This window comes from Lagopus muta, chromosome 19, assembly GCF_023343835.1.
Source record: "Lagopus muta isolate bLagMut1 chromosome 19, bLagMut1 primary, whole genome shotgun sequence".
In the NCBI taxonomy this organism is placed as follows: domain Eukaryota; kingdom Metazoa; phylum Chordata; class Aves; order Galliformes; family Phasianidae; genus Lagopus; species Lagopus muta.
In genome coordinates, this window is record NC_064451.1 from 1 (window position 1) to 412,500 (window position 412,500).

General features: G+C 47.9%; 13 protein-coding genes, 1 long non-coding RNA gene, 1 other non-coding gene and 1 pseudogene across 77 annotated transcripts in view; 8 read left to right on the forward strand and 8 right to left on the reverse strand.

Annotated features, from left to right (window-relative positions):
• The first annotated feature begins 18,378 nt into the window (after positions 1 to 18,378).
• Positions 18,379 to 43,410, forward strand: LOC125702404 (uncharacterized). Of its 16 annotated transcripts, none has more exons than XM_048965591.1 (13): positions 18,379 to 18,507; positions 20,199 to 20,327; positions 22,849 to 22,973; positions 24,077 to 24,210; positions 25,735 to 26,039; positions 26,969 to 27,179; positions 29,016 to 29,113; positions 29,241 to 29,352; positions 29,439 to 29,629; positions 33,281 to 33,394; positions 33,955 to 34,019; positions 34,406 to 36,165; positions 37,108 to 43,410. In XM_048965591.1, the coding sequence occupies exons 4-10, from the start codon at positions 24,159 to 24,161 to the stop codon at positions 33,374 to 33,376; spliced, it is 1,065 nt and encodes a 354-aa protein (XP_048821548.1). In that variant the 5' UTR covers positions 18,379 to 18,507; positions 20,199 to 20,327; positions 22,849 to 22,973; positions 24,077 to 24,158; the 3' UTR covers positions 33,377 to 33,394; positions 33,955 to 34,019; positions 34,406 to 36,165; positions 37,108 to 43,410. The 16 variants fall into 16 exon arrangements, 15 of the variants coding, with proteins under 15 accessions (XP_048821548.1, XP_048821545.1, XP_048821543.1 ...); XM_048965588.1 differs by having other exon boundaries at positions 33,281 to 33,372; XM_048965586.1 differs by lacking the exon at positions 33,955 to 34,019 and having other exon boundaries at positions 33,281 to 33,372; positions 34,406 to 35,331; positions 36,026 to 36,165.
• A 3-nt stretch (positions 43,411 to 43,413) lies between these two features.
• Positions 43,414 to 66,984, reverse strand: LOC125702405 (uncharacterized). Of its 22 annotated transcripts, none has more exons than XR_007380591.1 (10): positions 66,949 to 66,982; positions 62,014 to 62,067; positions 60,358 to 60,423; positions 57,770 to 59,827; positions 57,233 to 57,289; positions 56,564 to 56,642; positions 53,243 to 53,499; positions 51,509 to 51,610; positions 49,841 to 50,099; positions 47,001 to 48,976 (listed from the first exon to the last, which is right to left on the reverse strand). It is a non-coding gene; the product is annotated as an uncharacterized LOC125702405 (long non-coding RNA). The 22 variants fall into 22 exon arrangements; XR_007380590.1 differs by lacking the exon at positions 66,949 to 66,982 and adding an exon at positions 63,403 to 63,634; XR_007380586.1 differs by lacking the exon at positions 66,949 to 66,982 and adding an exon at positions 63,284 to 63,634.
• A 2,657-nt stretch (positions 66,985 to 69,641) lies between these two features.
• LOC125702503 (E3 ubiquitin-protein ligase LRSAM1-like) lies at positions 69,642 to 80,594 on the forward strand (annotated as a pseudogene).
• Positions 80,595 to 82,663: 2,069 nt separating this feature from the next.
• Positions 82,664 to 84,014, forward strand: LOC125702579 (E3 ubiquitin-protein ligase RNF186-like). The gene is made up of 2 exons (XM_048966042.1): positions 82,664 to 83,368; positions 83,504 to 84,014. Exon 1 carries the CDS (start codon positions 82,681 to 82,683, stop codon positions 83,239 to 83,241), a length of 561 nt encoding a protein of 186 aa, XP_048821999.1. The 5' UTR covers positions 82,664 to 82,680; the 3' UTR covers positions 83,242 to 83,368; positions 83,504 to 84,014.
• Positions 84,015 to 84,190: 176 nt separating this feature from the next.
• On the reverse strand, positions 84,191 to 110,187 carry FKBP15 (FKBP prolyl isomerase family member 15). Of its 9 annotated transcripts, none has more exons than XM_048966033.1 (30): positions 110,013 to 110,187; positions 109,009 to 109,118; positions 108,304 to 108,391; positions 107,631 to 107,700; positions 106,450 to 106,524; positions 105,244 to 105,342; positions 104,645 to 104,794; positions 103,585 to 103,653; positions 102,203 to 102,346; positions 101,628 to 101,773; positions 100,844 to 100,892; positions 99,718 to 99,837; positions 99,366 to 99,465; positions 98,536 to 98,639; positions 97,302 to 97,395; positions 96,231 to 96,340; positions 95,725 to 95,835; positions 94,897 to 94,991; positions 94,088 to 94,190; positions 92,258 to 92,290; positions 90,560 to 90,731; positions 89,944 to 90,080; positions 89,468 to 89,623; positions 88,707 to 88,859; positions 88,267 to 88,359; positions 87,873 to 87,983; positions 87,407 to 87,514; positions 86,453 to 87,219; positions 85,899 to 85,989; positions 84,191 to 85,447 (listed from the first exon to the last, which is right to left on the reverse strand). In XM_048966033.1, the coding sequence occupies exons 1-30, from the start codon at positions 110,063 to 110,065 to the stop codon at positions 85,373 to 85,375; spliced, it is 3,786 nt and encodes a 1,261-aa protein (XP_048821990.1). In that variant the 5' UTR covers positions 110,066 to 110,187; the 3' UTR covers positions 84,191 to 85,372. The 9 variants fall into 9 exon arrangements, with proteins under 9 accessions (XP_048821990.1, XP_048821991.1, XP_048821989.1 ...); XM_048966034.1 differs by having other exon boundaries at positions 98,536 to 98,636; positions 108,304 to 108,394; XM_048966032.1 differs by having other exon boundaries at positions 108,304 to 108,394.
• An 88-nt stretch (positions 110,188 to 110,275) lies between these two features.
• SLC31A1 (solute carrier family 31 member 1) lies at positions 110,276 to 133,853 on the forward strand. 7 transcript variants are annotated; one of them, XM_048965829.1, is made up of 9 exons: positions 110,300 to 110,358; positions 111,309 to 111,410; positions 114,003 to 114,135; positions 114,791 to 114,857; positions 115,147 to 115,225; positions 126,976 to 127,128; positions 129,233 to 129,305; positions 129,698 to 129,866; positions 130,474 to 133,853. In XM_048965829.1, the coding sequence occupies exons 6-9, from the start codon at positions 127,021 to 127,023 to the stop codon at positions 130,673 to 130,675; spliced, it is 552 nt and encodes a 183-aa protein (XP_048821786.1). In that variant the 5' UTR covers positions 110,300 to 110,358; positions 111,309 to 111,410; positions 114,003 to 114,135; positions 114,791 to 114,857; positions 115,147 to 115,225; positions 126,976 to 127,020; the 3' UTR covers positions 130,676 to 133,853. The 7 variants fall into 7 exon arrangements, with proteins under 7 accessions (XP_048821787.1, XP_048821786.1, XP_048821785.1 ...); XM_048965828.1 differs by lacking the exon at positions 115,147 to 115,225 and adding an exon at positions 122,457 to 122,518; XM_048965826.1 differs by lacking the exon at positions 115,147 to 115,225.
• CDC26 (cell division cycle 26) lies at positions 130,942 to 135,318 on the reverse strand. Its single transcript, XM_048965834.1, has 2 exons — positions 135,208 to 135,318; positions 130,942 to 135,120 (listed from the first exon to the last, which is right to left on the reverse strand). The coding sequence occupies exons 1-2, from the start codon at positions 135,286 to 135,288 to the stop codon at positions 134,947 to 134,949; spliced, it is 255 nt and encodes an 84-aa protein (XP_048821791.1). The 5' UTR covers positions 135,289 to 135,318; the 3' UTR covers positions 130,942 to 134,946.
• Positions 135,319 to 135,440: 122 nt separating this feature from the next.
• PRPF4 (pre-mRNA processing factor 4) lies at positions 135,441 to 143,369 on the forward strand. Its single transcript, XM_048965820.1, has 14 exons — positions 135,441 to 135,551; positions 136,012 to 136,189; positions 136,394 to 136,580; positions 136,800 to 136,887; positions 137,379 to 137,458; positions 137,764 to 137,857; positions 138,732 to 138,826; positions 139,422 to 139,480; positions 139,950 to 140,073; positions 141,004 to 141,093; positions 141,959 to 142,081; positions 142,209 to 142,316; positions 142,397 to 142,515; positions 142,693 to 143,369. The coding sequence occupies exons 1-14, from the start codon at positions 135,477 to 135,479 to the stop codon at positions 142,884 to 142,886; spliced, it is 1,614 nt and encodes a 537-aa protein (XP_048821777.1). The 5' UTR covers positions 135,441 to 135,476; the 3' UTR covers positions 142,887 to 143,369.
• A 432-nt stretch (positions 143,370 to 143,801) lies between these two features.
• On the reverse strand, positions 143,802 to 152,564 carry WDR31 (WD repeat domain 31). 4 transcript variants are annotated; one of them, XM_048965822.1, is made up of 10 exons: positions 152,509 to 152,564; positions 151,070 to 151,340; positions 150,451 to 150,580; positions 149,363 to 149,437; positions 148,463 to 148,607; positions 148,285 to 148,385; positions 147,849 to 147,916; positions 146,818 to 146,959; positions 146,207 to 146,369; positions 143,802 to 145,493 (listed from the first exon to the last, which is right to left on the reverse strand). In XM_048965822.1, the coding sequence occupies exons 2-10, from the start codon at positions 151,114 to 151,116 to the stop codon at positions 145,333 to 145,335; spliced, it is 1,032 nt and encodes a 343-aa protein (XP_048821779.1). In that variant the 5' UTR covers positions 151,117 to 151,340; positions 152,509 to 152,564; the 3' UTR covers positions 143,802 to 145,332. The 4 variants fall into 4 exon arrangements, with proteins under 4 accessions (XP_048821779.1, XP_048821781.1, XP_048821778.1 ...); XM_048965824.1 differs by having other exon boundaries at positions 152,417 to 152,544; XM_048965821.1 differs by lacking the exon at positions 152,509 to 152,564 and having other exon boundaries at positions 151,070 to 152,168.
• A 52-nt stretch (positions 152,565 to 152,616) lies between these two features.
• On the forward strand, positions 152,617 to 160,930 carry BSPRY (B-box and SPRY domain containing). The gene is made up of 6 exons (XM_048966182.1): positions 152,617 to 152,725; positions 152,999 to 153,097; positions 153,918 to 154,148; positions 155,553 to 155,578; positions 156,436 to 156,560; positions 158,886 to 160,930. Exons 1-6 carry the CDS (start codon positions 152,669 to 152,671, stop codon positions 159,410 to 159,412), a joined length of 1,065 nt encoding a protein of 354 aa, XP_048822139.1. The 5' UTR covers positions 152,617 to 152,668; the 3' UTR covers positions 159,413 to 160,930.
• A 106-nt stretch (positions 160,931 to 161,036) lies between these two features.
• On the reverse strand, positions 161,037 to 161,945 carry HDHD3 (haloacid dehalogenase like hydrolase domain containing 3). Its single transcript, XM_048966183.1, has one exon. It carries the CDS (start codon positions 161,932 to 161,934, stop codon positions 161,218 to 161,220), a length of 717 nt encoding a protein of 238 aa, XP_048822140.1. The 5' UTR covers positions 161,935 to 161,945; the 3' UTR covers positions 161,037 to 161,217.
• A 265-nt stretch (positions 161,946 to 162,210) lies between these two features.
• ALAD (aminolevulinate dehydratase) lies at positions 162,211 to 169,272 on the reverse strand. Of its 2 annotated transcripts, none has more exons than XM_048966179.1 (12): positions 169,081 to 169,272; positions 166,622 to 166,769; positions 166,345 to 166,395; positions 165,139 to 165,235; positions 164,530 to 164,665; positions 164,272 to 164,355; positions 163,922 to 164,010; positions 163,555 to 163,610; positions 163,125 to 163,212; positions 162,702 to 162,788; positions 162,398 to 162,527; positions 162,211 to 162,322 (listed from the first exon to the last, which is right to left on the reverse strand). In XM_048966179.1, exons 1-12 carry the CDS (start codon positions 169,142 to 169,144, stop codon positions 162,243 to 162,245), a joined length of 1,110 nt encoding a protein of 369 aa, XP_048822136.1. In that variant the 5' UTR covers positions 169,145 to 169,272; the 3' UTR covers positions 162,211 to 162,242. The 2 variants fall into 2 exon arrangements, with proteins under 2 accessions (XP_048822136.1, XP_048822137.1); XM_048966180.1 differs by lacking the exon at positions 169,081 to 169,272 and adding an exon at positions 168,732 to 168,855.
• Positions 169,273 to 170,363: 1,091 nt separating this feature from the next.
• Positions 170,364 to 173,554, reverse strand: POLE3 (DNA polymerase epsilon 3, accessory subunit). The gene is made up of 4 exons (XM_048966184.1): positions 173,402 to 173,554; positions 173,114 to 173,199; positions 171,625 to 171,743; positions 170,364 to 171,169 (listed from the first exon to the last, which is right to left on the reverse strand). The coding sequence occupies exons 1-4, from the start codon at positions 173,465 to 173,467 to the stop codon at positions 171,009 to 171,011; spliced, it is 432 nt and encodes a 143-aa protein (XP_048822141.1). The 5' UTR covers positions 173,468 to 173,554; the 3' UTR covers positions 170,364 to 171,008.
• A 5,860-nt stretch (positions 173,555 to 179,414) lies between these two features.
• Positions 179,415 to 247,022, forward strand: RGS3 (regulator of G protein signaling 3). 9 transcript variants are annotated; one of them, XM_048965942.1, is made up of 24 exons: positions 179,415 to 179,680; positions 181,030 to 181,161; positions 186,608 to 186,658; positions 188,438 to 188,496; positions 189,061 to 189,155; positions 190,009 to 190,077; positions 190,721 to 190,781; positions 192,469 to 192,559; positions 193,133 to 193,200; positions 197,029 to 197,110; positions 197,862 to 197,967; positions 198,214 to 198,553; positions 198,987 to 199,026; positions 202,660 to 202,850; positions 204,260 to 204,343; positions 211,601 to 211,712; positions 215,895 to 215,935; positions 226,639 to 226,761; positions 238,382 to 239,017; positions 241,631 to 241,704; positions 244,196 to 244,297; positions 244,953 to 245,014; positions 245,680 to 245,846; positions 245,924 to 247,022. In XM_048965942.1, the coding sequence occupies exons 1-24, from the start codon at positions 179,650 to 179,652 to the stop codon at positions 246,107 to 246,109; spliced, it is 3,003 nt and encodes a 1,000-aa protein (XP_048821899.1). In that variant the 5' UTR covers positions 179,415 to 179,649; the 3' UTR covers positions 246,110 to 247,022. The 9 variants fall into 9 exon arrangements, with proteins under 9 accessions (XP_048821899.1, XP_048821903.1, XP_048821900.1 ...); XM_048965943.1 differs by lacking the exons at positions 179,415 to 179,680; positions 181,030 to 181,161 and adding an exon at positions 181,719 to 181,982; XM_048965944.1 differs by lacking the exons at positions 179,415 to 179,680; positions 181,030 to 181,161 and adding an exon at positions 182,076 to 182,350.
• A 64,213-nt stretch (positions 247,023 to 311,235) lies between these two features.
• Positions 311,236 to 311,308, reverse strand: TRNAT-AGU (transfer RNA threonine (anticodon AGU)). The gene has a single exon. It is a non-coding gene; the product is annotated as a tRNA-Thr (tRNA).
• Positions 311,309 to 411,551: 100,243 nt separating this feature from the next.
• Positions 411,552 to 412,500, forward strand: part of ZNF618 (zinc finger protein 618) — a 141,883-nt gene continuing 140,934 nt past the window's right edge. Inside the window, exon 1 of the mRNA XM_048966480.1 lies at positions 411,552 to 411,788. Within this exon, the coding sequence (XP_048822437.1) occupies positions 411,735 to 411,788 (54 nt within the window). The 5' untranslated portion in view covers positions 411,552 to 411,734. The remainder of the gene's footprint in view (positions 411,789 to 412,500) is intronic.

Sequence of the window (412,500 nt, forward strand, 5' to 3'; positions counted from 1 at the left end):
ACCACACATCAGCATTATGGCAGGCCTTTCCACAACTGGACACCTGCACTCAGGGCAATACTCTTGTGACCAGAAAGGTCAAAAGAAGGTTCCAGAAAGGTGAGCTGGGATTGTGTAAACATACAACACGTGTATTGATTAAAATTCCATTGATGTTTATTAGGAATACAATGTTAGTTCAATTGTTCAGGAAGTGTAGACTCTATAATAATTGACTCTTGCAAAATCAGAATCATTTTAAACAGCCTAAATTTTCAAAGCACTCATTGAACTGTGCATAAGCTTTACTTGAGAAGCCCCTTATGCAAAAAGCCACTTTTTCTAGTGGATGAGCACACATACTTTCTCTCCAAACAGTTTAATAATGGGGTGAGGCCAGGGGCCTCCTCCTGTTTCCTGTCCCCTGTCAAGGAAGAAGCACTGCTGCACTTGCGTTTTCCAGAAGAGGTGACGGGCCTTGGCAGTGGGACGACTGGGATGCCAGCAAGGAAGTCAGGCTGACCCTAAGTCAAAGTGAGAAACTTCGTCTGGATGTAAATATTGCCTTCATAACCTGGGCTTCCCTCGTTGCATCTGTTTGCAGAGGGACTGGGCTTTTTCTTGGTGATGGACTGACAAATGAACGAGGAAGATTCAGTCTGGATCAGACAGAATTGGAGCTGAAGGTCTCAGCAGCAGCATGAGAGGCCTAAACAGTGCCATCCTATGGACTCAGAAGGCTCAGGGTGCATTGCAGTCATACAGGAATTCACGTTCTGTGAGACACTCACAGTAGGGGTTGCATGGTGAAGGCATTTGGCTTTTGATCTGAAATGTGCTGCGTTTAACGCACTGCTCCAAGGGATGGTACGGGGCCAGAGCAATGGGAATCTGTGCCCTGATATGCAATTAAGTCATATGATGGGCCCTGCAGACAAATGTCATGTCAACAGAAAGATCAGAATTTCCCTTCTCCCAGTGGAAGCTTTTGGTGGAAAAGAAAATAAGGCTTAAAATCATACTTTTAGAAAAATTATTGTTATCTGGGAGAGAATATCTGGACAGCATGGCAAACGCAGCTGAACGAAAGGATTTTCATTTGTAATTGGCTTGAAGCTAATTTCTTTTCCATTAGGACCTCCTCTCCCAAGGTTGAATAGTAATCAGAGGGCTGAAGAGGCTTCCCATGCCCTTCGGTTGCAGTAGCGTGTGCAGTTGGGTGAAGTCTGTGCCGTGTATCTCAAATCCCTGGGCACTGCCTGCCTTTCCTCCATTTCTGGCTTTTCATCTGATATTCCTACCCTTGTTTACACATTCTTGATTTTACCTTGGTCATCCATTTTGGCTTCAGACATTATGCTGGACTATGAACATTGACCTCTGACTAGGTTAACAAGAAAGAAAGCATGATTTTCGGTTTGCTCAAAGAAAGCTTGGCCGTGATTATGTGGGGACATTTTAGAACTCAAAGTTTTACTTTCATTTCATTCTGTTTTCTGTATCGTTTGCCATCTCTATCTGCACGTTTGGTGGCGTAGCTAACTTCATCTCCCCAGAGTCATCTATCCATTCATAAGTTTCTTGCTGGGATGAATCTCAGCTGTATTCACTCCTCTCTCTGCCTTATGCTCAGATTTGGTCATTTCCTCCTCCTCTTTTTTGTTTCTTTTCCCATGCATTTATTCAAGTGCAAACTTTTCCACGCAGTCCTTTCCTTCCTCTGGTGTCCGGACAGTACTACTACCTCGTCTTCACACTGAGCTGATGAGATCTATTGCCACCCTGATTCAATCTGAGCAGGTAGTCAAGAACTTCCTTGTTGCTTACGCAATTTTTAAAACTTACCCAACTAGGCTTTTTAAGTGTTTCAGTCTCGTGAGGTTACTTCTGCAAGATCAAGGTTCTCCGAATTCTTTTATGCCTCTTCATTATGAATAAAAAGAGTATTTTCATCTGTAAACTGCATACATGCTCAGATTGCTAAGTAAACATACTACAGCAAACGGCAAGAAGGCTAAGCCTGTAAAATTCCCTTCATTTACTGTGATTTGTGACTTCCGTCTTGTATTTTCTGAGTTTTGTAGGACTTGCGCCTAACCCTCTCACCCTGTGTCATTCATTCAGATGCTGTACAGGTCAGAGCACAAGTCTGCATTTGTACATTTGAGATTTACTGCAGTTTGAGTCTAGCTTTAATACATTGCTTCATTGTGTGAAGACTGATTCAACCTAAATGTAACTGTTCAACTGCAGCAGATAGGGACCTTGACTACAGCTTGCCCAGCCCTGAGCTTGGCCGTCACCATCACTTAGGCACTACTCCTGGAAAGCTGCTGAGTATAAACTTAGCCTAAGATAGATGGGCTGAATTGTCTAATTTTTAACAGATGGACGTGCTGAAACACAGAAGTCTTTGTTATTCTATGGAAAAGGCCTTTCAAAACTGAGGAAGATGTATGAAAAGGAAAAATACGTAAAATTTTCTTTGGCTGTGGGCCACTCAGAACAACTTAGCAATTACAGTTGGTATGTATGTGTAATAAGATGAATTTTTTTTTTTTGAATCTGAAGTTTCCAAAGCTTCAGAGATGACATAGCTGAAATAGAATTAGAAAAAATGCTTCACGTAAGCAAGAATGAATTTGGTATTCCAAGCACTGTCATTCATTGTGGAAAATTCTTGGTGCTCGTGTACCTTAGATATCTACTGGGGTACTTCCAGATACATGCACTTAGGTACAAGGCATAGTATCTGCAAACTAATGAAGATCACTTAGTTCAGGCACTGAAACCTAGCAAAAAGCTATGAAATCAACCTTAATAAAATAGACGAACTCCACAGTGATCAACTGTTAGGATTCTAACAGGCTTTTATAACAAGTCTTTGTCTTGGATGCAGAAAATACCTTTGGAAAAGACAGATGGGAGGCTATCTGACTGATTTGTGAGAAGAGTCAAAATGTGCTATGAGAAGGGATTTCCTCCAGTGTGACCCGCTGCACTGATGTCCAAGCTGCAGTTCATTTCAGAAGTGTTGCTGAGCTCCTTAATGGTGCTTTGGGACAGCTTTTCCTTATCTGAAACCACCCATCAGTGATACCAAGGGTCTAACTAACTTGCATTGCTTTCAAATACCTGCGTACTGAACAAACTCAATTACATGAACTTCATTCTTTAGAGACAATGTGATAGGAAAATCTTGGAGTTAGCTAAAAGGATCCCATTCACCCCTGTGAGCGTAGGTGTTGCTATCCACATTTCTTAGATAACGACAGATTGCTGTGAATTACAGTTATTCAGGATAAGACAGCTATTACACTCCCCAGACTGGCTCCTATTGCATTGTAGACCTCCGTGTTTTTGCAACATTGTGTGTACCGCTGCTGACAGCACTTTGCTGTCTTTTTTCTTTTTCTTTTTCTTTTTCTTTTTCTTTTTCTTTCTCTTTTTCTTTTTCTTTTTCTTTTTCTTTTTCTTTTTCTTTTTCTTTTTCTTCCCATGCATGATTTGGATCAATCTTGCCAAAGATATCAGAAACTCCAAGAAACTGAGCCAGCTGCACAAGTTGATAACCTGAATGCATTGCAACTCAAACCTCTTTCTACTAAGCCTTCTTCAGACAGTATGAATTCCAAGAAGGTTGCCTGAAACTTGTAAGTTGAGGAGCTGCCTACTGATGCAATGAGAAAAGTAGAACAAAACTACATGCTTGATTGAGACTGAATCAATCAATCAATCTGACAGCCTCACACCACGTCTACAAGACTATCTGCAAGATGAAAAAACAGCCAAACCAAAAACAAAGATACATTTAGTCTTTCCTCAGGTAAGAACCAGTAGTAGGTCGGTAGGTAAGACTGTAAGAACAAGTTAAATGGGTAGTAATACTTCTCCATGATATTTCAATACATTTGATATTGATATTTCAATACATGAGATTTTCATTCATCTATAGGTTAAGAATTTCCTGAGACAAAAGTGTCCCAGATATTTATTCCATTGCTTTCCCTCCTTCTCCTTCAAGAAATTCCCCAATTTAATTGCGTTCAGGATGAGGAGCCACCTCTTCTTCTTTATTCCAAACCTCTCACTTTCTAGTTATTTCAGAGCTACCATGCATTGTCTAGTTTTATTTGATGTACCACAGTTCTGGAGTTGGAAAATACAGTGAACCATAATTTCCTATTGATCTTTTCTAAATTATTTGCATTTTAAATAGAGCTCTATAATATTGCATTTAAACCATGTATTTTGCAAGCTGAAAAATCCTTTAACTGCTTGTGCAGACATCCTGTAGGGAACTTGCTTTATCAGGGGGCTTGGAGCAGATGGGCTCCAGAAGTCCCTTTTCAAACCCTACCATTCTGTAATTTTATAATTCTTTGGCCTTCATTCGTTCCAGTTTTTTGGTCTTTTTTTGTTTTGTTTTGTTTGTTTGTTTTTATCGGAATTATTTCCAGTTCTATTATGTCTTTCTGGAGTGGAGATCAGAAATCCAGGCATTGTATTCAAAAGGGATGGGATCCATCTTGAGTTAGTTAAGTCACCTAAAGATGTTTTTCTCCTTATTACTCTACTAATTATTCAGAATAATTCAACTACGTTTCTGACATAATAGAGCACAGAGTGGATATTTTCATGGAATTACCTAAAGTAAGCCAAGACCACATTTCCCAGTAGTCATACTTAGCGTTTGGTCCTTTATAATTCATGCCAAGACAGGCTGTCTCCCTTTGCCTTACTTCAGTTTGACTTGAATGAATTTCACCTGTTGCTTAGTTATCCGGCCTATTTCTTTGCAATTGCTCCTGTAGATCTTGGCTCCAGTTTTCATTAGTCACAGAATCTAAATGGAAGGTGTAAGATCGTTTGTACTCCAAATAGATGACTCTATTGTTGCTTAAATTGTCATACACTGCAAATGCAAATAAATGTAACTAAAAATTTGATAGATAAAAGATGGAGGGCTAAGTTGAACTCATGCCTGTGGCAGAAAATGTGCATAGGTACAGATTGTTATCGTCTTCCTGTTTCTTTTCCAAGAGAAGAGAAATTGGAATATTGATGTGTTGTGAGAGTGACAGCATGTGTGCTGCTGCTGTCCAGGGAGAGTGAATCTGGCAGTGCTGAGATTCCTTCCAGTCCAGTGATTCCTCCACATGGAACAGTGTCCGACTTGAATAAACAGGGGTTTTTGGTGGTGGTGGTGGTAAGGAGAAATACAGAAAAGGAAGGGAAGGGAAGGGAAGGGAAGGGAAGGGAAGGGAAGGGAAGGGAAGGGAAGGGAAGGGAAGGGAAGGGAAGGGAAGGGAAGGGAAGGGAAGGGAAGGGAAGGGAAGGGAAGGGAAGGGAAGGGAAGGGAAGGGAAAAAGAAGCACTGAAGTAACAGTGGGAGAGCTAAATGAAAAAGAATACAAGGAAAACCAACAGAGAATGTTTTAGCAGGGAGCAAATTTTGTTGTAGAGGGAAAATTGCATAAAAGTGGGCACCAAAGCCAAGGTGCTTCTATCCACTGTGCTCATAAGAAAACATTCTTCTGTAGATGATTAAGGCCTCCCATTCAAGACATTTTATCTACACCCATAGTAAAGAGTAAAAGATTGCCATCCAGGTTGACAGAAAAAAATCATAATCCTTGCTATGCTTGAAGATGTGATAAAAAGGCCATTTCCATTGCTTCTTCACTAGAAACCAAATGAGAAACAAACAAAATGTCTCCAAGGAGGACATCTCTCTTGCCTCCAAAGTCTGAAAGATTCCCAACGATAGCTGAGAGCTACATGGTTGTCCAAACTGCCTTTCCACACTGAGTTGCCGATATTTGCCTGTGAAATTATGGAAGGTCCTTTAAGCCATTGTTTTGTCAAATCAGGGATCTGCAAGGAAAAATAAATCTTACTAAATTTTGAAATTACCAATGTTATTGCAGGTCTTTAAAAGGTCAAAAGAACAGACAGGAAAAAAAGCATTTCAAAGTGAATGCATAAACAAAAGGAGTGTGTGCTGGTGACAGTTGTGAAGTACATGTGCATTTTTACTGAAATAGGCTAAGTTGATAGCAGGATTTTTGAAGAGTAATGAGATGAGCTATAGGTGTCAGATGATCAATAAAAGATTAGAATGCTTTTAGGATTAGCATCAGAAAACTGTTACAAGGCAGTATGAGTGAAAGAAGAGATGCAACCTTCGTATGAATATGATATGGACAAATACACAAAGGAGCCGTTGCGCACATGTAGCTGCTCTTTCATTTCCTTCATGCTTTCACTCTGCACCATTTTTCCCCTGCTCTGAGTGAGAGACATCTGAGTCAAGTGTCCTGAGTTAAAAACATTCTGGTGCAACCTTAAATAATCACCCTTGGGTTGAGCTCACTAGAAGATATCAAAGAGGAGGATCTCCAGAAGAGATCCTTCCCCTCTGGTAGCCAGCTCTTAAATAGGTCCAGGAGGGGTGCAGCCAGGCTCCACCCCTTCCGGTAGCACAGGTGAATTGCCTTCACCTGTGCTCCTCTGGCTGACTCATGGCTCACCTCAGGTGATCAATCAGAGGTTCAGGCCGTGACTCAGCAGTTGCCATACACAGTGCTAAATAAGCCCCTTTGACAACAAAACAAAGTCCAAAATGGACTCACAAATGACAAGTGTTTAAAATCCAAGAGTAGAAATAGCTTTGTTTTAGATATATTGTTCTTAGCATTTTGTTTTTTCCGTTTCAAATGTAAGAGGTAAGTTCCAATGACTTAATTACAATATGCAAGTAACTCCTACTGATCAGAAACATCAGTCTACAAAAAGTAGCAAGAAAAATGGACTTGCAACTTAGGAGTTTCAATTTAATTCAACACTATATAAAAAACAGCACACACTGTTCTAGCCATGGAGAAGTGCTAGATTCAGAGAAGTAGCTCAGGTCACAGAATCATTTATGCACAGGTAGTTATGCTCTAATTATGTGAAGAGGAAGTAATTCTACAATTATTGAAATGGTGCTGACATTTCTGGTGCACTGGTATGGATTCTAAGGCAGGAAGTAGGCTTTAATCACACCATATTTTCAAAGCCCTTCTAACTTCTTGTTAGAACTGAGCAATGGAGGATAATTCTGTATTCATTCTACCTCCCTTTTTTACATTTTGAGATAATCAGCATGACTTGTCTCATAATTGTTCACAGTATGCTGACATCCAGTTCCAATCAAAGAGATCTATATCTGTATTTTCACAAATTCTCTTTTCCTTAAAACATTTGTTGTTTTTGTTTTGTCACAGCCAATTTTCCTTTCTCTTAACAAAATGGCATTTGCAGGACCAGTGGTGCTTGTCATTGATTCTCCCTCATCTGATCTGCTTCTTGCTATTGAGTTGGTTCTCCCAGGAGTTCTGTTCTGCCACAAGCAAATGACAAAGGATCATGCCTTTGAACTAGAAGAACAGTTCCTGTACTGAAATTAAATAAAGAAATCTTTCTAATTTTTCTGTTCAAGAACACTGCCAGTGTTTTCATATTTAACTGTTGTAGTGGAATTTCAAGGTCTCAGCCTGAACCAGTGGGTGAGCTTCACGGGTACATGAGTGTCTGGAGTGAGCACGGGGGGTTTAGAGCCACCCCTCTGTCTCCATGATATTTCACGGTTTCAAGGTGCAAGGTCCAGGCCTGTCCGTAAAATTCCTGGGGGTGGTTTGGTCAGGAAAGACCAATGTGCTACCCAGTGCTGTCATAGATAAGGTTCAGGCGTTCCCAGTCCCTACAACATCAAAGCAGCTGCAAGAGTTTCTGGGTATATTGGGTAATTGGCGTTCCTTTATACCTCACCTAGCGCAGCTGCTAAGGCCGCTACACAGACTCACAAAAAAGGGGCAGCTATGGGACTGGGGGAAAACTGAACAGGATGCTTTCCAACGAGCAAAACTGGCAGTTAAACAAGCCCAGGCATTGGGTATATTCGATCCTACCCTCCCAGCCGAGTTGGACGTTCATGTTACTCAAGACGGCTTCGGTTGGGGCCTGTGGCAACGCCAGAGCTCTGTTCAGACCCCCATTGGTTTCTGGTCTCAGGTTTGGCACGGAGCAGAAGAAAGATACAGTATGATTGAAAAACAGTTATTGGCTGCCTATTCGGCATTACAGGCAGTAGAGCCAATAACTCAAACAGCTGCAGTTATAGTCAAGACCACTCTGCCAATTCAGGGGTGGGTGAAAGATCTGACCCACCTTCCTAAGACAGGGGTGGCCCAAGCACAAACAGTGGCACGATGGGTCGCCTATCTCAGCCAAAGGAGCAGTCTGTCTTCATCATCCTTGAAAGAAGAACTCCAGAAGATCCTAGGCCCAGTGACGTATCACAGTGATGCACCAAAAGAAATACTGGTCGCTCCACCAGAGAAGAGTCCCGTTCAGGAGGGAAAATATCCTATCCCTGAAGATGCCTGGTACACAGGTGGGTCCAGCAAGGGCAACCTGAGCAAGTGGAGAGCAATAGCGTACCAACCTTCCACCGAGACAGTCTGGTTCGATGAGGGGGATGGTCAGAGCAGCCAATGGGCAGAACTGCGAGCCGCGTGGATGGTTATAACCAAGGAACCCGGTGATGGTATCCTGAACATCCAACAGATAGTTGGGCTGTGTACCGGGGGCTCACTCTTTGCATTGCACAGTGGGCCACTCAGGAATGGACTATCCACGCCCGACCGATCTGGGGCAAAGACGTGTGGTTAGATACATGGAATACGGTCAAACACAGGACTGTACGTGTCTACCATGTTTCTGGTCATCAGCCCCTACAGTCACCAGGAAACGATGAAGCCGACACACTGGCCCGAGTTCGATTTAATTGAGAATTCACCATCTGAGAACATCGCCCGCTGGTTACATCAGAAGCTACGGCATGCTGGACAAAAGACAATGTGGGCAGCTGCTAAAGCATGGGGACTGCCCATACAACTATCTGATATTGTCCAGGCATACCAGGATTGCGACACTTGCTCCAAGATGAGACCGAGATCGTTGCTCGAAACAACAGCCCATCTTGCTAGGGGACACAATCCTCTCCAGCGATGGCAGGTCGATTACATCGGGCCCCTTCCTCGTTCCGAAGGGGCAAGATATGCCCTGACCTGTGTCGACACTGCAAGTGGGCTGCTGCAGGCCTATGCAGTACCGAAAGCAAACCAGGCATATACCATCAAGGCACTCACTAAACTGATGTCTGCCTACAGGACACCTCAAGTCATCAAGAGCGACCAAGGGACTCATTTTACTCGTGCAACAATACAGCGCTGGGCAGAAGAAAATAACATCGAATGGCGATTCCACCTGCCATATAATCCAACGGGGGCAGGCCTCATCGAACGTTATAACGGTATTCTTAAGGCTGCCCTGAAGACAGACTCCCAGTCCTTGTAGGGATGGACGAAAAGACTGTATGAAACCCTGCGGGACCTGAATGAAAGACCTCGAGACGGCAGACCCAGTGCCCTGAGAATGTTGCAGACGACATGGGCCACCCCGCTTAGGATCCAAATTACGGGCACTGATCATCAGGTAAGACCCCAAATTGGTAACGAAAATAATCTTCTGCTCCCTGTCCCTGAGAATTTAGATCCAGGTACCCTTAAAATAAAATGGCCCCTGTCAACGGTTTACGGGCTGGTTCGGCCCGGTTCCGTGACGAGCGGGGCAGAGGGATCCACAGCTCCACGCCTCTGGAAAAAAAGGAACAGGGGACCCCAAAATAATTAAAACAGCGGCATTGATCTGAGGAGAAACAAACTAATTTACTAAGTATATTATTGGAATGCAAGATTAGCACACTATAATACAATATAATCAGAATTGAAGCTAATAAATCAAATATAATGAGAGAGAGAATGTCCGAAAGGTGGATAGGCCTCACCACAACACTGAGGTGAGATGCGCAGTCCAGTTCAGCAGCAGGGAGACGGGAGCAGCGCACACGATGAAGGACGGGTAAGAAAAGAGCACATCAGGTGACCAGGAGTTAAACCTCCTCTCCCTGACCGCAAGGTCCCCTGAGGAATGTAGTTCTTCTCTTCTGGGCAGGTACCCTGGACTTGAGCATTGACAGTTAAAGTCCCAGTGCTCCACTTGATGTTATGATGTGGAATACTGAAAACCAAAAATCACAAAACCATGACATTCCACCCCATATTCTACATCACTACATCATGCTTAATATATATACAAACAGACAATAATTACCAAACATTAAACACATGCACAAACAAACCTATATATATATATATATGGAATTACTGACTGCACTCCCCCAGCATCAAATTCCCTTGTGGTACACACGGAACATCCGCATTTCTCTGCATCACCCACCAAGTGGATCCAGGTCCCTGAGCAAAAACAGTTCCACAAAGAGGTTTGCCCTTCCCAGAAGCTGGAACAACCCAAACCACATTTCCCAACATGTTCTTTACATGTACTACAGGAACCTTATCTCCCTTAACAGTATGTAGGGAGCTAGCAGGACCATCGCAATTGATTGATCCTCTAGAATTGACTAATCAGGTGGCTTCTGCCATATGCTTCTCCCAGTGCTTAAATGTTCCGCCACCCATTGCTTTCAACATGGTTTTTGCAACCCATTGTAGCGTTCAATTTTAACAGAGGCTGGTGCATGATAGGGGACATGACAAATCCACTCAATACCATGATCTTTGGCCCAAGTGTTTACAAGAGAATTTTTGAAATGAGTCCCATTATCTGACTCAATCCTTTCTGGGGTTCCATGTCGCCGCAGGACTTGTTTCTCAATCCCTAATATGGTGTTTCGGGCGGTAGCGTGGGGTACTGCATATGTTTCAAGCCACCCGGTGGTTGCCTCCACCATGGTGAGCACATAACACTTAGCATTGCAAGATCGTGGTAAGGTGATTTAATCCACCTGCCATGCCTCCCCATATCGGTACTTTTGCTATCACCCTTCCTTTCAGAGAGGTTTCATCCTCTCAGCTTGTTTAATTGTGGCGCATGGGTCACAGTGATGAATAACCTGTGCAATGGCATCCATAGTTAAGTCCACCCCTCGGTCTCTAGCCCATTTGTATGTTGCATCTCTTCCTTGATGACCTGAGGTCTCATGGGCCCACCGAGCTAGAAATAATTCACCCTCGTTCTGCCAGTCCAGGTCTATTTGTGCCACCTTAATTTTGGCAGCTCGGTCTACCTGATGGTTATTTTGCTATATATTTCTTCAGTAGCCCGACTCTTGGGCACATGAGCATCTACATGGCTCACCTTTACAACCATATTCTTTGTTCGGGCAGCGATGTCTTTCCACAGTTCAGCAGCCCAAATAGGTTTACCCCTTCTTTGCCAGTTATTTTGCTCCCACTGCTGTAACCACCCCCATAAGGCATTTGCCACCATCCATGAGTCAGTGTAAAGATAGAGCATTGGCCACCTCTCCCGTTCAGTAACATCTAAGGCCATCTGGATAGCCTTTACCTCTGCAACTTGGCTTGATTCGCCTTTCCCTTCAGTGGCCTCTGCAACTTGTCGTGTGGGGCTCCACACAGCAGATTTCCATCTGCGATGCTTCCCCACAATACGACACGATCCATCTGTGAACAGGTCATATTTCTTTTCATCCTCTGGTAGTTCATTGTATGGTGGGGCTTCTTTAGCACGTGATACTTCTTCTGCTGTTCCAAACTTTTTACCTTCAGACCAATCCATGATGACCTCTAGGATTCCTGGATGGTTGAGGTTCCCCATCCGTGCTCGCTGCGTAATCAACACAATCCACTTACTCCAAGTGGCATCAGTAGCATGATGGGTGGAAGGAACCTTTCCTTTAAACATCTAGTTCAACACTGGCAGTCGAGGTGCCAGAAGGAGCTGTGTTTCAGTACTGACTACTTCAGAAGCAGCCCGAACCCCCTCATATGCAGCTAAGATCTCCTTCTCAGTTGGAGTATAGCGCTCATCAGACCCCCTGTACACCCGACTCCAGAATACCAGGGGTCGGCCTCAGGTCTCTCCTGAGGCTCTTTGCCACAAACTCCAAGTGGGACCCTTTTCTCCAGCAGCAGTATAGAGGATGTTCTTCACATCCTGTCCCATCCGTACTGGCCCCAGGGCCACAGCACGGGCTATCTCCTGCTTGATCTTCTCAAAAGCCTGCTGCTGCTCAGGGCCCCATGTAAACTTATTCTTCATTCACGTCACATGATAAAGTAGGCTTACAATGAGGCTGTAGTTTGGAACATGCATTCTCCAAAAACCCACTACGCCCAGAAATGATTGTGTCTCTTCCTTATTAGTGGGCGGAGACATGGCAATGATTTTGTCGATCACATCTGTTGGGATGTGACGATGGCCATCTTGCCACTTTATGCCTAGGAACTGAATTTCCTGGGCAGGTCCTTTCACTTTGCTTCGCTTAATAGCGAAACCTGCACAGAGAAGGATCAGGATTATTTGCTCTCCTTTCTCAAAAGCTTCCTTTGCTGTGTTGCCCCACACAATGATGTCATCAATGTACTGTAAGTGCTCAGGAGCACCTCCCTGTTCCAGTTCAGCTTGGATCAGCCCATGGCAAATGGTTGGGCTATGTTTCCACCCCTGGGGCAAACGATTCCAGGTATACTGAATGCCCCTCCAGATGAAAGCAAACTGTGGCCTAGATTCTTTGGCCAAAGGAATGGAGAAAAAGGCATTAGCAATGTCAATGGTGGCATAGCATTTGGCTGCTTTTGACTCCAGTTCATATTGGAGTTCTAACATATCTGGCACAGCAGCACTCAGTGGGGGTGTGACTTCATTCAGGCCACGGTAGTCTACAGTCAGCCTCCATTCTCCACTGGCTTTACGCACTGGCCATATGGGGCTGTTAAAAGGCGAATGAGTTTTGCTGATCATTCCCTGACTCTCCAGTTGACGAATCAACTTATGAATGGGGAGCAAGGAATCCCTGTTGGTGTGGTACTGCCGCCTGTGCACCGTTTTTGTAGCTATCGGTACCTGTTGCTCTTTTACTCGTAGCAACCCCACAACAGATGGATCTTCTGGTATGCCAGGCAAAACAGATAACTGCTTAACACCTTCTGTGTCTACAGCAGCTATTCCAAAGGCCATCGATACCATTTGGGATCCTTAAAGTATCCCCAGCATGACTTCACCAGGGGCAAATCCTGATTGACCAACTAGCAGCCTTCTATGATGGTGTCACTGTATCAATGGACAAGGGAAGAACCACTGATATCACCTACCTCAATTTCAGTAAGGCCTTTGATATGGTACCTCACAACATACTTCTCTCCAAATTGGAAATATATGGATTTGATGGGTGGACTGTGGACAAAAAAGGGGACGGAATATTCAGCTGAGTCTGAAAGGACAAGGGGAAATGGTTTAAAGCTCAAAGAGGGTATTTTTTAGATAAGGAAAAACTCTTCTACGGTGAGGGTGGCGAGGCACTGGAACAGGCTGTCTCATCATGTGGTGGATGTCCCATCCCTGAAGACTCTCAAGGAGAGGTTGGATCAGGCCCTGGCCAACCTGATCTAGCTGTGCATGTCACTGCTCCTTGCACAGGACTTGGACTAGATGGCATTCAGAGGTCCGTTTCCACCTCTAAGGATTTTATGTTGTCATGACCAGCTGGGTAGATGAGGAAAGAGCAGCGGATGCTGTGTACCTTGAATTCAGCAAGACACTGAATTGACATTGTCTCCCACAACATCCTCATAGGTAAGCTTAGAAAGTGTGGGACAAACACTGGATAGCAAGGTGGATCGAGAACTGGCTGACAAGCAGAGCTCAGAGGGCTGTGATCAGTGGCACAGTCTAGCTGTGCTTCCCTTAGGCAGAGACTGAAAGGCTGAGAGACCTGGGGCTGTTCAGCTGGGAAAGAGAAGGTTGAGAGGGGATCAGTGTTTGCAAATACCTGAATCATAGGTGTCCAGTGGATGGGGTCAGATGATTTTCAGTGGTGATCAGCATCAGGACAAGAGGCAATGAGTACAAACTGGAACACAGGAAGTTCCACGCACGCAAGCAATCTGACCCTCGCCTCCAATCTGGTAACTGAGGCACTGCACTCAATGTCGTGGGTGGCATAAATCACTCAGGAGATGGCAACAACGTGGGGCTCTGGTATCCTGCAGACCTTGCTGATGCTACTTTAAAAACTGAGTGTAAGTTAGGAATTAAAACCAGTTCCCTTACTGTGAATGCTGATTAGTGTCTTTTACAGAAAGACAGAATACAGAACATTGTATTCTTAATTTTAAAATCAATGAATCTTGAACCCATTCACCATTGAGATATTTAAGAATCATTTCATTTCAGCTTCATTTTTATATTATTGTCTACTGCTAAAGATAAAAACAGTAGCCTTAAGTGTGGCACAAACACTATTTCTTACCTCCAAGACCATGAATATTTTCTTTGATGTCTCTGTTACATGATGCAATTGGCAAACATCTTGATGACTTAAGTTCTTCATGGCATCAATTTCTGTTCCAACACAAGGCAAGTCATCCTTAAGAGACCATAAAAGCAAGCTATGAAATTGCTAACTAATTTGGCATACCAAGTACCACATCTAACTACTGTGTAACATAAGATGTCAAAGCCTGTGACAGTACACAATTCAACATCAACTCAGCAATGGCTGACATTACTCCCATAGGAATTCTAAAACACAGATCAGCGAAAGCTGAAATGTAAAATATCCAGTATTTTCATTAGCACTTTGTTAAAGTTGCTGCAATAATGTTGAACTTCCTCCATTTTACAGCCAGAGAGTATTGCCCTCTGAACAACGAGGAACAAGATTTGTGGTGTTCTGCTCATCTTTTTCCAATCCTACAGCATCCTTCAAAAGGCAATGGCACTAGTAGGCTGCATTTCTATATACCACTTCCCTGTGTTCTTGTGAACTCCACAACTCCAACAGAAGGTGTTATCATATTTAAATATCTTTCGGCTTACCCCTAAAGCAACTTGGTCCATGATTTTTGTTGCAACTTCTTCACCAGTAAGAAGATGCCGTCCGAGTTTCACCTCTGCGAAACCACCTAAAATTCAAAACAAAAATGCTTAAAGTTGAGTGTGAATTCTTCTCTAATATAATGGTACAGGGAAAGCAGAGTACCTAGCATACATTGTGTGTAATGTTTTAATTAGAGGGAGAGGTGATCAGCGTAATCAATTTCCAACTGGTTTCAAAATTCAATTTCAAGTTTATACACGTGAAACCTGATGTAGGGATCTTATAAGAGCAGTTAATCTATTCTCAGATAAAGAGAGTGCTGAGTCAGAGTGTTAGGCACGCTGTTTCTGTACAAAGATCATGCTTACCCGTTCCAATTGTTTCATGTAATTCATAGTACTTGAGAATTTCCTGGTAGCTGATGGCAGACATCCTGAATTCCACAAGACCTTGAGATCCTCCAAGCACCTGCAGTGAGGAAGAGCCAGCAGGGTTTACATCCTACTTAGGACACACTCTTAGAAGCAGAAGGGGCAGCTCCAGCACTGCCCATCTCCTCACCAAAGCACATCCTGTCTCACCTGGCAGTAACAAATCACACTGCATGGCTCGGACTTCCCTATTGCTAACAGTACAGAACACTGCTCAGAGCTTCGTGCCACAGAGCAGCAGCAGGGCTGTACTACAGCTTTAGAATCATGTCACCACTGCTACCACAAGCACTAAACCAGATCTCTCAGCTCCTCATCCAGACGCCTCTTGGACACTGCCAGGGACAGTGACCCCGCCACCTCTCTGGGCAGCCAGTAGCCTATCCTAATTCTGTTTCTCTCCCTGAGAGACAAAGTTCTTCCTTATGCCTAACCTAAACCTCTTCTGGTACAACTTGGGGCCATTTCCTTGAGTCCTGTTTGTTGCCTGGGAGAAGAGGCCAAACCTCTCCTCATGGCAAGGAGCTTCAGGAAGTTGTAGAGTGCTATGAGGCCTCCTCTGAGCCCCCTCTTCTGCAGACTGAACAATCCCAGCTTCCTCAGCCGCTGTTCATAAGACTTGTGCTCCAGACCCCTCACCAGTTTCGTTGCCCTTCTCTGGACACGTTCCAGGGCCTCAATGTCTTTCTTGTAAGGAGGGGCCTAAAACCAAACACAATACTCGAGGTGCGGCCTCACCACAGCTGAGTATAGGGGGATGATCACCTCCCTGCTCCTGCTGGCCACATTATTTCTAATGCAGGCCAGGAGGCCGCTGGCCCTCTTGGCCACCTGGGCACGCTGCTGGCTCGTGTTCAGCCAAGCACCCCCCAGGTCCCTTTCCTTTTCACAGTCATCCAGCCACTCAGCCCCAAGCCTGGAACGCTGCATGGGGGTTATTGTGGCCAACGTGCAGGACCCGGCACTCGGCCTTGCTGAACCTCGTTAGGAAGCAGCGGGAGCCTCTCCCCATAGGGCTAAGCGGCCCAGCAGCGCTCTGTCCGTTAGCTGGGCCGTCTCAGCTTCGATCCCACCCTGCACACCCTGCTCCGGCACAGCGCAGACCGGCCTTTCTGCAGGCCGCCCCAGGAAGGGCCGCTCCACCCGATGAGCCCCGCCGCCTCAGCGCAGACACACGGAGCGCTACTCCCAGCCCCTCAACCTCCTTTCCAGGGCGACCCGGCCTCCGCCACATACCGGAACCGTGCTCCGACGGGCCGAAAGAGAGCGGGGCAGCCGGCAGCTGCACAGAGCGCGGCCCGGCCGGCAGCTCGCGTTCGAACTTCGCTGTCGGAACGCTCACTTCCGGTCAGGGTAGAGGATGGACCAATCACCGCAGCGCCGAAACCGGAACGGCTGTTGTCGCGCAGTGCATGATGGGAGGAAGGTAGGAACGGGATGCAGAGCGGAGCCACAGCGGCGCCATGTTGAGTGGGTCTCCGGCTTCACTGCCGCGCCGAAGGGAGATGGAACGCGGTGCTGAAACTGAATTTACGCAGTCCAAGGAGGCCTGGATTGCCGCATAACGCACGTTAATGACGAATCTGTCAGAGCCGTTTTATCACTTCCCCCCAAACGCACTTTGAGTGCTGTAGGAGCATCAGTGGAATTTTGAATAAACTCAGCATATTTTAGCAAAGCTGCAACAGCTGCGTGACAGAACTTTGGGAAAAAAATAATCTTTAACGAATGTTGAATAGTGTTATTTAATTATCATCTGGTAATTAAATTAATCAAACCAAGGGAATCACCTCCCAGCCAATCAGCTCCCAGACAAGCAGGTGTGACCAGCCCAAGCTGCTTCTGCACTCCAGGGCCCATGGAGTCTTCCCAAGGGGTCTCCAAGGACTCCCCTGTTGACTCCGGCTTCCAGTGCCCCCTAATGTGCCACAGAGGTTTCTCAGGGCCCCACAGTTTGCTCTGCAGATATCCAGACACGCCCCAGAGCAATCATGCGTGCTGCAGGGGGACCAAGAGACATCTCAGAGCACCCTAGTGCCTTCTGCATCCTGCTCAGTTTCTTGGACAGTTCCTTTAGAAAGAAAGCAGGACAGTAGGAATGCATGTGATGCGCTCTCATTGGGAACTGAGCTACTCCAATCCTGAGCTCAGGAGCTCAGTCTGCTGTCCCAGGCCCCCACATCCACTGTCTACCCCTCTGTTGCCCAAGGACATTTGGGACCTCCCAGGAATTGGAGGGTGCCAACCGTCTCATGCCTCCTCAGCTCCTATGCAAGGCCCTCACACCCTGTGCTGTGAGCGTCACCAACCACCACAGCCAGCTATCTGCAGGCTGAAATTCAAGCTCCAGCACAAGCACCTTCAGAATCAGCATCTCCAGCCCATGGCTTTCACCACCTGGCACATCTCCAAGGCAGTTTCTCCCTCTGGGCAAGTCAGCAGTGCCTCCAAAGAGTTTGCTGTCTCGGTAAGTCTCTGCCCACTGTTTCTTCTGGAGGAAAGCCCCGAGGAAAAGCTTTGCCACAGAGCCCCATAAGACCCCATAGAGCCCCATAGTGGTGGGAGCTCGCAGAGAGCTGTGGTGGGCTTCTGCAGAGCACGGCATCCTGCCCATGGGCACGGAGCAAGTCAGGGTTCTGCGGCTGGCAGAGGGGGGCCGTGCGGATGTGCTGCGGCGCTTCCCACTTTGTATCAGCAGGAGCCCCGCAAAGCCCTCGGCCGTGTCAGATTGGAGGCGCGGAGCAACTGGGGAAACGTAGAACGCACCTGCGTGTGCCGAGTGGAAACTCACGGCAATTCGTAAAAGACAGCAGAGATTTTTAGTAGCAATAATGAGAATAAAAGGTCGGTTACTTTCTGCCCGCGCTGAGGGCGGTTACTGGAACGCGCGTTGGGGCCGGACGAGGGTGGAGCTGCGGGGCCGACTGGGGCGAGATGCACGGGGCCGTGCAACGTCATCACCCTGCGCCGCGAGACGGAAGCGGCCGTGCGGAAGTGGTGCGGCGCCGCGCTGTGACGTCATCACCCTGAGCCGCGAGGAAAGAGGCGGCCGTGCGGAAGTGGTGCGGGGCCGCGCGCTGCTCCAACGCCGCAGGGCAGCTCCGGGCTCCGCTTCAGCTTCTACAGGTGGGTGTTCGGGGGGGCACCGGGGCGGGGGCCGCTCTGCGTTGGCCCCGTGGGGCCTCTGTGGTGCTCAGGGCCTCTGCTTGGTATGGGGAGGTGCGCTTTGTCGTCCCGTCCCCAGTTCAGGGTACACCTTAATGCCACCTTAATAATGTTATTTGGATAGAGACTAACAAAACCTAGCAGCGTACAGCCATGCTTGTGTATCTAAAGATCATGCAAAAATGTGAAATTCTGTCTCCAAGTGTCACTGTGTCCATGAAACGAATATAAATATATATATATATATATATATATTTTTTTTTTTTCTATGAAGACGAGAACTATTTTGGAAATGTCATAAAAATACTGCTTAGAAATAATTTTAAACAGCGTTTAGTTTTAAAGCATTGTAACTCGGTACTGGTTTTATAAGAGCGAGCTGCCAGGTTGTGCACCATTTGTTCCAGTAACAGTGGTGATTATTTTTTTTCCTCACAGTTAAAAGCAGGAATTGGGGGCTGAGGAGTAGAAGGGATAAAAAGTCAGTTAAAACTTCTACTGCTGTAACAATAAATAATAATTTTTTAAAAATCTGGTTTGTGTCTGGAGAGGTAAAACATTTCGCTCAACAACGATGAAGCAATTTTTAAAAAGCTTGGGAGGTGAATGCGTTTTAAAAAGCAGAAATATGAAAGATGGAAAGTCTGTAGTGATGGATCTTGGGGGTGTTATCGCAAGCAAGGAAGAAAGGGTGAAAGAGCTTTTGGGATGTTTGCGAGTTGAAATAGGAGTTCTGGATCAGCTTTGAGAAAGCAGCAGTTCTGTGCTGGGCAACGTGCTGCTGGAAGGTGCACTAAGTGAACGTTTCGTTAGGAAACTTCAGGGGTTGGTGTTTGAGTAAAGATTCATGAAATTGAGACCTGAAAGGGAAAAAAAGATCCAAGGCTTGATTCTTGAGATGAAAGAACCTCAAGTAGGGGTGTGCATTTTTTTCTTTGTAAGAAGAATTAGACACCATTAGTCATCCTGGGACTTCCTGGGTTTTAGAAACCAAACAAATACAACAGCGAGAGAAAGGCAAGCTACAGAAAAGAAATTTACACTAATTGGCCTTTAATCAAGGGGCAAGGAACTTGTGAATAAATTCTGCTAAGTACCACGTGTAACAGAATTTACCTTAAGAGCAGTGTCAGCCCATTAACGTTCTGTGCAGTCTGAGAGTGAAGGAGTGCTGTTTAAGGTGTGAACTTCATCATCATCTTATAGGGGATTTGCTCAAACAAAAAGAAACAATTAAGAAACCCCTGCACACGTGGCAGGCAGGAGGTAAATTGAATCAGTAGAGTTTTCCTCTTAGGGTATGTTCTGTGAAGGCTTTTTTGTGGGAAAGGTATGAGGGAGGAGGAATTGCTTTCGTCATGAGTCATCTGAAAACATTGTGCAGAAATTGTAACACTTGCAGAAGGAACATATTGGCATTTTGCAGTTGTGCAGGATGCTGATTGGGATGGAGAGTAAGGAGTATCTGCAGGAGACCATTCTCTTCTGGTTTTAGGAACCCAGGCAGAGCTCAGGTTGCAGCCTAAGTAATATTCTTTTCCATGCTCTGTGTGCTGTTTCGTTCTCCAGAGTTTCATCTCTCCTTCAGATTCCAGTTCTCCTGACAAATTGGGCTTGAATTCAGCATAATATCTGCTTCTCCCTGGTTTCAGGTTCTTCGGGTCTCCTGCCTGCTTTTCACTTTTTTTATTAATGGAGAGTGGAGTTTCTACCACAGAGCAAAGTTTCAGGATTAACAGAAACAAACACGGAACTTTCCAAATGGACAGAGTCGTTTCTTGGTAAGCTGGCAGTCCTGCTTATCTTCACCATATCACCTGACCTGGATTTTACCTTGTTGTGGATAAGGACTGAGATTTCTGGGGACAACATCAGATGAATGTAGCTCTGCCTTTTTTTTCCTTCTCCAAATGCCTCGGGACTGCTGTGCTCTCATTAATACCATCAGTGAGTTGCCTCCTGTTTGAGCCTAGAATGCTTTCCATAGTGGTTGGAAATGTAGGGTTTTAACTTAAAACTCTGTTTGCACAGAGTGAAGGTCGGGTTATCTAGCCATAGTTATTACATTCTCATTTCTTTTATAAAACCTGTTGTCATCCATACACTCTACTCTGTTGTCATCCGGCCCTCTGCTCTGCTCCTGTGAGGCCCTGTCCGCAGCGCTGCATCCAGGTCTGGAGCCCCCAGTACGAGAAAGACAGGGAGCTGTTGGAGAGGCACAGAGATGAGCAGGGGGCTGGAGCAGCTCCCTTACGAAGGCAGGCTGAGGAGCTGGGCTCATTCGGCCTGCAGAAGAGAAGACTGTGGGGTGACCTCATGGCAGCCTGCAGTGCCTGAAGGGAGCCTACAAACAGGAGGGGAGTCAACTCCTGGAAAGGGTCGATAGCAGCAGGACAAGGGGAGATGGTTTGAAACCGAGGGAAGGGAGATTGAGGTTGGACGTCAGGGGGTAATTCTTCACAGAGCGGTGAGGTGCTGGAACAGCTGCCCAGAGAGGCTGTGATGCCCCGTCCATCCCTGGAGGTGTTCAAGGCCAGTTGGATGGGGCCCTGGGCAGCCTGGGCTGCTATGGAATGGGCAGGTTGGTGGCCCTGCATGTGGCGGGGAGTTGGAGATTTGTGATCCTTGAGGTCCCTTCCAATTGTGGCCGTTCTGTGATTCTTGTGTGAAGGGCAAACTGAATCCGAGTCTGTCAAGAGCACAAAGCAATGGAACGCAGCACAAGCCGTTTATTGCCTGCGTAGATGATCTTCTCGGGGCATCTCAATTTCAGAGCTGGATTGAGAGCATGGAGAGAAAGGAGAGGGAGGGGAGGAGAGTGGAATGGAGGGGAAGGAAGGAAGAAAGGGAAAGGAAAAGGGAACTGTGAAGGGGAAAGGAAGGGAAGAGAAAGAAGGGAAAGGGGGAGGAAGGAAAAGGGAAGGGGAAGGGCAAGGAAAGGAAAGAAAAGAAAAGAGAAAAGCAAAGGAGAAGCAGAAAAGGCGCACGGCTCCGGCGCCACCCGAGAGCAATCCGGCAGCCGCCCCCCCCACCCACCCCCAGGCCGGGGCCGCTCCCGGGCCGCCCGTGGGAACGTGACGCCGCAGGCGGTTGCTAGGGCCGGGGCAGGAAGTGCTTCCTGTCGGCGGAGAGCACTTCCGGGGCGGCGCGGCGCGGCGGCGTGAGGATGGTGAGCGGGGCCGGGAGGAGCGGCTCCGTGCCGGGAACGGGGTCGGGCCTCGGCGCGGGGGCATCGCGGCGCCGTCGGGGGAAGAGCTCCCCGCGGCGCCGCCGGTAGCCAGAGGCGGGTCCCGGCTCGCGGCTTTGAGCGTGGCCTCACGAGGGCTGCGGGTGCCGGAGCGCAGCCCGGGGCAAGCAGGGTGGCTCCCGGGCGGCGGCAGCGCCGCGCTCCATCGTGCGGTGGGAGCCGTCCCGCTGCGGTCCGGTGCCGTCGCTCTTCGTTTGGACGTGGCTGGGAAGTCGTCGTGTCGCTCGCTCTCGTTGAGCGTCGTTTGCGCGGTGGCGGGCCTTGGAGATGGCGGCGGGGAAGCGCGGGGCTCCGTCCGGATGGTGAGTTTGGCTTTGGCCTCGCTCAGTGGAGTTTTGCTTACGGCCCGGAGTGCGCCGACAGGAGGCTGCGGACGGCGGGGCCTAGTGTTGCGGCAAGGATGACGACGGGCTCGTGTGGCTGTGGAGTCAGCCGGCTGGAAAAGCTTGGATGGAGGCTGAGCCTGAGCCCGAGCCCCTCCGCCCCCCATTCCCCGGCTTCTGCGGTGCGGCTCTGCGGCCTCCCGGCGTTGCAGGCTTTGGTCCTTGTGAGGCTGAAGCGCAGCCGGCTGGTTTGCCTGAGGCTTAAGCTGTGAAGGGAGCGGGTTTTGTGTAGAAATGCAGCAGTTAGCGTTGTTTGATTAAGCTTGTTTTGGAGATCGAGGGGAGACAGTAACTAACTGCTCTGTATAAAGGATAATTGCGTTGGCGTTTCTTCTTCAGTAAGGGGCTCTCCCAGTACGTAGTTGCTGACAGTTTGGGAGCAGAGGGGCTCACAGCACAGGTAGTGTGCTGTCGGCTTCAGAACGTGTCCCTGCTGGTGGCTTCTCTAGGGGCAGTCACTCACGGTCTGTGCCACCAGCAGACAAATGGAGCTGCCTGCGTGCTGGGCAGAGATTCCTGCATCGTGGTTCTATGACCTTATCAGCCAAAGAAGGCTTTTCACATTGCCACAGTTTGTACTCTGCCTTTTTAAATAATTTGTAAGCGACAGTTGGTGTACATTGCTCAGTTCACCCAAAAACCTTTACGCTAGTGCTCAACTTCTTTTTTCAGAATTGTCACTCCTCTGAGTAAATCAACCTTTCGAGTCTGGAGCCATCAAACATTGAAGTCTGATGTCCTCCTGGGAAGTGCTGCCCTGGATATTCATGAGACTTTGAAATGAAACCGTATGAAGTGTAAGTACAAGTTTGAGTGCAGCGTGTAACTCTGTGGTGGGCATTGAGTGTTCCTTTTGTTGCTACGGATTGCATTTCTGAGCGTCCTCACAATCCTTTGTTATCATCTTTATTTCCCTACAAGCTGTCACGGTGTCAGAAGCCTGATGTTTTTCACTTTGCTTTTATGTGCAGGAGTGAAAGTGTAATGAAAAAGTGGTTCCTTTTATATAGCCTAAAAACTGATACGTTTCTGGTGCTGGGTGAGAAAATGAGTGACTGCAGTTGATGTTGTAAGTAGTGTTACACAGGTGTGCGTTGTACCGTGTAACATGTCTTAGAACCAGTGAGCTTCTAGGCAGCATGTGCACCTGTGGAGCTTCCAAGTGGAGCATCACAGCCACGATCAAATTGGTGCTGCTACACACACTGCACTGATGTGCTCTCACACCTGTTCTGACTTTTGCTTCCTGACTGTCAGATGTGGGCACTCCAAGTGCAGCACATTGGTAGCAATGCAGTGCGCTTTTCTCCTGGCAGTTGCTGTCCTGTTGTGATTGTAGCTGACAATTATAACTCCGCTGCTCTGTGTAACGGTGGGTGTCATGCTGTGTGTTACTGGATGTTGATTCAAGCAGGCCTGTTTGCCATTGCATTTCAACAGAACACTGGGATGTACCCAAAAAGTACCTCTGACCTAGGGATGTGATACAGAATCTTCACATTAAAATGCAAAACTACATGTCACGAGATAAACGTGCAATGTTTTACTCCCAAGATAGACTTGGTAGCTGTTCTGAATGAAGAATGAGGTGAATTACACCTTCTATCTACAGCTCGTCAAGGACAGGTATATTGATTGCTGAAGAAGTGTGGGCAGGAACCAGAGACTGCATTTCTCCTATGAAGACACGCCTTCCTTTAGGCAGCAAAAAGCTTGTGCTCTGGTTCTCCCTGCTTTGTAGGAATAATAAGTTTGCTGACACCTGGGAGTGATTGGCTGTACCACGAGGTGTAAGCAATTGTGCAGAGTGCAAGCAGAAGTGGTGTATTTCTTCTTGATTGCTGTGACCTCTTTCATTATACATGAAGGTAAACCCTGACTTTCTTCTTGTACTTTTCAGCTGATCAGGTAGTGGTAACACTGCATCTTCGTGGTGGCAGAGAGCCAGCAGAAGTGGTGAATTTGTCTGTCAGTGCAGATGGATGCAGGTAGATGCTGAGCTCCTGACCAGTGGTGATGCCTCAAGTACAGGAAGTGAGTGACTTTCAGCTCAAATGTACCATCTACATGAGATCTGGTATACAGAGATTTTTTTTACCGAATGCTTGGTCGCAGTGTTTTAGTGATGGTAATGAGTGGTTTATTTGACTTGGTGTTTGTAGAGACCAGAGCTTTTGTGTGCTTTTATTTGAGTGGAGTCATAATCAGCAGCGATTGTCAGCATTCCTGTAACGTCAATCAGATCAGCACCTGAGTTTTCTGAACTTTGCTTACTTTGTCTAGCAATTATGAGTTCCCTTGTGCCTTACTGTAATGAAGGCCTTTAGCTTCCCTCAATTTTCATAAGCTTACAAGCAAAAAAGCAATATAGAATGGATAAATGTAGTCTCACAATAATAAGCATTCTGGCTAGGAGACAGCTTTGTATTGAATTTTCGTTAGGCATCTCAATGAAATGCTTACACAGATTTTTGCTGGACAGGGAGATGCACTCTTTTTTCTGTTCAATTGGTCTCAGATAATCTTTAACCGAAAGTCAAGGACAATCTTTAACCGAAAGCCTTCAGTAAGTGTAAAATGTGTCAGGACATTAAAATGAAAGTAAGGCGTTCCAGTTCCTTTGGTTGAGACACACAGAGGCGCACTTGTGAGGGTGGTGCAGTGTGCAGACTAGAACTGGATGGGAGGTGATTTCTGCAGGATGCAACAGGCTCTCTGTGGTGGAAAGCAGCTGGACGATGAGTTGGCTTGTGCCAGAGAGGTGTTTTTGTTTTTTGTAGGACTAAATGAAGTCAGTTTCTGGTTGCATCCAAATACGTAATGTGTTTAAAAGATGGATGGCGTGCTCTGATGGAGTGTGATTTTGTTGTTTGTTTTGCTTTTTCTAAAGAAAGCCCAAATACCGTGAGGCTTGTAGAGCAGGGCTGAGGTGAAAGTAAGAGACTTCCCTCAGGTGCAGCGCTTGGAAGAAGTGAAAGAACAATGGGAAACCATTGCCTTAAATTAACCTACTGAGAAAAAAATGCTGGCAAGTAGGAAAAGTCACACAGACGGTGGGACTGAATACAGTTTGTGCTCCAGGTGCAGGGCAGCTGTTGGAAAGCAGTTCAGCAGAGGGTTCCAAGGCGATGAGGTGTCTGGAGCAGGTGAGAAAAGAGAGAGACCTTGAAAAGGTGCCGTGTAACGTGCTGCACAGCGTAAGGGCTCTGACTGGCTGTGCGTTGTTGCCTGAGCAGCCTTTGGAGTGAAGTCTCTGTTTCTGGAAGTAGAATAACTCCCTTGAACAGCAGGTCACGGTGAGAGCTTACATCCCACTTTGTGGCTTACAGCTGCTGTTAGTTCCCACCAGCTGGGAGCTGATAACTGATTTCCTTGTTGATGGCAGTCGTTCAGTTCAGTGGGTGAAGTATTTGTGCTACGGACGTGAGCATTTCAGTGCTGCACGTTGCAAGTGCTGGCACAACAGGCAAATACTTGCAAGGTAGCTGAATGAGCAGTTGAGAAACGTTTGCAAATCTAATTGCTGTATTAGATGGATAATATTCATCTGAATTGCAGGAACACTTTCTGGAGAGCAGCCAAATTTGGACCTGCTCCAATGCTTTTCTGCTACAGTGTGCACAGAGAAAGGGAATGGAGCAGGTCAGAGAGAGCGGTTCTCAAGCAAACAGCTGCAGGGATTTGCTACCAGCCGGGGAGAGGATTTCAGAGGAACTTGTTGTCCTGCCTGCTCTGCCTGCCCTCAGAACAGGGTCGAGGATACGAAAAGTGAGCTCCACTGGGAAAATGACTGCTTGGTGCTGCTGAGAGACAGAAGAGCCACTGAACGGCGTGCCTTGGCAGTGTTTGTGCAGTTGGATAAGGTAGTGTTACATCTTCCATAAGGTGAAAATGTTACTGCTTTTGCACTTGGTGGCAGCAGTGCTTTAAGAAAATGCACACCCATACATAGGTGTGAAATGGGTGCAGCCTTAAAAGAAGCTGGTAGGTGGGCAACATGAAAGCCTTGGCGTTTGAGAGCAATTTGGGCTTTAAAGTCCTGGTTAAATTATTTGAAACAGCAGCACTTCAAATATTGATTACATAAGAATAAACATGTTTTTTAGTCTATCTTGTAACTTAGAAACTACAAAACTTGAAGACAGTGCTGGGTGTTTTCAGGTTGACTCCTCCCCATGCACACGCTGCCATGTGTTTTGGTGATCTCGTTGTCACAGTTGATAAATACTGATGCTGGATGGAAAACCAGGCTGCAGTAATTATTTGAATAGATAAAGGCAGTGTAGCTTAGTAATAAGACTTGAGTACAGTTCTTAGTACTGCGTCCCAAATGGCCTGCATGGGAAAAAAATGACAGCATTTACAGAAGGCACGCATTCTCCCTTCCACAGCCTTAACTTTTCCTCGTTGTGTCACATCTCTTCTTGACAACGTTACGCATGCTGCCTCTGAAGTTGTTGCAAATAATGAACGGGAATCCATCAGTGCAAGCAGGTGGCTTTTTCTTTATAATCATCCAATGTTCAGAGAATGCAGACAAGTTGTTTGGTGAATAACTTTTCTTTGTAATGTCAAAGCTGGGCAGCTGGTAGCAGTTCTTGGACTGAAGTATTTTTACAGAGTGCAGCTAAGCTGCCTTTTGTGTGTGTGTGAAGTAGAAAATGTGGCTACATGTGTGCCCGACTTCAAACCACCACCTTTTGCACATTTACTTTTGTGACTTACAAATTCTGAAATAGGTTTCCAATGAGGAGAGAAACACCAAGTAAAGATTTTTCTTTTCTTCTGACAGGTCTGGCGTCAGAGGAAGCGTGAATGGTTGTGCATCCACATCCACAGAGAACGATGGGGCCAGTGCAGTTCACTGGCAGCTGCAAAACATCTTCAGAACCGAGCCCTGAGGGGGCAGCAGCACAACAACAGCTCCTGCAGCTGCTGTGCTCAGCACATCCAGCACCAAGACAAGAGCAGCCAGCAAGTCCTCCAACTGTGGCATAGCTATGGTCAGCCAAGGTCCTCTTCCACCCGGCTATGAGCTGAATGAATTTTTCTGCTGCCTTTTCTGTTCTCTTATTTTAAGCACACCAAAATACACGTCACATCTGTCTTGTGCTGCACAACAGAAATTGCCAAAAGCTTTTAAAGTGAGGGTTTTCTAAACTGTTTGATCTAGTAGGCCTTCAAGTGTGTGCGTGTGCATGCGTGTGCATGCATGTGGTTTAATCAAGAAAGGAATTAAATTTTAAGTAGTTTTGATGCTTGTTGTGAACTGCTAAGTCAGTGAGATGACTTGCTGTCCTCATATTAGAAAGAAGTCAAACAGTAAGAAAGTGGTATAAATAAGCAGAAGGAAAGTCAATGTTGCAGGACATAATCTGCTGTGTGGCTTCAAATGTCACAGTTCATACACTGCACCTCCTGAGAGCAGTGTGGGCACAGGTGTTTCATACCCATGTGGAATTGGTCCAATGATTGGTCTGTTGCCTCAAAGATATGAAATAATATCTTATAATAAATTAAATCTTATTATAAATAATAACTTTAAGAAATAGAAATGTTTCTGTACTCTGAGTGAGGGAAAGCAAGAGCTTCCTAATGTGAGTGGCACAATAGGTGAGTTAAATGTGGCTGCAGTTAAAGCAGCAGGTGGTGGAGGCTTGGATTCCCGTGCCTACAGGATAACCGTGACAGCAATTCTGAAAACATCAGTTGTTGCTTCAGCACTTTTATTTCATTAGAAATGGGAAATCACTGCACGTTTCCCTCCATGTTGCATTTGAGGCAGCTTCCCAAGCGCTGCATGTTCAGGAAATGCAACGTCAGTGCCCTGGTGATGAACCGCCTGTATGTGATGTGCAGAGGGTGAAGAGGCTGCGGGCCCTTTCCTCAGCTTCGGCTCCTCTGTGCCCTGTTGCTGGCTGCAGAGAAGGGCTGCCCGCTGGGCACAGGAGCGCTTCCAGCTGCCGTCCCGTGCCCTGTAGCCCCCTCCTCATCCCGTGCAGAACGCCACTCCCAGCAGCAGCACAGGTGCCATTGTGGAACCTTCCCCATGTCACAGCCATCTCCTTGGTCACTGCCACCCCACCCGGCGCACTCGTCTCTGAGAGTGCTGGGCAGGTGGCAGCCATGTCCAGCACGAAAAGAGCGAGAGAGCAGGAGAGAGCGGTTTTAAATGGGAAGAGGGAGCTGGGGGCCCCAGAACCGAAGAGGAGGAGGGGGCCCACCATGACCATCAGGCAGCGGAGGGAGAGGAGGAAGGGAGCCCGGTTCCATCACGCCCGGGCCAGCGCTGTGAGCGACCATGGGGAGCCCATGGAGGTGGATCCACCTCCAGAGGAGCCCATGGAGGTGGATCCGCCTGCAGCACTGCTGGCCTGGCACCACACCACCGTGCCAGGCCCTGTGTTGGCGCGCTCACAGCTCCGCCATCGCTGGTCCAGGCGCTCGGCTCCTTACCTGCTGTGCGGCCCCCGCCCCCAGCATTAGCTGGGTGGCATTGCTAACATCTGCTCCTCCTCCACCTTGTTGCTCCTCTGCGGTTCTGCAGGCCCCCAGTTCCATCTTCCCCCTGTAGGAGTTAGGTGCTACTTCTGGGCTTTGTTGTTGATTTTAGTGTTAGCTTAGTTTTAGTGTTCAGTTCAGTTTTAGCGATAGGCATAGGTTACTGTTAGGAGTGTAGAGTTAGGCATAGATTGCTGCTGCCAACTGGCAGTAAATGCCGCTCACTCGGTAAGCACTCCCCGAGTTCTCCTGCAGAGAAATGAGTGCGACTGCCCTGAGAAGGGAGGTTTGAGGTCTGCGATGAATTGAATTTCCGTCTTGTGACTTTTCTATTGCAGAACATGGAGGAGCAGAGCGTGAGTGGCTGAGAAATGGAGCTGGGACTCAGGGGAGCCATAGGTGCTGTGTCACAACCTTCCTGAGCAGCCCTTGCAAGGTATGTGTCTCTTACTGTAAGCGTGTGCTAAGGCACTGCTGTTCAAACACAGCTGGTGGCACTGTCTGCCACAGATCTGCTTTCTGTTAAGCTTTGCCCTTCTTTTATGCCCACCTGTCCTTTTCAGCTCCTGCTCCCCTCGCCTGCAAGTGGAGCAATGCTCAAGCTTGAGGAGTCTTTTTCTTGGCTGGTGGAAAAGATGGCGCAGCTGCAGGTTTTGTGTCCTTCGTTGTTATTGGGTCAGTAGACCAAGGAGATGTTCAGAACAGCTCTAAGTCAGCCTGTAACAGCAGTGTGCATGAGACTCTTTTTTTCCCTCTTGTAGAAAGCAGCCTCCTTGAAAGCAGGGGAGCAGCAGGCTGCCTGCTGTGTGGCTGCTGTGGGCATTTCTCCCAGCTGAGATCCCTGAGCCCACGCTGGCAGAGAATGTGCTGTGCCACCATCTCTTCTGTGGAGCCACTTTGCAGCTTCTCTGCGTTAGCTGCAGTCGTGCCAGTTTCCAGGTGCCATAAGCCAGTAAGTTGTGCTCTCTGAGGCTGATAGAAAGGCACAGACAAGGGCAGGGAGGGAACAATCTGTAGCTGTGGCCTATGGTGGTGTGCCCGGCACTGCTGAGAGTGCCGTTGTTTGTCCTGCCCTTCCTTCCATGTGTGCGTGTTCATGATGCACGCCAGGAGCCTTGGGGTGCAAGCTCATCTGCTGCTGCTGCTGCTGCTGCTGCTGCTGCTGCTGCTGCTGCTGCTGCTGCTGCTGCTGCTGCTGCTGCTGCTGCTGCTGCTGCTGTGCTGTGTGTGCTGCCAGGGCAGTGTCCAAGCCCTGTGCAGGTGCTGCCTTGCAGGAGATGGCTTTGGGTTCTGGTTTGTGTGGCACTTTTGGGCAGGAGATAGAGGTGGAGTTTCTGGCGTGCCCTGATGTCAGGAAGGCGGTTTCCAGTGCTGGCAGCCAAGGCTGCCCGGGCGGGTGGCTTGAGCTCCCCAAGCGAGCTGTGAGTCACTTGTTACCTGTGAAGGTTCCCTGTCCGTTTCTGCCTTGATTCTTGTAGGACTGGCACAGTCTTGGGACTCAGACTTGGGAGACAGTGAAGAAAGCCAAGGCAAGTGCTGCTCTGCTGAGGAAGGAAGCCAAGAAGGAGAGCAAAAAGAACCAAGAAGGGCTTGAGCGAGAAGGCCCACAGGACGCTCAAATCAGCTGGAATGCTTCCTCGGAGGTGGCACCAAAGGCAGTGGACTGAGTCGCCTGGTTTTCTGTCATGGCCGTGCTTTCCCTGTCACAGACAGTGCAGCAGAACTGAGGCACCTGGAAGGGAAGGGCTTGTGCTGCATTCCAAGCAAAGAGGGCTTGCCAGAGGCAGGACTTCAGCTATGGCAAGAGATGGAGAGGCTGTGTTCCTTCAGCATGTGTCTCTTCAGGGCCAGAGCCGGTCTAGTATGAGATTGAAATACGGCTAGCCGGGCCTGGAGAGAGAGGAGGTGACGTAGCCACAGGGTCAGGCTTCTCCTTGTGTCTGACTGGAGGCTGAATGACTCATTGCTAAGTGGAAATCCTGGACACTGGGGTTTCGTTTTGGGCTGTGCTGATAAATGCAACCCAAATCCTTTTGTATTGAATAAAAGCGAAACCAACCTTTTAAAATGGTGCTGCCTCTTTCCATAGCTGGTCAAAAGGTCCCGTGCTTGGGCTGGCAATTGTGGGGCGATGAACCGGTCGGCTCTCCCCTGAAATTCTGCTGGTTTTCCCCCGTTTCCTTGTTGGTCTTCCCAACGGGTGGCCTTTCAGCCCATCTGTAACTGCTAGCGACAGGCTGTGAGCATCCCTTTGCTCTCCAAGGACCTCTAGCAAAAGCACAAAGGAGGGGAAGTGGCCCAGGAGGAAGAAAGGTGTCCCTGCTCTCAGCCCTTTGAGCTTGCCTTCCCTGATGGCTTTTTCAGCCTTGGGCTGTACTGAGGGCTGCCGTTTGCCCCAGGAAGCCCAACTGCACGCAGCAGCTGTGGCCTGCATGTCAGCCTCCCAATGAGGCACAAGGAGTTGAGGTGTGGGTGGGACGGTGTGAAGAGCAGCGCTGGCAGTGGGGAGGAGGAGAGGGCAGCAGGAGAACGTGCCTGGGGCCCAGAGCTCAGCCCCGAGGAAAGGAGCCGGTTGCAAAGAGAAAGCCAGCTTCCACTATTTCTAAGTGGTCGTTGCATCCTAGATCTGGGTCTGGATCCAGCGGGGCTGAGTCACCTGCAGCAGCTCCTCGGGGCTGGGTCTGAGCCCGGCGCCCGGGGCTGCGCTGCCTGCAGGAGGGCTGCAGGGCTGGGGCTGGGGCAGCCAGTGCGGGTGCAGCACGTGGGGATGTGGGAGGGCGTGCAGGGTGTTGGGCCTGAGCCCTGCTGGTGTATGTCACAGCACAGGGGCTGCAGGGGACGCCGGCAGCGCAGAGCGGGGAAAGCTGGGCTGTGTGTAGGCCGGGGCATGAAATCTTCCCTCGGGCACACAGGGAGCTGCTGAGGTTTTCCCCCAAGTCTTCGTGCTCTCGGATAATAAGGCTCTGCATCAAAAGCTGCCAGGCACTCCTGATCCTTGGGGCTCAGGAAAGGGCCAGAGGAAGAGGGGTGGCCAGCAGGGACAGGGAGGGGATTGTCCCCCTGTGCTCCCAACTCTGCTCTTGTGAGGCCCCATCTGCAGTGCTGCGTCCAGGTCTGGAGCCCCCAGTACAAGAAGGACAGGGAGATGTTGGAGAGGGTCCAGAGGAGCCACAGAGATGGGCAGGGGACAGGAGCAGCTCCCTGCAAAGACAGGCTGAGGAGCTGGGCTTGTTTGGCCTACAGAAGAGGAGGCTGCGGGGTGACCTCAGTGCAGGCTGCAGTACCTAAAGGGAGCCTACAAACAGGAGGGGAGTCAACTCTGTGAAAGAGTAGATAACAGCAGGACAAGGGGAAATGGTTTGAAGTTGAGGGAGGGGAGATTGAGGTTGGATGTCAGGGGGAAATTCTTTGCTATGAGAGTGGTGAGGTGCTGGAACAGCTGCCCAGAGAGGCTGTGATGCCCCGTCCATCCCTGGAGGTGTTCAAGGCCAGTTGGATGGGGCCCTGGGCAGCCTGGGCTGCTATGGAATGGGGAGGTTGGTGGCCCTGCCTGTGGCAGGAGGTTGGAGATTTGTGATCCTTGAGGTCCCTTCCAATTGTGGCCATTCTGTGATTCTTGTGATCCTCTGCTGTTTCATGTTCCTGCAGCTGCTGCATAGGTTGATGTTGGTTTACTCTGTTTTCCTTGTTGTTTTTCTGTTGTTTCTGTCTTGATTTCCTGCTCCTTCTGCATTGCAATGCATTGTTTTTTTTTCCAGTTTTATTGATTTTCTTTTCCCTCCTGTTTCTGTTCTTTGAAGTCCTTTTTCCTTTCCTAAGCACAATCCCTTCTGTTTGTGAGGATTTCAGGAGATTTTGCTTTGCTTTCCTGGGCTTTTTAGTACTTGCTCTTTCTTTTATTTTCCTGGTTTTGCTTGGCTTTGGTTTGCTCTTTGGTTTTCTATCTTTAGTATCTTGGCCTTGCATTGCTTTTAAATTTTCGTTCTTTCTTTCCATTGCTATGCATTGGTGAGCGTTTTTATCAGTTTCCTTTGCTTGGATTCTTTGCTTTGCCATGATCGTGTATTGAATTCACTGGCTTTCCTCTTGTACCTCTCGACCTTGTTTTGCTTTGCTTTGTTTTCCTTCTTTGTTTTGTTTTGCCTTTTTGGTTTTCCTGCAGCGAGCCTTTTTGCTTTGCTTTCCATTGTCTTTGTTTCCTATTTGTTGGTTGGTTGTCTTTCCTGCACCTTTCTTTGCATGATCTTGTTCCTTGCTAGAAGCATTCTTTTACATTTCAGAGTATGTTTCTTGGCTTTGCTCTGCATCCGATCTCTGCACCACAACTCTATGTCAGACTTTATTTTGGGGTGGAGGAATGTACATAGGTCATAGACTTGTACAAGAAAAGCTATTGTGCTGTGCCCAGAAGCTGATGAAAAAGAGCCCTGAGGAGCCAGGAGCACAAAGGCAGCGTGTTTCTGTGAAGGCCGCAGCACAAGCACGTGTGAACCTTGAAGGGCTGCTTTGTACCTCTCCAGGAACTGCTTTGGAATGGGGAATTTTCTGGATTTGTTCCCAGTTGTTGCTTGGAGCTGAGGCTTTTCTCCTTGTATCTTTGCAGGAAAGCAGAGCAGAGGGAGTGTCTGTGGTGAGATGCTCAGGTGAAATTGCCTTCCCTGCACCAGCAGCCTGTTTGTGTCCATGTGATGCACGGTGAGGAGAAGCCTGCAGTTCTGTGAGTAAGCCTGGCAAATGGAATAATGGCTGTGGCCTTTTTGGCAAGTGTGTGAGGAGGAGTCTTTGGACAGGCTGCTCTTTTGTTGGTTTATTTTTGCAGGGAAATGCCATTTCAGTTGTTAGTTGCAATGGTTGGTTGGTGCTTGTTTGAAAAATATTGGTCATCTAGACAAGCAGTGCTCTCACACCAGAGAAGTGAGAAATCTCCTGTGCATCCAGTCTTCTCCACGAGCTTTCCATTTAGAGACATTTAGTGCCTCTAAATGCCTCTAGCAATGGTGGGGGGATAAATGGGGAAGAGATGAGGTGCAGTTTCTGTGCATGCTCTGTGCACGGAGCAGGCATCACCTGCTGCGAGCTGGGAGCCCTGCAGAGCATCTTGGATTTGCTTTCCTTCCTTGTTGGAGCGCGGTGCTTTTGTAGGTGCTGTGTGCATTTGAAGTAACTGTGAACTCTGCTGAGACACCAGGTGTCCTAGAGAGAGCCCAAGGTCCTTAGTTCAGTGAGGGCCTTTTTTCTCCATCTCTCAGTTTTTTCTTCTTCTTTTCTCCCTGTTAGTGTGACATACCTGGCCCGTCAGATAATTCAGAAGGGAGAGGTGCCTTCTTGTGAAGCTGTGGCAGGTGGGTGCGTGCACTTCACTGCTGGTATGAAAAAGTTGAAGATGCCTGAGCTGTGGGAGAGCTTTGAGAGTTGGATGGAGAGTTCTTGACCAAGGAAGAGCCCTTTGATCCCAGCCCCCTGGGGAGAGGTTAGGATTGCTGAAGGAGAGGATTCTTTGAGTGATCTCAGGGGTCTAGGAAGGGAGCTGACAGGTTTAGGGTTCCTTGGCCGTGCTCTGCCCAGGCTGTGACAGTGCTGGGGTTCGATTTTGAGTCACTTGGAAGACAAAATGAGACAAAGGGTTTTTTGTGCAGCCTGAAACCCTGCAACTCTGCTGTAGGGGCTGCAGCCCAGGGTAGGTGCCCTGTCTCCACAATTGCTGACCACGCTCTTCCCTTCTCCACAGTGACCACGGCCAGCCCATGAAGCTCCAGTCATCAAGACCCCGTATGTCATGTCCAACGCCATCTGTCTGCGCTGCCCTTGATAGCTGAGGCTACCTCATGTCCTCTCAAACTGCCAGGCATGCAAGCTTCCACCTCCTCCACCAGCTCTCCCACTGGCTCTGACACCTTTGCCACCTCCCATGTCGTGTGGTGGAAATGCATGGTGCTGGGGCAGGCCCAAACTCCCACCCTGACAGCAGGCACGTTTCCAAAAACTCTGCTCACTTCCTCATCCTGCTGGCTCGTGAGAAGATCCTGTTGTCAGCTCTGCCAACCAGCACAGCAGAGGTGGGATAGTTACGGGCAGCCTGGAAAACAGCAGGGGAATAACCATTTCCCCCTTTGGCTGTTATCTGTTGAGAAATGCTGTCTGGTGAGCATTGAGTCAGGGCCTGAACCACTGATGGAGCATCTGGGGAACGGACCCAGTCAGCCCTGGGAGCACAGGTGAGGGCAGTTCAGTTGTATGATGGAATGAGGGGGGCCTGGCTGCACCTCTCTTAGACCTCATTGAAGGGCTGACTCTGCATGGGCAAGGATCTCTGGTTGGAGATCCCTCCCTTGTGGAGTTTTCCTTGTGAGCCTGGATCTTCAGAGACAGGTGAGCACTTTCCTTTGTCTTTGTAACACCATCTGTTGTGCTAGTCCCTTTGTGGTTACACCTCCTTCCACTGCACTGATCATTCTGGTTGTTACAGACGTCCTCTGCCCCTTCCCACCTGTAAAGCAAACAAGGTGATGACAGAGCCTTTATTTGAGATATAGGAGCTATAGAGCAGGATATCAAAGAAAGAGGAATCGACTCATCCCTCCCAGCAACAGTTTGGAAGAAAGTGGTGAGCTGAGGAATGCAGCCTTCTGCGTTTGAACTGCGGTGTGCTGAAAGGTGAAAGGGGGCTGAGAGGTGGGGGGGGAGACCTGTGCAGGCTGACTGTGTGTGTGCTGCTGGGAGCACTGCTGAGATGCAGAGAGAGGAAGGCTCCCCGCTCGAGGTACTCGTGTGCTCACGCAGTGGTTCAGGCTGTGACCTGGCAATTCCACTGCACCACCTGTCCTGCACTGTCCATGTGCCACCTGCAGGTGTTCCCAGCTGTTGGGAGACTCGCTGTGACCTCCCTGTCTCACCAGTGCCTTGTGCACTGGACTTCACAGCATCTTGATGGCGAGTAGTGGTCCTCTGGAGATGCTGAGCAACAGTTGTGAGCTGCGCCCTTTTCCTGGACCGGTATCCCAAGCCCTTCTCAGCCCAGAGCCTGTCTCTCTCATCTGGTGTTCTATGGAGAAGTCAGCAAGATGGGACTTTGCCAGCCAGCTGGTTTCAGCTTCACCACCCAAATGACAGCAGGGCAGTCCTGCAGCTCATGGCAGCCCTACGGCTCTGCTCCTTTGCCAGGCTGGAGAGCTGAATCAGCTCCGATTCTGCAGATCCTTCCCTGAGTCCTGCTGCTAAGCACCGATACTTGTGCATCCTCTGGGCCACATCAGGACTAGAAAGAGGAGTAGACATCAGGCGGAAGGATCTGGCCTTCTGCTGGTGATAGCCACCTGCATGGCCTGTTCCTGCTTTCTCTTTTCCCCAGGAGGCATGTGGGAAAATTTGTAAGTTTTCCCCAAGCAGTGCATGGACCTTTCTGATGGGAGTGAGCAGCAAGGAGCCGACTGGGTCTCAGCTTCCTTCCTGCCCTGCACTTGACTGAGGGACCCTGCAGCCAGCTCAGAGGTAAGAGGGGGCCATGGGCCCAGCTTTGCCAGCTTTCACTGCGAAAGGGAGCAGTTCAGGGAAAGACACAGCCTGGGTGAGCCTGAGCTTGACTCTAGCATCTGAGGGAGCCGTGGACATCAGCTGTGGACACGACTCATAACAGTGTTGGTCAGCTGTGGATGCTCAGTGTTCTTAAGCAGCCCAGCTGTATCTCACAGGCTGTAGTCACAATTTCTCTGCGAGGCTGAGATACTCTGAGGATCATGGCGTCTCTCATTTTGCTCTCAAGTCTCTGAGGAATGACTTGAGCCCTGTGCCCACATCCTCGCTCATGTGCTGGAGTCACCTTTATGCATTTTGGTGTCAGGGCTCTTGGGGCAAAACATGCCTGGACACTGCCACACATATAATGCCTTTCTGCGCTGCACACTGGAGGATGCAGAACTGGCTGGGTCTGTGATGCTTTATGAAGCTGGTCTGACCTATTTCAGCAGCAGTGAGAACGCTTCTCACCTAGTCTAACCCTTAGAGCAGCATGGAGTGAAGGGTGCTACCTGGGGATAAGTCTTTTTTTCTACTTTCTATCCCAAGTCCTTTCCTTTCTACGGAAACAGCAGAAGTGTTCCTTCAGAGCTGATTTACCCCTGCTGTGTTTCTTTTCACTTTTTGTGGATGAGCAAGTGCCCCTTTAGGGATGAGCATCTCTTTGCTCCTTCCATTCTACAGCTCGTAGCAAGGTGCCCAGGACACCCCATAGTTGTGGGGAGCAGCTGGTACAGGAGAAGTAAGTCCTGAGGCTGCAGCAAAGATTTTGGGTCATTTGCAGTGGCTCAGTGGGAGCTTGCAGAGGCAAAAAGCAGCTGGAGATGTGCTCTGCAGTTCTGTGCTGGTTTGCAGATTCCTCAGGAGTTGTCCTGGGTCACCTGGCTTCCACCAAGAGTGCTCCTCTTCTCTCCACAGATCACATCCCAGGTGCTGTCTGTTTGTCTGTGGTAGGTACCAGAGAAGGAGGCCTCTCCGTGCCATTGTTGCAGTGATTTCAGTCTGTGGCACCCACATTTGGACACATGGATGCTCCATCTAGATGTTAATTTTCAGGGGGATTAAAGCTTGTTGGAATATGGGCTGTCTCTTTCCATAGTATATGCATTTTGTGCAGTTGAGTCTTGCAGTATCTCTATAATTCACTCTTCTGCCATGAAGTGGGATGGTGTAACGTCCTGTTCTTCAGACGAACTGAGAGTGCTGCCCAGATGGTGAATGAGACAAGGGATTCACTGGTCCTGACTGATAAGAATCCTGGGCAACAGTTAATAGGCCAGTATTTTCTGAGATAGAATTTATTATCATGCATTTGTTAATGTTTCTGTTAACGCCAAAGCACTCTGGGGTGTATTTTCAAACCAGGGTTTCCTGTCCTGCTAACAGACAGTGGGGTTTGTGCATGTACCTCCATGGGCTCACATGGAAACATACGTCAAGCATCAGAAGATTCCTGGGTGCGTGTTTAAGACTTAATGAGTTCTCTAAAGACTGAAATGGGATTTTCCTGATGTTGTAAGTTCTGATCTTATGGAATGTATGTACTGGGAGAAATTACTCCTGGTGGCTGAAACAAATGCTGGAGTTCTTCAGTGCAGAGTTGTCATGGTTCTGGTCTGCCTGGTGCTACAGCGGAAGAGCCTGGGCTATTCTGGGAGAGAGCCATGTTCATTGTATTTAAGCAGGAGCATGTCCCTGTGTTGTTATTCAGAAGAAAAGCTGTTCTAATCAACCTTACCTCAGGATCTTGTTTCTCAAATCCAAGCAAGACAGGACTGTGCATGCGTGTGCATTGCATATAATGCTGGCGTTTGGTTTTCATGAGATTCATAGATTGGTGCCTGCTTGCTCTGAAGTTGGCTCTTGGAATGCGATGATTCAGTGTCTCACTGACAGTGTGACAAGTAGGACTTGGTTCTTGCAGGTTTGTTTCCTTGCCTAGCTTTATTTCCACTGCTGCGTAACAGTCTCTGCAAGAGCTGCTTATAAAAGGAATGAAGTGCACATTTTGCTGGAAAATTAGCACAGAGCTTTGCCCATTTCCTTTAAATGGAAAAGTGAACCAAACGTGCCTTGCTGTTATCAAGGGATTTGTTTGCTGGAGGCAAGCTGATAAATGGTGCCTGGGGCCTGTGGGCACAAATAGATCCCAGTTTCCTGTTCATGCAGCAGCCTTTAAATATTGCATTGGCAATATTAGTAAGGCCAGACAGATCCAGGGATGTCTGTGCCCAAGGCTTGAAGTAACGCTGGAGAAAAGCAAAACAGCTGACTTAAAAAATCTGTGCTTAGAAGCTGGGAAGTAATGAGAAGTGGAAGCCTCTGTTCTCATGGCAGTTCTGCTGAGTAATAATCACCTGGCAAACTGCAGCAGCATGGCAGGGAAGCTCAGGGCTGCAATTTAGGGAGAGGATATTGAGGGAGGCTAAAGGCTTTGCTAATGCTTGGCTGGATGTAAGAAATGTTCTGTGTTAAGAACGTGTTTTCTATGTCAGTGGTCCACAGCATTTGAGGTACTTAACTCAGTGCAAATGAGAAAAGCTGATGCTTTTTGTCTACTTGGTACTGGAACAAGGAAAATTGAGGATGGTTTTTGGAACAACTTTATTCTTCACATCTTTCCTGGAAAAAAAATAATTCAGGTGGCCTGGGCTCTCTGTCATTTATTATTTCTGAGCCCTTGGAGCTGGATTTCTGCTCTTGGCTTTTCACAGGAGATTGGGCCAACAGAAAACAGGTGATCCAGGAGCTCAGCTGGGTCCAGGCTGACCTGCTGTTTAGTAAGTCCCTCCAAGCTCAGTTACAAACTTCAGTTTTCTTCTCCAAGTTACATTTGTCTGAGTTAAGCAAGCACTGAAGCAAATCTGTTTACCTCTGTTTTTCTTTCTATGCTGCTCTTTCATTTCTGGACCTCCTGTAAGAATGACCACATGCTTTGCTTTTCACTGATTCTGGGGTATCACAGTGAAATTTTTCAGTCACTTATCTTGTTGTGAGTCATAGTTAAGGATGGAGGAGCTTTTCCTCCCTGCATATCTGCTGCTTTCCTGGCTTTCAATAGAAACCCCCTTGTGAGCAGTGTAATGGCTCAACCCTTCCTGCTGAGCAGCACGGTGGGTTGTGGTTGAGTGCTGACACAGTGACTGTGCAGGGTGGGCTGGTGCAGCACACAGTTGTGATGGCTCTGTTCCTTCACTGATCCAGGCCTTTTTCAACTTAGTTACATTATTTTGGTTGTCTTTTGTTTTTTAACATGATGTGCAAATGTAACGACCTGAAACACGAAAGAGAAGAGCAAACCAAAACTGCTCTTGGCTGTGTCCAATGTGTAATTAAATGAGTACCTAAGAGATTTAAAGTGGTCTCTGGATTGCTGCTCATCTCATTTCACACTGCCTGCAGTGTTTTCACTTTCAGTGCCCTTTGGCTCTGGTTCTTAACTCTATTATACAGGCTCCCACTTCAGATCTTCTTCCAAGGCCCTGCACCTAAACTGTTGTCTGGTGCAGAATCTCTTGAGTGCTTTTAGCACTGAGTGCACAACATCCCCAGGTTCCTGCTCACCGCTGCAGTGCCATCCTCAGGGAATTCCAGAGGCTTTGCTCAGTGTGACCTCTTCTGCCTCAGTCCAGCAGCACGGCCTCAAGCAAGCAGCTTTCTGCATTTTCATAGCATGCTTTCTCTCCACAGTTGATTTTCAGCATTCTGGCTGATAGAGTTACCACTCTTCTCTTGACCTGATTCAAAGCGATATTAAAATGAACGCTTTTCTAACACAGTTCACCAAAGATTAAGTCTATATTGTAGGAGTCTGAGCATGGGATCATTTGTGTGACGTGTTGTTACTGTGATGGACTAAGAGCTAAGATATTTTTAAAGACATAGGAGCTTTTGTGTATAAGAGTTTGGTATGAATAATAAGTTTCTGGGTTTTTACTCAGGGGGGATGCAAGTTTGTGGCACTCTTTCACTTTATTTTGGATGGCACTTGTCCGAAAACTGTGATATGCTCATTTTTGTTTGCAGATAAGGCATTTTTAGAGCAAGCTGATAATGCACCAGAGTCTCTGAAACCCTAAAGTTGTGGTTAGCATAAAGTTTAGGAAATTAGGTCACCATTACCTCACTGTTCTGTTGTGGTTTTTAGAATTATTTTCTAAATTTTAAATCCTGTCACGTCTCCTGTAGTTGCCGCTGTTGCTGTTTCACCAGTAGAACCCAAGATGGATGGAATCCCAAGCTGGCAGCTTGAGGAAGCTTGAGCCTGAAGGCCTGAAGCTTCAGAGAGGTGACTTTGCTGCATGAAGGCAGGAGAGAAACAGCTGCATAGTATGATTTGGGAAGGGAATGTATGAGTGTAGACTCATCTCTAACACTGCAGCAATAGGTTAGATTTGGGATCAGAGTGTTTTGCAGAGCTCTTGGTAGGAGTTTCTCTCTAGAGCCACAGCTCTGCAGTTATTTGCCTTCTGGAGATGCATATTTATTTGGATTAACTTCACAGGGAGCCTAGACAGTGCCAGCTGAGTCTTGGCTAGCTGACTGTTAGATGTGTAAAACTACGTGGCATAAGTTTGCCCTCACAGCTGTAAGTAGTGAGAGGTGAGAGTTAAACTCACCATGGGGAAAGGCAAAGATGGGAACGCGTGCCCAAAACCAGTCTGGAATTTGAGTTTGGTGAGCACATCCCTCACGCTGGTAATTCTAAACGCAGTGGTTGCTTTGATTTACTGTTTGTTTGTCACAGTTATGATCCTTGTAGGATCAGTGATGATCCAGGACGCTGCCTGCTCTGCACAATATGAGGAGTTGGACTCCATGCACACAACCAGGTGGTTGCATCCAAGATGGAGTTGGGGATTAAAATGATGCTGTTCTGTGTTGTCTGAGATAGCAGAGAAAATGCAGTAACATCCTGCTTGCTGGAGCAAAGTGCTGCAAGGCACAGACACATGGCTGGTGCTGGGTATGTGTGCAAGCTTGAGAGAGAGCAGTGGTGCTGGAGTTGTGGGAGTGGGTGTCTCATCAAACTTGCACAGCAGTTGCCTGGTAGATGATATTTTTTTATTCCTTCTTTTTATTACTTATTATTTATACTTTTTATTACTTTTATTACTTTGGTACACAGAACTCCCAGCGAGAATCAGAGCTCTGAAAGTTCTTTTTTGAGCTCTGTTAATACAAAACTCTCTCACTTCTCTGCTTTCTTAACTGGTATGACAGACCAAACTAACCAACCCCACTGAAGCCCTAACACTCCTTTTGCAGCTACTTCAGACCTCTGCCATCTCCCATTGCTTATTTCTGTTCTGCTAATTTGGTCTGTGGACTTCAACGAGCTTTCAGTGACACTGTTGTTGCTGCTGTTGTTTTTAAAGACGGAATGCCCAAAGGGTTCCAGTCTGAAAAGGGCTCACGCTTGCATTGTGATCAGGAGCAGGTCAGGGGTGTTCCTTGTTCTCACTTGGCCCCAAGTATGAGGTGAGCTGCTTTTTGCAGGAGCTGACTGGCATCACACCCAGGTGCCTTTGGTTCCCACTTACTTGCCTTATTACTAATTCAGAAAGAAAAATTGGAGTGGTCAGGCTGGGTCATGTATTGGCAGTACCCCAAATAACAGAAGAGATAAATGGGCATGGCGCTGCAGGTGCAAACTTCTCTTCCTGCCATTGCACGTTTTTGTTATTCTGGATAAAGCAGAGCACCCCGGCCTCATTTGGGGTCTGCAGGCACAGCTCTGATGGAAGAGGTAGCAGAAGGGCTGTTGGAACAGTGACTGTGGTGTTTTAAAGTAGCAGCTGAGCACAAATGTTTGCTGTTGGGCTTCTTGGGAGAAGGGGCACAGGCTGATACAGCTCCCACAGTGCTTCTGTTAGCTGGCGTCTGTTGTGAATGCTGAAACCTCAGGCCTCCTGTATTGACTGCAGATTTTCACTTTACTGGGGTATTTGCAATGTATGATTGTCGTACTGTAATACTTGGATAAACCTTTTTTTTTGTCTCTGGGTGAGCGCTTCCACTTCCCCCTCCTGCTCTGTTTTATTCTAGTCTGTCAATTGACTTTTGACTCCAAAACTTCAGGGAGTTCACAGAATCACAGAATCACAGAATCATAGGGGTTGGAAGGGACCTCCAGAGATCATCGAGTCCAACCCCCTGCCAAAGCAGGTTCCCTACAGCAGGTCGCACAGGTCGGCATCCAGGCAGGTCTTGAACATCTCCAGAGAAGGAGACTCCACCACCTCCCTGGGCAGCCTGTTCCAGTGCTCCGTCACCTCACTGTAAAGAAGTTCTTGCGCACATTTTGCGCACAGAACTTCCTATGCTGCAGTTTCCAGCCGTTTCCCCTTGTCCTGTCTCCACACACTGCAGAAGAGGGTCCGGCCTCTCCACTCTGCCCCCCAACACCTTAGATATTTACAGACCTGGATCAGGTCCCCTCTCAGTCTTCTTTTCTCCAGGCTGAACAGACCCAGTTCACTCAGCCTTTCCTCATAGCAGAGATGCTCCAGGCCCCTCACCATCTTTGTGGCCCTCTGCTGGACTCTTTCCAAGAAGTCCCTGTCTGTTTTGTACTGGGCAGCCCAGAACTGGGCTCAGTGCTCCAGATGAGGCCTCACCAGGGCAGAGTAGAGGGGGAGGATCACCTCCCTCGACCTGCTGGCCACGCTCTTTTTAATGCACCCCAGGGTGCCATTGGCCCTCTTGGCCACAAGGGCGCACTGCTGGCTCATGGCCGACCTGTCGTCCACCAGGACGCCCAGGTCCCTCTCTGCAGAGCTCCTCTCCAGCAGCTCATCCCCCAACCTGTACCGGTACCTGGCACAGTAATAGGTAGCAGCGTCTTGTGCAGTGAGTCTGCCCACTGTCAGGGTGCACTGGGATTTGGCGAGGTCCTTCTTGATGCTGAATTTCCCCTCATCGGACTCATTCTCAAGGAGCAGCCTGGTTGCCATGTAGGCAATGCGCTTGGGAGCTGCCCCAGGCCTCCTGCAGTACCAGCCAATGAACAAAACAATATCCAAGGGAGTCTCTAGAGCAAGGTCTAGATCCCAGGACAACAGCTGATCGTTTTCTGATGAAGCGCTTGCCATCCATAACCTTTAGATTTTTATAAACCTCACTGTTGGTTTCCTGCCTTAATGGCAAAACAGTCAGAAGTTAAAGCCTAGTTCTGTTGGAAAAAAATGCACGTGGTTTGGTGGGGGGGGGGGGGGGGGGGGGAAGGGGTGGGAAATATGTAAGTTGAATTTATAGCTGTCCAATGAGCTGGAAGATGAGCAGGAGTGCTGTGCTGGCCTCAGTACTGCCCAGTGCTGCGTCAGGGCATCCAGGCAACAGGAGCTTGGAGGAAGTTGGACTGCTGCAGTGCAGGTTCAGGTTTTCCTTCCTGCTCTGTCTGGAAGGTGCAGACAAACACAGGGGAAACCTGGAGCGCTTGCTACATTTTTTCATCCAGTAACAATTCCCCAGGCTCGAATGCTCATTGTTCAGGATTTTGTGTCCTGAGGTGAAACTTGGAAATCATTCGAGATGCAAACTCAGTGACTTAATTCTTCATGCCCTTCTGTCTCCTAGCCACTTCCCATACCACTTCTTCCTTCCTTGCTCTCTTTCTCTTGGACAACTCTAGTTACCTATCAAGCATTTTCTAGACATTTTTTGTTTTGTAACACCATCACTAATTCCATGTAAAAGGCAAAGACCCTAAGTCTGGCAGTCAGTGTGGGCAGCCCCCTGACCACCTCTCAGAAGATTGGCTGAACTGGAGAAGGAGCTGGGAGAGAACGAATTCAGGACAGCCACCTAAAGTGGCCAAGGGGCTGTTCCTACCATATGACATCATGCAGAAGGAGAGTTTTGAAGGGGGAGTGAGTTGTTCTTGCTCTTTTCCACTGCTCAGGGGGCTAGCTGGGCACTTGGTGGTGGGTGGCGAGCAACTGCTTGTGCATCACTTGTTATATGCACTTGTATGCATATAGTCATAACTATAATTCTTTGTATACATGTAGTCATAACTATAACTCTTTTCTCTATCTTAGTAAATAGTTTTATCTCAAGCCACGAGTTCTAGTTTGTGGTTGTGTTTTTTTTCCGGTTCTCTCCCTCATCCCACTGGGAAGGGGTGGTGCTTAGCCACAGGCTGTGTTAAACCACTGTGCCGTGTTTGGAAAGTGACGGGGGAGAGAAGTGGTGAGGAGACAGCAGCTAGAGACCCTGTGCTTGGACATCAGTGTCCCGCTGGGTCTGAAAGCCTGATGTGCCTCTGCTGCTGCTGCTGCTCCTCAGGAGACAGAAGCAGTGCTCCCAGCAATAAGTGCTCTGGGACTGAAAGAGCAAGAGGAGGCAGGCTCCCAAGGCTTCTGATAGAAACATGAGATTTACCAGCTGCTGATGCTTCAGGCCTCTTTGAAAGTTTCAGGTTTTGACAGTGAGAGAAAGGGGACACACAGGCACACACAAGTGCTGAGAGGGGCACATGACATGCCGTGTCATCATGGCACGAAACCTAAGGAGTCCATGAAACCTACATAAGCACATCCCTACACCCACCTTTACCTCCTTTTCTGTTTTGAGGACACTCACAGGGACTGGCTTGTTGGCTGCAGGCACTCAGCATGAAAAGACTGCTAACGCTCATTTAGTTCTGGTGTTTTAGCTGAAAGTCAAATACCGCAGCACTGCGAATGCAGGGGAACAGCGCTTATCCCAGTGAGGCCAGAGCTAAGCAAGGTAAGTGAACGGAGGGAGATGGAGGCAGAGGATCATAGAATCATAGAAAGGTTGAAAGGAACCTCGAGGATCATCAAGCTCCAGCCCCCCTGCCATAGGCAGGGCCAGCAACCTCCATATCTTGTACTAGACCAGGCTGCAAACAGGAGTAGACATGTAAGAAAATTGCCAGGGATGTTGGCTTAATAGGATCAAAGTAGTGCCAAGGAGCTAGAGCATGAGACCAATTAAAGGTTTTAAAATCTTCTCATTTTTAGCAATTTGGCTGTTTGTTTAAACAAGATGAATTAGAAAGTTGTTTTAAACAGAGGTAGCATAGAGAATTACTTTCTTTCTTAACATTGTCTTTTTGAATTGAAGTAGCCAAATATCTCATTACAATGGTACAGATTTTCCATGAGCAGCTGCTCCAAGTTTGATCCATATTGTAAGTTTTAACACGCATGAAACACAGAGATGTGTTGCAGCAATGAGTTAGAGTATGGCTCGGTAATGAGCTGCTCTATCTTCATTTGCCAGCATGCTGAAGTAGCCAGTTGCTGTGTACATAAGACTCATTTCATTTGCCCTGTGTGTCTGCAGCTGTGAGCCAACTTTAGATACTGAGAGGTCATTGCAAAAAAAATCTATATCTGAAGACTGAATCAGATGCTATCTCCAATCCCATGAACACAAATTCTAGCGTCTGCCACCCTCTGCTGGAGTAAAGGAGTGAACTTTTTGAGCAGCTGTGTAAGGAGCGTGGGCAGATGAACCCTGGGCTATTAGGACCAGCAGTGCCCAGCAGTGTAGATGCGTGCCTTGCATGGCAGATGCTGGCCTTGCACAATGGTACTTCAGCACACACCCACCAGGATGGAGGAGCTTGATGCTCTCTGGCACACGTGAGCCTCTGACTCCTGCAGACCGTATTCCCGATGGCTGCGTGCTGCTTTGCTCTGCTCTGTATTTATGGCCTGTGGCGGGGCAGAAGTCCTGTCTGTGCATGGAGTGGTACTTCCATTATTTTCTAAGCATTTTCTCTCAGCAAAGTTTCTGTTAACTGCTACTAAGCACACTGTGCTATGAAGCACAATTGCCTTTTGATTGATTTCAGCTTTGCTAGAATAATGTTAATTATGCAGTCTTCCTGTCGATTGACAGGAGGAAAGTTTGGGAAGTGCTGTGGTTTTCCCCATGTGATGCTGATGGGTCAGAGTGAAGACATCCATACAAGAGTAACACAGGTGTGTTTGAAATGTTGCTGGAGGCAGCTACATGCAAAGACAGCATCAGAGCTGAAATCAGTGGGTGCAAATCTGAGAGAGGAATGCTTGAGAAGTGGCTATCTTATCATGTATCTATGCATTTGGGGAGATGCCCAGCTTAAAACCACCCCCCACTTTGTATTCTCTGATTCTAGACATGGACTGAGACCACATTACCTCCAATTCCTCCCCCTGAATGACAACAAAGCTTTGCTCTCACAAAGCAGCTGGCTTCAGCCCCACGGGCTGCCTGCAGCCTCTGATCTGCAGCAAACATTCTGCTGCCAGAGGACACAGCAGAGCCAGCTCTGCTCATTGCAGCAGACAGAAAAACATCTCCGTGCTCTTTTGCATTGCTTTCAGAAATGTTAACTAGGCTAACTACTTTTTGTAGACAGGAATTGGCTTATCAAATGGTGAGTGTTTCAAATAAAGATCTTTTAAATCTGTTTTGCAAACTGACAATAAAATCCTATTTGGGCTTTTGTACAGTGGAATGGCTGCTTGTGCTCTGCCCGCCCAGTCCTGCAAACTGCACCTACACCCACCGCCTCATCCACTTACCATCATAGCAACATTGTTCAGTGTTTCTTCCTCGAGTCAGAAAGGTACTTCAACACGTTCATTAAGCAGGAGCTTAATGAGACTGTGATCTACTTTGTGTTCTCCTGGTGCTAGGGCATCAGTAAGCAGAGCACCGTGCAAACAAGTCCCCCGCAGTTCGAGCAGGATGGCGCCCACAGCAGCTTTGTCTCCTGGAGGCAGGGACAGATGCATCCAGGTGTGAGGTAGGGGAGGGGTGGGATGAGGGGCGGGGGGAGGGAGAGGAGGAGGACTGGGACAAACGTGCCATTCATCTTGCACACCTTCCATTATTCGTGAAAGGCTGCAAACTGGAGAGACAAGCTGCAGATACACAATTGATCAGTTCACTCTCATGAAACGCTCCTCCATCTTCAGTTACTATGTCTCACTTCCACGGCCACAGCGTCCATTGCCCACAGGATCGGGACATCAGGGCCCTAAATGCTCTGAGTGTTCATTCAGTGCAGAAATAGAAATGATAGCTGCTGTAGGTTAGCAGTGTGTGCTGCCCTAGGCAGAAATAAGTCTCTAGAGAAACCAAGACACAACGGCTATTGCTTCACAATCACCTAGAAAGCATAAAATCTGGTAATTCACCAAGTGCAGTATAGTGCGTTAAACAGGAGTGGGAAACAGTTCTGGGCTGCTCCAGCACTGGGGAGGAGGGCATCACTTGAATGTAACAGCAACAAACCAACAAACAAAAGAATAAAATAGAAAAATTTGCCTTGCTTGCAAACAGAACGGAGCAGAGTGATGGAGAATTTTCTTTTCACACAAGATCAATGGACGAGCAAGAGACGAATAAGAGGCAGCAGTGTGAGTGACAGCTGGGCACAGACAAGTTCCCCTGCTGCTGCTGGTGGCCAGAGCCCATTTCCAGGAGGAGCAGCCAGGAGATGTGCTGAGCTGGGAGTCAGACCTGCTGGAACCTGGGGGTTGAAAGCAAGAGTTGAGATGGTGCACCAGCTGTGCTGTGCACAGGAAAAGAGGCATTAAATTAAAGTTAGATTCCCCAACAGAGCACAGGAACCACGTGAAATTCATTGTAACACAACTTCAAAAGCATCACAGATGAAACGTCTGTGGATCACAGGCTTATTTTTAATGACACAGCACTTGAAAACAGAAGTTACAGGTGACTTTTTGATACAGCATACATTATGTACCTTAATTTAAAAGGATCTGTGAAGGTACGCTGCATAAATATTATTGTGAAAAGATGTTTATTTCTCAGAGATTAACTTTGTTGTATTGCTTTTTATTCAGCCAATTAAATAAAAAAGTATAGATGAGCATCATAACAGTTCCCCTTCCAGATTACCTCACTGTAACTACTGCAGCCAGAAGAGGAAACCGAGCCATGCCTTCTCAAAGGTTCAGCAGCTTTGAAAATGATGCCATTCATCATCTCAGAATGAAAATCTCACCTCACTCACATGGACGCTGTGCAGTGCTTTGGCAATGGAGCAGCTTTGGAACAAAACTGTTGTCTGTAATGCCAGACAGTGGGAGAGCAATGCATGCACTGATGGCACTGCACAGCCAAAGCACTGCATGACATTGCTGAGATGCACACATACCCACATGCACCTGCAGACACACGTCCAAGTTCCCGTGTAGATACACTGTGCATGTCCAAAGGTAACACTGAAAAACGTTGCAGCAGTTAATTATATTTTTTAAACACATGAAACTTGTAGTAGTTTGACCTCATTACTACAGGATTACTAAGTTTTCTGCAGTGCAACTCTATACAATGCACTGAGTGCAGAGAAGTTCAGGTTTTGGTGTCAAGGAGGCTATTTTGGATTTCGTGGGAAAGGACCAAACACAGGATCACCACAGCTCTGGCAAAGCACAAACAAACCTGTTGCCACGTGCATGTGAACAAATGAGGACATTTCTGTTTGTATTTGATTTGTTTTCACGCACTGCTTCAGAAATGGCTAGCTTAACTGCTTGCACTCATGCCCATTTTGATACGCTTCAACAAGCAACCAATCTGTAAACCATTAACAGCCTGAACTACAAAAAAAGGGGGCTCCTGTTTCAAAGAGGTGAAGAACCCACTGACTGAGCTTCAAACCACATTCATGTGCCTGTGAGAAGAACTGTTCCAGGTGGCGTGTGAAGTTCTCCGGGAAAAGTCCTTTATAACCATTTGCATCTCTGTGCTGAAGGCACTCAGATTCCTTAATGCCTGTCAACCAGCCAGCCTCCTGAAAGAGAAAAGACAGAATATTTTCAGTGTCAGGTCTCTCCCATTCGTTTCTGCATACTCAAGGCCTGAGAGTCATACGGCTAAAAGAAGTGGTGATTTGTTACACAGCATACTCTGATTTTGCACAGACTGTTTTCTCTGTTCTGCCATGGTTTTGTGAGACTGTGAGCACATTAGATGGCCTTTATCCCACCTAACCTCCAACTGAACTGAAGATTGGATAATCAGCCTCCGGAGTCATCCAGTGTCACAGCAAACCTGCATTTGTGCAAATGCATGTGGAGATGTTTTCAAAGTTCTCACAGCAATATTGGGATACCTGCACAGTAAGAGCACAGCAGTGCGCTAGAATCATTATAGAATGCCACAGATAAGGGGGAAAATCCATGTTTCCATCTGATTATTTTTTTCTGAGAGTTCTTTTCTCTCATTCCTGTATCAGATGAAATAACAGTTCTTGTTTTCTCTGCCATCATAATTTCTAGAAACTAAAAGTCAGTTGATACTCAACAACCTTTTCCAAAAATTCCTGGAAACTTCAGCCTAAGCCAGATCTCAACATGCAATACTGCAATCCAAATCCTCAGCAGCACCATCAATCAAAAAGAAGATTTCTTGTTGGAAAGTGCTGGGTTCTCCTAAGTGCTATCCATTTCACCTGGAACAAAATCCATGCAGTATTTTTGCAGTGATCAGCCTATTTTCATCTCACCACATGGCTAACTCTGTGCTTTGTTCCTTTTAAGAACAGGAGTTGGAGAAAAGTGATGATTAACAGGGAATTTCTAATGCTGATTCATTATTATTCTACAGACAGTACAAAGAGAGATGGAGTAACTGGCAGCACGTTTTTGAAGCTCACCTTTTGGAAAACCTGAGATGGGGAAACTGAAGTTTTCTACCACGGACAGAGTAGATTCTGCTCAGGACTGAAGTTGTAATGGATGATGACTTCAACTCAATAATTACGGATAAAAGTTGGAGTCACTGGCTGGGATGAGTTGGCTTTGCACAGGGAGCACAGGCTGACAGCACTAGCTATCTCAGATGATGGTTTTAGATCAATTTTGCAGGAGGAAAAAGAACCAAGATCAAATACTCTCTGTAAATCAACAAATTATCTGGTAAGAGAGAAAGATTAAGTTTTATGGTGATGTGAAACACGAAGGGCAAATATGTAGTGAGTAATAAAGATAGGAGAAGAATGATCTCAGCAACACGAATACATGGAGCTTCATTTTCTCTGCACGCGATTCACTCCACTGAACGCTAATGGGATTTGGATGCACACCACAAGAGAAAAATAATCAATGGATTCACCAAGGGAAGGTTATACAGATTTAATACAAAACATTATAAGAAAAAATAATTGAAGACAGCCTATTTTATATCCTTAGAATAGGTTCTGCAAATACTGACAATGAAATCAGCTGAACAGCCCAAGAGGTGAGACGCAGCACAGTTTGAGTAAGCATAAGAGGATCTGTCCCTACAAAATAACAAAATGTCCCAGTGAAAAGGAAAATAATCTTTTATTCAGAAGCAATAATAAAAAAGAATCAAAACCCAAAGCAATTACTTGTCTCTTGCATTAAGAGAGAGTTCAGCTTAGATAACGAACAGTCTCTGGCTCTCCAAACACGCGCTGACAGCATTTGGGCATGTTTTAAGAACTGCTCTTCATTCGGAGCAGAGACCTGGCTGTCTCACTGTGCAGGTCCAGAGCCCAACCTCCCAGCCCCCAGTTCAATGGGATGCTTTTCATCAACACTTCCTGCCACTGCAGCCACAAAGTGGCTCATACGAACTGTACAAGATGGGCTGCTCTTAAAGAGGAGGTAAAAAATGCATTCACTTGACTGCAAATCAATATAACGTGTGGAATTAAATCGTTTAAAAATTAACCTGAAACACGCTGTTAAGACAAAATAAAACATCTTAAATGACACTGAACTGTTGGGTTCTTGCACCAAAAACAAAGCGATTGCTGGTGCAGCTCAAGAGCACAGCTGTGTGAGGCTCAGGTCCCAAGAGGCACACAGGACATGTAGGAACACCTCTGTGCCATTTGGCTGCAGGACAGATCTGTTGGTGTGCAGTCTCAGTGCTCTCTCCGAGCAAATGCACGTTTCCCCAGATCTCCATGTAAAACTCTGAACATGTGGGGAAATACAGTCAGTTCTGACCCAGTGTTACAACAAAATGATAGTAGGATGCACAATTTGTAAGCCATCTTCTGTATTCAGCCTGTGTCTGTATGTAAGCCTGTATAAAATTCACTACAAAGTAACATAAAAGTACCCTAGAAAAATGGACTGAAGTAGGATCCTGCTGGCAGTACATACCTGGGACTTCAGCTTAGTTAACTGTGCTGCTTGGTCGCAAATCAAACCAAGTAAAAGGGCAAAATAAGAATCTAACAGTAAAGATGTTTTGAACCAACATTTCAAATTAACTAATAAACAGTGAGAAGGAAACTGAGACAAAGGGAAACATTAGCAAAAGAAGTAACTAATCATGTTGTTGTTACCTGATCAGCTGTGGTCTCAGAAGGAATTACTAGTGCAATATCCCCTCATTTTAAATTAAGCTTATCACCATTAGCTGCCTCAAAATCATGCAGAACTTCAACCTAAAGGAAATACCAAATGTACAGAAACGATCAAAACAGAGACACTGTGAAAAAAAGAAAAATGTACTCTTTCACTTCTTTCTTTATGGAAATATACGGCCATAGACACGTACATTCAAGCTGTTCATGTTCACATCAAAGTTTCTAATCACAGTTTATGAAACAGGTACAGCTTCAGTAAATCTTCCTGAAACTACTGAAAGAAACCAAACCTCCTTTCCCAAGGTTGCAGAATCCCACAGGTGCTGCCTCTTGGACAAGTCCTGTTACATTATTCCTACTGTGCAAGGAACTTGCTTTCATTTCCCACTATCATGCCTAGACCTGAGGAAAGGGATGGCAGGATTTTGCTAATAAGCTTGGAGAAGAATCACAGGAAATGTCACTTCAGACCCTTACTTATGCTGTCTGCTGGATACTGTGATTGATGTAAACATCCCTGGAAATTAGAGTGAGAGGTACAGCACCAGTTTCAGTACAAGACAAAAGAAGTGAATAATGGGAACCACAGCTCCTGTTTGTCCTGGAAAGAACTCCCATTCACTGGCAGATAGGAATGCCAAAAAAATCTCTCTGTCAAAGAGGTGATTATTGAAACATTTGTGGGGTTAGCACACTGCCGTGAACAGACCATTTAACTAAATAGCTCTTCCTCCTGAAGAGAGGCACTATCCTAGTTTTCTCCAAGCACAGACAGTTCCGTGGTAACTGCAATAATGAAACAATACAGCATCGAGAACCAGATGGCAGTCGTGCATTCTGCTGCTTCTTATTTACATTTGACTCAAGAAAGCATGACAAAAAACAAAAGATGAACAACAGATGAGCAGGTCTGCACCAAAACTGCGCAATTCTGGTCACTCTAACCTTAATGCCATTCTCACTGCTTGCTGAAAATCTTGACCAGTGACCTTGGATCAGAAGGAATGGCATATTTATGGAGTGCTATGGGACTAACTAGTCTGAAGTATGCAAATGATAGCAGGAAGCAAATAAAGTTCATCTAGCCTCAAGGAGCATTTCTCCTGCTCACTGATTCTGAAGTGAAAGAACCTTGTGAACCAGGAATCTCTGTGGCTCTTATCAGCCAAGGAGAGGATTTCCCTGCAACTTCATTAAGCTTTTCTGTCTGAATACCCTAACAGTTCGTAAGGACAGTAATACTAAGGACATGAAAGGACACTTCAACTTCATTACAGTGAATTGTTGAAGTCCCATAGATTTCAATAGGGCTGGAACTTCCTCTACAGATTCTCAGGCCAGAAAAACGCCTTTTTGGTACTGTTAGCAAACGATTGTATGATACTGCTGACTGAATCGCTGGCAGTGGAATTTTACTTAAAAGATTCACTGTCAGTACTGATTTGGCGAGATGAAAGGAGACCTCTAATGATTCTTACAGCTACAGAGGGATATAACCACCAAAATCCAAGTGCAGAAAATATGTTTCTCAAAACTCATGTATGGAAAAAAAACAACCAAAGGTTGGGTGAGTGTATGAGCATGCAAGCATATGGCTGTGAAACCAGGCGTCCTTTGGCCTCAGTAAACCATCGCAATGATTCAATTTTCAGACACCTCCACAGAAGCTAGATGTGAAAGGATGTCTAAAAGAACAGCAAACAAGCAGACCTTAAAGAGAAAGCCCAGTGGCATGTCAGAAGCTGTGCCTCCTGCTGACGCAGGCTGATCTTGAGAAGGTGCAGTCTGGATTTCTTCAGTTGGTTCCCGCTCTCTTACAACTTGGCAAGTTTCACTGTCAGTGCCTGAGTGCCCATCTCTGCTGCAGCATCTTTAGACTCGTTCATGATCACATCATGTTCTTCTCCCGCCCCTTTGTTGTTCGATGCTGGCTCCATTACTACTGAAGAGATGCTGCTGACCTTTCCCTAGGAGAAGAAATAAAATACAACAAAAGCACCACAAGAGTATTTCCTACTTTATTTCAAGTTGAAAAACATGTTTCTTTACTTCTGCTGCAGGTGGAATTCTTACCTCAAGACAGAGATCAATAATTGTGCAGAAAAGTAAAAGTTCTAAGAGCTTAGAGGAACACAAGGTGAAAAGCAGAAGTGACCTGGACCTCTTTCAGGGCTGTCCCAGTGTCCGGTGTGAAATCCATGACACGCCAGAGCACCTTCAGGACTGAAGGAGGTTGTTGCCAAGAGCCATGGGACACATTCGTTTTGAACAGAGATGTGCTTGGGCTATGCTAGCTGAAGGAAATACATTCTACAGCTAGATAACTGCTAGAAATATTCAGATGTCATCAGGTATCAGAAAATGTTAGCCTATAGCTAGGCCGATTTTAAAGAAGAAAGAAATGTAAATAAAGACACAAGCAGATTTGATATGACTGAATCATTTGTCATTAGTCTGTGTTGAAAAGTCAGTATGCATTTTATTTCAGTTATTGAAAGGTGGATAGAAAAGTACCTTCCTGAAGGCCATTGCTAAATCCTTCCTCCAGCAGAGGTAATTTACGTATCACCCCAACATCTGTGTTGGTACATACTGGTATTTGTTTACAGTTATACACTTGAATTAAGTTTATTGTAGATTTGCCTTGATGGTGAAGGTAAATAAAAAAAAAAAACATTCTGTCAATTCAATTAACTTCAGGAAGTTTTTAAACACTAAAGAAAAGCTATTTTCTAGGTACCAGCGTCAAGCTAAGTTCAGCAGAAATTCAGTTCACAACCTGATGCTCTGTTTCCTCAGTTTGATTTTCCACCCATGAATGAGACTAATGCAGCTCTCTGAGCTCAACTTGAACTGCCTGAAGAATGATTGTGAACAAATGCAGTCACTGTTGTTCAGCTCTATCTACCCCTAGTGGCTGACATCAACTGATGTGGTAAATAAATTCTTCTGCAGCCCTTGAAAGCAGGAAATACTCCAGTGTTTTGCAGAAACCACCGGAGAAGTTTTAGCTTGAACTGAAAATTCTGCTAGGGAAGGATGCTCTGCCACAAAAGTATTATCAAAAGATATGCACAAGTGTTGACATCTTCTCCTGTCACTTGTAAGGCATGCAAACCTGTCTCACAGAGTATTACCAATTTAGCAGTCTTGACCCAGGCTAGTACTCACATAAATGGTGGATATAAAAGCCTTGGAAGAGACCAGTATGAAAGGAGGGGAACAGAATGCCTATCAGATTGATTTCATCACGTGTTTCTAACAGCATGCTGCAGACACTGATCTTGCTGCCTGTTGTGATTAGGATCAACACTTATTTTCTATTTACTGCATTTGTATAGCCAATTTTCTTTTACGGTGGAGGAGAATTTTAATTTACATGAGTCAGCTCACAGTCAGCACTGAAAGGGTGATGCTCTCAACAGCTGTAGCTGTAACTCACTGAATGCACAGCACATTCACATATGCAGAACTGAGTATTTTCCGTGCCTTAGAATACAGAACCAAAGCAAGATAGATAATTAAAAAATGGCTTTTACAAAAGCATGTGTGCTAGTGCTGAATGAATCTCATTATTAGTATCAAATGCCTTTGATAAAGAAAAAAAACAAAACTAAACTAAAAAGAGGGAGACTCAATTCCACTGAAATCAGAACAAGAATCCCACACCTAGCTGCAATGGGCCACGTACTTGCAGGTATTTCCTGTCTTCTTTTGAGAACCAACTCTACAAACATGTTTTCCATACCAATACACAGACTAAGAGTATCCTAAACCAGCTATCTGCAGAAGTGTTACTGAAATCTGCACAGCCACACAGGAGAAAAAACAAGGGCCATCCAATGTAATGAAGGCTGTGATAACAGAGCCACGTGGCTTCGAGTTGCAGTAAAAGTGAATGCTTCTTTACCCAGGCTGCAGCTGGCTGCATTATCCTCTAATATAACTGTCAGCTCAGTGCAGTGCCCAGATTCAGCAGCAGCAAGAATGAGGCCATGAAGAGGAGGAGAGCAGCCGAGTCTGCAGCTGGGGGTCTGCGAGGAGCTCACTGAGCTCTCCCCATTTTCCAGAGCTGAAGATCTTGCTCCACAGCTTGATTTAGAAAAGGACTGGGTAATTTTTAGGAAAGTTAGTCATAATTACAGCTCAGCCATCTAATATAAGATCAAGAACTAATTATCATGCTTTAGTGAGCACACCAACTGCTTGCAAAGTCTTGGAAGGCTTTTGGAGTAATACTGCAGAACTGGTTATGAAAGTTGCCTCAGAAGGACAGTCCTCCACTGGAGCCAGGATATCAGCTTAGCAAACAGCCTGATCCCTGACAGCATCTCTTCTGCATTCAGTAATACTGCTCCTCTAAGCAGGTTAAACTGACCAGATAGAAGTTACTTTACAAGAGCACCTAGTTTGGAACAGAGGAAAGATGCATTTCAAAGGCTTAGCCTTTGTGCCCAGGGGAGAGCAAGGCATTTCTTGGCCCAGACTTGGCAGTGATCAGACAATGCTAGAGAAGCAGTGCAACTCACATTTGCAGCGCATCAGCACCTGTAGCTATAGAAACTGGGTTTGATCTACCTCTCCCATCCCATAAATTCTTTTTAGTGTAATTCTCCTGGCTTCTACACAGCAGGCTGGTGAGGAGTATGGCACCAGTGAGGCAGGGCTACGGGTCACAGGAAGAAAGCAGCCCATGGTAGTGGGACCTCATCCTGGCTCAGCCATTCTGCCCAGCAGGGACAGCTGCTGGCTGCACATCTGGCTTCCCTGCAATATAGGGCACCCTGGGTAGCAACAGAGCATGGACGCATCCCAGATTGCAGAAGGGCTGATGCCTGTTCACATCAGTATAACAAACCCAACCTTGGACAGCTGAGCCTACCATGAAACCAAAACAAGTAGGAAACAGTTTACAATCTGCTTGTGTATGTTGTGGCACTAAGGCAAATAACAATCAAACAGTTCATCAGCTCCTTGAGATACAGATTCTAAGCAATTACCAATGAGGAGTAATAATTTCTCATGCCCTACCTCTCTTCCTGCATTTAACAGGTAGCTCTTCTTCCTCTGCTGCTCTCCACGCACGCTCGAAAACATTACAGTTTCAATTCTGTACAAAAGGATTCACAGTGTCTTGCTTTATAAAGACAAATACAACCACACCACCCTTAGATTTCAATGTGCCCACCCAAAGAGAAATTAAGTACGTCACAGAGTTTTTCAGTTGCTTTGTAATTTACCTAATTCAATGCCAGATTCCTATTTTGGAAAACAAACTTGTGGCATGATTATTTTCAGCTGTGCAAGGAAAAACAAATGAATCAAAATTCCTTTTCCTTTTTAAAGATGTTTAGAGGAAGGCTAAACAAACAAATTCAAGGGAAATGTAAAAGCTACTGTGAATCTATGCAGCATATCTCTCTTTACCACAAATGTCAATAGAAACAGCATTATGCCACTTTCTGTTCATGGATCTGTAAGTTTTCTGTCCCAAAATATTTATCAGTCTGTACTGCTGCAACAGGCAGTTTCTAAGTAGGTCTTGCATTGAATGAGAAATGTCCTGGTACCACAGGTGGGTCACAGTCACACTGTATTGTCTGCACACTGATTACATGCAGATAACATATATATATTTTTGCCACGCTCCTCTTGAAGATATTAAAGCACAACCAAATTCCTGAGGCTGCTCATACGTACCTCACTCTCTTCCTCAGCAATTCCAGTTGTCTCCTTATCCCCTGCCCTGATACTCTCCTGTATAAAAAGGAAATATGGTCATCATCTTACTCATGCTGAGGGAAAGACTGCAGAGAAACTGGCATTAATCAAGCTCAGTGGAAGAATGGCATGTATGGGATGCGATGAAATGAATGGTAGGAACTAAATGGGACAGCACACAGGGAGTGGAAAGATTCTCGCTGCTATATATCTGAAATAAAAGTAGCTATAAGATAAAAACAGAACAAAAACAGCAAAAAAACAAGAGAAATAAAGCCTGTTAATTACATAATGATCACCACACTGGAAGTGCTAGTGTCAATTTTATGTACTTTTGCTATCAGTATTCTCACAATAGCACCATCCTGGATGAATGTTTTTATTAAGCAACAGCCCAGAACATTGCTGACCTTACAGTTTTCCAGCTACCTCAAATTTCTCCCACCCAAGACTCAGAATGTTCCCATCATAACCTGCTGCTGCTCCTGTAACTCATCAGTTACTTCTGTAACTCACCAGGAAAACTTTCTGGAACACTTCTTCCACACACGTTGGGCTGAAACACACGGCAGGGGATTGCTCAAAAAGGTCGGTCACAAAGCTCATCAGTTTGTGCAGAATCACTTTCCTCCAGGTCCACACTCAGCTGTACATGCAGTGGGTGCCTGACATTTAAAGCAGCAGACATTGTCAGTGGCTCTAAATCTGGCACCCATGAAGATGCCCAAGGGATCAATTGCTCTGAACAGTGATGCTCTCCACCCCAAACAATACTTCTTACAGCACAGATGGGATCTAACACAAGGTCCTTTCCTACAGAAGCTGTAAAACTGCACGAGTTCCAGGTTTTGGAAGAGGAAAAAACGTACAATTTCCTAAACTCTGTGGGACAGTTGTGCTCCTGCTGGTTTCCAATTCTACTGTAGCATTTTGGGATTCAGTCAGCAACATCCCTTCTGCTTGAGCTTGGATTCAGTTTTGGCTATTGCTCAGCCTGGATCAAGAGGTTCAGGTCAAGTTTAGGTCAACAGTCAAGATGGCTGTAATTCATGTCTCGTTTGGAAGACTTGGAAGTGCTTTTCTCTTCTGCTCAGCCTTGGCTTCCTGCAGACTGCAGGATATTTCTAAAGATGCTTTTCAGAGGAAAAGTAAATCTAAGCCCCCTTATAGAAATCTCTTTCATTAATAAATGTTAAGGCTGCTTTGCTAACATACATATGTCAGATTTTTCAAAAGCCCTGGAAGAATGAAGACAAGTCATGCAGATCTGTGTGAGTGCAGGTAGAGCAGATTGCCATCTTCAGCACTTGTGATCAGACCTCAGTGCCTCCAGCTCACTGCCTCCACACACCTGCCACACCAAAATTCCTGCACATTTCATCTTGCAGGATGCTTGCATGTTATTTTAATAAAAGGATGCTGAGTTAATCCAAACTTCACTTCACTCGTGTTTTCTAAGCTCATCTTCCTGCAGTCACCTCATAAAACCCAGACCTGTCCAGATGCCAGGGCAAGGCAGCTGCTGACAGCAGCGTTACCATGCAAACCCCTCACAGCTTTATCCTGCTAAAACTGCAGTGTGACATCACCTCTTCTTTTATACATACAGGATTAATTCTTTCAAGCTGCCAAACCATGCTGGGAAGACCTGATTTCTCCATTGTTTTTAAAACAGACTGTAGAGGGTTTTAAAAAGAAAAAAATCCCACAAGCTTCAACTGCAAAATATAATTATTTCTTACTCCAGCAAAGCATGCATGTTGCTTTTTTTTTTTTTTTTTTAAAACTAGAGGTAAACAAGTATTTCTATTGCCTCATAAAAGCCATGCGTCTAATGGCAATGGCAAGTTAGTACAGAAACACTTTTCTGACTTGTACTATTAAAAAGTGCTGAATTTCTTAATTAGCTGTATTTAGAAGTCAATTTGCCTTCAGAAATGAGCACTGCTCTATGTCAGGAACGTGTTTGTCCCTACCCTTCTCCTATCAGTAACCTGCGAACTCCTTCCCATAAGAATTCCATCAACCAAGCTTACAGCTTGGGCCTCATTCAAAATTTGATGCATTCATCCATATACTTTTAAATGAGGGCTTCATTTCAAGCATAACTGGAAGCAGATTTCTTGGGAAAGAGAAAGGTAAGGAGAGTCGCCCTTACTTCTTAAGGACTATTTTGTACTGGTAAAGTTAGCAGCACTGATCTTTTGATTAGTTAGGAGTTGGGATGGTAAGGATGACTGAGTTTTAGCAGGGAAGCACGGCAGTGCAATGTTTATTTTTATGCCATGCTAGGCGTAAACATCTAGTAAATAGGATTACTGAAAAGTGCCTAAGTAATGCTGCAGTTCCATAAACAGAGTGCAATCTGCCTCTGCTGACTTAGAACAGAAGAACACTGTTCCACATCAGTTCTCCCCCATTTTTGAAAGAAATATTTTACCTTTAAATGGCCTCATACTCCAGTGCTGTACCTGTACTTGGCTCCACACTCGGCTTTCGGACACAGCTGACCACTCTTCTTTGCACTGCTCTCCCAGATCATACAGTCTGCAGATTGGATGCCACGAGTTGTACCTATGGTGGGATTCAGCCATCATTACACATCTCTAAGCTGAAGGCTCTTTCTTGGCCTCTGTCACTGTTCAGTGTCTGAGAGAGCTTCCAGCTGGCAGCTTCATATGTGCCTACACAAAGCTTTGAAAATCACTGTGTTTAGCTGAGTGCCTGACTGACTGAGAGACTATTAAAGTCCAGGCAAGCATCAGACCCAAAGCACAAAAAGGCTCTTTCCAAACCAAGGAGCATCTGGAAGTCAAAATAGCTAATCTCTGAGTAATGCTGTGAACTCTGGGTGCAGCATTTCACAGATAGGAGAACAAAATAACAAGACTTGCTACGATTTCTCTTTGTTCTGTACACTTGTCATCTTTGCCTGACTTTGAAAAATTGATGTGGTGAGAAGGATATTATTATTTGAAACTGAAATCAATCAGTGGTTAATAAACTATATCTTTTAGACTGCATCCTTTGGATTTTACATACTACGGGAAGAAGAAACAAAACAGTTTCTGTGGGCAAAAGTCCACGCAAGAAGGACTTCTTACCATTCGCTTCAGCTCTTCTGCAGCACGTGGTGATTCTGTCCCTTTCACTGTGAAAAATTTTGTTCCCTGCGACCAAAATAAGAATCAATGGTTGCCAGCACCTAACAGAAATTTATTTGTTCTGTGGCACCGATGGATCACAACAAGGACATGTAGTAAGATCCCATGCAGCAATTAAGATGAGCTCTTGGAATGAAGTGTTTGGCAATGCACTTCAGGCTGATTATGAAACTGTAAGTAACAGAAAACAAAACTCCTGAGCAGGGAATTGTACCCTGTTCTCTGCACTACCCCTCCTAGTTTAAATGAGAGCCCTACCAGAAAATTTACTCAAAGCTCCTGCAACAACTAATGACTGCCATACATTCTACCAATTAACGTGGCTTGACAGTAAATTCATCACAGAGAAACTGTGCTGATGAGGGGCTGTCACCACAAACTTGAAATTACTAAAATCAATAAGAGATTCCTATCAGAAAGATATGTGGAGTGGTAAAATATTAATAATATATGTCCTGGAAAGCAATTCCTGCAATCATTGCCCCTCAGAGCCAAATGAAGAATAATTCTACTTCTGAATTTTTAAGAAATCAACACGGAGCTCATTTTCCTAGACATCTCTTCCAAATTGGTAAAGACAACTTTGTATTCTAAAGGTAACAGAAAATGAATATATATATATATATATATATATATATGTGTGTGTGTGTGTGTATATGTGTAATATATTACATACATGTATATATATATATATTCATATATTACATTCCTTATATTACACTGTGCAGAAGTCTGGCTTGTGTGATAATACCAGTTCCAAGGAATTTCACAAAGAAAAAACAGGATTGTAATGAGAAACAAAAAGGCAGATTTGTCCCAGGTCAGATGGCTAATGAGTTTCCTGGGCCTTAATACTGGAAGGAACTTTCAGGCTTAAAATCAGAGGTAATGTGTTACAATGCAGATTGCACTGATGTGCTCTGAGTCACTTGTGCACAAGCAGTCTTTAGACTACTTGCCATTGGAACTACAAATACAAATACTCAGAATGCTCTCACGGTGCTCAGTGACCAAAGGCACATCAACAAACAGAATCACTCTTTTGCTCTCAGTAACGGCAGTATTCACCCAGCAATGCTGCCACTCCATATCCTTCATTCAGGCTAACTGGGGGCAGCAAGAGGAGCCTAGAAACCACCAAAGTATGATCGCTTTCAACAGTATTCCCCCCCTTAAAAGATGGTACCTACTAAAATGTGGAAGACAGATAAAGCTGCAGTGATATTAGAGGTATGTGTACCGACAGCACACGTGAGCACTTCCTTGCTGTACACTGGACCAAAGCACTCATTCTTGCTTTTCTTAAGTGCAATAAATAAGTACACTGACTGTACCTTCAAAAATTAAAAGTATCTAGGCATCCTGTTTTTCCTTTTTTGCAGTGCTATCCTAATGAAAGACTTTCAGAAAGTACAGATTTACAGCTGCAATGCTATAACTCACCTATTCTTTCAGGTCAAGATTTAATGAATTAGAGGATGGAAAACACCCGTGTTCTTGTACAAAGGAGCAAATATTTTTGTACAAAGCAAAAAACAGTACTTTTTTTTTTTTTTAAACACACCATTTAGAAAAGAAGTAAAATCCACCACTTACAGAGTCTCTGTCACATTCTCATTTGATTGCACTGTAAATGCAGCGGCATCCTACCTATAGAAAATAAAAACAACCCAGCAACAATATTTGGCATGGGATGTATCCAGTAAAGACCTGATTTTTATGGCTTACACAGGCATAACCATCAATAGCTGAGCTTGGATAGAAAATCGATAACCTAAATAGGCATGAATATCAATATTAAAGATCTTCCTTTTTCAAAAGTGTTCCACGACTCTAAAATGTTTCAAGTTGTTCAAATAGGTGAAGAATCCTTCGCTGAATAGAAGTGAATTGCAAGGACTTCGCTTCAGGCACACTGCACTTCTGAACAGCGAATGCCAGAAGTTTATTTTGCCAGACTGCACGTGCACAGGGAGTGCAGAGCTCAGAGCTCCTTACACATCCTCTGGACTCTGGGCTTTTATTTGCACAGCACACACTGCTAAGGAATTAGAGAGGTGAAGCTTCGCATGCATTAGAGAAAGTGGTGGCAGGTTTATATTTTGGCCCTTCCTTCTGAATACTTTACTAATGTAAAAGGCCTGGAGCAAAATTAATAAGCACTGAAAGACTTGCTTTCAGCTTTGCAGAAGCCCAGCTTTTTTGTGTGCATATCTAAACAGTGGTGTGCAGAGCGGGTAAGCCAGCCTCTGAAAGGCTGCTGGAATTTAAGAAGGTCCCAGATTACCTGCATTATCAATTGGGATGGGGGCCCTGGGGTTTGAGAGCGTAAGCGTGCACTGAACTGCTGCAGTGCCTCATGCAGATCCTCAGCATTATCACAGCAGTAAATAAACAACTCAGATTTAACTCCCAGACTAAAACATATGTTAGGTGAAAACAACATTGCAGAAACAAATAAAACTCATTTCATGTATAAACGCATGAATACACAGAGTCACTGAACAGGTGTGAAAGCCGTGCTTCACAGGATTTTGAGATTGTTAGAAAAACCCAAAAAAGAAAGCAAGAAAAATACGAATCCAGTTCTTTCATATGGAAAATAAGAAGACAGTCCTGCTAAGCTAGTGGGAGTTTTCCAATTAAATTCAGCTAGGCCAAGAGTGCCAAGAATATCAGCAACCTTCTAGGAACATCCAGGAAAACTTTCTGAGGGCAGACAAGTTCAGGATTCGTGCCAGCAGGACATTATTGTGCAGCTGGTCTGCAGAGCACAGTTTTCAAAGCTGTGCAGCCAGTCTTAATCTCTTCCGTTTGCGCCGCCTCGTCCTTACCGGGCGGTGGGCACGGGAACGGGGTGACTTACCGGAGCTGCAGAAACGACCGCGGGCAGAAGCGCCGAGAAACGAACGGTAAACATTTAATCGACGAACGCAAAGAGACAACGCAACACAACGCAAACAAAGAGACGACCGCGTTCCCAACCGGCTCCCGTCCGAACAGCGACTGTGGAGGACGGCTCGGTGCAGAGGGGGGACGGACAGGCCCCCGCGCCGCCTTCCCCTGAGAGCCCGGCGTCCCAAAGGCACGGGGCAGGCGGCAGCGGCGGGGACGCGGGGCGGCGAAGCGCCGCTTTCCCCGCACGGAGCCCCACGGCTCCGCCAACGCTATCGCGGCGGCCCCGCGGCCGCTACTGGCGGAGAGCCAGCGCTCGGCCCCGCCTCCTCCACGCCGCCATTGGTCGGGGTCCTTTCGTTCCGCGGTCGCACCGTCGTTGCGTCATCACCGCGCGCGTCCCAGATGGCCCCGGCCCGGCTGCCAGCGCCGATGCTTGTCGCCGCGCGCCCGCTCCGCTTCCGGGGCGGCCGGGCCCCGGGAGGAGGAGGGCGGGGACGCGGGGGACCGCGGCAAGGCCGAGCCCGCGCCGCGCCGCCCCGTGCGGGCCTTCCTGGAGAGCGGCGAGCACGGGCCGCATCCGTGCCGCCAGGAAGGCGCTGAGAAATGCAGCCTTGTCTCCTCTTGCATCAGGCACTCGTGCTCACGTATTGGTTTGGGCTGTGACTTGGGAATTCCTCTACAAGTCACAGTAACTCAGCAACTGGGGTGGCCGATGTGATAATAGCTTTTTAGAAACAGTTGTGATATTCCCTCCTATTCTGCTTGTAATATCAGGATAATCTACGCCTGACCTGGTACAAGACCTTTCTTGTATTTTCTTCCATCTCTTTCCCTGTGGTCCAAAAGCCAATGAGTTGCTGTACAAGAGAAACTCTTCACAAAAAAAAAAAAAAAAAGAGCAGTTCTTCTCCCAGATGCATACCCTGGGGGAGGTTTAAGGTCAGAACGCTGAGAGCAGGCAGCCATTTCTCTGCTTCTCTTTATCCCTTCCATACAAGTTACCCAGCTGCAGTGTCTTGCTCCCAGCACCTCCCAAAAACCCCTTCTGTTCCCACCAGGAATGTAAAGGAGAGCAATTTGGAAGGAAAAAGTCTCCTCTCTGGCCTCACACTTAGCTATACCTTTCACATGCAGCAAAATCATGGGCTCTGTGTGTCACTGGAAGAGAGCACCGCATTGGAAAATGAGGATCTCGGGGTCCCAGGGCTCCGAGGAATGTGGCCACCCCATCTGTCAGAGCCAGGGGGTCTTGGAAGAGTACCCATCATCCCTCTTCAAGGTGATGGCACCATCTTGCTCCTATTATGAGAGCGAGAGCAGGTTCTAGTCTATGCTCACCTGACAGCAAGATTCATACACAAAGGGTAGATGTCAGCCCGTCCAGTTTATTACAAGTGCTGGTCACTGGGGGAGATGGGGAAGGGAAAATGGGCAATAGAAAAGATCAGAGGATGCAGACCTTGGGATGCAGTCAGAAAGGATGGTAAAATCACATGGGGTGTCATGGAGTTACGGGTCATGTGGGATTAGGTGGTGGGGGTGAGGTGGTTGCACGTGACCCACAGCCCTGTGTGAGCCATACCCCCACACGCCCCTGTGATTCCCTGACCCTGTCTACTCCCATCACACTGTGACCCGCTGCCGTGTGGCCCCAGAACTCTGGAATCCCTGCCCCCACCTCACCCCCACCATCTAATCCCACGTGACCCGTAACTCCATGACACCCCATCTGATTCTACCATCCCTTCTGACCCCATCACTGTGACCCAGAACCTCATCTGATCCCATAACTCTGTGCCATACCATCTGACCCAATGTCACCCCATAACTCTGTGACCTGCAGGACCCCCATAACCCCATGTACTGAACCCACGTGGCCAAAGAACCAGCTGCGTGCGGGAAAAGACATCTCCTCAGGGAGGAGCTGCCCCAGAGGAGGGCAAAGAAGCCCTGGGGTGGGCTGCATCCATACATCTCAGTTTGGAGAGCTGGGAATTGGCCGAAGGGGCCAGAAGAAGGACATGAATGCTGCTCTAGGGAAATACCTGTCACAAGCTTTGGGGGGCAGGAAGTTTCTGTTTCTCTAAGCGGACGAGAACAGAACAAACTGATCCCACTGAGACTGGGAAAGGGACTGGAGCTTGGCTGCCACGGTGCTGTGTGGCAAATGAACCCAAGTCTGCCTAACAACTCCGCATCACCCACAGCAAAGCTGCACGAGCAAACAAAAAGCTCTCAGCTGCAGAGAAATATACTTCATTCCTGACTTGCACAAGTAGGGATAGAAGGACCTCCACACTGCTTGGCCTCGCCAAGGAATTCACATAGCTTTAAGTACCACTACTCACACACAGTCAGATCACTCTACAACAACTGCCACTGACTGATGCTCAAAGCCAGAGACCCTCAGGGGCCTCCTTAGACCCAGCCCACAAAGCCTAAAGCAGAACCCTTAACCCAAAATGGCAATAGGAGACAAAGGCAACAGCAGGCACAGCTTTCAGTTACCCCCAAAAGGTAAACAACTCAATCCCGAAAACAAAGACCAAACTGCTTAACCCATTCTGAAGATCAGGGCACACAGAACACCAAAGAACACACCTCCATGCAGAAAGCCCTCACAGGGTCCAGCCAGCCCTTAAATGAGGTCAGGGAGGGCTGGAACCAGGCTCCACCCCTTGTCCAGACAAGTGAATTGCTCCCACCTGTTCTCCACAGCAGAACAAGGTCTAATGGAGGTAAAAGACCAGTCGGCCCAGGGGGGAGCCCTGCTAGGCCTCAACAGGCCGGTTGGCTGGGGCGTTGGGGAAGCCTTGCCAGGCCTGATCTTCTTTGCCATCTGCCTGACAGGTTTAGTGATCCACACCTGATGTGGCAGCCTGGATGGTCTGCCTTGGGGCTGCATGGCCATTGGCCTGGCCGGGTCTCCAGGTTAGCTGGATCCTCTGGCCCGGCTGGATCACCCAGGCTAGCCAGCATGCTGGCTTTCAGTCTGCCAGTGCCTATTGAACAGCCTGCCAGCCTCTGGCCTGGCAGGACCCTAGAAACAGAGCTCCATGGGCCAGCTGGCCACCTTTCACATGCCAGTCCTCTCCTGAACAGCCAGCCAGCTTTCAGCCTGGCCCAACTAGCCTTGTAAGGGTTCCAAGCCACTCAGCCAGCTTGACAGACAATGGTCAGGTCGGCACGGCACCACCAAGGTTGGCACTAGCTATTGCAATTAGAACAGGAGGGAACATCACAACTGTTTCCAAGAAGCTATTATCACATCACCCACCCCAATTGCTGTGTTACTGTGACTTGCAGTGGAATTCCCAAGCCATAGTCTGAACCAATACGTGAGCATGAGCGTCTTGGTTCAGGAGAGAGACAAGGCTGCATTCCTAAGCTCACCTCCCTCCACATCCCTCCCTGCACTCTGTTTTGCCTGTTTGTTCTGCACCCCCTTGCCTGGTTCACAATTAAGTGAAATGCCGTTCTGAAATGATTCTAAAGAAAGGCATTCCACATCACTCATCTTCCTCACTGCCACCCTGTATAATCAGTGACTATTAAGGTGCTATAATTATGAAATAAACAAGAGTTTGACAAAGGAGAGTATGATAATAAAAAGGGAACAAATAGAAGGCTTACCTCTACCCAGGGCTCACTCACAAAACTCCAGCAGGGCCAATCTCCAGAAGAGCTCCTTCCCCATTGGCAGCCAGCTCTTAAATAGGTCCAGGAGAGCAGCACAGCTGAATTGCCTTCACTGTGCTCCTCTGGCTGACTCATGGCTCGCCTCAGGTGATCAATCAGAGGTTCAGGCTGTGACTTAGCAGTTCCCATACACACACCTAAACATTTCCTGAACACCTCCAGGGAATCTGACTGCAGTCCCTCCCTGGGCAGTCTGTCCAGCGCCCAACCACTCTTTTGGAGGAGTTTTTCCTAATGTCCAGCCTGAAAGAACTCTTGTTGCTCTCAAGGTTCTTTCATTTCTTCACAAAGCTGTTTCAAAATCTTCATCTGGGAGGGAGCATGTGAACCTAATGAGATTCAGCAAGGTCAAGTGTAGGGTTTTGCACCTGGGTTGGGGCAACCCCAGATATCTGTGCAGGCTGGGAGAAGAACTCATGGAGGCCGGCCCTGCTGAGAAGGACTTCGGTGTTCTGGCGGACAAAAAACTTCACCTGAGCCAGCAGTGAGAGCTGGGTTTGTTTAGTCTGGAGAATACTCTGGGGAAACCTCATGTGGCCTTCCAGTAATTAAATGGAAACTTATAAGCAGGAGGGAAATCAGCTTTTAACATGGGAAGAGAGCAACAGAGCAAAGGGGAACAGCTTTAAACAAAAAGAGTGGAGATTCAGTTTAGATATCAGAGAGAAATTTATCAGTGAGAGAGTGACGAGGTGCTGGAACAGCTGCCCACAGAGGCTGTGATGCCACGTCCATCCCTGGAGGCGTTCAAGGCCAGGTTGGATGGGGCCCTGGGCAGCCTGGGCTGCTATGAAAAGAGGTTGGTGGCCCTGCGTGTGGCAGGGGGTTGGAGATTTATGATCCTTGAGGTGTCTTCCAACCCTGGCCATTCTTTGATCCCACGATTCTGATTCTAAGGTTCTGTATCTCCTGGCATTGGGATGCTAATGAACAGAATTGATAGGTCCAGAGCACAAACTGGAAAGTTTTCCAGAGCATGGCACACATGGGCACACAGATGCCCAGTGAGATGCAAGACCCTCTCCTGTCTTTCCTGTTGTTACAGGTCATGGCCTTCAGGATGTCAATTGGCAGGAAGTTTTCTAGAACAATAATCATAGGAAAACAAGTTGGAAAAGGAAGTGATGAAGAGACTCACAGATGTTTAGAGGACTTTTTCTGTATAGGAAGGTTCCTCTTTGGAGGAAGTAAGGCCTCCTACTTATTGCCGTGGAAACTACAATAGATACAAAGAGCCCAATAACAATGCTTGATAGAGCAAATTCTCAGCTACCAAACCTGTTTCTCAACACAGTCACCGATATCAGCTTTGCATTTTCACCAGCTCATAACAATCTGCACCAGGGGTGACCCGCTGTCACTGTCACCACTGATGAAACGCAACGCTCACAGCCCCACTGTGCTCACATCCACTGCTGTGTCTCCAGAAACATTCAACAAGGGTCAGTGAATATCAGCGGGTGCCATTTTTTCATTTTCCTTCTGCAGTGTGCAGGAGGTTTGATTGGGCAGGACCAGCACGGTGGGCAGTTCCCGGAACATTGACTGCCCAGGCAGCTTTTCCTACACGTGGGTCCCAACATTTGAATGTCTCAGCACCCACTGCTCTTGGCGTAGCTGTTCACAGTCCACTGTACTGTTTGATTTTCCCAGAGGCTGAGCATGAGAGGGAATGCGGGGCGCTACTGGGCTATGAGAAGCGGTGGCAGACCATGATTATTATGGAGGAATAATTGTATGCACCAGTACAGGCTGGGGGATGAGCTGCTGGAGAGGAGCTCTGCAGAGAGGGACCTGGGCGTCCTGGTGGACGACAGGTCGGCCATGAGCCAGCAGTGCGCCCTTGTGGCCAAGAGGGCCAATGGCATCCTGGGGTGCATTAAAAAGAGCGTGTCCAGCAGATCGAGGGAGGTGATCCTCCCCCTAGCTCTGCCCTGGTGAGGCCTCATCTGGAGCACTGAGCCCAGTTCTGGGCTCCCCAGTACAAAACAGACAGGGACTTCTTGGAAAGAGTCCAGCAGAGGGCCACAAAGATGGTGAGGGGCCTGGAGCATCTCTGCTATGAGGAAAGGCTGAGTGAACTGGGTCTGTTCAGCCTTGAGAAAAGAAGACTGAGAGGGGACCTGATCCAGGTCTGTAAATATCTAAGTTGTGGGGGGCAGAGTGGAGAGGCCAGACTCTCTTCTGCAGTGTGTGGAGACAGGACAAGGGGAAACAGCCAGGAACTGCAGCATAGGAAGTTCTGCACAAATGGGCACAAGACCTTCTTTAGGTGAGGTGACAGTGGTGGTCTGCAAGCTACCACCAAGGTCTGCAAGCCACCACCAAAGTCTGAGCTGAACACAACCTTAATTTTGGATTTAACTCCTAGCGTTGAGTGTTTGTATTGGCTTGAAGCAGAAGTTCCCTGTGTTTCTGTTGTATGAGTTGATGCCTTGAGGTGTTGGCTTTGTGACTGAAAGGAATTGCAAGGAGTTGGGAAGCTATCATAAAGAAAACAGCAACTTCTGCCTCACAATTTTTGGTTTCCTAGGGACAGAACGTTTCCATCCTCTAGTAAAGCCTCCTGGCTAGTCAAAGCCTTTTGGCTTTCTCTCTTGTAGTTGTGGGGATTAATGTGCCTTGCTTTGCATTGCCAGAATTTGTTCTTATTTGAGAAGGAGCGGAGCCAACTCTGCTGATTCCTGGCATTCATCTTTCTTCTCAGGAAAAAAAAATGCAGGAGAAGCTTGAATTTGAGCAGTACTTGAACATGGGGCAAAGAGAACATGCACTGCTTGTTCAGCAGATCAACAATCAGAAGGATGAGATACTGCAGACAGTAAGAGAGATGGGTCTCTTCTGGGCAGGAGCTCTAATCCCTGCTCATTTGCTGAGCTAGGGCTGTGTCTGCTGCCACAGACAGAGAGGTGTTTTGAGTGTCCACGTGAGCAGAAACTTTCCCTCTAGAGACAGCAGCTCATTTCACTGCCCTCAGTGTTTTGCTTCTGCTTTCTCCCTTGGAGTCATTAGGGATGCTGTAACAGTCATTTGATAGGTGGCTGTTTTGATTGTACAAATTGGAGCCGTTTTTTTTTTCATTTTTTTACATCTTTCCCGTACATAATTGCTTGACTTCACAGATTCTCAACATCTCCTTGGAAGCACCTTGGAGTTCCTTTGTGTTTAGGCTGCCCCATCTGATGAAGGATGAAGGATCTGATCTCCTTCTCATAACATCTCCCCAGAGCTGCCTGGGGCACTACAACCAAACCCTCCATGATCTGGCCCAGTACAAGATACTACGTTTCTTAAACTGACCGTGTTCTCCTTTGGTTCTTTTACCTTGGCCTAGGATCAGATGAGGTTGGAGGATGGCCTGACAAAGCACCAGCGGCATTTGGAGGAGGAGCGCCTGAAACTGCTGCAGCAGCTGAAGCAAGCAGAGCAAGGCATTGCCAGCCGTATCCAGAAGCTGACAGAGGACAATCAGAGGTGAGGCAGTCACAGGACATCCTGCAGTGAGCTCTGTCCACTGGGGGCTCGTGTCGTGCTCTGAGTTGTTCATTTTGGCCTCTCTGAGTTTTAACAGAGCTGGTCAGTCCTGATACTTAAGTGAAGTGGAGTGCATGTTGCTTCTGTGGTCCCTGTTCAGCATGCAGCCTTTGGACAGAGCTCCCCAAAAGGCCTGCAGGCTTGGTTACAGAGCTAAACTGTCCCTGCAAGCCTGTGCTGTACAGACAGAGGCAGTGGAATTGCACAGACTCCTGTGCTGCCCTGGCTGTGGACATGGTTGCTTCTTCCCTTCTCGTGTGTGTTAGCTACACTGAGTTTGTCTGCACTCAAGTATGTGCTCATAGATTTGCAAATAAAGATACCACTTTCCCAGCTGCCACTTCTAGCAGAACAGGATCAGTGTCTGGATGGAGTGTTAGCTGCTGAACTGCCAAAATCCCACTTAAATGAAGTGGAATTTGGCACCTCAGAAGAATATTTCACACATCTGTGCTTTTGAAGTTTTGTGGTGCCGTGTAAAATTTGAATTCCTCATGGAAGTTACATATTTGAACAGCAGTGCTTAGTGTTCCTCTTTAGTGCTCCTTCTGGAAGGTGCATATTTTGGTGATTGCACTTACTTTTCATCTCAGAGTAGTCCTAGCTAAGGAGTTTGGGAACAAAACCCTGTATTCTACTATCAAGGGCCAAGAGAAATCTGTTGGAAAGCAAAGCACTTACAGAAGTGGTCCAGTAATGTGTATGGGAGGAATACACCAAACTCAGTGCTGCCATTCAGCCAACACTTTGATCTGGCTTTGCCCCTAAAATTGGTTTTCTGCAACTCTCCTCTACTTTTATATTGCCCCCTGCTTCCATGAGGTGTTTGTGCTGTGACAGAGTAAACTGACCTGGCTGAAAAATATTATCTTTGTATGGCAGATAGTTTTTAATTCAAACCATTTCCCAGAAGGTTAAGTGGTGGTGTGTGTAATTGTGCTGGGACAAGGACAGGGAGGTGGGAGGGAGATGAGGCTCCTGCTTATAGTGGCAATGCTCGCTGCAGTCAGCTTTAAAGTGCTCCTCAAGCCTCAAGGGAAGGAAGCCTGTTTCCCAGATCCTTGTTAGGTCTTCTGGGATGAACTTTCCATTGTAAGAAGCAGCTGTTCCCATGGTTTTGAGGAAAATTTTATTTTTTAATAGTCTTAGATACCCTTTCCAAGAAATCACTGCAACTTTTGAGTCTCTGATGAGCATGTGGCTTTCTTGTACAGGTTGCTTGCTGAATCTGCCCAGCCTTGGGTTCTGAGCTGAGTGAGCAGGAGAGGAGTGAGGTAGTGCTTCTTTGAATGAGTGGCTGAATTATTCTTATTTGCTTGCTAGAATAAGGATGGAACAGCTGATGGCAATCACACAGGAGGAGACAGAGCATCTGCGCAGGAGGGAAGTGGCCTGTAAGTCCAAATAACTGGGATAGTAGGTTACTGGAAAGACCTGGTTCCTTTGGAGATGCCCTGAAAGGTGATTGCTGTGTGGGAGATGCTCTGCTACACACGTTCTTGCTGTTTGTTGCCTCATGCATAGAGCAGACTCGAAGTGGGTAGCACTGTACACATACCATGGCTGATCAGTGCTCCCACCCGCAACTCACTGCTGATTCTCAGGTGTGAGTTGTGCCCCTGATGTAGCTGGAGCGTATTGCATAAGCAGTCTGAAACTGATGGTAAGGCATCCTGTGTGCACAAAGTACTTCCTACTTTAGAGGTACCAAGCAGATGTTGACTGATCAGGTTTGTGAGGCAGGAACCATATTAGGAGGTAAGCAACAGTGCCACAAGGGAACCATTTCTGCTCATTGTGAGCATGAATGGAGCTGCTGGAGTTACAATGGAAATGATCTGTGTGTTGTCACCCCAGGAGTGGATGGTTCACAGCAGTACAGACAGGCCTGTAGCCTGTCTAAGGCACTGATTTTGCTTCTCCAAATACTGAAGAGGTGCAAGCATAGTAGGATTTGTTTGTGTGATTTTCCAATAAATACCCACAATTCTTGCAGCTGAATGCATCTCCTCATAAATGAATGAGATGGGAATAATGAGAACAGGTTGAAATGAGAGAAAAGGCACTATTAATTGCAAGTTATTCTAGCAGCAGTGGCAGATCAGTGTCTCTTCCAGAGAGGAGCTCCTGATACAAACTGACAGCACTTCTGTCTCCTAGCTGCCATGCAACAAATGCTGGCTGAGAGCTACAAGAACAAGCTCATCCAAATGACCTATGAATCTCAGCGGCAAGACCTTGTCAGCCAGGCCTGCTCCAGGTATGCTGGGAGATCTCTGGGGCTGGAGATGCTGCTGTTGTAAAGTTCCTTGCTTGCCAGCACTCTCTGGTGTGATTCCCATGTAAAGAGCCAGGAATTTCTGCAGCTGCTGGATGGCAGCAGAACAGCTCTGTGTGAACCAGGTGACAGTGCAAAGTAAAGCAGCGTGGTTAAATGAACCACCTTCTAACCACGAGAACATGAGATGTTAATCCTGCTTTGCACCTGTCACATTTTTATACCATTTATTCTACCTTATACATCCTGCTAAGTATGGAGGGTGAAGTTAGACTGATCTTTTTGTTATTTGGTTAGTCAGTGTCAAAGTGTAGCGCAGTGCCTCCTAGGACTGTCTAGAGGATTACGTTTCTTTTTCCATGGTATTAAAAAAGCTCCTAATGGAGCAGATAATAATTATGGTGCAGAACTTTTCCTAGTGGAAGCTATAGCCTTTCATTTGTTGCTCTCTTGTGGAATTTTCATAGTTCTGCTGGACAAATTACAGAGCAGGCTGAGGTTCTTCATGGTTGTTTACAGCCACATTCTGTTTCTTAGAAGCAAGGCTCTGTTCTCAGATGTGGTCCTTCTTGCAGGGTCTTTGGGGAAGTGAAGCAAGCTGAGAAATTAGGAGGAAAAAATGGAACTTGGGGACTTTATTGCCCACAGAGCTATGAGACCTTGTGACATGCAAGCTGGGATGTGTCACTCCAGGAGCCAGTGTGAAAATTTCCATCTCTGAGCAGTGAAATTGAGCAGTGATGAGCCAGGTGGAATCGAGCAGTGTTACAACAGAACAGTTGAAAACTTCACATTTTGTAATATGTGAAGGAGGCACAGAATATTAAAAATCCTCTGGACTGTAAGGATTATGTGGGCACAGTTTGTGTACGTGTAGCACACTGCTATAAATGAAGAAAATTCTAGCTCTATTTATTTACAAGGATGTGAGAAATCTGGAGGTGTCTGACAGACAGAATTAACATTGTGCACCCGTGCTCTGCCCAACAGAGGGCAGTGGGTAGACACAGTCCTGCCTGCAAGTGCAGGCAATACCTGACCCTGCTGTCTGGACCTTCATCAGCACAGCTTTTCCAGTGCAGAACACTGATGTGCAAATTCATCACCTGGGCAGCTTGCTGGGGCAACCACGGCCCCTATTTGGATTTGCAGTAACTCCTTGACAAATATATTTTCTTGCAGCCTAGCTGAGATGGATCAGAAGTTCCAGCAAATCCTGGCTTGGCAACAGATGGATCAGAACAAAGCTGTTAGTCAGATCTTGCAGCAGGTAGGCAAGAGAGCAAATTGCATGCAGGGAGAGACTGAAGAAAGGCAGTAGGATGCAAAAGCAGAGTTGAGAGTGACAGGTATGGGAGCAATGGTTGCAGGGTCGGGCTGTTTGCAAGAATTGTTTTATAGAACACTATTGGTTTAACTTGGAGACTGGTGTTCTAACAAGCTAGCTTTGCTATCTGAGAGAAAAATGTGTTTATACTTTAACTAGACAGCAACTTCTCATGAAGGACAGCAGCACAGACCATGGGAAGCAAAAGTGGTGTGATGATTAATACAGAGGATTTTAAGATTTGAGAGAGTTTTGACAAGTCCTGTCTTTTTGGCAGGCTTCTTGGGTGACTTTGGACAAGCTGTCTGGATGCCTTTGGGATGCATTTTCTGAGCATCTTCTGCTTTTGAATACCTCATTTTGAGACCTCCTCAGCTCATTTTTCAGACGTGCTGGGAAGTCATGCCTTGTTGCACAGACCTGGCAGCCTGGGTACTCAGTGCTGCTGAAAGTGGGAGGTGGGGTTCATATACAGCACTCAACGTGTGTGTATGTAGAGCATGACTGTAACTTCTGTCATTCTGTAAGGAGGGTTTTACCCTCTGGTCAGAGATCTTTACCTTCTGGTGAGATCTATGCCATATTGTAATGTGAGCACTGTTCATGCAGAGTTAGCATTGTTCATTTGTACTTGAGCCACTGCAAGGCAGCAGGGTTTCTTTAGGTCGTTCACATCTGCATGAACAACCTGCACTGAGCAGAATGTTGTCTGTCCCTTAGAGTGAGATGCAGAAAGCTGCCTTTGAAGCTCTCCAAGTGAAGAAGGATCTTATGCACAGACAGATCAGGAACCAGGTGAGTCAGCAGTAGAGGAAAGAGCAACCAGTTCCTCATCATTTGCTGAGACCCTTATGAGGAAGATCAAAGTGCTGTGAGCAAAGAGCAGGAAGGAAATGGAGAGCTCTTGTACTGTTACAGACAAAGCTTTGTGTAGTGTGAGATAAACTAGTCTCCCAGTACCATAGGAGAGAGTATAGAGACAGATTTTACATTTGTGGAGTTAGTAGGATTGCCATTGCTTTGGTCATCTCAAAACTGCTCTGGATGAGATGCTGGAAAGTGGTCAGTAGCAGACCTGCATTGGCTCTGTAGGGGTGGTCTGCAATTGCAATTACCATTTTCCTTCAGGTTTCCTTGGTAGGGCTGTTGTTTCCACGAGTCCACTGCATCTCCATCTAGCACACTGTAACTGCGCCTTGAGCCATAAGTTCACCTTTTCTTTCCCATTCTCAGCCTGCCTTTCTGAGCAACATTCTGCAAAAGGTGAAACAAAATAGTCAGGGGAAGAGCAAAAGCTGCTGGGGAGGTAGCAGTGATTGATGTGTGGAGGTGGGTAGCTGCTTTCTGATACAGCGTTCCAGTTGCTTCCCTCTCTTGATCTGACACTAGGAGAAAAGTCTCAGGTCTGGAGTTGGTAGATAAGCTCAAAGGCTTTGATATATTCAGTCACTTGGTGACCAATCTTTGCACTGTGCTTAAAACCTATGGATTTTGCACAGACAATCCAGAAGATGAATCTAACCGCCTTCCATTGCCTGAGATCAGTAAGAGCCCGGCACTTTGCTTGCTCTTGCTTTGTAAACAAAGGGAGTTTGTTTCTTGATACCATAGGCTGGGCCTTTTGCTACTGAAACCCATCCCACCAGCATCCTGTAGGGCAGGGGCTGTAGGTGCAGCCTGCACAAAGCCTCAGTGTCAGCAGGAATTTGGTGGTAGGTGGCACACAGGAAGCAGAATGGCCTGGGATGAACAGATTGCTGGGCTGGCAGGGGAGCTGGGCTCTCTTCTTGGCTTGGGATCTTGGGCAGCTCATTTCACCTCTCTGTGTCTCAGTTACCCTGACTGAGAGAGCATGTATCGTGATGGGAATTGCTGAAGCAGCTGGGATCCATGACAGAGCTCCCAGTCCATCTGCAGTTTGAACACTGGTGCTAAGAGGATTTTGATAACAGCTGCTTTCCAGAGTGGCTGCAGGGTTTGGCTGAATGAACTGATTGCGCTGTGCTTCTGGTCTCACACAGAAGGTGTTCAGTGCAGAGAGTGGGAGGCAGTTCTTCAGGCATGAGACAAAGAGCAGCCGCAGAGCACGCGTCAAGGTAGGGCTCCAACGTTCCCAAGCTTATGGGCAGCTCTGCAGTGTTGTCCTTCCAAGGCCAGTAGTTAGACCTCATTTTGAAAGAGTGTAAATTAAAATCATTTCAAATGTCAGTAAAAAAATGTTTCATCTTCTGTTTAGATTAAATTAATAGAAACAGAGTTATTGCAGCTGACACAGCTGGAGTTAAAGAGGCAAGAACTGGACACAGAGACACTGCAGGTATGTAGGGCCCTGGGACTGCCCCACCACACTCTCTCTGCTCTGGGATTGCAAAAGCTTCACTTGCTTCTTTGGCTTCTTGCAGTTTCCTGGTGGTTTTGTGCTTAATCAGAAGGTACTTAACCCCAGGACACCAAAAAAACCTCTTTGTCATGGTGATATGGAAACGCTGCTGCTGCTTTTAAACTTCCTGATGAATGGCAGGAAAGAGACAAGTAACCTGGCCTCCTTAGAAGTGGGCAGCTGTAGGCTTGCTGTGTGTGGAAGGATTTTTCAATCCAGTTGTTGGCTGTCCCAGAAATCCCTGCTGAGCATCCCATGTCTTCTCACATGTTGTGTTTGGTTTTAAATACCCAGCAACAGTGGCTGCCAGCTCTTCTCCTTCATTTCTAGCCCATGACTCCTAGGCTCTTCCACCCCACCATCCCACCATTCAATGGGTTGACTTCATCAGCAGTCATAACTGAGAAATCTCACATTTGGCTTAAGCAGCTTGGCTTTAAATTGTTGATACACCTTTGCATCAGTTTTTGCCTTGTGTGCACAGTTTCCCAGTTTAGGTCACCTCTTTATTCAGCCCAAGAAAGTGAGGATGTAATCCAGTCCCTATCTGTGTGGCTGTTGGGGCACAATGTGTTTGCGGCTACACTTCTGCACACTAGGAGAGCAAACTGGAGACAGCTTCATCTGCCTGCATCCCCTCTGCTGTTTGATGGTCTGCAGCCCAAAATTTCCTGCTGCCATTGAGCCCTTATTGCTCAGGCAGTGCCCACAAAGTGCTTTGGCAGAAATATTCCTGCAGTCATGTTTGTGCAGCAGATTGTTGCTCCTCCTATAAGATATGGGTGCTTTAGTCTTGAGCTTGGAGAATCACAGGAAAGCAGGAAGAATAACAAAAAAGCCCTGAGAAAGGGAGGTGTTTGCACCAGTTATTTTTTGCAAGGTTGGTTTGGAAGAGACCAGTGCTGATAGGATATCCTCAGCTGCTGTTGGTTGCTCCTTCGCATGTCTGCAGGCTCCTAGATGTAGTTTCAGGTGATCCTCCGTTAAGGAGGACCACAAACACTTCTGATGCCACTGAATGAACTTTTAGTGCAGTGATGAAGAGCTGCTGCAGGCGGGCACAGCCTAGGGCTGCTCGGTGTGTGCTGAGGATTGGCACCACTGGTGAATGGTCAGTGCAGGACCAAAAGAAATAGGCGTGCCATGCCAAAGGGAGGATTGAGGCCATCTGCTCAGCTGTGCTGTGGGGCCCATGCAGCATAGGAATTTAACATTTGCTATGACAATTCTGGGTATATGGTGAGTGCTTTGCTGGAAATCGGGGCAGGGGTTTCCTGCAGATCTGAGAAATGGATGCCAGAGTCCTTCTGTTGCAGAGGGTGATCATGGAGCAACGCCAAGCACTTGGTTACCTGCTGCAGTAGCTGCTCAAAGAAAGAAGCAAAGGGAAGAGGAATTGCAACAAATACTGGTAATGAAGGCCCATAATTCTGGGCTGTAGATGAGCACAAAGCACAAGCCTTTGTAAGCACGAAGGCTGTCTGCAGGGAGAGCATCCATGGGTCAGCACAGGGATAAAGAAGAGCAGGGAGGGGCTCTGAGTGGTGGTGTCCAGACTCAGACTTCAGAAAGTGCTGATGTAAGCTCTTGGGGCATGGTTACCTCCGGTCCCTGGTGCAGTGTGAGGCCCTGCTATCTGAAATGTCCCCTGCTTCCCCCATCTGGGGATGATCTTTCCCATTTCTGGGGAAATCACAGGAAAGAATCAGCATGATCCTACTGGGTGTCTGCATGTGGCCTTGTAATTCTGAAGACCTCTAGACTGTCCTGAGCTTCAAAAGGCTGGGCTTTAGTACATAGGGCACAGTGAGCAGAGGGATGCAGAGGGTGTGGGATGTGGGGATCGAAGTGGGACCAGCCTGGCAGTTCTCTGAGCCAGCCCTACACAGCCAGGCTGTTGATTTCCCCTTACACACACAATTCAGGCTGCTCTAAATAGCACTTACTGCATTATCTCGGGCAGTTGAGTGAATGAGTTTGTTTTTTAGTTGGAAATGGAAGCAAAGAGTGAAACCAAACAGGAGAACTACTGGCTGATCCAGTACCAGCGCCTGCTGAACCAGAAGTCACTCTCCCTGAAACTCCAGGTTGCTGCTGCATTTACTGCTTCCACTGTAGTGTGCACACTAACAAAATGCTCTGCTTGACATGTGCAGAGGAAGGAACACTTTGTTCCAGCCAAACCTCTGAACAGCTCCGCTTGGCTGCCTGGTGCTTTACAGTACTGAGCCAGGGACTTTGTGCTGTGAAAACAGGTGCAGGGCAGCCCCAGAGAGATTGCTCTGAGCTCCAGCCCTGCTGTGTGTCAGCTCAGGTTGGCAGAGCAGGTGCTGCTGCAGACATCAGCTGCCAAAATTGCTGTGTTTCATTCTTCCAAAACCAAGGTGTTCTGAATTTCGCTCATAAAGTATTTGCAGCCGGAGCTCCTTTGGCTGTTGGGCTTTTTAGTGTCTTCATGGAAGCAAAATGCTTCTAGAATGGCCTTGTTCCTGAGAGCAGGACTATGTGCATTGCCTGTCCTTGCTGCCATGCATGGTCAGGCAGCTGTGTGCCCCACACCTTTTCTCCAGAGCGAAGTCTGAGAGCTCGCCTTGTGTTTTGCAGGAGGAGGGCTTGGAGAAGCAGCTGGTGAACCTTTTAATCGAGCTGTCAGCTGGACAGTATGTGCCTGTCTTTGCACACCATCGAATTTCCTTGGAAGTGCTCAGCACCATGACTGCCAGTGACCTGGAAAAGGTACGAGGCAGCAGACAAGCAGTACAGGGCAACGCTGCTCTGTGTCTGACCCTGTCGAGCCGTGCTCGTGATTATGTCCACTGCAGATCTTGCTGGACAGAGTGTTGGTGCTCCTGGTGTGCCACATCTGTGCAGGGGGAGGTGCTGATGCTACTCTGTGCCTTGTCCAAGCAGGTGACAGATTTTCCAAAGCACCTGCAGAATGAACTGTAGCTCAGCTCTGCCTTTCAGTCCCTCAGATGTGCTTTGTAGCTCAACAGGGGCACGTGCGAATTCCTTTATTCCAGCTTTGATGCCTGGTGGAGATTCTCCCCTTGACGTGAACAGGTCTTGCCAGCCTGGCCAAAGAGTTTGTGTTGTTCTCTTGGAGGTGTCTCCTTTCTCAGCCCCCTCTATGCTTTCTCATCTGAGTGCTGACAACCCTCCTTTTGCACTGCAGATGGGCATTGCAGAGACTGGCCTGCAGCGTGCCATCCTCAGACGGGTGCAGGAGATCCTGGCTGTGGCAAAGACAATCCCAGGTACCAGCAGTTCTTTTCTGCCTGCTCCTTGACGTGTCGTGTGGTAGCAGTGGGTACCTGAGCCTTGAGTGGGGAGATCTGCAGGGCCAGATGCCTGCCTATGGGGAGTAGAGCTGATTGAGGTTTGTATGCCTGTGGGAGAGGCAGGGTGTGCTGTATTGTCACCACTGACTCTCAGAGCACTGAGCTCCCGTGGGCATGCAGCTGCTCCTGACTGGGTGGGAGATGGAAGCTCTCCTTCAACTCAGACCTCTGCTTGTGCTTGCAGAGCTGCTGAGGATGGTGGACACCGAGGTCCCTGCAGCCACACAACCCTGTGCCCCTGACGAGGAGGCCCCGAGTTCTGTGGTCCCCACTGCTCCCCTGCTGCAGTGGGATGAGAAGTCAGAGTGCATTGTCTGCATGGAGCAGGAGGTGAGAGCCCAGCATGTGTGCTGCCAGAGCAGGGGTGAGTGAGGGCCAGCTGGGATGTGGCACTGGGCAGTGCTCTTCCTCAGGTCTGTTTCACTGTGCATGCTTTGCACAGTGCAGGGGCTCAGGGTGCTGGCACTGTCTACCACTCTGAAAGCTGTAGGTGTTGCCCATCATCTCCAGCTTCCTCCTGTATTTTGTCTAAATGTGGTGGTGCTGAGATTATGGTATAACAGCACTGTTCATGTCTTCTCTCTCTTTCCACAGGCCCACATGATTTTCCTGCCTTGTGGCCATGTGTGCTGCTGCCAGACCTGCTGCAAACGGCTACAGAGCTGTCCCCTGTGCCGCGGGGACATCACATAGCACGTCTGCATCTTCTACAGCAGCTAGGCAGGCTGGAGGCAGGCATGGCTGCCCAGCACTGCCCTCATCAGTCCATCCCAGGGCAGGGCTCCTCCATCAGTGTTAAATACGCTCTCACAGCATGACCCGCGCTGCCCTCTCCCTGCACACGGCTCTTGCTGGCTGCAGGCTGCACCCAGGGCTCTCAGCAGCCCTCCACCTTCCTGGTGGCTTTCCAGCCTTTGGCTTGGGTTCTTCGTCTGCATCCACCATCCAGCTTGTTTGCCCAGCCTGGGAGCACTGGGTGATGGCATTGGGTGTACTGGTGCTCCTCCTCTCTGGCTATATGTTTGCCATTGGAATTGCCTGTTGCTCAGCAGTGACGCAGTTAGAGCCATTGCTTCTGAAGCCACTGGGACCCTGCAGCTGCTCTATTATGGCCATGCCACTTGCCATTCTTCTGCTGTGGTGAATTCTCCTCCAGGAGAGGCATCCTGCCTTGTTAACGTTCTGGGAGGCTGAGAGTGCCTTGCTCGTGTGTTGTTGCCATAGGCAAGACTTGTGCTCTTGCAATCAGTGGCAGCATGGCTGGGGGGCTGCTGGGGGGGCAGAGCGAGGTGCTTCCCATCCTTCACTGTCAATCCCACTGAAGAGCAGCATCTGCAGCAGCCTCACAACCAGTGCTCGAGGGACAGTTGAGACGTGCTGTGTGGGGGAAATGTTCCTGCCACAGAGTTCCAGCTCTTCCTTGTGTACGTGTGTTGGCATCTGGGTTGTTCCCCATTGTCATTAATAAGTAACGATCCCGGTGGGGCTTTTAGTCTCTTGACCTCAAGTATAAAACACAGAGATAAGTCTGGTCCTGCTGCAGCCCTTTCCCCCAGGAGAAACTATTAAATACAGCTGGTTTCGGCTGGTTGTTCGATCCCTTTTTATTGCCCCTTGTCTCGCTGTCGCAGTAACACCTCCTCCTGGCCCAGATCAAGACACGGAATTATTTGAGGGTTTGGATGCAGCACTGATGACTTTCAGAAAGCTGGAGACCTCAGGGACCTCTGCTGCCGTCGTGTTCTGTTTACTGTGCCATGGCAGAGCATCCATGCGGCACCGCAGCCCGGAACTGGGGGCTGGCACGGGGCCGGGCGCTGCCAGCGGTGTGAGAGCCCTGAGGGCTCACTGCGTCTGGGGCAGCCCCAAGGCTGCGCCTCTGTTTGCACGGAGCTGCGACCGCAGGGAACGGGCAAGTCCCTTCCGGAGCCTTTGAGACGCAGCGCAGAGGGGCTGAGCCTGGCGTCCCCCTCGCCTGGCAGGGCGTGGAGGTGCTCGGCATCTCGTGGGGATGGGGAACAGTGAGGTGCCGGCTGGCGGGGCGGCAGGAAGGCTGGCAGCTCACAGCGCTGCTCTCGTGTTACCAGGGCCCCGCAGGGAGGAGTGCATCACAGCTGCTCTCACTGAGTTGCCAGCGGCTGCCGGCTGACTCCGGTGCTCCCAAGGTGGTGGTAATGAGTGACGAGCCCTCGGGCAAGGTCCGCTGCCTGCCCATAACGCACTGTGCCAGGAAAGCCCGGGGCAGAAGGAGCGGGCAGGGTCGGGCTGCCTCTCATCCCCAGGGCCAGCCCTGCTCGGCTGCACAGGGGGACGCAGCGGCAGCCGGGGCAGCAGCTGGAGCTGCGACCGACCCAGGTTAAGGGCGATGTGATGCTGAGCGCTGACAGCTGGGCACGCAGGGCTCGGTGTGAGCTCGTTGTAAAACAAAATAACAAGACCAACGCGTTGTGCTTAGGGAATACTTCGAATATCGGGGCTCACTGCCCCCGATGTAAAGGAAAAGAAGGAAAAAGCGTTTTGTTTCATGGACCGTGGGCAGATAACTTATCACGTGGTCATGCACTGGGGTTGGTCATCCATCCATTACGCACCTCTGGTGGGAAGGCTGGCTCTGTCTCCTGCTTGCAGGGCCACTGGGGCACCCGGAGCTCCACGGCAGCCCCGGGCAGAGGAGGAGGAGCCGGGCCGGCGCCGCCGGGCACCCCGGGGCCGGGCTGAAGTTCAGTCTCCACCTTCCAGGGCACGGCCACCAGCCGCCTCCATCCTTCAAAAGCACGAGAGCGGCGTGGCGCTGCCCGGGAGCGGCATGGCGGCGGGGCCGGAGACCGGCGGGGAGTGCGGGATCTGCTATGAGGCGTACCGGGGCGTCCGGGCGCCCCAACAGCTGCCCTGCAACCACTCCCTCTGCCAGAACTGCCTACGCAAGCTGGTGTGCCGCGCCGCCACCGCTGCCTTCATCAGCTGCCCCTTCTGCAGGATGGTGACGCTGGTGCCCGAGATGGCCCCAGGAGGCCGTGGGTTGACGCCGATCCCGGGGACCCCGCACCGCCCCCAGCTCACAGCCGGGGAGGAGGAGGAAGACGATGAAGGCAGCGGTGCCCGTCGGGCCCCGAGGCACTCCATGGCCATGGAGGTGGCCTGCGCAGCCCACGCTCCCATCTTTACGGTGAGCAGCATGGTGGCCCCCTGCAGCCTCCGCCGTGGCCCCGATGCGCCGGGAGCCTTCGTGCTGGGGCTGCCGGGAAGGGGGCTGCTGCTGGACTCACAGCCGCCCCTCACCTCCGTGGAGAATCTGCGCCTCGGCTTCGCCGCCGGCATCCTCATCCTTATCATCGCCACCTTCTTCCTGCTCGTCTTCCTCAAGTAGCACGGAAGGCTCAGGGCCGGCACTGCGGACCCCACCATCCGCTGTTGGAGCCCGGCTCGCCTCCAGGCAGCAGCACGGACCCACAGCTGGGTCAGGAATTCGGGCTCAGCCATCGGATCGCAGTGAGGTGGGGACAGGACAGGGGCTCTGCTTCCTACAGGATCAGCCCCGTGCTGTGGGAGCTGCAGCGCACTCAGCCGTGGCCTTGCGGCACCGACATGGACCCCAGGGCATCAGACTACTAAAAATTAACTGCTTTCAGTGCTTTCCTTCACCCCCTGGGACCCGGCTGTGCTCACACTGCATTTACAACTTTCCTGGAGCCTCCAGCCATCCCGGCAGCAGGAGTCACAACGCCCTGCAGCATTCCTTGGGCTGCATCCACACCTGGCATCCAGGAGAAGGGCAGCAGGGGCTGCGGCTGTGCCCAGCCTGCAGGGTGCTGAGGGCAATGCACAGCGATCTGCAGCACCTTGGTGCACTTCAGGGGTCAGAGATGGGCATCGCCTGTCCCAGCCAGCCCTGAGGGCCACACGGGATGGGATGGGAAAGGTCTGTGCTGTTTTGCCATTGGTGAAATGTTGTCAAAAAGCAACTTCCTGTGCTTTCTCCCTGTGGTGCTTAGAGCAGAGCCAAGGCCCCTGTAGAGGGACACAGGGATGTGGCAGCTGGGGAAGGGCAGTGGGGAAAGGATGAGATATTAAAGATGCACACTGGTCCAGAGCCGTCTCCAGTCATTTTTCCCTTTGCAGCCATGGGGTTCAGAAGCATAAGGCACCATCCTTCTCCGAGCAGCCAGCACAGGGTAAGAATCCTCACCTTCCCCCAGGTACATCCCATCATGTCCTCCTAGAAGTGTTTCTAGATCATTTTTCTCCTAGTTTAAGAGGCAGCTTGGTTTTTAAGTGCACGCAACTAGACTGCAGTAAAGCCACCCACAGGCAGAAAAGACAGGTTTAATTGCACTTTATTTATCAAGAAATGAAATGCAAGTCCTTCAGGCTACCTGTAACAGGAAACAAGGAGCGGAATGTGTTAGTTGCAACCTGCACAGGGCACTGCTACAGCAGGGAGGCTGGAGCACAGCAGGGTTTGTGCACTCAGACACCATCAACCTTCAGCACTGAGATACAATTCGATTCTTTGATGTCTGGAGCAGCTGTTAGGAAACCTCAGCCACACTCACCCTATGACAGCAGCACGGCCCCAGCAGCTACTTGGCTGCTCCACAGACTTTCGTCTCCTCTCCAGTTTCAGCTGCTTTTGGCCATTTGCCACACAGAGCGCTGTACAGGGGCAGGGAGCTGACAGATGGCTGCACACAGATACTTCTTTTCTCCCCAGAGAAGATGGCACAGGCCAAATTCAGTGGTGGAATTACCCTAGTAACTTCCATCTTATTAATGGAACAGGGGTCTGCGTGTTACTTGTTTTAACACTATCTACTATTCCTTCCTTCTAAGTTGCTTTAAGTGCAGAACAGAAGTGCCACGAGAAATCCAAAATCCAACCCCTCTGCACAGCTGCCTCTCCTCCTTGCCCTCTTTCCTCGCTCCACTCACACTGAGCAGCTGAACTTCACTCCTGGCTCCCAGCAGAGCCCAGCTGAGGCTGCATTACAGCACACCCGGCCTCCATTCCATTCACTCGTGCTGCATTCATCACAGCAACAGAGCAAAAGGCACAGGAGAGAAGCTGGGCTGGCTGCAGCAGACAGAATCATTGCCAAGAGATCTTCACTCTTAGTCTGACTTCTATAAAAGTAGTTACCTACCACAGGGTCCTGCCAGACTTGTTCTTCTGAAGCACTTTATGTAGTTCAAATTTGCATAAAGTTTCTGATTAATCAATCAATGGTTCATAGGACAGCAATACAAACATGCAGTGAGACCAGTCGGTTCCTCCAGCTCATCCCAACCTCTGTGCATGTCTGTCAGTTCAGAACAGCTGGTCTGAGTGCCCGAGAGTGCAAAGGGAGACTCCTGCTCTCAGGCCCTGTCAGTCTGCAGTAGAAGAGCCCGAGGAGTCCTTGGTTGTTCACAGCTGTCCCACAAATGCAGCTCATTAAGTGCTATGTGCACAGGGAGTGGCCGTGCCCACAGGAGGCCTCACAGGCTCAGCAGGCAGCTCTTCATCCCAGCCAGTCCAGATCATCATCATCGTCATCACCAAAGAGTGGAGCAGGAGGAGGGCGACCCTTCATGCTCTGGAAATCAAAGCAGAGGGAAACGTGTCAGCCTTACCAGCTTCCCAGTATTCAGTAACTGCCACAGAGCTCTGATCAGAAATCTGCATCAGCTTTTAGGAGACAATAAATAAGCAGCATCATTATTGATGGTTTTTATGTTTGTCAGACGATGGCTTAATCTTTCAGGAAAGAAGCTTAGAGCTCAAGAGCCAGGAGGGAGTAGGAAAACAAACCCCCCTTATTTAACCCATGACCTTCTCCTAACGCCTAATGCAAGCAAGAGTTTGTTGTCACCATTCCAGCCTGTGCAACACCTCCAATTGCAGTGAGAAACAAACCCAGAAGCTGAATTTATACAGAGAATCTCTGGGAAGCTCCAACCTCAGCCAGCAGGGGCCAATCAGCCCCCACAGATAAACTGCAGGTTAATGCTTGAGTCAGTTCAGTGGGAGTGGAGAGAAACACATACCACTTCCTCCTCATCCTCCTCTTCGGAGGGAACTCGAGGCTTTGGTGATTTAAGAGATGTTGTTTTGAAGAAGTCCTCGTCCTCAAAGAGCCTGGAAGATAAAGAACAAGCAGTTCGCTTGCAGAATATGGGACCTTGGTTTCCTTTTGTGTGTTTTATTAAGAATGATATCAAAGTCTCAACACCCAGACCATCTCTGCTTCACGTTTTAAGGCACAGAGCACTCACCAGTGCACAACAGTTCAGTGATGGGACGTGGCAGCCACCAGTAACAGATCCCACAGGAACTGTACACTCCTCTTCAGGCTCAGCTGGGAACCATTCACATCAGACACCACCACCTCCACCTCCACCCACTTTCAGCAGTGTGCCCTGAACAACTTGAACTCTGCCAGATGCTGCCTGGGCATCCAAGACCAGCACCAGAAGGCTCCTCAACCCTACATGTGTTGTCCTGTGCTACAGCACAGCTGTACCAGCCACTGGTGCGTGCTGTTGTGCCAGCCTGTCAGCAGGAAGATAGGACTGCAGCCACCCCTGCACTTACATCTTACCTGGAGCCCTTTTGGCTGGGACTGGAGCCCAGTTCCTGCTGCTGTGGGACTTCTCTGATGGTAGTTGAGCTCTTCTCCTCCGTGTTGGATACTGAAGCAGGCTCCTGGTCAGAACCAGCTCCATCTGATGGGTCTGTGCAGTTTTCTCCCTCACTTCTTAAGGGAGGGGGCTCTAAACCTCCCACAGGCTCCTCTGCCTCCTGTTCTGCTGCTGGTTTGTCTGCAAGCACAGCCACATCTGTTTCTTCCGTCTCGGTTTCTAGAAAAGAAGGATCTGCAGCTTCTGCCTGTAAGGACACTCCGAAGGGACCATGTTCAGTCTCTGCTTTCTTTATGGGGCTGCTCTCCTGCTTTTGCTCAGCCAGAACAAAATCCTCATCCACCTTGGGAATGACCTGTTCTACAAGCTCAGGCCCCTTATCAGCATTCAAGCAGCGTTCAGCTCCAGAAGAGAGAAATTCCTGCTGGACCACCTCCTCTTCCAGCACTCCACTGCTGTGCAGTGCCTGCTCCTCCTCAGGCATTCTGGCCTCGGGAGCAGGAGCTGCAGCTTCACCTTTGTGGCCAGACGACGATGAGCCTGTGCTCACTTCTCTGGGATCAGCAGAGCACACAGCACCCCGGGCAGGGCCGTGCTGCACGCGCTCCTCCTGGTCTGTCTTTGCTCTAAGCGATCCCTCTGGTCTCCCCACTCCAGATTCCTCTTCCTTTTTACTGTCATGCTCTGGTCTCTCCTGCTGCTTGCTGAGTAGCTGCAGTGTTACAGTCTAAGAAATGAAGAGAATGTAGGTTACATCCAAGACCAACCTTCACAGCTATGTTGTCACACTACTAGGCTGCTTTGCTACCCACACTTCATTTCTGCCTCACAGTTATTTCATACCCCTTACACTCTGTTTCAGTGCAAGCCTTAATCTCTCACATTTATTACGTTCTCTCTTCTTGCTACTGTACCTTGATAGTGTTCATGACAACACCTAGAACCATCCTGCCACTGTATGTCTCCTCCAGCTCAAATTCATCCCGAAGAGACTGAAATACCCCATTCATTATCTTCTTTACCTGGAAAAGAGCAAGGCAGGAAGCAGACAGTTCATTAACATCTGAAGCAAAGGTAGAAGATAAAAGGTACTTCCCTGGGCAAAGGAGCAATAAACCCAAACAAACACATGCTGACTCAAGGAACTTAACTGCTTTTCAAATCAGGATTCCACAACAAAGTAGAATATATCATGTCATTTTAATCAGAACTATTACACACACCAAACCCATTCCTGACTGAGGCAGGCTGCACAAACCCAAGGCAGACACACTGCTATGTTTTCAAGTTTTAAGTCTAAGCTTCCTTTGCTCCTCAACAGGTCCTATTACCAAAACCATAGTGCTTTCATGGAGAAAATAAATCCAAAGGATAGCTCACTTCTTCTGTGAAGTTCATAGGTGAAGATCTGTCCTGATTCTTCTCCAGCTTTTGGATACATTCTTCATAGTGAGCCTTCAGTATCACCATTTCAGACTGCAAGGCTGAATACTGCCAAAGGGAAACTCGAAGTTACAACAATTGTAGTGCTATTTGTGAAACTAAGTTTGCAATGCTGTTTTTTATGTTTTTAAGTGAAGGGCAAATTGTCAATCCACAAGCAAGGCAAGGACCAGGCCTCATCACTGAGCCTGTTCTGGTTTGCTGGAAGCAACATGATTCTTCCTTCCCTCTCACATTCCTGAACTCATGTTCTTGTTCTGGACACAGGTGGCCTGAGGCTAACCATTGCTGCACTCCAGTTTGTATTCAGCTGCTATGTTATCCTCCTTACCTTCTCTTTGATAGGCTCCAGTTGTTCCAAATGTTGCTGAAGCTCAGACAATTTTTGTTCCTCTGCTTTTTTCAACTGTTTCAGAGCTACCAGCTGAAAGACAAGGACCATCAGTTTACAGCTCTGTTCAATGTCATCCAGCTCAAAACTATTTCTGCTCAAAAACAGTCATTGAGATAGAACCGTATAGAGATTGTGGCCGTTGCTTTAGCCTATCAACACTGACATCATTTTGGCTCTGGCTCACTCAGGAGCTGCAACAGCAAGCTCATTCATTAGTCCACTAAGCCAGTGTAAGAGATGCACACAACATCTTGCAGACTAGGTCAAATTCCTCAGGCAACCAAGAGGTTAAAAGTCCAACCACTATCAGGGAGCAGAGGACTTACAGGCATCGATTATTTGGAATTCTATTTCAGCAATAAGGAACAGTCCTTTACCTTCTCTTCCATCTGCAACACCTGCTGCTGCAGGGAGTCTCTCTGCTCACACACCTCCTGGTACTGCCTCACATGCTGCTCCTTGGCAGAGGCCAGCGTCCGTTCACATTTGGCTTCCCACTGGGATTCCAGCTCTGCCTGGATGAGTGACAGCTGCCCCCCGTAGGAGCAAGATCATCAGGAACAAACATGCACTTCATCTGAAGCTGTGTAACAAACTGCTGAAAGCTCAGGGCCCAGACAAACGGTGGGAAAGCAGCATCACCTGCCCGAGGCTGGACTTCCTACATGCAGATGGCAGCCATCACCAGCTCCTATCCCCACCTCAGAGTTCAGTTCCAACCACAACCCCACAAGTTGTCCCAGACTTCAGAACTTCAGATCTCCTTGCATTTTTATTTATTTATTTATTTTTATACGTAGCTGTTCACCCATCAGCAGCCACACATCTGTCTTTCTACTGGAAAATGAGTTCAAGGTCATGCCTCTCTCATACTCTCAGGACAGTCTAAATGTGATGCTGCATGCCAGTCTGCATCAAAACTCCAGAATAAAAATCTTGGAGTCAAAAAGCAGTGACAAACACCAAAGACATCATATAATGACAAAGAAGAGAACCCTGTGTTGAAATTAACCCTAAGAGCAAGCGACTGATGTTCTCATCCTTTCACTGCCCAAGCAGTTTTTAATTACTATTTCCTACCTGTGGGTCACTGCAAGTTTTCTAGACACCAGCTGGAGAAGCTCCCACAGCTCCTTACCTGCTCTGCTGCTGCCTGGTCAGTTGAGGTCCTTGCCTTTTTCAGCAACTGTCGAAGTTTGTCCAATTCCTGCTGATATGATCTGCGTATTTCTTCCATCTCTTCCTCTGCTTGAGCTCTCTCAGAGAGGGATTTCTTCTTCCTCTCAGCAAGATTCTGCAGTACAGAACACAACTTAAGCACAGGCCAGACTGCACCAAAGTAGCTTCTTTTCTTCTTGCTAGAGGAGCTTACTTATGGAAATGATCTTATTTCAAAACAAAGTTGAGATTTATCTAATAGGTAGGAAGGTTAGCATAGTACTGAGTAAGAGTGGGGAAAAATATATCACATAAGCATGAGATATCCACCAGCACAGTCATTCTTGCCTGCAGATGAGTCAAGATTCACTTAAGCTCCATGCCTACAAGCAACATCATTGAGGCACATTTCTAGCAAACAGCTGAAATCCTGCATCTCTCTAGCATCAAACATACCTTTTCAAGAGTCTCCTTTTCTACTTTTAGGTCTGTTAGTTCCTCTTCCAGTGCTGAAATCTTCATGTCCAAGTGTTTACGGCTCTGCTTCTCAGCTTTGAATCTAGTTTGGGTGTCCTCAGAGGCTTCTTGGAGCTCTGCAGAAATACAGTTTACTGTGGGTTTCAGCACTATGTGATTCAAATTAAAGGCTGACAGAAAGGAGCAGTGCTTTTTGCACAACTATGCTGACTCGGAGATGTAAATCTGCAATAGGAACACAAATGTATCAAAAGCTACTCCTGTGAAGTGGGAGTGCTTAAAACCTTGGTCTTGATCTAAACTTGATCAACAGGAAATCTAGATCCTCTACAGCTAGACAGGCCAAGAGTTTGCTTCTACAGAAGGCACCCCTGTGTCAGAGTGACTTTGCTCATCAGTTCAGCCCACTGTCCTATTAGTAGTGGCAAGGATGCATGTGCCCTTCAGACAGCTGGGCACATCTCTATCCTTTGATACCCTGCGACTGATCCCAGGGAAAGCAGGAATAAATACCCCAGGACAAAGGAAAACGTATGACTTACAGAAGAGGAAACAATGGCATGGAGGGGCTCCCGTGGGACAAGCTAAATTTTACCTGCTAACTGTGCCTGCATTTTGTTGAGCTGTGCCTCGTGTCGCTCTGCCTCCTGCAGGGCAGCAGAGAGCTGTTTCCGCAGATCCATTTCCTTCTTCTGATGTGCAGTCAGCTCCAGCTGCAGCTGGGACACCTGTGCTGTGGCAGATGCCAACTCCTCTGCAACTTTGGCCTGTGGCACAAAACAGCAGGGAAAAGGGGAAAGAAAAGAAACTGTAGGATATGTGAATGTGAGGAGGTGCCAGAACTGCGCTCACAGGAAGAACAATAAGGCTGTGGAGACCTTGTCAGGAGTCCAGCATCTATCAGGCAGTCCTAATTGAAGAGGTACTAATCACCTTTTGCCATGTTACTGTCTCCACCAACTGGAAAGGAGCACAAGGCCACCAGCAACCTCATTATGTTGCCTAACTCAGCCAGGTTTTTTTACCCTTAAATAATTTAAACACATTTTTCAGACTCGAATAGAGCTATCAGCACTGGTACTGAGTTTTCATGCTATGCCACTATCTACTCAAGGTAAAGCCTGGACTTTAAGACTAATTATTCTCAAGAAGATTACAAATCACTGAAACAACCACACATAACATAGGGCTATTGTAGCAAAATAAGCACATCCCCTCACAAGCTTGTGGTGCATGATCACCTTGAGGGAGCTGCACAGCTAGAGCTGCCATTTGAAGCAGTACTGTTCCCAGAGTCATTTGTTAACCTGTTCAGATTTAGCATTGCTTGAAGCCAGCAACTTACACAAAAGCTGGTTCTGAGACAGCTCGTTAGGCAGCTTGTAAGCAACGCATTTGGAGAGGCTGAAGTCACCAAGACAAAGACACAAAGGAGGGTTTCAACTCCTGTCGCCTAAGTCACAAGATTCAGAGGATCCCCTGCAGAGGCAGAACTGCAGTCCCTGCTGTACAGAACACCTGAACAGCTTGTACATCTCTGCTTGCATTCAGATCCCTAACAGGCTTTCACGCTGCTCTAAGTGGTAAGCCCTCCTGAAGCTCCTCTCAGGCTTATTTCCATGAAGGAAATAAAGATGACCAACACCTGGCAGAGAAGAGCTGTGTGCAAAATCTTTCCTGTCATGGCAAGGATGATACATGCTACCCCGAGGGCTGGGATTCTACACTGTTAATTTTTGAGAACCACGTTGATAGAGACTGACTAAAACGAGATCTATTTTCTTTTTATGTTTCCATAACCATCTCATTACTCAGGATACAGGCTCCTAGCATGCTAAAATTACCTGTTAGATATACGATGGGGGTCTATTTTAACACGTCCTGTCATCTTTGTGTGCCCTCAAGGAAAGTAAAAAGGAAATCCTAAGCCAGGAACAGTTATTAGACTGAAAACGTTCCATGCCTGTACCAGCTCAGCTCCAGCCTCCAGGTACAAAGAATCTCACACAATCCATACCTGATCTTACAATTATATAATCACAGCTATTTCTCCCGTGAGGGAGATGAAATGAGCAGCAGAGTGGTGAAGTTTGTTGAAGGGGCTCCCCAGGGAGGAGGCAGCCAGCAGCTACACCGCTGTCAGTTATAAAGCCCCTTTCCGAGTGGAAGATCTGTGTTAATTCAAGATCTGAGGCAGTTCTTTTCATGTCAACCAACTCCTAACTATCCTCAGGAGGAAGCTGGGTATCACAATTATCTGTCATCTACACAGTCAGCAGACACACTGCCTCACCTGTTCCCAGCCCCGATCCACTGGCAGCATGTGCTAGGAAGAAAAAGCAGTGACAGGAAACAGGGAGAGTTAAGAACACAACTTGAAAGGCAGAGGCATTCATCATCATCAGAACAGCTAGTGTTTTATTACTGGAGCCTGAGATATGCCAGAGAAACATTTAAGTTATTCAAGAACTGTAAAAGCTTAGATGGAAGAAGGGGAAAAGGGAGTTAGAAGAACCTGAAGGGATCTTCACGCTGCAGATACACTGCACACCACACAAATTATATGAAGCAGGCAGCAGGCTGGTCATACCAGGTCCTACACATAACTACCGTTTCACTGCCCTGAGGAGCATGCAGCTACTTGCAAGTGTTATGAAACATGAGCCTTAATTGAAAACTGATGTGCTCTGCCAGGGCCAAAGATCTATAATCCCGAAGCAGCAGGTTACCAACATCTCTTCTCAGGGACCTTTGTCTGCAGATTCCTGGTCTCTATCACGAAACAAAGGGCAAAGCTCATTTTTTAAGAACAGATAAAACAGTTTTAAGTCCTCTTCCCTGCTCCTCCTACCGAAGCTATAAATGGAAATAGCAGATTAGATAAAAGGAAGAGGAAGGAATGCCAGGCATCAGATTGCAGTCAATCCTCTACCAAAACTAGCGAAAAGCTTCTCTGGTACAAATTATGGCTGACCTGGTCTAGCCTGAAGTCTGTTGATGTAACAGTGTCATCATCCAGGTAGCGTCTGCTCAGTCAAGTCAAATCCTACTGCAGATGATGCCTGAAAACTTCCTTTTATTGCTTGTACTTCCAGAAGATGCTCCCTCCCCCATGCAAGCAGGATGTCGCGCTCACTGACAGAAAGGAATCTGCCATCTCACTCTATTCCTCGTTAGGTACTCTCACACTTCCAGCTATAGGTATGCAATCTGAACTCTCAGTGGAAAAAATACATCCCTCCTTCACCTGCTGATGAAGGAGCACACACGTATCAGCCACATGACTTCATTCTTTACCCTGCAGAAGCACCTGTTAGCATACTTTGGAGGGCAGCTACTTCCATAGAATTTTAGTGTACCAGTTCATGGTACTCATACAGAGCAAGCATTTATCTTACCACATTTGGACTGCAGAGATACATAACTTAGATGGGGAGAATGGTGCAAGAGAGGGTGCTGTAATTTAGCTGACTGGGCTTGAGAAAGCCTAGAGGACATCAAGCAATTAGAGATCTCAAAGCTGCCCTACCAGCGTGAGAGCACTTCACAATATAAAAGCCATGCCTAAGTGCATTTAACTGGCTTGAAAGCGATCTTCCAGTCGCCCCTTCCATAAAAGCACAACACATTACCCTAGGAACAACTCCCCTGATTGCTGTTAAAAGAGGTGTTAAAAAAAAAAAAAAAAAAAAAGCAAACCAAGCACAAACACAATACAGAAGCTCTAGCAGGAAACTGTTTTTCTTATAGCTATACTCAATCTTATGCCAATTAAAAAGAAAAAACTCTTTTTAAACTGTCAGCACAACCACGTGCATTTTCAGCCAGACCAGGCCACGTGAGGCATGTAACACCTCCACATGTTGGGCATGTATTTATGAAGTTAACAACCAGATACTTCCCTGTTAAACTATGAGTATTTAAGCTGTGACAGCACAACAATCTGAATTTATAAACTTTGTGCTGCTTTTATTTTGAAAGCCATGAAAACATTTATTTATTCATTTTTTAAACTGCTTTCAAAACACTGAAAACTGCAGTCGTCCTGTATGAGATCTGACTCCAGCTGTCCTGGCTGAAGCCATAAGTCTGTGATTCCACAATGCTGTCAGCATGGCTTTACCTTCTCCTGTTCTGCATGCAACACTCTTGCCTGTGTGTTTTCATTTGTTGTTTGCAGTGAGTGGTTCCTCTGCTCCATCAACAAGTTACTTTGTTCGACATACCTGAAAACAGGGGAAGGTGGCACAAGCACTTCTATAAATACACAAATGGAGCAAGAAGTGATGAGACAGACAAAGCATTTCAAATCAGCTTTCACTAATGAGAAGTCCCAGACAATTCTGTATCATGTCCTGCACTAAGAAGTGCCTTACCTCCACAGGGTGGAATGGATGTTCCCAGCCTTCAGCACAGATTACGTCAGTTCAGATACGTGCTTTGCCTCTCTGCCACTAGTCTATGATTCCTACCACATAGCCAAGATTTTTGATAGCCTGGTAACCACTGCTTTCTGCTTTTTCCTTGAATAAGTGACTCGCCTTCATAAACTTAATGGAACGCAACACTGGAACTCACTGGAACTGGGAACACAATTTCCTGCAAAATTTCTCCCACTTTATTAAAAGGCTAGCAAAAGCAAAATAACCCCCAGAAGCAGAGGAAGTATGCTCAAAGAAAGTGGCATGAGATCTTTCCCTTTTACATATATTACATTACATATACATATATTACATCTTACTGTAAGATCTCATTTGGAGACATGCACTGCAAAGACAAAGGGGGATTTAACAAGCACCAATATTTTAAATACAAAAAAAATAATAAATAAATCACAACTTCTCTCCATTCTAGAGATAGGACACCTCCTAGTTACATCTAAACAAATGTAAGATAGAAACTCTGCAGCTGCAGACACCTTCCACTCCTTACCTCTGATTCCGCTCTATCAGCTCACTGATTTTTTCATTCTGCTCCTCAATTCGACTGCTCTTCTCAAATATCTCCTGCTTCAGTCTCTCGTTCTCCTAAAGAACAGTTCAGTGTGAATACTCACCCTACTCAGGTCCTGCTGCAAGGAAGTTTTCATTCTGTTCAGATGATTTATAGCAGTGAGGTGTATCACCTCCTGTGGTGAATCACAAGCCATCAAAGAAGGTACCATACTTAGTTCAGCAAGAACCCAGGAACAGGACAGTGGTTGTACTTCAGAATATTACATCTGGTTGGTTGTTTTGTTGTTTTTTTTTTGTTTTTTTTTTTTTTGTTTTTTTTTTGTTTTTTTTTTTCACCACAGGTAAAGAGATAGTAAAGCTGCTGCCTAGAAAAACTACAAAGCACAAAACTAAGCAGCTATGAGAGGTGGTTTGCACAATACGGTATCTCCTCTGCAAACCTTACTTCTGCAAGCTGTTGTGGATTAAGTCCATACCAGTTCAAAATGAAACTAAGTTTCTTTCACTTGAGTTCTCTGTCAAGGACTACTAAATATAAGTACATCAACTCTGACTTGCAAAGTCCCAGAAGAGAAAATTGCTGGGTGCACAGAAAAGCAGGTGTGCATACAGGTGTGATGGGGATGGAAATGGCTGTAGATCATTGTAGACCCTTTTCCCTAGCCAGCTGGTTTTGGCCATACAGAAATAAAGCATATGGATGAAAGTACATTTAGGCCAAGCCAATAAAGCTATCTTCATCAGAAATAACACAGTGGGTTGCACTTCCTTATAGAAATAGCCCTGTAAGGCTGGCTTTGGTCACCTGGATTATCCGCTGGATGTTGCTCATGATCATAGAGGCTTCCATAGTAACAGATGAGATACCAGGCAGTAGTGAACTGTTCCCGGCATTTTGTTTCTTCATCTCCTCAACCTGTAGAGACCGCCAGATGAAATGAATTCATGGACGCAGGTAAGTGCGAACCATCTGCCATTTCACAGAACCACTTCACTTCTCTGTCTGCCCACCTCCAGGGCACAGGCTGCTACAAAAACTGTGACATCTCCTGAAGTGCAGCAGCGAAGCACTCCGAACACAATGCCTTAGATTACATTTAAGTAAACACCTCCCCCCACAGCTAGTACAGACTTTTCCCATAGTAGCCAAACTGCTACCATTTCAAGGTCTGACAAGACTGGAAAGCTCATTAAGTTAGGATACTGTTCACAAACTTGATGCAGGTATTTACAAAGAGCCATTTCTCCATACTGTATTTGGAGAGCAAACAGCAGAAACTTTGTTGTCAATCCTGCCTACTCATACATTACCTTGGCAGCCAGATGATCCATTTTATCTCCTACTTTGCTAACAGCCAGCCGGATTTCAGTGTTATGCTGCCGAACTTCTGTCATCAAAAAGGAAGTAACGTCCCCAGGTGCTTGAATGGAAAGGAGAGAGTTCCACAGTCACAAGGGTGAAGTGTCTGCACACAGACATATTAGAAGCAATGCTTACCAGTTTGCAACCTGCTAGAGAGGATGGCCACTCTCTTTTTTCCAACCCCAACTTCACACCTCCTCCTTCCTCCCTCCTCTCAAGACTGCATTCCTCATCCTGAATCCCCTCATCCAAAATAATAAACACTGTATCCACACTATTTTTTTTTTTTTTGAGATATTCTCTAAAATAGCATACATATTTTCCAAATAAAGGTTTATGAGGTTTATAGGTTTAAAGGTTTATGTAGGTTTATGACTACATGAAATTCTTGAGCTGCTTGAGAGCAGTTAGGTAAACAGGAGAGAACCCCTCAGAACACTGGAACAGCACAGAATGGTGTGATCAAGCAATAGGAACAGAAGTTGGCTTCCGAACATGTACTGAACAAGAAATGCTCAGCTATACTCAAGTCCACACAAAATCTACAACAGGGATTATCTTTTTTTTTTTTTTTATGCTATTTGCTCTTCCTAGGTTGCATTCCATTTTTGAGCTAATTCCTCCTTCTCAGAAAAGGCTCTTCCCCTATGTGACAGGATAGCTGTTAAAATTGCTTCACTTGCTTAAGAAGTATTTGCAATAAGATAGTTGTTATTTTTAAATGGTTATATTTGCAACTGGAAGTACCAGCTGCAAGATGCCTCTAATAATACATATCTTTAGGAATACAACTACAGCTTCCCTCCCTTTTGCTCTCCATAAGCAAAGAAAGAAAGATGTATATTTACTGGGAAGCATTTGTCCCTCCCTGGTAATTAAAAACAAGAACATTTGAAACAGCACAACATTACAGCCAGGGTAAATATGTGTATGTTACCACCACCACCCAACACCACTGCTATAAACAACTCACTGCAGGTATTAAAAGCTTCCATAAAGCATGTGCTTTTCAATCATACCTTGGTAAGGTGCAGGATACATCTGTCCTACAGGCTGGAGCTGAGAAGCAGATGCAGCAGTTTGGGAATAAGCAAATGGCATACCTGGATATGGCTTGCAAAACAAAATGGACAGGTTAGGTACTCTCCCCCCTCATACTAAAATGAGTTTCATGACTTTTTAGACCCCAAAACAAAGATTATATTTGAAAAGAATGAAAACAGAAACAGAGTAGAAAGTCAAAGAAACACAAACAACTTTGCTCTATGAAAAATAGCACAGACAATTCTTTAAAGGCTTAGATATCTACATGCTTGAGTTACCAAGTTATCTTCCTCACCAAAGCTTAACCAAATGTACGTTAGTCTACAGTCATAGAGGTAAAGATCAACATGTGAACAGCTCCCTGCAGCTAACTGGGTGTACAGTAATTCCAAGTTATACTAACTTGAACATGAGGATATTCCTAGGAAATTACCTAGCATTTTCTGAACCTGCTCAGGGCTCATCAGAAGCAGCTACAGAACAATCCGTGAATCTGTTAAAGACTAGGAGTATTTCACTCTTACTAATTTACACTGTCAGTCAAAAAAAAAAAAACAAAACAAAAAAAAAACAAAAAAACCAAAAAACCAATACACAGAACTTCTTCCAAGTTTTGAGAAGAACTTGAAACATCAGGGTCAAAATAGATTAAAGAACTAAAACTGCGTACAGTAATAAGCTTGGTTTTACAATTCATAGAATTGTTCATACAATGGCTCTGCTCCAAGTCTTCAGCATCTGCATTTTAGCATGTTTGTTGAGCACCCAGGAAGCTTGTTGCTGAGCAGGTCACGTCACTGTACAGCTGTGGCACTGGAAGCCCTTTAGAAGGCTGCTCTTTGGCTGGATGAAAAGCAACCCACAAAGATGTAGGTAAGGGAGCTCTCCCAGGAAAACACAACCATGGAAAACCTAATCTAAAATAAAAGCCTTCATTTTCACCTACCCTGCAAGTCTGTGGAAATTTCTTTTATCCACCACAAAGCTGATACTGAAGAGGGATGGTTAACTGGTTAACTCTTTGTCCAAGAAGTCCTTTCTAATCAAGAACTAAGAAGCATGTTACTTCAGAGTGCCAGAGTCGTAGAAAGCAGCCTGGAATTGTCAGCTTTATATGCTGCTTGAGTTCTTTCTCCCAGCAACAGAGAGGACAAAGACTTCTGAATAAAAACACAAGTTCTAACAGTCTCCTCAATTTGAGTTTGGTACCTGAAAGCCCTGTGCTCCTCCAGGCAGAACTGAATGGGCTTGGATGGTTGCAGGCATTAAAGCAGCAGAAGATACTGGAGGTGCAGAACCAGATGCTTGAGCTACTGAAAGGGAACAAAGAAATCCAGCACATCAGAAAGCTGCTAGAGATATTTTATCTTTTAAAGGAAGAAAAAAAAAAAAAAAAAAAAAAAAAAAATCACTGAAAAGACCAAAAATTTAATGCAAGCCTGCCTGTAGGCTTGGGAAAATCAATCACAGTCAAAGAATTGAGAGTAGGATTGAAGAATTATCTTTCATGAAAATTTCACTTCTAACCACAAGTTCAATTTAGACAAAGTCTTTGTCATACTAACAAAGGTGCTTTGAATTAGTGGACACAAAATGACTCTGAAGACTGCTCAGCTGATATTCACTGCTCTACCATGGAAAAACAGGTCAGGCCTGTTCTTGAACTGCCAGTCTTCTGATGCCCTTTTGCCCATTTCCAACATTTTCAACCAACAGATTTTGCAAGCCACAGACATCTCAGAAGTTTCAGCACATTGAAGGACAGGGTAGAAGGTCAACTCACACATTATTCTGTAATACAGCTGCTTTTCCTCAAGTAGAAATGTGTACACAAGATCATAAAAAAGAAAACAAACTATAAAGACGTCAGTCTCATGCTTAATGAATTATACTACAGAGCTTTGGATCAGTACATCTCACCAGAGTCTATCAGCTCCTCCTTCAGTTCCTGACATCAATTTTCTACTCACAGCCCTGGTACCTGAAGCCCACAGCAAAGTGAAATTCCTGTTCCCAACGCAGACTCCCCAGCATATTACCTTGTGATGACACTGTAGGCAGCACTGCATGAGCTGGCTGTGACGATCTCATGGAAGATGAAACCACTGGTTGTGCTGCCCCTCTCAGTGAATTTGGATCCTAAAAACATTCTACATATTAAAATGGACATCAAAGAGCAACTTAACAGTTTGAACTGAAGTCTATTTGACACTAGCCATTACCCGTTAATTCATCTGAACTACTCAGGAATACTGGAATTACTGAAATTTTTTTTTGCCACAGAAACAACGTGTATTCCCTGTAGAAAGGAGGGCTATTGCTATGAACTCTACTTTAGGCAAGTCACATAGAAAGCATTAAAACAAAATCTCATGTAAGTCATTAACGTACCTCTATTTCTGAGTCACTGGAGTCAAGCTGACTGCCTGCTGTCCCAGCAAGGAAGGGCAGCATGGGCTGACCCATTTTAGCCATCCGAGAAATTAGCTTTGCCTTTGCTACGTCTGGATTCTGAAAGAAAACATTTGCAGTTACTCCTCTGTCACTCAGCCCTGTGTCTTCAGATAGTACAGAAGGCTAATCCTGCCAAAGGCCTAAGTCACTAACGCACCACTTGAAGCTCATCTATATAAGCCTGCATCTTCCAATTCTTCAGTGACTGAAAAGCTAACTTCAAGGCAAAATGATGGATGTATGTATAACCAAGATGTTATAATTGCAATATAATCAAAAGAGTAAGGCAAAGCAAACAGGGATCACAAAAGAGAATAAGTAGAAGAGCTTACCCTTGGGTTGAGCTCACTAGAAGATATCAAAGAGGAGGATCTCCAGAAGAGATCCTTCCCCTCCGGTAGCCAGCTCTTAAATAGGTCCAGGAGGGGTGGAGCCTGGCTCCACCCCTTCCGGTAGCACAGGTGAATTGCCTTCACCTGTGCTCCTCTGGCTGACTCATGGCTCACCTCAGGTGATCAATCAGAGGTTCAGGCCGTGACTCAGCAGTTGCCATACAGATGTATAAATCTGCCTTACTTTCTATACTTCCCTTCTGGGCTCACAGTGCTGCCATTACATAAATAACTGGCACAAAACATAGCAACAAGGAAGTGACATAGAACACTTTTCTGTAAAGAATGGGTTTTCCAAATTAAGGAAGTCACTCAGCAGCTTTTTCTACCCTCAGACATATCTTGATCTCGTGCAGAATGTCCCAACCACTCTTTGCTATCCATTTTAAACTTGTCCATTTATATGAGAAGACAATTAGCTTTACAAGAATGCACATGAGCAAAGTGACTTGCCATTCAAGAGCAGGAACCAGAACTCAGAACTGGGACTGCAATTCCTCATGTCTTGCCATCTCATTCACAAACAATCTGTTGTTAATAATGTGAATATTTAAGAGTATCCTGCATGCTGTTCGCTTGACCTTCAGCAGTACTTAATGTAAAGGTGAAAACAACCAAGCTTCCCTACATAAAGCTTCAAATTACTTGGGAAATAAATCAACAGCACTTACTGCTAACTGTTCACTGATGGAGTTGGACTTGGCCCTAACAGCTGGCTCCCTGAAAAACCAAACAGACAGGTTAGTAATTGTGGTTAATAAAAATGAAATTTAGGATCTAATATTGTGCTTTTCTAAATAACACCAAGTACAACATCCCCCACACATTTTTCTTACAATTCTTGTATTTCCTTCCCCTTTACTTTTGGAAGATTCCTTGCAGCATTACTTGTAGATTTCAGAATATCATTGTAAGGGAGTTTCACAGCTGTGGAACATGTGATTACAGAAAGATGATTTTGTCAATTCCTGTAAAAGCCACATGCAGGTATAAACTATTGTATCCAAATTTATTAACAAGTTTATCTATTGTGTCAAAAAAATCCAAGCACTTAACCTTGGAAACTACTCCCTAAGAAGGACAGTCAACCCATTTGATTAACTTAAGAAAGCAATGTCAGTGCAAAATTTGCAATTGAAGTTAGCTGTGCCCCAAGGCCAACTCACAGCTATGCTGCCACCAGATATGAGAAAGCTTTTTTAGCAGTACCCACACAGCTTAATAACACTAGATCTCAAACACTGTAGAGCAAAGATTTCTTCCATGGGTGCTCATTTCAGTTACTTTGAAGTCTTCAAGAAGAAACCTTTCTGCAATATTCACCTACATTCCCACACACCGATGGCACAATACTGGCACACAGAGGACGCACGTTTGCCAAGTGATTGTCTAGGATGTTTATGAGCATTACCATATTTTAATGCAGCAAGTTGTTTTAATAATGCTTCTGCTTACCCAGGCTTTGGAGGTATTGTAGATGGAGGCAATAAAACAGGGTCTGCAGAGAAGCCATCTGAATTAGGCACTGGTGAAGGTGCAAGAGAATCCCTTGAACTAATGCTCTGTCCATCTGAGCCAGAGCCTTCCTTCACCAGCTTCACCTTAAGAAACATATAAATAAAACATTATCCCTCGCTCCCAAAAAGGATTTCCAGCAATTTGCTTACTTCTGATGACTACTCCTTTGCCAAGTTTATTCACTTCAAGGGAGAACACATATGACTTGGAACATACAAGAGAACATTTCACCGTTTGCAACTGGAGAAGCAAAGTCTTTACAAACTGTCAGTCCTCACTATTTGGAGTTGTAATAGCTCACAGGTAAGACAATAAAGAGATCCCAGAACAGCTGGAACAGACATGGCTTAGTAAACAATCTAGATGGGTTGTTTTATTTTAATTTAAAAAAAAAAAATGCACCTTCCTGAGGCATTTTGTTCATAACTGTTTCTAAGCTGCAAACAGCAGACAGATGGTAGCATCCAACAACAAAGCAGATGCAAAATAAATGCCTGGGAGAAGACACTCACCCGCCTAACCTCCACGTCAAAAACTAGAGTAGAGTCTGGAGGGACACGGCCAGCCACTCCCTGAGTCCCATAGGCCCAGGCTGGAGGAATAATGAGGAAGCGCCGTCCTCCTTTCTTCATCCCCATCATTCCTTCTTCCCAGCCCTTTGGTATTCAGGCACCAGAAGAGAAAGCAAACAGCATGACTATTGAACATTACAGTTTCTTGTCATGTAATTACACACTGATCAAGACTGCTCCAGGCACCATTTACAGAAGGCTCCAAAGCACAGAGAGCTTCTTGTAAAGTCCTGCTCAATTTTAGCGTGCAGCACTAAAACAAACCCTTACATCAAGTCAATGGCCTTTCACGGATTGCAGATTAACTGAAGAATAAGATGTAAATCCCATCGTGTTCATAAGGAAATCAAACAGATACAGTAATCTCCATCACAAAGTTAAGACAAGTTTTACATGTCGTAACAGCACCAGAAGGGAGAAAAAAACAGCATGCAACATACAGAAATTCTCCGTTTATATGTAGCTTGCAGGGCATACAGCATCAATCTCTCTCAACACTGAAAGAACAGGATTCTGAGGCATTCAGAGATTACTTCCTAACTGCTACGGTTAGATTTTAAAAGTGCTCACAGAAAACAGTTGTTGTCTGAGACTTAGAAGCTAGAGCAATGCAAAGAGTCAAATCAACACTGGCACTTAATAGGAGGCCTATTGCAGCCAGACAACATTAGTAACAAGATGCACAATAAAAAACCAACAAAAACAGTGCACCTTCAACAACGGACAACTTGTAAAAGGTCAAATGTGAATTATTTAGATGATGGCAGTGACCTGAACAAAAGTAACTGACTCACAATCTGACTTTACCAAAAACCATAAGAGCTGGATTGAAAAACTACTGCAGTTAGTATCCTTTCACAGTTTGATCTGGGGGTAGGGGGGGAAAAACACTCTAGGCAGTCCTACTATCTTTTATTAGACAATTCCACTACTTGTCAGTCGTCTTCACCTTCCCGTGCCCTTCTTCCAGATGTCAGACCAGAGCTTTTTGATCCTTTGCCCCTGCGGCACATACATGGAGGAGTGTAAAGTTCTCAGACTGAATTTCCTCTTTCGGTGTCAAGAAACCCCGTTTCTAACTAATGGACTGAATCACTTGTGGAATAGCAAGCTCCCTACTTTTAAAACAGGATAACTTTCCATTGTTACTTTGAAGGGGACATACCACTCAAATTAAGGAAATACACATTTGTTGAATAAGTCACCAGTACAGCGTTTCTCAGTTAATGAAACATGTAAGACAGAGCGTGTTTGAATCTTGAACAAAGTCTTCAGTAATTCAAAGACTCAAGACAATTACAGTGAAATGCCAGAAGTTCTACCTTGATGACCTTCCCAGATCCCAGCTTTAGGCGCAACAACTTGTCCTTGTTAATGTTTGAGTCAAACACCTGGAGAGTTGAAGAGCAAAAATATAAAATCACATTGATTTCTCAACTGTTTCAAGATTCTCAACACTGCTTTACAAGTTTCATAATCTCCTACGGCCTCTTACATGCTATTTCCTCTCCTGCTTCCCTTCCAAAATTCACTCAAAACTAACATAAGACAGAGCACAACTAGAATTTCTAGTCTATTGTGTAGCACAATTTCTTGAAGTGAATGACAGCTGGAGACTCAGACTTTAAAACTGCTTCAAGCTTGATGGTCAGGACAGGATTGATCCAACGAGAACACTGCACAAACAGAACAACTGTACATATTTTGTATTAAACTCAGACATGAGCAGCTGAACAACTCCTACAAATCAGAAGCAAGCTCTGCCACGTGTACCATTGACTTTATGGAGAGAAGCACACCAGTCTTTGACAGGCATATCCTGCCAAAGAAACAAAAACTACTCCATGATGAAAAACAAAGGTTTTTTTGTTGTTGTTTTTTAAATACTAAAAGGTTCAACTGCAGAGTGATGCAAATGCAAAAAGCCCTTTGCTATGAATTATAGTAATAGTTAAAAGAGAAGTGTTTTAAAGATAACACTTTGGAATCCCAAAGCAAGTCTTTTGCCTTTACTTTTCTGTCCTCTCCAGCTTTGTCCTATCCTGGTGGCTTGTAAACAATCTCATCTATTTCACACTTGCAGACATGTTTTATGTCTTCTTACTACTTCATCATACTATTTTCAAAATGAGCATAGCTGCTTCATTAACCTTTGTCACCACTTTGTTCAGAGTACCTATGAAATTCAAAAGCATTTCAATCACCTCCTTTGAACAGTAATGAAATCCCTTATTATTCTACATGTAATACATTTAATCTCACCAAAGGTGAGAAAAACGAATAAAACCATATCTTTAAAGCACCAGTACTATGCTCAAAGTGGCAGATTTCCCCCAGGGAGTATCACATCCACACATCAGTGGGTGGCAGAAATGTCTTTACCTGTCCAAGCCCATTGTTCTGGAACAGCCAACCTGTGTAGGCAATCTCCAGAGAATCCCCTCCTTCGACTCCCTGCCCTTCTCCAAGAAGGAGATCCTGGTAGAGGACTGAATCAAGCACTGGGGAGCTGTTGTATTTGGCAATGCACACCTGCAAAAGGAAGGCACATCAGCATCTTGTCCATAAAAACAGAGCAGCAGGTTCCATCACAACTCCCTTACCCATCTGATGTATTTCTTACTGTACCGATCAAGCACAGGTTATAGATGTGCTCAGGAGGCATTCCTTGTTTCCCTGTGCTGAATTTTACAAAGCTATATAAATAAGAAAAATACCTTTAGAGTCATTGGTCTTAAAGTACCTCAGAAACTTGATAAGAAAACCCATCAGAAATATCAGGCTCCCTGCCTCTAATAAACAAAATTCAGCCAAGTTCTTTGCAAACCTGCCTCAGACACAATCATGAAGGCACAGCTGAACTTCAAGTGAAAAGTAAGATTTTTTTTTTTTCACGTCCCAGAAGCAAAGAGATGCATCCTAATCTGTCTGCTGTTCAAACAAAAGTAGCAAGTCATATCCTGCACAGGGTAAGTAGTTACCTGTTTACTGAAATCCACTGCTGCCTTTTCTGACTCAAACATGATTGACCAGTTTTGCCTTTGATCATCATAGAATGTGCTGTAATTGTTGGACTGGACCTGTGGGAAAGGAAATCAGTCCAGTGCTGTATGTTAAAAGATGCATTCAATTAATATAAAAATAATTTAAAAAACAGACTGTATCTGACAGAAATTTTAAATATGAGCTACTGAAATTAAACAGAGGCAGAGAAAGAAACCTGCCACATTACCACCCAATTTCAGTATGAAGAAATCAGCCCTTATTACAGTGCTCATTATGATGGGAGAAATGGTTCAAATATTCAGTGCTTCATAGATGCTGCAGCTTTATTAAGATGGCTCTTTGAAGCTAGGTTCTGTTATACTGAGATTTTCCACTTGTAAGGATTCTCTTTTTCACAAGTGCTGATGCAGCAGGACCTCCGCATGCAAACACAGAGTCTCTCAGAACTTAACACTAAATAAAACATTTCTCCACTGGTAACTACATAACACTTCAATCTTTCAAAGCATATCTTCAAAACTTATAGAACTAGATAGCAAGCTAGGATCCTGATCAGACATTTGGATTGGAATTCTGTTATTTCAGAGTAGGGTTTCTAGTCATCAACCAAGAAATTCCACATCACCATGAAAACAAGCTAACAGCAAATCACAACACCCATCTTCTGTAAAATCAGCAGAAAACAGCTTCCTGAGAGATCCCATTTTAGGGCTTACGATGTTTTAAGTGGCTCTTATCACAGAAATGCTGAGTATCAAGACTCAGCGGAAATACTTCCCTGCCATCACTTCCATCTGCTTGCTCATTTGTGTTTTCTGAGTCACTTAACCACATTAACCACATTAGCAGGAGGAATTTTATTCTCTCACTTAAGACTTTTTACTCTGTCATTTTAGGACTGTAAAACTCAAGAACATCTGTGATCTGGAGATAAAAATACACCTCCTACAGGCATATTTTCATTATTAAAACCACTGATTTCATAGGGCTCTGCAAGAGGTAATTTAGCAGTGTCTTGTGCAACAATTAGGAGATCAGCACTCCCTGTCGCTGTGCCATCTCTTGCTACATCAGTCACGTGTTTGATCTCAAAGGCTGTAATCTAAGAAAACACTTCACAGCAAACAGAGGTTCACTCCAAACAATGCAGTGTACCAGATGCTTTTCTAATCCAGCCTTACCGTGAGCACAAAGCCTGGGTGGATCCTTGCAGACATGATCTGTTGCTGCTGACTGATGTAAAGGAGAATCCTGTACTGGATTCCATAAAGAATTGTGCAGGAGAAAAGAAAAAAAAAAAAAAAAACACAAACCAACAGAAACTGAAAATGTTTTCAATTTGAGTGTGCTTAATTCTGAGCCTAACACTACAGTATTACAAAATACACCTCACAGCATCATTTTCCAAAGGAAAAATACTTTACATAATTTTCTAACAGCTATAATGGATACATGAAAACATGCAACAGACCAAGTGGTTCAACAGTAATTCTTGTGCAGTAAGCAAGATGCCTTCACTAATTCTACATTTTTCCACATAAAAAAGAACGTGCTAACCTCTCAATACAGAAAGCTCATAATGCATGATGTGTAGGAATGTAAAAGACCGAGTAATAAGTTAGAAGGACTTATACAAGTGTTAAAGAATTCAAAGATAACACTGCATTGACATTTACTATGAGACATGATCTAGTAAGAAAAAATACTTTCCTTTCTGCACCTGTAGCAAGGCTTCTTCACTCAGGAAGTAGTTTAACAAAGTACTTTTCCTGCTGTTGTTCTTGTCAAAGCATAAGTAACTCAGTGAGACAATATCAATCAGGGGATGGGAAACACACCAAAACCAACAACACAAACAGACTGGAGCATATAAAGTATCTTTTAAATATATCACCTCACTGGACACTACAGAGCCATGTCCTCAGATTACTCGGGAAAGAAGGTTTGGAAAGGAGAGATACCAAACCAATAGCACTTAAGGAAAGCATCTTCGCACTGCTACACCGATTTGTGTTCTATACTGATTTTCACACACACACATTTGTGATCCAGCTGTCAAAAGAGGTTCCAAGTAAATCACGACATCAGTTCCACATCAGAAAAGGTGCAGCACCTCAAACAACACAAAATATTTCAGTCTCAATTGAGAAGAAATCTTGCAAAGAAATTTGCAGACTGCAGAAAAGAAAGATGTCATCAAGGTAAATGAGCACATAAACCAAGCAGGCAGAAAGGCATAAGCAGCAGCGGAACTAAGACCTTCAACATGCAGAGCAAAAGCATCCCCAGTGAGCTCAGAGAAACATTGCTTCATATCAGCACATCCTCAGCATGAAAAATACCATAGTGAAGTGTTTCTCACCTCTTTAGTAGCATGGCTCCCCACTACAGCTGCTCCATACTTGCCTTGCTTCAAATACTGCCCATTTGTACTGGAAGAGAAGTGAGACACTCAGCTGTGGAACTGCCCCTGCCTCAGGTATTTCCCTCTGCTGTTGCTTTTCCTCTTCAGAGTTCAGGTCCCTTTCCTTATGACCAAAAGTGCCTGGGAGCACTTCTGAGCTTAAAGAAACTACAACTTTCTTGCTTACCCACAGATAACAGGAGCATACATTGTGTAGTTTGAGATGGAAGTTGCACATATGCAAGGCGAGCAAGCCTTCACATGACAGCTGCAGCAAACATAGAGTTACACTGCTGTCATTCTATGTCCATGCCTCAGTTTTCCACAAGTGAAGATGAGACACAAGCTTCTGACAGAGCTGGTGAGAAACTGTGCAGATGTCAGGCCAGCACACCATCATGCAGTTCCCTGCAACGCACAAACTGAGAACTTGCTGTTTACTTGGCAACTGTGCAGTCCTGAACTGTCTCAAAGAAAGTCGCTTTTTTTGAGCAGAAACTTGCAGCATGTAGACATACCTCTATAAGATGCCTCTTTCTACTTATCCAAAAATACCTCCCTTTATGATTAGTTTCAGGTCCCAGAGACACAGACTCTAAAATACAATGCAGAAAACCACTGCTGCACTTACTATCGATAAGCATGAACCGCAGTGGCCATGAAGACTGAGGGTGTTCCTGTAGCTGCTGGGGCTGCAGGCGCCTTCTGGGCTGCCTGACCTGCTGGAGAACAGAAAGCAGCACTCGGTGACACAGAACTGCCACATCTGCTGGCCAGTGACAAGGTCATGATATATTCCTTCCACAGAACAAAATAACTTCAGCGACTGAAGGAACTGGGGAAAAGGAGGCTGAGGGGAGACCTGATTGCTCTCTTCCAATATCTGAAAGTGCTTACAGAGAGAGCGGGGTTGGTCTCTTCTTACTGGTGACAGGACGAGGGGAAATGGCCTCAAGTTGCAACAGGGTAGGTTTAGGTTGGATATTAGGAAATACTTCTTTACTGAAGGGGCTGTTAAGCACTGCAATGGGCTGTCCAGGGAGGTGGTTGAGTCACCATCCCTATGGTTAGGTCGTGGGGGGACTAGATGATCTTCACGATCTTTTCCAACCTGAGTGATTCTCCGATTCTAACTCCAGAAAAGGACTACAGAGTAATATTCCAAAGTCCCTACAGACTGCAAGAATTACCCAGGGGCAGAGAGAGTACTAGAGTAAGATAATATCAGCAAAGAAAAGCTAAGTGAATATTTGCAGTGCTGTTCCTCACAAAAGCCCTCATTGAGTCAGGATACCTGCTTCAAAGCTCCTGCCACGTGATCAATTCAGTCACTTACCAGCTGCTGTCTGACCCTTCTTGGGCTGCTTTGGTGCAGTGTATTGAAAGAATTCATTTCCCTGGCTTGAGACTGTCTGATCCAGTCCAAAGAGAGAGGCCAATCTTGCACTAGAAATAAAAATGAAGTAACTTTATTTCACACAGACTTCATAGATAAGGAACACCATTAACTGAAAGTCACATCACACGCAAAGTGCTTACAACCATTTCAGACATAAGGTAATATCTGTTAAGCAGTTCTGTAGTTAGACATACAGTTTTGAAAAAGCAGAACAAAGAAAGAGGGCTGACAGCACAACGATGTTTCATTTCCTCAAAAGTGAGTATAACAAGCAAAAAACACCCTGAAGCAATACCAAAAGAAAAGTTACTTTAAAGCAATGAATAAGACTACCCTCCTATTAAGCAGTGCATTGTTACATTACTGGAAAAATAACATGTGACAGCAGAGAAGTCATCATTTAGCGCTACCAATCTCAAGGAAACACATCCTCTCAACAGGGCTTAACGCTCTCCTGCCAGAAGGGCGGGCTTACTGTCGGAGGTAAACCTGCTATTGCTGAAAGACATATGAAAGTTCATAGCTTTGCTTCTTTAAGCCCATTTAAACTTTGCTACTCCGGGTAGTGGGACAGAAAAGCGCGTGGATGTCTGCAAGGACAGAACCACTGAGACAGGACCCGGAGATCTTTCAGCAATAAGCCGTTCGCTGAGTAGAGGAGCGGGAGGACATGCAAACAGCAGCACGGCTGGGAAGCACCGAGCAGCAAGCAGTTACACAACGCGAGGAACGACAAACGCGCCGCACGCTCAAACTGCTGAGCTCAGCTGCCCCACTGCTCTGAGGGGAGGGCTGAGGGAGCCTGCCCGCTGCCCGGCCCCGAGCTCCGGGACAAGCGGGGAGCGGAACACCGAACCTTACGGCCCAGCCCGCAGGAGGGCAGCCGCCTGCAGCCTGTCCGGCCACCATGCTCTCCAGCGGGGGACCCAGCGGCCACTCACCCGGTGGCGGGGGCCAGAAAGTCGGCGTCATCCTCCTCCGCCGCGCCGAACATACCGGCAGCCCCTCAGCCCCGCGCTGTCGCAAACGCCTCAGCCGACAGCGGCGCGCTTTGCGGCCGTACGAAGACGGCGGGAGGAAAGGAGGCCTGGGGGCGGAGCTTAGATGTCACATCCGGGGGGCGGAGTTCAGATTACACATCCTGGGCGAGGATTAGGGGACAAGGTCAAGAGGGCGTGGCTTAGCGTCACGTCCGGGGCGGGGCCTAGCGGCCATGTTCAAGGGGCGGGGCTTGGGGGGACGACTTCGGGGGGCGGGGTTAGCGGACAGCCTCGTGGCAGTCTCGAGGTGAGTGACAGCGCGGGACCGTTTCGCGCCGTTTCTTCCCTCCCTCAGAGCTCCGCTGCTTGAGGGGATGGCGGGGTCTTGCTGCTGGCGCCTGGCGGAGCCTGCGCAACCGCGGGGCCTCGGAGCGGAGGGGACTCACTGAGGGCTGTGGGCAGGGAGGCGGGGGCAGGGATTGAGCGCGCAGCCCCGCATGGCGTTTGGGTGACCGGTCGCTTTGTCAGAGCAGAGTGGATGTTTTGGAGTGAAACTCGCAAAGGGACAAACCCACGTTTCTGTTGAAAAGAAGCATCGCTGGCGGCAGGAGCTCCCTCAGCAGATGCAGTTCTGTGGAGAGGGGGTTTGTGCCTTTGCCCCTCGTGTCTGTCCGCTTGTCAGGGTGCGTTTAATCCAGCTCTAGGAAATGACACGCAGCCACAGCTTTCTGTCATGTGCGCTAAAATCTGTTAAACCTTTTCTTCCTCTGCTCCTTCCCACAATGGAAAAAAACCAACAACAACAAAAAAAAAAAAAACAGTCGAAATCGAAGTAATAAAATAATGCTAGAAGAGTTAAGATTTTTGAGTCACTTTTGCTTTAAGGTGAAGTTCCTGCCAGCAGTTCTGTGGTGCAGGGGCAGGAAGGGGTTGGGGGGAGTTTTTTTCCGTTCTCACTTTCTCTGCTTGCAGAACAGCTTCACGTTTTGGATTATTGGGACACTCATTTTCTGAACAAAAGCTTCATGCCCGGGAAGGGAAGCTGCTGAGAATACTAACCTTTAACAGTCCTCTGGTATAAATGAAAGAGAAGAACAGCCATGTTCACACAGTTTTTAGTCAGTGCCCTAAGGAGCTTTCTTTCAGCTCTCTTGCTTTCCAGTCAGTGTTAGGTCAGAGAGGAGACAAAACTGATATATTTTGAAATAAATATAATGCATTCTTCTCTCCTTTTTGACTTCTGTATTTGCTGCCAAGACTCTGCTGCCCAGCAGGAAGGTGTCATGTCTGCAGGTTTCCAACCTAAGCCGTTCCGTGATTCCTGCCTTCTCCACGCCTGTCTGAAGGTCACCCTGTCAGGTAGCCGTAAATTGCGTCAGAGTTGTGAAGTTGAGCTGAAGCAGACCAGTGTGAGCTCCTCCAGAGATCTGTCAGGAAATCATTTGCAATCTTGGCGATTTTTCCTTAGAGAAAAAGACTCAATCTAGTTTTTTTTGTTTTGTTTTTTCCTCCTAAAAGAGCCAGCATTAGTAGTCTACTCCGCTGCCTTTTGCTTCAGTCTTATTTTCTTAAATGTCCCCAATCAAATCCTAGGGTACTTGAGACCAATGATTTTTTCATTAACCTTTTCTTTGGCTAAAAGCCAGAATCCTGTAATGCGAAGAATAATGAAAGTAGTTACTGTAAACTAATTAACCTTCTGTTTTGTTGCGCTGCAGATTAACTTGCTAAAACCTTTCATTTCTTTTTATTCTGGAAGTTGCCTTTTCTGTTCTGGAAGCCAATCTAGAGGGGCAGGCTGTGATTAAATCTCTCTCTTGTCTTTCCTCTCTGTTCCTACAGACTCAGATGTAGGTTTCTTCCCACCAGTTCACATCTGTGAGAATGCTGTCCCCTGAGCAGCTGTGACTGCTAGTTAGAGTGATTGCTTATATTGAAAATATGTTGAATTTTTTTTCTTGCGCTTCCGCTTTGCATGCCTATAACATTACAAAATCCCACAGTCGTTTTTTTTCTTATGTCACAGATGTGAAAGACATTTTTAAGCTGTTTAAAAAGCTCCGTGTGCATGCAGAGTTTGTTCTGACTCTTGTCTACATTAATATGGCAGTGATAGTTCTGGGTCACAGGCCAAAATGAGCAAGTCTGAGATCTAATGTCTTTAGTGGATGCTCAGCAAATCCTGATATCAGGCCTGAGAAGATGGGAGAAAAAGGATGTAACTGTTCTACAGCTGGCATTGAATGCACCAAGTGCTCTCCCATGAACCTTGGGTGAACTGCATGACATTACAGAGCCTTCTTTTCCTGTGCATGCTTGTCAGTTATCAAAGATTCAAATATCTTTCCTCTGATCAAGATTTATGAGCTTGGAAAATGACCTTAACAATACCTTTAGCTGATCTTTTGGGTAAGAGAAGGCCTGACAGTCTTAGCTTTTTTTCTTTTTTGAAGACTTAAGGCATCTCCTCTTGGGGGAGAGAGTGTGTATAGTAAATACACTTCCAGGCTTTTCTTCAGATTATAGATAATGTAACTGGACTTGGATTTGTGGGATTATAAAATACTTTCAGGCCATCTCAGTGATGCAGCGCACTTCCTCACAGTACAAGCTGATGCTTGTCAGCCTGCCAGCTAGCTTGCTGCTCTGGGATCACGGGGAAGCAGCTGTCTGGAAGGCAGAGCCACGTGGTGGAAGGCTTCAGCCTTATGTGGAGTACTTGTCCCTATGACCCAGACTGCTTCTCATCTGCTGTTGATGAGCTTGGTGTGGGACAACCTGAGCAGCTTTTCGCTGTCTTGGTGTGTGCTGAGTGCCTGGCCTCAGCGCACAGCACAGCATGGCTGTGCAGCTCCTGGCTGGGTTCCTGCATATTGTGTTTGGATAGAGGCAGTGCTGAGAGCCAGGGATCTGATTAAGCAGTTCATACCTCACCTAATCTTTTCCTGCTCTGAAAGTCTTTGTACTACAGAGATTTGACAACATATTGTCACAGCTTGCTTGCATTTTCAAACTTGCGTCCTTTACTTGGGAAAGAAAAACACTAACAAATGGAGAGCAGACTGAAAGCCCAGCAGGCAGACGATCCCGGCTCATTCTCCTCCAGCCCTCAGGAAGCAAAGCAGCAGCACTGACATGCAGTGCTCCATGGGAGGGCAACAAGATACCCTTTGTGTTTCCAATGTGGTAAGCCAACCCTTGGACATCAAAGTGATAAGGGAAGAAGCAGTGCAGGCTCCTGAGGAACACGCCCAGCCATAGGATATTATGGAAGTAAAATTCGCCTTAAGCATTGTTCTGTTTTTTTTCTGTTTTATGGTCCCCTTGTTTGTCTGCACTCCTGACTGAATGAACTTGACAAGAGACTGAGTCATGCTTTCCATGTTCTCTGCCTGCAGAGTTTTATGCAAATCAAGTTACCACCATGAACCTGGCATAAGGCGTTATCTCACAAGGAAGTACTGAATTGTTGTAGTGTTTAAGGTGATGTCAGTTGAGACTGGAGGATGCTGGAGAAATGTTACAGAAAGTGACAAATCGAAGCCTAAACAAGTTAAAGGAAAGAGAGTTCCTGATGTTGGTTGTATTTGTGAAGCCAGTGTTGTACTACCTTCATCGTGCAGGGCATGAACATCCTTGGTTATAAAATACCCTGCTATACACATAATAAAGGGTAAGACTTTTTCTTAGTGATAAGCAGAACAGTTAGAATACACAATGGCTCAAAAACATCTTTTGGCAGTCTTGTGTTTGCTGAATTAAGTAAAACTCTCCAGTACATCACGAGAGTAGGATGTGTGCTGCGTACCACCAGATTCCTTTTCATGCAGTGCTTGAATTTGATCTTACTTGAAGCCAATGTCCCTGCATTAAAAGCATCTGCATTGCAAAGCACAGTACTGCTAGACTTAGTGGAACTTTTTCACATTATTACTTTCATATCAATTGCAGAGAAGCTGAAGAGTCAGGATTTGACTGAAACACGTCATTGAATATTCTCTGAATATTGTCATCTTTTACCACCCCACCACATCCCTGAAAATTGACCTGCTGTTCTGAAAACTTCACATTTCTTCAGAGTGGGGTCAGTATGAAATGAAATGAAATGAAACTTGCTCTGTTGTACTGTCCAAAAACAAGCAAAACACTGATTTCTTGGACAGAGAAATTAAAATTTGAAATGTGTTGTGTGCAGTGTGTTTAAAAGTCATCTCTGCATCATGCTGAATCAATCTAGTAAGGCCAGGGAGTTCTAAAATCTCCATGAATCTTTGCAAAGGTCTTTAGCTGTTCCATGGAGCTTTATGTGAGCATCCCAGCCCTTCCTTTGGTCCTGACATAGTTGGCCTCTGTCTTCTGCAGGCTGCATAGGCCAAGCAGTAAATATTTATTTTGAGTCATATGAAATCTTTGGCTGTAACAATAGGAATTGTCAATATTTTGTGAGGATGGTTTCAGCCATAGTAGAATGTAGCCAGAGTCCCTGCTGCTTCAGTGCTCATCCCTGTTCTGAATACGTAGGAAAGGCTTAATAGAAATATTTTCCAATGAGTAGATTACAGGTGGTAGATCTGGTTTGAAATAGGTTACAAGTTGGGCAATAAACGGGCTTAAAGAGGAGTAAAAGTGATCACGGTTAAATCTGAGCAGTAGTTAATGATTAGCCTTTGATATAGATAATGATATTCATTCTGCTTGTCAGCATTATCTCAAAGTTTATAAACTTTGGTCTGTCTCAGCATTGTAGCCTGTTTGGAGAAGTCTGCTCGCCTGGAGACAGTAGATGGAAAATCTGTCTCTGGAATAGTAAGTACTTTATTTTTTTTAAGTTCTGAATCATTTCTGCTTTGGATTAGCGTCTCTCTGGCAGTCCAGGAGCTTGAAAGCTAGATGAAAAAGGCAGTGTTTAAGGCTTTTTTCCAGCATGGTTTATTGTCACGCAGAGCTGGGGTCAAACATCTGTTGATGGCTATCCATGCCCTAGAGGTAATCTTGTCAGAAGAGTGTCATGAGACCAGGACTACTTCACTCTTCCAGAGGCAAGTTCCTTCCCAGAGAATGGCTTCATTCCGTTTCCTGTTTCTTGATATTGCAGGAGATCTTCTCTCTTACTGAGGTGAAAACAACTGAACATAGGATTGTATTTTTGCCTCTTCCAAAGTGAACACGTAGAGGTAGGCTGTTCTATGGACTATGGCTATGAATTTGTCCTCTGAACTCTTACAGGTATTGGCATGACTGTGTGCCACATGTGCCATACTCTTGCTGTTATCTGAGATCAGAGAGCAAAAGTAGAAAAGTGCCTCTGGAGATACGTGTTTTAGCTTTTAACCATCTGCTGAAACACAGATTGACGTCCTGGACTTAACTCAAAACACTGCAGAATGGATTTTGCTGATGATGACTTATGTTCTGCCTTGCATTTTGCTCAGAAACAGCTTTAGGCTTCTTAAACTGGTATTACAAACAATCGAGGCACAAGAGAATTTGTTTCTTTGTTCTTTTGTTTTATGGCATAGGTGGTGATGCAGAGTTAAATGAACAGGCATGCACTGTACTCCTGTAAGTAGGGAAAACAGTGTTTTTCTAAAAGTCCCTTTTGCAAACCATTAAGCCATTAGTGAAAAGCCCACAATTAAAAGGTGACCGTGACATGCCTGGCTTGGAAATCCAAGTGTGTTCCCATATGAGCTGACATCAACAGTGCAGCAAAGCCTGGCACAGCCCGGAACGGACAGCTCCAGGGAAGGAGGATGGTTGAGCGGCCGCCCTGTAGTGCTGTGTCTGCACATGGGCCCATACCTGTTTGTAAAAGAACAGCCACTGTGAGAAGAAAGGGAGGAGAAATTCGAGTGAAATGTGCTCCTGGAATTTTTATTCAAGGAAGCTCTCATGTGTGGTAGAAGCTGATGCATGATGAAGGTGTTGCTCTGTGATGAGCGTGTGACATTACTGGAGATGGAGGAGCATGTATGAATTGCTTAGATCAATATGTTTCATATCATACGTGTGGAATGGATTCCAAAATTGGATTAACAGAGATTTTTGGATGGTAGTTTTCTTTTCCAGATCTAAAACATACCTGAAGGCCAGTTTAGAACTCGTGTGACTGTTGTTTTTTCCTGGGCTAATTTAGGATACAATGGTGAAAAGCAGCCAAAGGAGAAAAAAGCTTATTTTCTACATGTGCACATTTGTGTCTATGGCTTAGTTGATCCATTAAATTAAAACTGTCTTTGTTACCACAGCTCATTAGACATTGCCTGAATTCACTGGAGGGAAGATTTCTCTGCCAAAGGACTCCCAGAGTGAAATGTTCAACAAAGGGAGCTTTTTAGTTACGCTACAGATCTGGATCCAGGTCTATAAATGATGGCTTTTGCTCTCCAGAGTACACAGCAGCTCCACATCATCTCTACAAGAACAGACAGGTCCTTCACACGTACAGGACATCAAACTACATGTAGCTGTTGTGCTTAGTTGGCAGTAAGGTGCTGACCAGGCAACCTGCTCTTGCTGAGCCTGCTCGATCAGTGAAGTTAGACTGGGTGATCTCAGGAGGTCTCCTAGACCTCAGCAGTTCTGTTACCTAACTACAAATTCTCCAGATACAACATTAGGAACAGTAAGGCCAAGCAGAAGAAGGTCTGTCAGTCTTCTGAATCGTGTTGATGGCTCTCCTTTATGTCACTGTTTTATTTTTTTCTCTCTCTGCATTAGTTCCATCTCCATGAAACAGTTATTTATGATCTCACTGGATAGCATCTGTGGTTTTTTGCCTGTATGAAAGGCCAGCTAAAGCTCTTTTAGGGCATGTTGAGTCACACTGCATTTTTGCAACTGTAGAAAATGTTGTTTGCTTGAGAATGTGTTGTTGGCTCCTAGTTTCATTTTGTGTCTCTGAAGATTACTTTTCAGTCTTGCAGGATTTAAGGCCAGAAGGCCTTTTGAGCCAACTCTGGTCAGAGCTGTTTATGGTATTTATACAGATGTGGCCCTTCTCACTTTATCAAGCTACACAGCAGTGGTTTATCAGATATCGTCTTGGAAGTATCTTGTCTATTGTTCCATGTAGATGGATTGCCTCTGCCTGTGGCCACTGAATGGTCACAAACAAAAATATTACTCCCTACCCTCTCAGCAAGGACACCTTTTCTGTATGAGGCAAGCTGTCCTATCAGTACTGCAGGTGGCTTGAACCTGCAGGAATGTGTTTGCTGAATTCGTGAGCACGGTGGAGAAAGTCATACACAAAAGTGCTTTTGATTTGTTGGTTGTCTTTTTCAGACTGAAATTTTGCCTTCATTATGTATATATGTAAAAAGTCTGTTGTAGGTAGAAGAATCTGTGCTTGATGAGGACATATAAAATAGGAGGAGGAGTTGAATATGAGCTTCTTCAGAGATGGAGATTTTCTGAGGAAGCAGAAGTTGCCCAATATCTCCTTTAGGATAAACTTTCAAATACAGATGTTGTTTTTTTTTTAAGATTAAAAAGTTTTTGGAGTGTATTGCAAGGCTCAGGGCTCTGCAGTGCTTCAGTTCCTCAGCACGGGAGAAGGAGCAGGATGTGTTCCATCTCAGTGGTCACCACTCCTGCACTCAGTTGTGTAACATCACTGCCGAGCATAAGGAAATATCTATTTATTCACGAAGTTACGTAATCTTGGAAAATGCAGGTCACAAAGAACTTTTCTATCCTTTCCACCTCTTCCCAGTTACTGCCTCGTTTCTTTCCGCTGAGAGCAAGGAGGCTACGTTGCTCTCTTCAGCTGACAAAGAAGCACTATGAAATTATTAGCAAAGGAGTCCTGACGGAACATTGTACACAGTAAGATTGTGCTGGGCTGTTCTGGCATCCCAGCAAGTCCTGTTGGACCATTGGGATTGGAGCCATCCTGCCTTATCTCTGCTTAAATACAGCACAGTTGCTGGGGGCAGGGGAGGTCCTCAGGTTTCTGTTCCAGGGTGCTGAGTACTGGGTGTGCTGAGAGCTGAGGACCAATTACTGCACTCCTGCTCCGTGCCCTTAATGATCGCAGGAAAAGAGATGGAGCTGTGATAAAGCAACCTGCCAGACTGCAAGCTCAGGGTAATTGCTTCAGAAACCTTAGACATGCAGTGCTGAAGAGGTTCTTCTCTAGATGCCTCCTGGAACTGCCTTTGATGGAAACTTGTTAGCACTAGCTCTGCATTCATGCTGCTGTTGACTGTAAGGAGTTTTGATGTCTGACATGCTTTTCTGAGAACCCTTTTATAAAGAAGTGGTATCATAGCATCCTCTGTCAGTTTTTAGCATTTCTAATCCTGTAAGCGTATCCAGATGAGTGACGGAGCTATTGTATGGCATCTCCTTTACTTTAGGAGCTGTGCTTCTCAGGACTGGTGTCTTCTGAGGTGCCTCAATTCTGCTCTTCCAACAAACGTCAGTTCTCTTTGGGTGGCAGGAAGCAGGAGACAGCTGCCTCATCCAGCTGGATGGGAAGGAAAGGAAGCAGCAGTGCAGAGTAGCAAGTACGTGATATGAAAGGTCAGTGATGGAAGAAAGACAGAAATGAAAACAAGCAGGGGGAAATACTGCAAATACAAAAGGGAAGAAGCTGTTTGTGGTGAGTGCAGAAATCCTCAGCGTACTGCAGAGTTTCAGAGCAAGCTTTGGCACCTGGTTGGCATGTGGGTCTCCTTGACTAGTGAGAGGAGCTCACTGGAGTTGAGTGCTCCTCTATCTAAGCTGCAACAGGAATGTGAGCAAAGGGGAAGGTTTTGCTGTGCTCAGAGATGGGCAGATGGATGTCAGAGTGTTGAAGAGATCCTGCTTGCCTTTTAATTAGTAGCACCTTTGTCACTGTTCAGATACACTCTCCACTGATGTAGCATCTCACCTTCTCTGAATACTGAGGCATTTGTTGGCGTACATTAGCAGTGAAACAACAGTGTGTGGCTGACATGTCTGTTCTGGTCTGCTTCTGATCAGCAGGTGGGTGGCTGTGGGCCAGGAGAGCTATGTTTGTTTCCTGAGCTGCACGTTTGATTTGCTTAGCTTGTAATTGTCAAAGCAGGCCACGGTTGGAATGTGCTCAGTTCCTTAAAAAAGTCCCAGTGGGACTCTAGGTTAATCCCTCAGGTTAAAAGTATTTGTGTTTTATCAGGGAGATAATATGATAAAACAGGTAATATAACCTCAGGGAGGTTATAGCTGGTGTATTAGAACACTCTGTTCAGTACATGTTTCTAACACCTATTTCTCCAAAACATGTTCAGTATATCCTTCATGGCTGTCCTTTGTGTGAATAAGAACCATGCATGCATGTGTCATCAGCCATCATCAGCCCCTGACAGCTTTCAGTATCTGTCCATCACCCAAAAATAACTCCCTCAGGCCAACCTTTTGTGGCAGATGTGCGCTCAGCAGCATCTGCAAAACCAGCACCTGTGGACAAGGCAAGTACTGAGGTGTATTTTGCAAGCCTGTATATCCTGTGGTGTTCACAGGAGCTGCCAAATCCAATTCCAGTGGCTCTTCTAGTGGCACATCCTTTGCTTTTGTATTTGTAGTGCCAGAACTGGGCTCTGCTTGCAGCGGCATGACAGTAGTCAAGTCAGATGTACTCACTGCTGTATTGTGTGCCCAGAAGCCAGTGGCACAACTTCAAAAACATTTTCACTTCCAGCACAGTGTGCTGGAGAGACTGTGTTGTTCCCTTAGGTCCTGCAGAGGGAAAGGCAGCTTGGGAAGCAGGTGGAGGTGGTGAATCCCCATGGTGTAATGGGGATTTAATTTAAGTAATCTGAATTTAAGTAATCTTAACTGCCCTATTGGTGAGGGTTGAGAGGTGGCCAACACCAGCAAAGGAAATGTGGTTTGGGACCCTTTGTGAGGACCACGTTTGGGTGCTGACGTGAAGTTTCTGTACATTACAGGTGCTTGAGCCTGGGCAGTAAATGTCAGGCTTTTCTTATGGAAGTGAGGTTGCAGCTAGGAGAATGTTAGACTTTCCAGTTTTGCCACACTCCTTATGAGCATCCATCGTTTATAGCTTTTCCATCTCTTGTCGTTTCAGCGTAGCTGGGCAAAAGGTTTGTCTGGAGAGGAGTCCCTCTGTTATTCAGCCTCCCCAGCTCAACATTATTTTCTCCATCTGTAAGATCTCTTGCCAGCATTTAGCAGCTTTTCCTCCACTATTGTTGGTTTTATAGCTGCAATTTTGCTATGCAGAGTTGTTTCTGCAGCCTTCCACTTCATTGGGCCCGTTAGTAATGACATGGGCTGGCATGATATTCTGCTTCACAAAGTTCAGTGCATTGTCCTGTAAAGAACAGTCCGTCCTGAGATTTTTTTTTTCTTTTTCGTGTTCAAAGATGCAGAGATTCCCTGGGGAGGCTACATAAGCTGGAAGATTAGGAATGACCTCCTAAGCAGATCAAGCAGTCTCTAACAGAAGGTGCCCAGACAAGTTTGCTATGAAAATAAACTCCCTGCGAGGGACATGGCTGTAGCTGTGTTAGGAGGAAGAGCTCTGTCCCCTCCTCCAGTGTCAGGGATCATGCTGGGTGAATGCAGTCCATTTTAACCTTCGTTGTGTATCTGAGTCTTGCTTTGGTTCAGTACAAAGGACTCACACTGATATTTTTGTTAGCTAGTCTTCATTAAAAGTTAGATGTTAGATGTTAGACTAGATGTTAGATGTTAGATGTTAGATGTTAGACTAACATTAAATGTTAGTCTTCATTAAAAGTTGACTAATGGATGTAACTGCTGTGAGCTACCAAACGTTGTGCAACTCCTGTGTGAGGCAGCATCTCAGATGGAATCTGTGCTCTGAAGTTGGACTGCCAGTTTTTGCTACATGCAGGAGTGTGAAGTGATAATTTCTTGAGGAGGGTGTAGTCTGTTTCTTGGGAAAAAACCATCCTTAAAACAGGAAGGACAAATATACATTGGTACAAGTGCAGCTTGTGGCGAGAAAAACATAAGGAGTTGGGAAGTAAAATCCAAAGAAACAGTGGCAGCCAGGAGCCCTGAAGGGCTGGGCTGTGCAGCTCAAATGAAGTGTGAGAAAACAGAAACAGCGAAATGACTCCACTTGGCATGGCTCTTTTGGGATCTTTGTCAAGACCCATGGGCACCCCTAAAGCTCCCCAAGCACTGAGAAAGTTGCCCGTACTTGCAGAGTATTGCCCCCAGCCCTGGGATCTGGCCTTCTGCAAAGAGCCTCAGCTTATCTCTCACCCTCAGACCTCCTAGCGTGGGCAGCATAGGCTTTGTTCACCCTCAGGTCAGAGTTTGTTGGTGTGCTCTTAAGAAAAGGACATCTCTTAGCCTGGACAAAAAGTCAGTCTTATGCATGATTTAGAAATGATAGTGATTCTGAGATGCTGTGTGGTCTATTTTGCACCGTCAGCATCCGTGGCTGGGCAGCAGTAGTTCCACCCTGGGGCCTTTGATGGAGGTGATGAGAGGATTAATTCTTGCATATGGCTTTCTCCCGTTATGCCACTTGTGTTGTGTGTAATAGCTGACAAGAGCCGGTCCCCACGTGCTACTCATTTGACTGCATCTCCTGGTAACATCCTCACTGCCTGCAACCCCGCTGTGCTTCACATTCTTCTTTTGAGGATGAACACAGCGTGCTGCTGGTGATGTTTGCCCACCATATCCTGCACTCAAGTCAGACATCCTTCAGAGTCTTCTTCCTTTTAGATCTTCTGAAGCTTACAGGGGGAACGTGCCCTCTGCCTCTGTGTCTGTAAGGCACAGTGTATTCTAAAGAGCAATCTTTAAAGCTTGGCACAGGAGAGCTCTGGCTGGTTTTGCTGGATTCCCTTGTAGTACCAACAGGTTGAATTTGTGTGTTCCTTAGGTGTGCCTCTGAGCAGCTCTGAAGTGAAGCCTGAGATCCTGAAGGAGGAGCAGTAGGTCCACAAATTAGGAAAGGAAGTGGTTAAAGTTGTCCAGGTTGCCAGGAAATGGAACTGACTGCAAGCAGTGCTTAGGTCTTACGACAAGCTTGGGCCATTCAGTGAAGGCCACGGGCAGAGCCAGGGAGCGGTGCTGTAGCGTCTGCAGATGCTCTGCTTCCCCTCCCACCTCTGCTTACTGCATTGGGGGGAAAGAAAAAATTGGGCTTGAGGCTGTGAGCTCAGAGCTAGGGTAACTCAACTAGTCTGCCAGCCGGACTGCTGTGAGTAGAGCACTGATAACTTTGGGCTGCTTTTTCCATTACTTACGTCTTTCATATGTAGCATTCCTTTGTGTCGTGCAGGAGTGGACACTACGTGATGTGCAAGCAAGAGATCTTTGCCTTTCCAACTTGCTGCTTTTAGTATTCTTCTCTTGGATTTCTCTAGAGTGTTTTCATTTTAATTGTCAGTATAGCTTACCAGATATTTTTCACTTCTTGTTCAGAAGGAGAGAAGGACCCCCTGGCCCAGTTCTCACTATCGGAAACACTGTTGGAGATACGTTAGGTAAGAATCACTCCAGCAGAGGAGCAGCAGGAATCCGGAGGCTTCTACGCAGAGCCAGCTGATCGGCAGGGCTGTCCTGTGTGCTGCTGCTGCAGGGAGCCCCTGCAGCCAGCACTCTGCTGAATGACTCACTGGTGTGAGGGAAGCTGAAGAGGTGTTATTTGGAGATTCAAGTCCTCTTGGGCAAAGCCAGTGGAATTAGTTTTATTTCTTCCTTTTTCAGAACTGGCGTGGGAAGGATAGGGCACTGCTTTGAAGGGAAGAGTTTGCTGCTGTAATGAGCAAAATTCATCTGTGTATTCATCTAGGGCTCCGTCGTTAATCCTATTAGAATTCTGCTTTGGAAAGTGGCTTCGTTCCTTTTGAATCTTACTCTAAGGAAGCTCTGTGTATTGAGTTTCAGGCTGAGCTGGCTTGTAAAGCTTTCTGGGAGTTTGGCAGACCCTTCCCACGGTCTGTCCTGTTTCTGCATGTCTTGTGTTTCTTATTAAAAGCTGCATCACCTTTGGGTAGCTGGAAGGCAGTTTACCATGGAAAAATATGACTTGATGATTATACTAAAATTTGGCAGAATTCTGGATTAACTCCAGAGCAAAGCCACAGTAGGTTGGGAACCTATCATAGAGAGTATATAATGGCAGTTGTCTTATGGCTGAGACCTGCTTCAGAAGGCGGCTTTATGTTTGGCATCTCATCAGGTCCAGCTCCTTTACCCTGTTTCTGTTGTGTACTGGCACAAGATCCCTATCTTTCCTTCATTTCTGCATTTCCTGAAGCTGCTACCGTGGCTTCCCTGTGCGCATGAAACTGGAGAAATGTTTGCAATGGGTGAAAGTTGGTTCTGATGCTGAACCTGAGCTGATAGTTTGTTATTGCTAGATCCTGCTCCTGTCTGCAGGATTCTCCTAAATCATCCTGGTTTGCTGAGCTGTGAAGGTGGCATTGCAGTTGGGGGTACGAATCTCAGCCTATGTGCTGAGATTCTACCTACTCTACTGAGTGTCTACCAGCTCAAAGCAGCACAAGTCCTGCACAGAGCTCTGGGTTTGGCTGTTTTCCCTGAGAACTGGAGGGGTCGCAAAATGCAGGCTGTGGCTTCTCTGGTCTGAGACAACAGTGCCCAGAGGGAAAGAAATCCCGTGAAGAATTTCCTCATTCTTTTGCCCTGTCCCACCCTGTTTGTTCTCTTATGCAGTAGATTACTGCAAAGTGAAAAGTAATCTTTGTGTGTGAGTGTCCCTGGTTACAGTGCAGCACTGAGGCAGGTGTACCATATGGTCTGCACCCTTCAGGTGTGCAAACACTGAGAAATGCTGGAGCCTGGTGCAGCCTCTGTCTGATCCAGGTCCCCTGGCCAGGGTGCTCAGGAGCCCGCCCCAGTGCCTCCTTCCTTCTGTGCAAACATGAAACAGGCAGCAGTCGAGAGATCAAGTCATCTATTCAGACAAAAATACCTAATGCTGAAATGTTGAGTTTGCACAAGACTTAAACCTATTTAGAGAATTTGCTGCAATAGAAACTTGCATGTTTGTGGGTTTTTTTTTTCTTCCCAGTTCTGGAGTCGACTTGGTAAAAAATGGTGACTTTGTTTCATGGCCAGCACAGCTCTGTGTCAGTCAGCTCCTCTCTGCTAAAGCAAACCAGAGCTTTGTAACTTGAAATATTTGCCTTTAATCTGTTCTTCCTGCTGTCCCAGATACTGTTTTTTTACCCCAAGATACAGTTACAGACCTGCCAGACTATAACTCACTGGGTTACTCCACTGGACGTGATTTAGTTTTAAACATAGTTTTTGTCCACGTGTTATCAGAACAGGTAGCAGAAAAAAATGGCTGCAGTGTCTCGGTGTAGGTTATGTTCTCTTACATTACTTAATTCCCATGCTTTTCAGTATCTCACAACGTGTCTTTCAGTGGTAGGTAACTGCAGCTTGGAGATGGATTTGGTGTCAGAGCCCCAGTGTGGAAAGTTGCTATGCTGGTGAGCATCAAGCATGGCCTTTCTAAGCTGTACAGGACCCTGCCCAGCCACATGTGAATGCTGCCCTTGTTGGTAAGGCTAGTATTCTGTAAATATTTAGAGAAGGCACATGTTGTTTTTCCTTTTCTGAAGACCAGTGACGGTAAATTAGGAAAAACTGGACAGAAACCAACCACAAAGGGAGTTTTTAGCCTGGTAAGAAATAGCTTCTGTGGAACCTGTGGAGTTGGAAAGAAGCGTAACATTCTGAAATGAATGAATAATAAAACTGGACTGTAGTCATCAGTGAGAGCGTGTAACAGCCAAAGCAGAAGCTGTGGGTCAGTCAACTGAAAGAAGAGGGAAGAGAGATTTGGGCCAGAGGAGAGTGGAAGTTCTTGGTTTACTTCATTCCTCTCATGGGACTTATCTTTGATCTCACAGTTTAAACCATGTTGGCTGCTCTTCCTTCTCTGCTGCAGAAGATGTTTTGAAGCCTGTGTATCTTGGCAGATGATTCTTTTTCCAGCTGTTTGTATTTTGGAACTTCAGTTCTAGCTCTTGAGCATTTGGTCTCAGAAAAAAAATGGGATCTTAAAAGCTTTGCTATGTGAAACTTGTGCTATTTGCTCTGGTGTCCTTTGGTAATGCTTATCTGTGTCAGGTGAGCTGTTTATTGCATTAGTCTATTTTTTTCTTTTTTTTTCCTCCTCCTGAACATTTTTCTGGGCTGTTTTTCTGGTCTCAATGTCTAAGTAGAGATTAGAGATGATAATAGGTACAAGATGTTAGCAGAAGTACGGACAGGGAATACGTTCTGCTTTTAGGCAGGACCAATAGACTATGAGGTAACTTTCCAAGCAAGTTGTTGTGAAGGAGCCTGATGCAGTAAGAGATATGCTGCAAACTTTATCTGCACAGAGATGCAGAAAATACCTGAGCCACCTATTGTGGATACAGCTAATACTAGCTGACTTGAATGCAAACAGATGCCTAATTCCATTCATCAATGCTAGCGTTTGCAAGGAGTGTTAGTTCTTTCTCTTGCTTCCTGCACTGTTAACATAGCTTCCTTGTTCTCCTCAAATCTTCAGCTTCTCTCATGGCTCTTTAACTCCAAAGCCTTCGGAGGCCACCTCCTGTCCCTTCTGCTCTGCAGGGACACGTCAACAGTCCTGAGTCCCCAGCGATTCCTACACAGATCTGTTGTAAGGTCACTGTCACAGACTGAACCAGTTCCACTGGCAGCTCCTTGCTGTTTGGGTTTTTCGTTTGCTAACACTGCTTTCAGTTTGGAAACCTTTTCTAGAGTTTCACTTTGTATTCTCAGTCTGAACCTATCTGTTCAAACACCCAGTGTCTTTTAGTTACGATGCTCTTTTCTCTGCAGAGATCATTTCTCTAGAAGGACTAGAGTCCATCTTATCTCTCTCCTCTTTTTTTTTTTTTTTTTTGTTTTTGATTTTGTTTAATAACAACTTAATCGGACAATGTATCTGTACTTTATGATTTCATTTGATTTTACCTGTGATCTGTGCTGGGAGGGCACATGGAGTTCCAGACAGGGTCACAGCAGTGTCAGTACTTACCTTCAGTGATGTCTGACCTGCACTTTCTGTCACTATGATGAATGTGCTGTTTCAGGACTGACTGGTATTCCCACATTGTTTTTCCTGTTGCTGTTTCTACCTGAAGAACTTTCACTTCACACCAAGAATCATTACAGGTTATCCATCCCAGGTTGTGCTGGGGTGCAGACTGAGAAGCCATGGGCACCTCTTGGCGTGCTTTTATTTTTGATGTAGTATGTCCAGATGTACCTGATTTGCAGTAACCTGATAAGGGATTTAGACTGTCAGCCTTCTGAGTGTTTCTCTCATTGTGTGTAATGTGATTAGAGGGGAGATGTGACAAAGTAAAGCTTATGGAAATGCAATTGGATTGCCTCTGGCTGTTGCAGACCTTTGCCTGGCTGTAGGTCTTGTACCACCTAACATAATTTCTTTGTTAAACATGTTCCCAATAAAAGGCATAACTGTCAATTAAGAGAAATACTGTAACCTGATCCTTTAGTATATGCAATTTAAAATGGTGCTTGAGATATTTTTTGCCATTTGCACGACTGCAATTGAGAAGAGACAGGGTTTTTTTCTTCTGACAGATAAGAAATGTTCCTTTGTGCTGAGCACTTGTCCCCTTGTGCTACCTCAATCACATTAGGCTGTTTTTCTGGCAAGAATGTTTAGGATGGTGCAGCAGCACAGTGCTGTAAAGCTGCAAGGGACACACCTCCTTTATATTGTTCTGCTTGCTTTGCTGTATGTTCTCTAGTTGGAGTCCAGGACCAAGGGGGTGCTCCAGAAATTTATTCCTAGGCAGTAGTTCTTAGGCAATATCTTGATGGCTTAGAGTATTTTCTCTTTCCATAGCAGCAAAGAAACCATACTCTGCTTAGACAAGTGTTGCTTCCTATTAGATTTTTCCCCTTTGTTTTTCAGGGTCCCATTTTTCGACGTGCCTTTTTGAATGCCTCTGCAATAAAGATGTCTCACCACATGATGAACAGCTCCACATTGCCGACCACACATCCTGAACATCACCATTCCACAGCGTCTCCGGGAGGTGGTCATGGATCTGGGATGATGATGATGGTAAGTGGTTAGTCAGCATTAACCTCAAGCTTTTACTTGTTTGTGGTTCAGGGTAACTTGTCTTGCTATTCAGAATTGGAAATTTAACTTAGCTGTGAAAAGCATGAATCAATCCAGTTAAACACAAGCCCTGTTGTGGTTCTTTGATGGTGAAGGAGTGGTAGGAAGTGCTGTGCAACATGAAATGTATTTCAGAACTGGGATCCTATGACAAAACGCTCTTCAGCGAAAACCTTTCTAGCAACCAGTCTGGGATCTGCTCTCTAGCAAACTAACAGCAGAACAAAGCAAACATTTTCCTGCAAGAAAAGGAGATGGACGGAGTTTGCCTGGCCTATTAGTAAAAGCCTTAACCAGCACTGAGAGGAATGCACATTGTTGTAATGGATTGTGTTGACCTGCAGGCAAAAAAACTCCCTGCCCTTTTTCTCCTGAACTGTAGCACCTGCTGGGCTTGTGGAGCTTCAGGGCTCTCTGCCACATTGGCATTAAGGGTGTGTCGGTCCTGAGTCCTGCTGCTCTAGCTGACTTTGATTTAAGCAAGTTCAGACTTGTGCATGCTGGCATTACTAAAGCTTTGCAGAGATGCTGGAGTTCCCATGGAGGTGACTGTAGGATCTGTGCCAATGAAAAAGTTCTAGGTACTTTTTCAACTATCTCCCTTTTTAAAATATCTTTGGAGTGAGTCTGAGATTATTAAAACATGGCTTAAGCTCCAAAGGGAGGGGAGAGAGTGTGCATTTCAACTTAAAAAGAGAACATGCTCCAAAATATACTTTGTAAACCTTCATTTGAAGTTTGCTTGCCAGTCGTATGTCCCAAAGAGAAGCACTGTTGCTTCTTCTATTGCAAGCATATCATAGGAAGAGAGGAAAGGATTAGAGCATCCTTCCTCTTTGTGAGCATGATCCTGTGCAGAGTCCAGTAGTGCTGGAGGAACTTGCATCATCACTGGTGGCTCCTCTGGAAGAGTCTCAAGAGCTCCTCAAGAAGCTCACCACGCAGTCTTACAGCTACGTACTGGCATTCTTCAGTCTGTTAACTTCTGAGCAGTTCTTTACAAGTGTTAGGTGTGTATCTTCAATGGATAATTGCTGGACCCTGACTGCAACTGAAAAGTCTGATTAAGCACATAAGATTTTGAGTTGACATTGCTCATAAAATGGAGAGGGAAGGAAGTAAATAGGTGCAGCATCCTAAATCATCGAATGGACACATTACTGTTTGCATATTTCCATTCCTCACTGGCACCAAGTCACAAGCTGCGCTTCAGCTGCGGTGTTTGTGCACCTGGGCTGTCGCACTTTTTTGTGAGCTTTTTTCTTTTCATGAAAAATATTTAAGTGATTAAAGAAATGGTTGTTTTATAGTCACTTCTGCACTGGGGTGATGAATGTCTGTTGTCCTCAAGACGTGCTGAGCTGCAGTGTATTTACCCAGATGGGAAGATTATATGGACTGTGGCTGACCTGGGATTGCATCCCCCCTTCTCACAGTATTCTCTGGCTGGGTTCAGGAATTCTTATTTTCACCCGGGGGAGGCTCTGATCCCGCTTTTTATGTTTTTTACTAATTATTGTCCCTTTATTTAGGCCTCTCCTTCTCCCATAGGGTGTTGAGGGGTTCCATGGAGAGATGATAGTCTGCTGGCACAGTGCAGGAACGGGCCAGCAGTGAGCTGTCCAAGCCCTTATCTGTGTGAGCTTATGTGAAGCTGCTGGAGAACTGCTCTGTACTCCAGCCAGTGAGAAGTCGTGGAAAGGCAAGGTTGAGCTCCACAATGACATTCCCAACTCCTGAATACTGCTGTGCTGAGGAGAAAATGAGCTTAAAAAGCAAAGAGAAGGGTCTTTTCTATAGCAGGTACCTTGGAGGAACATGCGTACTGTCCAGGGCACTACGTAGAAGAGCTTCCCACTAGAACTGGAAACTGCAGTGTCTTCAGCCATTTCTGTGCTGTGTCTGTTCTTCAAGTCGGTCTTGAGACCAGCTGAAATGATTTAAATTCTTGTCATAGCAGCAATAACCTTTGCTGTATTTTTGTGAGCTCCATCTCAGCATGAGCTATTCAGGCTCATCTGTATGTTCTCTGTGTCTTGGGCAGGCGATGACTTTCCACTTCAGCTACGAGAATGTGCCCTTGCTGTTTTCTGGTCTTACAATCAATACTCCTGGAGGTTAGTGACACTGCTTTGTCTGTTCCAAATAAAATAATTGCAATTACATTTGAATGTTGCTGGAATTACCTTGTTATGTGAAAAATATCCACACATGCTGCAACAAATCTGTTTTAAATGGTACGGGTTGGGGGAAAAAAAGGAAGGTATTTTATGTAGTTCCAGAGTTTGACTTGTCTTCCTAGCTGAAGTGGTTCTAGTTCCAATTAATGGGTGAAATTCCAGTTAGTGTGTGGGTTAAACTCACTTTTCCCATCTGCATGTGTATGCCTGGTGCCCAGCTGTGAACTGCAGTGTGGCATGGTTGTTGAATCACATGGTGTCTTTTCTGACGTGTTCCGAAGCAAACCTCTTCTGTTGCACAGATAGAATAACACTTCCTCTTTTGTCAGAAATGGCCGGTGCTTTTGTGGCCGTCTTCTTCCTAGCCATGTTCTATGAAGGCCTTAAGATTGCCCGGGAGTGTCTGCTCCGCAAATCCCAGGTCAGCATTCGCTACAACTCCATGCCAGTGCCAGGTCCCAATGGCACCATCCTGATGGAGACACACAAAACTGTTGGGTAAGAATCTAGCTTCCTCCTAAGACAAATCTCTTCAGCACCTGAGAAGGGCAAAAACTGAGACAGAACAAACTTTATGCTCTCTGCAAAGTAAATTACATTCAGGCTTGGATGTTGCTTGAACTGCTTGGCTGCCCAGGATGGAGGACAAAACAGGGAAAGCGGCAAGGAGCCAGATGAGCTTTTAAAGAATACATTTTGGGGAGCTCCCAGGAACAGAATTTGGGTGTTATCACTAGTGACGGGCAGAAAATACTTACAATTCTCCTGTTGACAGCATCTACTCAGGAAAAAAAAAAAAAAAAAAAAAACCACTCTGCTTATTTATGAAGGGAAAGATAAACTTTAGAAGTTTTGTTTCTCAGCTAAAAGTTTTGTCATCACAGTGAATGCTGAATTTCCCTTACTGTTGATAAGCTTTGTGGAGAAAAACACAGTTACAAGTGACAAATGCATGTAGCAACTTGTCCAGACTGCTTTATCTTCTCTGCCATTTCACACCCACCTTGGCATCTCATTAGCCCAAGAGCTAAGTTTTCTCATAAGGAATTTGCATTCTGTGTCTCATGGATGGATGCTCACTGTTCTTTGGGTTTTGTGTTCTCAGGCAGCAGATGCTGAGCTTCCCTCACCTCCTACAGACTGTACTGCACATCATTCAAGTCGTGGTCAGTTACTTTCTTATGCTGATCTTCATGACATACAACGGATACCTCTGCATAGCCGTGGCAGCAGGGGCAGGGATGGGTTACTTCTTCTTCAGTTGGAAAAAGGCAGTTGTTGTGGATATCACTGAGCACTGTCATTAATACTGGAACTGCCCAGAAGCCCCTCCATCCCACTGCTCTCTTAAAATGCAGCCATCATGAAGACTGGATCATCCTAAGCTGAAAGAAAAGACATAACAAACGTCTGCTGGAGTTCACCACAGGTTCCTAGCTGGGGTGCAGGGATGTGAGAAAGTGGGATATGCAAGACCCCCATGCTGCAAGTGGGCAGCTCAGGAGTCCCACATTAGCTGTCCTTGGCTAGAATTTGCTTTAGTCTCAGATTATGCCATGACAGAAATGTAGAGTTTATTCTTTTTTTTTTTTCTTTTTTTTTTTTTTAAAGAAACATTTTATTCCTAAATTGTAAATGCTTGTCTGTGAGGATTTTATGAACAGTAGTTAAAAATGAGCATCACCAATGGAGCCAATGTGTGCAAATGGCTATTTTGTTTTTTTAATATGTACACGGTGCCAGTGGAGATTTCCCTGCCATTGTGGCTTTTGGGGCCAATGACACCTTCTAACACAGAGGTTTGCAGAGGAAGACGTGCTGCTCATCAGACACACTCAGGTCTGTTCCAGTGAGTGAGAACTTGGACAGAAGTATGTGAGCCTTGTGCTCTGGAGGGTCGAGATGAGTCTGTCCTCCAAGCCCACCACAGTATGAATGTTGCTAGATTTCAGATGCATTTTACTCAGTGGTTTTACTCGGCTTCAAGTGCTAACATTTCAGTTTGGCTGCTTTCACATCCGAATTGTTGCATTGTATGGGGTAGGTGCAGGACAAAAATTGCATATTTACAGGGCAAGAAGATTTTAAATAGACCAATGAACCTGTATTAACTTCAGGTTCGGTTGCACCTGAATGTGTCTAGAGCTAGACTTCTAGCTTACTAATACTAATTCTGTAAATGAAGCAAGAGATAAATATTAATTTAATTACACTAAAAGCTAAAATGTCATAACAGGGTGTTTCTTGAGTAAAATGAGTGAAATAAAATAACTGTGTTCCTGTAAGAGAGAAATTTGAGGAAGAGAAGAAAGAAACATTGGGGCTACAGCAGTCCTTTGTTAATTCAGTTAATTTGGAGTTGCTTGGGCTGATTTAAAAAAAAATTAATGTCAAAAGTAAATGACTCCTTAGTAATCATGCTGTGACTTTGTTAGCTTGGAGGTGCAAGAGGTGACAGTACCAATGGTGGGCACCTGTAGTAGCACAGTCAAGAACTTTCCGTTCAGGCTATGAGCTTTACACATTTCACAGGCAAACCAGGGTAACTTTCTGGATGGGTGAGGCCCAGAAATTGCTTTGGGAGCAGTTTTGTTTTAGCACTTAGTTGTTAAACTGCTCGTGTTGCAGAAAGTTAGAGTACAGTGCAAAGCAGAAGACTCTTCTGCCCAGGATGCCCAATTTCTGCCTGTAAATGGCAGAAAAGGGGGATACTGGTATTTTTTAGATGGCTAAGGTAAAACAGGCACCACTTGGACTGATAACTAGGATGTGCCATGTGAGAACAGGAAATCCTTTTAAGTGTCTGGGCACATGCAGTAGCAGTTCTTTTCTCTGAAGGTGCTACTAGTCACACTGTTACCAGCAGCAGAGTAAGGAAAGCTGACCTTTGTGAAGAGGGGTTTAGGCTCCTTTAGCCTGTGTGCCTTATGCAGCCAGGCCCAGCCTTCTGTCTGTGCTGCTCCTGCTGCCACCAATGGAGCCTAATTTCTTTGCAAGGCAGCAGGAAATCTGTGGCTGCTGCTGCTGGGCATCCTGCTCAGCTCTTGAATTGCACCGCCTCAAGTTAGCCTTCCTGTGGGTGGCCCCAGGCATTTAATTATCTGCCTTGTTTTCTTTGGGCAGTGCAAATACTGAACAAAGGAGAAGAATTAAAAGCAAGCTCAGCTTTATAGTTTCTTTCTGTAGCAAATTTGCATCCGAGTGAAAGAAGCTTTCACAGAAAAGTTCTGGACACCTCCTGACAAATAGGAAAAGCTCTTCCAGATCTCTGGAGGGAGTTACGTTTAGAGCAGGCCACAGAAGGACATAGGTAGACCATAGGATGCTCTTTTTTCTGCATCTGTCACAAAGGAAAAACCTGAGTCTCTAAGCAATCCTATTTCTCTGTGAGAGTGGAATACAGACTCTTCAATCTCAGTGTGTGAGCTGCGAGGACATCTTAGTGCCTGTGAGTGAAACACAGCAGTGTTGGAGTTGGCTGTGTTCTGAAAGAGGGAGAGACCTGTCCTGTAGAGACCTCATCTCTGGTTTGAGTTCAGAGCTGATGTTCTCAGCACCAGTCTGTGGTTTTCCTTGAACAAGCTGTTGCTGTTGCAGGGATGTGTGACTGTAGTGTGTCATGTACCTCTTCCTATATCATTCTCTAAAATAAAACTTCTGCTTGACTTGATCTTGCTATCAGTGAAGCTTTTTAGCCACCTTTCCTTTTGCATTCAAGTGTCCAGACTTGAATTCTCTGATTATTCCAATCAGAGAAGGATAAATTGGGGACTATGCAATAGCTGTGGCTTTTACAATAGAAGTTCAATTCTGCTAGCTTTTCTGCATCATTGTACGTGCATCCTCCCTTGAAATCATCTCTCTCTTGATGAGTAACTGTTGACAATCCAGAAAAGCCATGTACCTCCCTGCACCCCAGCCTCCCTCAGGCCCACCAGATGCCATCAGCTGCACTGTTGGCCCAGGCTGCTGTTTGCTTCCCCAAACAGAGCAAAACCTGGCCACCCTGATGATGACTTGCACTGACTGCGTTTGATGCAGTCCTGGCCTTTATGCTGGCTGTATTTAAAGCTGTCCTGTTGTTAACACTAAACTTGTGTTGAGTGGTGCTTGGAGGGAGATGAGGACTCTAAGTAAATTCTATTTGTATGCCAATATATGTAGCATGCTTAGAATGTGATTCCCGTGTTTGTCTCTGCGCGCACCCTGACGTTTTGTCCTGACACGCTGTGCCTCTGGATTACCAGCTTGGAAGAAATGCACAGGGTATCCAGGCTGTGTTCATCTGTGGGCTTCTGTTGTTTTTCTCCCAGTGCCTTCTCAGTTGGTCTGGAGCCAGTCCCAACAGATCCAAAAGGATGATAGTTTTGTTTACAGTGGTCTGTCACTTTTGATTTTACTCTTGCTCTTTGTGAAGGTAACTTGTCTAGTAACATATCGAAGATCTCCTGTATATAATTAACTAATAAAATAGATTGCATTTTATCGATGTGTGTTTTAGAATCAATCATTAATGCAGAGACTGCAGCTACAGTGAGGGCCAGCATCATTCAGTGATCCACAAGCGTCTGCTTTGCTGACAAAAGACCCAGCAGCCACAGAACTGATGTGGGCTGCTCCTGCTGCTTTTCTCTGGCATGACTCCCCTGTGCCTGTACTAACTGTGCAAGTGAGCAGCAGTGGCTGAGCATCCATCATCCTGTGGCTGCAGATCATAGGAACAGCACCCCCTGAGCATCTGGTCATCAGCAGGAAGCTCTGAAGCTGCTAGTATGGGAGCATGTGAGGTAGCTGAGACAGTGCAGGTAAACTTGGCATAGCGTGAGGAAAGTAGAGCTGGAAAGGGGAATTAGTGCTCCCCATATCTGCTGCGTGGATCTGAGGGAGTGGTGAAAGGGTGTGAGCTTGAGAGAGCTGTGCACATGAGCCTACCTGCTGAGTGCTAGTGTCTGTACACCAAGGAATTGCGGAACAGTGTAACACGGTGTTATTATGGATCGTTCTCACCTATATGTGAGACATGAAGCACTGGGCTGATTTTTCTTCCCCCATGCAACCGAAGGAGACCCAGGGCCTTTGTTCCTCCTAAAATGTTTCCCTGTCAGACTCGAGGCATGCTAGAAATGCTGAACAGCAGAGCAGTCCCTGATCATTCAGTGCAGCGTTAAGCTCTGCTTTAGTCCCGATCGCGACGTTCCAGTTTAAGGAACACTTTGAAGAGTTTGAAGTTTCGCATTTCCCCACCCTGACCAGAAATGTGGTGCACCACAACAGCAGGATTGTGCTGTCAGCTCAGCCAGCAGCTGTGGGGCGCTGCTGCTCTCCTGTCCCTTCTCAGCGCTGTGACAGCTGGGAAGCGGCTGCACTGCGCTCCTCGGATATACAGCTCGGACGAGACGCGGGCGGCTCCTTCCACAGCCTTACCAGGCGGAGCAGCATCTGGGAAAAAACTTCCTGTGCTGGCTTCTAAAAAAGAACGCATTTATTTAAAACAGCACAGCCGCTGCAGGGCTCTCATGGGTGGTAAGGAGGACGGGGGAGGGCGGACCGCCCGGGGCGGCACAGCGCCGCGGCCCCGTCAGAACTCGAAGGTGCCGAAATGCGCGGCGCGGACGCCGGCCTTGGGCTGGGGCTTGTAGCCGATGCGGTCGTTGATAATCTGCTCCCGGCTCTTGTGCTCGCTGCCTAGCGCGATGCCCGCCGCCTCCTCGCCGGTCGCCACCTCCGCCTCCTCCCGCTGCTTCTTGCGGCTCTGCGGAGCGGAGGGACCGCGTCAAGGCACGGCGCGTGCTAGGCCGGGCCCGCCCAGGCCGGCCGCCCCCACGGGCCCCGCGCGCACCTCCAGGTCCTTCCGGACGCCTTCGAACTCCTCGATGTCGTCCAACTTCAGCTCCAGCCGCGTCGGCTTCCGCCGCAGCATCACTCCCGCCGCAGTCGACCTCCCAGCCTGCCCCGCGCGGTGCCCCGCTCCTTCCGATCTGTCTCGTACATCCAGCGTCTTCCAGTCTACCCCATCTTGTCCCGCCTCTTCCGGTTTGTCACTTCCGGTCTGCTCCGCGCCTCCCGGAAGTGCTCAGTGAGGCGCCGCGGTCGTCTGGCAGCGCAGCCATGGCTTCCGTGCGGGCACCGGTAGCGCGCGGCGGGGCTCGGCCCGCTCCTGTAAGGGCCCCCGCGCCGCCTGAGGTAGGAGCCGTGGCGTTTGGGTGTTTTCCCACAATCTCGTAGTTTTCTTGATGGGTTCGTAACGACGGCAGTGTTCTGAGCACGGGGCGGCCCCCGCTGCACTGTGGGAGGGGAGTTTGGGCTCTCCTGCCCGGGAGCTCAGTGTGAAGAGCGGGAGGAGCTTCGTGGCTTAAAGTTGGGAACAGAAATTCCACAGAAAAAACATTACCTGGAAGTCGTGCCTGAGCAGATAGCAAGGAGACAAAAAGGGCCCGGTGTAATTTGAGCACTTTACTCAAACGCTACGTTTTCGCTCTTCTCTTTATGCGCAGGGTGCAGCCGTGCTGCTCCCACACGATGTCAGGGTCTCCTCGCACACCCCCAGGCCCCAGCAGATGTTCCTGCTGCAGGCATGCAGGCACTGCTCCGCTTTGCAGGCAGCGCACAGGGGGAATCAGACAATTTTGCCTTTCCTTTGCAGCCCACGAAGAGCAAACCATCAGAGGAGGGCGATGCTCCCCCTGCCAAGAGAGCACCCATCTTCTATGGCAGCCTGGAGGAGAAGGAGCGGGAGCGGCTGGCAAAGGGAGAGTCTGGGCTTCTGGGGAAGGAGGGGATGAAGGCTGCTCTCGAGGCCGGCAACATCAACATCAGCAGCGGTGAGAGTGCTCAGCCACCTGGTTTTGCCTTTCCTCTTCAATTTGACATAATCAAAAGTCACTCTGATAATCTCTGAGCAGAGATTAGAGTTGAGAAGGGGAGGCTTCTGCCTGGAGTGCCAGCTTTCTGCTGGGATCTTCCTGTTGGAGAGGGATCTCCAGTCTGGCTGCCGTCTCTGGTCCGATGGTTTCCCTTTGGTTTAGGTGAGGTCTTTGATTTGGAGGATCACATGAGCGAGCGGCAGGCGGAAGTCTTGGCTGAGTTTGAGCGCAGGAAGCGAGCCCGGCAAATCAACGTCTCCACGGATGACTCTGAAGTGAAAGCCTGCCTGCGAGCCCTCGGGGAGCCCATAACGCTCTTTGGAGAAGGTCCTGCTGAGAGGAGGGAGAGGTGCTGTGCCCGCCCTTGTGTGTTGCAAAGAGGGAATTCTTTGTTTGTCATTTTCCTAATGTTTTCCTTGTAGTTGGCATGCAGTGAGTGCTGCCAGTCAGTGGTGTTTTGTTACAACATAGCTAGGGTTGTCCAGAAGAAAGAATGGAACACAGTGAGCGTTTGTCAGATTGTGTGAGATTTCACTGAGTAAATGCATCTTAATGTGTTTCTTTTCAGATTAAGAAATATCCTCTCAGTGGTCGGCACAGATGCATTGAAAAAGACAAGGAAAGATGACGACAGATCTAAAAAGTCTAAAGAAGAGGTGATGATTTCTCAGTGCTGGGGGAGATTTATATGGTCACCTCTTGGATACCTTATTTTAGTGGTCTCTAAGATGTTCAAACCTGGTTTTGGTCAGGGTGTGAATTCTAATGTCATCCCTTCTTTCTCTTTTTTCATTGTTGCCCATTTTAGCAGTACTGTATCAATGCATTGTGCATAATTAATGCATCAGTGCATTAAGACTGGCTTGTACTTAGCCAAATTCTGTGTCGTGTACAATATATAAAACAGGCAGTTGGTGTTTGGGTCGTCACATAGTTATACCACGTTCTTGTTGTTTGTCTTCCTGCTCAGGAAGAAAAAAACTCTTTCTGCTACTGCATCTTTCTGCCTTTGATTCATCTTTCTTTTTTTGGAGTCCATTTTCCCCTTACCATTTTGGGGGGCTGATTTAAGAAGAAGTCATCTAGGGTAACTGAATTGAGCAGTGCCATGCAAGCTTTTTCTTCATCTTTGTTCTTTTCCTTACAGTATCAGCAGACTTGGTACCATGAAGGACCACGTAGTCTAAAAACAGCAAGGCTGTGGCTTGCTAACTATTCGCTTCCCAGGTAAGAAAAACTAACATAAATGAAGGAGAGAAATGCAACCTTTTGTAACTCTTAACTACTGATCCTGTTGTGGGTAGTGCAGTAAATTTGAGATCGAAAGAATGCAGAACATATACTGGTAGACAAATCCAATGGGCTTAAAGGTTGAGTTAATAGTTACTGTACAGTTAGTTACAATAGTTACTGTACAGTTAGACTGTAGTGTTAGCCCAGTGATGGGGAAGTAAGTGTTTCTAGCAGCAGTGCATGGGAAATTGAGACGTGGGAAATTCGGACACCTGCTACTCCGTCTTTGCTCCTCACAGGGCAGTGAAGCGTCTAGAAGAAGCCCGGCTGCTCAAAGAGATTCCAGAGGCAACCAGGACATCGCAGAGACAAGAACTACACAAGTCCCTACGAGTAGGTTTGCCATCTGTTCAACTGCTGGTTTTAATGTTTTTTCCTGAATTCCAAAGAGATCAGAAAGAGAGAGCTGCCTGGAGGTGCTGTCCAGGCGTATTTAATTTGCTATGCTGTGTCTTGAAGAGCTTTGCACTTTCTCTTCTACATGTGTTGTAATTCTGTTTCTGCAGTTGTTTAGAGAGATCTGCTTTTGTTGTCTTCCCACGCTGCAGAGGGATGAAGAGATACATCCCTGTGTTGATTTAGCTCTTGCCCTTGAAGCTGAAGAAATTGCTTCTTGGGGTTGTCACAGGTTTAGTTGGTTAGAAAGGAACGGATTGTTTTTCTCATCCTGTGCCATGGTCACTATTCTATAAACCCAAGGAAAGTAATAACCAACACAGTAATGGAAGTTGTGCTTTAGAACACCCCTGAGGCATCATGGTCAGGCACGTTAAGTCAGATTGCTAACTTAATGGGATGGTTTAAGCACACAGTGTGTTTACACCCCAATGCATTAGCTGCCAGTGGATTTGCTTCTCCTCTAAGAGCACTGCCTGCCCTCCTCTGTCTGGTTCTGTTCCTTGGATGAGATGTAGAAAGAGGTCAGAACTGCAGTGAGTTCTCAGTGCAAAGCAGAGCTCCAGCATTAGTGGTGGCAATCTGGTGGGTGGCATACTGAGTGCTAAGCTGTGCCGTGGGGCTGTGAAAGCTTCTCTCAGTCAGATGAGCTCCATGGCCCTCCTGCTTGGAGCTGGAGTAGCTCTGAGGTAACTTCTCCCTTTGGAAGTGACTTCCCTGTGGCCTCTGACTTCTTGTACCTCAGTCATTGGCCAGGACTTTCCCTAGGTCGTTTGTATTTATTCCTTGTTTTCTCTGTATTTGGTTGCAGTCCTTGAATAACTTCTGCAGTCAGATTGGGGATGATCGCCCGCTGTCCTACTGCCACTTCAGCCCCAACTCCAAACTCCTGACTACTGCCTGTTGGTAAGTTCTCTTTAAAGCATTTACTTCAGGGTGTGGGCATCCAGTATTTGGTTTGCCTGGGCGGCACTGAGTGAAGAGGGGCCTTAGGCCTCAAGTAAGTAGGTTGCTGTGAAAGTAATGATTTGTGTTTATTTCCATGGAAACTACAACAGGTGCAGTGAGCACAGTGACTCTTTTTGATAGAGCAAGTTCTCAGCTACAGAACGCTATTTTTCAATATAGTCAGCACCATTAGCTCTTGTTCTTGGCAGTGATGAACAGGAGCCTGCATGTCACGCTCATTACAAACCACTAGAGGAAGTGAGCACTGTCACTGTGGGCACTGCTGAAATGCACCACCCACCCCTCGCTGTGCTCACATCCACTGTTTGGTCTCCATAAACATTCACAAGTGTCAATGAACGTCAGTGGGTGCCATTTTTTCCTCATGGAGGAATTCAGTGACACAGCTTTGCTCTGTACGTGTTTTGATGTCAGACGCTGATTTGTCAGACTGCCACCCACTGCAGAACCCCTCGGTGCAGTTTTGCAGCTTTGTTTGGTAAGTTGTTTGATGCTCCTGTCTACACTGACTTCTGTTTCTTGTGTTCAACAGGAGTGGACTGTGCAAGCTGTGGTCCGTGCCTGACTGCAACCTTGTTCACACCTTACGAGGTAGAGAATGACTTTCACTGAAATCCTGTGTAATTCTTTTGTTCCTCTCTAAGCTGAATTCCTGTCCGTGAACTGTTTTGTGACTGAGAATGTGTTCTCTGGGCAGACCTTATTCTCATGAGAGTATCACACAGGCTTGTGGAGCACAGACCACAGGCATTCTTGGCCAGACCACGGAGTCCCAGTGAGGTTCTCTGAACAGTGGGCACAACTGACTAAATACAAATCTTTTCTTTCACATATGTTGAATTTTCACTGTGTTTTGAGGGTTGCAAATCTCAGTTTTAGATATTTTTAAATGGGTGCCACTGGAATTGTAATTTGGTTGTGCAACTTTGCTCAACGTGTGAGGACATTTGGTGAAAGTATGCTCTGGTGGCTGACTAACCAGTAACTGAAAAAATGCTCCTTTTCTGGAGACTTGGTCAAGATTGGAAGATTATGGATTTTGATTTTCTTTCCTCTTAAGGACACAGCACCAATGTAGGAGCAATAGTCTTCCATCCCAAAGCCACCGTCTCCCTCGACAAGAAGGACGTCAACTTGGCCTCGTGTGCAGCTGATGGTTCTGTCAAACTCTGGAGCCTTGAAAGGTCAGAATCACACAGAGCACACACAGATGCAGTGTTGTTGCTTGGGGGCTTACCTTATGAAACAGTGGGCATTTACTTTCAGGCAAACATGGCCTGTTATTACAACACCAGTGCAATTCCCAGCCTCAGTGTGTGTCTCCTTCTTAAGCAGGCAAAGACATCGCCCTGATTAGGGGAAACGAGGCGAGGGAAATTGTCTGGAAGGAATTTAGTCAGTGTGCTGCTGTGCATTAGCAACCTGCTGATGCAGTTGAGTGACGGGTGGAAGATCTGGAGGTGCTTTTATTCTGAACCTTTCATTTAGGAGAGAATTCCCCTTCTTCAGCATTAATATCTGCTGTGTTTGAAAAGCGGAATGCTGCAGTGCCTCTGGAAAAGGCAGGCAGCTGGGAGATCCTCAGTTCATTACCCCTACCCAAAAGCTATTGTTTCTAATTGCAGAAGCATACTTGTGCCAGGCAACAATTGTTCCTTAGTCTCATGTGACCACATCTCTTTAGTCTGCTGGAAGGATACTGTCAGTGCTGTTCAGGTCTTCCACTGCAGGCTGCTGAGGTGCTGCAGCACGTAGCTCTGGGAGAATAAATATTTGCTCTGTCCTGCCTGCCCTGGTTATCTTCAGCATAGCAGAGTTTGCTGCAGCATTAGATGTTCTGCGTAGTGACAGCAAAGATGGTTTCTGCTGTTGAGACCTTCAGGTTGTCAGTTTTTGAAACTGTTCCAGGAGAACTTACTACTGAAGTTATGAATGTGGATAAAGGGCTTTACGTAGAGCTTCAGCTTTGTGAGCAAAAAGCAGCATTTAGAGTCAGTAGTCAACACTGACTTTCTTGTCTGGCTTGTATTAAAGTCCGTCTCACTGTGCTCATTGCTGCAAAGGTTTGGCTAGAGCCAGCCACCCTGACCAGTGTCTGATGATCTTGTTTTCAGTGATGAGCCAGTGGCAGATATTGAAGGACACAGCATGAGAGTGGCACGTGTGATGTGGCACCCCTCTGGGAGGTTCCTGGGCACTACTTGGTAAGGGGATTCTGTTGATGCTTTTGTTTAAGATGCTATTACCTGCAGTCACTGGGATTCATGAAAGGCTTCCTTTCTCTGCACCTCACATGAGAGCCAGTTGCAAGCAGTGTATGCTGAGGTAATAAAATATTTGGTGTTCTCCTTGGAGATCTCCAACTGCCAGAGGAGCAGCCCAGTGGCTGCTGCTGCCTCCTGAGTGAGTGTGGGATGGGAGGTGGCTGAGGACAGTGGTGCTGAAGGAGAGGGGGACTGGACTGGAGCTGAATGGTACAAAGGTGATCTGAAAATCCAGTTCCAGAAGCCGAAATGTTTGCTGCTGCTAAGAGGATTTCAGTGAAATACCCACACTCTGGCAGTGAGGATGGTGATCTTTGTAAGCGAGGCTGTTCCACCTTATTCTCCCTTCAGTTTTGAAATTATACAAAGTGAACCAAACATTCTCTGCTCATGTATGAAATCATCCTGTGGCAGTTAGTGATAACTGTTTCTTCCCTTTTCCTTTTGTGTGGCTCTCTCAGGCCATCTGTGCTCCATGCTAGCAGGTGAAAAGGGAACAGCACTTGAACAGGGCATGTGTATTTTTTGTATGGTGCATCTCTTCACCTGCCCACGGAGGCACTGTGTGATCCCTTCAGGGTTTAAGGATGCCACGCTGATGTAGAAGTAGGGAAGCTCCCTGCTCTCCCAGGGGTGTGCTGAGGATCTCTGAGTTTTTGAGGTTTACAGTCTCATTCCTGTCTGTGTTTTCCTAATGCTCAAAGAAACAGGCGAAGTGGATGTCCTGGCAGCTGGTGTGTGTGTGCCCAGTTCAGATAGGATTGTATGATCAGATTTTAATGCTTTTTTTTTTTTTTAATTTAAGTTACGATCACTCGTGGCGCTTGTGGGACTTGGAAGCCCAGGAAGAGATCCTTCATCAGGAGGGGCACAGCAAAGGGGTCTATGACATCGCCTTTCACACGGATGGGTCTCTTGCTGGGACTGGGTGAGTTTGTTTCACTGTATGTGAAACATTACCAAGGTTTTGTTGCTCACTGACTCCAAAAGCTGCAGTACTGGCGCTCTGTCAGCTGCTGAAGTCTGGAGGTGATGGAGTTTGGGTTCTCTCTTAGTGGACTGGATGCTTTTGGCCGAGTGTGGGATTTGCGCACCGGGCGTTGTATCATGTTTCTGGAAGGCCACCTGAAAGAGATCTATGGACTTAACTTCTCCCCAAATGGGTAAGACAGGAGCTTGCATGCCTTGTGTGGGAGATCTGAGTACGAAGCTCAGCTTTCAATGCATTCTTGACTCCTGGCAGATACCACGTTGCAACTGGCAGTGGTGACAATACTTGCAAGGTATGGGACCTCCGTCAGAGGAAGTGCATCTACACCATTCCTGCCCATCAGAACCTGGTGACTGGGGTGAAATTTGAACGTAAGTACCTGCTATCTGATGTTCCTTATTCCTGCCTTTCCTCTGCTGAGGTGGCAGGGAATGTGGCAACTCAAAAACGCATCCTCAGATCAGGAAGATCTGCACTGGGTAGCGGTAGAAGATTTGTCACGTGTTTATTTGCAAAACTCATTTCTCCCTTTTTTTCCTCAACTGCAGCCAATCATGGTAACTTCCTGTTGACGGGCGCTTACGACAACACCGCAAAGATCTGGACTCACCCTGGCTGGTCCCCTCTGAAAACACTGGCTGGTCATGAGGGAAAGGTGATGGGACTGGATATCTCCCTCGATGGGCAGCTGATAGCAACGTGCTCCTATGACAGAACCTTCAAGTTGTGGACAGCAGAGTAGCTCAAAGGCACTGCTGATGAACTGGGATAGCAATGTTAATAATGCCTTTGAACTAAGACCTGGGTTTTTATATATTAAATTTTTAAAAAAGGAAAGGAATCGGCTGTTGCAACATGTGTCACAGTGGCTGTGGTCACTAGCTGGTCTTGGTTTCCTGGTTGAGGCAGTTTTGAAGCATCTGTGCTGACCAGGGCTTGGTTGGAGTCAAAGCTGGGATGATGTTCTTCCACTTTTTAGGACTTCTGCTTTATATTGCAGATAGTGGTTATCTGCAGTAATTTGGAGATGAACTACCTTCTTCCACCTTCCTTCTAGGACAGGCTCACAGGTTTGCTCCAGTCTGTTTTACACTTGTGTAGGTAGCCACACTGCACTTCATGTATGGTCTGTTGTATGTTCTCTTGTTTTCTTACCTTCTCTTTTCCAGGATGCTGTTAACAGCAGTCTGTGTCTTCAAAAAATAAAGCAGAGTTAGCTGTTAGAGGAGAGCGTACCACAGTTCCTCTGCCTCTGCAGGTTGGTCTCTGAACATAGATGCCTGTATCTCCTTTGTTTCCACTTGCAGTGGGTGTTGTAACGCCAAGAAATTTTCAGCGCACATCTCGTGTCTTAGCTCCTTGAGCTGTTTTACAGATTGGGTGTTTCACATCTCCTGTTGAAGGTTTTGATGTGTCTCACCTAAGATGAAGCAAAGAAGGCTGCTTCATTGTGGGTTGTCTCATTCTAACTTCCACTGTGAGGAAATTTCTTATTTGTTGTTTATTCTTTAAACTGAAGTTCAGATGTGTTCTAGAAAATCAGAACATGGCTTGAACATGTGCACTTGCTTCTGGGTCTGACTAAGAAGTGGAAGAATTACAGCAGTGTTGTGATTCATGGTTTGATTTCAGTCTATCTTAAAATATCTCCAGGAGAAAAAACAGAATCACAGAATGGCCAGGGTTGGAAGGGACCTCAAGGATCATGAATCTCCGACCCCCTGCCACAGGCAGGGCCACCAACCTCCACATTTCATAGCAGCCCAGGCTGCCCAGGGCCCCATCCAACCTGGCCTTGAACACCTCCAGGGATGGACGGGGCATCACAGCCTCCCTGGGCAGCTGTTCCAGCACCTCACCACTCTCTGGGTAAAGAATTTCCCCCTGATGTCCGACCTCAATCTCCCCTCCCTCAACTTAAAACCATTTCCCCTCGTCCTAAAAAAAAACGGTCATCTCTTCTTTGTCACCTGGAGAGCAGCTGTCCGTTGTCCATGGGAAACAGACACAGTGCTGTTCTCAACATTTGCAGTGGGGGACATCAAAAAACCACGTGTGAGTTACTTCCTTTCTTCTAACAGAGGGCTGTGTGCTCTCTGCTTCCTTAGAAGTATGGTGGCATCTGCCAAGTGCTGCATATTCTGTCTTATTTACTCCCAGGAAAAATGTTAACAGACTCGAGGCCAGGAAATAGCACAAAAGCCATATTTAATTGCTGTCTTCTCTTGTATAAGCCTAAACATCCAGCTATGTGTGCACATGCCCCTTCTCAGGTATCATTTGAAGAGTTTATATGCTGCCAGCTGCACAGACAGGGATCTCCCTGCCCATAAGGAACAAACTCCTGGGATGTTTCTCAGCCGGCTGCCCATGGGACAGTCCTTACCCAGTGCTTGTTCTGCTCCCGCCCGGCACAGCAGCATACTTCTAGCTGGCTTAGGATGAAATGTTAGACACCAGTGAACTGCATTTATACTCGCTCAGCCCCATGCAGCAGGATGAAAAACTGGAGCAAGGAGAGGAGGCTGAGCATTCCCTGCCTGATGCCCAGGCATGCTGCAGAGCTGCCGCTTGGGACCACACGGGCCAGACATGAGCCACCTGCTGCAGAACTGGGAGCCAGTTGTGTCACAGCAGGTAAAATACACACTGTTCATTCCCTGGAGTCCTCTGGAGGCAGTGCGCTGTGAGCTGACCTAGCAGTGCTGATTTAAATCTGATCCAGGGAGAGACATTGATCCCTGGTTTCCTCTCACAGCAGTGAAGTGACAGCTTGGTTGTTCCTTCTTTTCACAGTAAAAGCTGTTTTCTTGGTGCAGGAGGAGTGCTCTGATCAGACACTCAGACCTGAGAAACAGCACAGAGAAGGCACGTGCTTTGTCATAGCTCATTTCTCCTCCGTTGGCTCCCTTTACAGCCAGGTTGTGTGGAGATTTTGTGACTAAAGCCCACAATGCTCTTATCAGCAGTGAGAATTTGGCCTGAAAGCATCACTGATTCAGCTCTTCTTCTAGCCAGCTCTAATGGCTTCCCATAGCCCACAAGCAAACAACAGGCAATACATCCCCTGTGCACCGTGGCTCCGCTGTCACTGCTCTGCAGGCACGAGGTCACCTGGTGCCTGCTGTCAGTGGAAGAATTGGAGGATCAGATCCCCATGGACAATCTCTGCTGGGAAGGATCTGTGGTCAAAATACTGCCACCTTCTCCAGCTCCAGCTCCTCACGGTGCCTCAGCTGCAGCACGTGGATCCCTGAGCGAAAGCTGGCGCAGAGCAGCGTGGAGCTGTCGCAGGCAGCCAGTGAGACCAGCGGTCCAGCTCCCTCGAGGCATGCAGTGGCAAGGCAGGCTGAGGAGGAAAGAGAAAAAGTCACTCTGACACCAGGTGAGAGGAAAGGTGAGCGAAAGAAGGAAAGAAAGAGGTTTTAACATGGGAGTTGATCACATTTCTGTTTTTTATCCTGTCTTGAATTAGTGGGGAGGTGCGTAGCCATAGTGAACATGTAATGCCAGTGAGTTTTGCTGGGCTCAGTGCAAAGTGCATCTGTGACCCTTCTCCAGAGGCACTGTCTGCCTCTGAGCACTGAGATAACAAACCTGTGCTGCAGTGGGGCCTGGCAGGCAAGCAGCTTTGTGTCTGGCTCTGGTGAGGACCCAGCCCTCAGCCAACCCTCCGGCATGCAGAGATTCCCATTCAGGATGGTGGTCGCAGCTGCCCCCTCCACACTCCAGTGCAGCCTTTGTTCCTTACAACTTTCCCCTCCTAAGGAAAGCACTGGAGTTCCCCTGTTCTTTTTGATTTTCACTGTTTGTCTTTCACTGCTGAACTTGGACATCCCATCATTGCTTCCTGTTAGTTCAAGGAGGATGCCCATCACCTCCAGGCTCGTGCACCCAGACATCCTTCTTTGCCAGAGGATGGACACAAACTACTCTGGTGCTCATCTCCACCCAGCCCTACAGCTGTGTGAAAACCCAGGGCTGGCAGGCACACAGCTGTGTGCTCATCACCCCAGGGAGACAGCAGCCAGGTCTGTTATCCCAGGGCAGTGCCCTGCCTACCTGCAGTGTCCCGGTCCCAGATCTTCACTTTGCTGTCGTATGAGGACGTGGCAATGCTGGGGGTGAGAGCAGGACCTCGTGGAAGGAACACACATGAGGCTGTGGTCTGCAGATGCCCTCTGTACTCACACACTCGGCTCCTGGTCTGCCGTAGGTCCCACAGCTGCAAGGCAACAAGCAGTGCTCAGAGCTCGGGCTGTCACTGCCACCTGCCAGCACGGAGAGGTTTTACAGAGAGAGGAAGGTGGGTTTGGTTACAGAGCTCCTCGCTCATCCTCATAGCACATTTCTGCCTTTATCCCTGCCACTGAGCACATCTCACAGCACTTCAAGACCCCAAAAAGGTTTTCACCATTTATCCAAATGTGCATCTGCAAACAGAATCCCAGCACTTTAATAAGGAAGGGTATTTGCTGCTGCAGTAGACTGACAAAGGGATAGATGGGGGGGAAACTGAGCTCCAGCCCAACCTGTGACTCCAGGTAAGGCCAAAGCAGTGGGAGCTGTGCTCTGCTGCAGGCAGAGCCCTGGAGCACTGAGCTGCTGCCCTGTGCTGTGTGCTGTGGAGATGGAGAGAAGCAGGAGGTGGACTGGGTGCCCTACAGACTCACTGTTGCTTCGCAGCCCTCCCCAGAAAATCCGCTGCTGCTGCTGACGCAGTATCGCCCGTCCTGGCTCACATCACAGCTTGTCTGGATGTGCTGCTTGCCTGGGAACGTGTGTGCCACCTGCAGCTCCCGGCTGTCCCACATCCTGGAAGCAGAAAAAGTAGGGATGGGGACATGGAGCCATTACTGTGCTACAGGAGCCCTCGGTGCCCTCCCTGCAGCCCCACTGTGCTCCTGCACTTTGCCACCACAGAGCAGCCTCTCTCCTTTCTACAAGCCTTTACCCAGGGCAGCTGTGTGGAGCTCTGAATTTTCTCTTTTGTGCCCATAGGTGGTGCCCAGTGCTGGTTGCAGCTGTAGATGCCCCCATGCTGTCCTCCCCCAGCAGGAGACCCAGGTGAGCCAGGAATGGCTTCCAGCCACACGTGAGGCTGGCAGATGGGGGAGAGCAGGAAGACAGGAAAAACAACCACCCCAACAGCCCCCTGTGCACTGACACTGCTTTACCTATCAGCACGTGGCCCTGGCTGCAGCTCCCACAGTATCACAGAATGGCCAGGGTTGGAAGGGACCTCAAGGACCATGAAGCTCCAACCCCCTGCCACAGGCAGGGCCACCAACCTCCAATTTCACAGCCCAGGCTGCCCAGGGCCCCATCCAACCTGGCTTTGAACACCTCCAGGGATGGACGGGGCATCCACAGCCTCTCTGGGCAGCTGTTCCAGCACCTCACCACTCTCTCTGTCAAGAACTTCCCCTGACATCCAACCTCAATCTTCCCTCCCTCAACTTCAAACCATTTCCCCTTGTCCTGCTGTTATCTACCCTTGTCCTTATTTGTATCTACCAAACAAGACTCCCCTCTTGTTTGTAGCTTCCCTTTAGGCACTGAAAGGCTGCAATGAGGTCACCCCCCAGCCTTCTCTTCTCCAAGCTGAACGAGCCCACCTCCCTCAGCCTGTCTTTGTAGGGGTGCTGCTCCAGCTCCCTGATCATCTTTGTGGCCCCCTCTGTGGCTGCCTGGAAGGATTTACCTGATGGTTTTATCCTCTGATGTCTGGATGATGTAGGGCTCCCCAGGGACCCAGCACAGATGTGTTACCTGTAGAGGGGAAGGGAAAGGTGGTGGTGATGCTAAGATTTGGGCTTAGCAGGCAGGGAGGAACCAGCAGCTCAGCAGGACATGGTGCCATGGAAACAGAGGTACCCCAGGCACCGCTTTCTCCACTGCTTAGCCAAAGGTTATTAATAAATTGCTGTACATCTGTGGGTGCCTTTGTGCTCCTGGAGGTGCAGTTCTGGAGGAGAGGAAAACCAGCCTTAAGCTGATCTCCAGAAGCATCAGTCCATCTTCACGGTGTCTCAGGGGTTTAGTGTAATGCCGAACTTGAGGCAAATTCACTCTCTGGGGCTTTGCATGCAAGGGACCAGAGCTGCCATTCTGGGATGCAAAGAACCAGAGGCTCCTACCAGGTTCCTGGAGAGAGCAGCTCTGCACAGACACTCTCCAGTCTCCACATCCCATTTGCGAATGGTGTTGTCTCGTGAACCTGTGCACAGCCGCGACGCATCTGCAAGAGCAAGTCAGCATGCAAATACAGCCGTGCTACAGCAGGAAGAACCACTTGAGCAGTGTGCTGCTCCTCACCCGGGCTCACAGCCAGCCCAGTAACAACCAGCTCATGGCCTGGGAAGAACTGCCTTGGCCCCGATGTCCCGTGGAGCTCCCACATCATTACTGTTCTGTCCCGGGATGCACTGAAGACTCTGTTGGAATCATGGGTGCAGGTGACCTGCAGAGGAACAGATGGAGAAATGGGTTGGGCTCCGGCCTGGCCGTGTGCTGGGAAAGCACAGCTGCTCTGCTTCCTGCCCATGGCAGCACTGTGACAACAGACATTGCGGACAAGAAGGGATCAGTGCTGAGGTTGGAGGGATCCCCAGCTCAGCTGTACTGCCTGGAGCCACTCACACCATGAGGAGTACCTGCAGCCCCGGGCAGGGCCTGGTGAGCAGCAAAAGGGAAATGTTGGCAGTTCCCATCACTGTCCCTGTGGCACAGCTACAGAGACACAGGGATTAACCCGCTTCTCTGGGTGAACGCAGAGCTGCTGAGTTGAGGCTTGGATGGTGTGAGGTCAGATATTTCCCTGTATGGCAGCACAGCAAGAAATGATTCTTTTCTTGTACTGGGTCTCACAGGAATAAGCAAAGCACATTGTTGGTGCAAAGACACCTCACTGCGACGTTTGAAACCCTGCTTTGAAGCCCATGTGACAGAACTTCCTGTAAGGAGACACTGGAATCGACACCATGCTGCACCTCACCCCCATTCCATCCTCATAAAATCCATTTTATGGGGAAAAGAAAACTTTCTGAGAAACCCAAACGAGCACACTGCACGTCACTGTGAGCACTGGGAGCTATGAAAGGTGAGAAGGAGCACAGGGGACTGCTGGGTGCTGCCAGGGCCCCCAACAGAGCAGAGTGAGCGCCCTGCAGATACCAGACTGCCACTGCTGCTCCCGGTGCACTCCTTGATGCTCACCTTGGTGACCTCGTGCTCATGGCTGATGAAGCGCCCCAGCACAGCTCCGGACCTCCAATTACAGACAGCCACACTCTGCAGAGAGCCAGGGGAAGGAAGTCAGCAGTGGCAGGGGAACAGGACACAGAGGGCTCACACACAGCCTTGGTTTATGTTACACTGAGCCAAAGAGGGAACAGACTGTTCTGCTTGTGAGCTCCTACAGCAAGCACAGCTGTCTTCGGAGCGCATCCCACCCTGCCCACCACATCCTCCTTATTGAGGGTCACAGAGGGACCTGGACAGATTGGATCGATGGGCCAAGGTAAACTGTATGAGTTTCAATAGGGCCAAGTGTCGAGTCCTGCATTTTGGTCACAACAACCCCAGGCAATCCTACAGGTGTGGGGAGGAGTGGCTGGAAAGCTGCCTGATGGAAAGGGACCTTGGTGTACAGAGTTGGCTGAATGTGAGCCAGCAGTGTGCCCAGGTGGCCAAGAAGGCTTGCATCAGGAGTGGTGTGGTTGCAGGACCAGGGAAGTCATTCTGCCCCTGTGCTTGGCACTGGTGAGGCCTCACCTGGAGTTCTGTGTCCAGTTTTGGGCACCTTGGTACAGAAAGGACATGGAGGTGCTGGAGCAGGTCTAAAAAAGGGCAATAAGGCTTGTGAAGGACTTGAAGAATATGGCCTATGAGGAGAGACTGAAGGAACTGGACTGTTTAGTCTGGGGAAAAGGAGGCTGAGGGGAGACCTGACTGCTGTCTTCCAATATCTGAAAATGCTTACAGAGAGAGCGGGGTTGGTTTCTTCTCACTGGTGACAGGACGAGGGGAAACGGCCTCAAGTTGCGCCAGGGTAGTAGGTTTAGGTTGGATATTAGGAAATACTTCTTTACTGAAAGGGCTGTTAAGCACTGGAACGGGCTGCCCAGGGAGGTGGAGTCCCCATCCCTGAATGTGTTTAAAAACCATTTGGATGCGGTGCTCAGGGACACAGTTTAGCAGAGGGTTGATAGTTAGGGCAGTACAGTTAGGTCGTGGTTGGACTCAATTATATTTAAGGGCTTTTTCAACCTGAGTGATTCTATGATCCTCTGATTCTACTGTACCTTATCCTTTCCTCCCGACACGCAGAGCTCTGGTCTGACAGCAGCCACGCAGGTGACAGCATCACTGTGTGCAGGGGTGTTCAGCTCCACCACCGCACCACGTCCTGGCCTTCCCGTGGAGCCATCAGCCCTGCAAGCGGCAGAGGGACAGCAGCAGTGTGTTTTGAGGTCAGATATTAGGACAAATTTCTTATCAGAAAGAGTGGAGAGGCAGTGGCACAGACTGCCCTGGGGGTGGGGGGGTCCCTGGAAGTGTTCAGGAAATGTGGAGACGTGGCACTGAGGGATGTGGTCAGTGGTGGGAATGGGTTGGGGCTGGGGATCCTTGAGGCCTTTTCCAATCTGAATGACTCCCTGATTAAGGGTAGATCATTTGGCCTCCAGAGCTCTATGTTAGCAACTTACAGGGAGTGTAAATGGTCACACCGACACGCTCAGCCACTCCTGTGAGTTACATTTTGGATCCCATCCCCCCAAAGAAGCTAGGCAGCAGCAAGGCTCAAAAATGAAGATTTGATCCATAAATTCAGTAATGAAACCAAACTCACATGCTTGAAATGTTCCCCACTCACCCAGCCCCTTTAGTAACTCAAGATACGACCATCTGAGGATGCTTTACCCATACGTGGCCGTGTGCAAGCTGATCTTACTCTGCAGTTTCCCCATCCCACCGCTGAACACACAGCATCAGCTGCAGGCAGCAGCATGGAGCATCACAACGCCGGGCTCAGGCTCCCACTGCTGGCTGCGAGGAGATGCAGCACAACCAGAGATCCAGAGAGATTCCTGTTTCTCACACATCCAGGATAAAACGCTGCTCCCCCTCCTCTGGGGTCACGTGCTGGGGGATGCCCACCCTATGCACGACACCGACACCGAATGGACACCACCTGCAGGCACAGACACAGGGCAGCCACCAATAAACCCGTTTCAATGGCAGCGAATTACCGAGTCCAGTAATTGGATTCCCTGCAGATGAAGATACACCAATTGGATTTAGTCTGCGTTAGGCGTACGTTAGTGCTCCCATCTCCTGGGCAGGTATTCTGCCAACAGAAGGTCAGAAGAAAACCCAACTTCTATTGGTTGAGTTACTTCCTACTGGAAGAAAATGCATGCATTCAGTCTGCCCAGAGATGGGGAAGCTCCATACCAGCAGCACTCAGCAGGGGTCGGTGACATTCCACAACACATTCCCTTTCTAATTTTACCCTGGCAGCCTCTGTGATTAGCAATTACTAATACCAGCTAATCTCAGCCTTCTCTATCCACAAGCTTGAATGTTCCAAAGGTGCAGAGAACCATCCAGCTCACAGCTCCAGGCAGCGTTACGCTGCTCATTCATTTCCTTCCATCAGAATGAATATCAAAGCACTTTGGGACATTGGGAACAAAGGTGGTTTTTCCGTGACAGCGAGAGAATGCAGGAAATTATTTCTCCTGCAAAATAAAACGGCATGAGGTGATAAGGCTTAAACTCTGACTTAAATTCCGGCCCTTGGTTTCTCCCACAAGCATAGCCATCCATCCTTCCTGCCCCGATGGCTGCAGGGAGAGCAGCGCTGCGCCGGGCAGCGGCCGCGTCCTTCTGCCCTCTGCAAAGAGCGGATCCCTCTGGGTCCCGAAGGAACGATCGGCTCCGTGGACGGGGCTGTACTGCTCGTAGCTTCCGTATGGGTTTGCCACGACCCGAAGCCCCTTCCACAGCACGGAGCCGCACTCGGGGACCCCCCGCCCACCGGGAATCTCCCGTTCTCCCAACGCACCGCTCCACAGAAACCAGAATCATTCTTTTAAAACCAGATTATCATATTTTAAAGCCGGCCCTTCCGTTGCCCGTGGTGCTGTAGTGGCACCGCAGCGATACCCGCACGACAGAACGAGGGACGGCGGCACCCCGGCGTGCGGGCACCGATTCCCGCACACTCCTTCCCCCATCGCCACGGCGCCGGCGGAGCTCGCGTACGTCCGAAGGATGCCGGCAGACGCAAAGCTTCCCGCAGCCTCACTGCAGCCACACGACCTGACGTCCCCCGAGAAGCACCGCCTCGCACTCACCGCTCCGCGTCCCCGCTCCGTATCCCCGCTCCCTGCGATTCCATGGAGACGGGCGGGGCGGGACGGGGCGGGACGGGGCGGGCGGTGCTGATCCCTCCCGGCCCGGCCCCGTCGTACCGCCGCCCCCCGCACCTGCGGCAGGTGCCGCCGCGCACGCAGCATGGCCCGACGGGGCGCGGAGCCGCGGGCGCTGCCCGAGAGGGCGGCTGAGCTGCGGGTGAGCGGGCGGGGGAACGCTGGGGGTCCTCGCCGCGGGAGGGAGGCGAGCGGGGTGCTGCGGGCTGGGCCTGCGCCTGCGCCTGGTCAGGCGTGGGGAGGTCTGCCTTCCTCCCTCCGGCTTGAGATTTCTGCGGGTGGCTGCGGGGGGCCCGGTGGGAGTGAATGGGGCTATGTGCGTGAGGGGGGGCGGAGGGGTTGCGGCAGGGATGTCCCGGATCTACCAGCCCCGCCGGTGCCGGGCCTGAACGCTGCTCCGCCCTCCGCGTTCCAGAACAAACTCGTGGACCGATGCGAGCGGCTGCAGCTGCAGAGCGCTGCTATCACCAAGCACGTGGACGAGGTGCTGCCCGCCAGGAGCCAGGGTGTGCTGGTAAGTCCTTGCCCTGTCCTGGAGCAAAGCCGGTCCCGGGGCTCCTTGGCACGCAGGTGTTGGTGGGCAGCCATCCAACATCACGCTAGAATCTCAGAATGGCCAAGATTGGAAGGGATCTCAAGGATCGTGAATCTCCAACTCCCCGCCACACGCAGGGCCACCAACCTCCACATTTCATAGCAGCACAGGCTGCCCAGGGCCCCATCCAACCTGGCCTTGCACACCTCCAGGGATGGACGGGGCATCCACAGCCTCTCTGGGCAGCCTGTTCCAGCACCTCACCACTCTCTCTGTCAAGAACTTCCCCCTGACATCCAACCTCAATCTTCCCTCCTTGAACTTAAAACCGTTTCCTCTTGTCCTGCTGTTATCTACCCTTTCCAAGAGTTGAATCCCCTTCTGTTTGTAGGCTCCCTTTAGGTACTGAAAGGCTGCAATGAGGTCACTCCAGCTAGGGCTGGCACCTCATCTTCCTTGCTCTGCTTTGTGCTTTGCTGACCCTGAAGATGAAGGCAGCTATCGTGGTCAGCACTGCTTTTTGCTGATGTTGATTCCTGGCAGTTCAGAGGAGGGCTGGCATTTGGGACCCAGGCAGAGCAGGTGGTTGTTGCTTCCATGCTGCAGTGGTTAGTGGTCAGTGTGCAATTAGTTTGTGTGCTGGTTGGGCCAGGAGGCGGCCAGCAGGTTGGGGGTTGGTTAACCCATTCACCTCTGTGTGCATCATCATGTGGCTCGGGCTCAGTTAACAGCTGAGCCCTCGGGGGCTGTGGGTGTTCATTTGGGTTGCAGCTGTTTCTCCTCTCTCCTTTCCTTGCAGAGCGCTGCTAACAGCGCACGAGAGTTGGTCATCCAGAGACTGATCTTCGTGGGGAAGGTGTGTGAGAACGAGGAGCAGCGGCTGCTGGAGGAGGTGCACGCCGAGGAGGAGCGGGTGCAGCAGAGCATCCTGACACAGCAGGCGCACTGGACCGAGGCACTGCAGAAGCTGTCTGCCCTCCGCACGTACCTGGTGGACACGATCACCAACCTGGACGACCAGGGCTTGGTGGTGAGTGCCCCCCCTCCCCCCGAACCAAGGCATGGCCCAGCTGCCCAGAAACAGCCTTGGTTTTTCGTTGCGGATGCTCAGACTTAATTATGGCATTGATTAGTTTGTGCAGTGACAGCAGGCGGCTGGAATTGGGCTTCAGGCGATCCCAGCAATCCCCCCGGGTTTCTAGGTGGGTGTGATGCTTCCCACTTGGTGCAGGTTGGACTGGGCTGTCAGCTTTCTGCTGCCCTTTTAATAAAAATATGTTCCTTGGGAGCACCTGCAGCTCTTCTTGGAGGTCCATCCTGTTGTGCAGCATATACCTCTGTCTGAGGTATTAGCCATACAAAGCAGTGTCTGCTTCCCTTTGCTCAGCTGCTTTTCCAGCTGCTAAACTGCATTTTACTAATCAGCTTCTCTTGCTTTAGATGCAGGCAGGAAGGCACTGCACCTCCTGCTTGCTCTTAGCTGCTGCTCATCATATCTAACCTGATAGAGAGGCCATAAGGCCCTTTTATTTCTCCTTTTGCCAAGTAAAGGAAGGGGAATAGCATTCATAAATTCTCCACCCTGGGTGCTTGGTGTTGGTATTTATTACAAACTGATATGTGTCATCTCCTGGCAAACTGAGAAGCACATAGTGAACCCTGCAGCTCTGAGTTGGGCTCTGAATTTCTGCTACTGATTTGCTAACTGATGTCACCAGAGAAGGGCCCAGTGTCAGCAGTTGTAGGGAGGAGTGGAATTGCTCACAGCATTGTCTGCCTTTTGCCTTAGGGTCTGTAACCCTTGCAGCACCTTTACTGAAGGCTTTTAGGGTTGTTGGCTGCTAGCACAGGGTGCTCCTACAGTGCCCCAGAGGTGGGGAGGAGGGAGGGACACAGGACAGAACCTGACAAACAGACAGGGCTGGGGTTTTCTCACCTGGGGCAAGGCAGGATGCAGCAGTAAGAGGCTCCAGGCGCATCCAGCCTGGTGTGTACCAAAGGACAGGGGTCCGATCTGCTGCTTTGTGATTCCCTGCTGTAGGTCTCCCTCGTGTTTCCCTTGCAGCAGATGAGCCAGCTGTGTTTGCTGTCTCCTGCTCCCCACAGCTTGCAGGTTGTCTGGAGGGCCCCGTGCTGTGCCCCAGAGCCGCTGCCACCTGCCAGTTTGGCAGAGCTGAGCTGTAGGTACAGGGAATATGCAGCATCCTCAGCCATTCCCATTCATTTTCTGAGGCAAGGAGTGAGAAGTGCCGCAGCCAAAGTAAATGGATGTTGGATGCTTGCTGAGGCCATGGCTGTGGTTGGGGGTGTTTTCTGTGGGTCAGGAAGGAGACTGGTGCTCCCTGGGTCCCTGGTTTGCTGTGCCCCAGCCTGAGTTTGGGATTTTCTCTGTGGGAATTTCAGCTGTGTTGACTTTTTCTCTCTTTGTCCCCAGAACGCGGAACAAGAGATCTTCGAGAGGTCAGTACCTGCCTGCTCCTGCATTTCCTCACCCCTTCTCTGAGCCTGCCCAGCAGCTCCTGCCTTCCCCCAGTGGGCAGCACGCCACAGCTCTGCTCTTCCCTCCCTTGTTCCCAAGACAAGGACAGAGAACAGAGATTCTCATGTGTCCTCTGGTCTTTGCTTCGGAAGGGCTGGAGGCCAGGCTGTGCAGTGCCCCTCTGCAGGCACCTACAGGTGCTCTGGCACTTGCTGGCAGGAGACTTTCTCCAGCCCTTCGGAAAACAGCACTGCCCTGGAGGCAGGGTCACATCGCCCACCTGAGGAGCTGGCCTGCTGCTCCTGCCTGCAGCTTTCCTGCAGAGAACAATAAACCCGCTGCACGATGTGCAGCATATCGTGCTGCCAGCACCAGATGAGCTGATGTGTGCTGAAGGCTGCAGGAACGCAGCAGGTCCTTAACCTCATTACGTGGGATCTGCAGTCCCAGCTCACTCCTCTGCTCTAGCAATTAGGCTTGGTCCACAGAAAACCTCACAGGGAAACCCCATGCTCTTCCTGCAGCCCGCCCATTGTTTTCCCCTTGTATCTTGATGGCTGGTCTCGGCTGCACGTAACCTGCATGTGCTGCATGAGGAAGCTGTTGACTCAGGCTGCAGGCTTGTGTTTTAAAGCTGAAGTCCTTTCAGAAGGGGCTGTGATGAAAACCAACCAAAAGCATTGCTTTGGAGGAGAGCAGTGTCCCTGCAGTGAGTGCCACTCTGGTGACTCCTCCAGCTCATGTTTCTGTGCTCCTTCCCCCAGACCTCTGCCACCACCTCTCAGCAACTGTCAATTAATCACCTGATTTCAAAGTAACTGCTGTGTCTCTTTGCTAGGACAGAGTTGGCAGAGGGAATCTTAGAGCCACAGGAGTCTGCCAAGTTAAACTTTAATCAGCAGCGTGTTCAGAGTCCGCTGCTGCACCGGCTGTGGGCCTCTGCCGTTCTCTGCTGTATGGCAGGTCAGTGTCCTACTCAGATTTGGATTTCTGCAAGCTCATTTTGCACCTCAATAAAGCCCTAGGTGCAGTGTGACCACCCTGAGGCTGTGTCCTGCCCCCTGGAGGACCTGGCACCTCCTGTCCCCCTGTGCTGCCTCACCTCCATGTGCTCCCTGGGGCTCACCGGGTGGGCAGCAACAGCTTCAGGGCTGGGAATTCAGGCAGTGGCTCTGATCAATGGCTCTGAGCAGCTGTGGGTGGCTGTGAGCCTGGGGAGCCATGTCCTGGTGTGACGGGGCAGCAGTGATGGTGTGGCAGCTCTGAGCAGGAGTGGTTTTCATCTGGCAACGATCAGCTTGGATGGCTGACTGTGAAATGTTTGCTCTCCCGGGATGTTGTTAGAGCATTTCAAATGTATTTCTTGTTCCTCAAAGGTGGTGACATCCTTCACAATTTGAAAAGGTGCCCATCTCCCCTCCCTGGGGTAATCTTCCCAATGCTCACATGATAACTCCTGACTTCTGCTCACCTCGCTCTTGGTGGTGATGAGTGCTCCCCAGATCCCTTGCAAGTGCGTGTGCTTCTGACTGGTATCACTCTAAGGTTGTGTGTCAGCTGTGTGGCAGATAGTGCCAATGTTTGTGTCTTCTGCTGCAAACTCTGGTGCTGCTCCGCCTCTGAGATTAATTCAGCAAAATCCTGCAGTTGCTATTGGCAAAGCTGAGCAGGTTCTCAGATTTTTTCCCAAGTCAGCCTCTAGTTCCCTTTGCTGTGATGTGGTTTTCCTATGGATTCCTTTCCCAGTCCCATCCTTGCCAGCTGTGAGGACCTTGAGGCACCAAATCACAGTGCTGGGTTTGTAGCTGCACACGTTACATGGAAATTTCACTCTGATGCTTTCTGTGTGTGTGGTTGGATTTCACACAACACTGTCATAGGGTGCCTGCTTGTCTCACTAATCCATAGTCCACCCAGGACATAGCTTTACAAATGTAATATTAGCTGCAGCAGCCCCAGCTTGCATTAAGACACAAAGTCCCGTAAAGCCCTTGGCAGCATTCTGGGAGGGCTCTGGTCCTCCTGGGGAGGGGGCTGAGCATTGAGCCCAAGGGGCCTGCACTAACTTGATGCCTGCATTGGACTGCGAGGGTTTCAGTAGTGAGACTGGAAAATAGGAACTGCTTTTTCCATGCAGTAAAGTGTGTTGTGATTAACACAAACCTACTGAGCAGACTTATTAGCTTATCTCAGCCCATTCCATCGTGTCTCTGGAGTGGCAGCCCAGTGGTTTGGTTATCTGGGGCCTCATCCTGCCAGGTGCTGAATGCTGGGCAGGGGCTGATGGAGCAGGAATGGGCTTTGTGTGGCTGAGCTCCTCTTACAGCCTAGCCCCGAGGTGTGGGGTGGCACAGCAAAAGGCTCACCTGCTCCAGCCCCATTTCTGCATCAGCTGAAGGCAGAAAATGAATGAGAGAGGGTGGGGAAAGCAGGGCAAGGAAAAGCACTGGACAGGGAAACTGCATCTCCTGGGAGCAGGCAGAGGTGAGTCACGTGGGCAGCAGCCTTTCCCCTTCGCTTAGAGATTTACAGGGCTGGGGAAATATTTGTGCAGTTACTCAGCGCTCACACCCTGCTGTGGGCTGCTGAGGTGTGTGTGGAGGAAGGGTGGCACAGGGAGAGTGTGCGGGGGCCACAGGGCTGGGTGCTGCCTCTGTGCTGTGAATGAAGGACCTGTCCTTGCATCACAGCAAAAGAGATGAGCGGTGGTTCATGCAATTCCTGGTGCCACCTCCTGAGGCTCTTCCAAACCACTCAGGACTGGTGGACTATTCTGAGCTGATGAACTTTGGGCTGAGCGTGCTTTGTGCGTGCTTTGTAGCAGGGAAGGGACTTCCTCTTCCCATCCCTCCTTGTCCCAGCAGTACCAGCTTTGCTGGTTTCCCCAAGCAAGTGCCTTCCTGGTAGGCTCCTAGCTCACCTTGGGGAGAAGGAGCAGGGAGTCTGCAGGAACAGGGTTTGGGTTTGGGTTTCTCCCTGCCATGGATAGGAATTACACCCAGTCCCTGCTCGGATCGCTGCTCTCCTTCACACTATTTGGCAGCCTGTCTGTATGGGACAGGAACCCCAGGCCGTTGCTGTAGGTGTGTTCTGGTGCAGTGAGTGCAGATTCCTGGCTGGATTTGGCCCGTGGCTCTGAGCTGTCTCCTTCCATCCCTTCTCACACCACTCTGGGAAGTGGCAACACAATTGCTGCCCTTATCACCGTAGGGAGCATTTGGACCCATCGCTGTGGGTTCTTGGGGCGGTGAAGGCCCTCCATGTGCTCACTGTGTGCTTCTCTCCCAGGCTCTCAGGAAATCAGCATAGACGAGAAAACCGTCAGCCCCCACCTAAGCCTGTCGGAAGACAAGAAAACCCTGACCTTCAGCCCCAAGAAAGCAAAGCTGGACTTGGATGGCCCCGAGCGCTTTGACCACTGGCCCAATGCTTTGGCTGCTGCGGCTTTTCACACGGGGCTCCACGCATGGAAGATCAGCGTGGAGAAGAGCTGTGCCTACAAGCTGGGGGTGTGCTACGGCTCGCTGCCACGGAAGGGGCCCGGCAATGAGGCCCGCCTGGGCTTCAATGCTGCCTCCTGGGTCTTCTCACGCTACGACAAGGAGTTCAGGTTCTTGCATGCCGGTCAGCCCCAGCCTGTGGAGCTGCTCAGGGCCCCGGCTGAGATCGGTGTGCTGGTTGACTTTGCGGGAGGGGAGGTGCTTTTCTACGACCCCAACTCCTGCACCATCCTCTTCTCGCACCGGGAGGCCTTTGCAGCACCACTCTACCCCGTCTTTGCGGTGGCACACCAGAGCATCTCGCTCAGCCGGTGAGAGAGGTGGGCTGCAAACATAGGGCTGTATGGACAGTGACTGTATACACCACAGTGCCTTCGCGGGCTACCAGCGTGTACAGTGATCAGAAAAGACTTGCCTTCAGCCACTACATCTGTTCTCTTGTTTTACAACGGCTTTCATCTCCTTCAGGCTGCCGAGCACGTGATGTTTGCCCTCCAGGACCCAGAGCCAGGACCTTTGGAAAAGGTCAAATCAGACCCCAAGCACCTCCCACAGGAGCACAGTGCCTTCTGAAGACTCTTGTGAGCTCTCCCCAGCTCCCATGCTGTTGGAGTCCTCAGGGCTGGGAGGGGGGCTGGGAAGTGCTGCAGCAGGAAGCAGAGCTTTCACTGAGCCCAGTTCAGCATGGGAAGACCTTGGCAACAACACCACAGTTTGCTCAGCAGAGCTGGGAGTGCTAGGTGGGGAGAGCAAAATTATGAAAGCTGGGATATGGGATCAGTGTTTAACACCTGGCTCTGCCATTCCTCTGTGAGTGAATCATTTAAATCCTCTTCAAGACAAGGGTTTCTTTCCAGCTCCAATGGAGAGGAACACAGGCAACAAAACACTCCATGCTGCAGGAATGAAAATTATTTCAATCTTGCCTAAAGGTTAAGAGCTGTTTGGAGAAATGAAAGAGAAGTGGCAGAAGGCATGGAAGGCTGTAGGAACACTTGGAAGGAGGAGCCCTAGTGGGAGGAGGGACACCATGAATTGGGGTTGTCACCCATGTGAGAACCCACACTGGGCAGGGCACCCTCATGGACCATCAGCATCTCCCAGAGCAGAGGAGCAGCAAGAGAGGAGCCATTAGCATTGACCTGAATGGAGCTGTTTGTTCCTGGGGCTTGGCAAGGTTGAGCATATTACAGTGAAAACAAGCAGCTGATTGATAGTAAAAGAGGTGTTGGACTGACACTGAGCTTGGGTGAAGGAAAGAAATGCATTTCCTTGGTGTTTAAAAATTGTTATCTTTATTTATTTAAGTTCTCATTTAAGTTCTTTACAGAGAGTGGTGAGGTGCTGGAACAGCTGCCCACAGAGGCTGTGGATGCCCCGTCCATCCCTGCAGGTGTTCAAGGCCAGTTGGATGGGGCCCTGGGCAGCCTGGGATGGTATGAAATGTGGAGGTTGGTGGCCCTGCGTGTGGCAAGGGGTTGGAGCTTCATGGTCCTTGAGGTCCCTTCCAACCCTGGCCATTCTGTGATTCTGTTTCTCAATATCCAAAACAGTAATTAAGTTTGCTGGCAGTAAATTACACTAAGCAAAATTCTGCATCTCCAGACCACTTTGCCCATAACAAGAGGGCTGTGATTGCTGCCATCTACAGCTCCAGGGCAGAGGTAGCTTCTTGTTGAGGTGGCAAACCTGAGGTCCACCAGGTGTGCAGATACAGCGCAGTGACTGCTCTGCTGGCAGCCTGTCCCCAGACAGCTCTGCAGGAATCAGTGACTAAGAAGAGGTAACTATCAGTCCCTCCTGATGGAATTAACTTGTGCAACATATGTGGATGAGTGTAACTGAAATGCTTTGTGCTGCACCCTGATACATTCCCCAGTTCCAGCAGCAGAAGGCCCCACCCCACACGAAGCACTTGGAAAGAAAACAGCACAAATGCTGTGTGTGCCAGGTACACTTTATTGCCTGAATGTTGCTCCTGCAATGTGGGCAGGGCCTCTCCCCATGCTCAGAAGCGCTCATTTATTTTCCTTACCCCAAACAGCAGCAAGAAGTCACGGTCCAGGAGCGGACTGCCACTCAGCAGCAGCACTGGTTCTTCCAAAGGGCAGCTCTTGTTGCTATCCCTTCTCAATGACAGCCAAGAGATGGCTCAGTGTGGGCAGGATGTGTCCCGGCGGCACCTCTGGCTGTGTGCTTTGCCCAGGGGTGTGGAGCAGGAAGCTGTGCATGCCCACCTCCCGTGCCGCCCTGTAATCCCTGCTGTAGTCATCCCCAATGTGGGCCGCCTGCTCAGGCAGTGCCCTACCAAGGCATAGGGCTGTCTTGAAGATCTTCGGGTTTGGCTTAGCAACACCCACAGCCTCAGAGGTGAGCACAAAGTGGAAGTGGTGCCGTAGGTTGCACTGCACCAGGATGCTTTCCAGCCGGTTATCGAAGTTGGAGACCACACCCATGCGGAAGCCGTGCTGGCGGCACCAGCTCAGGGTCTCCCCGGCTTCCGGCAGCAACTCCCAATTGCGTGCACTGCAGTAGTCCCGGTAAAGGTTTTCTGCCATCAGTGAGAGCACTGCATCTTCGTGCACACCCGTGAGCCGAAAGGTTTCCTTGACGACATCCACCCACCACTGCCTGGAGCTCAGCCCCTCGGCCCGGCCGTAGTTAGGGAAGCGGCGGCTCTGGGCCCTGTAGGCCGCACGGAAGGATTGGCTGAGCGCCTCCGGCTGCACCTGGACGCCATGGGCCTGAGCCTCGGCCGCATAACTCAGCCCCACGGGCTGCCGGAGCCGCAGAAGGGTGTCCTTCACGTCCCACGTCAAAAGGCGCAGCCTGAGCATCGCTTCAGTCAAAGTTAGGATTAAAGGGAACCTACAGCACACACGGGGGCGACGGCACGACGCACCGCACGGCCATATCAGCCCCGATCTGGGGCCTGCGCTGAGGCGGGGGGATTTGGGGACGGAGCGGAACGGCCCCGCTCAGCCCCAGCCGCGCCGCTGCCCAGGCCGTGCCCCAGACCGGAACTGCGGGGCCGGGCCGAGGAGCCCCGCTCCGCCCCTACAGCTTCCGGTTTCGCTCATAACATTTCCGGCTCCGCCCCAGCGCTTCCGGTTGTGTCCCCGGCACTTCCGGCCTGCCCACCGGCTCAGGCCCGCCCCACCGCCGCCTCCTCCCTCAGCCAGCGCAGCAGCTGCGGCGCAAAGTACGTGATGATGGTGTCGGCCCCTGCGGGAGGACAGCGGATGGGAGGCGGGGATCGGGGCTAGAGGCAGCCTGGCCCCGTGCCTTCCCGCTTCTCACCTGCACGCCGGAAGGCGGCCATGGCCTCCATGACCGCGGCCTTCAGGCTGAAGGCGCCCGCCTGTGCCCCGTTCCACAGCATGGCGAACTCTCCCGAGACGTGGTACACGGCCAGAGGGTGCGTGGGGTGCTGCAGGCAACGGCAGGGGTCAGCGGGACAGCCAGGCATCATCTGTCCACCCTAGGGACTGGAGCTCTTCCACTGTGCAGTGTCTCCTCTCCCCACCGGTTTTGGAAATGGGCCATCGCTGTCCCCAACCCACTTCTCCCTTGGGAACACCCGGTGTCCTCAGCCGGGCCTTACCCGCTCCTTCACATCCCGCACAAGGTCCAGGTAGGGCATCCCAGGCTTCACCATCAGCATGTCTGCGCCCTCACGCACGTCCCGGTCCTGCAGGGAGAATGCATACGATCCCTGCAGCTCACAACTGATGGATGTTTCCTCAGAATTTCTGACCCAGTGATTACTTTCCCAGGAGTCTGGGACACAGAAGGGGCCCCCGATGTCCACAGGAGCCCACAACTGGGCCTGGAACCTCATCCCTTGTCCCCATGCTCCAAGTCACAGTGGGGAATGGAGTGCCCAGCTCCTTATACATATTCTTCAGGCTCTACGGTGAGCTGATGGTCATCGAGGCTCTGACTTGTGGAGGGAAAGGACCCTTGGCCATCTTGGATGGATGAGTTTTTTGGTCCCCACAGAGCCACAGGGCCTGGCTGGACTCACCACAGCTCGCAGTGCCAGACCGCGGGCACCTGGGGGCAGCTGGTAGCAGCGCCGATCTCCAAAGGCAGGTTTGGATTGTGCAGCATCCCTGGAAACAAGCAGGGCACAGGGATCAGCGCCTTCAGTGTGAGGCCAGGTTGGGCCAGTGGCCAGAGCTGTTCCCCCTTCCTCCCCATCTGACTCGGGATGGGGAGCAGCTCCAGCAACCCTCCGCACCCACAGCCCTCCCCATGCCCATAGGGTTGGGGTAAAGCTGATTTAAATATTTTCCTTTTGTTTCTGAGTTTTTCAGGAGCTCTATTGGGGTCCAGGCCTTTCTTGGGATGAGCTCTACCTGCTGAGCCAAGGCTCATCCCAAAATACACTCTGGTGCACTCCCTCCTTGCTGCTCCTGCAAATACGGGCTGTTCCTATCTCTGTAGAACCTCACCTGAAGGGTCCATAGAAGCATGAAGCAAACTTGGCACTGTAGCTCATCACTGACACCTGCAGAGGAGAGTGGTGCTGTGAGGGCTGGAGCTCTTTGCTGCATCCCAGCTCGAGGGTGGTAGGAATTCCCTCCTACAGTTGGTTTATATTCTATCCCATTCCTCTGTTCTCTACCAGAGGCCTGGTGCCTCACTGGCCCCACGCGACCGGCCAAGAACTTACCCTTTCTCCATGCACTAGGGCAGGAAAATGCCTGCAGCATATCCTGAACAATGTGGAGGTTTGCCTCTTCCACTCTGTGCCCAGGCTGCTCCAGGTGCAGCCACCCCGTTGGGGTTGCTCCCATGGCACACACATTTCATGCTCACCTTGTTGCCCATGTCGTTGGAGATCAGAGCCTTCTTTATGGCTGCAATGCGTCCATCCATCATATCCGAAGGGGCAATGATGTGGCAGCCTGCAGGGGAAGGCCAGAAATAACAAACCCAAGGCTCTATCTGCCTGCAGGAGGAGGTGACCCTGGGCAACTCCCTCATAGGACTGAAGGAGGTGTCTGGAGTCCCTGCAGCTCCTCCAGGATTGGCAGGTGGATGCTTCCCCAGCTCAGTGGGAGCCCTCCCACTGGAGCCAGGCACGGTTTGCTTTTGGGCTGACTATAAGTTAGAGGGGGCAAGGTGACAAGAACAATGTGTGGTTGCTGCTGCTAGGCACTGCTCACCTGCTTGGGCATAAGCCAGTGCCACTTCTGCTAGCCGCTGGCAACTGGCCTCATTCTGGATGGTGCCATCTTCCCGCAGGATGCCTGCAAGAAAAAATGAGTCAGGCAAGGGGCAGGACAGTGAGGTGATGGCCTCGATCCTTGGAGTTCTGTAACAAGCTATAGAGATGTTCAGAACAACAGTGGGGAAGGAGTTGGGAGTCTTGGTAAGAGGAAGGTGCCTGAACAGCACCCCAGGCCCCCATGCTGTGTGCTCACCACAGTGCCCATGGGAGGTGTAAGGACACAAGCAGACATCACAGGCAATGAGCAGCTGTGGGAATGTGGAGCAGATCTTCCTGATGGCCTGGATGGCAGGTGTGTCTTCTGCATCTGCAGCAGAGCCTCTCTCATCCTGCAAGAAGAGAAGGGACTGGGCACATAGAGCTAAGGGCCTCCCATCAGTTCCTCCGTGGCCGCAGGTATGTTCTTGAACTATAGACCTCATACTGCAGAGTGGTGTGATCACCAGTTGTGGAAAAGGGTGACAGAGCAGCGAGACCGAAATGAGCACAGATCTTGGGGCCTCCCTGCAACAGCTCCCAGTGCAAGACTGGGTCAGGAGGAGCAGCACAGGATGTGCTCTTCTCAAGCTTCAGTGCTGCTCTCTGAAATGTAGAGCATCTTATCTCCCACTCATACAGAGAAACATAGCAGAGGCACCCAGAGCTACTGGGAGCATCCTGGGTATTGCTGCAGTTTCCCATCCTGCTCTGTGGAATGGGCTGCCACAACCCCAAACTGCCTGTGTTTTATTGGGAGACCCTCCACCCCCACAGTGCTCCCCCACTCTGCGGCCCCTGCCACCACCTGCTCATGCACACTGACCTTGGGGACCTTGCTGGGCACCCCGAAGATGAGGACACACTTCAGACCATCCTCAACAAGGGGCTGCAGCATCCCCTCCAGCTTGTTGACTCCATACCTGAGAAAACCAAAGTGAAGTGATGCTGCCAGGCACCCAGACCTGCCCTAGACAGGAGCCATGCTGAAGGCTGATCTGGAGACCCCGCATCACTGCCACAAGGCAGAGGGGGCTGCTCACGTACAGGGGCAGGGATGCTCAGCTGCATACAGCAGCCACTTGGGTACCAGCAGTCCATTCTGCTCTGCACATCTTTGTGATCCAGCAAATACACCGTGAGTACACCCAGTGCCAGCACACAGCCCTCTGACCTGATCAGTGCACCCAGCTGCTGGCCAGGCCCTGCCTGCTGGGCCACTCAGGGATGGACCCGAGTTAATCATTAAGTTGGATGCTGGCGCACGCCAAGCAGCAGTGGGAGATACAGGGGAGGCACTGCTGGAAGGAACAATCCAGGTCCTTATCTGGGGCTACAGCACAGTTATCTACCAGGCAGGGAGCCTTGTGCCATCTCTGCTCTGAAAGGATGAGTGTGCCCTGCCCTTGGATCCCTTATCTCAGCTTTCCTGTTGCAGCCCTGAGCAAGCCAGGCTTGGGCTCAGCACAGCGTGCAGGGTGCTGGGCATGGTGCCTGGCATGGCACAGAGTGCAGGCTCTCCTGTATGCACTCTGCTTGCACAACCATGGCTGAGTGCCCAGGGCCAGCAGATTGTGTGCTGGGAGAAACAAGGTCCTGATCTGACCAAGCTACCAGGAGCCCCTCCCATGCTGACCCACCTCCCACTGCCCAACAGCAATGGCTGCTGTGGAAAACCTGCCCAACATACCCTGCCCTGGGAACATCCCACTCTGGCCTCTGTCCAAACCTTACAAACACAGCAGGAGCTGCCTGCACATCCTGCAAGGCTGAATGCAGGACAAGACTCCACATCCAGCTGCTGTTGGCCTCCCTGTTCTCTTCCAGCTTCTCTGTGTGCCCAATGGGACCTTGCCACCACCCAGCATTCCCATTTTGCTCTCCTTCCCTGCTTTAAGCAGGGGGATGTTCCCACCCTACTTGATGCTGGGAGGATCCTCAGGACAGGAAATATGTACAATACAGGAGTGTTGCCCGTGTCCTGTGATCATCTCCAGCTGCAAGGCAGCTCCTGGCGGCCTCTGGCCCTTACCTGGCCTGTCCAGGGAGGCTGGCAATCGGCTCCACTGCATCAGGGCTGTCACTGCAGAGGGCAGATGGGACAGAGATGTGAGCACTCGGTGTGAGAAGGAAGACTGCAGATGGGCTGTGCCCACAGAACTCATCCCCTGCCCCACACTTGTCCACAGGGAATTTTTTGGGGAGTCTCAACCCCTCTGACTGCTCAGGGAGTGCCCATGCCTGTAGTGCTATGCCCAGCCAACCCGAGTTTGGTCTGTCCCCAGCCCAGAGCACCAGGGCTCACTCACGTGACAAAGATGGGGTAGATAAGGTTAGAGGCATTGAAGGTGGTGGCTGTGCACTGCCACGAACGCAGCACAGGGTGGAAGTAGCCACTGTGAAGGAGTGACTCTGCCTGCATCTTGGGAATGCACGGGGATGTTGTGAGAAGAGACCCTGAAACAGCAAAAAAAAAACAAAAAAGCAAGAGGTCAAAGGCTGGGTGCCACTGAAGCACTTTTATTGCTTTATGTCTAGATCAAAACCTTCTTGCCCTGGCAGATACGAGCCTGAGACTAATGGGCTTCAACACAGGAAATGAGCCCTGCTCACTGGGAATCACAGCTGCTGCTCAACTGGTGACTGTGAGATGGGGAAAAAAGAATGTGATGGCCATGCATGCTGCTCTGCTTGGACATCTGCGAGTTGCAGTGAATTCCCCAAGGCATTTGCTTCCCAGGCTGCAGGGATGAGGCAGGAGCTTCTGCCCCATAACTCAGTAAATGCCATTCCTCCTCTGCTAACATCAGCCTGCAGGCTGTGTACCGCCCTGCCCAGCCACAGGACTTGACTGTAACAGTATTTTCTTCTTCCACACCTCACTAATAATCTTGTGACTGGTTAATTTAAATGTACATTTCACAACAACAAACCCTCGGCTTACCCAAGCCCACAGCACACATGGGGCGTCAGCACCTGGCTGATCTCCCCAACACTAAACCTCAGTGCTCCTCCACCAGCGCTCAGCTGAGGACACGCCGACCTCACTCTGCTTTCCAGGACTGCAGCCCAGGAATGGCATCCTACACCAGAGTAGAGCTGAGCAGGAATGGCTCCTTTCCTCTGGGAAACTTTAATTGAAGGTGTTCCTGTGTTTTACACTGGGGGAAGCTCAAAGACCCTTCAAACATCCCAACCTGGAGCCAAGTTGTCCATCTGCACCAGACTTAACCAAGCTGTTTGCATTTCTAGCTTGGGGATGGAGCGACCTCTTGCTTACTTACACAATTACATACATAAAAGGACTATAAAAGCACCATGATGGTGCTCACGCATGGTATGGAACAGCTGCAGCACGCAGGCAGTGTCCTGGCACTGCAGGAAGGAACACCCAGCACAGGGTCACTGCCATTCCACACAGCAGAGCCCTTGGGAGGCCGGCAGTGCCCAGCCACAGCTCCAGGCAGAACAAAAGGCTCAGTGAGCACAGCACACTTTGAGAATCCAAAAAATGCTCCAAGCGCTGATCCCATGGAGGGGGAGCGCTGATCCCATGGAGGGGGACGGGTGTGAGCAGTGGCAGCAGCTCCCACTGTGCTGTCAGGGGCAGGTATCAGGCACAGCCCGCATTGGAGAAGTGGGGAGGGCTTGTCCAGAGGAGATAACAGCAATGCAGGGGGACCCCCGCCTCTGGGCCCCCCACAAGGGGAGCTGCCATCAGCTGAGCTGAGTGCTCACACTGCTCAAAGGGCAGCAAGAAGGGGCTGGGGAGCACTGCCAACAGCTGGAGCGGAAAGCTGAGTTCCTAGGAGACACAATGGAGCTACACTAATGAGGGCAGATTAATTGGCAGTCAGTTCAGAAGGATTTTATCTTTCAGATAGGATCTGGAAACGGTGTGCTCTGAGACGCTGTAGGAGCACATGCAGTGACACCACGGGAGTGACAGCACAGTCTGCACCACTCACTGCTCTGTGACTTCCCCGAGTTTTCCTCCCTTTGGCCCTAAAGCCGGGCACTGCTGGAGTCCTCAGGGGCAGAGCCAGGCAGAGATCTGTGCCTCAGCACCAGGTTCTGCCACCACGTGGTTGGTGTCTGTGGCTGGCTTTGCCACGACGGCCAATGGACGAAGAGCACAGCAGTTGGCAGGAACCCCTAGGGATCACCGAATCCAACCCCGGCTCCACACGGCACCACCCAAACCCCAAGGCCACGGCTGAGAGCAGTGTCCCAGCACGTCCCGAGCTGGGGACGGGCAGCTCGGGGCTGTGCCCACCGCCTTCTGGGGCAGAGCCTTTCCCCAGCCCCAGCCTGACCCCAACCACACAGCTCCCCGCTGTTACAGAACCGCCAGGGCTCTGTCCTGGAGCTGCCCGTCCCCACTCTGCACAGTCCCGGCCCAAGGGCACAACCGGCTACCTGCGGGTCGGTGCCTGCCTCCGTTTGTTACGATCTCTCCCCGAGCCCTCTCTGCCCTTGAGGAATCCCGGGGCCCCGCACGCCCCAATACCCGTCCGAGCTCCTTCCCCGCCCGGCGGCGCTGCGGGAGGCGGCGGGAGCGCCGAGCCAGTGGGTGACCGAGCCCCCGTAGCCGCCACCCCCGTCGCCACGGGCCGGGCCGTGCGAGCGCCTCCCGGCCCCGGAGCGCTGCGTGCCGGCCCCGGGCACTGCGGGCCGCCGCTCCGTGCGCGCGGCACCGCCCCAGCTCACAGCAGTGGCCCGCAGCGCCGAGCGAACCGCGCCGAAACCCCCGCGACCCTGCGCTCACCTGCCGCCGCTTCCCGCCGCGAGAGCCCAGTGAAATTTACATAGTCCCGCCCGCTGATTTGCATAGCGACGCCCCTCGGCTCCTCGCAGGGGAAACATGAAGTCTCGCGCGGCGGAGCGCGGGAAAGGGCAGGTTTTGGCGCGCTCGCAATGGTGGGACGGCCTCCCCACCACAGGGCCGGAGGGCGGGCAGACCGGAGCCCCGCGTCCGCCCCGCACGCAGGGCCGCGGCTGCTTCTGCGGCGTGCTCAGACGTGCACTTAAGCCACTGAGCTCACTTATTAACTAAGCTCATTTATTAACAACGGAAATCAAAGATTCAAGTTGTGCAAAGAATCTAGTATGGTCCCTGGCGGAACACGCATCCCAAATACATACTAGAAAACTAAAAAGAAAAAACAACAAAACAAACAGAATAAAACCCCCAAACCTAGAAGGACAACTATTTTTGTTCTTGAGATCTTGGGAAGACAACACCAAAGCAGTCCTTTCATCTGCCACTGCCTACAGACAGAAGGCAGACAGTAGAACATTTGCTTCAGCTTTTTTGGGGGCTGAGCATCTGTGAAGCAGTCACTGCGCGATAGAAATGGCAGAGGCAGGGCAGCTCTGCATCACCTTTCCAGAACACAAAGGGATGCCCTGCTCCTCCCAAGTGCTCCTGTTTATTTATACTGCACATCAGCCAAACTGATGGATTTGTTTATAGGTTTTCCTCATGTTTCCTTTACCAGACTCCAGTTAAGTCTAAATGTTAGGTTTATTAGTCTTGAAAAAGGTCAGTCAAATAATAAAGCACTGTGTCCAAAAAATAAGCTTATTCTAACAGGTAATTTTTCAGCTGGTTTAACCCCATCTTTCTCACAGAGGCAATTTTAACAGCACAGGTTTGAAGCTGGCCTTCCTACACAGGACTGTACTGTCCTCCCTGCATCCCCGGAGCCCACAGTATCACAAGGAAGGCCACACATCTTGAGTGACTTAAAAAGTAATTCAGAAAACCACCCAACCCAAAAGCCACCACTATTCTAACACTTGCAGCAATCACCAACCTGTCTGCAGAAACTGCAGCTCTGCAGAGGAAGGAGCTGAGACCATCAGAGCCACTGCTGCCCACTGCTGAGCTGCAGCACACTTGACACAATTTTTTCTTGTTCCTCAGACACAATTTTCCAGTTAGCCTTTCTTCAGATTTTTCATACAAATCCCTCTTTGTCTCTGAGGGCTTTAAAGACACAAAACAAGCACTTGTGGTAATTAGTTTACTTTGCAAGTGCTATGAAGTTTTTTTTATTTGTTTTTTTTTTTTTTTATTCTGGTTCATTTAGGGGAGGAATTCAGTTCAGGGAACCACTGGCCCTTGTACAGGTGTGCTGCATGCAGCTGGTGAAGCTGGCAGTATCACTGAAAGAGCAGGAAAGAGAAGGCACAGCCAGAATGCAAGAAAATGAAGGAAAAAACATCACTTGGATAAAAAGCTTAAACAGTCAGCTTCTAAGGCTCTTAACATCATCACGTAGACTGTAAACCCCAAAGGGTTAAGGAACCAGGATTCAGATCTTCGGTTGGTTTAATGAGCTTATTCAAAAGTTTTTTTCATGTTCTCCAGGTCTTTTCTGTATTGAGGCAACTGACATTTCTCTTCTTTCCCTTTGCTTCAGAGTTAATCCAGCATAAAAATACCAGACCCATTACTTGTCTGTTCAGCACCTGGGGAAGCTGCCAAGTCCCCAGCACACAGAGAGGAGGTGAGGCACCCATGAGAAACGCTTTAGCCAAGTCCTTTATGTACATGCTAAAGCCAAAGAGAGATTCCAGAAGAACAGTAAGGAGCTCTACTGGAAACCAGAGGGGACACAGCAAGATTTCTTTACAACATTTATAGCCCTAGTAACAAAAACCCAACCCTGTTATGTCCCATTGGCAAGCTCAGTTGTCCACCTCCTCCTCCTCATTTTGCTCTTCTTCCTCCATCCTTTCATCATCATCATCATTATCATCTTCTCGGCTCTTATCTTGTTCCTCTGAGTCTGCCTTCTTGTCTTTATCTTTCCTCGCTTCTTTCTTTCCCTTCTGTTCACGTCTGTAAACTAAAAAGAACAGTGAAAAACTGCAAGCCAGTGTTTCCACCATGTGAACATTACAGCAGTTGGGGCCCAGTGTCCACTTGCTGAACTCATAGCAGCAACTCTCCCTATTATGAGAGCTGTGCTGACCAGCCCCATCCATGAGAAATCAGATTAAGTTTCAGCAGAAAAAAGCTGAAAAGGACACAGGATTTCATATTTGCAGGCAACACCTATGACTTTCCTTAGATAAACATAATATGGGATTGATATCAGATAAGACTTTCTCAGTTCTCACCAGCTGTGAAATGTCATCCCAGCCCTGTTAAGGTACACATTATTAATCTCCACGCAAACTGCAGTGTAAGATAATGGACAAAGAGAACAAGAAACAAGACAGGCAAGTAAATGTTGCTTGTCTGACGTTCAGAAAAAATTGGTGCTACTGAAGTTCCCTCAATAGGATCTGAGGACAGTACCTTCCAGGGACTCTTTCAAAGGGGCTATAAATCGCTGAAACTCCATTTCCTCCATGGCAGAGAGAACATCACCAGCATTCAGCGTTTTCCTCTTCCCCTTCATGGCAAAGTTATTTGCACTAGTCAGAAACAAGGAGAAGAGAGCTAATTGATAACTGCCATCAATGTACTCGCTTATTACAGTTCTAAACATGTCCAGAGGAGGGCCACAACAATGCACCAAGGGATGTAACACCTCCCTGCGAGGACAGGCTGAGAGCTGGGTTGTGCAGCATGGAGGAGAGCTGAGAGCAGCCTGTCAGTATCTACAGGACTGAGAGAAGGGAGGGGACAGACTCCTTAGCTTTGTCTGCTGTGACAGCACAAGTGGAAATGGTTTCCAGCTAAAAGAGAAAAGATTTGGACTGGATATAAGGAAGACATTTTTTGCAGTAAGGGCAGTGAGGCACTGCACAGGTTGCACAGAGAGGTGGCGATGCCCCATCCCTGCAGACAGACAGTGTCAGGGGGATGGAGCTCTGAGCACCGCTGCAGCTGTGGGTGTCCCTGTGCATCACAGCTGGACTCCATGACCTTTAAATTTTCCTTCCAACTCAAATGATTCTGTGACAAATTAAAAACAGAGTAATATCCTAAATGTTCAGTGTTTGTTAATGATTTACTAAAATAATTTAAGATGCCCTCTTGTCCTCACTGGCTGTTTGTGTTGTTTTCTCACATCATGAGTTTTCCAATTGCCTGGGTCTTTTCTACAAATAACCACGGGGAAGAAGGCCTGAATACTGGCTACAAGGCAGTAATTCCATAAAGCCAGTACCAAAGAAGTGACTTCTGCAAAGCATATTCTGGGCAAACACTCTGCCATGCTCCCAGCCATTCCAAAGGTGTTATTGTGTGACCAGCTTCAGGGCTGCATGGTGAGCTTTCAAAGCCAGCCAAGGGTTCTTGCCTTTGCCAACCTGTAAAGGCAGTCCAAACCCAACCATTGCAGTCTGCTGGACTGGGGTACAATGTGATTGTTTTGTTTAATCAAACAGACAATACCAAAACATACTGTATGGTAACTGTTGAGTCACAGGCTGAACCACTGATTGAGCACCTGGGGAAAGGACCCAGTCAGCCCTGGAGCACAGGTGAAGGCAATTCAGCTGTGAGACAGGAGGGGGTGGAATCTGGCTGTACTTCTCTGAGACCCCATTTAAGGGCTGACTGCCAAAAGGGAAAGATCTCTTCCTAGAGATTGTTCCTTGGTGAAGCTTCCCCTGCAAACCTGAAATCAGACCTAGAATCTTCTGACACGGGTGAGCAATCTTTACAGCACCTCTGTCATGCCAGTCCTTTTGTCACCATGCCTTTGTTGTAACACCTTTCCCACTGTACTGATCTGTCTAATTGTTACACGTACCCAAGAACAAATTTCCAGGCCAGCCAGCAGAGGGATGTGTTATAAACATCGGTTGGTGGTTTATCTGACACAACGAATCCTTACCATGATGTTGCATAGAGCACAAACACACTTGCTGCTCGAGATATCGCACTCCGAGCTTCTTTGGATATATTCACCCCATCAGGCAGCTAGAAAGCAAGTTAGAAAGGAAGTTAGCTGCTGCTCTCCGAGGCTCGGAGCTGCCTCATGCACCCGTCAGTTCTGTGGCGTTCACAGAGCTCAGAACAGCTCTCATGTGAGGCGTTTCGGGCAGCAGAACCCCGCGCTGAGGATCTCTGATGCAGAACGAGGCCTCTGCCCGCGCGCCCAGCCCCTCGGCCCGGCACCCACCGCCTCTTTGATGATGCGGGTGATGACGGCGTTGGGCAGGTTGAGATCCTCCGGTCTCTCCGCCATCCCGAGCTTCCCGCACAACACAGGCGGCGCCCCAAGAAACAACCGCGCCGCGCAGCCCCGCCCCACAATGCACCGCGCTGCTGTTTCCCGCCCTGCTCCGCGGCTGCCGTTGCCTGGAGACGGGGAGGCGGTGGGCGGGAAACGGGTGGGGGATGAGGGCGGAGGAGGGGGGGAGAACTGTGAGCAGAGGGGCTGGGGGGGGAGGGGGAAATGAGTCTGTGTCATCCGACATCTAGAAAAAAAGCTAACTCCAGTGTGGTGTTAGAAAGCAGCATTCCTTTATTCCTCACCATACGTACCAGGCAACTCGAGCAAGACACGCATATTCATCAGCACAAGTATTCATTCTTCTCTGATGAATACCTGCAGTGTCCCTTTGGATGCTCAGTGGAATCAGGGTGGTCGAGTGCCCGTCTTCTGCTTCCCCATTTTTCACCACCAGCTTCATCACTGAGGCTTTTGACCTACTGCCATTCACTGCTTCCCAGTTTGGGTGATTCCCACTGCTTGTTAGGCCACAGTGAGCCACTTCTTAATAACAACGCATGTGGAACCTGAGGAAAATGTCCTTATGTGTTTTGATGAAGCATTCTATTAAGTTTCCAGTGCAAAATTATTGAGGAAAACAAGGCTATTCACTCACCAAGGCTGAAAGTTTTAGGACTACAGCTTACACATTTCTTTTGCTAAACTAATATATTGGTTACTAATCCCTATTACTAAAGAAAGCGACCTGTATCACCTTTGAGGGGAGGGCTATGGGGAGAGAAGAGCTGTGGGGAGGGTCCTGTGGTGGGGGGGGAGGCTGCTGGGAGGCCTGTAAGCTGGCAGCCCTATGGAGGGGATGGGGGCTGTTGGATGGAGCTGAGCTGTGGGAGTTGGAAGGGACCTGTGGGGGCTGGCAGTGAGGATGGACCTCAGTGGGGTTTTGGAACCTTGAGGAGAAGGGCAGGGCTGAGGGGTGTGAGGGCCAGGGAGCAGCTGGGGCAGGTTGGAGGAGCCCTGAGGCAGAGGGATCTGTGGGGAAGGTGGCTGTGTTGTTTCTGTTCTTGGGTTCTTGCCTCTTCCTGAAGTGCTGTGTGGGTATTGATGTGGCACAGAGGCGCCCGCTACTTCACCCTGTGGGTTTTGCTGTGCCAGGAGTAGCAGGGAGCCCACGGTGCAGGTATTGGGCAATGCTGAGTGAGGCCACACTGCTCTACAGACCCCAGCCCTACAACTATCATGCCTAGACCCAATGATGTAACTAAGTAAACTCAGAATGCAGGAAGGTAGAAGGTTAATCTGGTGTTGTGCTGGGAAGATACCTGAATCTGGGAGCAGTAACTGACAGTGCAGGTTTTCCTACAGCACATGTTTCCCAGCATCAGGAGCAGCACTGGGGATGGAGTATGGGCAGTTGTGAGGCATGTTTATAGGTAAAGTTATAGCTTGTATTGAACACAATAAGGTGTGCACAGCATTTTGAATATTCAAAGGTCAGACCTGGAGGAAGGCTTGTGTGCGTGACAGTGCTGATTACTTTTCCACTTACAGTAATTGTATTAATAAAAGCCTATCACTGTTCATACAAACCACACGTCTGAAGTCTTGTTTCTAGCTCACTTCAATGTATTCTTTTGTTAACAATTCTTTTGCAGGGTCATTCAGTGGCTCTCAGGGGTGAAGTGCTCTAGCAGGTGTTGCATTACTTTTTAATGAAATAATGACCAATTGTAACTGGTACATTTGTAACTGTATTACACAGTGCTAATGCCTGCTTCTGGACCAGCTGTCGGCTTGCTGTTGCTAACAAAGCCATCAGAGGTTGATTTCTGTTTTGCCAGAAGGCAAGGCTGTTTCCTATATGCCTAACTTAAGAACAAAGCAAGGCAGAGTTGTGTTATTGTGCAGTGGTGGGAGTAGGCAGGAGTAGAAGCAGAGATGATGCTGGCCCAGAGCCAGGGTCAGACAAAGCTCCTCTGCTCCCAAATAAAGGCCAGGGAGTAGTGCCAGACTGTCAGCCTGTTGTGGCCTAGGATGGCTGTACCCGAGTACAATCTATGATCTGATTCATCTACAATTTTGTATTGTCTATTTTACACTGTATGTTTCCTATAGCCTCTTTATTTGTCCTCCCAAATTAATTTGCACAAATGCTCTCTTCTGTTTCTTCCTGATCTCCCTGCTGCAGTGCTTGCCAGAATGGTGTCTGCAGATGTGAGCCACTGAGATGCAAGCGCTCAGATTCCAATGTGATTATTTTTTTTTTCCACTTATACGCATAACACCTTTCTCATTGATAACTTCCTTCCACCCGAGGACCTCAGCTGGCTTTAGTTATGTCTTTATAGATGGGGTTTGTATATCAGTACCTGGAATGTGATCTGCATATAAAAAAAAAAAAGTTACGATCAGTGAATTCTTGTTTGCTTAGCTAGAAAATAGATCTAGTGCACCTGTGGAGTTGCTGTGGCAGCACACTCCATAGCTTTTAATTACCAGGTCCTCAGTGTTATATTTGCTAGTTATATACTTATATTTGCTTTAATCTTAGATTAACTTCCAGCACTGAAAACTGTGAGCGTCTCCCCCAGCCAATGCTCGAGGAAGTAGACCAGATGTTCCAAAAGGCCCCTAACTCTGCTTCTACTGCACCCTCCCTTCTAAATTGTAAGAAAGCTTGGAAGAAAATACTGTTGTCAAGTGAAGACTCTGAACACCTACCTGTAAGTTGTAAGCTTGTGGTAAGGCTAGGCATGTGGGCTCATTTTTCCCAGAACTTCATGGAAATACTTCCTTTATGGTCCTGCTGCAGTGGGCACAGAGCTTGCCAAGTGCTTTCTGTATTGAGCAGAAGACACTGTTAGCATCAGTGGTGTTGAATCTTGCTCAACTTCGGTGAAAATGAAGTACCTTCAGTATCTTCATGACAAAATAGGTGATAAAAGTACAAATTATTATTGTGTAGAGCCATCACTGTGGAATATCTGTGTTGTTTCTGTCATTCTTGAAGCTCTGTTATGATGGATGGGATACAAGCTGGGAGGTCCAGTAGTGAGGTTGTTAGTTTAATTTAACCTCTTCCTCCCCTCAAAATTGAGGGGAAACGTGCCAGAAAGTGGCTCACATATACACTGAGGTTCTGATCTGCAAAACCTTCACTGTGCGCAGAGAACAACCCTATTGGTTCTGCTGGGAGCTCTCTGGGGTTGCAAGATTAGATGGTCTTTGTTAGTCCCTGAGCCTGCAAACTGTTACCTGTATTCCCAACCCCTGCAGGCTTTTGAGCCAATTCACACCTCTTCTTCCACATCAGTACTACCAGCGTCCACCCTAAGCTGCTTTTCAGAGCAAGTTATGAGTGAGCACAAGTCAGGAGGAGGGCTGCAAGGTGCTCAGTGCCAGAACTGAGGGCATATCCTGTTGGCTTTATTAGTGCTGGTTAAAAAAACAGGAAGAGAGCAAATGTTCACAGAGCTGAAAGCAGGACACAGCTCAAATCAGAGTCATTTTAGTGATATGGGATGTTGTTACAGGCGCCTGTTTTCACTAGTTCAAGTTTGTTTTCAGAGACTGTTCCTGGCTGCTCTGTGTGCTTTATTTATTTATTTTGTATTTTTGAAAGAAAATAACATAGCTTTGTTTTTCTCCCCCCTCCCTCCCCTCCCCAAATGATATCCTCTAAATTGTTAAGTACTGTTAAGTTTTTATCCTGAAACTTAATTCTAATGTCTGGAATTGTTCCTTTTTTTCCATCTCCTAGAGAACAGAAAGCCACTGCAAAGAGTCCGGTTCCCAGCTCAGCACACTGCCGTGCAGATGTCTCTTGCCCAATTACCTCCTGACCTCAGGTCTGGTGAGGTTAAATTATCTCTGATGAAGATCTTCAAATTCAGTTGTTTCATCTTTAAGACGTCTCTTGGGATCCTCTTTCATCATAAACTAATTCAGTGGGTTTGACCAACAAAAATTGCCATCCAGTAATTCTACTGATTGAGTACATGTTCCTGTCTGCCCAAAGAAGGACACCTGGACAAATCATGTGTACAGGTTAAGGAGCTATTTCAGCTGCATGTACCAATTATTACGTTAATGCTAACTTTGTTAATTCACTTTGGAAAGTTAATTTGCTTTTCTTTTGAAAAGGAAACCTGTAGGGTAACCTCTGATTTGCCTTTCATACTGTTTGCCTGCATTTGTTTCTCTATGAATCTTGTTTCTGTTTATGTTGCAGCTCAGAAAGACCTATTTTTCCAGGGCTGAACTTTGCAGCAGGGTTGGACGTTATCTCACCTGGACAGATGAACTGGATGATCTTTAAGAGCATTGGAAAGGTGAATGTTTTCAGCTTGGGAAGGGAGAATGCTTTGCTGACTACAGAGAATGGAGCTGTCATGAAACCAAGTATGTAATAATCAGGCTATGCTCTGCTAATTGATTTAGAATGCAAATTACACTATAGAAGTGTCTTAAGGTGGCCACTTAGGACTGAACTAATGGCATGCCACCACCCAAACAGGATGTCACCTGTTTTGGTGACATGAGCTGTTGGACCTGCTTGGCTGTGACACACCTTCATCCCTAGGGCTTGGTTTTCAGGTCAGTTTAAGCAGATCTTAATCTTCACTTCTCTGAAAGAGCATTCCTGGCTGGGTGCTTCTGCTGTTTGCTTAAATCAGCTCTGGAGTAGATGGTTAAGGTGGGCTGATCTAGCTAAGTTCAGGCTTCTGAAAATACAGAAGTGTTCAGGTGGATCAGTGTGCCCATATGTACTGTGCATCAGAAACACAGTGCTGAGCCATGCAGACCTACTGTTTACATATGACCCACTGTTCTGCTTTTAAGTTCTTAATTTTTTGGGGGGTACCTGTTCCCATGGTTGGACAGAAGTTGGGAGTCACAATGGGGGAAGAAAAAGGCAGATGGCCTTTCAGTAGCAGTCTACAATTAAATTAGCTTAATCCAAAAATGAAAGGGTAGGAAGATTTGTTTATGTACCTCAGTACATCTTGCTTTGTGCTTGTGTGAGGTGGAAGTGGGGTTTCACAGGTGTTGAAGCAGATCTCTGCCGACAAAAGGGAACTCGCCCTTCCCCACTGTGTCATTTCTGGTTTCTGATCTCTACTGCTTTTGCAAACTCTGGCCAATCCAGTTTGCTGTGCCATAGACAGTTCAGTTTCTGCTGGATTAGTGAGCTCAACTGACCTGCTGGGCTGTGCCAGCCCTGGTGTGGCAGCAGAAAGCGGTGCAGGGCTGCATGGGGTCAGCTCAGCCATCTGCTGCAAGCATGGCTTCAGATTGCACACAGCTCAGCTGAGGAGACAGGCAGTAAGTTTTAAACTTGTTCAACTCAATGCTTTGCTCCATGCGATGCCCTTGTGGCAGAGGAAACCTCTCACAGGTTTCAGATTGGAAAAGGAATCAGTGGCCAACCAGTCTGTGGCTCCTCACTGGCATTTTCCAGGGAAACTGCTGCTCTGCTGCAGGAATGGTGCTGGGTGATAATGATGCCCCAGCTACGTCCTCTGCTTCGTGTTTGCCATAGACCCTAAACAATCCCACTGCTGGGAAGTGCTGAGGTTTTGTGTCTGCCCTTAATGGCAGACTTTGCTAATCCCAGAAATAACCTTTCTGTTCCTAAAAATCACTTGCCTGGGGAGGCAGGTAATTTTTTCTAGTGTGATTTGGCTCCTTGAGTTTCAAAGCCAGCTCTAACCTTGGAGGACTTATGTGTGCCTGAGGTACCCTTTAGCCTGACGCAGCTGTCCAAGCACGTGTTTGGATTTGAATATCCAGCCAAAGGCAGATCTTTGTGCTGGCAAACTGAAATCTGTGATGGAGAACTGTGTTAAATTTTAAAAGAAAGTCATTAACTCCCAAGCCAAGCAGCTGAGTGTGCAGTTTGCTGGAAACTCTAATAGAAAAGCAGGTGAAGGTCAGTCTCCAGGGGTTTGAATATTAGAAGTTGGAAGGAGCTGCTAACGTGCTGTTGGGAGCCTGCAGGGAGTGGAGCCACAGCATTCATTACAGCTACCACCTTTTCCCCGTGCACATTCTTGACTTCCAAGTGCTGAAGCCCTGCTCACTTTGGATGCTTTTTTTACAGTGCTACCGAGCTCGTGGCAGCTGAATCCCAGTGTGTGCGCAGGACGTGGGTGCTTGGGCACTGCTGGAGCAAGGGACAGTCCTGTGCCAGAGCCATGGAGCAGCAGGGAGAGTCAGGGCTGGCATGTGAGTGCTGGGTGATTTCTGAGTGCTGCTGTCTGCTGGGTGGAACATGAATCATGACCGTGCAGGTTCCAGAACCTGGTGCTTGGAGGAGACCACATCTCCCACACATGCTTTGCAGAGTACCAGAGATGCCCGACTCCTTGGGGGATTGCATTTGTGGGATGGCAAATCATGGGCTCTCTGTTTGCACCTTGTGCTGCAGGATGGAGTGGGCATGAGCCTGCAGGATTTGAGTGAGGACTGATTTTTGCAGCCAATGAACTTCAGTCCTGTGGGCATGAAGGACTCCCACGGCCCTGGTCCTCCTGAATAGGGATGGGAAAAACGATGTCTAATGGCATATTCTGTGAGAATGGCTACTTTAGAGAAATTGTGCTGTTCTTTTATTGTCCCTGTTGTCTTTTGCCTCTTATTATGCTATCATTTTTTTCCCCAGGTACATTTGTTGGGATAAACCCTTAATTTTGTTGGGTGGCAGACAGAGACCACTGGGAATGCAGCAAATGGGTTCAGCTGAGCAAAATGTGGGGAAGCGTTTTTGATAAGCCAGGAGGGAAGAATATTTGTGGTGCCTGCTTCCCCTGGAAATTGTTCTGTACCCCCAAACAATGCCTGTTTCACCTGCTTGCTGGTTCCTGATCACCCAGCACAGTGCTGACATCACTTCCTTGGGATCTGATGTGTGGTGTCCCAGTGTTAACAAGGCTTCAGAGGCATGCAGCGTGTGATGGGTGCTGGGGATGGTGGCACTCTTTCAGCCCTCCTGTCCAGGGTGTGACAGCAGATCTGGCTGTGACCTTGTGACAGCAGCTTGTTTTCTAGGGACTCAGTCTGTGATCTTGCTATTAGATACTGCTGTAAGATGGGTTTTGAGCCTTCAGGAGACTTGTCTTGCATCCCCCAGGGCTGGGATGATAAGTACCTCCTGTTGCAGTGCTCCATATTATCAGTGCACCTGACTGAGTTCCTCTCCCAGGTCCAATGCTACCTGTGAGGGCTGAAAGGATTCATCCCTCCCCAGCTCTGTGGGCAGGACTCACTGCATCCAGGGCTCTTTGGCACATGAGCAAGCATGGCTGGGTGGTGGTGAACAGGACACCTCCAGTTTCCAGCTTGAATGAGCTCTGGTGTTGGCAATCTCTGCTGAAGCTGAAGGAAAGGCAGACCTGTTTATCTGATGTCTACAGGGCACAGAGCATGCCATGGGGATGTTTCTAAATGCTGGGATGCAGGAAACAAGGCAGCATGGTGTCTGGAGAACAAAAAAGGGTTCACAGGACACTACAGAATGATGTCCTCTGCATTCCAGCTGTGTGTCCTGACCTGCCTGTTTCTTTTATCTCTGGCAGGCACAAGGCACAGCCCTGGGATGTGGGGGCTGCCAGAGGTACAACGCAGGGCAGAGAGAGCCTGCTGGCGGAGCCAGGGAGCGGTGCTGGGCAGAAAGAGGAAGATCAGTCCTGCATGGGTGAAGGGGAAAGGTAAGGGATGGGGCTTGAGGGGGACAGCAGGTGGGCTTGGCCCTGACAGGAGAGTGGGGAGGAGGCAGGGGTGCCAGCATCCTGATCTCTGCAGGATTCTGTTGTCAGCTGTGGTGGGCAGAGCTGGCTGCAACCTTATCTCCCATCGCTCACCTCAGTCTGGGCTCAGGGTGTCTATGGGTGGCCTTTGCCACCCTGAAACATCAGTCCCCAAGGCGTCCTGCAGGGCTTGGAGCAGGGCCGCATGGCTCCATGGGCTGTGCTCACCTCCAGGTGTCTCTGCTCTTTTTTTTCCCTGTCTCTTCTGAGCTGGTAACAGTGGCCAAACATTGAAAGAGAGCACAAGGGGGGAGGGGAAGTACGTGCTTTTTTGCCCTGGTGCTGGAAATGGTCTCTGGGGCACTTTGCAGTCTGTGTGTGTTGAAAGAGAGATTATTCTTTCAGTTGCTTTGTATTTTTTCTCACTTTCCGGACTCCGGAGCTGCAGGCTGCGGGGCCGCCGGGCGGGCAGAGCGCTGCTGGGCTCAGCGGGTTTGGCCCTGTTTGCCCAGACAGGTGCGGCCTCCATTCAAATCCGCGGGGCCAATGGGAGCTGCGCTGTTCAAACGCGGCGGTTGGAGCGCGTTCCTTGGAAACGCCACTGCTGGCTAGCCTGTCCCTCCTGGCTGCAGCTAGCTCAGTTTTCTCAGACCTGACAGGGAGGGCTGCGATTTCTACTAATTAGAGCTGTCCTGCCATGGAGTCTGGCAATGTGCACAGAGTCTCACTCTGCACCCGCCGGGCTGAGCCCCTGGGAGCTTCCTTCTGCCTCACCACCTTCGGTAAGCCGTGAGCCTGGCTTGGCTCGGGGTGCCAGGGGATGTGGTGTGGCACTGGGAGCCGCAGTGGCTCATGCTGGGAATGGTGGGGGCTGCTCTAAAGGCATTAACACAGAGCTTCTGTCTCACTGAGCTGAGGTAATGCTTGGCTCTGCTGAGCCCTAGATCCGGGCTGCAGCTACTGAGGTGATTTGCCCCCCCTGGCTGAGCGTGAGCTGGGATTGTTGTGTGGAGCCATCCACAGTTGTGGCAGATCCCCCGTCTCCTTCTTTGCTCTTTGTGGATCCCCCTGCAGCCGCCTCAGTTGTGCTGCATGGACTTGAAGAATGCCAGGGACATGGGACTGTGGCTGGGTCCTGAAGCCATGACAGGTAGTGCAGTGTGGCCTCCACTCGTGTGCAGGATGGTTTGGCAGTGGCTGTCCTGCATGGGGGGAGGCTGCCTGCCCTTCCCAACTGGGAGGAATTTTAAAGCAGAAGTTTTATTTCAAGGCTGCTGCTCATTTTTGTAGGTGGGTGTTGCAAGCAGTCATGGCACAAGGGCATGGAGAGGGCAGTGCAAGCAGAGCAGGGCAGCCCATGGGCAGCCAAGTGTGCTGCACTTTCTTCTTTCTGGCTTTTAAGTGTTCATTTGCTCAAGTCAAGCTAAGAAGCTAAAAACCCCTAGTCTTTGTGACAAAGACTTTGTCTGTGCCCAGTAACATTGGACTCAGTGATCTTTATGGGTCCCTTGCAACTTGGGATATTCCATGATCTTGGCAGCCCGCTACTCTTCATGGGCCCACCAGCAGTGGGGTGATGTGGCTGGCACAGCTGCCCATGTGGGGATGACCATGGTGTTGCAAAGGCTGTGCTTGTATCTGAAGCTATACATGGTGGCCTTGGGATACTCTGCCCTATGCTGCTAGGAATGCCCCTTTGGGGTAGAAGCACCCTGCTGTGCACCCCCGTGGTTCTCATCTCTTCTGTCCTAGGTAAAACCTGCATTTTTCTCTCAATTAAACAGAAAAGCATTTTAAGGAGCACAAACCCAATTTTTCCATTCGCCAGAGATCATCAGCAAGGAATAAATTTTCCTGCCTGCTGGTTATGCTCCCAACATATGCCATTCCTGCGTGCCCACCAAGCTTCTCTCATGGGTGGGGATGTTTGTTTGCCAGCTTATATTTGTTGCTGCCTGGTTCATCCCTGTTCTCCATGCACCAGCTCTGTGTATCAGCTCAAATCACTTCTTTCCCAGATGATGACGTCCAAATGGATGGGCCCTGAGTGTCCTCCTGGTGGCGGTCCTATGAGCCCTGCTCTCCATGATGGATATGCAACCAGGAGCTGTCTGTGAGCCCTGCTGTGGGATGAGCTGTCTTCTCTTTCCTCTTCCTCTGGCTTTTCTCTGTACCTATTTGGCTTTTCTCTGTACCTATTTTTGTTTATATTAACACCTTTGATCCAAATGACCTGGACAAGCTCTGCCAGGACCTCCCTACTGAAACTGTTTCCCTTTGTTCATTTTAGAGATGCACTGAAAAAGGCAAACCTGGGAAGAATCTTTCTCTGACTCTGCTTTTGACGAGTGGTAGAAATGCAGCCTAAGTGCTTGCACAGCTAGATGTTGTGTTCCTGCTTTCCCAGCCCTGGGGGAAGTTTGCTGCTCCGTGCATCTGAGGAAATGCAGCTGCTGCTGCTGAGCTGCTCTGTCCAAGTGCACCAGCATGCAGTGTCCTGTGCACTCCAGTTCTTTGTTCCAACCCTTGCTGGGCAGAGCCTTGGCCCCATGGCTGTCCCGGAGTTGTGCAGCCCCAGCAGCTACCAGCCCTCTGCACTACCTGGCACAAAGGCTTCCTTTCTTTTTCCCAGCACCCATTCATTACTGGGCTGACTCCTCGTCATGCTCGGTTAGAGGAGCGTTTTACTTCTGTGCTGTAGTGACGGTTAAATGCTAATAGAGGAGCAGCAAGTTGGTTCCCACAGGGTCAGAGATCTGGAGATTGCAGAGGGTGATTGGCTCAAAAGGCTGGGGTGGCTTTGGTGGCACAAAATTCTCAATGTTGTAAATTGGTGCGAGATTAAAAAGCTGCATTGATTTACCCACCCAGAAAGGTCTGTCTTGTCTTTCTTGCCTTGCTTTCACACATATATGCACACATAGACATGGCTGTGCACTCAAGCACTCGAACACACAGGAGCTGAAGAGAAATCTGACAGTTTTGTCAACTGTTTTTTTTTTTTTTTTTTTTTTTTTTAGTGAAAGATGAAGTTTGAGTTCTCTGAATTGCTTCGGGTTAAACAATCTCTTAAGATATCCCCACCCTGCAAAAGCAAGCTCTTGGGTGCGTCTCTTACTAAATGAAATGGTGTTTTGTAATTGAAATGATGTTTATATGTGCAAGAGTGATGTTTACCAGTTAGTTTGTTGTTTTTTTGCGTGCCAAGAAAAGAGTGTAAATGGGCTGTTTTGCTTTGGACTAAAGATGCTGTGCCAGTGATATTTTCCATCTGTTTGACTCTCCAGGAGTGTTTGAAAACATTTGGTTTTGAGTTGATTCGGAGCAATTATGTGGATGTGGGACCCTGCATCACCCCTAAACTCTGCACATCGCATCCAGGCTGGCAGCAGGGTCCCTAATCCTTGGGACCCTTCTGGGGTGTTGTTCAGTGGGGAATCTCACATTCCACACCTCAGCAGCATTTTACCTAAATCCTGCCAAAGGCCATCGTGAGAGATTTTGTGCCAGTCTGAGTGCTGGAGATGGATTTCAGGTTAATGAGGGGTTGTGCATGCATGGGAATGGGAGAAAAACTGAGCTGGCAGGGCAAAGCCTCAACCCCATACTTTGTAACTGCTTGGAGTTCATTGCTGGGAATCAGCTGCCTGCAGAGAGGTCTGGGCAGTGCCAACATTCAGAAATTGCAGCTCCAGATATGTGGTGGGAGCCTGGGGATTTGACATGGGAGTTTCGAAAGGCAGCAGAAGCTTCAGGTTGATTTTATAGACATGTAAGAACTGGATTTTATTCTTGGCTCTGCCATCATCTGTGTGCAGAGTGGGCAGTGAGTGATGTGGTCTTCAGCTGTGGATGCTGTGCTTGCTGGTGGTGACTTTGCTGACAGGCAGAGGTGTCTTTGGGATGCTCCTTTGTTTGCTCTTTGGAATGAGTGCTCCCATCTTGTCCCAGCATCTCTGCAGGAGGCTCTCTGGATTCAGAGGACAGCCTGGGTCTCCCAGGGTTTCAGCTGATACTGTCCTAGACATACAAGTGTGAGCCTGGATCTGCTTGTGGGGGTCATCCTGGGAGCTGCTCCCAGCAGGATGCTCAGGTTGAGCCTCGTCACCCTGGTATGAACCCTGCAGAGCCCTTGTCTGGCACTTTCTTGTCTCCATTATTCCTGCATCTTCTTTCTGCTGGAGTCCTCCCATTTTCCTCTCACTTTAAGTACTTCAAAAGACACTGATGGATATAAATTCACTCAAGGTTGCAAGGTCTTCCAGTTTGTCTGTTTGTTCCCTCTTTGCACTCCCCATCCTTTTGCACAGCACCAAGCACTGCCATGTGCTCCAGGTGGGTTGGTACCCCTGCACAAGCTTGGTTCTGGCTGTGATGATTGTAGCAGGTTGGGTAAGTCTTGGCAGTCCAGCCAGTGCTATCTTCCTAGTTTCCTCCCCAGTTCCATGTGCTGATCAGTCCAATTTTTCTCCTGGTGCCAACCTTCACAGGGGTCAGCTTTTTGGAGGCAGCGTTGGGTTGGGAGAACTTGGCTGTGGTTTTGGCATCGTGGTGGTCACGTCTCAGCTGCAGCTTATGGAGCCACTTTTCATCTCTTCTTGGCCTTGCTTCTTGCTCTTGTTCACAGTGATGATAACACTGGGGACTGAGGACTCTCCATCCAGACCTGCTACAAAGTGGTATTTTATTCACAGAGCTCCTTGAGGCTCTCCCCTCCCTCCCTGATGCAAGGGTACTGGTGTGCGTGGAACCCTGGGCTGGCTGGGTCCTGCTTGCTGGCTCAGCAGTGGAGGGTCTGCAGGCAGTGCAGCACAGCACAACTCTTCCTGGGGCTGGCAGCTCCTGGCCTTGTTCACAATCTATTTGGTGTCAAAAAGGTGACTGAAAACAGACTTTTAATTCCAGGCTAGGGCAGGTGTTGACTCCTGGTTTTAGGAGCTTTGCCAGTCTGCTAATCAGCCGTGCTGCCTTGGGTCCCTGGGAAATGCAGCCCTGTGGAGCTCAGAGGCCGGGAAGAGAAGGTTGAATGTGGACCGGGCAGGGGGAGCTTTGAATATGCAGCATACATCAGCAAGGCTCCCCTCACCCTCTGCTGAATTCATCCAGCAGCAACCCCTTGATGCTCCCCCTTCCTTTCTGATGGGTGTTTGTGTCAAAAACTTACTGCACGCTGAGAAAGCAGTATGCAGTTTTACCTGGAAAGCTTTTGAGTCTAAAGACTTCCTTGGTAGCAGATTTCCCTTCCCACACCTTTCCCTTGCTTCCCTGAGCAAAGCCCCTGTGCCTGGGGTGGGGAGGCAGGATGGTTTTGGCCCTGTGCATGGCGAGCATGATGTTCCCCATGCTGTGAATGCTGGCGACAGCATGAGGGTCCTACCTCCTCACTGTTTCTCTTCTGTTCTCCCAGGCCAGCTGAAGTTGTCTATCGAGGTGCAGGACCGCTCCCTGATGCTGCATGGTGAGTACTGATTGCCCTAGGGTGTGTGGAGAGGTGGCCCTCATGAGAGAGCCCGTGGGGGAGATACAAAAGGTACAGCACTGCCATCCCCTCATTCAGATCCAGGGGACAGCATTGTGGTGGCTGTTGGGAGCAGCTCCATCAAATAGAGCAGCTCCATCAAATAGAGCAGCTCTTTAGTGCAGAACCAAAATTTCTGGAGTCTCTCATTTCCAGGTGGCTGCAGTGTGTTTTGTATTCTGGTTATATCAAGTTTTTATTTCACTCTGCATGACGAGAGAAAAAGACAGAGATGTAATTTGGAAAAGAAAATCTGAAATGGCCAAAAATTGTTTGCAGGATTTCCAAATGGTTCAGTTCAAACACTGAGCATCAGAAATATTTCTTCAGAAATGCGTCTGACTTGGTCCTGGATGGTGGTGCTGTTGCTCACACCATGACATGTTCCCCTGGGAACAAGTGAAGCTCTATTGAAAATTTCCATCTCTGGGGACTGGGTTGTAAGGAGAGTTGTGCAGCACCAGGGGATCCACACCTGAGGCCCAGGAGCTGCAGCACTGCCACTTTGTTGACAGGTATTGAGCCAATGTGAGTGTCAGAACCAAGTTTTTCTTTGGGAAGAGACCTGTTTGGGGGCACCCATGGGGCTCACTAGGATTGCTCCTGCAGCAAAAGATATGCGTGCTTGTGTCTTCTGGCACAGAACTTTCCTTGCTGGGGTCTTCTTAGGGCTTTGGGATGAATAAATGGTTGTAGGCTCAAGGAAGAAGCCAAGAATGTGGAGTCAAAATCCCCTTTCTGTGAGCAAAGCAGGCTCATTGCTGCCATGGAGTTAAGCTCTATAGAACAAAAGGGAAATCAGGTACCTGGGGTTCCCAGCAGCATTAGGGGTGACTGTGCCAGACACCTGCAGGAGGGATGGAAAAGGTTTTTTTCTTGAGTAAAATTCTACTTCTCAGTCCAGCCTCATCCCTGCCTGTTTGTGACGAGATGGAGGCGTGGGGAACAGCTGAGCCATGCTCAGCCCCTCATCTCCCCCAGGTGCTTCCCTTTTCCAGTTGTGCAGGGAAGCTTTGTACAGAAACAACAGTAGGAAAATGTTTGGGTTTTTTTTCACCCCAACACCTTTAAACCCAAAGGAGGCTCTTATTGTGGCCTGTTGTGGAGGAACCTTGCAAACCGCATCACAGAGCAGTAGAGGATCCTGTAGAGCCCCTTTCTCCTCACACACCATGGTTTCTGCCAGGATGACCTCGCTTGTTGTGGCCACACATCCTGCTCTGACAAAGGCAGAGGCACTGCTGCCTTGCTCTACATGTTAGGAGTGAGCTCAGCCTCACTCTGACAGCCTGTCCTGCACTCTCTGGGCTCTGCAGCACAGATATTGCCTCCAGCTCCTGCTTAGGAAGCACAGGGTCCCCTGCTGTCAGCACTGGGACAAAGCTGAGACCCCGTTAGTGGGACTGCCATCAGGATGTGGCCGTGGGTATTTTACTTGATGATACATTTGGCTCTAGGGCAGAGAACACAATGCAGAGTCAAGTCAGGCAGATGAAATGCTGTTTGCCATCTGAATGGTGCACTGCATCTCTTGGCAACCTCACCCACAGATGCCAGTATTTGTAACAGGGTAGTCATAAAGAAAAAATATGGCAGAACCCTTCCCCTGTTTAAGGCTGAGCTGCTAGGGAGGTGTGCAGGGTCCTGCAGGGAGGGAGGTGCAGAGAGTTGCCTTCCTGATGCTGTGGGGCCTGATTTGGGGCTTTGTTTCCTTTCTAGTCGTGGAAGCAAAAGGTCTGATGGGGACAGAGTACCGGCCGTGCGACTCCTACGTGAAGGTAGGTTCTTTCTGCTCTCTTGGGGCTTTGGTGTTGGCTCTTCCAAGCATGATCCCTTTTATTTCTTCCTTGGGCTTCCCTACCTTACCATGGATGAGCAGCATGCGGGGAAGTTGCTGGTCTGGTGGCAAGGCTGATGGCTTTGTTGACGTGATGCCTGAGCCAGAAGAGCGAAGGAGAGCCGCTGAGAGGGGCTCTGAGAGACATTCAGGGGTGAGAGCACCCCACTGGGCAACCAATGGAGTAGTGCCCTGGGCTGCCCTGTGGTGTGTGCAGTGCAGCAAGCATCTCCTCTGCAAGTGGGCTGCAAGCCAGAGACTGACCAGCACATTTGTGTGCACCAGTCCCTGATATTCTACTATTTTCCTTCCACCACCCTCTAAGGAGTTTTGTAATGCAATTGTTTGACATACGTAAGGCAAAGTGATCTAAGCTAACCTGTGAGCATGGGCTCAGCCAGATCTTTGAGGCTCAGCCACCTGTAACAGTGGCTGTGCTGTTCTCCTGAACTGCTGTGGAGTGTTATTTTGTGATGGCTGATGACCTGCTTGCTTCCCCATGCAGATGTCAATTGTGCCAGATGCCGACGGGAAGTGCAGACAGAAAACAAAGACTGTGCCAGACAGCAAAAACCCAGTCTTCCACGAGCACTTTGTCTTGTGAGTACAATGGAGCAGGGATGGCTCTGGCTTATCCCCCAGCTCCCACAGAGCAGTGGGGAATCAGTGGTTACTGTCCTGGAGCACCCTCTGGAAGCCAAGATGATGTGTTTGCTTTTACATTACGATCTGTAATAAACATGCATCACGCATGAGCTGCTCTGCTGCTGGGATGAGAAGTGACAGGCATTATTCTGCTGTTTTTTATAGCTGAAATATCTTGAACTTTTGGGCAGAGCTCATGCAGCAGTCAGCACACAATGTGGCAGTGGTGTTCCCGCATAGTTGGACACTTGCTGGGCAGGAGTTGAGCAAACACACTCAATTTCCTTGTGCCTGCAGTAGTACTGGCACTGTATGGAGGAGAAAGGTAAAAGGATTTCTTATAGCTCCATCATGTCTCTGCATGGGAAGGGAGCTCTATGGCATGGAATGTTTCGGTACAGCACCTCATTGCTAGCAAACATGTCTGACAGACCTCCATCCTCATGCAACATTTAATCTGGGTCAGAATGTTTGTTTCATAGCATGCACAATTCCTTGTTCCTCATTTTTGTCTATTGATGTTGGATGTGTCCTTTTGCATGATACCCCCCTAAGGCACTGGAGCAGTGTTGCCAGCACCTGCCTAGGGGAGGTCACATCCCTGTGCTGTGGTTTGTCAGGAATGAGTACATCGGTGCAGCAGTGCCTTGTTGGAGGAACGCCAGCTGGGGTGATGCTGCAGGGCCTGTGCAGAGAGTGGAGAATACCTGGCTTCAAGGAGAGTGTGGGTCCCATGGCCATGCAGGCAGCCTATGCTGAGGTCTGCTGGGCAGAGCGCGCTCATGGGCTGCCCTTCTGCTTCTTGCAGCCTGGTACAGGAGGAGGATGAGCAGAAACGTCTTCTGGTCACAGTCTGGAACCGAGAGAGAGATTGCAGGTATGTGTCTTCCACACTGCATTTTGATCTTTTAAGGACAGGGCTGTCACTGCAGTGCACCTGCCTTCTGCTCTGGCCACCCATGTGAGCTCCTCGAGAGCATGACCTGACAACAGGCCTGCTGCACATGGGGAATTAAGGCTGCTCCGCGTGCAGACTGCTGGAGAGGAAACTGGGCCCTTGCCATCTCTGTCTGTGATGCTGCTGCTTGGTGGCAGTCACCACAGCCAGCATTTAGCATTCCCATCTACACTGTTGGCTGGGGCTTAGGGCAGGGATCTCCCCTACCTGCTGGGGTGATGCAGGGATGAGGAAAGCACAGCAGCTTGGGCTGTAGCACCTCAAAGATTGTGCCACCTGCTCAGGCAAGTGGCTGTTGGTTCCTTGGCCACGGTCCTGTCAGCATCAAGAAGGTGACCAGGATGCTGCATCCCAGCTCCCTCCTCCTCCTGCTGCAAGCCAGACTGTGTGGTTACATCACATATACTCCAGACATGGAGAGAGGAGCATGTTCTGGACATGGCCCAGCTCCCATTGTGTGCAGGGATATCTGCATGGCCCCTGAAAAGGGGTGCATATGGGCAAATGGTCCTTAGGAGAGGTTTCAAGTAGTGTGCACTGATAGTCTCTGACTTTTTTGCAGGCAAAGCAAACTGATTGGGTGCATGAGCTTTGGTGTGAAGTCCCTCCTGACCCTGGACAAGGTACCTTCATCTGGAGCACTGTGTGCAGGATTGGGTTGAGCAGGTGGATGTAGTGCTCCTTCAGGGCAGGAACAGGGAGCAGCTGGCTCTTTGCACCAGCAGGCAAGGAGACTTTGAAGGTGTCCAAGGACCTGCCAGTACAGAGCCACTGTGAGCTGGCACTGTGGGTGCCACTGCTGGAGGTAGGGGTGGGGAGCAGAGGAGGAATCCTAGATCAGGGGATTGCTGCTCCTTTTAGTGAGGACGCACTCAGCAGCACCAGGGGGTGCAGAGATGTGGCTCCTGTGAGTGCTGTGTAGGGCTGGGAGATGGGACCAGCCTTACCCAGCCTGCTGGCACTTGTCACATCTGTCCAACGGCCTCTGGGTGGTAACCAATGGATGGTGGGAACGCCCTCCTTGGAAGAGGATTCTGTCTCTCTCACTGCACTAAGCAGACAGGGCTCTACAGCTGAGGTGAGTGTGGGGTGGGCAAATGTAGGGGTGTCCACACCTGAGGGTGTTCCTGGTAGCAGTGGTGCTGCAAGGTGCTTCTGTGCCAGGCTGTGTCCCTGCTGCTGCAGGTCTGTCCCTGCTGCTGCCCCGGCCTGGCTGCTGCTGGGTAATACAGCTTTCACATAGCTGGCTTTGCTTTTCTAAAGGAGTCTGCAGAGCTGATGCTGTGAATGACCTCTGCTGATCCAGTGAAACATCGAAAACTTTCATCCTAGCTGTTGGCAGTTAGGGATTTTGTCCCTGGACAGCCCAGACCAGGTGCTGGCACATCAGGCAGGTTGGAAGGGATTTAAGGAGTGTTCACAAATCACCTGGGGTCTGGACATTTGCTGCCTAGCAAGAGGTTAAAAGGAACTGTTTGTTTGAACTACATGTAGTGAGAGTAGGAGGTAGTGAGGACAAATGATATGCAATGTTTTTTTTATTTCAATAGCAGTGAGGGTGATTAGAGCAGCTCTGAACTGCAGCTGCCCCCAGGAACAGCCTCTGCTCTGGTCATACCACACCAAGATTTCAGACTTTGGCCATGAGCTTCACAAGTTCTCACTGCAGAGATCATCCCTGCGTGCAGCCCAAAGGCACATTATTCTCACCGTGATGGAAAAGTGGGGATGGATATGGGGAATTCATGGTCCTTCTGGGACCCCCTTTGTATCTGGGAAGCTCTAGCCCAGCCTCCTGGGCCTAGTGGTGCTGCTGGATACACCATGCTCTGCAGTTTCCTCATTGTGGATTTAAAGCATAAGTTGTTTTTTTTTTTTTTTTTTTTTTTTTTTTTTTTTTTTTTAAATGGACCCCATCTTCTCTTGTCTTGATGGTTCCTGCAGTCCTTATCTGATTCCTGTGATTGGGGTGGGATGTTTTGTTTTCTAGCTTCTGCTGATCGCCCAGAGGGTAATTGAAGATGGTGGCTCCTGGATGAGATGTCCCATGTGGGTGGGATGGGGCAGAGGGAGCTCTGATGTGGGGTGCCCAGCACTGCTGGAGGTTGGTGTGGTCACCCTGCTTTGTGAGCATGGGGTGGGTAGTTTTACCTGGTTCCATGTCTCTTATGAGAAGTGCTTCAGGACAGCCTCTGTGCTCTGGCCAGGGCAGCTCCTGCAGCAGGACTCATGGAGCTTTGGGCGACCAGACTGAGTTAAATGAGGTGGAGTACCTGCCCCAACACTGAGAGCTTCTTTCTGCCCCCACAGGAGATCAGTGGCTGGTACTATCTGCTTGGGGAGGATCTGGGCAGGACCAAGCACTTGAAGGTGGCTGTGCGGCGGCTGAAGAAGAGCAGAGGTATGTCACCCTCCCGAACAGCCTGGGAAGGTTGGCATGGTGCGGGAGGGGTGCTAAACTCATGTCTATCCCCGCTGTGGTGTGGAGCAGCCACCAGCCTCATGGTTAGCTGTAGTGGTCAGTGGAATCAGTGTGCTGGGTATCCTGGGCAGTTTGGCAGTCTCTGCTTTGGCACTGAACTCTCCCCTTTGCCCTTTACTCATGCTTTGCTTTGAGCTCTTTGTGGGTCCCCAGCTTTGCAGCTGCCTCTCTCCTGTGGGTTGACACTATGGCTAGGCTCTGATACCCAGGGGCTGTGATGGGCTTTCTCTCCTGCCTTTGTTTACCACAATGCTGGGGTGCGTGGAGGAGTATGTGCTGGGGATAGCAGGGTGAGGGAGCAATGCCTACCCTGGGTGTGAGCCCCCCTCACAGCTGCCATCATGTGCGGCAGCCCTAGCCAAGAGGTGATGTCCACTAGCACATAGTGATTTTTTTCATGGTGTGTGGATGTGGTGAGGAGGGAGAGTGGCCATCAGGAGCTGTGTGCTGTTGGGTTTATGTGCTTTTTTTTTTTTTTCTTTCTTCCTAAAGAACCAGTACTGGGAGGTCAGAGTGCAGCGTGTGAGGGCCGGGACACTGCAAGCATGAGGCAGCTGAAGGTGGGTACAGCTGGGCTCTGTCCTGCCAGCGGTGCATGGGCTAGGGGCTGAAAGCAGCCTGCATGCAGGGTTTAGATGAGCAGGAGGGACAGAGTGTTAGTCCTCAGCTGAGATGGGAGTTGTCTCAGTTTCCCTGTTGACACGGTGGCTTTACGAGCAATTAATGTTCCCAACCCAAGGAGGTAATGGGTGTAGTAATCCCACACTTGCTCCCTGTTGCTGAATAGGGACCTCCTGTTTGTCCAGAACAGTACCACAGAGACCAAGTACCTGCCGTTGAGTGGGAGTGATGGGAACAAGGAGCAATGGGCTGGAGTTGGCTGCCCGCCTGCAGTGCAGCATCCGTCCCTGGCCGGCTCTAGGTCTCCATGCATGGCTGCGTCTGCTCCCCTCCTCCTTCTGGGGTCTTTTGCTCTGGGAAGGGAAAGGCTCTTGGTGGAGCCTCAGTGATTTATAGGAGAGGCAAAGATGGGAAATGGGAACGCAAACACATGGCCTGCATCGGAAATAGGGCTCGGCCGTCCCTGTGATTTATCTGTGCTGAATTCCGCTTTGCTGCTTCCCTCAGCTGCATTTTCAGTTATTTGTTTTAAAGCGTAGGACTGAGCAGGACAAACAAAGCCAGCGCCCCTTTCCTCCCTTCCTCCCCAGTAGTGCTGCTGACTGGAAAGATGGTGGCTGGGAGGAGGTGGATCTCCCCATGCAGACTTAGCAATGCCGTTGTGCCCGGAGGAGCAGCTCCAATGGCCTTGCAAGGTGCCGGCTCACGGGGAGCTCCGGAGCCCCTCTCCTTCCTGCATGGCCATCCCTTACCCTGCAAAGGGGCCCCATGCTTCCTCGAGCTTTTCCTTTCCATCTCTGTGTTAGGAGCTTTCTCCAAGAAGCCTTGCTGCAGAGTGCAGAGCTGCTCAGCGCTGCCCTGCTGCTGGCTGAGCTGAGAGTTTGTCTTTATTTTTGAGATTACACTACAGGTACAATTCAGCTGACCTCTGATCCCACTCCATGAGCACAAAGCATGAGGACGTGCTTTTTTTTCCTTAGGGTCCGCACTCCGAAAAACAAACTTTTTTTTTAATTAAAAAGAAAGCCACTCTCTGTTGTCCTCTCCAGGCTAAGCAGTGCAATGAAGTCGGGCTTGCGCAGTCAGTGCCTGTGAAATGCTGCTCAGACATCCTCCAAGTGTTTGTGAGAACGTCGCAATAACAAAGTGCTCCGTGCGGCTGAAGAATGCCACGGGAACAAAAGCCACATCAACAGAGCAGGGACCAGGGAATACTAAAGAGTTGACAGGAATTTTAATATAAAACTCTCTCTCCTCCTTGTCACTTGGGGTTTTCAGGAAGCCCTCTGGCTTATCGTAAAGCGGCATACAGCGCAGACAGGGGCCGGGAAGGTGAAAGGTGGCTTCCTGCCATTCTTCTCTGGAGCTGGGTTCCCATGGGCGGTCATGCCAGTTTGACTGGGGTTTGTTTCTCACTGGTGCAAGACGAGGAGACCGGGAGCACGGCTGCTTCGGGACGCTGCGTTTTCATGGGCTGACAGCGAGGTTGGGGGCTGCAGCCATGAACCGCTTCAATGGACTCTGCAAGGTGTGCTCGGAGCGGAGATACCGGCAGGTCTGTGCCCCCACTGTGGGTCTCTGTGTGTCTGAGTGTCCGTGGGCTTCCTCCCCCTTGTCAGGCTGTGAGTGCGCTGCTGATGTGCTGTCGTTTGTAAATGGTGGTATTAGGAATAGAAGGACGGTGCCTTCAGGTGGGTGCCTGACCTTTTGCTGCACATCGCTGTGTGGAAGTGGGGATGGAGGAAGGAGAGTTCTTGCTGCGTAACTTAGGGTGCAGCTCAGCAGCTGGCTGTAGAAGTGCTCAGCTGAAGGATGTTTCTGTTTGCTGCACATAACTGCAGGGTCAGCTCTCTGCCAGGTGACTGCAATCTCTTCTGAAGTTGTTTTAACAGAAATGTGTATGAGAATGAAGCTGGCCACAATGAAAGTTGACCAAGGCAGCATGAAGTGTTGCGCACAAGCCAGCACAGGCTCTCAGATGCTCTCAGTGCCCAGCTCTAGTGGGCAGTTTTGCTGGTGTGGATCTTGGTCTCTTGCACTTTAGAATAGTTGTTCCACTGGGATTTGCACTGGGGCTCCCAGCTCGTGGTCAGCATTTTTTTGTGCTGCTGTGTTCATATTGTATAGCTGCAGTGGAGGTCACAGGGAGAACTAGCTTAATTAAAAATGCCTGCTGCTTGTCAGGGCTATAGTGACTGTCTCATGCAGGCATGGTCCTTTGCTGTGCAAATCAGAGGCAACTGTGACTTGTCCTAGATCTTTTCAATTCTCTGTTTTGGCAATTTCTGCTGCACCTTCCAACATAGCTGTGAGCACAGTGAGCCTGTGCCTGCTGTGGACTGGAGCCTTGTACCATCATCACTATCTTCCAGCTTACATCAGATGCTCGTATTTGTTAGTTCTGTGCTGAGTGGCAATAATGGATGCTGAGCTCACTGCTAATCCCACAGTGGTGGGAGGTGAGGAAGGCAAGCATTGTCAGTGGGAAGCACTGCTGATGGCATAGGGAAGATGGTAGACAAGAGCCATGAGCTGGAGTAGAAGCAGTGGGAGAGCCCTCTTGGTGTGGAGAAAGTCTTGGATTGCGGGGTGACTGCAGGGGGAGATGCTGGGCTGTCGGGGCTGATGATGTCCTGCAGAGCTCAGGTCCCTAGGTGTTGTTTTTAGTGTGTGAGACTGGTTTGAAGGTGCAGACCCACAAACAGTCTTATTGTATTCTCAAATAGGGAACAACCTCCAGAGATAAGAAATATATTCAGTGTGGTAGGACTGGACCAATGTACTTGATCCTGCCAGGGAAAGACACTTTTTAAAAACTTTTTTTTTTTTTTTTTTTTTTTTTCTTTTTTTTTTTTTTCAGAGCAATCAAACAGGGACAGAGAGCAAAGAAAGGAAGGCTCACTGGGTTTGCCCTCATGCTGTAAAGGAGCGTGGAAGCAGTTCTTGGCTGCTTCAGTTGGATTCTCCTCTCTATTTGTTCTCAAAATAGCTCAGGTCACACATGTCAGATTTTTTCTGTTTTCTCTGTCAGTAAAACAGGAATTCTGACAAACGTCTTGAGGATAATCAGGTATTTGCAGGAACTGTTGTGCTGAGCTGCTGCTGGAAGCCAACATAAAAATAAAATACAACTTTATTAATAATCTAATTGTTTCTAGAATCAGGAGGAGAAATGAGCCTAGATCAACACAGCATTCATCCTATTGAAGCTCATCAAGAGAAACACACCTCAGCTAACAGGGTGATGCACAGAGCCCGCCCAGCTGGTGCCTGGCAGGCTGAGTGTGCTGCTTCTCATGGCTTCCCCTGGAGCAGAGGAGTGCTGCTACTTGTGTATTGCCCCACTGGGGAAGAAATGTTTAAGTGGCTTGCTTGGAGAAGCTGTACTAGAAGTAAGCATCAGAGCCAAGTTGCCAGGTTTTCCTTTCTAGTGTCTTGATAGACTTTTCCTTATGCTTGCAGGAGTCATGAAGAAGGACTTGCATGTGCTCACCTTGTGTCATTCATTTCTGCTGGTCTTGGGCTTGACTTCACGTAGTTTTTCACTGCCTTTTTCATCCTCTTGGCTGCAGAACAGGAGAGTCCTATTGTCAGTAGGGCTCACAGAGTGACAGTGTTCATTGGTATAGTTCCTTGGGCTCTGCAGCTGCTTTTAGAAATGCTGTGTACCTGCATTTCTGAAGGCAGGGATGAAACAAGGGATGCTCACTGACCACATGCATGGATACTTTCCTATTATAAAGGGTGACCCTGCTGTCTCTTTTCAGATCACAATCCCTAGAGGAAGTGATGGGTTTGGCTTCACGATCTGCTGTGATTCCCCAGTCCGTGTGCAGGCAGTGGACTCTGGTAAGAGATCAGCTCAATTTTGTCCCTTTTGATGAACTCTATGAACTCTCCCTTGCATCTTAAGAGGACAGAGGCTGCTGTGTTGTTATTTTGGTGTTGTGTTGCAGTGATATGCAGAAATTTTGTTCTCTCCAATCTGAGAATTATCTGACTGGGAGACCTATGGAAAGTATGTAGTGGAACCAGACTGGTGCAGGAGGGGGGCAGAATTGCAGAGGGCCTTAATTGCTTGAGTGGATCCTCCTTGTATGAGCCTCCAGGATGGATTCAGCATCTCTGTTATCCCACTGCACACCAGGAAATCTCCCTGGCTTCCCATGTTGAGCTACTGGCAGTGTCCTCTCTGGGAGAAGCAGTGTGTTTGGACTGCAGACTGGAAGCAGGGATCCATCTGTTCACATTCTGAAGTTCCAACGTGAATGATGCATTAACTTATACCTAATTCCTAGTATTATTTGTGCAGTGTATATTTAACACAGCAAACTGACAAGGAAAACATTGCACTCAGACACTGTGAAATTGGACTTAACAGATTTCAATCAGTTCCTCAGTGATACATTCAAGACTCAAAAATACACTGTCCTTAAAGTGAAGAAGAACCTTAGCTCTGTTAGGAGAAACAGTTGAGTCTTGGATGAGGGAGTGGCGCAAGCTGGGAAGCTGTGCTATATGGGTGTCCCCTCAGCACTGGTATTGAGAATGCTCTGTGTCCAGCAGATGACTGACAGTCACCCATCCCTTCTCTCCATAGGTGGCCCTGCAGAAAAAGCTGGTCTGCAGCAGCTTGACACAGTGCTGCAGCTGAATGAGCGGCCTGTGGAGCACTGGAAGTGTGTGGAGCTGGCACATGAAATCCGGTGAGCGTTCACCCAAAGCATCAGTGCAGGCATATGGGGGGAGCAGCCTGATGGAGCCCAGGGCACAACAGCGGGAAGGTTGGATGGCTGTGGAAAGCAGAAGGGTTTGCGGGATGTGGGAAGCTGAGAAAGGAGTCTTTGGGGGGGGAAAAAGAAAGGATGCTGGGACTGGGAAGGAAAGGCTGGTGGCTGTCAGAATGCCTCAGTGCCTGCTGCTCTGGCTCTGAATTGCCCCATCTCTTCCAGGAACTGTCCCACAGAGATCATCCTGCTGGTCTGGAGGCTCGTCCCACAGGTCAAGTCTGGACCTGATGGCATGATCCGCCGTTCATCTTGCAAGTCTGCCTACGACCTGCAGTCCCCTCCAAACAAGCGGGAGAAAAACAGTACTGTGCCCCCGCGGCCTGAGCAGCGACGGAGCTGCCATGTCCTGTATGATGGGAGTGATGGGTTAATGCTGAACAGCTGGGAGAGGTACACAGAGATCGGCAAGCGCGGCCAGAACACCATGCCCCCTCTGTCCCATGTGCCCTCTCCTGCTGACCAGAACTACATCATCCTTGCACCTCTGAACCCAGGGAGCCAGGTAGGGCTGCCTCCATCCCCACACTCATGTTACTGCATGAGGTGATGATTGTGCTTGCTGCTTTCTGACTTGACCCAAGCTTCAGACTTCTCAGACACTATCTCTAAATGTTTGCCAGGGCACATGCTGTGTTTCTAAGCTGTGTCCCTGGGTGTCCTTTCTTTCTATTTCTAAAGCATTTGCTGCTAAGGCTGCAGAGCCATGGTAAGTGAGCTGCTGCCTCCTCCCAGGGTTCATGCACAGGATGGGGGATTGGAAAGTGTTTCCCCTGTGCAGCACAAACCACTTCTCTTATGTTCTGATAGTAATAGAGCAAAGATGATTTTCACATCTGGCTTTGAGTTTGGCACACTGAAATTTACTGTTTGTTTGTGTGAAGTCTGCCTTGAAGTCTGCCTCAGGTGGCTGTTCCTTTTTGGATTCTGTCTTGCAGCTGCTGAGGCCTGTGTACCAGGAGAACAATGCTACTGAGGGTAAGTTGCTGATATGATGAAAACATTTCTCAGAGCACTTGGCAGAGCCAGATCCAGTCTATCCAGCACCCAGTAATCCTTGCTCCTAGCTCTACAACCAAGTCCATTACATTCTGAGAACAGTGGCTCTTGGCAGGCACTGTCACCTTCCACCTTTCTGGATCAAACATAAATGCAAGAACCCTGCCACCATGCCCAGAGGAGAGCACATCTGCTGGTGTCATTGCCTCATGGCGAGGTCTCTGGGAGCTCACAGGATGGCTGGTGACAGGAACTTTCCACTGGGGATGAGAAAAGCATGAAGTGTGAAAGTGCTAAATATTCATTATGTGCCAGATCCCCACATGTTTGTGGGTTTGTCTGTGATGTTTCCTTTGTCGGGCAGGATGCAACAAGCTGGGGGTGCTAACATTGTTTCCCCCTGCTCTGCAGTTCACTTTATTAATAGTGAGGTTGGCCATGAGCTGAATTTATGCAAAGAGCAGTGCAGATTGAAGTGCAAGACTTGGGAAATGTTAATTTTCTGGGTTTCTGATGGTCTCTGGGCCAGCTTTCCTTGAAAATCCTTGGAAGCATTAACGCTTTCTGCAACGAATCTGCTGGGTCTTCCTGGAAAATTGGGTGCATGTAGACTTGCAGGAAGAGCAGGGCTGGGGGTAGCTGCACGAATCCTGGCTGCGGGACGGGGAGCAGAGGCTAACATGAGGTCTTGCTGAGACAGGTATCAACAAATGACTGCCACTCAGCATGAGAAACCAGGGGCAGAAACAACCCAGGAGCCTGGATGTAGTGCCAGGCTGTTCACTGTGTGTTGTTGACTTTATTAAAGAAATGGCAACTTTCAGCATGCTTAGCTCCAGGCGGAAACACCTCTGGCCTGCTCCTTGGTTTGGGAGCTGTGGGAGACGGTGCTCTGATCTTTAGGATGTCCTGGGGGTTAGCTGTGTGTCCTGGCAGAGCCGAGCTCCTCTCCATGGTTTCTCAGGAAGGAGTCTCTCACTCATCTGTCCCTCCCTGGTGCAGGAACAGCCATCAGTGCAATTTCCAGGTAGAAAACGTTCTGCAGCCTGTAAAGGTTGGGCAGTGCTCAGGGGTGGTGAAGTGTGGGGCTGGCAAAGCCACGGCGGGGATGTGAGGGAGCTGTGTGGGGTTGGGGCCTCAGTGGCTGGATAGCCACAGCCCTGCAGCTCTGCAGATGGATGAATTTTCTGCACTTGAGCTGCAGGGACTGTTCTGCGCTGGGGTAACTGCAGCTCCTCCCTGCTGAGCTGAGCTGTGGGGACTTGTTCTGACAGAAGGGTAATAATTTTAAAGACTCGAGTTTCTTCCCTGTGTAATTTTTAATGATTATTTTCAGTTTATTTAAAGATAAGCCTTCAGAGAGAGGAATGCAGTGGTTAACCTGAGCATACAGAGGCAGACAGTAATGATAGGAGCTGATGCTTCTGTGCCACCATACAGAAGATGGGACTTATGCAGGTGATGAATGCCTCTAATGAAAGAAGGTGATTTAGGGATAAGAGGAAAATCAAACTCTGCATGGCCCAGACAGATTGTATCTGTCCTGTGTTGGACAGTCTCTCGTGCTTTGATTTTTATCTGGCAGCACAACCACGAGAAAGGGGAAAGAGAAAATACCAGAATTATTGCTCTTAGAGGTAGAAACAGCACTCTAGGTCATGAGAACCTCCTCCTCCCCTCAGCCCCAAATGCAGGCAATGAGAGCAAACAGTGGGGCCAAGTTGGCAGAGTATGGGCTGGCTCTGCTGGCATTTATCTGAAAATAAACATGCTGCTTCCTAATAATTCATGGAACATGTAATGTTGGGTAGGTTCATGTGTTTGCTTTGGACCAGACCCTATCTGCTCTGCTCCATGTTCAGAAGTGTTTTGGCCCATTCTGCTCAGGAAGTTATGGGTTTTTGTTGTGCAAAGGCAGAAAGCACCTCACTGAAAGCTGCTATGTAGGAACAGAAGGACGTGAGGCTGGAGGAGGGATGCTCCTGGTAGCTGAGCTGGGGCATCCCACTAGCATGGCCCTGAGACATTGCTGTGAGTGAGAGTCCTGGGCTGATGCTGCTCTTCTCTCGTGGTCTGCCTGCTGGCAGCAGCTTTGGTTCATCAGCTTTAGGAGGGAGAATATCTGCAGTGTTTCATTGGAGCGTGGATATTTGATTAGAGAGAGACATCCAGTTTCCACTGAAGTTTTTCCTTTGAGCTTTAAGACAGCACAGGTGACCCAAGTGTGCTAGGTGACAAAACACTGGTGGAAGCTTTCTGGATGTATTCAAAGGTTGTGAGCAGAGAGCTTAGAAACTCAAACGGCAATGAATTCCCAGCAATGGGGGTAGGAAGGACTCGCCCAAGCAGCAGCCAGCAGGGATCAAGGATAATCCATAATACTTTCTATCAGGGAACTGTTATTTACGTTAGAGATTCTGGGAGCAGTGTGGCATAGCACCCAGTGCCAGCTGGCTTTGAGCAGTGCAGTCTGGCGGGCACGCTGTGGCTGTGGGAGCTGCCATTGGCTTACTGGGAAGTGGAAGCGGTGCTTGCCCAGCTGAGGCCGTGTCACACAGCTTCCATGTAATCCCTCCTTTGAATAGAGATAATAGCTCTTTGCAGTGGAGTCGGACAGAGTGAAAAGCCAGTCAGACTGCTCAGACTTCCTCCAGCACCAAAATGTGATGCTGAGAACTGTGGAGGATGATATGCCAGCCTCGTGCCTGGTGAGGTCATCCTTTGTAAATCCTTCCCTATGGCTGAGTAACCATCACTCCCTGGAGGCAATTTGGAAGGAGATGGGTAGATCCCATGCTCATGAGTGTTGTTTATCTCTTCTGTTCTGTTGTCCAGTCTAAATGCCTTCTGAAAGCTGTGATTAAAAGCATCGGCTGCTCCCCATGTTATTACATTTCTGCACTTTGTGAGCTCCCATGCCCTCAATTCAGTATAGGCAGGAGCTCCGTGGATAAAAATGTCCCAGGGTTTAAATTTCCAGTGTTTTACTTTCACCCTGAATTAGTCATGGATGGTTTTCCCCCACCTGAAAAGGGATTGGCCGTGGTTTGGTGGTGTGGGCAGCAGTTTCCTGATGGGAGAGGGATCCTCCGTGGTATTTGTGTGATTTGAGAAAAAGCTATTAAGGTGCTTGGGGTTCTGTGTTTCTTGTTTTGTGCACTCAGTACTGCAAAGAGAGGTGCGTGTAATCACACCACAGCTTTCTCTGAAGTACTGTGCTGTACTCATAAATTGTGCAGAACACTGTGCACACCCAAACACAGGAAGGCATGCTGGGGCAGCTGTGAATTTGGGGTTTTGTCTGTCTGTCTTGCTGCTGTTGGGTGAAGTCCTGGGCCCAGCAAGAAAATAGCTCTTAATTGTGCAGAAGCATCAAGGGGCATCTCATTTTGCATTAGGAGAAATGAAGTCAGTGCTGTTATTTCATGAGTCCCCAAGAGACCTTGATAGCAGAGTGATGAATGTTCCTGCAGCTCCAGGCTCCAGCTATTCCTCTCGGGCTCTTTGTGCCCTCCTCCAGCCTGCGAGGGCAGGAGCTGAGCTGGCAGTGTGCAGAAGCTCTGCAGGAACGCTCTAATTCTCTCTGTGTTGCTGCCTCCTCTCTCGGTCCAGGAAATGGATGCAAAGGGAAGTCACACACAGGGTCTGGGAGAAAATCCAGGCTGATGAAGACTGTGCAGACAATGAAGAGCTATGGGAACTACCAGAACTGCACTATAGTGAGGCCACACATTCCACACTCCAGCTATGGCACATACGTGACACTGGCTCCCAAAGTGCTGGTGTTCCCCGTCTTTGTGCAGGTAAGCGTGGCTGCAGGCGATGTGATGCGGATCTGACGCACAGCGCAGAGCTTTCTGCCATCTCTTGGGTCTGTGCTGGCTTTCCCAGTGAGTGAGGTCAGCCTGAGTTCTCTCCTCTGGGGCTGGCTGGATTCAGTTCCAGGTGCTTTCTTTAGGGGAGTTGTGTTCTGCCCAAGCGATGCTTTGTTGGATTTTCCCTTTTCAGCTTTCCAGTCTGGCTCTTGGGTGCTTGTTTGAATCAGGGGAAGATATCCCAGTTTCCAGGCTTTGGCAAGCAGGTTTTTATAATTGCAGATCAGTATAAGTTCTCCATGCTGTTAATTAGTGTGTGGACAAAGGTTTTATATTCCACTTAGTGGCCTGCACTAGAATTTTTGACAAGGATGCAGGAGGAGTGTCTTGACAGAAGATATTCTCACTCCCCAGTTACACAAATGATTTTCTTAATATTACACCTTAATTTGGTGTAATTTTTGTTCTTCATTGGGCCAGAACCCCAGCATGTCTGTTCTGACTCTGTAATCTGAGTGCATTACTGATGGATACAGCATCTCTGAAGCTGTGGGAAGCTGTCAGCCCTCCTGTTAGCAGCTCAGACCATTTCCTGTAGGCTCAAACCTGTGATGTCTGTTACTTTGGCCTAGGCCGGGGAGCTGCACATTTGTTGCCCATGGCCATGTGCACCATCTGTTCATCAGCAGGAACACAATTAGCACTCTGGGCTCCACTCCCCTGCGAAATTTGTGTCTTGGACTGCACCTGGGCTGTTTCTGCTGCTGCAGCAGCTAGTTCTCCTGCTTTGCAGTCTCATGCTGCACAGCCCCTGTGCTGTGTACCTGTCTCCTGCCTGCTGGCCCTGCTGCTCAGCAGGATATCAGAGGGCTGGGCAGCAGCTACACAGCCAACATGCTCTCATTATTGTCTGCTGTTAAATGGGGAACGCTGGAGGTGCTGACTGGAGGGCAGGATGTGACATGAGGAAGGACAGAAGCCTTAAATTTGCTTAACTTGCTGTGAAAGTAATCCACAGAACCACACAGCAAATATTCTGTCCAAAAGACATGGGAACGTAAGGGGCTGCAGTTGTGGTTGTGCTTCCTGCTGCACAGCACCCATAATGCGCGTGGCGCAGAGCAGTTAATGTACCAAGAAGCAAGCAGCTGATTATTGTCTTTTTATAGATGAGCCTAACATAGATGTTAAATGTAAGGTTTTCTTTTTTGTTGCATAGCTGGACTGCAGACTTGTGTATTTCTGAGTGCAGCGTAGGGTGACTTCTCCCTGGATGAGTTACAGCTTAAAGTGAAGACAAAGTGGGTTTGGTGGTTGGAAAGTTTTTCTGGCAAACCGCACTTCCAGTGGAAGGTTTGACTGTTTCTTTTTTTTCTTTCTTTCCATTTCAAATGTAGCCCTTAGATCTCTGTAACCCAGCCCGGACTCTGCTTCTGTCAGAGGAGCTGCTGCTTCACGAGAGCAGAAGCAGGACTATCCAGGTAAGGCTACTTCAGTGCTGCCTGAGCTTTCTAAATTCGCTTTTCTGCAGACTCATATGGTGGATTGAGAAGGGGAATGCACTTCTTTGCTGAACTTTTATTGGTATGATAGTTGGAAAGAATTTGTAGTTGGAAAGAATTGTGCTGGGATAAACTAAATGTCAGGGCTGTATATTATTTTTATTTATTTATTTTGCTGGAAATCACCTTTTTCTTCATGCTCATGAAGGAGAAAATGCACACGACCAATCCTCTGGCAGATCTAGAAAGAGGGAAATTAGGAATATTTTGTGCCAGTGTAGAGATCTAGCCATAGAATGCATTATGGGGCTTTTTTAGAAGTTTAGCTCCTAAAGGTCCTGTCTGAAATCCTCTCCACTGTTGTTATTTCAACTTCTTTTCTGTAGTGCAGGGAGTTGATCTAGAGGACTTTTAAAGGTCTCTTTCAACTCAAATGATTCTATGTTAGGAGGGATATTAAAAATTTGGGGAAGCAACTAAGCTTTGGTGACATGCTGAACCCATGTATGTCACAGCTTTCAACAGCCAAACCAGCAGGGTTTGTACTGTTGTGTGCATTTCTGTTGGCTTTGCTTGTATCCAACAGTGAGGTCTAAACTGTGGGATTTGGGACAGGGGAGGTATCTCACTGAATGGCACAGTGCATTGGGCAGCCAGAACTGCTCAGCTGGGCATTGCTCAGCAGTGCTGAACAGTGACAGTACCTTCTGGGGCATTGTCAGTGAATCTACTGCACAGAACACACATGCTTTAATTTAGTTGGACTGAACAGTGTGTCATCTTCACAGAGCCACAGAGGAACTTTCATTTGAGTAATTTAGTTTGTGTAATGTTTTCTGGGTGGCTGACAGCAGAATCCCTGTAACATATCGCATTGCTGGCTAGTAGAAAACTTCTCGAGACTGTGCTGAAGGACTTTCTGTGCTCTCTTTGGCTTTCAGCATGTAATTCATCCCTTATTTTGTCTTAATTCTTTTTTTCTGCTTGATTACATGAAAAATTGCATCACTCACCAGGAAACTTGTCACTGATTTGTAGATAAAACTGTTCCCCTGCCTGTCCTGCTCCTCTTTGCTCATCAGGGTCTTCAGGGTGCGTGTGTGAATGAAAACAAATAAAACACATGGCTGTGTAGCACAGTGGTGCTAAGGTGGTTGGAAATATGGTGGCCAGCCTGTGTTCAGGATACTTCTCCTATGTGGGTTTGTGTTCCTTACTTTCAGGTCTGCCTCAGAGGTCTGTAAAAGCAGCCAAATGTAAACTATGTCTGAGTAACTAATGCCATTTTTAGCCTGGGTGAAGCATGTTTGTATGTACAAGGATGTTTGAAGGTAGATGAAGCAGAGTCTTAGGATGATCATGTTTGCAGGAGGTGTGCTGCTCTGTTGCCCAATGGCCACATTAGCTATTTTGGAGACCCAGCTGTGGAGAGGGTTAGGAGGATGCCTCAGGGAAAGGGTTCTCTGTTTGCTAATGATGCCCTGAGGAGGGTGAGTGTGCAGCTGGGAAGAGGATTTCCCAGTTGGAGCTGCTGCCAGGGAAGGGCAGGATGCTCTACAGTGGCCAGGAGCACTAGACAGCCTCTGAGAATGATGGTGCCTTGAGGCTGTTATAACTCTGCATGCCAAGGGACAAGGAAAGAGGCTGTGACTAAGCACAGTGAAATGAACAGAAGTAGTGAATGGAAAGCATGTGGCAAACTGCTTTGGGAGGCAGGAGCCTTTCCCTCAGTGTGAACCCAGGTGTGGTGCTGAGCCCAGTATTGCCAGGAGCCAACAGCTGTAGGAAGCGACACCAGGACAATCAGCTGTGTTTCTGGGGGAATGGCTGCCTCCTGTCTGTGGTGTGTCACAGCTTCACTGCAGGGCTTTGCAGAGCTTTGAGGGACTGATGTGCTCCTGTGGAGCAAGAATTTCTGCTGTAGTCCTGACAGGGCTTTGGATGAACTTTTTTGAGGCCAACAAGACCCCAGGTGGCCTGGCCACAGAGGAATTTCCCTGATGCAGAAGGACTCTTACTTCTCTTTTCACTGGACTTCAGCTTACTCCCACTCCTCCCTTCTCTGCTGTCTCGTTTCTCATGAGTCCTTTCTTCCTTGCTCCACATGACTTTCCATTTCTCACTGTGCTTCCCTTGCAGCCCCTCAAATTGGAGTTCTACACTTTACAGGACTTCTTTTTGCATCTCATTCTGCTTTGCCCATGTGGCTGAAAAGAAGAAAGCCTGCAGGGGCTAGAAATTGAGATGCTGTGTCATACTTATTTTTTTGAACCAAAATCTTTTCCCCTTGGTAGTTTCCATGTCTGGCAGTGCATCCTTGTCACTGAGCAAACCCTCTCCCATCTCCTGAAGGACACAACCTATCTCTCTGGAGGTTTGCCAGGATCTGTCCTTTCTCTGACCTTACCACTGGGGCAATCCTTATTCAGGCCTTAATCACATCCTGTCTAGACTTTGTTGCAATTACCATTTTTATGGTGTTCTGAAATCCCTCCAACCTGCAGAGTGCCAGAGGAACCAGCACAACACAGACAACGACGTGCAAGGTGTTGGATGCAGGCTTTGTCCTTTTTGATGTTTTTGTATTGCACCTGGAGGCAATTTTTCGATGCCCTGAGGAACCTTTATAAAGTACATCGCACTCAACCCCTTCTCAGCTCTTTGCTTTGCCATCCTGGCAAGTCTGTAGGTCAGGATAGCCCTCCCTTGAGCCCTGGAGAACAGGGACTGGCCTGTCTAGGGTCTTCTGTCCCAAGTGCTGAATACAAATGCTTGTCACTCTGAGCCCTGGATGGATCTGACAGCTCCCAGTTTCGGTGGGTGGGTTTGGCCTACACAGTGGGTTAACGAAAACCCTACTCTCTGGCACAGATGTTTCATGATCTGTTTTTAGACAATTTCCTTTGGGTGAGAAACCAGAAACTTGCACTTACCTCCTACCTCACCACGCTAGTTCCTCTCGCTCTGTCCTTTCATTTCTACTGCCTCTTTATATTCTCAGGTGATATCATTTCCTCATCTGCAGAGCCACTGCTTATGCTGATGCTTGAGTGTGGTGCGTGACCCTTTGGGTCCTTTGATTCTAGTTAACCAAGGTGAGGTTCCAGGTTGACAGTTGGAGCCTGCACCACCATGGATCTGCTTTTGGTGAGTGTGGTCAAGTGTCTTCATTGAATTATAGTTGAGCATTTGAACTCCTTGCTGAGTATATTGCTGATAATCTTGACAGCAAAAATGCACGAGGTGGTAGAAGACTCTAAGCACATTGTGGGTTAATAGAGTGTTGGGATGTCTTAGAAGGAAACATGCTTTAGAGTGGACACATTTGGAAGTCAAAATCCAGGAGCAATAGAGCGTGCTTAGAGAGTTAGGGCTACAGTGTATAAAGCAGTGGCCCAAAGGCTTTGCCATATCTCTCTGTGGGTGGTAAAGATTCCCTGACCTGCGGAGCTTGTGCCCATTTCCAAATCACCATGCCTGGCAGCACGCACCTACTCCCTCTGCAAAGCTTAGGCCACTTCCCCAGTTAGATGGTGGCTCTGATAAATGCCAACATACTAAGCTTGTGGGAGCTTGATTATTTTTGTTCCTGGGATCCTAATCCCATGGTCTCTGCAAAAACCAAGTGAATAACTGCCATTGTGAAGCTGCAGCCCAGAAAGTTGTGACTTTGGAGCGTGTGATCACAGGAGCAGCAAATACAACTGTTCACACTCTGTATGTGGGGAGCTATGTTAGTTGTGGTCTGGTAGCCCAGCAGAGATATCTGCTTCCTAGAGGATGGGCACATAAGAGCATTATGAAAATATGTGTAGATCTGGAAAATCTGAAGAAAATTAAAGGCAGTTTAATCCATTTAACTTGACCCAGCAAATTGGGCACATTAAGTTCATACTATTCTAACTGGGCTTTGTCTTTGAGATTGCACCCATTTCTGTCGGAGGAGGTCCCATGCTGATAAACATATACAAAGTGTGTGTGGATCAGAAGATGTCTGTTCAAGATATCTGGGCTTGCTCTGGCCAATTGCAGACAGCATTCTCTGTCCAGCGATGCAGGGAATCATCGTCCTGTTCTCCTTTGGTGTCTGACAACTTTGTTGCAGAAGATCTCCCTTTGTTTTGCTGAGCATGGCTGCGGAACCACAGCAAGAGAAAAGGAAAATGTCTTGGAATGCAGCCTGGCTCAGCAGGCAGGGTCTGCATGCCCCATCCTGCGGTGTCTCTGCTGATACACTGCTGCAGTGACAAGTGCCAGCTCCTCCCTGCTGTAACCCCAATGGCAATGGCTTGCTGTGTGTACAGGATGGGGGTATCTATTCTTACGCTTGAATGCAGAGATACTTGGGCTGCAAGGCTTAATTTGCAGACACCTTTTCATCATGTTTTTGTTACCATGCTTTCTTGATGAGGTGTGGTGATGACCTTCCTTCTGCAGGGCTGTGTGATATTCTGTTCTCATCTTGGGGAAGCATACCGACTCATTGCCTTCCACCTTATCTCCTGGCTTTCGTTTTCTCTTGTTTTCTTTTAGGAGACTCTTTAAATGTACCTCTTCCTTCAGTAACAATGATTTAACAACTTTACTGTGTAGGAAGAGTCAGATCTATGAGCCAAAGGGGCTCTGTGGTTTGCCGTGGTGCAGAACTCACACAGATGAACACCAGTGCCGACCTCTACAAACAGATTTTTTGTAAAGTCTGCTCACAGCCACTGAAAAGTCTGTATGACAACAGCTGTGTGGCCTTCAGCTCGAATAATGACGCAGGTGTGCTTATCCTTTTCTTCAGAGGAGCCCTTTCATCATCCCATTTGTTTACTGTCTCATTTTGAGGTATGAAACTCAGTTCTGAGAAACAGACGGTGGTACTCTGACTCTTCCAGGAGCAGCACTGGAGGATTCTGTGTTGTTCCCGGATGAATCCAGGCACTGTTTCCTTTCTGTTTGCTCTCTTACTCTTTGAGCCCTATGATTTCACATGGCAGATACCAGATATCTGTCATAGGGGCTGTTGGAGGCACGTCAGACATGTGATGCCCACCCCAGGCTGAGCTCCAGATGCTCCCTGCAGCCCTCCCCTCTCACACCAGCTGACAGCTGCTACTAGGGGTTCACCCAGGCTTAGTTTCAGGAGGTCCCACTCCCAGCTCTGTGAGAGGGATATGCTGAGTCCTGGCCCTTGCTTTGTCCCCCTGTGGCTCACAGAAGCTCTATAACCCCCTTTAGATCTCCTGCTGTGCAGAGCTGCTCAAAAATCAGATGTCTTCCAGGAAGCAGCATCTAATGGAGATGCTCTTACCTAACCCATACCAGCTGTGCTTTTATCTTTTCTGCATCCTGAATTCAATCAGTCCCATCTTCTCGTTAAAGCACAATGTTACCTGCAAATGCTTCTTTATGTGATTGTGTCCATGATTCCCCATTTAAGTCTATTTGGTTTCAAAGCAGTTTTTTTTTCTCCCTTGCTAATCCTTCTGTCCCTTTTTCTTCCCTTTAAAGTTCCATGTGCATTAGGTCTACATTTTCTTTCCTCCACTTCCACTTTTATCACTTGCTGGTCATGCTTCTGTTTCCTCCATTTCACTGCTCTTGTCAAAAAACCCTGAACATCTCTTTGACACTGAGGGATCTGGAATGGCACTGGATGTGTCCCAGAACGGGTATCTTGTGAAGCAAGAAACGCGTGAGAGAAAGTTTATGGTGCACTTTGTGCTTGTTTTAGTTGTAATAATGCCAGAGGTAATGAAGAGGGGGAACAACAGTGTTGAGAGCAAGGGAAGGGATTTTCCAAATGGTACAGAGAGAAACAGATGCTCCCTGCTTTAATTGCCCATTAAAGTTGTGGTGGGAGCTTTCTGCTTATTAAGAATCCCACAAAAATGAGTTTGCAGAGCAAGAACTCTTGTGGCAAGGACTTGATTTTGGTTGAAAAGTTGAATGCACTGCCTTGACGCGAGTCTCAGCATCATGTGATAAACTGCTGCCCAGTTTGTCCCCTCTGACACGTGCCTGTCAGCTGGCGGGCAGAGACACGCTGTGCTGGCTGTGTGTCCCCATAAACAGTGACTGAGCCCCTGTCCTGAGCAAAGTCACCTTTCAAGGAGTGACTTGGTGGCAGCGCTGCCAGCCTGTGGGATGCTGGGTGTTTTTCTGCTTTTGCAAGTAAGTTGCTAAAAGGTCAGAGAACACTCCTTGTTGCTGCTCACTGCTGCAAAGCGTCTTTCCCTTTGTGCTGGGGTATGTCTGGGGGCATCCCCAGGAGTGGTTAATAGCAGCTGTGTGCTCCTGTGCTGTGTCTTGTGACCAGAACAGAGCATGTGTTGATGTTTTGCAGAGCATTCAGCATCCAGTGTGCCCACTGGCATCTTGCAGCCGCTTTCTGGCATCAGCTTGAGCCTTGCTGCATGCCCCAAGCTTGTGCTGCAGAGCAGGATAGGCTCAGCCCTTGACTCGTGTCACTCATCTCATGGGGCTGCTGGGTCAAGGATCTGCAGTGCAGCTGGTTCTTACTTTAAGAATCACCATCACCTCTACTGATCAAATGAGGGACCTCAAGAGCCAGAGCAAAATCTGCCTGTTGTGAGCGCATTCCACTGGAGAAGCTCCCAGTTTCCAGCACTTGAGTCACTGCTCAAGCATAGAGCTGAGCAGATATGCAGTGCAGTATTTGCTTTATACCTCTCAAAGTGGTTTAATGGTATCAAGTATGTTCCCTGCAAACGTTCCCATGGGTTCTGCTTTTGTAAAAACTAAGTGGGTTTTTTTTTTTTTCCTCTTCAAAGGTAGTAAAACTGGACATACAAAGAGTGAAAACAGTGAGGAGCCCCTTCCTGAGCACGTTGAGGGGAATCGCATTTGCTTTTAGGCTGCAGTTTCTATAATGTGCTGAGATCAGTTGGCAACTCATTCCGTCCTTCTGCTCCCCTGATTTGTAACTTATGTAAATGGGAAGTGACACGAGAGAGCAGAGGGGGTGTGTTTGTGCGACGTTGCACTGTCGGGCAGGTTTACCCCTCCTGTCACGGGACTGCACAAGCCTTGGGAGGTGACTGCCAAGCAGTGGACCCTGTGTGGGGCTTGCTGGGGATACCCTGTGGCATGCAGCACCCTTAGGGCAGGAGCCTGGGTTGCTGCTGGCTAGTGCATCTCCCTGGCATGCAGGGCCTTTCCCAAGGCACTGAGTGCCAGGAGATGGATTCCTCATAACGTCTCCTTTGCTGCTCTTCTGCTATCCAGGTGACTCTCTTCGTCTACTCTGACCTGCTGCTCTTCACCAAGGAGGACGAGCCTGGATGTTGCAATGTACTGAGGAACCCTCTCTACCTGCAGAGTGTCAAGCTCCAGGAGGGTGAGTGTTTGCTGCAGTGGTTGGAGGTGTTTGGGGCTTTTTCTGGGCTCATGGTTAAGGATCTCTAGACAGCAGGGTAGCACACCACTATCCCATTGCTTCCAGTTTGTAGCAGTGCTGGCTAACGCATGCTGCCAACCTCCCTGTGCTGGATTGTAAGTCCAGCACCACCCTTCCCAGCCCAACATTAACCCAGTCCCCAGCAGCTCTGTCCCCAGGTGTGCCCTGGTAGCACATTGCAGGCCTATCTCAGGGATTCTGGGCTGTGCTCCCCAGAGTTCTGCTCGGCTGGGCTGCTCCTCTTGCTGCTGTCACCCAGCCTGCAGTGGGGGCTGCAAAGGGAAGTGAAGTTTTGAGGTTCACCCCTACAGTGCCTTGAGAGAACTCAGAGGAGCTGAGCCCTACTGACCTTTACTTCACTGCTTCTTCCTTCAGCCACCCACAGCTTCCCTCACTGGCATCCCTCCCCCATGAGCACACGTTGGTGAAGAAAGAACAAACCCTGGCCTTTCGTGGGAGGCTGTGGGCTGCATGTTGCTTGCTTTGCCTTGGTTGAGTTTTCACATCCAGCTGAGGGTTCTTAGGGCAGGGGGGTGGCTTGAATTAAGTTATTTTGAGTTCTGAGGCTGTACAAAAGATGACCTCAGCTACCTAGGGTCAAAAGAGGAACGAACAAATTGCCCTGCCACATCCTATTTCCTATAGTGGAGCCACTTCTTGGCCCCATTCCAATCCCATCATGTTCCTTCTTTGGTGCCGTGGCTGTTTGGCCATGGGCTTGCTCTGTGTACAGCTGCCTGATCTATCAGCACAGGGCGGGGGCTCTGCTGCCTCCTCAAGCCCAGACAGCATCGTTGGGGACTGTACAAGAAAAGCCATGATTGGATGAGAGGAAGAGATTTTCTGTAACCAGAGTGGTCAAATCCTGGGTTGCCCAAAGAGCTTTAGAGATGTTTGGGATTCCAATGGACGTGGTACTGAGCGCTGCAACCTGGGTTCTTTGGGCAGGGGCATGAATAGAGATGTCCAGAGGCTCCTTCCAGCCCAACCTTACTCTGTGACTGTATGAACTGACATCTCTCGCAGTCCTGTGGCTCTGATCAAGAGAGATTAATCCAGAGCTTGTCTGCTTTTCCATAAGGAATAGTTTTCAGGATCTTTTTGTCACTTCCCATGATTTTCCCCGGTGGAGCAAATAGTTCTGGCAAGGAGCTGTGACTCTCTGCGTGCCTCACAACATAGAAACCTCTGTACTGGGGATCTGCAATGGCACAGTGGGCTGCCTATCTCTTATTACCCGTTTACAACAACTTTTCTGTTCCCAGATTCATTTCCTAACATATTTGGTGGGGGCAGTGAGGAGAAAAAGGAACATGGAGAGTTCAAGCTGTTTAGAAAAGCCCTTGAGCTTCATTGAGATTTGTTGAGTTTGTTCTCAGCACTGCTTATTAACAAGGAAAGAACAAAAGAAATTGTTCCTTGCTGAAGTGCTTGTTGGTCAGCATCTGCTCCAGTGCACGTGTGGTTCCTGGCTGCTCTCAAAGCTGCTGCGCTGCTTTTGTTCTCCTGGAAGAAAATGTCTTCCCCAGCGTTCACCCTGTGGTGCAGCAGCTCTGTACACTGAGTGTGTTTGCAGGTCAGCATGAGAGTGTGCCTCCTGGCCTCCAGCTGATCATTGGGTTCTGTGAGCAGTTTTCTGCTGCTTATTTCCTTGTTACCTTAATAACTGGAATCACATCTGGAGGAGCTCAACGAGCCTCTCGAAGGGGATGTTTGCCTGTGCCGCACCAGACCCCCCCTGTACACCTGGAATCCAGCACGGTCAGTTTTGAGGCAGGTTCGGGTAGGGCTGCTTCAAGGCGGGTGGAACAAGCAAAGAGATGTCTGTCCCTTTTGGCAGGAGTTTTCTGTTGGTCTCCTCATAACTGAATGGCACATTAATAGGAACAGGCGTATTGCTGAGTATAACAATTGAGACATCTCCGGTACACTGAAGACCATTGTGATGTTTCCTGTTTCTGCCTCTCACTGCACTGTGCGAAAGCAAATCAGTATAATCTGCTTTACAATGCTCTGTCTTCCTGCTTTAGAAGCTGAGCATGGCTGATGAGCACCACACTGGCCAATGTTTCCAGTGCGACAGGGCTGGCTTCCTTGCTAGATGCGGTGGGAATTTCCATGCTAACACTGCTGCCTTGCTGTGGTCTCAGCCCCTGGGTGGGTGTGCTTGGCTTGAGGACAGGGAGGAGAGATCCCATGTAGCAGCCTGAGTGAGCACCCTGCCTGTGAGCCCCATCCCTAGGTTGGGTGCTACTGATCTGCTGTCTCCTACATCCCGGTGCACTGTGTCCTGCAGCAAACAGCTTTAAGACATCCAAAGGTCCAGACTCTGATTTTTGGGGCTTTGGTCTGCAAAATTTGGGTCTTAGATGCAGTGCTGTCCTCACTGAGCAGGCTGGGGAGCAGGGTGCCCTTGCTGTGGTTATTGTCAGTGTCCTCTAATGTGCAAGGAGATGGTAAAAAAGGGGCAGGGCCAATTTCCTACTCCCGTCTTTTTGACCCAACTCCTGGTGTGCACCACCTAAGCCTTGCAAACAGAGGGTACTTTCCATTGGTTGCACAGAGCAGGTGGGCAGAATGGTGCTGACAGCCACTGTGTGCTGGCAGCTGTGTATCACCCCCCCTTGTGCCAGCATGAGTGTGCAGGGCTTAGCTGGGGAGGGGATGTACTCCTAAAATAAACCACGTGTTCCTCTTGTGCTGAACCAGCCCAGCCATGGGGCAGGAATGGATCAGGTTACCCTGAGAGATAATCCAGTCTCTGTCATGATGCATCAACCTGAAACCAAAAGTCGCTCCTTACTGCAGAAAGCCAGAAGGAATGCCCAGAGGCTCAAAGAGTGGGCACTTACCCCAGGCTGTTACACTCCAACATCGCCTTGCCTGCTCTCCGCAAAGGGAAGCTGGAATTGTCCAACACATGGCTATGAGCACTTGCTCATGGGTTTCATGTTGCCTTTGCAGGGACTCAGGTGGCCCTTTGGTGGTCATGGCCCTGTGTTGATTGCTGTGCTGCAGTCCTTGGCAGTGGGGCACTTCCACCACCATGCAGAGCCTGCTCCCATTGCTTGCACAGCGTAGGATGTTGAAATGAAGCAGAGCTCGTGCTTCAGATAGGTTCTGCAGCCATGTCCAGACTGCAGGGCTGATCTCACGGCAGAGATAACATCATTAAAGAGGTTGTGAAAGCTGCTGCCCGGCAGTGCTGCACGCTAGCGAGGACAAAGCCTTGGCAGGGCACACTGGGGGGCATTGCAGTGGCATAGCTGGCTCTGGGTGTGGGATGTCCTGCTTTGGAGCTGAGGGGCCCTGTTCTGTGCTGGCTTTGTGTCCTCCTGTGAGGTGATGTGCCCTTAGAGCTTTTCTTGGGGCTGGGGAGCTTTGTGTCCTGCTGGTGGGGATCAAAGGCAGAGGACAGACCTTGGCACAGCATTCCTGATGGGAAGCAACCAGCACCATCTCCCTTCCCAAAGCCCTGGGAGGCAGCTTGGGGAGCAGCCCTTAGCCCTGTGGAGCAGGTTGGGCTCTTCCTTATGCCCTGTATTTGTTGCTTCCCCATGCCCTGGGGTTTGGCTCCATCTGCTTAGAGAAGCACTGGCCCTAGCTCTTGGCAGTGATGGAGAATGGGACAAACAGCACCAGGCAGAGGTATGGCCGCCCTTTATAATGGCTCAAGGGGAAAAGCTGAGAATGAGCAAGGATGTAGGAATGGGAGCTGCTCTCGTGCGTCCTCCTGGGAGCAAAGCTTTTATAAGAGTGTAGCGAAATCTGACCCTGGTGCCCAGGTACCTGCAAAAGGATTGGGCTGCATGTGCTGTGGGAGATGAGGCAGGAGAGCCCAGGTAAGGCCTTCGAGCAAGTCCAACCTCTTTCCAAAAGGACTCATGGGAGGATCTGTGGTCGTGCAGTAAGCCTGTGCAAGAAAACCACGCAAGTGCAGCCCGTGTGACGCATGGTCCTGCAGATGCAGCATACATCACTTCCAGAGCACAGCCTGGTACTGGGGGATGACAACAATAAATATTCATTGAAAGTTGTCTCTTAGCCAATTCCTCTGCAGTGTCTCTGCTCGCAGAAATGCAGTTGTAGCTTAATTTTGATCCTGATTTCTCTTCTTTGTAGGTTCGGAAGATCGGAAATTCTGCATCCTGTACCTTGCAGAGGTGAGTGTTGCTGTTCCAAATTAACTTTCCAGTAGGAGCTGGACACGTACTAACAACTTGCTTCTTTTTGCTGGAGCTGGTTGATTTTAACTTCCTTTTTTATTAGTTTGTCAGAGTTCTGGAAAGGAAACATGATGGCCGTAGCCAGAATATATTAATAAGAGGCTGCTAAGAGGAATCTGAGCTGGGAGAGGATTGGTAACCCCAAGACAGTCTTGCTTTTCCCTTCCCCTGTGTACCTTACTCACTGCTGCTCCCCTCCAATTTCTCCTGGAGTTTTTTCACCCAAGGGTTCTGTGACAGCTGTTCTCACTTTATATGTTAGACATCTTCCTCTTCTTGTCTTCAAGCACCCAGCTTTGAAACCCTCAAATAAAATAAGGAAGCCCAGTGTAAGAGACACACAATTGTAGCTCTAAAAACGTGCATGGCTGAATGCTTTAAACGGATTTGAGATCATTCAGACGTTGACACAGTTACTTTTGTGTTGGGAAGCAGCCAAGGTGACTGCGGAATTGGTTCACAGTGGCTGGTCCTCCCTAATCACTGGGTGCTGAGGTTAATATATATATAATATTTATTTATTTATTTATTTATTTATTTTTATTTTTCCTTTCAACTGACTTCAGTTTGTTCCTGGCTTCAAGGCCTTGCGTTTTCAGGGTGGAAATCTGGGTCTGGGAAAGATCCCCAGGGCACCGAGGAGAAAAGGCACACATTGCTCAGCAGCCACGCAACATAATAAGCTATTGTGAAAGTTGGATAAAAACGCCCGGGGTGGAAGTTGTTCACCTTGGGCGGGTGGGAGTGGGGCCAGAGCTCAGCTGGCTGCGTAACCGTGCGCTGACAGCTCTGCTGAAGGTCCACCCTTGCTCCTTCCTTGTCTTTATTTGTATTTATATTTATTATATTTATATAATATAACTTATATTTATTTATACTGTGTCCAGGTGTGGAGCCCTCAGTACAAGAAAGACATTGAGATTTTGGAAAGGGTCCAGAGGAGGGCGACTAAGATGATCAGGGGGCTGGAGCACCTCCCCTATGAGGACAGGCTGAGGGAGTTGGGCTTGTTCAGCCTGGAGACGAGAAGGCTGCGGGGTGACCTCATTGCAGCCTATCAATACCTGAAGGGAACCTACACCCAGGAGGGGAGTAAACTCTTCAAAAGGGCTGACAACAGCAGGACTAGGGGAAACGGTTTTAAGTTGAAGGAGGGAAGATTTAGGTTGGATGTTAGGGGGAAGTTCTTTACTAGGAGAGTGGTTAGGCCCTGGAACGGGCTGCCCAGGGAGGTTGTGGATGCCCCGTCCTTGGACGTGTTTAAGGCCAGGTTGGACGGGGTCCTGGGCAACCTGATCTGAATGTGTATGTTTGGTGGCCCTGCTAGGCAGGGGGGTTGGAACTACATGATCCTTGGGGTCCCTTCCAACCCGGGTGATTCTGTGTGATTCTGTGTGATTCTGTGATTTATTTTTTCTCGGGGTGGTTGGGCAGGAGCTGCCTGCTCAGCACAGAGACCAGTGTCTGCCTGCTGATCCCATTCCTGCATCTTCTCGTGTGCCTGGAAAAATGCATTTGGAGCCTGACATTTAATTTAGGGTTTTTTGGGGCCCTGAGTTAAAGTAACCAAATGAGCAGTGGCTGCGTTTCATGGGACTGTGGGAGGAGAAGGCTCCTCTTTGGCGAGATGTAGTGAGGGGTGTAGCTTTTTCCTGATGGGCTGCAGTGGCCCTGGCTCTTGTGGCTCTGCTGATTGAAATATGAAATGTGAAACTTTCTTCTTTCCTGCAGGCCCCGTTTATGGTCTCTGTAAAACCATTCTTGTTCCTTCTGTCTGCCCAGGGCATTTCAGGGCAGGCAGCCTAGAGCCACACCTAGCAGTGTGTGCTCAAACCCAGTGCTGTGCTAGTTAATTTCTAGGCTTGTCGGAGGCTCTGGCAACAGGCACATTTGGTTAAAGAGGGGAAGCTGAGATGCAGAAGGACTGGGACATGCCAATGAGTCAGCAGGTGTGCAGGCAGGACAGTGCCATGCTGATGCCCCCACAAGCACTGCTGGGAAATTGTGACTTACAGACCACAACCCTGGGAGCTGGACAGAGCAGATGCTGGGCTGCATGGATGTGAGCTTGGGTTAATGAAGGAGCCTATGGGTGGGAAGGAGGGGACAGTCCCTTCCAAAGGCAGTCCTGTGCATGTAGGTATGGCATAGCTTGGATACCTTTCTGGGCTGGAGAGCATTGCTTTGTGCTGCTAAGGTTATGTCTGCAGTCGGGGGCTTTGTGGCCTGATCTGCTGCTAAACAAAAGCTGGGGCTGGGACCCAGCACTGCACCCCTGTGTTGAACTGGCACATGGGGCTGTGATGTCCCCTGAGTCACAACCATGTTCCTGTGAGTCACCTCACACAAAGCCCACATTCTTTGTCTGTGGGAATGAGAGGGTTTCTACCTGCAAGGATTTTGTGCCACAGAGAGCAGCTGGCTGTACCTGAGGGCTGTGGGAGGGTATCCCCAGCACAGCGATGGCCTTGGCGCCCTCATGGTCTCACAGATGGAGTGCAGCAGTGCTCTGTGTCTGGGTCCTGATGTAATTGTCCAACTGCCCACCCCTGACAACTTGTAGCAGCTAGAGAGCTTAGAGGAAGGGTGCAGAAGGGAAGGATGTTCATGTGGATGCCCTCTTATGCCCCATGTCACCCTGATGGACATTTCTTCTTTTGATGTTCTCCTGTCCTGATGTTTGCAGCCAGTGGTCAGCAGCATATTGTCCTGGGATGGAGCTGATGGGCTGGGCTTGGTGCTGGTCATTGCCTGAGCCCCTCTGTCCCTGTGACCTGAGCAGACAGGTCCCTCACACTGCTGTGACACAGCTAAGTGTCGATGGAAGCTCTTGTACCAATGCTTCTTACCTGCAAATCATCTGCAATGGGCTTTAATGCACTTAATGCTGCTGTGAGCTGTAAGGGAGTCTGTTGGGCTTGGCGTTTGCTGTAGGAATAGTGCTTTGCCAGGTCTTGAGCTCTAGCTCCTTTCTCATTTAGGGGGTTAGAGTGATATTTTGCACCATAAGGTGACATTTTTGCATTTGGATCCAATGCAATCCAAAATGGAAGCAGGTATCAAAATCTCTAGGAGTTGCTTCTTTATTTTAAACAAAAAAGAATATTCCAGCCTTCAGGGAAAATGATATGTCATGAGATGAGCTGCTGCTAGTCATCCTGTCTAATCACATGTAAATAAATCACTCACAAACCTCAAATCGTGAGCATGATGGGCATTGACAGCCAGATGGCAAACTGATCTCCATCACCTGGTGCAGCCTACAGCAGGAGTGGTGTTTCTCTTACAGACACTGCAGGTTGTGAGTTTGCAGCGTCTTGAGGTCCTGCAAATAGTGGGGCACGCAGCCTCCTGCATGGGAAACGCTGAGCATGGGATGGGGAGCATCCCCTGCGTGGTGAGAAGCAGCAGCCCCCAGGGAACCTGTCCTGGGGTGTGAGTGTGCTCCAGGACTGCATTCACGCCCTTCCCTGCTCCGGAAATATCCCACCGATAGGAAACTGCAAAGCAGGGTTTTATTGCATTGTTTGAGATTTTTTGATTCGAGCCCAACATGTTCAGACCAAACTGACTTAAAATCAAAGAGCTCATTGAGTTTTTTACTGTAAAAGCGCTAGCAAAATCGATTGTTTTCTCTGGCAGTTTTCATCTGCAGACACTGGTGTTTCTCTGGGGAAATTGCTCTGACAGAAAATCTTTCCAGCAGATACTCGTTGGCCTGCTGCAGTGAGCACACTTACAGACCTGAGCAAATTAATGCTTGCATCTGGGCTTGATGTTGGTTTGTCCAGGCAAGAGATCCTGTGGGCAAACATTACAGAAATGACATTGCCTGGGTTTGTTTCCCACCCTGGGTGTGTGAGGGGACATCCCTGCACTGTGTGGTCCCACAGGCACTGCTCCCATTTGCATCCTCAGGCAATGAGGCTGTTCCCAGGTGCTGGCAGGGGCACATTTAGCACAGCTCTCTCTTTGAGTTGAACCCCTGCTGTAAGGGGCAATACTGTGTAAGCGTGCACAGCTCTTCACTGAAGATATCCTGGATTGTTCCATGGGAGAATTAATTCCCAAAGTATCCCAGGACAGAGCACTGTGAATTTTAATTCCCTTCAGGTTCCCATTTTTGTGCAGGGAATCTGCACCTGAACAAGCAGTTTGCAGAGGATGTAAGGGCTCAGGGGCATGGCAGGCAGTCTGTATCTATGTAAATTTGAAGTTCTGGACGTGTCATCAGAGCAGTCAGCTAGGTGCTTTTTGGGGCACTTTTTGGCAGACAGATAGGTTTAGTAATGGGGTAGACAGTAGATTTAGTAGATTTAGTAGATTTAGTAGATTTAGTAGATTTAGTAGATTTAGTAGATTTAGTAGATTTAGTAGATTTAGTAGATTTAGTAGGTAGACAGATGGTTTAGTAATGGGGACAAAGGTGGAGGTGCTGCCAGGTGCTGACATCAAACCTGCACAGCACAACAGAGCAGCTATGGTGGATTTGTTTGGTCAAGGACATAGAGATGTGTTATTACTGACGGAGAGAGAGGTGCAAAGAGAGAACAACTGGAGCAGATGCCCTCAGAGGCTCTTGCCTTGCTGTGATGCAACGCTTGGCCTGAAAACCTAAAAAGACAGGAAATGGTGGTAATGTGTAACCAATGCTTTAAAAACTCTGGGTTTATACCTCAGCATCATCTCCTGTAAGCATTGCTCTGTTTGAGAGAACCTGGGAAACCTGGCTCTTGCTTCACTGTGTTCAGAATGGTATGTTCAGAATGTTCAGAACTGTGTTGGTATGGTAAAACCAGCAATCATTTCGTGTGCATGCAGCTGGAAGCTTTGGGGAAGCAGGAGGTGATACAGGGACAGATCAGTGCTGGAGCAGTGGGGTTAGTCATTAGGGTGGGTGAAAGCTAATGCGGCTTCCATAGACCATGGGGAAAGGTTTGCACTCAAAGGTCTGCGAGGGTCAGAAGTGAGAAAGGCCTCTTGGGGAAAGGGCAGTTGGTGGCCATGAGCTCCTGCAGTGGAAGAATGGCACCACTAGTGATAAACTTTTGGGATACAGTCAGCTACAGATGAGAAATTCTCTATCACTCTCTTGTGACCCAGAAGTGACAACTGTAAGACTTGCATTTGGGGCTGAATTTGTTTCCACCCAAAATGGGATGGTTTTGGCAGTGAGTCAAAGTCAAGGGACCTGTTTCCTTTTTCCCATTTCCGGACATTATTGAAGATCTGGTGGCCTGGGTTGGGCTCTGCTGTGTGGAACCCTCTGAGTTCCTCAGCTCCCTGGTGGGGCTGGAGCAGCCTGAGCGATGCCTTCATCCCTCCTAGAACACTCCATCAGTGTCAGCTGGCGTTGCGTACTGTGTGCAGGATGGGAGTGAGTGTGGTTATCTGTGGATTGTGTGCTCAGCTGAAGTTGTCTCATTTCCTCTCATCTGCTATAACTAAAGAGATACTGTTTGTCAGGTTCATGGGCTCTGTTGTTTGCCAGGTGAGCTTGTGGCTGGGGCATGTTATGCTGCAGGAATGTGGAAGATCCTGTGGGATTTCATAGTTCATCTCTCCCAAGAGTCACAAACTCTGCAAACACTGCAGCCAAGGTTAGAAACGTTGGAGTCTGTCATACTTAGGGACTTAAGTTTAAAAAAAAAATAAATATCTACACTCCTTATTGCCTGCTCCTGTCAGTTTTATTGCATTAATTTGATGCACGGTGAGAGAAGGCAAAATGTGCTCCCTTCCTGCTCATGGTCCTATTTGGTGCTGGGGGGACTCCCTTCCTCTACACACTGAGCTGGTCCTGGGCTAAGGAATCCCTTCCTGCTCTTGGACTTCTCCTTTGCTTCCTGGTGTCCTGCAGGTAGTTGCTCACTGCTGGGCTCTGCACCATGTGGGCCTGTGGCACGCATCGCTTCGGGTCACCCAGCTCACATCTGGATGTTCAACCTGCACATCCCTCAGCCACCTCACGTCTACAGCAACAGTTTAACTCTGTCTCAAATGAAAGTTTCCTTTTTCCTCCACCAAAAGGATGGTAGATCCCAGCTGCTGGGTTCCCTGTGCACAGCATTGAGAAGTCTGAGCTCTGCAGCCTGAATTGCAAGATCAGGGAGGTAACACCAGTGCAAGACTGGCAACATTCTGAGGAATGCTAAGGAGGTTATGTGCAGATTACTCCAAATGCTGATGCAGTCCTACCCTGCACCTCCAGCATGTACCCCAAATTTCAGTGCAGCTGAAATGCTTGCAGTTGTATTGGAAGGATCTGTCCTTCGAATGACATTCTTTTGGTCCAAGCCAGTGCTCTCCTGATGTGTGCCCTGAGCCAAAGCACACAAAGCCGTGGCTCTGGAGCTGTTGGCTAGGCTGCTCCTCTGCCTGGGACACTGAATATTTTGCTGGTGTGCATTCACCTGGCTTTGATGTGGAGTGATACAAGTACCAGAAGCCCCAGGCTGGTACAACCCATATCCAGGCATTACAGCAGCTCCCAAATCAGATCTCTTTGGAGCAGGCAGTGTTTGTTCCCCTGTTGGAGAAACAATCAAAAATATACTTTGCCTCCCTGGTTGTGTGAATCTTTGCTCTTTGACATCAGTCCAAGTTCTGAGATGACCATGAAATGTACATTTTAGAGCAGAAATTCTAAAATTTTTCTTCTAGCTCTAATTCTGTGGTCACGTTTACTAGGTGTTGGCAAAAAGGGCATCTGATAAGAAGCAGTTAAAGTAACGGAGAGCTTTTTGACACAGGCACCACTGGGTGATTTTAGAGAGGGGAGCTGGAGCTTTGTCTCTGGGGGCGATGCTGGGGATGGAGGGACCCTGGGCTGTCTCTGCAGCAGGTGGGTAAGCTTAGTATTACTGTCTCTGAGGCTGATGGTTCTGAGCCTTCTTGCTTGAGAGAGAACGGCCTTTGCAGTATGGGAATCAGTATACCTGTTCTCTGTTTGCTGAAGCAGTGTTTGCCCAGGGAGCTCTGTGGCTTGTGTCAGGGCTGGGGATTCCCGTGAAGGCTGTTTACTTATGAACCCCTTCAGCCAGGTGTCACAGGTGTGTGCAGCTGACGTGGCAGCTCCACTGCTCCCTGCCCTTTTGTGGCTGAGGACAGTGAGAAAACCATTTTGTAACAGCCAACCTTTGTGGCAAGGAAGGATGGGATGCAACCACCCTTTATCTCCAGTTATAGAGTCTCCCTGACCTGAAAATGAGCCACACAGCCACACTTCTCTGCAGGAATTACTCTGCTCCATGAATGGCAGCTCTGTGTGCATCTATTCAAGCACCCATGAGACCCCTTCACCTTTTGGCCATCTCAGCTTTCCACAGGACCCATGCTGTTAGTGCCAGCATGTGTGTTTTGGGCACCACTAGTGTGCCAGCAGTCCAAAAAACACAGGAAGAGATGTGGTCCCCACGGCCCCCCCAGCAAGGGAGCAAACTGAACTTTCTCATCAGACCAAGCTCTGCAGGGCATGAAGGCAGTGTTGTGCACAGGATATTCCCAGGGCTTGCTGTTTTACCAGTAGAAGGTTTTCTCTGCGATTTGAAAGCTATTGTAGTCTGGAGTCCGTTTCCGAGGTACTTCCCCTTTGGGATCTCTGCTGGGTTTGGCCATGGACCAAGCTCTGAATGATGGAGCCAGGGGCCAGTCTGCGAGCCTTGCACCACCTTGCTAAAAATTCCACAGAGAGCAGAGCTGGGGAAGGGAGCAGAGCTGGGGAAGGGAGCAGAGCTCATCTGTGCAGGGAAGCTCTGCAGGGTTGAACTCGGTGATCCTTGTGGCTCCCTTCCAACTCTGGGATATTCCCTACATCTATGATTCTATGAAATGTTCATCCAGGGACCTGGCCGTGCCAGCAGTCCTAGATGAGACCAGTCCCTGTGCCAGGCTGGTTGCTGAGCTCAAGGGTGGAAGATGTCAGGCTGGGGCTGGCTCCTTCTTTTTGTATCTTTGCTTTGCAGCCATGAATAGAACCACACTTGCACACCTGGTGCTGCAATTGGTCCTGCACCAAGGGATGTACTTGCAGCAGGGCGTTTGGTGTGTAGGGTCTGGGAGCTGCTCTCCAGGAGGTCCTGAGCTGATTAATGGGCCACAGAGCCAATGTCCCCCCTTTGGCTGGTATCTGCCAGGCACCCAGGAGCTCTGCCTGCTGCCTGCTGCCTGCATGCCTGCTGTTTCCCTGTGTGCTCAGCCTGGGGAGTGCCCTGTGGCAGAGAGCTTTTCACACCTTGGCGAGCAGGGATTATCCTTTGGGCTCCACTGGCTGAAACAGGGCACAATTAGGGCTTGTGTTGGATACTCTGAGTCCTTTTCTCTTGATGTTTTCCTCATGCTCTCATGCAGGGTCCAGTACTGGTGCAGGGTCCACTAACCTCACTGAGCAGCACCTGCAATAACATGTTTTTCAAAATGCTGGGACGAATGCAGGCAGAAAGTCACTGGCAGCCACTTCAGTTGCTCACTTTATCTAGTCACAAACACCCCATTCACGCCATCTGCATCCTCCTTTCCCAGCATCGTGAGATTAAACCCTATTTTCTCTTTGTAAATATTGGCAGGCAAAGCAGCAGCCTCCCCAAATGAAAACAGTAGCAGGGAGGTCGGTTCCCAGCGCTTTCGAGAGCAGCTGCTCCTGCTGCAGCCCTGTGATTGCCTGGGCTGGGCAGAGTGGTCCCTACAGCCCTCCTTGGGCTGCACTCAGAAGCCATGTTTTCTCCTAGCTGTTCTGCTGCTGTGCTGCTGAGCAGGGTGGGGGCAAAGAGGCACTTTGCTATCGGCTGCCAGTGGTGGCTGAGCATCACTTTCTGCCAAATTCAATCAGAGAAATGGGGATGGTAATCAGATCAACAAGGGGCTGCACGGCAGGGTAAGGTGAGCCACGCATCCATCATGAGCAAGGGGAGCTGAGATGCCCTTGGAATCTCTTTAAGCCTTGTGCCCAGGGAGTTGCAGGAGCTTAGTGGGAACTGGAAAACACGTTAGTTAAAGCGTCGTTCTGCCTCTGGGCTCTGCAGCTGGTTTTTAAGCTCTTCTGAGTCCTTCTTATCATTTGCTTCTGCCCAGGTGTGGGGTGGATAAGTGCTAGCCTGGATTTCCTGTGTGTAGATGGGCACCTGTCCTTTCCCCTGAAAGCAGGAAAGATTAAATGCTTTTCTGGGATCAGGTGGGTGTCGCAGTGCTAAAGCCTGGCAGTGGGATGGGGTGAAATCCAGACATCAGCTGTTCATATGAGTACTACTGTTCCAACAGAGCATCGGAGCAATTGGTATTTGAGGGCACAGAGTCGTGCAACTTTGTGTCTTCTATTTGGTTTTGTGTATAGATCAGTCTGTGCATACACTTTCCATATTTAAGCCCATTTCTGCTCTAGGAATAGATGTCGTGAAGCGCAGGTGTAAGAAAATTCAAAACTTCTTCCTTTAGAAGTCTTGGAGGGGGAAGAGATCTGGGCTAGAGATCTGTTTCTCTAGAGCTGATGCGGGAGGTTGGTTTGTTTACCTCTATGGCAGGAATTGTGGATTACACATGAATGAGTTTGCATCCAATGCAAACAGTTTTAAATGGTGTGACTAAACAGCATTTCCCCTTTCAGCTGTGTGTCTTTGGAGTCACACAGTGCAAGTTCCTTAGTTCTGTCTGACCTTTCTGGGAAAAGCAGGCAAGTCAGAGAGCTGCCCCTCTTCAAGGAAATCCTAGGGGGAAAGGAAGGACTTTTATTCATCCCATTTTAGTACAGGACATTTTTCTTTCTTTGCACTTCTGTCCCAAAGTTCCACTTTTTTTTTTCACACCTGGCTACAGATGGAGGTAACCTGTTGGGAATTCCTGGCCCTTTTTAAAGCGAGTACTGCAAAATACCTATAGGCATCAATTGCTGCTAACACTTCATTTTTTGCAAGAGAGATGAGCAGTGGAAGAGCATTTGTGGGGGAATTTGAGCAGACGGTTTTGTAAATGATTGGGATTTGGCCCAAAGAAGACATGGGGAAGAAGAACAGGTCCCTGTTACCATAGGACTGTGTAAGGCTGGGGCACAAGGGGTAGCAGCAGGCCCAGGAGCTCACACTGGGCTCACAGGGATGCGCTCCCAGGCTCCCCTCCTTTCTCTCCATTCATTTCCTCCTTGCCACAGACTGCTCACAGGCAGCATGTCAACAGTGCTGAGCATCCTCCTCCAAACTTCCCCTGGTGCCCCAATGGAGGAGACCCTTGTCCCTCCCAGCCCTGCCCAGCCCCAAGGTGTTATTTCCTTTGACTCAACTTCTTGCTCATGTTTGCATACAGCAAAGAGCTGTTTCCCCTCCTTCAAAGGCAGCTGAATAAGCATGTTCATGTGTGGTGGCATAGGGTGCAGAACTGCCAGTGCTCTGCCTGCACCATATTGCTCTGCTCCCATCTCTTACAGCCAAATATGCACCCACCCCCTTCCCTGTCTGCCAGCAGCATAAGCCCCCATTCAGCTGATTTCTCACCTGTTTTACTTCCTTGTGTCCAGAGCTCTGGGTACTGTGAGCCCCCTCCTTACACCCTTGTTCATCTGACAGCGTGCTGGAAGTGAGGAGTTTGCAAACAAAGCCAGGGCCTGCGCCGTGCAGCTAATGACCTTCTCTCTGCCTGTGTTTCCTTTACGTCAGAAGTCGGAGTGCTTATTAAGTTTGGAGGCTTACTCCCAGGAGCAGAAGAAGAGGATCTGCTGGTGTCTGGCTGAGAACATCACCAAGCAGCAACATCCGGCATCGACTCCCACAGAGAGCAAGGTAAGCAGCCTGTGCAGTGCAGCCCTGATGGAACCCTTGCTTAGAGCGCTGCAAGGCTCTGAGTGCCATAGGGCTGTGCTCCAGTGATGCTTTGGGGATGGTTTTTGTGCCAGGTGACGAGGGAGTTTGTATTTAAGCGCTGCTGCATCTGCAGCTTCCTGCCCAGCTTGGGGAAGCGGTGATTGCTTTTGCATCTGCTGAGCTGAGTTGAGTAGCGCTGCCTGATTCTGATGCTTCCTAGCATCTGTATTTGGACAGCTGAGGCCGTGCAGCTCATCGTGTGGCCTTTCTGCAGAACTTGGCTGCAGGGCAGGGCCTGGTGCTGAGGGGGTGGCTGAGGCTGCGATCCAGTCGAAAGGCACTGAGGTCATGGGAGCAGCGGTGTGGAGATGTGTCCTTCTGTGCACTCGGGTGCACTGTGATGCTCAGGCTCCCACAGCATGAAAAAGTCCTTTGAGTGCTGCTGTCCGTAACCAGCGTGGCCACACTGGTGCTTTCCTACACCAGAGTGCTTCAGCCTGGCTCAGGAGTGATCTCAGAAGGGCTGGCAAGAGAAATGTGTGCATGAAGTTTGAAGCACGTAGGGTGTGCCTGCCTGGTGAGAATGCAGTCAGCACCTCCACTTGGTGCATGGCAGCACTGCCTGGAGGGGCTGCGTGGAACTGTTGGTGCAGGAGCCATCTGGTCCCTCAGGGCTGGGGCTGGACTAGTGGTGGGGGGCTGCTATGCTGGGGTGAGAGGAACGTGCTGTGCTGAGCATGTAAAATGCTTGAAGTGGTGCAATTGGGCATCCTGGGCGCAAAGCTCCCGGACACCTCTCTGTGCCCAGTGATGGAGCAGTGCCCGTGCCGTAGGGCCGTTTCTTGCAGCCCATTGGGTGGTCTGGCTTTTGCTCTCGCTGCATGGCTGCCAGGCATAGAGGCAGAGCAATGCAGCTTTTGCACTGCAGAATCTCACGCCAAGTCAGCGCTCACAGCGTCTCTGCAGGAGGCAGAGCCTTTGGATTCCTCTTCCTGCCTGTTCAGCCCTACCAAAATAGCAACAGCATAGAAAGCCTGAGAACCTGGTTAACAACTCAAGCTCCAAAAACACGAGTAGCAGAGGGGCGGTGCAGTGACCAGGTTCTGTGACATCTCTTACTGTCATGATGCAGTGGCAGGGCCTGTGCCCTGGGCTGGCTGACATCCATCTGGGCTGGGGATCCTCTGGGGCAAAGCTCTGCAGGACACCTTAAATGTGAGCGTTGCAAACAGGGGAGCTCAGCAGCTCTCCATTGTGATATGGGCTCTGCTCTCCGCCCCCACCCCAGGTTCTGTGCCTGGGGCAATGCGTGGGGCTGATCTGGGCTCTCTACTCAATCTGCAGACTCCATGGCTCAGAGCAAAGCTCTGAGAGTGCCCACTCTCGTGCTATTGTGGGGCCACTGGACAGGTGAAAAGGACCATCTGAAGGCTTTCCTGTGCAGAGAGGCAGATTTGGGGAACAGAAGAGAACAGGGGGACAGAGGGTAGGGTGAGCTCTCCAGTGTTTTGATAGGGATTTATTTACACTTGCTGAAGCTGATGGAAATCCTGTTTATAGGATATGGGGCTGGGAGAGGGAAAAGAAGCAGTGAGAGCTGCTGCCAGGTGCTTTGCTTTGCTTAGAGCCCAGCAAGGTATAAACCTTCCTGGCTGCATTTTTACAACAAACCTGATCCTGAAGTGCAAGAGGAAACAGCACAGGGTCTGAGGGCAGCTCCTGAACAGCCAGGCAGACACACTGGAGTGGTGGATGCTGCTTGGAATGACGCCACACATCAGGCACCATCCCTGGGATGGCAGTGCAGCAGGGTGTGTGCAGGGAGATCAGCCTCCCAAAAAGGAGGAGTGATCCGGGAGCTTCCTCTGATTGCTTACGAGGCATTTGATATTGGGGGTATTTAAGGAAAGTTGACAGTGTCTACTGTCTGTGAGTGGACAAATTAAGTTGGAAATATCAGCTTCCACATGGCTGATTTCTGCTCCAGATGGAAATCTGGTTTGTATGGCCTTCAGATTTGTGCCAGCTTGGCAGGAGGCTGCTTGTCTAGGGACATGGCTTTGTTGGGCATCAGGAGCCCTGGGCTGATGTGGCCTTGGTACCAGGCGGAGACGTGTGGTGTGCCAGCTGTGCCTGAGCTGAGAAAGCAATGCAGCTCCTCCAGCCCACCAGCTGGGCATAGCTCTCCCTTCTGCACAGCTATGCTGCCAGTAGCCCTGAGTCCTTTCCAAAACATATGCTTTGTGATGGAGCAGAGGTTCTGCAGTGGGATGGTCCTGTCTGGAGAGCAGGGACTGGATGGTCTGAGCACAGCTGTACATTGGTGATGTCTTGGAGCTGTGGGAATGAGGACAAGTTTAAGGCTTTGGAATGGCACTTCTTGTCTTACCAGGGCCTCAGAACTGTGCCCAAGGAGGGTGGGACTTGCATGAGGGTCTTCCTGACTCAGGTACAGCCACTGTCACCCCCTCTGGGAGATGAAGCTGTTGGGTGCTGGAGCCACCATGTGTGGTACGTCTGATTCTGGGGGTGTAGGAAGAGAAACCAGTTGGGACAAATCAGTGGTGGTCCCACCGTAGTCCTGATGAGCTCTTGCTGCCCCTGAGTGCAGCATCAGCCCTAGGAATAACCAGGACTGTTGGTGTGGTCCTGCTGGCTGGTCCCCTGGTGAAGGGATGTGGGTGGGAGCATGGCTCTGGTGGCTTCTCTGCCACCCCTATAGGGCTTGGTGGAACTACTCTGATCCTGTGGCTGCAGCAGCTCACAGGAGTTGTGCTGTAGATATTTTCTCCATCCACAAAGCCTCCCTGCCCCTTGTCCTGGGGTCTGAGCTTGACTCAGGTGGCTGCTCCCTGCCTTTGCTTGTGCTGGGCAGGGATCTGTGGACCTGCTGTGTAACACATGCTGGTGGTGTGACCCCACTTGCTGACAAACATCCCCAAATGGGTTGGTGCAGAGCCTGGAGGTGGGCTGGGGCTGGTGAGGAGCCACAGCCACCGCAATGTGATTATAGCAAAAGCAGCTTTATGCATTAATTGAGTTAGCGGCGCTGCCTCCTTGGGCCGAATAATGACCATCTGCACAGAGCGCGGTGCTTTTTTAACCCTGCATTACTGCACTGCTCCAGTTTCCACATTAGCTCGGGGCAATCTGCAGTGCAAAGCGAGGTGGAAGCACCAGGGTTTGGTGCTGCTCCAGCAGCTTTGGCTGTGGGGACAGAAGCAAATAGCGCAGTGCCGTGCAGATAACGAACCCGCTACGACCACCTGATTCTCACTGCTTGTTTCTTTGTGTCTTCCACACTCAGAACGGCTGATTACTCTTCCTTCTGACTCCGTGACCTGAGATTACCTCGGAGATGATGGCTGGCTGTGTCTGAAAGATGTAGATTGTCGTTAAGCTAAATAATTACGGACACTTGGTGGTGCGGACTTTGGGCTGTGGGAGCCCAGGATGGGTGCTCCCGGCGCTCCCTGAGGGAGCTGGTGGATCCTCGGCACTTTTCGGATCACGGCCGCCTCTTTCTCCCCCGTGGCTGCTGATGCTGTGAGCAGGCGTGGACCGATCCCAAGCGGGCCCTGGGAACGAGGCTCCCGGCCCCTTCCTGGCCGCTGCCCCAATCAGGAAGGGCAGGGCTGATTCTCTCACAATTTACAGCGTACTTGACAAGTGCAAGTAAATGTGCTGTCAACAAAAGCAAACTGCGTGTAAGCGAGAGATGATTGAAACCAGGGCTGGAGTGGTGCGGAGAGGGTTGTGCACCAGGACTGCCCCAGCAGATGTGTGGGCAGGGAGCAGCCCCGTGCTTCCTCTCCGTCTTCCTCACCCCAGGATGCCCTGTGCCCAGGCACATGCCTTGCCATGTGTCTGCATCCCTTGGCTGTGCCTGTCCCTGGCACCTTGCTCCATTCAGCAGCAAGTTTCTCTTTGTTTCCAAATCCTTCCTTTGGCGGGGTTCCATGTGTGCCCATGGGCTGGTGATGGCCATGACAAGCACTTGGGTTGGCAACAGGTGGGCTCAGTTGCTTGAGGGGAGGGAAGATTCTGCACCTTTTCACTTTGCTCTTGCACTAAAGATCCATATCATTACAACACTCACAGGGCCAGCCTGACTCCTGCCCTGTGCTCTCCCATTGCGTTGCTCCTGCCGTCAGGCTGCTCAGGAGGAGAAAGTATTGAGGTCCACTTTGCCCCAGTAAGGGTTCAAGCCTCATCTGGCAGAGCTTGTGAGCCAGGTTATGAAAGGAAAGCAAATAAATGCGATGTTCCACACCAGCAAGCACAACTTGGCTCTCATCCTGGGCCGGAAAAACTCATTACTAGTGGCAGCCAAAGGCTGTGTGGCAACAACCCTGTGGTGTGAGTCAGGGTCCAGCCCACCTCCAACCACTTCGTATCTGGAGGAAACTGTCCTCAGTGGAAATCCCTGTGCCATCAGAAGCCAGAGGGATCTCGCAGTGGTGACCTCAAAGCCCACTGAGATGCAGAGCTCACCCTTGGCACCAGGGGGACAACGTGTTGACTTTAATTCAACCAGAACAGGAATTAAATAGATGATAATGTGTGTGAATGAGGCTGTAACCATAGAAGAGTTAGATCTAGACTGATCCATCCAAGTGCTTAGCGCAGTCCTGTCTGCAGTCTGTTCTCCTGGGCTGCACTGGAAGAGCTTTCCTGCTGGGTTGATGGCACTCCTTCATGGCCACAAGCTCTGAATGCAGCCCCAGGTGCTCTGTGGGGGGGATGCTACAGCTCCCTGTGAAGCTTCAAAGCACTTCCAGACATCACTTTATGAATTTAGGGGCCCTTTTAATGCAGGGTCTCAGCCTGACCCAAAACTCCATGCCATGCAAGTGGGCCTGGGTGTGTGCTGAGGGCTCCTGGGGCTCCATCATGCCCCCCTCCCCCCCCGTTCTTGCACAGCAGCTGGCTCCCAGCACAGCAATGTGGTACAAAGCATAGAGTGGGGGGATTTACTGGAGCAGGGCTGGGTGCTGGGTGCCAAGCTTCCCAGCTTCTCCCCTGCACCCAGGCAGTGCCTCCTTTACTCTGCATCCACTGCTCAATGTGCCACAGAGGCACAGTTTGGGCCACCAGCACAAGGCAGCTGCTTGTGGGCTCTTGAGGCACGTGTGTGCTGGTGGAGCAAATGGGCCAGCAGAGAGTTGCTGCTCCGGCTTTATTTGTTCATTTGCTTAGCTGGACTCAAAGCCATTAGGAGAGCAGACCTCTCCCTCTGGCAAACACCAGCTCCTGTTTCTCTGGCACCTCCTGCACGCAGTGCTACATTCCCCAGGCAGGGGGACCTGGCAGCATAGTGGGGAACTTGAGCAGCTGCCAGCACCTCCATCACAGCTGGGAGCGCTTTTAAACCCTGGCAGCTTGTTTCCTGTGAATCCCCAAAGGGCTGCTGAGAGCCAGCGTGCTGCAGGGAGCGGTGCCAGCAGCCCGGGGGGTGAGCATCACTGAGATCATTTGCACGGGGTTGTCAAAGGCACAGACTAAGTGGTTGAAGCCAGAGCTGCTGTGATTTAATGCAGGCTCTGGAAGCACTTGAGCTGGCACCGTGAGCAGGGCTGTGGTGCTGCTGTCCTGCACCCGCGTGGCTCTCACTGCCCAAATGTGTGTAAGGGGACGTTAGGGTGCAGGGACCCAGCAGTGCCCCAGGAAAATGAGGTGGTCCTGAGGAGGGGCTGTCACCATTGCCTTTACAGTAGTTATTTGAACTGTGCAATTTTTGCAAAGCTGAAGGATGCCTGAAGTGCTGGGGAGTTCTGGGTGGTGATGCCCAAAATGGTGTGGGAGAGGGACGCAGCTTAATCCTTCTCCCTGTGAGACCCTCAGCATCCTGCCCCTGCTGCAGCAGCAAGGCAAGGCTTGCTGACCTCAGTCAGTTGTGTTGGACTTTGAAGCTACCCTGGGTGTCTTTGGCACCACTGGGATTCTTTTGGGCACAGCCGTGGTCACGGGCAGAGCTGTTCAGCCAGATCCAGCAATGGTTTCCAGTGCATGTGAGTGTGAGTGACATTGGGATGAGTCCTTCTCGACAGCTGCAGTGGCTGAGTCCATCCTGCTGCCAGACAGTCCGTGCTCTGCCCCTGCTGATAAGAGCAGGGAGAGATTCCAGCCAGCACCACACAACACACCCTCAGCCTGCTGCCCCGAGAGAGGAAGGATGCTGAGGGCTGAGCCCCAGGGGTGCGGGGACACATTGTGGCACACTGGGGGCTCAGCTGAGCTGAGCTGATGTCTCTGCGTGGCCACTGAGCTGCTCTCCTGGGGACACCTTTATCTGGATGCCAGTACACCCTCACACCATCCTCACTGGGCTGTGGGGCTCTCCTGGGGACATGCTGGGTTTGGGGTTGGCAGCAGTGATGGGGAGCTCCCTGTGCAAACTGTGACCACGGGGATCATATGGATAAGGGAAAGAGTCAGGGTTTTGCTCAGGGTGAGGACAGGACTGAAAGTTGGATGCGACAGAGCCTGATCAAATCCATGTCCTGATTGTGCCCCTTTCTGATACCTGCTGCTCTGATGCCAATGATGGATGTGTTTCTTCTTTCCCCTTTCCCATCCCTTTGCTTTCTTACTGTCAGGGATATTTATGACCCAGACGTCATCTCACTGCCTTCCAGCCCTGGGTTCCCAATCAGGGAGGCTGCAGACCACGGCTGGTGCTTTGTTTGGGCACACCAGAGCCATATCTCCAAATCCTGAGCTAGGGGAGCAGCCGGGCACACAGGCATGGAGACCCCTGGGGCGGTGACACCCCTGAACTCACAGGGGTGGAGAGCCATCAGCGTGTGGTGCTGCAGTGCAGGTAACCCATGGCACACTGCACTGCAAAGCATCTCCTGCTTCATACCTGCCCCTTCCCCTTAGAAAGTAGTTTGGAAAGAAAAAAGCTGCCCACCTGAAGCGGAGTTTCATTAAGCAGCACCAAAATTGGTCTGAGGCTCAGCATTGCCCAGGGGCAGAGGAGGACAGGAGAAGGGGAGCTGTGAAGTAGGTTTCAGGGTGATGCACGGCTCTCCCTCCAGGCAGAGCGGACATCTGCTGGGATCAGCAGGTAACCAAGCCTCCAGGGATGGCTCACAGAGCTGCAAATAGCACGCGGGGCACAAGGGAGTGGTGTCTGGGAGAGGCTGGGGCGGCGGCAGCCACTGCCTGACAGACATTAATAACGGTGGAGGCAGAGCCAAGCGCTGCACCAGCATCCGCCGCGCTGAGCTGCAGGCACACGTCGGGGCTGGAGCTGGAGGGAGATGCTGCTCTGGCTGGGATGCAACTGAGCCCACATCTGGTACGTTTTGCTTGCAACATCTGCAGCCCACAGGCTGTGCCTTCTTCTAGGCAGGTCTGTGCCATGCTGTAGGCAGCGCCAGTGTCCTTTAAATCAAATGCGTCTGCTCTGCTCCCCTGGGCTGGGCTGGGCTGAGCCTCGCTGTCTCCTGGGGGTCCCATGACTACATCTGGCTTTGGGATGCACTGGGAAGGCTGGTAATGAGCAGCATGAGGGACCAGGGGATGTTTGCAGCATTAGGGACTTTCTGAGAGATTCTCTTGCAGATCAGGGCTGTACCACCAGCTCCACGTCGGCTGGCGGCAGCGCAGTGTGCCCACATGCACACTTTCTGCTTCAGGGATTTTGGAAACCCTCTGTGTTCTGGTGCTGGGCAGAGAGAGAACGTATTCAGCCCTTGCTACCGAAAGCAGTGTGTGCTTGTGGGGAGGGAGGGATGGGTTGGGGGCCAGGATGGCCAGGGCTGTTGGGCTCGGTGCTGCGTCGGTGGCAAGCCTACATGAACCAAAGCATGTGGCACAGGGAGGTTTTGTCCCACGCTGTTTGCTGACACCTTCAGCCATCTGATTCCGAAACGTGGAGTGCAAGAACTTCCCAGCTGGGCTCCATCCCACACACAGCGACAGCGCTGGGCGATGCCCGGTCAGGTCCCATTTCCAGAGCCATCAATTGGTGATGGCAGTAATGGGATTAGCGCCGCTGCTGCTGCTGTGGGGTCGTTTCCTCCCACGGAGCACAGCTCCTCCTTGCAAGGCTCCCAGGTGTTCTCAGCAGTTTTTGGCCAGCGTGAGCACTCACACCCCCATAGGTCTCACTGGAGCCATCCATCTACGCTCGCTGCTTTGCCACAGCATGAGTCCTGCTGCTTGAGATTATACATCCCTGCTTGCTTTTGCTGTTACAGTAATTGCTCTGTATCAATTATTCATTGGCGCAGTAATGAAGCAGGGGATGGGTAGAACACCCTGCTGTGTGCAGGGCCTGGTGATGGGGCCAAGAGTGGTGCTGCAATGAGGGGATGCTCAGGAGCACTTTCAAAATGACCCATGAAATTTTTCTTGAGTTTCAGTAGTTCTGCTTTAAGTTTCTGGCTTCCTTTTGTTCCTCTCGGCCCCGTGCTGTGTGTAGGGTGCTGCTTCCCACAGCTGTATGAAGTCCATCTGTTATGGTCACTTACTGCATTTTGAGACATTCAGCATCAATGGTTTTGGGAGCATTATGGGGGGCACAACAGTTAAAAGTGTCTAATGAGATCTGGGCACAGTTCATCCTGTGCTAAAAACCCCTGAAAGCGTGGGGTTTTTTTCTACCACTTTGGGAAGAACATATTTTGGAAACTTTGGTGTTTCCCTGTGTGATGGCTCACAGCAGGGGGGCCCTAAGGCATGGGGTTGAAACTGGATGACCCTGAAGGTCCTTTCCAACCCAAGCCATTGTACTGTTCCGTGGAGGTGCTTCACTCTCATTCCATCTGCCCCAAGGGAGGGATGTTCTGCTGCTCAGGGAACATGCTGTGTCCTCCTCAGAATCTCCCTGGATGGGGACATGGACTCATTGCCATGGGGTTAAGCCCTTTTTAGGATGAGTGGGCTGGGGGCACCTCCGAACAAGAGTAGGCTTCGTGTGAGAACCAGTGACATAAGAGGAAGGCTTCATCCCACAGCTGTACTGTTGCCATGGCTGGTGTATTCCCAGCTGTGGGCCACCACAAAGGGCATGCTGTTTGCAGCAGTGCTGGAGAAGTTGAGGCTGTGCTTAAAATACATCTGCTGGTTGAAATGTGCTCTGCTGGTAACAGTGCAGCAGCAACCAGAACAAAACTTCACCAAATTACGGACCAAAGAGCAGAGGTTTGCCATAGTCCTCCCTCTTGCTTATGGAGGGACCTTTGTCCAAAACCTTTGTCTCAGTGAATGATAGGTTGCTCAAAGGCAGAGGGAGTCCAGGCAGTGGTTACAGGTGTGGGGTTGAAGATGCTGGAGTAGGCAGGGCAAAGTCTGGCATTTTTGAGGTGTGTTGAGGGTTCTTCAATGGGGAAAGCATTAGGGACTCTGTTGATCTAAGAGTGAGCATCACTGTTCCCTAAAACAATCCCAGAAAGCTGTGCTGGGGCTTGGAGACAGCTCTTTCCTCTACTTTCTGTTCCACTTCTTGGGACATGCAGCTTTGGCAATGTAGTCTGAACAGAAACTGAAAGAGTGATGTGTGAGGTCCTCTGGGAGGAGGCAGGAAAGCTCCTCAGCAACTCTGCTTAGGTCAGGGAGAGCCAGAAGTTGAGGATGAAAGAGCCAGATGTTGACCCAGACCCTGATGTTGATAGCAAGGTGATGAGATGTTGAGGGCAGTGAAGCCAAGCTGTTGAGGGTGGGCAAGCAGATCTTGAGGGTGGGTGGATCAGATGTCAGCTGCTAGCTCCAAAGCCACTGACACTGGCCAAGGGAGAGGAACCCTTACTGGGGAGATCTTGGGGTGTTTTGGTGGTGTCCTCGAGCTGGAAGGACATGTGTCCCCTTCACCTTCCTGCTGAGACAGCATCAGCCCTGCCTCTGTTTGCTGTCTCCTCCTGTAGCCCCTTGGCCATGGTGATGGTGAGAAGGAAACTTGGCCACAGCCTTGTCTCTCTGCCCCACATGGGCTTTGCCCAGCATGGTGCCCCTTGGCTTTGTGCTGATGAAGTCCTCAGTCCTTCCAGCCTTGGTTGGGCTCATTGACCGACCATGACTGTGCTCCTGCCCTGCTCCTTTGCTGTCTTATCCCACCACCAGGAGCTCAGCCATGGCCCTTTTTGCAATGACAGCATTTCACAGCCCCAGCAGCACTTCCAACCCAAGATTGAAACCTTGCTCAGTGGTGAGCCTCCTGCTCACATCTCCGTGCCACTGAACAGCAGCAGATTCTCTGAATTAGTGCAGGAATTTAATTTCATCCCCAAATCTCTCTCATTTTAAAGGAGCCTGTTCATTTCCTTCTAGAGCCTTATCTGATGTGGGCACCCAGCAACGTTCAGCAGAAGGGAGCTGTCAGGGATGGGGAAGGCTTTGCAGTTGGACTGAGGGCTGCATGGGTTTTTCCTCTAATTATTTCATGAAATAATGATGACAGTGATTGCAATACAAATAAGACATAAACAGCATCAGCAGAACACTCAGTGCAAACAGCATCCACACACAGCATGTCTGGAAACATTCCCTTTTGCAAGAAATAACTGTGGGGAGTGAAACAGCCTGAAGGATGGGGTTCACTTTGTTCCTCCCACCAAATCCAACTGTTCTGGGACAGTTCAGATAATGCTGAGTCACTGGCTGCTGCGGGGCAGGCTGCAAGGGGACAGAACCTGGTCCTCTCCATGGTCGTAGATGTAAGAGGGGACCTTTTGGGATGACAGAAAGCACAAAGCATTGGCAGCCATGGGATGTGAATGTCCCTTCCCAGGGGGATGTGATGGTTAATTCCCATCTCATTTTTGAATCAAGTCTGCATTATGCAGGAATAGAGGCTTTGTTAAGTCCAGCTTTCTGCTTTTCTTTAGGCTCTTGAAAATGCTTGGCTTAAATGGGGATACAGCTGCTCTCATGACAAGTTCCCCCAGCTCATGAAAAATCCAGGCGAGTTTTTCCCCTTGGACTATCCCAGGCTTTTCCCTTGGAAAGGGCAACACTCACTGGCAGAAGGCAGCCTCGAAAGCATAAAAACCCGAGCAGGGTGGATAGGAGTGGCTGTGGTTTAGCAGGAGCGCTGTGTGTGGTTGCGGGGAGCCCCGCAGCAGTGGCTGTGGGCCAGGGGGGCTGAGCTGCTCAGCCTTGGACAATTGGATGATGTGCAGAGCCTGGCACTTCCCTCCTGCCCTTAAGAACGCAGGGCAGAAGGTGCTGGAGCTGCATTTTGGGTTTTCCCATCCTCTGCTGCAGCCACCCAAGGGCTGACTCTCAGCAGGACAAGGGATCTGTCACGGTAAGGATGTTTGCAGCTCTGCCTCTGTGCTGGAGCCACCGCCCCTATTGCCCACTATTTTCTCCAAACCCACTCATCTACAGTGCTGCAGGAAGGTGGCCCCATCCTGCTGCCACCCCATAGCTATAGTGGGGGACATGGTGCTCTGGGAACCAGGACTGGGACTGGGGGCTGTGGGACCGTGGGGGGCAGTGCTGTCCCAACTGCTGGAGTCCAGTCAGTGCTGTAGGAACACCCCTGCCTTGTGCTGGGTGTTAGGAGTGGAGAGGCTGTACGGGAGGGCTGCCACTCAGAGACTTGGGTGCTCCTGCCTTCATCCTCCTTTATCTTCTCCTGGGGCAGATGCAGGAGACGGACGCCGAGAATCCTGGGCAGATGCACTTGGAGGACAGGAGGGCGGCTGCAGGCGATGCTCCTCCGGCCACAGAGGTGCCGGCTCCATCCAAGGCTCCAGCAGCTGCCCAGGGGCCTCTCCTGGCCAAAAAGCAGCCAGCGGCCGCTGAGAAAAGTGAAGAGCAGCCCAGCTCTGTGCCGGCCTTCGTCATCCCCGAGCTGCGCCTCGACAGCTCCTTCAGCATGGTGGGCACAGCTGGTGGCACCGCGGATGGTGAGGATGAGGAGGATGAAGATGAGGATGACGAAGAAGAGGACGATGAGGATGAAGAGGATGACAGCGACGAGAACTACCTGGAGCAGAGCGAGGCAAAGCGCAGCAGCATGATTGAGACATCAGGCTGCCAGCCTGCGTACACACTGAGCGTGCAGAGCTCCCTGCGGCGCCGCACACACAGCGAGGGCAGCCTGCTGCAGGAGGCCAAGGGGCACTGTTTCACCTCCGACACCACGCTCAACTGCTCAGATAGCCAGGGCAGCACGGGGCACTGGGCTCTGCCTTCCCCCAGGACTCTCAAGAAGGAGCTCACCAAGAATGGAGGCTCCATCCACCAGCTCAGCCTGCTCTTCTCGGGGCACAGGAAGGTATGTGGGTTGGTGTTGGCTCTGCAGCTTGGCCCTGGGATGGGTGATGTCTCCAGCGTGGGGATCTCCCTGTGTGTGGCTCTGCTCTCCATGACTCCGTGGCTCAGCTGGCGTCTGACAGGCAAGGAGCATAACGGCAGGTAGCAACAGGATGAGGGGAAATGGCTTAAAACTGGAAGAGGGTAGACTTAGACTAGATGTTAGGAAGAAATTTTTACTGTGAGGGTGGTGAGGGACTGGAACAGATTGCCCAGAGAGGTTGTGAATGCTCCTATCCTGGAGGAATTCAAGGCCAGGCTGGATGGGGCTGTGAGCAACCTGGTCTAAAGGGAATTGTCCCTTCCTATAGCAGGTGGGTTGGAAATTGATGATCTTAAAGGTCCTTTCCATCCAAGCCATTCTATGATTCTATGGGTGTCCCATCTACAGCTCCAGGGGACACAGCACCCTGGGGATGCCACCAGGTGCTGGGGTAGCATCTTCCATGGTGTCAGCAGATCCCATGGGTTGCAGAGCTGCTGTCTGCTGAGATGCACAGAGGAAGAGATGTTTGGATGTGCAAACTGCAGCTCACAGTGGCAGGGACAGGGAGGAGCTGGGCTCCAGGGAGCCTCCCCTGACTGTGCATCTCTGCTTTGCTCAGGGACACCGGCAGCTGAGTGCACTGCTTGGCCTCCTAGAGGGCTTTGGTCCTTGCAGACCCCATCCTGAATAGGCTGAGGAGGAACTGTGGTGCATCAGACACTGGAGAGCAGTTCTGGCACATACAGGAGCATGCAGCTCTGCATGGAACTGGCCATGCTTTGGCATCGCAAGTATTTATAGGAGTTGAACTGCCATTGCAGTGATGGTGTGTGAGATGTGCTGCTGCCCCATTCCTGCTGTGGAACTGCCCTTGTGCCTTCCCAGCAGCCAGCTCTGCCTGACCTTGCAGGGCAGGGCTCTGTTTGGCTCAGGGCTGCATGGCACAGTTTGCACTGCTTGGGACTGCACTGTGTGGCTTAAGACCACACTGCGTGGTTTGGGAACTTGCTGCATGGCTCAGGAGCTTGTTGCATAGGCTGAGATCACATTGCACAGCGTTGGACCATGTTGTATGGCTCAGCACAATGTTGCAGAGCCTGCGGCCTTGTTGCATAGCTCGTAACCATGCTGCTTGGCTCAGGGCCACATCACACTGCTTGAGAGCACCTTGCCGTGCTTGGGACTGCATTGCATGCTGCTCCACCTCTTGGCAGGGGATGCTGTTGCAGAGCTCTGTGTGCCGCCAAGCATGACAGCACCATAGGTTAAAGCCATGATGGGATTAACCCTCCCTATGCCATTCTCCTGATACATCAAAAGCCACCTTGGTTGCCATTTCTTGGAGCACAATTTGCTCTTGGACCCCCTGGTCCCCTGCCTGCTCCTCCCATGCCAACTCTCCCTGCTTCAGCCACCATGCACACGGGGCTTTGTGTCACAGCCTACACTTGGGAGGGACTTTTAGAGCTCTGTGCCTTTGGAGGAGCCCAGTGGAACCCTCCATGCTTTCCAGATCCGGCACTGATGTACAGTTCCCCTCTGCATCCCCCCAGGCCCAGCACTGCCTGCAGTACTACAGCACCCAGTGGCCTTGTCCACCGAGCAGGATTATTTATGGGATCATCCCATTGTGCCCACGGTTCCCTGTGCCTCCCACTGCTCTCAATCTGGGCAGGTTGTTGTTTTACAGCCAGGAGTGCTGGGACTCGGCAATGGTTGCTTTTTGTCCCCAAGCTCAGCGGAGCCTCCCCAGACAATGGCAGGAAGCGTGGCCCGGCTGCGCGTCGCCCCAGCCGGCCCTATCTGTGGGGGGAAGGCATTTTGCAGGGGCTGCATTGTTTGGGGCTGATAAACTCCGGAAACCCGGGCGCAGAATGGAAGGAAGTGTCAGAAGCCTTGAGCCCGGGGCTGCTGGGCCATGCAGTGGGTTCCCACGGCACTGCCACGGATTGGCAATCCTGGAAAGCGCCCCAAGGAAGCAGTGTGGGGCTGGGCTGGCTGTGGGGCTGGCTGTGGGGTTGGCTGTGAGTCCCCTTTCAGCTGTGCTCAGAGAGGTAGCAAAGCCTCCAAGCAAAGGTAGCCCAATGCCTGGCCATTGGCCTTCGTGGCTCAGAGGCTGTGCTGGTGACACCCTGACCTTGTAGCATCTCTGAGGTCCCCATGGCTGCCAAGGTCACCTCTGTGTGGAGGTTGAGGATAGGAAGCTGCCATGTTACGGTTCAGTTCTGCTGTGATTTTTCCTGCCTGGGGACTGCTGGGAGATCCCCAGAGTATTTTGGGTGCCCCAGCCCCGTGCCCACTCACGACAGCAGAGATGGGAACACTGGGAAGGAGGATGTGAGCGTCCCTGGAGGAGGCTCTGCTGTCAGCACCTTGAAGCCAAGGGGTCCCCAGGCCACCAGTTGTGGGATGTCCCCAGGACATGGGCAGGGGAGGGGGTCAGGGTTTCAGCCCCTGCTCTGCTGCAGAGGGATGTTTTGGGGAAGGAGCTGCTGCACGGGGACCTCAGGAGTTGCTGGCAGAGCTGCGTGGTGGTGTGAGGGCATGCATGGCACTGTGATGCAAACACCGCTTTTCTCTTCCCCCCAGCTGAGTGGAGGCGACCCCGAATGCAGCTGTGATGAAGGGGATGAGACCTCCCGCAAGAAGAGGAGCAGGAGCCTGTAAGTGGCACACTGTGGTTCGATAGTGCCATGGGCAAAACAGCGGGGCTGAGCCCATGGGGTACCGTGCCCCATTCACCCAGAGTTTCTGGAGGTTGGGAGGTGGGCGGGACGAGTGCTGGTGATGTTGCTCAGCGTGGCTGGGAGCATTCACTGTGATGTGATGGGTGGGATGCTGCAGCCCCTACACTGCACTAAGGGTTTGGGATGCCCTGCAGCTGGTCCGGGCAAGGACGGGGCAGCTCAGCTGCAGGTCAGTGGGGCCACAGGGTTTTGCAAGGCAGGATTGCTGTGCCCTGGCATTGCCCCTCACACGTGAGTGGGAGCAGATGAGTGCTGCACGTGGCTGCGGCGCTGCTGCGTGTGCCTCTCCATGGCAGCTCCCCGCGTGCAGCCTGCCTGTGAGCGGCACTGTTGCCCTGCGCGCTGTGCCGCAGCCGCCTATTTATAGCTTCTTTCATTCTCCAAACACTCGAAATGAAAATCAATTCCTCGCCATCTGCAGCGGGGACATCCCCCACGTGAGCCGGGGGAATTGGGGCGGCGGGGGGGGGGGGATCTGTAGGGTGCGGGAGCGGCTGTGGGGAGGGTTTGTGCCGCTCACCTTGGGATGGCTGTGGGAGCGCGGTGCGTCGCAGCGGGCGGCGATTGGCTGCAGGGATGGCTGCCAGGTGGCCTGTGGGGTATTTATGGGGAGAGTGGCCGCGGTTCGGCACTGCCAGCTGCTCCTGATGCACCTCACCATGGTGGATTTTTCTGAGAAGTGCCTGGAAAGGTAGGGCAGCGCTCCTGTGGGGACGGCGATGCGCGCTGCAGGGGATGGTTTGGAGGTGGCATGGGGAGACGGGGCTGGACGAGGCCTTGCAGACGGCTGATGGAGGTGAATCCAGGTTGAACCCAGCAGTGCACTGTGGATTTTTGTGGCAGCACCTTACTAGGGGCTGTGTGCACTCTGCAGCGGGAGCAGCCAGGCTGTGTGCTGCTTGCTGTTTATTCACGAGCATCTGCACGAGGAGCGCTGAGAGTACAGCATTCCACAGGTTTTAAGCTTGGGGACTCCTCTGGGGCTTTGCTTCCTGCTGTGGGAAACCTGGTGCTGCAGAGCTGTGGGTGCAGAGGGTGCACAAAGTGCAGCCCACAGGCGCTGCTCCCTCACACAGACGGATGGACACATGGACATACAGACACACAAACACAGGGACTTTTCAGTGCTTTTCACACCTCGCCAGGCTCCCAGCTGCGGTGGCTATGTTGCTAAAGTGAGAACAGTGCTGAAATTGTTGCTGGGAGCTGTGTGGGACGGCTAGAGCCTTGCCGATGGGATGCAGGCAGGGTTTGGAGCTCCTCGTTTAGATCTGTCGGTCCGGTGTCTGTGCTGTGCTGGTGCCTGGCAGCAGCTGGGGACAACTGGGGACACCGCGAACCCCTCCGTGTCCGTCGCGTTCCCAACCAGCCCCGGCCGCAGCCACACGCAGCGGCAGCTCCTCCGAGCACCCTGCGACGTGGGACCTGCGGGAGGTGGCCGTGCCACCCCGCGTCCCCAACCATCCATCATCCTCAGTGCACTCGGGAGCTGTGCCACGAGGGGTCAGCATCGCCCATCCCGCGCTCTCTCTGTCACCTCCCGCTGCCCGCCGAGAGCCGGGCAGGACTGGGGCAACGCCGGTGCCCGTGGCCGCCGCTCGTTTGAGCAGCGGTGCTGCGTTCCGACGGCAGCTTCCCGGGGCAGCGGGAGCGCCGTGCGCGGACGCACATCTGTCTGTCCGTACAGGGACGGCAGCGTGGGGACGCGTGGGGGTTGGCACCGTGCGGTGCCGTGGCTGTGAGTTACCCAGTGCGTCCCAACCATCCCGCCGCGATGTCCTCACGGCCGTGCCCACTCCAAACTGACATCTGATGCTGCCACCCCTGCCGCTCCCAGCCGTGCTGCCGGCCCCGCACAGGGGACGCAGCCCCGCACCGCCGCATTCCCCAACGCCCTATAAATAGCGCTCGTAAATCCCCGCCGCGATGACTTTCCCCGCAGTCCCTTGAAAGGCCCCATCTCCCCGCCCTCTCCCATGCTTTTTTCCACCTTTCCTCGAGTTTCCCCAGCAACGGCGGAGCCGTCCCGAGCAGCGCTGGGCTGACACACAGCCCTCCTCACCCACACCTCATCCACGCCACGCAGCTCCGTTTGGCCCTCCCACTTCCGCGCCGTCCTGGTGCGGAGCCGCAGAGCGCAGCGCCGGGCCGGGCGTGCCGGCTGTGCTGGAGCTGCCCCGACAAACGATGCCCTTTTTTCGTGACCTCTCCAAACCGCAGCCGTTGGAGTTTCACGCCGAAATGTTGCTGGGCGTGCAGCGGCCGCACAACGGCAGCCTGCAGCGCCGGCACACCATGAAGGAGTAGGTGATGGGCGATGAGCGGGACAGGGCTCCCCGTGGCACCGCGCACCTCTGGGAGCTGCTCCCCTCCCTGCCTGCCCCTAAATTTTGATCTTCTCCTCCAGAGCCAAGGATATGAAGAACCGGCTGGGGATTTTCCGGCGGAGGAACGAGTCTCCGGGAGCCAACCCCTCTGGCAAGCTGGACAAAGTGCTCAAGTCGCTCAAGTAGGTGCTGCGGGTGGACGGTGTGGGGCTCTGGGGGCACGGCGTTTGGGGACGAGCTCTGTCCAGGCTTGGTGCCACCTCCGGGGATGCTGGGTCACCCAGCTGGGGAGGTTGTGGGCAGAAGCTCACGGTGCCTGAGCTGTGTTAAATACTTTTTTTGTCTGAATGGTGCCCTGGGCTGCAGGGAGCTCCCTGCCCCGTGCCGGTGGCACTCGGGACTGGAAATTTCCCTGCCTTCCCCCAGTGCTTCAACATGACACCTTCAGCTGGACAGAGGATGCTTTGGGAAACTGCTCAGCCCTGGAGGTGCTCCAGCAGCTGGGATGAGCACTGCCCAGCCTGTGGCTTCATTGGGGCACCCGAAATCCCACAGCCCTGGGCACTGCCTGGGATTTTTCCAGTGCTGGCTCAGAGGCTGCAGCACGCACGGCCCTCCCTTACCTCATGTTTTCTTCCTGCCACCCTAAATGCAGAGCATTCATTCCAGCACAGCCAGCTCAGCACTGCAGGTGCCGGTGGTGCTGCAGCCACTGCAGGGTGCACAGTGATGCTGCTGCTGCTGGAAGCGTTCTTCCTCCAGGGCAGCTGTGTGGTGGCAGGCAGCAGCTGTGGCTTTTGCAGCTTCACTCTGCTAACAAATGCCCTCATCCTGCAGGCCTGCACCTGAGGAAGCTCTCAAGTGGGGGGAGTCCCTGGAGAAGCTGCTGTTGCACAAATGTGAGTGTTTGCCCCTCTGTTTTGCCTTTGCCACTGAGGAATGTCCGGGTGTGTGCATGGGGAGCGCTGTGATTTCCTCAGCTCTGGTGTCTTGGGGAGAATGGAGATGGAATGGAGCATCCCAGGCTCTGGGTGGCCTGATCTGGTGGTTGGTAACCCTGCTTGTGGCAGGGGGTTGGAACTGGATGATCTTTGAGGTCCTTTTCAACCCAGGCCATTATATGATTCTATGATACTTTCCTTGCACTCATTTTTCCTCTGCCAAGCTGGGGGGGAGACTCAGGGGGGAACATTATTGCAGGAGCCAGGGAGAGCTCAGGACTGTGGGAGCTCCACTGGGGAGGGAAAGGCAGGATACCCTGCCTGCCTTGTGTCTGTGGGGCAGAAGCAGCTTTGCAGCGCTCCCTTCCTTGTCTACATGTCCCTGTGGGGATCCCATCTCCATCCCAAGCTCCCAATCCATGCTGAGATCCCCCTTGAGAGCCCAGATGGCTGAGAAGTGGGCACTGAGCACACACGTGGTTCATGTTCGTGCTGCCAGGCCAGGCATCACCACCTGCACTGCTGCTGTTCATAGGGGATTTTTAGGGAGTGAGATGGCAGGGATTTGGGGTTTGATAGAGGTGTGTGTCTGCCCAGGAGTAGAGCTGTGTCTGTCCCCACAGATGGGCTCGCAGCCTTCAGGGCCTTCCTGCGCACCGAGTTCAGTGAGGAGAACCTGGAGTTCTGGCTGGCATGCGAGGAGTACAAAAAGATCAAATCCCAGTCCAAGATGGTCTCCAAGGCCAAGAAGATCTTTGCGGAGTACATCGCCATCCAGTCCTGCAAGGAGGTGAGGCCGGCTCCCGCTCGGAGCCAGCTCTGTGCCCTGGGGCCCGTGGGGCCGCTCACTGCTCTCTCTGCCCACAGGTGAACCTGGATTCCTACACACGGGAGCACACCAAGGAGAACCTGCAGAACATCACCCGCGGCTGCTTCGACCTCGCGCAGAAGAGGATTTATGGGCTGATGGAGAAGGACTCGTACCCCCGCTTCCTCCGCTCTGACTTGTACTTGGACATCGTCCACCAGAAGAAAGCCAGCTCCCCGCTGTAGGGCAACGGGGCAGACTGGGAGCTGCGTGTTTACATGGAACCTGCGGTGGGGACCTCGCTGCAGCCGGCCATGCCCCCCAGGTGTGGGGCTGTGGGGGCACCGGTGCTAAGCAGGCTGGTACTGCTCCATCGCCCCGTCCTGCCATCGCTGGTACGACGCCGTGGGGCGGATGTCAGCCAGAAGGGGAGCTCCCGCATGACTACTGTGAACCTGAGCTGCAAGCGTGGCTGGATGGCGACGCTTGATCCCGACCCAGCATGGAGGAGGAAGGCTTTTACGCAGGGCTCTGCTTTTCCCCAGGCAGCACCGATGTGGGCTTCATCTCTGGACAAAGGACTCCTGACCCGACCCAGCCCCGCGGTACTGCTGCGCATCTCTGCCCCAAGGCAGCCATCCCGCAGGAGCTTCTCGCTCCCCTCATTCCTGGTTTATTTATTGACCTCCTCTCACTGGACGCATCGCTGTATTATAGGAAACCCTCATTCCCAATTTACAAGTGCAATAGTTGTGCGTGTCGCGGCGGAGTTCTCCCGTGGAGTGGATGCCTTCTCTTTTACGAGTGCGTGCAACATTTTCTAAGTTTGCAGGTTTTATCTGACAAAGAAAAGGAAAAAAAAAAAACCAACAAACTGATAACGCGTTCCCTAGCAGCGCTGGGGGAGCCTGGGTGTACATATCCTGCCCTGACGACGGAGGGCTTGCTGATGGAGATAAGCAGCTCTGGGAATCGGTGCTCTCCCTACTCTGGATCACAGCACTGCGTTTGGAGACGCGGGGCTGTTGCTGAACGCGGCGGAGCCGGATGGACTGCATGCGTCCGGGCGCCCAGTTTACAGTGCGAAGCATCTCTGCAGCTAGCAAAAATACATTGTCATGGTCATAGGTAAATAAAAGGAAAATGTAATTTCTTGTAGCCTTTTCTTCATGGTATGTTTCTCCGTGCTGGTGGAGCTGGAGGAGCGTAAACATGACTAAAGATGGGAAAACCTGGTCCGACAAAATGCTGAGCTGTCTTGCATGCTGCAGCAGCTGCCAGATGCTCCTGGGTTAAAGGCTCAGGCCAGAAACACAGAGAGTTTTGCCCAAAATGAGGCTGTTCCCAGGGACAGCGTTTGCTGTGTGTACCCAGCGGGGCACGGGCCTGTGAATGAGGAAGTGCCCAGAGATGTGGCTGACCTCGTGTACCAGTGAGTCCCCATGGGACACATCAAAAGGAGCAGGAAAAAGCCCAGTGTTGCTGTGTCACGTCCTGGCTGCACTGCTTGACTGGGCACAGCTGGGATCTGCAGGGAAAATGCTCTGTAGGGGCTGGTTCCTGTGCGTTCAGTGGTTGAGATGTTTCATGCCCATCCCTGGGGCTGCTTGCAGTCAGGGTTGGGTGGTTCAGTATGCCTGTGGCATCACAGGGCCATGCAGTGCTGTTGGGTGGCTCACAGAGCCATCCATCTGTGTGGTGTGGGGGCTGCTGGCAGTGGGATAGGGATGGTGTGGCTGCCCCCTAACCCACGGGCACAGCTCCCCATGGCAGGTATAGTCCCTTCCCTGGCCACCGTTGCTGGAGCTGCTGGTGCCTGATGGCTCAGCACAGTGTCCTCGTGAGCACTGCCAGCCCCTTCTGATGTAAGGGTGCCCCCTGATCCCTGCTGCCCAGGCAGCTTGTCCTGGCTGCTTTAAGCCCCAGCACGTGGCCCAGGATGCGTCCATAGTCCCAGGAACCACCCTGTACCCATATCTCCTGTAGGGCAAAGGTACCTCCAAACGGGACCTTCTCTTCCTCCCCATCCCAAAAGCCTTCATATCCTCTTCTTCCTTCTGGGCTTCATGGGTCTCTGTGAGGCATTTTGTGGAACCTTAAAGTGCCTTCTTGCTGCCAAGGAAGCCATGTGCCATGCACGTCCCTTCCTGTGGCTGGGTGATGCCCAGGAGCACCCAGTGTCACATCCCCATAGGTTGAGTGCTGGATGGGAGCCCATCCCTCAGGCTGGGCGGCGAGGGCTGGGGCAGCACTGGGACACGTGGGGCAGGGGCCAGGTGCCAAGGTTCACATCATCAACTCCCAGCTGCCTCAGGCAGTCACAGCGAGGACAGAGGTGACAGCGTGCAAAAGACGGAGATGTGAACACCTGGGAGCACTCCCTGGTGAAGACAGAAATAGCCCTGCAATAGCAGTAGAAGTTTGGTTATTGCTGTAATAGAATTTATTACCAGCACGTCAGGTTGGCGTGAGTCACTCTGCAAACACTGTCCCCACATGCTTCAGAGATGCACTGATCTCTGGGAGAAGCTGGGCTGGGGTAAGAGGTGGAGATATCAGGTGTGTGTTCTCCTGGAAATGGCAATGCCCTGTGTTTGCCCGTGGTGGAAGGATGCATCTCAGAAGACCCTATGGTGACACTGCAGCTTCAGCTTTGTCCTTGTTGTGCCATCGCCCCAAGGCTTCATGCCCTGGTAATGAGGGATGTGAGAAACCTGGAGCAGCTGGTGGGGATGCAATGGGGGACGTCAGCTCATGGATGGGGCTGTTATGGAGGTCTCCTTGTTGGGGATGGCCATGGGGAGGAAAATCCTATTGCCAGTGCCCAACACACCACCAACTGTGGGTTCTGTGGACATTGCTGCTGTAGGCAAATTCCCAATGGGGAAGCTGCTCCCTCCCCAAATGAGGGGATGCTGTAGCAGGCCTTATCTCAACAGATAGCAGGGATTTATCTTGGAGATAAACCTGTGGTTGCTCAGTTGCTGGTAGTCACAACTCAGCTGTGTTTGTGGTGTACAAATAGGGGGAAATCTGCCCTCGGCACCTTGGTGGGGTGGAGCTCACTGGGACAAAGACAGCAACGAGGCAAAGGGCCATGGGGAAATGATTTCAATGGGAAAATGGGAGCAATCATCTTGTTGGGTTCAAAAACGTGTGCTGACTGCATGGGTGAAAGAGGTGATGATGGCTGATGAAAATGTCATGAAATCATTGGTTTATCACTATGTTTTCCCCACACCGTTAGGGATGAGGAGGCTGGGGTGAACTGAAATCAGGTTTACCTGTTGTAGGTGATGTATCCTCACCCTTCAAACACCCCGCCCAGTGCCTCATCAGCTGAGGCCTCCAGAGAAGGGTGTTGGGGTCACCTGTGATCCATGAATGAAGTTCTGAAGATAGAAACTGAAAATACTGTAGGCTGATGAGTGTGTGGCGGATGGAGGCTTACTGGGAGAAAGCAGCAAGCTGTGTGTCTGCCCAGCAGCACCAAAGGAGCAGCCCAGCACCTGGGAATGAGGAATGCTTTGTGCTAAGCAGTGCCAGGTTGCACATGAGCCCTACTTCAGAGCTGCCCACAGCTGGGAGAATGGAGCCCTTCTCTTTCTTGTGCAGAATCAGTGGAGCGCTTCCCTTCCTTACAGGTGTGCTGTGTCCCAGGATGCTCCAGCGCTGCTCAGCCTTTCTTGGGCTTCTCCAAGGCGCCCATCCTGGAGCATGAACTTAACCAAATAAACATAGCTTTCTACTGAGCAGAATAATTCCTTGGACCCCCGATTAGAGAAATATTCTCAGAATAGAAACAAGGCTACTTTACAGCCACAGACTAAACATAACTCAGCAGCTAGATATTGAATCTGCAGACACGAGAATTCCCCTGCCCCGGCAAAACAGCTGACCTTCTGTGCGAGCCACTTAGCTGTGCTCAGCAAGTGGTGTAGGTGGGTGGAGACCACATCAAATTCCTCTTTCTTGGGTAGCTGATCTCCCTGGAAGGTGACTGAGGATCTGCTGTAGGGGCACCTGGTCTTTGATTGCCCGCATGGCAATGGAGTCAGTCTGGGTTTGCCCTGGGATTTTTGCTTCTGCTGGGTTGGGGGGCGTGCAGGGATGCATTGAAGTGGTTGTGTCCTTACCAGCTGTGACCCTGGGGGGCTCAGTGCTGTCCTTTGTGGGATTTTGTCCTGCCCAGAGGAGCAGCAAGCAGTGATGCCCACCAGGCGTATGTCCTTGCCTTGGGGCTGGGAAGACAAATGCTGCTGAGCTCCAGGGCTGGCATTCGTTGTGTTGCTCCTGCAGAAATTCTGGGGAGCAAATAAAAGAGAAAATAACACACTTCTGAAGTAAAAATAACAGACTCAGATGCTGTCTGTCAAGGAAGCAAGGTAAGCCAGGCTGGGCTGCTGCCAGGACAGGAAATCCAGCGGCTGTGGGAGTCCCCTGGGTGCTGCTAACTCATACGGGAAGCATTGTTATAACCCTCTCTCTCATTGCTCATTCTCTGATTCTTTTCTGCATTAGGTCATTTTTACTCAGCCTGTCCAGCTCACACATCCCCCGCTGCTGGGGGAGGAAGGCCAACAACGCCGACTCTCAGCTCTCCTGGCGGCGCTGGGGAGGCTGAAGGAAGGGTGAAGTACACTTCTCTTTGTAGCTGAGCAGCCCCATGGCATGGGGAGGATCTTCTTCACAGGGTGATTCACCGCCAACATCCCTGCCCCACTCCAGCAACCACTGAGCTATGCATGGGGAAAGCTGGAGGTGACAAGTGGGATCCCCAGCTTGCAAACATCCAGCCCCCTTCCCTCAATCCCAAGCTTTCATCCTTTGGCAGAGGAAGAGGAAGGTGGGACAGGGGGAAGAGCCAGGCTGGAGCAGGTGGGGACCAGGGATGGAGCGTTTATGTGGGAACCATGTGTAAGTCATTTCTTGTCCCTTCCTGAACTAATTGGGTAATTATTTTGGAAGCATGCACGTGTTTCTAATGGAAAGTTTCACGTAGGCTGTGCGTCAGTCTATTGGTGCAGCAGCTCTGTTCTCCTTAATGCTTTGCAGCATTTCTAGACAAAGAAAAGTGGGTGAAACCTCCTGCACATGGCACCAGGCACGGTGGTGACCGTTCAGACAAACCCGGCCCAGCTCTGCAGCAAATGGGCACGCTGTGAAGCTGATCGACAAAGCAGAACAAACACTTGTCTGCTCTTTGATGCAGCTCCAGTGCTTGTCTCCAGGTGTTTGGACTGGCGTGTCTGATTTTTTGTCCTGCCAGCTCCAAGAAGGATGTGGAAAGCCAGAGAGGTTCCTACTGAGATGAGCATAGATGTGGGGCACGGGACCTATGTGGACAGATAGAGAAGAGCTGATCTAGTCTAGGGGCAAGGAGGCAACACTGATTTGGGAAGGATAATTACAAAAGTGATGGAACTGAAATCTTGTTGGTAGCACCAGGTGACAAAATAAGCGGCAACAGCCACAAGGTATAACAAATTTCAGGCCTTCAGGTTGGACATCAGGAAAAAATAGAGGTCTCCAAAGATACAGGAGTCTCTACCACAGGATGTAGTGAAGACTTGGCCAGACAAATTCATGGCTGACCCGATGGGTGTTGATGGTTTTCCTGGTCTGAGGAGGGTTGAACTGCAGACAAACCCAGCACAACAAGGAGTCTGCCCCTCACTTTGCTGGTGGACATAGGTGGTGTCTTCCATGACATGTGATGGAGGTGCAGAAGGCCTACGTCCCCACGAGACCGAGCCAAGGGAAGATCTCCTTCCTTTTGCCCTTTGGCCAACTCTGAAGCCGTTCAGCTCTGGGTAAAATACAATAACAGAGTGCCAAAAATTGGACTGCCGAGAGGCTGCGTTGGGCTGTGGGTTATGACATGGAGCACAAGGTGATGTCTCTGCCCTGTCCATTGGGGGGGAGAGCTCACCTCCATAGGACATGACTCAAAAATTTCTAACCTCACTCTATTTTTCAGTACTAATTTTTAAAATCATTTTTGACACCATCTAGCCTTAAATTGTGCCAGGGGAGGTTTAGGTTGGATATTTGGAAAAATTTATTCTCAGAGTAATGAGGTATTGGCACAGGGGGTGTAGGAGTCACCATCCCTGGAGGTGTTCAAGAAGAGGCGAGATGTGGCACTGAGGGATGTGGTCAGTGGGGATGGTGGAGATGGGTTGGGGTTGGACTATGTGATCTCAGTGGTCTTTCCAACCTTAATGATTCTACAGTTGTAAAGCCTGAGCAGCACCCTGTGCAGGGACCAGACATGGGATGGGGATCCTGGGTGGCTCTTGCAAATATTGCCCAACACATTTCATTTAATCTGTTTTTGAACACAAGTAATTGATATTAATTGACTAGATTATTTTTCAAGGAACAAAAAGGTTGTTACAGGTAAGAAGTCTGATAAGTTAATGCAGCTAATCCGTCCTACAACAAATAGAATGGAAGGAAGTAGAATGGGAGACCTCACAAATCACATTTCAACAGAATGTCAACTTTTATGGCTAAGCCATAAAGTAGTAGTTCCTGAAGAACTAGCAGAGTATTAATTAAATGAGAATTATGGACACTCTAATTACTGCAGCCTCATTACAGCCCAGGAATTGTTTCAGGCAGCGAGCGTAGTGAGTTCTGCTGCACCAGCACTCATCTGCTGCCAGGTGCCTGCTTGTTGGGGATGTTGTTTCGCAGGAACACTCATCACCATCACTCTGCATATGCTTCCCACCAGCTGATGGTCAAACCAGTGTGTTCACAGTAAATCTGGATGATGTTCTGGGTCATGCAGGTATTTTTCAGGATGCGCGGAGGCTTTGAGGTGGTTACTGACTGATACTGCATGAGGCAATCTCTTTACTCTCCTCTTTCCCTTCCATGCAGTGATGAGGCTGAGGAGCAGCTTCAGGGCCACTGCTTGAAGATTCAGAGGGGTCTCATCTTAGACCTGCTGGTTCATCACTGCAGCCACATAGGCTTCAGTGGCACTGGCTGCTCTGCAGGGGAGCATTTTGGAGGGATTAATGTTTGCTGGAAATGGAGTAACCTCATTCAGACACACTCTCCTTGCTCAGAGCATGCAGATCTCCACCTCTTCACTCTGACTGCATGCCCTGGTGCCCCCGTCCACTTCCTCCTGCATCTTGGCCTGCACAAATGGGCTCTCAGCCTCCAGGATCGTAGAATCATGGAATGGCTTAGGTTGGAAGGGACCTTAAAGAACATTGAGCTCCAACCCCTGCCATGGGCTGGGTGTCCCCCATCAGGTCAGGCAGTCCAGGGTCCCAACCATGGCCTTGGGCTCCTCCAGGCATGGTGCAGCCACAGCTCTCTGGGAAACGTATCAGTATAAAGGTAAGAGCTGTCAAATCCAGTTCTCACTGTAGGACATGCAGGGGTATCACACACTGACAAAGCCTCCCAGTGTGGTTTCCTATCTGGTGGATGCTCCCTGGGCGTTGGGTGGGATTAAGACAATGCTGAAGCTTTGCCACAAGATTTGTCTTCAGACAAACGTCGTCTTCATCCCTGGGAGTGTTCAAGAAATGTGGAGATGTGGTACTTAGGAGCATGGTTTAGTGGCAGTGCTGGTGGTAGATGGATGGGTTGGACTGGATGATCTTGAAGGTCTTTTCAAGCCTTAATGATTTGATGATTCTGTGACTCAGTGATCATGGCCACATTTCAAATAGAGCTCAGGGAAAGCAGCAGACTTTGGGGTCAGACAGGAAAGACCCAAAGGTTCTTCTTGGTTTGGTCTGAGACTGATCCCCACTGCTTCCTCCAAGCACCCCAGCTTCAAACCCATTGCTGCAGGGGCCCCATCTGCTCTGCTCCCAAACCAGCATCCCAAAGTTCTGCCAGCCCACAGCTTCATGAGGATCCTGATCAGCGCTTCGACGCAGAGATGGGCAGAATCCTCCCCCGTTCCTCCCATGACACAGCTCCGGTGGTGATGGGCCAGGTGAGGAATGTGCTTCTTGGGGCTGGAACGTGCACTCAGCTATTTCCAGCTGTGGCTTTTGGAAACGTTTGGTGCCTTTGCCACTTTTAGCTCTGGCGGCTGCTTTTCGTTTTCTGGAAAACCTTAAAATGCTCCAGAGAGTCGGACGGGTGCTCAGCTAAAGGAAAACAGAAAACAGAAAAACACAACCCAGCCTTTTTCCAATCAAGCTACAGTGTTGGGTCATTTTTGGTGGCTTTTTTTTTTTTTTTGTAGGAAAAAAACGTATTTATTTTCTTCCTGGATCAGATTGGCCCCTGCCAAGGCACTCCCTGTTGTGCTGCGCTCCTAAAATAACTGCAGTGGTTAATGGAAAGAAAGCCCTGGGAGATTCACTCATTTGTGTCTCATCAGGCTGATATGTTGCAGACCCTGCTCAGGGCTGCAGACCTCTGTGGGGCAGTTCCTGTTTGGCTCTCCAGAGCTGATGTAAATCAGACACAGCACAGGGATGGCCAACGCTGTGCACACTGTGGAGCTATGCTGGGTTCGGGGTATTTGCAGGGCTTCAAAGTCCCAACAGCCTGATCTTGGCTGACTGCAGGGATGGGGCATCACCGCCTCTCTGTGCAGAGCCTCACCACCCTTACTGAAAAAAACTTCCTCCTTATATCCAGTCTAAATCTCCCCTCTTATCTTTGGAAACCACTTCTCATGTTATCACAGCAGACCCTGCTATAAAGCCTGTCCCCTCCTTTCTTACAGCCCCTTCAGATACTGACAGGCCACTCTCAGCTCTCCCCAGAGCCTTCTCTTCTCCAGCCATGACACTCCATATTTGAAAGCACTCAAACAGTTTTTTTAAAAACCCTTTTCCCAAATCATTTCCCAATCTCCTGCTCCCTCTCTGGACAAAAAAAAAAAAAAAAACAAATCAAACCAACAAAACAGAACAAGAAAAACAAACAACCCACAACAAATCCTACAAAATACAGATTCAGAACCAGCCTCTACCAGCCTCTCTGGGGTGGATGCCCTGGCATGGGGCTGCAGGGGCTGTTGGGCATGGCTTGAATTTCCTTTGAAGGACCTGCTGCTATTGGCAGTGTGAGCTCACATCCATCACAGAGAGCCGGTTCTTCTCTGCCCTCTGGCAAACTTATCAGTGCTTGCTCCTCATCTTGTCATGACTGCAGCCAGGTGGGAGGGCAGCTCAGCATGCTGCAAGTTTCAGAGGGCACATGGTTTATGTTTGGAGGGCTTGGGGCCAAGTACTGTCACCACAGATGCTCAAAGGCAGCGGTGCTGCTCCCCATGAGGTTGCTCAGGGGTTTCTTTTGGGTGTTTATGGGTCACTTTTTCCATCACCTCTGTCTAACCCACGTGACTGGGAGCAAAGAACATGAGCTGGCTCCTTCCCCTCCTCCAAGCACTGGAGAAACCCCCAAAGTGCTGGGAGGTGGCTCGGAGAGACACGACTGCCCCAGGCTGCCCCAGGTACGTATGGATGCTGTGTGTTGTCATGGTCGGTTTTGACTCGCAGTACCTCCCAAATGAGGTGAAAGCCAAGCACACCACCAGGGCCTCCACACCTTGCCTCACAGTACTGGGCCTGATTTTACCTGGTTTCTACAACTGTCCCATGCAAATACACCCTTGTGTTTTGGGAGTCCTTACCCTGAGGATGCCCAACCTCAGCACCACTGGGCTTCCTGGCTCCTCTGCTGGCCCTTCCTCACCCTGCTCTTACTCCGCAGAGGCTGCTACAGCTGCTAACTGCATTGGCATGGTGAGTTTGGGATTTTTTGAGCTCGAGTCATATCAATCCAAATGTCTCATCATGGCCAGCACTGAGGCTTTGAATACGTGGCCTCCCCCAGCAGGCTCTGGGCAGGACACTCGTGCCTATTCCCATCCTCCAGCCAAGGTCTTTGGGAGAATGGGGTGCGTGGCCTAAGGCTGGAGGGCTTGCTGTTCAGATGGGCTGAGGTCCCTCCATTTACACCCTGACCACTCTCAAGCAGCTCGGGTCCTCCTGGGAGCAGTTTCCATTTGGATCCAGTCTGTTGCAGTGCTGTTTCTTAGAAGTTGCCTGAGCTTCTGTTTCAGTCATTTCCTTGGCTGCTCTGCTCCTGCCTTCCAGCTCAGTTCCTGCCATGGGGCTATTTTCATTTTACACACTCTCATTTTTGCAGGCCATGAGCTCCTCTGCTCTTGCAATAGCTATGCAACATGCTGGTGTGTGGGTGGGAAAGACAACAGGGCTGGGTATGAGCCAGGAATGTGAGAGTAAATGGCTTTGCCATGCTCTCCTGCAGTACTCTTGCTCTCAGGGTGACAAAACCCCTCCAGGACACGACGGAGGGTGACCTCACTGTGACCGCCCATCCTCTGACCCTGCCCTTGGGGTGCTTGGCCTGCAGCAGGATTCCTTCAAAGCTGGAAAAAAGGAGAGGTCGATACTGCTGTGAGACATATCTGCTATCACCCAGGGCTGGGAGAGGAAGGGAGTGGCAATCCAAGTATGTCCCAAAGGTGACACTGGCTCACAAGTGGCACAGCATGGCTGGGTTCACAGGGTTTGGTGATGCAGCTCAGGAGCTTCTATTGCACATCTCTTCCTGCACAGCTCGGTAAGGGGATGTGATGAAAGCGTCCCTTGATCTGCAGAAGGAATTCAGAGAAACCAGAGCCAACAGAGAATCGTAAAATCATCATGGTTGGAAAGGTCACCTAGTCCAACCATCACCCCATGCCTGTCACCACTCTAGACCATGTCACTCAGCGTGACATCCACTCTGTTCATGAATACCTCCAGGGATGGTGAATCCACCACCTCCCTAGGCAGAGTATTTATCTGCTGGATGGGTCTAACTTGCATTCTACCCAGAGATCTCATGTGCATCAGAGCTGGAGAGAAAGAAGGTTCTGCCTAACCAGAGTCCCTCCAAAGAGAAGTGCTGGCTGCCCCTGCACCTCCTAGGAGGACAATTGTCATCTGATCTGCCCCATGTAAGACAATTCTTGGGACAGTATGGGTGATCCTGCAAGTATTTCTATGGCATGGTGCAAAGAGAGGAACTTAGAGCATACACCAAGACATGTTTGCAAGATGGACAGGCCATGGCCTCCTCATCCCATCCATGGAGACATTAAGCAGTCAGGGCAACCTGCTGTCTTTCCCTGTAGGAGCAATGAGAGGTTCCCAGAACATCCCTTTTGATATCCAGCACAGGTTGGTAGGACAGAAGAAGGTTGGCTTCCCTGCACCTAGCATTTAAGTCTTTAAATGGTGCCAGCCAGATTCAGAGAATTGAAAAATTTGGGTAGTGCCTGCAGAATGGATCAGTACTGAGGGCAAGGACGGATCCCAGGTGACTCCTATTGGAGGTCAGCTCCCTACCATCCCTCCATGGAAAGCCCCAGCTGGGTGCCGTTTTGCCTTAAAAACACAAGGTGCAAGTTGGAAGTGATGCAGCAGATGCAACGAGGCAAGTGCAGGAGGTTGGTCTAAGGCAGGGGTCCTGGGTGAGCCAGCTTAGCCTGCTGATAGCCTGTGTGGGTGTGTGGTGCCCTGTGGGGTCTGCAGTGAATGGGGGATTTGCAAATTTCCCCTGGGTGCTTCTTCCCAAGGGAGGGGAGTCTCTCTCTGTGCGTTCTGGAAGACTGTTTCTTCATTGGGTTGAAGAGAATTCATGGACCAAGCAGAGAACAGCAACTTGGCTGGTAGGTTGGAAGAGATGGGGACAGGAATTTTCTCAGCTGTAGACTGAACCTGAAGGTAAATTGTGGTGAGCCCAGGGCCTCACTTGCCTGCAGTCCCATCTGTTTGCCATCTATTTTCAGGCAGCTGGACCCGAGGGTTGGTCTTGGCTGAGGTACAGAGCTCTGCTCTGCAGGGTCCCCTTCAAAGCAATGATACTTGGGTGGGGAGCCAGCAAATAGCCTTGGAAGTTGGTTCCCCATTTGCCCTAAGGATTGGAGCAGGCTCTGGAAAGGGAGGTTATAAGAAAAGGCTTAACTCAGTGTAACTTAATGCAGATAAGAGTAAAAAAGGGAGACGGATGGATCAGGCTGTTCAGACAGTTGTTGGAGTCACTGTCCCTGGAGATATTAAAGAAAAGGGGATGTATGGCACTGAGGGGCACAGTTATCGGCATGGTGGGGATGGGTTGGGGCTGGACTTAGTGATTTTAGTGGTTGTTTCCAACCTTCATGACTCTCTGATGGAAGGCTGATCCAGCAGCTGCTCACAGCAGAGCTGCTGCAAGTAGCTTACCCTCAGTCTTATGCCAGCCGCCTGGGCTTTCTTGTCAGTCCTTCCTCAGGTCTTTGATGCTGCATTCATGGCAGCTTCTGAAAGAAATAACCTTGAGCTTTGCAGCTAAACTCAAGCTGAGCACAATAATGGAAGTCATGACTGGGAGAGGCTGGCACAGGGCACAGGTGCATCCTCTGATGCTGATGTATGGAGGATGACTAAAAAATGGCCCTGGAAGCCTCAGCCTTTGTGCAGCTGGGTTTTGTGGGCAGGATTCCCTCTAGATCTTTAACTCTTGAGCTTTCCAAAAGAGCAAGCAAGCAGCATGGGGCTGTTATACACATGTATACACACATACACACTGGACATAGTGTAGTCTTCTACCTCATGCCCAGCACCTCCAGGAAGAGATCTTCCCTGCGCCTTCATCATTGCATTTTCCAGTAGTGTGGAAATGATTTAAAGCACACACTAGGAGCCATTGAGGCTAGCTGTTGCTGGGGTTTGCCTGTGTGCAAGGTGTTGGCCTGGGATTGGCCTTGCAAAGCATCGTTTGTTGCTTGTCAATGGAGAGCTCTGATGGGCTCACCACTGTAGGCTGCAGGGGGCAGGCTGCTGCATGGGCAGATGTACCCCGCATCACATATGGTGTGAGCCTCTGTAGCAAGTTGAGATCATTATCTCTTATCACATTTATCTGGGAGAAAAGACTGAGTCCTCGCCTCACTACAATCTCCTTTCAGAAAGCTAAAGGACACTCCACCCCAGAGGGTTGCTGCCTTCTCTAGAGTAACTCACATCTCATTAAAGTTGCAGTCTCTTCTCCTTACACTTAATCACCCACAGGTCCCTCTCTGGGATGTCTCTTGGGTGAGCTTCATCCTGGACCTGCGGTAATGCTACTGGAAGTGAGAGCACTTAACTTTCACAGTCCTCTTGAGATGAGACAGGAGACCTCTGTGTCACTGAAGGTCAAAATAATCTACCTTCTCATTGGAGAAGGGTTGGGGAGGGACACATGCCTCTGAAGCAGAGAAGGAAGCCCATCTGTCCCATCACTGCCATGCACAAGGCCCACACAGGTACCAGCACCAGCAGGAGAGCCTGGGGCCCAGGCTGGAGCCACATCAAGTGCCTAATTTTGTTGCCATTGAGGCACTGATAACTTCCACAAAGAACAGGAGACAACGAGCATTCCAGCCCTTCCTCCCAGGAAAACTGGATCCTTTGAAAATTCATCATCTTGCGCGTGTCGAATCCAACGTGAGTATCCACCAGCTCTCTATCAACGATCTTGCTATCCACTATCAATAAAAGAACTATCTGGTTTCCCAATGATCTCAGTCCTTTATCCCACCCCCCTGGGGCTGCTCTCCACCCATTCCTCACATAGCCCACGCAAGGCTGCCATCCTGTACCCTCTGCAGCTGCAGAGCCAGGAGAGTCCTGGAAGGTCCCTGAACACCCGAGAGATGTGCCCACATTACTGTGCCCTCCCTGCCCAGGAAGAGGGTCTGGATGGTGGCATGGGGCAGCCTGGGGACTCGCCAGCCTGCACAAGTAATGCTCCACTTCTGCACGCTCTGGACGTTTCATCCTTCCACAGAAACTGCTGGAGATAAGGGCCATGACCTGGCACCAGCTCAGGAATTTCTAACCTCTTTTTCTGATAAGAGCTCTGACAAAGGCTGCCCTGGGATGTTGGGAACAGTTGGTTTTCATGGGTGCTATGCAAGGTCAAGTCATCCAGCAGGGACCACCCTGCACTTGGTCTAACAGACTGAAATAGCGATGGAACACAGAGCTGTGGCACTGTGGACTCTGCAGCTCACAGCAGGGCACGGGCTCCCCTGCTTCAGATTAAGTAGTGTGCAGCTGCAGGAGAAGCAAAGGAGAGGAATGACACCTGGGAATGTGATGCTGCTGAATGAGACATGAGTATTCTTCCTCTGCAAGGGGAAGGGAGTGCAGCCTGATGGTTTGCTGCCCACCCCAGTCAACAGAAATTGCCTCCCATGCACCTGGGGAAGAGCAACTTCTTCCCCAAAACTTGAGGTCTGTTCTGGTTTTAGGTTTGATTACAATTTGGAAATTACAGCGTGACATTTGCATCTTCACTGGGGATCAAGGATGCCTCCCCAGGCAGGGTGGGACACCAGGCATTATCTGGCCCAGCAGAACTGGATGCTGTCTGCTGCAGATCCCTAACCCAGATTCCAGTTTTCTCCTCTGCGTGCCACATCAGTGCTGGTGTGATTCTGCTCTGTCCAGCAAACCACCTCTATTAACTTAAGACAGAGCAACTTCAGAACATCCCCACTGCACCCAGCTTTGTCTCACAGCCCAGCTGACTGCTCCACACTTTCTGTTGGGCTTTGTGGGGCAGATGCCTGGTGCAGAGCAGGTGCAGTGATCCTGATGTCAGGATATGTAGCGTATTCCAGTGCATATGCTGAAAGGCAGCAGATCTCCAGATCTGGACGCTGAAGGAAAATCCTTCCTGTGCCTGCTTGCTAAAGGGATAAGGAGGGAAAGTGCATGTGCCCCAACCTGCCTTGTAGATGCGGGAGGCACTTCAGGCCAGTCCTGACCCACTGAGTGCTGCCCTGAAGGGGAAACCAGCGACCCAGCAGTCCTGCAGGGTGCTGGATGGGGTTGTGGTGCCAGCGGTGTGTTCTGCTGCACGCAGGCTGCTTATTTAGGAGCTGATCCAGCAAAACCCTCCTGCACAGAGGTACCATTGAGTTCAGAGGGACTGCTCACCTTCTTGAAGGAGGTGCTTGTGTGTTCGAAGCTATGGACCCCTGGAAGCTGTTTGCTGGATTGGGGCCTTAGGGTGCAGCACGGGCTGTGGGATGCTGAAATGCCTCAGGGCTGAGATCACTGTTGGCTCTATTAAATGACTGCAGAAGATTTATTGCCATTTATCTTCATTCCTGCAGAAAAAATGAGCACGGTTTAGGCCAGAAAGCAAAAATTAGACTCTTGGAAAAGCAACACAAAGCTGTTCCAAAGCTGCTACATACTTCAGTTTCCCCCACTCTGGCCCATGCAGTGCTCCTGCAATGAAGCTCCAGCTGCAGCACCACAGGAGATGGTTCTGCCCCTAGGTCTGAGCTTTGGTTGTAGTGTGTGCTGTGTAGGACAGAATCCTGTGAGACGGAAAGGATCCTTAAAGGCCATCCTGCCAACTCCCTGCAGTGAACAGGGACACCCACAGCACCACCAGGTGCTTAGAGCCCCAGCAGCCTGACCTTGGGTGTCTGCAGGGTTGAAGCATCCCTCGACTTGGAGAGGCAGCGAAGGAAACCTCAGAGACCTTCTTGAACATGGGTAATGCTGATTTGGTTGCTGGTCCTTAGAGCCAGGTGTGGAATGGGACTGGCTCCCCTTGTGCTGGTAGGGCTGAAGGCTGCTGCTGAGGATGGCTCCTACCCATGGCTCCTTGGCAGAGAGCTCTGTGCTGCCCTTCACTGCCTGCTTGCCCTCAGCCCTGCCCTGCACCATCTGCAGCATTTGCAAGGGAAACCTTGATGGATCAGAAATGTGCTGGGGTGGGGTAAGCCTGTCCTTCAGAGCTATGGGGCAGAGAGGGATCTTCTCCCCACAGACACAGCACCTGGACCTGATGTCTTCAGCAAGCATCTGGGGATGCCCTTGAAATGGGGTCTTTTGATAGCCTAGGCCAAAGAACTTTGCTAATGCCCTTTGCCGCTCTTGCAGTGTTTTCTTTTTTTTTTTCTTGCTTCAAGGCATATTTTTAGCAAGTTGCTGCATGTGCTCTGGCCACAGCTCTCCTTGTGAGTCCTCCAGCACAGATAAGGAGGCCAGGAGGAAACAATTGCAGCCTCGGTTATTTTTGGCTATGAGAAGATCCTTATGAACAGCCTAACTTCTTAACAAACAAAACACCCCTTCACTCAAGGCAGAGGGGAAACAATCAGCCCATTTATCCCATGCACTGACGAGGCTGCAAAAAAGGAGCTAATGGGAGCTCGGTTGACTAAGCAGAAAGGGTCTGCAGAACAACAGAGCTACTCTGGGAAGGGCAGGAAAGGCTGCTGGGATGGCAGCCTGCCTCCTCCCATGGGTTGCTGTCCCAGGATCTATTCCCATCCCCGGTGCAGCCCCTTAGGCTCTCACTTTCTTGCTGATCAGAGTGACGTGGATGCTGGCACAAGGAGTTGGAGGTGCTCTTTGGTGACAGCAGAGTGCTGGCGACATGGGCCATCTGTATAGCTGGTGGCGGGTTGGCTCTGCAGTTTGCTTGGGGGTTAATCTCTGATTTCAGCAGTTTCACCCTCTCCCTTTCTACCTGCACCCCAAAAGCCTTAGCAGGCAGAGCCAGTGATTCTCTGAGCCCCTCTATGGGAGGGAGAGGAGGTCACACATGTAGGCTGCTCTTGATGCTCTGTAGGGCAGCAGGTCCCTGCCTCTTCTGCAGCCCGTGGCTGTGATTTGGGGAGGTCAGGATGCATGGTCCATGTTAAAGTCCTTCAAAGATGGGCTTTTTGTCTGTCCTGAACTGGGCATCGAGGTGACACGGGCTGCCAGCTCTGTGCCACAGCAGCAGGAGATGGGGTCACAGCTGCCAGCATCAGGCTCAGCTCTCTGCTGAGTTCCCCAACCCTCTCCTGTGCAGTTGGCCAACTTCAAAAAGGAATTAAGTCTCCTCTGGAGAGATGCATCAGATTTATTTATAAACACTTTCAAGTGCTCTGTGCTCTGCAGATGAAAGGCGCTGTTAAAATGCAAAGCGTGGTCTTCTCATATATGCATTACCCTTTTGTCTGTACACAGCCCAACTTACTCTGCTATGTGGAACTTTCCCATTCATTTCCATTGCTCTGACAGCTCACCACTGTCATCAGAAGGACGCATGCAGCATCTCCTGCAGTGCTAAGAACAAGCTGCAGCACCCAGCCCTTTCCTTGCCATCCCAGTTCTGTAGCTGTGGCTGGAGAGTTGGCCATGTTTCCTGGGAAAGTGTGACCTTAGAGCGTGGATGGGAGATGCAGGGTGATAAAAACAAGTTTTACTTGTATTTATGGGACAGTGGGGTGTTTGGGCTGCATGGGTTTATGGTCAAGTTGATTTAACACAGACTTGGCACCTTTGCTGAAGGGACAGCAGATCCCAGACTTGACAGCTCTGCTCATGGTGACCTCCTTCCATGTGGCGTGTGTGACATCTCCTGTGAAAGCAGGGTCTGTCACAGGAGCTGGAGGAGCAAAAGAGAGGGAAAAAAGAAGAAAATAGAGACCAGCTTATCTGTGTGAATCTGCTTAGCCCTTGCACTGTTTCTGGGAGGCTTTGATATGGTTAGGGCTCTGGCTTTGGAGGAGGTGGGAGGATTGGCAGGCAGACAAGCATGACTGCAGCTCTGGAGATGTACTTTCCAATCAAGTGATCCCCCACAAGCTGGGTAAACATCCTTTGATTTGTGCAGTGTTCCAACAGACAAAGAGATCCTGTCATTGTGCTCTATTGGCTCAGCAAGTCCCAGCACCATCATGCTTCTGTCCAGGTTCCAGATGAACCCAGATCTGACCCACTGAAATCCACAGAAATTCAAATCATAGAATCACCTGAGAAGGGACACCTGCAGTGAGCAGGGATGCCCACAGCTCCATCAGTGCTCAGAGCCCCATCCAGCCTGACCTTGGGTATCTCCAAAGAGCCTTCTCCAATTCTCAGACTGGGCACTGTCAGGTTAGCTTTAGAGCAATGGGAGGTGTGGTTTCTAATTATTTTTTATTTTCTCCCAAAGGAGTAATGGGTTGATGGCTTTCAGAAATGTGGATGCTGTCATACAGGGAATCCTTAGTTTGACAACATGAAAAGCTGGAGAAGTTATCAAGGCAGGGCAGAGTCTGGAAGGGTTCAGTGAGGCAGCCTGGTCCTGACTGCCTCTGGTGGGTGAGATCGGGCTTTCATGGAGTGAGCTGTCAATAAATTTAAAATATACAACAGGAAATATTTCTTTGCCTGGTTTGTGAGCAGCCTGAGGAATTTAGTGTAGAGTGGGCTGGTGAGGGATGCAGTCTTCAAGGTTGTAACCTTTAAAGCTATGTTTCTGGTCCCATGGGCTTCCAGAGAGTCAATCCATCTTCTACCCAAGGCTGGAGGAAGATGTGTCTCTGGAAGCCTCATTAACTAGATTCACAGTGAAGTGCCACCTCCCTGAAATGCCACTTGTTGGCATCCTTCAGAGGTTGGGTTAAGGGCCAGCGGAGGCTTGGTGTCCTCAGCACTGGTGACTGCTGCCGTGGCTGACCTCAGAACAATGCTGCAGGAGCCATCAGGTTTAGTCCAATCTGTAAGAGTGCACAAAGTGTGTGCTCCTTGGGTTAGATCTTCCGTGAAAGGTGGGGAAAGGCTGGGGGTGGAGCATGAATGTGGTCACTTGGGTAGAGAAGGATGTTTCCAACTGACTTTTATGTCTACTGAAGTTCAAGTGTCGTCCATAGATGACTGTGTGGAAGGAGAGAGCAGTCTTGGAAACACTTTTTAATTAACCAAGGAATCCCTTGAGAAGGTGAGTAGGCATTTCCCAAGTCTTCATTTGGACTCATCTCAGAAAAGAGACTATATAAATGCAAACGAGCAGTTTTAGTGCTGGGTCCTCCTCAGCAATTGTGAGCTTGAAAGCAGAAAGTATACTAGCCTTGACCATGTGCCTGTGCACAACAGTCCAGAAGAGAATGAGAGAAGCCTTTGGATTATTTTCATAGAGCCAAGACTGGTTTCCTTTCATTTCTGCTGTCTCCTATGTACCGTTCATGAATGTGTTTCTAATGCTTGACTCTTGGGAATAGATGTTTGCTTACTTATGCCATAAACCTGGCCTGTGTTGATGGTAATTTCCTAGCTGGCAGCCAAACTGTGAGTCATTACATCCCTCTGGGTGCAGCAGTCCCAAAAATCAGAGACTGAATCTATCCTGCAGCCCCAAGAGGCCGGAGATGATAGGCACAAACCACATCTGACCCCTGCTTTGGGAGCCCCAGCACCTCCTTGGTGCCTCCTGCATGAGCACCAGCAGCTGAACAGGGCAGCTGGGTGGTTTGACCTTGTTGAGGATGTTGGACTTCCTCTGAGAAAGCGTTTTGGAATTGCTTTGGCTCTGGGGAGAGCTGGTGGGTATCAGCAACAAGTAGGTGGCAGGAAGTGGCATGTGGGGCTGGTGCTGCCATTGCTGTCCCTGTGGGTCAGTGTGGAGTACATAAAGGCATGTACACAAAGGACAGACACAGTTGCTCTATTATGAATTAAAAAAAAATTGGTTTTCCCCACAGAAGAGCTAGAGCACTGTGTACTGTAAGACACTGAAGGTGAACTGTGAGCAATCCCAAGCTTTAGGGCTGCTGCACCAACCTTCCCTCCTCGTTGGGGTATTCTGTGTCCAGGTTCACTCAGTGCTGTGTGCAAAGCTCTTTCAGCCTTGATTGGAGCTGAGTTTCCAGCCACACAAGTGGAGAAAGCCCCTTCCCTGCATCTCTGTTCACTTACTGCTTCTCTGCCAATTAGAACTAAATGAAAACCATAGTGCCTGAAAATCTGGGAAACATCCAGAAAAGGAATTACGAAATAATTTCCTCTTGGTGCAAGTAAGCAATCAATCTCTCTCAGCGAAACTACTTGTAATTTTTATATAATTACATTGCTTTTCATGATGCTGGCTAATGATCCACAGCATATTTCCTACCATGACTCTGACTTATTGCTGCTTTTGATGTGGGCACCTTTTATATTTCTTTTAAAAGTGAAGAAGTATTATTTCATGGTTTACTTGATGCACACATCCCAAATGTTTGTGTATTTCAACAGCAGTATGTTTCCCTAAACTTCATATCATTGCAAATCATGGTTCCCCTCTTCTAGAAGCTCCTGTCTGCTTTCTGTCACTTGGTCCCCAATGAATGGTCCAGAACTTGGACCATATAATAGCAATAGCAGGGGCACACCAAGTCTCTAAATACAACCCCAGTGCCTCAGATGATCACCCATGTCTCTGAAGATGAGCTCTGAGATCTGGGCATTGTCTCCTGATGAGTGCTTCAGACCTTGGAGGGAGCCAGGGGGTCCTGCTGGTATTTCTGCATCCATTTGTGCTATCTGCTAAGTGCTGGCAGCCCGTCTGTGCTCCTCCTCCAAATGGCTCTTACTCTCTGTGCTCTGGTGATTTATTCCAGGGAGAACAGTCTGTGTTTTTTGTGTTGCCTTGCATCAATCACACAGTTCAGCTCTGCTCCAAGCTGAGGAGCACACACTCTTGTCCCCAGCATCTTTTTTTTTTTCATGCCAAGTTATGATTTTAACCCATTCTCTTTTTAACAGCATCAATTGGAGGAAAGGAGGGAAAATCAGAGCACAGTAAGTGAATGTAAATATAGGAAATAATCATCTTTTTCTCTGTATCTGCCTGCAAGAGCACAAAGAGCTTAGATCCTTTCCCATCCAAAGGAATCCAACTGCTGATTTTTCCGACACCCGTAGCAATGAGGGGGCATTTTTTGGATGTCTCATCCTGCAGCATTAAACATAGGCACAATTCACAGTTTTACCTGGAAGAGTTTTATGGGCAAGAGCACATGCTTGTTTTTGCTCATTCCTGGAGCAGCAGTTGATGTTTAATCCAGAATAGAGAAATACTTGTTGAAGACTCCAGAAGAGCTGCTGAAGATCCCCTTCACACACAGAAGACCAAGGAGCAGAGGTCTTTGGGGCTGGCTCTGCCTGTGGGTGGTGGAAGGCAAGGGTATGTCTTCAGTTGCCCTTTATTGGGACAACTAAGGAGTGATTCAAACATCTGGACAGATGTGTCCAAAACTTTTGGGTGCTATGGGTATCACACTTGGCTCCAGCCATTTCCAAGGGATGTGTGCATGCTGCAGCTCCCATGCCATACAGGCCAACCCCATGGGAATTTTCTTCCAGCATCCAAGCTGGCACTGGACATTGATGTTTCAGGAACTGAGCTCTTCCTCCGTTTCTCAGAAGATCTGCATTGCTGGAATTTGTCCTTCCCTCTCTGTGGGCCCCCTGCACAAGTTCCCTAATGAGGAGGTTAGAAGTGTGACCTGCAAATGCTGTGGGAATCTCACCTTTGGGGGTTTTCTTTATCCAGATTTGGACATTACCCTGCTTGGAGAATCTACAGAGATCCCTTCCAACCTCAGTCACCCTGTACAGTGCAAAATACAAATAAGTCGAAGATTTATTTGAAAGTGAAGTTCTAAATTTGAAGGAAAACCCAAAATATTGACATGTGCTCCAGAACAGATATGATAACAGATTTCTACTCTGTAACACTGTTTTTTTTTCTGTTAACCTCAGAACATAAACATCAATATGATCACAAGCCTGTTCAGCAGATATCCAAAGCATCAAATATAACATGATGCATTACTCTAGTCAGGACACAATTATTAAACCTAAAACACTGTCTAAAACATTGATAGGCATAGCCTGTTAGCACCAAATGTAACTGGCTGGCCACAAATGCAAAGTTAGAAATCAGACGTTTTATTTTGGTCTGTTCTTAAGAAAAAAAAAATTGATTCCAGAGTGATCACACTCTCCAATGAGAAACTTGCTGTGAGAACAACTTATCTGCCCTGTGCAGTGAGGTTTTATCTGAAGCCTTTGTTCCCCTGTGCTCCATGTCATGCTTTTGGCTTCTCCTTGCTCTCATGGTCTCAAGATGGGTTTGGCTTCCTCTCTAGTCCTGCTAGTGCTGGGCAGACCCCTCAGCCCAGGATGGTTGAGATGCCTTTGGAAGATCTTGTGTCGCCTTAACATGTGGCTGAGAACCACACACTTTCTCTGCAGAGCTTGACATGTCCTCAGGGCTTAATCAATATTGTCTAAGTACATGGTCACCTTTCACTGCCCCTGCTATTCTGGGATACAACCTGATTAACAAATTTTCCATGTGGCCAAGGTCTCTGGAGGAGCAACTTGGCAGTTAAGGTGCAAAGCAGTTGCCTGCTCCTCATTGCTGATAACCGAGTTCGTCTTTTCAGGACTGTGTCCCATGTCAGCGGAATCCAACCCACTGGTTTGTGGCTGAGACATCATCCAGCTTCCAGGAGCAGCCATCACTGCCGTGCTCACCTGGAGCACACCAAGAAAGTGCAGATACTGTAGACCTACCTCTGCTGTGGTTGACTGATTCCATGCAAGACAGGACTTGAGAAAGCTGTTTTATAGCAGTTCTGGTCACGGGGAGAAAGATCCTGGGCTCAGCACTTGCCTTTGGCGGTGGAGTTTACCAGCTGCTTTGCCAAAGGGCTTGGCTGGTTTGCTGTAAATAACTTCTGGAGCCTGACTGTCGTGTCCAAGCCTGTGACAGCAAAAGATAATTGAGTTCTGAGCATGTGATCTCACTGGCCCCCGTCCATTGCAAAAATACCTCGTGAACGACTCATTGATCAAGAAGTGCCCTTTATAGTTGAGTCACTTACGATCTCTAACAGTGTACATGCAAGAACAGCCATGAATTATCTGACCACAAAACACTGTTGCTGAGGGATGTTTGGAGTCCAGCAGAGTCCACATGACCGGGCGCATCAAGAACTGAGGCTGGAAGCTTGGCTCCTGCTTCAGCCCCAAGCAGCATCCCACGACAAGGCTTTCAGGCATGTATGCCAGGCAGTAAGCACTGACCACATCTCTCCTTCCCTTGCATTCCTATCTTTCTTTCAGCCTCAAGACCTTTTGCACCTCCTGGAGTTCCTTCCTGCCAGGAGGATTCCTGTGTCTCTCATATCTTCCAGCAGCGGTCAGCAGCACCCTGATTCTGCTCTGTGAGGTGCTGAAGGTAAATTGCTGCAGTTATTACTTGCACTACTTCTCCCCTCTCTGATCTTTTCTGTTCTTCATCATGGCCCTGTGGGCTGCTCTCTCATGGAATGAGTTGCTGGGCAGGCTTGCCATCTTCTGTCCTTATAATGACATACTGGGCAGGCACCTCCTCTTCCAGGTAGCAGAAAAATATCAAAATACTCTCACAGTTCCACTGTTACAACTCTTCCAACTCAGCATAGCTCACAAGGGCTCAATGGGAGGCCTATATACACTGGGGGTATGTCCCATCCCAAAATGTAGCAGTAAGGAGGACTAGAGGAAGGGCTTTTCTTCTGAATCAACCTCATCTAATCTCCCCATGGGTTAAGGCAAGATTCCTTGCTCTGGTTTTCATCAGATTAGAGGGAAGCAGATCTTGAACAGAACCTTATGGAGTGCCTGTGGGAAGGGGAGACAAGATTTGGAGGAGTAAGAGAGCTGTTCTGTTCTCCACCTCCCTTTGGTATCTGAACTTCACAAATGCTAGAAAAGCCTGCTTGTCCACAAAGGAGAGCTTGAAAAGTCCATGGAAGCCCTTCATAGGAACTGACACGTTAGAGATATATGGGCACAAGTCTGGAGGGGAGAGAACTGATGTGTGATGCACATGTGATGGGGCTACGGGGGAGGAGGGCAGGACAAAAATGAGAGCTGATGCCCAAGACAGGGTTAAAAGATGCTGATGACTGGGGAGAGAGGGATTTTCCATGCTGCACTCTTGCGTCCAGCCTGGGATATTAATCACTCGCTTTCATCAACATCAGAAAAGATAGATCCCTCCCCCTCCATGATATAATAATCAGAACATTCAACAGCTCCAGTTTAGCCAGAGCCTAAAATCTCATTCTGGAAATACCATTCCATTTTTCAATGGCCGTATGCCTTTGAAGTGAGCTCTTGATTTTACTGGACTGACTCTCGCTTCCCAAAAAGAGCTCCGGCGCTGTCTCTGCGGCCCTTCTTCCAAACCATATGAATCACTTTGGCCTCAGGGAGCTGCCACAAGTCACTTGAGTGGCTAAAAATATCTCAGAGGAAGAGGACAAAAATATGCTTCTCTGCTGCTGTAACGCTGGGCTGAGGAGGGCATGCACCAAATTAACTTGTTCGCTGTTCTGGTGCTTCACTCCCTACAGGTTTGTTTGTTAGCGAAAGCGGAGCTGAATAAATATAGAGGTCTATAGTAGATATTTTGAGAAAGGTGCTTTCTGGGGGAGGAGGAGGGTGGAAAAAAACACTTGGATGCTTCAAAGGTGGCCCATGCCTCTGATTTCTAGTGTTTTCTAGCTCAGGGGTTTGTAAAATGGGGGTTTCCTCCCAGGAGGGATTGGAGCTGAGTGGGGGGAGATGAAGTGATGAAGTGCTTCTTCTGAGACCTCCTCCTGTTGGCTGGTGGTTTGCCTTGATGTTACCAAGCGTCAGCAGTGATTCACCTCCACCGTAACCGCCTTCCAGGACTGTGTGTGTTTATCTAAACCGTTTCCACGGGGAAATTTTTATTTCAATGACTTTTAGTCCACTGGCAACAAGTGGACAGAAGGAAAACGCAGAGCCGTGCCTCTCGCCGTGGTGTGTGATGAGTCACACCAGATGCTTTACCTGCTTGCTGCGTATGTACCATGCAATGAATGCCTTTGGGAACTCGATCTGGGGGCTGAGGATGGACACGCAGTTCTCACACTGAGAAAAGATGCAGTGATTCCCTGGGCTGCCCAACACGACATGGCCAGGAAAGGATTTCAGCGTCCCATACAACTCAGCAGGTCCAAATCAACCAGAAGGAAACCAGTCTGCCTGGAAAATACACTCCTATTTCTCCACAGTGCTCAATTCTCTGCACCAACTAAGCAATGTCCAGTCTTGGAGCAGTGGAGGCACCTTGAGAATTGATGTCTTTAAGTACATGTTAGCTTTAAGACCTGTCACACTTGGGAAAAGGAGATTGGCCTCATTCACTGTCCACAGACAGACTTCAAATTTCACGTGCAATCACTTCTATTCCATCTTACATTTCAAATTCATGTCACAGTGATGGTTTCCTCTCCTCTGTCTTCCAAAGAAGCCTGGATGTGTGGCTCAGATGGAGACATCTGCACGGGGTCTGTTTTCAGTCAGAGTGGTGAGTCTGACCCATGTATCCTCGGGGGAATCTATGCTGTCAGAAGACAATATGCCGTCACAACGTCCCGTGACAGCACTGGGGAGCTGCCAGTGCAGCATGAAGACAAGTTCATAGAACCCGACTGTGCTCCGTGCTCTGAGAAACATCACCTAAGTGATGAAAGGCCAACCAAATGCTGAACTCTGACGCTCAATATGTAAACATGTTTAGAAATATGCTTCCAGCCTGAGGATGGGCGTGGAATGTTGTTGCAGCAGTATAATGCATGACTACCTATGCCAAGGATAACAGATGCTCTCAATGTTGGTTGCTGTATATAGAATACATACTTAGGCTTTATGACAGCTTGGAAAAGTGCCGTGTACTGAATGGAAACTGCAGAGTAGATTGATTGTTTCTCAACTTTGAAATCAAAAAACGCCATGGCCAATGGAAAAGGTGTTCAGTTTGTGGGAAGTATAAAAAAATTGGTGAGTTTGACTGCACTGTATTGTTTCAGATGAATGCAGATACTGAAAACAAATCAAAGAATTTAAAAAAATGGGAACAGTCAAATAAACATCCTCAGTGATGATGTTTCCAGACTTCAGACCTGTGGTACAAAGCCAGCCTGGATTTGTTTATGCTGGAAACTGTCATATCCGAGTTGAGGATTATTGCATTCTCTTTCCAGAAATAGCCAGAAAATACAACCACTGAACATCATCTCTTGTACAAAGGTTATGTCTGCTGGACAGGGCATACCAGAGCTCCTTAGACAGCTAATGCCCATGGGCTGATGTCACAAACAACAGTGCTTTGCTTGGCAGTGCAGAAATATTTTTTTTTGAGCAGAGGACACCCGGTATCTAATTAGCTGACAGAGATCTGGGCAAGTAAATGAAGTGATGCTTATTTCATTGTGATGTAGCTGATTCCATGCATCTTCCATCTAGGAATTATTATTTCTTTTCCCCAGATGCCTTGTGAAAGAACGAGGTCTGGGTACATGGGGCAGGCTGTCCAGCTGGAGACCTCCAGGCTGCTGCACCCTCCAAGAAAAAGGCACCAAAATAGAAAGCAAAGCAAAACAACCCACTTAAACACTTTTAACCAACTAACATTTGCTTTATTTAGGTAGTTCTTGGTTTCCCTTCCCCAGAGACAAGAGACTAGGCAGGAGAGAGGCTGAAGCTACATGTCCCTGTGGAGAGCTTGGAGACAGCTGGTGCTCATGGGCACACGGCCAAGGAACCCAGCACTGGAGCTTGGGTTTCTTGGAGCAAAAGGAAACGTGACATGTGGGTCTTGGCCTGCACTCCAATCTGTTTACCCCATGCTGGCCCACAGGAGAGGGATTTTTTATTTTTTCCTCGGGAAGCGCTTATTGAGATCAAGAAAGAAGTTTATTAACTTATTAGCCAAATGGAGACTGTCTCACTTCGCTGTGCTGCCTGGCTCCCTTCCAGCCTGGGCTGGTATGAAATTACCCACTGTGACTCCAGAAAGCAGGAACAAAGAGCCCTGCACACCAGCTTTCCTAGCAGCCTTTGTTTCGGATTTGTGCCTATATCAGCCCAAAAGCTGGGCAGCAGAGCACTCAGCTGCAATGTCCTGTGTGAAACTCACTGCACAGCTCTCCGTGGGTGCTGCAAAACCAGGCAGCGCTGCAAAACCAGGCAGTGCAGCACTGCAAATTTGGCTGTGTGCAATGGCACTGCCAGAGCTTTGCCTCCAAACCAGCAGCTCCAGGAGCAAAAATTCTGCCCAAATCAGAGTGGAACATGTTGGCCAGCTCAAATGCAGGATGTTTATTTTAGAATCAATAGAATTACAGACTTGTTTGAGTTGGAAGGGACCTTACAGACCATCTGGTCCCACTCCCTGCAGTGCACAGGGACACCCACAGCTCCATTAATGCTCAGAGCCCCATCCAGGCTGACCTTGGCTGTCTGCAGGGATGGGGCATCACCACCTCTCTGGGCAACTGCCCTGAACGTAAAAAGCTTTCTCTTTATATCCAACCTAAATCTCCCTTCTTTGAGTTGGAAACCATTTCCCCTTGTGCTATCAACTTGTGGGTCTCCAGATCATGCAGCTCATGAGGTCTTGAGCTCAAGCAGCTGTTCAGCCAAAGAGGGGGTACTGGGATGCCCCTCAACACACTGAGGTCATTTCTTCCTTTGTAAAATGATCTTGAAGTCAAAAAACATTAGGGAGGTGGTTGGCTTTAATGATCTATGTGGGCACACTGGGAAGAGGTGTCACAAAGGACTTGCTGGGAAGCACAGGCATCTCTGGGAGCCTTCCTGCCAAGGAGTTCCTCATTCAGGAGCTTTTGGTTATTGCTCATAGACAGGAGGACAATGACATTCCCGTTCATATTTGCTTCACTTCTTTTTTTTTTTTTTAATTTAATCATTCTATGAAACAGCTTATATGTGTAAATGAGGTTAATCTGAAACTCATCCCATAGCAGAACTGAGGCAGAGGGTTGATGTGGTCTTTGCAGATCCGCTCATACAGGATGCACACTGAGACATCCATAACTGCTACGTGAGATCCCTGTAGTTTTGGAGAAAAGAGAGAACTGGGACTTTCAGGTTCACAGTCAGACCCTTCTCTAATTCAAAAGAGCTAAACCACGTGCTTCCTTGTTTCTGATACACAGAGCTCCCAGCAAACCTGCTCTCAAATTTCCTCACTCAGTGATGTTTGTGATTATCAGAGAAGTCAGCATTTGTTTCGAGGAGAATGACTGAATCAGGTTGAGTAAATTTTATTTGCTGATATCATCATGCAGGTGTTTGAAGCCTAATGCACATGGCCACACTAAAACCTTTGCTACTTACCCTACGCTGCAGTGCTGTTGCCTTTCTTCCACTGGTGCTGCCCTTACAACAAAGGGGTTGGGTGCTGTTCCTGGGCTGCAATGATACTTCAGTCAATGCATGTCTTAAATTTTGTCACAAAAAGAGTGAAGTAGTCTCATTTTAAAGTATTATTATGCATTTTGAAATGACTGTTGAAAGCCCTTAGCCCTTAACACTTGTGCACAAAGCACTTGCCCTCTCTCAGGCTGTCTGTATTGTGTTAAGGGCTATGAAGACCGGGCTGCTCCTGCTGATGACTTTCCAATGGAGAGGGCCACTTAATGAGGAGCTGCCTCAACTTTCCCTTGTGTTTAACATGAAAAACCCCAACCCCTCTGCAGCTCTTAAGTCCTTTGCTGTGGAAAGGAGCTTATAAACTTGTTACTCAGCACTCAAGATCGCACAGTGAACTCACTCTGTGTTTTGCTATGTTTTACATGTGTGAATTGAGCAACGAGACGCAATCATGCAGCCATTTCTGGACGGAGTGATGACTTTGGAATTTAAAAACTCGATGAAAAATGGTGAATCATCATCAGAATTCAAACCATATGACTGAAATGCTTTTCACGTTTTCCAGTGTTTCCAGTGCTGTTTCATCTTTGAAAGTAATCACACAACAGAATGTTACAACCTACTGCAGGGGACCTGCCATAGCAGGGGTTGGATTGGATGATCTTCAGAAGTCCTTTCCAACCCCTACAACTCTGTGATTACCTTTTTAATTGGGTGATGACCAATCGAAAGCCTTTGGAATCCTCCAGCTTCAAAACTTCAGCAACCACCAAGAAAAGGATGAACATTTTAGCTAGGTCTTGAATTATTTTCTCCGAAGAGTGGCTGCTGTGTTATTGGTAATACATGAAGCTTTTGTCCGACCACAAAGCAGCATTGTAGCCATGGAAAACAACTGTATTTAATTTGCCATCACAACTGCATTTCTCCATGAATGATTATGAGCATCGCTCTGGTGCACATCTGTGTCTTTTGCGGTGATCGTTTGCTTGTTTTTATGTTTTGCCTATATCTAGGCAACAAAAGGAAGCCTGAAGAGCTTTTCCTTTCAACAGTTACACCAGGTTTGATTTCATAACCCTCTTTTACACTTGACGGTGCACTGTGAGCATCTGAGAAATTTCCTTTGCTCAAACTGCAAAACGCCTTGGACGATTAGCACCGTCTATTCTCACCCTCATGAAATCCTTTCTCCATTCTCATGGAAAACGCAGCATCACTTCTGAGACTTAAATTTGTAGATTGAAAATTCCCATTGTAGTCAGTCACAGCCTAAATCGTCAGATGGGCCTTTGGCTCAGTATGAGAAACAGAGGTACGGGATGAAACATTTAGCAATTGATTTTTTCCATCTCCCAAGCACTCAGGATTTGATTCAGAAGGGCTGTTCCCATTGCACAATTCAGGACTAGCTGCTGCTGGGACACACACTGAGCGGCAGGACCAAGGAACATGGTGGGACAGGGAGCAGCCCAGCGCTCCATGCTGCTGCAGCAGACTTTACTCTTACAAAAACCTCCTCTTCAATCAAATATATTTGCAATTTGGGTGATGTTCCTGTATTTCTTTAAAGCCGACCACTTCTATGGTAAGTAATGTCAGAGTCAGAAATGATTCTAGGTTTTTTTCTGGGAAAAAAAAAAAACTGTTCTGAGAATTTTCTCTGCCCTACTCTGAGGACTCTGAGGAGCCCTGGGACTCCTGCTGTGATCTGACCATCCTGTCTGCTTGTTGTTCTGCCCAGCAATCTATAGATTCTGCTCTGCTGCTTTCACGCATGGCTGGAAAACCATTTACCCTGTAAAACTCCCACATTCCAGCTGGAGAAAGTCACAGCTATTTTCATTTCCAGAGACATGCTTCCAATCTCATGGGCCATCCCATGGGCCTTGATCCAGACCCCCTGCACCACGGGTACCCCCTTCCCCAGGGCACAGCTCCCAGGGCATCTCTCAGGGGCATCTCTGGTTGGGGAGAGGTGCTGGAGGGAGGTAGTTCAGCTCTGTTACCTCCAATGCTGCTCTGTGCCTGCTGAGAACCTGGCCCTGTGTTTCCATCCTGACTCCTCCTTTCCTGCCTTTCCAGGCCACACATTCCCAAAATATCCCCTGTCCCTCATTCAGGGAGGCAGAAGGTAGCGCTGACCCTGATCTGTTTTGCAGACAGTGGCTGCTCCTCTCCGCCCCCTCAGAAATTCTTTATAAACAGCTGTTAAGTGAAGAAATCACACCAAGATGGTCGATTTTTATTTTATTTTATTTTGTAGCATGGCTACAAGAGGAGATTTGGGCTTTCCTCTGCTGGATTTACATCCAGTAGATGAAGAATGGCAAAGGACCGTCCCTTGTGAGAGCCTCTCCTTTGCAGGAGCCAGCAATGCACAAAGAGCTGCTGTAAATCAACCTGGCAGCAGCAATAACATCTGACAGTGCCAAAAGAGCCCCTCGTTGGCTTTGCTGTCTGGAAATGCCTGGCCGATGGCAGGGTTTGTATTTATGCTTCTTGGTAATTTGTCCATACATCAGTTTATTTATAAGCAGAGCACTTGCCCAGAAAGCGCTGTGTTTTCTTTGGCCACTCCAAGGGTTTCTCTCTGTTTGGTTTCCAAAGCACACACGTGGAAAGTGGAGGAGCGAACTGCTGCACCAGGAAGAGTTAGTCATTTGTCCAGGATTATTTTTCCAGGTGGATTTTATGAGAAGCACAAGGCAGGAGGAGGTACAGCGCAACAGAGTCAGCCACATGGTGTGCAGTTCTGCCCCATCCTTTAAGCATGATCCCCTCAAGTGTGAGAGCACCAGAAGATGATGAAGGTAAAGTGGGTTAAAAATGCACTTTTGGTTTTCTTTCCATGGGAGGGAGCATTCAATGTGCTGTAGGATAATTTGGGGCTGGATCTTCTCTGTTATGGAGCAGAACATAACTTGGTCCCAGTGTCTGGTTCTCGATAGGCTGGTGATGACACCAATCAAATATATTTTCAATCTGGGGGCAGCAGCCCAATTGCCCACAGCTTTTGGATGTGCCCTGGGTCTCCCATGAAGGCAGAGGCTGAGAGCCTGATTCCCAAGGACAACTCATAGTGGGGCCAACGTGGCTGTTGCCAAAGCACTGGGAGCAACACCAGTGAGCTGGGAGAAATCATGGCCACATGTAAAGTGGTGGGAATGTTGCCACTACTTGCATCAGAGCCAGAATTTCAGCCTCTGTCTGTGTGATGTGGCTGAGAGCCAGGGCCTGGCGCAAGCCCATCCCAGCGACTTGCTGCACTCCCAAGCTGGCTCCTGAACATGCTGGTAAGTGGTGCAGAGAAATATTGGGGTGTTCAGATGCTGAAATGGAGATTTCTATCATCCAAAGAACCCCAGGTATCTACATGGGGCTGAAAGACCCACAGGGTCCCCTTTGGGATGCATCAGGGCATCTCCTCATACAAACAGAAAGTTGTGCCTGGGCCACCGTGTCTTTTGTCACTGGGAAAAGTTCATCAGTGTAGTATATCAGTGTATTTCTTCCTCTACCATGGATAAGTTCTCCAGTTCACAGCACCAAACCCCCAGCTCTGCACGGTGAAGCTGACCAATGTTCAGCCAGATCTGGGCTTTAATCCAAAGCCCGGTTTCAGAGAATGGCTGAAATGCTGGAAACTTGTTTCTATGTTCCTCTGTGGGTTTCCTCTTCAACCTCATCCTCCCTTTCCTCCTTGCAGGGAGTCAAAAGTCCTCCTTGGGGGTTTGACATCTGTGCTCAGGCTGTTGAAGCCCACATTCAGCCACCTGCAAGGGATGCAGAGCCAGCTCAGATTTTGGCTGGGCTGGCTGAGACCCAGAGCTGCTGATCAAAGTGGAGCTGTACCAGACAGATAGGAACATGGCTGAAGTCTGTGATTCCGTGGTATCCTGTTCTGTCCGTGCCCCTGGGCTGATGGTCCACCCTCATACAAACCAGGCCACTTCTGCAGGAGTTCAGCACTTCTCTAGAAGAGAACCTGGGAGGTAATCCAGTGACGACCAGTCCCTGAGATGAATGCAGCAGTGATAAGCTCTGCTTATCAGGGCTTATCAGGGCAAATACAGGCAGCATTGTATACAATGAGAAAAGTCATGGAAATAGAGAATACAGCAGGTAGAAGATTTTGACTTTCAGTAAAGCACTGGCTCTGAAATTACTTCAGGATCCTGTGGTTACTTCTGGATATAAACTTATGCACTGAGACACAGTGAAATGACTGCATGCAAAGGTGGTGAGGCTCTGTAGGTTGCTGGTTTGGCCCTCTGAGACTGCAAGAGTCTCAGGGAGCAGGGAGCACAGCTCAAATGCCTCATGCAGGATGTGGAAAATGATAGAGCATTTGTAGATACATAACCCTAGGATTATGGCATAATGCCAGTCCAGGGGAAACCCAGATGGCCAGTGAGATGCCCAAAAGCATTTCCAGTGAAAAGGCAAAGCTGGAAGAGCCAGGGAAGAAGAGCTGATGGCATGATGTTACAACCATAGGCGCTCCCAGGGCTGCACATGGAGGCTGAGCTCAGGTCTCCATGTGCCTGAAGGTTTGTTTTGGGGACAGAAATAACAGGATAAATTGTTTTGAGGATGAACAGGTGTGCTTGAGAGTTGCTTTATTTTTATTTTTTTTCCTAAACATCCCAAATCAGGGACACCATTTGTCTACACAGAACCACTGTCACCACTACGCTTTGGCTGCTTTTCCCACAACTTTGGCAATTTCTGTCTCAGTGCTGGGTCTGATGCCTGGACAAAGGGTGAGCCTGCAGCTTGGCAATGCTGCTTGTCCTATCTCAGTATGAATCTCTCACTCCAGCACGTGCCCCAGTTCTTTGTACAGTCACAGCAGAACTCTCTCCTCTTGCACTGACCCAACACACTGGTTTCCAAAGAAGTTTTGGTTTCTCATCTCAGCCGGTCTCTGCTGGCCCTCTGCTGATTGTATAAATCCCACACTGATGCTATTCTGGAGTTTACTGCTGCTGTATATGTTACCAGGGGATGCTTCTATCATTTTCTGCTCAGTCCTATTTAGGACACTTCTTATTTTTATAAAGGAAATTCAAAGTCGAACTCCTCCCCAAAACTCCTCGAGAAGTGTATTAAGGTGTGACCTAATTTCTTATAAGTTCTTCCATTGGGACATATTCTTCTCCACATCCTCCTCCATCCATCCCTCCCTCCACTGTAACTCCACGGGGAGCACATATCACTTGTGTCCCCATCAGCTTGGGGATCTGCTCCACCCCTCCTGCTCCCACCAGGTGCCCTAATTATGTGTGTGTTGTGAGCAGGTAAGTGCTGTAGGGGATACTGTGAAGGCAAGCTGGATGATGTGACCTCCCTTTTTTTCCTGCCTCAAAGATAATTTGAAAGATTTCTTTGCCTTCTAATGTTTCCCTGCATTAGTGAAACTTCCCTATATAAGAGCAGAGCTGGACAAGAAGGTAAGAGCAGAGAGCCTGCAGGCTAAGCACTGCCTGGTGGGCACCTGGAGGTGAGTTGCTATTGGCAGCCAAATGGCTGAATGCCACTGTGGAAGAGCAACGACCTTCGTGGAATCGTAACAATCATAGAATCATGAAGGTTGGGAATGACCTCTAAGATCTCCAACACCAACCCATCCCACCATGCCCACTGACCACGTCCCTCAGAGCCACATCTGCACAATGGCTGAACACCTCCAGAGACAGTGACTTCACCGCCTCTGGGCAGCCTGCACCAGTGCCTCACCACTCTTTCAGATAAGAAGATTTTCTGGATCTATGAGAACATCTTTTGTCTTGCAGTGGATTTCTTCCTGGCTCTTAAAGGAAGAGATGGCCTCACTTTACATCATCTGTGCCCTGAATCACCCTTTCAGAAGAGATTCTAGCTGTCTAAGATGTGCATTTAGGCAATCTTTACTCACAAAAAGACTGTTTACATTGTATTTAGATCCTAAATCTTGATTCACTCCTGGTTCCTACCTTAATTAGTCCATTTCTGCAACGAAGCAGCAGAAATTACTCCAGTTCTTCCAACGAGGTCTAGACCTCAGTCATTGGCAGCCCCTTCCTGGCCAGTATAATGTGCCCACTCTGCAGGCAGGAAAGGGGTATGGAGAGGGCCCTAACTATGGCTAATCCCACCTGTTGGCAGCTGCCCAGAAGCAGCAGGAGCACACTGGGCAGTCGAGAGACCAGAGGTATCACTGAAGAGGAGGATGGGGATGTGCTGGCCGTCAGAGCCGCAGTCCTGAGCAGTCTCCTAGGAATCAAAGATGGGCACAAGGCCCTGGGTTGGATGAAGCCTTGATCCACACTGGCACGGTGGTTCCTTCAAACTCCCAAGAGTGCTGCAAGTGTTTACATACAGTAGCACTGCTTCTGCCAAGATAATATCTACAATAATATGACAAGGCAGCATAATTTAAGTGGGTGTATGTTGCCTCTCTTCACCCTGAGCAGTTTTTCTGCTGATGGGACCTTGCTAATTTGCTTCCATCAGAAGAATAAATGAATAAACTGAGTCAGCAATGCTCTCCTGTTTTGAATTTTTATTTGTTTTAATCTGATTGTTTCACTATAATTCCCTGGGCAAAAAATGATTCGAACAGAGAGAGGCATTTCCATATGTGGAAGTCTCAGGCTGCCTCTCCAGAAAGCACAGTGCCCTTAGAACCCATCCTGCCCCTCACAGGTAGGTCTCCAGCGCTCCTGCTGGATTCCCCACACCACGCATGGCCACAGTTCCGATGTTGCTGCATGTCTGCTGAAGATTTTCACTCATCTGAACCTCCAGGAAGGAGAAGATCCTGGGAGATCTTTGCTTGCATTCCCAATTCCCTGCTTGCATTTTTAGGCTCAGGATGACATATCTGGGTGGCAGCTTAATCAAAAGAAAACACAAAAAGCTACCAGAACTGGCATGAAAGGTTTCTTGCACATCTGAACTTGTCGTTTGGATTGTGACTGCTGTGCAGTTCATTACAGGCACTGCAGGCAATAGGTGGGCAGTGGGACATGCCCTGTGCCCATTCCTGATGGCCCCATCCCCTCATTCATGCTGGGTATTCACCATTAAGGATACACAGATGTACCACCTCATCCCCATGGAGTGGCAGATTGGGAGTTTAGCACAAGTCTGGCATGAAGAAGTGCTTTTCCTGCAGTGCTGAAGAAAGACATCAGCAAGACCAGGATAGCTGCAGAAAGCAGCTCTTTGCTCAGTCTTGACTGCATGAACGAGTACTGCACTCTACCTCCCTCATATCATGACAGCAGGCATGGTGACAACTGCCCAAGTGCTCCTACAGGGCATGCATGGGAATGCAGGGAATGCAGCCATGAGGACAAGGCACTCTACCTGACAAGGTTCCTAGCCCATCTGCACCAAGAGATGGGCCTCATTCTCCATCCAGCAGTTCCTTTGATGCATTTTGGAGCCCACGGCCCCTTTTATGGCCTCAGCTACATGAATCTGAGCTGGGCAAGGCTGCCTGAGTCTGAAGGTGTCCAGCATGGAAAGGGAGGATCACTGCCATGTTGCAACTTTCCAACTCTGAAACAGGGAGTTGGTGCCAGAGTGAATTTGATTTTTTTTTTTTCCAGGATCTGTTTGAGATGAAAGTTTCCTGGTACGCGCAGTCTGTGCTCCGCTGAAGTTCAGCTGCACAAAAAGATATTTATGATCATTTCCCATTAAGTCGAAATCTTCCAAAAGACAGCAAGAAAGCCGTCTTGATGGTGTGAGACAGAGCCTGTTCTCTGCAACAGAATCTCTCCCCATTGTGATCTTGTGGGTGTGATAAGGGCCTACAGACGCTAGGTCTTTTTAATTCACAGAGTTGGGAGCAGTAGGCTCTCAGAGGCTTGGTTGGAGATGAAGATATGTGAATTAAAGAGCCTGCGGTGGGACAAGATTTCTGGCTACCAGCCTCTATGATGTCTGGGCCTTTTGTAAAGCACCTTCTTTCCTCCAGGGCTTGGAGCTGGAGGGAAACGTGCAAACATGAGCAGAGGTCAGGGCAGTGAGAACATATGCAAGGGTCCAACCTGGAGCCCTGAATTACAAGCGCCTTGCTGTGCCTGAGGATGGAGGTGTACTTGAAGATGTTGAACTGGGTATAAGTCTGCTTCCACCCAATGTGGAACTGGGGTTACTCTTCTGTTCTGGATATCTCTTGTGCATTTGGTGACTTTTGCAGACCTGGCCATCCATCTTCCTAACAGCTGGGCGAAATAGAGGAGCGAGCATACTGGGAAGGAAGGAGCATGTTGAAGTGAGACAGTGGTTTATTCTCAAAGGCAATTGACTTCCAGGGGTCTGGGTTTCCATCTGAGTTCACAAATAAAAGGAAGAAACGCCCTGTAGGATGGGAGACGTAGTCAGGTAATAGGAAAATTAACAGATAAAACCATTATTAAAACTATTACTGTCATCAAGTTTATTAAAATGCTTCCAACTAAATGGATGTGTTGATAATGACAATACAAACAAGGCAACAGCGTTGGGCTAACTCATATGAAGTTAAGCATCTTCCCTCTTCTCAGTTGTGGTACCAGACCCAGGTGGCCACTCATTGTGAGACAGCATGCTGGAATCACAGCGAAAACCAATCCTAACAGCTGTGAGAGCCAGCCAGTGAGTCATGATTGCTGTTGATACCTACAAGATTTTCCTGACCGACAGGAGTTACTAGAAATAGAAAATACAGTTAGGGAGAGACTGCAAGAGATAAATCACCCCGAAGCCCTGATTCATCACTTCTTTGGCCATTAGCTATGTGGGAAAAAAGTCTTTGGCCTCGCATGAATAACGCTGTGTCTTTAATGATGACGTATTGTAGGAGAAAAGTTTCAGCCAACACTGAAACATTCAGTTGTGTGAAGCCAAACTCGTCTCCACAGCGCCGGGTATTTTTAGAAGTGGCAGTGATATTACAAATAATGCAGAACCTTCTCCTTGTTCCTCCACTGCCTGACTCAGAGCACCTGGATGAAGCCACAGAGCAAAGGGACACGAAGAAGGAAAGGGAACATTGCGTGTTTGTGTAATTTCCTGGAAATACCTTTTCCCATTAAGAAAAATTATACTTTCCTCCATAATTTTCTGGAAAGCAGGCAGGGAATATTTCTCCCTGTCCCTGGGGAGTCTATATTCCTGCTTACAAATGCTCCAAAAGAGTTTAAGCCTGTACTTTATTCCCTAGAAGTCAGTGGAGTTTCCTTTATTTCTGCCAATAAATCACAACCATTACGGATATACAGGAGTAATTTCTATCACCATCTGCTGTATTTCCTTTTTTTTTTGTTTGTTTTTAACGGTCAAATCGGGTGGCTAGACACAAGGCTTGCCTTTCTTTGTCTTCTCTTATAATGAAAATACCATCTTGTCATGTTCTCTGCCCAGGGTGTGGGACGCTGACCGCCCCAGGGGACCACCAGCATCAGCTATGGGCATCCCCTGGGTGGGGACAAGGTAACAAATGCCATCTTGTCCATTCAGGCAGACTGCTGATCTCCCCTGTGAGCAATATACGGGGGAGACTCTTGAAGTGCTTCTTTACAATCTATTAAATAGTTGAAAAAAACAAATCTTCATCCTTTTTAGTTTTCAGTAACTCCTGAAGTGTTTAGTCCAGGTTTCCTAGGACATCTAAGGTACTTTCTAAGCCATTTCCTAAGGCCAAATGCCAACCAAACCATTCTGGGCTCAACACAACCATTTTTCTTGCTAAAAAAAGATCTTCCAAACTTCCTGGCAAAATGCACTGCTGATTTATAAATTACATCTGGAACCATAGAATCATTCGAGCTGGGAGGGACCCTTGAAGGCCATCTGGCCCAACTGCCTGCAATGAACCCACAGCTCCATCAGTGCTCAGAGCCCTGCCCAGCCTGACCTTGGGTGTCTCCAGGGATGGGGCACCACTGCCTCTCTGTTCCATAACATACATTATATTTCAGAGATCCCATTTGTGTGTGCTTCATAGCACAGCTCGATGTGTGCTGTCACCATTATTTATTAAACCGTATCAGTTTCCTGGAAGCCAATATCCCCAGAGCAGTCTCAGGAGCACCCAGTTACAAGCCCTGGAGTTACAGAAATTTGCTCTTGTTGGAGCTTCAGATCTTTGTTTTTATGATTTGCAGGGTAATTATTTCTTTGTAAAAAGTTATCACCCTTGGAAGTAATTAATTTCTTGGAACCAAGCACAACAGATGGGCTTCTAATTTGTTTGAGATCACCTAGGAAGCAGGAGAGTCTCTTCCCTAATTTGATAAACCCGGCATTTTAACCTGTCAGTTTATTCCCTTTTAGAGTTCTTAGGAAATATCCCTTTGGATATTTGATGCTGACTCGCTGCAGGGCTGAAAGGCTCAGGATGTGACCAATTTATAAAACATGGCCTTGCTTCAGTACTCTCAGGCACATTTCCTCTGGGCAGGATGTGCAAAAAAGCCCAATAGGAGCCATCCTGCTGTGATGGCTGCTGAATTCATGACAGATTTATTAGGTTGGCCAGGTGCAGAGTTTCCCTGCAAACAGCTGGAGCTCTCCTCACGCCTTCTTGACAAGGAGGATTTCTCACATGTTCCAGGCTTGCTCCAGCCCCCTGCTTGCTTCCCCACCACGGGGTAAATGGCTGCCCTCTCTGCAGCCCTGCAGCAGGATCGATGCGGTGTTTCTCATCTCCGCTCAGGCGATGCTTTCCATTCATCCCAGAGACTGCCCATCTGCTCACCGAGTCCTAAATTTGCCTTCCTGCAGACTAAAAAGACAGCTGGGCTCTTGAATGTTGGGATGTGAGACGGGCGGACAGCTGGGAGGGCACAAAGCCCCTGGGCAAGTCAATGGAGAGGACAAAGCAAGAGCACGAGATCTGGGGCTGCTCCAGCGCAGGGTGGGGAGCAGAGCAGAGCCTCCCAAGCCTGGTGGGGTCTCTGGCCAAAATCTGCAAGCAGCCAATGGGGAAGTACACCCTGCTGGCTGTGCTGTGGGAAGGTGAGGATGCCCTGTGTCAATGGGGACCTGGATCATTGCCCAACTCTGCAATTTTGGTTCCCAATTCCAGCTGCAGGTCCTTGGGCTGTTCAGCAGGAGAAGCCATGACCAGTGTGTGGCCTTGGGACTGTGTCCCCAAAGCTCAGAAATGCCATTTGAAAGGTGTCAGAAATGCTGGCAGAAACTTCTAAAGAAAATTTTGGTGAAAATGCATTTTTTCTTTTTTTTGCTTTAGTCATAGATTCGGTGGAATAATATCTCTTCTTTCTCCTCCCCACCCACAATTCCCCACCATTTCTGCAGCAATCTGACTTCTTCCAGGAATTAGTTTTTTGGTGTTCTTTTTTTGTTTGTTTTTTAAATTATTTTGTGTAAAGCCAGCATTTCCCCTGGAAAAAGCTTTGTGTGGGAGGCTTCTGCACAGCTGTGCTCTCTCTATTGGATGTACATGAACCCAAATCTTTGAGTGAGAGCCAGGGCCAGATGAATACTAGAGGCTACTGACAGCATGCAGCCATTTAATGTGCTGTCATTAAACATACGATTATGAACAGAGATGGGGTGAAGGCTTCAAGGTTCCCAGACCAATGGGAAGAAGTTCCCCAAAGCTGAGGGTTTTGGTTCCCCCCCAGTTCATTCACTCCAGGATTGGGTGATGAGCTCAGTCCTCTCTTTGCCCAAAACAGGAGAGAAAAGTGGGGTGCAGATTGTTTGAATCCATGACTTTTTCTGCCCTTGTGTTCTTGCTGACAATGACCTAATCCTCACTATTGTTTCCTACTCCACTTGAATTCCCCCTTACCCACATTTTCATTCTTCCAGCAGTTCTTAAAATACTTTTTGACCTTTTTACCAGGAAAGAAAGGAGACCTGACAATGGCTTTCTTGTTCGCTTTGGGTAAAGTTCATTCCTTCCCAACATATTTCCTGTTCTATTTATATAGAGCTTAGCAAAGAGAAGAAGAATGTAGAGTTCGTACATTTTCCCGAGGAAAGAGAAGATTTATGTATTACAGCCCTTGTTCAGACTGGCCTTACACCCCCATGTTCATGCTTGAGTATTGGGCTGTATTCAATGTATTCACAGAATTACAGAATCACAGAATGGCCAAGGTTGGAAGGGACCTCAAGGATCACAAAGCTCCAACCCCCTGCCACATGCAGGGCCACCAACCTCCATGTTTCATAGCAGCCCAGGCTGCCCAGGGCCCCATCCAACCTGGCCTTGCACACCTCCAGGGATGGACGGGGCATCCATAGCCTCTCTGGGCAGCTGTTCCAGCACCTCACCACTCTCTCTGTCAAGAACTTCCCCTGACATCCAACCTCAATCTTCTCTTCCTCAATTTAAAACCATTTCCCCTTGTCCTGCCATTATCTACCCTTTCAAAGAGTTGACCCCCCTCTTGTTTGTAGGCTCCCTTTAGGTACTGAAAGGCTGCAATGAGGTCACCCCGCAGCCTTCTTTTCTCCAGGGAAAAAAGAAGATTCACATCTCCCCAGCATGAGTTTTGTTTAACTTCCTGGTAGCAACACTGGTAGCTGCTCAACATAGACTCTACACTTGCTGTTGCCTTTATCCCTAGTGGACAGAGACCAGCATGGATCTGCCCAGCCTGGTTACAGATTTACTTCATATACATATATATATATACAGATGTAGTCTTGGGAAAAGGGGTAGGTCATGGCTGCACAGTCATCTTCTTGACACACTGTGTTGGGTTTTCTTTAGCAATGATTCCAACTGGGGAACTCAAAGGTTTCTCTCTTTTGTTGGGATTTGTTAAAGCTCCTTTGTACACCCTGCTGCTGGGAGCCATTGCTTGGTGGAACCCATCCTTTGGCCCAAATCTATCCCAATTCCATGGAAGCATCTTTGCTTAGGACCTCAGTACAATGCAGCTCCTTGGAGAGCACATCTAAGGGCAGTAACTTCATGTGCTCTGAATATCTCTCTGCGTTGTCTCTTTCGAACCACTAAATGGAATTGCTTTCACCAACTTCAAGAGCTTCATGGAGGTGCATGGGTCTGGGGCAGCCAGCTAGGTTTGTAGGGCCATCAAGAGGAGCTGTGTTCACAAAAAAAACCTGTGCAGATCCACAGTGATGACAGGCTGTGTTCCTTATGCAGATTTGAACAGTCTGCCCAAAGTTCCCTGTGAAAGGAAGTGTGCACATGACTTTCCAGGATCTTATTTTCTGGTCTTCCTTTAATTTAATACAGTGCAAAATGGCTGGAAACCTCACACAGCAAGGAAGAGAAGGGATAACCCCTGTGGGATCATCCATCTGATTCTTCCTGCCTGAGGTCCCTGCAGCGGCTGCCAAATGTCCCTGTACTTCGGTGCCATAGAGTTAAAGCAGTCCTCTAAAAAAGAATCACAGCATGCATAAAGTGTAAAACCAGACATGGGATATAAAAAGCAGGCTTCTAAATTTAAACTCTGTTAAAAGCTAATTTAAGCAGCTCATTATACTAAATATGCATGAGGCCCAAATTTGCCAATTAAAAGTTAATTAAACAAAAACTCAGTGAGCTCCAATTTGCCAGTTGAATCCATCTGTTTCCTGCAGCTTCCTGCAGTCCCACAGCTTCAAAGCTCTCCCTGCACTGGGAACCATTCTGCAAGTCATCGCCATCAGACAGCTGTCCAAAACCCCCAAAAAGCCCAGAGCTCACTGAAACCCAAGCACAATTAGCAGCCTCAGCCTTTGGAATCCTGCCCAAACAGCTCACAAAAGTGGTGGCCCTTCAAGAGATGAAGTCTCTGGGCACTCTGGTTTGGGGTTGTGCCCTCTACGTCTCTTCCCTATGCTGTGTAAGTGCTGATGGGGTGACACGTACTAGTGCAACAGTCCATGTGGTGGACAATGCAGTAGGAAGCATCCCAATCTACCCCTCTGTTCTGCACTGAGAGACCTCACCTGGTAAACTGCATCCTGATGGGGAGTGCTTAGTGCAGGAGAAATGTAGACCTGTAGGAGTGCATCCACAGGAGGGCCACAAAAATGATCCTAGGGATGGAACACCTCTCTGCAAGGACAGGCTGAGAGCTGGAGCTGTGCAGCATGGAGAAGAGAAGGCTGTGGGGAGAGCTGAGAGCAGCCTGTCAGTATCTACAGGGCTGTGAGAAGGGAGGGGACAGACTCTTTAGCAGGGGTTGCTGTGATGGGATAAGGGGAAATGGCTTCAAACTGAATGAGAGGAGATATAGACTGGAAGTTGTTTACAGTAAGGGTGGTGAGGCACTGCACAGGTTGCACAGAGAGGCGGTGGTGCCCCATCCCTGCAAACATCCAAGGTCAGGCTGTTGGGGCTCTGAGCACTGCTGGAGCTGTGGGTGTCCCTGTGCACTGCAGGGAGTGGGACCTGATGGCCTTTAATGATCCCTTCCAACTCAAACAGTTCTATGATCCTATGATCCTATGACTTCATCCACTCACATTAAATCTCCTATTTTTCCTGTTTTACAAGGACTCCCCATCCTCTGTCTTCACGTAGAGCAGCTCCTTGAAAATATGCCACCAGTTCACAGTACCCATGGCTGTGCTTCTAATGGTCTCTGGTAGTGGCCTTGTTAGTATCCTAGAGCTGCTGAGCCCCCCTCACTTTGTTTTGCAGGAGGCAGTGAGCTCATGGGTGCTGGCCTGTCACACTGGAGCTGCTGTGTTAACTGCTGTTAGCAGCTCAGCCAGGCTGATCTGCACATGACCAATGGTCACAATATGGGACAATGTTCTGAGGCTCTTCCAGCTGCAATTGGCAGAACATTACACTTTCGATCAGCCACACCTGGTGTAGGCTTTCTTATTGTGTTAGCTAAATGGAACAGCAGTTTTAAAAGGAAAACAAATCTAGATGTCATCTTGTTCACTTACAGCAGGAGAATCTGTAAAGCAGAGCCGCCACTGACGCACTGCGGGAGGGTGGGAGATGCTCTTATGCTGTGTAGTGGGTACTAAATAAAAGAGAAGGAGAACAGGATGCTCGGGTTCTTTGTTGCCAACACCAAGGAGTTAGTATGGTTCATGGGTTTGGTGTGCGCAGCTTGAGATCAAAGAAACTCATCTCCAAAACAAGAAAAAAGCCATTTCTGGCCCTCCCTCTCAATCTCAAGCAGCTCATGTTCTTCAGAGCAGAAGAAAGAAATTCACTAAACTTTCCTCAGCCTGAATTTAAATTTCAAATAGATGCAAATGAATGCTCCACCGTCCAGCCTCTGCTGTCATACAGGCTGCTTTCTGCAGAGCTGGGCACTGTGCATGCAGGGATGTTACATACATCCACAACGCCAGCGTGGTGACAGCTCTGTGCACTGGGCAGCTGAATAACTCGAGGGGTGCACAGGAAGTCAGGTCTAACCCTTCTCACCCCACCCTCTGCTTTCTCCAAGCTGGGACCTGGCTGCTTTATTCTCAGCACCTGCACTTCTGCAGCTGCCGTCTCCCAGCACTGTCCCTACATTCCGGGTTCTGCTTTGATCTCTCTTTGTCTTAATTTTCTCTGCCACCCATGTGTTTCACAGCTGTAAGCCTTCAACTTTCTTTGTGACTCCCCCCCTTCGCTGTGTGAGTGCTTTTATTCTGCTCCCAGCTGCATTTGTCCTCCAGGAGAGCCGTTTTGCCTTTTGTTTTCAAACAGCAGCATGATGGGCAGCGTGTCAGCTATGTGGGGAACGAAGATGTGTTGTGGTGGTGATGAGGAGCAAGCAGCTCCTGGGGATGGCTGCGGGGAGCAGGAATGGTCAGTTGGGTCAGGTATATGCTTCCCCAGAGCAGGATTAACGTGGCTGTACACCAAGGCTAACTTCAGTTAGCCCTGTGAGATGCCACTGTGGCTCCAAGTACTCATCATTGCATGGCAGTGTGTTCACGGAGCTGCTGCAAGGGATGAGAATCGTAGATTCACCATAGAATAGAATCAGCATAGCACAGAATGCCATTAGTTGGAATGAAATTAAAGGCCATCTGATTCCACTCCCTGCAATGAATGGGGACACCCTCAGCTCCATCAGTGCACAGAGCCCCATCCAGCCTGACAGGTCTGTGTCTCTCCTGCACTGAACACTCCCCATCTGGAAGCTGTGCTTCAGGTGAGGTCTCACAGCACAGAGCAGAGGCACAGATCCCCTTTTGCTGGCATGCTGCTTTGGATGCAATCCAGAGTACAGTTGGCTCTGAGCTGCAAGGGCACATTGCTGGGGGTGGTTCTTGCTCTGTGAGCTGCCCTTGCTGGGAATAAAACCTAGAGGACTTGAGAAACTCTGCGACTCCTCCTCAGCAAGCTTTGTGTCTGCACAATGGCTTTCACAGCTGCATCACCTCCAAAGCACATCATCAGCACACTGCACGGTGGGACTTCTGGCAGAGCCTGATTCTGCCTGGCTGTGTTGGAGCCCCAGGCAGGGGGTCAGGACCCCCCAGGTGCACCTGAGGCAGGGACTGAAGGTGGGGCCCAAAACCCACCGGTACATTTCCAACCCAACCCCTGTCATGTCACAGCGGTACTTGGAAGCGCCAAGTTTGCAAAAAGGTGTGAGGCTAAAAGGGAGAGAGAAAACTGTAAAATCATGGTGTAAAATCAAGGCCTAAACCTGGGAGCAGCTGACTGGCAAACAAAGTGCTGGTGGAGCTTCCCAGCACTCTGCCACTGGCACCAGCCCAAGCCCCTGCCTGCTCCTCGCTGCTCCCGGTGCTCTGCTCTTTATGGGAACCGATTGAATAACACAGTAACGCAGTTGGAGCCTGCAGCCCTGCTTCAGTCTGTAACGAGCCTCTTCAAGAAAAATGATTATCAGCAGACACGGAGAGGACTGGTTTGTTTTACAAGGCTTCAGCGCAGAGTGCTGGCTTTCTAAATGAGGCTGTGAGTCAGATCCTTCCTGGCTCTTATGAAAAACCCACCTATTGGAAAACCAACCACCCTTTGTTTATGTAAGCAATCCTATTGCCCGTGGCGATGTCTTGGAGACGCATACTTGATCCTAAATTCTGCCCTGTTTTAGTGGCAGCCCATTGGGGAAGCAGTGTGGGCCATGAGCGCAGTTGTGGGAATTGCTGTTTGGATCTGCACGGGGCCATGCATGCTGGCACCAAAACCCATTGCCTCATCCCCACTGTGATCCTGCTTGCTGCTGCACCTGCCATAAACGTGTATGAAGGGATTCACTGCTTTATAAGTGTCTTTTGGACACTGGCTGCCTCTCCACAGCCTTTCTGTTTTGGCAAAGGGGGTTATGAGGAATTCACTCATTTGCTTTTCTTTTTAAATATGAAACATCTGAAATCTTTTGTTAATTTATTCTCTGAATCAGGATACTATACTGAAGAACTGTACACTGGAATGTGCTGGGTCCTCCCCTGTGCCTATCCCTCCCCCTGGATGGGGCTACAGAAATCATGTTGACCTCATGGCCAGCCATGGAGCTAGCACTGAATGACTGCTTCAGGGAGGATGTGTGCCAAGGGTCCTCCAGGAGCTCCTCCTAGCTGGTGTTTCTGTGATAGCATCTGGACATCAAGAGAAGCACCACAGGGGGAGCAGAAGCTGGCAGCAGCCCACAGTCCTGGGCAGCACACACATCCTCAGTAGACAGCCCCTGTAGGCTGGCTCCTCCCCAAACAGGCCAATGGACTCCTTCCACCTCTTTCAGCCACAGCCATGATCTGCAGAAAAGCTGGGAAGGATCCAGAGAAGCCTTTCCCAGACCTCAGTTGGATTTCCAGCAGTCACAAGGGCCAGCAGGTGCTGGCTTTTTTGCTCAGCTTTCATCAAAGCTGGACTGTTTTTGGCTTCTCTGCCAATGAATTTTTCCTTGCTTTGCCAGCCTGGTTGTGGAGGGCAGTACAGAATTATCACAGAGCAGCTTGGGTTGAAAGAGACCTCGAAGATCATCCAGTCCCAACCTCCCTGCTATAAGCAGGGTTGCTGACCACTAGATTAAGCACTAAATTAGGTTGCCCAGGGCTGTGTCCAACCTGGCCATCAACATCTATGTCCTTCTTGTACCAACATCTGCTTGAGAGGGGAATCCATGTTCTTCAAACGAGGAGAGCCTCCTGCTCCAAGTAACATCAGGCTTTATTGATAGAAGGAGTAAATATTGACCACTGGAAAGTTAAAGCCAATATTTACACTGAGCTTCCCTAAATCTAAATATTTATAGCGTGTGAAATGGGAAGAGCTGATCCCAAATTTCCCATTTGTGATGGTGCCTTGATGCAGTGGGGCTGATATCCAGGCCTGTTTGTCCTGAGAGCATCTGCACCGTGATTGCCAGGTTTTTCTATACAATTGTCTTATGATGAGGTTTTACCTTCATGCATCTCCTCTTTGTATAAAACTGGCTTTCCTCAGTCCTCCACCTAAACAAGATGGAAAGGGTTGAGACAGTGGCGTAAAGCATCTGTAAAGAAAGCTCCAGATATCTCACTGGGCACCCAAACCCCGAGGTCTCTGTTTCTAACACCTGAACCTTGTCTATGAAGCAGGCAGCAGGTTTTAGGTGCCAGTCCAGTCTCTAACTCAGTGATAATCAGGTCTGTATAAGGAAAACAGAATCACACTTTTGCATAGATCTGTGAGCATTTACTTAGTCTGAAATTTGAATGAAGATGTAGATCTCAACGTTTTTCTCAATGCAATGCTCTGCTGTGTTGTGTCATCTTTCCTGGAACACTGGAGTGGGGATGAGGAGATCACGTTCTGCAAAGGGCAAAACTTTTGGGACCTGTTTTAATCTTTTCAACTATTCATATTCCCCAAAAGTTGTGGTGCTAGTGTTGAAATCCAGGGTTCTCTGTTCTCAAAGCAGAATATATATATATATATGTTCTTTTTTTGTGAGTTGTGTCTGTACATTGCTGCTACGGTTTACACATCAGCATTTTCACGTTGGTTGCTTGGGGCCAATGCAGCAGGGAAAGCACAGCCAGTCAGGATGTGGGATCTATGGTTTGGTCTTTAGCCTCTCTACTCAACATCAGTATTTGTCACATTACCAGTGAGAATCATTCCATGAACAGATTTCAGTCGTTTATGGAGAAACATGCCATGCAGCTACACATTCCTGTTGGTTATAGATGAAGCATGCTGTTGTTCCCAAACTCCAGAAGAAGATTTCCCTGCAAGATATTGCCTTCCAGGAGCAGATGGTTTCTCCCACCGGGCACTGTGACCAACAGGGATGCTGTTAGGAGGCTTGATAAGAATGATAAACTTCACTTTTCTGTTACTGGCCCTGCCGTGGCGGGATCCTCTGGGGTCTGGAAATCTCTGTGTTATTTAGTATCTTGTTTTGCAGAAGATCCATGTTTCCTAAGGGGGTGGCAGTGATGTGAGTGGCTGGAGTGGCTGGCAAGGCGAGCACCACACAATGCTCCATCTGGGACATGAATGTTGGGATCTGATTGTGGCCAGATTCTCAGTAGACCCCATCTTAACTGTAAGTGCTCTTATTCTACCTGCCCCTTCAGAAGTGGCACTTCCACCCTCTGAGAGTCCCCAGCCTTAACCCCTCTTGATCCTTCACCTTGCCATTGAATCCTTCCTTTCCTTTTGGCTCCCAGTGTTTTCCACTCAATCATGTTAGCCTAATAAGCCTCCCCTCCTGCTGCTATTTACAGCCACACTGTTTTGATTTCCGTGTCGCAGATGTTCTTTTTAATGGATATTTACAGTTGAAAGGAATGGGGATCCAGCTGTGCTGATGGGACAGAAATAGAACCACGTTATCACTCCCGCATCCAGGCATGAAAGGCACAACCAAACTTGCAGAGAATCAAATGCTTTAATGCAGGCATGTCATACTGTTTAGGATTTATCATGTGGACAAGGACCTGATATGGCCTCATGTTTAAGGTCCAACTGTTAAAATGAAAAGAAATATTGGCATAATATTTGTGGGTTAGAATTGTCCCGGTGGGATCAAGTAATCATTCTCCATGATACTTTCATTAGTAGCTATTTCTAGGATGGCCAATAAGATGCTTGGAGCTTAGGATCCTTGCTGCCACACTGAGCCTCCAGAGCCTGGCCAGGACTGGTAGCCTTGGGTCTATGTTTCCAGGTAGCAACACCATTTCCTTGGCCATTCTTTGCCATTTCAGAGCTTGGTAGCAAAGCTGAGCTCTAGATTTTGAATGCCTTTGGGCTGATGCCATCAAGAGAGGTTCAGCACTCATTGAGTGCTCAGTATGGCCTGAAAATATTGAGATCTTTCCAATGCTCCTTTCTATTGCACCTTCCCAGAACAGCACTTTTGGATGTCAGGGGGAAGATCTTTACTATGAGGGTGGTGAGGTGCTGCAACAGAGAGGCGGTGGATGCTCCATCCCTGGAGGTGTTCAAGGCCAGGTTGGATGGAGCCCTGGCAGCCTGGTCTGGAGGTTGGTGGCTCTGCTTGTGGCAGGGTGGTTGGAATATGACGATCCTGGGGGTCCCTTCCAACTCAAGACATTCTATGATTCTATGATTCTATGCTCCTTTTGTAGAGCTGCTGAATGATGGAAAAACATGATAGGCTTGACTAAAAGCAAACACAGATTGTTCCTTTTCCACCCCAGTACCTTGCCTCACAATAGCCATGGCACATCCTCAGGAACACCATAAAGAACAACTTCATGAGCAGAGAGACCTCTCCTTGGCTGGGATGTTTCACAGGAGCATTATGTACATGTCGTGGAAGGAGGCTGGAAGAGAGAACTGGATAAGTTCCCAGTGCACAACATCACATCTTCAGTCAGTCACTGACACCATGAAGGCTGATGACAGATTCTTACCAACCTGACCTCAGACATGCTGTCTTGGGGGTGTGAGACCCTCCTACCCCACAGCATCCCACCACACACCACCATTATCACCCTTTTTTGCCTCTGAATCTGAACTCTGGCAGGAGAGGACATCAGCACAAGGGGCAGCAGGGTATGAGCCGCCACTCTCTTTCTCTCAGTCCCTCCAGGGGATGCTGTCCTGAACATCTCTACCAGTGAAGGAACCACATCCAATGTTAAAGAGTACCAAGAAAACGTTGAGGAGAAATGATCCCATCCTGTTCCAGTGCACAGTGTTTACAGTGTAAAAGGAGACTGCTTTTTGCATTGAATAAACATGTTCTTGCCTTTTTTGCCTCAGGAATGTACTCCACTTCAAATTAAGAGTATAAATAGAGCCAGAAAGACTTCATGTGGCAATAAAAACAGTCTGATACTGACTGAGCTCCCTCCAGGGCCCCTGTGACAGCTCTCCCCCTCCTTCATGACCGATTTAAGAAAAAGTTGCATTAGCTCAGTACTTTTTCTTTCAGAAAACTATTTCTGGAATGTCTCTTGCTCCAACGGATTATGTAAAGCAACTCCAGCAGCTTTGTGGAGACTCAAAGGCTCCACTGGAAAAAACCCAACGGATCACTCAGGCCAGAGCCAACCTCTTGCCCATAAACACAGAGTCCAGACGTTTTTAGGACAGTCTCCTGTTTACCTTTGCTTTATAATTCTCTTTGCTCCTCCCACCAGCCCAATTCTTCCCTCACTCACTGTTGGCTTTCTCTTTGTTCCCTCTTACATGGAGCTTCTGGCACATCCCATCTGGTCTCCCATGCTCCACCTGTATGGCAGTGCATCCCATCCTGCCCTGCTGGCTCCCAGCCTGTGCTTTTACATCGTGGCTGCGTTCAGCTGCTGACGTAGGATTTATTTGCACATATTTTTTATCATCTTCCTTTATAATTCTGTATTTGGAAGAATGGAACTAAGGATGAAATCACGAACAGAGCAATTGTGATGGCAGTGGCAATTGCTTGCACAGGCTGCTGTTGTCCTGCAGTGTATCTGAGCCCATGATCACCTCACATTGCATTCAGAGCTGCATATTGTCATTCAGGGCAGCTTCTCACTGCCACTGGTCTAAGCAAGGAGCAATTTGGCACATGCCCCAGTCATTCACCAAGAGAAAGAATGAGTATCTGGGGAGATTTCTATTCCGCTTCCAACATCCTTCCTGCTCTCTTCTGCTTCAGTCAGCCATTAGGAGATGAGAAGGCACATCTCAGGGCATGGCTCTGTCATCTGAAATCTGGGAAGAAAGCTCTCTAACCCCAGTGTGGTTAGAAAGCATCATTCCTTTATTCCTTGTGATGCACACCGGGCAACTTGACAAATCAAGCATGCTCTCTCAGAATCAAGTTCTACATTTAAACAGCTAAAGCATACAGATGCAAAGCATTGGCATAAACATTCTTTTCCAAGAACTCATTCATATATGATAATGTCCTTCTGGGTGTGCGTGGTAGGAGCCTGTGGTGGCCTTAGACCACATACTTTCTCCTCATTTTTCTATCATCAGCTCCATCACAGTGACTTTTGGCTGACCATTGGCTGTTTTTCCCCAGTTTGGCAAATTTCCATTGTTCGCTATGCCATAATGAGCAACTTTCTATCTTAATGCACTACAACCCACAACAATACATGTGAAAACCAAGGAAAAAGCCCTTGCACCTGGTGCATGCAAAGAGAAAAGTAATCGGTTGTGACTCCAGTGTTCCTGTGAAGCAGGATCCCTGAGAGAAACAGGGCTGTTTTAGAACTAGCACTTATTGATTCCTTTTGCTAGACTGATTTATTGCTCCTTAAACTAATATACTGATCCCTGTCACTAAACCAGCCTTGATCAGCCCAGAAAATAATTCACTTTCCTAAAAGATATTTTGGACTGGGGCTGAGGAGGTTTTTGAATATTGTCATAAAACCACTCACTTCAAATTCACTGTATAAAAAGTGAAGAGCTTTCAGTGGGGCGCCTTCTGGCTGGGATGGAATTTATCTTGCCTGAAAGCCATGCTCTGCACATCTCAGTGTTTTATTTCCCACCATCTCCTTGAAAACCTCACTGCTTCCCTCCCAGGTCTCTTGGCAGTGTCTCCATCTTCTCCCTCAGACAGTACCTACATCTGTGTGATGTGTGGCTGACCCAGGGATGGGAGCCAGGTATGTGCTGCCCACTGTGGGCACCTGATGCCAACCCAGCCTGGATTTGCTTCCTCTACCAGTTGTCACGCTCACAAGGATGGACACAACCCAGAAACTCTGAGTTCACCTTCTCCCTTTGCATCTAGTTGAAAATTGCCAGTGGGTTCAAAGCAGATATTTAGGGAGGCAAGCACAAAGCACAGCGTGCTCATGTAGCACTCGTTTCTGGTGGAAGCCGTGCTCCTGTGGGTGGGTTCCTTTGGACATGGCTGTGGACATACAGTCACAGCAGTGAGATATAGGGAAGACAGCAGCGAGGCATCATGCAGACAGCTTCCCAGCTGCAAGAACCACAGGCAGAGCCACGAGCGTGACAGTGGTGTGGGAATCACAGACACACAGTCTGCTAAGCACAGCTCTTCCCTCCCGTGCATGGGAATTGTCACATACTTTAATCGCATGATCGTGTATTTTGGTTTCTACTGGCTAATTGCTTCTTAACGCCGTTATTCACGGAGAGATTCTCTCCTTTGTTCTTATTTCACTGAAAATGAGACAAGAAAATGTCAAGAAATACCAAAACAAAAGCAAACCTCCTGTAAATGAAGCATTTAGGTGGCACAGTTGACAGAAAAAAGATGGGGAATGTGCCATTATGGATTTAGTGTTGCTGTGAAATCACCTTCATTTCAAGTTGTAGTTTCTGTACTGTTTTCTGTTTGTTTGATTAATATTTTACAAATTCTGACAGAAAATGCATCCTGTAAAGTACAGAAAACAACATCCACTGTAATAAGCAGTCCCCTGAGCCTTCTCTGCTATGAATTTACTGCAACTGAATAAAACAGCACTGTCTAAACATCAAGAGGGATTTTTTTAAATTTAATTTAATTTAATTTAATTTTATTTTATTTTATTTTATTTTTTATTTTATAGAAGAGTTATATATGGAAGACTTCTGTTAATTTTCTTCACAATGGCTCAGGCTTGGAATGGAAAATAGATTGAAATGATCAGATATTTTCCCTGACTTACTTTGGAGACCTAGGAAAGTGTCAGCACCTTATAAACAAACCACACTGTGGGCACCTCATGTAACAAAAATATGGACTGCCATCAAAGCATCACCTTGCAATCCTACATCCAGCACAACTACAGCAGCTCTTGGTCTGCAGGCACTGGGGATTCTGTATCTATAAAGTAGGAGCCAGCAGCTCCTGGCTTTGAGTCATTTGCTGTAGGTGTGCATTAAAGGTTTCTCCTGTGTAGAGCTCTCATTTGGCTTCCACAGGAAGGTCTGCGTGTGTGGTGGGTGCACCATTACAGCAGGCACACAAACTGGCACCTGCTGGAAATGCAGCTGCAGAGAGTATGAGATGCGGATGAGAACTCTTCTGCCATCTCCTTCAGTCAAGAATCATATTGCTTGTACCAAATAATAATCCTAATTTTAATTAGGTTTGAACTCCACTTCTGGATCAGCTGGTTCCAGAAGGTTGGTGCAGTGGATGGTGGCCAGTCCAGCAGCCACGTTGTTGTATGGGCACTTCTGAATATATATGAATGCATTTCACTAAACTTTATGCACTTTCATACATATATATGATTTTGTATTGTGTAATTTTGGCCAGAAAATGGAAAGTGAGGAGGAAGGCTGTCACCTGGCTTGCTCTTCAACATAAGGAACAAACTCAAACCTTCAGAAGTGTGTGGTTGCTCCCTGATAACCTGGTCCAACACAAGATATGGGGGAGAAAAGAGCTCACATCCCAATTCTGATGGCTTTCCATGACATCTCTTCCTATTGTCCCAAATGCCACTGTCAGGTTGGGGGCATGGAAGCCAGAATGACCCCCAGGAGCAAAGCAGATCCAACAGATCTCCACTCCCATCATCTCCAGGAACCAAACCCCAGCTCTGTCCTACCCAGCTGCTGGCAGCAGTACACAGTAAGGCCCCCATAGCTGCTGTGTTTGTTGTGCAAGATCCCAACTGCAAGATTCACCCCTTCCAACAAAGTGAATCTGGTTTCGCAGCTCTTCATAGCCCCTCTGCGGCTGTCTGGGGGTTCATGTTGGCCCTGTGATGGTTATGGCTGCTTTTGGCCAACATCTGCATGGAGACATGCCCAAATCTACCAAATCATTCCCACTGCCAAAGGGGGCTCCTCTCACCTCCATCCTTTCCCTGCTCACCCTATCCTCACATATACGTGAGGTGTGTCATTCTTTACATTGATTTTCTGCCAGTTTTGCTGAGATGAAGACTACCACCCTCCTTCAAAGCACTTTCCTGGGTTATGGTCCAACCAATAAACATCAGTGTCACAGTTCTCACCATTGGGATCGTATCCACAGCCTTTCTACTGTGTTCATTTATACCATGCCATGGTTTGGAAGAAAAAAAGCTCTCCTTTCTCTCACTGCCCCCAGCACACAACCTGGGTGGGTGCACATCTGCAGACACGCAGCTGTGATGGGTTAGCAGCTGCTTTTGGGTACTGCTGTTCTCACTCGTGGCAGCCACCAGGGTGGGATCTGATAGACAGGAGACTCAGAACCCCCCACGCAGATTTTAGCTCTGTGTCCTTGCGGCATAAATGGCTGGGAAGGGACTGGCAGGAAATCTTACTGAAGAAAAGAGAAAATGGAATTGTCATTTGTTGGTGACCTGATTTTTTCATTATTGTTATGGGGTTTTTTTGGGAGAAAAAAAGGGATGCTATTCAGAAATTTGTTGAACTAATGTTATTTCCTGCAGGTACACTTTTCTTGGCTCACTCTTGTTTCCCATCAGAATGGAGTGTGCAGAATGCCACCCACAGACACCAGAGGGTAGTACTTAATGCAGCCCTGCTGATGCTCTCAGACACTGTGGGGGATTGCTTTCTAGTGCGTTGTGGTTTCTAAAGCAAGCTTCATTCTCCTGCTTTGCCAAAGCAGACGCTCTTTGGCTCCTCATTCTCATTTTCCACTCTTAGGCGTGGGAGCATGAGGAGCATCTCATATGTTCTCCCCATGTCTCCCAAGCAGAGATGGAGCTGGTGGCAGCCTGGGCAGGGTAGAGGGGCTGAGGGTCCCTGCACAGGCTCTGCAGTTCCGCAGCTCCTCACTGCCTAGCCCTGTTCCAGAGGGTCCCTATGGAGCGGCGTGGGGATGGCATCCGGGCTGCACACAGGAGAAAAAACAGCTGTGTCCAGTGGGACAAAACGTGGCTCCTGGCTGCGGAATGCCACTGATTTCCTTCCTTGCTTCATTTGAGTGCAGGAATCTCGGATAGAGAGATAGAGTGGCTGATATCCCTCATCTCCTCTCAAGCCCCCTGTCTGCAGTGCAGGACGCCTTGTCCTGGAGCAGCTGCCCTGTTTGTTTTTCAGCTTTCTCATGAAGTGCCTGCAGAGAATTGTTTTGAAGACATGTAAGAGCACAGTGGGGGTTTGTGGGGCTCTGAGTGCTGATGCTTGTCCTTCCATTGCAAGTGGGGCCTGCATGGTCCAGAGCTTTAAGATCTGGGGCAGCACAGGGCTGCGGATGGAGCAGGATGAGCACTGCAGAGCCAGAGTGCAGGGCTTTCACAGGACCTTTGCTGGGCTCAATGGATGACCAGCACCAGACCCCATTTGTGACACTGGGTCCCTGATGATGCTGTGGCCATCTCTGACTTGGGATCATGGTAACTCAGGTGGGTTAGAGACTGAAGGAGAGCTCACAAGAGCTGAAGAGAGCACCAAGGGAGGGCTGGGGGAAGATGGTTGCCACGCACAGGCATGTTTGTTGTGTAGGTTCATAACAGAACATATTGTTTTCTTTGTTGTCTGCAAGTCAAGAGAAGGAAGAAGGATCAAGGGTACCCACCGTGCCAACTGTGATGTGACTGAGAGTCATGGCACATTCCCCCAGATCATAAATTTGACTTTCTTGTGGTGTTCCCTCTTGAGAAAAGAAACCCAATTATTATTTCACCTTCCATTTTTGTGTTTTCAGGTTCATGCTTATGTCATAGTTTCCACGAAATGTTCTTTCTCTATTATGAGAATATTTTTAGCTTGACAAAAATGAGGAATCTTACGTAATCCTGTGACTCTTGAAGGAGAGAACATTAGCAAAAGTTCAAACACTGCAGGAAAACACAAGCCTTGGCAGCAGCTTTTTGAAGTTGCTCCTCTTCCAGCACTTCTGATGTGTCTGTGACTATTGAATCTAAACAGGAAAACTGGTCCACATCCATTTGTTCTTTCTGTGTTTCCTTCTCTCACATGAAACCCTTCTGCTAAATCCACACTTGTGGCAGCACTGACAAAACCACTCAAGGATTTCTTGGCATTGCTACTCCAAAAGGCATCAAAATCCCTTCTGATGCTTTATTGCAGTTTTAGAAAAGGGGTGGTGTGGGGTAGGGCTGGGCCCCAAGTGCAGGGAGCGAAGCAGCTGCTGTGGGAACCCAGAAATGAGCCAAAATATCAGCTGGCACTAATCCTGTTTGGCACCAATTCATGGTTGGGATCTCCATGAGCTGTGGAGTAACTTCTCCCTGACCCGTCTGCTGCTATCGGGTGTATTTCATCCTGCCTCAATGGGGAGAGCTGGGATGCTCCCAGCACCTGTCCTTCAGCCTGTTGGTGCTGCTGACAGGAAGGATGTGTGGGTGCAACCAGAGAAGGGTGCCCACTGGGCCCATCTGTCAGCACATTGCTGGGGGAAAGCTGCTGGCCTCCTGCAGCTGGTCAGTCTGCAGGAAGCAGGGAAAAAGGATCAAAATCTGCAAGGGAGGAGGGGACAGGATGGTTATGGCCAAGCTCTGAGAGGAAGAGTGGGCAGGAGCTGGTGAAGATGCTGTTGGGCTGTCTAAGGGCTGAGTGAGGGCTCGTGAGTGTGGAGTACAATGAGTTGGAGAAATGAACTCCTCGTGATGTTACCACTCACTATTAGAGGAAATATGCCTTTACGAGCAGGTTTATGGAAGTGAGACAGAAAATATGGGATGTGAGTGGTTTGTAGGTTGATTTGGTAGAGAGCTCTGTGCTGTTTGCACACTGAAATCCATGAATAAATGCACGGGGATTTGGGCAATAGTGCACTCCTTGCTGCTGGTGGGTTTGCTCAAGTAAATCACAGCACCGCTGAGTGACCAAGTGACCACAGACAGCTTCAGTCCTGGCCCTGATGGAGCGGAGCAGCCTCAAGGATCACAGCAGGACAACCTCCCACAGACCTTCACCTGGACAGCACGGTCCAGCAATCCATACCACCAGGTCACACCACCACCTGTGAACGGCTTTGGCACACCTCTAGGCCTGCAGGATGCACTGGATGAAGTCTCTTCCACTCACTGTTCTTCCCCTGCAGCTGCACAACAGCTTGCAGAAGAACAGAATCCTCGTGGCATTTTCTTGCTACCTGAGGAGTTCTTGGCCAGTGACACCCCCAGCCACCACCCAGCACAGTGTGGAGAAGAGTGGCAGGTGGCTGCAGTAACCTGAGTAGCTGAGCAGCAGAAAATGGCAACAAGGGGATTTGCAGGCTGCAGTGCCAGGAAATGGGGCTTCGCACTACCTGACTCATGACTTCCACCAGTCACGTTGCCCACAGCCCACGTTGCCTCTCCCACTGCCCCCAAACTTCCATATCCCTCCCCAGCTCTGCTGCAGCTCTTACCCAGCCCTCACCTCTTTTCTGAGCTTCCTGCAAGCTGCTGTGTGTGGTCAGAAAATTCAGATATTTCTTCTTGTTTCCACTGCATGTGCTCAGGGGCAAAGACCAGCAATGGCCATGTTGGTTTTGAAAAGCTATGGAGCTGCTTTCCCCTTCTCCCACTGTCCAGTGTGGGATTTTCAGATGGAAGCTTCTTTAACCACCTTATAGATTAGGTGGGTGGGTGTTCTCTGAAAGCATCTGAGCCTCTCAGGGGCACCCCTTTACCACTGTAACAGGATTGCACAGAGAACTCGTGGGGCACAGTGGGAGCACAGCCTGCTGCTTTGACTCCTGCAGTGTCTTCAGCTGTGAGCTGGGAATGCAGTGCAAGAGGTGGATTGTAGGTGACCAAGGGAATTGGGACCTCCCCAATGCCAGGGAGCAATCCGTGCTCTGAAAAGAAATGTGAGACCTTTCCAGCTGAACTGGTTCTGTGAGAACGTTTGCTCATACCAGGAAAATGAAGAGGAAAACCTCATGGTCACTGCAGCCTTATTGGGCAACTACCTGCAGCTCACAGATCTTCTCCATTTAATGCTCAACCTGAATCAACCCCACTGGAGGTTCACCTCCATGTACAATGGGCACAGTTTTGCTGCCCTTGCTGTAAGAGCTCACTGAAGCTCTGTTCCCAGTCATTCCTATGTGACAGTACAGCCTCAGACATACATACAGCATCATTGTCCCTGTTCTTTGCAGGGGGATTGGACCAGATGACCTTGGAGGGTCCCTTCCAACTCAAAAGACTTATAATTCTATGATTTGATATGAGCCCCTGAATCAGCACAGTGAGCATCTTTATCAGTTCCTAAAGGTCTATGCAAACCCAAATCTCGGTGCCATCTGAATCCCCACTCCAGGGTCTTGCTCACGTGGGCAAGTGTGAGGTTAGTGCTCGTGTCTGGCAATGTTCTGCAGCAGGATGGCTTATAAACTGCATTCTGCAGACATTTTGGGTCCTTCTCCTGGGTCGCTGACTGCTTGACATTTCCTGAGTTTTAGGTTGCTTTTAATGCTAAACTCTGGGTCTGTCTTCAAATGGGGTGACCAGTGGCTGTCCACATGAGAAATAACCACAGTTTTCTTCATCTAAACCTTCAGTGTGTGGAACCAATGGGGTATGCCAGTGTAGTGCCATTTGTACCTGCACTGTTTGCTTCTGGTTTGCTTTGTGCAGTGTGTCCTGAATCCAAAAACCACGTTTCTGCCTTTGATTGCTGTGCATTTTGCACCAACATCTTCCCCCGGGAGATCCCAAGGAGATCTTGTTTGTAGTCCAGGTGGGGAGCAGTGTACAATTAGCACTTTCCTTCCCTCATTATGAGTCACTACCTCAGTGTTTGATTAATTCCCTACTTCTGAAACTCTGAAGAAACTAAGCGACTGGAAGCCCCAGAGGAAAGCTATGGTACAGGAGAAAATAGAAGCAGTAGAACAGTGTTGCTTAAATTAGTGGGGCCAGAGGGAAAGGACATCAACCATTTGTTGCCATCAGAATATATGATTTCAGAGCTCACTTCTCTCCCCTTGCAGAAAGGGCATCCCCATGCCCCAGTGCCTGCGGAATTCTGCCTGAATCCTACCAGCAATGCTTCCATGGGAATATCATCCCATTCGATTGCAAGTTTGGAGTTACAACACCGACATCACATGTAATGGTGTATGGCAGTGGTGGACCTATGGGGCATGGCTGCATCCAGCACGGAAAAAGGTGTTACTTGAGTCAGGGGATGATTCCAGCACAGAGGAGGCTCTGGATAACATCCAGGCTCTGGATCAGATCCAGGGCTGGGCTGAGAGCTGCAAGGAGGATAAAATTTACCTTGGGGTAAAGACTCAGAATATGCAACCTTTACGCTTGGAAAAGCAGATCCCCAGCTGAGGGAAATGGCTGCAGTGTCTCAAGTTGTGGTGCTGTGCGCCAGTTGAGGCTCTGCCCTGAGGCAATGAAAGGTGTTGAAATTGAGCCAAGGCCGCATTTTGGCCATCTGCTTGGCTGGGGCCAGGGGGCTGAATTTGCCATTAGTGTTTTGTGAAACATAAAACAAGAGTTGAGGTCGTCTCTGGTCTTCATTAACACATGGAAAAGCCAGGGGGAATATCACATCTGACTATGGGGCCAGCACAAGTCAGCAGAGAATCTAACATTTCAGTTCCCACTCAGGAAAACCTAATGGCTTTGTTTCAGTTCTGACTGCTCATTCCAAAATCAACTGAGACAACCAGTTATTGTGAAAAAAGGTCTTTGCCAATGAAACCATCTGAAAAGGTTCATTCTTTTCTCTTTGGGGATATTCATCTTTTTTTTTTTTTTTTGGTCTAAGCTCGATCTATGAATTCCATAGCAGAAAATGAACACTTGGAACTAATCCTCAGTCTCTCACATTCACATGTTCTTGATAAGTGATGCATTTTGATGAGCTTCTCCTGGTCTCAGCCTTGACACAAACTTTTCCTGATCTGATCCTTGGAAAGACAGATTCTTAATTGACGTTATTAGTGGAGCATCAATGCCAATGCAATTATCATGCTTTCTACTAGCACTGACACAGCTGCGAACAGTCAATTGTGCTTGAATCAGGAAGTTCTTGCCCAGTTCCCAGGAAAATTACCTCTGCAAACAAAACCAGAGTAACTCCTCCAACATGGTTTCCTTCAAAAGTAAATGTGCCACCCCCTGGAAGCATTCAGATGGATGTCCACGTGATGTATAGTGTCTGCTGAAATTGCTCATTTGGTTCCCAGCCAGAAAGACCCAAATATAGAGAAGCTTGTTTGTGTTCAGCCCCATGAAAGCATTCTCTGCACTCCGGCATACACTGAGCCACTGAGTACTGTGCAAATTGGATCCTGCTTCTCCCACTGCTTCGGGGAGGGAAGGAGCAAACAAAGACAAATAAAAGCAAATGCGCATCTCAATCAGCTTTGCCTTCCCAGGAAAGGAAACACAAGAAGAAAGCAAACAGCAGGCGCCTTTATGTGCTACAGACATCACCGCTCAGGTTTGGGGCTGCTGAGAGCTCAAGAATTACAGCTGTGGGTGGATAGGAAACCCAGCAGCCTCGGGCTCATGATCCGTGTCCGGTCCTCACAAATTCTTGAAATGCTTTGGTTACAGCAGCTGAGAAAACAAAACAAAACACAATTCACCTCCGTCCTGAGAGGAAGTAGGAGAATTTCTTGGTGTTTTGAGAGGTAGAACTGACAACAACAAGAAGCCGAAGGCCAGCTGTGCAGGAAGGTTGTGCGAGAGGGTTAGTGCAGAGCCACCAGCAGTCTAAGAGCTGAGCTGAAAGTGCTCTCTGTGGGTTGCTGAATGTTTTCGGATGAGCCTGAAGCTGCTTTGCTAGAAGCTCTGCTCCCAGATGCTGCCCTCTCATGGTGAGGAGCACTGCCCCAGGACTGGCAATGCAAGAGAAGTCAGAGCCAATGGTGGTGAGCTTTTCAACACCCCAGGTTTGATGCTGGTGACAATGCTCCATCTCTTCTGGCACCAGGGTTATGCTGAAAGCCATTGCTGGGCATTACAGGCAAGCAGGGACAGAACAGCCCCGTGAGGCTCTCCCGCTCCTGCTTGCCTCAGTGGAGGACTAATGCCTCCTGGTGGTCCCAAACACATCTTGCTGATGGCACAGGAGTGGGCCTTTGCCCCTTCCAGTGCTAACAAGGTCATCTGGTTGCTGGGACATCTGGGAAAGTTACCAGAAGTATCCAGTCTGCAGCTGATGTGGAGATGCTCTGGGCACCAAGTGGAAAGGATCAGAGTGACAGCAAAGAGGTAAGAGAAAAAGGCCATAGAGTGGAGAAAGGACAGAGGCTGAGGTGTGGCACAGGGCCATGGGCTGACCATGGTGGTGCAACAAAGCTGGGGGCTGTCAGGACCACTGAAAGCTTCAGTCCTGAAGAGAGCCCAGATGCAGCATGGGCTGCTTTAACCAGTGAGCAACCATGGAAGTGTGAAGCCGAAGCTTCATTAGCAAAATCCCATGGTTTAATGAGGTCTCTCTCAGTCTGGCACAGAGCAGGGCTATGGTACAGAGCAGGGCTATGGCACAGAATAAGGCAAAGGCACACAACAGGGCTGTGGCACACAACAGGAACCCCATGGTGCAACCTGGAGCTGCACAGGGACAAAAGTTCTTCCAATGAAAAAATTCTTCAGATGAAAAATACTGTAAACATGAAGAAAACCTGAAGATCTTCTGGGGGGAAAATGATGCAGTTCTGCACAACAGGATGAAGAGACAATAGAGATGGAGTGGTGTTGGGACAGCTGCAGGAGGAGAGACTGGAGGGTATTTCATCAGGCCAGTGGCAGCAGAACAGAACTTAATAGCTGGCCTAACAAGCATAATTAGATTGTCAAATCTGGTCAGAGGCAGCTATGGAATGAGCACATTAAGTGATGCCTGCAGAATTTGCTCTGCTGCTGTTTGCAGTGTGCCATTGCCAAGGACTTTGGGCAGAGGTTTGAGCTGTGTGCTAGTGATGGGAAGGCTGCACTGAGATCACTGTACTCCATCCCCGTTCTGTCATAACAAGTTTAAGGTAAACTGGGTTCCAATGACCCAGGAGAATGAAAAGAACTGAAGAAAAACAAAGACAAACTCAAAGCTTTCATCAGGAATCGATTACAGTCCCTATCATTTGCTGTGAGCACACCAAATGGCCTTTATTACAGTCATTTTTTTCTGAGCACAAAAGCTACTTTGAATGACACAGGAATCCTTACCGACTTGCAAAAATCAAGGAGCATCGTGCCAAAAACCTTTGTCATGAAACAAATTATGAAAACCTATAAATAGATGACCATTATTAGAGCAACTGAGCTGCCTAACTAGGCTCGCTGCACGGGGAATGAGCTGCCTCCCAGCAGGCAGGGGGGGAAGCCAAGCAATCAACAGGTCCATTGCATGCTGCCCAGGGTGGAGGAGAAAACAAGCTCACAGTCATTACCTCCTGCTCCTGCAAACAGAGGAAGCATTTGGAGAAACAAGTTATTGGTAGAAATACACATGGATGGGCACATGTATTCCCAGCGATGAGCAGGGACAGGAGGGGAGCTTGTGGCTCACACAGCCCAGTGGTTGTCCAGCTCCTTCATGGGTTTGCTCCTATTGTCACTGAAAGCGTTTGAAAACATGACTCCTCTGCTTGTTAGAAACTGAATTTCAGATGGATATATTCGTTCATGTCGATGTCGTCATTTCATTTCAACAGTTCTTTTCCCTTCTGGCTGTTTACACCTGTTGTGTTTATTTGAGATTGTCTATTTGCCTTCAGCCTTTCTGTTGCGAGGCTCACCACAAGATACTCCTTAAACTCCTCTCTGATGGCAGAATCTCTGTTCCTCTGCTGTATGGTCATAGCAGAGTCCTACCCCTGTCTCAGGTCTGCCTTTAAGTCCTTATCTGCATGGCAAGGAGCCTGGCTGGGAGCTGAGGTGGTCAGCTCATTGTACTTTGGTTAAACTTTCTGTGACTGCAATGATCATGTTTTTTTACCTGCCTTTCATGATTTGAACTACTGTGATGAGTGTGTTTGCTGTGATGGTGAGCACAAGGTCACCTCGTGTTCAGACTACACCCATCGAGTCAATGGTATCTCAGTGGTGGAGCCCAGAAGAATAATAATGTTTTCTTTGTTTGCTTTGTTTGATTGATGGGGAAATTGTGAAGGTGAGCTTGGCAGAGGGTAAGAGGATGGGATGATGCAGCACATCCAGAAGCAGGTTGCTTTGAAAACCAACCCGGAAGTTACAGAAGAGTCCTAACTCCTGACCTGTCACCCTGTAGCTTTGGCACAAGCTGTCAGTGCTGCTACCTGGCTGTGGGTGTTTTGGCCCACGTGAACTGTTGTGTTCTCCTTGAAGCATCCCTGCAGATACTGGTGACACAGTGATAGTGGCCAGAAGCCATATTTTGATCAACACTGGCCTAAGTTGTATCTCTAAATCAGTAAACAGAGGAACATTTTTGCTGACACTTGCTCTAAGATTTGATCTCTGAATTAAATGCTTTATCAGGTTGTTTGTTTGTTTGTTTTTTCCCCATATTGCTTAACAAATGACTCTGTTGAGACATGTGTACCCTTTACCAGAACTTGCTTAACTTCTGAACCCCAAAGTAATAGGAATGGTAAGAAGGATATTGGATTTTGAATCGAAAAAGATTTTGAATTGAAAAAATTTTGAGTTGAAAAAGACTTCAAACCAAGAAGACCTTTGAGGTAATTGCAGGAGGACAATGGATGAGGCCAGGCTCATCCCGGTGGTGTGCAGCAATAGGACAAGGAGCAGTGCCCTAAAACTTGTTGGAAGTTCCATACAAACATGCAGAAGAAGTTACTGACAGTAAAGATGACAGAGCACTGGAACAGGCTGCCCAGAGAGGTGGTGGAGTCCTCTATGGCATCTCCTGGATGCTACCTGTGCGACCTGCTGTAGGTACCTGCATTGGCAGGGGGTTGGACTTGAGGATCTCTTGATGTCCCTTCCAACCCCTGGGGTTCTGTGATTCTGTAACAAGGAACTCTTCAGCTCTTCAGCTCTTGCAATACAGGCAAGCTTTTTCCATACCATTTAGGCTGAACTGCTGGCTGTAGACCTTGTGCTCAGACAAAGGTAGAAACATGGTTAATCTGTAATCTGTTAATGTGGTCCTTGGGTTCAGGGCAGGACTGTGGGCACCACAGTGATCCAGCTGCTGCCCCACAAAGGTCAGTGCTCTTTATGTTGGAATAAGTGATTTCTCTGCCCAGCTTGATGCAACTTTTGGAGGGAGACCCAGGAATGAAAAACATGACAGAGAAATGCAAAGTATCTGGGATGTTGCTCTGTTGTTTTCTTTTTTTTTTTTTTTTTTTTTTAATACCAATGGTATTCTGGTATTCAGGAAAACATGAAAAACCAATTTACTAGAATGTACAGGCTGATGTAAGGGCTGATGCCTTTAAATTTCTCTCAAGAAAGCAACAAAAGACTACCTAGGTCTGGCTTAGGACATGTCATGAGTTTAAAGAGCAGAAATTCTTCCTGAGCAAAGCCACAGGGGACCAATCATCTTACAGTCCTTGAGCAGAGCCACACAGCCCCTCCTGCACCATTTTACAGGCTGATGAAGATGAAGAACCAGCCTTCCTTTCCCTCAGATTTAACGGGCTTCAGGATATTGGCCTAAAGCACTTGGCCCTTTTGCCCTTCCTGCCAGTCTGTCTCTGCTTTCAGCAGAACAAGAGATGATGGACCACTGACGTGAAGGCATTGAGCCAAGACTAATCCAAGGGCCACTGTTAAAGCCGTCTTTGCGTTGGGCTCATGTCTGGTGTTATGTATTGCTACAGGACTGCTGGAAGAGGAGTTTTTACATATATTAAGTATTGTATAGATTAAGAATTCAGCAAAACATATCCTGAACATTTGTCATTTGTGCAGAGATGAGAGGCATTAATTTTTCAGAGGATCATTTCCATCAATGTCGGGCTCAGCTGAGCTGTAGTTGGAAGTCTGAGTGCAGAATTGAGTGTGAGCAACTAGGGTGCTTTTGGCTCTTGCTCAGTAGTGTCGTATGAAAGTGAAAGAAAGAGATAAGCCAGAATGAGGGGCAGGGTGAACAGGCATATAGCCACAACAGTCTGGAGACAAATTCCCTTTTAGTAAAACACGATCATGACTTTCCATTTTCCAGTATCTTGGGTTAAAATAACAATAACTTGTGCGAGTCTATTAGGCTGCGGATTAGTGGGAATCCTGCTGAGTTTTGTTTCTTTAGCCTTGCTGTGACATACACAGACAAAAGCTAGGAAATTCCTGCAGGTCACTTCTCATGTGAAGAAAATGCATCAGCCCAGGAGCAGAACGTGCTCTCTGCTTTGAGAAAGCAGATCTGCAAAGAATGGGATGAAAGGAACCACTGGGCTCCCTGTCCTCGGTGGCACCCAATGTCCATCTCCACAGGGCAGATGAGTTCAGACTTGCAAGCCTTCTTTTTCTGTCCTGTGGATGGAAATCCTGAAATGTCCTTTCACTTTACCAGTCTGGATCATTTTGAAGGAACAAAATGGGAAACCTATTTGAAAATGAGCAAAAAATATGGGAAATGTGTCAAGGCAAAATGTGATACCCCAGAAATCTGAACTGCAACACGCAGAGCTCAAGATACAACACAAGTTTAATTCCTTGCCTTTTCTCTTTCTTAAAAATGGGAACTTTCTCATCCCCTCCCCAACAAACTCTGCAGAAGACCAATGTCACTTCCCCTCCACACATCGTATTTATTATTTCACAGCCAACTTTGTAATTACCAAGCTCTGGAAACATAATTTGATTGTTGTGCTGAAGTATGAAGAAATGAACCAGACTTGTCTGGATTTCCAGCAGCTATTTCAGCTTCTCCCATCAATGAGCTTTACAAGGTGTGTGGGATTCAATATTAGTTTTTTCCTATCTCTGATTTCTGTACTTTAATAACATTTCAGTGCACTGATTCTAATGGCTTAACTCTGGCCGTTGCTATTTCTTGATGCTTCTTGCTGCTGTCCTTTGGTGTAGGTACTCTATGAAGCATTTCCCTTAAGCTGGGATGCTCTCAAAAATGATGCAAGCATTCCTACTGGGAAAAGTGAAAGAATATTGCTGAAGGTCTTTGCAAGATGAATAGGGACTGCAGGCTCCAGTGAGATTTGAACTCACGACCCCTGGTTTACTAGACCAGTGCTCTAACCCCTGAGCTATGGAGCCTTTGGCTTTTGGAATTTTTTTCACTGCCAAACATTTCATATACTAATTTTCTCTGAATTTTGGAGCATAAACAAAATGTGCTCTGCTGGAAGGTGCAGCTCCAAGGATTTTCTCATTCCTTTCCAAATGACTTCAGCACAGATCAGAGCCACAAAACCAGCAACACCTCAGGCCAACCCAAACCTGGGCTTTACTCTTCTTCAGCTCATCCCAGCAAGGACATCACAAGTGGCAGATGCCTCACCCCAACCTAAGAGCTTGGAAAGTGTCTACTATTGATTTACAAACAAGAGGTGGAGATATTTTCCCTTTGCAACTGTTGCACTGATTTAACGAAGATAGAAGTTAAGGTTCTAGAAAGTAGTTCTCATCCCACTGCTTCCCTTCAGTCATGGGTTTTGCATTTGCTTTCTTCCTCTCAATCCTTCTAACACGCTGATGCTTCAAAGATGGACTTTGGGCACTGTGGCTGATGTGTGCACTTCTGAGCTGTTCTTTGGCAGCTGAATTTTCAGCACTTTCCTCCTTCCTGTGGTCTCCTTCTTCACTGAAGGCAGTCAGAAGAGCTGGCATAGAAGCACTCACACCCCTCATTCCCTTTTCCCCTCGTTAATCTTCACTAGATATTAATGTTTGCCATTATCTCAGTGCTGCCATCAACAAAGAACGTGCCTCTGCTGGTTTTTACATTTGCATGGCACAGCTCTGTGCTTGTGTCCAACCCTTGGCTGTGGTGTGACTTTTTTGACAAAGGATTCGCTGGGTAGGGTTAACCAGATGTTCTTCAGCTCAACGAAATGGTTGGATTGTAGTTCATTACATTTCATTGGGATGTAGTCCAGAGAATCTCCAAGAGAATCCCCGAAGTACACAGCTAACAGGGACCTCGTGCCCTTTTCTTCTCTTACTTCTATGGCTTGATCCCTTGGTGGCACCATGAAGCAGAAGTCACAGCCTGCTGAGATGTGTGATTTCTGTTCTTTTCACCTTGCTACAGAAGCCTTTGCTTTGGGCTCACTGCTTTCAGAAACATGATGGCTGTCATTGGGTCCTGCTCTTCACATCTCCTTTCATCACGTTGGCATTCATTGTGCTTGTATCATTCACCAGCTTGAAGCTCTAGCTGATGTGCAGTGGGGATGTTCAGTGCACGATCTGTGCAAACAAAATCTGCATTTTCTGCCTCCTCTTACCTTCAGTAACCTTTTGCATGCTCTGTGCCCTAACTTATAGTTTTGGACATTACAGTCAGGCATCCAGTGATGGTTTTCTCCATTAAAACCAAAGACAATTAAACCACAGAAGAAAATCCTTTCAGAGGGGATAATGTCCACATCAAGCCCTTCCAGGAAGGTGGAAGCATCATCCTGAAGCAGCCATTGTGCCAGGACAGAGGCTGAGCAGCAGGTGGATGGGCACAGAATAACAGTGCACAGTCTGGGACAAGCTTGGCTCCTGTGGCTGCAGTCACGCTGGGTGCATGAGGCCCAGTAAGCATCAGTCTTGCCTTCAGTTTTCCTTGTTCCTGTGATTTTGAAGCCAAGTTCCATAGTAACCAAACTTTTAAAAATATTTTTATATTTTTCCAGATGTGTGGATGAAATACCCAGGAATGGAGTGGGTGTGGAGAGAGTCAGAAGCAGATGGTGTGGGAAAGGGCTTAGTACTTAGCATTTGACCAGGCACAGGGCAACAAGAAACCCTGTTATCCCTAGTAGTAGTGTAAAAGTGGGAAAGATGATTTGTCTCAGGCTGACTGGGTGAGCCGCGTCCAGTCTCAATGTGGTGCACTGAGTTTTCCCTGGGGTGATTTTCAGGCACAGAAGAAATCTGTCCCCACAGAGCCCCTTGTGCCTCAGTGTCTTCATGTCAAAGAGGCAAGTCCTGCAGAGCTGGGGTAGAGAAACCCACTCTGGTGGACCCCAAATTTAAGGGCAATGTTTATGGAGCCTGGAGAAGATGCTGGTGGTGCATGGAGCCCGTGAAATGTCTTGTGGCAGGGAAAGTATATGGCCGTAAGTAAAGAGGATGCTGAGATCCAGTCTTAGAAGATGCACAAAGGAAAGCATCAGTAGGAATGGTTAAAGGGTGCTCAGAATAAGCCACATTGTATCTATTATTCCTGGTCTTTTTGTGGAAGAAAATTGCTTTCTTTGAAAGAAATCGGAAATTAAGACTGTCCATCCTCCCAACCATAGAAAAACACAAACCCTCATTAGGTGGGCTGAAAAGCAATTCTCAGGCCTTTATCTGACACACTAAGAGCATGGCTCTGTCTATAGCATTCAGGGAGAGATGACGAATTACTTGGCATGGGTTCAGTGCATGAGCCTGGCATTGGGCAAGCACACAAAGAAGCTCGAAGCCAATCATCTAACTTTGTCCAAATCCTGCCAAAAGCAGCTCTTCAGGGATACGGTGAGGACTTACAACAATAAAATAATTCTGAACATCCCATGCATGGACATGTGCTTGGAGCACAGCTCGCAGGAGCAGCTGGCTCATAGTGTGAGAGCACATGGCTGAGCCATGAGAGGCACTGCCTGGCAGAAGGAAACAGGGGACACCGTTTGGTACAGGCTGTTTTCAGACACTGCTTTGAACAATAAAATGGTTTAAATATGTACAGATGCTGGAAGCCTTTTGATGAGAAGTTAATGCTTCTGGTACTAAAAAGTGATGGGGTGGTGTGAACAGGAAAGGCTTGCTGGTGCCAGAACTGCATTGGAAAGCTTGTCAAGCCCCGTCCCGGCAGGTGTGAGTTTTGCATCTTGCCTTGTGATCACTGCTCCAAGCAGGACATGTCAGATGAAGGATGCAAGTCTTGCAGTTGCCCCTGTTTTACCCTCAGCACTCCTATAAATATCTTAATCGCCATGGCCTAGGGGTGAATCTGCCTCTTTCATAGAACTGTTTGAATTGAAACGGACCTTTAAAGGCCATCTGATCCAAACCTCTGTGATGAACAGGGACACCCACAGCTCCATCAGTGCTCAGAGCCCTGTCCAGCCTGACCTTAGCTGTCTGCAGGGATGGGGCACTACCACCTCTCTGTGCAACCTGTGCAATGCCACCTTATTGCATTTTGTGGGTGCAGTGGGGGCTGGTGCAGTTGTGCAAGCAATGTTAGCCCACTGAAGGCTTTCTGGTCATTGGGTTCCCAGTTCCAAGCTCCATGCCGTGGGCAAGGCTCCCAACCATCACATCAGGCTGCCCAGGGTCCCATCCAACTCGGCCTGGAATGCCTTCAGAGGTGGAACATCCACAACCACTCTGGGCAGAAGTCCTTGGCCAAGTCCTTCAGGAAGGGTCGTTATGTTAATGGCAGTATCAGTGCTGGATTTTCTTGCTCTGGGTGAGTTACACTAATGAGAAGCTGCCTTGTGACTGGCATTTTGCTGCCTGCTGTGGCGAACTGCCTGGACCCAAACTGCATTTACAGTCCGGCTTCTACTCTAGGAAGATCTTGACCACCAAAACATATAACGCTCTCCCCCAGCTTCCACAGGAGATACTTCTCCAGCAGCAATAAATTATGCGTGAGGACGATGTTTCAGTGCACTGTTGACATAGCTCTGCTTTTCTTCAGGAATAGAGCCTTCTTCATGCAACAAGATGCAGAACCACCCTCTGCCCGGTGTTACTCTGGCTCTCTGCTGGCTGCTCTTTGCTCCTGGAGCATCGCTGTGACCAGAACTGACTGCTGCTGTCACTTAAGTGCTGTCAATTAAACCTTCTCTTTTTAGCTGCAACAACAACAACTCTCACCTCACCACTTTGGCAATAGCAGCATAGGGACAGACCCCAGTGCTTCTTGCAGATTTCCAGCACCAAAAAAAAACACCCACCTTTCATGTTGTTTCTCCTACCTGATGGTTCCCATCTGCATTCCTTTTTTTTTTTTTTTTCCTTTTTTTTTTTTCTTTTTTTTTTTTTTTTTCTGATCGAGACTACCTGATGGTACCCTTTAGTCGTCCCAGTTTTACCTATGTGATGTGGAGTATGAAAAGCAAAAGTTGACAGCTGAGCTGAAACCCTTCTTCTTTTCATGGGAAATAGAAGCTTCCACTGTGTTCTCTGCTTTTACGCAGAGCTGAGGGAAATTGCTACAAAGTGGAAATGTTTGAGTATGACAAATTAGCCCTTAGTGGCACGAATCAAGGATAATTTTAGCCATTTTCAAAAATATACCCTGAATAAAAGTCATATAAAGGGAGTCACAGGACAGTGACCTCCTGCTGCTATCTATGGGCCAAAGCTCAGCAATGGGCACCATCTCTTGCAATAAAGCAACAAAGCCAAGCTCAGATGTTTGTTTTCCACAGCTGGAAAGATCCATCCTGAAGTAACAGCAGGCTTTGGTAACATTATTTACAGGGCTATTTATCTACAGCAAAATAAAACGTTACATCACGTTGATTTTCTGGCAAACCAACAATAACAGCCCATTGGAGCCCAGCCTTTAACTCAAATTTTGTGATACTGCAGACAGGAGACCATCTCATATACAAACAGAAGCTGGAAAATGTGATGGCCTCTGTAAACCCACTGCACAGACCCCAGTAATCACAGAATCACAGAATCACAGAATTGTAGGGGTTGGAAGGGACCTCCAGAGCTCATCGAGTCCAACCCCCTGCCAAAGCAGGTTCCCTACAGCAGGTCGCACAGGTCGGCATCCAGGCAGGTCTTGAACATCTCCAGAGAAGGAGACTCCACCACCTCCCTGGGCAGCCTGTTCCAGTGCTCCGTCACCTCACTGTAAAGAAGTTCTTGAGCACATTTTTGTGGAACTTCCTATGCTGCAGTTTCCAGCCGTTTCCCCTTGTCCTGTCTCCACTCACCACTGAAAACAGTCTGGCCTCGCCATTCTGCCCCCCACACCTTAGATATTTATAGACCTGGATCAGGTCCCCTCTCAGTCTTCTTTTCTCAAGGCTGAACAGACCCAGTTCACTCAGCCTTTCCTCATAGCAGAGATGCTCCAGGCCCTTCACCATCTTCGTGGCCCTCCGCTGGACTCTTTCCAAGAGATCCCTGTCTTTTTTGTACTGGGGAGCCCAGAACTGGACGCAGTACTCCAGATCATTCTATCAGAGGATAATAAGCTGTGTATACAACCAATTTGAAGAAACCCATCCATTTTCAGCAGCACATTTGATCCGACACATGGAGAAGAAAAAACATATTCTGTTCTTGCACTTGCAGCATTTTGAATGATTTTTAAAATTGCATTATATATATATATATATATATATATATATATATAAAATATGATAATTCCAACAGTAGGAAGCTAGCTAAGGGAAAGGTGAAAAGGTTAATGCAGTATTCTGTGGCCAGGGGCTGCTCCTGTCCTCAAAAGGACCCCTGAAGTCTGGGTTGAGTCTCCCAGCTACAACCATTACCTTTTACCTTCACATTCCTTCTTTCCTTTAAAGTACTCTTGTAAAGTTTTCTTGGGAGTCATAAGGAGTTCAAGCTCTGGAAAACTTGTCTTATATTTGGAAGAAACATCTTGCTCCAAGGGTGCCCGCTTTGTTCCCTGTGCTGAGAGAACACGAGTCATTTCTGGAATGCAGCTGCCCCTCTTCAGGCTGTGCTAACTGCTCCCTGGAGTCCTCCTTGGAATACAAAGCTGGCCGAAATTTTGCCCTTGACCCACTTCAGATTAGCAAAGAGCAAAATCTGACTTCTTCTGAGAAGCGAGCTGTCAGTGCTGGTTCTGCCTAGCGAGATCAGCAGGCACAAGTCGAAGGCTGCCTTTCCAAGAATTTACAAGAACGCTTTCACAACTGATTAAAAATTATATTTCTTAGTATCACACCAAGCACTTCCAGTACCCCAGAAGGAGGGGGCTTTATGCTCCCGCTGGCGCCTTCCACACCCCACATGCACTTAGCGCGTCCATCAGCTCCATCCTGCACCCCCAGCTACAACCACAGGCACTCCAAGCTCTGTCCGTGAACACTCCCAGACCTGTCCACAGGCAGCCCCAGCTCTGCCCACACCGAGGGACTGCGGTGAGCCCAGGGCCACCGGCCCGGGCAGACGGTGCCCATCACACCCCGATGTCCCCAGCGTGTGGCAGAGCCTGAGCCGCTAACGAGTTCTGTCGTTGTCCGGGAACAAAACCGCCGCTAATGACAACCATTAGCACCTGTCAGCACAACGGCCCATAATAGAGGAGGATGTTTTATAGGCAGATGCCCTTAATTACAGATAAGTTGCTAAGCTACGGGCACTTAACTATTTCTGAGCCACGCCACTTTTCGCTGCAGAAGGAAAATGACTTCAGTTTATTGAGTAAGCTTCGATTCTGGTCTGCACGTTAATCACAGCAGAGGAAATAATGGTGGCTTCCTGTCCTCGGGATGAAAGATGCAGTGTGTCACTGCTTCTTACGCAGTAATTGCTGGGATAGGTTAATAATGTAAGTAAGTGCATAAAAATAGAGATTTACACTTCTGTGTTCTGTGAGCAACTGCTTCAGCAGATGCAGGTATAGGAGCTGTAGAGCTTCATCACTGTAAAGCACAGCGGTTCAGTGAGAAAATATGCAAATGTTGCCGCTGTCATTTTGGTGTGTCACAAATCAGACCCATAAGTGCCCGTTCCTCCCATGCCAGTGCCCGTGTTCCATCCCCGTGCAGCTATTCCCCAACTACTCTGCCTCTGATGGAAGGCTGGGGGGAAGCACAGCACCACCGGCAGTTCAAATAGCCACCACAGCTCTGCAGGGATAATAAAAGAGCACTGTGAATGTGACAAACATAAACCAAATATCAGGAAGACACTCTTTGTGCCAAAACCTCCTCTGGGTGGATCTAGCAAACTGCTTTTCTGAGATGTGAGCTAGTAAGAAGAGAGAGCAAGGAGGGAATGGGGAACCTGACAGCATCTGGATCCTGCAGGAAGCATGTCTTGTCAGCTGGAAATTTCTCCTTGTAAAGCTGCGGAGGTGAAGCTGAAGGCGATGGCAAGGTCCCCCACCTGCACAACCTTCGTGTTGCTGCTCTACAAAACCCAGTGTAGAGCAGGAAACCAGCACAGATGGTCTGATTCAGAGTTACACATTGCCACGTGCCATGAGATTTATGCCCAGACACCCCCAGCTGCTGCTGATGGGGGGAAACTCTCACACTGTTTCATTTCCAGAAGACTTGCTCCAGATTGTTTCTGCTGTAGTTGAGACAGCTCCACAAAGCAAATGTGCAGAATTATGCAATTTTAAGAGGGAATACCAAATGCACTGTAAGAATCTCTGGGAATGCAATGTTGCCTTGAGTGCAATGGCTCAGACCTGGTTCACAGAGGAGCACAGTTTAGGGACCTGAGGGGGTGGGAGGTGACAACAGGAGTCTGATTGTCAGAAGGCGAGAGACAACACAGCTGCAACAAGGGCTGTGCATGCTGAGCTAGCTGAGCCTGACTCAGTGCTCATGGAAAAGAGGGTCCACAACTCACACAATGCTATGGCTGAAGTTGCAATTCCCTGGACCTCAGTATGGCTCCATGCGTGCTCCTCTCATTGCTCTGCACCAACCAGATGTAGAACCATTGATATCTGAACAAATATTTGTACTCTGGCTTATTGCAGTTCCTGAAGATATTCCCTGTCCCAGATACTCTTAGGCCAGCAAGAGGCACTTCTGTAGGATTCAACAAACTCATGCCATAGAATCACAAAAGTTGGAAAAGACCTCTAAGATCATCCAGTCCAACCATCCACCTACCACCAGTACTGCCCACTAAATGTCGTCTCTGATGTCTCCATGTTTGTTGAACCCCTCCAGGGACGATGACTCCACCACTTCCCTGGGCAGCCCATTCCAGAGCATCACTGCTCTTTCAGAGAACTTTTTCCTACTGTCCAACCTGAACGTCTTCTGGCTCAAACTGGGGCCATCCCCTCTTGTCCTACCACTGTTACCTGGAAACAGAGCTGGTCCCCACCTCGCCACAGGGAGTTTTACAGAGCAATAAAGTCTCTCCTGACCATCTTCTGTCCATGCAGAATGACCAGAGTTGGGTAGAGGACAGTATTTGGGTGCCCTCAGGAAGCTGTCCCCGAATTCTCTTTCCCATCCAGTCTCTTAGTAGCATACAGCCTCATTTCTGGCCTTGTACTGAGCAAAACTCCCTCAGAGTCTCTTGGAAAGGCTGTTGTTCATTATCTCTCAGGGCATTAAAAAGAACAACCAGCATGTTTTCTTTTCTTCTTGGCTTGCACCGTTCTAATGACCCCATTAAAAGCAAAATAAACAAAATAAACCTTCAGCACACCGAAATGACTGGCTGGAATGAACGAGCCAAAGGAGCATTTGGTTTGCCTCCATTTGTGTAATTGGTTGCCCGGAGTTCAGTGGTTTGGGCTGAATCCATTGTTAATCCTGTCAATTAGAAGACAGCATGTTGCAAGAAGCACCCCCAGACTTTCCATGGCTTACTGTGTGCTGTTCACACCATTAAATCCATGCTTGAGGGGGTCTGGCTTGTATTCCTGTGGACAAGCAACATCTGGGGACAATTAAGTCATCTGACAATCTGCCCTCCAGTTTGGGGAAATGTCTCACAGAGATACACATTCACTGCTTTGTCCAGAGTTGTGCAATGTGCCAGAAGTGCCCCAAATCCAGTGCTTTGTCTTTGTTACTATCACATTGTGGTTTGGGTGACTGCTGGCCAGGAAGCACTGCATCTGTCTTTTTCTTCTGCAATCCCTCGCAAAGAAATAAATTTAGTTAAGTAATAAAGTAATTTAGAAGTATGTTAGTAAATAAAGTAATTTAGAGGATTTAATGAGCAAAGCATGGCAGCAAAGGAAATGTGTCTTAGTCAAAATCATCAAGCTTGAATTATGGTGAAGAGACAAAGCATTCTTTATGTGAAAAGGCAAAGACCCCACGGTCCTTCTGGCACTGGGAGGGTTACCCAGCTCCTGTGGGCTGCCCACCAAAGCACAAGCAGCCCTGTGACCTGGGGTGTCTCTTTTTGTGGGTGCCATCACCAGCAAGTAGGCTGATCGTAGCAGGAACGATAAAGCTCACAATGAGCCAGTGAGAAAATAAACACTCTGGGAACCAATGTGGAATCAATAGATCTTCACACAAGCAGAGAAGCAGATGGTGACTAAATCAATTACAGCGTACTTAGGGGTGTTTGCCTATCATTCAGAGCACAACGTGATGGGACTGTGGGGGTCTTAATATCTTTATTTAGATGACCTCTGAAATGCTGTCCATGCTAATAGCTGAGATTCAATATCATGCCTTGTGCAAGATGAGCTTAGGTCAGCAATGGTCTACACATGGGTTGGACCCTTCCAGAAGGTCTCCCAGATGGCTACAAGGGAGGCTTACATACTTTTCTTTTTCCTTCTTATGCTTCGAAAAGGATGCTGGGATGCATCTAAAATTTGTTTAGCTAGAAGGTGATGGAGCTTTTGGGACCACATCGCTGGGTTCCCATACCAGGTCCTGTGGAGAAGCTTTTCTGTTGGGATGGAGGCATATATTAACTGCATTTAGGGAAATGAATGCTTCCTTTCTGCAGCAGGCTACTGTTGCATGACTTAGGAACAGCAGTAGCAGGACTGCAAAACCTGAGATGTGGGAGCTTTGTACAGATCCCAGACATCACAGTGTCTATGTGTACACACAGCCTCTTCAAAGCCTGTAGCATCAGTGCTCAGAGGAATGTGGTTTGTGTTAGCACTGCAGAGAGGGACCTGGGGGTCCTGATGGATGAAAAACTTAACATGAGCCAGCAGTGAGCTCTTGCAGCTCAGAAAGCAAATGGGATCCTGGGCTCCATCAGAAGAGGGGTGGCCAGCAGGGACACAGAGGTGATCGTCCCTCTCTGCTCTGCTCTTGTGAGGCCCCATCTGCAGCACTGCCTCCAGGTCTGGAGCCCCCAGTACAAGAAAGACAGGGAGCTGTTGGAGAGGGTCCAGAGGAGCCCCAAAGATGAGCAGGGGGCTGCAGCACCTCCCCTATGAGGACAGGCTGAGGGAGCTGGGCTTGTTCAGCCTGGAAAAGAGAAGCTGCGGGGTGACCTCATTGCAGCCTTTCAGTACCTAAAGGGAGCCTACAGACAGGAGGGGAGTCAACTCTTTGAAAGGGGAAATAACAGCAGGACAAGGGGAAATGGTTTTAAGTTGAGGGAGGGCAGATTGAGGTTGGATGTCAGGGTGAAGTTCTTGACAGAGAGAGTGGTGAGGTGCTGGAACAGCTGCCCAGAGAGGCTGTGATGCCCCCTCCATCCCTGGAGGTGTTCCAGGCCAGTTGGATGGGGCCCTGGGCAGCCTGGGCTGCTATGGAATGGGGAGGTTGGTGGTCCTGCATGTGGCAGGGGGTTGGAGCTTCCTGATCCTTGAGATCCCTTCCAACCCTGGCCATTCTGAGATTCTGTGGGCAGATCTGCAGGTAACAAAGCTGCTTGTTCCCTGAGCTGTGATAAGGCAGGAGATGGAAGTTACTTTCTAATGGCATCCAGCACAGTACTGCTCTGTTAGAGTTATTTATTTGAGTATTAATTAAAATACAGATTAGAAAGATGAGAAAATACTGATAAGAAAGCTGCTCTAAATCCAGTTCGCCCTCCCATGGGCCTACATAAATCAGTGGAGAATACTTTGCTCCTCCAACCCTCCAGGCTGCAGGAAATGGGGCACAGCCGACACAAATGGCATCTACATGTGTGCTTTGCTCATTAAACGTAGGTGGTATGGAAGCTGCCCATTTCTTGTTGGCAGGAGAAGACCCAGCTAATCCTGAGCCCCCTGTGCTGCTGGGGTGGAGTCCAGATACAGTGGTCATCAGCACTGCAAGCTCATTAAAATACAGCTGGACCTCAGTTCCATCACTGCATGCTGATCCCTTTTGTGAAGGAAACAGAGAAAACAGCATCTTGTACATGTCTGGCCCTATTCAGATGTCTGAGCTCTCCACACAGAGATGGCAGCAGTGCCCTCAGCAGGCACAGCCATCCCTGGCAGAGTCCTGGGCCTTCCTCATCAACAAGGACTACCTTCCTCCTACCCAGGTGACTAAATGGGAATTTGATTACATAATCACAAGTCTCGAGGTTGGAGGTGGCTGTATAATCAAGATGTTATAATCACAATATAATCACAATGAATTAGGCAAAGTAAACAACAATCACAAAAGAGAATAAGTGGAAGAGCTTACCCTTCAGTTGAGCTCACCAGAAAACACCAAGAGAGGTGATCTCCAGAAGAGATCCTTCCCCTCTGGTAGCCAGCTCTTAAATAGGTCCAGGAGGGGTGGAGCCTGGCTCCATCCCTTCCGGCAGCACAGGTGAATTGCCTTCACCTGTGCTCCTCTGGCTGACTCATGGCTCGCCTCAGGTGATTAATCAGAGGTTCAGGCCGTGACTCAGCAGTTCCCATACAGTGGCTGACACTTGGGCTCATCCAGACTTGGTCTTTGAAATGGGGGAATAACAGGCCAAGCAGAGAAATCCCTGTGGTGAGAAACACTCGAGCACGTGCACTCAGTGTTGACCCAGTCCTTCTCTCAGCAGCCAGGGCCTATTTTGTCTTTGAGTATAGGAACATGCATATATAGGCTGCCTGCCTGATGCACACCCAGCACCCAATGCTGCAGGGGCTGAATCCTGCACCTATCCCCAGCACAAGCACAGCCCTTCTGCTGAAGCTCATTTACCTCATTAAGACAAGAAATGTTAATAATGAGGCCATTCAGCCAGCATAGTTTTCAGCTCCTTGGAAAACTAAAACACAATCCTTCTTTTTCTCCTTTATTTAGGCACCACAAGGATTTGTTGTTCTGTCCCTAAAGCACGGGCAGGGCAGAGAGTTTTCAGACAGCAGCAGCAGGCTCCCAGACCTTCACAAATAAACTGGCTGCAGACAGCAAAGTTGTTACCTGGTGCTCAGCACTCCCCTACAGTAGATATGACGTGGGGGGTATTTGCCATATGTGTTTCATATCATCTGAACTGAGCCCTGTAAGCATTACACAGAGGAATCTGATCCTCTGGAACCAGGTTTAGGCTGGGCCACCCCAGAGCCATCCGCTGGACTGTTCAGCATGGACAGGCCCACTGCTGGCCACCCCTGCCCAGAACCTGGGGCTCCTTCAGCACATCTGGGGTCCTAAAGCAACCTAGGGGACTGCAAGCACCCAGCTCTGCTTGAATCCCCTGCTGAAGGCAGGGCTGCCTTTCCAGGTGCGATGAGACCAGCACTTTGTCTCTGGTGACGGCAGAAGAAGAGGAGGGAAGGCAGAAAGTTCTCAGAAGGTTCCTCCATTGCAGCCCGTTGCAGCTGTCTGGCTCCCCTCTGCGCCCTGGTCTGAGTGCAGCCTTGGAAATATCCTAGATTCTATCCTAAAGCATCAGCACAACGTTTGCATGGCAAGAGTGCCCTCTAGTGCAGGAAAGCTCGTTCTCCATCACCCCAACCTCGGTGCGTGTCCCAGAAAAGGATCCCAGCCCTCGCCCCTTACAGAGAACATATCCCATGGACACCCCACATGGCCAAGCTGCTGATGCCTTTACCACGAGAATGCCAAGAAGCAAAACAAAACAAAACAAAACAAAAAAAAAAAAAAAAAAAAAGGAAAATAATTGTTATAAAAGTTTTCTGATGCTTAAAAAATAGTTCAGTTTAAATCATTTTAAATGAGGATGAGATTCTGATACTGTTGCAGAAGCTTCCTTTCTGATGCTGCATTTCAGGATGTCATGGCAGAAATCCAACTGAAGGCTTTTCTGGAAGGATAAACTCCCACTGAGAAGAGCGAGCCCAGTTTGCATTGGAATCTATCTTTGCAACCTGGTGCAGGGAACCTGCTTTGGCAGGGGGTTGGACTCAGTGATCTCTGGAGGTCCCTTCCAATCCCTACAATTCTGTGATTCTGTGATTCTGTGAATCCTTCCCTGCGAGGAAGGACAAGTAACCATGGGCAGCACCAAAGGGTTTTGGGGGTTTTCTACGTTGTTTTTGCTTGTTGGTTTTTTTTATTTTTTTTTTATTTTTTTTTTATTTTTTGTTTTTTTTTGTTTTTTTTTGGCCACGCTAATTGCAAGGTGCTTTGAAGGTGCACCCTCTGGTCTTGTATATCCCAGGCATCATTTCCTCCTCAGGCAAAATCTTGAGCTGAGGTGTTGTAAAATGACATTGCCTAGTTAATGGAAGGGGAAGCATATAAAGGAGAAGCATATAAACAGGAGAGGGAACGGCTGTTTGTGAGGGTGGATGGTGATAGTGCAAGGGGGAATGGCCTTAAACTGAGACAGGGGAGGTTTAGGTTTGATATGAGGATGAAGTTTTTCCCTCAGAGGGTGGTGAGGCACTGGAACAGGTTGCCCAAGGAGGCTGTGGATGCCCCATCCCTGCAGGCATTCAAGGCCAGGCTGGATGTGGCTCTGGGCAGCCTGGGCTGCTGGTTGGTGACCTGCACACAGCAGGGGGTTGGAACTGGATCCAATCATTGTGGTCCTTTGCAACCCAGGCTACTCTATGATTCTGTGATTCTATGAAAACATTGAAAGGCATGGCCGAGATGGACAGGTTGGAGAAAGCTTTGCCTTCTGAGGATCTGCTTGAAGTTTCACAGCAAATTTTCTTCTGTTGTCTATTTTGTGCACTGTTTCTTTGTGGCTTTTTCCAACATCCCTCCATAACCCACTGAGAAGGACAGACACAGTACTGCTACCAGCAACACCATAGCCCAGAAGTGATTCTCTGCAATGAGGATCCAAGAGCTTTGGCTAAATTTCCTTCAAAAATCCCTAAATGAAGCTGCCCTAAATTATGCCATTTAGACTAATGTGACAGCATCTGTGAAAATTACATTTTCCCAATGTTGGCTCGTCCTGAATTTGGGAGCATGTTAATTTTCTAGAGCAGCTAAATACTTTCCTCTGATGATTAAAAAATGAATAATAATAGCAGTGCCTTTCTTCCCGAGGCTCATGTAGGACTTACCAGCAAGAAATTAAACACAGTAGGAAATTCCTTGAAAGAGTTAGAAAACAAATGGTTGATATGATCTCTCCTCCCTCCCGGCTCTGTGATCTGCTTTTAGAATGATTATTAAACACAGCAAAATTCATTTGGTGCTGTAACATGAACAAGACAAATGATGGTCTCTGGAGCTCAGTTAATTGCTAAAGAACATACTGACCCTCTGTGGGTTCATCAGTTATGGTAACTAATGAAATGAAATGAAAGCCTGACTACGTGGGTCCGCAGCAGTACTATCCTCCTGCTGAGTGTGGGGAGAGAGCCACCCCAGCCCTATGTGCTCGAGGGTAGGTGATGTGAAATGAAACCTCTGCACCCCCCTACTGGGCAAAATAAAAAGCTGTGGATGCTCAGGACACAATGAGGATGTGTAGTTTGGTGATTGCATTTGCTACAGCTATCCTGGAGGACCTTGCTAAGACATTGAGTCTTACTGCATGTTTGGATGGATGGAGTCTTCCTGGAATCTTTGGGTGTCTGGGAAGGAGGCTTCAGGTTGTAGGCAGATTCATGGACACCTAAAGTGAAGCATCTTCCTGTCATCCACATTCTACACACATAAGAGCTGCAATCTCCCAGTAGCTAATGGACACCTTACCAGTGGCTCAGCTGGTCAGATGCTGGTGCCTACATTAGGATGAGTTGGATGGGTCCAGTTCCACTATCTATGAACTCTTCATTCTGTTCTGAGATCTTGGACACTGACAGCACATCTTGAGGTGCGTATGTGGAAATACTTGAATGCAGGCATCAGCAATGAGGAGCTGAACGGTCCTTAGACACCTATTTCCAGGCTGATTAGTAGAGAAGCCATTGATGATATATCACACATGGAGATAGATGGCTACAGCAGGACAGGTCAACTAAATGTCTGAAAGCACTCTTTCCTATCCACCATGCAAAAAGAATACAGAAGACAAAATCAATTGCAGTAAGGCAGCAGCCATGACTGAGTAAAGCTTTGCAGTTTAGAGCAAAACATGGGGATATTGCTGAACTGACACAACGATCCTCCATCTAAAATGAGCTGTGCTGAAGGAAGAGTTTATGGACATAAAAGAAATCACTGGGAATTTTCTCTTATTCTGATGAAAACAGAACAGTTTGTGCAGAGAGGTGTGGATGCTCCATCCTTAGAGACATCTGAGGTCAGGCTGGAGTGGGCTTTGAGCATCCTCTGAACTGTGCGTGTCCCTGTTCACTGCAGGAGAGTTGGACTAGATGGCCTTTAAAGGTCCCTTCATGCTCAAATGATTCCATGATGCTATGAAAATTTCACTGTATGCAAGACCTCAGAGAACAGATAGCCAAGCTTAATATAGCCATGAAGATTCAGTTCTGATGCAGCTAGAAATAATTCACTGTATCCATTGGGTTCACCATCATCTGGCAACGCTTGTGGGCATTACCTCTGCCTCCAAGGGCAGTCAGCAGCTGCTCTGGCAGTTTCAGACCTCCCTGGTGGTTTACCAGCGTACAAAATCCCATGGCAAGCTGACTATGAAAGAGGACAAGATTGCCCTAAAAATCACTGGGTAACATGTAGGGCTGTAAGCTTTTTCAGAGCAAATTCAGGTACTCATTTCTGTGTCAGCACAAAGGTGTAAGTGTGATATTTGCACACACATGGACTCTCAGTGCCCACTGCAGGGGCTCTAAGAAGAGTGCTGTGCATCAGAGGAGTCATGATAAATGGCACGACTGCTTACAACACTGAGTACAGTTTCATAAACAGATTCATTGCTTTGTTTTCATGAAAACATGACCAGATTATTTCTTGTTTCTTTTTTTTTTTCCTTTCCTTATCTCCACTGTACTTTTCTCACTGGGCTGAGATGCAAAATTATTAATAGAAGAGCTCATTAATTTTATGATATTTCATTATTCAATTATTTCCTCCATTATTCTTCCACATTAAACCTGAATAATTTATTCAGTGAATTTTGCAAGCAAAATGTTCAATGCATAATTTTCTCCTTTGTTAATATTCTCCTGGTTCTAATTGTCCGTGAGAATTTGATCTAATGTTCTACAAAAGAACAGCCTGGAGACAAAAGGCCAACCCTGTGCTGTGCAGAGCACAACTGTTTGTGATTGCTCCTGTCTGGGCTCTCACCATGCCTGGCAGTAGGAGGCAATGGGCCTGCATCTAGCACAGAGGCCAGCTGCAGCTCATGATATATGTGAGCAACGTCATTCCATTTGGAAATGAAATACAAAGCACTGAAAAATGCAGAGTAGGAAAGTGGTGACTTACTTGACTGACTTCTCTGATCCTGTGCAAAGAGCTTTCATCTCCTGGGAGGACATCAATATGAGAATACAACATGAATTTCCCAATCTGTGCATCAGACCTGTGTCGACCTCTCCTGGAAGCCCTGGGAATGGAAGGAGGCAGGTTGTCCAGCCAGGTTTCCAGGAGGACATATTCACTGCCGCCCCCAGACCTTGTAGGTGCCCAAACTCAGCTCCTATTATCAAGCTCCCTGAGCCACGGCCAACTCCACCCATTCTCTGGCACAAGTGATGCAGTCTTGTGATTGCTGGAATCTGCAGCTTGTGTTGTGGGCACAAAATGAGCATGCCATGAGGAGTGATATGAGTGATAAAGGTCAGCTTGTGACAACTCACCTTCTTCAAGCAAACTTGAGTCCAGCAAGCACTGACTGAGTCCACATCACACCCAGATCCTTTCTTGTGGAAAGCAGAAAGTAGGAGCACTGGATGGCACTGATGTTAAGGGTAGGATTGGTATTTTCACATCCCTGCCTGTCAGCCTGGTGCAGTCTTGTACAGCACTTGCAGAGACCTTTGAGTCAGCAATGGCAGAGCAGTTCCTTCTGCTGGTCATTCAGACCCCTTGATGTTGTCAGGATGGACCTATAGCTGTGGGCACATTTTTCCCCTCTTTTCCATCCTCTCTTTTCTACACAAGCAGCCTTAAGCAGACAAGAAGAGACCAAAATCTGAGAAGACAGAAACTGGATTATGGAAATCCTACTGCATGGGTGTCCAATGTTGGCTTGTCTGGGTTGCATTGAGCGACAAGGAATTGTTTTGGGTTGCATATAAAGCATATAACATAGTTAATACATACAACTAACAAAACTTATTTTTGATAGATTTATTATTAAGACATCATTAGAAAAATAGAGAGCAGCAAAAACAAACAAGTGAGACGCATGACCTTGTTTTTGTGAAACTAGTGCATCAGTCTGGTTCAGTGGAAGTGGTTGCAATTCTTAGTGTGTTCTCAAGGCAAGAGATTTTTGATCAGTTTTTACTCTTTCTGAGAGCTGTTGTTCACAAATGTGCACACTATCAAAAAGTAACGACACGAATAAGGCATGACTGTGAAGCAAGGCACACTGTTTTCTGGTAAGACAGGGCTTACAGAAGTCTAGTAAAGAGACATGATCAGATTTTTGAGCTGAATGTCTGATTGCAACTCTGCACATTGTATTTGAAAGTTCACAAGTAACATATTGATGGCAACTGAAGTTGCAAATATACCAAAAAAAACAAGGAAATTTTGGCACTTTTGAAACCTATTCTTGAATAGCTGGGACCTGGTGAGCAAGGGCTGCTTCTGCTGAGAAGAATGAATGAAATGCTTTCAAATGACAGATTAGAAAATAGCAAATAACTAACATTTTGGTCTGGATGATCATTCAAGCAAAAATGTTGGGGAACTTTTGGAATTCACTTTTGCTTCTGTGAAAGCTCAACCATTGCTGGGGTGTTTTTAGAAAATACGGTGATTTCTCAGAATTTCCCTCTTTAAAACCACAAGTGAACTGAGCCCTTTTGTTTTCATTAAAAACCATTGACCAAACAGCTACCTTGTGTTTACTCAGCTCAGCTGCCTGTGCTGTTTTATAGACAATATCCCACTAAAATAGGGCACAGTTCTCCGTGTTAGGAGACTGTTGGAGCCACGATAAACTCAGTGCTGGCATCGTAACAGTTACAGTTCAGGGAGCAACATTTTTCTTAGCCTAGTCAATAAATTTGTGGTAGAAACAGTGGTAGCATGGAGTGGTAAAAATAGAGTCCCACAAATGTAAGTTTTCCATGGTAAAAGCTAATAACTACTATTTTCTAAAATAACAGATTAGTGCTTACCAGCTCAGCAGAAACACACGGACTGTAGCAATGCTATGCAGGTCTCCCATCAGCCCCACTTGGGCAAGAGCATCCAGAAATATACCTGCCTCCAAGTAGGCGTGCTCAAGACACAAAGAACAACGGTGCTGCAGTGAAACCCAAGCAGTCTGGCAGCCCACAGAGCCATGTCACCAGCTGAGAATCCCCATGCCAAGTCCTGCAGAGCATTACGGCTGTCACAGCTCAAGTGCTGGCCTGCCAGGAATGTCTCCAGCCACGTTGTCCCTTGGTGGTTCGTGGTTTGCAGTGGCTATTTGGAGAGGCCATCACAAACCAGGCTGGAGCCTGTATCTCTCCAGGGAAGTCTAGTTTCTGCCTGGGGTTATCTGGTTGTGCTGGTGCCTCTGCTTTAGTCCCATTGGGTCCTTCTCAGCAGATCTGAGGCTGCCCTGAGCTGTGCAAGGCTGACCAGGAGAATATCCTTCCTAAGTGTTTGTTCTGAGGGGAATTGTCTTTGCTGCAGGCAGCTGGCATTGCTTCATTGGTGTTTGTCATGCTGAAGATCCTGGTCTGGGTGGAGAAGAGGGGGAGGGAGAAAAGCAGGAAGTATTTCATGCACACCAAGAGGAGAAGGTCCTGGCTTTTCAGTGCTGTGGAAGACCTGTCTGAGCAGTCAGCTGCTTGGACCTTCCTTCTGCCTTGCCTTAAATGAGCGTAAGAAATCAAACAAGGAAAGAACGCTCATTTAAAGGCTTCACACCTCGTGCCTGACAAAACCAAAGTGCTGGAATTACTACAAAATGCAGCCCATACCATACAGGCACCCATACTCAATGAGCTGGATTCCCTCAGTGGGAAACCTTGTACTTTTATAAATCATGAGAGAAAAAAAGGAAGATTAAATACGATATTTTCTATGCAGTGTAGAATCTACCTTAATTCTGACCTTGTTGAATGGATCGAGACCCATGCTTTGAGCAACAGCAGTGTAATATGTTTACAATGGGCTGCAGAGGGGGATGTCACCTGTGGTTGCAATACCTCCAATAAGAGTGCTCTTACCTGAGTCAGGGCAGGGTGGTGACAAGGGGAAAATGGAGCAAGTAACTGAGGGAGAGGGAAAGATGGTTTTTATTTGTTTATTGGTTGGTTTAGCAAGACTGCTGTGATGGTAGTGGATGAGTACTGTGACCATAAGACATCAAATGGGAATATTAGCTTTTCAAATTGAAATTGAAAAGGGGAATTTAGGCTGGATATTTACTGTATAGAACTGAGAACTTGGGAATCTAGTTTGGGGCTGTTAGTTATTGCTTTATTAGAGCAAGGAGCATTTTTCAGGATATATGATTGCAGTTAATGTCTGATTCTCCTGAGAGACATGGATTGTAGAATCATAGAATCCTAGAATGGCCTGGGTTGCAAAGGAACACAGTGCTCATCCAGTTCCAACCCCTGCTGTGTGCAGGTCACCAACCAGCAGCCCAGGCTGCCCAGAGCCACATCCAGCCTGGCCTTGAATGCCTGCAGGGATGGGGCATCCACAGCCTCCTTGGGCAGCCTGTTCAGTGCCTCACGACCCTCTGAGTGAAAACAGATCTGGATACAGAAATGGCAAGTTCATTTCATGAAGGGCAGCTGATTTCCTTGGGCGAGGAAGAGAGGTGATGATGGAGTGCAGTCATGGACCATGTGTTCTGGACGCAGAGCCCCATGGGCACAGCTGTGACTGAAGCACATTACTGGGCTCCAGGGTCTGGAACCACGCTGCACCCATCACCTTAGATAACCCCTTTAATGGGTGATGTGTTTGAAAGCAGCAGCATGTCCTTCCAGTAGGTGCCTCTTGGCAGACACCCATGACTTGACTCCTCCTCATTAGAACCTTCTTCTAACTCCACACCAAACCTGCTCATGGCTCTAGAACTAGCATTGCTCTTCAGAGAGCTCTTCCTTCGCTAAAGTATACTCTGCTGTTTAATTTACAAAGATCAATCACTCCTCTTTCAGCCTGGTTTCATGAGCCAAGCTTTTCATCTCCCCCTGGAGAACAGTTCTTCAAGCCCCTTTGTTGTACTTGCTCCAGTTTTTGTTCACCTTTTTGAACTGCAGCTGTACATGGTGTTTCGGATGAGGTTTGATCAGCAGCTTGTGCAGGTACATTAACATGCAATACTTCCTTTGGAAGCGCTTTATCTGTTATCTCAGACATGCCTCATATCTCAGTTTTCACGGTAACACTGTGGTAGTGGAAATACAACAGTTGTATTTGAGTATTTCTCTTCCTCTTCTTGCTTCCAGCTGGAAACTCTATAGTACAACAGAAATTCTGGTAACCACCCATAAAAGCATGACCTAAAGCCTCACTTGGGAATTTCATTACATTTCCATTGCTCCAATCCTTAAAGACACCAAACTCCTCAGAACCTCCACTTGACCTTGTTTCTACTTTCTCTTCCAAGGTCACTGAGCAAAAGATGGGTTTGATCTGTTCCAAGGTTGAGTTGCGAAACATCCCCACACCCCTCCCCAACCGTTTCAGCACAATCTTTCTTTTTTTTTTTTTTTTAGCTAAATCTTTAGCTCCTCACAGTTCTTTCACTAATCCCCATCTTTTCCAACTTAAATAGTAATTTCCCAGGAGGCACTGTATCAAATATGTTACTGAAGTCCATGCAGATTAGATCTGCATTTCTTTTACCTAGAGTATCTGGTAACCAAAGAAAGACAGTTTGTCTTGAGCTATTCTGGATGAATCAGTGTCCCTTTCCCTCCTAGCCTCTGTTTATCTTCCTGTTTTCCATCTTTCCTTCAGAATTCATTTTAAACTCCCATGTACCACAGTTACAAACACCCCTGCTCCATGGGTTCCATGCTACCTCTGTCAGTGCAGAAAGTCAGCGTGATCGATGCTCTGATTTGGGCTTTCTCCTCAGGCACGTGAATGCCCACTCAAATCTCTCATTCATTAGCCTTTTCTAATGAGCTGTCAATATATTAGTTTGAAGCTCTACATCTCATTATTTTAAGCCTTGCTCCAACCTTACTGTCTAGTAGTGCCAATTCTTCTCCCATCCTCCTCTTACTTATAAGCCTAAGCATTGCTATAGGCTTGGAGCAGGGTCCCTGGAGGCTTTCAAGAAACTTGCAGTTGTGCACTGAATAACATTGTTTAGAGGGCATGGCAGGGATGGATTGATTGTTGGACTAGATGGCCAAATCAGTCTTTTCCAACTTTAATGATTCTATGATTCTGTGATTCTAACAGTGTCTTTTCTACTAGAAGCCCACAACTCCATGGCATGATGCAATCTTCCTCTGCTATCTGCTCCTCACCTCTCCCATAGAGCCTGCTTTGCTGCTCAGCCCTTTTCTCCCATCCTCAGTCCTTACCAGACGCTGCTTGTATCCTTCCTGTTTGTTTGAGGAGTTGGCCTCCCCTCCTGCTTTCTCCTCCCACTGTAGGGTTGCAAATTCCACATGGTTTTGGACCTTTGACTTACAGAAATCCCATGCCTCCTCCACATTTAACTCCCTAAGCATCTGTGCCCAGTTGACTTCCCTAAACAACTTCCATAGTTTCTCCTAGTTTGCCATTTTTAAAACTAAAAACCCACTTACAGGGTTAGGTTTTGTTCTCCTTCCTTCACCTGAAACAGAATCCATTTCTATTTTCTATTACCAGCTCTTCTAAGAGTCTTTATCACTTGACAAAAGCACATCAAAAATGGTATCCACCTCCTGTTGTTTCCATGACTAACTGATGAAGAAAGGGGTCATCGTTCTACCTAGGAATACCTGCCTTCTTCTGTTACTAGGATCATTTGTTCTCCATTATATAGCCTATAAGATGATGCTTGCTGCCATATTCTTGCTACCAGACCTACTGGCTCTCAGGATGAGCGTTGTAATTCTCCTGAATGGATTTTAAGTTGACTCAGTCTATGCAGGAAGGCAGGTTTAAGGAGCTGTTGGAGTGAACTGCTGTACCTTGATATCAGATCTGATTCCAGAAATGAGGATGTCCCCTTACCTTATGATTTACCCATGAAAAAGAGCTGGATAAAGCAAAGGTGCTGCTTGGTAGATGAACAGCATCCTTTTTTTTTCTTTTAAAGTACTATTTGGGCTTTGAAAATATCACTTAGGAAATACAAATAGATCTTCTGCCATTCAATATTCAGACTGGAAAACTTCTGAAAAATGTGTTCAAACACACTCAAATAATCTGCCTCTATATTATAGCTTTGCGATGAGATAGATGGTTACAAATGAGCTTATCTGGAAGGAAAATTCATCCATCAATAGCTCTGAAAAATTATAAACCATCATCTTAGACTCTAAATTGCATTGTCATTTTCCACTACAGTGCTTAAACTAAACATGCTGGTGATGAAAACACTTGTTCATATTGTCTTGTTTTGGACACAGGGTCCAGCAGAATGCAACATGCTAGGACATGAAGGGCAGTACATGCAGCCAGGCAGGAATTAGCTATTGGCCTCTGCTCATATAATGTCTTAAACACAGCATTTATTAGCAGCAGAAGCAGGGAAAGGCAGAGTTTGGGTACAGTGGCCGTGACTGTGTAATTTTAATAGACTCTTAATTTCAGTTTTCCCAGCTTAACTGTGTTTTAAATCACCCTTTAAGTTTACAGCCTAGTGATTTCTATAACTGCTGAGTACAAAGCAGAATTAGATTATTACTCCATGCTTACTGAGCCTTGCAACCTCGAAAGCACAAAACGGGGACTCAGTGCAGCATCTGCAGGGGATCTTCTCTGCCCGTTTCTCTATTCTCCAAGGAAGGAAACAATATTTGCGGTGTGCGGTGTGACATTCTTCCCACAATGAGCTCAGAGGGGCTGTGCCACATCTCCCTGCTGTGCTCTGAGAAGGATGGAGATGCGGTATTGCTATGGCTGTGCTGCTCACGTGCAAAGCGCCAGGAGAACAATTCTCGTTCTGTAAAACTCCGGGTTGATTTTGGACCACTAGAGGGAGGCGCCCGTGCTGATGCGGAGCAGAGGCAGCGCTGTGACTTTAAAGCGTTTGTAAATAACATGAAAACATCAAAAAGGAATTTGAATCTGTGTTACCAGGCTGACAAATGGCAAATGAAATATAAAGTAAAAGCTGTCAACTAACAAATGTGCTGCTGAGGGTATGGAGAGATATCGAAAGGGAAGGCTGAGGGAGCAGAACTGCTGTTACGTGAAGGTGGGGAATGGGCTGGGAATGAGAGTGCCACAGAAATGGATGGGAAGGAGACTGTTAAGCTAAAAGGGGTCAAATCCCCAGAAACAAACGCTGCACATTCTACTCTTATCAGGTGCCTGGTTTAAAGCACTGTGAACACCCTGCTTTCTGCTGCCCGTGTCCCCAGACGTGGCAGCTCCAAGGCTGCAGGGTGGGCTTGTGGGGAACAGGCCATGGGATAACGATGAGGAGCCATGGGACAGCTATGGGGAGTGAGTGGTGGTTAGCCTGGGTCTGGGCTGGTTGTAGTTTGGTAAGGGTGAAACTCACCTTGCAGTGTACGCACAGCTCTTTGAGCAGTTGTCATGGCCATCAGTGCAGCAAAGCTGAGAGAGACGAGGGAGGGGGAGAAAAGAGGGCTGCAGGGTGAGATGGGCCACAGAGAGGCCCTTTGGCATGTCTTCGTTTGGAGAACGAGTCTCACATTTCAAAACTGCCGTGGGCAGCAAATTGGCTGCCTGTTTGCAGTTGTGGCATCTGCCCCCAGTTTTATTGCATGAGTTGTGCTTCCACTCATGCTTGGCTCTTCTGGACTGTGCATACTCACAAGCTTGCTTTTGGAGCAGCTGTTGGGCACTTTATTCACTGCGTGGGACGGTGTCATTGTCACTGTGTGTGCTGAGGCCACACAGTGGCCTGACAGGGATGGAAACACCACAGCTCTGCCACTGCTCGGGTGCTGCTCTCACATGCTGCCTTTGCTGTCACATCCATCCCTGCAGCCCAGCATCAGGATGCCTTTCCTTGTCTGTCACTTTGTTGTGGGGAATGTACAGCAATTAGCTGCTCAGACTTCTGACTGTTTCCTGGTTTTTGCTTTTTCTTTCATATATTATTCATCTTTCCTACTTGTATTAGATGTTTGTAAGTCTTCCTCCTTTGAGATGTGAAGAGAGCATTGGGCTTGAAATGCTTGATGGTGGTGACATCTTGGATTTTTTATGTTAGTGTTTGCTTGAACAATTTTATGTATGAAAGGTGGAGCTGATGAGCCAGGAGGAGAGGGGTGAGATCTGTGAACAGGGCTGCATGGCTGCCATCTGCTGAAAGTGTCCTGACTGCTGTGTGAGACTCGTTCCCATCCCAGGACAGGTCTGCCTGAGAGATGAAGGATGCTGAAGAAGAGAGATGCTTGAATGCTTTTAGATAATTAATTTTTTTTAATTATTATTATTTCTGTGAAGTTATCTTCCCCAAAAAGGCCCTTGTAAGGCAAAGTATCCAAGCTTTTTTTCATCCAAAATACAAACGACTGAGCACTGTGTCCTGTAGCATCAAAGGAAGTTTTTAATTGCTTCTAAGTTAGTGCCTCTCATTTGTGCAAAAATCTTTTATTTGTTCCTGAAGGGTCTATTAATAAAACTGGGTATTAAATACAATAAAACAATTCCCCCTCTTTCCCCCCCCCCCCTCTAAAAAAAAAAAAAAAGCCCATGACCCAAAACAGAGTTTTAAAAAGCCTCATTTTAGGTAATCACAGGGATACTATTGCCATAGAATTACACCAGCATGCCATTTTTGTCTCGTATCCTGCAAAGCCAGGAGGTTTTGAGGGAATCAGAGACATTAATAGAAGGGAACTGATTTTGCTGAAAGTCACTTTGCATGAAAAATGTTGGTGAGCTCTTCTGTTGGAGGAAAGGTGGCATCTCTGCTTTCCTCTCCCTCTGTGCTATGTGGCACCGCCTGGCTGTGCTGCTGATACCCACAAAGACAGATTGCTTCTGAAGGACCTGGGTTTGCAAGGCAGCCAAAAGCCACACGGAGCACGTCAGGACAGGGAAACCAAGATCCCTGCTTCCTCCCATTGGCTGTGTGATGAGCAAACCCTTGGGTAGGTCTGACCTTTCTGTCCTTTAGAAAAAATTCTCTACAACTTTTGCACACGTATTTTTAGGATACGAGGCTAAAAGGAGCCACCCGATTTCTAAATTTTTATTTTCTCTAATTTCCCACATTCCCTTCAACGTGAGCTGAAATGTGCATACCCAGGATAGGACTGCTGAGAATTGCACCAGCATGGCATGGAGAAGTCTGCAGCCGAATTGAGCTGATTATTTTGGTGGAAGGCTGCAGTAATGGCAACAAGTCTCAGCTCGTGCTAACTCCCACATTAGCATTTCCCAAAACCTCCGTTGGATTGCACATTTCCCCCAACACCTTGAATGTGCTTCTCTGAGGTGCTACAGTGAATTACTTCCTGGAGGAGGCTGGCTGTGGACAGGCAGCATGACACAGGCTGAGAAGCACAACTCCAGGCCCAAATGCCAAAGCTAAGATGATATCAGGAGGAATATTAACAGCACGGGCTCCAGTATAACTTTTATTTGAAAACTGCCAGGCAGTTACTTAAAAATGCACATCTGAAAAGATGTCTGCCTTTCAGCATTTAAACAATGATTTTAAATTCAGTTCACACATCAATAACATCCTTTGAACACAGGACCTGGCATTTATTTCAGCTGGAGTTGCAAGTGCTGAGCTCTTGTGAAAATATGGAATTGAGAGCAGTGCTGTCCACAAATATATGAAAAACTCTTGCTTTTAAATCTTTGGAACGTGCTACATGAGTTTTGAAGGGTTTGCTTTCAGTTTTAGACATATTCAGTATTTATTACTTTAAAATCTGGTTTCAGCCCAAGCTTCAGAAGCCCGTTTTGATCAGATTGTCAAAAAATAGAAGATTTTGTTTGAAAATTTTGAAGAAGGAACATGATACATGGGAACAATTCTCATTTTTGCTGGAAGGATGAAAATCCAAATCCCAGAAGATTTTAGTCAGGTTGGATTGAAATAACTTTAATCTGGCTTTCCAGAGAAATCAAATTGCTGCAAAGAATTCTTTTATATAAAGTTAAATTTTCTCGGAATGGGAAAAGAATATTCATCCATTTAAGAATAACTTTGGTGGCATTTTTTCCTCTTCCAGCCACCCTAGACCAGTACTGGGGCACTGATATAGCAATTAGCATTCTGGAGGTATTTGTGTTTTATCACACTTGAGGAGTGGATTTGCCCGTTTTTATAATGATTTTGGTAAATGAAAGATGGGTGGACTCTGTTGTGTCTCCAAAATGTCCCCCAGGAAGAAGCAATCTCTAGAGGTCAGCCAGTCCTTATGCAGTGAGCATAGAAACATCCACAGAGATTTTACTAGGGTCAAATCATGCCATAAAGGAAAACTCGAGATATGTGGAAAACAAAAACCAACTTGAAGCATTTCAGTTCTGCCCACAGCAATCTGCAGGTTTGGGATAATTCTGTTAAAAGGCCTGAAGAATCTGCAGGGAAGGTGGTGGAGTCACTGAACCTGGAGGAGCTCAAGAAGTGTGGAGCTGTGGTACCTGGAGGCATGGCTCAGCAGGCAGTGTTGGTGGGTGGTTGGACTAGGTGGTCTCAGAAGTCTTTTCCAACCTTTATGATTCTATGATTTGGCAGCAGACGTCCTGTTGTTGTGTCCGCACTAAGATAAGGAGGAGCAAAAGTTTTCCTCAAGGAAAAAACAAAGAAAAAGGAATTCTGCATTTGCTTTTGTGATGGAAGACAGCGAGACCAAGAGGATACTTGAGGAAGTTTAAAAGGGTTTAAAAGGATTCTGTGGCTGAGGGGAGAAGAGGTGGGGCAGGTGACAAGGATTTATCTGTGTACCGTACAGCCTGGTGGGCATCACGCTGTGTGAGCAGTGGTAATTCGGGGCTCTATCCTTGCTGCACTTGGTAGGTCCTACTCTGGCCAAACTGCACGTGTATCTGACCTGCTGGGGTGGGACTCACACATAAAAGGATATGACCTGACCTCACGTTTCACGCGGGAAGTCTTGTGCATACCTCCCACCACGTGTGGAGTGAAAACCAGGGTGATGGAGCGGGCCAGAAACAGCTCAGACCCTGAAAGTCCTCAGTATGGAGCTGCAGCTTGGCACTGCAAGGCTGCAGAGGTCACTTTCCCAGTGGGGAGAGAATCAGCCATTTCAGCCTGAGGAACAAAATCTACTTTTAACAGAACAGTGAGCTTAATTTGATGTGTGGCATGGCTCCATGGGCTCCACTGGGCCGGGTATCACGGCAGGAGTGAACTCCACTGAGGGAGCCCAACTATTTTAATATTAATGGTCATCACGGTTTTGTACTCGGTACAGACGTGCCTGGAACTACAAAAACAGCTCCAGGGAGTTGCAAGGGGTACAAAAAAATTACATTAAAAACTGTCCAAATTGGAATAATTTAAAGAGAGTTAGAAAAGGGTATTCAAGAATAGACTTGTTCTAAATGTCTCCATGCTGATTTCACTGCCTCCAAATGTGAGGTACAGGTATTTGCAGAGTTATAAGTAGGTCAGTTATTTTTGTCACTCATTATTACTTGTGAAAAATGTGTGTAGCAAACGTACTAACTGTAGCAGCTGAATTTGGGACGCTTGCATTTCTTTTACACGTTTTTAGGATATGTCTAAATGACACGATTTCCTGATTGCAATGTAAAAACCAATTATTTCCAAAGTCCAGCATATTGGGACACGCCACATGAAGCTCCATTCTGCTGTCATGAAACTACCTCTGAAAATATTTTTGTTGCTTTGCTACACTGTGGTTCTCACAGGAGCTGGATGCACCTTGCAAAAAGTTTGGTGAGCTCAAGCATTTTGCCTGAGCTGCAGGATGAGGTTTTTTTCTGCTGTTATTTGCAAAAATGTGTTCAGTCTTACAAAACAGTAAGTCTTAGAGTACTCAGGACTCTCAGGCAGGGCATGCATAGTGTCACACTAAGGTTGCATTTCCTCTTGCTTCAAGTCTACACTGTCTGAATCTATAGCCGGCAAGAGAGACTTGGGCACCCTCAGTGGGGATTCCCCCTCACTTGAAGGTGGTAGCTGAACATTCTCAGAGAGATTTTGTCTCTCCTTGGACTTGTGGACATTCTACACTTTAAAGACAGTGGAGTCATCAACATCAGTGGAGACATTCCCATCGGCTGCAGATACTCTTCGTGTTCAGCACAGCCCTATTGTAGGCAGATGCTACGCTCCAGTTACAGTGTGAAGAAGGCCAAATAGAAACCTCCAGGAGTAATTCCTGGCAATACAGCGTTTTGGTTAGCTGTGGTGCTATTGAGAGCTCATCACTCCTGTACCAAAGAATGACAGCTGTGGGGAAAAGTGCTGTCGTCTCCTGAACTTATGAAGAGCTCAAAGGGACAGATTGATTTTTCTATCCCTAAAGGTATGTGGATGGTTACAGAGGAAAAATGAAGTTTTGGGCTAGGTAGCACGTGGTCTTGAGCTGTGTGCCAGCAGAAGGCAAAACAAAAACAGCAGCTATAGGATAAATCAACTCTTGTGGGACAGTTGTTGAATATGCTGACTCCAGGACTTCGTTTCCCCCTTTCCAAAGTGGCAGCTCATCTTCCAGCATCCCTACCTTGACAAGGACACTGCATCCATCTGTTCACTGTCAGAACATGAAACACAGAGTATGGCAAACACATAAACAACTCTTGGGTTAAAGATAACAGGAATTAGAACTCTTTCTTGTTCTCTGACTACTTCTGTTTTCAGCACTGCCAACTGTGGTTGATACGTGGAGTGTTCCAGTAGGGTCACTTTTGTGAGTAGAATATGTGCAGAGCTCCAGGAAACGCCTATGGGCTGCTCATTTCAGCCCTACTGGACTTTCCCTCGTGTTGCTTGGGGTATGCATGCAGAGGTGATTGGAGGATGGGTTCCTGCACTGATGCCTCTTTTTGTGCTTAGAAATGTCAGTAGTAATCTGGAGGTTTTGTCAGTGCTGGCAATGCTCACTAGAGTTGGAATGAAAATTTTACATATCTTCCAGGTAAAAATAATGTTTTCCCCACTTCCTCGTTTCAGATAATCTCTTGGGGCCTTTCTCTCTCTTTAGGGAAAAAGAGAGGAAGAAAAAAAATTCTACTTCTTGCAGTGTAGCCTACTAAAATTATGGCCTGTGGGCTAAGCTGTGACACTGAGATCCTCAGAGAAATCACTTACTGAATTTTCCTTTGGTATTTTTAAGTTTTGTGTCATTCAGCTTCAAAGGGTGCTGTTCGGGTGTTCAAAATATGAAAATAATGAATCATAAAATGGCTTCTTTCCTCTAGATCGTTCAGTGGTTCCCATTACCTTACCTAGTCCCCACTTTTTTGTCTCCTTCAAAACTTAACACTGCCCATTTTTGAAGTCTGTTTTCACAAAAGAGCTCTTGTCTTTCTACAACACTTAGCTTGAGATGGAGCTCTACTATACAGAAATGCCTAAGGGTGATCCTCAAAGATGTTTAAACATCTAAATTCCACAGAAATTGGAGGGAATGAGATTTATAAATTCTTCTGAAAAGCCAGGGCTTGTACTTCTGCATTAGATGCATTTGAAAGCCCAGCAGAACTGAATGCAGCCTCAGGGATGATGTGCAGACAATCCGGGCAATGGCTTCAGGATATTGCTTGGATATTTTTTCACTCATTCAGAAAATCACTCAAAATGCATTCATGGAAAATTTTTGAGCCTATCTGAACACGTTCTCAAAGTGAATCTGTAATTTCATTCCAATAATTACAGGAGAAATTTTTAAATATTCTCTTACTTAAAAATTAAAAAGTTGACCAAAATCAGAGGAATCACACACAGAGGGATAAACGAATCTCTTTAGCCGAACAAGGCATTTGCTACTGAGTCGGTAAGCACCTGTGAGTAGTCAGGAGCACTGCTTCCATTGCCTTGTTACAGCACTGGTTAACAGACACAGTTCTCCAGTCTGAAATAGCCAGTCCTCCTCAACTAGTACTTTTCCCTTCCAGTTTTCCCTCTTGTTAATTGGATTATTGCAGTCATCAGATCCGACTTTTAAATTAGAGATGGATAGCATTAGCTCAAAACCTGTTCAAAACCTGGATTCTCTTAAGGTCCATGGTAGTGCAGTGCAGCAAGGCAGCAGAGGGGCAGCCTGACCACACGGTGCCTGACGTGGATCTGTCTATCAAGCAAAGTAGCATCATTAATTTCCTCCACTGGGGAAATATTGTGCCCATTGACATTGAGTGATGCTTGCTGAGCATTTGGAGACCAACCAGTGGATATAGCACAGTGGATGGTGTGTTCCAGCAGTGGTGTCAGTGGGTCACCTCCACTGGTACAGGTTTGTACAGGCATGGCGTGCAGCTCTTGTTTATTGCTGGCAAAAATGCATAGCCAGTGGTGGTGACTATGCTGAAAAATAGCAGTTTGTAGCTGAGAATTGGCTCTAACACAAATAGTGTTGTTGTGCTCCTTGTGTCTGTTGTAGTTTCCATGGAAATAAATAGGAGGCATTTCTTTCAGAGCAACCTACATACGAAAAGACGCCAAGAGCTCCTTAATCTGAGCAGGAAGGCATCACTTCTGATTAGGAATGAATCCTGGTTCCTTTCTGTGACTTGGCCCTGGGAAACTTCTCCAAAAGATAACGGCCTTCCAAATGGTAGATCCCTGCTTCCACAGAGACACCAGATTAAAGCAGCCACATTTGGAAAGGAGCTGGAAACGTCCCGCATTCTGGACATGTTGTTGTTGCCCTTATTTACAGTCTTCTACCATTGAGAGGGTTGAAACACATCACGTCTCCCTGCTGAGAGCTTTGTGTTTAATGTAAGCTAAAGCATGACTTGAATCTGTATTATGTTATGGTTTTTAAAAACAACAAAAAGAAAGCAGGCTAATTCCAGACATCATTCCTTGTTTTCAAACCAAGCTTGCCTTTGCTGCAGCTTGACAAACCATTTTTAATAACTGAGATGAAACATCAGACTGTGACCTATCACATCACATTGCATCAGTCAAATTGTGTTACATCCAATAATAAACCACTGCAAGTGATGTTACCCAACATGACAAGCCAAATATAAACCTCGAGCTGGAGAATTCAAAGAAAAATGCAGTTTTGATAAGCCAAAGATCTTAAAAAATTCTGAGCTGCTTTTGATGGTGATTCTTAGATTTATTCTGAAGACTAAAACCCTTGGAGAAAATGGGCTGGCTGTGAGCAGGCATATTTTTTTGTGGAATGTTTTGAGGATCTATGGCTTTTAATTACTTTAAAATTAAATTTTGAGTACTGTTTCTACAGAAACAGCAGATTCTTACAGACAGCAGATATTGCAGGAAGAACCTGAAAGGAAGGACCTCGCACTGCCTCTTGAAATTGATGGCAACTGTTGTGTTTGACTTTTATTAATCCAAAAATCCAGTTCCGGTGTGCTTCAGGCGAGTAGTGACTTCTTGTCAAAAGAAGAATGGGTGAAGATGTGGAGGAAAAATTGAGCTTTTCTGACTTTTCATTGTTGTGTGAATCATTTAAAGATCTTGTTGTAAGGGAATTTTTAACAAAAAGTAGGAAAATCTCAGAAATCAAGTCAAAATCACTTTGGGTGAAATATTTTGACAATTTTGCACTTGGAGAGCTTTGTTGCTGTATCCAAAAGGGCATGGAAGGTATAATTTAGCTTTAGAAAGAGTGCAATGTAAGTATAAAATCTTTGACATTGGGTTTGAAGGAGCAGCTCAGTCATTTGGCAAACCCTAATTCTTATTCTTTCAGAATTAGCAGCATCGTTGTTTCCTACATTCACTGAGTTTGATGGCTGTGCACAGGGTGTATCAGTAGGAGAATGAAGGATGGAATCAGATCTGAGTGTAGTTCAGCAGAGCCACTTTCAAAACACAAATATCTTGGCATGTTTTCACCCAATTTCTTCTTAGTGATTCCTGGTCTGGTTTAGTTTCATATTTTGTCATCATGTCATGGCCAAAACAAATGTAATGTACTGCAGTATGACCAGGGATAATCCCATATAGGCATCAAGAGGAGTATTTCAAAACAAACTACTTTTACAACTTTGACAAACTGCTTTGACCTGGACTTGGAAAGGTACTCGTGCATTCAAGATGCAGTGTTTGCTCATACATCCCTACTAGAAGCTGCTGTCTCAGAGTCTAAACGTCATCAGCTATCCTAGGCTGTACAGAACCACCAGCTGCCATTATTTTGAACTGTGCGAAACTCATGCAATCAGCCAATTATGTTGGTAAGCACTGTTTTGTGTCAAAATCTCGTGGGAGCAGCAGGTCCTTTGAAAATTCAGCCCCAGCCCAGTTCCTTTGTTCTGAGGTCTGTGTTCTCTACATTGGTGTGTTTGGCAACAAACGCCTGCATGCAGTGTAGCTGAAATCACTGAGTGATATGGCCGTGGGGATTCTGCACAGCAAATTATCAGTCACTCAAATGAAAAATTGTATTAAAATTCCAAGTACGTTACTGCTAAAAAGAAGCAAAATGCAATCAAAAACTCCCAAATTCTGAAATGTCTCCGTCTGGATGCTTTGATATTAAACAAAATTCTATCAAGTTGCGTCTACTTTTAATATCTCTGTGTTTGTGGAAAAAATAGCATATATGCTTTATCTACTGTTTCTTATTCCTTTTCCTTTATTTTGCACAGAAAGAGAAAAGAGATTGATAGAGCTGAAATTTGAAGCCAATCTCAGGGGATTAGTTTCATATTCACTTAGTTTCCTGTAAAGCTTCTGAATTTATAGTTATTTTTAAAGAAAAACTAAACTGAAGGTTGAAAGCCATTAGCAATAACTCACTTGGATTTTAACTCATTCTGATGTTTACTTATTTTGATTTTAATGTACTCTGATATACTTATGCCGCTTGTTGGCATATTTCCATGTATTCAAGGAGCCAAATTGTTCTTATTTGCAATTCTGCAAGAAGGAATACTGAATACCAGCCCCACCAAATAATCAAAGTCCTTAAGATTTAATCTATCCATTTGTTTTAGATTGGTAATGATTTAATTTAACCCCTTCAGAAATTTCAGTCATCTAGACTGATACAATTGCATTCAGATTCATGAAAGAGTTTCTTGAGGGGCAAAAAATCTCAGAGCTGCAATGAGCAGAAATACTTTTGCACGTGATGCAACCACAAGGGTGAAGAGCACAAAGCAACTTGCCAAATGCTTCTTGCCCACGTTGACATGGGTTGTGTTTGAATGAAGGCTTTGTGGTGCTTTAGTGACCAGGTGGCACTTACTGGATGGCAGTATGTCTTAGAATCATGTCATAGAATCATAGAATGGCCTGAGTTGCAAAGGAGCACAGTGCTCACCCAGTTCCAAGCCCCTGCTGTGTGCAGGTCACCAACCAGCAGCCCAGGCTGCCCAGAGCCACATCCAGCCTGGCCTTGAATGCCTGCAGGGATGGGGCATCCACAGCCTCCTTGGGCAACCTGTTCCAGTGCCTCACCACCCTCTGGCTCAAAAACTTCCTCCTAATATCCAACCTAAACCTCCCCTGTCTCAGTTTAAGACCATTCCCCCTTGCCCTATCACCATCCACCCTCACAAACAACCATTCCCCTTCCTGTTCATACGCCCCCTTCAAGTACTGGAAGGCCACAATGAGGTCTCCCTGCAGCCTCTTCTTCTCCAAGCTAAACAAGCCCAGTTCCCTCAACGTTTCCTCATAGGAGAGGAGCTCCAGCCCTCTGACCATCTTAGTGGCCTCCTCTGAACCCATCCAAGAGCTCTGCATCTTTTTTGTGCCTGGGGACCCCACGCCTGGTGGCCAGTTGGAAAGCAAAATGAGTGTGAGATCCAGAGCCGTGTGGCAGGAATTGGTGCACAGCACAAGAGGAGAGTCTACTTATAAAACAATAGTGTAGAGTAATTCAAAAGGAGAAGGGCATGCACAGGAAAAGAAAATAAAATGCTTACATACAAATAGAGAGTAATTGCCCAACCAGTCCCAACAGCAGCAAAATCCACTGTCAGCTCTGGTTTGATATAGCAGCAGTTTCATATGGAAATAAAATATGGAAAATAATAATTTTGCTCTATTTGGCATTCATGTGGCCTCTGCTGGAGAATGTGTCCAGTTCAGGGCACCACATGACAAGTATTGGAGAGAATCCAGAGAAAAACAGTAAAAATTATGAGAGACTGAAAATCTTGACCTTTAAAGACAGGTTAAAAGTAGCGGATTTTTTCTAGTCTTGAAAAGTGGAACAGTCAATCATTTTTCAAGGCTGCTTTGGAATGATTTGTAGGGAAAAAAAGTTACACTGTCCTTAGCATATGATGTTGGGATGATTTTGTGTTGACCTAGATTATCTAGGAAGGTTGTTCAGCCACTTAAATTGGAATTCAAAGGAGTGGTACTCAGTGCTCCTTGGAAAGTGCAGCGCCTGATTGGTTGGAACTTCTTGCCTGAAGTCACAATGGCAGATTCCCAGCTCCCAGGAATGGAAGGAGGGGTTGCTGCCCTGCACCCTGCTCCAGGAAATTTGGACCAAACACATGTGCACAGATGCTCATAGCCTGCCATCCACCAAAGGTGACTTTCCAGGGAGGCAGCCCATATTCCCCTTTGTTTGCTACAGTGTTTTATAGGACTAACCGTCACATAAATGCCGGTAAGTTTCTTTTCATCTTCCAGCCACTGGTTCAAGATGTCTCATCTTCCAGGTTATTACTGCTCTGCTCTGTTACCCAGCATTTCTCCTCATGAGCAGACAAACACCTCACGGTCTTTTGTAAACTCAGACATCAACCTGTCAAAGTCGCACTGGAAGTATTCACCTTGTATGCTGTTATCACTGCACTCACTGCACCCAATTCATACTAAAGGAGTCGATCACATTGAAAATAAAACCCAAAGTTGAAGCAAAAATGGGAGGCATCAAATCTTTAAGATTGCAAATGTTCATAAAGCTGTTCTTTGGAGCATGTGCTGTTACTGCTGGTGACCACTCACCATGAACCTTACCCCTGCCATGCTAGGTTATCATGACCACCACATCACTGTTATCTTCCAAAATAGAAACTAAGCTGCAAAATCTGCTTGGAAACTTGTCTATAAGTCTTCTAAGATAAGCTTCAGTATCAGTCCTTCACTCACTTAATTCAAATTAGCTTTGCTTTGGTTACACTCCCTCCCTCACCCTCTTGGGTTCCAGTTAGATACTGGCACACCACACTCCATCCATTCTGTTAGCTGCAATCACATCTGTGATGTGCAATAAAGGGGAAATCAAGTTTGTCTGAAACAAGATATTTTTCCATAAAATCTCATTGAATGATGCTCACCTCTGTGTTACTACTTTTGCTTTCAGCACAGGTGGAGCTGTTTCTGCCTTTTCCATCATCTTGCGAGGACTGAGGTAACATCCCTGCCCTCTTGGTATCCAATTACCTCTCCCATTTTCTAGATTTTTCCTTGGGCTGCCAAATGAGTAAAAAGTGAACACCCATGAGCCCAGAGACTTTGATTTGGACTGCAGGTGTAAGCCATCCAAGGCTGCTGATCTTAAAATGTTCTCGTACAGCAGAGGTAGCTTAGTGTTTTACCTTTGGTTACTGAGGACTTTGTAAATACTTCATTGACTTTACATGGGAAAAGTACATCAACTTCCTGCTTTCCAATTATATAACAAATATTTATTGCATATAGCTACTCCCATTTTAAATATCCTCTTGACAGCAAATAACTGGCAAAGTAATAAGTATTTCAGAAAGTATTACTGCTGGGCAATCTGTTGGAAAATAAGCAAGTACATGGCTGTCTCCAGGCAATGCAGAAGCAATGAGTCCCTCTTTTTGTGATATGTGCATTACTGAGACATCCCTTCTAGAGCACACAGACCAGACCTACATCCACTCCATGTCCTCATGCAATGGCAAGAATACTCTACAGCTTGTGGTATCACAGCTGCATCACCAAGGCTGTTGTTATCCATGGGATGGGCAGAAGGAGTAAACAGCAGGGCTGCTGAACAGCAAATCATGCCAGCCAAACCTGATGGCTATGGCTTTTATTTTGCTGTATGGTTCAGATCGTTCAAGTTATAGCTCTGTGACTTCTTTTTTCTAGAAAATTAATCTTTTTCAATCTGTTTGTAGCGAAGGTCATAAGGGAAAATGCTCCGTACTAGAATGAACTGACAAACTCAGGGAAAAGAAACAAAAATAGAGGGAGGAAAACACTGCAGAGGGATTTGCTCTTCAAAAAAAGTGAAAGTACAAACTCTATTAAAATATTTGGATGAGTAGCAATACCACAGTGCAAATTCAGTGCTCATTATGTCAACTCAATCACAAGTAGTGAAATAAGTTAAAGAATTGGAGTCCTATGAGATTTTGTAACTCTGCCTCATCAGCCTTCCCCAGATCTGTGAGGGGTGGGTTGAGTACTGTTCTCCTGAAGCACTGCCTAATGATCTGCTTCAGCATTATCTTCATATTTTGGCAGCAGACCAGAACTTGTATTTGACATCAATGGCAGCACAATATGCTGGGTAATCCCCAGCCTGAAAAGCCAATTGGAGGAGGCAGCCTTTTGTCTGATCAGCACAAGAGCAATGATGCACAAGAACCACCAGACAATACTGATAGGAGATTCTTTAGATGTTTAATTTGCCCCCTTTCTTCTTGTTGCATAGTCAGAATGCTACAATTGCTGCTAAAGCAGCTGTAGCAAAGGTGTGTTTAAGATCCATGTTGAGCTGTGCTGACTGAAGATATCCAATCTGCAGAGGAATAAAAGCATCAGCTTTCAACTTTCAGCTAATGTGCAGATTTTCCATTCTTGGCCTATTGAATTGAATCTGGACCTGACTATAAAGGGAATTAAAGTCTGTAAAAATTCCATCAATTTTCCCAAAACTGTATAAAACTTTCATTGGTGTGGTCAACTCGACATGCAATAGAACCCACTCATGACAGAGGCCAAACCATACTGGGACTAAGAGCTGGTATTTGTGAGCTTCATGTACCTTTCATGGTGAAAACTGGTTTACAGCAAATGACCTCCAGTCTGTCCTGATGGAGGTGAGATCTGCTTGGATTTGTCCTGTTCAGATTGTCTCAGAGTCATCCTGCCAATGCTGCAAACAAAAAAGATGTGATGCTATCAGTTCATAGGAGAAATCTGAACTTTTGGTTTTGTCCCAGTTCAGAACATGAGCAAAATGTTGACATGTCAAATGGACTGGAAATACTGGCCAGCTGTGAAGGGGAGGTCCTGCTGGTTTCACCAAGCCTGCAAGCAGGGCCACAAACACGGTGCCAAGAATGAGGCATAAATAGTGAGTGATATCTCATGTTTTGGTGAGATTGAGGATGCCCCCCTGCTGCATGCAGGATGATGAGGATTTCTGCCATAAAATAACACAGCTGGAATGATAGTGTTTTTCTTCAAGATTTAGCAAGTCAGAAAATGTAAATTCCAGCCTTGACCCATGAGCAGCTCTGTATTTCACCTTTTAATTCAAGTCAGTTTTGTACTTCAGTCCCTGTTCTGCTGTAGGAGGAACTGAAGCTGCCAGCCCCAAATTTATCAGCTTAGAAGGGCTGAATCCAGCAGGGTTTCCATCTTGTTTTCCCTTCCTCATCTGTCCTTGGATCAAGAGCAGTGGGAAGGAACAACAAAGAAATTATTGCTCTTGGGAGCATTCTCACCTGGTTCCTTTTTAAAACACACAGAAAATGTACAGAGATAAATGTCAACTATCGCTAAGGAGGATTAGAAACTTGGTCAAACTGTTTCCACCTTCAATAAGCATGTTCCAATAGCTTCATAGAACCACAGAATCACAGAATCACAGAATGGCCAGGGTTGGAAGGGACCTCAAGGATCAGGAAGCTCCCTGCCACACGCAGGGCCACCAACCTGGCCAACCCATTTCACAGCAGCCCAGGCTGCCCAGGGCCCCATCCAACCTGGCCTCGAACACCTCCAGGGATGGATGGGCATTCCACAGCCTCTCTGGGCAGCTGTTCCAGCACCTCACTGCTCTCTCTGTCAAGAACTTAAAATAGCTTACAGAAATGTACCTGTGCATGGCACTGGATGATCTTTAAGGTGTTTATTTTGGATGACCCTTGTTCTAATCCATTTGTACTCTGATTTATCATACATTATCTTTTCCTGATGGTCTGCTTGTTATCAGCCTTCAGCCCATGGTTCATAGGTTTTCTCGAGGAACTGCTGCAGTGGGGAACAGTTGACATACATTTGCCATTTTTGTCTAAAACGTTTTCATCTAGATGATCACCTCATTTATAATTGCAGAAGTGCCTAATGTCTTCTGAAATAAGCAAAATAAATGGAGTTTTCAAGTATCTCTGGTGCCTCTGACCTTCACGTGCTCTGGAAAGATAAGGAGGTTAAAGAAGCTTTGAAATGGAGTGAAGGCACATGACGAATCTTTTGGAACATCTGTCCATGTGTGCTCATCCTATGCTTTGAGTCCAGCAGATCTCAGGAATCTGTACAAGCTGATGCCACTCTGGTCTCTAGAGATCCTTCTAACCTCAACACTTCTGTGATTCCATTCTTCTATGTACCTGTTCTCTTTCTCACTTTTCTCTCTTCATCCCAGGCCTTCTCCATCTCTTTCTGCCACGTTGCACAGGTGAGCTGACACACTGAGATGAAGTTATCAAGCTGCTCTAAGACCCTTTCATACCTTGTAAAATGATTATGATTACTGTTTGCCTGGCAGGAGAAGGGTTAGTTTGCTACATCAGCGTCCGAGATCAGAATGTGTAGTAACAGCTCATGCAAAGCACTGAGTTGGCACAGAACGATTTGCTGGTTCAAATTTCTCCAAGATTGTTTACAGGGGAATTTGCCTTGGCAGGCTTTCTGCCAGGTCTGGTGCTGCCTGTCCTGCAGACCACAAAAAGCTAACATTTATACAATGTCACATGGTCTGCTTAATCCAACAGGAATGTGATCAATGCTCTAGCTTGATCTAGACCAAACTTGTACTGAATGGTGAGCTGAGATTGCACAGATGCACAGCCTCACACAGCCTCAGAAATGTTGCTCTTTGAAAATTAATTAGAGCAAAACTGTTGCTTTACAAAAACAATTGCACTGGGAAAAAATAGGAAAAATGAGCATTACATTAATCCTCAGCTGCCTTGAGGAGAATAAGCAACAAACATCCTGCAGCCATAACCTGTTATCTTCCAGTTTCCATCATCTTAGGGCAAGGTCCCATGTGAACCCTATCAGCAGAAAGTCTGATCACTCCATGGGCACCCACCGTGCATCCCTATTAGCTGTTAGGAAAACGTGGGCTGATCCATTGCCATGATCTCTGCAAGCAAGATAAAGGTTTACCTTGTCAAACCGCACCTTTTAGCACACAGGAAAATTTGCTAGTGTCCTGAAGAGATCTGAAGGGTACAAAGTAAAAAGCAAGTTGCAAACCCAGCCACAGTAATAGTGGCTGGAAGGATGGCAGAACGCTTTGCTTCCCCTGTGAAATGCTGTCAGTTCAGGCTGAGGCTGGAATCTCAAATAAAATGAACCTGTTTTTCCTGCCTGGAAACATCTCAGGACTTCCAAGCAATCTTGTGTCATATTGACAGCTGTGTTGGGCAAATGATTTATTTCACAGTTTTGTTATCTTTTTCTTTTTTTCTCTCTATATGAGTAGTTCAGGATGTCTCCAAATATACGGCTTGATCAGATTTCTTCAATGAAATGATGGCAGGGCTCTTTTCCGGTCCACGATCATTATGCTAGGAGAATGAGATTCCTGCAGTACAGAGAACTCTGCTATGGATTCTATTCCCACACTTCCTTGACGTCCTTCTTGGCTGAACTAAGAGCTTTCAGAAGTTGCCCTAAGAATGCCTGGGCAACGTGTGCGAGGATTTTGGATGCCTAATGTATGCCACTAACAGCTGTTCTAAGTAAAAAGAGCAGTAGTCTTGGCTGAGTCAAGTGCTATCCTTCTTTTTGCATGAACAATGTGTCCCTGAGCCAAAGAAGAGGTCTCTCACAGCTCTTGCAGCCCGACAGCAAATCCCAGCACCCAGTCTGTGTGCAAAAGACCAGAGCTACCCATATGACTGGGCTCCGGGTGCCTCTTCAAGCTTGTAAAGTCTCAGTGAGATATCTGAGAAGCTAGGAATAGTGATAAGCATGATGGTCTCAGCCCACCCACCCATGTAAGAGACCTAAGAATTCAAGGCAACGTCCACCTCACTACTCCAGAAAAGTTATTTTAAAAAATAAGAAGCTCACTAAGAATGTACAGCAACTCTGTGAAGTGGGGGACAGTGCACATGGACAGGCGCATATTAAATTTATGCACAAGGTGGGAGGGAAGCTGGAGGCAGCTGGGGAATTTTACACCCACCTCAGCAGAGTTCAGGTTTAGAATGAACTAGCAAGAGAGAAACAGTAAAGGTATGGTGGGAAATGGAATTTGATGAAACAGGGGAATTGCCTTAAAAATAATTTAATATACTCTTTAATTGCTTGATGTATCAGACAGTAAGTTGCAGCTGAGTGTTTTAGAAATATATTTAATTGAAAAAAAATAATATATGTATCTCAGATAAGTGTTTCTCTGTTGGCAGACAGCTAAAGAAATTCACTAAACAAAGAACAGAGAGTGGCCTTGCAATAAACATAATCCATGTGAACAGGTTTGGGGTGGAAACCAGCAATAACTGCAGGCAGCAATGCATAAATGTGCTGACACTTTCTCTTATGAGACTCAATTCTCACTTTTTGATAACTTTGCTACTTTTATTCACTTGGGTTGCTCTCTCCCATCACAGTTTTTCTTCAGTTTGGGTTTGGAAACTTTCTGCTGTGGATCATAGTTAGGGGTGGAGGTCCCTGAATTTATTAGTCCTGACTCTGACAACAGCCCATGCAAGGGGCCAAAATGATTCCAAGCTTTTTTCCTCCACAGTGTTTTAAAAATCTGGAAGCTCATCCAAGTATTACATTAAAAGGAGGCTCTGAAGGGGAGCACCAAGGAATTTGAAAATGTCGTAGAGTCGGTTGCCCTGATCTGTTGGCCATATGGCCCAAGAGCCCCAGCTTGTCTGCCAGGCAGAGTGGTTGTCTAATATCATTGCAAGAAGTCAAGAGATTATAATGCCATATAATACTAGATTTTCCATTTTAGCCTGGGAGAAAAAAAGATCTGTAAAAATATGACTTTCACATTACAATTTCACTTGAAATATTTATTGCTGTTTGTGCATAGCTTCGGCAGTGCAGAGAATCTCCCATTACAGCTTTGTTATGACTATTTCAGTGAGGATCATCACTTACATCCACAAATGGCTTTTGGTGCCTAAATATCTCTTCTGTTTAAATCCAACTTACAGACTCCTCTGACACTCACTGGTGTCCTTCAGAGCCATCATATTCTCTTGCAGACCCATATTCTTCACGTTTCTATCCAAGCCCTGGATCTATCTCTCTGCGTCTGACCCTGATGATGGTCTGCCTCTTGCCAAATCTTGGGTTAATTCTATGTGTCTGACACAGACATACTTTCCCAGCTCTGCAGTGTAACAATCTCAGGGAGACACTGTACCTAACACAGCTCTGCAGTCCTGTAGAGAGAGCTAAGCAAGCGCCTTCTCTAGAAGGTGTCCTAATATGAACAGTCCAATGTAGACATGCTTTTTTTTGTGTCTCCCACACAAGCTATTTACTGGGCAGGAAGGAAAGAGAAGGAAAAATACCAAAGGAGATGCCTTCACTACAGTTCAGCGGCTTTGTCTTTTGCTGGATGTCATGGTTGGCTGGATTGGCCATCTCCTCTTTTTCTATCTTGAGGGTGATCCAGCTCTGAAGCAGGTTGCCCACGCAGGGTGTGGGGTCTCCATTCTTGGAGACATTCAAAATCAATGGGACAGTCCTGAGCAACCTGTTCTTGGAACAAATAGGGGATACAGAATCACAGAGTTACAGAATGGCTTAAGTTGGAAGGGACCTTGGAGTTCATTTTATTTCACCCCCTGCCATGGGCCAGGTTAAATATCCAACATCTGATCCTGTGATACTTCACAGTTATCTCAGATTCCTGTTTTCTGACGACCCACATCCTATTGAAGAGTGAATGACAAGTGAGATCCCTTGTTTCATGCAGGGTGAATAAATTCTCATGATATGTAATGTTTCTATGAAAGGCATATGCCTGTGTTAGATTACAGGATTCTGGGGTAATATGAGCTGGATTTGATTTTAGGTCAGTCCTTGGAACACAACTTTGCAACGCTCAGAAAGCTATTAAATCACTGGTTGATTTTGCTGAGGTCTTCAGCTTCTTGTTTCTTTTTGCACACAGTTCCATAGTGCAGATTTGCATGGAGATGGCGCGGCACACTTTTATTTCCATCTTATTGTTCTTCATTTGGGTGTTGTTTGGGTTGCTAGAGGCTGATTATAACCACATAAAGCTGCCTGCCAATGAACTCATCTGCAGAAGAGCTCCAGTCCTGATGCTTATGTGAATATTACCTGTACCTGGCATGTATTCTTAGATGGAGTTTCAGTGCAGATCCCATTTTTCCCCATATAAACTTTTTCTAATTTATTCTTTAGGGGGTTGCTGACCCCCAGTGACTGAGCTGACACACTTCCCAAGTAGGTCATGTCCCTTAGAAGAGCACAAACTGGTACCAGGTTCAAGGAGTTCATCAAAACCACTTCCCCAAAAGCTAGCACTACCAGTTAAATAGTTGTTAGAAGGTGCTAAACCCTGGAAATGCCTGTTCCAAGCACAAACAAAACCAGAGAAGTCTCAGTGCTGCTGCTGCTGCATGTTTCAAAGGAATCCAAGGAAGCAGATTGATTTAGGCGTTTGGATTTAGTCTGTCTGCAAAGAAAAATTTCAGCAACTTAACTCTGCCAGTGTAATTATACACCTACAAGTACAACTCTTCACATGAGCACTTGTAGGCAGCTGAGTTTTTTTGTTTTATCTTGCATTGCATTCAAAGCAAAGACACTAAACTGGAAAAAGCATCTGTAGGAAGGAGCTTGAGTGGGAGTTGTACTGGTAAAATTATAACGGTGGTATAATTATCTTGATCAATTTTCCATATAAAACAGACTTCAGAAGAATTCATTTGTTAAACAGTGTGTTAAGCCTCAGCCTTTACTCTTGTGGCGTCTCTGTTCACCAATCAACATAATGAACATAGGCAATTAAGGTGCACCAGGAACCTGGCTACATTTCCTGAAGGCATTTCCCAATGTCCAAATGCTTGATTTGCAAAACTAATGAGCTGCTAAAGTCCCTTGGTATAAATCAGCACATCTCCACTGACTTGGGCTGAGATCCTCTTACACATACCAGCTGAAGTTGGGTTCTTTGTACACCATGGTCTGCTCTAGGAAGCAGAATTATGGTTATTTTCAATATTTACATCTTGATCCTAGAAGTTAATTTGGACAATGTAACCAATGATTGAATTAAATAGCAGCCTCAGCACAACCATAAGAACTTGTGCTGACAAAAAATGGCACTTTTCTACAGCATGAACTCTGCATAGTGAGGTGCCGTTCTCTGCTCTACCGTAATGGCCCGTCTCAGAGACCCCAGTTCTCATCCAAACGAATTTCTTCCCACAAAACTACATAAAAGCTGCAGGATTTAGCCCCCCAGAAGCCAGGAACCGGCACTGCCTCCTCATTAGCAGTAGGATATAATCGTAGCTGTGGTACATTTGCCATTTGCTAGGTGAATGCCATTTAAATACGTAAAAGATTCTGGTACTTGATTGTTCAGCGGCAGAAAGCGAATTGATGTCAAGTCCTTTGCTCACAACTGTGTTGGCTAATGCTGCCCTCAGGGGGTGAGACTCTTTCTAAAACCTGAAGTGTTTATAGCTGATTTGAATGAAAGTGATTTGCTCAAAAACCTTCCTGGTATTTTAGTGGTTCGAGCTTTGAAGGACCGGCCCTACTCCTACAAAGGATCTGATTTCAATTCTATACTTTGTTCCAGAAAAGCATCGAGAGAAGAAAGAATGCAAGGAGCGGTGTGAGAGGTGCAGCTCGTCCTGTTTTAGCAGCAGTCTGACCCACAGCTCCATACCCAGCTGCAGAGACCCAGCTTTGCTCAGGAGCAGCATTAATTCGTAGGCAGAAAGGGAGGACTTAGGGATCTGAATTTGGCCAGCGGCTGCTGGCAGCGTCCCTCCAAGAATTTGTGGTTAGGTGATATCATTAATACAAGATTGATGATTGGGCAGCCTTCACTGTTCTTCTCTTGCATGAATATTGTTATTGACACAGCTATGGGCAGTGCTGCGCTCATCAAACATCACACAAAAGAGAGTTTGTGCATCCCAATGCAAACTCCCTAAATTGTCAGGCAAGAGTTTTGGCCAACCCAAGCAGAAGACTGGAAATCCTAAAGGAGCCATGTTTACATAACCTCCTTGCAATTTTAAGTGGATGATGAATTATGGCTTTGCCATGGTCCTGATCTTATATGTATGAGGGCTGCCCTGAGAGTAATGCCTCCCATCTTATTGTGCTGGCAAACAACATCAGAGGCAAATGCTGGGGGGAATGGCAATACATGCTGAACCTTCCCACCAATATTCCATTCCATGTTTTGCCTTGTGACAGATGGCAACAGAAGGGTGGTGTGACGGAATGGTGCATGACATGGATGGGCACATGAAGCAAAAGTGTGTAATTGAATTCCTCAATGTGAAAAAATGGCACCAACTGACATTCATTGACATTTGCTGAACATTTATGGGGACCAAAATGTGGATGAGGACACAGTGAGGACGGATGATGTGTTTCAGCAGTGGCAACAGAGGTGTGAAAGACAAACTGCATTCCAGAAGGTCATACAGATTTTTACAAGCTCGTCATGCAGTTCCTGCTCATCAGTGGTGAAAATGCAGAGCTAACAGTGGTAACTATGTTGAAAAATAGCATTTTGTAGACGAGAATTTGCTCTATCAAATAGTGTTGTTGTGCTCTTTGTATCTGTTGTAGTTTCCAAGGAAATAAACAGGAAGCATTACTTTCAGAGCAACCTATGTATTTCCTGGCACCAACACACTTGTTGATCTCTGTCATATCAGAAAAGTGGCTGCAGCTCTGGTGCTGAGCTGCCAACATGTAGTATGGCAGGACTACTGGGGGCTTCCAAACAAGCCAGCAAGATACTTCAGTTTGCCAGCTCTCAAAATAACTCCCAAATTAGGGCACGTGTGGTGGAAGTAAAGAAAAAACAGTCTTATGAAGCCCACTGCCTCAAAGCATCACTGAGGCTCTGGGAACAGAAGACTGGAAAAGAGCTGGGAACTACCCTGAAAAATGGAGACCATCCATGAGTCTTTGGGGAATAACGTGAATGGAACAAGTATTCATGTTCCTGGGCACAGCAATGCACATTTAGAAGTTGGTCAAAATTCCTTGATTTCTATATATTTGCTGATATCCTTTTCACCTGGCTCTTCTCCTCTGACAAATCTGCCTCGTTTTGATCAGTACCAGGCATGATGGACCAAAGACTGAAATTTTGATAAACGGAGACTGCCGTTACTGATCTTGGGGTTGATTTTCCTTTGTAGGCACTGTTTGTTCATGACTTCGACAAAAAGTGAGGTTTTGGACTCTAAATCTCACACTAAGGCAGGAATTTTTAATGTTTTCCTGGGTTAGAGTCCTATCACAAGGAAGAATCAGAGCGTAACAAAAAAGAAAGGGACCAGTGGTGAAATTTCAGTTTGCTTTTGATAGCAGCTGTTAGGTGGTTGCTCTGAAGGCCGGGCTATTAGGAGCAACTGTATTAGTGAGGATGGGTAGGTTGTGACAGGACAGAAAACACTGTCAGGGGTATCCAACAGGACACTGTTCTTTTTGTACATTGGTCACAAGAGAAAGATCAAGGAAGGATTTGATACACTATTCAAGTAAAGTGAGAGATATCAATAGGTGACACGAAGGTGACCGAAAGGTTTAATGCCTCTGGCATTCACTGAAAAAGTCACATGCAGTCAGACAGAGACCACAGTTAAAACTTGTGTTAAATGGAAAGTTGTCTGCCTTGAATAAGGTTGGAACAAAGAATGTGTTCCTAAGGAGGCATTCACAAATTGTCTTGGCCTAATGAATTTTGCTTTGGTTTTGTGCAAGGGCTCATTAATGAAATCTCAGATTTCAGGCATTTATATAGGATGGGCAAGGTGCTGAAATACTGGAGAAAAGCAGCAACGTGATGGGAATGTACAAAATAAAGGCTGAGCCCCAAAATCATTAATTCCCAACTTTGCTCCTGCACAGTCAAATTATTTGCAAGGAATAGGAAAGAGGATAAAATACATATTTGGATTAAACAAAAGCAAACACTGTTTATTTAAGAGAGTTATTTGGGCAACTGTAGTTTGAGAATATGATTTTTAAGTGCTCAGATTCTCTTGAAGAAGTGAGAAAAAACAAAATCTGAGTGAATTCACAATAAGTGGTGCACAGCAAAGAATCAGGGAAGTTGTCCTCAGAGGTTAAGTTGAGGGATGCAGAGAGGTTCCACACACACAAACATTCTCAGAATGGGGTGATGTAGTGGGAATGTGCAATTTGAAGCCTTGGAAGGCATCGAGTCCAAAGGATCTGTGAACATGTCCAAAGACAAGTGTCCAAAATGTCTTGGAAAATTATGAGAGACAGTCTGAAAAGAATAAAAAGTGCGGAACAGCGCTGCATGGAGAAAAAGATTTAGTAAGAGATAGAAGGGTACACGAGCAGAGATATTCTGCTGCTGCAAAAGGAGCAAGCTGTATGCAGGCGTTTACAAATGGGTACTCCATCCTCCCAGATGTGGACTGCAGCCAGTGCTCTCCTCAGTGCTGAGCTGGGATCCAGGCTTGGGTCACTTTAGGAAAAGTGTGGGGCAGTTTGCATAGGTCCTGAGGAAAGGGATGAAGATGATGAAAATCCAGAAAGCTGTGGGTTGCTTAAGCTCTGGTAGGAGGGGTGAGGAGGTGAGAACAGAACGATGTTCTTTCCAACGACATCTTCAAAAGGAGAGTGAGAATAGAGGACTGAGATTGGACCAGGGAGGATTTCATGCAGTCAGTGGGAAAGCCTTCCTGAAGGTAACTAAGAGCACAAACTTCTCATGAACTGTTAAGTGTCCATCTTTGACAGCCTTAGAAAAAGACAAACCTCTGAGACTGGGCTCATCTGGTCCCAGTGCAAAAGGTAGACCAGAAAGTTCCGCGATGACCATTTGACTTCAGCTGTGAAGCACTCAGCTGTTTCACTGCAGCCCCCTAACACGAGTTTTATGCTCCCATCTCTGTGCATGGCTGTAATCACAGACAATGTTGCATACGTGGCTTAACCATTTGGCTCTGTACAATCTCTGCTGGCAGAAGCACTTGGGAGGTCATCAGTGGCATCTGTTTGGTAGCAATGGGACTATAGGGGAGGGTGGGAACTTTTCAGGGGGCAAGACCACTGTGAAATTGCATCCTTGTGTTTTGGAGATATACCGAGTGAAGGTTCAGCAGCACAGAGACTTTTTGAAGAGCCCAACACATTTCTGGAAGGAGCTGCATTTCTTGTGGTGTGCAAATAGGCCAGGCTGAATGTCCTTCATAGAACGAGGACACCGAAGCATTTCAGATGCAGAATTTACAGCATTTTTAATGACCCATTCTTTACTCACATTCATTATTTAGGTCTGACTGTTTCAGAAACCTGAGTATTTCTCTGTATTCTTAGAGACAGATATCATTGCTGAATTGGAAGTTTTTCATCTGATCTTTACCTTGAGCTGACCTCCATCTCTCTTGCTTATGAACACTGATATACCTTAAAACAAATCCAGAGCTGTTGTCTTTTTCATTCTGTGTTGAAGAGCAGAGACTCTAAAGCGTTTTCAGTCACTGAGGGAGCCAGAGTTGGTTCCACAGGAAGCCATGAGGGCTCAGAGGGCTGGAGCACCTCTGCTACAATGAGAAACTGAGAGTTGAGCTCAGGTTGGAGAAGAGAAGGCTCCAGGGAGAGGTTTTTGAAGCTTTCCAATACCTAAAGGAGTCCTACAAGAAAGATGGGGAGGGACTCTATTAGGTGATTGGACAAGGACTAACAGTTTCAAACTGGAAATGGTGGGTTTTGATTAGATGTGAAGAGGAAATCCTTTCCTTAGAGGGCAGTGAGGCCCCAGCACTGTGCCCAGAGCTGTGGGTGCCCATCCCTGGAGGTGCCCAAGGCCACGGATGGGCCCTGGGCAGCCTGAGCTGAGGGGAAGTGTCCCTGCCAGGGGATTGGAACTGGGTGGTCTTTAAGGTTTCTTCTAACCCACACCATTCTATGACTCTATGATAAGTTAGTGTTAAACAAGTTACATCTTTGTCTTACTGAGCATCTGAATCTCTTCATGTCATGAGTGCTCTTTAGGTCCATAGAATGCTGAAGGGAAGCCCACCCTGCTTTTCACCTCTGGCACACTCACATTTCACCTAGCAGCCATCTGCTTCCATCAAGCAAGACCAGCTGCAAACGATTACATGTTGTTCCTTAGTGGATGCCCCAAGAGCAACTCCACAGCCCTACCTCCCAGAGGAGGTTATGCCACACTATGCAAAGAAACAGCTTAGGTCTGGAGAAGTCAAACCAGGAACAGGCAGACGGACACAGTGGAAGCAGAATACACCCTACTCTGAATTAACGAACTTGGTTCATCAGTCCAGAACACTGGATATCTTCCTTTTGCTGTCTCCATCTTGGTCTTTGCAGAGCTAGATGTCTTTGCTCTTGTATGTCTGCACAGCATGGAGCCAACCAACAGAAGGTCTGAATTTGATGATCTCAGAAGTTGTTCTTTTTTTGCAACTACAATGTTTCTGTGATTCTATGGTGACATTAGAGACTATGAGATGGTGACAGAATCGTTACAGTGCTGACGCAGCACTTCTTCCACCTGAGCTCAGGTGGAAATGTTGTGTCATGGTTACCAGAATTGTCACCTGTGCTGAAAGCAAATATTTACCAATCTCTTGGAAAGTAAGTCTTTGAATTAAAGTCAGCCTCCACATCACCTGCAGTAAGAGCTCAGCAGCAGGCAGGTCTGACTGAATCCTGCCACTGGCTGCAGCTGTGGGCTTCAGGCGTATATATACTGGTGTAATGGGCAGCTGGAAAGAGGCCAATACAGGGAGACATTGAGGCTTCCATGTAGAGACAGTTGTTTTAGCTCGTGTTTCTTATTTTATGAGTTTTAATGCATTCATTTTAATTTCTTGCCATGGTGAAGTCTTTAAAGGTTGCATGTCAGAAATGCGCATAGAAGAATGTCAATCTTGCATGGATTCTGTAGATGGAGATAGTGTTTTATGACCTAAGTCTGGGATGGAACGACAGGGACAAGTCTCATCCTGCATCTGCAGGTACATAAGAAAAAGCCTTTTACCTTTATAACAAGTCTGAGCTGCGGCCTGAGCTCTGGAAAAAAAATGACTGATGGGGACCCAGCAACCTTTGGTATTTTAGTTCTCATTTTACAGTATCCATAGGCAATTAACATTCTGCAACCTCCTTCAGAGATACTCGTGCTCCTTTAGAAATATGTATGTTCTTTTCGGGAATCTGACAGATTCTGCCAAGTCACTGTGTCACTTCAATTCAAAATGTTCAGAACTGCTGTTTTCCAATCAGGAAAAAAATTAAAAAATGTATATTCCTGTTTCGGAGCTTTATAGCTTGGCACAATCCAGCTCTGAGGGAATTCTTATGGCTGTGCTCCTAAACATCCCAATGGAAATGGGATAGCTATGGAAGATGAGCATCCACACTCCTTTGCTATCCAAAGGAGACCCGCAAGTGAATCAGGATTGTGTGGGTTGGGTGTCCAACAGTGTTTCTGGCTTTGAAAATACATTTGATTTCATATCTCTGTGGATATCAGACAATATTCTGCATTGTGGAGAAAGTGCAGAAATCGTGTGTGTGAATTCCAGAACAGTAAGTGAAGGAAAAAAAGCCTCCAAGGAAATAAAACCTTTAAGTGGACTTTCAGAATTTAATGCTGGCTTTGTTTGATTGCAAATGAAAACCATGTGGAGGCTCTGCAGAAAAGATCTTGTGGATGTTTTCTTTTTTTATGACTCTAAGTGGTCTTTCAAGATTAAATGCTAAAAGACACTGGTCTATGCATGCAGATGGGACACCGAGGCGTAGCTAACTGCAGTGCTGTGCCATTCAGTAACGTGAGAAATCTCTGCCTTTAGCGGAGGTGAAGGACTCCGAAGGCACAGTTTGGAATGAGATGTAATCCGTTGGTGCTCTTTGGGTTTATTTTTCCTGCCAAACCTTAAGACCTGAGAACCTGCAGCTATGCGGACGCAGGATTTGGAAATGGTGTTTCTGATCATGAGTTAAATGTGGCTGAAGACATTTTAGTCCTATACGTTCCGAGACCTCCATCCTGACATGCTAGAAAGACAAAATCCGCAATGTTTTCTCCTCTGCTCTGTGGGTGTCTCAGGATTTCTATTTATAGATGATCACAAATTCTCCTGTTCCTGGACTGTCATCTCTTTGCCGACCCCAGCCTGCCCTGTTAGCTCAGAGAGGTTCTGGTGTTTGACAACCAGCAGAAAATTCCTGTCCACCCTGATTTCCTTCAGCAGCTTTAATTTAATTAGGTCCTCATTACAGCGTCTTTGTCTGGACAGCCCCTTATCTCCATGCCCATCAGATTGCTCCCAGCTCACAGGTAATGGTTTTTTAACCTTGAAGTAAATACTTTTCTATACATCCAGAAGAAAATCTATGAGGGAAATGGCTCTTGGAGCAGAATTGAAGGGCACAGAATGGGAACAGGAATGTGTTAAACAGATTCTGCTGCCAGACTCTCCAAAAAGGGAACTTTTGCCCTGAGACCATCACACAGCTCACAACAAACCCTTCAGAGCTGTGCCCTGCTGGGCCCTGTGTAGGAGCTCATGGACACAGCCAGACTGAGTGGGCTGGAATGGGATGCCTGGAACTCTTCAAGAGTGGATTAGAATGTGATGGGAACTGAATGCACCTAGCAGGCTGGGCAACAGGTTCAGTTTGTCACAGAATCCTAGAATGGCCCGGGTTGCAAAGGAGCACAGTGCTCACCCAGTTCCAACCCCCCTGCTGTGTGCAGGTCACCAACCAGCAGCCCAGGCTGCCCAGAGCCACATCCAGCCTGGCCTTGAATGCCTGCAGGGATGGGGCATCACAGCCTCCTTGGGCAACCATGTCTCACCACCCTGTGTGAAAAACTTCCTCTGATATCCAACCTAAACCTCCCCTGTCTCAGTTTAAATCCATTCCCCCTTGTCCTATAGCTATCAAATTTTATTGTCAGGCTGTTTGTGTCCCATTTCACTGGATGCATGAGCCTAAGCCCTACACCTTTTCCTGATTGCTTTTCCTTTCTTTATTGGCAGTGAGTGTTCATGGTGTTGTGTCAGTTGCCCTTGGAGAAGACCAGCTTCTTAATCTATTCATTAAATTTCAACCCAACTTACAGCTAGTCATCAGGATCCCCATATCTTTGTAAGCTCGTGTCCCATTCTGGCAGCACTCTGTGTCTCCCCATGCCCCCCACTGAGTCATGGCACAATGGGAGCAAAGCCAGCCCCACTCAGATGGGATTTCTTTTTTTCTTTTCAACAAGTGCTAGGCCTGAGATTCATCACAAAAAGCTGTAGGGTATTATTTTATTTTTTGATTAAATGGGCTTTCTTTCTTGTGAAGATCCCTCAGTACCTCCCAAACAGGTCAACAGTCATCATCACCTTCATCTGCCAGGTCACACAGCTCAAGTTCTCCAAAGCAGCACAGATTTGGTGATTGCCACTAACTGTTTTGTCATGATGATCAGATATGCTTTGCCCTTCCAACAAAACTGCTAACACAATCCGCCTGGCTTTTTGCCTTTTCTTTACATAGAAATGTTAGAATTGTAGAATCATTTGTGTTAGAAGGGATCATTAAAGGCCATCAGGTCCCACTCCCTGCAGTGCACAGGGACACCCACAGCTCCAGCAGTGCTCAGAGCCCCAACAGCCTGACCTTGGATGTTGGCAGGGATGGGGCACCACCGCCTCTCTGTGCAACCTGTGCAGTGCCTCACCACCTATGTATGCAATTATTCTTTCTAATTCTTAAAACTTTCAGAAAATAATTGATTGCTAAATGAAACATCATTATAAGCAGCAGAGAACTGGAGAAACCCAGTGGGCTAAATGACTGATGGCCGTGTTCCTTCTTAAAGCAGAACTCGTTGTGTGAGGCATGGGACTGCTTGTGGTGATGTTCAATGCCACGTGGCCAAGTGTGTGTGAAAATGTGTGTGTGTAGAAACACTTGCGGGTGTTTTTTTAAATCAGCACAGCATGCAAATATATATTCCTGCTGAAATTATGTTCAAACAGTCAAAGTAGAAACAGATGTATTGAAAATATAAATACAGGGCTTGATAAATATTTTATCGTCAAATATTTCAGAAATGTCATCTTTAAAAACATGAAAATTCAGCCTCGGGAAGACCAAAATATTTAATCACTCTCAAGAAGTTCTTAAAAGGGAATCTCTTTCTATCAAATTCCTTCTAAATAAAAGAATGAATTTCCAGGTGCTGTGAGCTATATTTATTTTAATCAAAATCAGTCAGTTAAAGGAGATAGAATAATCAGTGAGGTCATTATTAAGTGAGATAACAACTTCTGAATGAATACTCTCATTAATCTAATTATAAAATGGAATGCTATCCTACTAATCAGGCTGTTAATTGAATCACAGAACATGTAAGGCTGTAATCACAGTTATTCGAACCACTCCAGGCTCAAAGCACAAAGGAGACCCAGAACCTCTGGCAGAGACCACATTTGCTCTGCAGAGTGGTTTCTGGCTGACAGTGGGGTTTGGAGGAGGCATGATTTCTTAGAGGAAGCTGTTCAGATGGCCACGTGGACACACGGCCATCAGGAGCGTCTTGGAAGCTGCTTGGTGCTGGAGCACACTCGTCTTGCTCACTGCTGGCCAGTTATCCTTGGCTTGTAAGGGTGCAAGCAGACTGTGTTTCAGATCTACACTCTCTGCTCAGCTCTACAGAGGGGTAATGCTCCTCTTCCAAGCCTCTCTCTTTTCTGTTTGTAGGGTGGGAGCAGAAAATGCTGCCAGTACAACTCATGTAAGTCACCAGTAAGTCAGCAGGGGTGGTTCTGTGATAGATTGATGGCTGTGAACATAGGAGGGGCAGCTGATGTTGTCTGCTTGGACCTGTGCAGGCCTTTGACACAGTCCTGGGCCACATTCCTATCTCTGTATTGGAAAGAGATGGATTTGAAGGCTGGAGAGGTTGGTGGATGCCTGATCCATCGAGGCAATCAACTCTGGGTTGGATGGGATCCTGGGCAGCCTGACCTGGTGGTTGGCAATGCTGCCCATGGCTGGGGGATCTGTAGATGGATAATCTTTAACACCCCCTCCAACTGAAGCCATTCTATGATTTTCTGAGATTGCTTTGTTCAGGATGGAAAGCTAAGAATTCTGCATCTCTAATTGGTACCAGGTGAGTGAGGAATGCTTGCTTGTTTTAGAATATATACCAACAAATATATGCACTGGAGCTTGATGAAAAGCTAAGATGACATACCCCTGAGTGAGCTTTCCAAAGAGTGTAACAGGTTTTTAAACATTTGAGAAGAAAGATAACATTGTACAAATTGTATAGAAAATAGGCAGCAGCACCACTGCACCAGCCAGGAATGCATTTCAAGGGGAGAGGAGGTGTATTTCTTTCCTAGGTATCACCCTGTATCTTCCTACATTTTTTGCTCATAAATTCTTTTCAAAGTCTGATCTTGCAATCTATTTCTTTGAGGAAAAAGAGAAAGAGAGAACGAGAAAAGGATTTTTCTTCCACTTATTAACGCCTGCTAAGGATTTTCACAGCTATTAGTAAAAACAGAGGATTTTATTTAACTTCAGCAGATATGGGAGCCAACTGATGACCCACCAGACATGTTTTTAAATTTCCAGTAAAAATACATTGTCACAAATAATATGGAAAGAACAGTTCATCACAACACTCAGACCATGTTTTCTATCCTCTATGTTCCACAGCCTAGTACACTCAGATTCTGAAATCCAAAGTAAATCTTGATTTAAATAAAGAAAGAATGGTCACTTGGAACCCATAGCATAATAAATCTTCCTTCCTGAAAAATTTTTGTCATCTCCCTTGGTTCACGACATGAAGATCCTATGAGAGATGGAGTAAGTATGAAAGAAGGACAGGTGTAGGCTGAGGGATCAGGTGGGAGCTGCACAGAGGTCAGGCTTGTTTTCTAGTGCTGAGTGCTGAGGAAGGAACAGACATTGTTATTTTCTATTTTTTTAGATGAAAGCTAAGAATTTCTTAAGTAACTTAAATCAAGTGCTTGTTCTTGAGACTTCCTGGGACCAGGCACACCAATGGGATGTTCACAAACAGAGGATGCATGACAGCACATGAGAGATGCAACATGATGGATTGGAAGATGTGGTTGCACACATAAATCTCCTCCTATCTCAGGCCTCCATACCGCTTCATAAATCTTTCTTCTAATTAAAAGTGACCAGAAATGCTAAGCAGGATGTGATCTGGCCTTGCACTGATAGCCTTCCACGAGGACACCTTCAGCCAGTTCTTTTCACTTTGAAACCCATTCACCATTTCACAGCATGATCTCTGAAGCCAAGCTGGGCTGATGTTCCCACCACCAGAGCTGCCTGTTTGATGCCTTCTGTGATTCAGAGGAAGAGTTCAATGAGTGAGAGCAAAAGCCTCTCCTGTGAGAGATGGGAATTGGTGTTTTAATAGTTCGTATCACCAGTGAGGAATGACCGAGGAGAATCTGCTGGAGGCTTGCACTACCATGAGTCTCAGGGTACTACTCAAATCTGCAGTTGAAGCTTCCATCATTTATGAAAGTTTTTAACCCCTCATAGTAGCTCTGCTTTCCATAATTCCATACATCATGCCATGCTGGACAAGGTCTTGATCACGAGTTCAGTAGAGTTCAGAATTAGTTGAGCAGTGTAGGGAATTTTCATTTGGAAAGTCATATGCCTGATTTGAGAAAGAAAGCAATCAGTGTCTCCCTCTTGAGATACTTCATTGATGCACATCATTCTCTAATACTGGAGTAATTGACATATGGGCATTTCTGGAGAGATTAAAGCTACAGTTCAAGAACATTGAGAGCAGTTTGAGAGCACTGAAATTTGGGATATCAAACACTTATGTGGGAGCATTAGCCAAGATATAATCCTGCTTGCCCAAATCAGCCTAATAAACAGAGAGAATTATAAGTGCAGGTTTCTCCTGCCAAGCTATGCCCCAGGCCATGCTGAAAGCTTGAATGTTTCCATGGAAAGCATCCAGAGGCAATGGTCCAGAATCAAAACTGATTTCATTTGGCTTGTTGAGGGGAATGAACTTCCAGACTATGGTGGTTTCTTACAGTAGTTGGAGGTGGTTTTAGTCTTATCTCCAATATTTATCACCATCATTTCTGCGCTTTTGGGAATTGGAACCTTTTGTGGATTAATACATATGAAAAGTATGCCATAGTACAACATCTGAGGGTGGAAATGTCATCTCCTTTAACAAGTTGTAAGATTAAACTCAAAGCAACCTTATTTCAATTCCCATCAAGATGCCGTACAAACAGACCCTCCCAAGTGATAGTGAGGCTAAACAGATCTTGCAGAAGTCAAAGATGCCACAGAAGAGATTTCAGAGGCTTGTTGGACTTCTCACTCTGCAGGTTGGGCTTTGTCTGGCTATTAGAGCCATCCAAGTTAATCTTCAGAGCCCTATTTAAGGACTGATACCAACAGGATGACTTCTAGTGTATTTGTCATCACTTATCTTAGGACCCACTGCATTGCAGCACTCATTTTTGAGCGAAACTGGAGTTGGAATAAAGTAGATGCTTTCACCAGCTGCCACAGTCACTGCAACTTAATTCTCTCAGCCCCACTGCAGAGCCCTACACTACACTACAGTGTAGCTTATTCAAGCCCATTCCATCTCCCTCCTGCCCCACACCATTCCCACCTATGGACTCCAAACCCCCCAGTGCTCCAGGCCTTCCTCTCTCCCTTTGTCTCCAGTACAGCCTTCTTTCCTCAAACCCCACGGAGATCTTCCCTGCCTGCCCTGCCTATCAGACAACCCTCATGGCATCACCTGGAGTATGCATCACCCCTGTCCTGCCCCTTGACCCCCACCCCACAGCAGCAAAGCTCAGGCTCCAGCTCTGTAGAGGTGAAGGCAGTGATCAGCTGCACTAAGGGCCAAGGGCAAGTGGGGCACTCAGAGCAGGCAAAGCTACTCCCAACACTCTCAGAGTGCTGAGTACACACTGGGGCACTGCTACCACTGAAAAAGTTCTGCAGAAGGCACTGACAAGGCACTCAGGGCCAAACTAGGGCGTGCTTGTTGCCATCAGCTTAGCTGACTTGCTAGTGTGGGTGTGTATCTGCAAGATAAAGGGTGAAGCACTGGGGATAAAGAAGAAAATCCACCATTATTATACATTCCCTTCCACCATTTACCAAATCACATAAAAATGATACTTTCACTATTTTGCCTCAGGAAAGGCATGGTGGGTTACAATTAACAGTGATTCTATATTCATTGCAAGCTCCTAATTAACCAGGCTGGGCCGTACTGCTCCAGCCAGATAATTCCCCAATATTTAGCCATTAGTTCTTTCCAATTTGGCCTGCTGCTGCTTCTGGCAAGTTTTGTCTCATAAACAATTACGCTGAATGCCAGATGTCCCAATAGACTGCTCTACTTTCACTCGCGGCTGTCTCATCAGGCCAGCTTTGCTGGAGCTGGGGAGACAGTTTGACATTTGACATCCGTGTGTGTATAAAGCGAAGGGTCAGTCAGAATCCCAGCGAGGACTTTTAATTACAGCTGAACACACACACGTATCACAGCTATTTTCTGCGCCTACGTTGCATGCTCCAAGGAGGACCCAAGCTCCTGCCATCCCCTTTTTCCTCTTGAGTTTTATTTGCACGGGTGAAGAGTTTGGAGATGGTGACCTGGATATGGGGGCAGGCAAAGGGTGAATCAGTGTAAAGCACACTGATTAAGCGCATATTATACTCTGCAGGGAGGAGTGGTTGGACCAAAGTGCTATTTATTATTTACTTCAAAGCAAACTTCACAGAAGATGTGTCTATTACAAGAAGAAACATTTAGAGCTAAAAAGGCTTCATTTACCTTAATGCAGAGGAACACAGTTCCCAGCTGAAATTTCCTGAAAGAGTCCCACGAGATTCAGAAAGAAGCAAAGAATGTGCATTTCAATATAATATCCTTTCAGATTCTCACATGAAACACCGCATGTTTTTATGCTCAGTGCGGCAGCTTACTTTTATTTTAAAATAAACAAGCTCAGGTTTAATGGAAGGGCACTTGTTGACAGACAGATTAATTTCTCGCTGAAGAAACACAGAAAAAGCACAGGTAAATTCCTGAGACGAGTGTATTTTAAGATAAAAGGCTGATGGTGTTTCATATTCCTGAGCTGCTGGTTTAAGCAGACATGAACTGATCCAGCTGGAGCAGTTGAAGCTGGTTCCAGGGCAAATAGGGTGGTACCCATGGGTGTGGGATGTGGAGATGTGGTGATGGCACCCAGGAATGAGATGGAATTTTGCTGTCATTTATTATCAAGTTGAGAAATACAGGAGCTTTTCTATTCTCTTGGCATTACTAAGGTACTCTACAGATGTCCACTCCGGCCCTAATCAGACAGAAGCTGGTAATGCTTGCTCCTAATGATTGACAGTGTCTAACTTAGGTCATGATCCAAGAAAAAGTGAGCCCCTTGAAATGTCATAGAACGCACTTCTGATAAAAGTTTGGTAAACTTCTGAGGTTCTCCCAAGTGCCTGTCCTCTCTCTGCCCCTAGAATTGGATTCTGCTTGGAAAGCACCAAAAGGAAATGCCATTTCTTCCTCCTACTGGAGTTGTTGGAGCAGGGGTTGGTCCCCTTCCATTGGAGCCAGCACCACAACGCACTGCATTCTGCAAGCTGTTCTACCCCAGGTGTATGGTGATATAATGACAGGTGATGCAACTTCCCCAACATTCTCCCACCAACAGGGAATGATGCTGCATTGTATTTGACTGTTGGAGACAGTTACTGACAGAGAGCTTTATGTTGGATTATTTTGGTTCTGACTATAGGAGGGCTCTATTTATTAGTCTGCAGGTGAGGCTCTTGGTCTCAAAGTGCAGATAAGCGAACTGGGCTGAGATGACTGCCCCGAGTAGCTCAGACATAAGTAAGAAAGCACCGGGCAGATACTGAAATCCAATATGCAAAAGAGTCTGGAGCGGGTTCCCAGAGCAAGTGGAAAAATCCTGGGAGTTTGGGCTCTGGGTTTTACACAGCAAATAACCTCATCCAAAAGTCTGTGAGGATGGAGCACATGGGCTGCAAGGACAAGAAGAGACAACTGAGCAGCAAATAAACCTATATCTTGAATCTCAGAAAGTGTAGAAAAGAAGTGAGAATTGGTAAAAGTCAAGCTGAGTTAAAGCTGAATTGAAGTGAATTGTAAAAGACTTGCTCATGTTATGAATAAAAAGAGAAGAAAAAGGAGGGTATTTGCTGATGGGTGATGGTGAAGATTAAAGATTTTTTTTTATACAGCCCCAAAATTACAGATGTATTTTGTGTTGGATTTCACTAATGAAGAAAATGCTGAATGCAGCAGCAGGATGGTGGTGTGAGCAAGGGCTTGAAAGTGGAGCTGGTCACCTCAATGGAGGAGTGACTTCTGAACAACTCAGAGAATGGGAGGCAGCTGAGGGCTGTGCAGTCTGTCTTGGACTACTGAAAATAGCCAGAACACCAAATCCAGACCCAGCCATAAATCTACCAAGTTTAGGGTGGAACTGGAGAGAAGAGTAGGTGTGGGTGTTCCCAGGGCAGAGGAAAAGAGCAGTCTGGCACCTCTCAGTTTGATCCCTGCGGTGTCTGAGCTGTTACAGCTGATTTGGACAGAGAGAAATTGAAGGTGTGGGATAAATGAAGAGAGGCTGGAACCTGACATGGATTTTTTAAGCCAGATGATGCAGGACTAACTGGATAACTTTGAATAAATAATGGTTTTCTCAGTAAAAATAATGTTGTGCTTCTAATTAGTAACACTGGAGGAGATCTTTTGGTTCTATGTCATATAGGAAAGGATTATTTAAATTACAGTAAGGGACAGAGGGAGCAGATGGGTGTCAGTCAGGGAAAACATTCTTTTGTGGTTTTTCCAGAACATCTCCGTTTTCCTCACATCCCTGCTTGTCCCATATCTTCACCTCTGACTTCTCAGAGCATTCTTCTCCCTTGCTCACCCCAGAATATTTCCAAATCTTTTCCTGCATCCCCCCCGAACAAGTCTGTTGTGGTGTGTTCATCACAGTCACCAAGTTTTGTGCATCTCTTTGTGTGGTGCCCAAATTCAAAACTCATGAACATTATTTCAAGAAAACATTGGTCACATATTCTGCTGTCTCCACATGAAAAACTATAGAAGCATCTGCACTGGAAAGTCACTTGCATGGAAAAAAAACATCCACCAGCCCTGTTGGGTTCAGCTAGTGGCTATCAGCATTGCAAACATTTGTCTTCCAAATATCTTCCTAGATAGCCCAGCTTGCTGCAGCACAGTTATACAGCCTCCTCCCTTGCTCTGTCTAGAGCACCGTATATATGTATACATAAAGATGGGCAGAATCTATTGGTGCTCACTGACCATTGCTTCTTTTAATGGCAAGGGAGCCTGGCAGGCATCTCAGCGCCCGTGGCTCCACAGCCCACCTCTCCATGCCCCTCCGTGAGCATTATCTTCTTGCTATGAGAGGGAGAAATAATTAACTAACCAATTAATTAAACTTTCTTTGCTTTTTATTCCGGTTCAACTTGTAATTTAAAACTAGCACGACAGCTAAGATAACAGTAATTAGGAAGGCAGTCAGGTATACAGTGGGATTTCAAGATGAAATTTGCGACCTAGAAGAAAAATTGAACCAGAGGCCCTTGTCTACCTTATCAGTGTCATTTCCTTCTTCTTCCGAGGGCTGGGGCAGCACCTGTGTTTCTACAGGAGGATAAGAGAAAGGGGATCTGCCTTTCTGCAGACTGAGCAGAGCACATTGGACAGGTTCCCAGTGAAGGCGATGCCCAGAGATGTGTTACAAATGCATTTTAGAGATTTTTAATACCTCTGAAATTGAAAAAAACACCGGAAGATTTCTTCTTCCCTCGAATTATTAGGAAATAATTCCAAGCTAGGTTAAAGTTCCTGCTGGTGATAATGATCCCACGTCTGTCACAACTCCGATACACTCAGAGTCCGTCTGTGCACTGATCAATGTCAAAATAGCCATTTCTGTGCTTTTTGCATGCTTGAAAACTTTTCAGAATGGTACTATCATCGGTAATTATTTTTCCCCTTATATTTATGCAACATATTATTGTGACTTTAAAATTTAAATGAAGATGGAGTTTGGGACATAGGACATTCTATAATGTATTCGCTCATCTGCATATTAGAATTCAGAAAGCAACAAATGATCATTTATTTTTATTATAAGGGAGCTGACAGAACTGCTTTATGCTTCAGGTTGCCTGACAACTCTGCTTTAAAACATCATTCTGAATTTCTTAAAGCCTTGCCAGATCCTGAGCATTTTGTCAGAAACTTTCCAAGTTCCTGCCTCAGATTGGTGCTTTTAATATGGATATTCTTTGGAAACTGAAACTGAAATAGGTCGGTTGTCTCTTTGGACACAATTAAGGGAAATATATTGCTATGCTAATGTCTAAAAGCTCTTGAAGTTTGTGTGTATGTATGTTGAATGGCTCTGATAGTTCATGGGTAGGAAATGTGACAGTCTGGATAGGTGTGTTTTATTGCTCCTATGGATAACAGCCAGATGTGTGTGTATTGTGTTCTACAGGACAGAGTAATCTTCAGGGTGTGGAAACCTGCAGAGAACATCTGCTGAGTCTTCATGTCTCCATGACAAAGGTGAAATCTTCAACTGTGGTGCAGAGCTGCTTGGAGAGCAGAGGGCTTTGAGCTGAGCACACCTCTGCCCAACTACGTTGTCCTCTGTAGAGCAGGAAGGTGGGGACAATGCATGTAGACATGTTGTGGATGGACCCACATCTGTGTTCTGCTCCCAGAAGCAGGGCAGGAGCTGCCAGCAGGGAGGAAGGGGCTCTGTGCTGTGCACACAGGATGACTTCAATGGGTTCCTGGGTGTTTCCCATGACTGCATACCTTTCTATTAAAAAAAGTTAATTAGAATTTTCTTTCTGCATTTGGCTTTGGAAAAAAAATTAAAAATGCATAAGCCCCTCTGTACTGCATATGTATATTTTATTGCTGTATAATTGGGATCTTCATTAGTTCCCTGGGTGGCGAAGTGACAGGCTTTTCATGTGATACAGACACTAATGCATTGCGATACAGTTCTTTTATTTTTTTTTCTGAGATGCTCATTGCTAAACACATGCAATACTCCCTAATAAGGATTTATGCATAAAGCCTCTTTTTTGGGAAAGCTCTCCACTGTAGCACCATTGAAAGACTCTGACTGCAGCAGGAGTGGGGGCGGGATGGCCACTTGGAGATGGAGAAAGTATTAATCCCAAACCCCAGGGTATAATTGCTGCTGCTCTCAAAACAAAATGTTACTTTTATCTAAATTACTAAAGTGGGAAAAGTGCAATCCAGCTTTATTTAGCACTGGTTGAGAGGGAAGGGAGCGGCAGGGCTCTGGACATCAGCGCTGTCCCCATCTCGTTGAGGACCTGAGAACTTCCAAAGCCAGAGTAGTCTCACCTGGAACCATCAGGGATGGGAGGAAGACCAAAGGGATGATGAAAACTTTAGGTGGAAGGTTGCCAACCCTGTGAGGAACAGGAGGTTCCCAATCATCTTCTTCATCTCTTTTTTCTGCCAGAATTCAAGATCCTCCTTCCCTCGGGAGCCTGAGGAAGTTTTTCTTCCACTACTCCACACCTTTACGACTCAATTTCAAGTTTAATATGTTGATTCATACTGCAAATCAAAACAAAGATGCTTTTGTCTTGCTTCAGAATAATACTTTCAAATGAAATTTCTCATCCTAAAATTACCATGTTTAATAAAATCAAAACATCTCCTTTCGGGAAAATGGATTCCTTTTGTACCAGCATCTGGCCCATGAGGAGGTCGATCAATTATTCTATTTCAGTTGCCCCTTCATCCTGGTAGCTGATATTTGTCAAGATGCCACGCACCAAAGGAGCCAAGAGTCTGCATGCCAGCTTCCTTTACAGGTCCCTTCTTCTCAAAGAGATTAGAATAGATCTGAAGAAGGTTTGGAAAAGAGAGAGGGCTGTGATCAAAGGTCCAGGGAAGCCCAGTGCAAGGACCAAGTAAGTATAGCAAGACTCTTTGACCTAGAAAGAAGAGAACTGAGGGAGCTGTGGCAGATGCTTACAGAATTATGAGCAGCCTGGGAGAAATCAGGTAAGTTCACTGATGCCAGTGTACAAGAAAACCTAGTAAAAAAGGAGATGGGCCTTCAACAACAGGCAGCTGATCTGCAGCTTGCCCTCTCCAAGAATTGTGTGGATGGTTGGAGCTCACAGGGACTTAGGATCATAGAATGGTGTGAGTTGGAAGGGACCCTTACAGGCCATCTGGTCCAACTCCTTGCAAAGCACAGGGACACCCACAGCTCCATCAGTGCTCAGAGCCTCATCCTGACCTTGGTTGTCTGCAGGGGTGGGGCATCACCACCTCTCTGGGCAACCTGTGCCACTGCCTTGCCAAATGAACAAAGGGATTCATCCTCTGGGAAGTGCAGAAGCCACACCTGGCTCAAGCAGTCTTTAAGATGAAAAATTTGTAAGACTTCCCTACCCAGTTCTTCTCTGGTTCACTGGGCTCTGTTTTCTCTCCATCCTTCTGGTTCTATCCCATCATTTTTTGAGCTTGGACACTCTCCCACCCCGATCTGATTTCTCATCCCTGTGCATAGTGACTTCGAAGCATTTGCAGGTGGAGGAGGCACAGCTTAGATTTAGCAGGAGGAAGCAAAGTGCAAGACAATGTGGTCACAGTTACAGGTGGTGAAGGGCACAGCTCTTCACGTGGGATCTGGGCCAGCTGTGCAACAAAGGCTCTACATCCATCTACATCTAATAGACTGCTGGGAATGTCAGGGCGAATTCATCGGGCGAAATTTCGATGCCTCCAAGAGCCACAGATGACTAACTCACTGTGCAGGAGGCTGACCCATGATTTATTAGTTCAAGTGGGCTTGGCTTTTGTGCATTTCTGGTGTCCTACCAGATGAAATTTCTTGCAATTCATTCTGACAAGGTCTTAAAATAAAATAAAAAAAAATGCAGTATGCTTATGCAAGACATACTGTTATCCTGACCAGAACTGACTCTGTGCTTACTAGGATCAAACAGCCTGGCAGAAGGAGATTTCAATGCAAAAAAAAAACAGTGTGAGAATGGAGAGGAAAGCCAAGTCACTGTGTGGATGTCAAGGGCCGGTCCTCTGCTTAAAGCTTGTGTCAGTGATGCTTGTTCAGTGATTCATGATAAGCTCATTAGAACATGGAGATACTGGGAAAAAAAATCCTCCACACCAAGTAATATGCTCATGTCACTGTTGAATTGGATGTGACACCAGCATACATTTTAAAAAGTGCATTTTTTAATTCTAAAAACACTGTTGACAAATACGTGTCCCAGTTTTTTAAGACTGATCATATTTCTTTTCTCTAAGCAGAATAAAGATCAGCTCTTCCCTTTGTTGTCAGAAATTCTAATTCACTGCTGTCCACTACTGTAATTAATGCTTTTATTAAAAAATCCCCGAAACACCTGACTGAGGATCCTCACCCTGTGCCGGTGACTAACCTTGTACCAGGATGGGATAAGACTGAATGAACAGACAACCTGGGTCAGATCCATCTGCCCATTACCCACCGCTGCCAATGGTCACCAGAGGATGCTCAGGAGAAACAGAAAAAAGGGCCGTTGTGGAGTGGCCTTTCCATGGTGAGTCCCCCATCTTCCAGCAGGTGCCTTCTTGTTTAACACTGTTCTGCACTGTTGTATGTCAGATTCCACCCTTTTTATCCACGAGTCTGTTCTACCGCTTGCTGATCCTGTTTGTACCTTTGGGCTCACCAATGTGCTCAAACACTTGTGTTAATGAGAGTAATTGGGTGATCTTTAATGGTTTTGTACCCCTTGCCTTATAACTAGAGATGCTGATTGCAGGGTTTGGAGTTCCCTGCTCCAGGCCAGCAGTTCTCTGCTCACTGTGTCAATGCCAATCATGATTTTGTAGGACTTCATCCACCAGTCTTCCTCTTCTCTCTGCATCCATCCTTTTTCCAAGCTGGGCAGTTAACCTTCTAGCAGCATGAACTGCTCAATCTCATGACATCACTGATAAATTTGCTAAATATCACTGCTCCCAATGTAGCCTTCCGTGGAGCACCGCTCATCACTGGTCTTCACTTGGACACCAAACTGTTGACCACAGCTCTTTGGATGTAGCTGTCCACCAAGTGGTCCACCTGTCACATCCACATCTCTCCATTTTACAGAAAAGAATACTGTGTAGGACAGCATCAGATAATTTGCACAAGTTTAGGGACAGGACATCAGCTGCTATTCCTGTGGTCACCATCGTTGTGACCCCATCACAGAAGCAACCAAATTTGTCAAGTGTGATTTGGCTTTAGTGAAGCCCTTTTAGCTGTCACCAGCCTCTCTTTTCTCCATGTGCCTTAGCATGGTTTCCAGGAGGATCTGCTCCATGATCACACTGGGCACAGAAGTGAGACTGACTGGCCTGTAGTTCCTTCTTCCCTTTTTAAAAACAGGGAATATTTTCCCCCTTTTGCAGTCCTTGGAAGCTTCACATGACCACTGCAGCATTCCAAATATGATGGAGAGTAGCTTAGCAATCTTTATACGTCTTCGTATTGCACCCCTCGCATCTGGCATGGCGTGACCCATGTCCATCCATACACTGTGTTAGTATTCCTCTACCCTCCAGCAAAGGGTGCTTGTATCCACACTGACAACTGGGAATTATCCCTGGGCTCCACCAGCTGCCAGATAGTGCCTTTGAGTTGTTCAGTTGGCTAGGAGAAAACAAACCATTTGTGTTGTAATTAGTGAATTCCACTGCCCAGGAAGATTCCCTGGCACTGTTTAATTTACCATTGTAGACAGACTTCTCCCAGCTCCAGCACTGCTCTCTTGAGATATAAATGTCTCTGATTGTGATTCTGTGATTCCTCTTCTTTCCTATCATTTATGTGGCTGTTACACAGCATAAGGGCCTTTCCTTTTACCCCGTGAGTACTTCCAGGGCAAACTTCATTGAATACTTTTTGGAAGTCTGAGTACCTGTGGCTACATCTGTACTCACTTCCAGGATCTCGGAGTGCTCTATTGGTCAATTTTGGATGAGATATTATGTCTGCTTAGTTTATCTGTTAGCTTTCCTTAAAACAAAAACAAAAAAAAAAGAAAGGAAAAAGAAAAAGAAAATCTGGCTTCCTATTTTGCAGCTTTCCGTGTTTCCACTTCAACTCCTTTTAATAAATTGGCAAGAAATTTTCCTCCTCCGATTTTTTTGTGCCTATACAGATAGAAGGGATAGGTTACCCAGCACTGTTCATAGACTGGAATTTCATTTTTTCATGTCTTTGCAGCTCTTTGGAAAATAACATCTGGTCTCTATGAATTTTTATTACTCAATTTTTAATTTCAACCCTAAAATATAAAGCAATTCTTTATACTCATCCCTTGTAATGAAAGTTTCCCATGTGGGAACATTACTAAATTCCTCTGCTTATTTAACTTTCCTGTTGAACTATTTCTTCCATTGTTGTCCCTCTGACTTCTGAACTTCCACGGGTTCACTAGTCCTGTAGTATGTGCTCACCTCCTAATGCTTGAAAAAATGTAAATGTCTTTAGCAAGTGCTTCCTTAAGCACAAAACTTTTGGCCCACATTAATGGTTTTACATTAACTTGCAAGAATTTGTTTTCCTCATCTGAAAGGTATCTTGTTAGTTCAAGTCACTTCTTTTATGGTGCTCTATAACCATGACCAGAATTATTTTTGTCCATTAAAAGTTTTTAATAATGTTCCAGAGCTTCTAATATAATGTCTTTCAAATGTATCCCCACCACTTTCAATCATTTTACCCTTTAGCCATTCCTTTAAATTCCCTTTTAACTGGTCTCCTCTTTTTTTTTTTTTTTTTTTTTTTTTTTTTTTTTTTGGTGGATTCCCTTTAAACTTTATCAGAGTTATTTCTGTGTTTCTCCCACACACTCCTACAGAGTGCTGAACTTCAGTCTGTTATGGTCACTCTTGCAGAACTGCGTTTTGATGGTTGGACCTTGAACCAGCTCTCCCACACTGCTCCATGCTACATCAAAAGTCGCTTCTCCTCTTTCATATCCTCTGAAGGAAGTCACTTACCCTACCTGAAAATGTAGGCTCAGCACCTCACTCCTTTTAACAGCCTCTGATCACCGTGGGGGCAACTGAAGTCTACCTCTAATGCTACTCAGTGCTTGATGACCTCCTTTACCACCATGATGTTCTCACTTATGCATGGACTACAGTGTGCAGCTATATTTCTTCCCACGTATATATGCAGTTTCCATCACAGGAACTGTGTTTTACTTGTTGTACAGCAAACATTTTATTTACCTTCAAGATTTCCCTGATGTCTCTTGCCCGCTGTTGCTGGTTACTGTTGTTACTCTATGAATTACCCCAGTATGAATGCCCCACTGATTGCTGCTGCTCTGCCAGGTATCCAGCAGGCCTGCTTAGTCAAATCCCCCACTTAAAATTGAGTTCTCCATTCACCCGTCTTAATCTTTTAAATTCTAGCATCCAAATAGACTCATGCAAGTACGATTCTTTTTAGTCTTGGCTCAGCTGCTGATTTTTAAATTGAATTCTTAAAGGCCATTTCCAGCTGAGGTCTATTTTGGCCATGTGGGAACCCAACTCTCCAGGGCGTATTCTATTAATTCAAAAAATTGTTGAATTTCTATCAAGTCCAGATCTCAATCCCACATGTATTTCTCTCATATATGCCTTGAGACATTTCCCTTCCCCTGCATCTGCTTCACTGTTGGCTCTGAGGGCTTTCCTACACCGTTAGGATCTATTTAAATCCTTAATATCAAATTAAGCTTTGCGTCTAAAACTTTCCTTCTGTTACCCCTTGGACCAATGGTACTCACAAACACCACCACCATTATCTTTTCTCAGCCTGAGGAGATGAGCTAGACCCATTATGAGGTCTGCATTTTATGTCTCATCCCGTGGTCCTCTGAGAGCAGATAATAGAATTATAAGGGTTGGAAGGAACCTCTGGAGATCAATGAGTCCAGAAGTCCAACAGATCCTCTCCGCTGCATCATCCATGTGGGAACATCACATCCTGTGATTGCCATTTTGTGGTGTCTGTTGGAAAGTGTCCTCTTCTGGATGTCCACATACCTCTCTTGGATGCTCAAGTCCAAATCTTAGGTTACTGGGGAAAAAAAAAGTGATATGTGTGTTGTGGTTGGATTGTGTTTGTTAAATTTTATTAGGGATGAATGCAACAAATCAGAATTAATTCCTCAGAACAACCAGATGAAACTATATCAAAAGCACTTGAAACGGTTGCTGGAGAATTTTGATGTCCTGCCAATATTTTCTCCAGCAAAAGATAATTTAGAAATTGAGACAAACCACTCTACAAAACTGTGTTATTCCTAAAAGTTCTGTGGAGATCAGAACCTAAACAATTCGACCAGGGAAAAAACACTTTTTTCTCATGTCTCTGCTTTTCAGTATGAGGAAATGAACTGTTGGCTTAGCTGACAGGGGACACCAAGGAGTTAAAGACATTAAATTAAGTCTGCAGACCAAGTGGCCCAAACCAGTCTGTGTCCAGGTGGATTACTGCTGTTACTGAGAGTCACAGGAGAATCAGGTGCTGTGGAGACTGGGGCAATTGGTTTCCTATAAAGGTGAAGAAGTAAAAAATGATGCTCTTAACTGTTAAACCACAGAGATTTAAATGGATAATGTTTACAAATGAAGATAAACACACAGAATGCATGCCCTGAGCGTGCTGTCTGGAACTGAAATGGGCAGGTGGGAGATTGCCTCTTAAGCGTCTGTCTTCCTGCTGCCACCAGCGGTCCGCAGCAGTATCTCAGTCAGCAGCTGGATGCTGTGATGCATTGCTGGTGTTCTCTGGAAATGGACAACACTCGTGGCAGTCCTTCGCAGCCGCAGTGACACACAGTTTGCCATTTGTTCCAGTAACACAGGGCTTCTTTCCCTCTCAGAAACTGTGACTGTAGGCTGTTTGTTTTGTACGAATGTGCTCTGTTATTAGAAATGTACTTATCATGGGAGCGCGTTTCTATGCATGATGGCCTGTGAACCATTCACAGTGGTACCTTTCTTCCACCTTTCTTCCACTACTCTTTATTTGTGGTGAATAATCTGTCACGTCAGTCACCTGACATCGCTTTGGCTCCATGACCGAGTGACTGAAATGTTTACAGATATGTGGAAGGGAGGTGAAAGGGAGGTCCACCATGGAGTTAGGTCCTCAACCATTGGCACATCCAGGCAGAAAAGCCAGAAGATCCCGTAGTGTTGTTGAGATGTATCTCTGCCCATCAGAGAGGGCTCTTCTCCTCCAAAAAGGCAAATCCTTGCTGTTTGGGTCGAGCATGTCTTTGAGAAAGTAAACCTGGGTTCTGAACAGGAGCCTTCTGGAGAACACAGAGAACACTCACCTTTCCTCAGGACTTTATCCCAGCATTTAATCACGTCCATTATTCAAACCTCATGGCTTTTTCAGTCTGAATTTTCCCAGCTTCAGCTCCCAGCTATTAGCTCTTATTATGCCTTTCTCCATTAAATTAAAGAGCCCTTTAGTACCTGGTATTTCCTTCCCATGAAGGTACTTGCACGCTAATCAAGTCACCTCTCACTCGTCCTTTCTATAATCTAAACAGATTGTGCTTCTCAAATCATTCAGTGTAGGGACGTTTTTTTTTTTTTTTTTCAGACCTCTAATTATTCTTATAGCTCTTTTCTGCAGCTTCTCCAGTTCCTGTACCCTTTTACAAGTGCAAACATTAGATTGGCAACTTGCAACTTGTAACCCAGGCTGGATGTGAGCACTTGTATGGGGAGAGAAGAAATCTCCCTTCAATGCACCTCATCCCTGTGTCAATCAGCACTGACCTCGCTCAGCTCTTCATGTTCCAGGAACTCATACAGGCTCCTTACCTGCAGTGGCCCTCAACCCACCTTTGGGTGCAGTTTCCCAGGATGCCCTCATTGCCCTCAGATGCACAAGCTGCACTTGGCTTTGCACTGACACAGGTGGCCCACACTGTGCCAGTCACTCTGCTACCTGCACCATCAGAGGCACTGCAAACTTCTTTTGCATCCACACAACACGTTTCCAGTTCCACCACAATAAGGAAATCAGCCTGGTCTGACAGGTCTAAATGCTATAAAACCAAATGGACAAACACGGCTTGGTTTTCCAGGTGCTCCTTTTCAGTCTGGGTGGTTCCATTGCTTTGCCCAGCACTTGTGTCAGGTTTTATGGCTTACAACTTCCCACGTTTTCCTGCTGCCATTGCTTGACTAAAAACCCACTGCCATTTCAACATGCCTTAAGAAGTCAGCACTGGGGAGCAAGTGATCTGGTATTTAAGGGTGCTAAAGTATAAAGTTAGATGTGTTAGAATGCTTGGATTTGACAACCTACTCTAGAGAACCTGCTGTAGCAGGGGTTGGATGAGATGATCTCCAGAGGCCCCTTCCAACCCCTACGGTTCTGTCAGTCTGTCACAGATGCTGCTTGATGTTATCCTGGTTTGCCAACAGACAGAATGAAACACACCTGTACGATGTGACACATTTTTGCACCAAGACATTCCACACCCACTCACACCATCCAAGAGTCCTTTTGCAATTCAAAGGCATATTCATGTGGAAAGGAAGGCAACTAAGTAGAGCTTTCCTATGTAGTATATTTTACTCTATTTGTAAAGCAAGGCTGAGTGTGTAACAGAGGGCGTGGGCTCATGTGAGGGTTCTGGTGGTGAGGTTGGTGTTACAAACCAGCTTACTGTTTCTCAGACCAGCATCCCCTTAGATTAAGGATTTTGTGCAGTGCTGTTGGCTCAGACTCTTTTCAGACTTCTCTGTCTCTTTAAAAATAAATATGTGTGTATGGAAAGCATTTGTAATTATCATATAGTGCAGCACATTAGTACAGATATAGCTACAGTCCTGTCACTTTGTAGTGATAATAGTATATTGTTGGGTGTTGCATTTCTCCTATAATGACAGCCATAAAGGAACATTAATGCCTGGCAGCCTGCATGCACAGATACACCATTATTTTACTACAAGTCTAAGGGTAAATACAATGAATTCATGGCATGTGCTGTGTACACGGTTGGATTAGAGGACAACACGTGGGGATGCCAAGCAATCCCTGCCAGCTGGGCTGAAGGCAAGGGGAAACTCCACTTCTCCTGGGTGATCCTTCCGCACACCTCAGTGGATATGGGAACTGATATTTGCAGTCAGGGGTCAACGATGTGGCACCCAGAAATATGGGAAACCACAAATATCCTCTGCTTTCCCCAAAGACGTGCATTTCTCCTCACAAAAAGGATCCAGTGTAAAGGATGGGGACGCAGTACGGAAATAGAAATTGAATTGGTGCTGGAAGCAAACAGGAGGGAAAGAGCAGCCTATGCATGGGCACAGCCCAGCTGCTGGGCTTCACTGAGCCCTCACTCCACTCACTCTGCATCCGTCCCTCTGCAATGGGGCAAACACAGAGGACACTGCCCAACCTGGGTGCTTCCTTCCAGCCTGGCTCAAAAAGGAGCCTCATAGAGATCCCACTTCAAGGCAAGAAATCTTACATTTAAACAGACTGTGAGATCTTTATGGGACGATGACAGCACCATCTGTGCCAAGTAACTGCCTTAACTCTGCTTTTACTGAAATTCTCTATCCTGTAGGGAAGGATGCTCTGCAGGAAGAGCACATAAAGTTGCAGTGGTACAACTTACCCAACACCCACCATGCCCATCAGACAAGTGGAGGTCCCAGACAGCAATTTGTCCTGCAGTGAGCACCAGTATTTGTCTTCCTGCCTGAGCACAAAATAACAAAATAAGACAAGATGGGAATGAGAGCTGTTCAGAAGGGCTCCGAGTCTCAAGGTGGACAAGTTTCTGCAGGAGGGTTTGTCACAAGTAACCCCAGCACAGTTCAGAGGCAGAAACGTGATGGGAACTGCCTGTGAGGGGACCTCAGTTTGCATTTTCCCCAACTTTCCTTGCTTCTGACAGCAACAAGCTAAAATCCTGACGGTCCTGAGAAGACCCCTCACACCTACCCCCACCCACCTGTGGCTGTTGTACCACTCCCACCTGCCCTGCAAATAACTGAGAAACATCAACCATGTATTTTGACATTTTGTAGAGACTTAATGGGAGTTCATCTGTATCTGACACAAATTTCCCACAGCACACAGACCCCAAATCTCCAGCCCAGCACTCAACTTTCAGCCTATTTCTGTGCTTTCAGCTGCAGGCAAGGTCAGCAGGACTTATTTGATGGAGGAGACAGGATTTTCTCCTGATGCCTGATGCCAGCTGCACTATTGCTGTAATATTCACTGAAGAAACCAACTTGGAAGTAGAGGAAGAGCCCAGAAAATATTGTAAAATATTTGCACCCAACAGAACCTAACCAAGAGCCAGAAACAAGGCAATGGTTGGAGATAGTGACACTACTTGTAGGAAATCATCCTTCCTTATTTATATTCTCATGATAAATTATAAACATCTTAAAAGCAAACACGTGGTCTGCCCTAGAGTTGGAAATGCCCAAATGAATGGGTGTTGGAGAGCTGCTAGCTCTGTTTTTATGTGGAAGGTGGCAAAGCAGAGCAGCATATGTGATAATTCACTTGTGCCCACCACGTGGTTACGCAAACTCCTATTAAAATAGAACATTAATTAGCACCCAAGACCAGTATCTTCACTCACCTACAAAGTGAGGCAGGACTGGGAGGAGCGGACAAGGCACAACGAACTTCTACAGTGGCAATGTGTGTGTGCGTGCAGGCTGTTGCATTAGAGGGATGATGAGCCGTTGTCCTCAGTCTGGCCTGGGTGGGAACTGGCCCATATAGGGGGTCACCACTGGTGTCTTCATGGAGGTGGTCAGTGGAGATGCACCCCCTTTCCAGGTGTACCCCCACATCCCCCTACGGAATTTGGAAGCCACAATACTGCAATCTAATGAAGGCTTTTCCTTCCACCACAGACCTGGGCTTCAGCACATGGGTTGTTCTTGGCTGCTTTTCTCCTCTCCAGGTGACATCATGTAAATGCCCATCTGCTGAAGCAGTGCGTGGCCCCACGGATGGGCCAGGTGTGCATACACAAAGCGCTCAGTGCAGGAGATAGGGCAGTGCAAGGAGGACAAGCTACGGGCAGCCTTGGGCACTTTGGCCATCTGCCATGCAATCTAGCACCGCCCAAATGAGAGTCTTTCTTTCTCCAAATGTTTCAGAACTGAGAAATTTAAGGAAACCAATACATAGTGGTGACCTTCAGACAGCCGTGTATCCTGTAGAGTCTGCATTCAGGAGATACTGTATACTGAGCCACAGTGCTACGGTGTCACGTGTTGTTCTCCTGTAATTAAAGGTCTGCCAGTGTTTCCACTGTAAACTCAGTTTTTAGGGGTTTATAACTTTCCTTTAGAGAGTGAACAGCAATGACCTGTTTCTGCATTCTAAGCAGGTTTTAAGGTCATTATGTGAGTGTTAACGTTCCGTTACATTCTATTGTAATGAAATGAGTCTTTCAGAGTAAAAGAATTTCACACTATTGGCAAAAATGAGCATATTCATCTTAATTTTTTGCATCTACTTAATTTCAGGAGCTTTTATAATTAAATGTTTGGTTGCACTGGCAAATAGAGGAAGCAAATCCTTGTCATCGTGAAAACAATCCCATCCCATCTGCGTGCTCTGCTGGGGAGGAATGAAAACAGCTTTATGGGGAACTTCTTAAAAAGCCAAATGATGATTTTTCCATGCTGGAGGAGCAGATGGGTATTATTTTCTCAGTGCACTAGCAGGCAATTGGTGGCACCCCCAGCCAATACATGGCAATCACCTGCATGAGAATCCTGCACTTTCTGAGGTCATTCCTGCAGTGTCTGTAAAGGACACCATTGTGTTTCGTAGGATTCCCATTGGGATCATGCAGCACATCCTTGCTCAAATGCATGATTGCTGTGCTTTTTTCTACCACTTGAGATGGATGACTGGGAATCCTTGTCTTGTTGGGTGCTCCTGTGCAGAAAGATCTAAAATTACCCCTCAGCCTTCTTAACAACAGTTCAAAAGATTCAGCTCGGAAGATTCAGATTTGAAGCTCTTCCATGGGGAAAGAAACTCAAGGGTGGATGGTTCTTTGACAGAGTAGGAAAAAGCAAGCTGAGAGCCAACAGGTTGAAAATGAAGGTGTTCATGTTTGGGCCAGAAATAAAGCACTATTTTTAGTAGTAAGGTACCTGATCATGGAAACAGCATGGCTAGGACACAGTGGACATTTCATCGCATAAATGATGATGTCTTGCTGTCTCTTCAGAGGCGTTAAGTGGAAGTTATGGGTCTGAGCTGTACACTGCTGGTGGGAATCCTTAGGTTCAGCCAGGCAGAAGGTCTGATCAGTAGTTGCAATCTGTTTTTTACAGCCTGAAGTCCACAGATTTCTGCCTTCCAGCACCTCTTTCAGTTCAGCGATGAGAATACCCGCATCTTCTGAATCATGCGCCTGAGAGGAGCTAAAGTTCTTGAGCACTGTGCTGAATGGTTCTGCCTGTAATTAGGGTTGGAAGCAATTGAGCTGAAGGATTAACAAACACATCCTTGTGCTACAGAGGGGCCAGCACTAAGGACAGTGAAGAATGTTCTAAAATCACTGGGAAGGGATGAAGAAAAGAAGTTCAAAAGGCCTCAGTGCACAATCCAACTCTTGGGCTCCGGTTTGTTGCACTGGACTATGTGCAGACCTTTTTATTCATGCTCAAGAACCTGAACTCAGAGGCGATGGGGAACAGGAGGACCTACAGGAATCAGCTAAAAACCTGGGTCTGTAGAAAGACTGCTGTCTGTGAATGTATTGAGGGGCAGCAGAGAAGGAGAGCATAAAGAGTGTGGGGGCACAGGAACAGCTATCCTGCCACAGCAAAATGGAGACTGTGACCTGGCAGGATCAAAGGTCCCAGGGAAACTGGGGTCTGGTGGGACAGGCAAGAATCACAGAATCATTATGGTTGGAAAAGACCACTGAGACCATCAAGTCCAACCACCAGTCCCCACCATGCCCATTAACCACGTCCCTCAGTGCCACATCTCCACAGCTCTTGAACATCCCCAGGGACAGCAACTCCCCAAACTGTTTTTCAGATGAAGACAAAAACATTTCTGAGCAAGACTGCCATCAATATGGCAGCCTTTGCACTGAGGGGCAGGTGCTTAAAATCCTTCCCTTTCGTGTTCTCCATTCCCAAATTTCCCAGTCCCTGTTAACAAAGAGTAATCTCCCATGAAGCAAAGGATTCCCTACTTCAATATGGAGCAAAAGCAGAGCAGCCAGCAACAAGGAACCAAAAGACACACAGCTCTGATTTCAAAACCCAAGGGTGAGTCAGGATCAGGAGAAAAATGGAAAGATACGGAGAAGCTGGTCCTGAAGCCTTCCAACTCTTCACCAAAGCGTGAGCCAGGAGACACATCAAGGAGGTGAGTGCTGCTGGTGAGTTGTCCCAGTGTCCCCTTGCAGAGGGTTCCCCCAGCAGTGCTCCTCTTGCACCTGACCAGGCACCTGGAGAGGGTGGCTGTCCTGTTTGATGTCACTGTCTGAGCTCACTTTGTTTCTCATATGCACCTACAAAGGCACAGGAGAAATGCCATAAAGGAGGTTATGGTAGGTCATGCATTCCAGTGCCTTACAAGCAGCCAGTTTTACTAGTTTTACCACGAAGAGTTTTCAAAGTTTTTTTCAAGATAGAGCTCTTCCTCTATCAGGAAGGAGCGTCCCTGCTGCCAGCCGAGGGTCTGCTGCACCAAACAGCTATCCCATCTCTAGGCACAGATTGCCTTATTCCCAGGGAAGCAGCACAGAAAGGAGAGCAGAGCTCCCAATGGACACAGGGTATGGGAGGGCTGTCTCAGAGGATGGTCCCATGCATCTGTGTGAGGCTGACACCAATGGGCCAGGGCAGGGAGAACTGCAGAGCAGTCCCTCTTCAAACATTTATCAGAGTTCACATGGTTAACTGAAATATTTCTGCTCCTACAGCTTTAATTCATTCAATGAAGCTCAGAAGCTTCTGATAATAAGACCTAATTTATAATTAGGCTTTATCAGTAATCAGTTAATTTATAGAACCCTAATTCTCATGAAGGTATTTCAGAAGCTTTGCTTATTATATTGCAGAGCTGATGTCCGTAGACAACCAAATCACAATGATAGGATAGAAACAAATTTCAGAATAATCCTGCTGCATGAGTGCTCTATTTATTTACCTCACAATTTGTGCAGCAGCTGTAATACCATGTATCATTTCTGCAGGCAGACAGGGACAAGGGTGCTTCACTCAAACATGTTGGGAATAGTATATTAATAGCAGGCAACCTTCCGTGTGCATTCAACAAGGGGATCACCAGGATACGTGCTGAGATGTGTGGTCCATTCAAGGGATAAGGCTGCAGGGATAAGTGCATCAGGGCTACGTGGTGGGAGATATCACCTCCAGGATGGAACCAAAAGCTCATGGAGGACAACAGAGGGCTTCTCAGGGGCTTCAGTGGGATCAGGTCTAACAGTCTGACCATTGCCAGCATGGATCAGGATAACCCAGTTGTAAAAGATGTCCAGCTGCTGGGATATTTCTGGCACAGCTGATTCCTTTGACAGCCAGCCAGTGCTCACCTCTAACTCGTTGAAATATCTGCCCAAACAGTGCCAGCCCTTCTACATCCATATCACTCTGCAAACCCATCCTCATTCTCCCATCAGCTCTCTCTGTGCTATTAGTCCTTCCCACAAATCTGCCTCTTGATTTCTCCCTCCTGGGTCCCTCAGTGCCCACCTGATCCCCTCACTTCACTGGGAAGAAAACCAACACAAACCCCTCTCTACCTCTCTAGGACCTTTTCAATCCCTTCTCCGTCCCTTCATGCCTGCTCCTCTTCCAAGTTGAGAGCAACTAACAAACATTCTTGCTGTGTTTGCTTTAGAGAACTGACAGCTATTCCAGCTGAGCCCAGGCCCTAATGAGCCCAAATCGTTGCCTTGCAGTGCAATGCTCTCCTTGGCTGACTGTCATTTCTCCAGCTCTGAAGCCCTCTGGGAGCTCCTAGCCAACCAGTTTCAATTAAATTTCAATTAACGTATCTGAACAAAACGTTATATGCTACAGAGTCTCCAGGAGGGCTGGATTAAAGAACAAACATGAGTTGCTCACCCTTGTGGCACTCACTTCTGGGATTGTGGGCCGTATCGAAACCTCAGCTTGCTCTAAAAAGTGTGGCCATACCGAAGGATGCTGGGACTCACAAAGGGTGTTTAGGGCAGATTTGGTGCAGAGTCACCAGAGTCCTCTCAGCCTGGGGCAGTGAGCAGGATGGTACTGCCAGCTGACGTGGCATAGTGGTTGTGGTCCTGCCCACTCTCCTGGGTGCTGAGGCATGGTCCATGTTTTCCAGCACATCCATTCAGCTCCTGATTTCCCTTTCAATTTTGCCCCCTCAGCACTGCATCCATCATCTGCGTGATGATCCAACCTTCATGATTTTATGATTCTGTAATGATTCTATGAACTGGACAAGTCACGTTTTGTCTAATGTGGAAAGCTTTGTTCCAAGGGCTGATCAGTGTGTTGGCATATCACTGGAGGGTATGAGTAGGCACCCATTGATTCTGTGCTCATCACTCCAGGGTGGGCTGAGGACCTCCTGCACCTTTAGTGTGGTGCTGGGGAAACCTTGGGGTTCTACAAGGAATGGGAGCATGAGGGGCATGAGGTACTCAAGCAGTGGCACAAGCTGCCCAGGGAAGTGATGGAGTCACCGTCCCTGGAAATGCTCAGGAAACGTGAAGATGTGGCACTGAGTGACATGGCCAGTGGGCACGGGGGGGGGTTGGGTGGGGGTTAGACTTGGTCATCTTGGAAGTCTTTTCCAACTGTAGTAATCCTATGTTTCTACGAAAGATTTCAGTGGTCCCGCCTCCAGCAGCTCTGGGTCACCACCCATGTGCACTGCTTTCCTCATTGCACTGCCATGGCCATCAGTCCACAGATATTTCTATTAACAACACGTGCCACAGCAGCACTGCTTGTGCTGTTTCCCAGTTCTTGCCTTTTCCTTTTGAACTTTACCATTCCTCGCTTAAATCTCTCCCACTCAGCCCACTCCCAGGATGGGTTTTCTTTCATCCTCAAATCCACAAACTGTCTTCTTCTGATGCCACATCAGCCAATTCTCCTTCCTTGTAACTGCAGAGGAGCTGCAGTCTGCTGTGCTTTAATTAAATTGTATTACTAGTGGCATGTTATTGATTTACTATACATTTGCATTAGCTGAGTACTTCACACTCTTATCTGATGGGCAGAGGATTGATACAGACTCTGCACCTCCCCTGATGAAACACAAGCTGAGATGCAGAAGCCCACCTGGGTAGTAGTGCTTGGCAGGAGCCAGCACACATCCAGAGGAGAAGGCATCATGCTGGAAAAGCTGCTCTGTTTGGACTGGCAGAACTTTTCAATCAGAAGCCTTCTTGTTTTGTGCTTTTGTCCTTAATTCTTTGCTCAGAGCATAAAATAAAATACTTTGGCTTGTTCCCCCTGATGCTGCTTGAGTTCTGGGAGCTCTTTACAGCTCCATGAAAGGAGATTGAGGTGAAGTGGGATTGGTCTCTTCTGCTAGGAAGGAGAAGACAAGAGGTGTTGGCTTCAGTTTGCACTGGGGGAGGTTCAGGTTGGGTATTAGGAAACTTCTGTTCTCCAAACCAGTGCCTGAGCATTGGCACAGCCAGGGAGTGGTGGAGCCGCTGTGCCTGGAGGAACGTGGGGATGTGGCACTTGATGACATGGTTAGTGGGCACAGCCTGGGTGGGTCGAAGTTGGACTTGGTGGTCTTAGAGGTCTTTTCCATCCTTAATGATTCTATGAATTCTAACTGCCCAGCGCAGCAAAATGCACTGAAAACCACAAGTTCAGCCCTTTGGAGGAGGCTCATGGCATGAAGAAGATGTGTAACTGAGAATTGTGCCTTACGGACGTGTGGCCGTGAGGATTCCCCATGGGTCCGCAGGGAGATCTGGTGCTGTCCCCACCAGTGGAAGGAGCTGATTGAATTTTCTCTCCTAAAAAGCAGATTTATCCAAATCCAAGCATTTCATGGGGCTGTACAGAGTTTAACAAATATATGTGCTGAAATACATGAATAAAGCCATTGCCATTTTTTTTCTGCTCAAATTTACTCTTAATAATTACTGCACGGAAAAAGTTTACATCTTACTGACAAATACTTTTTAATTTGCTTTATAAAATGGCTTTTTATTTGTGGGTTTATATTATACAAGTTGCAATGTAGTGTCCAATTGCAAAAGACACCTTATGAAACAGAGCACAGATTCAGAAAAAAAGGTAAGAGAGCAATGCTCAGGAAATCAGAATTCTGAAAAAAAAAAGTTGATAGATTTTGATGGATTTGGAATTGTTGTGCTAATATTCTTCCAGGCAGACATTTTTGTACTCTCAAGATCATAGAGTCCTATAATGGCCTGGGTTGCAAAGGAGCACAGTGCTCATCCAGCTCCAAGCCCCTGCTGTGTGCAGGTCACCAACCAGCAGCCCAGGCTGCCCAGAGCCACATCCAGCCTGGCCTTGAATGCCTGCAGGGATGGGGCATCCACAGCCTCCTTGGGCAACCTGTGCCAGTGCCTCACCACCCTCTGATGAAAAACTTCCTCCTAATATCCAACCTAAACCTCCCCTGTCTCAGTTTAAGGCCATTCCCCCTTGTCCTATCACATCCACCCTCATAAGCAGCCGTTCCCCCTCCTGTTTATACTCTTCCTTCAGGTACTGGAAAGCCACAACAAGGTCAACTTTTCCTGATAGGAGAGGTGCTCCAACCCTCTGATCATCTTAGTGGCCCTATGTTACCAGGGAGATGTACTCTGTCCAGTTCTAGTGACCATGTTTCCCTTTACACACATGCATTCACATTTAATTTTAAGGTGGTACGCTACAAATTAAAGACACCAAATTTGTAAAATTCTTCAACAAAAAAGAAAAATTGCATCGATTTACCCTGTACTTGCATGCTGCTCAGGGCACTCATGCCATGCACACGTGCATCCTCCCCAGATATCTGACATTCTGCACGGAGCATCCCGCTGTCAGGCCACTAAATGCAGTGCTGCACTGCTCTGGGACCATGCTTCTGATATATGGCCGATGTCTCCAGCAAAGCCAAATGATGACTTTCCCACAGCTTTTTTTTCCCCACAGCAAACTCCACAGCTGCAAAGTGCAGAATCCTGGGGACAGACCCCAAACAGCCTCAGGCTGAGCCCAGAGGAGCCAGCACTCCGACAGAACACATTCAGCTCTCAGCTGTGGGCTGTATGGCCAACATCAACAAGGAGCACCCCATGCAGGAAACGCAACCTCAGGCTGAAAGAAGGTTCCCAAAAGCAGTGTGGGCACAACTTCCTCTTGCTGGATTCAGGGCTTTGGGGCTGGCCTGGAGGCAGATGCCGACTCTCTGCACTGATTCAGCACTGCTGCTTTCCACCAAGTTGATGTGAGCACACTCTTCCATCCAAGAGAGAAACGTAACATTCAGCAACTTTAAAGCTTGAGCATTTCACACGCGCCGTCTGCCTTGGGGGAATAGTTTAACAGCAGAAGCAAACCCCACCCAACTGGAAAGTCCCAACGCTCATTGGGAGGTCCCATAAAACAGATATCTGCAGAAAATCCTTGTGGACTTGCCCATGCAATGGATCCTGCAGAGGGGTTCCCTTGTCGGCACCCTGCCCGCTGCACCCCTCGCTCCTCCCATGGGTCTGTCAGTGGGAGCCCAACTGCAGCCATACTGCAGTGATATCAACTGAGTGACTGTATCTGAAAGCTCACAGAGCTGTAAATAAACAAGTCTTCCAGGTAATGTAAAAGAAACCTGAAATGAGAGAGTTGGCCTATATTATTCTCAACTAGTTCCCAGCAAAAATATGCAGAAAGCACATTTCCATACGGAGGAGGTTTCATTAGCTGACAAAGATGAGCCAAATAACTCAGCCTCTTTTCCTTGCTAAGGATGCAGCAGCTATTTTAAGTAGTTGTGAGTTCAAAGTTATCTGCTCCTGCACCTTTGTTTAAATTGATTTGCAGTGGTGCTTTATTGACCTTGCTCCATAAAACAGCTCAAAGAAATCAAAATTAGACCTCACTAGAAGATTCAGAACAAGTGTCAGCCGAACGGTGAGCTTTATCCATCCCACCACCTGGAGCAAACCACAGCCTGTGCTTGCATCTAACTGTTTCATTATCTGCTGTGTTGTGTTCATTATTGCTCTGCTTTGAGGGTGTGGATGCACCTTGCACCACTTCCAGCAGCAAAGCCCCAACCAGGAGCATCCCGCAGTGATGCCCCATGCTGTTGTACACCACACACAGCCATTCTTTTCCTTCTGTGGTCCCATTCTAAGGTGTTCCCTGCAGATATTCCCTACAATAATTTTAATCCCTGCTTTTTGCAGGCCATGTGCCACAAATGTTCTGGTTAAAGCAGCAATTCCAGCCTCTGTAAGAACACTCTGTCTTCATAGACTTGTACCTTTTCCCAAAACTCTCCTCTTGGAATAAATGTGTTTTGTGGAAAGTTGGAGGGAAATCAATTTGGCTACATTTGCATTAGAAAAGAAGGGGAAAAGCATACTATTTTCCTACCTTGGAAAAAAAAAAGAAAAGGAAAGGAAAGGAAAGAGAAAAAGAAAAGAAAAAGGAAAAGGAAAAGAAAGAAAAAGAAAAAGAAAAAGAAAAAGAAAAAGAAAAAGAAAAAGAAAAAGAAAAAGAAAAAGAAAAAGAAAAAGAAAAAGAAAAAGAAAAAGAAAAAGAAAAAGAAAAAGAAAAAGAAAAAGAAAAAGAAAAAGAAAAAAGAAAAAAAGAAGAAGAAAAAGAGAAAGAAAAAGAAATACTACATTTTTCATACAATGCAAACAGCTCTGAAATCTTGAAAGTCTGCATTCCCCCATTCCCCTTCCCCACTGCAGCTGGGGGTGCCAAGAGGAGCACTGGAGCACAGGGGCAGACAAATGCAAGGGAGGAAGGATGGGGCTGAATGTCCTTTTTCTTTTCTTTCGTTTTCTTTTTTTTTTTTTTTTTTCTTTTTTCTTTTTGGCCACTAATTGAATCAATCAGGAAAGTAAAGGAAGAAAAGAAGACAATTTCAAGCACATGAACAAACTTTGACAGGCCCACTGGTGACAGGTGGAGCACTTCAGTTCTAATCCTGTAACTTCTACAGTGATTTTGCCCATGTAAATACCGACTTATCTATACGCCCCGCATGGTTTAAAGGACTTGTTCTACCTGGATGCAGGGCTGCATTCTCACAGTAAGCCAGAAACATACAATGATGAAAGACCTTTTTAATTATCAGAAGGAAGAAAACAGAGAGAGGTGCAGAGAAGCTTCCAATGCCATATGACCATTTGAAGACGCACCACTACAAATCCTGTTAGATGTATTTGTCTTGGCCACCAGGCCAGGATTAGGAGGAGCTGGGATGTGTTGGGGTGGAGGATTTCTCATTCTCTGTGTGCTTTTCTGATGTGTTTTCACTGCAACTGATGCTTTGTATCCCACAGAACACGTCTCCTCCTCATGGTTTAATGAAGCTGGTACTGTCAAACCAGTGTCAAGCTTTCCTCTTCTCTGCTTCCCTGAAAAGAAGTATTATTTCACATTGATAATCTCTGCTAAAGTCTTGGAGAACAACACTTTTCTCTGTGGTTTAAGAGAAAGGCTCTTCCTATGTTTTCTGCTCTTTTCTTCAGTGATTTGAGTGTGTGTGACCATTCCCTCAGCCTATATTCTTTGCCAAGAGAAGCCTTGGTCAACACTTCAGGGCAACCCTGAGAGCAGCTGGAAAAGGAAGTTAAGCACACTCAGACTCAAGTTAATGTGTTTTTATGAACACTGGTTAATTAATCATTGAAACAACATTCTGAGAGATGTGGTGAATTCTCTGCTGCTAGCTGTCAAAGGTGAGACCGTGCTTGTTTCCAAATGCATGACCTTTCTCAATCCTGTGGTGCTACCTGGGGGAGGCTCTGGCTGAACCTAAGAATCCCAGCAATATTCAAGGCAGAAAGTCAAAGAACTGAGCAGAGCGGGGACTGAAATGCGGCTCAGGAGATGGTTGCTCACAGCATCTTGTGACTGCTGGTGAAACCTGATGTTCAGGGATGCTTCCTAGGAATCTGGCTTTGACTTTCTATCCCTACTTTTGCAGTCATTAAGTATCAATCAGCCTACTGAAACACCAATGGCAGTAGGCTGCTGTGTTGTCATTAACCAGTGCCCTTCTTGTTTCTTCACAACCTCTGCTGAAGCTTTTTGGAGGAGAGATGTCATTCTTTGTTTATTTGTTAGTAAAATGGGATCAATGTTAAAAAATCTCTTCAAGGTAGATGTATGGATGGACTCAATCTGGGTGATAATCTCTTGGGCTGTATGGGATCTTCCACTGGGAAAGGACACTGGCTCAGCACTAGAATTAAAACCAGAAGAGTGTTTCTGTTTATTTTCTGCATGTTCCACATTTCCCACTTCCATTGGGCTGGGAGCAGAGATCTGTTGGGCTAACATCACCAGAAGCAAGCCAGTACTGAGAAAGAGTACAAAGAAAGAGAGAACTTCACCTCTTTCTTACAGTCTATTCCAGAGATTAATTGACCACACTGCTAAAGTTTGAGTCCAGTTTCCAGTTTGTCACTTGGTGCTCTCCATACATCAATAGTCCACAGGATCACACACTAAAGCTAGCCCAATAACCCCTCCAGAATACAGAATGCATGCTTATCTGTCTCTGTCAGCTGTGCCACTCTAAAGATCTGCTCAATATTTTTTTCTCCCCCTCTAGGTCTTCAGAAGCAGTGGAGATGAATTCCTTCACAGGACAAGAGGTGACTGCTCCGCATTGTGCCAGAGGAGGTTCAGGTTGGATATTAGGAAAAATTTCTTCTCAGAAAACATGGCTGGGCATTGGCACAGGATGCACAGGGAGAGGTGGAGTCACCGTCCCTGCAGGTGTTCAAGAAAAGAGGAGATGTGGCATTGAGGGACGTGGTCAGTGGACATGGTGGGGATGGGTTGGGATTGACTTAACGACCTTAGGCTTCTTTTCAAACCTTTTTGATTCTATGATTCTAAGATTAATTGGGTTTGAGCACAGCTTAAATTTCTACCAGCCCAAAAAGTCTGATGGTGGTCAAAGGTTTACGTCCTGGACACAGCGACTGCCCTGTCTGTGCAGCCATGGTTGAAGGACTTTTGAAAAAGCTGCCTTCCTCTGTTCTGCTGCCCTTTAAAATGCTGTGCTCCTTTGGCCATCGTGCTCTTTACGAGATCATTGGCAGCAGGGGGGCTGCAGCAGCAGTTACTGTGGCACCTCCCTCATCCATGGTTGAGCAATGATGGGATTTCCTGGAGAGCAAAGGTAGGTGATCAGTGATGAGAATGGTGCTGCAGTGTGTTTGTGGAGAAAACCCCAGAAACCCCCCAGAAAGAAAGTTTCATCTTCCCCCAATAATTTCAGCCATTCCAGGAATCTGTACTGCTGTCCCTACTCCTTCAGGAGTTCAGGCTGTAGTTGCTGTGTTCAAACTGCAAGTGGGAAGGCTTTTGAGCTCTTTCTACAGTCACCAGCAAAACAAGCAGTGACTGTGGCTTCATAACACAGCTGTGTGCCACCCCCCAGGCAGGTGACGTGGAGTATAAATGAACACCTCTATGTCTACATGGTGGTATCTGCCAAAAAGTGTGATTTGCTTCTAGTTGACTAAAATATATTTAATGAAAGGATCTATAGGCAGATTTTCATCATTTGAAGATAGTGCTTTTAAGCCACGCTAAGGTCCCTGTTACTGGGTTTCATCAGCATGACACAATTAAAAATGTTTTGGTATGCATTCTGTTTGGAAATAAATGGTACACAAAATATGATGCTCCAACTGAGATATAAGTAAACACAGACTGCCAAATTACTGCAGCTTAATGAGATGCTGCTCATCAGCCGAGCTGCAGGCGCTGGCCTTGTGTGTACCTCTTTGAAGTGCAATGCACTCACGTAAGCCACCCTAAGAGGCTTTAGGTGGGGATTCTTGTTTGGGCAAGGCTTCACAATGGCTGGCGCTGGGATGCTGGAGAATTAGGTGGCTGCTTTGCTCATATTTCCGCCCTGTCCTTGCCTCCAGTTGAGTCTCTACTTCATAGACGAGCTCTAAACAACATCTCGGAGCTTTTATCTGCAGGTGACAAACAGAGGCATACAAACTGGATTGGCAGGAACACAAAGAAGGCTTTCATCTCATCATTGCACGAGGCACTTACAGTAACTTCTCAAGGAAAAAAAGAGATTATGCATCAACATTGTGAGCATAAAGACAATTTAAAAGGGATGTTAAGAAACTTCATGTCAGGAAAATATAGAACATCTGCAAACAGACGAGTATTCAGCAATAAGCTACGTCAACAATCCTGGAGGAACAAGCCTGTTTTTTTTTTTTTTTTTGTGGTGCCAGTCCCATTGAATATCCCAGAGCAGATTTTAACAGTGCTTCTTTAGGCCAGACAAAGAAATGTGAAGTTTGGTGGGGTGTAAGGTGTCACTTCCAGGCCCACCTGAGACACTGTGAGTCGAGCCAAGCACTGCTGCTCGAGGCATATTGCTCACATCTGCTCTGATGCCCATGTGCAAGCCCAAAATGGCCTCCCCAGTTAGTGTCAGCCGAATGACTGCTGATCTTGCAATGCTGGCTGTCTGCGATGCACTTTTTCAAATAACTCCCTCCTGCACCATAGCAGGGTGCCAGCTGGGACAGGGCATGCTATGCCTTCTCCAGCAGCTGCTATTTCATTAAATGTCCTGAAAAATGAGAGTCTGAGGAAGCCAGTGAATTTTGGCTGATGTGACCTATGGTGTTTCAATTGTAGATCTTGAAGCCAGTATGTGAACACTGTCATTGCCCCTCTGGTTTTAAGGTGAGACCACCTGAGATTTGTGACTCAGTTTGATCAAATAAGGGGTTGTCTGCTGCCCTGAGGAGGGTAGCTAAGCTGGGGTGGATCCTCATCTTGCTATTGAGTGAGGCATCCCAGTGCTCAGTGAGTCACAGCCCCAGAGCTCGAGCTCTGCAACCATCTTTGCAGCAGATGCCTGAGCAGGATCTGCTGTAATATTGCAAACTCAACCATGAGGTTCAGGTGCTAAATTTCATGCACAAGTTGTATGAGACCAAAGAGCCCTTGAGCTCTGTGATGCAGAATCTTCTGCAGAATACGCTGAGCTCCTCCAACTGAGGACTGTCACCTGCTGCCATTTGCCTCTCCCTGCTCCTCCCTTCCACTGTCACTTTGACATCACGTAGCTTTGTCTGTAGAGGAATTGTGGATGTCCCATCCTGCAGACAGCCAAGGTCAGGGGATGGGGCTCTGAGCACAGATGGAGCTGTGGGTGTCCCTGTGCACTGCAGGGAGTGGGACCAGATGGCCCTTAAGGGTCCCTTCCAACTCAAAAAGTTCCATGATTCTATGATCCCCATTGCTCCCACATCACGCAGGGTGATGGGAGGAAGCAGCAGCTGGGGGCAGCCATGTCTTTGCCACTTCAGCCATGTGAAAGTGAGCCCATTCCCAGCAGGGCAGGGAGGACGGGGAGAGCCAGGGGAGCAGTGGTAGTTCCTGTACAGCCCATGTGAGCACAGGATGCTGCCAGCATGTGTTGGCTGGGTAGAAAGCAATATTTCAGCTGCAATGCTTTTAACAGCAGTGGGCACGAAGGGTGTGAATTTTCTGACTCACAGCAGATGCCCGGTGCTGTTTTAAGCACCTAGATGTTTGGCAGTGCTTACTCTCTACTACCGCAAACACCGGCATGCTGCTGATTCTGGGACTGCCTGCATTTAGCGCCCTCTGCACAGGAAGATGTCTGTGCCATCTGCTCATGGTGCCAGGCCCAGCCTGACGCTCACCTCCTGGAGATGTCTCCAGTCCCTGCTGCTTTTCCAGCTGCCTACAGCTGTTTGTTGAAATGGTCATTTCTTCTCATGTCTTTTTTTTTTTTTTTTTTTTTTACACCTAAGAGATACCTTTCCATGAGCTCAGAATGCCATCCAGGACTCCTCTCCCTGGACCATGCAAACCTGAGCCCACTCAAAGACAGTCTGAAAGCACATAGCTCGTCAAGAAACTCTATTATGGCCCCAAGTGATGGGTGGGTGACAGCAGGAACTGTGCCCATGCAGTTCTGGCTGTGGATCGAGATGGGTTATGGGAGGGAGAGGTGATGTGCAGGAGACTGTGTTTGTTACTGGGAAGGGGTGTAGCAGCTTTTGAGCACCTTGGGAGCATCTTTTGGATGTGAATGCCTGCTGAAGTTCCCTTGAAGCTTGAAGGCTATTTGATCTGCTTGGGAACCTAGACAGCTGGAAGCCTTTTGTAGACTGGATGATCCATACACCTTAGCTGCGTGTGGGCATCAGGTTCAGAAGAGTCATCTCCCTTCATACAGAGAAATTCCACCCAAGATTTTCACACACATAGGCACAGAGACGTGAATGCATAAGTCTCTGCCCCTGTGTTAATTGCTTGGGGCTCTTCCTTTCTAAGCTGAAATGACACAGATGAAGATCTTAACTACATGGTCCTTCCTGCCCAAGTTTTGACTGAATTTCTACTTAATGAATCCAGCTTTGTCATTTAGGGGATGTTCCGGCAATAAGATATGACAAGGTGTGAATTATAGTACAATAATTCATGCCTGGAGCACTGTCAGGCACAAGGCTGAAAGCTGAGTACCATCCATGCAACTCAGCGTGAATTATTGCCCCATAATTCAAGCCCTGAGGAAACAATAAGGGACTAGCCAGAGACTATCAATATGAAGAAAAAATTGGGTTAAATCTATTAATTTTATTTAGGCTGCTGAATTTAAAAGAAAAATTATACTCTTTGTAACATTCCCTTCTGTCCATCCCCATGTTTTCTTTGCAGAGAAGTGAAATCATAAAAACAATAACCTGTCTTAATATGGAATGGGAGAGCAGAGAGGACTGTTCAGGCTCCTGGAGGACAGGGCCAGAGCTGAGGGCAGAGCAGCGGGCAGCTACCTGATCATTTTTCCCTCCTCCCTGCTTTAAATATTCAACATGTGTCACTGGATCCTAAAGCACTTCACAAACTTAGCACAGAGGATGGATGTGGATCAGTTCACCTGCCAGGTTGATCTCAAAGGAGAGCACCATGTCCACAGGAGTGCATTCAGTGAGGGAGGACGTGAGGAAGGGGTTGGTCACTGCACAGTGTGGACATGCAATGAGTGGAATCTCCTGCTTGGCCCAAAGGTAACCTTTCCCTTCACCTGGGCAGAAAACACCCCAGTGACTGCAGGAAATGAACCAAGAATTGGTAGCAGCAAAAGAGTTGTTGTTATCAGAGCCTCTGCATAGGTCAATGATTGGCTTCTTCCATTTCTTCCTGCACTCTGTGTCCGTAGGGCGTGCAGCAGAGACTTAGAAAATAATTAGATGAATATTTTAAAGGCGATTTTTATGTAGTTGATCCACAGAAGACTCTACTTGCATACTACTGTTGTTTTTTTTTTTAATAAATCTGATAAAAACAGCCATGCCCAAGGTTTTTCCTGTCCCTGAGTAGAAACACATTAGGGCTTAAAGATAGAACTGCCTATCTTCCAGGGCTCTGTGAGAAACAATGTCCCTCTGTGAGCTCTATTTTGCAATAGGCATCACACCATATGCCCCTCTTTTGGGTCAACAAACACAGAAGCCCCGTAATTTCCTTCAGGTTTTCTTATACTGAACAAGGAAGCAAGTCTTTGCTCTGCAAGGTGTCCTTCTCTTTACATCTTGATCTCTTCTTAGGGATTTCCCCAGCCCCTCCACTGCAGTGAGACACATGGGATAGCCCTGAACAAGAGCAAGTCCTCTTCCTTCCACAGTTGGTCAACTGGGACAGCTGGCAATTAAGGATTGGCTGCCAACCACATGGACGTAGGGTGATAGGAAATTTAAGGTTATCCAGAACAAATTTTAAGTGATCATTTGGACCTCATTTACCCAATCAGTGTAGATTTCATTTTGAAATGTATCCAGGATAATTTATTTATTTATTTATTTATTTGCTTGTTTGTTTGTTTATTTTGGGACAGCTATTGATTTTTGAATAATTATTCCAATTATTTTTTCATATAGCTATCTTTCTGTCCCTCTTACCAGGCAGTGTGATGCAGTCTTGGAATTATTTACTTGCACAGCCCCACACCAAAGGCTGATTTTTGGTATTTCCATTTGACAATGGGACATAGAGCAAGGCTCTAGGGCAGAGCCCCATCTCTTCTTCTGCCCATGGAACAGGACACTGAACAGCAAAGGAGTGTGGGATGATCCCATTCCTCTGCCTCAGGGCTGCCAACACACAGTGCAATATTCAGCCCAGGTGGGAGGGGTGATGTGCTCATGCCACCCCTTGGACACCCAGCACAGATGCTCTGCATGTAGTTGTCCACCAGCCATGGGAGGACTCACCTCCTGAAGGCTGCAGAGCCTGGATGAGCTCAGCCACCCCTCATCTCCAGGGCTGTTTGTGACCCTAAATCACCTGCACACATGAGCACAGAAAGCTTCAACATACCTAACCTTGCCTTTAAGGCTGCAGAGATACCAGCTCTGCCCCAGCCCTGCTTCTGCCAATAACTGCAATGGATTCCCTGTAAAACCGAGCATTGCTTATATGGATTTATTTACCCTATCACTCACAGTGCCATTCAGAGATGCCAAACAGGAACACGGCTCCTTTCCCAGGATTTGCACAGACACAAGATGCAATCTCAGCTCCAAAGACTAAAAGCAGACGCTTTTTTCAGTCTAAAATCAGCCAAGAGGAAATAATAATGGGTGGAAATACAATGGCAATGTTGATTAAAAAGTCAGTTGTCTTCAATAAGATTGATTTTTTAAATCACCGGTTTTCATTACACTCCTCAAAATTCTGAATTATCCTAATTGATCAAAGATATTTCAAAACATCTTTATGACTTAACACGTTACAGATGGGCTCAATGGGAATCCCTCCATTATTCAGATGGTGACACAATTTGCCAGCTCTTCCATTCGTGCCCATGTGCGTGCACAGTGAGGAGCTGGGTGTGTTGGAGGGCCTTTGGAAGGGCAGGAAGATCTTCTTCAAAAGAAATTGACGGGGTCGTGAGCATACAGAAGCAAGATAAGAAGTTATAGAAGAAGAAATGGTTGTGATAACTGTCCATAAACAAGAGGATGTGGCAATTCTTGCCGTATTGATAAGCACTAATGTGTGCATGGTGCAATGCTCTGTGGCTAAAGGCTGGCTGCATGTTGGCACACAGCATCGCACCCCATGCTGGGTGCGCAGGGTGTCTAAAGGAAACTTGCCCTTCTCTGCAGGACGTTCTTGAGGGAGGTGAGTGCTGCAGACCTCCTGCAGGTGGTAATAAAACATGGGTGGCATCTCTAAAAATGATAGGCGATCATTTGCTAACACAGAAAGGATGGCACCTAGTGCGAGGTAAAGCTATTTTAGATCTTGTTATGATGGATAAAGATGAATTGATCACTGAACTAGAAATCGGTGGTTGCCTAGAGACCGGTGATCATGACCTGATTACATTAATTATGGGATAATAAAAGACAGTCCCGACCAGTAATACAGATATATATACCTGGTGCTTCTCCCAAGATCTGTTGAGCTGAATAAAGAGATGAGTGGAATTCACTGGGAAGAAAAATAAACATGTAAGTAAATGAGTGAAAAAAGTTCCTGCTAACCTGGCTAAAAAGTTATATTCCCAACATTATTTTTTTAAGTATGGTGTTTGATTTTGAGGTCTTTCTAGGTGAAAGTGAAAGTGGCAATTAGAAACAAGCAACACATAAAAAAATAAGGAAAAAAACCCAGAAAAATCAGTAATTGAGATAATTTAACATTTCTGAGTGCTAGAAGACTGATAAGGAAAGCTAAATGCATAAAGAAAAACCTAGCTGATGAGTTAGAGGCAACGGGAGCTGTTATTATCAACAAGAGAAAGAATGGTGGTATACACCCAGTACTTGAAAAAGATGATAAAAATGATAAAATTGGATCATAAAATTAGCAACACTGGCACAGAGAAGCTCCAGAAATGTCACAGTGTTGTTATCTTGGTCAAGCAGCTCATAAGCTCCTCAGGGCAATGGAGGAAGCTTAAATTTAGAGAGAGGGTCTACAAAAGATGCTGTGCTCTGAGGGCTTTATGGCAGTGTTGCAGATGGCACACTGTGCTGCCTGAGTTCTTTGCAGTAAGGCAGTTGTCACCCCTGGCTCATAGGTGTGAGCCATGCCACACACCTCTGCTTATCCAGAGCTCATCCTCCGCTGTTGTACTCAGAATCTTTAGAAATGCCTTTAAAAATGGTGGCAAATTGCCCTCTCTTACTTTGTATAGATTCTGTCTGGGGACAGCTGCTGGCTTATAGCCAGTTGTTGCAGCACGTTTTGTAAAAAGCAAACCAAAATTAAGATTATTATTATTTTTTTTTAATCTAGAGCCTAGATTATCTGTATAACCCCCGTTATTAAAAGTGCTGAGCCACTTGGAGTCTGGAGTGATATATTTATTCCTGCAAGAAGCAATGAAGTAGAGAATGAGATTAGTGCAGGTCTCAGTGCAGCTCCCAGAGCCGACTCCACGAGTAGCTGGATGTGTCCCACAGCCACAGAAGGACAGCAGTGTTGTCACTGTGTTTGGGTGCTCAGCAGGAGCTCAGCACTGTGCTAGCACCGAGTGCTGGCATCTCCATTTCCCACCACAGACTGGGGGAGCAGATAGGGAAAAAGGGGGGACAAGCCCAAAGTACATTGCCCAAAAGTAATTCATTATCCAAGCTGAGGCATCCACAGTCCCCAGATCAACCTGCCACATCCTGCCAGGGGATCCCCAGAAATCAGCAAGGTCCCCATCGTGTTATCTGCCCTGGTCACACTGCTAATGGTGCCAGGGCAGGAAGAAGGACCAAAAATTTATCCCTGTGCTTCTTACAATGCTTCTCAGCATCCCCTGGGGAATCCTTGGCCCTGCTGCTCTGCACCAGGGGGAAGATGCCCAGGCCCTGAGCTGCATCAGCCCTGATGCCACAGTGCGGCTCTATGGGTAGCAGGTGGGTGACGGGTTATCATCATGGCTTTTCTGCTTGAACTGATACAAAGCATCAGATCAGACACTGAAGAAAACAGTCCTGACTGTTCACAAGGTGAGGCAGTCCTTTGGGTGCAGGAAGGCCCACATCTCTTGGTGCCTCAAAGCTGGAACCAAAGCTGATGCAAATCTCAGCCAAGAGACCTAGACCAGAGCCACGGACCAGCTCTGCTCCTTGTGGAGCTGCAGCCCAATGTCTGACCTTTGTTCAGAACTCACCCCTGAGCAGTGGTGCCCGGTGCTGTTCCAGCCCAGCACAGAATGTGGCTCCGCTCCTGGCACCACACAGCACTGCCTCGTTGCAGAACGTAAAATGCAGGTTTCCAGAATGCCAGAAAGGTAATTTAAATGTTAAAACATTTGTGATTGCATAAATGGCAATGCATTATTCCAATTGAATTGTAGTAGAGTTAATCTGACCTTAATAGAAAACTACTAATAATTTATATTATTATCTTTAATAATATTAATTCTACTTAATTTTTTTTCCATTCACTTTGTTCGTTTAAGGGCAGCTCCACTGAGCCTCCGAGCGCTCAGCTGTTGGTGTGCAGCAGTCACTTATCATTTGCACAAGTGGGGATTCTACCAGGCAATTTTCAGAGAAATAAAGATCATCTTTTAGCAAAAGGAACTTTTAAAAAAAAAATAAATTACGGTATTAAATAAGTAGATATTAATGTGTCATACTTAGAATATAAAACAACCCATAATCTGTTCTGAAGTCTCTTCCACCTAAACATTTACTTCTTTATCCTTCTGGAGGAATCCTTTATTCTGCCGTTTAACTTATTAGGCATTCCCATTCTAACTGTTAAAATAAAATTGCTGAGATCGTAATGTCAGGAAAAGAAAAGCCTCGGCAGTGTGAGAGTGCCTTCTGAGAGAGCAGTTTGTTGGTGATGAATCGGAATTGCACATTTCATTAGGATTTATATCAGAAGCCAAGGGATGAAGCATTATTTCATTAAGTATCTTGAAATTTCACCAACGTAATGAAGCTGTCAAAATTCTATTAACAAAGCACTGGAAATGTTTGTTTGTTTGTTTGCATGCGTTGGCCGTTATTTAATGTTGTATCGGCAGTTTGTTAATTTATGGGCCGTGTGCTGGGGTGAGGAACTGGGGGGAGAGCAGCACTGAGTGCTGTGCTGTGGCACGCAGGTGCTGCTGTGGGCTGTGCTGAAGCTGGCGCTCAGTGAGGCAGCACAGTTCAGTGCAGGCACAGACCTCGCAGCACCACTCCGCTTTTGAAAGGTTTTTTGAGACGTGCCCTCTTCTGACTGACTTCATTTTTCATTTTTTCTTTCTACTCATAGAATCACAGAATGGCTCAGGTTGGAAGGGACCTCAAGCATCATGAAGCTCCAACCCCCTGCCACAGGCAGGGCCACCAACCTCCACATTCCATAGCAGCCCAGGCTTCCCAGGGCCCCATCCAACTTGGCCTTGCACACCTCCAGGGATGGACGGGGCATCCACAGCCTCTCTGGGCAGCTGTTCCAGCACCTCACCACTCTCTCTGTCAAGAACTTCACCCTGACATCCAACCTCAATCTGCCCTCCCTCAACTTAAAACCATTTCCCCTTGTCCTTCTGTTATCTCCCCTTTCAAAGAGTTGATTCCCCTCCTGTCTGTAGGCTCCCTTTAGGTACTGAAAGGCTGCAATGAGGTCACCCTGCAGCTTCTCTTTTCCAGGCTGAACAAGCCCAGCTCCCTCAGCCTGTCCTCATAGGGGAGGTGCTGCAGCCCCCTGCTCATCTTTGGGGCTCCTCTGGACCCTCTCCAACAGCTCCCTGTCTTTCTTGTACTGGGGGCTCCAGACCTGGAGGCAGTGCTGCAGATGGGGCCTCACAAGAGCAGAGCAGAGAGGGACGATCACCTCTGTGTCCCTGCTGGCCACCCCTCTTCTGATGGAGCCCAGGATCCCATTTGCTTTCTGAGCTGCAAGAGCTCACTGCTGGCTCATGTTAAGTTTTTCATCCATCAGGACCCCCAGGTCATTCTCTGCAGGGCTGCTCTCAAGGATTGCTCCTCCCAGTCTGTATAGATGCCTGGGATTCCAAGGTACTCAATTCATCTCTGCAGGGTAGCAAACTTCAGTGAGAGCGGAGTAATGGGAGCTATTATCATCATTAAAGAAATGCTAAGTTTGGGGAAAAGTGGGGATTTGCTGCATGCTGTGCCAGGCTCCTTGTCAGCCTGTCCCACCTCAGGTGGGCAGCAGCTGTGGCCGAGCACAAGTGACATCTGTGTCACATCTGTGTCATGCCAGCCGGGCTCATGGCCTCAAACAGCCCACAGAAGCTCTGTGTGGTTCCCTGAGGTGATGCTACTTGCAGTGGCTCTAAGGGTTTCACTGCCATACATCTGGGACAGGCGCATTGCCACGTGTGCTAAGTCCATGAGTGGGCCATTGGGAGCAGGCCAGCTGAGTGCTGATCAAATAACACCAGCTCTTGAACTCATAGAATCATGGAAGCACTAAGGTTGGAAAAGATCTCAGAGGTCATCCAGTCCATTTATCAGTCCATCACCACCATGCCCCCCAGGTCCACCTACAACCAATATTGCCCATTAAACCATGTTCCTCAGTTCTTGAACACCTCCAGGGGCAGCCTGGCCCAATGCACTACAACTCTTCCTGAGAAGAAACTTTTTCTAATAGTACTCAAGGAAACTCGATGTTCTATTTGTGATGGCAAAAAAATTGAGGAAATCTTTCAGTTGTGGAACCCCAGACCTGCAGAGCTTGCTGCTCCATGCACCATAAACATCCAGCAAGTTGAGGTTGGCCCTTGTCTCCCTGCCATTGGGGACCAGAGGAGCTGGGTGCAAATCTGTAGGGGAACTATGGCAATCACTGAGGGAAATGCCTGCAAGGCAGAGCTGCTGAATAAACCTCCAGCAACTGAGCAGAATCTCTTAAGAGACCATTCATTGTAAAATAAGTGAAATTTATATGTAAGATTTCAGAGAGTATTAATTACACAGGAAGGTTGCAGGGTCTGCATTATTCCGTTAATAGGATCTTCGGGGGAGAGAAATAGACAGTTCTGACACAACACATTAGATTTGTTAAAGGGTCGATGTTTAATTAGTTTTAACTGATAAATTAATTAATGAATTTGCAAATACATGCCCAGGACATGCATTCGATATTCAGAAAGTAGATGGTGGGATTTTGGAGAGAATACTCTTTCACAAAGAGATTGCACGCCTGCCTGAGGTGCACAATTCAACTCAGCCGTAACTGCGGATCCCTAAATAGTGATTTCCATAATTACACAATTAAAACAGAAAGGCTCCGTTTAAGCCATGCAGATATCCTTAATTCTGCTCTGCCACGACAGTGTAAAGAGGAGAGAGATGACTCTGATGACGGGCCCAGGAAGCTGCAGTTCCCCCGTAATGCTCAGCTGATGGCTGGGTGTTATGGCACAGCAGAGCCGGGATTTCCTGAGCGAACTCCTCGTGCTGCTCTTAAGCACAACTTTAACTTTCCATTTCTTCCGTTTATGCTACTTAGCATGGGGATAACTGCAAATCACTTTAATCTAATTTACCCCCACATAGCGATGATACATCTCTCAGTATAAACTCCTTCTTAACATAACATCTCTCCAGGAATATCAATACCGCGTACGATTTTTCAATTAAAGCAGAAACTCAACCTTTTCTGTCAGAAGAACATTTTTGTTATCTTTTTCTAAGCTTACAGCACCTGATGTGTGGATAAAGAATCCGTCTTCTGGGGATTTTCAGCTAAATCTATTATTTAAATCCCATTTATTAAGGTTCTTTGCTTCAGAGTCTGAATTCTTCTGGACACCTTTTCCTGCCAAATGCAATCCTCAGTGTGGTGTTGAGAAAATACCTCCCACACGCCTGCACAGCTGGCACACACACAGCAGCCCTGCACCTCCCGGGGTTCCAGGGCTCATTGCAGCTCTGCTTCATCTGCTGCAGAACCAATGCTCTCCATCACCCAGCGCTGGTGCCCAGGTAGGGCAGTTTGCTCCAGCCCTGCTCACAGCCCCAGCACTGCCTTCAAGAGGGCAGCTGGGCTCCCAGCGTTCCATAAAGGTCCGCCCCAACTGGATGGAACACAAGGAAAGGTCTATGGCCATCACAGCTCCAAACTAAGGGCTGAATTTAGGAGCTGACCATTGCACGGCTCGTCTGAGGCAGGAAGGAAACTTTTGTTGTAGCAATAAACCTCTCGTGGTCAGCTGCAATGTTCAGTGAAGAGTAGGGAAGGGTTGTCCCACAGCTTGGGATTGCATGGCTTTGCAGTTTGTCCTGGAGAAGGTTCTGTTTGTACAATCTTAATGCTTTTAAACCCAAAGGTTTCTTGTTTTACATGGGTAACACACGCACTCAGGCTTACAAACACTCCCGCACCATGGTGCTTCGTTGCAGAATTTGGCTGTGCCCAGAGGTTACAGCCCTATCAACAAAGCATTCAGAACAGGGGAATGAAGCACCACATGCATCCCAGCTGTGCATCACTTCAGCACTAAGAAAAGCACTGGCATTTCCCTGGACAGGGCTTCACCACCATCACCCAAACAGATCCTCACGGCTTAGCTGCTGAAAATTCAAGACTGATGCAAATGAAGAATGCGTTCATCATTAGAGGATGAGGAAAACCATGGAGCTACACCTGCATGCTTCCAAGGATGTAGAAAAGAAGGCTGCGGGGTGACCTCATTGCAGCCTTTCAGTACCTAAAGGGAACTTACGAACAAGAAAAGAGTCAACTCCTTATCTACATGATAACAGCAGGACAAGGGGAAATGGTTTTAAGTTGAGGGAGGGAAGATTGAGATTGGATGTCAGGGTGAAGTTCTTGACAGAGAGAGTGGTGAGGTGCTGGAACAGCTGCCCAAAGAGGCTGTGATGCCCCATCCATCCCTGGAGGTGTGCAAGGCCAGGTTGGATGGGGCCCTGGGAAGCCTGGGCTGCTATGGAATGTGGAGGTTGGTGGCCCTGCATGTGGCAGGGGGTTGGAGCTTCATGATGCTTGAGGTCCCTTCCAACCTGAGCCATTCTGTGATTCTCACCTCTTGCTCCCCATTGCTGTTAGTGCACTATTGGTGTCAAGGCACTGCAGAGAGCAGCTGCCCCTGTCGGATGAGGGCTCTCAGCTCTCAGCACTGACCATGAGTGCTCATAGCACCCAGCATCCCAATGGGGGAGGGCACAAAGAAGATGGCAACCTGAAAAAGAAGGACCAGGAACAGCTCAGTGCTGCCAAGGATGAACGCTATCCTACTCTTCCTCTTACATAACCACTGGCAAACATTTCTGATGAGCTGAAACGCCTCAGAGTGAAGCAAATAGAGGGCACTGGGGTCAGGAAAAGCGACATGGGGATTTTTTTGCTGGTCTAACAAATATCTTTGCAGATAGGGGTGGTTTATAAATAGCCATTTTGCCATTTCCTGATTGTGGTTTGCCTTATTTATGGCAGTGCATGAGAAGAGCTCAGCACTTTGCTTGGGCACGGGGCTGGACTGCAGCACTTCAGACGCAGAGTTTGAACTTTGGAGAGGACACCGACACAAACAGATCCCTTGCTGCCCATCAGGACGGCCATCAGTGCAGACGAGTGAGCTCTGAGGTGGGATTTAGGACATCATAGACTCATAGAATCATAGAATGGCCTGGGTTGAAAAGGACCACAATGCTCATCCAGCTCCAACCCCCTGCTGTGTGCAGGTCACCAACCAGCAGCCCAGGCTGCCCAGAGCCACATCCAGCCTGGCCTTGAATACCTGCAGGGATGGGGCATCCACAGCCTCCTTGGGCAACCTGTTCCAGTGCCTCACCACAGTGTTTCACATCACAAGCACTAGATTTACTTCTCAAGCTATTGATAATTTACTCCTCCAGGGACATGTACTTTAGGAAGAGGCTCTTGCAGCAGTGCCTGATGCAGAATTCCCATCACCTGGCCGGGCTTTGCCTCTAGGAGGTCCTAATTTCATCCTCAGCTGTACCCTCAAACACAGCTCCCAGGGCCATCTCCCCACTCAGTCACCGGCCTTCTGCTGCAATCAGGCAGAAGTTTGTGCTGTACTACTCAAACTTGCAGGGCACCCCATCATCTCATGATGGATGCTGCAAGGGCTGGGATGCTCACACAGAATGCACACTGTGCTGCCTGCCTTAAAAACACACTGCGGTGATGCACACAACTACAGAACCACAACTGGTGACCAAGCTTGCAGAGCAGCCCTCTTACATACATCTGCTATGACAATCTTCGGCCACATTAGCGTGGCCAGGACCCCTCCTCCTGCAGCACATGGATGTCGTCCCTGCCGTCCCTGGCAGTGTTCAAGAGGCGTCTGGATGAGGAACTAGGGGGGTTGGAGATGCACGCTCCTTGAGGTCCCTTCCAACCCTGGCTGTTCTGTGATTCTGTGGTTGTAATGGTGGTGGGAAAATGGTTGGACTAGATGATCTTGCAGGTCGTTTCCAACCTTGTGATTCTATGATTCAGTGATGGAACTGGAGCAGTGTTCCCAGCCTGGAGCAGCTGCAGAGCTTTCTGGAGAACAGTGAAGTCTTGCTGCCCCATTTTGCAGATAGGAAAGCAGAGAAACGTGAAGTTCCCAGGCTGGGAGTGTAGGGCTGCGGGGAGCATTGCTGTGCCCTCTGCCTGCAGCCAGGAAGGGAATATAATGGGAGAACAGACACTGAAAGTCAGGTCATTTCTGAAGGGGCCGTTCAGCAGCTGCCATCCAGCATAGCTCTGGGGATGCTTAAGCAGTGTGGGTGTGGGTTTGCAGGTGCCACAATAGCTGGGGAGCTCAGGTGCTGGCAACACACCCAGAACCAGCAGCACTGCCATGGCAGCTGGACAGGCAAAGCAAAATTCCACAAAGAAAAGGCCTGCTTGGTGTTTCCAGCAATTTCCCATTTGCTGCTGAGCTTCTACATCCATTCTGTACCCACAGCCAGAAGGCAGGAGAGGGTCTGGGGAGGCGGATTGGGTAAGCCAGCATCCCAAACACAACTTTTGTTCTTGTCCTTCTAGGTATTCCTCCAGCTGTATCACATAACCCGAGCTTCTACCCCATCCATGCTCATTCAAGAGCCATCTCCCATTCCTACCCTCCCCACCATCTCCTACGCTTTTATTTAGCTCAGTAACAACGCAAACCGATGATAGAGCATTTCAGAACAAAATCTGCTTGAAAACAAACAAACAAACAAACATAAATGTGTATTTCACAATATCTGGGAAGCTGTCTTCAGTGTGGGCAATGAGAATGAAGGCAGCACTTGGCTCCCAGCCTTGTGGAGCTGTGGGGGCTTTGCGGGCCAGGCCGGGGAAAACCAGCAGCGCAGATAATTTTATTAATACCATTAATAACTATTTTTTGGCAATGCTTCGCAAGGGAGACAAACGGCAGGTAGGCGCAAGATCTAACGATGTGTGCAGTTAGTGCTAAGCGTTTTCCATGGGAGGAAAAGTGCCACTTCTTTAAAGCTTTTTTTTTTTTTTTTTTTTTTTTTCTTTCTGCCGTGCAAATTTCGCCAGGCAGCGCTGAGCGCGGTGGGGGGAAAGCTTTGGCAGAGGGAGACGGGATGAGTTTCCCGTGAGGATGAGGATGGAGAAAGGCTTTAACAGTGTGAGAGACTTCTCAGAAACGGGGAGGAGGGGGCACTGCGCTCCGGAGCTTCGGGGCTCCGCGGTGCCGGGCGCTCCGCACGGACCCGCCGCCCGCTTCTCCTCGCGGGGCCGCGCCCGTCCCGTCCCGCAGCGCAGCCGGGGTTCCCCCGCGCCGCCCCGAAATAAAACCCGGCGCTCGGAGCAGCGGGAGCCACCGGGGCCGCTTTTCCTCCCTGCGGCGCGGAGCGGCCCCGAGCTCGCCGGGCGGAGGTCGGGCCGGGGCCGGAGCGGGGCAGAGCGGCGCTGCGCTGCGCTGCGCGGCGGTGCCCGGCGCGGGGCCGGGGCCGCGCGGGGGGCGGAGGGCAGCGCGGGGCCGTCCGGCGGCGCGGCGCGGCTCCCGCGCCGGGCCAGACTCAACCCCTTTCTCCCGGCGCCGCCGGCTGCGAGCGCGCCGCGGCTGGAGCTGCCCCCAGAGCGGCTCCGTGATGGCGGCGGCGGCGCGGGCTCGGCAGCGGGAGGCGCCCGCCCAGCCCTGCGCGGCGCGCCGCTAGCGGCAGCGCCCGTGTGCCCGCGGCGGCCGCCCCGGCCCATGCCCCCGGGGGGAAGGGGGGCTGCAGCAGCCCGGCGAGCCGCCCACCCGCGCAGCGGGGGCATCGCCCCCACTCGCCGCTCCTGGGAGGGCGGAAAGGAGGCAGCGGCGGCGGCGGAGGCATTGTGCGCGGCGGATCGCAGGCCCCGGCGGCGCGGGGCTCGCCTGCCTCCCGCCCCAGCCCCATGAACCGGCCGGACGGCTCCGCTCCGGCGGCGGCGGCGGCGACGGGAGCGCAGGTAACGCGGCGGCCGGGCCGGGCCGGGCGGCGTGTCCCCCGGGGGGGAGGCGGAGGGAGCGAGGAGGGAGGGAGGGCGGCAGCCGCAGCCGCCCCGTCGCGGAGCCCCCGCCGGCGGCGCTTTGGCGCAGTGCGCGGGGGGCGCCGCCGGGGCGCCGAGCCCCGTTCGACCGCGGCCCTCCCGGCCCGTCCGCGCCGCGCGGAAAACAAAGCGGCGCCCGGAGCGGCCATGGCGGGGACGGCCCGGCCCGGCGCTGCCTCCGCGGCCCGGCGCCCACTGCTCGCTCCCCCGCCGCCCTGCCCGGCCCCGCGTCCCTCCCGGAGCTTCTCCCCCCCGCTCCATCCCGTCTCCCGGTCTTGATTTTTATCCCCCCCACCCCCTCCTCATTCCAACCCTCCTAATTTTGTTCCCGATCGCTAGGGTGGTTTTTTTTTTTTTTTTAATTTTTTTAATTTTTTTTTTTATTTTTTAAAAATATTTTTCCATTAAAACGACGCCACCTAGAGGAGACTATTTCGTAAATAAGAAAAAAAAATTAAAATTGTGGAGGAAAAAAAAAAAAAAAAAAAAAGCAAGCAATATTCAGCTACTTGTGATTTAGCAGAAAGTTGGCGCCGGGAGGGATGGGGGGGCACAAATCTAATTTTGGTCTCTTTTTAAGCCAAGCCTGTAATGGAAATGAAAATTAAGCTGAATTTGAATGAATTCTGTT

Excerpts from the sequence above, each read along its gene's own strand:
- LOC125702404 (XM_048965579.1), top strand. The coding sequence starts at position 24,159 with ATGCAGGTAGATGCTGAGCTCCTGACCAGTGGTGATGCCTCAAGTACA. Across the intron at positions 27,180-29,015 it reads CCAACTGTGGCATAGCTATG|AACATGGAGGAGCAGAGCGT; the intron begins GTCAGCCAAGGT and ends TTTCTATTGCAG. Across the intron at positions 29,114-29,240 it reads TCCTGAGCAGCCCTTGCAAG|CTCCTGCTCCCCTCGCCTGC; the intron begins GTATGTGTCTCT and ends TGTCCTTTTCAG.
- LOC125702579 (XM_048966042.1), top strand. The coding sequence starts at position 82,681 with ATGGCGGCGGGGCCGGAGACCGGCGGGGAGTGCGGGATCTGCTATGAG.
- FKBP15 (XM_048966032.1), bottom strand. The coding sequence starts at position 110,065 with ATGTTCGGCGCGGCGGAGGAGGATGACGCCGACTTTCTGGCCCCCGCC. Across the intron at positions 108,395-109,008 it reads GAAGGGTCAGACAGCAGCTG|CAGGTCAGGCAGCCCAGAAG; the intron begins GTAAGTGACTGA and ends TCTGTTCTCCAG. Across the intron at positions 87,984-88,266 it reads TGGAGCCTATCAAAGAGAAG|TATTCAGCCTTGCAGTCTGA; the intron begins GTAAGGAGGATA and ends TCCCTTTGGCAG.
- SLC31A1 (XM_048965830.1), top strand. The coding sequence starts at position 127,021 with ATGTCTCACCACATGATGAACAGCTCCACATTGCCGACCACACATCCT. Across the intron at positions 129,306-129,697 it reads TACAATCAATACTCCTGGAG|AAATGGCCGGTGCTTTTGTG; the intron begins GTTAGTGACACT and ends CTCTTTTGTCAG. Across the intron at positions 129,867-130,473 it reads GAGACACACAAAACTGTTGG|GCAGCAGATGCTGAGCTTCC; the intron begins GTAAGAATCTAG and ends TTGTGTTCTCAG.
- CDC26 (XM_048965834.1), bottom strand. The coding sequence starts at position 135,288 with ATGCTGCGGCGGAAGCCGACGCGGCTGGAGCTGAAGTTGGACGACATC. Across the intron at positions 135,121-135,207 it reads GCGTCCGGAAGGACCTGGAG|AGCCGCAAGAAGCAGCGGGA; the intron begins GTGCGCGCGGGG and ends TCCGCTCCGCAG.
- PRPF4 (XM_048965820.1), top strand. The coding sequence starts at position 135,477 with ATGGCTTCCGTGCGGGCACCGGTAGCGCGCGGCGGGGCTCGGCCCGCT. Across the intron at positions 136,190-136,393 it reads CAACATCAACATCAGCAGCG|GTGAGGTCTTTGATTTGGAG; the intron begins GTGAGAGTGCTC and ends CCTTTGGTTTAG. Across the intron at positions 136,888-137,378 it reads CTAAAAAGTCTAAAGAAGAG|TATCAGCAGACTTGGTACCA; the intron begins GTGATGATTTCT and ends TTTTCCTTACAG.
- WDR31 (XM_048965822.1), bottom strand. The coding sequence starts at position 151,116 with ATGGGGAAACTGCAGAGTAAGATCAGCTTGCACACGGCCACGTATGG. Across the intron at positions 148,608-149,362 it reads ATGAGCACGAGGTCACCAAG|GTCACCTGCACCCATGATTC; the intron begins GTGAGCATCAAG and ends GTTCCTCTGCAG. Across the intron at positions 148,386-148,462 it reads TGGGCTGGCTGTGAGCCCGG|ATGCGTCGCGGCTGTGCACA; the intron begins GTGAGGAGCAGC and ends TTGCTCTTGCAG.
- BSPRY (XM_048966182.1), top strand. The coding sequence starts at position 152,669 with ATGGCCCGACGGGGCGCGGAGCCGCGGGCGCTGCCCGAGAGGGCGGCT. Across the intron at positions 153,098-153,917 it reads CCAGGAGCCAGGGTGTGCTG|AGCGCTGCTAACAGCGCACG; the intron begins GTAAGTCCTTGC and ends CTTTCCTTGCAG. Across the intron at positions 155,579-156,435 it reads GAACAAGAGATCTTCGAGAG|GACAGAGTTGGCAGAGGGAA; the intron begins GTCAGTACCTGC and ends TCTCTTTGCTAG.
- HDHD3 (XM_048966183.1), bottom strand. The coding sequence starts at position 161,934 with ATGCTCAGGCTGCGCCTTTTGACGTGGGACGTGAAGGACACCCTTCTG.
- ALAD (XM_048966179.1), bottom strand. The coding sequence starts at position 169,144 with ATGCAAATCAGCGGGCGGGACTATGTAAATTTCACTGGGCTCTCGCGG. Across the intron at positions 165,236-166,344 it reads AGCCTCCCTGGACAGGCCAG|GTATGGAGTCAACAAGCTGG; the intron begins GTAAGGGCCAGA and ends TGGTTTTCTCAG. Across the intron at positions 162,323-162,397 it reads GGCCGCCTTCCGGCGTGCAG|GGGCCGACACCATCATCACG; the intron begins GTGAGAAGCGGG and ends GTCCTCCCGCAG.
- POLE3 (XM_048966184.1), bottom strand. The coding sequence starts at position 173,467 with ATGGCGGAGAGACCGGAGGATCTCAACCTGCCCAACGCCGTCATCACC. Across the intron at positions 171,744-173,113 it reads GTGCTCTATGCAACATCATG|TGCAAATAACTTTGCCATGA; the intron begins GTAAGGATTCGT and ends GTTTCTGACTAG. Across the intron at positions 171,170-171,624 it reads TTTGAAAGAGTCCCTGGAAG|TTTACAGACGTGAACAGAAG; the intron begins GTACTGTCCTCA and ends TGTTCTTTTTAG.
- RGS3 (XM_048965942.1), top strand. The coding sequence starts at position 179,650 with ATGGAGCAGCAGGGAGAGTCAGGGCTGGCAT. Across the intron at positions 211,713-215,894 it reads GAGTGTCAAGCTCCAGGAGG|GTTCGGAAGATCGGAAATTC; the intron begins GTGAGTGTTTGC and ends TCTTCTTTGTAG. Across the intron at positions 241,705-244,195 it reads AAGAAGAGGAGCAGGAGCCT|AGCCAAGGATATGAAGAACC; the intron begins GTAAGTGGCACA and ends CTTCTCCTCCAG.